General features: G+C 38.1%; 1 protein-coding gene across 2 annotated transcripts; it reads left to right on the forward strand.

The window, feature by feature from the left end:
* Positions 1-7642: 7642 nt before the first annotated feature.
* On the forward strand, positions 7643-319451 carry LRFN2 (leucine rich repeat and fibronectin type III domain containing 2). 2 transcript variants are annotated; one of them, XM_087717902.1, is made up of 4 exons: positions 7643-8176; positions 215037-215246; positions 241395-242786; positions 316995-319451. In XM_087717902.1, the coding sequence occupies exons 3-4, from the start codon at positions 241414-241416 to the stop codon at positions 317914-317916; spliced, it is 2295 nt and encodes a 764-aa protein (XP_087574028.1). In that variant the 5' UTR covers positions 7643-8176; positions 215037-215246; positions 241395-241413; the 3' UTR covers positions 317917-319451. The 2 variants fall into 2 exon arrangements, with proteins under 2 accessions (XP_087574028.1, XP_087574029.1); XM_087717903.1 differs by lacking the exon at positions 7643-8176 and adding an exon at positions 161781-161868.
* The last annotated feature ends 257265 nt before the right edge of the window (positions 319452-576716 follow it).

A 576716-nucleotide genomic window follows, 5' to 3' on the forward strand; every position in this document is an offset into this window, starting at 1 on the left:
ACATATGTGCGTGTGCCCCCCCCCCCATGCCCTGCTTTGGGTCAAGTAGGTCTCCCTGAATCTTCCTGATTCCAAAAATGGGCCTTGGGAGTGGTGCATTGCCTCTGCCCCCATGCATGCATGCATGTTCCACCTGCTTCCTTGTGCATGCACACACATCTCTCACATGCATCCCACCTCCCACGCATGCACAGCAGAGACCCCAAAATCAGCTTGCTGCTGAGAGGAGCGCACATATGTGCAGTGGAGCTGAACTGGGGTGGTGGCTCGCATGCCCGCAGAGAGAGCTCCGATTGCCATCTGTGATACACGTGTCATAGGTTCTCCGTCATGGCCTTTAATGATCTTCTTTATGTGATCATTTGAGAGTATATAAACTGGGCATACATTCCCAACTTTTCTTTTTCTTTCCGCTCATCTTTCCTGACCCTGCTCTCTGCACTGATGAAGAGGTTAGCAGGAGTTGAAGGGATTTTTTCTAAGTTAAATGCAACAAACCATGGAGAGGAGAGAGAGGAGGAGACCTTTGTTCTGTTTGCTAAGTGAATGAGATGATAATCTTGTTGACTGACTTCTACCACCCAAAAGAAAAAATGACCTGAGGGATTTTTAATTTGAAAATATAGGAGAAGAGATGTAGTTTGTATAATTTGTGCTGTTTGGTTGGCTTATTTCTGTCCAGATTGGTACATTTCCTATGTTAGACATAATTCATTTGGAAGTTCAGAGGAGGCTTTCTGCACTTTATAATAGCAGATCCAATGAAGTTATTCACAGGGCAAATAGGAATCCAATTTCTGCATGAGGCATCCCCAGGAGTAACTTATTTTTCTTCATTGTGTAGGAAACCTTTATATTTTTCTCCCAAAAGTCATTCTACAGAAGAACATGACAAGTAGAGATTCAGTGCCAAGATAGAGTTTCCAAGATGGAGAAAGATTTTAAAAAAATTGCAAAATTGGTTTTCTGATTGAAGACTGTATCTGAACTGGGAAAATGGAAAATATTTTTGGTGTTGACACCTTACAAATAGTAGGTATGCAAAGTGGCTATGATGTAGCTTATGTGAAAAGCAATAAGGCCAATTTATCTAGGCCAGTCTGTGTCATCTGACAACTTTGATTCAAAGAAAGAGGTTTCTGCACATCTACTGTGCATTCACTGAAGCTATTTTCTACATTGTGAAATGTCATGGCCATATCACTTTGATACTTAGAAGCAAGACCTGATGCCATTTCCAACTTTGTTTTGAAGGATGTTTCTCTTGAAACTTCACTGAAAGCCCCAAACACTTCCAAAAAGCAGGTATTTGAACTGAAGTCATCATTTCAATTCATATGACAGTGTTATTCCTCTTTTATTTCCTATAACCAAGATCCAAAGTTCTTTTCTACTTTGATGAGAGTGGTAGTCAGAAGAAACAGATGGCTATTAAAATGTTTTTGGAATCCATGTATTTCACTGCAAAATATCATCGTTTTGCTATATGGTAAGAAACATCTTGACATCCCATTTCTAAGAAAAAGCCAATACAGTGAAATTGTAATTACATGGGGGAGCCAATTTGGTGTAGTGGTTAAAGTATCATACTAAAAAGTGGGAGGCTGTGAATTCTAATTCTGCCTTAGGCACAAAGCCAGCTGGTGACTTTGAACCAATCATTCTCTCTCAGTCCTAAGAAGGAGGCAATATTAAACTACTTCTCACAAATCTTTACAAGGACTTGCCTTGGCAGTTGCCAGGAGCCAACACTGATTTGAAGGCACATACAAACAAACACACAGACAACACACACACACACACACACACACACACACACACACACACACAAGAATAATTTGTATAAAGCACATCAGAAGACAGTGCCACAGAAGAGCAATAGCAATAGCAATAGCAATAGCAGTAGACTTATATACCGCTTCATAGGCCTTTCAGGCCTCTCTAAGCGGTTTACAGAGAGTCAGCATATTGCCCCCAACAATCTGGGTCCTCATTTTACCCACCTCGGAAGGATGGAAGGCTGAGTCAACCCTGAGCCGGTGAGATTTGAACCGCTGACCTGCTGATCTAGCAGTAGCCTGCAGTGCTGCTTTTAACCACTGTGCCACCTTGGCTCTTCTGGAGAACTCATTCACAGATATTTTTTCCCATTTTAAGAGAACACTGTTATTTATTTATTTATTTATTTATTTATTTATTTATTTATTTATTTATTTATTTATTTATTTATTTATTTATTTATTTATTATAGACTTATATACCGCTTCATAGAGCTTTCAGCCCTCTCTAAGTGGTTTACAGATTTTTAGCAAATTGAATCAGCAAATTGTCCCCACAGTCTGGGTCCTCATTTCATCCACCTCGGAACGATGGACGGCTGAGTCAACCTTCCGGTGAGATTTGAACTGCTGAACTGCAGATAACAGTCAGCTGAAGTGGCCTGCAGTACTGCACCCTAACCACTGTGCCACCTTGGCTCCTGTTACAAATATTTCCACAACAAACAATGTGTCTGTGCAAGTTAATGGTTGTAATTTCAACAGAACTACTTCCATTTGAAAAAGCTCAAACAAGTTCATAATGTGTTATGTGACAAAGTATACTACAATACCAAAAGAGTATAAATGATAATATGTATGCTTAATATAGCTATGAGGAAGCATGCATCTTCAGATTCTATTAGGTTCCAGCCTCTATCAGCCCATACAACATATCTAATAAATGTTGTATAATGTTCCAGAAGTCTGGAAAATTATTGTTAGGATGCAATGCTGTATTTACAATTAGACAATCACCAGTCTGGACAATTTGATGAAATAGCCCTTTCAATTTTCCTAGGGCAAAATACCAAAAAGAAGAGACAACTCACCATGCATGGACAATAGACTGCATTTAGGGAACAAGTAGTGTCAGTAGGTTTTGAATAGGATGTTTTATTAAAAACATAAAAAATGGCACAAAAATGTAAAAAGAAACACTACATTAAAAATATGTTTTATCTTGTTTATAACTCTGAAGGGGGGTCTCCAAATTACACAGGATAACACAACTAAATTTTGACAGCCCAACAACAACAACAATAATCTAGACTCCTGATTTCACTCCTGTATTTTGCAGTCTTGTTACAGCATCACCAACCATATCTATTGCAGATCTAAAAGACCATTAAACAAAGAAGAAGCTTAATCTCTGAGAGGGGGGAAGAGGGAGAGGGTGTCAGAATGTAGACCTGCCATAAAGAATAGCTTCAGTGGTATATTTAGGGATTTATAAACATCTTCTCCTTTAAATTGATCACTGACATGTTCAGGGTAACTTCACTTATCTAAGAATCAATAAAAGGGAAATAACTTTTTAAAACAAAAGTCTCACACTGGAAGGCCCTGAGTTTCAAGGAAACAGCATGAACTACCTTCAAATGATATATGTGTATCCCAAAATATTGCATTGCTGCACGTACCATTCTCTGAAAATAGGAAAGATAGATATATGCTTGAGGCAGTCCATCAAGGTTTAGCAGGTTGAAATGGGAAACAGGAGCCTTCCATTAAATATTTAAGAAAAGAGATCTTCATGATGATCCATTTCACTAGGCTATAGCAGGGCCATCTCATCAGATCCGCTGAGAGTTCAACTCGATTGGCCTCCAACATCACCTGTTGTTGCCAACTTTATCATATAAAAGGCTGCCCATGTCAATGCCTCTCTGATGTCTGAAAAGAATCTTGAACAAGAGTGAGCAGAAGTCTTAGTGATCCATTTCTTTTTTTTAATCAGTTAAGTGATCAAATATTTGTGGTGCAGTATTTTTGTGCTCACACATTCCTTCAGGTGCTTTCTCTCTAACTCTCCCAGGACCAGCCTTATCCTTGCTTTTTCAAGTAGTTCAGAAAGAACAAAGTATACATTATTACCAGTATCTGATCATGAGCTCTATGAAAAGACAAACATAGCAAAATTTATGTACCCACTCAGACAATATTTTGTAAAAGGCTGAAATAATGTTTAATTGACTATAATATGCATGCCAAGAAAATGCGTGTGAGGTCATTTTACTGCAGTCTCAATTGTTCTTTTCATAACACTACCATTGATCAGTTGTTTTGAGCAGTTTTTCAATAAATGAAGTTGATTGTCAGCCATTGACTGAGCAACTCCTTCAAGTGCATACAGATCAACCTATATTTTGAACATGCTGGAAAAGAAGAACCGAAGAGGTAAATTGGTGCATCTCCAGATGTCAATGGCAAATTGCTGTTAACACGGTGCAGTGGCTAAGACTTCTGCACATGTTCTCTATGCATTGGTCAAGAAGAGTTACATCTGTAGCAAATTAAATTGTCTAAGTTGCTCTGGAGGCATCTCAGTTTCTTCAGTTGTCCTGAGAGTACCTTGTTTCATCTGATTTTGGGTGTTGGTTGTAATATGAACTCTATTCTGAAGGGTTTAGGCTTTTGTCTGGAATGTTCTCTTAGAAGTTATCAGTCAAAACTGAGTGTGGTGGGAAGTGGCAGTGAATTATAACTTGAACTAAAGTAGGGAGTTTAAAAGGACTTTTATGGAGAACAACTGGCTAAAGGTGCTTCCATCTTTGAGTTGAAGTGGACAGTTGCCAGAAAGCAGATTCTGTTTGTCCACAGATTACTCGCTAATGTTGACTTTTTACCTATCATCAAGCTAGCTTCTGATTTCATTGCTTTTTGAAATATTTAGGTTGATTTAAAAATATTTTTAAATTGCTTTATCAATTTACCATGCAATTCTATATACTCCTGCTTAAAATGAGTCCTAGTGGATAATCACTTAAATATGAGCCAAAAATATGTTGTAGCAGCCAAAAAAGCCAATACAATCCTAGATTTCATTAATAAAGGGATAGAATCAAGATTACATGAAGTTCTAGCATTGTTTAGAAAGCCTTAGTAAGCAGGCACAGAATTCTGCATCCAGCTCTCATCACGTCAATATAATAAGATGCTGAGACTCTGGAAAGACTGAAGAGAAGAGCAACAAGAATGATTAGGAGGTATTACAGTACAGTAATTGGGTATGTTTAGTCTAATGAAAAGAACAACTAGGGGAGACATGATAACAGTTTTCCAATATGAGGGACTCCTACAAAGACAAGGAGATAAAACTATTTTCCAAAGCATCAAAATGCAAGACAAGAAACAATTTCTGGAAACTCAGCAAGGAAAGAAGCAATCTGGAATTAAGGAGAAACTCCCTACAGTAAGATCCATTAATAAGTGGAACGGTTTTCCTTCAGAAGTTGTGGATGCGTCATCACTAGAAGCTTTCAGAAAGAGACCTGGATAACCATTTTCTGAAATGGTATAGGGTCTCCTGCTTGAGTAAAGGGTTGGATAGAAGACCTCCAAGGTCCCTTCCAACTCTATTATGTTCTATTCCGAATAAGATTTCTTCTTCACCAAATAGATTGCTGAATTGCAACCTCAGTGTCTATCTACTCTATGAAGTGTTACTTTGTTTTAAGATCCATAAATTATGCTTGAAGAAATTATATTGACAGGCAAAATCAAATATTTTTAAAAAGTAAATGTTTCTTCTAATCAATAAAATGCTTTTCTGAAACCATCCACATTGTCCTTCCTATCAAGGAGCTATTTTTACGGACTGCTGATTCTCCCTTTCCCCAAAGCTGGTTCTTTCCACTTTCCAAATCCAGCAAGAGAGGGCTAAGTATTTGCACTAAGAGATCCTACTATACTATACCATCAACAAGAAAAAAATAATTCTATTTGCTGAATGGCTAGTAGGACCACTCATTCCTGGACATGGTGCATAAATCTTATAGGAGAGATAGCTCAGTTATTTCATACATTCATGCACTCATGAATGTTTTGACTATTATTTAAATAGGCCCATTACAAAAAAAATATATCCATGGGTTGCCAGGATTCTGTCTTCATCACATAAATCCAAGGTTTTGTCCAAATTTATTTATTTAGATTTATTTATAGAGATGCCCATTGTGCCACAATGCAGCTAACAACAGATTAAAAATATCATGCAAATAAGAACAGAAAAGAAGCAAAACATTAACATATATAATGACCACTGAAGTAAAAACAAATCTAATAAACTAAGAATGCCCCACAGCTAATCTCTTCACCCTTATGCCTGGGAACGCATCCAGATCTTTAAGATGTTTTGACAGGTTGACAGGGTCATTGAGAATATAACCTTAGAGGGTATAATGTCCCAAAGGGCAGTTGTTGTGGTAGAAAAGATCCCCTTTCTGGGACTCAAAAATGATATTCTTTACCAACCAACAGAAGGCTGCTTCTCCTGACAGATCTGATGGGATGGGTAAAAAGGTGTTCCCACAAATAACCCAACTGCATGTCATGATATTGATGAGTATCAGCACCTAGTAGCCTAGTGGGAGCCAGTATAGCTTGTGGAGGTGTCCAATGATGCACCAATATATGCTTATCATTGAATGTTCATGCCTCCTGAGCCAGCTGCAACTTCTGGATGCTCTATAAGAGCAGCCTCATACCAAGCACTTTGCAGTCATCATTAGCTTCCATCCCCACCACAGAATATTCTTGATTTTTATTGCTTTAATGTTGATCTTAGCCCTTCATTACCAAAACAATTCAAGATTCCCTCTGACGGCTCCGAGTGTAGCTACTAAAATATCTCCTAGCTCAAACCTAAAAGCTCTTCTTTTTTTTTCTTTTAAAACATTCATTATTTATAATAATATTTTTCCATTTTTTACAACTGTTCACAAAAAGGATATTCCTCTTTAGTGTCTACAATAGGCTCTCTCTCTCTCTCTCTCTCTCTCTCTCTCTCTCTCTCTCTCTCTCTCTCTCTCTCTCTCTCTCCCCTCCCTCTCCCCCCCCTACAAAAAGGGACAAGCTTCCTGCCGATGCTTCTTCTTACTCCATCTGGAGCCTGCTAGTCTGCCTGGCAGACTCTGTTTTTACAGCAGAGAGTCTTCTCTTCTTTTGAACACTGAGATTTAGAGAAAACTGACAGGCTGATGCCTTTGGAGTTACAGACTTTTGGGGGATGTGGATTAGCTGTACCAACCCATTTCCTTCTTCCCTGACTTCTCCACTCCCTTCCTTGGCCTTTCTTTCTTTCTTTCTTTCTTTCTTTCTTTCTTTCTTTCTTTCTTTCTTTCTTTCTTTCTTTCTTTCTTTCTTTCTTTCTTTTTTTCTTTCATTCCTTCCTTCCTTCTTTCTTTCTTTCTTTCTTTCTTTCTTCTCTCCTTCCCTCTCTCCCTCTCTGTCTCTTCCCCCATCTCTCCCTCTCTCTCTTGTCCATCCATGATCCATCCATCCATCCACTTATCCCTACACGGGGATGTTTTTGCTGCACAGATCCTCTTTCTGTGCCACAGCCTCAAGAGAGGTGAGAGCAGAATAGCTCGAGCTGCTTGCGAGGGTGGATTCTCTCCACCCCCACCCCCCCCCATCGCTCTCTCCGTTCCTCCTCCTACTTCCACACAGCTTGTTTTACAAGCCGGGGAGGCTCTGCCATCTAGAGCACTTTATGAGATCATTCCAATCTGCCGCGTTTTCCCCCTCCCCGCCTTCTGCTTTTTCTCCCCCATACTTCTCTGTGTGCATGCGTGTATGTATGCATGTGTGCATGTGTGGGTGGGTAATCCTTCCCCCTTTTCCTCTTACCTACATGCGTACATCTACACCAAAGCAAGGTTCCTGCTAACATGAACTTGAAGACTTGCTCTACCCACATGCTTGTGATACCCGGGGATGTCATGGGATCCAGCTGCTTGAAAAGCCTGCAGGCTGCTGCGCTCAGTCATTCAAAATAAGTCTTTTGGAAACAACAACAGAAAACAAGTTTATTCACTTTCTTTCTTGCAGGCTCACATACACAGACACTGGTCTTCTATTCTCCCTCTTTTTTTTTAATCCTCCTTTTTCTGTGCTGTGGATATTTCTGAGTAAGGAGTCTCAAGGATTCTGTTGTTTGGACTACAGTGAATCAAATTCCATCTGCCCAGATTTCTTCATTTTTCATCACTAGATTGACTAAGGATTTAAAAAAAAAGATTATTTTTATGTCTTTGCCTGAAGCAGGAAGGAAAAGATGAATGGCATAGCAAGAAGAACTAAATTTATTCCAGAAATTGACTTACCGAACCAAGGATAAATGTGATTCCTCAAAGGTAAGAGGAGTTTGTTATGAAACTATCGGTATTTATAAAATGTAAATTGCTTTTCTAATACTGGATGCAGCTTTTGAAATGGACTGGAAAAACACTGGGGGGGGGGGAGGAAAGGTGTAACTTTATTTCTTCAGAATTCAAAACCTTGATAACAGATATTATGGTGAGAGAGGAGAATTGTTTTCCGTTCCTTTTTTGGGTGAAAAGGGGGCTGGGACATATCGTGCTTTGCTGGTCAAGCTTATGATCGAAATGGAAAATGTTATTGGAGTGCATTAGAAATGAATAAGACTTGGGAAGAGGGAATTAGGTAGATGAGTTCACTCTGTTAAAAGGAGGATTGTTGGGAAAGGAAAGGAGGAGAAATTTGAGAAAGCCACCCAGGGAACTGACAGGGAAGAAAAATCCTGCAAAGCTGAGAACTTTGCTATGCAGATAAACTCTACTGTGTATGGAGACGTACACTTCAAGGACAGAGGATCTTGGGAAATGTCATAGAGATAAATGGAAGTTGAAGCTACATGACAGCTGACAATGAGAGGCAAAAAGGGAACAACACAGGTCGGGTGAGTGGATTCCCTTCTTGTCCTCCTGCATTAGCACGACCTTAAGCTGCTATAAAATGAGACATTTCCTAGGGGACCTATTCCCTAGACCTGCCAAAGGAGATGAAGAACCTCACAGAACGTGTCATGATCATCTCAGTCCAGCGTCATCTGATGTTTATGGTTCCCTCCCAAAAATGGGTAGCAAAGGCAGTTGTAGATTAGACAAATGGAAATGGGAAGACTCCTTTAGTGTAGGCCTGCCCCACCTCTGCCCTCCATTCACTCAGAAAGGTGTTATAGAATCAAAATAAAGGTAGGATACAATGGTTGGATCTCTTGGGATGGATAAGCATTCGTGACTTCTGCAAAGCTTTTGAACGTGTGAAATGGTGCAGCTACTTTCCTGTCTGTATTCCTAAACCAATACAAAATGAAAATGTTTGGGGTGGTGGGTTTGTTTTTTTTTGGATCAGACAAATCAATTTTGCAGAAAAATTGAACTATGAGATAATTTTCAGTTTCTGGAAATGCAAAGAAGTGTAATTCTATATCCAGGAATAGGACAGGAATAGAATAGGAGCAACTTTTTTCTACTCTCATAGAAAGCAAGCCAGAAGATTACAGCAGGAATAGCTTTGCTGAAATGTACAGTATGTCCAATATGTGCTATGTTATATACCGTGTCATACAAAAGTCCAAGAGATGGTCCTACATGCCATTTATTCCCACCTCAAGGATATCATGGGGTATCTCTGGTACCTCTGATTTCATTGGACTGCAAGTGTTGATTTTGTCATGGAAATGGTAATGTTTGTACAAATCCTTGTTGTGAAGGTGGTCTGAGGAAGTGATAAAGTGGCAGAAAGTGGGACATAGCTTTTATTGTTTTCTTTTTCTTTTCCCCTTACTTTTCTTGTTCCCTGTGCATTTTGTGTAACGATGAGGACAGCTCTTTTTAACCCAGACATCCTAGGTATCCATTGAAAGCTCCAGAGCACTTGGTAGAAATATCTGCAGCACTAACCCTCTTTTTTATCTTGAGACAGTGGGTAAATACAATCCCCCACCCTTTTTTGCTGGTTGTCATCTTGATGATGAAAACTGAAAAAAACATGCTTAATATTTTGTCACGTTTTGGATTGACCTAATGATCTTATTGCCTTGCTGTGGAATTTATAACAAGTTGTGACTATTTGTGTATGGATGCATCACTCTTTATGCTGTTATCAACCGTCTTGTGAAAAGAGAGAGAAGAGCAGAGACAGATGCTGGCCTCCTGAAAATTAATAATATAGTAAAAGAAAAGTCATTATGGTTTTTAAAAAAGAATAAATCACACACATGTGCACACATACAGAAGCACACCCTTCCAGTGGGCAAGCATTTGTTGCTTTCTGAGCTGGCATCTTCCATATCGCTAACTTCATTCTGAGGTTACCTTCTCATGGCTGTGACAAAAAATGAAATGTTGACACCCAGCTGTGGCTTTAGGTAGATTAATATTGCAATGCATATGGAGATCCTATCCGCACAAGAGAGAGTAATCACCACTTGTTTCCTGCTCCTTCCCTCAACCTTGCCTGATCCATCACCCCTGTTGCTACGATTTATTAACACTCAATTGAATTTGAATGTTGAATGTAATTGCTAATGTTTCCCTTGGGAAAAAGGAATTTAGGATTTCTTTTCCCCCAGAAGTTTCTGCCTCTCTGTGTTTCACTTGAGCTGACACCTCCACTGCCTCCTCACTGAGGGCCATCAATCCAGACACTGATTTTTGAAAGGAGGTTTTTGAGGTGTTTATGCCTCATTCTGGACAGGGAGGAATTTTGCTGAAGTGCCACTTGTTGGAGGCTGGAAATTACAACCACACAATCATATTTCAGTCCTGATGGTACCAGTTGCATTTTTCTCTCTCTTTACTGCTAGCCAATAGATTGAGCTGGGGGAAAAAACAGTGGAGAGATAGTATTTAACACCATTTTTCCACCAGGGAAGAATAGAAGGAGGGATTTTTTTTAAAAAAAAGGAGGGGGGGAGGAACCAGAAGTTTCTATGCTCCTTGTTCTAAACCTATAAAGCTCAGCTTTACCTCAAAGAATGGAAATGAATTCACGGTAATTATGATGTGCTATCATGGACAAGAGACTTGTGGGTAAAAGTTTAGGCTCAGGCATACTGTGATAGATCTAGTGCTGTGAGATTTTCAGAGATGATCTGGGAAATGCTGAATTTGAAAGGTTGTAAAGTACAACTGTAATTACCATTAGGAAATGTGGCAGCGTCAACTAATTAAAACTGAACAAGGAGTTTCTAAACATTCCTTTGTCATCTATGGCTTGTAAATAGATTTATGGTTACAGAACATAATTTAGAAGAAGACAGAAATATGAGCTCCAAATCCAATGCACAACTATAAAATTCACCCTAAAATATTTTGGCAAAGTCACTGATTCAAGAGATTTTTTCTGTGGACAGATGGTCAGATATGAAATAAACCAGATAAATACTTATGGAACTGGCTCTCATTGAGACTATCTATCCATCCTAGCAGACTGCATATGGTAATACATTTCAGGTCCCTTCCCTGAAATCTTCAAATCTAGTGGGACCTCTGAACTGTTTCTTTTCCATGACATCCCTGACCTTATGAAGCTTCCTCTACTCAATGATTCAGCCGACTCTCACCCTTTTAGCCTTTCACAAGGCCATCAAGACCTGCCTTTTAACCTGGGTCCTGGGATAGAGTAAAAATGTCTGGAGTTGGCTGTGGGGTGCTCCAAGGAGTGACTGATGTTTCCAGTTTTGTGCTTGTTTTGTAGTTTTATGTTTTATGGTATTTATTATTTGAGCTGTTATTGTTGTTGTAAGCACCCATGCTTGTGTTTTTAGATGGGTGGCCATACAAATAAATGAATACAGTAAATCCTTCATATTTTAAGTAATTTTATTCATCCTGCAGGCATGTTTGATTTCAGAAGATTCCATATCAAGTCTACTAGAGTTGGGCAACCAAAATATTTAAACAAACAAATGAATGAACAAATAAATAAATAAATAATATGGGAGAAATATTGGGATGTTTGGGAAGAAAGCAAGCAAAGGATTATACACAATTAGGAGAAGAAACTATTAGTACTGGTATTCAGTGTTGTGGGGGCCCAAACATACAGAATGTTCTCTGGCACACTACCAGTATCCTGGAATGAATGATAATGTCATTTCGGCATACTATTATGACATACCCTCCATCTCTGCTCTGGTGACTTGAAGTGAGGCAGAAAATGTTTTGAACTACAGTTTTCACAGCATAATATCATGTTTGCAGCAAAAACCCATGTTACGTTGACATTCATTGAATGAGTTGCTTTAAATACTTAAGGTTAATAACACATTAAGGTTTTAAAAATTACTACAGAGCATAAATCTACTGAAAATGAGTTGACAAACAATGAAAGAATATATTGCAATCAGCTAATTTCAGTTTGGCCAATGGACTTTTGGTATAATTTCTATTCTTTGGAACTGACTACATTTGACAACGGCAGAGGATATAATGTAGTAAAATGGCATTATTATTGTTTTACTTTACTGTTATTGGTAGAGCCAAATAAATACCTTATTTTATATAATCTGTCACGATAGATAACCATTACACTATTAGAGGCACAGACATATTAATTTGTTTATCATATAGATTTGATAAACAAATTAATAAATAAATACAATACATAGAACGTGTACATTAGTAAAAAAAATAGTAAGACAATAGTGCCATGAAATAGAACAAGAACAAAATTAGGAGTCCTTGGTGCTCTCTGAGGTTGCTTGTTATCTTGCAGACATTTCATTACCCTAACTAGCTAACATCATCAGTGATAGTAATTAGTGCTGTTTAAATCTTACTAGCACTGTTGATGTTAGCTAGTTTGGGTAATGAAACATCTGTAAGAAAACAAGCAACATGAGAGAGCACCAAGGATCCCTCATGTCAACCTTGAGCTACAAATAGCAAGAACATTTTTTTATTTTTATTTTTAGCAAGAAGCAATGGGTGGAAATTAATCAAGGAGAGAAGCAACTTAGAACTGAGGAGAAATTTCCTGACAGTTAGAACAATTAATCAGTGGAACAACTTGCCTCTAGAAGTTGTGAATGCCCCAACACTGGAAGTCTTTAAGAAGATGTTGGATAGCCATTTGTCTGGAATGGTATAGGATTTCCTGCCTAGGCAGGGGATAGGACTAGAAGACCTCCAAGGTCCTTCCAACTCTGCTATTGTATTGTATTGTATTGTATTGTATTGTATTGTATTAAATGTTCTTTTTTATTGGCAAGAACAAAATTAAAGGAGCATAGTTAAAACTTGTTATACCAGTACTATTCATTCTATATCTTCATAATTTATTTTCCTTACAAACTGCTCTTGCTCCCATCATGTCTGCATGGTACTTCATACGTGACCTTTTGGGCATCTGCTAAATTCCAACTCTTTTAGCTTTCTGGAAAACTTTCTAGGAAACATTTTCTCCAGCCTTGGATAGAAGGACTCAGAGCACAAAGATTGTGAGGATTGGTGGATTGGAGACTGTGGGTTAGGAGCCTGGTTTTCTAAATTTTGTTTTTGTTTTTATTATTTCTGAGAGCCATTCAGAGCTTTGTTTTATTAGGTGGATGGCCAGAAAATTGAAGGGGACTGAAAAAATGCCCCATGTAAATAAAAAAACAGGTAGAGACCAAACTTTTATCTAATATTACTAAACAAGATCCAAATACTCCCATACATGAAAGACCTCTGGGAACTTAGATTATGAAAGCTTGTTTATATTATCAAACTCTAGTGGCTTATTAAAAAGTATGTCAATTTCCTAATGTCTCTAGTGATAATAATGGGGCATACTGAATATTCATAAGTATAATTGTTATTTGAGAGCAACTAAGGCAGCTTTTCCCAACACAATGCCCTCCAGTTTGTAGAGAACTTTAATTCCTATTATTCTCATGAAATATGGTGAAAAAAAAATGAAGTCTGACAAATTAAGAAACATTAGATTGGGGAAGGATGCCCTGTAGAATGGAATTCCAGCCTTTTCTTATAAAGACAGCCTAAAAAAAGCTAATCATTACAAGTTTTGATTATATCATATCAGTACATTTTTTTTAAAAAAAGTCTAATTGCTGATATGAAAAGAGTGTTTAAGGATTATCTCAATTGTGAGCTATTTTATTCATTTGATTCTTTGTTTTGGAGTATTTACTTCTTCAGATAAAAATGTATATTCCATCCTCCAAGGCAAAAGTTTACATATAACCTATGATACAATTAAAACTAATATAAGGCACACAATAACAACTACAATTTGAAGAAGGGTTACATAATAAAGATAGATACTGTTGCAAAAATAATCAGATAAAATTTAAATTCTGAATAGAATAAGTACCTATTTAAACAAGAATATTATTCAGCTGTAAAGACTGCCCTGAGCTGAGCTTGTGGTGATGTCAAGGGTTTATTTTGACAGTATTATGGGGTTGGTTTATCACTTCCAACTTCTGATTTGTTTTTGTTTTTATTTTCCAATCTAATCAACATTCATTCAATTTCAAGGTTGTTTCTTACTTAAGTAATATCCAAGGTTGATTCTACTTAGTTTCTGAGATTACCAGAGGCTAGCCAAATATTAGCAGTTGAATAGAAAACACAGTTTTACAAATCAAGGCATTTCAGTTTAAATCATCAATAAATCTTTTCTTTCACTCTTTTCAGTTGGGTTTCTACTGAAGAGGAAAAAAATCTTAAGACAATGATGATCTGGTATAGGAGATGATTGTTATTAAAATAGCATGAACCTTCATGAGTTAAGGTTTACAAACACAAAATACAATAAGGTTTAATAAATAGGTACAGTAACAGGAAATTCATTTGTGGCAGCAAAACCAGTGATATCTAAATGTTGGGCATTAGCAAAGGAGTACCAGACTACTATAAGTTGCAAAAATTGGGGAAAGTCTTTATACTGATTAAATCAGTTCATTATTTATGTTGCAACTCAGTGCTGTCCAGGTGAATTACAACTGCTAAACCTATGTTGGCTGAGAAGTAGTAAACTTTAGCCAAACTTATCCAGGAAATGACTGATTTGGGAATGTTACAATATTTATATTGTAATTCCATTGATAAGAGTTGGTGGCAGCATTTGCAGGCACTATCCTCATGTCAGATGAGGCACCCCCACCACAACAAAAAATATTGTCTGATTGTCCTTGGAGTGGATGAGTGAACTGTAAGGTTCTTTGCCTAGCTTTAGGTGAGCTTCTTAGGAACTCATAATGAACAGTAGGTCAGATAGAGGGAATCATGGACACATGGATAGAATAAAGAAGAATGGAGAAGAATGCACAACATAGAAGAACAAACCCCTAGGACTTGTTTCAGCAGTCCATCTGCATTCAAAAGACAAAGTCCACTCTGTTAAAGACAGTAAAGTCCACATTTTGGACAGAGAGGATCAATGGTTTGAAAGAGGGATCAAAGAGACCATCTATGCCAAAATTGAACAGCCCTCTCCCAACAGAAGGAGAAGGATACTATGTGATCTATCTCCAAACTACTAAACAGTCCTTTCAACAGTTCCAAGAAGGCTCCAAACCCATTTGCATTACTCTGGTGACCCTAATGACCCAGACAAACCTCCAGGTGGCCTGAAGGACTTGCAGAAAAAAATGAAAGCAATTAGCTGTCTGCAAGGAGTATAAATCCTTCCATTTCCCAGCATCCAGTCAAAGCTCAAGAAGCTTCTTGGATGAGAAGTGAAACGTCTTCAAAGAAAAAGATGTCAGAAAGTCCAGTTGCCTCTTGAAAAAGTACCTTTGGGACAACCATGACCTGGATGACTGAGACTTTCCATAGACAATGGAGAATGGTGTAGAAATGTTTAGATATATGAAGCAAGAAGTAAAAACAAAAAGAATGGAAGGGATGATCACGAAAAATAGAAATGACAACAGATGTGAAACTGGCAGCCACATGAATGTTCTATCTTTATGCCAAACATGAGCTTTTTAAAAAATAAAGCCTGCACGATGCATTTTTTTCAAACTAAAGCTTTAATATGCACTATGAAATAGATTGTATACGCCTTTTATGATCTTCAGCCAAAATATTTTATTACAATGACTATGAGCTGTACACAGCAGCATTTTACTAGTATAAAAGGAATTAAAGGGGAAAAAAAACCTAGACAAATACTATTGACTATAATACTGCAAAGCTTTTAACCTAGCCCCAGCTGTCACTTCCTATCCTTCCCTAAATCCAGATTGCAATAAGAGAGTTGTCATTGTTTTTTTTGCTCATTGTAATAACTTGAATTACCTGCAGCTTGGAAGATTGCCAATGGCATGCACAACACAAGCAGATATAAACATGTTGCTAAACAGCCTCCAAAGATGCTGCATGGGAAAACATGCTATTTAGAAATCATGCTATTAAATCACACAGATTTGTCTTCTGTTCTATTCCCTTCTTTTTAAGTAGCATCATTTCAGAAGTAAAAGGAGAAGGGGGTGTTTTGATTATAATTCTGCTGGTCTATAACTAGTCAGGTTGCCCTTCTTTGTATGATTTCCTTGACAGCAGTAATTTCAATCTGGAAGTGCAATGACTATCATTAGTTGATATATGTGTGTTAATGTGTTACATACATGTATTACATTCACTATCTTGCAAAGTTATATTTTGAAAAAAGTAAGAAATAATAAGTCAAATAATTAAAGATAAAAGACAAAAATAAACTAAAAGAAATATGACAAAGACTAAATATGCATCATATTAACACATTCTCCATAATTCTTCAAACAGTACATTTGTGTCCATACAAATTATTTTTGCTTTCCCCACATGGATGCACCAATGCTTAGATTTCTTTTTTGATCTTTATGCTTCTCATCTCTTTCTCAGGAGTTCAGTCCAAACTTTCCTACTCTTCCCCTTGACCCAATTTTGTTTTCATATTTTTTTCAATACTTATTCATTCATTCATAGACTTTCTATCTTGATTTATCACAGTTACTTCTTAAGTAACCTATTCTGACTACATTTAGCTTACTTCACTAGTTCTCATAATATTCCCAGATTTTAGTTCCATTCACCAAATAAAGCAGATGCACACTCTATTGCAAATTCATTTTATCTCTATTTGACAATCATTTACTTGTAGCAGATCATATGCTACATATTACCTGACTACTAGTGTTTCTGCATCGGTATGCATTTATCCATACATATTCCCTCTTTAGTAAGCATTCTGCCAAGGTACACAGATTCACATATTTGTTCTCTCTCTCTCATTCTCCAATACACGCGCGCGCGCACACACACACACACACACACACACAAAAACATACTTGTACGTGTGTTCTCAGGCAACATGGTATGTTCTGCATACAAAAATGCATGCATACCCATAAGAAACATAACTAATTCTGTTGCCCCAATAGTCCCTTATATAAATGCGTATATTAACCAAAAATGGGATATCACACAGCTTTCTTTTTTTACTTTCTGCCCAGAATTTCACCATTCCACTTTTTCTCGTGTATATTTTACTTTTATAATACTTTACCTCTCTTACTGTTATCACCCAACCAGCCCTTATCTCCACAGTCATTAATACATTGATTTATTATATTTAATTTGATTTAATTTATTAGCCATCTAACTCCAGAAAGAGTTTTGACAGCTGAAACTTACAAAAAGGAAAACAATAAAAAGAAATCCTATTTGTCCTGATAAACACACTCCCATATAATGTAAAATACCACAAGCTCCATATCCTTGGTTGTGGAGTTGGGATCTCATTTAGATAGATAGATAGATAGATAGATAGATAGATAGATAGATAGATAGATAGATAGATAGATAGATAGATAGATAGATAGATAGATAGATAGATAGATAGATAGATAGATAGATAGACAGACAGACAGACAGACAGACAGACAGACAGACAGACAGACAGACAGACAGACAGACAGACAGACAGACAGACAGGATTCATTAGGGTTTTCTATAGATAATGCTTTGGTGAGAGATGATGAATTAGAGAATGTTCTAGAATAAAGTCATTTTTTGCTCTTTTTCCCTCCTAGGACCAGGAATGTTATAAATGGTTTGAGAGATGTGTGGCATTTGATGCCTGCTTAGTAAAAGCATTTTAACTCTACTATTATATATTCCATATCCATCACTCAACTCTGCACTTGGGTGCACATGTGTGTGTATGTGTGTGTTTGTGGGGGGTGGGGTGCTAATTGAGTAACAAATAGTATTAACAAAATCTTTAAATTGTGTTTCATTCAATGCAAGCTTCAATATCCTAGTACCATTAAAAAATAGCAGATTTTTTGATCAGAGACATATAATGATGTATCGTATATCATGTTTATATAAATTGTAAATAAATGATAAAGTGAGAACGAGAAAGTTAATGTAGGATTTTTTAAAAACACATGAAAGATTGTTGCTGCCATTCTGAAAGTTGGCAGGTTTTTTAAAATGAGCCCCATCACTTATGTATACTTTATATCCAAGGCAATTTCCACAAAGCCCATGATGGATTTTTGGGATCTTCATTCCGTAGAGTTTAAATGCTGTTCTTGCAAATCAAACATCTGAAACATGGCAGGTTGACTCTCACAATTATAATTATCAGCATTAACCACAGATTCCATCTAATTATATTCAGAAATTCATTATCGATCATCCCTTAAAAAAAGACTTGTCTCACAATTGCTTATTTAAAGTTGGCCAGCACCATTCTCCAATAGACAGCCAGTTTGATGTAGTGGTTAAGGCCCCAGGCTAGAATCCAAGAAGCTGTGAGTTTTAGTTCTTCCTTAGCCACAAATCCATGGTGACTTTGAGCCACTTTTTTTTCAAAACCCTAGAATGAAGCAATGGCAAATCACTTCCAAAAAAACCTTGCCAAGGAAACTGCAGACACCAATCCAGAAAGTCATCAGGAGTCAACACTGACTTAGGGAAAGAAAAAACAACCTCCTAACCTCCAGTAACGAACGTCATTCATTTCTATGAGTTCTAAAATAAGAAACTATAATCCTTTCTTGGTTTCCAATAAAACTAAAGAAAACATTTGGGTTTCTGTAAAGGAATTGAGGTTTGAGTCTAGAATACTGGGAAAGCTTTCATTTAGTTCCAGATCTTGGACAATGATAAGGGATTATTTATTTATTTATTTATTTATTTATTTATTTATTTATTTATTTATTTATTTATTTATTTACTTACTTACTTACTTACTTACTTACTTACTTACTTACTTACTTACTTACTTACTTACTTACTTACTTATATGATTTGCCACCCATCTCACCACAAGGCGACTTTGGGATTATGGGAGTGACCCATTTTGTTAGAGGAAGAAAGAAAGCTGTTTTTGGAGCTTATACTTCTGCATAAATTATATATTTTTAAATCATTTTAAAATGATTACCACCAGTGCAGATGATTCACATCTTGTGAATTGCCATGACCACATTGCCTGGTTGAAGGTATTATAATGTGTATTATCCAGCTATTGTTATCCTAAAATGAGACCTCACAGCTTCTTTGGGTCAAGAGTGTACTTGTCTTAGAATAGCATGCTAGAGGCTCTGTTCCAAAAAGGAGGTACAGCCAGGTCCAAAACAAATGTCATTGAATCTCAAAGTCATTAAAATTAAATCCCATTGTTTCCCCTCTTATTACTTAAAATAAATGGTACCCATTTTTATAGGGACTTTGGAAAGCACACTGATAATTGGAGGGGGTCTCAGAATTTCAAATTGCACAATATCAGCTCATAAACTGGAAAGTGAGTGAACCTTTTATGATGCTGAATCTCTCAATTCTTCCGTCAGCATTGCTTGTTTAAATCTGGTGCAGTAGATAAAATAGGGAGGACAATTCTGGATGTAAGTGATAACTAGATTAATAAGAAGCTGTTGAAAAGGCCACTTGGGGTGAGTGCTTTAGTAATAGCCAGCCTCTAATCCTCTCAACAGGTGTTGTGATGTCACATTGATTGTGTTAAACTAGATAAGATAAGGAGATGGTTCCTGGAATAGCCAGAAAATCCTGAAGATTATCATCTGATTGGCTGCAAAATAAGAAGCTATGCCTGTGTGTTCCAGTCCATGTAAGCATCTGGTGCTAACAAGAAAAGAAAAGTGGATTAAAGAGGAAGTTGGCTGAAAGTAAATGAATAAAAAAACTGTTTCTTTTCTTTTTTTATGCTTTTATGTTGTGCTGAGAAGTCAAACGAAGTACACTGAAATTTGAGAACTCTTCCCTTCTTGTCCCAATACTTATATTAAAGTTGAAAATAATATTTTTTTTTATAAATCAAAATGGAGCTTTATATTTTGTACTATAAAGGAAAAAATGGCAGTGTTTGGTGGTGATGGTAGATTGAATTTTGCTAAATATCTAAAATATAGTGCAGTGAACAGCAATGACTTTGCTGCTGGGCCCTAGGCCTCTTCTGAAATTCAGATTTAGAGTGTTCTTGGTGATGCATCATGAAAATAAAACAGGAAAAGGAAGGGACTATTTCATTTCTTACTTGAGAAGAGTTCATAACTATGAAGTTGTGAAAAGAGGTATAGTGAAAACAGAACTAAGCAAAGGTTTTCCACACCATCATAAATGCACCTTTTCCAACAAGACATTTTGCACCTTTCACATGAAAAAGAAATTGGCGTATGTATGTGGATGAGCAAAAGTAGCTTGATCTTCAAGTGGGCAGAAGATAGCAATAGCTCTTAGACGTATATACTGCTTCATAGTGCTTTTACAGGCCTCTCTAAGTGGTTTACAGAGTCAGCATATTGCCTCCAACAGTCTGGGTCCTCATTTTACCCACATCAGAAGGATGGAAGGTTGAGTCAACCTTGAGCCAGTGGGACTTGAACTGCTAAACTGCTGGCAATCAGCAGTCAGCAGAAGTAGCCTGAAGTACTGCACTTTAACCACTGTGCCACCATGGCTCAGAATTACAGATCATAATGAACTTGCTCCAATGATATTTTAATTACTTTTTTAAAATAATAATAATAGTTAACTGTAAGAACCTTTCAAACTGACTAGGTACAACTGTGATTGTGGCACAGTAGTAAAAATGCTGTACCACAAGCAAACTCCACCCACAGCTTGGACTCCACTCCTGATGGGGTTCAAGGTTGACTCAGGCTTCCATTTCTCCAATCTTGCTAAAATAAGGACCCATATTGTTGGGGGAAATATGCTGACATTGTAAACCATTCAGAGAGGGCTGTAAAAGCGCTATGAGAAGGTGTAGAAGCCTAAATGCTATTGCAATATACCTAGAAATAATGCTTTTATTTATATAACATTTTTCGTAAGAGTGTTGCAAAGCAACAATAATTTTCACTACAGTGTGTCTTTGAACCATGCAAATGCTTCTGTCCTTCTGACTTGCTTGTCAATCAAATCTGCCTAGGCTAGCCTATAAATTGTCTACTATGACAACTCCAACAAAGGCACAGAATTTTTGGTCAATAATTACCATAATGTGAGTCTGAATAAATAGAGACTATGAAGCAAAATACCTTCTGAAATACTTAGCCTGGAAATGAATTCTAAAACAACTTGAAAAATATTTTTCTTTGAAAAAATGCACACCCACATACTCATAAAGCAATAAAAGAATCCACCATAAAAAGATCTGCCAGAAATGCTTGGAAGAATGTTAAAAATAAACTAAGGCTGCAGTGATTTGATGCCTAGCTAATATGAAAGCTGGAACCAGACATACCTAAAAATTCCTGGATGTAAAGCAGAATTTTTCCTTGATCTCTGACATGCCAGCTACGAGGAACACATTTTAAAAATTAGGGATATAATATTTGATCAGGTCATTAAAATTAGAACCTGAGCAGTTGCATTCTGATTTTATTTATTTGTTTAAAAAAATTATATGGCCACACAATTCAATCACAGTGACTCCAGATGGCTTTCAGGAAAAACCCTGCAAACAAAACCCAATGAATCCTACCCCCTGAGACAACAATAGTAAAAAACCACTTGGCAGGCTCTGTATCATCTTGGGGGCCCAGAACTGCTGACAAAACCATGTCTTCAGGGGCTTTCAAAAGGGTTGGAGCCAATCTTATTTCTATAGGGATGATGTTCCATGGGGAGGAAGGCATCACAGAGAAGGCCCTTCATCTTAACAGTGGGGACCCATAATGTATCTTGCCTTCCTGCTCTGTTGGATCAAGTAGATGTAATTGGGAAAAGACAGCCCTTCAAATGGTCCCAAATAAACAAGGGCTTTAAAGGTGACAACCAACATCTTGAATTGGACCTAGAAGCAAATCTATAACCAATGCAGTTCCTACAAGAGTGCTGGCATATGTGCAAATCTAAATTTGTACAAAACCATGTGGAGCTGCCACATTTTGAATCCACTGAATTTTCCAAATACTTTTCAGTGACAGCTCTATGTGGAGTGCATTGCAGTAAATCAAGATGTCCTGAAGCTGTTAAATCAAGATGGGAAGTAACTAGGGTATGGGTTGTTGTGTGAAGGAATTATTGATCTAGGAAAAGGTATAACTGCCCCACAAACTGCAATTGTGCAAAGACTTTCCTAGCCATGACTGCCATCTGCTTCTTGAGCAGGTGTCATGAGTCCAGGACAATCTCAGATTACAGACTGGGTCTGTGTGGTGCAGTTCAACCTGATCCAAAATAAAAGATAGCAATTTTTCATGGATCAAAGAACTCCAAACCCAACTGGTTTACAATCAGTTGTTCCTTGCTGGTTTCAGGTGAACCCAAGTCACTAATAAAGGGCATTTTATGTTACTACAATTACCTAATCTTCTAGCAAGAAAGATGAATCTAAGAGAAACTATCAAAAACAAACTTGATTTTTCAAGCACAGTGCAAATCTACCATTTTCCTAATTATGAGATTGAAAACTATCTTTCCTTAGCTTCGGTGTACTAGTTCTCATTCAGTTTATTACTGATTTTAAATGCCAATTCACTATTTCCAATTTAATTTTACTCTGATAACAAGCAACATTGTTGAGCATAATCTGCATATTCTCCAAATACCAAGATAATTTTATGAAGATGGTTTCATAAATATTAAAAAGGTAGGTACTGTATGTGATCCTATCTATAGTTTGGTACATATACATCACACAACTTAGGTAGAATTGATAAGCTGTGGAACCTATATTAGTATAGTCAATGTGTATCTTCCTCTTTTCTACCAGAAACTGTGTCAAGGCAATCATTGCATCTCTCCATCTGCTGTTTTTTTTAGCCTGATCCACAAATATTTCACACCACTGCTAATGATGGTTCCAGAACAAATTTAATGGAAGTTGAACTCTGTTAAAGCTGGAAGCTTAGGGGATTCTTAACTTCTATTTCAGGATTTAAACTATAAAAGTGGTCTGCATTTGATTATGCATATTTTTCTACTATATGTTCCTCTTTTATGCGTTCATCTTGATTATTCAGCATCTGTGTTACATTGACGTGTCAAAACACATGAATACCACAAGATGTTCTGATATTTTGCTCCTCTGTTAAGTGTGATGCTGCAAAAAACTTCAAAAGGTAGAAGTGTATGTTAGTAAATTGCACATTCTGTCTTGTGTGATGGATTTTAATTCAGTCTCTTAAGAGCTAAAACAGGTTCCACAGCAGGGACTTAGCAAAGAGAAAGGATACCTTAATTTGAGGCAGTTCTTCATGCCTTTTTTTTCTTTTCAAATGGAAGATTTCTAGAGAATAAAATCAAGGTCACAAAATGTTTGTTGAAACTTTTTTCGTGTGTTTTTAACTGATCAACAAATATCTAATTATAAAGGATACATTAGCATTGACCAAACTTTGCCCCTAGCAGTCCATTAATAGCTTGATGTTTTTGAGCTAGGCAGAAGTAAAAAATCAAAGGAAAGCTCAATCTTAACCATCTTAAATGGTTAAAAAAGCTAAAAAGTCTATGCCCTTTTGAAGTTCTCTTTTATTTCCTTCTCTTTTATTTTTTTAAAAAAATCCATACCCTACTTCCTGACTTCTGCTTGGGACTTGACATATTTTTATCTGATTTAGTAGGACTTCTCTTATGATTGACAGCAAAAGAACAATCCCATCTCTTTGAATACAAAGGTGTTTTGGTATGAATGAATCACTGCTTTATATACTGCATCCAGTTTGGTTGCCACAGTGTAAAAAAGATGTTGAGACTCAAGAAGCAAAGAGATTAGGGCTTGGAGGCTAAAACATATAAAGAATAGTTGCTGGAATTGGATATGTCTACTTTAATGAAAAGTAGAACTAGGAGTAACATGATAGCAATGTTCCAACATCTCAGGGGTTGCCACAAAGGGGGGAGGGGGTGTTCTCCAAAGTGCCTGAAGGCAGGACAAGATGCAATGGAATAAACTAATCAAGGAGACAAGCAACCTAGAACTAAGGATAAATTTCCTGACAGTTAAAACAATTAATCAATGGAATGACTTACATCAAGAGGTTGTGGGTGCTCCCAACAGTGGATGTTTTTAAGAAGAGATTGGAAAAAAATATTTGTTTGAAGTGGTATAGGATTTTCTGCCAAAGCAGGGGTTTGGTCTAGAAGACATCCAAGGTCCTTCCAATTCTGTTATTCTGTGTTCTGTATCTATATGAGTAAGGAAATCTTATTCCAGCAAAACTAGGGCATCACCTATGAATCCTGAAACTGAGATTTTGGGAAGTGTGCATCCGATTCTACTATTTATAATTCATGATGGATTTGATTATACACCATTTTTTGACCCAAAGAAAAAAAAGGAAAAGAAAGAATCATGCCAGAGGAAGGGTTATATTCCATGTCTACATGTTTGGAAAGATTGATACACTGAAGTGGAATAATTTATTTAGACTTAGGGCAGCAGAAAAAAAATAAAGGTTCCTAAATGAATTAGTTAACGGAAGAATTAGGATATATTCCTGTTTTCCAATCCAAATGGAGCTCAAGGCAACTTACAATAATGGAAATGAAATAAAGCAACGGTAATTGAATAAAAATGCAAATTAAATAAAAACACAATTTAAAATGTAATTAAAACACCATTAAAATCCATCAGTAAAAGTAAAAATTTAAATTAGCCACCAGCTAATTTAAATCTACCTCAGCCATCAAATAGCTTACATGCTAAACATCAGCCCAAATAAAACAGCAGATGAATAGAAGGAGCCAGCTTGGCCTTAGTTGACCAAGAGTTGCAGAGGTCATGAGCAACCACTGGAAATTGTGTAGATTGTGTCCCTACCACACCTACTTTCAGCAGGGACAGAGATCAAGATGTCCTGATGCTGTTAAAGCCCATTCTCATCAGGGAAATTATGCTATTTTAGGGTAATCTGGTCCCAAGTTATATAAGTTATCCCTTTATTCTGGCTTTGATTCAATTATATATTGTTTATTTCTTTGTTTATTATATAAAGTTGTATGCCACCCAATTCATATACATTTTTGATATATTTTGAGTGGTTTTCATTATCTACTGGCAATTTTTCATGGATTCCTTGTTTATTTATTTATTTTAGAAATTTGTATTTTAAATGCAAAACTATCTTTTAGCTCCAATGGCATTTATTGTGTTGCCCTTAGTTGAACTTTTTAGAGGCTTATACACGATGTATGCTTAACACAGAAAATACAAAGCAGGAGAGCAACTTTGCTTAAGATGGTATATCCATATATGCATAGGCATATAATTTTCTGGAGTGCCAAGTCACAGATCAGTCCTTCAGAATCAACAAGACTGCAACATTAGTTAAGATGATGGACAAATGTAAAAATTAATACAAATTAAAAGAAAAAAAATGAAGATACAGAAAATAAAGAAAAAGGAGAAAGAAAATAAATGAAAAATAAGTAAGAATACAGTAAAGGAAATAAATATATAAAGGAATTCCCTCTTCATCACAAGTATCAAATTCTTAGTAACTTATTATCTTCTCTTAAAATACAGCAAGTAATTACTTCTTTGTCAATCCCATCTCATATCTATAAACAAATCCATGAAGCCTTGTCATTTCAGTCTTGTCAGCAAAAGTCCATTAAGGGGTACCAGAGAGATAATAACATATCTATTCTAATCTTGATCACGTAAATCAACTTTATATTACTTTGTTTACTTCATGATCTTTAGTCCCTTCAAATAATGTCCCAGAATTTGATTTCTCTTTTTTCTTCTTCAAAACTTTAACAAGATTGATATAGGAGGAAGAATGACAGCATCTTAGGGTGGAGTCAAAAGAGGAATAAGCCTAGTGTCTATGTAATAACAAAGGAACTAAATTCAACACTTCTTGAATTCCTTTGCCCCTTATATAATGCCAAGATATTGCTAACAATTATCTGGGTAGGTTTCTGTGTATAGGAATAAATCAGTTTAATTGGAACTTCATGTGTGGTCCCGATCTTTCATGCCTGATACATCTTTTGTAAATTCAGTAAAGGAAGCTTATCTAGGTTACTCTCTTCATTTGTTATTTGTATATTTGTATTTATATTTGTATATTTGTTATTTGTAATTATTAAAATAAATAATTAGAAATTATTGAATTATTATTAAATATTGAATTATATTAAATAAGGCAAAGTGGTGCAGTGGTTAGAGTGCAATACTGCAGGCTACTTCAGCTGACTTCTAACTGCAGTTCAGCAGTTCAAATCTCACTGGTTCAAGGCTGACGTAGCCTTCCATCCTTCCGAGGTGGGTAAAATGTGGACCCAGATTGTTGGGGGCAATATGCTGCCTCTATAAACCACTTAGAGTGCGCTGTAAAAGCACTATGAAACAATATATGTCTAAGTTTTATTGCTAAGACGTCAATCAGATGGGAATTTCTTATACTGATAGATTTAACATTTGTAATAGAAATTAATAAAAAGAAAGAATAAAACTAGATAAAATTGGATGATCTATCAAGAATCATTGCTCAACATTAACACAGCCATCTTCATATTGTTTAATAGCTTAAAAAGTTGCCAATGTGGAACATTTATTGATGGGGGGGAGGGAATCTGTACTCTTTAAAGCAGTACTAGCAATGTTATACATTTTTCTATAAAAGGAAAAAAGAAGTCAAAAATATAAATTGAAGTCCTTTGAGAAGTCAGTTTACATAATTGTAAATGTAATGATTAAAAAACTCTCCAAAGCATTCTGAATATTTTTGTATTGTAATGTTTCAGAAAGAGCCATCAATCTACCAGAATTCTTTTTTGACCATTACTACTAAAGGGTAGATTTGTTTTCTGTCTCGCTTTCATTTATGGAAAACAAATGTACCAGTCTCTATCCATTCTTCAGTACTATATAACATTTCATAGAACAATTTCATAATATCAGGGACAGAAACGTCCAAACTAATACTTCATTATCAGAACTAAAAGAGCTTAAAGACCATCCCTTCCCCTTCCCCTCCTTTTCCGTCCCCTTCCCCTTTCTATTTCCGTCCCCTTCCCCTTTCCATTTTCCTCATCTCTCCTCTTCCACTTCTAAATTGAGTCAGGGATTCTAATAGATTCTTCTACTCCAACCTTAGCTTAGTTATTTTGAGGCTGTCATTTTAATTGCATTCTTAATACCATATGGTGCAGAGTCTTGAAGCTGCAATGGGCATTTTGCCTGTATCTAACAAAACATACCTCACACTGTATTGTGGCCAGCTATTATATACAGCAAGGGACTTCTATAAATACTATATAAAATGTAATTAAATCTAAAGTTTATCTATATTGATTTGCTAGAGAGAAAATTCAAAATAGCAAAAAACCCAAGTTAGTTCTTTTGCCTAGACATAAATTGCTTCCTTGAGCCAAAATAAATTTAGGGCTGTTGTTTTGTCTTCAACGTTATTGTTTCAACTTAAGCAGGATTTGCCAGCATTTCCACTCAAAAGGTCACAGTTTGCAGAATGCAGCATATGTATATTTTTGAAGTTGATCCTTTTTGTTTATCTGTTTTGCGGGAAATTGATAGCCTTGGCAACCAGGATTGAACTCAATTTCATATCTATAGTGTTTGCAGATTAGAAATTCATGCTAAAGCGGGCTGTGTTCAGACTGACGAATAACAAGGATTGTGACAGATGACAAGGATTTCAGAAGAAACAAAAAGCAAAGGGCTTGGTGGCTGAGTGAGGGAGGTTGCTTATTGTACTTTTATGATTAGAATAAAGAGAAAGGCATGAAGCCTGCTTTTATATCAGATCAAAGAATGTAGCTAAAGTGGCTACCTATTCCCCATATCCTGGGGAAGATGGAAGTGATTGCCTTCCATTCTAATTTTAATCTTATGGTACTGAAAATGAGATCAGAAGTACAGAAAAAAAGAAGGCTGGTTCTAGGCCAGAAATAGATTTGTTTTACATGTACATGATAACTGAAATATATGTGGTCCTCAACTCACAACAATTTGTTTAGCAACCATTCAAAGTTACAACGCCTCTGAAAAAAGTGATTAATGATTAATCCTGGCACTTACAACTCTTTCATCATCATCACCATCATGTGATCAATTGGCATGGCTACCTGGCAAATGGCATGCATTTACCATGGTTGTATGATTCCTAAGATCATGTGATCTCTATTTGTGAGCTTCCTTCCCAGCTCCCAAAAAGTAAAATCGATGGGGGAAATCCAGATTCACTTAATGACTGTATAATTCAATTAACAATCATGGCATATAGGTCCTAACATCAGGCGAGCAACCCCCTTATATAGCAATGGAAATTTTTCTTCCAGTTGTGGTCATAAGCTGAGAACTGCCTGGAAGTACATTCAAGGATGGCATTTAGGAACAATTTCCTCTAAATGCATCATAAATTTTCCTGATGCTGAAAGACAGTTGCTAGATTGCAATAGCACTTAGACTTATATACCGCTTCACAATGCTTTACGGTCCTCTCTAAGCAGTTTACAGAGTCAGCAGCAATCTGGGTCCTCATTTTACTGACTTCAGAAGAATGGAAGGTTGAATCAACCTTGAGCTGGACTGACAAACTGCTGGCAACTGACAAACTGCTGGCAACTGGTGATCAACAGAAGTAGCCTGCAGTACTGCATTCTAAGCGCCTCACCATCGCGGCTCTTGAATGGAGTATAGTTCTACTGGTTCTTTAAAATGTCATGCAAGAAAGCAGCCCACCCAACATTTTGAGTAGTTCTTACCTCTTGAGTCCTTTCCTTGTGCATATAAAACTCCTTGTAGTTCATTTTACCCACAATGTTTGGGTTGGAGTGTGGGGGGAAAACCCAGGTTAGCAATAGCAATAGCAGTTAGACTTATATACCGCTTCATAGGGCTTCAGCCCTCTCTAAGCGGTTTACAGAGTCAGCATATCACCCCCACAGTCTGGGTCCTCATTTCACCCACCCCGGAAGGATGGAAGGCTGAGTCAACCTTGAGCCGATGAGATTAGAACCGCTGAACTGCAGATAACAGTCAGCTGAAGTGGCCTGCAGTACTGCACCCTAACCACTGCGTCACCTCGGCTCTTAGGTTCAGTTATTAGTACTGCATTTGCACATGTGACTGTTTTAGCTGGCTTTCATTGTGGATCAAAAGCTTTTAGCTTTTGCCATTGATCCCAGGTTCTACCGTCATTCAATAGCTGTGCTGTTCAATAGCAAGTTTTGAAGGCTTTTTTAAAAATGTTGTTTTATTGATTTTAAATAATGACAGATAATCAGGAAAAAAACCATGAAAATGCATGCATTGTCAAAAAAAAAGCACATGAAAAGTGTTTTAAGTGAAAAAATACAACAAAATAAAAAAATATCCTGTCTCATTTTAGCTGTAAATGTTTATAATTATATATATAATTATCTAATGCATTATTCACATACATACATAAAAAACTATCATGTTTTTAATCTACTGAATTTTCTACACACGAGCCCCATCTTTCATTATATTTGTCCTTATAAAGTCTATCTGCTCTAGGTGGCAAGTACAATCAGGTCTTCAATCCACTGAGTGAAAGAGGCAGCAATTTCTGAAGCTTTAAGAATAAACATTCCTCTTGATTTATCTTCTCAGCTCTCTGGTTTCTAAAGGGTGAGATATACTGTAGCTACCAATTACTTCATAATATATTGGCAATCAAAAGTTCCCTATCACATGTATATTAAAAGAATTTATATTCTCAGAGAATCCTTCAAATTTGCATTCCATACTGTAACCCATCAGACCCAGGAATTCTTGCCCCTGTCATAATTTTGAAAGTAAAAAATTAAAATACCCAATTTCCCCAAATATAAGACCGCCCCGGATATTAAGCCCAATTGTGCTTTTGAGTGCCTGCACTAAAATAAGCCCTGCCCTGAAAATAAACCCTCCCTGGAAATATTGCAACACAGTAGCAGTCATGAGGTGACCACACTCACCGCCTCTTGTGCCTCAAAAATAATAAGACCTCCACAAAAATAAGGCCAAGTGCTTATTTCAGGGGTCAAAAGAAAATAAGACACTGTGTTATTTTTGGGAAAACACTGTAGTTGTATTATAGAAAGGTAAAGTATCTGAAGAATAGCAAGATAACACTGATATTTTTTAAGATCAAGCAGTAATGACTATGCTTTGTTTTATATCTTTTGGTACTCTACAATTTCACACGCTTATGAATACAGGTATACTTACAAGGCATAAACATAAATCATGTAGGCTTATTGGAACCATGACATTTGACAAATGTGATTGCTTCAATGACACAAACATGAAAACTGTAGTCCATGACCTAAATGTGGTGTTCAGACCACACCTGAAACATTGTATCCAGTTTTGCTCACCACATTACAAAAAAAATGTTGAAACTTTGGAAAAAATAACTAAGATTATTAAGGGCCTGGAGATTGAAACATATGAAGAAGACTTGCAGGATTTGGGTATGGCTAGTCTAGAGAAAAGAAGGACTGCAGTGACATGTTAGCAATATTTGCCACAAAGAAGAGGGGAGGGGGTCAACTTATTTTCCAAAGCACCAGAAGGCAAAAGATGAAACTAATCAAGGAGAAAAAGAACTCGGAATTAAGGAGAAACTTCCTAACAGTGAGAACAATTAACTGGTGGAACAGCTTGCCTTCAGAAATTGTGGGTGCTTCATCACTGGATGCTTTTCAGAGGAGACTGGATAACCATTTGTGTGAAATGGTATATATGGTCAACCAATTGAGCAGGAGGTTGGACTAAAAGATCTCCAAGTTTCCTTCCAACTCTCTTTGATTTTATTCTAGTTCTTCCTAACTGGTCCAAAAATCTTTTTTTTTAAAATCCTTTCATTGTCCTGAGACTCCCCAAACTCCCCAGGCTTTCTCATAACCCATAATCAACTCTCTCTGTTCTTTACTTCCAGCCCAAGATTCCTAAATCCTGAAGGTAACCAATAATGGAAGTCATGAAAATATTTGCACACCAAAAGCTCTATATAGCACTTCCTTTCTAGTTTCAAATCCAGGTAAATACTTGAAAGGTCAGCATGCAGGATTATAGATACCATTATGTTTCTCGCCTATGGTCGTTTGATAGGAAGTCGAGTTTCTGTCTGTTTATCCAATGAAGTCAAATTTGCTCACAAATGCTAGTAAAGCTTTTCTATGCTGTTGTCTTTCTTTGAAATTATTTTGCTAAAGAACTGTGACTTCAACATAAGAACCAGGCTGTCCTAGGAGACAGTATATTTGAAATGTTCTCATGCTGTTGCTAAGAAATATTCTTTGGAAAGCAAATAACAGCTTTGGTTTTGGAGGGGGTGAATTTCATTGGGACCATGGAAAGATTCCACTCCAGGCCAATTATAAACACTCTTCTCGAATTTGTCTTGGAAAGAATTCTGTTCCATCTTATCCTGAGTTATTCTACTTCAAGAGACCTATTTGAATCAACTATCCAATGCCAACATGGGGAAAAACGGTCAGGACTAAGGTTGTTGCTGGATCTTCTGTCTTTTCATTAATACTTAAGGCTATTTAAAATCACTTTTTGAAACCCACATCTAAAATAGTTCATAGGTGGTTCATAGTGCTCCATGTCTAAGAGACCAGCAATATATTAAATGAGCATTTCCCCCAGGAAAGTATCTCAGCAAAGTATTCTAGTCAGACTTAGGAAAAATGACTATGGATATGCCTAATTAATGGAGAAGTTTAGCTGCTTCTGATCACTGGGATTTCTGAGATGCCAGGAATTTGACTCAGCTGATTGACAAATATGGCTCCTCCATTTAATGACCCTGTGGCAGATTGGAGTAGGTAAACACCATCTGCTATCCTGTCACATGACTGTCCTGGCATGCAAACTGTACTTGTGGCTGATAACTTGAGTCTGCAAAAGAGAAGAGAGAAGGGCTTGCTTACAGAGAGAATCTCTCACAGGAGGGAAGAAGACAGAAATGGGCCAAGAAGCTGGCAAGGAAGAGTTGAGTTGAAGTTCAGGGAAAGAATGAAGGGGAAAAAAATTGAGTGAGCCAAGATGGAATAAGCATCTTAGGTTGCTGAAGAGATGCAAGTTCATTATGGAAGGAAGATGGTGCAGAAGGTTTCTTTTTCCTGTACAGATATCCAGAAAGATAAGAGTAACCAAAACAACAGGAAGATGATCCAGGTGTTGCTAGCCATGAGAGGATGTCAGCTTAGTTTAAGAGAAGCCCTTTGTAGTAGCTATGGGGAATTTAGTAACAACACATTTTAAGGCAGCGACATATCAGAAGAAACACTGTTTTGAACAGAAGGATGTTATTCCTAGTCAAACCATGAAGTAATTTGCTATATTCCAGCACTGTTTGAATGTCTACAGAGAAAGGATGGCTGTTTGGATGCATTAACTGAATTTTGCTTGCTATTTGATTGGAAAAAGTAGTTTTTCAAAGAAATGAATGTTTATGCTTGTTGTTCTAAAAATGAAGGAAAAAATCATGATGGTTCATAAGAAACATTTAGCATGCTATGCTTCAACATACTTCAGAATTTACAACAATTCCAAAATCATGAGCCATAATGGTTATATTGTGATAGCAATTCTCTACTTCAGTTAGTTAGAAACAATAGTGAAAACAGCATGTTAGATACAGTGGCACAGAAAAGGAAAAAGAGAGAAAAACACAGAGAGAAAAAACAATGTAATTTTGCCTCTCCTACTCCTATTTTTAAAGCAGTAAAAGTTGGGCCAACACTCGGAAGTATTGGCTTGATACCTTTTATTCATTGCCCAGGAACATAAACCTGCATATATCATGCAGAAATTAATAAGAGCCTGGAGCTCATAATAAGGAATATGGAACTTCCTGTTGCATTGGGTGAAACATTATGGAAGTCGAGATTGCCATAGCATAATAAAAAGTTAAACTTGCAGCTAGCCATATTAAAGAAGTTATGTGCTGAGAAGACGAATGAAATCCGAAGGATCAACTTCCTATGATTGGCAGATAGTTTAATAAGATAGTATATTCACTGGCTGGCTATTTGTGTCTGTTTCAGATAACCTATTATACCACTCATTCTCCATCCCAAGCATTCTCCTTATAGGGAACTCCAAGCTTCTTATTTTATTACTTTGATAAGGAAGAATTGAAAAAATGTATTGTGTAAATTGCTCCCTCTCTAAAAACATACAGCCAGGGGGTAGGGGGAATCTAGGTCTGCCTGCTTTTTTATCATAACTTTGCCTACTTGTTCTTCTGACCTCTAAAATTTTTGAGAACAGTACGTAATTGGAAATAAAATTTTGCTCACCCCATTTAAAGTATGTCAAGAGTTGAACAAGCATGTGAATTATTATAATCTTCTCCTAGAATTTGATCAAATGTATTACTCATTGAAAAAGAAATATATAATAAAGTCCTTATATGGACTGGAAATTCATTAAATAAAGTGTAGAGTAGAAATAAACGATCAAGTATTCCTTTGAAAAGATGTAAATGTTCTCTTTAATTTGTTCATGAACAATATTGGGCTGAGGGTGAGCTATAACTTGTCAATATTTGTAAAGAGCAACATTTTTTGGTTAAAAATAAAAGGAACAGTCACAAGCCCCGAAGTAAAATGAGGTTAAATAGGAATTAGTTTAATGTAAGTTTAAAATGAAACATATTGAGGAAAAAAGAAAAAATACTGTCATTATTTTATGAATTTATTTTATACTCTCTCATTCTTAAGCAGTTCCAGTTCAGACATAATACACACCAATCATAAAGTCCCATAAAAGTATAAAATAAATGTTTTTTTCTTAAAAGTAGGACTATATATTATCATTCAAAAGAACGTTGGCAAGTTTTTAAAAAATCTGAAATATTTCCAAAGTTGTCTCTAGTCGTATCTCGCAATACTGCTGAAAAAGCCAGATTATGAATTTCAGAAATTCCAATTTCCTTTAATTATGGCATTTGTGTAGGGGGTTGATTTCTACTCTATTCTCATCCTCTAAGTAGATCACAGTATTGATCCCTGCATCTTAAAGAAGATAATGAAAACATATAATCTATCTCTTTTAGATAAGGGAATATTTTCTCCCAATCAAATGATGCAGCAATATGTGTTATTATGGCATCTAGATATTTGTGATATCTTGAAATAGCCTCTTGTATTGTTTATATTGTAATAATGATTTCATTGGTAAACCAATGACTATTGATAAGTATAAAATACTGTATATGATAGACTTTTTTTCCTTCTTAGCTTATATATGCTGTTTGTATTTTTATATTTTTAAGCTTTTTAAAGATTAAATATTATTTTGTTTCAAAAACTAAAGGTATTAATATTATTATATATTAATATAATATAAATGACATATATTAGTATATATTATTATATAATATCATTGTATAATAAATATTCTAACGTAACATAACATAACATAACAACATAACATAACATTACATTGCAGAGGCACCAAAAATTCAAAATGATAATTAAAATTGTCATGATGAGTGATTCTCCTTTGAAAAAAGTTTACAATATTGGAGACTTTTTTTAAAGTTGAAAAACAAAAGGCTTCTAAATGTTGGATAGAGTTGCATATATCCATGGAAAACATACAGCAGAATATGTTATTCCTTTCTCCTGATTTCAAAAAGCTTCTTCTACAGGTAATCCTTGACTTAGAACATTTAGTTACCATTCAAAGTTACGTCACTGAAAAAAATGACTTATGACTGTTTTTCACATTTCCAACCTTTGTAGAATCCCCATGAACACATGATCAAAATTCAGACTCTTGGCAACTGACTCATACTTATGACTGTTGCTGTGTCCCGAGGTCATGTGTTTCCCTTTTGCAACTTTCTGACAAGTAAAATTAATGGGGAAGCCAGATTCATTTAACCATGTTGCTAACTTATCAACTGCAGTGATTCACTTAAAAACTGTGGCAAGAAAGGTCATAAAATGGGGCAAAACTCAACAAATGTCTCACTTAACAACTGAAATTTTGGGCTCAATTGTAGTCATAAGTCAAGGACCACCTGTAAAAGATATAGTGGTGATTACCACTTGGAATATGTTTCATAAAGTTATAATGTAGTGTATATCTCTAACTAGAAGTTTTTTAACAATCAATAAAGAAGAAAGTAATGCATAGTCCTGTCCTATTGTATCTACATAAATATTTGGGAACTTGATTAGTCTCCCATCCACTTACCAATTTAATAATATCTAATTTCCTAGGTAAAACTGGCCAGATACTGAATCCTAACAAACTTTAACAAACAATGTTTAAACTAATGTTAAAGGCTGAACCACAAACTATTCCACTGATTTTCAGTACCCCAAATAACATAAAGTAGTGCATCCTTGTTTTGAGGAAGAAACTTTTTTTTAGAACTTATGATAAAATACATGATATCTATAGCAGTGTCCCATTTTATTTTAGTATTATTTCTAGTAATTTTCCTGTTAGCTGATTCGAGAGACACTTCAGTACATTGAATGGAGTTACTGCAGCTGGGGGAGTAAAGGCTAAGTTGTAGAGAATAAAGGATGCGGAAAATAGAGAATGTGGAGGTAACTACAGAAAATATTAAGTGGCTATTATACTCATAGCTTCATTCTCATCTAAACAAAGTTACTGTTTCAAGTATATATTCCTCTTTTACCTTCTTAGGATATAAATAAGATATATTGATTGATCTGATAACCATAAGCAATTTCCTTGACTTTCCTTTATCATTCTAATTTTTGTTCTCATCCAGAAAGAGATTTCAATATTGAATATGAAGCATTACAATTCTAGTGCTTTACAAAAGTGCCTTCTAATGAAGTTGACTATATAACAAAACAAAACAACCTCCAAAGCTCAATAGACTTTGCATGTTGAGATCACACAATGGACTTCTCCATACAGTTTGCATGTGATAGTTATGTTAGATGCTCTGCTACAACTGTGGAGTCCAACAGCCTGCTAACTAATCACTGCTGGTGAACAGGAGACATTGAGTCACTCTCTCTTTATTAGACATCATGTAACCACTAGCAGAACGTTACCTCTGGTTGTCCCAAATGTGTTTCTCAAAAGGCAACTGGACTTTCTTTCTTTTCTTTTCTTGAAGATGTTTCACTTTTCATTCAAGAAGCTTCTTCAGTTCTGACTGAATGATGGGGAATGGGAGGATTTCCTTCCATTCTCCACCATTCAGTGAGAACTGAAGGAGCTTCTTGGATGACAAGTGAAACATTTTCAAGAAAAAGTAAGAAAGTCCAGTTGTCTTAAAAAAGCACATTCTGGATGACTGAGAATCCATAGACAGTTCCCTCTGGTTTGTTCTTTCATTAATCCAATGTTTTCATAACATTCTGTTATCCTTTTCATAAATAGTCCATCCACAAGTCATTCTTGCAAGCATTTTCTTAATTTTGAAAACCACCAATCACAAACTCTTTATTATGTTATGATGAATGCAGAAGAGTTCAAACTCTGGTACAGGAATAAGCAAGCATCTTTATTTTGTATTTATGAAATATTGGGAGGTTTGATTCACTATAAATGTTACATTTTCAATTTAATACTAGTGACTCCATAATGAATTAGTTATTTGCATCCTTTTTATCATATATATTTTGTTTCTGAATGCAAGGCTATTTCAGTTCTATTTTGTTTGCTAGATTATATCTTTCCTACATACATGCATAGAGATCAGTTATTTTTGGTTTTAAAATTATAAACAACATGCACAAATATTTTAGGAAAAGTAACATAGCCAGGAATTGAGATAACTTGTTAGTATTCCTTTCTTTTAGCAAAGGGTCTACCTGTCCCCCATTGATGGTAATGAGATTAAAACTAAGTTTATGGATTTTGGACAAACAAAACACATGTCTAGATTAAGGAAGGTGGTATAAGTCAATTGCAATCTAATCAGCTTGCTAGTTGGCCAAAGATATTTTTATGTTGGCCTTTAAAATTCCTTTCCCCTTGGCATTTTCATTGCAGATTCTCCATTCTTAATAGATTGGCAAGTCACATTAGACAGACGTCCACCTTAAGGGAAAATAGAAAGACTATTAAACATGACTGGCAGGAGATTCAGGAAATGTTGTAACTGGAGAAATTGTTCAAGGCATTTGTTTTTTAGAGAATTGCATGGCACGAGAAGCACAGATATTGGATAACTGTGTTTTCATTATAGCTTTATATGAAAGTGCATGAGCTTGTTTTAAATAGCCTGTCCCATGATCTATGGCTCTCTACAATTATCATTGCAATGGGCAAAGATAGACCCATGAGATTGTAGTTGTGGCAGTGATTGAACCTCTCAGCATCTGAATATGAATGTGATGTTGACACAAGTATCTAAGGGACAGAACTTCATTCATGTATTGTGACTATGAATGTGCTTATTTTGATATTCCCTCAATGGATACTGCTGACATGAAAACCAATGCTGCAGAGACACTGACTGTGGTCAGGTGGCAATAATTTAGAGGTCTTTTTTTATACAATCAGAAATAAAACAAAGGGAAAAACTTGAAAAATATAGAGAGAGACATACCAACTATATCAGGGGTCACCAATCTTGACAACTTTAGGACTTGTGGACCTCAGGAATTCTGGGAATTGAAGTCCACAAGTCTTAAAGTTGCCAAGATTAGAGACCCCTGAACTATATGATATACAACAATAGTTAAATATGTTTGAAAAATAATACAGTTCAGCTTTTAAACAACAAATTCAGACTTTCATTCTAGGAATCGTATCATTTACTCTTTCAATTATGTTTATCAAGAGCCAGTTCAAAAGCCGATTTCATCAAACTAGGCTGTGGTATCTTGTATGTGCATATTTTTCCAGGAATATGCAGCAATAGTTTATAACAATTTGGGAATGACAGATCTGAGGTTCTTCATAAGTAGATAAAGTACAAATTTAGGGATCCAATTTATCAACAATTAATATTTTCAAAACTATTCTCTTATTAAAATGTAATTGCCCATATCCAAACAATATGGAGCAAGCAACACATAGAACCAAATAATGGGGGTTAATGCTTCCAACACTTCACATAGCTATATATTTTAATTATTCACTGATGAGTCCAGTGGTTCTCTAAAATAAAAAAGCTGATTGATTAATCTCATCAGTTCATACTAGCTATATTTAACATTTAAAAAAAAACTGAGACCATTAAGTTGATACAATTGAATGGTGATAATCAGAATTATATCAGATAAATGAAAATTCTGCATGAGGTAATTGTGTTATGGTTATTTAAGAGTGACCACTGAATGCTCAACATCACAATCTGACTTGTGATGCAAAATTAGTGTTTAAAATCTCTCATTGCCTGTAAAAGAATCTGCTATTTTTCCATCTCATTCTCAAAATGTTTTTGAATTTCTTTCAAAAAGGAAAAAGACTTGTAGCCTCCAGAGATCTTATCTCAATTCCCACAAATGTTTCCCTCTCCTCTTTGTTTGCAATGTAAGTTATATATACACCCCTTCTTTAAAAAAAAACCAGACTACTCTCACTATTTTCTTCTTGTCTCATCTGAAACCATAGAACATCACCACTAAGCAGTGGAGTCAAACTCACATCATCACGCATTGTCATGTGATGCATCGGGACTTTTCCCCCCCTTTGCTAAACCAGGCATGGGTGTGGCATTCAGCCTGTGGGCTGGGAATTTGACAGCCCTGCACTACAGTATTTATTTCTTTCCCACTACCATACTTCACTATAAGGGGACTGACATCTCAAACTCCAGTTATCTAAAACAATATTATTGTAAATTTCCATTATTTTTACTTGCTAAAGTTGCCTTCCTTTAATTTCACTGATATTTTTTCCCTTCCTAAATAGATTCTGAGATGTTATTTATGCATTGAATAAAACATTGAATTAAAAAGAAAGAAAGCACAGGTCATTGTAGATATAATCCCAAAAGCAAAGTGGGAAATTCTTTCTTGTATTTGTCATTTTATCTGGCTGATAATGTTCTTTGAAATAAATTAAGCTTGGAGTGGAGGCAGGATTTTCCACCTTCGGGTTATGTTTCAATGCTCATTCAATTTACTGGCCTGGCTGATTTAGCTGCCTGGAGGCAGTGTATTACAAAAAGGTCCAGAGAGACTCATCAGAAAGAACCAGATAGCACCTTTTCTTGACTAAGAAATTTTATTAAAAAGCATAAGCCTTTGCAGCTCACTTCATCAGGTGCATGTTTTTAATTCTACAAAAAATGCTACCAATTTTCCATCATGGCTCTTCTGCCACAAGGAGAATCATATAATCTAAGCCTGTTTAGCAAAAATAACAGTCGTGTTCTGTTAAAAACTAACAGCTTAGTTAGGGCAAAAGCGTTTGTGGATAATTGCACTTTTTGAGATGCATGAACTATTATTCTGATCTAGGAAGCTCGATAGCATCATCAATAGCTGAGACAAGACATAGTAAATGCGCAAAAGGACTGTCCATCATTATAATAATAGTATTTATAACACAGGTATGACAATGGTGAGTTTGCATCAGTCAGATGATTAACATGAATACTTGGTCTCTTCTTAATGCAGAAAACATATTGTCTATGCATTTATGTGGTACTTCTTGATTTGAATTTTTGGGGAATACTGTGCTTTTGCTGGCAAAGCAAAATATAATGTGTTCCTCTTTGGAATACGAGGAGGTGAAGATTATCAGACCTTGTCATAGGATTGTCAGAATAGAGTGGGGATGGAACTAATATCTAGATCTTCTGCTGTGCTTAGTTCCTGTGTCTTTATCATTGTGACATAGTCTCTTTTTGTTCACTTACCACTATTTTAATAATACCAAAGGAAGTAAGACAGGTTAGCCTCAAGAATAGGATCCTGGTTTACTCTTATTATCAGAAGACTGTGTTCCCTTCAAAGGAGAACATTATGTGCCAATTCTCAGTCTATAAAGCCACTTTAAAAAGTACTGATGCTTTCCAGAAAATATAGAGGCACTACATCAGTCTTATGAAGTAGACAAAACAGGAAACACAACCAGAAGTTGATTCTACTTTATTGCAAAGTTTCATGAACAGTATTTGCAAATCTGAAAGTACCCCTTTCCTTGGCCCATTGCCTTTACAGTCCAGGAAACTAGGGAGGGTCTCTTCTGAGCCTCTTGCCCTGTCCACATTCCTGCTGTGAGCTCTGCTGCCTTTTATCTGCCTTTTATCCCTTGGCTCATTTCTTTGCTATGACTCCCAAGCTCTTTCCCACACACCATTACATCTTCTGAGGTTGAAGATACACAAATCTTTGTTGTTTTCATCTCTTGCTTTTTCAAATAAGCAGAAGCTTGAGGCAGAATGTCAGTGGTGCGGGTGGGGAATATTCCTAACACTAAAGTTTATTTATGTTTTAAGTTTTAAGGATAAGAAGAGAGGAATATTAGTGCAAATTTTAAAAGGAGTCCAGGAAAATTAGTGGGAAGGGTCTTTAGAAAAGGAGAGAATATTTGGGTAGCTTGATGAATTTCATTTCTATATCTTGAATTGTTTCTGTACGTTTAGTTTTAGATCCATTCTAATATTCTTTTCATTGTTGGATTAGTTATTATTAAGTAGAGAGAAAGCATCCTACTTTCTAGGTTGATTTAGTTGTAGTTGAAAACCTATTTGCTCCAGAACATTATTCCTTCAGCATATGAGACATGGTGGCTAAGACACTGAACTTGTTGATCAGAAAGTTTGGCAGTTTGAATTCCTAGCAAAACATAACAAAGTGAGCTCCTGTTACTTTTATGCTTATACAGTATGTAGAACTAGCACTGGATACATGCAAATTCAAGAGCTCCCTTAGCCCTTGAAATCCATGATGCCTTTGGGCATCTCATCTTCCTGAGTAGATCCTAACTTATATTATGAACTCAAAATTGTGTGACTCAAAATATAAGGTGAAAATAAATTTAAATTTTGCTTCAGTTTGAGTTTTGGTTTCTAAAACAAGTGCTTCAAGAAATGATGCTTCCAGGGCCTGTGAAACAACCCTGGGTAATGAAGTAGTGTGAGTAACTGTCATTTCTACTTGTGGCTATAATTTTCAAGCAAACTGCCCTCCCTCTTCTAAAACCTAAATTGCACACCTGATGCTATTCAAACTTGAGAGTGACCTCTTCTCAAAATCATTGCTTTATCCACTGAATGAATATTAACAGTCTAACTTTGGAATAAGTGAATAATTCAGTTAGTTTAATGCATCTGAATTTTATTTCTTGGATTTGCTCCCCTATTGGCCATCATGGCTTTAAAAAAACAGCCAGCTGATTCATACCAACTGTTGTCTGGAGACTTACCGTATACTGATTGGGCCAAAATGGTATGCCTAAAGGAAATGGGACTGTTGTAACTTTATTTAGCCTTTCAACTCTTAATGTGTTTTAATCAAGGTAAGGTTTTTAAGCTGCTTAAAGGCACCATAAGAAAAGTAATGGGTAAATGTTTGTAACACCGAGTGCATAACTCCTAATACTGAGTTTAAAGTTCCTATGAAAGATTCAAAGGCAAGCAAAACATTGATCCTCCCCACACATTTTCCAACATGTTTACACCATCCTCTGGCTAGATTCAGGACAGTGTACTTGACATTAACACAAGCAATTAGTTTCATCAAAAAATCTTCTGAAAGCTTAAAAATAGTAATTAAAAATAACATGCTGACTGCTACCAATCTTCTTTGTTAGGTGCCAAATGTTCACTTTAAAAAATTGGCTCTCAGTATTATCTAAAGCTCTCAACTGTGGAAGCCAAGCAGATTTAAGGGGGGGAGGCAGTTTACTCAATAGAATGGAGCAACCATAAAGATACTTTGCCTCCTGTTGCACCCCTCTTTTCTGTTGAGAGGGTGAAATCATTAGCAGGCCTCCCCCCCCTTGCCTTACGTAGGATGGACAGAATCCTATTGAGTACAACTATACCCAGTATCACCTGGGACTCATAAGGTTTATAGTAATAATTATCACTTTGAATTAGACATTCCTATTACAAACCAGTGCAGGGACTGTCAGAATGGTGTTACAGGTAGTCCTTGACTTACAACCACAATCAAGCCCAAATTGCTAAGTGAGACCTCTGTTAAGAGAGTTTTGCTCCATTTTGCAAAATCAAGCCCAAAATTTCCAGTGCTGAATGAGTCAATTGTTCAGTTAGTAAAATGGTTGTTCAGTGAAACTGGCTTCCCCATTGACTCTGCTTGTCAGAAGATGATCACATGACCCCAGGACACTGCAGCCATCATAAATATGAACCAGTTGCCAAGGATCCAAATTTTGATCATGGGACCGTGGGGATGCTACAGTGGTTGTAAGTGTGAAAAATGGTCAGAAGTCACTGTTGTAACTTTGAATGGCCACTAAATGAACTGCTGTAAGATAAGGACTACCTCTATTCTACAGTAGCTGGTTACTTTCTAACTACCACGTTCTGTCCTAGCATAGCTTCAAGGTCATCTTCAAAGGCAGCCCCATGTGCAGCAGCTGATATTATTTTTCTTTACTTTTTTTCCCTGAAATATTTGCTCTTTGCTATTGTTACCTTATTTGTGGAATATTATTCTATGATAATTTTATTATATGATTTTGGAAGTGGTGATGTTCTGTTCCAATGCAACTCTAGCTGACAAAGACAACATGGGGTTATCTGGTATCTCAAGCAAGCAGAAAGTTGAAGAACATAAAGCCTATTGGTAAAACAGGAGGTAGAAGAAACCTGGTGAACAGCAATGAGTTATGGTCTACAAATATTGTCTGAGAAGATCCAAATAGAAGCCAAACAACTTCAGAATAAATAAGCTATTTGATTCAGTCCTGCTTTGTTGCAAAAGAGTTTCCACACTATTGTGGGGCTTCAGAGTCCCACTAGCTAGTAATCATGAGCAAGGACTCATTGTAAATACATCTATTGTGCTAAGCATATGTGAAATTATCTTGTGTTTAAATGACTTCAAGGACAAAAAACTTGAAGGAAGCATATTTGAATATCTGTTTGGGAGAGTGAAGCACTGGTCTTTTTGTCCTGTTGGAATAAGAGAATGAACAAAACAGTAACACAAGCAAGAAGACACTTTCACACTCAAGTGCCCTGCTTGTGAGCCTCTAGCAATTTTTCATTTGCTACAATGGAAGCAGAAAGCTGGATCAGAGAGGCCTATGGTCTCATTCAACACCTTGATATTATTGTGGCATTGTATTCATATACAAAGATGAATAATTCTTCATTCTCAAATTCGGGTTGCAAAGCTAAAACTGGCAGACCTGATAGCATCTGAGTTTCCATCCACATTCACAAAGTTCTGTCATGCATTGAATGCTTTAAATATTGATGCATACTGAAATTTAATTATGGAGTTACCTTTATGATGTTTGATGGAGGTTAAGGGAATTTTAATCCATCACATTTGGAAGGCACCAACCTGAGAAATAATACTCTACAGTCAACAAATCCAGCAACTGTAACGATTATGTGTGTATCAATGGTGGTTGTAAAATCCTTGTAAAAAGGTAAAGGTTTCCTTTTCAGTGGTGTCTGATTCTAGGGCACAGGGCTGATCTTCATTTCTTAGCCGAGGGAGATGGTGTTGTCCAAAGGTAATTTCCATGGTCATGTGACCAGCATGGCTCTGCTTGTAGAAATAGATAAATAGGTGGGGAAAGAGAAAGGGAGGGAGGGAGAGGGGGTGCAAAGAAGGATTTATACTATGGGCATATAGTTCCTTACTGCTTACTCCTTTGCTGCTTTTGTTTTTATTGTTCTAATTGGTCCTATAAATTTTGTATAGGCAGAAGGAAATCACATACTTGCTTATCATTTGGGAAATAAGACTAGAATATGCAAGTGTTTCTGTCCTACAATAGTTTTCTAACTAATACAATGAAGCCTCGAAGCCTCAAAGAGCTACTAAAAGTCTACAATATTTGCCAAAGAAAGTGTCAAAGATACCTTGAGAATGATTATTTTCAGGGAAACATGCTTTCCAAAAATGAATAGGTTAAATAATTGCCCATAAAACAACATCACTTCATGAAGTTCTTTGTTCTAAATGTTTTTAATCAAAAGATGTGGACTTTCTTTTCTTTTTTCCTTTTTTCCTTTGAAGTTACTCTTCTAAAAAATGGAATCTGGATTGAAAGTAGAGGTTCTATGAAATAGGCAATTCTTAGCAGAAGCATTTAATTACTTAATTAATCTGGTGTAGAAATGCATTCTGCTTAACTTCATTATTCTCAATCCATATTACTTTCAGTAAAGATAAGGGTTTGCACTGTTCAGTCATGTCCGACTCCAGGAGGTGGTGTTCATCTCCGTTTCTTAGTCAAGGAAGCCAGGGTTCTCTAAATACTTTTCTGTGGTCATGTGGCCAGCATGACTATATGCCAGAGCATACAAAACTCTGTTACCTTCCCACCAAAGGGGTACTTATTTATCTACTCACCTTTACATACTTTCAAACTGCTAGGTAGGCAGGAGCTGGGCAAATAACAGGAGCTCACCCCATCTCAAACCTAGGTTATCACCTTTCCAACTGACAAGCTCAGCATCTTTAACAGTTGAACCATTGTGCCCCATATTATTCTTATTACAGTTTTCATTCATGAACATTTAGATACCTTTATCTTTTCATATTGAAACTTAATAGCCAGAGCCAGCTATGTTATTTAAGTTGTGGGAAGGTTTTGGATACAACCATCTTGTCATTTTTAATACAAACTAATTATGTGCAGGGCTGCTAGCATGCGTAGCCCAGGACATACCTGTTGACTGAATTTTATTCTTCTCCAGAAGTCATAACTCATGTTCAACAAGAAATATATTAAGGCTTGCATTTAAAATCAATACACTCAGCAATATCTTCCTTGGTGAAAATAATTCAGAAAAAATCTAAATAAAAATTCTGTGTAGAAAAAAATAATTAAAAGAATACCCTGGAGATGAATATAGATACAGCTTGGAAATGGCTTGTGGGAGAACACATAGAACTGGAAGAAGATTCTTTCTTTAAATCTTGAGAATAACCTGAAAAAGCTACATTAATCTCTCATAGAGAAGGTATGTCAACTGTTTCAATATATTATGGCTGACTTATTTCTCCTTTGTTTCTCCCACTGCTAATTCTTGACACAATAAAGATTGTGTTTTGTTCTTCCAAGCTCTGGCAACAAAATGACTTTTCACAGGGGGGCGGGAAACAGGTGTTTGATATACTGCATTGATTCCTTTATGTTATCTCTCAGCCATATGATATTAATGTACAGTTTAAAAAGAAGAAGCATATGTTATATATAATATTAGGCTGATTCCTCATCTGAATAACTGTTATATTATTGTTTTGGCTTACAAAGTTCCTTAGAAATCAGGCATATCTATACAATGCACATAAAAGGGGGTTGGATATTGACAGCGACCAGCTTGACTTACACATTGGATGCCTTTGTTAAAAGGTAGATGGAATGCAAGCTGGTACTTTAATAAGATTTTATCAGAGATTTCCCCAAAATAATATTAACTAGCGGTGGACTACATATAATCCTCAAGTTACAACCACAGTTTTGACCAGAATTTCTGTTGCCAATCAAGGTGATTGTTAAATGAGTTGTGCCCAATTTTATGGTTTTTTTTTTGCCACAGTTGTTAAGTGAATAATTTGATTTGTTAAATGAATCATGCCATTATTAAATGAAATCAGCTTCCCTCATTGATTTTGTGTGCCAGAAGATGCTGGGAAAGTTGCAAATGATGATCACACAACCCCAAAATGCTGCAACTCTCATAAACACATTTAGGTGTCAAAGCATTAAAGCATTAAAGTACAAGTATAAGTATAATCTTTATTGTCATTGTACTTAAATACAACAAATGCACCCACATTTTAATTATGTGACCATAGAGATGATGCAACAGTCATAACAGAACAAAATAACATTATAACAGAGTTGAAGGGGACTTTGGAGGTCTTCTAGTCCAACCCTATATAATTTCAGATGAATGGCTATCTAATCTATTCTTGAAAACCTTCAGTGATAGAGCATTCCCAGCTTTTGAAGACAAGGTTATCTACTGATTAATTGTTCTCACTGTCAGGAAATTTCTCTTTAGTTCTAGGTTGCTTCTCTCCACTGTTTCTTGTCCTGCTTCAGATGCTTTGAAGAATAGATTGACCCCATCTTCTTTGTGGCAGTCCTTTAGATAATGGAACACTGCTATCATGTCACCCCTGGTTCTTCTTTTCATTAAACTACACATACCAGTTCCTGCAACCGTTCTTCATATGTTTTAACCTGCAGCCCTCTAATCATCTTTGTTGCTCTTCTCTGTACTCTTTCTAGAGTCTTAATGACTTTTTTTATAGCATGGTGGCCAAAACTGGATGCAGTATTCCAAGTAGGGTCTTACCAAGGTGTTATAAAGTGGTACTAACACCTCATCTGATCTTGACACTATTCCTTTGTTGATGCAGCCTAGGAGTGCTTTGAGTGCAGCACACTACTGCCTCATATTTAAGTGATTGTTGACTAGGAGTCCAAGATCCATCTCACAGTTACTACTATTGAGCCAGGGACCACTTTTAGTATTCTTGTACATGTGCATATAAGGACTGGTTCAAAGGTGGTATTCATCCAGTATGTGCCTGAATTGGTAGCAGAAATCATGGGTTGGCCCACCCACACACTCTAGCTCTATGTTGTCCTATTTAGGGATGCTTTTTGAGCAAAGCGCGTGCGCAGAAGTCCGAGCACGTGTGTGTGCACATTTGGAACCAGTAGGGAAGGTAAGTGAAAGCCACCCCTGGACTGGTTATAAGTCACTTTTTCAGTGCCATTGTATTTTCAAATGGTCATTAAATGAATTATTGTAAATTGAGAACTACCTGTAATAGATTTCAATCAATGTTAACACTGATGCTGCATAAGTATTAATTTGCCCATCATCTAGAACCCTTTGAATGTTCCTGTTTTACTATAAGCCTTTACTTCATTTCTTAACTGAATATCAAAGGTTGATCTTTTCCCTAAAGTGCTTTCCTGATCCCCAAACTACATATCTAGACCAAATTTTATCATTTAACATTACTTAGATGAAGGGAGAGCTGTTCTCTTCTCCATTTGATAATTTCTTGTGCCTTGTGGCTAATGGTGAGAAATATACACACAAATCCCCATATCTATAACATACTTTTGCTATATTTGATATTTTTGGATATAATCTGTTTGAGTCAGAGAAAGATATGAAATGCTGACATCCCCACTGGAAAAAAAAAGTAAGGAATTAAATACGCAGGTTAAATCCCAGAAGATAATTATGCATTGACATCACACCTCCATCCTAAATTCTTTCTATGAATTCTAATGCATTTGATCTTTGGAACTTTCTGTCTGTGTCTCTGAGAGTGAGAAATTGATAATTAATAGGGATGTGAAGAACATTCCCTAGATGAAAGAACTGTTTTTCTACTTGTCCCTGCCTATCATATATGGAACAAAATTGGGTTGTTTCTTTTGGATTCAATATGGAAAAACCAGGAATAAGGATTTTCCTTGGTGAAAGCTGATGTTGACATCAGGGGTGGGTTGCTGCCAGCTTCACTGCAAATTGTTCTGCGCATGCACAGAACATGAAAAAAATGACTAAAAAACAAGCCGGCAATGGCAGCGGGGATCAGGGAACTGGTTCTGGGGTGTGGCCAGCCTGCTGTCCCTGCCAGTTCCAATTTCCACTACTGGTTTGCCCAAATCATTGCAAATAGGTAGCAACCCACTTCTGGTTGACATCACCAGTGGTAATGGCAGCTAGGAAAAGGCAAAGGTGGAAGAGAAGGAAAAATTCTGGAAAAAATATAGAAGAGGAAAAGGAAAGATAACACAAGCCAATATTGCCACATCCCTCTTGTATATCAGTCTGGGATACTTCTACATTTTCTTTCAGTTGAAACCAGGATCAGTCAAAATGTTCTATTTTTATTAAATGGTGGTCAACCTGAAAGAGGTTAATCAGAAACATGATTATTTGACCTGGGTTTGAAAGTATGTATTTATAGATAGTTGTCAATGGCTATTCAGTCAACAACCATATGAAGTTATGAAGGTGTTGAATGAAAAGTACTTACAAAGTACTGGTCTTTGAATTTTCAGCCATCTCAGCATCCATATAGTCACATTATCATAATCCAGATGCTTGGTCAGTGGCTCACACTTATGATGGTTTCAATCACACCTGTAAGTCACTCCCCCTTCTGCCACTTTTTTCTCCTGAGGAGCCCATCAATGAAGTATGAGATTCCAGGAATCTCATACTCCATAAGGTATACCTGCACACCTGATCATCCTCATGAGACACCATAGTAGCCACTTGCATATTGACCTGCACATGACAACAATCACTAGCCACATTTGTGATGCACTGCTGCAGTTACTTATCATCCTGCCAGCTGCTTGCAAGCTGGCTAAGATTTTCAACTCCCTGCCAGTTTCCCTATTGACTTTGCTTTGGAAGCCAGTCAGATGTCATAAGGAGGTTCTTGCTTAATGGCCTGCAATCCACATTTAACAATGGCTACAGGGACTACTGGGATTGCTGTTGCTAAGCAATGAGGTTATGTGCCATCTTGCTTTATGACCACATCACTTAGTGATACAAATGATTGTGAGGACCACCTGTATGCTTTCTGTGTACTTCTAATTATTCAGCTAATGACTTCTACTGGTAGTCTCATTCTTTAAGATGTGGCAAGATTTCTGATTCAAATTGCAACACGTTGCTAAATTTTCCCTAGAGATGTTGGAGAAATTCAACTGAGCCACATTTTAATGACCTAATTTGCTATTCACAGATGTCTCCAAGTATTCTTCTTCTACGAAGTTGATAATCATCTATCGCCACCATGTTTGCTTTGACTCATGATTGACTAAGATAGAAAAAAATGTGTTGAAGTCATTTTCACATTCTATGCTATTCATCAAATTAGTTTAGTTAACTGCTTTTAGAAATATATTATCACTCCCAGGTAAAGAGAATGTGCTCAAGTAATTCATATGCAGAAATTGCCATTGAGAATATAATCCCAGATGACTATATATATTGGAATACTAAATAGTTAATGTTTAGATTCTGCCCTTGTTTCAGTTTTATAGTTTTGCTCTGAGCTTAAAGATACAAATGCATAGATGCTAGGTAAAGTTGCATTCAATAATATGGTGAAGTTATTTAGCAATAGCAATTAGACATACATACCATAGTGCTTTACAGCACTCTCTGAGCAATTTACAAATCAACATATTGCCTCCAACAATCTGGGTCTTCAAGAGCCGAGGTAGCGCAGTGGTTAAATGCAGCACTGCAGGCTACTGCTAGATCAGCAGTTCAGCGGTTCAAATCTCACCGGCTCAGGGTTGACTCAGCCTTCCATCCTTCCGAGGTGGGTAAAATGAGGACCCGGATTGTTGGGGGCAATATGCTGACTCTCTGTAAACCGCTTAGAGAGGGCTGAAAGCCCTATGAAGCGGTATATAAGTCTACTGCTATTGCTATTGCTATTTTACTGACTTCAAAAAGATGGAATCCTGAGTCAAGGTCACAGTCAAACTGCTGGTTGAGGACAGATTTAGCCTGCAATATTATATTTTAACCATTGTGTCACCACAGCTTCTATATTAATGTATCAAGTATAAAAATGTATTAATTCTTGTACTTAAGGAAAATATAAGTAAAATTGTATTCCTGGTTTTTGCATTTTTCCCTATGGATTGTTGACTTTCATTGTTTATTTTGTTTATATTATTATATTATTGTTCATTTTAACATGAGTTACAGTAAATTGTATGTTGCTCAGAATGCATTCTTTGATTGGAACTTTTTGTAAACATTGCAAAATAGAAAAATATGCATTCATAGAAGACTATTTTAAAGGAATATATACATTTCATTGCTATATCAGAAGATTCTATTTGAATATAAAACTCAAACATAGAGTGAATTTGTCTTCTTATCCTTTCCATAACATTTTGATATTTGCTTTTATCTCACAGGTTTTAAGTTTCATATCTATATGCCTAAAAGGAAAGACTACACCTTAGCACATCACAGACCTGATATGAACTGTATATTATCTGTATTTTTATTAAATCCACCTATTAATCATTTCCTGCTGCCAGACATTTCATTTTTCTTCTCTTTTTAGCCTGTCTAACATAGCCACAAAGCATCAAATATGCTAGAGCACCTGGGACACATTCTAATGGCATGAATATATTGTAATTCTCCTAGTAAATCTCATTTTCCCCCCAAACAAATGTAAATACCAAACATACTCACAAAACACCCACAACCTAGCATGTATCTATCATTGTTTTAATAAATGTTACAGTGATTAGTAGTTAATTGGAATTTACTGAATTTATAGCTATGGGAAAAAAAGGAACCAACTTAATTTTTCTGTGTGGAAACTGAAGCTTCACATGACAATGGCATCATGCCAAATGTAAAGAAGTATCTCAAGATCATTTTGCTGAGTTGTTTAGCATGTTATTTGGGTTTTTCCCAACCAATATCTCATTCCTGAGGCCAATGAAGAATCAGACAGCAGTTCACTATAGAGTAATTGTTGAGGTTCTGAATCAGAGGTATCTGCAGTCAAGATGGTGACCACAATCATGTCTTCACTTCTTTTAGGTGAGTTTTGTATAAAAGGGCACTAGGGTTTTGATTGTACAGTTGTGGCTAGCATCTTGATTTTTTTCACCCCTCTGTAAATATTCCTCCCTTTCTGTGCCATAAGTTGGATGGTCACTTATTTGAATTTCACCTTGAACCATGAAACCTTAGCTAGGGTTCTTGACAAGTTGCTTTATTTCAGCATTAGACCACCTCTCTGTGAAATGTTTGTATGCATGTTATGGAATTTTTTAAAGAAAGGTCAGCTGTAAGAATCAAAGCAAGCCATCTTCTCCAGTTCTCTTTAACTTTGTTCAATTTTTTAGAGTGACCTCAATAGGTAATGCTTGTAGAATGTAAAAACTCCTATTATTTTATTTTTTTAAAGGCGTTGATATAATTGCTGAGAACAGTATTATTCTGATGGATTACAGTGACAGTTGTGATAGGATATGTCTGTTCATTAACAAACTAACCTAATCCCTCTGCTGCGGTTGCTACAGAAGTGTGTGTGTCTGTGTGTCTGTGTGTGTTAACTTTTACATTTCTTAATTCTCCATCTCCATCATCTCCATCTCCAGTTCTCTCTCTCTCTCTCTCTCTCTCTCTCTCTCTCTCTCTCTCTCTCTCTCTCTCTCTCTCTACCTACCTACCTACCTACCTACCTACCTACCTACCTACCTACCTATCTATCTATCTATCTATCTATCTATCATATCATCCATCTATCCATCCATCCATAATACAGAATAACAGAGTTTGAAGGGACCTTGGAAGTCTTCTAGTTCAACCCCCTGCTAAATCAGGAATCCCTATACCATTTCAGACAAATGGTTGTCCAATCTCTTTTTAAAAAAACTTCCAGTGTTGGAGCAGTCACAACTTCTGGAAGCAAGTTGTTCCACTGATTAATTGTTCTAACTGCCAAGAAAATTATCATTAGTTCTAAGCTGCTTCTCCCCTTGATTAGTTTCCATCCAGTACTTCTTGTCCTGCCTTCAGGTGCTTTGGAGAAAAGGTTGGGTCTTTCTTCTTTGTGGCAAAGCCTTAGATATTGGAAGGCTGCTATCACGTCAATGCTCCACCGGAGCGTTGCAGAGGCTTGTGGAGGTGTCACTGGAAGGTACGATGCATGCACATGCCACACACATTCATGTGGAGGATGCCGGGCCCCATTGCAACCATACTGGTTGCAACGGGATCCGGAATCCACCACTGCTATGCACCCAAATGTGCAAAAGATGAAAATCGGTTGTTGCTTTTGGAGACTTGGGTGGGCAGATTCGTGTTCAACTATTTCTGATTCATTTCTGCAAGAAAAGCTCTCTTCCAATTCTTCAAAGGAGCAAACTCAGCCAAAATAAATGAGAAGAGCCTTAGCTGCAGGGTGTACTTTATTCCAGCTGGCAAGAAATCAGAGGAAGGGGAAGAACCTATTTATTTATTTATCTATCAGGGGTAAAGCTAAAGAAACACACACATATACACGTATCTTCTTTATTATCCTGTCGAGTATACACCATTAAAATAAGCACATACCTTAAATAAAGAAGCATATGAGATATCATTCAAGTCACTCACAGTCAAGTCAGTTTCTTAGCCTTGGGTATCTCAGTCTAACTGGAATCTCAGTCTTCTTATCTGCCTCTTCTCCTGAGAGGTTTTGATCTTTATCTGCTGCATTGCAGGCAGTGCTGAGATGCAATAGCTGTTCAGAGTAGCTTGCTTTGCTTTCTTTGATAGATATTCCCATTAACAATAATGAATAGATATGCCAAGGAACGTTCTCTAAGGAACTGCAAAGCAGTTGGCATTCTGCAAACTTTCCAATTACATCAGATTTCATGGTTTCCTTCTTCTACCCCTCCCCCACCCAATCCACAGAACATGGATAAAGGTGGAATGGGAAAGATTACATTATTTTTTGATAGATATTTTATTAATAGCAAAAGCATTTAGACTTATATACTGCTTCATGGTGCTTTACATAGTCCTTCACAATGTCAGCATATTTTCCCCAACAATCTGGGTCTTCATTTTACCGATCTTGGAAAGATGAAAGACTGAGTCAACGTTGATTCGGTCAAGATTGAACTACTGGCAGTTGGCAGAATTTGTCTGCAGTACTGCATTCTAACCACTACACCACCACAGCTCTTTAAATATTACAATTAGAAAGCTAAAAAAAACCTAAAAACAACAAAAAATACAAACTAAAAAATATATAAATAGAAAATGCAGAAAATGAAAAAAAAAATAACAGTACAGTAAATAAAAAGGAAAAATGTATAGAGAAATGTATTTCCTTTTCATCAGTATAAACAATTCTAGTAAAATATCTCCTCTTAAAATAAAACAAATGATTGGTTTATTATTTGTATATCCTTTTACTTATTTAGATAACAGCTAGTTTCTTTTTTATGTCCAATGTAGCAATGTATCATTCTTGTAGCCTATCATTTTTAAATAGTTTCAGATCAGTCTCTGTCTTGACTGATATAATCTGTTCCTCTTTCAAAACTTTTTTTGAAAATGTCTATAAAGGTAGACACCGTTAAAATTAACATCTGAGTCTGTTGTTCAAAAATATTGTTCAATATGTCCAAGGTTAAACTATTTTGCTTACTATACCATATATTAGTATTTTGCTTACTATACCGTATAAGTCAAATTTAAGTGTTCTTTAATTGTAATCTTAGTTTCTTCTAGACTCCTGTAATGTCCAACTTTCAAAATCTCATTTTATCCTATCTTTCCCATAGGAAAGATTTTTACAATTAATTCAAACATTTTGTTTCAAATTCACTTGTAACTTTGCAATCAAAATCAAAATTCTAACCACCCATTTTCTGTTTATTTCAAAAGTTTTTTTGTCTTCTGTTCTTAAATTTGAATTTAAAACTTTTTTTGTTAAGAACAGAAGGAAACTCATGAGGTGCTATAAGATCTGTCAAACTAAACCTATACTTAAAAAGCAGTTAGCAAGCAATAACTTTATTTTCTGGAAGTCCATCAAGACCTGGCTTTGCCATCAGGCCTGGGAGGTCTAGGGAACCAGTTTAATCTTGAGGTGGCTTCTTTGGTGATTGAATCTTGTGTGTATGTGTGTAAGAGTTGTTGATGATTGTGTTTGACATGTTCAGTTTCTTTACACTTTTTTTGCTGTATGTCATCCAGAGTCACTTCTTGCGAATTGGGCTGCTATATAAAATAAATAAATAAAATCCAGGAGGTAGGCCAACCCTTGATCCTTTTCAAAATCTTTGATCATGGTTTGAGCAAAAAAAATGTCTTTCTTTCATCATAAAAGCACCAGAGACTACTATCTTGTGATCTCCTCGCAAACTGTATGGAAGACTTGTGAGAGATATCAAGTCTTCTCTTTGCCCAGAGAGGAATTCCGAAGAGATAGTTTACTCACTGGCCATGGAAATTGGCTCTACTATTAACAGAGCTGTTTTCAGTTCACCATTTCTTTCCAGTTAAGTCCCAGAAAAAAATGTTGTCATGCCCTTCCTCTCCCACAGTAAAAATATTTAACATGGACTCACATACTGACGTATACCACCAAAATATTGTAGGAAGTTACCACCCACGCCTCTACTAAAAAAATGAAATATTATAGGAAATATTAAAAAGGCAGAATATTATATTTCCCTGGATGAGAAATGGAGAAACAGATTTTTACGCAGGAAACTCACTCTTAATAGCCTCCACCATCCTCAATAGTCTACAGCAGATGTCCACTCTTAAGAGATAAAGAAATAGCTAAGTCTATTCATAGGCAAATGCTCTCACCCAAGATCCAACAAAGGTAGGATTATCCCTCTACCCATTTCACAACATGGCACCTGGGAAGATTATATCATCCAGCAAGGCTCAACCAAGCCTGGGACTAAGTACAGCCTACAGAGTTGCCCCTGCATGGCCCCATAGGAGTCTGATAACCATTCAGAATACAAGCTCAAATTCAAAAACTCAAAGAGGGTATAAAACTTGGGCACTCTCAGCAATTTCCCCCTTTTTTTCTTCACCCAATATTTTCAAGGCATGTGATCCAGTCCACCATTAAAACCTTCTTTCCAAGCAGCTTCCACCAATCCAGTGTCTCTTCCCCCACATGGAACTGAATCCAGATGGATATTTTTTTCCAATGACATATTTGGTAGGAATGCAGACAGTGCACAAAGAATATAAGCATGATCTAAGCAGCATGTTTGTCTTTTTGTTTATTGATTTATTTTCTTACTAGGAGGAACTGCAGACATCATGAAAGAAAAGTTGACCAATAACAAGCTTCAAAATAAACTGGAGGTGTATAATTTGAACTGAGGGTTGTGTTCGGCCCCTGAGTGTATGCATGAGTCACCTTCAAAAAGCAAAAGACAAGATAGCAAAAGCAGTTGTAGAAGAACTTGTCTAAAAACTTGCATCCACCATGGTGACAGAGTGGTTAGAATGCAGTATCGTAGCCTAACTCTGCTCACAGGAATTCGAGTCCTTTGATCTTGACTGGTTCAAGGTTGACTCAGCCTTCCATCCTTTCCAGGTCAGTAAAATGAGGACCCAGATTGTTGGGGGCAATATCCAGACTCTGTAAACTGCTTAGAGATGGTTTTAAAGCACTACGAAGCAGTGTATAAGTGCTAGTGCTATTGCTAAAAATGAACATTAATAATTTACAATTTCATATTTAAGTAAAGTCATTATTCTCTACTTAGTTAATAATGAACTAACACTTTACATTGACATATGGATCTTGGAATAGGAAATTGTGTTGTTTTAGATAGGATATTACTCCTCTTACAGACTCATTTTTCCAGTTTTGATATTTTTATTGCAGCTTTGCACTTGGATGTTTAGATGCAAATTTATAGCTAGGAATGTTTTCCTGATGAGTTCATGGTGCCATGTACCTTAGTTGCATATAAATGGGGTACTGTCATGAACTATGCATGAAGCTATCTTCAATCTGTTTCACTATTAATAGAACTTTCTGGAGGTTCATAGATCCACCCATAATATTGTATCCCAAACTTTTTAAATAACATAACTAGAATTTAGACAGTGACATCCTGTCTTTCCCAATATTAGTAACATACTTCCTATTTGTAGAGTCTGAGATGTTCATTTGGTCCATATTTTTAAGTCCATAAAACTGATTCAGTTTTCCATACTAATAAGTATACTGGAACTCAGTTAACATTCAGGTTTCTTATTTCTCAAAATAGCATTATATAGTTCTTGAAATAAGATGTGCATATAGACATCTACATTTTCATACAGTGATGGGTGGCCTGCAGCACCTCTAGAGTGGATTTCACCATTCCAAACATCTACTACTATTCCAAAACAAGACAGATTTTTCTCCCATTTAGAGAAGCTAAATATAGAATCCCCCAGAGAAAGGCTATTATCCAATTCCTTGGGAGACTGATTAAGAAAGAGGAGAAATATTTTGGTCCATGCAAAATTTGGAGGAAATGGGGTTAGATTTTGTACAAAAAAAGATACATGAAAAGCAAATGTGGATTTTCTCATAGATGGTGCAGTATGTTATGGATGCAGATAAATCAAGATGCATTGTCTGTTCAACATATTAAGCTTTAAAATAGGATGGACTTGTAACAAATGGACAAGTACAGAAGACACATTAGCATATAAAAAAGGAAGTCTGTCTGAGGAACACCTTCACTTCTGTTTGTGAGTAATCAATCAGTCAGAGTATGAACATTTTCGTTGCTTTCATAGAACTAAATATGAAGTTCATTTTCTTCCTGGAAAAAAAAGAGAACTTACATATAATTAGTATGATGATTAAACACTGTTTTCTACCAAATCCCATTAATTTTTTTTATTAGGCCATCCAAACAGAGTAATGAAAAGAGAACATTTTGACTTTCTGTGGAATTAACTTACAATGAAAAAGAAAATACAAAGGTCCAGTAAATGACAGCAATGCAGCCCTCTACAAATTAAAAATCAGTTTTAACAGAACATTTGGAGAGCATTGAGGCAGTAGTATACTAATTAGCATCCATGCCTGAGATTTTGATTTAACTTGACCCTCAGTGACTTCAGATGATGCCGTGAAAAGATATACCTCAAATTCAATTTCAACATAGCGGACAAGAAGGAAAACCATTACATGAGCAAATCTATGGATTAGGAAAACTCAATGTCAATCTGCCACGGATACAGACACAAGGAAATACTTATCCTTATGCTTTTTTCTTACTAAGACACCAACTGCCTTTGTAAATAGGATGTAATCTCAGAGAAAAGAGAATTTATTTGAGAATCTGATAGCATTTGATCCTTTTTTCGTACCATAGTTGTTCATCAGGTGCATCTAACATTCTCTTTTCAGAGACAAGCTCCAGAGAACATGTGCAGTATGTGGAGGCCTTTCCTGTAGCCCACAGAATATTGGAGCAGTTCTTTTTGGTATTATTATCATAGTAGGTCTCAATTTTCAGTTGCTGGTTTCATTAATTTTGCAGGCTGGCCCTTCCTACAGTGAATTATGCTCTAATAGCCATATTCCTGCTTGCCAGCCCATGGACATGATTCTATAGTATCATTAAACTCCACCTGCCATATTTCAATAGACTGGCCACAGAAATGGAAAAAAAATAAGTATGGGTATGTGGATGAGCTTGACCGGTTCTTTTTGTTGGTTTTCATTTGTTTATTTTCTCTGTTGTAATGAGAGAAGTATGAAGGAGACTGCTGGCATTCTTCATACCATATCATGGTGACATGATCACAGAGTTCCAATATTTGAGGGGCTGCCACAAAGGAAAGGGGTCAACCTGTTCTCCAAACCATCTGAAGGCAGGACAAGAAGCAATTGGTATAAATCAAGAGCAGAAGCCAAGCTAGAAATAAGGAGAAATTTTTTGCAAGGGAGAACAATTAATAAGTGGAATAGCTTCCCTTCAGAAGTTATGGGTGTTCCATCACTTGAGGTTTTTAAGAAGAGACTGGACAGCCTTTTGAATTGGTATAGGGTCTCCTGATTGAGCAGGGGTTTGGACTAGTAGATTTCCAAGGTCCCTTCCAACTCTTTTATTCCAAGGTGGTGCAGTGGTTAAATGCAGCACTGCAGGCTACTGCTAGATCAGCAGTTCAGCGGTTCAAATCTCACCGGCTCAGGGTTGACTCAGCCTTCCATCCTTCTGAGGTGGGTAAAATGAGGACCCAGATTGTTGGGGGCAATATGCTGACTCTCTATAAACCGCTTAGAGAGGGCTGAAGCCCTATGAAGCGGTATATAAGTCTAAGTCTACTTTATCATAACTAGGAATAGCTCAAGATTTATCTTCCACAGCTTTCAATAATGGACATGCAACTTCTAGCCACCTGTCCATTGTTACAAGTGGTCTTGGGGTAAAAAGACTTTGTCACTCTATAAGACTTTGGAAGCAATCTGATGCTAAAACAGTAATTTGTCAAGTCTGGTAGTTTAATCCAGTTCAGTTTCTTAGCTCATAAAATTTTATATTATGATAATTTGCTTTTCAATTTTCAAAATCTTTTAAAACTTAAGCAAATGTGTATACTTGTGGAGAGAACAGAGAAAAGATGCCATCTTATCTTTCTCATATGGATTGGTATATGGGAATCAGCTTATGTATCTATGTGTAGGAGGAACCATTTAATTAAAAAAATAACAGATTAGAGAAAAAATAGGCGACAGTCTTCTATTCACTATGTAATTTTGTATATCCATTTTCATGCTATATTTATTGACATAATAATATCAATAGTCCTTCAACTTATATACCACTTCCCAGTGATTTACAGTTCTCTTTAAGTGGCTTGCAGAGTCAGCATATTTCTCCCAACAAACTGGATCCCCATTTTACTGATCTCAGAAAGATGGAAAGCTGAGTCAACCTGGGTTGAACTGCTGGCAGTCAGCATTTCCAACTTCCCTTTCCTAGTCTCATGTTCTTGACTTATTCAGTATCAGGTAAGGAAGCAATGATAAAGAAGTAAAAAGTTGCTTCAGCAACTTATTTCTGTAATGCAACCTGATATGCAAAGATATTTTCTCTATAGATCTGAGAAGTGCTTCATCTTTCAGGTTGGCCTTGTTGTTATTTTTCCTAGGTAAAAACAGCTGAACACCTTGAGTGCAGCATATGAACAATTACTGAATAGCAGAAGGTTGTGGCTGCATTTGCCAACATGGCTCTTATAGCTTCTACATCGCTCATTGTTTAATATAGAGCTCTGACATAGAATTATGTGAAAATCAAATTGTTCCAGACAACAAAAGGTTCCACAGGTTTGATTCTGGATACTAACTTGGCTGCATTTTCCAAAAAGGTATGTGACCCTGATTGTTGATTGCCAGGAAAAGCATGATGTGAGTGCTAGAGAAATTAGGAATCCTCTCCATCCTTAAAATACATGTGCACTGAGAAACCATAAATTCAATATATTATGAATGTTCTTTTAAATTCATTCTTTTTAAAGCTGAGATATCTACAATCGATCTAGACTAAGAAAGCTATCTTATAATTTGGAGACTTCACCGTAAAAAAAAAGTTATTGACCTTTCCTCATATATCTTGGCCATCTCATTGCATTGAACCCTACTGCAAAAAAATATATGCGTAACATATTAACCATTTGAAGCTTATTTAAATGTGCTTTGATGGGATTTCTAAATGTTGAAATGAAGCAGACTTCTGAAGAAAAGCAAGCAGATGTAACAAGGACCACATATGTTCTGGAGCATCTGTCCCTGCATGAACCTGAAAGAAGACTCCTTTACTGATTCACATATAAGAACATAAGTCTGTTTTTTTTACTAAAGGAATAATAATGATGAAGCTTACCATAAGGATAGGAAGCAAGAAATACAGTGATCCTTGTGAAAGAAAGGAATGGTGGAGGGACAAAATATAACATTTCTGGAAATGTTAAAATTAGGGAAAAAAGTGTGATTGGCTGGATGATTAATAATATTATTCATATGATTAAGGGTGTGATCATAATTAACATAGACTATAGAAAAATGCTAACTAGCATGACTAAAAAGGAGCTATACCGTGGATTCAAACTTGTTATCTTTCAGTAAAGAAATATGCAGTGTGGTAGAATTTATGAGCAGATTTACAGGGTGATAAGGATGACTTCCTCTCATCCTCCAGACTTCTTCAGTTTTTCTGAGCAAACAGGAGCATTACTTCCTTATTTATAATATCTATTCCAATCTAATCTAATTGTTGAAGGAAAAATGAACTGCTGCCCACTCTATTCCACACTCAGATTTCTGACAACCATATTAGAAGGAAGTCAGGAACAGACTGATCAGCCTTTACAAATGTGAGTATGTAAGTAAAGAAGATACTTGGGGGTTCTTTTTCTTCCATTTCTTTGGAAAATGGCAGAACCCCTGGGAAGGAAGAGTGCATCTTGCTCTTAGAAGTACTGCTCATCCTCAGCATGAGAAGTGTGATGGATATGTCTCACCTGCAGCATGAGTTCACTTAAATACTTTATTCATCCTTCTGAAACGAAATGCTCAAAAACACATATACCCAATTCTTTGCAATTGTGGTAGTGGTGAAGACAAGTAACTGAAAAGAGTACTTATTTTTTTTTAAAAATACCTTGATATGTTATTTTTATGTGTACGTTTTGCACATTTTTGAACTGTGCACTGTAGTGCAACATTCAGATATCAACACGTGTTTCTTGGTTTGCTGCAGATTTAGAAGATACTAGATATGAAAGCTGAGAAATCAACTCTACTGAATTCTACTGTATAGTGCAATATTAATGCAATATCAGGGGTTTTCAGTTCAGTTGTACAGAATGTGAAGGATGTGTGTTTGTGTTTTATTCTTACAGTTATAATGTGCACTGAAGATGGCATTTAATTTCATTGTATGATGTGCAATGAGAATAAACTAAACTAAACAACTAAACTAAACTAAAATTGGATAGTTTCTTTAATGAGGGTTTAAACTTTCACATTGCATGCTGCTTATATTAGAGAAGATCCAGGCTTTGTGTCTGAAATATACCCTTCCAGGCCAGCTCAGTAGTCTGTGATAAATCAGGGTACAGATTATACTATTGTGAATAAAGAAAAATGATATAAATCCCTATAACTTGCAATTAGACATTTTTTTTTTCTTCTAACATTGAATCCATGATCAAAAGAAACACCATCGAGCGAGACTTCTCACAGAGAATGAATGAGATGGAGAAGGAGAGAGAGAAAGAAAGATGCAATCAAAGAGTACTTGTAGAACAAGGAAGCTATCCTTTGGTCATCATTGTGACATAATTAAAGCAGGGTCTTTTTCTTCCAATTTTCATTCTGCTTGTGTCCTTATTAAGAGAAAGGTCCCTCTGTTCTATCCAATACACCCAAACGCGCTTACCTCAGTCAAATTGTGATATTCTGTTATCTTATTTTCTATCAAACAATGGCAGCATCTCTCATCCAGGAAAAGTTTAATTTCAGTCCTGAACATTCAGACTTCTATATCTGTAAAAAATGGTCTGTATAACTTGAAGGTCAAGACTCAAACATCTAAGGGTCTATGAAATAACAGTTCACTGATCATGACAGTGAAAATGCTCCCTGTATTGCCTCTAAGACTCTAGTCATATTTGAATATATCACCATAATAAGGGTATAGTTGAAAGGCAAGATGATAAACTCTTTGTGGAAAGCATCTTGAACTGCTTCTAGAAATCTAAATGTATAATAACAATGTCAACAACAACAATAAAGCTCTGAATCGGAAGACCAGAAAAATAATGACAATGAATCAGGGGTCCTGGTTGCTCTCTGAGCTTGATTGTTTTCTTGCAGATGTTTTATCACTCAGACTAGGTATCATCATAAGGAGTTCTAGCACTGACGATGTTACCTAGTTTGTATAATGAAACATCCACAAAAAAACAACCAAGTTCAGAAAGTACCAAGGACCCGCCATTTCAACTCTGAACTCATCCTTTCATTCATTCAGCAGTATTGACATAGTCTACTTACCAAGGAGTGTAGGTGTGTGTGGAATGTTGCAAGTACACCAGACAGTTGAAGAAAAAGAAAAGATCATTGAATATCTGTGACAGTGAATATCTGAAGAAATGTACTGAAGTTAGTACTGTATACCACGAAGGCTTACTGTATACCAAAGAGACCAAACTGGCCTACAAGAAAGACTAAATGAAAAAATAGAAAAGAGATGTGGCGAGGCAAAATATTACATGGCCAATACATTAAAAATTTAGCAGGCAAAGCAGATAACAAAATATGGCAATGGCTAAGAGCAGGAAAGTCTCTTAAGGGCAGAAGAAAGGAAGAAAGGGCAGAAAGGCTAGTTCTGGGCACACAAAACCAAGTCTTAAGAACAAAGGCAGAATTGACAAAACAGCAACAGCCAGAAAATGCCATCTTTGCAAAGAAGCTAAAGAAACAGTGGATCACCTAGCTAACTGCTGCAAGGAGACCACCCAGACTGACTACTAACAACAGCATGACAAATTGCACTGATGCATTGGAATATCTCCCAAAAATACCATTTGCCTGAAAACAAATACCTGGAGATAGCAGAATGGAAGAGAAAGAACTGGAGATAGTCACAAAACACTAAGTTCTGTCAATATAACTAGAATGATTGTTGAAAAAGAAAACAAAGATCACCTAATAGTAATATGCGCCTTGGGTGCAATCCTCAAAACAACTTAAACACCATCAGCATTGACAAAATCACCATTAGTGAATTACAAAATTTACTAGGAACAGCTTACACCCTGAGACAACATCCTTAATACCCTCAAACAGCAGCATCTGTCTATCCCAGATCTTTGGGAGGGACTAGATAGGTAGATAAAAATGCAAAATCCAGTCTTGACTGTACACCAATATAATAATATAATGAACTTTTTTCCCCCGAAATGGGTCTGGATGGCCAAAATAAGGTCAAACCATAACCTGATTGTGTCACAGATTTGCATACCAGATAGACTTTCCCTCCCATTTGGCTCCAATTTCAAAGAACATGTTTGAATGCTGGATTTTAAAACAGTATACATGTTAATTTAAGTAATCAGCAATACAACCCCCTTTCATTCTTGACAAATAAGTGCTGCATTGAGCTGCATAATGCATGGGACTTAAGAGACTAATGATATTTGTTCATAACTTTTTCCTCAAGCGGCTCCTAGGTGCTCTGCTACATTGGAACATGAACTGCAGATCACAGAAACAATCAGAACTAAAAAGTCATCTTCTGTGTGTCTGATGAAGGAGATTAAGGTGATTTAACCTTAATCACTTCTCAGAATAGTGTACAGATCAGAATTAAACAAATCCTTGGCTTTTATGACTCCTGAATGTAGTTAAGGGTTTGAAAATGCTAAAGGAAATAGAGATACTTGAAGAAAAAAATGAGTTGGAATTATATTAACTTTCTTTAACGTTAACAGGCTCAGTCTGTTTACCTGTGTTAGTTACAATACATGTGTTTAGAGATGCAAATATTCAGAAGACATATATTTTGTTTGGAAATGGATAAAATATTGCGGGTAGGTCGAATGCATTCCTTAAAATTAGGAGAGTAAGTTTTTCTATAGATATATAATGTACAATGCACAAGTCAAAAAGATGGCTGTGAAAATATCTACAGACCCCTCACATCCTGGTCAAAAACTGTTTCAACTTCTTCCTTTAAGATAACGCTATAGGGCATTGCACACCAAAACAACCAAACACAAAGACAGTTTTCCCCCATGCTATCACTCTGTTAAACAACTAATTCCCACAACTCTGTCTCTGCCCTGGGATGTCAATCACCTAGTAGGGCTGATTTATTTATTATCTTTCACATCTGTCCTATTATATATTTATTTAGATTCTCATGACTATAATTTGTTGTATCTCATGATCTATATTGATTGCTTTTATTTAGTATCCTGTTAATGATTTCTGTTGTTTACGTTAGTATCCTTTGACTATCACTGAGAGTTGTATCTATGATTTATGATGATTGTATTTTATGATTACGATCATGATTATCATCTGTTGCTTTATATATACTGGGAGCTTATGCACCTGAGACAAATTCCTTGTGTGTGTCCAATCCAACACTTGGCCAATAAAGAATTCTCTTCTATCTATCTGGGATCTAAACTATTTGGTTGAACTGACTGGATTTTTTAAAAAAATGAAAGGATCCAGTTCAAATTATCAATCCAATTTTATTTGGAAGGAAAAGTCTGAGGAAGATTTGCACAGCTCTCCTGTCTTCTACTGTAGCTCATCTCCTATTGTGTGGTTGGAAATTCTCATTATTCAAAGAAGGAGGAAAATCTAGCTATTGAATGAGCCTTTTAAGGGAATTGGGCTTTTAAAGAGACTTATGAGCCAGTTCTTATCCTTTCCACCGTATCACTCCTGAGAGATTTTTCTGCCTATTTCAGCAGTCTGAAGACTGATTAACACAGCAGCTTTCTAGACTGTGGCTGCTACTGCTGCTGCTGATACATTATACTTCAGAGCCCATCAAGCATTCAAAGATCTCTTACAAGGTGAAAGGTACAAACTGAATATGAGCAGTTATTATTTTCCTGGGAAAAAAGAATAAGAAAGAGGTAAAAAAAAACTGAGTAATGAAATTGTTAAAGGATTTCAGTGTTTTAAGGATGGATGATAATGAAATAGGAGAACAGAGTCAATGAACAAGGTTTGCAAGTATGAGTTTCCAAGTAAAAGCAGTTAACTCACCAATAATAGGACTTTTAAGAGATGTACAGGTAAAGGTTCTCCTGGCACATACGTGCTAGTTGTTCCCTACTCTAGGGAGCAGTGTTCATCTCCATTTCAAAGCTGAAGAGCCAGTGCTGTTCAAAGACATCTCTTTGGTTATGTGGCTGGCATGACTAAATGCCAAAGGTGTACGGAACACTGTTACCTTCTCACCAAAGGTGGTTCCTATTTTTCTACTCACATTTTTATGTGCTTTCAAACTGCTTGGTTGGCAGAAGCTGGAAAAAGTAATGGGAGCTCACTCCATTATGTGGCACTAGGGATTTGAACCACCAAACTTCCAACCATTCTGATCGACAAGCTCAGCATCTTAGCCACTGAGCCACCACAGCCTTTGTTAAGAGATGGTAGATAGGGGAAAAACCTGGAAAAACAATAGACCTATTTTTGTGATGCAGCTTGCCTCCAGAAGTTTGGATGAAAGGTTCTTTGGTTTTAGGAAATCAATTAACAGAATGCTGTGATTTTCAAGTTGTGTTTTAAAATTATGTAGTTTGTTTAATTTTAAATTTAATTGTTATGGTTAGGTTTGTGGTTCAATGTACACTTAGATTATTATTTTATAAAGTGTGAACTGCCCAGAGTCTTTGAATGGATGTGAGATAAAAATGACCAAATATGTAAGTAAATAACCACTATAGTACAAGATGAATATTCTTTGAAGTCCTGTTTTTGATAGTATCTGAAGTTTTGTTCACCACTTTTCCATTTTTAAAAAAAAAAAATGATATTATGAAAAAAATTAAGGAAAGTACAAATTTTGAGCTACAACTACATTTTGGTTCATATGCTGGTTTTGCAGCATGAAAGATGTTACTTAATTTGGTAATAAAACATTTGGAGGAAGAAAATCAAACTCACTAAATACCTACATCCCAAGACAAGACTGGGAACTGAATTGGCTTGTATTTGTCTGGGCAGCAATGGAACAGCACTTAAAAGTATGATTCCTATAGAGCAAGAGAGCAAGTTAAAGATTATTAAACGCAAACCCATACTGAAGAATGAGAGACTTGTGAAAATGAATGAAGCCCAAAATAATTTCAATCTAGCTGCCTCAAAATTTCTCTGACAAGGCAAAGAATTGACCAAGGTGATAAAACTCATTGGCTAGTTATACTTGTCAGTGTCAGAGAGGCCAACACTTCAGTCACATTAAGCATTCTCTCTCTGTAGTACCAGGATTGCAACATTGCATGTCTGTAAAATTCACCAAAAGGCCATGGAAACTGCAAAAGGGTTCAGAAGATTACAGAGTGCTTTGAAGCCACCCGGTTCTTTTTATTGCTTTGAAAAAGGTCCCCAGTTTGATTCACAAATCTGTTTTGATAGGATGACTTGATCACGGTGGCATCAAACTGAAGTTTCTCCTTTGAAGATTTGCACAATCCTACTATATAATATTTCCCTTTTCAAAGTGTACGCTTTTAAATATGAGTTGCTATGAAAAATAGATGGGAGGATCAAATTGTGCTTATGTTCTGTTTGTGAATATCCCCCCTCCAAAAATACATCTGTATTAATGTTATTGGAACAGAATGCTGCCTAGATGTTGTCTGAAAGCAGAGAAGAAAAGGAGCCAAAAAGACTAGAGAGATTCCAACTTACTTAACGCTATGACAACCATTCCATAATCCCTTCATCTATCTGGATATGTATACTTTTTAAATTGTTTTTCTCTCCTATTCTGTTTTCAAAAATTTCATTCTCAATTGAATTTGGTTGGAAGAAAGGGACAAGCCTCAAAGTATTTTATACTTTGTTGGTGAATTCATGTCTTCCTGTTCAGAAAGCTATTTGCTATTTCCTCTCCACTTGGATAAGAGGTAGGCTTAGTAGAATCCCTCCTTTCCTCCTCCTTTTCCATGATGGTTTCCAAATTTTCACAATGAATTTTAAGTTATTTTAAACTCAGCAATTCATAGCAATTAGTTCTGAATGTTGGATATCGCATTGGTCACCACTGAGTATGGGATGAGTACTTCAAATCATCATCAGGATGATGGGACTTGCTTTTGATTCTGGTGGAGCCTGGAATTGGGACTTGTGTTCACAGTTGAAGGTCCTTGGAAGAAGGTGAAGAAGACTTCTTGAAGAAGACTTTTCTGAGGAATGTGACCACCCTGAAGGGGATATTAGTCAGACAATGAAAGCTGAATTGTTGGGTTTGTTTTGGCTTATTTCTAAGTACATTTAAATGTCACAGAGTTGCAGAAGTTGAACAACACTCAACCTCTACTTCCTTTATAAATTGTAGTTTGAGTGCACTAAGCTTCTTGAATTTCAGTGTTATTCTACTCTGTGAATTCAATCATGTCTGAAAAATGTTGGGAAAGCATGGCCTTCCCTCTCTATTTAAAAAAATATATAATTACTTACTTTTGTCTGCACAGCTGTTACTATTGGAGAGGAAGGTTACAATATTTCTTTACATCTGTTGTGAATCTTTTGTTATTTCTGATTCATTTTCTCCAGCATTTTAATTGTTCAGATTACTTATTATTTTGAGAAACAAAGATAATCAACCGAAAAAAGAAGAGACACATTATTGGGAAAAGGTGGGGAGGGGGAAAAGGTTCCTTAAACTTGATTTTCAGAAGGTGGAATTACTTATGAATACATTCGTTAAAATAGGCATTAGAAACTTGGGTCCGTCATTAAACCACTATTACTATCATTGCCATTATTTTCTCCCCCACCACAAAAAAGAAAAGAAAGATGTGGCTTCATATTTAAGAAAAACATCTCTACCAATTAGATTATGCAGGAAAAGATTGAAATTTATTGCTATTTTGCTAATCTCAAGGAAATGTTTCCTTGTTTTGCTCAAAATGTTGTTGAGATCCATAATTACTATTTCTACAATCTGTGATCTTTCCTACTTGTGCTTAAAAATTGATTATTATTGTAAAGTATTATTATTGTTGATAAAGTGTGTGGGGGGAGGGGGGAGGTAGGGAGAGAAGGAGGGAGGAAGAGAGGGAGAGAAGGAGGGAGGAAGAGAGAGAGAGAGAGAGAGAGAGAGAGAGAGAGAGAGAGATCACTGTAATCTAGTGATTTAACATGGGTGATTGAGACTCCACTTTGCTTCCCCAATGGAGAGCTAAATGTTATTAATTATTCATTCATCCTAATTCCTCATGAAAAAAATCTGAATAAATCCATGCAGATCAATTGTAAGGATTACTGTAGAAAGGGTTTCATTTCATAGAATTTGATTCTAATATCTTATTGGGCAATAAGATACTGGCAGTGTCAAAATATTTGCTGATTCCAGAGCAATACGAATGGTATGGCTTAGAAGGAAAAATGCTTGTCTTTTTTTCTGAAACATTTCCAGTCTATACCTGAATGTGCAAGATAACTAATTAATATCCCCAAAGAGCTCCAATTGCTAATCCTCCTTTTTTCCCTTTCTCAGATGCTGTATAATTAATACCATCAAGATGGCTTTAAAATATTTCCATAAGAAAGGATTTTTGCTGGAGATCTGTAACCTGTATTTTATCTAATCATTGTCCAAAACCCAGTATTTTAGCATGAAGTCATCTATCCTCAATTACATCAGTTTCTTATGTTGCTCAGTATAAGATGTGTATGTTTAGAAATGCATTTAGAAATTAAATGAATAAACAATCAAACAAACAAAAAACAAATGTTTTTTAAAGAGATTCTGGGGGGAAACATCTACAAGCCAAAGTGTTTTGCTACAAGTTTTGTAGCAAAGAGGAACATTTTATCCTTAATTAGTTATGGCTTTATTTTTATGGAGCACAGATTTTATGGAGCATATTTATCCAGCACAAGATCCCGGGTAAATATTCCTCTCAGCTATGGTTCTTTTCTTATATTTCAGTAAAAATGATGTATATTTTTGGTATTTTTTCTTCCTAGCAACATTTTTCACTTTAAAAGAAATGTGGCAAAGTTTTGAACATCAATAGATCATGCATGAAAGGTAGTAATGGGGAAAAAAACATAAGAAGAACAAAATATTTCTAGTATTCTGCTCACTTTAGTGGCTTCCTTTTGCTTTTGCTTTAAGTTGATATGATAGAGGTGTATATGTTTTAAATTCCCAACTTGAACACTGTTTACTTGCAGTTGAATCTAAACTTTTGATATAATACAACATTTTCCCTTAGGTTACTATGTATCTATGCCCAAAAAAAGACTTTCTCATGAAGTTGCGCTTGTAAGCTTATTGCGAGGAATCGTAACACAGCAAAATAGCTTGCTCTTTTATTGCAGTCAGGGACAGATATTTCTAAGACTTGAAAAATTCCCTAGGCCCCTTAATATCAAATATGTAATTTGGGGTGGGTACCAGTAGGGAAAAAAAGAAAAAGAAAGTGAAGAGATTGTAGTATTTAATGTATAATCCTGATCAGGTTGAGAACCTGTAGAATGCTGGTCAAGATCTTAAATGAACCAACTTGTAGCTGAGATAATAAGCAACTTATCTTCTCCCTCACAGCAGGGAAAGTCACTGAAGCATCCCTATGTTTCCTAGGCAACTGGGTACCATTTCCCAGGCTTCTAGCATAGAAAGACAGGAAAGTATCATCCTGTTTCCTAGACAACCAAAAGGCTTTTCTTCTGTAATCTATAAGCACTACAGCTCCCTCCATATTTTGGAATAGGACTAAATGGCTATGATCATTGTGGATGTGAATAGCCAGAATCTATAAATAAGATGTGTGAAAGATAGAATTTATATTGTATAAGAAACAAAGTTCAGCCCATTCCCCTTTCTTATATACACATACTCTTCCTGAAACAGAGCAGAAATAAGACTCCAAAGTTATTCCTTTAGTATGTTCCCTTAGCTCTCCCTGCAAAAGGAAATTTTTACTATAGTGATAAAAAATACACAGTCTATGAAAGCGACGAAATTCAGAAGGACATTATGAAAGATCATTTAGTTTGGAGTCACACAAGGTTTCTAGAAATTGATTGATTATGCTCAATGAATGGTCCATTCCTAATGATGATATAGACTTTGTCTAAGGCAATCTATTGCTAAAATATTCTTCTGGTTTTCTTTTGATGAATTCATCACTGCCATAACTGATTCCAACCACCTTGCTGGTGGCCATCCTCTTCATCTCTTTCCTTCTACCTTTCCCAGCACTAAAGCCTTCTCCAGAGAGCTAAGTCTTGGCACAATGTTTCCAAAATGATTATTTAAGTCTGCTCATTTATGTTTACAATGAGAACTCCTGGTTGATTGTTCAATTGTTTATTTGTTTCTTGTCTATCTATTGTATTTCTCAGAGTCTTCTCCAGCCCCAGATTTCAAAAGCATCACAAATCTTTATATCCGGCTTTTTACATGTCCAACCTTTGCTTCCATAGGGTGTAACAGGGAAAACCCATTATTTGCACTTTTAATCTTTGTAGATATAAATAAATCCGGTGATCTGAACTTCTTTTTCCAAAGTTTTCACAGCTACTGTACCAATTGCTCATTTGTGGTGTATTTTTTAACAGTTGGTTCCTTTACCATTGATAGCCAATCCTAAAAACTGGCAGAGCCAGAGCCAGTTTGCTATAGCAGTTAAGGCATCAGGCTTGGAACCAAGAATCTATATGTTATAATCCCACCTTAGGCACAAGGCCAACTGCATGACCTTGGGCCAATCTTATCCTCTCAGTCCTTAGAAAAAGGCAATGGCAAACCATTGCTAGGGAATTATTCAAGAAGTTACCAGAAATCAACAATGATTCAAAGGCACCAAAAAGAAAACAGAAGAAAAAGAGAGAGAGAGAGAGAGAGAGAGAGAGAGAGAGAGAGAGAGAGAGAGAGAGAGAGAGAGAGAGAGAGAGAGAGAGAGAGAGAGAGAGAGAGAGAGAGAAAGAAGAAAGAAAAGAAGAAAGAAAGAAAGAAAGAAAGAAAGAAAGAAAGAAAGAAAGAAAGAAAGAAAGAAACTATCAATCACTTCAGTGTCTTCAGGCTGGTTGCTGTAACTATTATCATTACTTAGGTCTTTATATTTAATCTTAATCCTATTTCTTCACTGTCCTCCTTGATTTTTATTTTTAGACTATGCAAAACTTTTGCATTTTCAGCACATAGTATCACCAGCATAGCACAGGTAATTTATGCTTCTTCCTCCAATTTAAAGCTATGCTCATCTTCTTCCAATCTCACTCCCCCAAGATACATTCCACATATAAATACCAGGAGAGGCATAGAGTCTTGTTTCACTCCTTTTGCAAACCTGGAGCTATTGTGTTTCACTATGGCCTGTCTGTACTGTAACATTTTAGCTTGTGAATAGGTTCCACATGAGGACAATTGGGATTTTCAGTTTTTCTTAATGCATTCCACAGCTAGAAATGATCTACATGACTGAAGACCTTTCTGTAATAAGTAAAGCACATCTTTCCTTTTTGGGAGTATTATTTTAGCTTTCTAAATTATCCAGCATCTATCAGAAATAGGTTTTTTGTGTATGTTCCTTGGTTTTTTCTGAATCCAGCTTAAATATCTGGTATCTCCATTTCTATATAAAGTTTCAATCTGTATTGGATGATTTTTGCTAGCATAGGAAATTAAGAGGAGTGTATGATAGTTTTTCGATCACTTTTATTGATTCTTCTTGTGTTTCTTGGCATATTTCTCTATATCAGTATAGGCAGCTGACTTACTAATGACAGCAGAGATGAACTCACTTCATCTTCTAGTTCCTGAACTTCTTGTAAGCAGGAAATATCCTCTTCTACAGAAATTCAGCATACTATACTTCTTTCACCTTTGATCTTTGAAGTAGTTATTACCAGTCCATTGGACCTGTTAGTACACCAATTTAAGATTGGAACATCCTTCTAAGTTGCAAAAATGTTTGGAAGATTTTCTTTGTTTTTCCATGTCTATTTCCATCCTCACCATCTTGATATATGTTGCAATATTGTTGTTTCTTGATATTCAAAATGTTTCATTAAATTCCTTGCTCATATCTTCTTCTTCTTCTTGCCTTTTGCTCTTCTCCTCTTCCCTCCTCTTCCCTCCTCTTCCCTCCTCTTCCCTCCTCTTCCCTCCTCTCCTCTCCTCTCCATTGCCTACCATTTGTTCTGACATCCAGTTTGCTTTCCCCTCCTTCCTGTTCTTTGGCAGACTCTTTTCACATTTATCCTTAACATTTTAAAAATATTATCCCATAGTTCCTCTGGTTTTCTATCAATGAAGTTTAGAACTTCCAAGTATTCTCCTTGAGAAAGGTAATTATATATCCAATATTGTATAACGGAAACTGGTTGGTTCTTCTGTTCCCACTTTAACATGATTTTTATCTTTCATAAGAGCAGTTTTTTATTTAGTTCCCTGTCACACTCTGAACGTGTCTTTGTTGCCAAAATTGAGTTCCTGTAGCTCCTTGTGCTGATATTGCTAATGTGATTTCTATGTACTATATCCCATCAGACTTCATTTAGATTTCCTGGGATATATTTACTAAAATCTTCTTCTAAGTTTTTTTTAAAAAAATATTTTCTTGTCAATTTTAAAGACTTGGGATCTCCTGGTGGTATTTCATCCAATAATTATTTAAATTTAATGTTTTATATCTGTGAAACACAGCAAGATTGGGTGCTTCCTGCTGTATCCCATAAAATAAAACTTCTAAATAAAGTGCTTATGACTTTGCCGTAATATCGGTACAATTTATTCAGAAGAAATTGGAGAGCAATAATCATATATCACGAAGGACCATTTCTTCCCTGCCAATCTCCTGCCCAGCCAAGCTGTTATTGGCATAGATTTTGAGCCCATTGTGACCCATTAAACAAACTGTACCTTTTAAGTGGGTGGAAAGCTGTAAGGTCAAAACCAGAAATCCTTCTTTTGACATTCTTCTCCCAGATATGCTCTTTTACATTTATAAAAAACATATTTTACAGCAAAAACCACATCCACACGTGGAGAGAAAAAGATCAGCACAGAAACAATGTACTGAATTCATTACTTTGAATGGGGCTAGCTGTCCCTCCGAGGAAGAAGGTAGAAAGACTTAATGCTTTGCAAACAGCTGGATATTGCTTTCGATGCTATTTTCATAATGAAAATACCACTATATTTTATGTTGCACACAATATAGAAACTCCATAGGCAGCTGTCAGCTTTCTCACCCTACAGATTTTATTATCCTCTTACGTTGCTATCCTTAAGGCAAGCATTTTTATCTTGTTTCAGAGAAAACCTGCAAAACAAAAGACAAAACGTGTACTAAGGTGGCCATCCATGGGTATAATACCCTGGTTTTATGCAAGCAGTGGAGGAATTGGCTTTTCTTCTCTCTGTGCATGTGCATGGGTGCACAATCCTATCCAAGTAACTGCGGTAAATATAAGAAGCAACATAAGCTTCCCTGCCTCTGTGTTGAATAAAAAAAAGTATCCATAGACTACAGTCTTGGTGGCCTTTTGCTGTAAATTTATGTATCTATGCAGATTTATTTTGTTATTCTGTTCTGATCAGATTGACAATCTCTACTACAGATTCTCTATCTAATCTCCAGTGTGGCCTGATCATCAATCATTGTATTTATAGCATGTATAAGAAACCATACTGAAGCAATTTCTTCTTCAATATGTGTTTTCAAAATGAATGAAATTTATCCTCCAAAATCAGGGTTGCTAAAGCCTGCAGACAGAAATATAATATTAGCCAAAGTTTGAACATTTGTATCCACTGACTGGACTTAGCATTGCTTTATCCTGTCTAAGTGCAGCAAACAATATTCAAGATGAAGTGACGATCTGGAAGAGGGATCTTAAAAACTTTGAACTGATTCCAGATGGGTAATGTATCATATGGATCTGACTGTGCTCCATATAACAGTTGGGTAGAAGAGCTGGCTTAGTAAAACTTAATTGCTGCAGGTATAAATTGAGCACCTCTGTGCCAAAACAAAGATTGGATGACAGCTGCAGTCCTTTGGGCATTTTCCTTTACGTAAGTCAACTGATGATTTGCATGATGATGAAGGCAGGAGCAACATGCCAAAGTACTTATAGCAGTTGATTTGTCCCAGCGCTTTTCCATGCCTGTTTTAGGCAGTTTGGCTTCCTATATAAAAATGAATGCTTTACTTTTAAGAAACTTTATTAGCAATAGCAATAGCAGTTAGACTTATATACCGCTTCATAGGGCTTTCAGCCCTCTCTAAGCGGTTTACAGAGTCAGCATATTGCCCCCAACAACAATCCGGATCCTCATTTTACCCACCTCGGAAGGATGGAAGGCTGAGTCAACTCTGAGCCGGTGAGATTTGAACAGCCGAACTGCAGAACTGCAGTCAGCTGAAGTAGCCTGCAGTGCTGCATTTAACCACTGTGCCACCTCAGCTCTTCACAGCAAATATACGAAGGAGCTACTGCGACTAAGCAAACAACATTTTTTAATATACTGCAATTGCATTATAGTTTAATCCTGTCTGAAAAGGAGTTCATGCAACTTTCTCCATACACTAAATGACTTGAAGGGATGATCTCAAACCTTGAATGCAGTGAATGATGCGATAGTTGTGGCATGGGACTCTGGGCCAATACACTTGCTACATTATCATAAGTGTTGTGATCCACTTGTGAATGTTCATTTGATTTTGATCACAATGATTTTTCCATGTGTAGAGCTATATGTATGAACATATCCTAAAAGCAAAGAAGGAGCTTGGTTAAAATATATTTCCTGGAAGATTGGAATTCTCCACACATTAATTATGTGAACTGATATCCCTTCATAAGGATCTTAAATTGACTTGCCATGTCACATTGCAGTCATATGACATTTCACGTTCCCTGATTTTTTCCCTTCATGTGGTCTGTGCATGATGCATTTGGCCTGCGGGCCGCCAAACAACACCCCCCCCAGGTTAGACCATGCAGTGTTGCATGGTCCATGCAGTGCTGCATATGTTCTACACATTAATTTATCACTTAAAGGCAGTCACATATGATCTTTTCTGAAGTCCTTCCTTCCTTCCTTCCTTCCTTCCTTCCTTCCTTCCTTCCTTCCTTCCTTCCTTCCTTCCTTCCTTCCTTCCTTCCTTCTGAAATGTTTTTAAGGAAAATCTACTCCAAGGAGATTCATAGATATGATTAAAAACATAAAGAACAAGTAAAATTGTTTCTATATAATTAAAAAAATATCCCAAAATGTATATTAGGGCAATAAAACACTAGTCCAGTAACAGTGGGACCAATTATGGCCTCACAACTAAAACAGCAGTCTGAAAAAATCAGATGATAGAGCTAACTCTATTTTAGAAAAAAGAGCTACAGCCATTTAAATAATAATCATATTTATTTTAAAAACAGCAACATTTCAAAATAATAATCATAATTATTTAAAAATCAGAAATAACAACATTTTTAAAATAGTAATCATAACTATTTAAAAAAAAAACAATTCTGCCTCTTAACTGAAAGAATCTTAATCCAAAGGCTCTATTAAAAAAAAAAAAGAGAAAATCCAGGAGGATCTCTCTTTGAGAATAGGGATTATATGACCTTTGTTATATCATGGCAAGGATGTGTATTTAAAAAATACTCACTTGCATTTCCTGCATTAAATTCGGCAAGGCACATTTGAAGATATGAGGATGAAAGTATAATTATAACTGTTATTCACAGGACATGCAATCTGAATCAATCCCTGTTTGCAATTTGCAAGTAAATATTTATTAAGCAGTCAAAAGCAGTTAAGGCTATTATTACTTTAAATGAGATTGCTGCTAATCAGGTGGGGTTTTTGTAAAAAAAATAATCAATGAATGTATTGAAGGAGGAATTTTGAGTGCCTAAAATTGTGAAAGGATAGTCCCTTCAATTAAAACTTATTTTGATTTTACAATTTGATTCAGATCTATTAGCAGTGTTTAAAACTCCAGAATTATTGCTAATACTGGAATGTATTTTAGATCATTCTAAAAATGATCTAAATAGCAGTAACTTTTTAAAACTATACAGTACCATAAATATCTACGCTAAATAAATGAATTTGTAAAAACACCCCATGGATAAAATATCATTCAGATAGACACCCCAATGAATAAAATGATTTTTTTTTTATTTGAGGTTAGGGAAGAAATAAATATATGACCTACCAAACTTTCATCTTCACTGGAAAAAGTAATTACGTTTGGGAGAGATAGTGGTAAAAGGAAACCAGACCATTAAAAAGCATGATGGCTGGACACCACCAAAGCTGACACTAGCCAAAGCATAGACCAACTCAAAGAAGTAACGCAAGATTGGAAGATGTGGAGAGACCCGACCCATAGAATCATTAAGAGTTGGAACAACTGAACGAATAACATCACCATCATTAACATGATCAAACTTTCATCTTGCTTGACTCAAGCTTATTTTTATTAGCACTATTGGTAACCTATCCATTCAGCTTTTCTTTTACTATACAATGAAAATTATCCTAGTATTAGAAGCCCATAGGTAATAGTCATAGTCAGACATATAGATTGAGAGGTTTAGCCAGCTCTCCTCATTTGCACCTGACTTTGCTCTCCATTTCCCCATTACGGGTATGCTAAATTATTCATAGTCTATTCTAAAATTCATTGCTTTTGCTTGTTTTGCAAAGACAATTCTGTGCCTGTTCAGGCAATTTGTTAAATGTAATTCCTACTCCTTGTTCTAGGAACCTTAAAAAATATATATAAAATTTACTTTAGATATGGAATTTAGGCTTATTTTCCTGTGGTTTGATGGTAGGTAATGTGCATTATCCCAGTGGTGGGAATTAAATAATTTAATCATTTGCCTTAATGATTTCTTTCAACAACCAGTTCACCAAATTGCTCAGAAACTTAACAACTGGTTCTCCCAAAGTGGTGAGAATTGGCTGAATCCCACCACTATCACCTCACCTACTTTTTTGGCCTGCTAAGTCAGAACATGATGGGTAAAGGGTTGATTTTAAGTTGTATTACTTTTCTATGATGGAACACTGGGGAAAAAATATGGCACTGAAGCATGGAAAATGCAAAAATCTGCCAACCGAATACTCCAGTTGGGCTGTTTTATTTTGAACTTGAGACAAAATTGCTCACACATTTTGTGCACATTGCTATATAGGAGGATGCTTCATAAATATAAGTTTACAGCTGAAAGGGGTTTGTTTCTATACAGCTAGTCCTTGTTTAGAGAAGAATGGCAAATGATTCTGGTGAAATGGTCACCAAGTGACACAATAATTAAGCAGGCCAGATGACACAGAGAGTCATGCTGTGAAGAATGCAGATTGCTAAATTTCACAAGATTTCTCCCATAGTTGTCCTGTGTCTGACTATTTTTTTATTTGACAAACATGTAAGATACACATGCGCAAAAGTTAGATGTACACCACATTTATACAATGCAGTATATTGTTTATACTGTATACTTCCTTATTTTTTCTTTAACCCCCCCTCCCCTCACAAAGTGGAGCAATTGCTTAACCAAGTTCCTGGGCTGTTTTTCCTGCAGTGCAGCTCTCCCTAAAAAGTGCTATCTGCAAGTTAACAAACTAATCTCTGTGACCTTAATTAATTGAGTAGAACCCTCTGGCTGATTTTGCTGCTACTGAAACGGATCAGCCCTTAATCAGTTTCACACTGAAGCCTTTTGTTGTCCTAAAAGCAAACATTGATGGCAAGGTTACTTTTTCATCATTGTGATAATTATGAATGATCATTATCCAATGTAGCCATAAATAAATACTTTCGATAGCAGACGTAAGACATAAGATACCCATTAAATACTTTCAATAGCAGAAGTAAGCCCAAAAGACACCCACTTTAAAATTTTAAAATGATTATTTCATTTCCAACCACCAAAAAAATGGAAGGATGTTATCCATCAAAACAACACATCAGATTTCAATAGTGTTTATAGTTGTATTTATCATCACCATCACTAACATTTCATAGAAAGAGATGTCTTACTTTAATAGATGGCTAATCACCTGGTAGATAAGAGTAATTATTTCTATGAAAAGTACCTTATGGTCTAGTGTTTATTGTTTGGAGTGGAAGTTGTCTTCTTGAAAAACTACTCCTTTAAACAAAGTCATTATACCTGCAAATATTGGAAATAAGTGGAAATCAAGGTAAACTAAAGATATGAGGAGGAAAAAGAAAACAGAAAAGAATGGGTTGTTAATCATTCAGAATAACAGAGTTGGAATGAACTTTGGAGGTCTTCTAGTCCAACCCCCTGCTCAAGCAAGAGACCCTATACCAGTGATGGCAAACCTTTTTGAGACTAAGTGCCCAAACCACAACCCAAAACCCACATATTTATCTCAGAGTGCCAATATGGCAATTTAACCTGAATAATGAAGTTTTAGTTTAGAAGAAACAACATCTTTTCTCTTAAACAAAACCCACAATAAAAGCGCTTGCAGAGTATAAGATGCACCTTCCCCCCTAAAAGAGTGTGGAAATGTTGATGCATCTTATACACCAAATACAGCCATTTTTGCCTCCCGAAGCACCGCCCACACATCCCAATTTTGTGAGAAATGGGTGAAAAACGGAATTTTTCACCAAAACAGGGGGTGTTTTTGCCTCTCCCCCAGAAGCACTCTTCAGGCTTCAGAAGGGCTGGGGGAAGGAAAAAATGGCCGTTTTGGTGAAAATGGGTGGAAAACGGGCAGTTTTTCACCAAAACAGGGTGGGAAAATGGCCCCATTTTCTGCCCATTATTCACCAAAATGGGGGCATTTTTTCCTTCCCGCAGCCCTGCTGAAACCTTCCAAACCTCTATTTGAGCCGATCGGAGCTTTCATGCACGTGCACGGAGTGTACGGTGCAGTGGTGAGATTCAAATAATTTAACAACCGGTTCTCTGCCCTAATGACCAGCTGGGAAGGCGGGGCTCAGTGGTCATGTGACTGTGTGGGTGTGGCTAACTCAACATCACTTATGTCAATGGGCACTTCGCCTTAGCTGTTACAATGTAATAAGGGTTAACTGAAAAGGCAGTTATGCCAGGGTTATTCTTGGTCAGTTATTGTAAAAATATTCATGTCGACATTCAGTAGACTTCACAGTGGACTGAATACTGCTCTAGGGAGTAGATAGGTAGAGAATAAAACCCTTGATTTTCATTTTCCAGTAGGTCTTCCTTTCAATGATTGTTATATGATATTTTTTAAACACAGCCTCAAAAGGAATCCCAAATGCAATGTCAAACTGTGATAAAAAGGTAATGTCTTAAATTAAAAATCCAGCCATGGAGTTATATTTCCTTTGGTCTTACACAGTTCTATATGGAAAATTGAAAACTAGGGCACCATTAATTTTCAACAGAAGTGTTTTGTTTTGGCTTTCAGATTTTCAGTTCAAAGATCTTGACAGTTGGGATTTGTTTTGCACTTCTTGTTACAAAAGTATTTTGAGCTAATGCTGAATTAATGTTTTCTGATTGTTTCCTTGAATATGGAAGTGTTTGTTTGTCATTATACGTTCTGAGCCTAAGTGATATATAAGTGCCACATGTCTTAGTAGGAGAGTAGGTTGACTTTGTTCAGTTGTCTGTTTAAAAGGATAGGTGACTGATTCACCCAGTCAAATTTTGTACAGTTTTATTATTTCTTCTTTGTTCACCTGCATATCCTATTCTAAAATCAACAAGGTTTCTTTTCTTCAGACCTGTTTTTCCACCCAGTGTGAATGAAAAGTAAATGTAGGCTATGCAAAGCATGGCCCTGTCTTTAATGTAATGCATTCTAAAATATATCTTTTAGAAATATATAGAAAATCCAATATTCTTAGCACCAGCCTTGGACATCTTACTGTATCATTTTTATTCTTAGAACATCTAAACTGAATTTGCAAGGAGGGGAAGCAGAGATAAATACATTCACTAAATGCCTTTATCATTACTCTCACCCTTAGGGTGACTGTGTAGAGCTAAGAAGCTCCATTATACTTAGGGATTCTCTACAAAATTTAAACCAAATTCCAAGCTCCACAAATGTTTTCCTGCCATCCTCTTACTATGCATGGGGCAATGAAATAAGACGTTTCTTGAAAGCAACATCCTTTCTTTGCCTGAAGAAATTACACAGGACTATTGAGTTGGAAGAGATCATATAGACTGTCATGTCCAATCCCTTGCAAGTGCACAATTCTAGTGTCTGTTTGAACTCAAACAACAAAAGGGAAAGTTCACCATCTCTCTAGTTCATTGGTTATACTGCCAAACTACTCTTACTATTATAGATCATTTGGAATTTGTCTTCCTATAACATCATTGTATTTTCCAGCACTTTAGTATGGTGGGAAATAGACCTTGATATTCCTCAAAAGTGCTACTATGTTCCCCTTTTGGCTTCTCCATGTTCAATTCTTTCCTTCATGGAAATTAATTTCTAGTTCTATAATCATTCTCTTTCTTACATAAAATATTATTAGAATTTTGAATGTGGAGTAAAAACTAACAAGAACTAATATTTAGAATGATAAAAGAGAAGAAAAGAAAAAAGGAAAGACAAAAGTATAGAAATTAAAGAAAAGAAAGCAAAGGCTATAAGAAAGTGACTTCTGGGTTGTTGTTTTTTCCAGGAGTTATAATTATAAATATAAATTAACCTCTTACTCTATGGCTCAACATTATTTACATGTTTGTCTATAATCAAACTGAAAAGTTTTTTTATCTACTTTAAATATTTTTAATAATTGTACATACAAAAACCACTGACATGAATATGCTTCTGCCTCTAGTTCTTCTCTTATTTTTATTCTGGAGTCTCTGATAGAATTAGATAGATATATTAGAAAATTCTAATATATCAGAGTAAGTCAACCATTTATGTTTAGTAATCATTTTCCTACTATAAAATCCTTCCTGTGTTGAGGCCACATAGGTATTTTTGAGCACATTGTTGTTCTATATGTGTTTCAAATGCACTTCAAACAAAATTATTTAAAATATCTACATTAACCTTAGCTTTATCATGCCAGAGATATCCATGCAACTCAAAACTTAAGTGATTCCTTTTTAACACTAAAAGCCTTCTGTTTCTCAGCAACATCCTTTTTTTTCCATCCAGACAGAACAGCAGACTGCAAAATATAATTGCAAATCAGGTAAACCCAGTCCTTCTCTTTCTTTTGCATCTTGTAACTCCTTATATTTAACTTGTTTTCCCCCTGCCACATAAATTTCAATATGTCATTCTGCGATTGTTTAATTGGTTCATCAGACGTCCTGAAATGAAAAAAAATGATGTTCTAGGTGAGACTTCCATCTTAATCACAGAAATTGTCCCCTACAGTGATATTTTTTCTCCCATCTATTTTTTTTAATTTCATTTCAGGACTTAACATAATTATTTAAAAAACATAGAATTAATATTTGTCATATTAATGTCCAAATATTTTATCTTCTTTTTAACCTTAAAGCCTATTTTATTTGTTAATTGTATTTGGTCTTGTGTCTTCATTTTTCTGTCAACATCTTTGTGTCCAGGTTTTAAAAAACCTTTCCCGTTTATCTTTCTTAAAGTGTGGTGCTTGGAATCAGACTGAATACTAGTGGGTCTAATCAAGACAAAGTAAAGTACTATTATAACTTCCCATGATTTGGAAACTATATATTTTTAAAGCAACCTAAATTGAAAATGCCTTCTTGAAAACTGCTTCACACTGATGACCCATATTCACTTTATAATCAACCATTACTTATATATTTTGGGCTAACCTATTTTTACTCCTCCTTGGTGATAGGCTTGTAACCTTCTCCTATGTGTGTCTTTCATGGTTTATAGAACATTGCTAAAAAATTTAAATAACCACTTTGGTTTTGTGGGAATAATTTCAATAATTGTGAAAAGAATTTTAACTTAAAACTGAATGTATTCTTGTACTGTCCTTGACCCTCCCTTTGATCTTTAGCATGACCCAAAAATAGAAAACCATGTTGCAAAGAACATTAATCCCCTTGTTCTTCTGATAATTAATGACCAGGCTATACTAATTAACCTGCACAAACAATATCAAAGAAGGAAGATCCTTTATACAAACTTCCTTGACACCACAAATGAGTTACCCAGATTTAACCAACACATCAAAGAAGGTCTAGAAACACAATAAAATGTTTAATTTTATGTTTAATCATTTAAAAATGTTAATTAAAACATTTTTACCACTGTAGTTTCATGTCCACCAAATTAAACATCACAGAAAACAGGTACACACACACATCCTAACCTCCCACCTACCCACACAAGACTACCTGTCCTATAAATATTTCCAGGTTTTTTACCACAATTTTGTAGTCTACTTTCAAAGGCTAATGCTCTTGGATGACATTTTTCTCCTTCCAATAGCTTGTCTGGATTTTATTCTGATTTATTCTTTCATAACCCTGGCACAGATTGGGACCTCAAATATTTCTAAGATTTTCTACTATCTTTCTTTTTTCTCCTTTAGAATTTGTTTGACATACTGCTTTCAATGTTTTTATCTTTTTAGGAACTCTATATGCCTTGAATTATTTTTTTTCTCTTTGCCTTCTTCACTCATGGGATCCTAGTTATCACTGCTCTGAGTTTTATTAAAACCTGCTTCTTTTTTCTGAAATCCAAGATATACATTCACTTACTGTCAACTTAAAAAAGTTATGGACTCCAACAATATTTGACCAATTGTCCCCTATACAATTTTCTCAACAAAACTATGTTTTCAGTTGGTATAAAGTCAAGGATCACTTATAGTCTCATGTTTTTCTCTCCATTTCTGAAACAGAAACTTTCAAAATGATTGAACGGGCTATTGGTGCAGAAACATGTCTCAACAAGATACAGATGACTTACTATTGTGTCAGTTCATCACCTCTGACTTTTTGACAGCTTTTTGATGGTTACATTTTAAAGATCTTCAAGTTCAACATGGTTTCATTTTTTTCTCTTTGTCATACTTAGTATAGTCAACTGGACTTTATGGCTTAGGGTAGATCACTAGTCAACTAATCTTCTATTTCAATTTTTGTGGGGGGGGGGTCTTCAGAGTTTCTATAACTATATATGCCTATAAGAAAAACAATTTAATTTCTACCTCTACATTGCTTTGTTAAACATGAGAATCAGCTGCAGGTTATTTCTCTATTTAAATTCTATCTTTTCTCCAGAGTTCAAGGCAGTATATATAGCACTCCTTTTTATTTATTTTTTTATTTTTTTCCAAATATTGAAATAGACTGCCAACTGTGTGGCCTTGGACCAGTTATTCATTCTCAGCCTTAGATAGAAGATGGTGGCAAACCACTTCTAAAAACATTGAAAATAAAACTGCAAGAATTTGCCAGGTAGTTGCCAGGGTCAGAAACTGACTTGAAGGTACACACACAATGCAGGAGAAGAGTGAACACAATGTGAACATCACAATTACCAACAAAGAATTGTTTCATTTTGTATTAAAGATATTGCATACACAGTAAATCTTAGTTCATAGATGTGTGACTTAGAGCTATGCATACATGTAACATGGGCAGTTTCTAATAAATTTGGAAAAGAACACAGAAAAATATTGATCGGTCTTGCCCTGTCATAGACTATGTAATTATTTATTAATTGAAATATTTCTTTATGGCTCTAGAGGTTCCAGCAGCTCTCAAATGCAGTTTGTAAACACACAGCAAACCTTAATTAGGAAAGCAAATTTATGAGGTAAATGCCAGCAATAACAGCAATTTTAAAATATGAAATGTTAAATGTACAAATATACTTTATAAAATATAAAAGGTTATAATGGCAATAAGATAACGTCTCTTCCTTCCTCATCTGTTGTTCTTTTTATGAAGTCTTTCTGATGACAAGCCTGCGGGTGATTGATTTTTATAAGGAGCTCGGGATTGCAGAGTGGGTAAAAAAACCCACTAAATAGCTAAGTAAGCAAATAAGACAAAACCATTATCTTATCAGTGTCACCATCAATCTAAGCAATTAGTTTCAATTAGCTGAGCATGCAAATTTTACATGTGGCACTAAAATAATTCTATTCCCATTGCAGACTGAATGAGCAACAAAAAGATTAATACATCACCAATACTTTAAAACCTAGCGTTCACTCACTACATTTTAAAAATAATAATAATAAACTTTCAAGGTTTGCATACTAGAGGGAATACATGCACTACTTTATAGTGGCTTGAGAATACATACAAAAAAATGGAAATAGATTTGGGGAAAAACCTTCCATTGGCTAAATAAATTCATGTTCCTTGTGGTCAGGGAAAATTTGTGTTATCCAAATCTAATTGTAGAGCACCCCCTATCTTAAAAGGCACTTTAAAAATAATTACACATTTTTAGAAAAGCTCAACTGACATTAATGGGTGCTTGGTAAACTTAGATTGCAGTCAGAGAGGAACAGAGAAGAATACATGGACCAGGAGAACATTGCATATATGATGCCATTTGTTAGTATTATCCAGTTTAACATTAGCTCAACATAAAAACACATTGACATATCTCATAGCTTTAGTTTCAGAAACATGAAGCAATATAGAGGTGGAAGGTCATCAAGATAGAAGTTGTATTTGTAGCCAGAACAATCCACATACAAAATGGAATTATTCTCAAGCCTGGAGGAACACAAGGACAGTATAAATTTTGCCTAGCCAATTTGGTCTAGCTAAGAGAAATTGCGGTGGTTTCCCACTTCAAAGAAGTAAGAGGAACTATGGTTCAGAAGTGCCACTTGGCAGCTCCAATCGTTGGAATGGCCTTCAATTGGAAATCAGATAGGTTCTCACTAAGTCTACTTTCCAGAAGCAGTTCTTCCAGAAGGTGTTTAACTTTATGTGGATTGTAGATGTTTTAGTTATGTATTTTTATCTTTCTGAACCATTGAGAGTCCTTTGGGGTTGTGGCTGTCTATTAAAATGATGAATGCATCAAATGGATCAATAATAATTGTACATACTCAATGACCATGGAATGCTAGCCAGGAGAGGGTGAATGGAGTGCAATTAAAATGAAGTAAGCATGCATTGGGTAATGTTTGCCACTGATGATGCAACATCAACTTCTTGGGGGGAAAAGGATTTTGGTCATTGATTGTTTGGGAATTTGGTGTTTTATTTCTTCAAGAATATGGACTTTTTAAACCCAGAGTCATAATCCCTCAAGCATGCCACCTTCCACAGATGGAAATCAAATGCATTTTTAAATTTAATTTCCAACCTCTGCTCTCTCAAGATCGCAGACTAAGTGAGCATATGCTAATTTCTCATGGGCTATTTTGCTTGTCCATTCTGCTTCAGTATATCCTGAATGTGCATGGCCCAAGACAGAAGCCCAAGATGGAAGCCCTTTCTGCTTTAATATATGTTGAAGGAAAACAGAAACTGCTGCTCCAAGATAGAGTGTCCAATGCCTAGTAAGTTAATGTGGGATTCTTCTCTGTATATTTATACAGTACATGAGACTTCTGAACAATTCTTGGGAGAGGGTGTCTAATTAGTGAAGAATGCATTATGCAAAAGAAAGCAAAGTTTTTTAAAAGAAAAAAAATCACATTAAAAGCTACAATAGTTAGAAGAAAATCCTAATCAGCAATAATGACATGGCACACAGAAAGGTCTAGGAGTGTGATGAATCATAACATCTCTGCTACATTATTGGTATTGGACTAAAATAGCTAAAACAACCTTTGTATGATTTTCACCTATAAAGTGGCAACACAATGGAGAAGAATGAATATGAATACTTTGATTTATTTGTGCTCTGCCTCTCAAAATAGCAGGAAGGAGGGAGAGCTGAACAATAATAGCTCATGTTTGCAAGTTATCAGCAAACAGTAGTTTTAATATATTGGGTCCTTCTCTGAAAGATGTTTGGCTATCCTTCAGGAGATTTATCAGCCAAGAGAGGAAACTGGTGGAATGTTTCTGAACTTGAAAGATAAAATTGGGGCTAGTGACTACAACCCACTGGGGTAGAAAAATGGGTCTGGGAATAATTCAAAATATAAATCCTTGAGGTTTATACAGTGAAGTACTGCTGACAGCTTTTTAAATTCCTTGATTTAAAACAAATCCCTATTTGCCATTGTCACTGCCCACTAGATCTAGGGTTATTCTGCCATTGCGGGAAGTCTGCTAAGTTGATGTAAATCAACTGGTTGTTTTCAGCAACGTCCTTCCAATCCTGTCATATATTTCCACTGCTACCACCGAAACATCCAATAAACAGCACAGCTGAAAACGGAAGTCTAGCTTGGAAAGCATATTTTCAGGCAATAAATACCAATAAAACCAGATGCTTTTGTGTTGCTAATACTTGCACATAGCACACACAGGCTGTTTAGCCCCAGACCTTTGAATGCTAAATTGGTACAATGTTATTGCTGGTCTTTGTGTGTGTGTATGTGTGTGTGTTGCAAATTAATTCTGTCTAAGTGATGCAAAAGACCACCACTGCACCTAATATGAGTCCTGCTGTCCTTTGTAAAGAAAATCTTCCTGAGTCTAAATTGCAAAAAAAAAAAAAAAAAAAGCAATATATATTGAGATAGGCACACTAAAACCCGCCAGCAATTTACCAGTTTCATATAGCTTGATGTTATAAGTTTATGCTTCTTTTTGTGTATGTTCTTCTTCCTATGTTCTCCCCCAACCAAATAAATTGAATCATGCAGTCAAATCACATGCAAAGCAATTGTTGCTATGATTTTAACAGTCACCCAAATGTGATTTGGGGTGCTTTCAGTGTTTTTTTTAACCAATGTTTCATTTGATATCAGCTTTAGAAGGTTGATCAGATAGGAAGATTAGAAGCCAACTGTATTTTATTGTAAAGCTACATTAACAAGTCTAAAAATACAATTCTTCTGCTGTCACCTTTAAATCCAGAACTTAGTGAGGTTTTTTTTCTAAACCTTACTCCTTTCATGATGCAGCTGTGAACCACGCCCTCTCTTATCTTATTGTTCCCTAGGCAGCATCTTTTCAGCACATCTTCCTAGGTCAGTGATGGCTAACCTTTTTCTAAAGGTGTGCCAAAACTGTGTGTGTACGCACTATCACACACACATGTATGGCACCCACCTGCACATGCACGCACAACCCCCCATCTGCACATGCACACATTATCCCGCCATGGGGGGGGGGAGTTTTCACTCTTCCAGGCTCCAGAGGCTTTCCTAAAAATGGGAATTAACTTCCGGTTTGCCTGTTGGGCTTGTTTTTTGCCCTTCCCAGGATTCAGTAAAAGCCTCTGGAGCCTGGGAAGCGTGAAAAATAGCCAAATGGCCCAAACAGAAGTTTGTTCCAATTTTCAGGAAATCCTCTGGAGCCTGGTAGGGTGAAAACTCTCCCCGCATGGGGGGGTCATGTGCACATGCACAGGTGGGAGGGCCTCCATGTGTGCACAATAGCACACAAATTTGGCACACCTTTAGAAAAAGGCTAGCCATCAAATGGCCTCCCCCAGCCATCCAGAAGGCCTAAAATCAGTTGGCCAGCCCACACATGCGTGGTGGAGCTGAGGCTGTTATGCTCTCAAATATGGGTCCATGTGCCACCTGTGGCATACGTGCCATAAGTTCCACATCATGGTCCTAGATCATTCTCACATGCTATTATTTTTGTTGCCCTGGAAAAGATAGGACAACAATGAAAATTTGGGGCTGTTGAAAATCAAATATGATGAAATTGCTTTAGGGATGCTGGAAAATTGAACAGCTTCTGAATGTTCCATTTTATTTGGTGCTGTGCTTTTTCCATAATCCACCAAAGGAGGTGAGATCATGGCACCCAACTACAATAAGCTCATGTTGGTTTCTTGTTTTTGTTTTGCACTCATCAACTTTCTCCATTATGTCAATGCAAATTTAGAGATTTGAAGGCCAAGCCAAACTGTCTTTGTCAGACTTCATCTTGGCAATGTGTTTTAGCTGTTTGTTTTTCTAAACTGCCTTGTGTTGATTGATTTAAGTAGATATGAAAACTGGAGTGCATGATGCTTAATTAGTTTGGTTAAAGTAACAGAATAATGGAGGGCTGACATCTACAAGCAATTTTACTGATAAAACAGGTTTTTCTAGATTGCTCCTTTAGGTAGTAGTTTAAGAGTTAAAGAATCAAAGTTCTGGAAATTTGGCATAGTAAAATGATTTAAGGTAGTGGTAGCTTACAATTAAAAAAATAAATCACAATTAAAAGAATAAAAACATTTTAAACAATAGAAACAATAAGAAATATCCATGTTTTTATTCTTTTAATTGTGATATATTTTTTTAATTGTAAGCTGCTCAGACTCATTGACTGAGCCAGGCAGCCATAGATATTGATTGATTGTATGGATGTAATGAATAAATAAATAAAAAACACTTGTGCTTTTCCATTTGGAGGATGACATGAATGAAGATTAAGGGGAGGAGTCACAGTTGTTTTAGCTAAAATTATAAAACACCTGCAGTGAGCAATGATAGAGGCAAAGATATTGAAGTTGTCCTGCAGTTTAGATAATCGATTCCCATCAGAATTTGGTAAAAGACAGTTTCATTCCAGGTCAGTTACATAGATGCATCATCTCTTATCATTGCCTTCCTGCCCTGAAATCAGACATGGGATTTCCATTTTGTTGAGTAGTAAGAGCCACAACCTGAGAGTGGCCTCTACTACAACTCTTCAAACCACTTGGCATTGAGTTCTAGCCATGTCCAGTGACATATTATCTTCTGCTACTTCACGGAGCTTACCAAAGAAAGCAGATGTAATGTTTACCTCCTACCAGGTAAAAACTGAAGATACTGCAAAGAACCAAATGTGGACCAAACCAAATGAAAGGATAAACCCCCTTCTCAAAAGATGTTGCCAATCCAGAGAAATCCATAATATCCTACTCAGTAAGAAACATGGTGGTTATTAATCCCCCTGTGTATATGTAATTCCTTTATAATGCAAAAAGACCACAAGATGGAAGAGGGAACTATTTGTTCTACACCAGTCAAGAAATGGTCCAAGAATGCTACTTTAATTATTGTAGGGCAGTATTTTTTAAAACTTGGTAACTTTTAAGATATTTTAATTTCAACTCCCAGAATTCCCCAGCCAGCTTCATGCCTCCTTTGAAATCCATGCAAGATAAGTTGCAAAATTTAGGGGGAAAAACACTGTTGGAGGGTATATTAACAGAATCATGCAAACTTGTCCAAGTTTCTCCCTTCCCATTTCATAATCCTGCCTTGAACTGATATAGAGTTAGAGTTAAAGTTAGATAGAGTTAGAGTGAGAGAGTGAGAGAGTGTCACAGAGAGAGAGAGAGAGAGAGAGAGAGAGAGAGAGAGAGAGAGAGAGAGAGAGAGAGAGAGAGGGAGAGGGAGAGGGAGAGGGAGAGGGAGAGGGAGAGAATGAGAATGAGAATGAGAATTCTTGTCTAAAGTGGATCTGGAATTTATGGTCTCCTGGTTTCCATCTTGATGCCTTAACTGCTAGGCCAGGCTCTGTAAATCTGAAAGAGTCCAACTTGTCAGACGGGACAAGAAATATTGTCTGATGTCCAGCAAGAAATATTATTTAATATTGATGATGATTTTTTTAGATTTCTTAGAAAGAATTATGGTAAAGAATGAGGGGGGTCAATCTATTCTCGAAAGCACCTGAAGGCAGAGCAAGAAGCAATGGATGGAAAGTTATCAAAGTGTTCTGAACTAGGCTTCCTGAGAAAGCATAAATCACAATCTTAGTCCCCAAAACCCTCTTTTATTTAGATGGCTGTGAATTATGGTCATTCACAGCCCATAATGATTCACAGTCTGTGAAGATTCCAACAGATGCCTGCTCGAGTTGTCACAGTCCTTCAGGGTAATGTTGATAAGCACCCACCTCCCTTGAAACACTGCCACAGACCTAATTACCAATTAGTTTTACAAGGCCAAACATAGAACAGAGTCAAACAGAACGTCTCAGAGCTTGAACTGATCAGATGAACTAATTGTTTCCTGCAAAGGCTCACATTTTCTCCTCTTTTATATCTTATAGGAGGGGCCAATCATCTCCAAGCCTTACTCCTGAGTCAGCCCTTTTTTCTTAATTGTTCTTGCCTTCTGGCAGCACTGTGCATGCACACACTGGGAACAGGCTCACACTGTTCTTCTGCTTTGCTGATGTCAGACTCTGGAAACTCCGGAGGGAGCACATAACTACCAGATGGCCTTGGCTCCCTCTGCTTCTGACGCAGAGCCATTGTCTGAGCCTTCCCCAAACTCCTACAGTAGAACTAAGGAGAAATTTCCCCAGAACAATTGATCAGGGGAATAAGTTGCCTCCAAAAATTATGGGTGCTCCAACACTGAAACTTTTTAAAAAGAAATTAAACAACCATTTGTCTGAAATGTTGTAGAGTTTCCTGCTTCAGCAGGGGGTTGGACTAGAAAACCTCCAAGGTGCCTTCCAATTTTGTTTTTCTGTTCTGTTCTAAATTTATGAAAATTTAATTATGCCCATTAGCTAAAAACATCTAGTTGACCTCAAAAAACTAAGCAGAGTCCGATTGAGTTTTAGTTTAAGCGATTTCACCAATACATATTAAGGTACAGGCTAGGAAAAAAAAGTCCTGCTGTTTTAAATGACTCTTTTAATTCAATATCTTTTAGGAATTTATTTTTATTTAACCTATCTCTGATCTACCTTTTGGGCAAAAACATATCTGTAGGATATTTGATCTATTATAGCCACATAATTTAGCAGCTACTTCATTTAGCAACAGTTTACATCTATGATGTTAATAAAAGTTAATTTTCTGACAAACCTGCACATTTATGACCAATTTTCAGGTGCCTGATGACAAAAGCTAATCAAGGTCTGGTCAGTTTCAGACACAGTTTCTGGCACAGCTGGCTATAAGAGTTGTAATTCCTCTATGCCTGGGGATCTCCCGGTAATAGGAAGCTTAAGTGCTGGCTGCATTATACATATAGTGGTGGGATTCATTTTTTTCACTACTGGTTCTGTGGGTGCGGCATGGCTTGGTGGGTATGACAGGGGAAGGATACTGTAAAATCCCCATTTCCTCCCCACCCCACTAACCTGCTTTCCAGCTCCGTTCTCTTGTGCAGGGCAACAGAAGGAGACCCAGACTATCAGCTGGGACTCGGGAAGCATAGAATAGATGGGGCGGAGCCAGACAGAGGTGGTATCTCTGAATTACTCAAAATGTCTGCTACTGGTTCACCAGAACTAGTCAGAACTGGCTGAATACCATCTCTGCATATTAGGCTTCTTCTCATGATCTTGCTTTATTTATGTTCATTGTTTTTAACTCTTTTAATTACCAGTTTTATTATATACTTCCCAGAATCACTTCATGTGAGATGGGCAAGCATATAAATTTGATAAATAAGTAAACTAATGAACTAAGAAACTACACATTGCTGGGCTTGTTAACTTGCAAATAGCACTTTTTAGGGAAGAGCTGCCCTAGGGAGAATAACAGTCCTGGAAGAGAGAACTTGTTTAAATAACGAAACAAAACAAGGATATTCTCTCCCCCTTCCCCTCCCCATCTCTCACTCACACACATACACACACACACACACACACACACACACACACACAAAGGTAAGTATTCACTTAGTAACCATTTTGTTCTCAACTGAAAGAATGGATTGCAGTCACTATACAAGGAGAGTATAATCTCAATATTATTTGATGCCAACCATGGGGGAACGAGAAAGGTCAAGAAAGGGACACAATAAGGATTCCAGGAAAGCTTAGTACGGTGCAAGAATAGAGTAATATGATTTTGAAAGCCTATTCATGTCCTTCTATTCCATTTTATATACCAAATAATCAGACTGGGATTATTTTGTGTTTCTTTTTCATGCTTTTTCTCAGGACTAAGTAATCTTTTTTTTTAAATAACCTCTTCAATGGTTCCTTTCCCATTCCAAAGGCCATATCTGTCTGTCTGTCTGTCTGTCTGTCTGTCTGTCTCTGTCTCTGTCTCTGTCTCTGTCTCTGTCTCTGTCTCTGTCTCTCTGTCTCTCTGTCTCTCTGTCTCTCTGTCTCTCTCTCTCTCTCTCTCTCTCTCTCTCTCTCTCTCTCTCTCTATCTATCTATCTATCTATCTATCTATCTATCTATCTATCTATCATCTATATTTCATATTAGGAAATCTTACAGCATTTATTTTGGAGTCTGCAGAACTTCATGAAAAAGAAACAAACAAACCAGCATGTGGTATTTTTGTCAAATAAAAAGAAAGTGCTTCATTTCTCTAGTTAATTGTTACATCTCTTTACAAACTGATGACATTTATTGTTAGCATCAATCTTCTATTTTTTTTTCTTAATTTCATTTTATTGATATTTTCTGTGTAGTGTTCTGGATATGCACATGAAAGCAATATTATCTTCATTGATTGTTGGAAAAGACTCTTACAATTTTGACAGAAAGTGGTTAGCAATTGTTTTTTTTGGGGGGACCACACTTAGACAGGGGAAATTATAATTGTATATAATATATATAATGCTTCATCCACTGTGTGGCCAACCAACAATGCAATCCAGCTAAAAACTCAGCTCAGCTCTAAACTAGGATTAATTTGTTCTCTTCAGACATAAAAGTGGGAGGAAAGGAAACAGAGATAAGCATGGTAATTTCATCAGCCTCCTCCTCCGCCCCACTATACTCATCACTCTCTACAAGTTAAGATTAATTGCATGCAGCAGAGAGTTTGTGATGTTTATCCCAAAATGAATCGGAAACTTGTCATATATTGCAATATTCAATATGATGAACCATGGTGGCACAGTGGTTAGAATGCAGTATTTCAGGCTAATTCTGCCGACTGCAGAGAAGAGTGTAGAGAACAGCAACAAAGATGATTAGGGGACTGGAGGCTAAAGCATGAAGAATGGTTGCAGGAACTGGGTATGTCTAGTTTAATGAAAAGAAGGACTAGGGATATCATAATAGCAGTGTTCTGATATCTCAGGGTTTCCACAAAGAAGAGGGACTCAAGCTATTCTCCAAAGTACCTGGACAAGAAGTAATAGGTGGAAACTAATCAAGGAGAGAAGCAACCTAGAACTAAGAAGAAATTTCCTGACAGAATAATTAACCAGTGAAACAACTTGCCTTCAGAAGTTGTGAATGCTCCAACACTGGAAGTTTTTAAGACATTGGACAACCATTTTTCTGAAATGGTATAGGGGTTGGACTAGAAGACCTCCAAGTTCTCTTCCAACCCTGTTATTCTATTCTGCATTGGTTTGTCTGACTGCCAGCAGTTTGATCCTCATCAGTTAACTCAGCTTTCCATCCTTCTGAGGTCAATAAAATGAGGACCCAGATTGTTTAGGGAAATATGCTGACTCTGGAAACCACTTAGAGTATGTAAAACTATAGTGTAAAGCACTATAGAGTACTTTATAAGTCTAAGTACTTGCTATATTCATTCCAGTTCTATGAAACTGGAATGCTAGGGTGACACGAGAAGTTGACAATATGGCCTCAGACATCCTCCATTCTACATACCAGCCTATATACCTATATGGTTATATTTTATTTATAAATGCATTTTAAAGAAAATTAAGATAAGCTATCACCCACCAAATTAATTTCCATTTTTTTCCTCAAAGGCATTCCTAAACAATACAAAATGTCAACTACTATATGGTGTGGAATTTTGTCCAACTACCCTGAAAAACAAAATAAGCTATGATGATAAAGATTATTTTAGAAAATAAGCTCACCAGTTTGCTTTCTGGTAAATAGCTATTTAAGAAAGTCCGTTGTGACTTCCATGGGGAATGGATGCTCATTGGCTTGGAATGTTTGCTATATTCTACTGTAAATGTCCACTATTTAACATGTTATTTTGTACAGTAAATGCCAGTGTACTATACCTAAAACATTACAGGCAATTTTGCATCTAATATGCAAGAGATTATAATGCAAGACACACTGATTGGGGATATGATAATTAATGGTCCCAGACAGGGAGAATCATTTCATCTCTTTATTAGAAGCATTTCATCTCTTCTCTGAAGTCCTGAGGAGAAACTCTCTCCTCATGTTTCTAATCTCTTTATGGAAATGAGAATCTCCCTATAACAGGAATGGAGGTTTTCCTGCCCAAAGAAGCACTTCTTGCTGAAATGTTATGTTTATGTAGGGTCATAGACTTTATGGAGGAAGATGCCTATGTTTGCTGCAGATTTAACAAAGATGTTTGAAAACAAGAACTATGAGTCATTCACATAATCTCATTCTCAGCCTTAAAATATTCTGGGAGGTATTAGAGCAGCCGAGATAACCACCAAGGCTAGACAAGTAAAACACCCTTTGCATGCTAGTCCCAGATCCTGCTTCTGCCAAATTATTGATCAAGATGTGGCAGAAAAATAGGAAGGATGCAAGGCAAGTAAATTGTGAAATGAGATGAAGCAAGAAGCAGCAATAAATATCAGTTGCCACACCATCAGTCAAGGACCAATAGCAACAGTAATTTATGACTTTTTGATTAATAGTCATAGCTTCAAGTTGTCTAGCATTTTACAAGTCAAAATACATTTTTGCTAGATTGTTTATTATCCTGTTGTTCCTTGTTTCTGTCAAAGTTTAGAAATTGACTTCCAATTTCAACAACCATCACAGACCTGACCTCAGATGGTTGTTGACAGCAATTCATTCATTACATGTGCAGGTAATGTATGGCAAACAAGCTTCAGCATCTGTTAAGCAGGTAACCTCTCAGCTGAAGAGGTCACATGAGACTTTTCACAATCTGATTTTTTGTGGGGAGGTATAAATGTAATTGTGTGCCCACGAATCTGGATCATACCATAGTGTGCCCAATTGTTGCATGGTGACCCAAACTTCATTGCACCAAGTATACATCATCATGATTCACTGTCATCACTTGTCCATTGAACATTAACTGCACCTTTTTTCTATTTTTAGATTTTTTTAATCCTACTCTGTTTCCCTAAAAATAAGCCCTCCCCGGATAATAAGCCAAATCGGGCTTTTGAGCACATGTGCTAAAATAAGCCCTTCCCCAAAATATTGCAAAACAGCAGCAGCCATGAAGTGACCATGCTCATCGCATCCTGCACCTCAAAGAAAATAAGTCCAAGCACTTATTTCGGGGGTCAAAAGAAGATAAGACCCTGTCTTATTTTCAGGGAAACATGGTATAATGGAACTCACCTTGAAGTTGCTTTTTTAAAGATAGATAGATAGATAGATAGATAGATAGATAGATAGATAGATAGATAGATGATAGATAGATAGATAGATAGATAGATAGATAGATAGATAGATAGATAGATTGATTGATTAAATGGAAATATCTTAATTTCAATAAAGAGTTGATGTTTATTGTATGCCTTTGCTGCTATCAACTGCATTCCAGGTATGTTTTGCGTATCAGTAGTCCTACTGAGTACTGCCATGTTTCTCAGCCTCAACAACTTTAAGCTGATGGACTTCAACTTCCAGAATCCCCATCCAGCCTAATTCTTGGTGTTGAAGTCCACGTGTCTTAAGGTTGAGGTTGAGAAATGTGATGCAATGTAGTGAAGAAGTGGATCCCCATGAGAGAGGGAGCTCCTTTCAGAGGAGTAAGAGTTAATTTATCCCATGTGTTATGTGTGAGAGAAGGAGGCCAAGACAGCCTCTCCTTAATAATTCACAAAGTGCATTGTAGATGCAAATATTAGAGTCCTTAGTCTGGCAAGATTTTGTCTGTAGGTCTGAAACAATAAAAAACTCAGCTTGGATTAACTGTCACATGTCATTTTTGGTTTGGGACCTGACAAAAACATTGGTGAATTAGCTCTTCACCTAAACATGTATTAATCATGCAGAATTCCTGATTGTTTATATGAATTTTTTAGGATGCTATCCTGAACATATTGTCCAAATGGGTTTAAGCAGGCTGGGAACCACAGCTATGTTCTCACACTGAAGTTTGAAAATATGCATGGAGGGGCTTGAATGTACACACCTTAAGACATGGGTTATTCAGCTAATGTGTATACAATGCCAAGGTTAAATCATAGTGGGAGATGGAAATATCATGCGAGCAACTCCTAAAGTCTACAAAATGAACCTGTACTGAGGACTGAGATAAAAGTGTGGTTTCACAAGGCTTCTCTTATGCTAACATATAAAATATGCATCCTGACAATCACCAGGGAATATCTATTGCTTCTAATCTCTTAGCAACAAGTATATTTGATGGCTTAGTAGAAGCATAAAAGCTAAAACAAGGAATTTCATTTCACTGGTATATTCACTTGTTTCATATACTTTATATATGAGAGTATTTTAACATAAATACAACTTTTTTCTTACTTTTTTTTTCAGGGAAAAGACCAAATATATTCTGGACAAGGGCTGTGTATCACAGATATAGTGCCATGTTAATTGCCTATTCACAGTATAGTTATTGGCCATTCCATTCTTTTAAAATATCTGCTTTCTGCCAGAAGAACAAATACTGCACTTAGGTTGATTTATGTAAATCAGTGCCATTCAGACAAATGTTCCTTAAATGCAGAATGGCAATTTATCTCTGGTATTTGAATTCTGCCTATTTTTTAGAAAAGAAAACTTTTGATAAAGATGATTTCGGGGGGGGGGGAAGGTGAGGGACTGGAGTACATAGGAATAGGGAGCCGATACCTTGACAAGAGTAAGGAACAAGTTTGACACTTTCTTGTGCACAAGTGTGAGCAATAAGTTGTCCTCCATTGTATTTATAAATGATTGTTTGCTATCTAGACTTTCCCTTATTTTCAGTTGCTCTACACCACATGACTCCAGTGCCACTTTGCAGGAAGAAATTATGTTACTTGTATCACAAACTTTATTATTTCTACAAGAGAGAAACACCTCTGGTTTTCTCCTAATGATTTTACAGGTGGCCCTCACTTAACAACCACAATTGGCACTGATAACTCCATCACCATGCAATTAGGTCATTAAGTCAGGGGTGGGTTCCAGCAGGCACTTCTCCTGGTTTGCTCATGGGCGTGCTGTGTGCATGCACTTGATGTGCACTGTGCACACATGCACAATGCAATAAAATCATTCTGTGCATGTGCAGAAGCGAAAAACAAGATGATGGCATCTATGCCACTGCCTGGCGAATTGGTTTGGGGGATGACATGCCTGGCTCACTGCCGGTTCCAGCAACCTAGACGACCAAACCACTACCAGTTTGGCTGAACTGGGCCGAACCGGTAGGAACTCACCATTGCATTAAGTGAGATATCACAAGACTGCAAGTAACTTACAATGTCACTTCAACAATGTTCTTTAAGCGAACCACTGAGGGACATTAAGTGAGATGATTGTGACTTGCATTCTATTGACTCTGTTTCTCAGAAACTGACTATGAAGCACACAGATGGTGATCAGGTGATTGTTGGATGTTATGACAATCATATACACCTACCAGATGCAAAGTACCCAAATCTTGATCATGTGACTGTAGGGATGTTCTGTGAGGATTGATCATAAAGTTACTTTTTCAGAAGATCATATATTTGTACATTGGCTAAACAAGGCAGTCAGTAAACAATGGCTACTTAATTCAAATTTATGAAAAAATATTTGCTTTATTCTTCTACATATTTGATAATTTGAATTCATCTCCCCTCAGAGAAATCTGAAGAAGTCATCTACACCCTTTTTCCCTAAAACTGATGCATTTGGAAGGTCATTGCTGCTACTTTGACGCAATCAGAGAGACTCAGGTTGAAATCTTTCCTTAGCCATTGAAATTTATTGAGAGACTAGATCAGTCTCTCTCTCTCTCTCTCTCTCTCTCTCTCTCTCTCTCTCTCTCTCTCTCTCTCTCTCTCTCTCTCTCTCTCCCTCCCTCCCTCCCTCCCTCCCTCCCTCCCTGCCTCCCTCCCTCCCTCTATCTTTCCAATGAAACTCAAAGGGTTGTAGAGAAAGCAGAGAGAGGAATGTTCTGCATATTACCTGGAGCTACTAAATGAAAGAAAATTAATTAAATTAAACTAACATTAAAATGTTATGAGTTGCCCTTGAACAAAAGGCAGCAAATAAGATGGACACCACAATACAGATTGACAAAGACAAACCCTTTAGTTGAAGCAGAAGGTCATCTTTTGCCTTGTGATTAGGACCTTAAAAGAGGTTTGGGAATCTCTTTTCAATAGCAGAATTTCATGCAAACAGCATAATTTTGAAGTCTGGCCATCAACCAAAATTCTCCTTCAGTCTTGAGACTGAAAAGTGGCTCTGCAACAGCAAGGAGCCACATCTGTTAAATGTGTGATGGCTAAAGGGGGTGATCCTTTTGGGACATATAGTTTTAAAATAAAACTGCAGTTTGGAAATAATGTTTTGGATAACAGGACTATACAGTGCTATGGATTCAAAGCCCCCCCCCCCCAAAAAAATAGTGCTTCTGAGTACACAGGATTACTGCAACTAATTAACACAGCTCTGTTTTTCCCTAGGATTGTGCAACTATAACGTAGTTCTAGGGAGAAAATACACTTGGTTTAAGGAGCTGAAATCAGATACTCTGTTCTCACCCCTATGCACTCTAAAGCAGCTTTCTGTCTTGGAATCCAACAAGCTGCTCAGGCTGATCAGATAACGCTGAATGTGGAAAGACTTTTTTTTTTTAAAAAAAAAAAGCAGTGACAGCATGCCAAGAAGAGTTACTTATAAGACAGTAGAGAGATATTGTGACATCAGGGGCAGCATAGAGACTTCTAAGCTGAGTTTTAAATTGTTATAAAATACTCAGAAGACCTCCACTGCAGTAGATAATGACAAGATAGGACTCCATGAACAATAGCAATAGCAATAGCAATAGCAGTAGACTTATATACCGCTTCATAGGCCTTTCAGGCCTCTCTAAGCGGTTTACAGAGAGTCAGCATATTGCCCCCAACAATCTGGGTCCTCATTTTACCCACCTCGGAAGGATGGAAGGCTGAGTCAACCCTGAGCCGGTGAGATTTGAACCGCTGACCTGCTGATCTAGCAGTAGCCTGCAGTGCTGCATTTAACCACTGCGCCACCTTGGCTCCTACAAATGGATGACAACTGTGTAGTGTAGGTATAAAATGTATATATATATAGACACATGCTTAGATCCAATAGTGCCAATACTTAGATCCACCTGCAAAACATGCATTCATACAGAGTGATATCCTACCCACTTACCAGCCCACATGCAATGTTTCCCATCTCAAAGTAATGGCAAAGTTCAGCTATGCCTTCGTCCTTGCTGAAGTTACGTCATTTGAGTAAACTGCTTGATTTAAATGAAATCAATGATTGAGTTCTCTATTTAAATTGCAATCCAGGACTGTAGTTACTGGGAGCAGTGGTATCTAATTCAATGTATGTTTGTTGGCACGTATGTGCTTACATGCTTACATGAATGCATTCAATGTATGTGGGGGAAGAAGCATGTGAGTAAGCTTCCAGAATGAACCAATGGGGAGAATATGAAGACTGCATACTATCAGCATAATTTATGCCTAGAAAGTAATAACAAGAAAGCTGCGTGCTTTCTGGAATGGTGACACAATATGCTTCTGCTGTCTTTGATAGTCATTCCAAAATGCATGAAAATTTGACATGACAGAAACATACAGTAGCCCACCTCACATTTAACAGAATAACAGTTGGAAGGGATCTTGGAGATCTTCTAGTCAACCCTCCTATATCATTCTAGACCAATGCCTGTCCAATCTCTTCTTTGAAAGAGCATCCAGTGTTGGAGCATCCCCAACTTGTGGAAGTAAGCCATTCCATTGGTTAATTGTTCTCACTGTTAGGAAATTTCTCCTTCTAGGTTGGTTCTCTCCTTGATTAGTTTCCTTCCATTGCTTCTTGTTCTGCCTTCAGGTGCTTTAGAGAATAGGTTGACTCCCTCTTGTTTGTGACAACACCTATCTTCTCACAGATAAATCTAGCAAATCTCTGAACCTTGTAGAAATTCTATGGTTCAGTCTCCAAGAAGTGTTGAGAAGCTGAAGGCATCTTTGGGGAGTTCTACTCATAGTATTTGCACTATGTTTAAATTATAATATAGGAAAGGCCTAAGAAAAAGAGTGATGCAGCTTTCCCTCCTTTCCCTCCTCTCAATTTTTTCATTATCTTTACGATGTGTAGACTGCTGCTAAGAAATAGGTGAGATCAAAAAACAGCTGGTACACAGACCTTTCTGACTTGTATTAACTTTTCTGATGCATCCAATCTTAAATACAAAATTTTATTTCTTTGCAGATGTTTCAGAATTTAATGCCAGCATCCTTTAAACGAAGGAGACAGTTTATTTAAAGAACTCATGGAAAGCGTGTGAAACACCTAAATGCAAATTTCTTTCGTTCCCAAAAGAGAATCTTCTCTTTTGTTTATGAGAACAGATGCCATGAATATCACAAAGAAATAGAACACACATTTTTGGTTAAGAACAGTTGATGTTTAGCCCAAAGCCATAATTCAAATTGGATTCTGGTATTGTAACCCCTAAGGAATGCTCATAGTACATTTTCCAACTTGCTGATAATTAAAATCTTTATAGCCTTGATGAACTTGAGGAATCTGGATCACAACATGGCATATAGATTGATCTGCATAGTATAGGCTGAGGTTGAACAATGGCCTAGAGGTGGAGCTCTCGTCTCACAATCAGGAGGCTGTGGGTTTGATCCTACGTAGTGTAGATATTTCTCTCTTTGGGAGCAATGAATAATTGTCTGCTGCAAACTCCACATACAGTAGGTATCAGGAAGGGCATCTGGCTAGCAAACACTCAAGTTCCATTCAGTCTTCCTGACTCCACTCCGATTACAGGATTGTGAAAAGAAAAAGAAAAGGATAGACTGAGGTTGGCTTCTCACCATGCTGGTTCCTCGGGATCAGGAGCCCTCTTCTCTATGTACAGGAAAATAATGGAAATATCAATGGTTATCCAGTGTAGATCAGAGGTAGTATTCCTCAGGTTCTAACCAGTTCTGGAGAACCAGTAGTGGAAATTTTGAGTAGTTTGGAGAACCGATAAATACCACCTCTGACTGGCCCCACCCCCATCTATTCTCTGTCTCCTAATTCCCAGCTGATTGTGAAGAAATTGAGATTTTACAGTATCCTTTCTCTGCCATGCCCACCAAGCCATGTCAACCAAGCCCATAGAACCATTAGTAAAAAAATTTGAATCCCACCACTGGTGTAGATGGAAGAAGCATCTAAAGAATATGCCAAGCTTATTAGCCTATGAATTATGTCATTTGGAAAATTCATTTCCAACAATGTGCTGATAACCCCTAATTTAAAAGGAGATTGGTTAAATTCCTGTAAAAGAACTTTATTTGGTACCATTGATCATCAACACTCAATTATATCCTTGAATTGGGGACAGCATACCTCTTAATACTAGTTGCAGGAAAATATCAGTGTGAGAGAGGTATGCTTCATTCTACAAATACCAGGAACATCTGAATGGCCACTATGAGAAACAAAATGCTAAAATAGGCCCTAGTCTGATCTAGCAAGACTATCAATCTTTTTTTTTTTTTACTAAATAGTTATGGATGGTAACACATCCATGGACCAGAATGAAACCCATCAAGTCTACATTCTGTGTCAAGCAGCAAAGGTCAAATGCATTCAGAATCTAAGCAGCTGGGCATCAGATCAACAGCTTTCTTCCACTGTTGCGCTGTAAAGTTGGTATTTAAGATAAATTGTCTGTAATTCTGCAAACAGCAAACAGCTATCGAGATTAATAGATACTGATAATCCAGTCGTCTATTGAATTTGTCTGCTCTTCTTTTAAAAGCAACTAATCAATTGACCACCGTATTGGAAAGTAGGACTGGAATAGGAAAGAAGTTAGACATATGCATGCAGCTAAAGAGTGAATATAGTGCCATTTATTACCATGCAGGCATAGTACAAAGTGTACTTACATGATTTTATCTGTATTAAGTGCTAATCTATATTTGTCTATAGCAACCTAGAATAAATATGTATTCTAATACCTACTTAATTTAAAGCTTATGTTACAAGCCACTTCATTCATTCTTGCCCCAAAGGTGCTTTTCAAAAGGCAACTGGACTTTCTTGGGTTTTTTTTTTTCATTGAAAGTGTTTCACTTCTCATCCAAGAAAGCTTCCTGAGTTTTCTCTAAATTGTGGGGAATAAGAGGATTTATATTCTTTGCAGCCATCTGGTTGTTGTTTTCAAGGTAAAAAAAAACCCCAAAAGTACAGTTGCCTTTTAAAAAGCACCTTTGGGCAATCAAGACCTGGAGAATCTTCATAAATATTCATTCATTGTTCCTCCCACTTTATCTCATCTGCATACTTAAGACTGCCAACAGCATCTCTTCTTAGCACTCTCTTGCCCACTTATCCAGTGCTTGGACCATGCTCTAATGCCTTTTAGAGTCCAGGGCTAGATTGTCTTTCTTCTGGTTTTTTTCTACAGGTTTTTCTTTGTGTCCTGTGTCATTCCCTCCGCCCCCCTTTTGACTGTGATTTTTCTGCTTCTCACTATTCCAGCCATCACCTCCTTTGTCTCATACTTATCCAGATGCCTCTCACTCCAACAGCATCTCCTGCAACCTAGAAGACCTGTCTCTCTGTCTACCTGCTGAGGCTTCTTTTATAGTTCTTTCTTTTGAATCCTACATGCCAGCCTGCAGATGCTTCTAAGGAATTTTTCAATTTTCTCTCTCTCCCCCACAACCCCTTTTCCCTGAAAATGCCTACATGTATAAATGGACAGCTGAATGTTATTCAGCTGTGAAGCTGTGGACTATTGTGACCTTGAAAGTTTCAGAACCATTCATTCTTTCACATACCAGTCCTTCTGCTAGCAATAAATTCTGGATTCTGTGTATCTAAAATTTTACTTCTTGTTATAAATGCTGCATCTCTTTATAATTTGTTTTAATGGATCACTCCAAGTTAGCACATTTTGAAAGAGATTTAAAAAAAAAAAAACAGCTCCTCATTTTCCAAGCAAAAAAGCCCAGAAATTGTAGATTTTGCCTTATTCCTCCCTAATAATTTTGGTTGGATTTTTCTTCCTTTTTTTTTTTTTACCAACTCTAAAATATATTTTTTATGTTTGGGGGCCATAATAGTACCTTGTATTCCAAATGCAATTTCAGCCTAGACTTATATGGTATAGTATGGTAGCACAGAGTAGTATAGATTAGTATTTTGTTTTCAATTCATTTTCATCAATTATACAAATGGTAAAATACTCAGGTAGGGCAATCCTGTAGAAAATACCTCTCTTGTTCATTGTATCTATATTTCATCCAATATTATCTTATGAGATGCTGTAAGGACTGTCATAAAAAACCTTATTCCATCTTTGTTGGTAACGTAATAAAATCCATAAAATTTTGGAATATTATCTTTATCTAAATGGTAGCAATAAACAATTCTTGCAATTTTAGTTGTTTTTCATACAGCTATAATGGAAGAAAGAAAAATGAAGCCAAAATAAGTGGCTGCTTTTAACATCCAATCTGAAAGCCAATTTGGTATAGTATAGGGATGGCTAACCTTTTCTGGACTGAGTGCCCAAAGTACACCTGTACCCCCAAAATGCAATGCACATGTGGTCTCCACTCATGTGCCCCACCCCTGTGCATGCACTCCCCTCCGCAGGTCCCACCCCTGCATGTGTGTGTGCCCCCGCATGTGCTGTGCCCCCCACATCCGCTCTGTGCTCTGCACATATGTGCACAGCCCACTCCCTGTGCATGCACTCTGCTCCCCACACATGCACGGCAGAGACCTGATGACCAGCTGGCCAGCAGGAGGTATGCGTGCATACACGGTGGAGCTAAACTGGGGTGACTGCTCACGTGCCCACAGAGACGGTGCTGCATGCCACCTGTGGCACGTGTGCCATATATTCGCCATTACGGGTATAGTAGTTAAAGGATCTGGACTGGAAATGGTGAGATTGTGCTAACACTGCCTTGAGGCATGAAACCAACTGTGTGGATTTGGGCCATTCCCTTTCCCACACCCCTTAGAATCATGCAAAAATGATGTAAATAAACTGCATTGACTTATCTATGTAATTGCCAAAAGACTGGCTTGAAGGAATACATACATACCCAGACACTCAAAAGTCCAATTGTCTAATTGCCTACTAATGGACACATCTGGATAATCTTTCACTTGAAAAATTGTGGGATTTAATTTAATTGATGCTCAGATAAAATGTATATGCCTAAAATAAACAATGGGGAATTATTATTTTGGCTGTGCATCTCTTTTATAAGTGTATCCCTTTTATAATTGACAAAATACATGCACATCAGAATGTATGTCAAGGTAGATTGGCTGACGCAGGGTCGATGAATATAGTGTGGAAGCTAGCATTTGTAATATTACAATATAAAGAAACTTATTGTCTTTGTTGTTGCTTTTACAGCCACTCAGTTTCAGATTTAGTTGTGAATCCCTTGGCACCCATAAGCATTTCACATTCAGGGTAGTTCACACTATTATGTCAGAATAACATTGAGGAAATCCCATATACCATAATTAAGTCATTGCTTGCCCATACTTTCTGTTTATAGAGTAAAACCATGCACACAACAAATCTGCATTATTTGTTGCCAGGAGTGATAAACTCACAAGTCTCAGTCTGTACATGGTGTTGATTTCTTTGTGGCCCTTGTAATGAAACTTGCTATTAAATTAAAAATAGTAATATAAACACACAAATAAACTGTTATTGTCCATGAGTTTTAACCTCTACCAACTATAACTTATACATAGAAAATGCACCCTGTTATGTACAGCTGTTTTCTCTTGAGTTATTTTGCAGAGATAGAGATAGATGGCAGAACAAGCAAACTTGTCCCTTCTTCCACTGACTCTTCTATTTTGCAGCATTGTACTTGGAATTGACTGAATATTTTTTTATTCCTTAAAGGGCCATTTATTTTCTTTAGTTGGTGAATCAAATCATATAAAATCAAACTTTTATTATAATTCTAGACTGGCATAGATGTTTAAAGGAAAAGTGGGTGTCATGCCCCATCAGATCCCAGTTCAGAGAAGGAGGTGGAGTTTGTACTAGGAACATCCAATAGGGATGGCACATCTCTCCTGGAATGTTTGGAGAGTCCAGAGGCTGAGGATGAAGCTGTCCCAGGCTTCTCTGGTATTGGGGCAGGTGGTCAACTAGATTGGAAAACTGCCTGCCCTCACAAACACAGGGGACAATTGACTACAGACAGGTAGCAGAGATGAGAGGCAGTAGATTCAATCTGAGAAAAACAGCTGCTTCCCCCACTCACTCTAAGGGTACAGAGAGTGGAGCAGAAGCAAGTTCAAAGGAGGTCTGCAAGACTGCTGGCAAGGAGGCCTCTCCACTTCACAAGAAACACCTGGTTTGATCTCATTTAATGAGAGGCCGAAGAAGGGTGTCTTCATCAGGAACAATTGTTTGGCTTCGGCATGCACTTCCCCAACCTTAGAAAAACTCTGTTCTGGATTGTACTTCTGCCTTGGACTCTGAATTCTTGACCTTGCCTTGTGGACCTCAAACCTTGTTTATTATTTATAGACCTTGTCTTGTGGACTTGCATCTTATTTCTGGACTATGGACTTCCTCTCTCCCTTGTGACTAGGCTTGGGTGATTATCAGCTTTCATTTGTGGAACTGTGTTGCACTGACATTGGATGACAACCTTTGGGGAAGTTTGGGGTGAAGCTTTATTAGTCATTGTAAGGCCATTTTCTGTGGGATAGCAGAGTAATAAAGGACTTTAGTGAAGCCTGCATCCATCTAGGTGACCTGGGTCATAACAATGGGATTTTTCAGTGATTTCTTTTCTTGCCACAGTTTTCCAATGTAGTCTGATCATCTTTCTGTCTTGTTGCCTTAAATGCAGCATGGCTACTCAATAACCTGTATAGACCCAAGATTGTACTAACCAAAATTGATGGCAAAGCACTGAAATATATGAAGAATTTCCCAATAATTTTTGTATCAAACCAAAGTCAAAGAAAAATGATTGTATTTAACTTTCATCTAGGATTGAATACATCCAACAAATGGGTGGTATCCATCCCCAAAACAACAAGATGAAAATTCCATCCCATGGTGACTTGCATGAGCCACTCAATTGCTGTTCTTCACTGTTAGTCCCGGAGCTACTCACTTGCTGTTCTACTAGTGTTAGTCCCAGAGCACCAAAAACTTGCTTCATAAATTATTACAATGTCATCCTGAGAAATTTCACAGTATAAAATGCTGCTGCTTTATACATTTTAGAAAGAGATGTACAAAGCAAGCACACTGTATACCAAACAGGGCAAACTGGATAGTGAATAATGGAAACAAAGCTTTCTTTTGAGAGGGCATAAAAGAGGATTTTTAACAAAAATATTAGAACATCTGGATAGCCTGATAATCACTATCTATAAAAGACTCAACAGACAGCTCAAAGACATATGCATTCACATGAAATTTCAGCAGGCACCTTGAATGGGATTCATTTTAGAATCACACCAAGAAACTCACCCTGGGGATTTTTGCAGCCAAGAGTGTGGGATTACCTTCTGATAATCATCTGACTTTTCCTGCTGCTTATCTGAACTGAACACCCACCCCACATGGAGGACCATGGACAGCTTATTAGAATTCTTGTCCTTCTGCCAGGTTTTAAGAACACAAAGGCAGGGTAACAGTGGGCTGGAAGATATTTCAGAATTCTAGCTAGGCCAACAGCACATTTTCTTTTTATGCCACTACACATCTCCCTTTTATAAAATACTGAAGTGGCTTCAGGCTTCCCTGGACTTCTTATACAATCTCAGCACATATATTCCTGTGATCTTTTGCAAGTCATAGGCACAAAAGAGAGCTGCTGAACATTAAAAAAAATGTCAAATGTTGAGACGAACTTGGTTAGACCTTCTATGGTGCTGAAAGTTTATTTCAAATATATACCAGCTCTTCATTTGAATACAGGGTGCCATGGATCAGTTTGAATCCAAGTGAACTCAAATGAGGCACAAAAAGGAAAATATAACTCACCTTACAGGTGAAGGTTAAACTAACTTTGTGTTCTCAATTCTCCCTGAGTTTTTGTAATCTTCTTGTGAAAAGATAGAAAATGACAGAATTTTCTAAAGAACAGAAGTTCAATTCAGGCTAAGGTTAATAAATATCACAGATGTCCAAATTAGGTTGTATTAATATTAACACTGGGGAACAATCTTGAAGTTTTCATTAGAATTGGCCCAAAACTTTTATTTTAATAATTTGCAGGGATAGATAATACCCCTTCTTCATTTTAGGGGTGAAGTTGATTTATTTATAAATTTGTAAGATTCCCAGGAAGACAGACTCCACTGCTTCTTACAACAACTACAATCTCTTCAGTTGTATAGCCTTTGACACCCTAATCTAGAAGATGCACTTGGTTTACTAAGAAAACTTCAGGGATTAGCCCAGGAAGTTTTCAGGAGTCAAAAATAACTCAAAAGCACAAAAAACCCCAAAAGCACCCTTAGTAATATCTTCACTTTAAAATGCCCTCTCCTCTCCTTTATGTCAGAAAAAATAAGCTTGCAGTAGCTCAGACATTTTCCAATGGGGCTTATTTGCAGTTCTTAACAGCCAGACAGCTTTGTAATAAAGATGCAGTCACTTAATTAGACAGATTGAAGATATTGGGCTTTAAAAAGAAATAACAATGCATTAAATGTGTTCATTAAGTGATAGGCAATGCAAACCTTTCAGTAAAGATCTTCTATACATTATTGGATTTTGCATCAATTGTTATTTCTCACCCCTTTTAAAGTATAGCTCTACGAACAGTCCATTGCAACAGTCTATTATATCTTTAATCAATTATATCTTTTCTTTTGGATAGGCACCGCCAAATCTGACTGGTTAGGAAGAGTTGCACCTGACATATCTGATGTGATTATGCAAAAATGCCTTTGCTGTATGTGCCTCTTGTGAACCAGGTGGCAATTTCAAAGGGTAGTTCCAAATTATGACACTGTTATTTCAAGAGAAGTGCAATCCTGCCCCAAAGAAGCTAAACTTTCATCTCTAAATCCAGTTTCTTATTTACCAATAGTGCATCCTTATTGTCTGGATTAAAATACAGCTTGTTCCTGTTCTGACCCCCTCCTCCATCCAGTAACGAAAGCCGAGACATGCTTAATGAGAATGTCCTTTAATAACAAGACCAGAATCTCAGTGGCTGAAAGCCAAGTACATAAACAGATAAGGACTTTGGCAGCAAGTCCAACAAACCTTGGCAGCAATTCAAACAAACTCTGGCAGCAATCCAGCCTGCCAAGTTAGTTTCTCTTTAGTCCAAGCATTGACTTCTGCAAGAAGGGCGTGGCACAAGCAGTCTCTTTTATAGTCTGGAGAGGAGCCTAATGACCATCAGCTGAGCGTAATTACCTCCTGTAATTACATAGTTGTTCTTGATGCCGAGTAGCTCTTTGACGGCATGCATCCCGGAACAACTCACTGTTGGTTTCTGGATCACTTTCCCTTGTCTCCTCCCCACTGATCCAAGGCTCAGGTGCCACCTGGTGGCCAACCAGTCTCTCTGTGCCCTGCTCAGAGTCGGAACCCTGTCCAGGGCCCTCCACATCTTCCAGGGCCAACTCATAGGGCCCCTAGCTGTCGGAGTCTGGTGGCAGCTTCAATGGCTCCTGCTGGGCCACAACAGTTTCCCCTCAAGAAGCTCAATGTTGAAGCACTTGATTCTTCATAACATTGAAGAATACCTCTAGCTTCCTTGGAAGTAGACAGTAAGGATCAACAGAATTGGGAATCAATTTATGATTATGTTGATACCCCACTCTAACACTTCATGGAAACCTTCTCCAGTTTCATGGAGAGGGTATATAGCCTAGGAGAGAAGATGAAACATGTAAGGCCAGTGAATTTGATCCCTTTTGATATACGACCATCCTCACGTATTTGATGCATTGTCACAAGTATAATGAAACAAGTTTGACATTGGACTACTTGACAGGTCCCAAATAAATGGGTTCCAATGCAGTATTACTTATGCTGTCATAAGTTGTTGTATTGTCACTGGCTGACAACAACCAGGGAGTCTAGTGGCACCAAGATTACTAGTTACAGATTCATTGACTAGCCCTTTTTTTCCTTGGAATTTAAGAACAGCTTAATTTAAGATTTCACTTGCCATAAATAGTCTATTTATTGCTCCATTCTGTTTCTCCAAAACCACTGAAGCCAGCTCAGTCTCTTGTCTCCCTCAGGCAAAGTGAAGCTTTTACTTCATAGACCCTGATTCTTTGAATGCACGTCATAGCAACATAATTTTTTCCCCCAGAGTGAAAAAGCTTCTTTTATGCTGACACCAGTTGAGTTTGAAATAAACTGCTGAGAATATTATGGCAAGGGATCAAACTCTTATTTCTTCCAAGTGAGCTTTTCCAAAGAGCAGTTGGGGACTGAGGAAAGAACGGTGGGAGGTTCCTGAAATGGATGATGAGATTCTGATGATTTATGGGGTGTGATATTGACGGTAGGATTATGGATTGTTACAGTTGAGATTTTGTACATTAATGTCTAATGATTATTATTGTTTTTATGATTATAGTGTACTGTATTTATACTACTGCTGTGAGATACTTAGGATTGTAATGATGGAAGTGGGATACAGACATTTAAAACAAATATATTTATTGTATCTCCCATTAGGCATTTATTTATTTATTTAAAACATTTATATATCCCCCCATCCTCTAACCAACTCTGGGTGGCTCCCAATCAAAAGTGAAAACAACATATAAAACCACATCAAAACTATAAAACCAAATACATTAAAGCACATTAAAAGCCTGGCATCAAGTCAAATTTCTAATGTGCAGTCATCCAATCTGATCCCAGTACTTGAGGGAAAAGCCAGGTCTTTAAGGGTTTACGGACAGCTAGAAGGATAGAGGCTTTCTTAACTTCAGTGGACAGAATGCCCTAAAGGGTAGGGACATTGCATGCCAGCCTTACATGTCAACCTAGTCCAGGTGTATGAATTGGTTTGTGCAATGGATCGGTCCATAGAGGATTGTGGTCTTGGAGCAAATATTCTGCTCACCCACATCCTAGACCAGGGTGTCAAACTTGCATCATCACGGCAGCATCATATGACGTATCGTGACTTTTTTCCCTTTGCTAAACCGAACATGGGAATGGCCAGCACGTGATGCACCCAGCCCTTGGCCTGAAAGTTTGACATCCCTATCCTAGACTATAAAGATAGATAATTCCTTCGACTCTTGGTAAGCATCACAGGTGGGTCATTTTAGACAAATTTTCACTCATACTCAAGAGCTGAGGTGGTGCAGTGGTTAGAGTGCAGTACTGCAGGCTACTTCAGCTGATTGCTAGCTGCAGTTTGGTAATTTAAATCTCACCAGGCTCAATGTTGACTCAGCCTTACATCCTTCTGAGGTGGGTAAAATGAGGACCCAGATTGTTTGGGGCACTATGCTGACTCTGTAAATTCACTCATACTCAAGAACTGAGGTGGTGCAGTGGTTAGAGTGCAGTACTGCAGGCTACTTCAGCTGATTGCTAGCTGCAGTTTGGTAGTTTAAATTTCACCAGGCTCAAGGTTGACTCCGCCTTATATCCTTCTGAGGTGGGTAAAATGTGGACCCAGATTGTTTGGGGCACTATGCTGACTCTGTAAACTGCTTAGAGAGGGCTGTAAAAGCACTATGAAGCAGTATATAAGTCTAAGTGCTATTGCTAAGATTATTGCTTTACTCAATTATTCTACACACCCATACTCTATTAAGGTGTTCAGAGTTGTTAATGTTTTGTAATAATTATTTTATTTATCAAAGTTAGAAACAGCCCATCTCTCCCAAAAACTGTTGTTATTTGTTAACTATTGTTTTATAACATTGTTATATATTGCCTAGTGTCACTTGTTTTATGAGATAGGCAATTAAATAACTTTGGATAAATAAATAAGTACATGAATGAATGAATGAATGAATGAATATACTGAATTAGTAGTAATGATGAATGTATCACTGTGCTTTTAAATTACCACAATATGCCTTAATTCTTTCATGAGTCTATTCCACTCCATGTTTGCCTACATGTACACAATATATTTGAAGTTGCACATGAAAATGAATATTGTTTAAAATGTATTTTTTCATTAAATAGTTATTTTCCATTATCTTTGCCTCAGTTATCCACATTAGTATGTAATTTATCCCAAATATATTCCTTCTAAACATTAGAAACTATAGTGCACATATCTTATATATACTCATTTATGTTTGTTGGGGAACATTTTTTTTTGTTCTTCCTCTCTCCCTCATCTCTTCTACTCTTTCTTCCTTTCTGAGTCAAGAACTGCACTGCAAAATGCTATAAATTGAGGGTGGCTGTTCAATGTATTTGTGCTAAAGCATCAGAAGACTCGGCTTTAAAATGTGTACTGAGTAAACTTCTGAGGCATTCCTCTTTTGATCTTTGTTCTTGCCTTCCTCCTCCATTCAGAAAATTGCACTAGTCCCATAAATAATATAGCATTGAACAACTGGAAGATGTTTGGTTATGAAGAGCTGCAGAGGCAAAAGAGAAAGATGTGCCTGCAAAGCAGACAAATGAGGAGAAGCCATTTTTAGTATGAGAACTATCTGGAGATGAGAGCTTGATTTATTCAGCATGTAGAATGCAGCCCCTTCATATCATTTCAGTTACCTCATAAACATAATTTCAGGTTGCGGCTGCCAAACAATTTTTCATGTTTACTTTCCTCTTTGATGTGCTTTAAACATACACCTTTCTTCCACTCCTAGCCTCCCACAATTTCCTCGAAGAAAGAAAAAAATCAAACACCATAGCCAGCAATTGAGTTCAAAGGCATATTCTTTTCTTTTTTTCACAATACGTTAGATACAAGCCACATTAGCCATCAGATTTCATGAACACTTTCAAAGCCTCATAATGCACACCTGTGCTTTTTGTGAGTTCTCAAAGAAGAAATAAATAAAGGTGTTCTCCTGGGAAGTACTTGGTTATCCAACCTTTTTATAAGAAAAGCTAGAATGGATTAAACGTGCCCAAACTCTTATAACAGTTTGCAGTGAGAATGTCAATATCTTGTGAGACATCGAAATAATGGATTGACTATGTGACATCAAGGCATTGCTAACTTTTAGTGACATATAGATCGATTTTCTTCATGATAGTCTTTTCTTAACCTAATCTTTCAGGTCTCCCAATGGTGCAGTGGTTCCTATCCCTGCTGTAACTGTGCTCATCCACCTGTTGGTCAACTTCTTCTCTTTCCTTCTACTTCTCCCACCAACAAAGGATCTTTCAGGAGCCAGGTCTTTGAATAATGTATCTGAGGTTGGAAAACTTGAGCCTGGTCATTTATGCCTCTAGTGATTAAAGCATTTTTAATTTTTTTAACTGGTGCTACATGGAAAGGGAAAAACCTCATGGAATATTAAAGGTGAATTTTTTGATGATTCATTGGCTTGTTTTAATGGCTATCTAAAGTATGCACAGATGTCTTCTCAAAAGCATCCGTTTTCTTTCTATTTTGTTTCTTCATATTTCTTCATATTTCTCTTCCATAGAGTGTCACAGGCAATTCCATGGTTCAAACTTTATCAATTTCATAAAATTTAGCCAGTGAAATCTTTATTTTTATTATTAATTTTGGAGGTTTCTAAAAAAAATACTGAGAGGTTTATGGATACACACATGAGGAATGCCTGAAATGACATTTATAATGTGTTGGTTGAAGCCATGAATGTGAGTGTAACATCTAAATGCAGATAATGTCTTGTTGTTTTTCAAGAATCCACATCAAATGCAGTAAAGATTAGATAAATTATATTTTTCAATAAAGAGCATATTTTTAAAAATAAGTGTATCAAAGCCCAAGATATTTGTGTTTGAGAGGGAATGTGAAGCTAACAACTTCAACTTCAAGAATTGGAGCAAATAGTTGTGAACCTTGTGTACTTTGGCAAAATGTTCATTACAGTAGGCAACATGGAGACCTGTTAAGCTGTGCAAAGCCTAATAAAAGGCTGTGACAAAAAATACTTGTTTTTGAAAAGGAAATAATACAGTTGTTTAGAAGAATATGTGTCTGCCCTTGATTACGTAACATTGAAAATATAATATATTATTCAAAGCTCCAAATAGAACAGCTTTCTTAGACTGTATGTAACTTTCTGGTCCCAGATTTTTAGGCCTGGAAAAGATCATACATCCATAACCACATCCACATCCACATCCACATCCACATCCACATCCACATCCACATCCACATCCACATCCACATCCACATCCACATCCACATCCACATCCACACACACACACACACACACACACACACACACACACACACACACACACACACATATATATATATATATATATATATATATATATATATATATATATATATATATATATATGCACAGTCTGTTCACTGTGTTTTTAACTGGGTGAAAAAAAAAATACCTTAACAGTTTCTAAATATTGTGAAAAAGATCTTTAGCGAAAGCTTGGAAACAGCCTGGAGCATTTTCAATTATTTAACTGATGGTTCATGGAAGGGGAAAAGTTGGATGTGATATTAAAGGTGAAAGAACAAAACAGTTGTGGTTTCAGGCCATCTTTTGCTTACTCTTTCTTTGCCTATGTGTAGTATTTTTACACAAAGTATTGATCACCTTAGAAGATAATATACCTGAGAGAGAAAGTTAAGCATTTTATTTTTTTGTTGGTTATTTTTGCAAGTGTCTGTTTTAAAAATAAATAGTCAAGACTTTTTTTTAAAATCATAGCATCATCATTGTTAAGAGCCAGTTTGATGCAGTGGTCAAAGCAGGCTAGAAATTGGGACACTGTGAATTCTAGTATCTTAGCAGGCAGGATAACTTTGAACCAGCCACTTCTCTCAGCCCTAGGAAAGCAGGCAATGGCAAACTACTTCTGAAAACCCTTGCCAAGAAAACTTCAGGGACTACTCTAGGCATTCTTAAAGAATTGGACAGAATTAAACAAAAGAAAAAGAAAACCCTACATTGTTTTTATCTAAATGCAAAACACTCTTTGCAGCATTCTATTTCAATTGCCATCTTTTCTACTTTATTTCTTGTCCCAAAGATGCTGTTTCTTTTTGCTTTATGTTTATGGAGATTCTCAGTCATCCATGTCATGGTTGTACCAAAGATTTTTCAAGAAGCTTTTTTGGTTTTTCTTTGAAGATGTTTCACTTCTCATCCAAAAAGCGTCTTTTTGAATGAGAAACATCTTTAAAGAAATAAAAAACCCAGAAAGTCCAGTTGCCTCTTGAAAAAGGACCGTTGGGACAACCATGACCTGGATGACTGAGAATCCCCATAGATTTTGTTTCTTGAAAATCAAATTGGCATGAGTTGTTATTTCAACATTTCAGTTCTTCCATACAGGAATAAAACCTGTCATATATTCTTCATTAAAGTAAGCAGAAAGGTTTTAGATTTAAGTGCTTTACTATATTTAACCAAAAAAACCCCAACAACAACACCTTGCTCGTTAGGGAAAGGTATCACTTTCAGGAAATGTTGATCTTAGTTCTTCTCTGTAATAGTCTGCCAGCTTCCAATGCACAGATGCTACAATAGGATAATGAAACTGTGAATTATGCTGAGAGAGTAAAACCAGAATAGATCCCATAAGTGTTATGTCTACTATGTCTATCTTAAAGCATGCTTCACTCTCCCCCTTGCATAATTAAACATTGCAAAAATCAATAATGTTAGAAAGCTCTTGAGGCAGTTGTGTGTATATTTTTCTGATCAGAAACTTGAGATAAGCTATCCAAACTACCCTAGATAAAAATTAAGAATTATTCAACACTGATGTTATTTTGGTTGTAGTAATAGATAGCTTTAGATAGAATATTGTGATAACGGTTTGGCAATGGTGCAGACATAGTTTGATAAAAACCCTGTTGTTCCTAATTCAGGTCTGACTCTAATGTCAAAGCTGATGAAGAACACCAGATATGAGGTACAGGTTTTGTTTCCTGTTATTGAAGTGCTTCCGCAAAAGGGGCCCTAGCCAGCAAAATGTTGGGACCCAGAACCAAGTATTCAACAAACTTTTATACAGTTTTATTTTCAAGGCAGGATAAACAAGCATTGCCTAATAGGCATCCTGAAAATTATCTAAAGAGTCCTCTATTGGTTCTGTGCCATCCCTATTTCTAAGTCTTAACTAATAACGGCAATAGCAATAGCACTTAGACTTATATACCACTTCACAGTGCTTTACAGACTCTCTAAGCGGTTTACAGAGTCAGCATATCGCCCCCAACAATGTGGGTCCTCATTTTACCGACCTTTGAAGGATGGAAGGCTGAGTCAACCGGCAGCGTGGTGAGATTCGAACTGCCAAATTGCAGGCAGATGGCAGCCAGAAGAAGTAGCTTGCAGTATTGCATTCTAACCCCTGCACCACTGCTGCTCAGTGGTGAACACTTCAAAGGTTATCTAATAAGTATTCTATTGGTTCTACTTCAACTCTATTTCTAAAAGTTAAGTAATAGGCATCCTAGAAGACTTCTAGCAAGTTTTCTAATGACTCTGTCTTAGCCCTATTCCTTATCTTAGCAATATGTCTTGAATGATTTGCCTGATAGTCAGCTCTTGTTTTCTACATTGAAAGAGGTCCGACCTGTCCACATTCCCTTTTCCTTTATTTTTGTTATGCAGGCTTTGCAAATAAACATCTCCTCCCTTCCTTCGGAGTTCATGCCATAACCTTGCATTTTTACAGCAAATAGCCCTACAGGAAATGATCCATCAACCCCAAAGCAATATCAATGGATACTGGATGGCTGATTGCTTATTAACATTTGAAAGTTGTCCAAATCAAAACTATTTCTTACTGAAATAATCATGAAATCAACAACTTATCTTTCAACAGACATTCATAAAGCATTAAAATGCAAACTTATTTGGAATGGAATATTACACTTAATGTACTTTTAAATTACATGGAGAATTTGGGAACAAAAATTATCAAATGTCTACTTGTTTTTAGTAATAATATTTATTTTATTTTAAATAAAATATCCTTTAGAAATGTCTAATCCACCTGATTATTATAACATTCCCATATTAGTAATTATGATCATTCCAAAGAACTCAATGGGTAGATTAAAATGCCAAATCCAATCTAAACATCTGGCTTTCTGCAATGCATCATAATAACAATAATGAACCATAAATAATAAAGATTTGAAGCCTTTGTTAAATGTGAGAAAGTTAGATGAGTCTTGATTATGGATTTCCATTATGTTCAGGACATACTACACTCATCAGCAATAAATTTGGAATATTTCAATGCTCAATTATTATTACTCATTGGAAAACAGCATAGAGGAGTTAGAAATTTCAATCATTTTGAGTTTGAATTGTGAAAATGTGAAGACTCTATATCAACTATATAACATGGAGAAATTATATATAACTATATAACATGGAGAAATTTGTGCTAGCAATTGTGTCTTCTATATGAAGTTTCTAAAATAGTCTCAAGCAATAATGTTTTCCAGCCAGCACTTAAAACAGCCAAATAAGACCTTAATGTCTGAAAACTAAATAACTGAGGGAGATAATGCCAAACAATTGAGTGGTACATCAATATAGAAAGTAAGGCCCAAAGATATCATGATCTGAAAGCCTAGAAATCTCAATTATGAAACATAAGTCTCAATGATATCACATGTCATGGCAGCATCATGGAATCTGATAAAAACCCTGTTGTAATTAAGTAATTTGCATATCTGCAAATTAAGTAATTTGCATAATCTGCACAATGATGTTATGATGCACATAACAATAGTTATTTCATATTACTCCCTACAGGCATTCATGATGATAGACCAAGCCTAAACAATTTGATCCCCTTCAGAGAACTTGGATGGAGTCCCACTTTATTTACCTTGGATTATCAGTAATCTATTCATCCACCCATCCATCCTCTATCTTCTGTCTGTCTGTCTGTCTGTCTGTCTGTCTGTCTGTCTGTCTGTCTCTCTCTCTGTCTGTCTATCTATCTATCTATCTATCTATCTATCTATCTATCTATCTATCTATCTATCTATCTATCTATCTATCTATCTCTACCTACCTACCTACCTACCTACCTACCTACCTACCTACCTACCTACCTACCTACCTACCTAACTATCTATCATCTATCTAACATCATCAACAACAATAAAAACATCCCCATATATCTGGAACAAATTTGGTAGGATTGACCTTTGGTATAAATAATATGTCATTAGATGGACTAACAGTTAATTTGATATAGCAATACACATCTGGGGATAGTAATAGAATAGCCATTGCTGCAGGGTATCTATTATGTTACCACTGGCAAATATTATCTCTATTTAGAAATACAGTACTGCGTAATCTCTTCTTCCTATGTAAGTAATAAACTCCATTGCATCTGTCAGCTTGGTTTTCTTGAACTATGATTCATCCTACAAAATCTCAAGTTTATTTTTTTTCCAGGAATGCCAGAGATATAAATCTTAAAATATATTTTCATGTAAATTCTGGCCAAGTTGTGGCATCTGATATACTGGTATATAATGAGATCTGCATACTAGTATTTGGTAGAACAGTCATAAATTTCTTGGGAAAGATGTTCAGATGCAGAGATTGGTCAAAACTACAAAGAGCAGAATAGTGCAGGCAATGGCGTTTCCTATAATACTCTATGAAAATGAAAGTTGAAGTTTGAACAAGCAGTACAAAAAGAGCTTTGACACTTTTGAGTTTGAAGAAGATTCCTTGAGAAAGCCAAGAAAACAAATGGATAATTCAACAGCTCAAACCACTTTTTTTTAAAAAAAAATCATTTATTTATTATTGAATTTATTCGCCACTAATCTCGTAACAAAACAACTGGGCAGCAAATAAATTTAAGTTATTAAGAAACCTGGGAGATGGTGAATTCTAATTCCACCTTAAATATAAAGCCAACTTGGTGACATTGGGCCTGTCTTTTAGCCTTATCTTTTAGCCTTATGAAGAAGCCAAAGCAAACCACTTCCCATAAACATTGACAAGAAAACTGCAGGGATTAGTTTAGGTAGTTGCCAGGAGTCAACATTGACTTAAAGGCAGAATGTGAAGGGAAGGAAAAGGAAGGGGAGTGGAGGAAAGGAGAGGAGAAGAAAGGAAAGGATTGCAGACAGTTCTATAGAAAATGATCTATATAGATGGAAAGGTGTAAAGGTGGAAGAAAAGAGAGAAAAGGATGATTAACAGCAAGGTGGATGTCCATCCACATTTACAATAAAGATGGGTACACACTGCAAGATCTGAAAGACCATATTGGGGAAAATTAATATAAGAAAATTTATCCATATGATTGCTAAGAGTTGATAGAACTTGGTGATACATAATGAATGAATGAATCAATCAACCTTGTTAAATAAAACTCAATATTGTAACTAACCAAATGAAGAAGGTTTGGTCTTTTGTGAATTTTTTTATGTAGCAGGGTTAACACTCATTTTTATAGATATTCATTTTCTAATCTTGCTTCAATCAAACACAGGCATAGTGATAAATGCCTATTTTAACCATTTCCAGTGTTTTATTTGCATTATATTAAGTACAATTATGATAACAAGAAAATTGTGTTTTTTCACAACTATTCTTCACTAGCTAACATAGAAGTTTAATTTATTTAGATAACTATATTAATCTTTCTGAGATATTTGTCATGTATCCAAGCAGGCTTTTTAGAGCTCCCTTCCTCCTAATTTTTCTTCCACTGTCAAGTTTTTGTTATAATGGATGGGCAATCAAAATACAATCAGTTCATATAATTGCATACAACAATACTACTTGGTCTGCATTTTGAAAAATATGCTTGTAATAACTATTTACTTGGAAAGAGAGATATGAGACCATGAGCAAAGATGAAAAAGCTAGTTTGATTTAATGGTTATAGCACCAGATTAGAAACTGAGAGACTGTGAGTTCTAGTACCACTTTAGCAATGAAAGTCAGGTGGATGACTTTGGGCCACTCTCTCTTTCTTTCCTTTCAACCCACCTCACAGGGTTGTTGCTTTGGGGGAAATAGAAGGAATATTAGCTGTATTTTCCACCTTGTGTTACTCATAAAAATAATAAAGATGGGGCATAAATAAATAAATATTTCCCTGCAAGAATTATAGGCCTGCGACATTCCCAATCTACTTTCAAACCAATCCACATTTTCTCCATGTTGTCCTCACATCTGTAGAGCTCAAATACTTTTGGACATGATACAATCTACATGCTTCATAAGTCTACAGCAGGCCTGTCAAACTGGCAGCCCAACTGGACCAGATGTTTCACGCACATGCTACACCCACCCTGGCTCCACAAAGACAAAAAATGTTGCGATATGTCACAATACTTCACGTGACATAATCGAACTTGACACCCATGGTCTAGAGCTCACAGATAACATCCTTAACTAATTATTGCTTGGTCTGAGTTAGTTAGTTAACCATGATTATCACTACCCAAGCATTGCTTCTTTTTATTTCAAACTGGATACTGATTGTATTGCCTCTGATTTATCCAGTGCATAGTGAAGTAATATCCCTCTTCCTTTATAAAAACAGAAACATTATTTTTTTTTAAGAATCTCCCACAATTTCAAAAAATCAGCAGTCTGGTAGCATTTTTTCAGACTAACAAATGTTTTCAAAAGGCATAAGTGTTTGTGAACTGTACTTCACAATGTTTGAAGTAGTTAAACAGATTTAAATTGGGATGAGGCAAAATGATGGGGCAAAGTGGAGAAAGGTCAATTATGCAGATTCAGGTTTTATATAAGTTCGATTACAAGCATCTCATCAACCAGCATTTGTAATGTGTTAAAAACACATCTTGTTTGTTAAGACCTTCAGAGATCTGTTGATATATGTGAGTTGTATAATCTCATGCTCTGTTGTGCTGGCGTAGTTCATTTGTTCCAAAATAGCTACTTTGAAATCTGTAATAGGATATCTTGGGAGGTTAAAACCCTCTGATACAGTTTTATCTTTGTTTTGAATCCTGCTGTCAAACTTGCGTTCATTAATTCTTTTGTGCAATTTCTGGCCTATTTGTCCAAATTAGAATGAAGAGAGGCATTGCTGAAAGATGATGGCATTTATTACATTAGAAGAAGAACATGTAAAAGAAGTCCCTTAATGCCTGGTTTAATTCCATCAGTTGACCACCTCTGTCAATGTGATTTAAGCAAAGAATCTGATGATAGTTTATAGATTATGAAAATGTCATCAGTGATTCTCAGATAAGGGACTTAAGGAGATACAAACTGAGAAAGCATTGTTGTAGGAAATTCATGAATATGTTCACATATTGTGTGCCTATAGCTATGCCACCAATTTGCTGATATATGTTATCAGCAAAGATCAAATAATTCTATGAGTGACTACAAAATTACACTCTGTGAGGGCAAAATATGCAATCTTGATATTAGTGATGAAGTTCTTGATGGTTTGAAGTCCATATTTATAGGGATGTTGATGTATAGTGTTTCTATATTTATGGTACCTAAGATGCTAGTTTAGGAAGGTTATCTGCCATGGATGTTGAGGTACACCAAAATGCTGTACAAAGATAGATTTCAAGCCGTCAAAAGTATAATCACTGTTGTCAACAAGAATCAGTATGTATGTATGATTGGTTGCATGTTCTTAAATCTATTTTAAATGAATGCTTCAATATCTTTCCTGAAAATGTTTTTGGGAGGCAACTGGACTTTTGCCTCCTGAAAAGTCAAGTTGCTTCCTGAAAAAAGCACCTTTGGGACAACTATAACCTGGATGACTAAGAATCTCTACAGACTTCAACATCTTTCATTTTGCATTAAATTGAGACCAGCCAAGCAAGTGAAATACTTCAGTGGAATATGCATGTATTTAAATCATGTTCAAAGATGAACAATAGTCCAAGCACAAATTCATCATCCAAAATCAGATTTCTATGGTGACATCCAACAGGTATGGCCATATAGCATCTCTTTTCCTCATATTGCAAAGGCTTCTGCCCATATATGCTCACATGAGTTCTTTGGGGCATGCAAGAGGCAGCAGGGAATAAAGTAAAGGGATTGTTCCTATGAATCTCTCTGATGCTGATGGACTCACACAATTAAACACAAACCGCTTAAGATCAGAAATGATTTAAACTGTTAAAAGTCAGTTCAGTAAGAAGAAGCTAAGTTCAATCTAGAATGTCATTAATTTCTTTATTTCTTTTTTCTCAATAGATTTTAGACTGTGCTAGTTAAAAATCCATACCGTGTACGGGTTCTGGGAAGTCGGGGGGGGAAGGAGGAGGGGGGATGGGGGGGAGGGAGGGAGGGGTATACACAACAAAAAAAAAATTGTACTTCAATGTCTTAATGATTGACAAATGATGACATGTTTGTGTTTTTTTTTTTTTTTAAAGAAAAATAAAAAAGCTCTCTTAAACACAAACCACTATTAGCCATTTTTTAGCGATAAAAGCCGGGTGGCATAGTTCTAGATGAATATTAAATAAATAACCTTTCACAGTTACAAATTCAGAAGAATGAGCTGTTATAAACTTTAAAATGCTCTCACAATCTGAACAAGCTGGCCACGTTATTTCAGGATGCAGACAGAACTTCTATTTCACTAGCAATCTTCGCAGATTGTTAGAAAATGTGTTAAGCTGCAAATGTGAAACTCCACTGATGTTTCACATATTTTAAATCCTCTTGGCACTAGCAGAGCAGGGTAAGCAATGTGCACACATCCCAAGGATTGCAAATTCCAATTTCCAAAAAATATGCTACCCTACCCTGCATTTTCCTAAGCACTAATAATACATTCAGTCATCTACACCTTGCTGGATGGAAGCGCCTGTGCATTTATGAGCTCTGATGCATCAAGCTTCCATATGAGTGAGCAGGCAGGCTGGTGGGTATAATTCTACACAGAACTAGCGTTCTTCTCTGACAGACTTTTATCTTGTTGGGCAATAAGGTGTAGAAGTTGCTTTGCATAACAATTCTGTAAATTGCCTGTGAAAAAAGGCTGGGGAACAAAAACATTAAGTGTGAAGCAGGGACTTTGCTGGGTTATTACTAATGAGGAAAGATGATCATTCACTGAACTCTGGAGATTATGGCAATTGACCAGAGTAATTTTTGGTTTATATAATACTTATACATTTGTATTTAATGGTTATATGCAGTGTACCAATGATTTTATTATGACTTTGTCTAATTTCTCATAAAAGAAAGTCTAAAAGCAAAGAGAAATACACCATTCAAAAATATTTTATGATCCAATTCACTGAGTAAAGCCACAGCAGGTAGCAAAACCTTATTACTATTTTCTACCCAGTTACTTTTCAAACACATACCAATTTGAAAAACTTGTGTTTAATGTAAGAAAAACAGATTCTGATGAATCTGCAAGCAGAATAAAATATTCCTAGCAGGAATTTCTCAAAGCTGAATATTTTTTTTGTAAACAGAACAGAGTAAGAGGAACTGTGATGTTCCATCTGAAGGTAAAGAATTCATCAACCAAATATCTCCTGCCTGGCATCTTCTCCACATCCTGAAATGCAGGCACCAGAAATGATTTATACTTTTTGTATGAGAAAATATTTGAAGTTTAGGATGATGAATGAGCCAGGCTACTAGATCTAGTAACTGTAATTAAATAACTTGGGTTTATGAGATGTGTGAACTATCCCAGTATTAAAGTATGATGTATTAGATGGACCAAATAAAGTGACCCATTATAGACCTTCCTATTTCTAGTGTTTGTATTCCTTGGATAAGAAAAATCTGCATTGCTTCCCCTCCCTCCCTCCTTCTCTCTCTCTTTCCCTTACACATGCACAGCCATCATTTTCTGAGTATGGTTAACTATATCACTCTCCATACCACCTATAAATGCAGACTGTACTGTATATAACCTGATAAGTAATTGAGCCATTAGCAGGCCAAAAACATGCCCATAAATACTACTATTCTTTCCTAACTAATCATAACCAATCTCCAAAAGCTAAGCAAGGTCAGGTCTGGTTAGTACATGGATGTGTGACCACTCAGAAATCCCAAAGCTGTAGCTTAGATTGTAAAGGTAAAAAAGAGCAAAAGCAAACAAAGTCCACACTGTTGCCAGGATAACTACATGGACATATCCATGAAGTTGTTAAGAATCAAGTTTGTGTAGGAGTCTAATCTCAAAACACAGCAAAAGAAATATTTTATAGGGAATGTAGGTATGATACCTACTAGTGATGCCTGCATCTGTTTGTCTCTCTGTTTTAAATCTATAATGTAGGAAAAGGAAAATGCTGAGATCTTATATCAATTTTTTTTCTCTTAGCTTACTATATAGCATATAAGTAAAATATCAGAGGCAGGAACCACCCACCCACCCACCCCCCGGTCTCCAAAGAATCCTTGTTGTATGGTGATGCTTCAAGCAACTGAAAGTGAAGAGAGTCTGTTCCTAACTATTTTTTTTTAATGCACTCTTTACGTTTAAATACAAAAGAGTGCATTTCTTATTCTTCAGAGAATCTGAAACAATAATAGAGTGGCTAGGAAAACTGCTTGATTTATCACTTCTGGGCTTTCCCAAATTCCCCTGACATTTACTATTATTAATCTTGCTTGGATAAAATAGCAAAAGGAGTAAGTTAAAGCTAAAAATAACCTTGACCTACAAGACAGCTCTGTGCAGATTACCTGCTTAAAGGTATACTTCGAAAAGAAAGGTGGCGGGTGGGTGTATTTTGATTGAAATATGACAGCAGGGAGAATTTTCCAAGGTTTGTATGTTTCTGTTCTACTCATTATGGTGATGAAAGGGAGATTCAAAATCCATTTGTATCTGCAGGCATATTAGGACATCATTCACACATATGTGCGTAAATTTACACGTCTGTTCTAACACACTGCAAATGGGATTTGAACCTGCAACAGGAAAGAATTACATCACGGGAGGGAGGGAGTAACAATTAGAACCTTTATATTCCAGCATGCCTTGCAAAAGCTGAATGCCCGAGTGACCTGAATTCTTGGCAAGATGTCAGAGCTGTTCTTATTTCTTTGAACCCACATGGAGAATAAATGAAAATAGATAACCCTTATTATCCAAGTCAGAGCAAGGAACAGCCCAACTGGGACCAGCAGATGATGAGACACTTGTAAGTTTGAAAAAATAAAACTGCATTACAGACAATTCTCAAGATCACCAGAAAGAATCCAACCATTTATCACCCCCATGCACAAACATATTCACACATCTAATCATTCTATTAACATGTGTGAATTATATTCCAGGGGATGGGATGAAGTGAATGAATAGATTTACAGATTTAGCTGGGGATGGAGACAACAGTTGTGTGCCTGTTTAGTGTATTTAAATGTTCTTTTATTTTAATTACAGTCCTATGTAACTTTAGTGTTTCTTGTAGATATGAGGAAAGAAAGAATACAACTTTGCATTATGTACAATACATGTCTATACATCTTCTGTATAGTGTTTCAGGACCTGGAATTAAGAAGAAACTTCTTAACAGTGAGGACAATTAACCAGTGGAACAGCTTGCTGTCAGAAGTTGTGGGTGCTTCATCACTGGATATTTTTTAGAAGAGACTGAACAGTCACTTGTCTGAAATGGTATAAGGTTTCCTGCTTGAGCAGGTGGGTGGACTAGAAGACCTTGAGGATGACTTCCAGATCTATTCTGATTGCCTAGTGTCTACAATCTGTTTTACAAAAATCATCTGCACCTATTTGGCTAGGTCTAATTTCTTCAAACCGGTAATTCTAGATAAGTATAGTTTCTGGCAGTCTAGTATTTTCATTTATTTCTGGGAACATAAGCTCAGTGTGAAAGTCCATTTGTTGCAGTGGGTAAGTCACCAGGCTAGAATCCAGGAGACTGTGAGTTCTAGTTCCATCTTAGGCATAAAAAACCAGCTGGCTAACCTTGGGCAGCTCACTCTCTTTCAGCCCTGCGAAGCAGGCAAGGGCACACCAGTTCTGAAAAATTACCAAGAAAACTGCAGGGATCAGTACAGTCTCCAGCAGCCAAAATCTACTTGAAGGCACGCAGGCACACACACACACACACACACACACACACAGACACCTAGCATACTTGTGATATAATGATTTGACTGACTGGTAAGATTCAGAATATCATTATGCAAATAACTAGATGCCACCTTGGCTGTTATCAGTGATGAGACCTGCCTCTTCACGAGAATGCAGGGAGACTGTTAGAAATAAGATAATAATGCAGCCACTCTAATATTCAAGAAGATAAATTGGTTCTAAATGGAAAATAGCACCGGTCTTGAAATAATTGTAGCTTCAATTTTTGCAACTCAATAAATCTTGCAAAAAAGAATTCTGGAAGAATTTTGCTTGAAAATAAACACTTTTGTGTTTGGGTAGCTGACAAAGAATCTGATATATAGATTGGGAAAGGCTAAGCCTAATAGTTTGCAAACCCTAAAATAATTTTATAAAGACCAGACATTTGCTCACAATACCAAAATGAATATTTAAGGGAATCACTAGATCTTGATGTCTAAACTAGCTACTTTGATCCAGTGATGTGCGGTGAGGTTTATGGCTGGTGAGGCAGTCCTCTCCCCCGGGCCCCAACATCCCATTGTCTAAAGCGCTTTCTTTCTTTCACCCCCCCTGAGCTCTGGCAGCACCTGAGCATCCCCTCCTCTCCCCCAACACCCTACTGTCTAAAGCACTTTCTTTCGCCCACCTGTGCTTGAGGCAAAGCTGAGGCGGGCAAAAGAAAGCAAGCTGGTGGGCTGGCGCTTTCTTTCTTTTGCCCAGAGGTGGGCAGCTCAGGAGGGCTGCCACCTCTGGGCAAAAGAAAGAAAGCGGCAGCCCGCCAGCAGAAGCGGGCAAAAGACCCACCTCTGCTGGCAGGCTGTCCCGGGCACAGAGAAAGAAAGCTGGCGGGCTGCCCTCCCTGCCTCTCCTACCCCTTCCCTCTCTTCACTCTCAAACAAACACACACACACACACACAACACACACAAACACACACACACAAAGTTGCACCAGGAGGATTAATTTTGAATTCCTCCCCCTCCTTCTGACCCATATACCTTCTCCAGCTGTTTTGCAGAGGATTTCAACTCTGCTCTTGCCTGCCATCATGAAAATGTAAAAATGTAAGAGGAAAAAGGCAAGAGCTGCTGAGGTCAGGCTGGGTTAGCTGCTGCCAGAGTCCCCAATGGGTGACTCTGCTTAACTGTTTAAAAAAGCCTCTAAAAACCGCCCTCTACAGGAGGAGGCAAGAGAACCACGTGCCTCATCTACATAAGGAATTTTTCGGCTTTTAACCCTTGCTTAACTCTGCCCGAGTGATCATAAAGTCAGACTAGATGAGGCACGTCGTTCTCCTGCCTCCTCCTGTAGAGGGCAGTTTTTTAGAGGCTTTTTTAAACAGTTAAGCACTAAGCAGAGTCATCCACTGTGACTCTGGCAGCAACTACCTCAGCCTTTTTCCTTTTACATTTTTTTTCTTTTCATGATGACAGTGGTGAGGCTCTGCCTCCCCTGCCTTCCCTGACTGCACGTCACTGCTCTGATCTAAAGTCCTATTCAGCTAAACCTCAAATACTGTTTTATCTTCCCTTCCCTTAAAGGTAAAGGTTCCCCTCACACATATGTGCTAGTCATTCCTGACACTAGGGGACGGTTCTGAACTTTGTTTCAAAGCCAAAGAGACATCTCTGTGGTCATGTGGCCGGCATGACTAAATGCTAAAGACTAATGGAACACCTTCTCTTTCCATAGTCCATATTCTAAAAACAGGAGGAAGTAGAATCAGGGCATATTTCCTGGAATGCTTGGAAAAACTGAATATTTTAAAAAGTTGTGGAGAGGTACATGCTTTGACCCAGTGGTGGGTTGGAATGGGGCCGGTGGCGTCCTCGTGCATGTGCGCAGTTCACACATCCGTCGTAGCCCCTGTGCGATGCTCTAGCTGCTTGCAGAGAATCACGCAGGCACTGTATGTGCCATGCGCCTGCGTGGAAGCACAGAAGCCTTCAAAGACCGGTAAGGAGCACGGGGGGGGGGGGGCTTCACCGTTCCCGGAAGTTACTTACTTCTGGGTTCGCCGACCAACTGGTTCGCGGGGACTACCGCAAACCGGTTGAAACCCACCCCTGCTTTGACCCAACCTTTTGGAACTGAATGCCTAAACACCTTAATTTATGTTTCTCTTTGTAGTACATTGTAAAAAGTATAACAGGCAGAATATATTTTGTGGTGCAGTTATCTATTTGTTCTATGATATTTTACAATACTATTATGGAAAGTATTATGGTTTTATAAAAAGCTAATATATGGTCCATACCACCACCCCTTTCCAAATTCAGTGCTGTTAAAAAAAGACAACTGAGACATAGATGCTTGATGTGGGAATAAAAGTATTAGTGTTGCAAACCAAATGTTTATCTTCATGTCTAAAGTAATGCATGTTATGAAATAAAGATGAGAAAAGAAGTGTGGAAAGATCCATGATAAAGCCATCAGGGGCCTCTGTTGTATAGCAGCAACCCACAAACAAGTTTGAATGAAAAACATTCTGCTAATAAAGCCCAAATAATGCTATCTAGCTTCTGTCACTGACTAATTAACTGTGTATGTTTATATGTGTGTGTATAGGGGCTTCTATATGTTGGTTGGACTGCAAAAAACGTGTGTCACTGAAGCATATGCAGATAGTAATTATTTCTGACTTAATTATCTTAAGATTCAGAGGCAAATTCACACGAGCTTTGAAGCTCAGAATGACTAGAAGTGAGCAAAAGATAAGAGACAAACATTTTCTGTTTGAGGCGAAGGGGTTGTTAGCAAAGTTTACTGTGCAACATAAGTGTGCAAAAAAAAAAAGGCTGCTTCCTCCCTATTTGTGGGGTTCTTGATGCTCTCAGAACTTTGTTGTTGTCTTGCAGATGTTGTAATCTTGCAGGTTACCAAAACAAGTAACATCAGCCATGCTAGAAGGGAGTGGAGTTTGCTTTCTCTTTATTTACTAGTGGTTTGCTCTGTCAGTGTTGGTGGGAAGTGTTCTTGGTGGTTTCTTGATTAGGCTGTTGTTTACTGTTAGCTTGTTTGCCTAGTTCAGTGATGGGCAACCTTTTTGGCGTGGTGTGTCAAAAATCGGCAAAAAATCGAGCATAACTCGCGTTGTGTGTCACTTCGACAAAAACATAATTTTGCGCAATTTATAGTTGCTGCTAATGGCGCTCACAGTTCCCGTTGGCACTCCGCTGTTCCCTGCTGTGGTGCGGTCATAACCGACAGTCCCAGGAGTAGACTCTCTGTGCCGGCCTGACTGGAGAGAGGCGCGCACTGTTCCCGCGCTCCTCTCCTGCGTGTCCTCCCTCGCCGCGCTGATGACGTGTGTGTGCACGGCATGCACGCCTTACCAGCAGGGGCGGCAGCGATACAGTAAGTGAGTGTGGGCGGGGGAGATCACACGTCCTGCCCCCCGTTCCTCCAGCACAGATTCTTTCATCCTCGGCGGCCGTGCAGGAGCCGAGGATGAATCGCATGAAATCCTGTGCGTGTCACCCCAAATGGCTACGCGTGTCAGCACTGACACGCGTGTCATAGGTTCGCCATCACTGTCCTAGTTGGTATTCCTTGATTGCAGTATTGTTTACTTCTTAACTGTTGATCTAATGTTAATCTTGGTATTAATCTGAGCTGCCAAGGTGGCGCAGTGGTTAAATGCAGCACTGCAGGCTACTTCAGCTGACTGCAGTTCTGCAGTTTGGCTGTTCAAATCTCACCGGCTCAGGGTTGACTCAGCCTTCCATCTTTCCGAGGTGGGTAAAATGAGGACCCGGATTGTTGTTGGGGGCAATATGCTGACTCTGTAAACTGCTTAGAGAGGGCTGAAAGCCCTATGAAGCGGTATATAAGTCTAACTGCTATTGCTATTGCTATAATCTCTGCTCATCTGAGTGTTGATTGCTGGTGAGGAGGTGTTTTGGTCTTTTTGTTTCTTTTTTTGCTTTATTATTGTCTTTTTTCAAAGGTACATAAATGTTGTTTATGGGCTTCTTGATGGCTGATTTGTCTGAATGCCAGACTTCCAAGAATTGCCATTTTTGAACTGTAAAAAGTTAGCACCCACCCCTCTTCTAGATAAATGAAATATTCTAGTAAATATTAAAAAGGCAGAATATTATACCTCCATGGATAAGAAAAGGAGAAACATGCTCTTGGAAAGCAGTCCCACCTTTGTTAATAGCCCCAGAAAGACTGGTGCCAAGCTATCTACAAGACAAAAGGCTGGGCCAGCTCATCTAAAAAACAAAAGACCTTCATCCTCAGGACATGATAGGATTAGTCCTCACTCCAGATCCAAACCTAGACAAAGCCATTAAGCCATAATAGGAATTTCCAGCAGCCTTTCAGAACACAACCCTCTTTGTTACATCATCACCCAGCAAGATTCAACCAAGACTGGGATTCAAGACAAAGTTGCCCTTGCATGGCCCCATGGGAGTCTGACAACCAATCAGGATATCTGCCTTATATAAGAACAGGAAGTTCTAAGGTGGGGGCCAAGAGAAGATATAAATCTCTCTCTGTCTCTGTCTTTCACCCATATGCTCATTTGCCCAGGACCCAAAAAACCTATGTGGTCCTGTCCACCATAAAACCATCTTTCCAAACAGTCACCATGTTTCCAGTGTCTTTCTCCCTACTTGGAACTGAACCCAGATGGATAATTCTTCTTACAGGAATTGTCTTGGACTAGAATGCTCACAGTTTCCCAACTGAAACTACAGTGACAATTGCCCAAGTGCTGTAAAATTAAGGACTTTTCATCCAGGGTCCATCTGTTGTGAAATTTAGGAGCTTTCCTAACTCTTAATATATCACCTTTTCCGTAATCCAACTATCGTGTCTCATCTGTCTGTCCATCTGTACTTCCTTCTCTCCCTTTTTCCCCTTATATTTTTTCCCCTCTCTGTTTCTCTTGATATTTTGGATCACCTGATAGTTCTGTTTTAGCAGATGTCCCTGAGCATCAGAACAACAACACCTCTTGGTTTCCAATTTGTGTAATTAGTAATTGCTCTTTTTTTTAGTATTGATAATCATCATGTGCTTTCCCCACAATAAGCTTTTTTCCTCAGAAGTTTTGGACCCTGTGTTATTCTCTGTTTCAAATGGTTTCCTGATAACAGGTGCTGTAAGTCTTCTTACACATGTTCTGGACTAACCTAACCACTTCCTGTCAGGTCTCACTGGTCTTTCCCCTTTGATCTGGGTCCAGCAGAGCAGTGTTATCACTGTCCTGAGGAAAATTCTCTCTAAGCCCATACCTGCCTCCAGTACTAGGTCCTCCAATACTGGGTCTCTATAAAAACCAAGGCCCAAGATGAAGATTCCATTCTGTTTCTGCCTTTAGATACAAATATTCCATCTTATCTTTCTTTTATTATTTCTTAGTAGACTTTTCTTCAAATGATTTTGACAGCTGCACTTCTGACATTTCTGGCCGTCTTCCCCCCTCCCCCCATACACTTCTTGGCTTCTTTACAGCTAAGGGCTTTTCAGACACTGCCCTGGGCTGTGAATGGGTTTTCTAATCAGTTAATATAGTTAAGCAGGATTTTGAAAAGTATCTATTTTAATCCCAAGCATAAGGAATGAAGAAACCACAATTACTGTGTAAAACCTCAGGTGGTGTGCTTTAGCAGGGTATGGGACTTGCATGCTTAATTTGTTTTCTTGTTTTGGTGATTGGAATTCAGTTAGTTTATGTTAGGTTATTCATATAATTACTATAATTCTATTGTGTAAAGATCTGTATTGGCTGGTTAAACCTGACATTCTGATGTTTTGATTGAGTTGTCTGGTACATGCCTTGTTGAAAGGCATGCTGTAAATATTTTATGAATAGATATAATTATTATCTACATATTAACTACACACACACACACACACACACACACACACTGATGAAAGAAATGTCTTTCTGGGTTCGGCTCCAAGTGGGGAAAAAGACACTGGAGACATGGAGACTGCTTGGAAAGATGGTTTATTGGTAGACAGGACCACATGGCTTGAGCCCTGAACAGAAAAGGTGATCACATGCTTCGATGTTGGTGGAGAAGAAGAGAAGGAAGGACGGAGATGCTGAGTCCCTGGTTTTATGCCCTCTCTGGCCTTTGATCTTGAGCTTGTATTCTGATTAGTTGTCAGACTCCATGGGGCCATGCAGGGACAACTCTCTAGGCTGCATTTTGAATCCAGGTTTGGTTGAGTTCTCAGATGCCATGTGGTCAGTTGAGTAAAGGGCCAATATTATCATGCCTTAATCCCATCCCCCTGGAGTTGAAATGGAGAAGTCTTTATTATGTAAAGAAGCTAGCTTGGCCTTCTTAATGGCCCATTGACAAAGTGGAGATGGGCAGGAAGCTACAGGCAGCTATTCTGTCTTTTAAAACATGTTTCTTTCTTTTCACATCCAGATAAATATTCTGCCTTTTGAATATTTCCTAGGATATTTCATTTTTCTGGGAGAGGGCTGGGTGATAGTTCCTACACACACAAACATATGCACCCATAAACGATCTATGGCTGCTTAGTAAATGTTGTGGAAGAAATGCTTCAGACTTCATGCAACCTCAATGCAGCACTGTGCTGCTATTCATTACGAAAGCCTAACTGTTTTCAAATGAAAGAAATGGGACTCCTCTTTTAAGAATCACATTAACTTTAACAAAAGAGGTCTTAAAGCAGAAACAGCACAAAGGCCTGGAAAAAGTTGGGTTGCTTTAATAAGTAGTTGAGCAGTGACATGTTCCACATGTGACTCAAAAGTCTCAATGAGTAAATGTGCACAGCCTTCATATAAGCACATAAATACATAGTAAAGGTATAAATCAGCTTTGCAATATCACATGCTTTGTAAATTTAGGGTGGAAAATATATATATAGTGCTTTCTAAGAATGGAGTTTGTCCTTTCATCACCATGAAAATGTTCACAAGTCTTAGCCTGATATATTGCTTCACAGAATGCTTTACAGTCTTCTCTAAGCGGTTTATAGAGTCAGCATATTGCCCCCAATAATCTGGGTCCTCATTTTACCAACCTTGGAAGGATGGAAGACACTCAACCTTGAGCCAGTGAGAATCGAACTGCTGGCAGCTGAAAGTCAGCAAAATTAGCTTGTAATTCTGCATTCTAACCACTGTATCACCAAGGCTCTTGGGGTGTTAAAGCCATGTTTCATCTGAGTAGCATAAAATGCTGGGTTGGCCCTGTTTTAAAATCAGGACTTGGCTTCCTCTGATTTAACAAGGCAACTTGAAAGACCAATTGAAGGGGAGAGGTGATAGTGATTGAAGCCAAGTTCTTCTAGATGTCAGGATGCAGTGGTCAACCCACTTAAGGTTACAATGAAACAACAGATAATATTTATTTCTTCAACCCACTAAAGGAACCTTGAAGAGACTGAAGCTGCAGAATTACATAGGCCAGAAACAGCTTCAGTTTTAGTCATATAATTCAAACATATGGGTTTAAAACACAGCTATATTAACTGCACAGCTGTTTGGATAATGTGTGAAATTCTACATAAATGCCTCTGGGAGATTCTCATATCAATCACAAGTTTCATCTACACTAATTTCAGCATGTTCTTCATTTTCTTTATTACAAGCAGGCACACAAACACACATCACCAACTTATGGATAGCATGTCACAGGAATTGTTGCCATTTATTGACATATGAGACTGCTCCAACTTCACAGAAAATCTCAAACCTCTTCTATTTGGACTGAAAAGTAGGAGAAAACAAAGCCAAATGTTGCCCATACACAGGGGTCTTCCCAGAGACATTGGAAGTCTTAGGATTTAAACTTCCTTCTAATAAGTATTACTACTTACTACTCAAGCATTCAGATTTTGGATAACTGTTGCCAGTCCAGGAGCAAAATCTGATGTTCCTGGATGTCTATGAAGATGCTTAATCACTCAGGTCATGGTTGTCCCAAAGGTGCTTTGCAACCTGTTAGAAAGTTCTTGAGATCACTTGGAGGTTATCTGTGTCTTCAGGGTCATCTGAGTAGTGTAAATGGATGTGGAGACTTCTTGGAACTGTTGAAAGGACTGTGCTATAGACCGGAGATGCTACTGAAAATACCAGGGACTGCAAACCTTGCATTAAAGCCTTACCTAGGCTACAATTGGACTTCAACCTTCATCAAAATGTGCAAGCTTTGCTCTTTGTTAGCATAACAAAGGTCTTAGGTACTAAATTTTGGCTCTAGCATACATGCTCTTTAAAATGAACTTCATTACTTCTGAAAAAATACGATTAAAACATTGTACCTCCTTTCTGAAAATCCTAGTATTTCTTATTAGCTTTCTGTCTCTGTCTCAAGACATAAAGTTCATTATATGAATCAATCAATGAAACAAACACAATTATCGGTTACAGGCTCTCACTGAGACACACTCGAAACACAACAACATTAAAAAAAAAAGATGCAAAAGGAAGATAATGTATGTCATATTATATTTAGAATCACAAAGAAAATAATGCTATCGCCTATAAAAGCCTAAACCTACTTCTCATCTAAATTCACTAATATATTTTACCCTAAAACAGCCCTAACTGCTGCCATTCACATATAATGGCAAGAATAATCTGTAATAGTTGATCAACTATGCAATCAAATTACAGATAATCCTCACTTAACAACCATTGAAAGTTATAACATATTCCCCCCAAAAGGTATCCATAGGTATCTATAATATGGTTCTGGAGTTCCAATGGTCTGTCTGTCTGTCTGCCTGCCTGCCTGCCTGCCTGCCTGTCTGTCTGTCTCTGTCGTTGTCTCTTAATTGCAAAAAGAAAATGTTGTAAAATCAGGTGAGTCACATGGGTGTCTCAACATATGACTGTCATCACTTATGATGGGAATTCCAACTTCAATTGTGATCATAAAGGGAGGACTACCAATAGTTTCTGTGAATGTCCAACATGTTCTTTTGAGAGTTTGAAACTGGTACAGAGAATTACTGCTAAGCTCTCTGAAGTTATTGTGCTATGAACATGGAAAGGACAAGGTCTCACACAAGGGAGGTTGGATGGTGATGGTGATGGTGAAGGTATTGTAGGAAGTTACCCAAATGAGGCATTTACTGATAGTACCCATTTCTTTGTTCCTGTATTCTTTATTATCATTAATATTTTTGAATCTCTGCTCTATATGGTTCCACTACATAAAGGTTTTGTCACATATGTAGTTTTCAAAGGACATTATTCCTCTTTAGAGCTGACTTGCAGTTCTATCCCTAATAAACTTCTTTTAATCTAGATTATACCTAGGTTTTAATCAGAGTTTTCACTGTTAGATACTTTTATGGTCCAAGGATTAGATCCTGTGAAAAAAAAACCTCTGCCTCTTCTTCTCTTATTGAAGAATATGTAGTGCAAAAGTGATTTTTGTCTCAAGCCTGCTTTCTCGGCAAGTCAGAAGGAGAAAGACAAGCATATGGCCTCTGTGTTTCTTTTCTCTGCCGTGTTGCTGTAGGTCTCTAAGCCCAAACCAGTTCAATCATGTCAGCTCTGCAGCAGAATTATGGCCCAGACATTTTTCGGGGAATTAAACTTTGCTCTTTGGAGTGGCTAGAGTGAAAAGATGTAAGGTGTAAGTGTAGACAGAAATGTCATGCAAGAGAAGAAAGAATAAAATCCTCAAGTTCGGAGTGAGAAAATAATGTCCTTTTTTCCCATGAAAATGACATAATGAGAAGAGAAAATTGCCTCTTTTCATTACAGCCAAAGACTTGACCTCATGCTCTGACTTACAGCCTCCACTTCTCATTATCCTCCTAAGCTATGCTTTCCATTCCTTTTGCCTTTTCTTCTTGCCAACGGAATATCACAAGCTATTATCGTGATTTCAGCTTTCTGCAGACCAAGATGTGATTTGCTGGTCATTCATGGATCAAAATCCTATCACCACTACAGTCTCTCAGCTGTTCTTTGTCTTGTCCTTCACTGTAATCAGATAATTGGTTGTTGTTTTTTTAATTATTGAAGACATACTGCCAGTCATATGCAGAATTGCTTTAGTAAATAAAAAGAGAGATGAAAGGATCAACAGAATTCTATCAAGAAGTAACTTTACCTTACCCATGTACTTAGAAAGGGGTAGGAAGAATAATTCAATTAAATAAAAAATTCTTGAAATTGACTCCAAACATTTGATTTCACTAAGGATGGTCCCATTACCTGACAGGGATAGCACAAGATAACAAGGGAATAAATAAATAAAAACAGATCTTTGATGGTAAATCTAGCTACAGGCATGCATAAAATGACAGGAACCTGGAACAAATTGACTGTTGAATTAGGAGAGACCAAGGTTACATTCCAGCTTGCCCCATTTTGATCTCCCTCTGGTCCTTGAATAATAAAGTCCTCCCCTAGATAGTTGGATTGGATATGGATGTTGGGCTTTCATGATCTTTGTATTCAGGATTCATGTATATTGTGATTTATTCATTTATCCCAATTCATCTTATCTTGTTAATTGACATGGAGGAAGAACTTTGGATGAAGTTCTGTAATTAGAATAGTCTCATAGAGTTATCCTGTGATGCAGAAATCTAAGGATCCTAGTGGAGATTGATTGAGGCTACACAACTCCAATATGTCTGTCATCCAGTGAACTGTTACAAAATACATAATTATTCATACTGAGAAGAGCACAAAACCCTGCTATTCTAGCAAGCAGGGTGGGATAAGCAATTCAGCCAACATGGAGGAAAATTAGTGGACCAGAGTACTGCGGTCAATATTATTTACTTGGACTTCAGAAAGGCATTCGATAAAGTAGACCAGAACCTACTAGTAGATAAAGTAGACCACACTTGGAATACTGCATTCAGTTTTGGTTGCCACAATGTAAAAAAGATGTGGACACTAGAAAGAGTGCAGAGAAGAGCAACAAAGATGATTAGGGGACTGGAGACTAAAACATATAAAGAACGGTTGCTGGAACTGGATATGTCTAGTATGATGAAAAGGACTAGGGGAGACATGATGGCAGTGTTCCAATATCTCAGGGGTTGCCACAAAGAAGAGGGAGTCAAAGTATTCTCCAAAGTATCTAAGGATTGAACAAGAAGCAATGGGTGGGAACTATTCAAGGAGAGAAGCAACTTAGAACTGAGGAGAAATTTCCTGACAGTTAGAACAATTAATCAGTGGAACAGCTGCCTCCAGAAGTTGTGAATGCCCCAACACTGGAAGTCTTTAAGAAGATGTTAGATAACCATTTGTCTGAAATGGTATAGGGTTTCCTGCCTTGGCAGGGGGTTGGGCTAGAAGACCTCCAAGGTCCCTTCCAACTCTGCTATTGTATTGTATTTTATTGAGTCTATGCCTGTATCAAACCAAACCATTGCCAAAGCCATAAAATTGAGGTTTACATATTCCATCAACTTAATTAGGATATACTACATATAAATGATATCATTTACCGCTCTCTTTTTTAGCATACTTTTATGGGATTGTGTCACACTGTTTGTCAGAAGTAAATCCCATTGAGTTTGGTGTGACTTAACCACTAAGTGACTAGACCAAACGAAAGATTCCTGAATGGTTTCTTCCAACTTTGTGAATGATCATTCTTCAGATTTTCTCTTTTATGAATGGGGCTTTCCTTCTGCACCCAATTTAGCCTAATAGGTTACTGCATCATTATCCTAGCAGTTTCCATTTAGAAATAGGCAAGGGATCACAGTTTTTAGATTAATTGTAAGGCCCTATTTGCAATAAAAGCTTTTGAAAAATAATGACAAAAGCTGTTCTGCTATTTCACCTAAATTCATAAAAATGCTTGCTTTTTGCACAGTCATTACCAGATACCATGCCTTAAAACGTTGCCAGATTTCCCATCATTTTTTAGACTGTGTTAATATTGAGACAATCAAGTAAAGTTAATTTACTGCCTGTCTGGAACTTCTACCTACTGAACTTGTTGCAAGAAAAGTTAACAAGATCATTTTAAACAAGTCTATCACCTTTATTGACATGAGCTTTTATTGTTTATTCATGCTTATTGGGGTGGGAAACACCTTTTCTCCTCTCTAAAGAGCCTATTTATGCTGCTTTCTAATTTTCCATTTCAATAATTTTATGACTTGCCCTTCAATTTTGTTCCATTTTCTCTACTGGAGGAGGCTTTTTTATTCAGCTGACAGACACAGTATATGAACACAAAGTACATTGATGAACTTCAAATTATACCAAGTCAGAACCATGAATGGTCAGTGCACTTGGGCCATCCAGTGGATAAATGGGATATTTCCATCTCATTTATATTGTCCTAATTATACAATTCACTACAGGGCAAAAGCCATGAAGAAGCAGGGTCATATTAAACACTAAGGTATGTACTCTCAGAGAAAAGTCAGATTAATACTTTACTACATTTGAAGTGGAGTCAACTACATAAATATCTAGTTTGGTGTAGTGGCTAAGGCACTAGAATAGAAACCAGGAGATTGTGAGTTCTAGACCAGCTTTAGACATGAAGCCATCTGGGTGATCTTGACCAGAGGTGGGATTCTAGCAGTTTGGCCTGGTTCACGAACCAGAAGCTCCGAAGATCAGTTGAGAGCAAACCGGTTTGCTCCAACCTTCAGCTGGATCTGCCCGCTTGCCCCTGGGCTAAACTCACCTGTATTTCCTTGGTTTTTAGTCCAGCTGATAGGCACAGCAGACTGGATTGCCACGCTTCAGCTGTTTTCCTGTGAATTGCGCATGCACACGCAGTACGCATCAGGCACATTTGGCATGCGCGCGAGCATTGCCATCACGAATATGCAAAGAACACAATCAGCGAACTGGTTGCTAAACTGGTAGGATCATACCCCTGATCTTGACCCATTTATTTCTTTCAGCCATGGGAAGGAGGCAATGGCAAACCACTTCTAAAACTCTTGCCAAGAAAACTGCAGGGAGTAGTCCAGGCAGTTTGCCAGGAGTCAACCCTGATACAAGTCAACACTGACTTGAAGGCGCAACAACAATTGAATAAAGTGTCAGGTTCACTTGATAGAGAATTAAGTAGTGATGAGGTAAAACAAATAGAAAAGAGCTTGCAATTTAGATAGAAATGGGACCAGCATGTTCATTTCTAAATAAAGTTGAAAATAGAAATGTATTATTGCCATTTAGAATAAGGAGAAGAAAAAGAAATAAGCATGACTATTTCCATTCAATATTATTTTCCTAGGTTTTAACTATAATTATCTTATATTTTACATATTATTCTCTAATTAAAGCAATATACAAGTGAATATTATACATGGACAAATTCACACAATGAATGGGTCCTCATTTTACATCTATGTTTGGAAAAGGTGAGAACGCCGAGGTGTTGATATATTTTGATGGAGTCGATGTTTGAAATTAACACTTACTATTTTTTGTATCAAAAATTAAAGAAAAATGAATTTGGCACTAAGGATATTTATGGCTCATGGACTAAATATAAATAGTTGCATATCTTAAATATATTAAAGTTGCTTCTGTGGATTTAAAACTAAAATTGATTCATCAAATATCTTATTTCATATTTATTGGACACCCAAATAATGTATTTAAAAGGAAAAAAAAATCTAATTTCCTTTGTTGATAGTTTAAAACATTTGAAGAATAACTGACTCATAAGATTTGGTCCTATGAATCATTGACATCTTTTTGGAATAACATTTTTAATGTACATCAATAAATTCATGAGGAGTTTTTGTAGTGTTAAAGATGTTAAATTACTGTATATCTTGAAACTTGGGAATTTGATCATTGTTAGGAGTTATGATTGTACCAGAGAATTATTTTGACAAATAGAAAAGTAGTAATATTCCTACTATTATGTCCTGTATTAAAGAAATATGTGATTTATCTAATTTTAGAAAGACTATTTTATCCTCTAATTAAAGAAATATTCAATATAGATGAGGTGTAGGCATACTTCTTATGATATTCAGTAACATTAGAGAATCATTAAGCATTATTTTCTTAAGATAGATGTAGAAATCTTTGATATTTGGTCAATATGCAACATGTTTTGTTTTTTTTAGTTTTCTCATACTTTTTTCTAAGAATTTTTAATCTGAGAAAAATGTGTGCTTTCAGTGTACATAAAAGGAAAAAAAATAAAAAATACATTCATCAGGAATCATAAGATAAAACACTTATGATAGTCATAGTTTACTAATCAGTAATTAAATCATACCAGGAAACAAACAAAACAATATAAATCATAAAATAAAAGCAATATGGTTATAGTCATAAGTGGGAGGAGATAGGTAATAGGAAGCATGAGAAGAATAATAGTAATACAATCTTAGTAAATAGTTGAATAGTGTTGTGGGAATTAGTTGTTTAGCAGAGTGATAGCATTCAGGGAAAAAACTGTCCTTGTGTCTAGTTATTCTAGTTGTTCTAGTTGTTCTGGTGTGAGGTGAATTTGGCTGAGTGAGAGTGACCAGCTCAAGATCACCCAACTAATTCTCATCTCCAGCTTTCTAGCCTAGTGCCTTAAATGTTGGAGTGTTACATTGTTTCAGCTGGTTAAGTCAAGAACCAATGCTTGGATTTCTTCCATCTACTAATACCTACTTAATTAAACTAAATACCTACTTAATTAAACTAAATTAATAGTTATAATTAAAATATGGATGGCTATTTCAACTTCAAAACATACAAGTGATAGAGTTTCAGCTTAACAGTTCTAAAGATTCTACAACACTCCAAAGTATAATTCTTGGGTTTCCACTACATTTTCTGTGATCTCTGAGGTTGTAGCATTAATATCACCTTCTGAGAGTAGCACTAAGTCAACTTAGTCAAGAGGCAAGAATTTTCTATCAGATTTTTTTTTAGTTTGCTACTTAATCCAGGGAAATACAGTATTTTTTGGAGTATAAAATGCACCTTTTTCCCCACAAAAAAGAGGGTGAAAATCTGTGGGCGTCTTATATAAGGTGACCAGATTTTCAGATTGGAAAAGAGGGACGCCCTTGACCGGGGGGGGGGGGCTTGATTAAAAAAAATTTTTTTGTCAAAAGGTCACCCCAGGACACTGAAACCAGCATAAATACGAATCTGTTGCCAAACAAAATTTTGATCACGTGACCATGAGGATGCTGCAACGGTCGCTAAGTGTGAAAAATGGTCGCAACGGTCGCTAAGTGTGAAAAATGGTCATCAGTCACTTTTTTCAATGCCATTGTAACTTTGGTCACTATACCACCTTTCTTGCCACAGTTCTTAAGTGAATAACTGCTGTGTAACTTGCATGTGTGAGGATGACATACAGAACTTCTTGTACCTTTGCAAACTATTCTAACTGCTGAATCATACCCAAAAATTAGGTAATAGCAATACATTTTGATCCTATGTCCAGCAGGTTCTGATTGAGTAAAAAATACACACTCTTTCAAAACTACAATAAACACATCAATCTATAAATAAGATGTGAAACCATGTGGAGACAATATGTGTTTGTTAGCATATCAATCCCCTCCTCCTTAAATTAATACATGGATGTGGAATATAGTATGGTATAGATGTCACAAATCATGGTGGGGAAACTTTTTCTTATGGAATGCCACTGAAAAACAGGAAAGACAATAACAAAAGATATATAATATAATGGATATGAGGCGATCCATGTAAGTGGATGAGTTTGCAACATTTGTATCTTTCTATAATTAATTACCCGTAAATACATTTTTAATTTAACACTGATTTAATTTCACTGGTTCTGGATTGATATAATTCCAAGCAACATGCTTCTTGGCTTAAACCAAATGATAACTGCAATTGTGTTTAACAAAGCTTGGAGAACAGCTGATATAATTTTCTTTTCAAGAAGCAAGTTACTGTCTTTTCCCTTATTACGTAAAGATATGAGGTGGTTTGATTGGAATATTAAACTATGGAGGTGGTCTTTTTTGTACTATATTTCATCTTTTTGTACTATATTCTCCTTGTCCATGGCTATTATGATTAATACCATCACTACCATTTGTGCCGAGTATCTGAACAATATTTTCAAAATTAAATCACCCTGTGTTTCAGCAGTTTAGAAAAGGAGGAAGAAAAACTTGAAGCAGGGCCCAAAGAGTACTACCTCAATTTGAGGAATACATTTTCCAGGAAAGAAGTCTATGTGCCAAATATTGCAAATTAAAAAAAGGTCATGTGACCATCTTCAATGAAGTACTGAGTATGTATACTTTATTTTCATAATTACTTCTTTTTCAATCATAGGAGTGAGGGCTATGATAATCTCCCATTCCCAAAACAAGGTTTATAATGGCAAAGAAAAGAGCAAATGCCTCTTTTATATAATACCGTTTCCAGGAGAAATCAATCAAACAACTAAGCAACAAATTTTAACAAGTAAAAGTTTACTTGCCAAATAAGATATGTTCCAAGTGGATTGCCAATATCAACTGTTTCTAGCAGCAAGTTTTGTTTTCCAATGCAGGATGGCCAGTTCTGTCCCTTCCATTGTTTGGGAAAAGATTGCTTACTACCTACATTCAGATGTATTCTAAAATTATACCACAGCAAGTTAAAATGCCCATAAAATGACTGCAAGCTTTAAAGAATGTCTTGCTGTGTAGAATATCCTGGCATAATCTTAGCTATGGCAATATTTAAATTACATGAGTGTAAAGAGATTACAAGTGGTCCTTAACTTACAATAGTTCATTTAGTGACTGTTCAAAGTTACAATGGCACTGAAAATGACTTATGACTATTTTTCACACTTATGACCTTTGTAGCATCCCCATGATTATGTAATCAAAATTCAGATGCTTGGCAACTGGTTCATACTTATGAGTGTTAGAAGTTGTTGTGGCTTGTATGTCTAATAAATGGCATTTACAATAACTGTAAAGTAGAATATCCAGTTTACTGATCTTATAAATCAACATTAATGTTTTAATGCAAGCGAAAGCCTAGGAATCTGAACCAGAAAGTGATTAAATGCAAAAATCCAAGGCTTTGAAACTTGGAAAGCACATGGCACAGAATGGTACAGAAACAAGCTGCAACTAGTTCACAGAATCACAACTGTGAGTGCATCCTTTAGTTAGAACAGAAGCACATAAAACCACTTGTATATTTTCAGACCAAAAATGAAGATTGATCAGATTTTTTGCATCCTCAGTTCTATCTAATTTTCCTTCAGAAAGCAGTACTGTTTTCTACCCTATTGTTACAAGTACATCCCTATTTAAATGAAACTGAGAAAGTTCCAGGACAGCAGAAATAATGTACAAGAAAATGGATTTTATTTATTAAAGGAAACCAGTTTACAATGTGAATCTCAAGTGAGAGCCATTTTAAAAAAAGAGAGTACAGCTGATACCTACAGATATTGAAATGGAGAGCAGCAAATTCCACTAATTTAGAATCATAATTAAAATAATCCATGGAGTACTATGAATTATATGCATATTCTATGTTCCATGTTCTATCTCTCTCTCACACACACACATCCCGCCCTCCCAACTTCCAAGTAGAAAAAGAAATCTTACAGAATTATTCAAAAAATAATTTTAAAGAGAAAACACATCTTCACCTCATCGGGAGATTCCTTCTCCTCCCCCCCCCCCGCTTCTCACCGCCTCAAGAAAGAGAGCAAACCAAGCAGCCGGGAAATAGATCACTCAGCTGATTCGTCAGTCGCCCCGCGCTCATCAAAACAAGCGTGTTGGGCAGGAAGGGAAGGCTTCTGGCGGCTCCCGGGCAGCGACCCCACTGCCATCCACTCGCGCCTCTTCTTTGGATGCCCAAAGCCTTCCAGCCCATTCAGGGCGAGTCAGCTGCGGTGCAGCCGGTGGTGGGCAGGAAGGTTTTTGGGCAGCTCCTGGGCGGCAGGTGTCTGGGTGGGAAGAGCCGGAGGGGGTGGCGGTGGCATTTTTGCTGCAGAGCAGAGGTGCATGATCACGAACGGACTCCGCGGCAGGAGGAGAGGGTGGGGGGCAGCGGCAGCCGCCCGCAGAAAACCTCCACGCGGTTCAGGGGCTTCTGCCGGGCGGCGGGAGCCCCGGAAGTGAGAGGAACTTCTCTGCGGGCGGCTGCAGCTGCCCCCACCCTCTCGGAGGCGGCGATCCCAAACACAAACAGACTCCGCGGAAGGGTGGGGGGGCAGCGGCAGCCGCCCGGCCTTCCACGCGGTTCAGGGGCTTCTGCCAGGTGGCGGGAGCCCCGGAAGCGAGAGGAACTTCTCTGCGGGCGGCTGCCGCTGCCCCCACCCTCTCGGAGGCGGCGATCCCAAACACGAACAGACTCCGCGGAAGGGTGGGGGGGCAGCGGCAGCCGCCCGGCCTTCCACACAGTTCAGGGGTTTCTGCCGGGCGGCGGGAGCCCCGGAAGCGAGAGGAAGTTCTCTGCGGGCGGCTGCCGCTGCCCCCACCCTCTCCTCCTGCCGCGGCGAGCGGAAAATTCTCTGATTATTAGATAGAATAGATTAGATTACTCACCAGTGAGTAAGCGCAGCTGCAACCCCAAAAGATGAAAGGAAATGGAGACTCGCGCAGGCGTGCTCAGCTAAGCGGAGTCCAGCCAATCAGTGAGCTGGTTGGGATGGAAAATTTTCAGCACGTGGCATGCTGAAAATTTCCCATCCCAGCCAGCTCACTGATTGGCTGGAGTCCAGGTCAATCCAATCAGTGAGCGGCAGGCTGGGCTGGCTTAAATTTGTAGGTAGGTAGGATAGAGAACAGAACGATGAGCCAGCCCAGCAAGCTAGCAGCTGATGGGCGGGAGCTGCGAGCGCCAAAAAAAGCGTGCTTTTTAAAAAAGCGTGCGGGACGCGGGAAAATGCATTAAAAAGTGGGGGTGTCCCGCCAAAAGCGGGACGTCTGGTCACCTTAGTCTTATACACTGAATACAGCATTTTTTGCCTCCTGAAACCCCACCCCTTTCACCAAAATGGCCGTGCAGAGCCTCTGGGAACCCCTCTCCCAGCCCCAGGAGCACTCTATAAGCTTCCTATAGGCTATCCATGCCCTTTTTTAAACAAAAAATGCCCGCTTTTGCAAAAAAAAATTGTTTTTTTCAATTTTTTGCTCATTCTCCCCCCCCCCCCCAAACCTGGAATACTCTGCAAGATTCCTAAAGGCTATTCATTCCTTTTGGGGGAGGGAACGGGCCCCTTTTTGGGGAAGTTTGCAGAATGCAAAAACTTTTTTTTCCCCTCTTCAAAACCTTGCTGCGTCTTGCACTCCAAAAAATAATATCTTTCCTGTTGATCTTGGAACTGATGGAGAACTCTGAAAAGTTTGGTTCACTAAATGAGAGAAACAGATTATAGCAAAGAACATACAATGACTCTCCTTAAATTCTTCACCTGATTCACTGGAGCCCATATTTAATAGAACAAGAACCAAACCCATTAAGAATTTCTAGAATGTTTTAAGACATGTATTGATAAGAAAATTACTTGCACCAGTGAAAAGTTTGGATCTTTGTGCATTCTGTCCTCTCGGTGGTGAAAACCACACTGAAAGGGAGGATTTAAGAAGTATTCTAATCAGGAGTAAGCAGAGCAGATGAACATATGAATGAGCGATTTGCTTGGTTGTAATCTCTATTCCAAATGCTTCAAATGGTGGACAGTTTAAAAGCTGCAAAAGTTGATGTTTCTTAAGATGGATCTCCCATATTCATTTCCATATTTAAATCTGCTTATATTTCATATGTATTGCTCTTAATACAAAGGGGTGCAATCCAGTGATGGGTTTCAAAAAATTTTAGAACCTCTTCTGTAGGTGTGGCCTGCTTTGTGGGAGTGGCTTGCCAGGCATGTGATGGGGTGGGAGTGGTTTGCCAGCCATGTGACTGGGTGGGTGTGGCCAACTTATAAAATGTGGTAAAACTCATAAAACAATGCTCTTGCTTAGCAACCAAAATATTGGCTCAGAAACTCTGGCATTTGAAGCACGCAAGTCTTAAAGTTGTCAAGTTACAAGACCCTTGAACCCCTAACCCTTTAGAAAAAAAACCCATGGTTGTTCAAACTTGACAGCTTTAAGACTCGTGAACTTCAACTCCCAGAATTCCTCCTTTCGCTCTTCATCTTGATGATGTGTGGATGGGCGGGTGGAGGGAGCTGGAACTGGTTCTAAATGGCACTGTAGATTTGTGGAACCTCTTCTATAGAAGAGGTTAGAACTGGCAGGAACCCACCCCAGTGCAATCCCTTACAACTATAATGGCGAACCTATGACATGCCTGCCTAAAGTGGCATGCAGAGCCATGTTACCTGGCATGCGAGTCGTCGCCCCAGCTCAGCTCCACCATGCATGCACGCACGCCTCCCACCAGCCAGCTGATTTTCAGGCCTCTGCCATGCATGCATGGGGGGGTGCATGCAGGAGATACGCACATACGGATGTGTGTGTGTCATACATGCATGTGTAGGGAATGTGTACATGTGCGGGTGGCAGGGGAAGCATAGCACACCTCACTCAGGAGGTTGTAGGTAGGCCTAGTAGGCCCAAAACAGTGCATTAGAGGGTGTGGTGCGCATGCAAGAGGGGTGGGGGAGTGCAGGGGGATCGTGTGTGCATGCACATGGGGAGCGTGTGGGGGTCACACAGACATTGTATTGCTTTTGGCACACAATGACAAAAAGGTTAGTCATAACTGATCTACAATATAATGCATATTTGTAGGCTATTTTCAGTTACATGTTTTTCTATTCACACTCTAATTTACTTAATTTTTGTATGTTGTGATTTAAAAAATCAAGAACATCTCTAAATTTAGACAAGTGTAAATGTCAAACTGTAATTGTGTTTTGGGTTGCATATTGATTTGCAGAAGTGTGAATTAAGAAAATGTGCATTATAATTTGAAAAACATGAATACATTTGCATTAAAATATGAATCAGATTAATTTTTATTCAATCCAGATTTTTGCCAGTGTTGGAACTGCTGTCATTAAATTGTGCGATCCTGAGCAAATATTTCCTGTGAATAAGTATATTTGATTTTGATCTGCAAAATATAATTTCCAATAGCTCTGAGTGATGATGATTTCTACGAGAGAAAAGATTCTATTTAATAATATCTTATCGTACAAATAGTATTCTATGGGAGAAAAGTCATTTTTTTAAATTTATACTGAGAATAGTTTGGTGAATATAATCTATAATTCTATTTCACATAATCCTGTCACAATTTCCATTTGAAAACAAGTTATGGAAAACATTCAGAGCATGAGTTTTGACATTCTTTCCAACTTTTACCTACAGTGATTACAGGAGGCATCTGTATTTTCATCTGTATTGCAAAGCAATATTTTGTATTTTGGATGTATGGAGTGGATGTGTGCAGTAGAAAACAAAGCAAGCTAAAGGTTTTGATTGCATGACCAGTGAGGAGAAGGCTTAGAACAGAGCCAGTTCTTCTGTGTTGTTTTGCTTCTCCACAGCCTCGGGATTTTTAAACAAAATCCTTTTGTTTGCTTCTTCTATTTTACCAAATTTACTTCTGTTTGTTCAGTTATGGAAAGTTATCCTACTGACAGACACCAGGGCTTCTTTAAGCAATTTATTTCCTCTATTTCTGTAGTTTGAAAAGAAGAAGAAAAATGACATTTCTGCTCATCTGGGTGGATAAGAAGTTCTATTGTCAGTGACTGACTTGTGACACTACCTATGGCTGACAAGGCCTCTGTCAAGCTGTGAATGATGGAGTGTATTCTTCAAGTGTAAAATGTGTCAGTTTCTTTTGAGTCTCATATTTCATATCACTCACTTCTTTCTGTCTTCTTATAGCAAACTTTTCTTATCTTTAACCTCCAAAGAGTACCAGATAAGTGGTAACTTGATAGGTAGCAGTACTCACCAGAAGCATATGAGATGATATGCATTATTTTGCACATGTGGATATAAATTTAATAAAAATAATAAATAAATATAAGCATTCTGGAAAACTCTACATTAAGCATAAACCAACACTCTGCTACCACAGGCAAATAAGCCTGCATGTAGTCCTTGCTTAACAACTATTCCTTTTGCAACAGTTCAAAGTTATCATGGTGCTGACAAAGTAGACTTGCTACTATTCCTCACGCCATACAATTTTTCCCCCAGTCCTTTTTGTGGTTGCAAGTTGGCTGCAACAAAAGAAATATAGTCTGAGTTGATGGGGAGTTATAATTCTGTTCTGCATTGATCAGATTAGAATGTACCCAGAATAGGATGCCCTCTTGTGTCTTTTTCTGTACCACAATTCCAGAAAGATGCTGAGAAACTAGAAAGAGTATAGAGAACAGTTTGCCTGTCTCATTCATGTTGGAGGACTGTTTAAGGCACTTCTGGGTTGAAAGGATTAGCCAGTCGCATCATTGTTGCCAGGGGGGGTCACCCATGGAGGCTCCATTCATGTCCCTATCAAGGAGCTGGAGTGAATGATGGGAGCTCACCCTGCCACACAGCAGCACTCAGGTCTTGAACATGAGCTTGCTAACCTCCAACCCAGTATCCTAATTGTATGAGCCATTGGGCTCCTTAGAACAGTGCTGAAAATGCTTTAAAATGCTTAAAAATCCCATGAAGAACAGTTAAAGAACTGGGTGTATTTAACATGAAGAAGAGAACGTTAAGAGGAACCATGGTAGTCATCATCAAATACATGAAGAGCTATCACAAGAAAGAAGCTATAGAGTTGTTCTCCATAGTTCCATAGGTTCCCATTTAAAATCATATAAAACATGCTATTAGATTACCACATTTGCCCCTAGCAGTTATGTACTGTATAAAATTATTCCTGTGCGCAAAACCTTGAATTCCCAAGATTGCACAATTCTCGATTTTGTCCAGAATGATATAAGATCTTCTGCTCCATCAGGGGGTTTGACTAGAAGACCTCTGAGGTCCCTTCCAACTATGATTTTATGTTATACTCCAGCCAAGAAAAGAATAAATGAACTGTGTAATAGCCCTCTCCCTCATAAATAAAATTAGTTATTTCATTGGAGTTATGGTGGCACAATAAATAAATATTTAGATTATTATATCGTTTTTTACATTTTACATGCAATCTATCTACCTAGTCAAAGCAGGAACAGTGCCAAAATCAGTTTCTGTGTTGTCTAAGCAAACACATAGCCAGACTGCAGAACAAAGTCCAGAGTGAATAGTTTTCACTTGCACAAGCTTCTTCTCCCACTTGGTGCACATGACATCCAAGTTTTGAAACAGAAACTTCTGAGCTGCTGTTATGTCTCAAAGGGAGGGTCATCTTCTGGCCTAGAGTGCAATCATTTTTTAAAAAAAATAATCAGGTTACTGAGGCTGGCTAATACTTTCAGTGTTTGACAGTGGAGCTACTAGATTGGGAAGAAGCCAACCCAAAAGAGCTGAAAAAGTTATCTTTCCTTGAAATAACAAATTAGAGGGATATCTTGTATCGCCTCTGGATTTCCCAGGACCCACCCTTGCAGAGTGACATCTGCTTCTAAGTAAATGTTTCCATTAATATTGATTCCCAGCCAGAAATTAGCAGATTGTGGCAAATTTGTGCCATTTTGAAAGCTACCATTAGAGGCAGATTTGCATTCTAATTGTATTAGATTGTTCAAATATCCATATCTTGTAAAAAAAAAAATAACATAGTAAAATTATCTTTTACAATTGTCCTTTATTTCGGCAAATTTAGCTGAATTACTACCATATTGGCTTTTCAAACAAGGAGGCATCTTTCCTGCCACTTTCTTAAATAACTGTGAAATGTTAGGAAAAGATGTGCAGCTCCCAACTACCCATTAAACAGTTACTTTCTACTTTCCCTCATCCCATTGAAAAAGCAAATGCTTGCCAGACTTCATCCTATTAGCAATTGTCCATTCAGGGATTTACCGTCATTGTATTCCCAATTTTGTTTCCAGTAGGATTCGCGATGGAATTCTTTGAAATCCCTATTATATCTCTGTCTCTCCTAACTTCAGTATGGAGAACAAACTGCAGCTAAATCTTATGCTGTGTGTTGTTCCCCTTATGCCAAGCTGTGTTAAGTAGCTCTTGTGGATAGAGCTGCAAAGCAGAGCTGGTAACCCATCTGAGTATTATTTTGCTCATTTTTCAGGATGAATTTAATGACAGCTCCACAATTGATATACTCAGGAGGCCATGATGCATATTTGCCAGCTTTCTTCTCACAAACATGGGATTGAGCCAGTGTTTGTGAGAGTGTATTTCTCACCTAGATTGTACACCATCCATGGAACAAAGCTCATTTAAGAAATCCCCTTCTACGATTATCCTCATCCTTCCCAATCTATCCCTGGTGTCATCCAATCAGATCCTCATTCCAGATGGGGATGTCATTGATTCTGTTGGAACCTGATCTACAGTGTTGAAATGGAGCTGCTAAGCCCAGGTGTAATTTCTGTACACAGGCAACGCGTAATAAATTATCCCTGCTTCATCCCTGCGCGTGGCTTGCTGAATGCTCCATAGCAAATGTTTTCTCCCAAAGACTATATTTGCATTTTATTCATGACTCTATCAGGATTAATTTCAGTGTTTCATGTTGCCTGTAAATCCTCATGCAATATGAATGAAGCAGCAGCTGCTGCAAGCTGGCAGCTTGGGCATTCGAAGGGCATATCGTGCCTCAATCCACTTACTTTAGATGCTTTCAAATCTGCTCTCTCTCCCCCCCCCCCCGCCCTTCCTGCACATGAACCACAAACTAAAGCAGGGAGGATTAAAAGGAATAACTGTTTGAGGCAGTAAACTGAGGGGAGGGGAGTCATTTAACCTTTGCTGCTTAAACATCTGATGAAAGGCACATAATTATCATTCAGATTTGAAGAAGGTAATATAAACATTGTAAGGTTTCCATGACTGGTAACTCCGGAGAAAGATCACATTCATCCAAGGTTTGATTTACTAATACGGAGCTCTCAAAGAAGCCTCCGTAGCAGCAGCTGCATGATAAACTGTATAGTGGTCCTGTATTCCAACAGATGCTTGCTACATCCTTCTTTTACCATCCTAGATAGAGAGCAAAATGGTTGCTGATAGATTCGGGATATCATCAGAAGGTACATTTTATATTCAATTTGCATGCTATTGCCAGGTGCAAATATTAATTGGATCTTGAACTCCCCTCCCATCTTATCAGTTTCCACACTTATGTTTTGATAGATACAAACATCCAGCTTGGTCTCATGATACATTGTAGTTCTGTGTGTAAAAATTACAAATTTGATGTATTTGATGAATGGTCAAACTGCGAATAAGTCATGCTCCCAGGTTCTATATGTGCAGAAAGACATCAACTTCCATATTAGTTGATTTATAGGGCCTTTATACTACTAATAATAGGAAATGGTGATTGGGTGTTAATTTTACTAGATAATAATCTTGCCAAAGTAGATTGTTGCCAGGGAATTATTTTGGTGACATAATAAATCTCCGTTGGGTTGTAAAACCTTAGTTCTAGATGGAACTTTTGCATAATAGCAAATTGTAGAGGTTCATCATGCACTGGGTAATAAATAAGCATGTCTCCTATTTAGAAATGAACACATCCCAATTCAATGGGATTTATTGCCAACAATAGATGAAATTAAAGACTCAGTTACTTACTCTGAGCAGCTATTTATTACATCTTTATAAAATATATTACATGATAAGTGCAATAGATTTTCCTGCCACATTTCTAGATCTGCATCTTGGTCTCAATTATTTAAATTCTGCATTTAATTTCAGTAAAACTGTTTCAGTATTTCAGTAAAACTGTTGATTTTTTCTTTCACTTTGCTTCTTTCAATTTGATTTGTTTCTTTCACTTTGTCAAATGGCTTATTGCAAATAGTTCACCAAGGTTCACTTTCTTAATATACATACTGTTTATTGCCCCGGTATCATAAAATTGATGCAATAAAATTGAGCCCATCAGCCAATGGAGCATGAAATGGAGCCCATTGACAGTAAATTTATCTGTTGCTGATTATGTCTTACTGGGGACTTTGAAATGCACTTAATCAGGGCATTGTTTTACATGATGAATTCTACTTCATTATGTGAAGTAAAAAAATGAACTACATTGATGAACATTAAGAAAAACCCCTCCAGGTGCAAATATGTTCTTGTCAAGCTCTGATGATGAAAAGAGAATGGTTCTATGAATAAGATTTAGAATGTATTGGATTACAGTCCCTATGAAGCCACTCACCCATTTAGTGATTACAGGAGTTGTAGTCTCCAAATCTAGAGAGCTCCAGGCTGCATATTTCTGATTTAAATAAAATACAATGAAGTTTACAAGTCTCATACTTCCTGTGTGACCTTAAGTATCCTTTAATATATTCACTACTTTATTCCATGTGAGCTCCATGCTCATGCTGTTTATTTGTATTTCATTTTTCTTTTGTTAGTTGGATATCTTCCAAAAGGGTAGGAATTAACCTTTAGTCCTGCTAAGTTCTCAAGGTTATGGTTCTATGATGGTGTTTGCCATCTCCTGATTGGAACTGAACATGCTATCACTTCAAAGGTTAATGACCTCTTATGCTTTGTTCTTGGCCAGATGACATCTCTTCCACTACCCACTCATTCTCTGAACTGATGGTCGTTAATTATCACTCTGTGAAACTGCTTAACTCTACAGGAACACTATTTGGATGAAGCAATAGCAGCTGATTGAGATCAGGTGTATTTTGAAGGAAAGAAGTTTGCCAGATCAGGCAATAAATATGAATGGCAAGGTAGAACTGGAGTGTTTCAAAATAAAGGGTGATCATTACGCCATGTGCATAAAGCATTGAAAACCACTCTTAGCCTTAAATGTAAAGGGCCATGGGGGAACAAAGTGTTTCGTTTTTTTAAAGAATAGATCTCTTCTGAAATAGAGCTATTGGAAGCCCTTTGGAAATGGGCTAGAATTTGAGCCAACTGTTATTTCCTGCTCACAAGTCTACCTAGGAGAAATATATTTTATAGTCAAACGTTTTAGAAATTTTGGCAGGCATCTGATTGACCATTGCATGGAAAAGATGCTGGAATGGATAGACTTTTAGTCAAATCCAAATGAGTATAGGAAGCTGTATTAAAACAATTGGACTGTAATTGTCAGTGGCTTTCCAGATATTCAGACAAAAGATTTCCCAAGCTAGAGATGCTAGGTCAGGGCTGTCAAACGGTGGCCTGCAGGCTAGATGTGTCATGCGCTGGCCACACTCATGCCCGGTTTAGTGAAGGGGGGAGTCATGGTACATCACGGGATGCCACAAGTTTTACACCCCTGTGCTAGGTTAGTCTTAAGAAGTCAGAGATGAAAATCAGATGATTGTAACTGAGCCACAGCCCTATTCCCTTGATGTTCTTTTCCATCTATTTTTTTCAGATTCTGGGAAATTTCCAACATAATTAAATACAGAAAAAGAAAGATGATTTTTCTTTGTACTTCCAAGGTGTATCATCCTATTTGTATCAACATCAAATTGCAGCAGTAAGCTGTGATCTCTGCTAAAGGAGCCAACATTACTTTTTCACCAAAGTTAAACTGGATTTTAGAAGGTTGGTGTGGAAGAGTTTCACCTAGGCTTCTCCTGGCAACCCATACTGAGCTGTCAAGAATATTATAAAAGAATCCAGCCAAAGTTCATTTCTTCATTTATTTACATCCACTAGACAAAAGCTTTTCAGACTAAACTTTTACTATTCTCACCAAAATATTTATCCCAGGAGTTTCTACGGAGTGGCTATGCTAACTCTCTTCATTTGTTCCCTAATCAGATCTGAATCAGAATTAGAATAAAGCTGGAAGGGACCTTGGAGGTCTTCTAGTCCAAACCCCTGCTCAAGCAGGAGACCCTATACCATTTCAGACAGGTGTCAAACAGGCGGCCCACAAGCTGGATGTGTCACATGCAGGCCATACCCACCCCAGCTCTGTGAAGAGGAAAAAAAACATTGTGAGTTTGACACCCTTGATCAATTAGGACTCCAAGTCCCTCTGACACTTACTGTTTTTGAGCCAGGTTTTCCTAATCTGTACATTTAGTTTTGGTTTTTCCTGCCTAGTTGTAAAACCTTGTTTTTTCCCACATTAAATTTCATGTTGTTGGATAGGGCCCATTGTTTAAAACTGTCAAGATCTTTTTTGGATTTTTGGATGAGCTTGTCTTTTGTGGGGGTTGGCTATACCTGCCAACTTAGTGTCAGCTGCAAATTTGATTCTATTCCCTCATCAAAGTTATTTATGAAGATAAGACCTAAGACGGAATCTTGTGGTACCCCACTGCTTACTTTCCTCCATTCTGGGATCTGTTGCCTTTTGACTCACATCTCCTTCCTTGGAAAGTGCTCCCTCCTTGCTAAGAAGCTACCATTTCACTGTACATCATACCAACTCCCCCTCTGGAGTCTCCATCCTTCACATGAGCAGTATTACCATTATTTTTCTGTTGCAGTAAAATCACTCCATTTTGGAACATAATTTCCAGGAAGTAAGCTCTCCTAGCAGTTCAGCAGGACATAGCTATCACCAATAGTCAAGCAGTATTGGTTAGCTTTATAGTGTTCTCTAAGATAAGTACGATGCAAGCAAAATCTTGGCAAATCAGTCATGAGCTATTCAAACTTTTAATGTATTCTCCATTGCCTTTCTAGAGAAGGTAAATGCTGGTCATATTGAGCATAAGAAATTAAGATTAAATATGTTTATCTTTTAGATTGGTGGTAATAACTATGCTTTAGCTACAATCTTTGGGTGTGTATTTCTATGCTTATTTATTTTTTATAAATTTTGTAAGGCTATACAATTCCATAATGATTCTTGGTAGCACATAATATTATAAATAGCCAGGAACAATATAACAAATAAAAATAATGAATATTTGGTACAGGAAATAATATATACAAAATAACCTAACACAAAACATTTCTATAGCAGGCTTATCATATGCTCTAGACCTAGGCATAAAGGAAGAGCCAGTTTCATCGGGCCTATTTAAATGAAGCCAGTGTAGGGGCCAATGGGTATTTTCAAAATATATATGTAAAGCTCACCAATTAGAATACTTAAGCTTTTATTTACATTCATGCTTCTATGTTGGCCAGTTACAATATGATGTGCCTTGGATTTCAGTGTGTGTCAGGCTGTTTGTGGAGACAGTCTCCATCCATTCATCTGGAACTACTATGGAAAGGATCTACATTAGCAATGGAAAGGGCTACCAATTGCAGCATTTGAAGAGTTTACATCTGGCAGAGATTATAAATTCTTTCACTTTTTCTGCATTGTTTCAGTTCACTGCATTCCACTCCTCCCCTTCAATTAGGAACTGACAGCAATTTCAGATTCTTCCAGAAAATTGGCTCTATAAGAAACAAAGAAGAAATAAAATCCAGGAAAAAGGACATCTTGTAACATGTCTGGATTCTGCTTTGGGACATTATGTAACACTGTTCAGATGAAAATTTGAGAAGTATCCTAATCTGGCAAAAAGCATCCTTTGGCTTTATGTCTTGGGTTTTTATTTTTTTTTATGCCTGCGTCATGTCTGCAACCATTTTCAGAAAAATGTTCCTGATTATTCACTGCATTATTTGATTTTAGTCCAAGACAGTACCATTTGGGTTGTTCTGGATCATCCACTTTGTTCTAAGATCTCAAAGCAATGTGGGACTTTTCACTGGCTCCTTAGTTGAGCTAGAATTCAATTGAAACTACTGGGACTTATGTTTAGAGATATGAAGCATATCTCTAAACATAAGATATCTTTCTATCTGCTTACAATCCTGTTTAATCCTTGGTCCTCACACTCTGATGAGACCCTTCATTTCATTCCATTATTTCCATTCATCAATTCTAGGTCATGATCTTCTGACCCAAAACTCTAGAATAATAATCAAGCAAAGAATTAGCTAACACCTAGAAGTAAGCAAAGTAATAGCCAACATGGGTTTGTCAAAAACAGATCATGCCAGATTAATCGTATTGTATTCTTTGACAAAGTGACAAAATTAGTGGACCAGAGGAATGCCGTCGATATAATTTACTTGAACTTCAGCAACACATTTGATAAAGTAGACCAGAACCTACTACTAGACAAAGTAGAAAATGTGGATTATACAGCATCACCACCAGGCGGATTCGTAACTGGCTGACCAATGGCACTCAACGTGTAGTCCTCAATGGAACTGCATCTACATGGAGGGAGGTATGCAGTGGAGTACCCCAAGGCTCTGTTTTAGGCCCAGTACTCTTCAACATCTTCATCAATGATCTGGATGAGGGGATAAATAGGAAACTCATCAAATTTGCAGATGGCACCAAGATGGCAGGAATACCCAACACTCCAGAAGATAGGCTTAACATACAGAAGGATCTTGACAAACCTGAACATTGGGCACTATCTAACAAAATGAAATGGTGAAAAAAGTAAGTTTCTACATTTAGGCAAGAAAAACCAAATGCACAGGTACAGTATAGGTGGTACCTTGCTCAATAGTAGTAACCGTGAGAGGGATCTTCGAATACTAGTGGACAACCATTTAAATATAAGCCTGCAGTGTGCAGCAGCTGCCAAAAAAGCCAACACAGTTCTAGGCTGCATAAACAGAGGGATAGAATCAAGATCATGTGACGTGTTAATACCACTGTATAATGCCTTGGTAAGACTACACTTGGAATACTGCATTCAGTTTTGGTTGCCACTTTTATGCTCTGGAGGATTCAGGGAAGCTTCTGAAGCTTCCGGAGTACCTCCGGGGGGGGGGAGGCTCTTTTTGCCTTCCCCAGGCTCCTATAAAGCCTCTGGAGCCTGGGGAAAAATGGCTTTAAAAAAAGCTGAACTCAGCTGGCCAGCGGGCGCATAGGCATTGGCCATCTGACAGGGCAAAGTCTCATGTGCCCTGATAAATGGCTCCTCATGCCACCTGTGGCACGTGTGCCATAGGTTCGCCATCCCGGACCTAGGAACTGTCAGGATGAATGAAAATAGGACAGTATAACCATGTCCTACACTAACTCAAGGAAGTTCGGGAATGGACTTCCAGTTTGCTCATAGGGTCAGTTTAAGCCCTCTGGACGCTTCAGGGACCTTCAGGAAGCTTCCCTGAAGCCTCCAGAGACTAAAAAGGACCCTACGAACAAACCAGAAGACACTTCCAATTTGCTCAGAATGTCAGTTTAAGCCCTCTGGAGGCTTCAGGGACCTTCAGGAGGCTTCCCTGAAGCATCCGGAGGACTAAACACCATCTTGTGAGAAAACTGGAAGGGTCGTAGGGTCCTTTTTAGTCCTTCGGATGCTTCAGGGACTAACGGTTTGCTCGGAGGTCATTTTTTGCCCTTCAGAGGCTTCAGGGAAGCCTCCTGAAGGTCCCTGAAGCCTCCAGAGGGCCCCCGGGGTGCGGGGGAGGCTGTTTTCTCCCTCCCCAAGCTCCTATAAAGCCTCTGGAGCCTGGGCAGGGCAAAAAAAGCATGGAAAATGGGAGGGTGTGCCTCTCATGCGCGCAGGCGCACTGGAGGAGGTCACACATTGCATTATGCATGCGGCACGCCTGTGCACAACCCCTCTGCGTTCCCCCCATGACATGCAAGCCAAAAAAGGTTCGTCATCACTGTCCTAGGTCAATGCCAAGTTAACTTGAATTATTGAAATCCACATGCTCAATCATATTGCAGAGTATTTGTTTTAAAGGGTGCACATTTGAAATATATTTTCATGAAACACCATATCTTGTGAACTGCCAACATTATTAGATGAGGTCATGCCTGCTAGAGAAAGTAAACTCCAGCCCAAGCCCAAAATAAGGTAACTCAGTAGGTGGCACTCCTCTCTTAAGAGAGAGTGTAGATCTAATTTTGGACCTGCAGATGTTTGAGTTTTAAACTGCAGAAAAAGATAGAATTTTCAGTGAAAGATTGTTGTTTTCCTTACACTATTCTATTTTTAAAGTCAAATTAGCTGAAATAAAGTAAATTAAAGTAAAACCTTAAAAAACTAATGCCAGAGGGACTGTGGAAAGCCACCCTCAAATAACGGTAAGGCACCCATGCCTGAGGTAGCAAATTGTTAAATGTTTTATAAATGAAATTAAGGAGTCTCTTGCATATCCATTTAACATTATAAAATATTGTGCAACAGTGGCCCTCAAATCTTCACACATCATTTTACATTACTGAAAGATACCTAGCAGCCTGCTGTATCCATTTGTTCTGAAGCATGTCTCTTTCTAAAGAACTGTCAAACTGTTGTTTTCCAGAGGATAATATTCCATTCTTATCATTAGACACACAGTCAGTTGTTCCTGCAACTCATTTTTTTCCTGGCAATGTATTTTTATTGTGTCAGAACACTTCATGTACCTTCTAGTTGGTGTAATATGAAAAATAAGTTGGCTTGCAAGGTAGTCTTTACATATAAACCTAGTTTGAACGAAAGAGTTTGAACATATTTACCATAATATTTGGTTTTGGCTACAATTAAAACATAGTGCACTAGCCAGAGTCACTTTTTTGTGAGATAGATGGCCATGCAAATTTGATGAATAAGTAAATAATAAGTAATATAATTATTTATTGGCCAAATGTGGTTGTACACAGAAGAAATTTGTCTCCAATACATCAGGTCTCAGTGTACATACAAACAAAGTAATAAATCATATATCATAAATCATAATATACAGCAACAATTGATAAATCATAGTATACCAATGGGAGAAGATAGTAGGAAAGATGAGAGGTAAATAGATGAGAAGATGACAATGATAATAGCAATACAGCCTACTACATGTGTAAATATCTTTGGGCAGAAGATAGTGCTGCGGGAATTAGCTATTGAGCAGAGTGATGGTATGAGAGAAGAAACTATATTTGTGTCTAGTTGTTTTGGCATGCAAAGCAATATCTTGAGGGAGAAATTGACATAGTTTTTGTCCAGGATGTGAGGGGATATTATCTAGCCTTCTTTCTGCAAAATGTCAAATTTCAGCAAAATATGTCAAATACCTCCATCAACACTATCAGAGAATACTTTACTGGTAGTCCTTGATTTACAATCCATTGCTAACAACCATTTGTACTTATGATAGCCATGAAACAGATGATTTATGATCTGTAAATCATTCCCTGGCCATCAGAAATGACTGCCCCCTCCATAGTCATGTGACCACAAGTCAGGTGCTTGGCAACCAGTGGTGACGTACTGCTGTCATGTGATCACAACTTTCTAGGAAAAAAACACTCATTCAAATGAATGGATTCATTTAGAACTGCTGGATTCATTTAACTACTGCAGTGTCCACACGATGACTGCTGTGTCTGCTTAACAAGTGCCATAAAAAGGTTATAAAGTCACTTCCAGTAATATGGGTGCTTGATTTCTGACTGTCATGCTTACAACCAGATTTCCAGTCCCAACTGTGGACCTAAATCAAGGATAATCTGTACATAGAACAAATTTAACTATGACTTGTTGACAATTTTTCTACCTTAATTAAAGCATTAGGTGAAAGGAAGGCCAAGATAGTTCCATCACACATCCCTCTTCTCTACAGTACTCATATGCTCCACCATATTCAAGAAGTGTTTCTACAAAAATTAGGATAAGGGAATATGATTATGTGTGTATAAAGAAAAAAGTATTTGCAAAGAAAGTGGTCAGAGACAGCAAGGAACACTTAAAATTCTGGAAAGCAGACAAAATGCAGATCTCTTTGAATGGAAACAAAAATTTATTGAAGTAGCTGAAAAGGGCTAAATGAATAGAACTAGAAATAAATGAGATGAAAATGTTTTGGTTGGAGTAAAGTGTATTTCAGAAATTTTTGTTGAAAGATACAACTGAACTGAATGAATGCTGTAAGAGTTAGTATCTATTGATGAAAAGAAAGTTGTAAATGCTATATTTGAGAAAAATTGGAAGACTCCTAATGTAGGGTAACTGGAGAAATGTTCAGATATGAATGTGGCTTACTTAGGGTATGATTGTACATCTTGCTTAGCATTAATCTATTTCAGTTGTTTGTGGCAATGTTGTCTGTCTCCTTTTATGACGAGAAAGTAAGTAAGATATAAGGTTAAAGGTTTAAAGTTTAAAGTTTATTAAAAGTTGTATGCTGCCCATTCCCATCGGGACTCTGGGTGGCTATATAGTAATAATGAATGAAAAAAACTGCAGGTAATTCTTGACTTACAACCACAATTGAGCTCAACATTTCTGTTGCTAAGCAAAAGATTTGTTAAGTGAAATTTGCCCCATTTTAGGGCCTTTCTGGCCATAGTTGTTAAGTGAATCAATGTAATTGTTAAGTTAGTATCGTGGTTGTTAAATGAATCTGGCTTCCCTCCTGACTTTGCTTTTATGAAGGTTACAAAAGGTGATGGCATTACCCCTGGACACCTCAATAGTCATAAATATGAATCATTCCAAGAGTCTGGATTTTGATCATGTGATGGTAGGGATACTGCAATGGCTGCAAGTGTGGAAAATGGTCATACATCACTTTTTTCAGTGCCGCTGTAACTTTGAATGGTCACTAAATGAACTGTTGTAAGTCGAGGACTACCTGTATAAGGAAATAGTTTGTTCAATGTGCCTAAAAATGTGTTTAGCGGAATTCTGAATGACAGTGTGTGAAAGTAACAAGAGTAAGAGTGTGGAAAGTGCAGTGGACTAAATGCTTGGCATGGGCTGTGCAGAGCAACTTTTTGCTGTTCAACAGAGAAAAGTATAAATGGCAAATAGAAAATTTATAGCACACTTGTTAATTTTAAAAAAGGGATATGATAAAATACATAGGCTTGAATTATTGAATGTTTTGCAATATGGAGTTGTTTGCTGAATGCAGTAAGAGTGGGAGTAAAGTTTGTGACTGTATGTAAAATATTTACTGTAAATGGTTCTCTACTGACCAGGGAATAACATAAGAATATGAAGAAACATAGAATAGACTATACAACATAAAGAGACAGATGGCCTGCAAGTATGTATCAAAGACCACAGTATTTGTATTTGGCTATGAACAGAAAATGAATGAATGAATGAATGAATGAATGAATGAATGAATGAATGAATGAATGAATGAATGCACAGTTTACATACACAGTAAAAAAACAACTATAGCAGGTAGATGTCCCAAAGGTGCCTTTTTCAAGAGGCAACTGGACTTTCTAGTTTTTACAATACAATAGCAGAGTTGGAAGGGACCTTGGAGGTCTTCTAGTCCAACCCCCTGCCTAGGCAGGAAACCCTATACCATTTCAGATAAATGGCTAGCCAACATCTTTTCTTTGAAGACATTTCACTCCTTATCCAAGAAGCTTCCTCATTTCTGAAAACGCTTCTTGGATGAGGAGCAAAACATCTTCAAAGAAAAACCAAAAAGCACCTTTGGGAAAAAAAAACACCTTTGGGATAACCATCGCCTGGATGACTGAGAATCTCCACAGACACATAGCAAGTAGATGATTTTGTAGAGCTCAGCAGAATGCTTCATAAAGACTGTAAAAAGTTTTCCTACATGAATATGAATGAAGACATATTAAAATATTAAATGCCGATACAAAGTTAGTAGATCATATGTAGTCTGTTGTGAGGAATGAATGCTTACTAAAAGAAGCTGTGGATAATAGCTTCTGCCCACTTTTTAGTATGGGAGTGGCAATTGGGTGAAGATGGCTTAGATTCTTACAAAGGCATAGAAATCCCCCCCACCCAAAACAAAAACTGAGAGTCTAAGTCCTTGTGCTATTCTTGCAGTCAAAAAAAAAAAAAAAAGAAATGTGATGGCCAACACCAGCATTCATTTATATATTGTCATTCTAGAAGGCTACCAATCTTGGGCCAAGAAAAAAAGACTGTTTGGCAGAGATACTCAGAAGAATGATTTAAAAGGCAACAGTTGATGAACTGATAAATCATGTCATCCTAAACTCATAATATTTTTATCCTCTCCATTCACTTCAGAAGTTTACTGTCAAGAATAATGCTAGTCTATTTCATTGTTCTCATCAGAAGAACTTTTAAGAATGAAATGAAACATTTTAGATTGGGTTTGTGGTCATTGACAGACCATTGAGTCAGATTTTCAGATTGGGGTGGAGTGGGAATTAAATTGCTAAGATCAAATTGATAGTCTTCTCCAAGCAACCAGGCACCTTAGATTTTTGTAGCTTTCTATGACACCAGATTAAATTTCCATTTTCCTCTAGGTAAAGTTTAGAGTGAGCTCTCACCATCCAGTATGTACTCCTCATTGTGACATTTTCACTACTGTGTTCCACATCCATCCCATCAAAGATTCATGTTTCAGGCAGGAAATGTAGCTTGAAAAGACAGATCTAAGTTATCATATTAATAAAGATGGATTAGAGGTTTAAGAGACAAATTATTGAAGCATTTTTTACCAGGATGAACCCAGATGAATTATTGTTTTTATCATTCTGGTTGAGGTTGACAAAAATAATGTTCTCTACTGCTATGACAAGCAATTTTATGTATTATTTGTATATTTATATCTTATAGATCCATTTTTGATATACTGAATAGACCATAAACATGCATTTTGCTTTGACTTGTAAAGTCTTTGCTTCTAATTTTAGATCCAGTTAAGTGCCATTATAATATAAATTATTTGTTGTAAAGTTATAACCACTATAACATAGTTTCTTGTTCATTGCTAATATACGTGTGTGTGTGTGTCTGTGTGTATTTAATTATATTAAATTTTGATATAATTTATATTGATAATGTATAATGTATTCAACAAAAGTAAACTTAGCAAATAGCAGTATTGCCAAACTTGTCACATCTTGGAAAAGCATGCAAAAAGGCTCTGGAGTGGTTAGTACATTGATCTGCACTGTTTTTCAGGGCCATAGACTGGGAAGTGGAAAACATCCCAGAAAACAAATGCCAAAATACATCACTTCTGCCTCCAAGAAAACTGCATGTGGGATCCAGGTAATTATTAAAGAGTCACGCTTGACTCAAGGGCATTTTTACTTTTACCAAAAAATAAATTATTTTCTACCCGTAAACCATGAAACCCACTGAGCACATCAGGAAGTGGTCACTTTAAATGTGCATTATGTTTCATTCCACTGATTCATACACACACAGAGTGTTTCTCAAACTGAAATTGATTGAGAAGTTTTGGCTGAACTGTAACCACTGTTGTTGGACCTCAATAAAAGCAGCTATATTTGCACATGTTAAATGTAATGAAATTTTGTGCTTCAGAATGTAAACTGATTGCTTATGGGACCTTAAGGGTCAGTAAGCAATTTGAATGCCCATGTACAACACCACACAATATATTGGGTGAGTTACAAAATCCAGAATGGTAATCATTGAACACAGATTATTGTGAATAAGAGATTTAATGACTTGATTTGATGAATGACAGACTTGACAAAAATGGCAAATCTTATCATATTGCTAAATATGTTGCTCAACTAAGCATTGCAAACTAGCTATGTAGCTCCCTCCCTTGGCAATTGCATTGCCTTTTTGAGACTCTTATTTGCAGTAGCAGCTATGCCAGTTTGTAAACATTTTAGGAATTCAGGTGTGTTCTGGATCATGGTATCTATCATAATTGCACATTGTTCTCCAATTAAAGGCAGAAAAACCTGATTAACATACATTTGTGTTTATAATAATCTGTACTTAAATTCACACTGTACAGCTATTGTGAATCCATGCAGTCTAATGGATTTATTCTTACAGACTTAAAACACATACGTAGGTCTATGTTTCTGCCATCTCATTTCCAGGAGGATTCTTTCTAAAAATTACACTTTGCTTCCTTTCTGGTAAGGAGTGGATTGTACAAATTCCATACATTTCATTGGGTCATTATTTGTCTGGATTGACTTTCGGTTATTGATTACTAATCCTTGTTTGGTAGTAACCTGGAAACACTAAATGTACTAAAATATGATAGATTAGATAGATAAATGGACGGACGGATGGATGGATGATAGATATATTGTATCATAGTGACCCTTGTACGATACTCACCTGTGTTTGATAGTAACCTGGAAACACCAAATGTACTAAAAGATGATAAATTTAAGAATCTTTCACTGCTTGATAAGATTATTTCTATAATCAATTAACCATTTACTTTTGGGAGTGTTTCTTTTTCATTCTCAGTTATCTAGTGAGTATCAGTAATAATGTTTCTTGTTTCTTACACTTTGTAAAGCCAGCATGAACATCTGCCATCCCCCTTTTCATGCTTTAATCTGCATTGAACGACCATTATTTTACTAGCAAGCAAAAATTAATGATATTATAATGATATAGATATAGGCCTACATGGAGCTGAAAATGACCTGATTTCTTTTTTAGTGTATTTATTAACTCTGAAATCTATGGAAACCAAATAGGATCAAGAATAGGAATCCAAAACTAGTTTCAAAAGGTTGGTTAAATCCATATGAAATGTAGTAATCACATGAGGAAACTCAATATTATTACCATGAATGAAACCACTAGTTAAATCTCATAAATACAAATAAATGTATATTTTTGATAGTGTGTACAATGGAACTTAGATATCACCCAATCTCAGAAAAAGAAATGCATTATTAAAAAGGGAGAAAAAAGATAGCAAAAGGGATATAAAGTATTTAGGTTCATTTGTTTTTGGAGGAAATACAAAATGCTAGTCATTATCCATAAAGCTTCCTATGCTGGATTTGAGAAACTATTTCTTTCCACATGACCTTTCCACATCTCTCTCTCTATATGTGTGTGTGTGTGTCTGTCTGTCTGTCTGTGTGTGTGTGTCTGTCTGTCTGTGTGTCTGTCTGTGTGTTTTCGTAGATTTTCGTAGTACAGGTATGCAGGTTTTGATGTATTCGGGTCTTTTCCCATGTAACATTGAGAGTATCTTGGCGACGTTTCATCCTCAGGCTGGTGTCTTCGGCCTTGTGCCTGAGCTCACATATATGTATATGAGAGAGAGAGAGAGAGAGGGAGAGAGGGAGGGATGGAGGGAGAGAGAGAGAGAGGGAAGGAGAAAGAGAAAGAGAGAGAGTGAATTAATAAAATATATGAATCTGAAAAGATGCTACCAGGCTAGTCTATCTTTTGGCTATTATAGAATAACATGGTTCTCCTCTTATAAGGTCATCTGTGGGAATTCATGTGATCAACAGTTTAACTGTTTCTAAATGCCATTTTCAATTGTTTTTAATATATTTTGTTGGTTAAATCTAGTTTTAATATCTGTGGTACTATGTTATATTCTTATCTGCCAAAGCAACTAGTTGACAGTATAGTGAATTGATGATATTTTTGTATAAAATTGAAATATGTTAATTGTGACAAGTTTAGCAATAATGACTATTAATGGAATTTAGTTCCCTACATAAATTGAAACATTTATATTCCTGCGGTCATTTTTAAAATTCTAGGCAGCTCATAGTAAAAATATCTATGTAGTTCATCATAAAGCTCTAAAACACTGAAATATAATATAAAAAGTAGCAATGAAAGCAACCTAATGCAATGACAGCATAATTAAAAATCAATAGCTAATAAACAAGGAAGGAGGAGGATACACTGAAAGTTTTCTTGCAAAGAGAGATTTCAAACTACACCCTGAAGGTTCTTAGTGAGGAATGAAATGGGTGCATCCCCAAAATAAGGCTTAATCATTGAAAATGCTGCAGTATCCTAAACTATACTCCGATTAAGGAAATATCATTTTTAACAAGGCAGCAGAATATGACACTCCTGTGTGCTTCTTCATCTGTATCCATGTACGATTTACTGAAGGACATTTTCAAACTCTTCCTGATCTATATGAGTATCTTCATTGTATTTATATCAGTGATGGTGAACCTTTTAAACACCAAGTGCCCAAACTACATGCATGCGCATCCCCAAACTGAAAAGTGTGTGCACACACGAATGCGTGCATGCACAGGCACGTGTGAATGCACAGCAGAGACCTGAAGACTAGCTGACCAGCAGGAGGCAGGGCATCCCAACACCGGCAGCATGGCAAGAGGTAAGATCTTTTTCTTTTGTGAGCTTCTGTTTCACCGTTTGCAGGGAAACAGAAGTTCACAAAAGAAACACCATGGAGATCTGACCTGGCCAACGCCATGCATGCCAGCAGAGAGGGCTCTGCATGCCACCTCTGGCATGTGTGCCATAGGTTCACCATCATGGATTTATATTGACTATTCTCAGGTCTATGATAATGTCTTGGGATGCCCAAAGATGTCAGAAGGAGAACAAATGCATAGAGGAAGGAAAAAGAGTAACATGTACTTCCCTGACTCCATGCTACAGAATTATGAATTATGGATGTACTGTATTATCACCTGAATTATGGATGTACTGTATTATGTTTGATTGCTGAACGAAAGTTGTGTTTTTACTATTTTTCTTTGTTCACATTTTGTTTTGTTTTTTTGACACTGGACCCCCCTCCCTTGTGGTTGTAAGCCGCCCTGAGTCCCCTCAGGGAAAAGGGCGGCCTATAAATCCCAATAAACTCTAAACTCTAAACTCTAAACTCTAAACTCTTATGCAGATAATTTCCTAGACATGTTTAAATGGTGGTTGCGCCCTGATCTGTCCCATCTTCCCAGCTAATGTACCTGTGATTTTATCACACAATCACTACCTTCTTCTTTCCTTTCTGCACTTCTTCTCCCTCACTGACACTTATTTGTTAAACCCAGGTATGGTATTGAGTTTTCAATTTGATCTGGCTTTTCACTTTCACCTTCCTTCTATAAATCTTCGTTACCTAAATAAAACAGTTCAAGAAGCCTGTCTGCTTTCAAACACCTGAAGGGTTTTATGGATTGACCTTTCTAGTGCTAAATGAATTTGGGGCCTAATTGGGCACTGCCAAAGAATTAGCTAAAGGCTAAACTGTTGCAGGGCTTCTTGGCTTTGGAGATTGATCTTGAGAGATACATTGTGGATTCATAAATAAGTGGAATTTATTGAAAATGAAATAACATCATTCTGAACTTGTGGATTTTGTTCAAACTAACTGACATTCATGGGTTTGGTTTGGCTGGAAGCTGATTAAAAATGTCTTGGCTATAGGTGCATACATAAAAACATAGAGTTTTGAAATACCTCAGGTATTCCAACTGCTGTCTAAGATAGTTTAGTTTCCCAGTACCCTGAACTATACTCTGATTTATGCAAGACCGTTTTTACAACTCCAGCTATATACAGCAAACATATTGAACCAATTCCTAATGAACTGATTATTTAGCTTAGCATTTTAACTGCCACATTTAACATCCTTTCACCCTCATAAAGATATTGAACTACAAAGGAGATTATGGCTTCCAGGCTGACTGTGACATCCTTTAAAATTAACCCAGGGATTTAATCAAAAGGCATAACCATAAACAACAATGAATTAAAATCAGGAAACAGATTTATGCTTGATTGCTGTTTAAAAAGTTGAAGGAGGTGTTGCTGCAATGGTAAAATGATTAAGACAGTTGTCTGTTATATTCTCAGCTTCTGTGCTGCTATATAATTGGAAATATTAGATCTTCAAGCCTGCAATTTATTTTCTGCAATACTTGTTAACATTTGCCTAGCATAGTTGTGGGAATGGTTTAGTGAATTTCTGAAAATACAAGTAACCTATCAAGTCTCTTCCAACTCAACTATTCTATAGAAAAGGGGCAGTTCGAGGTAAGAAGATTCATTAACTCATTTTTTTTATTCTGCAATTCCTCAAGACCCTAAAATGGCAGACCCTATGCATTCTGTCCCATATTTTTTAATCACAGTAACCTTAAAAGACAGATTGAATCATAATGACTGATCCAGAATTATTAAGTGACTTCCTGTAGCTGAGGATGGATTTGAATCTGGCCCTCCCAAATACAAACGATGGGCTACATTAGCTACAGTCCCATTCTTGATAGCAAATATTATCCTCTGTGGCAGAGGTGATATTCATCAGGTTCTGGAGAACCAGTAGCAGAAATTTTGAGTAGTTTAGAGAACCAGTAAATACCACCTCTGACTGGCTCCGCCCCCATCTATTCCCTGCTTCCAAAGTCACAGCTGATAGGGAGGGAATTGAGATTTTACAGCATCCTTCCCCTTCCACACCCACCAAGCCATGCCCACCAAGCCACGCCCACAGAACCAGTAGTAAACATTTTTGCATCCTACCACTGCTCTGTAGCCAGGAACTGTTCAGCATTCCTATAGCTACAGAACTCAGGGGGTCCTCAAAACAACACATGGCACGGCCATAGCAATCGGCAGTCATGCTGGTTACCTCAAAATATATTGCTCTGAGAAGTATAGTTGGCAAGGCAACAACATTTATTTATTTATTTATTTGAATGTATTATTCCCCCAATTCCTATGTGGCTTAGGCATATACCATGGTGGCACAATGGTTAGAATGCAATACTTCAGGCTGACTCTGCCCACACACCAGATGTTCAATCCTGACCAGCTAAAAGTTGATTCAGCCTTCCATCCTTTCAAGGTTGGTAAATTGAAGATCCAGATTATTGGGGGCAATTATGCTGACCTTGTAAACATTCAGAGAGTGCTGTAAAGTCTAAGTATTATTGTTATTCCTTTGTTATAATGATAGAGATAGACAGACAGACAGGCACAGTTTGATACATAGATACATAGGTACCCAGAGAAACAGATAGGGTTTGATGTATACAGAGATAAACAATACATAAACACCAATCTCTGCAATATCCATGTGCAATATTTCTTCAGAGCTTACCTAATCACATGTAATTCTTATCATAGATAACTTTTATATTCCTCAGGAATGGGCAATATATATTTCAGCATATTTTAATTTGTCTGAAACCTATCCAATCCTTACCATTGGCAGGGAGATGACGTGGGAAACATCTTGAAATGCCACATACATACTCCATCATCCGTTTATTTGTCTCCCTCTAGATCAAGGTTCGGCAACCTTAAACACTCAAAGAGCCATTTGGACCCATTTCCCAAAGAAAATAAAAGACCGGAAGCCACAAACCCCTTCCGGTGCCTGACTATTTCCTGAGTGGCTACAAAACTAACATGTATTTGAATTAAACACTCTCGTTTTTTCTGAAACTTTTATTTTCTTGGATTTATCCATGGTTGGTCTACTGGAGATTGAAAAGCTCAATAAATTGCATGCCAGCGAGTAGCACATTGGTGGTTGTGACATGTATTTTGAGTGACAGGGAGCCGCAGCAGAGGCATGAAAAACCCACATGCAGCTCCAGAGCCATGGTTGCTAACCCCTGCTCTAAATCTATAGAGAGAGCCAGTTTGATGCAGTGATTAAGGCATCAGGTTAAAAATCAAGAAAAGGTGACTTTTCTAGTGACAAAGCCATCTGTGTTACCTGAGCCAGTCACTTTTTTTTTCAGGATGGAAGGAAACAATGGCAAATCACTTCTGAATAAAACTTGCCAAGAAAACTGCAGGCATGTGTCCCGGCAGTCTCTGAGAATCAGACAGGATTGAATAGAGGAAGAACAAAATCCACAGGGCAACTTCTGCAGACTTAGAATAGGTTTGTAAATCATAAGGCGAAATGTCATGCCTTCCACCAAATTACCTTCCATGTGTAGAGGCTCACAAAAATATTAGTGAGAAGGTATAATATGAGTTTTCTTTCCTTTTGTGGAAAGGGGCTGAATGCAGAAGTCATATGTGTGCAACACTGATTCTTATAAAGCTTTCACCCACTGTATGGATCAAAGACATGCTGTATATCTTCCGAAGGCATCTATAATGAATAAGATATGTTGCCTGGGAAGGAAGTGCAAGATGCCAGCTCTGGTCTGATGTGGTTCTCAAGCACATTCATTTTCCTTATATATTTTACAAAGATTATTGAAATTCATGCCTGATTTTTTTAAAGGGGGAGGAAAGTGTTCATTTTCATATAGTATAAAAATAGCATGTTGCTGTAGCAACAGCTAAACCTCCAAAATATTTTTTTTTAATACTCTGGCTTTGATTTGAAAATAAAACTTAGATACTAGTGGTGACACATTAATCCATCTGTAGCAAGTGACTATAGTATGTACCTAAGGACAGGGTTGGGGGGGGGGAGCAACTTTTACCCATTTAGTAATTTTTAAGGAAGCTACACTCCAATAACTGCTCCAGAAGCTTCTCTGCCAAGTAGATAATAAGCTTTAAAATAATCATTTCCGCAAGTGCCTGATCCAAGTTCTCATTAAAGTGTTTTGTCTTCTCTGTCATTTAATAGGTTTTGACCTGGCCACTGCTACTGCTCTGGTTCCTTTCTTTCGTTCTTTTAATGCACTTGCTCTCTAATTCAAGTTAAACACATTTAAATTTTGTTGATTTAAAACTTTGGCTGACATTCTCCCATTGTCCATAAATGTATAATGTTAGAGCACTGCTTAGAATATTTTCCTTCCTTCCTTCCTTCCTTCCTTCCTTCCTTCCTTCCTTCCTTCCTTCCTTCCTTCCTTCCTTCTTTCTTTCTTTCTTTCTTTCTTTCTTTCTTTCTTTCTTCCCTTCTTTCTGTCTCTCTCTCGCTCCCTCTCTCCCTCTTGCTCTCTCGCTTTCTTGCTTTCTCTACCAGATTATCAGAAGTGGATCTCTCTCTCTCTCCCTCCCTCCCCTCCCTCTCCTTCTCCCTCTCCTTCTGCATTCCAAGAGAATAAAATAAGAGTTGTTCCTAGCCAGCCACCAAAGCAGCCACTAGAGAAACTGCAGCCCATTTCTGGATTAAATGGTTTTGTATCCCATTTTCTTTCATTCATTCTTCAGGGTGTTTGTTCCTAGCTCTCTCAATTCAGTACATATATTTTTTTTCAAATGTTATGAAATTAATATACAGCCCTTGAAAAGTGCACAAATATATCAGGGATACAGCTCACAGGAATGCCCCCAGGGAGAGAGGGCAAGCAAGGGAAGGACCCTTCCGCTTGTTGATCCCTATTTGGGAACCCTTTGAGTATATATATATAATATAACTAAGTCAAGGTGGCAAACATTCATAATGCTTCTTTCGCCATCTATTTTTCCCACAATAACAACCCTATGAAGAGGCTTGGGCTGAGAGAGAGTGACTGGCTTTAGGTCACCCAGCTGCCTTTCATGACTAAGGTGGGACTAGAATTCACAGTCTCCTGGCTTCTAAACCTGGTGCTTTAATTACTAGACCAACTAGTTAGGTGTTTCTGTGTTTTCTTTTTTTTTAAAAAAAAAAGTCAAAGTACTTTTTGACTTTTTCACCCCACCCCATCCCCACCCCATCCCCATCCCCACTTTGTCTTTTGTTTGTTGCCCTTCTGACAGTAGAGAGAACAAGTTGAAAGCAATTGATGGAATGAAAAAGACCATAGGAAAGAAGAAAGAATTACAGTGGTCCCAAGAAGGAGCTTTGTGAGTCACAGCACAGGAAATTCTGCTTGCACCAAATACAAGTTTTCTGCTTGGACGGATGGGATGTTAATTGAGTGTGTGAAATGTACTCATTTTCTTTGCATTTCTGATTGCACTCCAAATTATCAAGTGTCTAAACATGCTGACCTTCATGCCACATTATAAAACTCATCTGATGAACCAGATTTTTTTTTAATTCAGAAAATGCTAATTAGGAAACTTTGTTGGTTAGCCACAGTAACTGAAAAGCTATTTTATTCTTTATTCGCCTTCATTAAAATTGATTTAGGATGTAATTAGTGATGACCTTTATATAGTTATTTTTCCTAAGTGTTCTTATGGATTGATCAATAGGATTGTGTGACAACAAAGCACTGATAACCATAATTGGAGAGATAATAAATGGCTGACCAGAAATAAATGAGTTTCTAAACATGAAGAAAATGACCAGTTGGGAAATCAAACTTGAGATGCTGAATTCTGAATCCTCACTCTATAAAACAGCCTTCTCTAATCTAAATATTCAAATAGTTAGACTTAAATTTCACAATTTTTACAAATGACTCTTATCTCAGGGTTTGACATTCCACATATTTGGAAATATTTGAAAAGTCTAGTGTGATCAAAGCGTAAATAATAATAATAATAATAATAATAATAATAATAATAATAATAATAATAATAATAATAGCAGCAGCAGCCGCAGCAGCAGTAATAGTAGTAGTTCTTAAGGCCAATTTTTCCATCTCATTCCTAGATCCAGAGTTGTTGCTTATCTACAACTAACAGCAAGGTTTTCTTGTGGAAAGCTGAATAAACAGAATATGGAATTTGATACCACATTATGGACTAATAGTTGCCAATTTAGACCAGTGTAGAATTGAAACTAGTGTAGAAGAAGCATATAGTCATACACATTTTGTCTAGCTTTTTACTGATGTATACATTTTCATGCCTTTTCTTCAACATAGTACACTGGTTTTCTACAATGATTGCTTTTAGAGGGAGAAAAAAAGCTTAGTCATATTCTCTCCGTCTGTTAAAGGAGATACAAAATGAGAGAATTTGTATTCCCTCTATTTAGTAGAGAGTCTTGGTGTGTCGAGGAAGGACAACAAAACAGATTCCTTCCATACAGTGCACAACAGAAGCCTGGTTTTAATGCCTCCATGCTGTGGCTTCTGATGCTTCCTTAACAAAATCTGCTCACTACAGTTTGCTGGAATGGCTGCCATATGCTATTTTTTTATCTGCTCTTATAAATTAATCGCCTAGGTGCATTGAGGGAATTTGAAGGAGCTTTTCAGTTATTTGCACTGTATATCAAATAAATTGGAACTTTCAGAAGTGCATAATAATTTGTACTCGACTCCACTTAAGCTTCAGGAATCTTTTCTGATTTGTTGAAAAGACCTCCACTTCCTGCCACCCCCTGCTTCTTAATTTATTTTGCTCTGCTTTCACAAATGTTTTTCTGATCATTTCTGGACTGTCTTTCTTCCATTTTGTCGTAACTAACAATCTTTTTCATAACAGATGGCATCGCACACATTAATGTGTAGAAGAATGTCATCAGCATGTTGACTTCATGAACTTTAATTGACTATTATTTAACCCATAATCTATAGCAGGGGTCTCCAATCCACTGGGCCAAGGACTTGTAGATTTCCCTGGTTGTGAATCGAGCCATGCAAGCAGCAGGCGAACATGTAAAGCTTAATTTGTTCATGCACGGGATTAAGTTGTATGTGTGAAACCATCCCTTCCCTTCTGCCACCGCCACCTCTGCCAGTCTGTGGAACCAAAAAAGTTGGGGACCACTGATCTATAAAGTATTCTTCATGCTTGAATAGGTTAGAAAATTATTGTGACTACTAAGTCTGCTTGCTGGAGAGTAATATCTATTGTTCTATTCTGATTTTCCTTCCCTAGCTATTTAAATAAGCTATTTAAATAAAGCTATTTTCCATGCCCTAAAATTTGTGAAGAACAACAATTGGTCTCATTTGTTTGGAACTTAGAAATGGGCTTGCTTGGCCAGGCTACTTGCTTTTACATGTATAGTTATGCGAACAATATTCAACCTACTCTTCATCTTTAAAGACAAATTCCCAAACAGGGACCATTTAAAATGATTTACATCAAATTAAAAACCATTTAAAACAATAATTTAGTTAAAGGGATCTTAAAATAACTCGCTTAAACCATTAAAAGCTTAAAAACTGTAATAATCATGTTAAGGGCAGAGGAATCAATTTGATTGCTTAAAAGATCCCTAGGATGGTTTTCACTTCCTTGAACAATGAAGAAGTTTCAAGTTTTAGAAAGAAAGCAAAAACAATTTTACATTTGCATCGGCGGTAAAACAGCAGCTAAAAGTAGAAGTAACACCAAGAAAGGGCAGGAACAAAAATACTCCTTATTAAAGTTCAGACTGTTACCACCACCATTGTATTGGCTTTACTCCCAAAAAGAAAGTTTGGACCTGGGCTGTGGGTGGACAGACGGTGACAATATTGTGTGATTATACCGAACCCCCACAGGACCTTTTGACCAGCAACTCCACGAAAGAAAAGAGGGGTAACAAGACCCTCCCCCGTATATTTTATTCGAACTGTAATCGGCCCCTAGCCATTTTAATTTTGAACATTAACAGCTAATTCGCCAGCTGAACCCGCACCTGAAATTTTAAACAACTGCGCAATTCTTGTAATTTCTTGCTTTTCTTTCATCTTTTTCTTCTTTCTTTGTATGGGATATGCATGAGATTTGCATGAGATGAATGAATGTCCCACTTTTTATATTCATATTGTTGTAAATTTTCTGTGTTTTAATCTTACGTGGGGACTGCTTGCGGGAGTGTATGAGTATGTGTGATTCGGAGGACCTGCCGGGAGTTGCGGGGGCCATGGGGGTGGTTGAGGGGACCAGAGACACGGGAGAGGGTCGGGGTATTGCGGTCGTAACAGGGAGGGGCAGATACGGCGGGGACTTTAGGGCTGGCCATTACCGGGGAAGGAGGGTTCGCTACGTCACAGAGATCCCTCCTTCCGGCCCTAGGAGTCCCACTCCAAGACCAGATGGCGCAAGTAATCAGGACCCTGGTCTCAGGCTGTTGTCGCTAAATGCCAGGTCTGTTGTACATAAAGCACCTCTCGTCCGGGACTTAATTTTAGACGAGAGGGCAGACCTGGCATGTATTACTGAGACCTGGCTGGGCCCAGAGGGAGGAGTCCCCCTTGTAGAACTGTGCCCAGAAGGATTTCAGGTGCTGCATCAGCCGAGAGCCCAGGGAAGGGGTGGGGGTGTGGCCGCGGTTATCCGGGAGTCGTTAGTTCCTCGTAGGGTCCCTGCTCCGGAGATTGTCGGGTGTGAGTCTTTGCTGTTAAAGTTGGACCTCAAGGGTCAAGTGGGTTTGCTGCTAACGTACCTGCCTCCCAACAGCGTTGCAGCGGCCCTCCCCTCGCTCCTCGAGTCGGTAGCCGAGCTGGCGATTGAGTTCCCTAGGTTGATGGTCCTGGGGGACTTTAATTTGCCGTCGCTCGGTGAAAACTCTGATGGGGCGCAGGAGTTCATGGCTTCCATGACAGCCATGGGCTTGACTCAAGTAATCCGAGGCCCAACCCATTCAGCGGGACACATGCTTGACCTCGTATTTCTCTCGGAGCAGTGGATGTGTGATCTTGGTCTGAGGGGGAGTGACATCATACCCCTGTCGTGGTCAGACCATTGCCTACTGAGGCTCGACTTCCGGAGGCCAAACCCCCACTGTAGGGAGGAGGAACCGACCAGATGGTTCCGCCCCAGGCGTCTTATGGAGCCAGTAAGGTTCCAGACAGAGCTTGGGGTTATTCCTGATACTTTCGCCCACAGTCCGGTAGAGACTCTGGCTGCTGCGTGGCATTCGGCAGCGTCAGAGGCCCTCGACCGGATTGCGCCACTGCGGCCCCTCCGAGGCGGCGGATCCCGGAGACCTCCTTGGTTCACCGAGGAGCTCCGGGAGATGAAGCGCCGGAGGAGATGCCTAGAGCACCGTTGGAGGTCCGATAAGTCCGCAGCGAACCGAGCAATGGTAACCACCTGCACCAGGGAATATACTAGGGCACTTAGGGCAGCCAAAAGATCGCACATAGCCTCCCTGGTCGCATCCGCTGAGTCCCGTCCAGCCGCCCTGTTTAGGATAACCCGCTCCCTATTGAACAAAAGGGAGGCGGGGGAACCCCTGCAGGGCAGAGCTGAAGAATATGCCCAATTCTTAGCGGACAAAATTGCTCGGTTTCGGACGGACTTGGACTCCACACCCGCAGTTCCAGCCGAGACTCAGGGGGATCAAGTTCAACAGCTCTGGGTTGAGTTTCAGGAGGTTACCCCCGGGGATGTGGACAAGGCCATGAGAGCTGTGAGTTCCTCCACCTGTGCTCTGGATCCGTGTCCCTCATGGCTGGTTTCTAACTGCAGTGAGGTGACACGAGGCTGGATCCAGGCGGTTGTAACCGCCTCTCTTCGGGAGGGGAACTTCCCCGCCACACTAAAAGCGGCGGTGGTGAGACCCCTTCTGAAGAAGCCATCCCTAGATCCAGCTGTCCTTAACAACTACCGCCCGGTCTCCAACCTCCCCTTTCTGGGGAAGGTTGTTGAGAAGGTGGTGGCCTTCCAGCTCCAACGGTCCTTGGAGGAAGCAGACTACCTAGACCCCTTCCAGTCAGGCTTCAGACCCGGTTACAGCACTGAAACCGCCTTGGTCGCATTGATGGATGATCTTTGGAGAGCCAGAGATGAAGGACATCCCTCCATCCTGGTCCTCCTTGACCTCTCAGCGGCTTTCGATACCATCGACCATGGTATCCTTCTGCGAAGACTGCGGGAGGTGGGAGTGGGAGGCACCGTGTTACGGTGGTTCTCCTCCTACCTCTCGGACAGGTCGCAGTCGGTGTTAGTGGGAGGGCAGAGATCGTCCCCAAGGCCCCTGAAATATGGGGTGCCGCAGGGTTCGGTCTTATCCCCCCTACTATTTAACATTTACATGAAACCGCTGGGAGAGATCATCCGTAGGCACGGGATTAGATACCATCAATACGCGGACGATACTCAATTGTATCTGTCCGCCCCGTGCCAAATCAATGAAGCGGCTGACGTGATGGACCGGGGACTTGAAGCCGTCATGGACTGGATGAGGATTAACAAGCTTGTGCTCAACCCAGAAAAGACCGAGTGGCTGTTGTGTTTCCCTCCCAAAAATTTGGCCATTAATCCAACACTCAGGCTGGGGGGTCAAATTTTACACCCCTCAGAGAGGGTTCGCAACTTGGGAGTCCTCCTGGATCCACAGCTGTCATTCGACCATCATATAGCGGCTGTGACCAGGGGGGCATTCGCCCAGGTACGCCTGGTGCGCCAGTTGCGACCCTACCTGAACCGGGAGGCCCTCACAACAGTCACTCGGGCCCTCGTGATTTCTAGGCTGGAATACTGCAACGTGCTCTACATGGGGCTGCCCTTGAGGTGCATCCGGCGACTTCAGTTAGTGCAGAACGCAGCCGCGCGAGTGATCGCGGGTGCACCCCGATTCACCCGCATTACACCTATCCTCCGCGAGCTGCGCTGGCTACCTGTCGATCTCCGGATGCGCTTCAAGGTGCTACTGATCACCCATAAAGCCCTACATGGCAGTGGATCTGGATACTTGAGAGACCGCCTTCTGCCAATTACCTCCCTACGACCTATAAGATCTCATAGGTTAGGCCTCCTCCGTACTCCATCGGCCAGCCAGTGTCGGCTGGCAACTACAAGGAGGAGGGCCTTCTCAGCAGCGGCCCCGACCCTTTGGAACGAGCTCCCCGTAGAGATTCGTACCCTCTCCACCGTCCAGGCCTTCCGCATAGCCTTGAAGAACTGGCTCGCCCGTCAGGCCTGGGGATAAGGACCATTACCCCGCCCGAATGTTGTATGCATGTTGCCTATTATTTTATTATGTGTTGTCGTCTTAGTGCTGTATTTCCCCTTCCCTGGTTTCTGTGAGCCGCCCTGAGTCCCCCCAGGGAAAAGGGCGGCCTACAAATAAAATCAATTCTAATTCTAATTCTAATTCTAATTCTAAAGTCTAGGAGAAAAACAAAAACTTCAACTGATGCCAAATCAAGAAAAAAACTGTAGGCTATAAGAGAAAAATATTCCTGGAAAATCACTATATCAGAGGCATATTTTGAGTTGCCATTCAAAACGGATACAAATTCTTCACCAGATTTAGGATTATTCCAAATTTCTTCAGTGGGAGCAATTAACTAGTGGTTCTCAAAAACAGGACTCTTTACCTTAGGATCAACAGAGAACCACTACCAAAAAAATCTGTGGAAACACATCTGGAAACACCTCTTGAGATTTATGTGCAACCTTGCAGGGGGTAGCAAAAGTGCAAGAGACACCATTTTAAAAATCAGCTAATAGCTTTATCTGACTGATGGCAGGAAGTTACTTGGGAGCCCAAGAACTTTCTTGGTCTTCTCTTACCTCCAGATGTCCTGGACTCAAGGGATAATTAAGAAGGCATTCCATATTTCTAGACCACCCTACAATTAAAGAATATCTCATTTCACCTATCACCACTTTTCTAAAATTATCTTCTTCTTTGGAAGAAGGTTCCCAAGCAAACTCTCTTTCACCAAGCTGAACTCTTACATTATAGAAGTGCTGGAGAATTTCAGTCAGGTAATAGTTGCCGTCCTGAAACAGATTCTAGTGAAAAGGAAGCTTTATATTTTCTGACATGTTCCAAAATCAACCAGGGTACTGTGACATCCTTCGGTTCTGTGAGAGTTCACTAGGATTTGATTTCTTTTTTTTAAAACAATAATTGTCCAGTCACCAACACTGGGTTGGTCCACTGAAGCATAAGCAGGCCTTGATTAGGGGAAGCAATTGTTCTGAAATAGAAGAGTAACAAATGATGGGAGGGATGAAGGGAAGGAGAAAAGCAGAGAGAAATGTACTGCTTAGCAGCATGGTGCCAGAGTATACCTGTTTTCTGCAGGTGCAGTGGCCTTAGGAAAGGCTGTTGCAGGCAATCTAAGAGCTGTGCTGGCCTGGGCACACTGGCAACATGTATCACCTACAAAGGTGGTGGGGAAGAGGCAAGGAAAGGGGAAATGGAGGTGGTAGTGGACGTTTTTGGATAAAGGTGACAAGATTCAGGACAAGTTGAGAAGTACAAGTGTTGGAGGTGGCAAATCATCATCCCCCCTCTAGTTTTGTAAAAGAGTCCTTGGAAAACAGGGGGGAGGAAGGGGAGAGAAAGGAGAAGCTTCATTTAAGAAATGAAGTACATGAAACAAATACAATAATTTTGTAACTTCTGGTTTATATTTGAGCCTGAATGTACTATAGTTCCACGAAGCCTGAAAAATATTTCAACAGTTCCTCCAGGCTCAAAAGATTGAGACAGACTGACATATAAAAATAGGCTCTCAGCTCTTTTCCCTGCCCTCATCTTTTTTGTTAATGCAACTTAGGATATGATTAATTTATCACGGCGCTGGTTGACTGGTAAGTGCAACTATCATATCTGCCCATGCCCCATTTCCCTTTTACAACATAATGCCACAATTTAAGCCAGGGAGACTATTTAATGAGAAGGTAATCTAGTGTCTTCAAAAGGAAGAAACAAATTATTCAGTCCTTTGGTTTTTGCACAAAGCAAATGGAGTGTGTTACACCCTGTTTTAAAAAGAAAAATACCGCCAAGGTACTTATTATTCTGCTGTTCAGCCTATCTCTATAATAATATATGTATTTCATTTGGTACAATCTTTATTCAGAACAATGTTGGATTTCCATTTAAGTGCAGTTCTGAAGGTAAAAGTATCAGGCAAAAGTAATGATGCAAAATTTCATTTCTATGCTCCCCATGACTTTCAGAGCAATTTGCTATCCTCATCCAAGTTATCAAATAAACCTTTCCCCTCTTCTGTTATCTCTGTAAATCTTCACTGTATTGTGAAAAATGCTACATGGGATCTCTTTGCCCTATAGTTCATCTATTGTTTTTAAAAGCACTAGTGTCACAGCATCCATAATTATTTCAATCAGAAGTGGAGTAGGAGAAGCAATAAAAGCATAAGAAATAGTGTGGACTGCATTGTGAGTCTTTGAGTCTTTGTAGTTGGAGGAGGAAGAGAAGGGCACCTTAGAGGTATAAAGTGTAGGCAATTGCACACCTCTAAAACCCGGTGCTGCTAATTAAGTACAGATAGTTCTCAACTTAAACCTTCACTGAACACAACACTTTTGTTGCAATTCATTGTGATTTGAATCATTGCGACCATGGGGCCTCTTCACTCAATGATAGTGATCCTAATAATCCTCCAAATTATGATTGCTAAATGACCATTGGGTCATTATGCAGAGGACAGGGTACCTCAGGGGATGGGAAATGTCCTGGCAGGTTTGATGCAGGTCCAGGCCTACATAATATTTCAGGCTGAGGCCCACACTGTGGCACCCACCCACCCACCCACCCCAAACACAGACAGCTCACACATGGCCTGAGCCAGGTCTTCTAAGGCTTTCTCCACCCTTCAGGCACCCCCGATCTAGCCGTACTCTTTGGCAGCACAAAGTCTGGTTTTTTTTAGGGGGGCTCAATTTGCTGCAACCACCCCAGGCCTTGACTTCAGCCCTACTGCTGCCATTGCCACTCAGAATTCTACCTTGCACTATTCTCCAAAATACACAAGCCTTGGGGAACCGTGCAATTCCTCCCCAGCCCCAGTATTCCCTAGGAAATACCAGGTGCCACTTGCATTCAGATGGTTTTCTCTTTTGGTTCACAGGTCCCTACAATCTAAGGTAGCTCCAGGTTGCACCAGGTCTTCTTTCTTGAACTGGCTTTGGAGCATGTTCTTGTGCAGCTTCTGGAGGCTCCAGAAGCCACACAAGGGGGATTTACTCTTGTGTGACCTCTGGAACCTGCAAGAGAGGACATGCTCTCATTTTGCTCCAGAATCTCTAGTGCTCCCATGCAGTTTTCATAGGTTCTACAGATCATGAAAGAGCATGCCCCTTGCATGCATGATTTCTAGAGCTCTGGTGACTGTGCAAAAACATGTCCCATTTTTGCATGGGTTCTGGAGACTCCATAATTCAAGTGAACAGACACCATGTTCTTGTGGTGGCTCTGGAAATGCGCAAATGCATACATCTCTCAGGCAGCTTCTGGAAACATTAGAACCCATACAAGAACATATTCTGAAGCTGCTTAAGGAAAAAAAGGCCTAGTGTAACCAGAGCTGTCTCATACACTTTAGAGGAGCTTAGATAGGGAGTTTCAGTCCCCATTGTCATAAGGCTGGGTGCCCTGCAAAACACCCTAATTTTGCTCATGTGAATGTGGGAGCATTGCAGTAGTTGTAACTTTGACTACCCGTATGTACTATACTAAAGATACTGTAGTACCATTTTCTTTAAGTCAGAGTTACCTTACAGAAGTCAGAGTCCACTTCTTATAATTATTTCTCATTGGTCAAGCTAACTTGACTGTTATTAGAACATATGAATATTTGCATGGCTACAGACACTTCTCCTCTGATCTGAATAATTGCTATGGATGCTATGACACTGGTGCTTTGACAGAGCTTCTGGAATTATTAGATCCCAAATTTCACAAGAAGTATTAACCTACTGTTTGAAATGGTGAGGCAGTTATATCACACACAAATAAATAGCCCGAGAAGAGTCAAGGGATTGCTCACATAAACATGTCTCAATTTAATCAATATTCTTATCTGTTGTTTCTCTGCTACAAAGTCCATTTACGGTGTGCATGTGTTTTAACTGAGTACCTTAAATTCCAGAGAGAATTTTCTTTAGCAGTCTTTCTCAGCCTTATGTTCTCTAAATAGGTCAGACTGAAACTTTGTCGTCCTTTTCTAACCTGATCAAGATCTAAGATGTATGGAGATGATGGGAATTAATGTCTGGTGTATCTTGAAGGCACAGGCCTAGATGTGCTTATTCCTAGTATTCAGATCTTGGGAATGATGTTAGTACAATGTCTGTTAATGGCTGGACAGCTGTTTATATTGCATCTTTGAATTAAATTCCCTCCTTTGCAGTAAAGATTTGGTGAGTGCTAATCTGTTGGAAATCAGACGTGCCATTGCAGTGTTTTAATTTCTTTAGTATAGTATACCTAATTAGGTATAGTGTATTTACTTTAGGTAGCCAACAATAAAGAGAGCAACTTGCAAGATGCACAGTCCTTGGCTCAGTTTACTAATTACAAGAAAATCTAATAGGAGCAAAAATAGTTTATATTTTTCCAGTGATAATGAAAAGCTGGCCCCATCCTTGATGTCCTTCAAAACTTGGCTACCATACCTCAACAAGCTTTGAGGGTTTAAAGGAAATGATGATTTAATAAGGTGGTTACATTGTTGTCTAATGCTTTCTTCTAGCCTTTTAATAATAATATTGTTTTATTTGTTGAGATTTTTTTAATATTGATCATTTTATAGTTTGTTAGTGTAATGGCCCAGTTGGAGGTACTGATCCTACTTCTAAGCCTTGTCCAGTTTTCTTGTTCCTTCTCCAAATTTCATTAAGAAGCACATACCCAAGCCATGCTGGAACTCAGCAGTTGATCATTTCTCTAACTAAACAGGCGTGGTGCTCATCAGAATTTCATGGAGCTTAACATAATGAACTGAATAATTGCAACAGCTTTTGCCTTGGCACTTTCCCATTATTAGAATTCATTGGGGTCTAAGATTCACTAACTGAAATACTGACTTTGCCAGACTAGATTCGGCTTCACCTTCCCACTGTAGCATTCTGATCTCTAGAAATAACAGTCATTTAGTCATTTCAGCACAAAATATGCTAGCAATCCCGACAGCTGTCAGTGCCACCACCACCATTCCTGCAGCTAAGAGCCTGGGATGGTTCACTCAATCACCTTGCAAGGAGGTTACATAAAGAATAGCAGCAAGATTTTGCAATACTAAATACTATTTCTAAAATTACTTTTTTCTCCATTAAATCCAGGGGTCTGTGGAATACAGAAGAGTGTATCATATAGGCTTTATTTATACACACATGCCAAATGACACAGGCCATTTACCTACAGATATCATAGTCAAGTACGAAAATAGCATATGCTATCAAACATATATACAGGAACTGCCATGATAAAACTTTAGTTGTATGTTCATTTTAAAATCTATCATAGCAAAAGCAAACAACCCCCACTCAAATTTATTTTATCTTTTTCTCCCCAAGTCTAGAATCAATCAATCTTTAAAACGCACCGGGTTTAGTTTTACACCAGTCATGTAGCCAATCTTATGGGAATTTCTTCTAATCTGTATTTTTCTGTTTTCTAATTAAGAAGCTACAGTATGTTGAAATTCAGCAGGGTGTTGTTGTTGTTTTTACACTTACTGTTGCAACTATCTTGCTTGCTTAGTTTAACTTTCCTTTTAAAAAAAAGCAGTTTACTACTTCTTAATATGTTAAAAATGGAGAGGAATACTAGCTCAAGAGAGAATTAATAACCAGCACAGACTTTGCCAACCATTTAGTAGATCTTTAAGCCTGTTTAAGTTAGTTTCCAGATTAAGGTTGATGGCAGCACCTATTCTTGACAAATCTAAGCAAGGTTGGAGCTGGCTAGTTCTTTTATGGCAGATTTCTTGAAAATCCCAGGATTGTAGATTAGACAACAATGTTGGGAAAAAACAACCTTGCAGATTCCCTCCAGTGTCTATTCTAGGGACACAGAATAGACACTGGAGAGATTGTCTATAGAAATCATTTGCTTTTATTTTTATTGCCCCCATCCCAAAGTAGAAAGATTGAAGAAGGGATTATAAGAAAGTAAGCATGCACACTGTGGGGAATACCCTGGTTATTTTGTATAGTGTGCTTGTGGGTACTGTATATTCCCTTTACTGCCTGTTTACTCTTTTATAAACCGTTTGTCTGCAAACGCTCCACTCTGCTGGTGGAAGAAAGGAGAAAACCAAGAGATTAAAGAAAAAAAGTGATTGACTAAAGGAACTGCTTGGGATTTTTTTCCTTCCCCCTGCCCTAACCATCCACTACCAATGTGCTGGTGCCAATACATTGATTTTGATGTGTATTTCCCATAGTGTGCCTATTTACCTTCTTGTAATCTCTCTCATATATATATATGTGTATGTATGTATGTATGTATGTATGTATGTATGTATGTGTGTATGTGTGTATATGTGTGTGTGTGTGTATTTAAAGTCACAAATACAACACATACGTATGTATGTATGTATGTATGTATGTATGTATGTATGTATGTATGTATGTATGTATATGTATGACAACTAAGTCAAAAGCTGAATATAAGAAAGAAGTAATTGAGAAGCGAGCTGAAAATTGGAAAAACAAAGCTATGCATAGCCAATACTTGAAAAGTATTGAAAGAAAAGCTGACCAAAAGTTAACTTAGAACTGGTTAAGATCAGGAGGACTGAAAAAAAGAAACAGAAGAACAAGCCTTAGCCACAAACTGCATGAAGGCAAAAATTCAACATGTTACCACCAACAGCAAATGTCGCCTCTGTAATGAAAAAGATGAAATAGTCGACCACTTGATCAGTGGGTGCAGCAAAATTTCACAAACTGACTACCTACAATGCCGTAACCATGTTGCTAAGATCATTCACTGGAAATTGTGCCAAAAGTTTGGATTTGAGTACAGCAAAAACCACTGGGACCATCAGGTTGAGAAGGTTTTAGAGAATGAGAAAGTCAAGATCTTGTGGGACTTCAGAATTCAGACTGACAGGCACTTGGCCCACAACACACCTGACATAACAATAGTTGAAAAGAATAAAGTATGGTTCATTCACATTGCAATAGCTGGAGATGCACAAATTGAAGATAAACAGCAAGAAAAAATCACAAAGTACCGGGACTTGCAAATTGAAGTTGAGCGACTGTGGAAAAAGAAATTGTGTGTTGTCCCAATTGTAATTGGAGCCCTTGGAGCAATACCTAAAGGGCTACCTCGCTACTTGGAAATTTTAAATTTATCAGACTTGAACATTCTGATTCTACAAAAAACCTCCCTACTTGGAACAGCTTATATCCTCCGACGTTGCCTTAACAGTTCCCAGGTCCTTGGTTAAGACTCAAGAATCTCACCAAGGATTAACATAATAATAATAATAATAATAATAATAATAATAATAATAATAATAATAATAATAATAATAATAATGCCAAATCCGGCGAAACAACTGGCCGCTGTGATACAATTGTACAACAACAACAATAATAACAACAACAACAACAACAACAACAACAACAACAACAATGAAGAAACATCAGTGAAGCTGTAGAGGTTGTAAAACAGCAGATAACAACAACAGCTGAAAAAATTGAAAGATATGAGGCACGAATCATCCAATATAAACAAAATCAGCAATTTCGATCAGACCAACGGCGTTTTTATCAAAGTCTTAATGTGAATGGTGACACCAAAAGTGAAAAACCAGAAAAACAGGCCACAGTTGAATTCTGGAAAGAATTGTGGGAAAATGCAAAGGACTACAACAAGGAAGCAAAGTGGATACATGACTTTGAGAAAAGCATTGGCAACAAACAAATGCAAGTATTAGAAATAACAACTGAGATGGTCAAAAATCGAGTTAAAAAGGTAAAGAATTGGACATCACCTGGAAAGGACCAATTACATGGTTTCTGGCTCAAATATCTGACCAGTTTACATGCAATATTGGCCAGGCAACTGAATGAAATTTTACAAAAGGGCCAAATTGATGAATGGTTGACAATTGGAAAAACATACTTGATTCAGAAAGATGCAACTAAAGGAACAACACCTGAAAACTACAGACCAATAACATGCTTGCCAACAACCTTCAAATTACTCACAGGCATTATTGCAGATAACATGATGGATTATTTGGAAACAAACAACATCTTGCCAGTAGAGCAAAAAGGCAACAAAAGAAGGAGCAGGGACACAAAAGATCAGTTCCTAATTGATAAAATGATATTAGAAAATTGTAAGAAGAGAAAAACGAACTTGAATATGGACTGGATTGATTACAAAAAGGCATTTGACTCACTGCCACATAGTTGGATCATAAAATGCTTAGAAACAACTGGCATTAGCAAAAATATTACATCCTTTACTGAAAAGGCGATGACACGATGGAGAACTGAGTTGGCAGTAGGGAATGAGAACTACGGAATGGTTAATATCAAGCGAGGAATTTTCCAGGGTGATTCACTTTCACCTCTTCTCTTCATCATCGCAATGATCCCACTATCAGTAATCTTAAAAAAAAAATGAAATTAGGCTACCAAACAGCCAAAGAAGCTGAAAATTTTTTGCATTTACTATAGATGGATGATTTGAAACTCTATGGAAAGTCAGAAATATAAATCCAATCATTGACAAACACAGTCCGAGTATTCAGCACCGATATTTCAATGCAGTTTGGCATGGAAAAATGTGCCACTGTATCCATAAAAAGGGGCAAAATCACTGCATGTGATGGAATTGAAATGCCCAATGGCCAACAAATTAAATGGAACCAAAATGAAGCCTACAAATACTTAGGCATTCTGCAGTTGGATAACATCAAGCATGGAGAAGTAAAAACTATTGTCAGGCGAGAGTACACCAACAGAGTTAGGAAAATTTTGAAACCTAAATTGAATGGTGGAAATACAATCAAGGTCATAAATACCTGGGCAATACTAGTTGTAAGATACACAGCTGGTATAGTTAACTGGACACAAGCTGATTTGGACATTTTGGACCGAAAAACCAGGAAATTAATGACAATGCACTACAGTTTACATCCACATGGTGATACTGATAGACTGTACCTGCCCCGAAAATTAGGTGGCAGAGGATTATTACAAGTGAAGCAAGCAGTTGAAGAAGAAAAACATGCACTGGCTGATTATTTAAAAGAAAGTCAAGAACATCTATTAATCAAAGTAAAGAACAAAAATCTACTGAAGCCCAACAGACGAAACAAGAATACAGAAAAGATGCGATAAAATCAAGAATGGAGAGTTGGCGGAACAAAGCACTGCATGGCCAATTTCTGGAAAAAATAAAAGATAAAGTGGACAGTGAACAAACTTGGTTATTGTTAACAACAGGTACATTAAAGAAAGAAACAGAGTCACTAATCCTGGCTGTGCAAGAACAAGCTATCCGTACAAATGCCATTAAGGCCAAAATCAAAAATCCTCTGATGATGCCAAATGCAGACTTTGCAAAGAAGCTGATGAAACTGTTGATCACATACTCAGCTGCTGTAAAAAAATCGCGCAGGCTGATTATAAATTGCGGCACAATTCAGTAGCACAAAAAATCCATTGGAATTTGTGCAAAAATTATAATATTAAAACAGCAACAAACTGGTGGGAACATCAGCCTGAAAAAGTCACCGAAAATCAGATGGTCAAGATCTTGTGGGATTTCCGTATACAAACCGACAAAATACTGGCGCATAATACACCAGACATCACCCTGGTTGAGAAAAATAAGGTCACAATCATAGACATCGCAATACCAGGTGATAGCAGGGTCGCCGAGAAGGAACATGAAAAAATCGCAAGATACCAGGAGTTAAAAATCAAAATTCAACGACTGTGGCACAAACCAGCAGTGATAATTCCAGTGGTAATTGGCACACTGGGTGCTATTCCAAAAGCACTGGAATTACATTTAAAACAGTTAAAAATTGACAAAATCACCATCAGTCAAATGCAAAAAGCCGCACTGCTAGGATCCGCACGCATATTACGAAAATACGTTACGCCATCCTAGGCCCCTGGGTGGGGCCCGACTAGTAACCAATGCCAAATCCGGCGAAACAACTGGCCGCTGTGATACAATTGTATAATAATAATAATAATAATAATAATAATAATAATAATAATAATAATAATAATAATAATAATAATAATAATAATAATAATCGCGCAGACTGATTATAAATTGCGGCACAATTCAGTAGCACAAATGATCCATTGGAATTTGTGCAAAAATTATAATATTAAAACAGCAACAAACTGGTGGGAACATCAGCCTGAAAAAGTCACAGAAAATCAGATGGTCAAGATCTTGTGGGATTTCCGTATACAAACCGACAAAATACTGGCGCATAATACACCAGACATCACACTGGTTGAGAAAAATAAGGTCACAATCATAGACATTGCAATACCAGGTGATAGCAGGGTCACCGAGAAGGAACATGAAAAAATCGCAAGATACCAGGACTTAAAAATCGAAATTCAACGACTATGGCACAAACCAGCAGTGGTAATTCCAGTGGTAATTGGCACACTGGGTGCTATTCCAAAAGCACTGGAATTACATTTAAAACAGTTAAAAATTGACAAAATCACCATCAGTCAAATGCAAAAAGCCGCACTGCTTGGATCTGCACGCATATTACGAAAATACGTTACGACGTCCTAGGCCCCTGGGTGGGGCCCGACTAGTAACCAATGCCAAATCCGGCGAAACAACTGGCCGCTGTGATACAATTGTACAATAATAATAATAATAATAATGATAATAATAATGATAGTCAAAAGGTGGGCCACAATCAAAATTAAACTCACGTTAACCAGAAGCGGACTTCAATCACTCTCCCAAAGGCCCAAATGAAAAGGCCCTGGAATATCAGCAGAATGGAGAACATACAGGGTTATGGGGGAAACAAGGAAAAGTTTCTAGTGGAAGTCTCTTTTAACTTGAACAAGATAGATAAGTTAGAAGAATGCCTGTCCTTCATTGTACAGACATCTCTCTTGGACTCCTGAGTGTTTCTGGCTTTCTGCACTGCAGTTATCTCCCATTGATCTTTTTCAGTATCAGTATTACTGCCAGCCAGTTTAGTAGAGTGAAACTAGACAAAAAACTAGGAGACTAGTTCTATGAGTTCTAGATTTGTCATAAGTATGAGGCCATGTGGCTGATTTGGGTCCAGTCATTCTCTCTCAGATCTAGGAAAGAGAGAAGGACAAACTTTTGAAAAACATTTCCAAAAAAACTGCAGGGACACACACACACACACACACACTCTCTCTCTCTCTCTCTCTCTCTCACACACACACACACACACAAGGAATCCTGTCTTTGAGAAACTGTTTTGCTTATGTGGCATGGGTAGGTTTCCTTTACATTTTTTACTTTGCAACTTATTGCATGTGTGAGTTAGAAGACCTTGATTTTTTCCCCTTGAAGCTTCTTTAAAGCTTAAAAAAGTATATATTTGTAAAATTCAAAGAACTTCATCTCTTGTTCTACATCTAAATTTTCGATCTCATTTCAGAATATCAAGTTCAGTAATTCAGAAATCATCTGTTTCTTCTTTAGAAGCTTCCTTTCCTCATAGCAATAGCAATAGCAATAGCAATAGCAATAGCAGTAGACTTATATACCGCTTCATAGGCCTTTCAGGCCTCTCTAAGCGGTTTACAGAGAGTCAGCATATTGCCCCCAACAATCTGGGTCCTCATTTTACCCACCTCGGAAGGATGGAAGGCTGAGTCAACCCTGAGCCGGTGAGATTTGAACCGCTGACCTGCTGATCTAGCAGTAGCCTGCAGTGCTGCATTTAACCACTGCGCCACCTTGGCTCCTCATTCATATGATTCCAGCTGTCTTTTTAATTATTGCATTGAGAGGAAGCTGAACATATTTTACGACATTAATGCTTTGTTACATAAAGTGTACATCCTAGTAAATAACATCTTGTGTTATTTCTTGATAAAAGCAACATTTTAAGCTCTATGAATTTCATGCCTGAAGAAAGCTAGCAACCCAACTTGCTATTTATTACCTTGTCAGTTCTTTTTAGCACTGTTTTTCAAGAAATTAGGAATGTAAGCACAAGATAATCAAGTGGTGTGCAGTTTGCTAACTTGCTATCTTCTATAACTAATAGGCCAGTTCAGTTAAAGGAGCTGAATATGAATATATAGCTATTTTGTGTTGGAATATTGCTGTGGGTAATTTCCAGTTTGTGTGCATTCAGCATATTTCAAGTCAATCGGTATATCCAGATCAGAGCGAGGAATCACATATCACTCAGTTCAGCTAGCAAAAATATATCTTGATGTCCTCAAATAGCATGGTTGAGATTAGTTCATTTCTTGTGAAGTCTAGTAATTGTTTGTACAGCCTGGCAATCTTTTTGTATACTTCTTACACTGCATAGGATTCAGCCTCTTTAGATGATCAGGCTACTGTGCTTCTATGCCAGTATTTTTTTTATTATTTTTTTTTGCTGTGTCATCCAATGAGTGCACCCCCATCAAAGAATACACATCCAAAAGTCAGAATAGAGACAGAAATGAAAGAAAGGGGGAATATTAGTAAACACATTTTTACATAACAAAATAAAAGCAATAACAAGAGGGAAGCTCAGAAATTGAATGGCGAAATTATTATGTATGTTTAAGCAATATGGTGATTGGCATTAGACAATATATTAAAACATGAAATAATTTAATAATGGAAGACTATAATTTACTATAAATGTGTATTATTATTATTAGGAATACATAAACTGTATGAATATAACAACTATGATTAATATTACTAGTTTTATATGTATTAAAATGTATGAGACCCAGGTGCCACGCTGTTCACACATTGATATGTATATGTAAAATAAAATAAAAATCCTGGGGGGAAAAGAATAGCCAACCAATAGATTATTGACTTTCTGATTTTTCTCCTGCCCAGTTCAAATCTGTATAGTCAATAATTTTTAGATTATTAATTATGGAACATTCATGATTAAAATCTATCATTTTTCAAAGAGTTCCCTTATCTTTCTATAGCTATTGAGTCCTCTTGTGTTGTCCCAAAAGTGCTTTTTCAAAAGGCAAGTTAATAAAGTCCAGTTGCCTTTTGAAAAAGCACCTTTGGGACAACCATGACCTGGATGACTGAGGCTCTCCATAGACATTCCTCTTGTGTTGGCTCATTGATCTTTCTGTTCAGCCGTCCAATTTCATTGGCCGTGTCAGATCTACTGTGTGATGTATAGTAATGTTCCTGTCTCTGTCCTACATTGTCCCATTCCCTTCTTTGTTTAGATGTTCAGCCTCCAAGAATATACCTCACTTCTTTGTCTCAGGAGTCCTAGAAACTTTATTAAGTCTGTTAACTTTTGTTTTTGACTGAGCAAGTACTCTCCACTTTTGTCTTTTTTTTTCCTTTTTTTATTTCAATTTCAAAATAATGATAGATATGCCCAAGAGGTTTTCCTTCCACTTCTTTATTCAAGTCATTCACATATCCATACTGTTTCTTTGTCCTCTACACATTACAGTTAGATCATCAACATAACAGAGAATGTACTTATGACTTCTATTTTTAACTCTTGCATACATATAAGCATAGATTCTGGCCCTGCTTGATGCCTCAGCAGCTTTTCATACCATCAATTTGGTTTCCTCCTAAATTGGCTGAAGAGAGTGGAAGTAGGGACCACAGTACAGAGGTGGGTTTCTGCCAGTTCGGCCTGGATCGGACAAACTGGTAGTGGTGGTGGGAGGCTCCACCCACCCATCCAGATGCTTCTGTGCAAAAGCGTCACGCATGCATGTGAAACAATATTTAAAAAAATGGAAACCCACCACTACTGCAGTACTATGTTAGTTCTCCTTTTTGTAAATCAAGTTCTAGTCAATGTTGTTGTTGGAGGGGAGGTGTCAAGTTCAAAGCCCCTGACTTTAGAAGTGCTTTAGGACTTAAGACTTTCTTCCTTCCTGTTTAACTTTGGTAAAAAGTCACTGGGGAACGTTATCTATTACTTCAGGATGGTATTGATACTCAATTGTACATCTCAATACCTGACCAAGCAAGCAATGCTGTCAAGGTCCCACTTTATTAGTTGGAGGTAGTAAAACTCTGGATGGGGAGAAACAATCTTGGCTCAACCCTAGTGGGACAAAGTGGATATTGGTGTTTGGACCTCCTTGTGTCCTGATCCTTCAGTCTCAGATGGAGTGGTGTTTCCCTGCTTGGGAGTAGTGCAATATGGAACCTTTTTCTGGACTATCAGCTCCTGCTCAAGGAACAGATGATAACTGTGGCCAGAAAAGCATTTGCCCAGGTGCTGCTTATGTGTAATGGGCAATAGAACTAACCTTGAAGAACAGAAGGGAAAGCTGCAGTCAAGACAACAGTTAAATAAAAGAAATTTGAGTTCAAAGCAGAAATGTAATTTTAAAAAAGCATCTCAGACTTGACCCTCTCTGGATCTCATAAAAACAAAAGGAGGGAGGGAATAACTGGTTACCAATGCAGTTCTTGTAGTTTGTTACATGTTATACAGGCTCAATCCTCACTAATCATGCTGCCACTTTCTGGACCAGTGGTAGCTTCTTCATTTACAACATGTTACAATAGTCCATCCATAAGGTGAATAATGTGAGGAGCATCTCTTGATCCAAGAATGAATGCAAGTGGTGCATAATTTCAGGTCCACCTTTGAGGTAGACCAGACTAGAAATCCAAAGGTATGAATGCTGATGTTACTTTTATTATAAGGTTACATTAATAGACTCTTGCAATTTAGTTTAAAGGTGCAATTCAAGGTGCCAGTCATCACTTACAACATCCCCCCCCCCAAAAGAGATTCACATACTATTCCCCTTGCCCACTTTCAAGCACTGGTGTTTCTTCAGATCCTAAAAGATAGCTCTTTTAAGTTAAAAGGTGATGGTTTTATTCCATTAAACTATTTACTAGTCACTATTTACTAGATATTGCTTTTATAGAGTTGTTGTACTTTTAAACTTATGAGGCCTCACAACAGTGGCGGGTTCCTACTAGTTTGGACTGGTTTGTCCAAACCGGTAATAGTTTGGTGGCATGGGTCGCTGGAACCGTCAGCAACCCAGGCCTGCCACGCCTAGAACCAGTTCTCCCAGTGATGCCATAGGGCCACCATCTTGGTTTTTTTTTTGCTTTTGTGCATGCACAGAGCAATTTTATTGCATTTATGGGGAAATGTGCATGCATGCAGAGCATATGTCTGGCAAAGCAAGCAAAGTGAGAGTGCATACGCAGAATTGTGCACTCACGGAACCAGCAGCAACCTACCCCTGCTTCAGAAAGTCATTTGAAGTTGTTCATCACTGTAGAAATTTAATCAGTAATGAGAATAATAATGATAACAATAATAATAGATCAGCATTTCCCTGTTCAAAGCCCACGTTTTGCAATATTGGATTTAGTTTATCATACCATGCTGTTAGTGCTGCTGTTGATTTAGGCCACATGGGTATTTTTGCAATTTACAGGCCAGTTTTTTTCTTTCTCTTCAAAATCTGGTGGCTGGTGCATATAATTCTCCTCTTTCAAATCACCATGATGAAAGCCTGACTTAATATCTAAGTGTTTCAAATGCAATTTTCTAAATGCTGCTACATTTCCTAATATTCTGATACTTGCTTGTTTAGCAAAGGAAAGGATGCAGAATCTTCATCATAATCTACAACATATTTTCTGTTGAAGTCCTTTGCTAACCTAATCTAATTATGATGTTACATGTTTCCAAGAGCATCATGCTTTGTTGTGAAAACCTACTTATGATTTTCTTACCCTGTTAGAATTTTTTCTTCCTCTAACTCTGTTAGAATAGTTTTCTTACTCTGTTAGAATCCTTTTGGAATAGGTTTCTTTTCTTCTCATGCAGCTTCCCTCCTTTTCCTGTTCTACAATTGCTGAGTGTCCCTGTACTTCTTTCTATTAATTAGGAACAGGCACATCCCTTGCTCTTTTATTAGATCTTTGAGTTCTTCTTATTTCTGAGTCTGCATGTCTGCAGCCTCTTTTGAATCTGTTACTTTTCTCTTTTTTTAATATCTCAGACTCATTTTCAGTAACCCCTCCTGATTGCAATGTCACTTTTCCTTATGTTTGCTTGCTGTCATCGAGGCTTTACTGTCTCTTTTTGAAGAATGCTCAGCTAAGATTGGCCCAAGGACTATTGTAATATATACGTGGTTCCAAGCAAAACAGATTTTTTTTTAAATAAATAAAACTTGGGAGGTCAAATAATTCTAATTCTGTCAGATGATTTGACAAGCCTACTGTATTATTGGTCCCAGTTGTCTAGTAATTATAAGAAATTTGTTTGCTGATTTATTCTATCTTCTTTGTACTTCAATAGCTAAATACTGATATTTTATATTTTTTCAGTTCTTTTTGAGCTATTCTAGGGTCTTTTGGTATTCCCACATCTGTTAGTAAAATAGTGTATATTTTTCTTCAATTACAACTACTGGTTTGTTATGTTCTAGATATCTGAATTTGGTACTCCCGCACATTTTTATATGTCATTTCGGAGCAATTTTTCAACATTTACATTCTAAACAAACCAATACTTTGGACATCACGTCCATGCTTTTTGCATAAATTACAATATGTCATGTTTGCTATTTTATCATGTCTTGTGATCTGTTTGAACAATTTTGCTACAGCTATTAAGTAGTCAACAGTCTCATTTTCTTTTGCATAATCTACATTTGCCTTTGTTTATATTTTTGTTCATTTTTAATGGCTTTTTTTGGCTAGTGCTTATTTTATTCTTCAGGTATTTCTACCTTCTGTTTCCTTCCTGATAGATTCAATCTGAAGCCATAACCAAGTTTTGTTACTTCTTCATCTTGCCTTCAGTTTCTTTCAGGTATTGATTATGTAGAGATTTATATTTATTATGTTTCATTTGAAGTTGTAACTATTAAATTGTTTCTAATACCTTTGATTTTGTCACATTCAACATATATTTTTTTCTTGCAGCCTTTTATTAATATTCTATTTCTGTTTGCTTCTATACAAACATTCTCAGCACGAACCATATGGCCTCCTCAGGGGGCCATGCCATATTTCTAGGGGGCATAGTTTTTATATAGTATAGTTCAGATTAATAAACAGTACAGATGGTAAAGTACCTTTTTTCCAGCTAATAGCAACTGGGGGACGGGGACATTATGACTTTGAATGCATTTGCTCTGAAAGTATGATTTTATGTAGTCAGAATTAGCCCCTCTGTCTCCTTCAACTTTTCTCTTCTTAGCCATTGCTGAGATTGTTTTTTAAATGTACTGCCATGTAATGCTTTGTCTTGCCATGTCTCTATTCTGTTTTTCATTTGGTCTTTTTTGGAGGTCAGTGTGGTCTCTTCGGTAAGCCTTCATAGTATACCCATCCTCAGTGCATCTTCTTCACTGTTTTTCAGAGATTCTTCCATTGCTTTTTTTAAATTTCTTCTTCAACTATTTGGTATACTTGCAATATTCCATACTCACCTATGCTTCCTGCTAAGTCAAGTCTGTTAACATCACTGCATAGATAAAGGACATCATTCATTGTCATTATTTTATTGGACTTCCTATTCAGAACTTTTTAGTATTTTTCAGGTCTACTCTACTATTCCAGCTGTGTATCTAATGACTGGAATTGGCTAGATCACTGATGGTTAACCTTTTGGTGCTGAGTGCCCAAAGCTAATGCATACACGCACAAATGCACCGCATTTGCCCCAATCTCCAAATGCAATGTGATGCCCCTGAGCATGTGCTTCTCCTCCATGCAGCACAGTCTCTGTCCATGCACCCCCTGCACATGTGCCCCACCCCCCTGGCCACCGTTTTGGGTTCCAGGTTGGTGCAGGAGGCTTTTCAGGCCCAAAATGGGGCATGGGGTGGGACCTCGTGATCTCCACAGTTTCTTCTCCCAGTGCGCCCTAGCTTTCTCCTCCATTCCTACTATGGAAAGGCATCTGCAGAGCATGGAACCTATGTTGATCGGGGAAAGCACAGGCAGCAGAAAAGCAGAAGAAAGCTAGGGCGCACTGGGGGGAGAAAGATAGGGCATGCTAGGGGGAGTACTGTACTGTGGAGATTGTGGAAAGTCCTGCCCCCATATATGCATGGCAGAGACCCAAAGACCAGCTGACCATCAGGAGGAGTCATGCATGGGCTATGGCTTGGGCTGGAATGATGGTTGGCATGCCCGCAGAGAGAGCTCTGTGTGCCACCTGTGGCACACGTGCCATAAGTTCGCCATCATCGGCCTAGATCAATGGAGGGTTTCAAAATTGTTTAGAACCTCTTCTATAGGTGTGGTCTGCTTTGTGGGAGTGGCTTGCTGGCCATGTGACTGGGTGGCAGTGGCTTGCCAGCCATGTGACTGGTTGGGCATGGCCAACTTGTAAAATATGGTGAAACTCACTTAACATCGCTCTTGCTTAGCAACCAAAATGTTGGTTCAGAAACTCTGGCATTTGAAGCACATAAGTCTTAAAGCTGTCAAGTTACAAGATCCTTGCATTCCTAATCCTTTAGAAAAAACCCTCAGGGTTATTCAAACTTGACAGCTTTAAGACTTGTGAACTTCACTCCCAGAATTCCTCCTCTTGCTCTTCATCTTGATGATGTGTGGACGGCGGGGGGAGGAAGCTGGAACCAGTTCTAAATGGCACTGTAGATTTGTGGAACCTCTTCTATAGAAGAGGCAGGAACCCACCCCTGGCCTAGGCTTTAATTACCTTGATGGTATTTCCTTCACTGCATTTGAACTTTAACACCTTCTTCACTCTGTTTTTACTTCTAACCCACTTGACTTATGTATGATTCCTGTTGTCAGTTTAAAGGATGCTCAGGTATTTGTAATGATTATTTTCATCTAGATGTTGATGTTATTTCCAGAGGGCATTTTGATTCCTTCAATTGTCACTATTTCCCCCTCTTGATGGTATGAGTGGCACATTTGTCCAGTCCAAAGGTCATTGCAATATCTTGGCTGCATATATGGACAGTTATTCTGAGCAGTTATTCTATTTCAAGGGGCTATTCTATTTTCAGGGGATGTTTTTCCATACAGCTTCAGAGTATGTAAATAGCCTGGCAAATGTTTTTGAAGCTTGGTAAGCATGACATGATTTGTTTAGTATTGTTCAATATTGTTTATAAAGGAATTAGTGCAATGACAAACAGTGCAGAGGTGGGTTGCCAATTTTGTTACTACCAGTTTAGGTGCACTCCCATGCATACACAGAAGCGTCAAGGTGGGTGGGCGGAGCCTCCCACTGCCACTACTACAAGTTTGGCTGATCCAGGCCGAACCAGCAGCAACCCACCTCTGAAACAGTGATAGTGAATCTCCTTGGAAGATTCAACTCTTGATGTTAACCTCTCCCAGTCTATCAGTATTGATCACCAACTATTATTATGTTGACTTTCAGTACAGGCTTAACTTTTCTTTAAGGATATTTGATCTCATTACTTCTCTGGATCTTAGCTCTTCATTCTCCTTCAAAAGGTCCTTTTTTTCTTACAGTATTAACAAACTCAATTTCTCAATTTTCTCTTGTTTTGACAATTCCTTTCAGTTAGGTCATTCAAATCATAGTGCTATGCCTCCAGTTTGGCAATTAAGTTTTCAAGGAAAAGTCATTATGAAGTTTGATCAACTGTATTTTATATTTATAGTTTTCTGGTAATGAACATAGTAATAGTTCCCTGATGAAACCATCAAAAGATTCACAATGTTGTGTTTAATGCCTTCTGAATAGAGACACTCTGACATTTGTTGTGTTAAAACTTCATTCCCTGATAATTTCAGATTTATGAATTTTATGAGTATTAAAATATTATTGCTCATTTCCTGCATATGTACACAGGGAGTCCTTGATTTACATAACTGAGCCTGGAATTACAGCTTTAGGTCGTTAAGCAAGTTATCATGTGACTGACCAGATTTTATGTCATTTTTTTATAGCAATTGTTAAAAATGGTGGTCAAAAAGTGAATGCAGCAGTCATAAATCAAACACCAAGATTGTTAAGCAAACCTATTATCTGTAATGGATGTTCTTTTTTTCCAGAAACCCAACGGAAATACAAATTTCTGACACCCCCCCCCCCCAAAAAAAAAGTAAACTACACTAGACATAATGGGCTCACATTTTGGCCAAAAGACAAGTAAAATCAGGGAGATCTCTCAACAACAGGCAAGAATAAACATTATATAGCGGTCTAAATCTAAAGAAAGCTGCTGTATATGGACAATAAAAATGGGTGTGGTCTTTGCTTGTTCCATCTTTACCCCTTTTATATACCCAATGGCAGCAGAATAGAAATGGAAATTGGAACACCAGGCATTCCCTCCTATGTTCTCTGTAACATGGATGAAATATTTTGATAGACAGAGAATATATATATCTAATATTTTGCAGAAACCTCTCTGTAGCATTGTTGGTACTTGAAGATTTCTTATCAAGAGTCCAAGTCATCTTGACATATTTCTATGAAGTTAACAAAATGGCTTGAATTTAAATATTGATTAAGCAGTTGGATAACCTCATTTACAAACAAGATCTTTAATCATGTGTAAACTGTGGGCTAATGGAGGAGGAACAGATTTAGTCCTACTGATTGATCATGAAGAAATGAAATCCTTTTCACGGAATACAGCATAAAAGTCAACCAACTCTTTCTTCCTGGGAGTCTCTACAAAAATGAAACTCTTCTTTCAGTTCTGCAGGAACTTAATGCATCATGGTTGAGGAGACACAAGAGGAGCCAATCCTCTAAGAGAAACACATATTTGTATCTTTGGGCTAGCTCCCTCTCTCTTGTAAACTGTAATATCAGCAACAGAGCCACTGAGAAAGGAAACATTAAATAGTTGCCACAGAGGGGAATTGCAAGCAGGCTCTGTCTTGCTTCACAGATTTCTAGCAGCTGCTTATAGATTCTACCTAGGGCTGGTGAGAAAGTCTTCCTCCAGATCCTCAACCTCTTTCTCATAACATAATTCCCTGCATGTTTGGAAGCCAGCAGGAAAGAGGAAATGAGAAGAGGAGTCTTATAAATAGATATCGGTGATTGTAGCACCTTTCTTCTGCCATGTATACACATTTAACATTGCAGTGTGGCAGTGACCTCCTCTTTCTGAGATAAATCTGTAGGAAAAAAATATTGAAAATGGGGGGAAAGTAAAAAGAATCCCATTAAAGTCTCTGCTTACATAAGAATGTCTTAAGTCTATAGAAACTGCCACATTTTTTTTCTTAATATTTTTCATTATTGACATAGGGAAAGAAAGCCTCCTTGAGATGTACTATTGAAAGCTACTTAAATATATGCAGTGTTTTTTTCTTGGCAACTGTATGAAATCTACCAGAAAGCAAGGAGGAGTTGATGTTTGGCAGTAAGCTGTCCTATAAATCTGTGTGCCAGACTTAATCCACCTCAAAAGTTGATTAAGAATTTCCCATGTGTCTTTGGCCATAACTTTAAAGCATCTGCTGGAACTAAGCCTGAATGCTTGATCAGTCTCATGGTATAAGTGTCATTAGTGCAGATACTCTACTCCAGTAATGGCAAACATTTTAGACACCAAGTGCCCATGAATGTGCACATGCACAGGTACGTCTGTGCACATGTGCTGATATGCATGAACATGTGCATGTGCAGACATGCATGTGTGCAGCATGGACATGCATGATTGCACAACAGAGACCTGAAGACAAGCAAGCCAGTGTGAGGCGGGGCATCCCAACACCGGCAGCACGGCAAGAGGTAAGAACTTTTTCTTTTGTGAGCTTCTGTTTCATTGTTTGCAGGGAAACAAGCTCACGAAAGAAAAGCCATGGGGATCTGACCGGGGGTGACAGTGCATTTGCGAGCACAGAGGTCTCTGCATGCCTCCTCTGGCACATGTGCCATAGGTTCGCCATCATGTTTCTACACCAACTACTTCAGGGATTTTGTTCGTTTGTTTATTTTGAATGAGACGTATTCATCTCTGCTTTTTGAAAAATCTGATTGAGCAAAATAAATGATGTGGTGACAAGGTAAAGGAGAAAAATGTAGACAGATGCAACTTAGTAGGAACTTCTGTGCAAGAGCAACTCCTGGTGATTTCATTGGACATGTAATTTTCTTGGCAATGGTAAAGGAATTCTACGTCTTCTTAATTCTGAGATTTTGTTTATTTATTTAGTTGTATGATCCAATTGAGCCCATGGCCCTGATACTTCTTGCTAGTCTTCCATCTAAATGCTGATCAGGTTTGATCCTATTTAGCTTTTCAAGATCAGTTAAGGTATGCTAAGCTGTGCCAATTAGCTTAACCCTGATATGCAATGGAAAAAGGAATTGATGGAGCTAGGAACGGTTCAGAAAATGATTACGGGAAACTAAATCAACTCACTTATAAAGGCAGGCAACATCATTGGGCCTTTTTAACTTAAAGTGCATGACATATGACTACAGAAGCATGTGTGCTGTTGAAAGAGTGTGTGGTTGAATTTTTGTCCCCCTTTTTCACAATTATATTACAACTCAGGGATAAACCATTTAACAATAAGTCAGAGAGATTTGGGATATCCTTCCATAACACAAAGTCAAATTAAGGAATTCATGACTATGAAATGGCCACTATGAAATGACCATGTGGTTTAAAAGAAGATTAATCCAGATTAATTAAGTACTAGAGTTGATGGTTTTTTTAATACCTCCAGAAACACAAATATGTTCCTTGAAATTGTCCAATATTCAACAGGTCACCTGTGGAGCTGATAAAACACTGATCCTCTAAGCCTTTGAACTAGTCTAGCAAAGCTCTGTTTATTACAGTCATATTTTAAAAGTATAGAAATAATGCTATAGATGTGCTAATTTCAACAGCTCAGCAGTGGCACCTCTATGATTAGAATTATAAATAACTTGCTTAGCAGCAGGTGGCAATTTCATTGGGAAGGCTCAAAGGATTTTTAAATCCAGATTCATCATTTTTCCCACTGAATACATTTTGCACTGCTTCTGCCAGCTTTGTGATGTTGGCATTTTGTGCCAGTTCAAAGTTTACTTCTATAATATATATTATAAATTATGTTGATGATTGTTGTTTGTCCTTGGTGCAACATGGTTCCTACAGCTAGATCATTGTACAGTGGGATGTCTTACCCTCCCTTGTTCTGAAAGAAGGACTTGAAGATTACAATGGGGCTTTCTGTGGTAACAAATGGCTTCCTTCTCATTCCAGTTCTGCTTTGCTTTAAAGAAGGCATATGTTCCCTAAAAAGAAGAAGCCAAGTAATCCATTACTTACCATTGATGGGTTCTTGAAAGCTTGCTGCTCCTCTTCAGCTCAGGCCTCAGAGGGTATAGAATTCAATTACACAAATTCAACAATCCACCTCATGAAATGATACGCTTTATTTATAATATCCCACTATAGAATACCCTAGCTCCGGGATGGTGAACCTATGCCACACGTGCCAACGTGAGGCGCTGCCTGTCAGCTGGCCAGCACGCATGTGTGTACTAGCCAGCTTTTTAAAGCCATTTTTCACCATTCCCAGGCTCCAGAGGCTTTATAGGAACCTGGGGAGGGCGGAAACAGCCCCCCCCCCAGGAAACCCTATGGAGGCTTCAGGGAAGCCTCCAGAGCGCAAAAATATGGCCCTATGGGTAAACCAGAAGTTCGGCAATGGACTTCCGGTTTGCTTGTAGGGCCGATTTAAGCCCTCCGGAGCCTTCAGGGACTTTCCGGAGGCTTCCCTGAAGGCTCCAGAGGACTAAAAATGACCCTATGAGCAAACCAGAAGTCACTTCAGGGCCTCCTTCAAGGGCCTCCAGAAGGCCCCTGAAGGCTCCGGAGGGCTTAAACCAGCCCTACAAGCAAACCGGAAGTCCATTCCTGAACTTCCAGTTTGCCCATAGGGCTGGTTTTCTGCACTCTGGAGGCTTCAGGGAAGCTCCTGAAACCTCTGTAGGGCCTCCGGGGGGCAGGGGAGGCTTTTTTCACCCTCCCCAGGCTCCTATAAAGTCTCTGGAGCCTGGGGAAGGTGAAATAAACATGCAAAAAATGGGGTCGAGCACCTGTCATGCGCACATGCACAATGGGGGGATCACACATTGCATTATGGGTGCGGCATGACCACGCCTGACCCCCCTGTGCTCCCACGCTTATGGCACGCGAACCAAAAAAGGATCGCCATTGTTGCCCTAGCTCTTCTATAGAAAATCAATATATTGGATTTAGAATTAAGATCTTTTTTCTATAACAAAGCCATAAATGCATGCCCTTCACTCAAGGATGAAATAGTTTGATGATGCTGTGGGAGAAGATAGTTTCATTCCAACTTTGGAATGACAATACAAGGCTACACACTGGTTTCTGTGATTGATGGTACTTGTCCTATATAAGTATGACACACATAGACATAGACACAGACTGAGTGGGAGGGTGATAACACCACTTTCACCCCATTCAGAATGCTCTGTCTGTACTATACAAAAAGATCCTTACTGAATGTTTAATATATTATTTCATTGCTTGAAGTTCCATTGTACATTATGTGACTATAAAACCCACAAGTGGTTTTTCACTCCCACTGTAATTATTCTAGTCACTTCTAGACAAGATAGGAAGTACACAAATATAATATGTAAGTAAGGAAATAAATTCTATATTAATTATTCCCAACTTGGTATCCTCTAGATGTTTTGGTTTATTTCCAGAATTTTTCAATTAACTCTACCAATTCTGAATGGGAAATGTGGGAAAGGAGGCCATGAGGTTAGAAAAGGCTGTTTTAGATTGAAATGAGACAACTCGCCATAGCCTATTCACTGCGGCCAACTCACTACAACCAACTCACCATGGGACAACTTGCTGTGGCCAACTTGCCATGGAACAACTTGCCATGGTATTCACTTAGTTCCTTTTATTATTGTTAAAATGAAAATTATTTTTATCTCTTGTATCAAAGGAAATTATCCTGATGACTATCAGCTTTTGTAATGCTTTGATGAATAATAAAAGGAACTAATTCTGCATTGAATTGTCCTATGGTGACTTGGCCATGGCAAGTTGGCCATGGTGAGTTGGTCATGGTGAGTTCACCATGTTGACCTGGATGTGGCAAATTGTCCTAGACCTGTTTTAAATATAAGACCACTGAAATCACAACTTCCTTACTTGTTGGCTACATGTTTTTCTAAAAACTCTTAACAATAAAATGCTGTTTCATTAGAGGGCATATTCAGCAGACTAGAAACCAGGAGACTATGAATTCTAGTCCCATCTTAGACATGAAAGCCATCAGTTTGCCCCCTTGCATTATTTATAAAAATAATAAAATAGAATTTATTGGCCAAGTGTGATTTGACACACAAGGAATTTGTGTTCAGTGAATAAATGTGGGATAAAAAATGAATACATAACTCAATAACATAACAAAAACTCATATCATAAACCTGCTTCATAGGAGGTAGGACAGAAACAACTTCTTGGTCATGTGCCATGTCATCTATCAGCTTGGTGCATACAGCTGAACTACCCACATTAGAAATATATGGCTACTGAGCTAAGGAAGCACAAAGATAGCATGCTTATTATTTTTATAATAATAATAATACTTAAAAATCTGCAAGTCCCTTTGTTCCAATTCATGCATCACAATATTCTGGGGAAGAAAAGTGGTGTTTAAGCTACATAAAACATACAGTATCTCAATATTTGGCACACTTGGCCCAATAAAAAAGACACAAATACATTGCTTTTGCTTGAGAAACTCAGAACTATAAGAAGGGCCATAAATGGATGACAAGAATAAATGCTCTTTTACTAATGGGTATCGATATGGCCATAAATGTTGGGATGTTCAAAATCATATTATCTTTAAAATCTGCAATAATCTCTACCATTCTGTTTCTGGCACATATATGTGTACAAAAGCAGTCATACATCTCTCATCTACAAAAATTAATCTCTTCTTGTACTTTACTATCTTCGGTCTCAAATAATATTATCCATATAAAAGCAGAGTTAAATCTCTGTTGCATGCACAATTGGTTTAACAGTGCACTGAGTCCCCCATTCAATGGCATAGACAATAGATTGTGTTAACTGCAGTATCCCCAGTTGTTTCTTGATACCAGTTTGCTCCATAAATCCTTGTTTCTTTCTCAGAACTGATGATGAAGTTCAGAAATCAGTTTCTTCTTTGGGAGTTGAGGCATCATGGATAGTCAGTTAGTGAAAGAATCACATTACCAAAGAAGTCACAGAAAATGCTTAAAAATCCAAGCCTACAAACTCTCACCTTTCCATCTTGTAATAGATGCCAGGTAGAAAGCTTTTAAACAGCTATACTAAGACCTCCATCTACATGATTGATATAGTCTTCCGTTAATGGAAAAGATATCACTCCTTTATGCAATCTAAAGATTGTTAGGTAATTGCATGGCAAAGGCAGCTATAAATGTGTTGACAAAAGATCCTATGGGAATCAAATTCTTAAAATATCTGAAAGAGAAATAATTGATATGATTTTCAACATTGCTTCATGTTTATAACCGAGGCAGAAATATAAAGCTTATGTTTCTGATCTGACAGAAGGGCCATAGTATTCCTTCTCTTCTCTCAAATGGGAAATTATATTCCATAACTGTGGACAAAAACATTGTCATCTTCCTGATTGGTACAGTCTCCTCCCACATTTTTTTCTACTAGAACATTTGGACTGAATTGGTTGACAATAGAAATGTTTTAAACTCTTTTTACTACACAGGACTAAGTGTTGACTAAGGAGGGGAAGTAGCTAGAAAGAAAAAAGAGGTGTTTCTTAATATCTCTCTCTCTTTTTTTTTTACTATATCTTCCACATGACCTTTGCTTCCTTATCTTTGTTTCCGTTTCCTGTGTTTGGCAGTGTAACTGTCTTTCTGTTAAAGCATTCTTTTGTTAGAAGAGCTGCACATTTATGCTGTGTTGAATCTAGAGTGAGCTTTTGCACATTGCAGCTGACAGATGTAGTCACCCACTCTGAATCTATTTAAATTATATCTGAACCAAATGGCTCACGATGAGTAGATGCAGAACATGTGATCTGCCCTGCTGAGAAGTTAATAGGCCTCCTTCATGGAGGCCAAAGGAAGAAGGAAGGAAGGAAGGAAGGAAGGAAGGAAGGAAGGAAGGAAGGAAGGAAGGAAGGAAGGAAGGAAGGAAGGACCTTTATGACCAGCATTATGACTATCATAATTACAAAAGTGAGATTAGTTAAATTGGCTTTCCTATGAGAAGGAGGGACCCACCCATTTTTGGTGCTAATATGTTACTAAACACCCTCTAAAATGATTGTGTATTCACACATGTTCTTCACTAGTGCATTGCAAGACTGTAAATTTCTTTGTATGAGGGGTGTGTGGAAAAGAAAGAACTAGCTATATAAATGATATAAAGGACAAGAAAACAGTAATGCAGCAAAAGCGACAAGAGCAGAGTTTTAACTTCTCTATTTTAATCAAGTGTTTAAAATCTGCATGTCCCCAATGTCTTCCTCATACATGAATTGCCAAGAGTAAAACATAATTCTCAGATTGCACAGAGCACTATCTGATACCTTACCTTTTAGCTGAGACTGACAGCCAGCATAATCAATGTGAAACAGTCAAAAATAGAGGAAATTAGAAACAGAAATTGTAACATTTGCCTTAACCTTACATTGAGAGGGTCCAAGACCTATGGAGAGGTTGGACAACTTTATTTTCTTCCTTATTTCTTTTTTGTTAATCTCAAATGATTTCCATCCCATTTATAAAGCAATTTGAGAAATAGAATAATATTTTCTTTTTTTAAAAAAAAAAAAATCTTTTATTGGTTATGGGCAATTTTTTCTTCCATGACCTTTTTTTCCAGATAATTATGTCCCCTTGAAATAAAAGTTAACAGTACATTTACTCTAACATTAAAAATGGAAAGGAAGCTTCATTCTGTGTATTTAATGAAGTGTGCAGTTTTCATAAAGAATGACAAACTAAGTGTAGACTAAATGTGTCTTGAAAATACTGTGTGACATTAGGAATAAGTAATTGTATGTGGCATATAATTAAATAATGTGATATAGACCACATAATTAATATGAAACATGTAACTCTATTTGATTTATAAAATTAATGATAATAACAATCCAAAAACCCAAAGACATCCAAATAAAAGTAGAATAACTACTACAACAAAAAAGATCAATAGTGATAGGTGCCTTGGGTATAATCCCAAACCATCTTGCGCACCATTTGAACACCATTGGCATTGACAAAATTACCACTAGGGAATTGCAAAAGCTTTACTTGTAACAGCTTATATCTTGTGATATCTTGTATCTTTAGTAACATCAAATGACAAATCAGCCCATTCCAGGTCCTTGAGAAGGACTCTATAGCTGGATAAAAATATCTCATTAAATCTAGTTGACTATGTGATCGATGATGATGATGATGATGATGATGATGATGATGATGATGCGAAAATTAAGCCTACAAATACTTAGGCATTCTGCAGTTGGATAACATCAAGCATGGAGAAGTAAAAACTATTGTCAGGCGAGAGTACACCAACAGAGTTAGGAAAATTTTGAAATCTAAATTGAATGGTGGAAATACAATCAAGGCCATAAATACCTGGGCAATACCAGTTATAAGATACACAGCTGGTATAGTTAACTGGACACAAGCTGATTTGGACATTTTGGACCGAAAAACCAGGAAACTAATGACAATGCACTACAGTTTACATCCAGGGGTGATACTGATAGATTATACCTGCCCCGAAAATTAGGTGGCAGAGGATTATTACAAGTGAAGCAAATAGTTGAATAAGAAAAACATGCACTGGCTGATCATTTAAAAGAAAGTCAAGAACATCTATTAATCAAAGTAAAGAACAAAAATCTACTGAAGGTCCAACAGACTAAACAAGAATACAGAAAAGATGTGATAAAATCAAGAATGGAGAGTTGGCAGAACAAAGTATTGCATGGCCAATTTCTCGAAAAAATAAAAGATAAAGTGGACAGTGAAAAAACTTGGTTATAGTTAACAACAGGTTCATTAAAGAAAGAAACAGAGTCACTAATCCTGGCTGCACAAGAACAAGCTATTCGCACAAATGCCATTAAGGCCAAAATCGAAAAATCCTCCGATGATGCCAAATGCAGACTTTGCAAAAAAGCTGATGAAACTGTTGATTACATACTCAGCTGCTGTAAAAAATTGTGCAGACTGATTATAAATTGCAGTACAATTCAGTAACACAAATGATCCATTGAAATTTGTGCAAAAATTATAATATTAAAACAGCAACAAACTGGTGGGAACATAAGCCTGAAAAAGTCACCGAAAATCAGATGGTCAAGATCTTGTGGGATTTTTGCATACAAACGGACAAAATACTGGCGCATAAGACACCAGACATCACACTGGTTGAGAAAAATAAGGTTACAATCATAGACATCACAATACCAGGTGATAGCAGGGTCGCCGAGAAGGAACAAGAAAAAATCGCAAGATACCAGGACTTAAAAATTGAAAATCAACGAATATGGCACAAACCAGCAGTGGTAATTCCAGTGGTAATTGGCACACTGGGTGCTATTCCAAAAGCACTGGAATTACATTTAAAACAGTTAAAAATTGACAAAATCACCATCAGTCAAATGCAAAAAGCCGCACTGCTTGGATCTGCACGCATATTACGAAAATATGTTACGACGCCCTAGGCACCTGGGTGCGGCCCGACTAGTAACCAATGCCAAATCCGGAGAAACAACTGGCCGCTGTGATACAATTGTATAATAATAATAGATATGAATTTGTTCATTCATACTAAATATTTCATATGATTAGATATATTAATATATAGTCATTTTGGATTTTAATTAATTTTACATTCACTACCAATGGAAATTAAATTATGTTTAGCTTTTGTTTAAGTTTAACCCAGCAACTACATGCTATTCACATGTTCAGTTCACCCCTTGGCCTGGACAAAGGGATATGCCCTTTGATAAAATAATTCCATCTCCATACATCAAAAATTCTTCTTTCTGCACAAGAAGCAGACTAATTTGTTTCATTAAGATGCCTTTCCTTGTTGGCTTGCAATATTATAGCTTAACTGTTGCATTTACAGGCAGATGTTTTTATGAGTATATGTGAATATGGAGCAAAAGAGTATATGGATGGATGGGTGTGAATAGAGGCACTGGTGCTTTTGGTCGTGTCCATCATCAGAGGCCCTTATGCATTCATGATAAAGAGTGGCCCATTAAATGAAAATCGTTCACTGACTAAGAATGAAATAAATTCATAACAAAATACATTACAAAATAAAATGAATAAGTACTGATTTTGCGTATCAATGAAATGCAAATATTTTAGCTTTCTCTGATAGAAAAAAAGAATTCTTGTACAAATCAAAGATGTGTTGACAATGTTCAAACAAAGGAAAGTATTTTATGCTTTTCCACTTTCTTCTATTTTATATCAACACTTCTATTCCAAAAATGTATTTGCTTTTTAAAATCATAAATAACAGGTATATGTTGTTCTCATCATTTTTTAATTAAGATTGATGTTGAAAATAGTTTTAATTAAAATACTACCAACTTTTAGAACAAAATAACAAAACAAAACTAAAACAGACCGGAAACCCCCCCCCCCCAAATGGGCTTAAATTCTTGAAAAGTGAGCCTAATTTTATTTATTTATTTTTAGTTATATTTATACAAATTTCTCCATTTTCTAGACTTACATTATATGAAAAATATAATGTCATTTCAAAATTATTATAATAGAAAATTTGGGGAAAGGCTGGAAAATGATGATGTGAATAGAATGACTTTAAAATGACCATAATGCTCCAAATTTCATTCTTGCCACCTTGTTTAAAAAAATGAAACATTGAAGAACAATATCAGCATCTATTACTGCAAATAGAGGTAGATTTCTCAAAACTGTGTGTATCCTGATTTTTTAACCATCGTCCATAACTGAAAATTCAATATAGTTCTTGATCTTGTGAGAAATTCCCAATGCTGCGGATATAGTCAAGAAGTTCATATGTATCTTTAACACACAGTAATCAGTCTAGAGTTCCATTAACAGGTATGCTGATTTCAGATTTTAAAAGTCACAATCCAAACCATAATGATGAGATTCAATTTTTTTTATTACCGGTTCAGTGGGTATGGCTTAGTAGGCATGGGCAGGGGAAGGATACTTTTCATTGCCATGATGTAAAAAGATGTGGAGACTCTAGAAAGAATGCATAGAAGAGCAATAAAGATGATTAGGGGACTGGAGACTAAAACATATGAAGAAGGGTTGCAGGAACTGGGTATGTCTAGTTTAATAGAAAGAAGGGCTAGGGGAGACATGATAGCAGTGTTCCAATATCTCAGGGGTTGCCACAAAGAAGAGGGAGTCAAACTATTCTCCAAGGCACCTGAGGGTAGAACAAGAAGCAATGGGTGGAAACTAATCAAGGAGAGAAGCAACTTAGAACTGAGGAAAAATTTCCTGACAGTTAGAACAATTAATCAGTGGAACAGCTTGCCTCCAGAAGTTGTAAATGCCCCAACACTGGAAGTCTTTAAGAAGATGTTGGATAGACATTTGTCTGGAACGGTACAGGGTTTCCTGCCTAGGCAGAGGGTTGGACTAGAAGACCTCCAAGGTCCTTCCAACTCTGCTATTGTATTGTATTGTATCTCCATTCCCACTCCACTCCAGGGGAAGGTTTCTGCAAAATTCCCATTTCCTTCTGTTCAGCTGGTACTCAGGAGGCAGAGAATAAATGGGGTGGGGCCAGTCAGAGGTAGTGTTTACCGGTTCTCCGAACTATTCAAAATTTCCATTATTAGTTCTCCAGAACTGTCAGAACATGCTGAATACCACCTCTGGTTAGAACACAATCTGAACCAGTGGTAGATTCCTATCGGTTCGGACCGGTTCGGCCAAACCGGTAGTGGTTGGTGGCCTGGGCCACTGGAACCAGAAGCGAGCCTGGCCTGCCATCTCCCCAAACTGGTTCTCTGCCATGTTGTTTTTTTGCTTCTGTGCATGCGCAGAACAATTTTTATTGTACTGCTCATGCATGTCTAGTGTGCATCAAGCACGCAGTGCACTTCAAGCATGTGCGCGGGCACAAAGTGCTCACAATCGAACAGGCAGTAGTGACTGCTGGAACCCACCACTGATCGGAACCTTACAAATCTCATAATGTTCAAGAGTAAGGTTATTGCAGCCAATTCTTATTTAATATCATCTGAGGTATCCAGTATTCATAGTTCTTTTTTTGTTTGTAGTATTAACCTCATTTTAAAAACCCATGAAATTTTATGTTACTTAAGATGACCCTTCATTGGCATACAAAAACAGGACTTAAACTATTCCAGGTTTCATCTAAATAACTACTGCCAGTTTCATCAACATATTTCCTCTTCCTGTTGAAAGAGTAGTGGCTTACAAGTCAGAGTTAACTTCTCTTTATTTTCAATCATTTTATAATTTTAGAATGAATAGCAATAACATTTGAACCAAGAATATTAAATAATATTAAAATGCCCGAAAGGCACTGAGGTGAATCAAACCAATTTCTCAATTGTGAAACAAAACAAAAGCAAAGTCCTCAGGGCTGAGTTAATCCGCTATAATAGCACTTTGTTTATTTAGGAAAACAGTCTAACCCTTTCTTTTAAAAGTAAGATTGTCCCATTTTATAAACTTTTCTTGAACAGAAATTATAACCACAACTGAATAGTTTCAAGTATAGAAATATAGAACTGATTTTAGAATAGAAAAGGAAGGAGCAAATGGCGAAGGAAGGATTTTCATAAACTCCCCTTAAGTTTAGATTGGTCCTCAACCTGCTAATTCTTCAGAGGTTTCTTAAGACATGGACTTTTCCTTAGCATGAGGATTAAAAATGAATCATAGGGCTGTTCCTTGGTTGGAACTGCCTCCTTGGATGTTGTAAATGTTGTATATATAAAGTCATGGTACTGCTTTGAAATGTTGAAAGCTGCCTAGTGCCTTTACTGTGAGATGGTTGGTTATATGCATACTAAATAAGTAATAATAATTAAGTAAACAATAAACCTCACCTTGATTCTGCTGGGTTTCAAGATCCTGTATTCTATCCTATGACAATGGAGCACTTACCTGTCATGCCTTTTTCTTAACCTGACCTATCCTGAAGAGCTGTTGTTTCCATAATGCACTGTATATACAGTATATATCGTGGCATTGATTTATAGCAGATATTGAAAAATCATCCTGGTATTAAAAGGAAGCCTGAACAGAGATTTCATAATAAAGTTTAAAATGAAACAAAATTCTCAACTTTCTCATTCCAACAGTAACTGAAGCTGTGATAAATGCTTGGTGATAAAATCCAAAATGTAGAAAGTTCAATCCACTTATCCCAACAAGTAATTTCATATATTCCAAAGGCATTCTGTTCAGTCTAATTTCTCCGTAAACCACTGGGGGGAAAAAACATCTAATTTGGAACTGCATTGCTCTTACATGAATGCTAAAGCCATTTTCCTCCAGCTTACAAATTATTCTTCTCTTTTGCAGTGTTGTTATTATAAAAGGATAAAATGTCTGCTTCCTTGAGCTACTTAGATGGAAGTGGACTATTAGTATCATAAACAAATAAGTATTTATTAGATAGGCATCACCTCGTATGTACATATTGTTTGTCCTTGTATTACTTTTCCTTTTGACACAGCTTTCAACATTTGTGTTATATTTTAGACAATTTTCCTGAATGTGTCATGATGCTTACTAACTTGGTGATTTTATTCACCAAGGATGACAGACAGCAAGAATAGGATAGGATAGAGTAGAATAGAATAGAATAGAATAGAATAGAATAGAATAACAGAGTTGGGCAGGACCTTGGAGGTCTTCTAGTCCCACCCCCCTGCCTAGGCAGGAAACACTGTACCATTTCAGACAAATGGTTATCCAACATCTTCTTAAAAACTTCCAGTGTTGAAGCATTCACAACTTCTGGAGGCAAGTTGTTCCACTGATTAATTGTTCCAACTGTCAGGAAATTTCTCCTTAGTTCTAAATTGCTTCTCTAAGAGGACCCAGGGATTATTTCCATTGTACCACAGCTGAGACTGGTTGGTAAATCATAGATTTTATGTGAAAGGAATCTTTAATAGATCTATTGTTGTTTACAACCCTATTTGAATATATAGTAATAACGTGGGAGTGGGATATTATTTCTACCTATCCTATCTTTACTTTCCTAGAAAAAAGGTAAAATATCTGTTTCACACATGTCCTTTTTGCTATTTCACTTGCTATTCCCTGAAATGGATATAGTTCCCAAGTGCTGAATTTTTTTTTACATAGCAGCAAGCTTGGTCTTTTAGCATACTTGGTGCTCTGTAAATGATATCCTGACTGTTTATTATATGAATGAAGACTAAGCCTCGCTGAGCCCGCCTGACAAACTGTTCAGGTTTTCTAACAGCAGGGCACCATTTTCAAAATGTTTGGCCCTTTCCTCTTTACTCCCCCCATGTGTAATATGCATGTGCAAGACAGCATTAGAGTCATAAACAGATCTGAAGCTGTTTATGCCACTCAATAGACTCACAGCAGGATATAAATCCTCATATTGCAACTACTCTAGGGAGATAGACAGAGAAAGGTCATCAGCTTCCCATAGGCATCAGGTTTGCATTTCAGCTGATTTCCTGAGTTGTTGTGAACACTTTCTTGCTAAGACTTGCGTTCGGTTGGTTCCCTCAGGGAAGAGGAAAGGGGAAATACAACCAATCTTCCATGCTGCTCTCAAGGTCAGTCCGTTTTATTCAGTGGATTATTCAGGAACTTATTCTCAGATCAGTCTATTCAGCGTAGTTGTATGTCAGCAAATACACTGGGATTTCTGCTCCTGGTGTGAAAACAATGTTCCTGCCAGTATGGGAAATGTCTTAAAATAAAAGGAAGGTGTATAATTAGCAACAATTCCTGTGGCTCCAGAAAATGGTGATGATGTTATTGATGGTGCTGGCAATGGTATCTATTTCAGGGAAGAAAAAAAAATCTGTTCATCTTTGAGGTTAGAATGTAACAGACCTACTAGTTTAGACCCACATTTTCTCTAGTCTTAACATTCCGTTCCCACAGTAGCCAATCAGAAGCCATTGTGGAACTCATATGGAAAAATATGAAATTCTTAAGAACTTCCTAAGAATTTGCAGACTGGCCTCTGATTCAGGAAATTAATTGTTTGCATTTACATTGATGGAAATCCACCACCCTCACCCCCAGGCCTGGAGTTAATATGTTTGTGGGGGGCCTATTGCATTTATTGTTATGCTTGCTTTTATTCTGGGCTTTTCATTTTGTTTTATGTTTTCAAATTATTTAAATTGCTTATTTGGATTTTCTGAGCTATCTGGAGTTTGCTGGAATGGATGATTGTAACAAATTTTAATAATAATAAATGAATAGCATTAATAATAATCTTTTCAGAAAGTGAATAACATGATCTGACAACAACAATGCTTTTTGAAAGGGGTGCTAATACGAAGCAACAAGGTCAGAAAAGGTATATTATCATAAAGCTGGAGAAGCTTGTTTATAAAATGTGACTGGAAACATTTGATGGACAGAGAGTTGGATTTCAAATAACGTATAAAACACTAAGGCAACTCTAGTGTACAAACTTGTTAGTGCTGTCTGTTTCACCTAGTTCAGCAGCTGATAGCATCAGAGGACAATAAATTGCTTTCCCTAGTGATGCCAGACTAGTCTGAAGGATGTCGTTTCTGTCCTGTCTTGGTTTGGAGGATGGTTTCCCCCTCCCCTCTCTTTTAATACTAAGATAACAGGAACAAATAGTGCTTTGGGCAAGTATATCATGCTGGGTAGTTCAAGGATAACCTCAGAGTATATTGTAGTTCATCATGTACACTGTTGTGTGCGCAGCTAGGTTCAACTGTTACTGAGTTCCAAAGCGTACCTACTCTATCATTTCTTCAGTGCAGAAATAAGCACTTACTGGTACGTATAGCACTGACTGCTTTTTAAAAAAAGTGAATGGCTTGCTCCATTTTTCTTTGCTAACACTTCTATACCTAAAACAATGGAACAATTACAAGCAAAACTAGAATGGAACCCAAGGTTCTTCATTTTCTGGTTGTCAATATATTCTGAAAGCAATTACAGGAAGAGAGCTCAACTTAGAACCATAATGCAGCCCCATATCATTTCTACTATAAATGATAATGGTTGTAACTCAAAGCACCCACCAACCTGATTTTACAACTTGGTTTTGCAGCAGTCACATGAATGTGGCACATTGAAATTGCCATAAAAGTGAGCAAGAACCCAAAATGTAATCATGTGACACATACATGTATGCCACTATCAGAATTCCAGAACCTTTTGTTGGGTCTGGCATAACTTTGAATGGTCACTAAATGACCAGTTGTTGAGCAAGGACTCCTGCTTAGCGATGTTGGGGTTGCACAAATGATCAGATTACCTGAAGCACTCCTATATGTATACAAAATATCCTTTAAACACAAGTTCCTGAGTGCTGCACACTATGCCAATGAATGGGGTGCATTTGTGTGTTCATCTACATAGTGTAGTAGATGAGCATTTATTTTTTAAAAAATAAGTGTAATCTGCATATCATGAGCATCATGTTCTCTACACACAAGAGGAACATTCTGCTGTTTCATGGTAAGAGAAAATAACACAACAGAAATAGTTAACAGTGACAATGTCCCATTTATTTTTTGTTCTCTTTGTGGAACATTTAATTCCAATATATCCTTGGGTTTCAGAAAAGCTAAATGTACAAAAACAAATTTTGATACTAGATTGAACTCACAAAAGGTAGCAGCATCTACATATTGGATGGTGCTCAGAATGCAATGCAGGATGAAGCTGGTCAATACTTGTGTTAGAGATCATCAGGAGTTGTACACTAGATTAGGAAGTTATGAAAAAATATTGAATAACACAATGGCAAACCACTAATAAGAAAATTCTATGAAGATATCTATACAATTTCCAGGAACTAAACTTGATTTGAGTCCTTGTCTTTACTACACCCAGATGATGGTGTCATAGCCCAAAATTTATCAGATTAAATCTGGGATGAAATGAGATGTGATCTAAAGTTCTGACTCTCACTGGGTAACTCCTTAAATTTAGCTGTTAGCTTGATTTACTGCAAGAACTGTTCTGAGGATAAAACCATGGTAAAGAGAACACTGGATGATGACTTAAATTCCTTAGAGGAAAAAGACATATGATAATGTAGTAGCTAGTCTTCTTATTGTTATGGATAAACGTCTTGTTTAAACTGATTGATTTGCTGCACAATGAATACATAATAATATGTAAAGGATCATTCTGAAATAAAATACAATCCTGACCATTGAAAGTAAAAAAATCACTAACAGAACTAAACATTCAGTCTGCTATACTGCTATACAAATGCAACTATTCCCATTCCAGATTCCATGTTATCATAAAAGGGGAACATTATAAGTTGCATCAAAGAGACAGATGCATTTTGTATGTGTTATGAAATGATAGATCTGGTATTAAGTACAGTCAATGACTAATGACAGTATTGTTTTGCAACATAATTGAATTTCTCTGTATTTAATTGCAATGTCTTTATGAATTTTAAAGAGGAAGGCAGTCACCCAAAAGTGATAAAAAAGAGAAATGCATGGGAAGAAATATAAGTAACTGCAATGAGTTACCATATAGAAGAGTTGTATGAGTCCTAAGGAGATGCTATCTATGAAGATCTTTGCTTTTCTGAAAAGTAATGCATCTAAATGCTATTACTGTTAGGCCTATATAGGGCAGCTTGGATTCCCCTCAGCAAAATGTCACGGCATGGAAGCAAAGGGCCTTTCCTTTAAGCCAAAAAGTGATGTGATTTACCTCTTCTGGCTATTGCAAATACCAATCAAGGCAAACCAGCCAAGTGATGTCGCTTCATCATACCGAAGCACCCTCTTAAAGATCTACACAGCTCGCTTCACTATACAAGCTCTTTGTGCTGATGTGAAGTGGAGATATCAATTGATTTATTTTTCAGCTTGAGCTTGCTGATAATTATCTACGAAGCCTAGGTGTTTTACTGAAACAACCGATGATTGGTTTGTTCAAGCTAGAAGAAGTCCTGTTTGCTAATATAAGAAATGAAATAGACCAGACTCTGAAAAAGACTTTAGTCAATTGTGCTTGCATTGCGAAATTGATGTCGCATACAAATGAGCAATCATCCAACTGATATTTGAAGCCATTCTTTCAAATGCATTACCCATAGATATAATTGTCTTATTTTACTAACATAATTTATTGGTCTTCTCTTCTCTGATTATCCTTTTGTTTATACCCATAGAAGATGGAGAGCATAATGATAATATTTTCATCATCAATGAGTAAGAAAAGAAATTACCCATCAAATTATCTTATCCTGAAACTAATAAAAAAGAGAATTTCCAGTGCCTAAGATCCCTGTCCTGATCTGTGTTCAAGTTCTGTTGTCTTTAAATAATGCCTACCCACAGAGTTGTATGGATGTACAAACCTATCCAACTTGCTTCATTACACAATCTTCAGCTCAGAAAGTAGCCTAAGCCATTTTATACACAACTTGAGGAAGGTCAGAGTTGTTTCTCTATACCTCTACTTAAAACATAGTTCAGATATTCAAAAGATTTCATGCACTAGTGTATTAATTTTATGGATCCCATAATGGAATGTCCCTACTATGATTCTCTTTCTTTGTTTTGCTTTCCACAGAGATAGGATCAAGACAACAGATTGCAAGTAACTTTCAACATATGTGTTTGCAAGCTTACAAGCTCCAAGTCAATAGAGAGAGGTAGAACAGGCTGATCTTTTGTGGAAAGGAGGAGGGAAGGATGTCATGCTTCGCCCAAAGGCCTATCTGGAAATTCCCACCACCCCTTTAGGTGACAACAACCACAGTGACAGTGACTGTCTTTCAAGGTGAGTGTTACAGGTCTTCCCAAGCGTGTTTCTAGGTCTAATATTATCATATTTCACTACATTCAGTTGTGTTAAGTTAAGCTGTTATCACAGAAACAGAATTGATCTCTCCAGATCACATGTGCTTATTCCTCAAGAATATCTTGAGTGGTCGTCGTCGTCATCATCATCATCATCATCATCATCATCATCATCATCATCATCATCAATGTACTGCAAATGATCTTATCATCTATTTTTTGAACTGAATCCTATATTTGTAGTAACATTGCTCTATTGGTAATAAATATCCATGTCAAATTCCAGATTAGTTGAAGAGTTTTGTGCAAAATAAAAATATGCTTATTTTTTTAAAAAATGCCTCTTTAAAAACAAGTCAATGAAGCCGTTTCAGCAAGGATGCCTATATTCTTGAGAGTGAAGTTACCAAAAGACATAAAAATATTATTTAATTGTCATGATCCCCCCTCCCGCAACACACACTTCAAAACCATAGTTAAGGTTTATTTGAGAGATCAATGTAAACAAATTTTATATGTGAAATGGGAAAACCATATTGTTGTTTTGTACATATAAACATTTATTTGGGTTTAACAGCCAAACCAAATTAAAAAAAACTTACTATTTCTTCCTATTTGAAGCTGATTTTTTTAAATATAAAAAAATAATAGGAATACAGGGTTTTGTTCCATTCTTATTTTTAATTTATGTTTTAGAAATACATTAAACTAAATGAATAAAAATTTATGTTAGGAAATATAAATATGTTTTATGGTTGCATTCAGTCAACCCTGCCCAGAGCCACACTGATGAGTAAAGACATTAACTCCCAGACCTTTTAACATTCAGCTACAATGTTAACTTGTTTTGCCTCTTTGGAAAATGTCAACAAATGCCACTCAACTTCTATTTTGTTTTATTGTATTTTTGGCATTATTTAATGTACACACAGGAGTGTCATCTCAATTAATGAGGAAAGCAGAACAACAAATAAAACAAGATAAACCTTTTGTCTAAGGAATGCAAAGCTCCAAATTTCAAGGCAGAATATCCATTTGCAGAGAGGGCAGCAGTACGTAGCTTGCTATATTCTAGCATATTCTGGTCTTCTTAAGGAAATATAAAAGAAGCAGGCATTGTTTACCATAACAATCTTCTGGAAGCATCATTAGAAAGAGTCTTTGGAATACTGTAGCTCTTTTTGTGAAGACTTCACAAAGATATCTCCCAAGAGATGCTAAGTCACACTTTGTGCTGTAATGCATGGTACAATAATACTGCTGCTTGCTTATTACTACAGAGGCCATTTCCAAATAAGAAGTGGTTTAAAGTACCAAAGTAGAAACTGAGAGACTTGGAGTTCTAGTCCTGCCTTAGGCATGAAGCCAGCTGAATGAGTTTGAACCAGACATTCTCCATTAGCCCTAGGAAAAAAGCGATGACAAATCACTTCCAAAAAAAATGTTGCCATGAAAATTGCATAAACCAGTTCATGCAGTCACTTCATTTCCAAATTTCTGGACATGTCCAGAAACATCCTTAAGATCTTCATGTTAACGCTCCCTCCATAGAAGGTGAAACTACATAAAGCAGAGATTGCATCTATAATTGGACTATCCTTTACATGGACATTTAGAAGACCTGAATAAGCCAGTGGTGATTTTAAAGAAAAGCGAATCTTGGCCTGATTGGCATGAAAATCAGATTTCCAGATTTCCATGGACAGACATTTCAGGGGAATGTCAATAACAAGAGTAGGAATATAAATTACCATGCTCCTTCCTTCCATTTTTTCAGCCCCGTTTCTGAATAATAACATTGAAATGATGTTTTAATGAAATATAAGCTGTAGAACTGATTTCCCAAGCAGGCTAGAATGACTAAGAAAATTCTCTGATTCCCATTTCAAAAAGAGAACCCTTGCTGGTGTATTTGGATGAATGCCTTAAAGGAAAGCAATTTTAAAATGTAAATGGTGTAAGGTGATATTTTTACTTGCTCTCTGACATATATTTAATTTTTTAAGAAGCCATGTTAAAAAACGATGTTTTAAGACAGTTTTCTGCTTACTTTTTTTTAACCTTGAAGGTTAGGCTGAATTTTTCATAAGAGTTTAATTTTTTTTTAATATTTGAAAGGCTACATTTTTATGACCATATTAAAAAAAATCTATTGGAAGGAAAATGCATTTCTACTTTGAAGGAAATGTATTGTGTATCTTCCATATCCTTCCTTTTGAAGTTTTTCAAGAAAAATATGCAACATTTTCAAAAAAGTATTTATCTCAACAAAAATCAACATTGCAAGTTATAGATCTTATGTGTTTATATTTGTTTATTTCATCCATAATTGTTATAATTAGTATATTATTATGTTTCTAGACATTCAAAGTTGCAACTTATTTGTTTTTATTATTGACTAATCTAATATTTACAGTTTAATATTTACTGTTCGAGTTTGCTAATCATCCTCTGACATTCATGGATTATAAAAGTCTTCTGTAAATTTATCTCAAGTTTTAATATCCCAGATGAACAGATTTATTTCCAAATCAATGTGTTATGGTGGGTGGGGGGAGAAAAAACTGTAGCATGATGGAAATCATAACATGAAGTGTCCTTGGTGGTCTCTCTGCTTGATTGTTTTCTTACAGACCTTTCATTACTCAAACTAAGATATAGCATCAGTGTTAGTAGGGAGTGGTGTTTGCTCTCACTTTGCTCACTCTCACTCTTTACTAGCACTAATGATGTTACCAAGTTTGGATAATAAAATATCTGCAAGAAAATAACCAAGCTCAGACGGCAACCCTTATTTGAACCCTGAGCTACAAACATTCTCCTTTAAAGTGAAACATGGTTTTCAAAATAAATACCTGTAGTCCCTCTAAATGCAGAACAAATCAAAACAACAACAACAACAATCTTAACTTGCAGAACCAACATGTCCCTATTCATTTTGCATCACCTTTGTGCAACTCAACAAAATACACAAATGAGCATTGATAAAGCATTGTCCAAGCAAACAAACAATAAAAGCAGCCTGTGTTGGGTGACTGAGGTCTTCTGCTTAGGCAAATAAGATAAAACTCACCATCAAAAGGACAGTTACTTGTATAAATTATGAGTATACATAATACACATGTGAAAATGGATGCATCAGTAATAGCTATAATACATAGAAATATGCACATCTCATCCCAGAAGGAAATTCCAATTAGATAACTTGTACTTGCCTAGAAGATTTCCTTGATGCTAACAGATGATGATCAATGCCAAGGTTCCTACTCTCCTTTCTTACGGTTCTTTAAACTGACCTTGGATTGGATTTCTATCAGAGCATTACCTTTGTAAAGCAAGAAACATGGTCTTCCAGATAAATGAGACTGTGCACATTTTGTGTGTATAATATCCCATTAATGTGCAGAAGCCCATCAGTAAAATACTACAGAAGAAAAATGCTGATGCATCCTGCATACAAAAATGCCTTTCTTAAGGTTGCTGTGTTAACATTCATTTGTATACCATGAATTTAGAAGGGTGAAGTACAGAAATGTACAATAGGAACTGAAAGCAGTGCAAACAAGATACAATGGTAGATTTAATTTTGAAATGAAATATAGATAAGTGGTAAGTAAGCATACTTCTCTCTCTCCTTCTCTCTCTCTCTCTCCTCTCTCTCTCTCTCTCTCTCTCTTTATCTATCTATCTATCTATCTCTATCTCTATCTCTATCTCTATCTCTATCTCTATCTCTATCTCTATCTCTATCTCTATCTCTATCTCTATCTCTATCTCTATCTCTATCTCTATCTATCTCTATCTCTATCTCTATCTATCTATCTATCTCTATCTATCTCTATCTATCTCTATCTATCTCTATCTATCTCTATCTATCTCTATCTATCTCTATCTATCTCTATCTATCTCTATCTATCTCTATCTCTATCTCTATCTCTATCTCTATCTCTATCTCTATCTCTATCTCTATCTCTATCTCTATCTCTATCTCTATCTCTATCTCTATCTCTATCTCTATCTCTATCTCTATCTCTATCTATCTATCTATCTATCTATCTATCTATCTATCTATCTATCTATCTATATTTGTATTTGTGCTGATAAATAAACAAAATGTAACAAAAAGGCAACAGTAAAAATATTGGGTTTCTGCCTGGATGGTCTCTTGTGACGAGCCGAAGGACAGAGAATGGAAGTAGTGATCTTCCTCCCATATTTGGGCATACTGGAGGTTGTAAAAATCTAATATATATATTATATTTGTGCTGATAAATAAATAAAGGGAGACTAGTATAGATCTATTTAGAGCTATTTAGATCTCATCAGCTAGCCATACCCTTACTGGGAATCGAGCCTGTGCTGTATTGCCTCTTAGGCAGATGTGTTAACCACTGAGCTACAGAGCTCGACTCCTTATCAGCCAAGCCAGGGTGAAAGGTATATATTTAAAGTCACACACACACACACACACACACACACACACACACACACACACACATACATATACATGCAGATTTTGGTGTATTCAGGTCTTTTCCCATGTGAGATTGAGAGTATCTTGGCAATATTTTGGTGAGGTCCCACTTGTCATCTTCAGGCTGGTGTCTTCGGCCTTGTGCCTCTGTGAGCAAAGTGTGATCAGAGCTGCCGTCCCTCTATTTTTGCTCACACAGGCACAAGGCCGAAGACACCAGCCTGAAGATGACGAGTGGGACCTCCTCGAAACTTCGCCAAGATACTCTCAATCTCACATGGGAAAAGACCCGAATACACCAAAGTGAGCAGCACTTCTGTGCACATGCAGAACATTCTGCACATGTGCAGTGCATTCATGATGCACTGGGTGCGTGGGCAGAGCCTCCTGCCGTTGTGACTACTGGTTCGCCCAAACCAGGTTGAACTGGCAGAATACCACCTCTGGAAGAATGGCAGATTTTGATGATGCCCCAAGGAGTTTTGTTGCAAAAAGATGGGGCAATCTATGGAAGAACAAAACTGCAAATCTTTAGTTCAGTAAAAGTTGCAGAGAAGTCTATTTTTCATTCATTCATAAGCTGGTCTGATCCATGACGGTGACCTTTGAGAAAGTGCCAAAATGCTAAAAGGAGGTACTGGATGTCAATGAGCATCATCATATCAATGAACAGCAATTTAAATAGATAATTTCCTAGGTGCTTGTTTGTACCATATGCATTAATTGATATTTTAATAAATGCATTAAACTGCTGTCTAGCACAAGTTTCACTTTTCTTTATGCGGATGTTTCTGAGCTTTACACCACAAAATTACATCCTTGGGTTTTGTTTGGGAGAATGATCACCTGCCTGGAAAAAAGACTAAGGAAGCTGGAATTAGAACAGGTTTCAGAGGATGGTAAACAATCTTTGGAGCCTATTTGTTAGTCACACCATTTGTTAGTCATTTTGTGAATATATAAGGCCATTATGTCAGATATTTTGTGAATGTGCTTAAAAACCCTCTAAAACTTTTCAGTGTGCCCACCTGGTTCCAAAGGATTGTCTATGTCATGAAGGCTAGAAGACACAATGGAAGAAGACATGCATGCTTGTTTTGTCTTCATGTGCTTTATCACAAAGCATAAACGGGGAGTTGCATAACATTCTTTGCAGTAGAAGATCTGAAATGATGAAGATTGCAACTCATACATGCTTTGCTTTAAAGATCTTTTTTTTAAAAAACCTAAAAGACTCCAGAGGAAATATGTAATTTGGGGGAGACAGAATTGAAGTTGAATATTATTTATTTTTTCTGAGGTGGGCAAAACCTCCAAAATCTAGATTGGATTTTAAACAAAACAATCTAATAACTTTGTCATGGCCCATCCTTTTTCCCATACCCAATTCTAGCTGCTTCTTTGTCTCCGTAGTTCCATTGCTCTGTTCCACTAAGGAAAGACTAAGGGGAGAAAGATCAGGAGCAGATTGTAAAGCAGCAAATTGGTTCTATTGAGGAGAATGGGGCAAAGATGTAACAGAGATCTTTTGTAGCTTCCTCTTGAACTTTGCCCTCCAATTCATCTCATGACAGAGAATAAATCCCACATACATTGGATGAAGGATCATGCTGGAAAAAAAGATTGAACTATTGTCATTTTCATGCTTTGGAAGCAGTACTGGGCAACCATTTGGTACTGCACTGAAAAAAAAAGGAATTCCTTCTTCTACTTCTTTTGATGTCAAGGAAAATGGGATAAAACCTTAACTTTTATGACATACATTGGCGATGATAATGAGGACAAGGATTTCCCAGTGAGCAGGCATCAGATATCAGGGCTCTGAAAAAAAGTATACCGGTGTAGCCTTTCACAGCCAGTGTATGTTGGGTAATGATAAAAACTGTTATTTTACCAGCAAATACAGCTGGCATCTTCAGAGGCAGACCATCATACCTCTGAAGATGCCAGTCACAGTTGCTTGAGAAAACATCAGAATTTTATTGCGGTGGTTAAAGCCATGTAGGTCAATTCACAATACAAAGTGAACCAAATGAACTTAACTTGATTATATACTGTACAGCCAGAAAAAGTGTATAAAATGAGGGCCCTGTGGGGTTGGGGGAATAAATAGCAATAGCACTTAGACTTATATACTGCTTCACAGTGCTTTCACAGCCCTCTCTAAGGACTGACATTTACTGACATTGGAAGGATGGAAAGCTGAGTCAACCTTGAGCCCATTGAGATTCAATCTGCCAAATTGCAGGCAGTCGGCAGACAGCAGAAATATTCTGCAGTATTGCATTCTAACCGCTGCATGGCTCTTAGTCCATGAATTGTCACAGAAAAGAAAAATAAAACCCACACAGATTTTCTGACATTATTTTAAAAGCAATAAAAGAATTCATTTTAAAAAATGAGCATCAAAATGACCAAGATTTGAATGGTGTCCTTTCTGACAAAAAGAAAAGCCTTCAAAACCTTTTGAAAGATGTGTTTTTATTTCAGTTAATCTTGATGCATTATATTGAATATTTTCATTAGCCTTAACTTTGTATCATATATGTATATACATGAATAAGGATACGTATGCATACAATATATATTCTGTTTATAGATAGTTAGATAGATAGATAGATAGATAGATGGATGGATGGATGGATGGATGGATGGATGGATGGATGGATGGATGGATGGATGGATGGACGGACGGACAGATGGACGGACGGACGGACAGACAGACATATATTTATGAAAAAAAGTTGAATTTCCTATATTACATAAATTTGTGTACTTTTATGAAAAGTATAGCATTCTGTCCCTTCTCTCTTTGTGTGGGAGGTACTGAATCAAGACTATATTTACCAGTTTCTATAGGATGGCATAAAAATAATCCACTATCTTTTCCTGCCCCCATATCATGTCTGGAATGCTTTAGGATTGGACTAGAAGACATCCAACATTCTTTCCAACTTTGTTATTCTATAACTCTTGAACTTTTAGAGAGCACACCTCAGCAGGAATAATTCAGAACGGGAGATGGGAACTGCTGTGTTTTAGAAATGTCTTATTTATTTTTCACAAATTCATCCTCCTCTAGTTTAATGAAAAACTTCTGTTCTGTTTTAAAACTGATTTAATTAATTAATCCCGATGGATGAGTATACAAAGAACAAATATATTAAAAAGAAAACAACAACAAAAGTTGTTCTTTCTCTACAGATGGTTTCTGCTTGTTTGCATGGGGTCCTAGAGAGAAATTACTTTTTCTTAGCCTGAAGAGGCCTCAACTCATAGTAATAATCACTTAATGTTGAAATGGAACAGTTTGTGTGTGCTACTATACCAGTCTTGCTGTGACAATGAATACTTAGAACAACATTTGTCCTGGTGTGAAGCATGTGGATAATGAACACATACTGTTTTTCTCCCATTGATGAAGTAACCTCATCTGAATTTGTCATGCTTCATTTTCCTGCTGCCAGAGCACAATTGCTTTTGTCTAAAAAAATGAAAGGTCAAAACCCTTGGTTTCATTACTCAGTTCTGGCGATTACCTTCCTGAGGTTTTTCTGAAACAAAGAATACTCTTACAAATTTAAAGAGTAGAAATTATATCAACCATACATTATCTCATTTAAAAAGGAGCTCTTCATGGACATTTACTCCAATTATTTTTTCTATTTCTCTTTTGCATTGAAGCCAATACCTGTGGCAAATAAATATACCTCGAGAAGAAACAAAACATTTCCTTCATTTCCTTTCTTCCTTCAATTCCACCATTGAAGATGTTGGCAAGTTGACAATCAGAATAAATGCACAGAAGTTGGCTTCCTACATTCTTGATGTGCAATTATTTTCTGTTGGCTGCTCTTTTTAAGAACAGTGATTTAGAGGTGACCAATCTATCCTGTTTTTAAATATATTTTTCAATCACCTTTATTAATGTTTACAAAAAACTCAAGGTGGAAAACATACTTAATACTCCTCCTATTTTACCCCACAACACAGTAACTCTATCAGGTGAAGTGGGTTGAAGAAGAGGGTCTGGCCCAAAGTCACCCAGCTGGTTTTTCATGCCTAAAATGGGACTACAATTTACAGTTTCTTGGCTTGTACTCTGGGAGACTTCATCACAAAGTAACCTTTACAGAATCAGTGTGCCTTCCTTATTTTGAACTTGTTACATGTGGAAGAAGGATTTCCTTTCATTTGGTTAACCCTGAGAAAATTTTCACAAATGGGAAATTAAAAGCTGGATATTGGAAGGAGAAGGAGGTTAGAATGATAAATGAACATTATAGTATAGATTTAATGGTGGGCGTATGTGTGAGTGTGAGAGAGTCTGCTGCTTCCTAATGAGAGAGAGTTTTATTGAGGCAAAATTCCAAATGTCTTGAAGGTAAAGATGGGTGTTAGAAATCATTCTAAAGAATGATCTAAACAAATCAATTTTAAAAAGAGAGCAAAACTGACATTACAATTTTATAAGTGGGCACATCAGTTCCATACATGCAATGTCTGTTTGCTGCCAAGAGAAGCTTCCCTACTACTTACTCCTGATGAACCTGCCAAACATCAATTATATGCAAGAATATAAGCTACAGTTATGTAGAATCTTAGCCCAGAATAGAATTTAAAATGAATTTGAAGTGTTACATGGAAAAGAATCACTGAGAGAATAAAACCATGTATTATATATTCTCTTAAACATCTGTATCTTTTAGCATAGTTTGAAATGTTTTACGTAGGCCAGGGTCACATTTCTACTTTTAATGGAAGGACAGTTTGTGTACCACCATCTGGTCCAGTGGCACCATTGCACTAAGGCTTAGTGCAATGGTAATTGACACAGTCATGAGGACATCTTGCTGGTTGGCAATGATTAGTGAACCTACTGGTAATTGGTCCCACTTTTGTCAATGCTAGCACAGTGTTTGTTTTTAATGTTTATGGTTTTAATAATTCTGATATGGTGTTTAATGTTGTTTTATTATTGATATTGCTTTCATTCTTGATTGGGAGCAGGCCAGACTGGCATAAGATGGACAGCCATATAAATGTTTTAAATTAATAAATAGTAATAGGCTCTGCAAACCCATTGCAGAGACTGATTTTGAAAGTAAGATCATAAAAATCACAACTGGTGAAAGAAACAATTTAATGTGTGAGTGGAATGGGCCTATAGGTCATCTAGAGCAACATTCTGCTGATGCAGGAATCATTTCAATCATCTTTGATAGATGGATAGCTACTCCCTGTTTTGATTGCCTGCACTTTTAAGGAAGAGAGATTTAGAGATGACCTATCCATTTTAAAAATATTTTAAATCATAAATGCCTTAAAATGGCTTCTACTGTACTGCCACAAATGGCTTCTATTGTACAGCACAGTGGAGTTGCCATGGTAATGGCTTCACAGTACTCCACAAGGGGGCTCCCTCTGATAAGGGGGGAAATCCAACATTAGAAATTATGTTTGGTCTGGACATTTCCCCCATATAAATAAATACCTGAGTTATCAGCTAGTTATTTTTTATAAATAAGATGGGAAATATACACAATACCTGAACCAGAAATATCTGGAACCTCTATCATTCTTCTAGGTAAAATTCTTAGTGTCCTATTTCATGCCACATCTTTCTTGCAGCTCCAAGACCTTCTGGTTAACATGTACCACACCCCTTTCCTATTACTACTTAAAGATCAAAGAGAGTGGCAAGCAGACACAAAGTAGAGGAGTTTAAAAAGTTAGTAGTAGATTGCGAGAAGGAATGTGACATAATTGAGAGGGATATAGTCCAGTTTAGATCAGTACTAGGTTTCAAATGACACAGGCTAGGGCTAGTTTAAAGGAAATAAATGACTTTTTCCAAGACTTATCAAAGAAGCTTTGATGACTGTTTCTTGCACTTACAACTGTAAAAATACTCCTGTGGTCATGTGATCAAAATTTAGGCATTTTGCCACCAACATGTATTTATTATGGTTGCAGCATCCTGGAGCCACATTATTGCCATTTGCGACCTCCACAGGGGGCGTCTGATGAGAAAAATCAGTGGGAGAATCTGGAGTCACTTAATGACCATGTCAAAAAGTTCCTAAAACTGGGTGCAACTCACTTAATGATCCCATTAATTAATGACAGAAATTAATCAGTCAAGGACCACTTACACTTCATGAAACTGCACTTTTACATGGTGAACAACGAAATCCTCTCAAGTTGACACATTCTGAGAAATATATTGGAAGTCAGCAATTTTGGGGTCTGGCCAAGATCAATGAAGAAAATTCTTGTAACCAATAAAGGTCTCATAAGTCATAATTTTGAGAAAAAATAATTAAACTGCACATCAGCTTGATGGACAAGTACTTGAATGAAACAAGCAAGCAACAAGAGTACTGGATAGAGATAATCCAACGGATGGAATATGGGAAAAAAGTAAAAATAAAGTCATAAGAGGAATATGTTGAAGCCGCTTGCTTAAAGGAAAATCAAAGAAGTTGGAAGGGAAAAACAACTGGAAAAATGGAGAAATGTGTTGGCCTAAGCTAGTAGAAATGCATTATGTGGGAATGGGGAAACAATAAAGCATGAAAAGCAACCATATTAGGAATGCGGTGAGCAAATTCTGAGGTAATGGAGCCTGTTGTTTGCAATATCAATTTAAATGTCATCTATAGCCATGAGCTCCTTTTAGCTGATATTGCCACCATTCTGGGAGTAGCTGGAAAGCAGGAACTGTAAAGTGAGATCCAATTTATTCTTTAAGATTATAAAATATGTTGTTACTCCTTATTCTCTGCCCTCTTTAAATATAAGAAACTCAGCTTATCACCTGCTATGCTCTTCCTTCTCTCTTTCTTTTCTTTGAACTTCCAAGGAACACTACTATTTGAAGAGTATTTAGAATTATGAGTGGATGATGGGATAGCTACAAAGAAATCTTTTTGAGCCCAGCTCCTAATTCTTCTTCAGGTCAGATTAATAACCTATGTATTCTCTACCCCACCACTCCTAAGGATACATAACAATTTACTCTTTCTTCTGCCTTTTGAAAGAGAAATGTTTCCATCACATATCTTTGAACTGCCAGCACATTCTTTTTAAAATCATGTTCACTGCCTTTGTTTCCTCTCCCTAATATGACTTGGGGAACACCTTGGCATTGTGTGGAGCTTTTGTGGAGTACTTTGATTCAGTGATCAAAGCAATGTTCCCCTTCAAAGCAACACATTGAAGCCTTTCATGATTTGCTCTGGAATTAAGGTGGACAAGAATGTTTTGGATCTAACAGCTCTTTAAAGTAGTTATAGGTTTTCCTGGTCTTGCATAGCAACTATTTGGGCCAAATAAAATGTTTGCCTTAGGTCAGGAGATCTTACAAGATGTAGCAACAATGCAACCATGATAAATATAATACCAGTAAAAAAACCATTGATGCTCCATTACCATCTCCTTTATATCTCTTTTACCCCCAACACAGTTTTCTTATGGCCATGCATCTAGAGAAAAGAAAGCCAAAGGTGACATGATAGCACTATTCCAGTATTTGAGGGACTGCCCCAGAAGAGGGGGTCAACTTTTTTCCAAAGCACTAAAAGACAAGACAAGAATCAATGGATGGGAACTAATCAAGGAGAGAATCAACCTGGAATTAAGGAGAAACTTCCTAACAGTGAGAACAATTAACTAGTGGAACAGCTGGCCTTCAGAAGTTGTAGGTGCTTTAATGTTGGAGATGTTTAAGAAAAGACTGGACAGTCACTTATATGAAATGGTATAAGGTCTCCTGCTTGAGCAGGGAATTGGACCAGAAGACCTCCAAACTCCCTTCCAGCTTTATTCTGATTCTGAAACTGTACAAGTACAGCCTTCTTCAAAGACTTACTGACAGATACAACAAAAGTGTCAACATCAAATCAAAAAGAACCTTGGTCTGCTTCAGATCTGAATAGTGTACACTTTACTCTTGATGCTTAAAGGAGCTTCTGCACACATGCTGCTAACCAAATCAAGTCAGACCACTTCAGTGTTTCATTCTGAGGTGCAGTACTGTAACTCACTTTCTCTAATTGAGGAGTCATCTCAAATCTCTTTGCTGAAACAGCACCGATCACACTTTGTACGGGCTTATTACTTCTGTTTTATTTTTTGCTGCACTTCTGTTCCCAATCAGAACTGTTAATTGGCTGACCCGTTGTGGACCACAGAAACAGCCAGATCTGTTCTCACTTTCTCCTAACTGAAGGCAACTGAAGCAGAAATCAGCATCTTTTCCTTTGCAAAAAAAAAAAAAACACTTAAAGAGAAAAAAGTCAACCAAAGTTGAGGAAGAGGATCAATACAGACAGGAACGTGTGCTTCCACTTCAGATTTACGGTAGTTCTATTTTAAGCCACCATGCTGAATTCTACTATTTCTTCTTTTAGTTCACTTAAACAAGTCATTTCACAACCCCAAGATAAAGCAGATGGCATCAAATCCACTTTCTTCCATCACCACCCCTGCTCTGAATGGACTTACAAGTTCGGAGCGGGGAGGGGGCAGCAATCACAAAATCAAGCGAAACAAAAAAAATAAAGATCCAAGTTGATGTCTTTCTATGGCATAGTTGGGAAGCAGAAGGCCATACAATTTTTAGCTGTATTAAACTCATAATAACAGGCCACCCTGGGAGATGCTGCATTTTGAGCAGCAGGGAATCTGGACCAGAATTAGAAGCAGTGGCACCAAGCAGAGGAAAACAGAACTAACTCAATGAGCAGTCTCTTGTTGTTGCACAGTTGGAAAGAGTTCCATATGGGTTACAGATTGATCCCTTTGCTTCTCTTATTGTTGTAATAAGAGAAGGAAGATTGGAGCTGCAGATTTCAGAGGAGTTTGCTGAGGAAGCACAATTGTAGCCAACTCAAAAGAGCTGACTAATCCTCCATGCACATTTACAAACTTGTAAAATTGATTCATTGTCAGCATATAATGTGGGGATGGCTAAAATTAACTGACCTTAGAGTAGATACTACAAAATCAGTTTCCCAATGCAAAGATTCAGGAGCTTCTAATGTTCTTACAGATTTCCTCTGAGGTTAGAACTTTCCCATTCAGTTTTCCAGAAGACAAACCTTGCCTGTCAATCCATGATATCCTGTTGTGCTTTCTCTTGAACCGAATAACAGCTCCTCTGGAAGGAAGATGAGTTTAGGTCTATGGAAATCTAAACGTATTAGAATAAATTGATGCACCGAGCATCCCAAACATTTATCAGGAATATAAAATACAAACATCAAATAAATTTAGACAACAAGCCAAAATTTAATGTAGATATTTATTTTATTAACCAAATGTATATAGCTGCCCATCTTAGAAAAAGCAGAACATAGATTTTTTTTCCTATTTATATTTTGGATTCTCCATCTCTGGAAATTTTTAAAGAAGACATTGGACACATAGCGCGTGTCAAATTTTTCAACTTTCAGTTTCCAAACTGGGTTGCTCAAATATTGTGATATGGCTTGGGAATTGTAAATATATTTTGGTTACTTTTAATATAATTTAGATATGCTTGGTAAGTAACTACATACATATTATAACTTTTTAACATTTTGCTTGTTTTATCAGCCACCACCTCCCCAAAATGGGTTAATTTCCTGTGCATTCTGCTGATGAACTTGTCTTTTCCAACTGCACAATTCTATGATTTTGTGATTTCATTTATGTACAGCCGTTTTCCAAATTACAATATGACTTTCCAAGAAGTTTATAATGTAGGTTAAAGGGCTATAGAACAGAGTTAAAAAGGGTTATAGAACAGAAAAGACAACCAGAGAGACACTTTTGTATATTTCTGTATATTGGATGGAACCCATATGATCCAAATGTCCCTACTAACCAGAAAAGAGTAAAATATATGATGATTCAAAGATTCCTGGTAGCTGAACATGTAATCTCCAAAAGTAACTAGGAAAAGAAGTATGTGAATCCAGTGCCCTTAAATGTCCTACCCACGTGTTGAACAAGGTAGCTATTCCCACATATACCACATCTTTAAACAATTGGAGACCACTACCTTGAGGTCTCCTTGAAAGTTGCAATTGTCTGGAATACTTGTGGGCAATCCAAAATGCTCTCCTTGTCCAGAGAGGGATTACAAACAGCCATTTTCTGTAGAGACTGTCAAATGTCCAGGTCATGGTTGTCCCAAAGGTGCTTTATTCCTTGAAAACTTTTCATTTCTCATCAAAGAAGCTTCTTCAGTTCTGACTAATTTATATTCTTAGATAGAATATAAGGATTTATATTCTTGCAGTCATTTTACTGTTGCTATTATCTGGTTAAGCTAACAGCCAATCTTCAGAGTGGTAACAACCAGATGAATGTGAAGAGTATAAATCCTTCCATTCTCCACCATTCAGACAGAACTGAAGAAGCTTCTTTGATGAGTTATGAAACATTTTCAAGAAAACACCCCCTCCCCAAGAAAGTCAGTTGTGTTTTGAAAAGCACCTTTGAGACAAACATTCATGTTTGTACTCATTCATTCCATTGCAGTTATCTGCTCCACTTTTAGTTGAGTCATCTTCAGTTTGTCATTCCCCACCACCACCAGAAGTACAGGGATATCAGACATAATAGCAGAAAAGTTGTAGGTATGTTTCATTAATTTTGAGGATATTGCAAAATTATCACACTTTATACATATACACATACAGCACTTGTTTATGTCTTTTCAGTATTCTCATAATATAGTTATCTTTGTCACAGTGACAGAATGTTGAGAGTGCTTTCTCAATATAGCTTCCAGAAAGATGGCATTTAAAATATATACTTAAAGGAAAGGAAAAGCAGACAATGGAAGAGAACGAAGTGTATCAGAATGTTGGATCCTTTAAACTGAAACCTAAATACTTGAGTCAGATACATCTTCTACTTTTTAAAGGGAGACCTTATTCTTTTCACTTCTAGAAAACTGGAAATCTATCAAAATAAGTCAGCATCAGAGGTGGTATTCAGCAGGTTCCAACTAGGTCTGGAGAACTGGTAGCAGAAATTTTGAGTAGTTCGGAGAACCGGTAAATACCACCTCTGACTGGCCCAACCCCATCTATTCTCTGCCTCCCGAGACCCAGCTGATCAGGAAGAAATAGAGATTTTTCAGTATCCTTCCCCTGCTATGCCCACAAAGCCATGCCATGCCCACCAAGTGACTTCCACAGAACCAGTATCCCACCACTGGTCAGTATCTAGCATTGGACTGAACTGTTTTATTATTAATAATAATAATCACCATCACAACATTGACAAAATCACCCTCAGTCAACTATAAAAGTCTGATCATTTTAAAACATATCCTGCAACTGTACTTTTTAACACCATCAGACAGCAACACATGCCTAATAAATGATCTGGTGGGTGGATAAAAATGCCAAATCCAGTGTAAATATTGGGCTGGATGCATGACCAACCATTAAAAAAAAACAAAGAGAGAGATGAGGGGAAGGAGAGAGGGAGGGAGGGAGGCAGGCAGGCAGGCACGCATTGCATATTGTCTCACATTGATGAATTTTGTTTGCCTTATTTTAAATTAGCAAACATGACCTAAATCTGCTAAAGACTCCAGAGTTTTAGCTAATTACTCCCAAGTTGTTTACATGGAGAAGTATTTGTCAATCATTTTAAAGCCAGTTGACTGGATCAAGAAGTAACCTTCTTTACCAAGAAGGTAAACTTATTTACCTTACTTTACTTTATAACTTATTGAATAATAATGTTAAATAAAAAGTCAGGCCCTTAACGATACAGTATATGTGGACATGATGAAATACGGAGCCTATAATTCAGATAGTTTCCAACACATTCTCTGATGTCTCATTGTATCTCCTGTGGGGAGAATTTAACTCAATGAAAAGAAGAAAATCTTATCATAGCTAAGGAAGAGTATATTGTTGTTTTGTAGGTATTCTGAAGGCAGCAACAGTGCTTGAAACAATATGTATGATACTTTTAATGGTGTCTAGATGTCCAAGGCATTATTATTATTTTAACCTTCACTACTAATCACATATGCAACAGGGGGGAAGGGGAAATGTTTTTGGCCAGTGCTTGGAATATCTCAAAAAGGAGGAGGAGGAGGAGGAGGAGGAGGAGGAGGAGGAGGAGGAGGAGGAGGAGGAGGAGGAGGAGAAGAAGAAGAAGAAGAAGAAGAAGAAGAAGAAGAAGAAGAAGAAGAAGAAGAAGAAGAAGAAGAAGAAGAAGAAGAAGCAGCAGCAGCAGCAACCCATTCTTCTGGCCTCAGAACTAATGGACGTATCTTTCAGGATCTATAAGGCTTGTAAAATCTCTTCACTGAAAAACAATTTTTTGTAATGATTCACCATATTTTAGGCATTGGCTTCAAGTAACACAGCTGAGCACTGCTTCATTTTGCATCTTGCAGCTGGGTATATCTTTACAATATCTCAAGCCAAATTCATAACAGCATACTATAGTTACATGAGATTGTGCTTCTAAATTTAGTTGGCAATGCACATTTTCAAAGCATTAAATTGTTTTGATTATAGCAAGGACTATAAAAATTGTCTTGTGTTTTAAAGTACTACATAAACTAAAGGCTGATTCACAAGTAACTGTTTTACAATGCAAATATTTATGTTGCAAAGTCACTTTTAATTTGTGGTTAAACTTGGCAGAAACTGAGAACTATTTTTTGCTAGACAGTGAAGTTTAAAAACCAAAAATTTGTTATGCAAAGGTATAAACATACAAAATAAAACTGAATCAGGCATAAAGTGTTACATTTGTACTTTTTACAGCAGAATTCACCACTGTAAGATTATAAGTACTAATTAACTTCCAGTTTAATTAGATATTTTGTATTTTTTTCTTGGAAACTCACATTGAATTAGCAATAAATTGATTATGTGTGATCAAATTGGTGACAACTTCTAGCAATTAATATATAAGCTTTCTTCTGGATGATCTGTCTCCAAACTCGGGATGATCATGCTATCCAACACATTTCTGCTACTAATTGAGTCTATCTATCTTGTTATTTGTTGTCTTCTTCTTTCCTTCCACCTTTTCCTGCATTATAAACATCTCGGGAAAGCTAGATCTTTCTACAGTAGGTCCAAAATATGGTCCTCATCATTTGTGCCTCAAGTAGGAATTCTGGACTGATTATTTCCAAGACCCATGTATTTGTTTTCTTGGCTACCCATTGTGTTCCTGGGAATCTGCAGTGTCACTAAAATCCAAAAGTGTCAATTCTGTTTCAATCCTGTTTTTTTGAAGTCCAAATTTAGCAGAAAATACCATTTCCTACATGATTCTGTTCTAGTTCACATTATCTGAATAAGTTTTTGAAAGCCTTCATTGCTCTCCAGTAAATACTAGTCTGCGACATATTTCTTGACTACTAGTTACTGTTTTTGATAGTTGATTTTATAAGGCAGAAGCCATCCATCCCTTCAATGTCATCACTCTCAATATGTTAGCAAAATACTGATAAAAGTGTGCCCTGTTCATTTGCAGATAAAGTAATGTTATGCCTCTCTGTGTTTTAAAATGTAGGAGGGCCTTTAGAAAAAGGTTCAACAATATTTTCTGGCCATTGGCATCATCACACTATCTTTTGCAATAACTGGAATCTAGAGATAACTTGAGTTTCAAGTACAGAAAGCTCTGGGTGCAATGGATTATCACAATCCTTTGCAGGCAAGTTTCAGGGCTAAGTATGGGATGGGGACTCCATTGGGGATAATCAATGATGGAACTTGTAAGTGGATGTATTCTTTCTTGTTTTGCACTGTTCAGTACCATCAACCATTAGTACCATGATATTATTTGAGACACCTGTAAGGTGATCTGACATATGTTCTGACTTGGTGTTTGGAGGCCATGAAGCAATATTTGGAGCAAACAGGGTACAGCTGAATCTTAGCAAGAAGGATTTTTTTCCTTTTCTTTTTCCAAAAACCTTTAAGTGATATAGATGTTCCTTATATATCTGTATAGGGAGAATTCCTTTCACTGAAGGAATTACTGCATATCTTAGGAGTTCTCCTGAACTCACAGCTCCTGTGAGACTAGGCGGTACTAAAACCAGTAACCCATGCCCTTCTCAATTTGTAGTGTGTTTTATGTTGGGCTGATCTCAAGGGGAATCTGCAATTATAGTTGGCACCAAATGCAGCAGCTCATTTGCCAAACACTATTATCTAGTTTAATAGGATAACACCTGTCTAAAAAAGCATCAAGTCAGTTTGGTGTAGTAGTTAAGGCATCAGACTAGAAACCAGGAGATTGAGAATTTTATTTTCTCCTTAGGCACAGAGCCATTGAGTGATACTGGATCAGTCATTTTTCTCAGCCTTAGAATGCAGGCAATGTCAAAAAAATGAGCTTGCCAAGAAAAGATCTGTCTTTTCGGACAGTCTCCAAGAATTGAATACCATGGAATGGAAGAAGGAAAATAAACTTTGCTGGCTTCCTGTAAACTGCCAGTCTTCATTGAAGTTATTGTGATTATTCTTAAATTGTTTTATACTCAGCTCCATGTCGACTTCAAGATATCATCTTCTTTAGGTAGAACCTATTACCCTATACATTCTGGTAAGGAAATGATGCTCTATGTACCTACCTTGAAAATGATCAGGGGTTTGGATCTAAAGAACAAAGAACTTTATAATTAATAGCCCACTTGCTCCAGAACAGCTTGCCAATCCACAACATCTCCCCTGGGTTGTTTATGTCCCTATTCTAATAGTGTTTCACAACAATAGTGACAATAACTCTCTACAAGATAGCATTCATATCTGGCTGATGATAACAACTATTTTTATTAATAGGTTTTAGTCATTGTACTTTAATTGGTCTGATTGTAAGAATATTTTATAGAATGTTACTGTGTTTATTGTAAACTGTCCAAAATTATAATTATAGTCAACATACAAATGTTTGCAACTGAATAAAAATATTGCAAAACATTGGGGATCTCCCTCCCTCCCTCCCTCCCTCCCTCTCCCTCTCTCTCTCTCTCTGAAATGTCATCTCATGAGGTCATGAATTCATGAGATGTGATGAGGCTTCAATATAAGAGATCTAACAAAATGCCAATGTTCTTCAGCTGTGATTGCTGTTTTGTGGTGCCTAGAGGCACTGTATTGCCAATACTGTAGAATTTCTTGTGCAGAGAATTATGCAGCAGCTTGGGTTTTTCTATAGCACAACTCAGTTACCCTTAATGTAAGATTAAAGAAACTAAGTAGTAAATATTAACAATAAAAATGATAAGAGCAAAGATAAATTAGAATGCAACAAAGCAGGGAGATAATAAATAAAGCATCTGCACAGTTGTTGGTTTATCTGTCTTTAAAGTCTCGGGTCACTTCTTTTTCCAGCTTTCCGGTCTTCTAATTGTTACATTTTTCTTTTTAACTTTCATACAAATATTCTTTCTTCCTTTCTCTTTTATATAATGATTGCACGGGATAAATTTTTGTCCCTTTATCAATAACTTGGAAGCTTCATATAACACTTTCCTGCTATTTGAAGCTATTCAGTTTCCATGGAAATGAAACTGTCCATCTCATTGGTTAGGAACAGATGATGGCCACAAAGGCAAAAGGTGCCTGAATATAATGTCTTCCTGCTGATTATAGTGGCTGAGTCAAAATTATAGTTCATGTAATTAATGCTGTTAATTATCTCATGTTGTAATTAGACATGAGAGACCTAGCCAAGAACAGAGTTGAGTTCACATTGCGTTAATACCTTACAGATATGTATTAAAATAGTTGCTTTCCTGGAAGAATAGATCACATAAATGGCCAAAATATTCAGGATGCATATAGGAGGACAGAGAATGCAGAATTTCAAAGGCATGTTGGACAGCAGGATATAGATACTGTTGTCTTTAGTATCTCGGCATAATTGAAGATTGAACTATATATAATTCATTTGCTTATATATTCTTGTCTTTTCCATATAAATTTAGTATTACAAGGAAAAGTGGATGAGTTGAACTCTGCTTTGTAATGAATGAATGGTTGAACGTTTCTCCTTTTTCTTAAAGAAAGTCTTGGGTTTATGACAATATACTAAATTAACTCAGTTTTTTCTCTAATTAACCAAATATTCACTTGTTTGCATCCAAACAACTTGAAAGACTTATTTATACTCTGTCTATATGTTATATTGCTTTTCACATAGCTGTTAAAGATGAGGAGCCCATCTGAAAACTCAAGATCACTCAATGAAAATAAAGTCAAGAAAAGCAGGCCATTCTTTTTCACTCAGCTTATAATGAACCCATGGCTTTTGCTGCCAACGGTTGTGGTAATGATTACCAAATAGAGTTTTTATTTTTTTAAAAAACTTGATAGATTCTTTGAAGATCAGAGTATTCATGACTGCCAATATTGATGGCCCTTTGCCATATTGATGACTCTTTGCCATATTGGTGGCCTTTTGTCAGTTCATAGGGCACATTGCTTTAAATACTAACTGCTGTGCAGTAGCAATGGAAGGAACTGTCATCCTTCAATCAGGATTATGAGTTTCCCAGCATGGCTTTGTGAAACTGCATTAAGTGATCTCATATCTGCTAGAGCAAGGCTTTTGTTTACTCATACAGTTTAGAGGCAATTCCATATTCAAGGTTTCATGGCTGTACAGATCATGGAATTTGAAAAAAAAAACCTACACCAATATCTGTGCTATTTTGCATGCTTCATCTTAATCTTCCCATAAGGGTCTTGCAAACACCCCATTCTGATCATAGGTAAAAACACTGGTGTGTTTATATGGTTTTTTGCATACATAGATGTCAATGTTCCCTTGTCTCTGATTCATAGGAAGAACTCGGCAGGATGAGTCAGACTAGCACAATGAAGATAGGTAGGGATACTTTTGGAGCTGAGAATGTGTGTCCAAGCAAATCAGTGGTCCTTGATAACTAAAAAACAGAAACTAAGCCAAGTGATATTGACATATTTGTCTATCCCAAAGAAAAGCATGCTGAAATAAGTGGAATGTGAGTGGCATATAATTGGTTCTTGCTTGATACCATTCATAGTCACATAGATACATATACACACACAAGCTGTTAATATGCAAATTACCTTATAATATTACTAATGTATGCAAAGTTCATTTGTAATTTATATGCAAAGCTCAGTGACTGAACACAGAATTTTTAAACAAAGTTCCTAGGAGACACCCCTAAAAATTAAATGCCGCTTCTCAACACCTGTATCTTTATGAGAGAGAGAGATTTAAATACAAAAAAGGCTCTTTGTGATTCTTATTATTATTCATATTAATTCATGCTGAACTATGTGGTACTATTATTCATATTAATTCATGTTGAACCATGTGGTAAGAGGTCCAAAGGGGCTATTTTTCACTTGGCACCCAGGAAACTACTTTGAGTTGATGAAAAAAATGCTACTTTTGCAGTCTGATGGAAGCCTATTAAATACAAATCAGCAAAGTAATAAGATATCACAGACCTTCTGTAAAACATTTGCTGCTGAGTAGAACAGCTGTGGGAGGAGATGCCAGGATAAGTGTTCACCATAAATGAAAGCATTGTGTAATGGAGCAGATGATTCTGCCAAAGGGAAAAATCTGTCTAGAGCAGGCAAATAAGGTAGATTCTGCAGAGAATTTGGTGCTAAACCACACTCTTTTCCAGGTATATCATCTCCAGAGGGACTATTGCAACCAGGTCCGTAAGGTAGAAAATAAATCTAGCAAAGGCAGTTTTAAAAAGGTGGAATCTTGCCTCTGGATCCCAGATGCCAAAGAATGGAAAGCCAGAGATGTAGCTGAATTCATGTCTTCTTTAAGGGCTTCCTATAAAAAATGGTTTAACCTGCCATGAAAACTAGCTAGATATGCTTAGTTAGGCTTTTATACAATTCCTGATACAGCACTGATGACATTATTACCATGACAGCATGTCAGTTTCTCTACTTTATTACCCTTGATAGATGTCATCCATAGCATCCCAGTTTCTCTATTCCCCCTGGCAGATGTCATCCACAGCATGCCACTTTCTTCACTTTCTACCACTTGGGTAGGTACTGACAGCCATGGCAGAGTTCCTCCATCTCCCAAAATCTTCTTCAGCTTTTTATAACCTTCACCCATGTTAAAGGAAGTAGACAGCTGGATTTTCAATTTGACTTGGAAGCCTTATGTTGTCATTAGGCCCGTATTTTTCCTTCCATTCAAATGATTTGAAAGATGTACTTCATTTCAGTTCAAGGTCAATATGAATCTTGGGGATTCCCAAAGGTGCTTTTGCAAGAGGCATTTGTACTTTCTGGTTTTTTTTTTGAAGATGTTTCACTTCCCGTCTAAGAAGCTTCTCGGATGACAAACAAAATGTCTTCAAAGAAAAACCAGAAAGTCCAGTTGCCTCTTGGAAAAGTACTTTGGGACAACCATGACATGGATCACTGCGAATCTCCATAGACATCTTGGATTAGAAGTAAGGTTGCTCCAGGAAGGACTAGAAATGATCAGAGATGTTTCAGGTGGCAATGCTCATGTTTCTCTTTAGATCAGTCCATCCCACTTCAAGCAATGCTTTCTGTTCTTCGGACTGGATGCATTTGTTTTCAATGTATTTCATAGAACTGTAGAAAGGAGAAAGGGTTTTTTAACCCCTCCATAGATTACATATGTGGAAAGTGTGGCTTACACTTAGAAGCATAGAGTTGGAACTTTAGTACTTTAGAAGCCACATAATCCAATCTCTTATGAGCAAGCACTTGTTCCCTCAAAGTGGCAGTGTGGTCTGACAGAGTTCTACATATATTTAACCACCCACTCAACAAAATCCAATTTTTCCCCTCTGCGACAGAGTGAGCAGCATCATGAGCACAAAGAGAGAACAGAAGGCAGCACTCTTATTTGTGTAACTTTATAATGCACAGACTCTCTCTTTCTCTTTCATACATACACCTGGAAAACTTAATTCCTAGGTATTAGAAGTTATAAACATACCTTAAGCTGTCCTTTCTTTGATATTGTTACCTATCTCCCATAACTATGTTCAATTGCTTCTCAATTATGCTTCTTGATCTCAACTTGCTCTCAGGAGTGCAGTGAAACATTACAGCATCTCCCCAAATGGTAATTGGGGAAATGGAACACACTAAAAGGAGAAACCACCCAAAACCTTGAAAAAAATCAAATTTGGGCTAGGTAATAGGGGAAGTAGTAGGTAAAGAAATCTCTGCACATTGCTAATTAATTGTATCAAACTCTTTCTCAAATTGTTTCTAAAGCTTTTTTTCCTCTATTTGTTTATAGTTGCAGCTTCTAGGATAGCACACTAAATTAAAGCTGCAGAATATAATTATACTTAAGATTCCAAAAGCCCACTGTCTGTTACTAATGAATAAATACAATGCTCAAAGCTTTGCTAACTGTAACAGGGATTTGCATAAACAGCATGGTTACAAAGCCACAGGATTCTACTTTATAATAGAAGGTAAAGCTAAACATATGCTTGAATTGTCCTCTATTTATTTGCAGGATTGAACATAATGAGATTCTTCTCCTTCTCCTTTTCCTTCTCCTTCTACTCCTCCTCCTTCATTGCACTGCATGAACTAAGATATAAACCATTGTAAGCAGAATTTTTTTTTCAGTACAAACATTTCTAGGTGATTACCTTTTCATAGGGCTCATCATGATATATAAAAAGAAGGAAAGTTGTGTTGCATTGTATTGCTTTGCTGTTGTGAACTGTAATTTTAAATGTTTTAAATGCTTTTACTGGTTGTGAGCCGCCCAGAGTCCCTAGGGAGTGGGTGGCATACAAATTCCATGAAAGTTTGAAAGTTTGAAGTCTTGTTCTGGAAATGGACATTTGTAGGAATTCTCCAAGTGCAGCAAATCTCAAGCACTGTTATAATCAAATTCTTAATACTAGGAACTTCGGATTCAAATGCAACAAAAGCAAAAGGTTACTGTTTCAATATTTTGCTAAGAGTTGACTTTTCAAAGAAAAATCATTTTTGAAAAAGTCTAGCTTGCTCTGGGATAGTCTATTTCTAGATTTATACTTGTGCTGAATCCTTCATCATAAAACTAATTATCTCAAACATAAAGAAGACTATGCTACCCTTCTTGTTATATGACCTTTTCTTGTTTTAACTTACTTCTGCAGCGTATTACCTTGTCAAAAGAGGAAAAGAAGTCCTTTTTTCCTATCTATTGATTCATTATTTAATTACATGGCTATTATTACATAGTGTTACTATTATTTTTTATAATCTCAACTGTCTACATATACAGAATATACCTGTATAACAGATGTTTTTTAGCTTTAGACCACCCAGTATCCTTTGGAACTAGGGAAAACGATCAATTAAGAGTCATGATGGTGCAGTGGTTACAATGCAGTATTGCAGGCTAACTCTATTCACAACCAGGAGTTCGATCATGTCTGGCTCAAGGTTGACTCAGCCTTTCATTCTTCTGAGATCAATAACATGAGAATTAGTGGTGGAGTATGCTGACTCTGTACACCACTTAGAGAGGGCTGTAAAGAAATATGAAGTGATATATAAATCTAAGTGGTGTTGCTGTTGCTAATATTATTAAATAAATGCATAGGGCTAAATGCATAGGAGCCATTCAACTACTGAAGCAAAGATGTGTGTAATGGACAGTAAATCTGGCCAGTGTGTGATCTTATAGCGAATTCCTTAGTGCACTTAGTGACTGAAAGAACTAAATCTACATCCAAAAGTAACTTTCCTAATCTGGTACCCTTTTGGAAATTAACTCTTATAATCATTGGCCAGCATGTGCTTGAGGAAAGTTGTTTGAAAGTGAAAGTCAGGATCCACTAAATCTTCCTTTCCTCCTTCTCTCCTAATCCTTCCATGTTGGTTCTTAAAGCTCATTCTTACCACAAGTGATGATATCTGATGACACGGATTCCATCATTTGAAGATTCAGAACACCCCAAAACTGTAACTTAAGTTCTACAATTGCCCTAAAAATTGTTATGAATCTTTCCCACCCAAATATGAAAAAGAACAACCTGGCCTCCACAACAAGTTTGGTGCAGCCCTGTCTTCTTTCCTACTCAGTGTGATCATCTAACAATCACAAAAGAACCTTCTCTGAGGGGGACTTGTGTGTGTGTGTGTGTGTGTGTCTTCCTATCTTGATCTTAAATTTGCTCCAGGTCTTCTTGGAGTTTGGAACAAACTGCAAGTGAATGCTCAAATAACTTCCAGGCTTTTTCCTAACCCAGAGATGTTTGCAAGGAGTTAAATAAGTGTAAGGTTCCCCCACACCCACACCCCACACACAAAAGAGTTTGCACTCTCCAGCTGAAATAGTATGATATGATTAGCTAAATAAGGAATACTTCTCAGAATAAAAGAGATGCCATTTGTGTCAATATACAGAAAAAAGGCAGCCGATTTAATCTTTCCAAAAAGTACCAACAACAGTATCTGGAAAAGAGCCATGAAACATACATTCTGTTTATACTTAGATTGTCATATCCTACTTGGTAAAATAACACTTCACGTGCCACTAGATTTTAAAATGTGCTGCTTTAGGATTTCTTTTATTTTCTTTTTTATATATCGGTATGAAAGCAATTCTCTAAAGTGTAACTGTTTCTCATTCTTGCAGGCCTCATCGTTGATTTACCATGGAAAAACTGTTCTGCAGCATTCTGGTGTTTGGAGTGGTTGTTGCAGTCCATGCCTGTCCAAAATACTGTGTTTGTCAAAATCTGTCTGAGTCACTGGGAACTCTCTGCCCTTCAAAGGGACTTCTTTTTGTACCACCAAACATAGACAGGAGGACTGTTGAACTCCGACTTGGGGGCAACTTTATTATTAACATCAGCAGACAGGACTTTGCCAACATGACTGGTCTTGTTGACCTCACATTGTCTAGGAATACCATCAGTTACATCCAGCCCTATTCCTTTGTTGATTTAGAAAGCCTACGATCTTTGCATTTAGACAGTAATAGGTTGCCTGAAATTGGGGAGGACATTTTGAGGGGCTTGATTAACCTTCAGCACTTGATTCTAAACAACAACCAACTAAATTATATTTCAGATGATGCTTTTGAAGAGTTTCTATTTACTTTAGAAGATCTGGATCTTTCTTATAATAACCTCAAAAGCATCCCTTGGGAATCCATCATGAAGATGATAAACTTGCACCAGATTAGTTTGGATCATAATTTGATCGATTATATCACAGAGGGGACCTTTGCAGATCTACAGAAACTAGCCAGAGTGGATCTAACGTCCAACAGACTTCAGAAGCTTCCTCCTGATCCCATTTTTGCCAGGTCTCAAATATCTCCATTAACTACAACTCCATTTTCCCCACCTTTATCTTTAAGCTTTGGCGGAAACCCTTTGCATTGTAACTGTGAGCTACTGTGGCTACGGCGCCTGGACAGGGATGATGATATGGAAACGTGTGCTTCTCCTCCAGGTTTAAAGGGAAGATATTTTTGGTATGTCCGGGAAGAGGAATTTGTTTGTGAGCCCCCTCTGATTACACAGCATACTCACAAATTTGTAGTTTTAGAAGGACAAACTGCCACTTTGAAGTGCAAAGCAATTGGAGACCCATCTCCCATCATTCACTGGGTGGCACCAGATGATCGACTTATGGGCAATTCTTCAAGAACAATAGTTTATGACAATGGCACTTTGGAAATCCTTATCACAACCTCAAAGGATCTTGGAGTATTCACATGCATAGCAGCAAATGCTGCTGGAGAGTCTACTGCAACAATTGAGTTATCCATTGTGCAGCTTCCGCATCTCAGCAATGGTACAGGCCGGACAGCCCCTCCTAAATCAAGACTTTCTGACATCACAAGTTCCAGCAAGTCTAATCGAGGAGAAAGCAAGGGGCCACCAGACAGGGCAGTCTTGGTTTCTGAGGTGACCACTACTTCAGCTTTAGTCAAATGGACAGTTAGCAAGTCAGCACCAAGAGTTAAAATGTACCAGCTACAATATAACTGCTCTGATGATGAAGTTCTGATTTATCGGTAAGTGTGAATCCTTTACGAGACAAATGATGTAATTTTTTTAGCAGAGAAATTATAATGTGGATTTGTAGCATAAGTCTCCCTGTCTCGGGTCTATCCGAGTGGTGGCATATATTGTGAAATGGCAAAAATATCATATGCATATTGACAAGTATGCTTGATATCTTTGTTGTGTCTGAAGTAGTATTTTAAAATGTCTTGCCCCTGATGACAGTATTGAACTATAGGTTTACTAATATACAATAAGAAATCTATCCCTTTATGAGAAGCTGAAACTGCCTTGTATTTTGCTATAGATTCACATCACCTTTTAACCTTATACAATAAGCATAATGTCTTGAATATAAATGGTTGAATTGGCAATTGTGAGGTCATGTAAGGAAGCTGGTGACTTGCAGGCTAATAGTACTGTGCTATTATACATACAGCAATAGCACGTGTTTTTAATCAAAGGGAGGAAAACATTTTGTGGGGATTGAAAACTAAGTCACAGATGTATGATTCAGTAGAGTTAGGTTAAAAACTGTCTTTATGTTGGTGGCTTTGGGCCAGCTACTGTCTCTCAGAACAACTTACCTGAGAAAATTATTATCTGGATAAAATAAAGAGAAATTCCTACAGGAAACAAAATTGAATCTATATCAAACAAATAAATAAAATCTTATGCCAGGAGAAATGGAACAGCTTGTTCTCTTCTTGGCACATAGAACAAATTATTTATAATTAATCCTGAACTTTTCCCCCTTTCTAAATTCTTTACAATATAAACCAGGAAATAAAATACATTCTGCTGCCAGTGAATTTTATTGAAGAGTATTATTATTATTATTATTATTATTACACAATTGTATCACAGCGGCCAGTTGTTTCGCCGGATTTGGCATTGGTTACTAGTCGGGCCCCACCCAGGGGCCTAGGACGTCGTAACGTATTTTTGTAATATGCGTGCAGATCCAAGCAGTGCGGCTTTTTGCATTTGACTGATGGTGATTTTGTCAATTTTTAACTGTTTTAAATGTAATTCCAGTGCTTTTGGTATAGCACCCAGTGTGCCAATTACCACTGGAATTATCACTGCTGGTTTGTGCCATAGTCATTGAATTTCAATTTTTAAGTCCTGGTATCTTGCGATTTTTTCATGTTCCTTCTCGGTGACCCTGCTATCACCTGGTATTGCGATGTCTATGATTGTGACCTTATTTTTCTCAACCAGTGTGATGTCTGGTGTATTATGCGCCAGCATTTTGTCGGTTTGTATATGGAAATCCCACAAGATCTTGACCATCTGATTTTCGGTGACTTTTTCAGGCTGATGTTCCCACCAGTTTGTTGCTGTTTTAATATTATAATTTTTGCACAAATTCCAATGGATCATTTGTGCTACTGAATTATGCTGCAATTTATAATCAGTCTGCGCGATTTTTTTACAGCAGCTGAGTATGTGATCAACAGTTTCATCAGCTTCTTTGCAAAGTCTGCATTTGGCATCATCAGAGGATTTTTCGATTTTGGCCTTAATGGCATTTGTGCGGATAGCTTGTTCTTGCGCAGCCAGGATTAGTGACTCTGTTTCTTTCTTTAATGTACCTGTTGTTAACCATAACCAAGTTTGTTCACTGTCCACTTTATCTTTTTTTCCCCCAGAAATTGGCCATGCAGTGCTTTGTTCTGCCAACTCTCCATTCTTGATTTTATCACATCTTTTCTGTATTCTTGTTTCGTCTGCTGGGCCTTCAGTAGATTTTTGTTCTTTACTTCGATTAATAGATGTTCTTGACTTTCTTTTAAATAATCAGCCAGTGCATGTTTTTCTTCTTCAACTGTTTGCTTCACTTGTAATAATCCTCTGCCACCTGATTTTCGGGGCAGGTACAGTCTATCAGTATCACCACGTGGATGTAAACTGTAGTGCATTGTCATTAGTTTCCTGGTTTTTCGGTCCAAAATTTCCAAATCAGCTTGTGTCCAGTTAACTATACCAGCTGTGTATCTTACAACTGGTATTGCCCAGGTATTTATGACCTTGATTGTATTTCCACCATTCAATTTAGATTTCAAAATTTTCCTAACTGTTGGTGTACTCTCGCCTGACAATAGTATTTACTTCTCCATGCTTCATGTTATCCAACTGCAGAATGCCTAAGTATTTGTAGGCTTCATTTTTGTTGCATTTAATTAGTTGGCCATTGGGCATTTCAATTCCCTCACATGCAGTGATTTTGCCCCTTTTTATGGATACAGTGGCACATTTTTCCATGCCAAACTGCATTGAAATATCGGTGCTGAATACTCGGACTGTGTTTGTCAATGATTGGATTTCTATTTCTGATTTTCCATACAGTTTCAAATCATCCATATATAGTAAATGCAAAAAAATTTCAGCGTCTTTGGCTGTTTGGTAGCCTAATTTCATTTTTTTTAAAAAATTACTGATAGTGGGATCATTGTAATGATGAAGAGAAGAGGTGAAAGTGAATCACCCTGGAAAATTCCTCGCTTGATATTAACCATTCCGTAGATCTCATTCCCTACTGCCAACTCAGTTCTCCATTGTTTCATCGCCTTTTCAGTAAAGGATGTAATATTTTTGCTAATGCCAGTTGTTTCTAAGCATTTTATGATCCAACTATGTGGCAGTGAGTCAAATGCCTTTTTGTAATCAATCCAGACCATATTCAAGTTCGTTTTTCTGTTCTTACAATTTTCTAATATCATTTTATCAATTAGGAGCTGATCTTTTGTGCCCCTGCTTTTTCTTTTATTGCCTTTTTGCTCTACTGGCAAGATGTTGTTTGTTTCCAAATAATCCATCATGTTTTCTGCAATAATGCCTGTGAGTAATTTGAAGGTTGTTGGCAAGCATGTTATTGGTCTGTAGTTTTCAGGTATTGTTCCTTTAGTTGCATCTTTCTGAATCAAGTATGTTTTTCCAGTTGTCAACCATTCATCAAATTGGCCCTTTTGTAAAATTTCATTCAGTTGCCTGGCCAATATTGCATGTAAACTGGTCAGGTATTTGAGCCAGAAACCATGTAATTGGTCCTTTCCAGGTGATGTCCAATTCTTTACCCTTTTTACTCGATTTTTGACCATCTCAGTTGTTATTTCTAATACTTGCATTTGTTTGTTGCCAATGCTTTTCTCAAAGTCATGTATCCACTTTGCTTCCTTATTGTAGTCCTTTGCATTTTCCCACAATTCTTTCCAGAATTCAACTGTGGCCTGCTTTTCTGGTTTTTCACTTTTGGTGTTACCATTCACATTAAGACTTTGATAAAAAACGCTGTTGGTCTGATCGAAATTGCTGATTTTGTTTATATTGGATGATTCGTGCCTCATATCTTTCAATTTTTCTAGCTGTTGCTGTTATCTGCTCTTTTACAATCTCTACAGCTTCATTGATGTTTCTTGTATCCAATCTATATCTTCTGATTAGCCGATCTATGATTTTGTTGTTTTTAAGCTGTTGCTCATGCATGTTGTTGTTGTTGTTGTTGTTGTTGTTGTTATACAATTGTATCACAGCGGCCAGTTGTTTCGCCGGATTTGGCATTGGTTACTAGTCGGGCCCCACCCAGGGGCCTAGGACGTCATAACGTATTTTCACAATATGCGTGCAGATCCAAGCAGTGCGGCTTTTTGCATTTGACTGATGGTGATTTTGTCAATTTTTAACTGTTTTAAATGTAATTCCAGTGCTTTTGGAATAGCACCCAGTGTGCCAATTACCACTGGAATTACCACTGCTGGTTTGTGCCATAGTCGTTGAATTTCGATTTTTAAGTCCTGGTATCTTGCGATTTTTTCATGTTCCTTCTCGGCGACCCTGCTATCACCTGGTATTGCAGTTGTTGTTATTATTATTATTATTATTATTATTATTATTATTATTATTATTATTATTATTATTATTATTATAAACATAACAATAATCATGCTATTTTTCCCCAGTTCATGGAAAATGAAAATCTATCAAATTGCAAGAATTTGTGATTCTAGAAATAATGGTTGTGCTGGATAATAGAACATATATTTGTTTCTCTGGAATTACGTTTTCACTTATAATCTCAGTGTATGCCTAGAACCTTAGTTACTCTATTTATCTTTATAGAAAAAGATTTTGCTCACAGGTGATTAAACTCAACTCCCAGAATTCTTGAGCTAATATGGTTCACAGGTTGTAAAGAGGTCATAGTTGGCCACCCCTGCCCTAGAATGTAGTTCTTGATTAGAGATTGACACACAAGATCACAACTTTGGAATTGCTGGCAAGAATGTTTCCTTGTACCAGGCAGGAGGTCAATTTAATGCACCTGAAGATTAACTTCATTGATAATTGTGATCAATGCTTACACAATTTGTTTTGCAAAAACCAAGACTAGAACAGATGTAATAAAGCAATGATGCTTCTGCTCTACAATGTACTTCTAAGAAGTGCTTCTCAGTGCTCCAGTTTATTTAGGTCCAGTTTATTTTTGTATATTTTGTATTAAGAATGATGAAAAGATTATAAATTATTTCACTTTGTGCAATAGTAATATTTATATTATGAACATCTATATCAGATATTTTAGATTAGATTTTGTGAATACACACACACACACACACACACACACACACACACACACACACACACACACACACACATATATATATATATATATATATATATATATATATATATATATATATATATATATATATATTGAAATAAATAAATAAAGGGAGACTAGTATAGCTTGAAATAGATCTATACTAGTCTCCCTTTATTTATTTATCAGCACAAATACAACAAAGGTAACAAAAAGGCAACAGTAAAAATATTGGATTTCTGCCTGGATGGTCTCTTGTGACGAGCCGAAGGACAGAGAATGGAAGTAGTGATCTTCCTCCCATATTAGGGCATACCAGGGGTTGTAAATATATATATATATATATATATATATATATATATATATATATATATATATATATATATATATATATATATATATATATATATATATATATATATATATATATATATATATATATATATATATATATATATATATATATATATATATATATATATCTGTGTGTGTGTGTGTGTGTGTGTGTGTGGTTATATTTGTGCTGATAAATAAATAAAGGGAGACTAGTATAGATCTATTTCAAGCTATTTAGCTCTCATCACCTAGCCATACCCTTACTGGGAATCGAACCTGTGCTCTATTGCCTCTTAGGCAGATGTGTTAACCACTGAGCTACAGAGCTCGACTCCTTATCAGCCAAGGCAGGGTGAAAGGTATATATTTAAAGCGTTAACCACTGAGCTACAGAGCTCGACTCCTTATCAGCCAAGCCACGGTGAAAGATATATATTTAAAGTGGTTAACACATCTGCCTAAGAGGCAATACAGCACAGGTTCGATTCCCAGTAAGGGTATGGCTAGCTGATGAGAGCTAAATAGCTTGAAATAGATCTATACTAGTCTCCCTTTATTTATTTATCAGCACAAATATAACAAATGTAACAAAAAGGCAACAGTAAAAAATATTGGGTTTCTGTCTGTATGGTCTCTTGTGAGCATCGAAGGACAGAGAATGGAAGTAGTGATCTTCCTCCCATATTTGGGCATACTAGGGGTTGTGACTTTATATATATGTGTATGTGTATGTGTATGTGTATGTGTATGTGTATGTGTATGTGTATGTGTATGTGTATGTGTATGTGTATGTGTATGTGTATGTGTATATGTATATGTATGTATGTATGTATGTATGTATATATATGCATACATACACAAACACACACACACACATACATACATATTCACAACCCCTGGTATGCTCAAATATTCTACATAATTTTGGGATATATATTTTAAATAATAACTAGATGTAACATTATTTGGCGTATATAAACAATATTCAGTTGACTTCATTACTTTTTATCATCGTTCAGCCTGATACGCAAATCATTTCTACTAGGAATATATAGTATTTCAAGTAAAATTGTTTAGAATGATTGTTCATAGATTATTCCTGTTATAATTAGAACAACTAGAATGGAGTTCAATGTATTTTGTATAAATGTTGAACATTAACTGTTTCTTATACTGAATCAGATTCCATCTATTTCAGTACTGACTTGCAGACCTGATTTTCTAGCTAGCCATTTCAATTTCTTAAACCCATATTGAGTTTCAGATGAAGAAACTGCAATTCAACTGCAATTTAGATGAAGGAATTGCAATTCAATTGTGAAATGGTACTGATATGCTATGAACTGGAAATACTAGATATACAGTAACTGCGAGTTAAACTGGATCGCCACAAAGTTGTATTAGCGAAGTTGTGTTGGTGAGGGTTGAATGTAAAAAATAATTTTATGCTGCATATTTCAATCTTAGCTTCTCTAAGCAAACTTGGTTGAATGAATACTAAAGTTAACTTCTCAAATTCACATTTTGTCTGTTCTTTAATCATTTCAAGATAGAAACTGTTACAAAGCAACACTGGTGCTCAGTCAGAATGTGTGGCATGTGGTGTGTGAACTGACCAATTTAAAAAGTTTTGCAGGATAGCAATAGGAACAGCACTGCCCCACAATGCTTTACTGCATTCTCTGGGAGATTTATAATGTAGAAGCATTGTTTGCATATTGCCCTCAACAATCTGGTTCTCATTTTACCAACCCCGGAAGGATGAGAGGCTAAAAACCTTGAACCCCATCAGGATCAAACACCAGGCTGTGGGCAGAGTTTGCCTACAATACTACTACCACTCCACCATCAGGATATATTGATATAGAAATAGAACAATAATATGCACGCTCTAGTATATGTACTGTATGTACTTGATATGTAGTATATGTAAATCGTGATGAGGGGGTGTGATGACTCAACAGTTAAAGATGCTGAGCTGGTCAGCTGGAAAGTTGGCAATCTTGGTTCAAGATCCAAGCACTGTGCAACAGGGTGAGCTCCTGTTCCTGCCCCAGGTCCTGCTCACCTAGCAGTTTGAATGAATGCAAATACAAGTAGATTAATAGGTACCACTTTGGTGAGAAGTTAACAGCAATCCATGCATCTTTGTGATGTAGCCATGCTGGCTACATTGCCACAAATAATGAGTTTGACAATGCTGGCTCTCTCTGCTAAGAAACAGAGATGAGCACTACCCGCTACAGTCAGACAAGGAAATCTTTAATTAAAATAGTTATGCAGGGAGATATTTACATAATAAACAAACAGGGCTATAGGATTGTAGTGTCAATTTTGCAAAAGTCATTATAAGACATTATTGTATATCAAATACTGTGACTTGGTATTATGAATCATATATGTGTGTGTGTGTGTGTGTGTGTGTGTGTGTGTGTTTGTGTTTGTGTGTGTGTGTGTTTTCGTAGATTTTCCACAGGTGTAGGTATGCTGGTCTTGTTGTATTCGGGTCTTTTCCTGTTTAAGATTGATATTGTCAATATCAATCTTAAACTTCAGGCTGGTGTTTTCTTCAGGCTGGTGTTTTCGGCTTCATGCTGTGTGAGTAAAGCCCACACCAGCATGAAGCTGAAAACACCAGCCTGAAGATGGTGAGTGGGACCTCGCCGAAATGTTGCCAAGACAATCTCAATCTTACACAGGAAAAGACCCAAATACGACAAGATCAGCATACCTACACCAGTGAAAATCTACAAAACACACACACACACACACACACACACACACACACATAGACTGCATGTATGTATATACACTATATTGCCAAAAGTATTCGCTCACAACCGAATCTGATTATTTGGATGGGTGAGCTTTGGCAATATAGTGTATATTTATCAGCACAAATGCAATATATATAAGAGAGAGAGAGAGAGAGATTACACACACACACACATATATACACATATAGATAGATAGATATAGATATATATCACTTTTTAAAAAAACATACATTCCTAATGAAAATTGCATGTGTCAAAACAGATGCTGTATTGAGTGAAAGAAATTAGCTTTTCAAAGATCCTAAGAAAAATCTGTCCATTTTGTGTCATATCTCCAACTAGTGGGGGGAGGCACTAGTGGTTCCTTTTTCTTTCCCTCTGGGACATACAATAAAATAAACCAGCACTTTTTGACAGCCACAAATCACTTTGCAATAAAGAAACTGCCATCAAATGGTTAAGAGTATAATATAGGTACAGCAATGACTTTCAACAAAACCAAGTTGTTGAACTCAGTGGATTTTTTTTCTTTATCTTGAAGACAGGCTTGTTGAAAATCTAACACCCCACCTCTTTTTCACTCCCATACACAACTTAGCATTCTTTTTAAAAATAATTTTTATTAAGCATATTTCAACATTAAAAATGACACACGGTTCCACTCATTACAGCATTTCCGTATTGATGTCACTCATATTAACATACTTTCCAGTTACATAGATTACTATATTATGTATTATATACTCATTTAAACTATAAGAATATTTACAAATATATACATTACCCTCTCTTTTTGATATAGATCTTACATATCCCTTATATAGTACTTTACATCTATCTTCCATCCAATTGTACCATATATTCCAGATTTTATAATATTCGGATTCTTCTCTATCCTTTAATTCAATAGTTAACCTATCCATCTCTGAAAATTCAAGTACCTTTCTTATTATCATTAGTTCGAAGGGGGTGTTTTTCTGTTTCTAATTGTGAGCAAAAACTATTCTAGCTGCGGTTAATATATACAATATTATATATTGAAAGTTTTTACACATAATACGCCCAATATGAATACTTCCAGTTTCAGCTCTATCTTTTGTCCTTTAATTTCTTCTAACCATTTCTTTACTTTGAGCCAGTAATCCCTGGCTTTGGGACATGACCACCACATATGATAAAAAGTTCCTTATTGGTAACTGCATCTCCAACATTCAGGTGAAAGCTTTGGAAACATTTTGACCAATCTTGCCAGGGGTAAATGCCAATGATAAAACATCTTGTACAAATTTTCTTTATAGGCTGCTGACATTGTTAATTTGTCATTTTTCTGTCATACTTTTTACCAGTGTTCCAATTCAATACCATAACCAAAATTTTGGGCCCAACTTGTCATTGTCTCTTTTATAGTTTCTTCTTTCATTTTAAATCTTAAGAAATAATTATATGCTTTGGTAATCATTCCCCCCCCCAACTTCCCTTGTAGTATTTTGTCTAATTCCGGTTGTTCTCTGTAGACGCCATATTGTTCTAAAACTTTTTTATAACTTGTCCTAATTTGCAGGTATGGCGACCAACGTATCATATTCCTTGGCTCACAACTTAGCACTCTTATATGAATCAACTTCCTTTGCAAAATGCTGCAAATTCACAGATAGCATATTAACTGCTATTTCTCTCTCCCCCTCTTTGCTTCTCTGTTAGATCTCTTCTATCTACCCGATTCAGTCAGTTTCCCTTTTCCCTGCTGCCTCATCTGTGCAGGGAATCAAATTTGATGTTTGCATACCTTGATCCTTCCTTGAGTAATTTATTGCACAATCCCCCATTGGTGAAATTTGCTAAAATTACCTACCACTTCTCTTATGTATATTTAGTGTTCTCTTTGCACAGATTGGATCCTACAACATTATCCTGGGCCACGTATATCATTCGAAACATGTAATACCATCAATTTACCATAATTAAAGCTACTTTCTTGTAGCATTCTTGTAGCTTTGATATGACCTTTCTTCATCTCAAATAGTACTAATGAAAAGCCAACTCTCACTGATGAACTTGAGAAGTGACTTGTAAGCTGGAAGTCTTCTGAAACTGAAATATAATTTAAATGCCTCGTTTCTTAGCAACAGTATATACCTGTTTTAGGTCAGGGGTCCCCAACCCCTATTCCATGTACTAGCACTGATCCATGGCATGCCAGCAACTGGGCCATACAAACAAACAAAGCCTAATCCATGGGATGCAGGCAGAACACAAAACCATGGCCCCTCCAATCCAGGGAAAAAACCTTTCTTCACACAATTGGTCCCTGGCGCCCAAAAAATTGGGGGCTGCTGTCCTAGTTGAATTAATTTTACCTTACTCCTGAAGAGTTCCATTAGTCTCAACACCATTAAGAATTTTTCTTAATTTAATTTCTTACTGGAAAAAAGTATCAGATAATACTCTTTTGTTCAATAACCCTGTCAAGGTCAGTGAAGGAACTGAGTTTTTCCATTATGTTAAGCCAATGTTCCTTGAAGTGTGATTCTAGATAATATGTCCTCCTGTTAGGAACCCCCAAAATAAAAATTATTTGTCACTTCTTCAAGATATTTGCAAAAAATTTAAGCAATTTTCTAATTATTATTTGTTAAAAAATAAGGGATTTTTTTTCAGGAAAAACATTTTATTTCTAATAGCTTAATTAATATTGTTATTTTTGCATAATTCAGTAAATAAATCATCTAGGAATACATCAGCTTTGATTTTTAATTTGATAAAAAATTATAACTATAACCCATACAAACAAAAGGTTTTGGGAGATTCTTCCACAATTTGTAGGAAAATGTGCATTGTAACAACATTTATAAAATATTATATTGTAATGCACATTATTGCTTGCCTTCCTTGCCTCCTTCTGTGAGTGCCAATATCCAGAGAGATAAAATAGTCTTCTTTAAAAAGGAGTTGGTTCCTTGAAGGGCACAAAGACCCTCTTCCTTCCTGAGATTCAACCACAAAAGTTGAATCTCAGAAAAAAAAAACATTGATATACCATTTATATTCCATAACACCCCCCAATGGAATAGACAAAATAAGATACACATCCCACTCCAGGTAATAACAACACTAAAAGTATGGCCAGATATAGCTGTTTGTTAGTAAAAGCAATACAAATCTGCTTTATATTTGCCATAATGTGTAACCTTGTTTAAATCAACTATGTACCACAGAATTACCTTGTCTTTTTTTTTTAACAAACAAGCAAACTCACCAAGTTTAATATTCTCTTAAAAGAGTACTAAATCCATGTACTATAAGTTGTAAATGTAAAACCTGAGAACTGTTTTGGAAAGCACCACTTAGCTATTACAAATGAAGATACATCTCATGTTTCAGTGTCCTACAGTTTAAACTAAAATAGCAAAGAGAGTGTTTTCCATGACAAGAAGGGAGCATATCTGAACCAGGAAAAAGAGACCAGCAGAAGCTGGGCCAATTCCAGCCAGTGTTCTATCATTAACCATGTCAGTGGTGGGTTGCAGGTGGTACGCCCCGGTAAGGGGCAAGTGCAGGAGTTATGAAGGTTACCATAGTGGGCAAAGTGAACCTGAGGCTTTATCTTCAAAGTGAATGAACAATACTGAGTTATTTGGAGACAAGTTGCCTTTGGTTTTTTCTTTCTTTTTTTCTTTTTTAAAAAAAAGCAAGCTTGATGATTTTGCCTTTACGATCACTGCTCCAAACCCTGCCTTAAGAACTGCGCTTACAAAAGGCTGACTGTGTTTCATGTAACATTGGTGTTAATCAGCAATAAAGTCACAGGAGTTACACTTGTGGAAGTGAATATATCACAGGAAGTTTTCAATATGTCTTTGCGGTAACTATTTAAGCATGTTAATGTTGCTCTGTTTTAGTACTGCCTCCAATGGTTTATCTAGCTCATCAAAGGCTAAGCATTTGCTCTCGAGGCACATTCAGGATGAATCACGTCACGGTGCTTACCCACAACATCTGTCACATTTCCTCCCTTAGCTGGGTGGCATCTAAATGGCAAGGCTCACACTCATGCTTTCAACACTGAGGAGATGCTTTGCTTGAAACAGCATGTTTGCTAAACTTCAAGTGACTCATGGGTGAAATCGGATGTTTTAACATTTTCATACAAGCCATCAATATTAAATGCCAAAAAAGAAGAATGCTGGATCCCTCACCAACTAAAGTGTCAGGATTCCATTCTAACTCTCTTACGGCCTTTAGTCCTTGGCATTGTCTGATGAATTTTAATTGAATTTTCAAGCTTCAAACAGGTATTATTAAATGACAAGGAGAGAGAGAGAGAGAGAGAGCATGCTCCTGTTGTTAGATCGGGTAAAGGAAGGCACAAAGACTCCGGTAATAACAGCTCTTTATTGCAAATCAGGTAAACATCCGGTTGAAGAAGGACCAGGCAGCATCCCCTTTTAAAGGGATCTGTCAGACCTCTTGACCAATGGGATTAAACTTCTGTTCCCGCCGGAACAGAGGACCTTGGTGGAAACCTATGTCAGTTGGTGGGGGGGATATCTAACACCTGTCATAGCTCTGAAAACCATCCTGCAGTAGCATTATTCCTTAAAAGGAGAAAGTGAAGAAACCCTGGGTTGAGCCTGGATTGAATAAATGGATATAGGTATTGTGCCCAAATGCAGTCACCCATTTTCATCTCCAACCTGAAAAAAACAAAGAATGCTTCAAAATCTGCCTTGGGGTTTCTTCAAGGTTGTCTTCCTTTGTAAACAAGTCCTCTGGATTTTCCCCCCTATTTTAATTCTTAGGCTACTTGATAATTTTTAATAGTATTTTGGAGCTTCATTTTTTGTGGAAGGTAGACAGAAGTAGGTTGCTCCCAGTTTGGCCTGGATCAGGCAAATTGTAGTGGCGGTGGTGGGAGGCTCTTCCTACCCTCCCAGATGTTTCTGTGAAGCACAGAAGCATCATGCAAGAGCATGAAAGAACTGGTAGTGCTGGGATTTGCAACCCACCTCTGGAGATAGACTTTCTATCCACAAAGATCCCAAAAGCAATATTATCTCCTTCACACTGAATGACAAGAACAGAAAATAACCCAAGAAAATTGTTTTGCTCAATATTATGTTATACATGATAAAGTGCTTTACTCATGTTCATTCTCTGTCTTTGCCTCTCCTTCCCCTTCTTATGGGTTCCTTAACTGAAAATTAGATTGCAAATTTCTAGAGACAGTGATTGGTCTTTTCTTCTTAGCAATAGCATTTAGGCTTACCGTGGTGCATAGTTCTTCTTGTTTGCTCATATCCTGTACTTAGACATTTGGGCTATGCTTAGTCCAGTCTGAATGTCCCAGTGACACAATGTTTTCACAAGTTTGGAATCCTTAGGAAGGAGGTGATTAGTATCTGACAAGAAGTGATGGAAAAATGATACAAGTAAGCATAGATAATTAATGGGATCTGAAATGACTATACCACCTATTCTACGAGTAAAAAATTATGTGTTTGCATGTGCTTTCAAGTTGTTATTAACTTCTGGCAACTGCTGGGTAAATCCATAAAGTTTTCCTGGCAAGATTTTTAGGACTGGGCTTTCTTCTTATAGATGAAAAAAAGTGACTAGCCCAAAGTTTCCCAGTCCAAAGTCACCCAGCCAGCTTTGCTACCTAAAATATGGCTAGAACTTGTAGGCTTCCAATTTCCAGATTAGTGCCTTAAACAATAACACCAAACAGGCTCTGTGAAGGATTATAAGGTAAAAAAGTAAAGGTTCCCCTTGCACATATGTGCTAGTCGTTCCTGACTCTAAGGAGTAGTGCTCATCTTTGTTTCAAAGCCGAAGAGACATCACTGTCTGAAGATGTCTCTGTGGTCATATGGCCGGCATGACTAAACAACGAAGGAGCACGGAATGCTGTTACCTTCCCACCAAAGGTGGTTCCTATTTTTTCTACTTGAATTCAGGCTTTCAAACTGCTAGATTGGCAGAAGCTGGGACAAGTAATAGGAGCTCACCCCATTACATGGCACTAGGGATTCGAACCGTCAAACTTTTCTCATCGACAAGCTCAGCATCTTAGCCATATAACCCTCAAATTAAGGTTTGTGAGTGTGAGAATTCACAAATGTACTCAGAAAGTACTTTAAAAAAACTGCTGAGATCTTCTAAATTACAGACAGGTTTAGAAAGCAGCGTTATCAGAAATAGTAGCAAAATAGTTATGGGAATGCTACATTAATTTTTCAGAATATTGCAGAAATATCACATTTTGTACACAAGGACTAACAGATCTTTAGAATTACCTTCAAAAGTGCTGAAGACGGTGACCTAAAATAGATTCTTTTCACTTTTGGCATTCTGACTTCACCTTTTAAAAAAATGTTATTACTTGTTTACAGTATATAATTGATATCCTTCCTTCAGGGATTCCTAAACTAAAGAAGCAAATATAAATAAAGAGCAGTGCACTTAAAAAAATGAAATATAACCAAGAATATCACCAATATTCACAGTCATAGTTTAAATTATGCATCTTTTAAAGTGTTCTTCTAAAGCAATGATTCCCAACGTGGGGCCCACATCCCACAGGGGCGCAATTTGATTTTTAATGGGGGCAATTTGAACCTTGTTTAAACCAAGTTAATAGCCTTTTAGGCTTCCTCCATGTGAGTAGAGTTCACTTTTGGAGTAAAGTAAGAATTATATGTCACAGGACGGGCATCAGGATTTTAAAGATGCTTAGGCGGGGCATGGCCAAAAAAAGTGGGAACCACTATTCTAAAGGCATGTAGTGCTGATTCCAAGAGCTTTTTATAAACTTGAAGTCCTAAAACAGAAAAAAATTTCCAGAAGTGCCCCTCTTACAAATTTATAATGTCCACTTTCACAATAGAAAAGCAATTTCTCATTTTGATGAATCTCCCAACACTACCTGGCTTTTAGTTGTTTGTTTATCCTAAGAACAATGCTGGTCCTACATTATTTTGGCCACTTTATTATTTTCTTTGGAATTTTTTTCAAATACACCAGAATTTTGTTCAATTACATCTTAAAGCTGTAGATTATGATACAAAATGATCTAAATATGCACACAAACTAGTATCAGTTTCATTTATTGCTGTAAATGGACAGGACTAGCCTAGTCTGAACAGTCTTTATGGAAAGGTGTGAATTCTCCTTGAAGCCCATCTGGCTAGATTCAAAGATCTACCAATAACAATGCAACTGGAACTGAACCAAATGACTAAGACAGAAATCTCCTTTGCTCTTTAGAAGAGTTTAAACCCTTTTCAGGTTTCGTTTCATTCTTGGAAGGAGGAAGCCTATACACTTTTCAGACTAATAGATAAATCCCACTTGCCTATTGTGGGAGATCTGCTACATGACAATTAATCTAAAAAGCAGGGAAATTTAAAATGCAGCCAAATGGTGAATCAACTTATATTAGTTATGGCCAATTTATTCCTAGCGATTCATCTCTCTGGTCAAATCCAGTATGTAACTCAACTGAGTTGTAATGTAAAACCAAGCAAAAAACATTTATTTTTTCTAAATAGTTGGGAATATTGCATTAATTCCTCTTGCACTCATTGGTTTGAAAACTGTAGTTTTCCTAGAGATATTGTAGAAGGTTTCTTTATTTCATGCCTTACAGCACATTGTCAGATCCTGAAAATAATGTTTGTATGGATGCTATTTCCCAAGAGAAATCATAATATAATTTTGTAATAGAAAAAGTTTAAAACTGTTCCAATCTACCCAATTGAAAAAAATGAAACAAAATCATTTTAATTTTTCTTCTTACATTAGATTTTTCTTTACTTCTGATTTTCAATTTTATTTAATGCAGTCATTCAAGTCAATTTCAGGTGGTGCAGACTGAATTGGATTGGAGAAAACCCTGCCCAATCACAGGTCTGTAGTTGTGAGGATAAAATTGAAAGATTGTATACCCTGGTTGAGCTTCCAGCACACAAGTGTGATATAAATCTAATATATCATCAACATCATCATCATAGAATAACAGAGTTGGAAGGGACCATGAAGGTCTTCTAGTCCAACCCCTGCTTAGGCAGGAAACTTCAGATAAATGGATATCCAACATCTTCTTAAAAATATCCAGTATTGGAGCATTTACAACTTCTGGAGGGAATAATCACCATCCTATGTATAATTATTATATTTTAAATTGACATAATCAAAAATTAATGTACACTCCTGAAACTCTGTAACTCACTGTAGGCAGCTGCACTTATCCTATACAGCACTACATGATGTTTTCATGTTTAGGTGTCTTTCATAGCCAAATACCATCTCACTTACCTTGCAAGCCCATTGATACATTGTGTGCTTCCTTTGTGTCTAGCCCACCTCCAGGTGGTTCTGCCCTTCCTTTGATACATCAATATCCTTTATAGCAGCAGGTGGAAGCTACTACTGTCTCCATATTGTTTCATTCCTTTTCCTAAAGGTAAAGATTCTTAACTTTGAAAAGGGAGAAGACACAGGAGGATTTTGCAAAGTTTTCAGATAACCTGTCTGTGGTCAGAATAAACTTTTCTAAAGGGTCTACTCTTTCTGGTATTTTCATTGGGTTCTGCCCAAAATAAAACAGCTTTCAGATTTAAAATTTGCCTCTGTAACCTTTAGACAAATCTTGAATTGGTTCAAACCAAACCAAATCAGTTTTTATTGAATTTCTATACAAACATACCTTTAAATACAAATCTGTAACTCAAATTGAATTAGAGCTGATTCACATAGGTCTTCAGTAGTTCAATGAAGGTAGTGAAAACTCATTTAGAAGATTCTTGATGCATCAGGCAATATTTATGTCTGGGCATCCCCTCAAGATAGCAGACATGTCCATTACACCCAAATACAAGCCATTGGACAAGGCACTTAAAATAGTTTTGAAAACATTAAATTTTCCTTATTCACAGCAATTTATGAAATTTGCTTAATGATGTGATGCAAATGACAGCAATTTGCATAATTATATAATCACACACATGACACAAATCAATATAAATTATTGGATGTTATATCTAATGGACATTTGGGAAGATTGCATACTGCCTCCCACTAAATTGTGTTAAATTGAGCTTTCACTGACTTAAATAGTTTCCTAATAGAATATCACAAGGTATTCAGTCAGCAGAAAACAAGTAATTTATGTATGCAACATTCCCATTCCTATTCCCATAGTCCTGGAGCATCCGTGAAATTCCCAGCTGCTACTTGTCACTGTCCTTAAATAAAACCCTCTTGTTTATTGTTTGAAGAAGAGAAAGTGAAGTTTGGAAGTAAAATAGAATATTAAAAAAAATCTGAGTCAGATTTCAAAAAGATGATCTTTCTGCTTTGGATTGGATTCTATTCCTTGAGAGGAACAAATATATACACATATTCAATTGTAATTAATCTGATGTACCACACTTACCCGATTCTATTAAAATCATATACTCTCTCATCTGAAAATAATCTTTACAGATTTCAGGGCAGTTTGCCTCCAATTAAAAAATAATAATGCAGATTAGAAATTCCCACAATTTTAACTAGCCATTTCCAATTGGAAAAAAATGAAATAAAACGCTAACAATAATTTAGCAATATATATGTAGGTCTCTAGTTATTCGGGTTTTCTCCTGCATAAAATTGGAGATGTCTTGGCGACGTTTCGACGAAGTCTCATTCGTCATCTTCAGGGTACTTCAGGCTGGGTGCTTCCAGGAGCAATGTGAGATCTTGGCTGTTTCTTCCTTTTAACTGCCAGTGGGGGTTTGAGCTGATTGGGTGGGAGCTTGGCTGTGTTCTGATTGGGTGGAGGTGTGTTCTGATTGGGTGGGGGTTTGTGTTTCATGTAAGGATTGGAGGGGTTTAAAGTGGCTAATGGTGCAGTTGCGGTCTGGTTTCTGGTCCTTGGTCATGCCTCATCATCAGTGTGGGTTTTAGTCTGCTTTCTGCATGGATGTTTGGTGGTGACATCATGTCTGGCTCTTGTGAGTGTGGGTCTGGTGTCATTCCTCATGTTAGGGACTCGTTTTTCAATAAGGGCGGGTTTCCAAATGGCCGGTAGGCGGAAGGTAGAAAAACGCCCACACAGCATGAACAAACGAGATGATACTGTACACACAACACACACACACACACACACACACACACACACACACACAGCAGAGTTATTTATATATCCAGATTCAAAAAGCATTTGGAGTATGTGGAAATAGCACAGCTCCTTATTATTAAACCAAGCACAATTTTTCTGGGGATTGCGTGATCATAACCACTCAGGGGCAGGAATCAGCAGTGTTTCCTTGAGAAGGCATTCATTTACCTTCTGAATCTCCCTTCCTCTTTTGAATCAAGACTGCTGCACAGCTCTGATATTTAGTGTTCTATCCATTATAATGGATATAATCAGGATTTCACTTTCTCCTAGCACATCATTCATCCTCACTTCCCAATATAAGGAGCATTCAAAACAAAAATACATACCTGAAAAACAACTACATTTTAAAGTATGTGTTATGGAGTAAGATAAGCAAAAAAGCAAATGAAAAAGACACATTTCTTTCTCCAAGGATTCAAAGTATAGATCTTGACACTGGCAGAGACATTAAAAGCAGACACTTTTGCTCCATAGTACAACTTGCTGTGAGAATAAACAATTGTCATATATTTTTATCAAACTATCCCAAATTATTATTGTCTCCTTCTCCTTCTTTAAGAATGGTAAATATATGGAAAATTCCAATTGGTATAGTAAATATGTGGGGAATTCCAATTGGTAAATATGTGGAAATTCACACATAAGGGTATAAAACAAAACCTCATAGATTTATATTGTAGCAGCTTTTCCTTGTCCATTAAAACAAAATATGTCTACAGCACTAAAAGAGCATCAAGTGATATTCTTGGGTGAAACATCTGGGTGAAACTCTTCCTTTTTATTATGAAGAATCTGTATTTTGAAAGCTGCATACAAAAGAGTGGTTCAAGTAAACAATAGCCCAATCAAGGAAGTGCCAAACAAGCTAACACTAACAGTCCAACAAATAATCTCTAAGATCACCCCCACCAACACTGATAGGACAAGCCATTCAAATATAAACTAAGAACAAACCTCACTCCTTACTAGCACTGATGATGTGACCTAGTTTGTGTATTGAAACATCTGCAATGAAATAATAAAACTCAGACAACAACAAGACCTGTCAGTCCTTTAGTCAGAGTATGCATTGCACATTGTAAAGAAAGCTCTTGTGAAGTTTCCAGCATTGGAAATGCTGAAGTAGTTCTTAGAATGAAGCAACATGGCTTTTTTAGCTTATTGCTGGTGTGAGGGAGCTGCATTGCTTTGTTGGAATAGCTTTGTTTGGGGTTTTTTTTCATGTTAAAATGATTTTATTTTCCATTTTTCATTTTCATACAGTCACATATATACTGTGCATAACCAGGGCCATACAACATTAAACAATAATCACAGCAATTCCTCTTGTCAACAATACCCCCAGAAATATAAATAAAATGAAACTCAAACTGAAACTCAAATAGAAACCCAATATACCTCTTCCGCTCTCCATACACCTCTTTCTTCCGCCCCCTCCAACTTACTATCTTCCCTCCATCATTCCCCTCTACCCTACTTTCCCTCCCCCTCTACCATTCCTCTCTCCCAGTCCACTCCATCCCTTCCTTCTCAGCCTCCCTCCCATCCTCTCTCCTGCCCTCTTTACCCCTCTTTCTTCTATCCCACTCCTCCTCCCCTTGGTGTATTTCTACTATATGTCAATGTCCTATTTTTACAGAGAAATTAAAGAGAAACAGTATACATGTGAAATCGCACTACATTGAAATCTAACACATAGTATATATCCCCCTCCCCCACCCTCCCCCCTAACACCCCACCTCCCTCCCCCCCCAACTTTCCAGAGCCCGTACATGGTATAGATTTTTAACAAACACGGTCTAAAATATATTGAGACAAAAGAATTTTTAAAAAAAGAGGTTAATAACATCTCTATATTGATCTTAGCTTCTTCCTGTTACACTAACTTTGAACAGTTTAACTCATTCCTGATCTTAAGCATAGGCTATCTGGAATTTCTTAGTCCCGTATTTGTTTTGTATATAGTCAATCCATTTTTTCCAGTCTCGTTTATATCTCTCATTTGAATGATCTTTAAGATATGCCGATATTTTAGCCATCTCGCCTAAGTTTGTAACTTTCAATGTCCATTCTTGAGTTGTAGGCAAGTCTTCCTTCTTCCAGTATTACGCCACCAACAGTCTTGCCGCCGTTATTAGGTGCAGAACCAAGTTAGTCTCTACCACTGTAAAGTCAATACATATACCTAGTAAAAATAACTGAGGAGTAAACTTTATCCTTCTTTTAAAGATATTTTGCATAATCCACCATATTTTTATCCAAAATGCCTTAACCTTTTGACAGGTTCACCATATATGAAAATATGTAGCATCGAGAGAACCACACCTCCAACATTTAGGCTGTACATTCGGATACATAGAAGCCAGCTTTTTAGGATCTAAATGCCATCTATAGAACATCTTATAAAAATTTTATCTCAGGTTTTGAGCTTGTGTAAATTTCACATTTCTTACCCATATTCTTTCCCATGTATCCAACATTATTGGTTCTTCAATATTTTGAGCCCACTTTACCATACAATCTTTAACTAATTCTGTTTCCGAATCCATCTGTATTAGTACATTATATATTCTCTTTATATGCATTAAACTTTGATCTCTTATTTGTTTAAACAAATTATCCTCAACTTGGATAAAACCAATTTTTTGATCTATTTTCCACCTGGCCTGTAATTGCCCATACTGAAACCATGTTTGAACTACCTTCTCCTTTTTTAATACCTCTAAAGATTTTAGTTGTAGAACCCCCCTTTCCAAAATGAGAAGCTGTCTGTAGGTAGTTCTAGCCTGTTTTTGTGCTATATTCATATTTTCAATTGCATGTCTAGGAATTGCCCACATGGGTATCTTGTCATTTAATTTATATTGGTATTTTTTCCAGACCCGCAGTAAAGCATTTCTTAAAATATGACTTTTAAAATTCTTATCCAATTTTTTGTTGAATAACAGATAAGCATGCCAACCATATACCAGATTGTGTCCCTCGATATTCAGTATTCTATCATTAGTTAAATGAGTCCAATCACTAATTACAGATAGCGCCACTGCATCATAATATAGTTTTAGGTTAGGTAATTTCAAGCCTCCTCTCTTGCGTACATCTTGCATTATTTTCATCTTTACCCTCGGCTTCTTTCCTGCCCATACAAATTTGTTGATACCGTTCTGCCATTCTAAAAGATTTGCATCTCTTTTAAGTATAGGTAACATTTGGAAGAGAAATAAAAATTTTGGTAAGATGTTCATTTTCACTGCTGCTATCCTACCCAGCAAAGTGCAATTTCTCCCATTTTTTCATCTCTATCTGTATACTATGCCAAAGTGGTTCATAATTATGCTTATATAATTTCCCGTTTGAGGTTAAAATATTGACCCCAAGATATTTGATTTTTTGACTACCTCACATCCTAGCATCCCTCCTAGTTCTTCCTTTTGTTTAGTATTCATATTTATAGCTAATATTTTTGTTTTTCCTAAATTTATTTTAAAACCAGACACTTGACCATATTGATTAATCGTATTTATTAAAACCATACTGGATTCCTGCGGTTGTTCCAATATTATGACCAAATCATCCGCAAAAGCACGGACTCTGTATTCTTGCTGCCTAATCTTGATCCCTTTTAGACCATCCAAGCCCCGTATTTTATTCAACAATACTTCCAAAGTTACAATAAACAATAGTGGGGACAAAGGACAGCCCTGTCTTGTACCTTTTCCAATTTGAAAAGGGTCTGTCAAGCTTCCATTGACTATGATTTGTGCTGTTTGCTGTTGGTATATTGCTTTAATTGACTGTAAAAAGCTATCTCCTATCTGCATTTTTTGCAATATCTTCAACAGAAATTGCCAGTTAACTCGATCAAAGGCCTTCTCAGCATCCAAAAATATGAACGCAGCAGGAATTTGATTGTTCTTTCCCAAATATTCTAATGCATTAATAATTAATCTAACATTACTTTTCATCTGTCTCCCCTGTATAAAACCTGTTTGGTCGGTGTGTATCAATTGTTGAATAACCAGCATTAACCTATTTGCTAGTATTTTAGTAAAAATTTTATAATCTACATTAAGTAATGAGATAGGTCTATAGTTTTTTGGTTGGGTAGAATCTTGATCTTCTTTGGGTATCAAAGATATAAACGCTGTCTTCCAAGATGGAGGCACCTTACCTTCCGTTTGAATCTTATTAAATAATTCTCTAAGAGGTTCTACCATTTCTAACTGTAAATTTTTATAGTAAACCGGTGTCAAACCATCTGTACCTGGTGCTTTCCCTAACTTTAGTTGCTTAATTATCTGCAAAATTTCCCCCGAGGTTATTGGTTGGTTCAATTTTTGCCTGTTCTCTTCTCTAACTGAGGGTATTTTCTCTTTATCTAAGTATTTGTTTATATCTAAACCCTTAATTTTATCCCCTTTATACAATTCTGTAAAAAATTCCCGAAATGCCTTTTGAATCTCCTCCTGTTGAAACACCTCCTTCCTTCTATAAATCAGTTTAGTTATATTTCGAGTTTTCCTTTTTTCCCTAATCTGATACGCTAACCATCTGCCAGGTTTGTTTGCGTTACAAAAAGTATTGTGTTTTGCATATAATAAACTAGTGGCTACCTGGTCAACATGTCAAATTGAGATTTTAATATGGTAATTGCTTCCTTAACCTTTGTATCGCCTGGATTCATTGTTAACTCCAACTCTTTCCTCTTAATTTCCTCTTCCAATTCTGTTTGTTTTAGCCCTTGTTTATGTCTATGTATTTTATTTATATTCATCAGCACTCCTCTCATATACGCTTTGCTTGCATCCCATACGAATTCCATAGGTGTACCCTTATTCATATTCAAAACAAAGTATTCAGATAACAATATTTTACAATCATTAATGTACTTTTCATATCTGAATAAGTTTTCATTCAATCTCCAAGACCTTCTTGTCTGCACTGCCCTTCCCAATTCCATCCAAACTGGGTTATGATCCGAAAGGACCCTAGCTGCAATCTTTGTCCTCTTCACCCTAGAAAGCAAATCATTAGTGTTTAGTATAAAATCAATCCTTGAAAGGGATTGATGTCTATCAGAAAAGAAGGTGAAGTCATATTCCTCTGGGTTTCTTTCTTGCCAAATATCTCTCAATTCAAATCTGTATTTTGAAAGCTGCATACAAAAGAGTGGTTCAAGTAAACAATAGCCCAATCAAGGAAGTGCCAAACAAGCTAACACTAACAGTCCAACAAATAATCTCTAAGATCACCCACACCAACACTGATAGGACAAGCCATTCAAATATAAACTAAGAACAAACCTCACTCCTTACTAGCACTGATGATGTGACCTAGTTTGTGTATTGAAACATCTGCAATGAAATAATAAAACTCAGACAACAACAAGACCTGTCAGTCCTTTAGTCAGAGTATGCATTGCACATTGTAAAGAAAGCTCTTGTGAAGTTTCCAGCATTGGAAATGCTGAAGTAGTTCTTAGAATGAAGCAACATGGCTTTTTTAGCTTATTGCTGGTGTGAAGGAGCTGTATTGCTTTGTTGGAATAGCTTTGTTTGGGATTTTTCTTGTAAAGAAAGGCAAGGTGTGTATAAGTCAGTTGTAATTATCTGTTGAACCAACAACATTTTTTGTATTTATTCATTTGATAGTGTAGTTTTATTTATGGACTGTTCAGCCAATGAATGGTTTATTTCATGAGTGACAGAGTGAATTCATGAGAATAACAATATTTCATCTGCTAGAAGCAAATATGCAAGATTGTAGGCCAGCCAACTTTTTATTATTGTTGTCACAAGTCTTAAACCTTTTTTTAGGCATCCACATTTTCTTATTTTCTTAGAATTCTTTTAACAAATACACAGAGGTTAACAAATAGTTTGCAATCTTTTCAAATACTATGCATTAAAAAATTCTTTTCCCTTGAGTACCTTAAGTTACTCAAGATTTTAGCAGCTTTTTATCTGAGAGGTCATGGAATTTACTATATGAATAGCACCAACAGTTATGCAAGAATACTGACATCTCCTAAGATCTGGTGATCTTGAAAAATAGAATTACAATACAGTATAACAATTTGGGGGGTTTGCAGATGTGAGAGTCCTGATCCTTGAGGATAAGGGAATCAGAGTCACCATACCCAGGGGCCTAGGGCATTTGGACATACCCTTGTATTAGAGGCCCTCCAAATGATGTCATAAAATTAATGTTTAATGTGATGGGGGAAATGTATTAATTACAGGGGAAGCAAGCATTCGAACATATTTGGTTGGTTGACTGATTATGTGTTAATATATTTAATGTTTATCAAATCAAACTTAGCTTTTGTTCTAATTCCTTCCCACTTCATTTTCCAGCCATTTTTGAAAAATACCTGGACACTCCTTGAAGTCCTATTCCATGCACGCACACCCAAAATTGTGCCCCTCTCACTCATACCATCACATTCCACCTCACACTATAATTTGTTATTTCTAACCTATTGCCCATTACTCAGAGTATCTGACCATGAGCTGCACTTTTATTCACAAAGAGAATGTCTTTACAGAAACTGGAGTCCTCTTTTATAGTAGTATTAGATATTATGAATATGGGAAGGTCATGGAGAACACCGGAAGCAAGGTCTTGTTCATGTATTTATTGGCATCAGTGTTATAAATATTGCAAATAACAATTTCACAAATGATGCCTTAATAGAGGTTATCTCTAGAGATACAGTATGTCATATGTTATAACTCCCTGTTACAGCACTAAATGTTATTATCAGTGACTTCTAGATATTGGAAATTTGGAGGTTATCAGTGATCACTAAGTCTTGACTTACTAAATGAAACACTGTCACTGCCTCAACAAATCAAGTCAGCATATCGAGCCTTGTTTGTCCCTGGTCAGGGAGAAAGGAAGTCCCCATCCAAATATGCATGAAAACAACTTAATTATTTTACTTCATTAATTCAGCAGCATTTTTTACTGCATGCATAGCTACTGTCTTCATTAAGCAGCCACTATAATGGCAGAGGAAAGGAAGGGAGGGAGGGAGGGAGGGAGGGAGGGAGGGAAAGAAGAATTATCTACTCCTTGCCCCAAAGCTTAAAGCCAAGTCTTGTCCCAAAGCCGAAACAGTTTACATTACTCTCTCTCCTTCAATTTGATTCCCATAACCACCACACTGTAATGTACCTGGACCGCATGGTAGAAAGAATATAGATTTAAATCTGAATTGAATTGGTATTAGATTAATTATAGAAAATCACAGAGATAAGCTTGGAAAAGAAATGCAATGGTTAATAAAATGTGAATTAAACTCACAAAGAGTGAAAATAACATTTCTCTATAAAGCTAGATCTTTATATAAAATGTCAAGTTAGGATAGTGTGAGTCTGGTCATTTGTTCCTCCAATGAGTAAGTAATCTGTGTTCATTTATTCAATTACCCATTTGGGGTTTGGGTTGGTTTTATTTTCTTTCTTTTTTGCTATTTATGGTGTTCTTTAGTAACAAAGTTCAAAAGCATCAATAATCTTTGTATCCTGCATCTTCAAAGTTCAACTTTTACTTCCATAGAATGTCATGAGGGAATGCCATGCACTCTTCTGATCTTTGAAGATATAGACACATATGACATCTGGATATATTTTGCAAGCCTTCATGTCTCTTCTACCCTGTAGCATATTTCTTGACTGCTTGTTCCTTTACTGTTGATGGCAGATCCTAAACCACAGAATCTATCTACCAATTGGATGTCTTTATTTCAGTTCTAAGTCTTGTTGTTCTGTTTGTTATCATAATTTGGTCTTCTTTGTATTTAAGTTTAGCCCTATTTTTGTCACTAGAGCATTCAAATATTTTGCATTTTTACCAGGGTAATGTCATCAGCACAGAGCAAGTTATTAACATTTCTTTCCCTCTACACTTAAAACCATGCTTACTTCTTCCAATCCAGCTTTCCTTAATATGTATTCAGCATATAGGCTGAACAAATAAGGGGAGAATATAGTCTTCCTCACCCTTTTGCCAACCTGGAACCAGTCTGTTTCAGCATGTTTTGTCTATACTGTGATTGCCTAAGCACCATGTTGGTTTCTCATAAGGATAATAAGATGTTCTGGGATTCCCATTTTTAAAAACAGAACTCATAGCTTGAATTGTGATCAATACAACTGAAGACCTTTCTATAATCTATGAAACCTCTTTGTTGTATTCTTTGGTATAGTCAGTGTGTATCTGAAATAATCTCCAGTGTGTATCATTATCCAGAATGCATCAGAAATAATGCTTCTGCTCATTGGCCTTTTCTAAAGCCAGTTTAAACTTCTGGCATCTCTTTTTTCATGTTGAACTTTAATCTGCAATGGATGACCCTAAATATTATTTTGCTATCAAATTAACTGAAGCGTATTTTATGATAGTTTGTATATTCTGTTAAACCTCACATTGGAAAGTAGACTGATCTTTTCCAATCTGTTGGCTACTGTATCCTTCTCCAGATTTTCTGATATAGCTTGGTTTGAACCTTTGTTGATTGTTCTTCTGTTGTTTGCCATATTTCTGTTGTTATTTCATGAGTTCTAACTTAGTAATTATCAAAATACTCTATAAAGTTATAATAATAGTTTCAATGATACTTCTAGTATCTTCACATAGTTGACATTAATCTTGAAAGTTTGATAAAGGTGTTTTTTCTCTCTCTTTCTGCCCCCTTATATCCTTCCTCTCTTTCAGGGCTAACCTGAATGATTGTGTAACTGCTACTGCATTTGTTCTTCAAGGTTACATCCATGATTTTCTATAGGTAGCTTAAAAATATGTACATAATGTGGTGCATGAGAGGAAAAAATAGAATGATACAATTCCGGCATGAGCCCTTTGCTTTTCTCCCATGCTTTCCTCTGCAAGCAGAGACAATCCACCTTTGTTTGTATTCAGGAATGAGGAAGAAAAACAAGAGGACAGAACAAGAAAAACAAGCCACAGAGACCGTGGCTTGAGAAACAAAGAAGAAGATGCGTTGTGTTTGGCTAGATAGCTCATTCGAATAGCTTCAACCATCCAAACTTAACTTTGTCCTGTCATGGTCTGTGTTGCAGATAGACTTAGTTCTTCTCCTATACACTGAGAAAATAGTTATCCTTACCACAGTTTATATGGAGATGAGAGAACATCAAATGGAATATTTCCATGTATCAGGTCTCTTTCTGTAACCTCTTACACTCATTCACCCACTCACAAACACATATTCATGTAAAAGTAACTGTTCAGAGTGCTACCATTAGCACTTTTCATTTGTTTGAGTCAATATGCCAAAATATCCATAAATCAAGGGGATGGAAGTTAATTTCCAGCCATTGTAATTCCAGCCATTGGCATTTTTAGCATTTTCCTATGAACCTGTACAGAATAACAGAGTTGGAAGAGACCTTGTAGGTCATCTAGCCCAAGCTCCACCAAAGCAGGAGATCCTACACCATTTCTGACAGATGGCAGACCAGTCTCTTCTTGAAAGCTTCCAGTGATGAAGCTTCTACCACTTCCGAAGCCAAGCTATTCCATTGGTTGATTGTTCTCACTGACAGAAAATTCCTCCTTATCTCTAGGTTGAATCTCTCCTTGCTCAGTTTCCATCCATTGTTCCTTTTCTGGCCTTTGGGTGCTTTGAAAAATAGATTGAACCCCTGCTCTCTGTGACAGCCCCTCAAATATTGGACCACTGCTATCATGCCACTTCAGGTCCTTCTCTTCACTAGACTAGCCATGCCTCATTATTGCAACCATCCTTCTTAATATATATTTCTACATATTATAAAATCAAAGCTGATATGTTTGTATTACTAACCCATCCTAACTCATTTGGTATCTGAAATATTACTTCTGTGACATTCTGTAGAATTCAGTAGAAAATGCCATTTGTTGAAGGGAGTAGGATAGGAGAAACCCCTATTTTACTAATCTGCAATAAAATTAGAAATTAATAGTCCCTTTTATATATTTTTAAAAAAAATCAAATTAAAGATATGTGTGTATAAGCATGTATATGTGTGCAGTCATTCAGTAATTTCTTAATTGGTGGACATCAGTTCACCAGAACTGTCGATCACTCACTGTTTCTTTGAGTTCTTTGAAGTTCATGCTTCAGTCTCTTTATTGATTGCTTTTGATGTTTTCAAGCTTCAGGATTTTCTCCAATGACTCTTGCTTTTGCACTGTGTCAGACATATAAAATCTTTAGCTGTTTATTAGTTCTAGCTTGCAGCATGGTTATGTTTGTTCCTTTTGAGTATAGAATGAGTTGTTCTTCTTGCTGTCCAGAGTGTTCTCAACCATCTTCTTCACTACTTCAGTTTTTATTTGTTCAACCTTTGTGATGCTCTAACATTCACAGTTCTATGTTGCTACTGGAAAACCTTGACAGTATGTTCTTTTGCTGGCAATGTGATGTCCCTACGCTTAAATATGTTGTCTAGATCTGTCATAGCCTTTCTTCCAAGTAGTAGATGTTTACTTCATAGCTAGAATCACTATCTTTGTACATTTTAAGTTAAAGCCGATTACAATTCTCTTCTGTTACTTGGATACATTGCCTTTGGACATGTTCTTTTATTTAAAAAAAAATATTGAGCAGCAGACTGGGGTTTTTCCTTTTTTCTCGCTTTCAACAAAAGTTTCCTTAAATCTTTCTCATTTCTAGTTATCAGAATAATATCTTCAGTATAGCTGAATTTGGTCATCTCTCTCACAGCAATTTTAATTCCAATTTCTATTTCTTCTAGTCTAGCATTTTTCACAATATATTCTGCAGACAAGTTAAAGGATTTGTAACAGTATACAATTGTAATGCATTCTTTGTCCATTGCAAACTATTTAGATTTACCACATTCCATTTGATCTATTCCTTGGCAGTCAAATACAGATTCTTCAGCACACATGAGCAAAATTGGAACATCTGTATTTTTAATGGCTATCCACACTTTGTAGTGCTCGACAGTCAAAAACCTTTATCAATTTTTTTAGGGGGGAACTTCATTGCATTTTGCATTATCCACTATGTGTTAGCAATATGATCTTTGGAGATCCTGCTTCTTCTATATATGGCCTATGCAGCTGGCAATTCTTGTTCCACACATTGTTTGCATCTAGATCACAAAACCTCGAGCATTATTTTAGTGAGTTATGTGTAACATGCAAATATGCAATATAATCTGAGCATTCTCTAGTACTTCCCTTTTGGTATTGGCATTTTAATTAGAAAGACTGAAGAGAAGAGCAATAAAGATGATTAGGGCACCAAAGGCTAAAACATATAAAGAACAGTTGCTGAAATTTGGTATGCCTAGTTTAAAGAAAAGAAGGACTATGGGTGACATGATAGCAGTGTTCCAATATCTCAGGGGTTTCCACAAAGAAGAAAGAGGGAAACTATTCTCCAAAGTACCTGAGGGCCAATCAAGAAACAATGGGTGGAAACTATCAAGGAGAGAAGCAACCTAGAACTAAGGAGAAATTTCCTGACAGTTAGAACAATTAATCAGTGAAACAACTTGCCTCCAGAAGTTGTGAGTACTCCAACACTGGAAGTTTTTAAGAAGATTTTGGATAACCATTTGTATGAAATGGTATAAGGCTTCCTGTCTAAGCAGGGTGTTGGACTAGAAGACTTCCCAAGTCCCTTCCAACTCTGTAATTCTATTCTGTTCTATTCTATTCTATTCTCTCTCTCAAGTCCTTTGCCATCCTATGTTTTACATAAATCCATATTAAGTTTGCCATATGGAAAAATCAATGAGAAAATTCAGTAAAAACAATAAATAAGTATGCTTTTAGACAACCTTAGAAGAAGGAAGGAAGGAAGGAAGGAAGGAAGGAAGGAAGGAAGGAAGAATTTAGAATTTTTAGAATTTAGAATTTTATTAGTATTTGTAGGCCGCCCTTTTCCCTGAGGGGACTCAGGGCGGCTCACACAAAACTGGGAAGGGGGAATACAGACATTAAGACAGAAACATGTAATAAAATAGCAAGCAACATACATTCATCATTCGGGAGGGGTAACTATCCTATCCCCAGGCCTGACGGGCGAGCCAGTTCTTCAAGGCTATGCGGAAGGCTTGGACGGTGGAGAGGGTACGAATCTCCACGGGGAGCTCGTTCCAAAGGGTCGGGGCTACTGCTGAGAAGGCCCTCCTCCTTGTAGTTGCCAGCCGACACTGGCTGGCCGATGGGATACGAAGGAAGGAAGGAAGGAAGGAAGGAAGGAAGGAAGGAAGGAAGGAAGGAAGGAAGGAAGGATCCTTACTAGTATTTAGATAAGAAACTATCAGAAAATATTAATAAATCATCATCATCATCATGACCAACATAATTATTACCATCATAGAATAAGATTAGCCTCTCTATTATCTAAATCCCAAACAAACTGAGAATTAATTATCTATCTGTGAAGTGTTCAGTGTTTAGCTCTTCTTCATTGGAAGCAATTGCAATTTTTGGATAATTACTTTGCTTTAGATTTTGGGAAAGCTTTGCTACTTTGTGCCCTTGCAGAAATCTCCTTGCTTCAGTTCCCCACTTGCAAAGGTCATCTATTTCAGTGGGTGGTTTTTTGTAATGGGAGAAAGCAAGAAAGGAATGTAAGGATACAGAGTGAAAAAAACTTTATGAACAGGAAGCATAAAAAAGGAAGTCCTCACAGTTTCTCTTAATTGCTTTCATTGCTTCACTGCACAAGAGCCTGGGTCTTCAAATTTCCTTGGGTCCACAGGGCTTTGTTGTCTTCTCTGCTTTAAAGAAGTCATACTTGAATGTTTTAATCCAAGATTGACTTCCATCAGAAATCTCATCTGCATTTTTATTACATGGACAATAATATCTCTCGTATTTCAGCCATGCTCTTTGCCACATTTTGATGAAGGTTTAAATTGTGTGGCTCAAAATTTATATTTTTTGGACATATATTGAAATAAAGTTTAGGTGTCTAGGCATACACTTGACTAGTTTCACCCAAGTCTGATTTAGAAACTAACACATCCCTGGCAGAAAAAAAACATACAACATGCTGGAATTGAGTGGATATCACAAGCATTATATCCTAGTGTTTGATAAAAGTTTGTGTTAATCAGGTAAATATTGAAATAATTTCTCATTAATTTCTGCTTACTTTCTCATTTTTCCCATTAAGACTGTTCCATCACATATCTACTTCGTTTGTGAGTTTTCATAATATTCCTGCTTACATTTTTCAAATATATGCATGCATCCCTCCCTCCCTCCCTCCCCCCCTCTCTGTGTGTCTGTGTGTGTGTGTGTGTGTGTGTGTGTGTGTGTAGTGTAGTGTAGTGTAGTGTAGTGTAGTGTAGTGTAGTGTAGTGTAGTGTAGTGTAGTGTATTTGGGCATACCAGGTGCTTTGACATAACACTTAATATAGATAGATTTAGATATAGATCCCCAATAGATGATTTTTGTTCTCTTTGGAAAACTGCATTCTAAGAATCAGAAATATGAGACAATCAAATAATTAATTAATTTACATATTGATTTAGAAAGCATATTAAAGAGTGAATTGAACTAAGCTTTCTTTCACTTGTAACTGCTATGGACACTAACCATTGAAAAGAGATTGTTTTAGCAGTTCTTGAAATAACTATCATTACCATGTAAGAATTATCATGTAAGGGGCATGCATAAGTGCACCAATGTGCCTACTGTCCTACTGTTCCCTTTTATTCGCATCCATTTCATGTATTCAAAATCATGCTTATACTTACATATGCTATCTAATACATGCTTAAGGAAACAAACAAACAAACAAACAAACAAATAGCAAAATCCTTTCTTAAATAGTGCAGAGATTAATTTAAAGAAAAACAAGCCATCAACAATATTATTTTTCAAAAGCTGATTTTTTTCCATCTAGTTAAAAACTGAGGAGACTTCTGCTAGATCTTTAAATGATCTGGCAGAAATATATTTTTCAGGCTTTTTATTAAAGAGCACGTTTCTAATTCACTATGATTGCTGCTTGATTTTTTTCCCCTTATAAGTTTGGACACACAATTATAAAATGCTATTAGGGGAGAGAGAAAAAGAACTATCCTGCTTCCCTGAAAATAAGACACCCCCTGGATAATAACCCCAATCATGCTTTTGAGCCCATGCACTAAAATAAGTCCGCTGCACATGTGCGGGTTTGGAATGGCGACCGGGCTTTTTCGCTCCGTGCAAATTTGGCGAAAAAGCACCGGGAAGCCTTCCAAACGGACCGCAAAATTTTTGGAAAGAGTCCCTGGGAGAGCCTAAGATCTGCGGAACCCAAAGGACCTGAAGAAATCCGGATAGCTGGGGCGTATCACCCCTGGAGGCTTAGCGTTATCCGCACAACAGCAGCCCGAATCACCCAGCTGCGTGAGGACGACGGCGACGTTCGGCGTCTTATTTTACCACCTTTGGATCCCTGAGAGCCCCTGGTGTTGCCTGGTGAGCCCCCTAACCATTTATCTGCTGGCCCCTGGTCCTGCCAGTCCTCCCCTGAATAGCGGAACGGCAGCCACTGAAACTAGAAGGAAAGCGTGGAGGGAAAGATGGCGGCGCCAAACAGCTGATTCACAGCATTTACACCTCGGACGCTTACTCCCTGGCCAGCCTGCTCGAACTTGCTGGAGCCGAGTGACTGTGACTGTGAGCCCTGGTGACTAGTGAGCTTAGAGGGGTTAATTTTCAATCTAACTTTTCATCTTAAAGAAAGGGGGTTGTCGGAGGCTGCAGTGAGACCGCGGAGCGACGGACTGAATGATTGTGTTTGCTGCCGCCCCAGACGCCCCCCCCCTCAGATCTATCTCTGCTCACCTCGCTATCTGTTACCTATCCCACTATTTACTATCTGCTGCCTACTCCTGCGGCCCCTAAGAAAGATCTGGCCGTCCTAGGCTGACTGGTGTGCTTACTCGGGCAGGGAAGAGGATGATCCTTGAACTGAGCTCTGCGTCATTGTAGCCTCCTCCGGACTTTGCTCCTGGGCTTTGCTTAACCATTAGGAGGAGTAGGACTGTGGCTGAGCTGGCGTGGGAGCAATAGAGGATGGCGGCTGCAGTGGCGAGGACTGAGCTCCGAAAACACCAGTACTTCCCCCCCCCATCTGCTAGAGTGGCACAAGTCAGCCTCGAACTTTGGCCCCCTAGATTGGGGCCCTTATCCACCCCCAGGAAGGAGACTTTTAAACATACAGCCCGCTAACCTTCATTGGAAGGATAAGACTGCATGGTTGCCGCCCATGAATTTTGGATTTTTATACCCAATCCTGCTTGTATATGGCCACCTGATATATCACGCACTTTTGACTTGGTGGCCAAGGACGTCTCCCCAGGACATAAGAAGGGAGAGGAGCGGATCACCGCTCCCTCCACCCTTTCCACATTACTACACACTATAATTGCGCAATTTTAAAATAGTATGGTGAGTGTATGGGAGTTGCCTGGAATTGAATGAATGGCCCACTTTTATTATTCTATTACTATTGTATTTTTATATGTTTTTTAAATATTACGTGGGAACTGCTAGGGTGTATAAATGAGTATGTTTGACTCGGAGGGCCTGCTGGGGAATGCGGGGGTCAGCGGGGGGGTTGGGGGGACTACTGTTACGGGAGTGGGTCGGAGCATTGCGGTCATTACAGGGAGGGGCAGACATGGCGGGGACTTTAGGGCTGGCCATTACCGGGGAAGGAGGGTTCGCTGCATTACAGAGATCCCTCCTTCCGGCCCTATGAGCCCCACTCCAAGGCCAGATGGCGCGAGTAGTCAGGACCCTGGTCTCAGGCTGTTGTTGCTAAATGCCAGGTCTGTTGTTCACAAGGCTCCCCTCGTCCGGGACTTAATTATTGACGAGAGGGCAGACCTGGCATGTATTACTGAAACCTGGCTGGGCACAGAAGGAGGAGTCCCCCTTGTAGAGATGTGCCCAGAGGGATTTCAGGTGCTTCATCAGCCGAGAGCCCAGGGAAGGGGTGGCGGTGTCTATTGTTATCCGGGAGTCTCTGTTACCTCGTAGGGTCCCTGCTCCGGAGCTTGTCGGGTGTGAGTCCCTGCTGATAAAGTTGGACCTCAAGGGTCAAGTGGGTTTGCTGCTAACGTACCTGCCTCCCAACTGCGTTGCAGCATCCCTCCCCTCGCTCCTCGAGTCAGTAGCCGAGCTGGCAGTTGAGTTCCCCAGGCTTATAGTTCTGGGGGACTTTAATTTGCCATCGCTCGGTGAACGCTCTGACGGGGCGCAGGAGTTCATGGCTTCCATGACAGCCATGGGCTTGACCCAGGTAATTCGGGGCCCAACTCATGCAGCGGGTCACATGCTCGACCTCGTATTCCTCACGGAGCAGTGGATGTGTGATCTTGGTCTGAGGGGTAATGAGATCATACCCCTGTCGTGGTCAGACCACTGCCTACTGAGGCTTGACTTCCAGAGGCCAAACCCCCACCGTAGGGAGGAGGAACCGACCAGGTGGTTCCGCCCCAGGTGACTTATGGACCCTTTGAGGTTCCAGACGGAGCTTGGGGTTATTCCTGATACTCTCGCCCACAGTTCAGCGGAGGCTCTGGCTGCCGCCTGGTATTCGGCAGCGTCGGAGTCTCTTGATCGGATTGCGCCACTATGGCCCCTCCGGGTCAGCGGATCCCGGAAACCTCCTTGGTTCACCGAAGACCTCCGGGAGAAGAAGCGCCGGAGGAGACGCCTAGAGCACCTGTGGAGGTCCGATAAGTCCGAGGCGAACCGAGCACTTCTGACTACCTGCACCAAGGATTACGTCCGGGCACTAAGAGCTGCCAAAAGAACACACATCTCCGCCTTGGTAGCGTCCGCTGAGTCACGCCCAGCCGCCCTGTTTAGGATCACCCGCTCCCTCCTCAATAGGAGGGATGCGGGAGACTCCTTGCAGGGTAGGGCTGAGGACTATGCTCAGTTCTTGGCGGACAAAGTGGCTCGGTTTCGGTCGGACTTGGACTCCACCGCAGTAGATCCAGCCAAGACACAGGAGGATTACTTGGCAAACCATCACTGGGTTGAGTTCCAGGATGTTGCCTCTGGGGATGTGGACAAGGCCATTCGAGCTGTAAGTACCTCCACCTGCATTCTGGATGCGTGTCCCTCCTGGCTGGTTGCCAACAGCAGTGAGGTGACACATGGCTGGATCCAGGCGGTCGTGACCGCCTCCCTTCGGGAGGGGCACTTCCCCGCCACACTCAAAACGGCGGTGGTGAGACACCTCCTGAAGAAACCATCCTTGGATCCAGCCATTTTAAACAACTATCGTCCTGTCTCCAACCTCCCCTTTATTGGGAAGGTTGTGGAGAAGGTGGTGGCCTTCCAGCTTCAACGGGCCTTGGAGGAAGCTAGTTATCTTGACCCCTTCCAGTCCGGCTTCAGACCTGGTTACAGCACAGAAACCGCTTTGGTCGCATTGACCGATGATCTCTGGAGGGCCAGAGATGGAGGCCATGCGTCCATCCTGGTTCTCCTTGACCTCTCAGCGGCTTTCGATACCATCGACCATGGTATCCTTCTGCGACGACTGCGGGAGGTGGGGGTGGGAGGCACTGTTTTGCAGTGGTTCTCCTCCTACCTCTCGGACAGGTCGCAGTCAGTGTTAGTCGGGGGGCAGAGATCGTCCCTGAGGCCCCTAACATGCGGGGTGCCGCAGGGTTCGGTCTTATCCCCCCTACTATTTAACATATACATGAAACCGCTGGGCGAGATCATTCGGAGGCACGGGATAAAATACCACCAATATGCGGACGATACGCAACTGTATCTGTCCGCCCCGTGCCAACTCAATGAAGCGGTGGACGTGATGAACCAGGGTCTTGAAGCCGTTAAGAACTGGATGAGCGCTAACAAACTGGTACTCAACCCGGACAAGACCGAGTGGCTGTTGTGTTTCCCTCCCAACAATTTGGCCAATGTTCCAACACTTAGGCTGGGGGGTCAAATTTTATACCCCTCAGATAGGGTCCGCAACTTAGGAGTCCTCCTGGATCCACAGCTGACTTTTGACCACAAGTTGTCGGCTGTGACCAGGGGGGCATTTGCCCAGGTTCGCCTGGTCCGTCAGTTGCGGCCCTACCTAAACCGGGAGGCTCTCGCAACAGTCACTCGAGCCCTTGTGATCTCTAGGCTGGAATACTGCAATGGGCTCTACATGGGGTTGCCCTTAAAGTGCATCCGGCGACTGCAGTTAGTCCAGAATGCAGCCGCGCGAGTGATAGTGGGCGCACCGCGGTTCGCCCACGTTACACCCATCCTCCGCAAGCTGCACTGGCTACCTGTCAATCTCCGGGTGCGCTTCAGGGTATTGATGACCACCTTTAAAGCACTCCATGGTAGTGGATCTGGGTACTTGAGAGACCGCCTTCTGCCGATCACCTCCCTCCGACCGATTAGATCGCACAGACTGGGCCTCCTCCGAATTCCATCCGCCAGTCAATGTCGGCTGGCGACTACACGGAGGAGAGCCTTTTCTGTTGCAGCTCTGACCCTGTGGAACGACCTCCCCATCGAGATCCGTACCCTCACCACCATCCAGACCTTCCGCACAGCCCTCAAGACCTGGCTCTCCCATCAGGCCTTGGGATAGGTTCCCAATTTACCCGCCCGAGTGTTGACTGTTGAATGCAAGTTGTGTTTTATTATTTTCTTTCTTTTGTTCACATATTGTTTGTCCTTGATATTGCACCCCCTTCCCTGTGATTGTAAGCCGCCCTGAGTCCCCTCAGGGAAAGGGCGGCCTATAAATCTTAATAAAATGACTAAAATGACTAAAAAAAACAAGTCCTCCCTGAAAATATTGCAACACAACAGCAGCCACCTTCTGCACCTCAAAAATAATACAACGTCCCCAAAAATAAGGCCAAGGACTTATTTCAGAGGTCAAAAGAAAATAATACTCTGTATTATTTTTGGGGAAACACAGTATGGATTCAAAACAAGGAGACTGATTAGTAGCAGAATCAATAAAGTTTGATTGATGTCTTCTACTTCAACAAATACTGTCATTATTTGTCCAAACCAGGCTTTTTTCAAATCTAAAGGTGTCTAAAGGAATTTTGACCAGCAGGTTCAGGGTTGGAGTATTAGTGCTGGAAGAAACCTTGAGATTAACTAATCAAACCCTTGGCTCAGTTCAACATTCACTATCTTTTCTTGGGGAAAATAAAGGACAAATCTGAAAAACAGGCAAATCTCAAAGAGGTTATCAAAATGAACATGATCACCAAGTAGCTAAACATTTTTCCATTGTGCATCATTTCCTATTACAATTTTGTAGCAGCCACTTAGGGAGAACTCTAGGCTACCCTCCAAGTTCTCAGAGGGTGCTTGGTGCCATGGGACTGAATCCCTGTCTGATATCCTGGCAAACTAACATCAGGCAATGTAAAAAATGATGGGCAGTACTGAGAAATAGTCTGACTTGATATAAAGACTCTGTTGGGATTCTAAGATTAGATGAAGAACCAATAAACTTAACATATTTTTTTGCATATGTTGATCAGTGAATAAACACTAAGTGTTTAATCACTGATCATAATACCCTATACACAATAACAATGCTACATTGAACTATGTATTAGCTCATCACCTTGTTTTATATTGTACTATATGAATTCATCTCATGGGATTAATGTACACTGCATTGGGACTTGCAGACTTGGAAAATGTGTTCAATTGAGAAAAAAAACCACATAATTAGGTTTCTTGTGGATAAGTGTCAAAACCTTTGGCTTAGATGAATGAAAGTCAGGACAGTATTGATTATCTACTTCCCTCCAACTCTAAGTGGTTTTAAACTTTGTGTCCACTTTTATTGTGCTTTATGAATGAAACATACCAAACCTAGTGAACTGATCTCACATTATTGCATTATCATTAATATTTAGCGAGATGGTCTATTTGCAAAGCTTTCAAGCAAAGCACGCTAGGAGAAGGCTACTTAATATAGCCTAATATTCAATCTCTTCCCAATAACCACAAACCTCCCTTGAAGGCAGCCAGGTTAAACTGTACAAGTACAAGACACAATGCTGGCCAATGTTGGAGTTGCTTTATGAATATATAGTTCTGGTTGTCTCCCATACAATATATGCAGATTTAATACAAAGAGATTTCAGCAGGCTACCAATGTGATATATATATAATCTAATACTAAGAGAGATGGATACTACTATATGAGTACTATTTCTAACAATAGAATGAAAGAGATATCTGGAATAAAAACCTTTTTTCTCCCTTTCAGTACAGTAGGTGCTGATGCCTTCACAAAGCTTTAATTAAGGTGAAGCAGGAGATAAATCACTTCCACCTTCAATTAGTAATGTTGAAAGGGTTTTTTTTCCTATTGGAGACCTCTGACCATCAGGTGCCTTCCAGCTTTGCCTTGCACTTGATGCTTCGATTGTAACCACTGCACATCCACTGCACATTTTAGAAAGAATTAGAGATATTATCCTTTAAGACAGTATGAAAAAGTAAGGAGGAAAATAGTTCTTTCATACCATACATTTGAGATTCAGCTCTTAAGAAGTGATGAGATGAGGGAGTAAGAGGAGCGAACCAGAGAAAAAACAAATCCAGGAACAAACTCTGATGCATTTGCTTCTGATCTGAGTCTAAGAAAAGGATATTGCCTCCTTTCTCCCTAGTCCATTTTAGCTGCAGTCTTGGGTACTCAGATAAGTTCTGCTTGAGCCTCTAAATCCAAGGAAAGTCTAGTAGAACCCATCAGGGAAAAAAAAAACTTCTAAAGTTTGCTCCCTGACTCTGTTTCTGGACCATTTGGGCTCTGATCCTGATATGCCTATAAACTCTTTGAGTTTAATAAAATAATAGCAGAATGTGAGAATAATACAATCTACAGCCTGCATGAACTAGGTTCTAAGAATAGTAATCACAAGAATTCCCAATGTTCATTCATTTCTCTGAATTATTTCACTCCTCCACAACCAATGCTAAACTGGTCTGTAGTACTACTAAGGCTTCTGGAGCAATTTCATGAGTAGAAACTTAAGGTCTAGAAAGAACTTGTGAAAATCGGGTGGCCCAACTTGCAGAAGTACAGTGACTTCCAATAAGCCAGATCTCTGGTATAACTTGAGAACAAAGGGGTGCACACAGCCCCCCAAATCCAATAGCATCTCCAAAGGTTACTCTCCAAATTGTAATTATTAATATGATATGTAGGGAAAAAAATGAAAATTCTCGCAAGTGATTGTATTGCATTTAAATAAGCAATTAACCTTAATCAAGTATAGTTTTTGAGCTACTTCTTTGTCTTTATAAATGCACTTGTAATTTTACATTCTCTCTCTCTAAAGTTGATGTCATATTTTTTTCTTCCATAAGCTACCCTTTCTAATCATCAAACAAATAAATTACAAATTCATTGTTTTCTTTGTTGGCAAAAAGTCCATAAGAGGCTTCCGGTCATTGATCAATCTAATAGGATCTTTCTCTAAGCAAACAAATTAATTTTGGCATTTCTGCTAATTACATCATCTTCACCAATCATTCCTCAATTGTGTTAATATCAGAATGTTTCCATTTTTGTGCATATAATAGTCTTACAGCAGTGATTATATGTAAAAATATTCATCTATGAATTTTTTCTAATTTTCTGTCCATTAATCCCAGTAAAAGACGTTCTGGTTTCAGTTGAATCTTGGTCTTTAAAATTCTTTGTATTACTACAGCTTTTTTGAACCCACATTTTTCTTGCTGTTTTTCAAGGCATGATAAAATGACCCTTTTTATTACCCACATTCCCAATATAAATCTGAAGTACCTATATACATTATAAAAAATATTTTCTGGAGCCATATACCAATTCAACCTTAAAAAGCTTTGATAAACCTCAATTCATTTTATTTCAACCCAATGGAGATAATTGGGAATTTTATGGGGGGGGGTTGGTCCCAGTTCCCTGATGTTTGGAGGAAGAGTGTGATGAAGCCAATGGCTAAAGAAGGAAGGGTTAAGCTTAGTGGGAATTGCTCCTTGCATGCTCACACAACGGAAACAAAACTAAACTAAAATAATGTTAACATGTTGGATATTTTATGATTCATGTAATTTAAGCTTCATTTCAACATGATCCCATCTGGCTGCACCTGTCAACTTGTATTTTGCTGTTCTAAAAGAATTTGACTCATTTAAAAAAAAAAATTAAAAAAGAGTTTATGGTTTATGTTTCTGGGTCATTTTCAAGGGCAATGCCATTGTCAGGATGATGTCACACTACCGGTGACCCGTGACTTGATTACATCTGTCAACACATAACTGATTCAAATCACACTGACTGCTAAAACTTCCTGGGCCTTGATTCACAAACCTCAATCCTTCATTGACTGATAAACCAGTTATCTCCAAAAGCTTCCATTCCACTTCAATTTATTGCTCCTATGCAATGTACCAATAGGTTATTAAGCTGTAGGTTATGAAGAGTGAATACAGCTTCCAAATAAATGGTCACATTGATCATCACATTTTGTATATTTTAATAAAATGCCTTCCAGATGATTCCTACTGTTCCTATAAGGGAATGGGGAAATCAGCCTAGCATATTGGTTTATCTACACGATGGACTGGATGTACATAATAATGTCTTGGCATATTTCTTCTGAAGATGAATGGTCTAAAAAGTAGAGAGAAAGCTTTTTATCTCACAAAATATTGAATAAAAGAAGATTCCAGATATATGTAACTGGGAATCTGTACATAACCACTCATGGGAAAAATGTTACCTTAAAAGAATTCTGAGAGCATCCTATACCTTGAAGTCTTATAGCTCAGCAGAAGAATCATTGGCAAAGTGTTATGGTGTTTGACAGTGCTTACAGTTCCACGCACTTTGAAGAATTCACTTAACCAGGGGGAAAAAAATCCTATTCAGAATAGCAAAAACTTAAGAGAAGTCTGAAGTTACTGAAATTAACAAAACCAGTGAAACTGTTTGCTGCAATCTATTGTAATTGCAGTTGAAATGAAGTAGTGTTCTTATTTTAAATGTCAAGAAAACAATCTCCAGTTAAATTTTATGTATGCTATCAATGGTGGCATTCAAATTTTTGCCTGACTCTAGAGATGGAGCAAAAGTTCAATTAATTCATATATCCATAAAATAGAGTTTGGACTATCACCTCCAACCATTGCTAAATCTAAGAATTTAAATTAAACCATATCAAAAATGGTTCTCCAGCCTCTATACACTTGAGAAATGCCATCATCACCTCTCTAGCTTATTAGTTCCACAGTGGAGGTATGATGCTCACTATTAGGAGTTTGCCTAGTATTCATAGGCAAAATCTAGTTAAGTTTTAATGAGAACATAGCTAATTTATTATTTTAGTATCAGTACAGTGCTTTTATTCAACACCCACATTTTGAATTATATGTAATTTTTCAATTTGAAAATATGAAAAAATGCACATGAGAAAATAATGCAATTAAAATGTGCATATAAATGGAAATAATATATAAAATGCATTTCACTAAAAATTTACCTGCAAAACATATGTATTGTTTTGCACACTGTACACATATACAAATAGAACAACACTTATGCACCAAATAAATACATATTACTTTAACAGAAATTTTTAATTATAAATTATATAATTTATATTTGAGTTTATATTTCACTCTTCCTTCCTTCCCTGAGTTGTCTCTTATTTTGATTTAAATATTTCTGCATAACTTTTCCAAGGTATGTCAATAGTTTTGGCAGTGTTCAGTGTTAAAGATTGTCCTACCTGCTTACATGCAAAAAATAATATGCCATTATTGTGGGTATTTTTGTATGGTGCAACTAATGTGATGATTTGATCATTGTTGCTGTGCCGCTTTGTTGTGACACCCAATGGCATTCATAAGGGCATCGGGAAATAGCACTAAAAGGGGAGAGAACTGTGTTGCTGTTGGGTTAACACTGCACATTATGTTGCAATGTTAACCCAAGTCTACAATTGGTAATGTCCACATTCTGTATGAAGTACAGTCCAATGTGCAGCATTATTTATGGTTCCATGGCCACTTTGCAATGGTACAAATGGACATTTGGAAATCAAGGCATGACCTGCTACTGCTGCAGCTGCCATCTACTTTAAAACAGTGTTTCCCAACCTCAGCAACTTTAAAATGTTTTGTGTATTTCAATGCCCAGAATTCCCCAGCTAATATGCTGTCAAAGAAATTCTGGCAGCTGAAGTCCATACATCTTAAAATTATTGACTATTAGAAATACTGCATTCCAATGGAAGACAATATCTGTAACTCAATATTGAACTGTTGAGTCCCTGATGCTCTATGAACTTGGTTGTTTGCTTATAGAAGTTTCATTGACATACTAGGTAACATCATCAGCTGCATTGTGTTTTGAGTTTAGTAGGCAATTCCAAAGACATCAACAAAGTTCAAAAGACTTACCAACGTTAAGGCTGATGCTCTTAATTCTGCATGGATCAAATACATATTACAATGTGATGAAAAAGAAAAGTATTTGTAGTATGACAATGGAGATCAGGCAAGCATCAATTCCTTACGTTAATTTCAGAAATGAAAATAGTGACCATCAATGGAAAGCATGGGAATGAGTAGCCAGACAACTTGGACATTTCACAACACAGCAACAATACTGGACCTTCAAGTCTGTTACCAATTATTTGTGCATCTGTTCCAGTGTCCATGAAATCAACGATCCTGTGCCTTTTCCTTGACTGCTATATAGACAATCAGCTTGCTCATTAAATTGCAATTGAATTTTATAAACCTAGCAGTGAAGTTCAACCATTACTGAATGAATCCTTCTTCATCAGAAAAAAGTGGTTAGAGCTAATACTAATTACTTATCCTCCTAATAAAGCAATTGTATTTAATCACAATGAGCTGGAATTATACCTTAATTAGCTGTGTAGCTAAGTGAAACTAAAGACTGATGTCTTTGGATACAGGCATATTAGTTTGCAATTTCATCATATTTAGTTTCTCAGGAAGAAATAATTCCATCTACATTTCCTTGATCATGGAAAACCACAAGTATGAACAAAGTCAATTTGTTACAAATGGAACTGCCAGTCTTCTAAACACAGGTATTGGCCCTGCTTCATGGAGGAATAGTGATTGGCAATAATTAACGAACTACTTAATAACACCTTTGGCTAACCCTGTGCTTTTTTCAGGGCCATAATAACCTGCCCATCCTCCCTTGCAAATAATTCAGGATTAGTTGCATGATGATTTTAGGCCAAGTATCAACATCTTTTTATTGGCCCTGGCTACATTTCCCCCCCAGCTTATTCAGTAATTTGGAAAGGAAAGAACTTCTCAATTCAGCTAATTATATTCCTAAATATCACTGTTTGTGTGAGAAGCAAGAGAGTTTATGGGTTTGATGAGACCCTTCAGTTATCTTACTGATGAGACTCTTCATCTATCTTACTTTTTTATCAATGTGCCCAATGAATATTTGGAGGAATGGAGCTGTTAAATTTCTATACTTTGAGTAATGAAGGGTTCCTTCAGTCTGATGGCCAGAACTAAAAACCCTTGACTGCCACTGCTGTAAGACAGAGGGACACGATAAGAGCTGCACACCGTATTCAATGACTCTCTGAAGTGGCTGAAAGAGGCATCTCAATCATTGTCACCAAGTTACCATTCTTGATGTGATAGAATGCGAAATTATTAGATATATGAGAGGAATCATTGCCTATTTAGTTATTGCTAAATATTAGATTGAAATGAAATGAAATCATATTTAATTATTGTCCTGTTCTCATCTACAATTTGTAGTGAGGTTGTTGCCCACTGCTGAAAGCACACTCTGTGGCTTAGTACTAATTACATCCCTTTGAATCTTCTTGCTAGTATGAGCCCCTTCCCTTAATAACTTATTCCTCCTCCTCTTAGCCTCTCCTCTTTAATTTCTAGCCTTTCACTTATGGACACCTATGCTGAATGGGAAGATTCACAATGAAATTATGACATCTATTCAATACGAGAAAAAAACTCCATGAAGATATTTAATTGGGCATTGGTGGTGTGGTGGTGCAGCGGTTAGAATACAGTATTGCAGGCTAATTCTGCCAACTGCAAGAAGTTTGATCCTGACTGGCTCAAGGTTGACTCAGCCTTCCATTTTTTCTGAGGTGGGTAAAATGAGGACCCAGGTTATTGGGGGCAATATGCTGACTCTGTAAAACTGCTTAGAGAGGGCTGTAAAACACTGAAGCAGTATATAAGTCTAAGTGCCATTGTCATTGCTATTTTTTTTGGATATATATATTCCAACCTGGTTTGATTTCTTACGACTATGATGCCTTGCTTTGTCTGTGAGTCAATGATTATAGAGTTCTGAGACCAATGCCTCTGAAGGAACAATGAGAAGCATATTAACAGTTTTACTGTCAGCAAAATAGCTATTTTTTAAAGAACCCCTGTCTCTCTCTTCTATACATTTGCAAGATATATTTGCTAGGACCACTCACCAAAAGGGGAAATAATTTTGCATTTATTGAAATAATTTCAGACAGCATGGCATTAAAACTTAATTTCTTTCTTTCTTGTGATTTATTTGCTTGTTTGCTTTTAAAAATTGTGCTACTTTGCTAATTATAATGCCATGCTTCATATTTTAGAAAAAAGAAACACAGAAGAAAAGAGAGACAGAAAGAAGCTTTTCCAATTTGTAGATTCTGGAATGATAATTATACTAGGGGAAAAAACAGAATAACTGTCATCATCACTTCCAAAAATGTTATTTTGTTTCTTAAGGTTCAAAGACAGGGACTATAGTTGTTTGTCTTTTTCCCCCTGTAAAACAATTTTCCTCAAAAATAGATTTCCATATACTTCCATGTCAGAATAAGAGGATGACAATATTTGGGTGTATGTTAAACCAGAAGTCTGCAAACTTCACTCCCCAATCAAGTGAAATTATTATCTAAAAAAAGAAGAACACACAGAAGAGTCTACATGGCAACTGTGTTTTATAGAGAACTCTAGTCTAGGAACAACTTTGCAGAATCAGCCCAATAAGACAGCAATGAGAAGCAGCACCCACTCTTTGACATGAGAGACCTCTGTTTTCTTCATACTACCTCCCAAGCAACCCTTCCCCCAAAACACTGCTCCTGCCGCAATGTGGGACAAATTATGACATTGCCTTGCAGCAATGTCACTCTGTAAGCTCCTTTATATATTTGGCTCATGATACTGTTGTAGGTAGAGCTTGCATTTGTACATGCTCAGATGCTGCAAAAACACAAGTGCTTTCTTGCTTACTAGCTAATTTTTAAAAGAACCTAAGCCCTACTGCTTTTTGCAGTAGTATTTGACTATTATAGCAATAGCACTATATAACTCTTCATAGTGCTTTTAAAGCCATCTGTAAGCGATTTACAGAGTCAGCCTATAGCCCCCAACAATCTGGGTCCTCATTTTATCCACCTCGGAAGGATGGATGGCTGAGTCAACCTTGAAAAGGTGAGGTTTGAACTGTTAAACTACAGCTAGCAGTCAGCTGAAGTATCCTGCAGTATTGCACTCTAAAAACTGCACCATCTCGGATCTTAACCTTAATTATGTTTCTGCTGGCCTATTGTTGGGTGGGGGAGAGGAAGAGGAAGAGGAAGGGAGGGCGGGAGGGCAGGCAGGGGGGGGGGGAGAGAGAGAGAGAGACCTTTGTGATTTATATTAAACTGTATGTTGCTTACTATTTTATTATATGTCTCTATGTCAATGTCTGTATTCCCCCTCCCTGATTTTATGTGAGCCGCCCTGAGTCCCCTCAGGGAAAAGGGCGGCCTACAAATATTAATAAAATCTAAATCTAAAATCTAAAAAAAAAATTAAACTGCTTACAGTACAAATGACTTTTTCTGTTTACCTGTTGTTTGTTCTTTTTAGCAGAAGAGAATTAGTGCAGAAGCGTATTGTCATTCTTAGTAGAGACACAGCAGTGGTGTTGCCAGAAATCTTCTATGGCCTGTGTACATTTGCTGGTCTTATGAATGTTTAGATCTGGAAAAAAGACAACATTGTGAGAAAAACTGCAGCCCTGCAGTTCTCCCTGCATTTGAAATAAACAAAGCCTGCCAAGGCAAAAATAGCTTATCCATCTAAGAATTAAGTACAGACCTAAATCCTCAATTTACGATCAGGATTGAGTTCAGAATTTCCACTTTACAGGTCATAACTGAAGTCAAACCCAATTTTGCTGCAATTGTATAGCTATCATTAAGTGAATCACCATAGTTGTTAAGCTAATTATGCAATCATTAAATGATCCAGCTAGGGAATTTATTGCCAGGTCCATGGTGGTAATCTGCAAAAAAGGTCACAAATTGTGGTCATGTGACCATAAGATACCGTAACTAGTTGTAAATGAGAGCTGATTACAAGGTGCTCAATTGCCAGATTGCAATCATGTGATCATGAGGGTGGTGCACCAGTCGTAAGTGCAAGTATAGGTGACAATTTGTTTCAGAGACTGTTGTAACTTTGAACTGTCATTAAATGAATGGCCATAAACTGAAGATTATCGGTATCCAACGGTCTGATGAAGTCACATTGCTTTTTAGAATTCACAGCAGCTGAAAGGATGGGATTTTATCTCTCTTGCTTGTTGTCTTCCTTTTTGTTTAGTTTTTTTTTTAAAAAATAGCACCTTAGTACTTATATGATTAGTACTGTCAACAATAAATTGTATGTATTGTACCTTGTCTTCCACATGATTGAAACCTGATCCTTTCTCATTACTTGTTGCACTACACTTAGAATCCCTGGCAGGATTCAAGGAGGCAATATTGCTAAGAAAGAAGATGGGATCCAAGGGTTAGAAATGAGCAGGATTATGGGGTGGCCAGCCACAGTAGTTCAAATCCCAGCTTCTCAGTTACTAAATTGAGAAGTAGCCCATCATTCCAACTGTATAGCAATGCAAAGTTGGGTCCATCCACCAATAACTACAGAATAGCATCAGACCAAGTTAAGAGGAAACCCAGGGGAGCAGCAGAAGTATTGTGAGAAATCAGATGGGTTTTCCTAAGTGAGTCCTCAATATAAGGAGGTGGCTTGAGAGCAAGAAGGAAGTAGATGCAAACTTTGCATGATGAAATTCAAATTAAGCAACAATTGAATGCTTTATGAAAAGAGGAGCTAGGAAGCTTGTGAAGGAGACATAGGAGAAAGGACAGAGACAAGAGAAAGAAATTTGTTCCATTTATTTTTCCATCCAGTGTCCTGACTAATCTCTTACTTCTGTAGATTGTACCAGGCAAGATAGCATACATATGTGAATGCCATTTGTGTGTATGTAGTGTGTGTGTGTGTGTGTGTGTGTGTGTGTGTGTAAATTTGTGGTACAAATTTACCTCCTTGGTTCACCGAGGAGCTCCGGGAGAAGAAGCGCCGGAGGAGACGCCTAGAGCACTTGTGGAGGTCCGATAAGTCCGAGTCGAACCGAGCACTCCTAACAACTTGCACCAAGGAGTACATCAGGGCACTTAGGGCAGCAAAAAGATCTCATATTGCCACCTTGGTTGCGTCCGCTGAGTCCCGCCCAGCCGCCCTGTTTAGGATAACCCGTTCCCTCCTAAATAGGAGGGATACGGGGGAACCCTTGCAGGGTAGAGCTGAGGATTATGCCCAATTCTTAGCGGAGAAAGTTGCTCGGTTTCGGTCGGACTTGGACTCCACCGCTGCAGATCCAGCCGGGACACAAGAGGATCACTTGGCAAACCATCTCTGGGTTGAGTTTCAGGATGTTGCCTCTGGGGATGTGGACAAGGCCATTCGAGCTGTGAGTGCCTCCACCTATATTCTGAACCCGTGTCCCTCCTGGCTGGTTGCCAACAGCAGTGAGGTGACACGTGGCTGGATCCAGGCGGTCATAACCACCTCCCTTCGGGAGGGGCACTTCCCCGCCGCACTTAAAACGGCGGTGGTGAGACCCCTCCTGAAGAAACCATCCTTGGATCCAGCCATTTTAAATAACTACCATCCTGTCTCCAACCTTCCCTTTGTTGGGAAGGTTGTTGAGAAGGTGGTGGCCTTCCAGCTTCAACGGGCCTTGGAGGAAGCTAGCTACCTTGACCCCTTCCAGTCCGGCTTCAGACCCGGTTACAGCACAGAAACCGCTTTGGTCGCATTGACCGATGATCTCTGGAGGGCCAGAGATGGAGGCCATGCGTCCATCCTGGTTTTCCTTGACCTCTCGGCGGCTTTCGATACCATCGACCATGGTATCCTTCTGCGACGACTGCGGGAGGTGGGGGTGGGAGGCACTGTCTTGCAGTGGTTCTCCTCCTACCTCTCGGACAGGTCGCAGTCGGTGTTGGTCGGGGGGCAGAGATCGTCCCTGAGGCCCCTAAAATATGGGGTGCCGCAGGGTTCGGTCTTATCCCCCCTACTATTTAACATATACATGAAACCGCTGGGCGAGATCATTCGGAGGCACGGGATAAAATACCATCAATATGTGGACGATACGCAATTGTATCTGTCCGCCCCGTGCCAACTCAATGAAGCGGTGGACGTGATGAACCAGGGTCTTGAGGCCGTTAAGAACTGGATGAGCGCTAACAAACTGGTACTTAACCCGGACAAGACCGAGTGGCTGTTGTGTTTCCCTCCCAACAATTTGGCTAATGTTCCATCTATCAGGCTGGGGGGTCAAATTTTATACCCCTCAGATAGGGTTCGTAACTTAGGAGTCCTCCTGGATCCACAGCTGACTCTCGACCATCATCTGTCGGCTGTGACCAGGGGGGCATTTGCCCAGGTTCGCCTGGTCCGCCAGTTACGACCCTACCTGAATCGGGAGGCTCTCACAACAGTCACTCGAGCCCTTGTGATCTCTAGGCTGGAATACTGCAATGTGCTCTACATGGGGCTGCCCCTGAAGTGCATCCGGCGACTGCAGTTAGTTCAGAATGCGGCCGCGCGAGTGATAGTGGGCGCACCTCGGTTCGCCCACATAACACCCATCCTCCGCGAGCTGCACTGGCTACCTGTTGATCTCCGGGTGCGCTTCAGGGTGCTGTTGACCATCTTTAAAGCCCTTCATGGTAGTGGATCTGAGTACTTGAGAGACCGCCTTCTGCCGATTACCTCCCTCCGACCGATAAGATCGCACAGACTGGGCCTCCTCCGAATTCCATCCGCCAGTCAATGTCGACTGGCGACTACACGGAGGAAAGCCTTTTCTGTTGCAGCTCCGACCCTGTGGAATGATCTCCTCATCGAGATACACACCCTCACCACCGTCCAGGCCTTCCGTGCAGCCCTCAAGACCTGGCTATCCCAACAGGCCTGGGGATAAGCCTCTAATTTGCCCCACCCGAGTGTTGAATGTTGAATGCAAGTTGTGTTTTTATTATTTTATTTTGCTCACATATTGTTTATTTTGAATTGCACCCCCTCCCTAATGATTGTAAGCAGCCCTGAGTCCCCTCAGGGAAAAGGGCGGCCTATAAATCCTAATAAAATACTAAAATACTAAATATGGTTCCTCACAGTCATCTAGATGTTTAGGCTGGATTTGTCACTACTACTACTACTACTACTACTACTACTACTACTACTACTAGTAGTAGTAGTAGTATGTCCAATGTTTATTTTGTACAGGTCAATGCTGCATACATAATGCTCCTTCTACTTGGTTTCCTCATAATAATAATCCTAGGCATAAACTTATACTGAGATTGAAATTCCTCTTGTCACCTTCATTGTGGCAACCGGAAATGGAAGTCTTGAATGTGTAGAATGGCATGGTTTGCTAAAAACTGAATGTGAGAGAAGGCAGAGAAGAAGGTGGGAGAATGGTGGCTAAAATTAAGGATAACACTGAGGCCTGAGGAATCTGAACAGTAGATTTGTTAAATACAGCTCTTGTAGAACAAGGGACAATTCATAAATGTGAACAAGGTTAATATAAGGAAGAAAAAAAATGATGGGAATGAAAAACAGCATTTTTTTCCCTTTAACCAGACTGGGACACAGTAACGTGTGGCCAGGTACAGCTAGTATATATATAATATATAATGCATTAATACAATATAAAAATCTGTACAGTATTCCGACAAATTTAAGGGATGGAGAATAACAATTTAGAAATATTTCAGAAAATGATTGTCAAGACTAAATTAATTCGTCCCTCCTAAACAGCATTCCCAGAAGAGCTGTACCCTCTATATATAGTTTGCAAATTTGTTTGCTTTTTAGGCATGAAGAAATGAAAGTTTTACTAGAAGAGTTGCAGCTTGCCTCTGTTCTTCCTTGAAACTGATTGAAAGAAAGCCTCTGAAAGATGGATGGCAACCTGAGAGTTATGTATCAAGAGGCCTGAGAAAGTCTGAGTGTAATAATAGGGAAAGACAGGTGGTTTCTTCCTTGAACATCTCCATGGAGCACAGTCTGCAGGTTCACACCCTGAACAAAAGCCAGCTGTAGTTTGGAATTCTCAACTAACGAAAGCATAACAGTTTTACCTCTCTCTGTCTTTTCCTTTGTCTGAAAAGAAAATGTTTGCAACACCTTAGTGTCATTGCTTTGTATGTTTAGTTAGGTTAAGAGTAAAGTACAGCTGGTGTACCTTGCCTGCAGCAGTACACCGTAGAGAACACTATGATAAGATTATCCGTTCAGTAAGGAGACAATTTATATAGGCAGATTTGGAGAGTTACATTCTTAGGCACAATGAAATGACAACTTTCAATCATAAGTCAGTTGGGCAGCAAAATCTTGGCCCCAAATTACCATGCCTCCAGTGCCATCACCTGAAGCAGCAGCTTCATTTTGCTTAATGGCCAATCCTGCATTTCTAGTATTCCCACCTGATGTTTGAATATTTAAGGTACGACTTTAATTGCACTGCTGTTATAATACGTGTCTGCATCAGTGTCACTCAGCCTTCAGATTCATTATTTTTAACTGACAGGGAAATGCCAAAATGCAAGCAGATCCGAAGAGAAAACTGTACTCTGTTCTACAACACATATGACAACAGGACTAATTAAGACTGGAGATGTCTTCATTGAAGTAAAGCTCAGTGCAGGCTGATATAAAGTGATGGAGTATAATCCCCAAAACAGGAGAAACAGTATAATCCTCAAAACTCATTGCTTTCTATTATTGGTGTCCTAGCAGGACAGAGGACAGCTCTTCCCTGTACTATTCACAACAATTAAACAATTTTAAAGTCAACCCAAGTAGCGTATTAAAAAAAACCCTCTCTTTAATGTAAACATGTCATAATTAGATTTTATCGTTTTCCCCAAAGCCAGAGAAAATAAATATTTGTTCATTTTGTTCCACCAAGAATAGCGCTACGCTATTTTGTATGAGTCATATGCAAACATATTTGCATAGGGCAAGAAAATTTTACCATCTAATGTCACTTTTACCTTTTATCATCTCTAATGCTGTTTGACTATTCATACAAATCTGTAATGAAAGTGGAATCTGAATCTCAGTGGATACCAATCTTAGTTAATTTGAGTGCTGGAAATACGAGCTGTATTTTGCAATTCCCAACGTACATAGACAGTTGCAATTTGCTTAAATATATATTTTGCTATAAATAGATAGATTGGCTCTATCTATCTTTGCTTCAATTAGGTTTCCATTGTTTAAATATTTCAAAGACTATAAAGTAGTCTCTGCAAGTAGATATTAATAATTCTGTTATATTCAATTCCTACTTCAACTGTTAAATTCAGCACTTAGCCTTGATCGAGTCACTGTTTTAGGTTCGAAAGGATATGCAATGTTGAAGCAAGGTTAGAACATACTTTGAACAGAAAGATCATCTCACAAGAAACATGTTATTGGATTGTTAACAATTGAAGGCCTTCCTACAAATATGTACCATAAGACTATATAAAACTACCTGTAGAGTTTATTATTCATAAGTGACAGAGAGTCTTCCATCGCAAACTGCCTAAACTTTATGGGATTAAAAACATATTCACCCACATAAAATAAGTAGATTGGCTCCAATCATAGTTAGAGTAGTTCTGCTGAAATAAGTAGACATGTGTTAGACAAGGCTTAGCAAAAGGGGAAGAATCTTGTTGATTGCTTTTTATGTATACCTCTTAAATTCAGTTTTACCTAGCAATATGTATACTGCAAGGGTGGGTTCCAGCAGTCACTATGTGTGCATGCTCAGTACAATAAAAATTGTTCTGTGTATGCGCAGAAGCAAAAAACATGACGGACAACCTGTTCGGAATTTGGATTTGGATTTGGATTTATTCAACTTGTATGCCGCCCTATTCCCAAAGGGACTCAGGGCGGCTGAACAAAAGCCAAGGGGAGGGGAACAAATACAAAAAAGTAAGACAAAAACAAGACAACAATACAAACAATTTAAAAAACACAACAAGCACAACCAATTCGAGTAGGGGTGAAACTCAACAACCCCAGGCCTGCTGGGACAGCCAGGTCTTAACGGCTATACGGAAAGCCTGAAGGGTGGCGAGGGTCCAAATCTCCATGGGGAGATCGTTCCAGAGAGCCAGAGCAGCCACAGAGAAGGCCCTCCTCCGGGTGGTCGACAGCCGGCATTGGCCAGTAGATGGAATTCGGAGGAGGCCTAATCTGTGGGATCTAATGGGTTTATGGGAGGTAATTGGCAGAAGGCGGTCTCTCAAGTATCCAGGTCCAATACCATGTAGGGCTTTATAAGTGACGACTAGCACCTTGAAGCGTATCCGGAGACCAATAGGCAGCCAGTGCAGCTCGCAGAGGATAGGTGTAACGTGGGTGTACCGAGGTGCACCCACAATCGCTCACGCGGCTGCATTCTGGACAAGCTGAAGTCTCCGAGCACTCTTCAAGGGCTGCCCCATGTAGAGCGGGGGCATACAGGCCTGGGTTGCTGCTGGTTCCAGTGACCCAGGCTGCCAAATCACTACCGGTTCAGACCAGTTTGGGTAGAAACTCACCACTGAGATACTGACAGACAGTTGTCCTAATATATTTGATAGCTTTAGAATTTTTCAAAAGAATTTTTCAGTCAAAAAGTGAATACAATATTATGCTGTATATACTGTACAGCAAGGGTGTCAAACGATTTCATTGAGGGCTACATCAGGGTTGTGTTTGACCTTGGGTCAACTTGGTGGGCATGGCCAACTGGGTGGGTGTGATTAGTTTGATGCTACTCCTCAAACTGCTGACATGTTCTCTCTTTGCACTGAGTAGACCAGGCCAAAGCTATGCCGAACTGATCTTTCTTCTTCACATTGTGTAGACCTGGATGGCCCCACTGGCTGTATCCATCCACATCATGGGCTGTATCTGGCCCATGGGCCTTGAGTTTGACACCCCTGCTGTATAGCATGAAAATAGCATACAAAACAAACTAGATTCTAGGACAACACAAAAATGTCTAAACAAACTGGATTACAAATCCATGCAATGGCTACTTTATGTGGTTTTTAAAATCCATTGAGCTTAATTTATAGAACTTGTTATGACAGAATGTAGTGACCCTATACTTTGTTTTAACTACTTTACAGAGAAGGACAGTTCTTATCACTTAGTGAAAACAGATCATGATGTTAAGTGGAACTTTTGGGATCAGAAGTAGTTTTTTTTAAAAAAAGTTGCTTGCTGGAAGAAAGCTTTGTGGACTGCTCAACGGCATCCAGAAGGCCATTATTACAAATAGGATTCAAAGCAAAATGTATGCATGATTTAAACAGTTGTGATTTATTTAGGTTGTTACAATATGAACTGAAGCAAAGAAGGATAAATAAGCAAATTAAAAAGCTAATAGATACTATGGCACAGAAATGAAGAAAATGAAAGAAGTAAGAATATGGTAGAAATGATAAGAAACATGGTTCACAATGAACTGAAAACGAGAGAAAGAAAGAGGAAATAGAAGGCAGTGTCAGAAGTTTCAGGGAATGTGGCATTGGTTGCAACATATCATAGAATCAAAGAATCATAGAAGGCCAAAAACAAGCATTCTCATATCGTATCATCAAATGGTTGTTCAATAGTTTCTTGAAAACCTCCAGTGATAGAGCACTCACAACTTGGGAAGCATGGTTTTCCACTGCTTAACAGTTCTTACTGTCATGAAATTCATCCTTATTTCCATGTTGGATCTTCCTCTGATGTGCTTCCACCCATTACTTCTTGTCCTACCACTGGTGCTATGGAGAATAAATCAACACCCTTGTTCCTGTGGCAACCCTTGAGATATTGGAAAATTGCTATCATGTCTCCCAACTCTTCCTTTAATTAAGCTAGCACCGAATTCCTTCAGCTGTTCTTCTTAGGATTTAACCTCCAGACTCCAAATCATCATTGTTGTTCTTCTCTACACACTTCCTAGGGCCTTAGCTTTCTAACCTTAAGCATATTGTATTGTGGTGATCAGAACTAGATGCATTATGGCATTACCAGCATAGCATAGAGTGGTGCTTTCACTTCCCTTGATCTTGTTACTGTCTCTCTATTGGTGCAACCCATGGCTACATTGGCTATTTTGGCAGAAGCAGCACACTGCACTGAGATCCCTTTCAAAGATATTACTGATGAACTAGGTACAGGATCTTACTGTTCTTGCCACCGAACAGCATCTTACTAGACACGGGCCCAAATACCTAAATCTGTCATAATCATTTGAATTTTGAATCTATCTTCTGAAATATTAACAATTCACCCCAGCATTGTGTCATCTGCAAATATGAGTATCCCTTCAATCCCCTTGTCTAGGTCATTGATGAGGATGCTAAAAAACAGTGTGTCCAAACTGGCTCTCAATCCTGACAAGACCGAGTGGCTTGTGTTTTTCCCTCCCAAAAATTGGCCATGTATTCCAACTCTCAGGCTGGGGGGTGAAATTATATGCCCCTCAGACAGGGTTCGCAATTTGGGAGTCTTCCTGGATCCACAGCTGAATTTAGATCACCATTTGTCGGCTGTGACCAGGGGGGCATTTGCCCAGGTCCGCCTGGTGCACCAATTGCGTCCCTACCTGAACCGGGAGGCTCTCACAACAGTCACTCATGGCCTTGTGACCTCAAGACTGGACTACTGCAATGTGCTCTACATGGGGCAGCCCTTGAAGAGCATTCGGAGACTTCAGCTTGTCCAGAATGCAGCCGTGCGAGCGATTGTGGGTGCACCTCGGTACACCCACGTTACACCTATCCTCCGCGAGCTGCACTGGCTGCCTATTGGCCTCCGGATACGCTTCAAGTTGCTAGTCGTCACTTATAAAGCCCTACATGGTATTGGACCTGGGTACTTGAGAGACTGCCTACTGCCAATCACCTCCCATAGATCCATTAGATCCCACAGATTGGGGCTCCTCCGAATTCCATCTGCCGGCCAATGCCGGCTGTCGACCACCCGGAGGAGGGCCTTCTCTGTGGCTGCTCCAGCCCTCTGGAACGAGCTCTCCATGGAGATTTGGACCCTCGCCACCCTTCAGGCTTTCCGTAAAGCCGTTAAGACCTGGCTGTTCCAGCAGGCCTGGGGCTGTTGAGTTCCACCCCTACTCGAATTGGTTGTGCTTGTTGTGACTTTTTAAATTGTTTTGTATTGTTGTTTTGTTTCTGTTTTTACTCTTTTTGTATTTGTGCCACTTCCCTCCTGGTTTGTCAGCCTCCCTGAGTCCCTTCGGGAATATGGCGGCATACAAGTCGAATAAACCACTAAACCACTAAACTTTGAGGAACCCCACTGCACACTTCCCTCCATGTAGATGTAGACCAATTAAGGGCCATATTCTGAGCGGAATGTGGTTGGTTAACCAACTGAGTATCTATATGAAAGTGGTAAGGTCTGTCCCACATTTTTCTGTCTTATTAAGAAGTAGGTTGTGGTCTACTTTATTAAATGCCTTACTGAAATCTAAATACTCTATATCCACACATTTCCTTGATCTACTAATTTAGTCACTTTATGAAAGAAGGCATTCAAATTTGTTTGGCATAATCTGTTTTTAACAAACACATGCTGGCTTCCAGTAATCCCCCTGTTCATTTCTAGATGCTTGCAAGCTCACTGTTTGATTTACCATTTCCAGGATTTCCCCAGGTACTGATATTGAGCTGATTGCTTTGTAGATTTCCTGCATCCAGTTTTTTCCCCTTTTAAATATTTTAAATGCATCAACTCTTTTCCGGTCATCTGGCATTTCTCCTGTGCTCCAGGAGCATATTCAAGTGAGGGTGCCAGTTAAAATAAGAAGAAAAGCAGAAACCAAAGTAAAAAAAAAAGAAGTACTGAGCCAGCAGTTAATAGGAAGAGAAGGAAGTATGGAAAAACCCCAAATTGACATTGATCAAAAAATTAGTGTCATCTAAAAATGGCTAGAGCTGAAATGCTACAATCTGTTCAAGCAGTAGATTTGAGATAAGCATTTGTGAGGATACTGCAGTGTAGATCATGATAGAATCAAATTTCTCATCTAATAGATCAGCAAATTATTCTATTCTAAAGCAAGCCTTCAACATCTAGATCAAGAAAATTGTGCCTTTAAATCTGTGTGTCCTTCTTTAGAACTAAAAGATAGAGAAATCTGAATTTAAATTAGCTATTATATAAAAGAGGATTTTAGCTCTCACTGAACAGGTTTTGAATCAAAATATTCTGGCAAATACACAGCTGAATGTTTCACAGCTCTCTAAAAGGACACTGAGTTTTGCAGCTTTTTGAATGTCTCCCCAGTGGACACTTCTTCCATCAGTGGGTATCTTAACAGTGCATGTTGATATGACTCCATTACTGAAATGGATATGCTGACTCTCTCCATGCCTGGGGTTTGTAACATTAATTTTAATCATGTTTAACACTACCCTTTTATAAATTTATATGACTGTTTTTATGCATGTGTAGTTTCATTGAGGGACATGGTGGCTCAATGGCTAAGATGCTGAGCTTGTCAATCAGAAAGTTGGCAGTTCACCGGTTCGAATCCCTAGAGCTGTGTAACGGAGTGAGCTCTCATTACCTGTCCCAGCTTCTTCCAACCTAGCAGTCTGAAAGCATGTAAAAAATGCAAGTAGAAAAATAGAGACCACTTTGGTGGGAAGATAACAGCACTCTGTGTGCCTTTGGCATTTAGTCATGCCAGCCATATGACCATGGCTCTTTGGCTTAGAAACTGAGATGAGCGCCACCCCTGCAGTTAGAAATGATTAGCAGGCATGTGCAGGGGAACCTTTACCTTTTTAGTTTTATTGGATTATTGCACACTACCCAGAATTACCCTTGGTTAGATGGGTAGCCATATAAATTTGATTAGTAAGTAAATAAATAAATAAGATTGAATATTTTATGCTGGATTATTCTCTGAAGTTCAGGAATCCTCTGCTCTGATTGGTTAATGCCATCATCGTTGAGTCTTTCCTGAAGATTTCTGAAGGTGCTCAATGTCATACATAGCCTTGGGATGGAGAACATACTAGGTCTTTGAGTGGCATGCCAAGAACTGGAGGGAAAAATGGTGGGGACAGCACATAAATCAGATCTGGCCTCATTGTACTGAAATTTAATTTAATTTAATTTACATAATTACTTTCCATATTTGTGATGATTTCTCTCTACACTCTCATTTAAGTTCAATAGTATTTTAGGACAGGGGACTTTGTTCAAAGCTTTCAGGGTCATATGGCAATCCATATGGACCACAGACCATATGTAAGACTCAACCTTACATACCAACCTTCCGTATTTTTCCGAGCTATCCTTCACATGGCACTTCATGACCTGTCACACCTGTGAAGCAGATTTGGTCAACATCTTTGATTCCCAGCTCCATAAAATGCCAGCTGAAATGTTATACCTATGGGGTTTATAGTTATATGCATGCATGCTTGAATTCATAACTCTTTCTGAATTCAGTTATGGGCTAACTCAATTTTGGATTTCCCCAATTAAAATGCAAATTCAAACAGAGTGATGTGTTGACTTCTTGAACATTGCAGCACCATTTTTTTTTACATTTTCTTTTAAAAAAAATCAATTGTGCTTTAAAAATGCATTGTGATAACAAATGAGAATGGTGTATTTTGAGAGAAAATAGATTTCAGACTATTGATACAAAATTCATTTTATGCGCACATATAGAAATATACAGTAAATCCAATTTCATACAAAGTTGTTTTTTTCTAAATTGAAACAATGTGAAAACAGACCAAATTTATGCACATATGCATGTGGCATTGACCTGGACACAAAATAAATCAAATAATACATTTTCCCCATACATATCTATAATCATTGTTTCATTGGCCCACACTATTGTTAATGGATATGTTGCTATTTGCAGTTTTGGAAGGTATATAAATAACTGAACTAATAAAAATACAGTTCTTAATTTCAGGCAACAGAATATCACAATAGCATTAACTCAGGAGCCATACAGATGTGTTTCTCATTCTAGAAACCAAATGCTTTTTTAGCTTTGATAATAAAACCATGATTTGTGGAAGAGCAATAAGACATAATGAGTTCTGATTGCAAAGGCTGGGTAAACCGAAGTGCAGAATTATTTTTAATGCCTTTCTTCCTTAATATTATTGCACACTGGCAGTGGAGAATTGATGACAGCTCACTCCTTTCGGCTATTCTAGTTATGGTAAACCAACTTAAATAAAGAAGATGAAGTATAAATACAGGATATTTTGTAAGAATATATGAGTCAATTGGATTGAAATGTGGAGTTATAGAAGTTGAATAAACCAAGTAAATTTTACAAATAGACTTTTTTTTCCCAATAGGAATAAATGCCTGGAAAGAAAATATTTTTCATAATAATACATGGCTAGAATATCTTGATTCCATCATGACTGTCAATAAGGTTCCATTTCCTCATTCAAGGCTTGTGAACAATCTGGGATCCTTTTGGACTTTCAGATCCTGCTTGTAGAGCAGTAGCCCCCAACCTTTTGGGCACCAGAGACTGGTTCTTTGGAGAGCGTTTTTTCCCGTGGACCAGAAGGGGCGTATTTTGCATGCTGCCTGCCTCCCACGGATGGAGCTTCACTTGTTTGTGCAGCCCTGTTTCTAGCGTGCTGTGTACCAATGCCAGTCCATGGACCATGGGTTGGGGACCCCTTTTGTAGAGCAGGAACAAACTATGGCCAAGAAGGTCTTTGCACAGGTACATCTTGTGCATCAGTTGCAATTTTTTTGGTCTAGGAAGCCCATTGATTCTCACACCAGCCTCAGTCATCTCACAATTGAATTATGATAATGCACTATACATAGGGCTGCCCTTGAGAACCTACCAGAAACTGCAGCCAGTCTAGAATGTCTTGATGTGGGCAGTGATAGGAGAAACTTTGCATCACAAGTATCTGACCTTGATGTTTTGCAAGCTGCATAGACTGCTCCTTGGCTTCCTGATGTAATTCAAGGTGTGGGCATCGTACTCACAGGCTTCCCAGAATCATTTGAAAATCTGTAAGTCCCCCTGCGAGTGAGATGGATGGTTTGAAAATGTGATAAAGTAAAATTAAATAATTTATCCAAAGAGATAGTAGATGAAATGGAAGATTTTGGACCAAAGTATGAGGAAGTATGTTCAACAGGAAGATTCTTGTGGTTAAAATGATTGAGGGCAGTATGACATGTAAAAGCTACAGTAGTCTAACTTGTCAGTGGCTTGCCTCTCAAACTAATTCTAGCAATGGAAAAAAACAAAGTTTTTATCAGTTTTAAAGAAGTGCTTTGTCAAATTAATGCTTTGTAATCTCATCAAACCAATAAATTTGAAGAGAGAATCTAGATAAGGAACTGTGAAATTCTGTGCCACATATATATTGCAGAATGTAATTGTCTCTTAGTGTTAACATTACATTATCATTGATATCTTTCTAGTGGGAAGAACAAGAACAAATTTAGAATCCTTTATTATGGTTTTTTTAAAGCACTTGATTTTCATCAGCTCATGAATAAATGATGCTTAAGATGCTGTTGTGACTAATGCTAGATCTTTAGATCAAGCGACATTGTTTCCAGTGTTATTAATCCCTACAATTTTAGAAGAATTTAAGCAAAGATCATTTATTCCTTCATTGGCAGAATATATAGGTTGACCTATTTCTTTTTAAAAAGTAAGATCAGCTTGCAACAACAAACAAGTTGGGCAGCTATGACAATTTGGCAACAAGAATACAGGTAGTGCTTGACTTACAACAGTTTGTTTAGTAACGTTTGAAGCTACCCTGAAAAAAGTGACATTTTAAATACTTATGCATATTGCAGCATTCACTTGGTCACATGATCAAAATTAAGACACTTGGCAACTGATTCATATTTTTGATGGCTGCTGTGTCCCAGGGTCATGTGATCACTTTTTGCAACCTTCCAACAAGTAAAGTCAATGAAGGATCCAGACTTATTTAACAATTATGTTGCTAACTTAACAACTGCCACAATTCACTTAACAACTGTGGCAAGAAGGTCATAAAAGGAGGCAAAAGTCACTTAATTTTACGAGCCGAGGTGACGCAGTGGTTAAATGCAGCACTGCAGGCTACTTCAGCTGACTGCAGTTCTGCAGTTCGGCTGTTCAAATCTCACCGGCTCAGGGTTGACTCAGCCTTCCATCCTTCCGAGGTGGGTAAAATGAGGACCCGGATTGTTGTTGGGGGCAATATGCTGACTCTGTAAACCGCTTAGAGAGGGCTGAAAGCCCTATGAAGCGGTATATAAGTCTAACTGCTATTGCTATTGCTATTAATAAATGTCACACTTAGCAACAGAAACTCAGTTGTGGGCTTAAGTCAAGGACAACCTCTAATATACATTGTAACCTCACAACAAACTGAAAAAAAAATGAAGACAAAAAGGTGGACTGAAATGGATTTAAAAGGCCAAATAAAATTATGAAAAGGTTTTCCCTTCCTGTTGAAATCAACAATTTTCTGGCCAAAGCATTTCATGTTATAGGAGAAGTGTCTCCTATAGATGTCCTCTGTGCTTTTATGTTGCTTCTGTGAATAGAATGGGAAGACATAACCCCTTAAATATCCTGGTCCCAAATTTATCTGGAAAGAAGTAAAGAGGATAAAGCAGTGACACAGAATGTTTCTGATCCCTGTTAGCAATTTATGTATATACCCCATGTAGAAATAGGAAGTTACTAGAAAATGGATGAGTGAACCATTGATATTTGTGTTCAGTCTAAATTGTTTTGGGTTTTTTTAATGCAGAAACTATTTCTGATTTTAATCATCAAGATGAATCTGTGAGCTTCCCAAATTAAAAATACTGTTCTTGAAGGCAAGTTCAATCCTTAAAGATATTAAAGGCTTTCCCATTCATTCAAATAAAAATAGGTTGTGCATTTGTTTGTTTTGTGTGTTTTTTGCATGTTTATTTAGGTACCACAGCAAATAGAGGGCAGTGTGTGTGTGCATATGCACATATAAATGTGTGTGATGTGTATGTATGTTTGTATGTAGGATGGATGGATTGATAGAGAGACAGACAGACGGACAGATGCAGGGGTAAAATTCAGCAGGTTCTGACAGGTTCTGGAGAACCGGTAGTGAAAATTTTGAGTAGTTCAGAGAACCAACAAATACCACCTCTGATTGGTCCCAGAGTGGGGTGGTAGAATCCTTCCCCTGCCACGCCCACCAAGCCATGCCCACAGAACTGGTAGTAAAAAAAAATGAGTTTCCACTGGATAGATACCATATGCAAACTATAAGGTCTGCAATAGAAATCTCCCTGCTAGTAAGATCATTTTGCCCAGACCAAAACTAGGCTCTCCATATTTTGCACAATCACCTTAAAACATTTTTCTTATTCTTCCTTTGTAACTGAGTCCTGGAAAATTAATGTAAATTTCAACATTAATTAATTAATGTTCCCTCATGCACAGAATCTCACGTGGCTTTCTTTTCTCTTTGAAGCTCAGGGGGGAATGTTCATTATCTCGATCTGTCTTGCTTGCCATTTCATACTAAGCTTATCAATACGCCTTTGACTCTGTCTTTTCTTCCCTCTTTTTCAAATGAGTTGAAAAGAGCATAATCAAATTAGGAAATAATAATGAGGCAACAAGTACCGTGGGCTTCATCTGACAAGATAAATTCTCCAAAGGGCAGCTGGATGTATGAGTGATGAGAAGACAGGATTGAGCATCATGGGGAGCAAATCAACTCTAATGATAATTGTTCTATGAAATGACAAAATTAGGATTCTGACTCTGCGTGTCAACAAAAGAAGAAAAGGAGTAAAATGAGAAAATATGCAGCAATTACATTGTTGGTTGCTCTGGTCCTGTGAGTTGTTTGGGGTATTTGTTTTAATATTGTGGTCCTTGCTTCTGAAAAGATGCTGACCACTGCCAAAGAGGCTTCTGGGAATGTTTCCTGGAAATAAGCAGTATGAGCAGAAGTAATACTAGGCTTAGCTTCCACCTAACCCCTGGAAAACAAAACCGCAGAATCCAAAGCTCTGCAGCATTGGCTCTGTACAGGTAGTCCTTGACTTATAACAGTTCATTTAATGACCGTTCAAAGTTACAACGACACTGAAAAAAGTGACTTATGACCTTTTTTCACACTTATAATCATTGCCACATCCCCATGGTCAGGTGATCAAAATTCAGAAAACTGACTCCTATTTATGATGGTTGCAGGGTTTCAGGGTCTTACAATCAACTTTTTTTACCTTTTGACAAGCAAAGTCAATAGGGGAGCCAAATTCACTTAACAACCATATTACTATCCTGTTTCCCTGAAAAATACGACCTTCCCAGATAATAAGCCTAATCGGGCTTTTAAGCGCATGCACTAAAATAGACCTTCCACTGAAAAAAGCCCTCCCTGAAAATACTGCAACACAGCAACAGTCATGAGGTGACTATGCTCACTGCCTCCTGCATCTCAAAAATAATAAGATCTCTCTGAAAATAAGGCCAAGCACTTATAAAGAAAATAAGACCCTGTCTTATTTTTGGGAAAACACAGTAATTTAACAACTGCATTGATTCACTTAACCACTATAGCAAGAAAGGTTGCAAAATGGGGTAAAACTCACTTAACAACTGCCACACTTGGCAAGGGAAATTTTGAGCTCAATTGTGGTCATAAGTTGTGGACTATCTAAACATGAACTACAAATTCTTGTGATTCAAGAGCAAGGCTAACGAAGTGCATCAAAAGGCAATTTACATTAAATAAAAGCAACAATGAGCATTAAATACTTTGGCTCATTACAATACTGGAAGATGGAGTAGGGTTAATCCTTTTTGAAGAACCTGTAGTCCAAAGCACTGGTATCCATGGAGGAGTGGGTGACTTTCCATGAAGTTCCTTAATCTAACATTCTTTTTAAGAGACTCAGTAGAAGACTCCTTCTCCAAAATATACTGCAGGTTACCTGTGATTGATGACAACTCTTAAGAGTGTTCACACCTAAAATCAATACAGATGTATTTTCACTGTTGGATATTGACAACTCCTTGATTAGCTCCAACCCAAAGAGTGCAGAATGCCCACTTCAGCCTTTGCTTTCTTCCATAATATTGAGCCTTATTTCTCAACAGTTTTATAATAGTTAATATGGAGCATTATTTCTGTGGTCTTAGCATTAGGAAGGAAACTGAGTATATGCATGCATAGATTGTCCAGTCCAATTCAAGGTCTGGACTTCTAGAAATGGACTGAACTACACTTCGTTATACTCACTATATTTTAATATGATTCAATGCCTGACTTACAATGTGATTCAGAAAAATGAGTTCTGTCTTCCCAAAAATTTGGATAAGGAAAACTAGCAATGGCTGTGACATTTTTTTTAAAATTTTCAGCTCAGTTAAATGAAGTTGCAACATGAACCATGTATTTAATAAGGAGCTGAAGTGTGCAAATTTCACAGAAATTGACACAGAGAGGTTTAAGTTATGCTCCTTTAAAACTGGTTTTTAAAAAGTCTTATTTTGACATAAAGTGGCATCTCACGTTTAGCAAGACTGTATTCTGTGGGGAAAATAGATGCCAAATGCTATTTAGATAGGAAGAAATACATTATAAAGAAAAATGTTATTTTAATAAGGAAATTGAGTTCTTTCCTAAATAAAAGAAATAACTTACTAGGTTAAGTCAGATAGTATGTAGATTCTTCCAATATCACTCAGGATGAGACTTAGCAATAGTGGAGTGGAATTAATTTGTAGGCAGAATCTTCAACTCAAAGTTTTCCCCTCATGCACAGGAATTTTCACAACTTCTGCTTGTCTTCCTTTAAGATAAGGGTGTCCAACCCCTGCTATTGGGCTGGAGTCTATTTGGAATGGGGTGGTGCAAGTGGTAGGCTCCATTTGCGCTAGCATGTGCACTGGTCCACCATGCAAATGGAGCTGCACATGTATATCATGTGCTGATGCAACCCAGGTCCCCTCTCCCTCCCCAGTCGGACTGCCAAGTTGCAAAGGTTGGGGTCCACTGCCTTAAGACATTGTGGATGAGATAATCAATGGTGTCTTCATTGAACAATCATTTGATTTAGGGCAAGGCTATCACTCATTGATTATAATAATCTCTGTGTCTCCCATGTTATTACATATACTGTAAACCAACAAAACTTTGTTTTGCCAATGTGAATTTGCTGTGATTTCTGCAGTAACTTGGAGCCTAGGAGAAACAGACTAGGCAATTTGCTGGAAGTGAAACAGAGTGGGTTTAATTTTGTCAATCCTCCCCTTTTCTTTTGAGAAGGAGGAAACCTATTAAAATAAGAAGCAAGTTATTATTCAAACTGGCACTTAAACTAATTTAAGGACGTAATCTTCTACCATGCATTCAAATTTTGGAAATCAAAGCTATGAGTTCAACCAACCTACAAGACATTTCCAGCCGGCATGCATAATTGGTATAAGTACAAAGCAAATAGAAACTAGATGTGGTTAAAGTATCCTTCTCTACTTCAGATTCTCAAAGCAATCAGTTGGCAATACATGATGAAACATTTGATTCATGAAACACTGATCCACCAGTTTGTTATGAAACTATCTGCAGCTAACTTTTCTGAGGTTGCATATGGCTTTGCACTTTCTCCTCCTTTGACACCTCTTTCAATAGACATGTAACATCTGTTCATAACTATCCATTCCAAATCTATTGTTTATGATGGTGAATCACATCTCTCCTGTTCAAGGTGCAGTTAGATTATTGTTGCACATTTCTTTCCAAGTAAGTAGAGTTAAATTGTGGTATCTGCATTCAGCTGAACAAGGACAGTGAAGCTATAAATGTTAAACATGACTTCCCTTGCTATTTAATCTTAAAGCAAACAATGGTAAGTGTATATATGTTATATATTTTATTTCTGTTTATGACCTTGATGAAAATGGTTATATGCTGATTATTCCAGGGCAGAGACCAATCAATTCGAAAAAACCAGGATGGTTAACAGTGGTCAGCCATTGAGTTGTGTATCTGTGGATCACAACCATGTTGCCATTCCAATCTAATGCTCAAAGTGGAAAAACTGATTTCATAATAGAAATGTTTTTTAAAAAGGAACTTTTTTCAGCTCAGAATTAAGAGAAATAGCAAGCATATTTCTATCACTTCTCCATACTTCATAATTCTCTAAATTCCCTTTCTTTTCTTAAAGACCTGGGTCACAGTACGATCACATAGTTTGTCTCATCTAGTTTATCTATTTCATTTAACCCATGTTTGGTCCTTAGTACTTTATTTTCTTGTTGAGCTTATTGTTTTCTTCCCTGGTTTTTAATAACTACTCGGGGGAGGTATCATGTCACATCTGTGCAACATCTAGTGTGCCATTGCTACCTCAATATTCTGTAATAGCAGCAGTAGGTGCATTAGTCTTTGCTTAGTAAGATAATGTCTCCCTGAGAAGAAACATGGAAAATAGAATTGCTGCTTAATAGACTTACTTTACTTAGTTGTTTATGCTTGAATATGTAAAGTTTGCTGTGAGAAAATTAACCTGTCACTGAGAAAAGCAAATGTGGCATCTATCAAAAACAATAGATTAATGAAAGGGTGATCATGATAGCTTAATATGGAAAACTGGGAGCTTATAAAAGATAAGTAAGAGCCAGTAAAGATGCTAACATGGCCAATTTTGTATGCAGATGATTCCTTATACAAATAGTCCTTCTGTGTGAGATCAGGATACTTTCTTATTAGAGGAAAAATTCTTAGATGGTCTCATGATCTCCCTCCAGCTATTTGCATCAGTTACAAGGAAAGGCAAAAAATACAAAGGCTGGGTGGACATTGATGTTATGTTGATGTGGATATGGCATTATAGAAGTTTTATAAGTCAATTTCAGAAGGATTATAGAACTGTGGTCACAATCGGATTATTTATTTCATTGGGCATATAGAGGGATAGAGGAATTTGTTTTAGTCTGGTTTTTTTTTTAACAGAAGCTATTTAATTTGAAACATCCCCAAATTGTATAGGCTTTGGTGTATAACTTTAATGCAAAAATGCTCAGAAACATTGCATACATAAATAAAGATGCAGAGAAAAGTTTCATAGAAGATGTGCATTTTATGAAAATATGCACACGCAAACTAACAAGGATATTAGGTGGAATAGAAATATGATTGAAGGAATGCAAAACCGATGCCGAATGAATCTAGATTTATTCATCCATAGATCTGTGCAAACTAGGTAAGAAATCACACTGTTTACTCTAGTAAGAAAAAGGGGGGGAATTTGCTCTATTTCCAAAGAAACCTTGCAGAAAATGATGGAAAGAAAACAGAGGTGATATTTAGGGGAAAGTAGTTCATCTAGAATGCAGATATCAGAGACAGCATGAAAAATAAGCCCTACATTTTCAAGAAATCTGTGCTGGCAGTTTGCACAGAATATAATAATAGATTATAAATTCAGAAAGGAGATGAAATAGCACCTCTAACAATCATGGAGTGTTTTTTTTTTGTCATAAGCAACCAGCAAAGGCATAAACTTTCTCACCAACTTCAGCAAGAATTATACAGGACACTTAATTCATGTCTCAGATGCAGGTTGTATGAATTTTTTTAAAAAGGATTATCATAGTTAATCCAGAGCAGTTAGTTTCACACTTCAGTAGAGGTAAGGAGAGGAACCTGACACTTGTTTAAGAACTCTTCAGTGGGGTGGAGGGAGGAACACTCATTAATTTTATTCTTAGGATGGAAATAAAAAAATCCTTAATGTTCAACTGACCCTTTATATGAACCATGAAACAACCAAGATATTAAGAAAGAGGAAAGTGTTGATGAAAAGAATGGAAGAGAAGACCCGTGTAGTAAGGAACATAATTCAAGTAGTTAACTTTAATAAAGATAAAATACTACTGACCAAATTATTAGTCTGAAAGCACTTTCTAGGATGAAATCAGGTGCATGTAATGATATGGGAAGGGCAGGTGTGGGTGTGAAGTGGTTGTTCTATGGTTCAATGCAGAATTTTGTAACATCCCCCCAGCGCAATGCAGAGGACTAGTGAGGCATTCCATCATCTGAACTTGGAGATGAGGCCAATCTTCAATCCTCAATGCCATTTTCCAAGAGCAAAATGAGTTGCTTCACTGCTTAGATAGAACCAAGTAACCACTTTGTTTTGCAGTTTACCTTCAAGGTTCTTTGTTCAAAGTTTCAAAGTTTCAAAACTCTGCATGCTCTTACTGTGTTGTTCACAGAACAAAGAATTTGTAGAGTGAGACAGTGAAAGAAATCAAGGATATTTGGGGAGAACCAAGTTTAGTTCTCCCTTTGGGTGTAAAAATTCAAGCCAGCCACACCTTCTTGTCGCAGGCCATGGGTTGTTCTTCTGAGGACAAAGTGAAAGCCATCTTTCTAGAAAAAAGGGGCAATAAATCTAACAAACAAATAAACAAAACACTAATATGAGCAAGTCATATCTTGAATTGCCGCTACACTGCAGGAAATGCTAATGAATTATACACAGAGATGATATTCTGCCAGTTCAGACCAGTTCGCCCAAACCGGTGGTGGAAATCTCAGGTGGTCCCGCCTACCCACCCCGGTTCTATGGCATCCCATTTAGGACCTTTTTTAGCCAAAAGCGCATCTGTGTGCTCACATTTGCAAACTGGTAGGGAAGGTAAGTGAATACCACTCCTGATTATACACATATACTGTAGGTACTTAAATGTCTGTCTGTATATGTATGCACATCAATAGTGTCTCCCATACAAAACGGGTCTCATTTTAGCTTATTAGCCACATCTCAGTCATTATATTAGGTTCTAGTAAGTCTGAATCTTATGGTGCCTGACAGCATCCCTAAGGTAGAGATCAGAGATCAGAATGTATGGGAAATCTGACATCAATTTAGCATGGACATTCACTTGTTCTTAAGACTGAGAGTGGGAGGAGGGAGAAGATTCAAAGTGTGATAGAATGGGGAGAAGCCTTAGAGGCAGAAGAAATGTTGAGCTGTCTTTCACACCTATTCATTTTTTTTAGAAACCAGTTGGAGTGGGAGAGAACAACACAGACATCTCTCTACCTCCACTACATCTGCTAGCCTGTCACAATCATACTTCTGGACTCCTTGGTGACTCTAACACTAGAGCCTCAAATGATGAGCTCAATTGCCTTGCTAAAATCTTGTATAATCTACAGGAACAGAACAATTAAAAATTTCCTTATGTGGGCAGCATTCTGTTGACTGTTGATTCCTCCACTGTGCATTCTAAACAATAGTTTTATTTTGGTTTTAATCCATCATTTTTTTTAAAAAAAAATATCCCTTTAAGGTTATTTTTTTTAACTATGCAATCTAAACTGTAGAGATCTAAAATGCCCCAATGAGCCTCAACACATAATCCATACTAAAATTTCCAGGAATGATATGTGATTTTGTGTGAGTGAGAATTGCCAAAAGTCACTACCTGTCAGATTGGTACAAAAGCATGGTTGGCTGACTATACCTACTTTAGGTCTCCAGTGCAAGTCTAAACTATTTCTGGCCCATACTGATAAATACTGAGAATTCAGAAAGGAAAACATGTCAGACATAGGGACATAATTAAGGTAGATAATTGGGAAGAAAATTAAAGCTGAATCTGTCAATCACATAAGTAAAAAAAAAACACCTAAGTAAAAAAAAGTAGGTTGGAGAAAGTGAAGCAAAGAAAATATGTTAGACCAGCACAGTGGTGGGATTCAAATAATTTAACAACCGGTTCTCTGCCCTAATGACCAGCCAGGTAGGCGGGGCTTAGTGGTCATATGACTGGGTGGGCATATCCAACTCAATGTCACTCAGGTCGATTGGCGCTTCGCCCTAGCTGTGGCAATGTAATAAGGGTTAACCAGAGAGGCAGTTTCTGTAAGCAGGGCAATAAAGATCAGGCTAGAAACAGCACCAGAGTTTCCTTCCTGCCATCCTTACAGAATTAGCCCTGTAAAGTGGAAGAAAACAAAAGGAGATTTCTTCCAACAACCGGTTCTCCGGACTGCTTAGAAAGTTAACAACCGGTTCTCACGGATAGGTGCGAACTGGCTGAATCCCACTACTGGACCAGTAGTTCGTAACCTTATTGGCACCAGAGACCAGTTTCATGGAAAACAATATTTCCACAAATGGCGATGGGCACATGCACTGTTTACAGTAGGGCTTATGTTCCTATGAGAATCTAATGCCTTATGATCTGAGAGATGATGATGCTAGCATTGGGGAGCAGCTGCAAATACAGATGAAACTTCATTCCCTCACACAATGCTAATCTCCAGCTGTGCCCCCCTCTCACTTCCTAACAGGCCATGGACCAGTTGAATTGAGGACCCTTATGTTAGACAATGAAATGATGGACAATTTGCATCAGTGTCTGGAAAAAGAATTTATTTTGAGACGATCTCTGTAGTCCCATTCCATTCTCTCTTTTTGCATTGCCCTACGTTCAGTGTTCCTACAATGAATCTCCCATAGTTTTTACTATTAACATCTCCTTATGTTAGAGACACAAATTTACCCACTAATGAAACACTATAAGAGTAGTTGGCATGATTCTTCATATAACTGTATATAGATTCCATCCATGGAGTGCTTTTCAGCTGTGCAAATGTATATTAAAAAGCGATATTGATGCAGGCATGCCATATGTGTATTATGAATAAAGTCAGTTTACCAGTGTTTTGAAAGCCAGTTTGTTCTAATGGTGAAGGCATCAGACTACAAATGGGAAAACCATGACTTCTATTTTGCCTAGGCACAAAGCCAAGCTAATTATTCTTTCCCCAGCCCTAGGAAGGAGGCAAGTGGGGAAGCTACTTCTGAAACACTTTGGCAGGAAAACTGCAGGGACTTATGCAGGTATTCTCGGAGAATTGGAAAAGACTGAATGGAGGGGGGGGGGCATTTTTTATCAGTGTGTAATGGATGTGTACATTGATAAAATACTCCATTAAAAATATAGTAAGATTATTGAGATTTTTTAAGAAAAAAATGTGGATTCATTTCAATGAATTTGAAATTTGGAGAAATTGGTCTTTTTTATTACTAGCATGGTGTGGTTCACATTCTTGCACAGAATAATTATTGGACAAGATATAAGAAGCTAAGGGTCATCATTTTAGTCCTTTGAAATAACTTGTGGTGGTGCCATTATCATATCAAGGACAAAGAGGCTATGGTGGTCTGTCATGGGTATAAGCAATATTGGGGTGTATTGACTAGTAACATGGAAATGAGAAAGAGACTGTCTAGAACAGTGATGGGCAACCTTTTTGGCGTGGTGTGTCAAAAATCGGCAAAAAATCGAGCATAACTCGCGTTGTGTGTCACTTCGACAAAAACATAATTTTGCGCAATTTATAGTTTAAACTACAAAAATATATAATTGCAATATAATTGTATTTAATAAACCAAAAACAAATTATTTAACATAGCTGCTTAGTAACTTCTTTGTTCATCAGTCGATTTCGTATGTTGCCCTTGATATTATTATCAGTATCACTTACCAACGGTCCTGCTTAGCAACCAAAATGTTGGCTCAGAAACTCTGGCATTGAAGCGTGCAAGTCTTAAAGCTGTCAAGTTACAAGAACCTTGCACCCCTAACCCTTTAGGAAAAAAACCCCAGGGGTCTTCAAACCTGACAACTTTAAGCCTTGTGGACTTCAACTCTTCAACTAAAAGAGAGACTGATAAATATTAAAAAAAATAAAACCAAAAAGCAGCTACTGCAGTGGCTTAGAATTTTACTCAATTACTGTTGAGCCCATGGAAAGTTCTGCAGCCCCAGGAGCAAAGGAAGGGGGACGGAGAGAGAGAGATTGGCTGTTTGGGGTGCTTGAAACCACCTGGCCCTCCCCAAAGGAAACCCTCATTTGCAGGATGAGCCTCGACTGGCTCTGCCCAGCGGGGTTACCCCAAGCGCCATTGGGCAGCGACGGATGCTTATCCTTTTTCCTTCGGCTGCTTCAGCTGGGACTTCAGACACCCCAAGGGACGGACTTTATCGGGCCTCCCCCTCCCCACCCTTTGAATGAAGGTGTGATATGGCTCCTCCATCCCTGCTCTTTAACCCAGCCAGAATTACAGGAGGGCTGCCCCCGTTCTGCTTTCCGGGGTGGATCTTAGCCAAGGGACACCAAGACCCCAGAATGGGTGGGGGAAGAGCTTCTTGACGGAGGCCACAATCGACTTTTGGAAGTTGTGTTTTCGTAAAATAAGATTAACCTTTGGATGTGTTTGTTCCGCTCGGCCAGCGGCGTTTTCTCCCACTTAATCCCGGCGGATCCTGATATCTGAGCTGGAAAACTGCAACCCCCCAGAAATGATGACGCCCCGCTGAGTAGCTGGGACTTGCAGAAAAAGGCTGCAGAGAGAGAAGCGTTCGATCCGTAATCCGTCTGTGGGGGGCGCTGGGGACAGGCCGGGCCCCTTCTTCCCACCTCTATCCCCCCCCACTCTTGAGGGACAAGCCCTTTCCCCTGTCCCAATGGTGGAATTTGAGGCTACCTCGGCTTTCCCTCTCCCTCCCTCAGTTGTGCAGCAGCGGCAGCTCTCAGCCTGGGCGGCAGCGTCACGCAAGCTGTGGAAGGAGGGGGAGGAGGAGGGAACCAAAGAGAGCTTTTACCGAGTCTGCGCCCCACAGCCAGGACCATCCTGGCACCTCAAGCCGCGTTTCTTCCTGCAAAGCCCTTCTGGCATCAAGCGGAACTCTCAGGTTGCCTGAAGGGCTTTGCAGGAAGAAACGCGGCTTGAGGCGCAAGGACGATCCTGGCTGTGGGGCGCAGACCCGGTAAAAGCCTCTCTTTGGTTGGTTCCCTCCTCCTCCTCCTCCTCCTCCTTCCACAGCCTGCGTGACGCTGCCGCCCAGGCTGAGAGCTGCCGCTGAAACAAGTTTGGGGAGCATGTGCGTGTCACCCGAAATGGCTACGCGTGTCAGCACTGACACGCGTGTCATAGGTTCGCCATCACTGGTCTAGAAGGTCAGCTGTAGGTTTGGAGTTAATTAGTCTTTGATGGTGATTTGGTAATTAGCTATTTGTCAATCAGTGACATAGTGCAACACCAATGGAGGAGAGGAATGTTAAAAAACAAATCAACTCCAAGGGCCAAATATTCTTGATTCACCACTGAGTGGTTTGATAGAAGGAAACACATTAATTGATTTAAAAGATGGATGTCTAGCTGCTACTATTCAAGACATGCTGTTAGGCATAGCATGAAAAATGTCTTTCTTATGAAAAATGTAACTTACAAATCTGTGTTCCACTCATATAATAACCTGAAGCTGACATTTACTTGTATTGGGCTTTGTGGAAAAAGAAGAATTTTCTTCTTTCTACTCAGTGTGTTTTTGCCTCAGTATTGAAAGGCAAACATCTGTGTCACATAACTAAGAAACTACTATGTTAACTCTTGGGGCTAAATTGAACCTTTTGTTAAATTTGTCATCAAAGAGCAAATTGTCTCCTTTTGGGGGCAAGAAGCAGAGGGTGATTATTTATCCCTGGCTCCCATATTCTAACATTCTTGGTTATGAGTAATGTCCACATGTTGTCATTGTTTCTTTTCCTATGCTTGGAAAAATTTGTGCTTACTGATGATGTTGGCTACTTATGGAGATAATTTTCAGATGGTTTTCCTTTGGGTGCTTCATATACATAAAACACTAACACTAAAGATTATCTCAATTCCTACCTCTGGTTTATTTCCTATAAGCGCCTCTATGGGTTCCTTCAAAGCTCTTCAAATGTTACAAATGCTTTCTGGTATGGAACTAATAAAAGCTGTGTTCACTCATTTCTATGGAAGCTCAGGCAGTCTTCTTTGATTTGCAATTCAGGAAAAACTGCTCTTAGGATCCCCATGAAGGCCATTGCCTGTTATGCATCTAGCAGAACAGAGATGCAATAAATGATTGAAAGCTGGCCAGAGGGAGGAAACTGCTTTGCCTGGTAGATATAAACAAGTTTACTGAATCTGTGTTTTTGAAGCCTGCATTGTCTCTTCCAACTGGCCGGTGTGATGCCAGAGTGGGGAGTGGGGGAAGGAGCTTGTCATCTTTAGACATTTCCATTTCTGGAAAGGAAAGTTCCCTCTGGTGTTCTCTGGCAGGAGGCTATGATTTCCCTGTATCTCATAAGAAGCAGCAAATCATCGGAAAATGTTTTGAAGGTAATGTTGACCCCAAGATTATATGAAGGGTATAGCAATTACAAACTTATGTAGCAATCATAACCTTATTTATGCTGCCCAGAGTCATAGGAAATCAGGCATCATACAAATTAAAGAAACAAATACATTTATTTCTTTTGATTTATTGTAGGTGCCCACTCCAGCAGTTTTGAAAGCTTACATCTAATACAATGCTGAAACAATTAAAAATGCAGACAAAAGAAAACAGTCTCCACTAATAACCTATCTGCTATAAAAGCTTGTAATGTATATTTTGATAATCTTATTAGATTTTAAATTGAAGTAATATCTCTTCTTTGTATTCTGAATGCTTGTGCTTTGTCAATTTGGGACTTCAGGCATTATGGGTTGTAGTATGCAGACTGAATACAAACAAGGAAGTTGGAATATGTGATCTACCTAACCACTAATCTTTTAAGGACCAGTTCTTGTACCTTGGGGAGGAATCCCAAGATATGGTGGCAGAGTGAGTTGTTTAAAATCATGTATTCAGAAATAAACAAGATTGTTAAGTTTGTATTCTGAAGTGGAAAAAAAGGGAGAGAATTCAAACATTGTCCCTGTTATTGCTATTACTTAGCTTCTCTGAAGTACACAGTTGCCTCTGCCTTGCCAGTCTATATTTCTCTTGCAAATTAATCTAATGCTATTCTTTTCTTTCTCTTCAAGGATGATTCCAGCTACAAATAAAGCATTCGTGGTGAACAACCTGGTTTCTGGAACAGGCTATGATCTTTGTGTTCTGGCCCTGTGGGATGACACTGCCACAACGCTCACTGCTACCAACATTGTAGGCTGTGCCCAGTTCTACACCAAAGAGGACTATCCCCAGTGCCAGTCCATGCACAGCCAGTTTCTGGGTGGGACCATGATTTTAATCATTGGAGGCATCATTGTGGCTACTCTGCTGGTATTTATCATCATACTGATGGTGCGGTACAAGATTTGCAACAACAATCCTGGCAAGATGGCCAATGTTAGCAATGTCTATTCTCAAACCAATGGATCTCAACCTGTCCAGAACGGAGTCCTGCCACAAGTGAATCCCAAAGTTGTGGTAAAGAATGAACTCATGGAGTTTAACTGTGAGTCAGCACACAGCAGCATCTCTTCTTCCTCTAGTTCCATGAACAGCCGTGACTGTGATGGTTATAGCCTCCAAAGTGAGCAGGGCACATTGTCCAGTAAATGGAGGCCCCCGTCAAGATCAAAGCATCACAATATTGATCGGCTCATGGGAGCTTTTGCCTCTCTGGACCTGAAGTGTCAGAAAAAGGAGGAAACAATAGACTCAAGAACTTCCATAGTGGTCCGTCACTCAGACAAGGAGCCACTTTTGGGTCAGCAGGAATCCAAATTTCGCAGCCTCCTCATGTTGCCACTGGAGGGTAAAACTAAACGTAGCCATTCTTTTGACATGGGGGACTTTTCCACTTCTCAGTGTTACAACTACCCCAAAAAGATCACAAACATTTGGACAAAACGTAGTTTGTCAGTGAATGGTATGCTTTTACAGTACAATGACAGTGACCTGACAGAATCAAAAGGAACTTATGGGAGCTCTGAGTGGGTCATGGAAAGCACAGTGTAAATAGAAATTGCCCTCCATTCCATTCTTAGTCCTACCAAACATAACTAAATCCATGAGTTCAAAAGGCCATAAATGTGATAGAAGGAAAACAAACCACACACAGACACACACATTCAGCCACATATTGGTCAATAAATATTAATATAAAGAATTCAAGTGGAGTAAAAGAAGTGATGAGGTTTATAGGATGTGTGCATGTGTGTAAGGAGATGGTGATATGCCCTCAACATATTATTTATATCTTTGTGAATGTCTCAAGGAATTCACTGGAAACATTCAGTGCTATCCCGATTTCCCAGTGAACTGTGTAACAAAATTGAAAGAGGATTAATGCTGGTTAAGAAGTGTCTATTAACTCTTAGGATAATTGTGTTTGTCTTCATTTTCTCATTGTCTGAGGTGAACATTTCAGTGGACACAAAACTAACAGGAGAATAACCTCAGCTGCCACTACATAACCAACATATCTGGGAAAAGAAACCCTGAACACACAAATTAACATTAAAATTAAAAGCAACATTTTGAAAAGATCTTGTCATTGTTTGCCTAAAGATTCTCTTCTCTCCAGAAAAAAAAATCCAACAATCCATATTCACAGCCTTTCTTTCCCTTGTTATAACTTTAAAAAAAATAAAATCTAATAATTAATTATTAATAATTGAGATGCTATCTTAGTTCTCAGTATTTTTTATTCACCAACAAATGGCCATCGGTTATTAAGAATATAAGGGAGTTTAGTGTCAGGGCAGAAGAGAGAAATTTAGTTTTTATAACCTGGGGGAGAAAGGAGAAAAATGTTCCTCATTCTGACCAAGATTCCAAAATCACTATTTAATCAACAAAAAAGAAAAATCCGACTCACAAATATTAGAAGAGGGAGGGAGATCCATGCCTTCATATCAAATACCACAAATTGGCATATCATCATGTCAGTCAAAAGAAGGGCATGAAATCTCTAGCATCACATGAAACTCCAAGTTTGATTATGAGAATATTCCTCATGAGCTCTGGAAAATGCAGTGTAGACTAGGAGGGGTCCAGATTCAACAGTGCTATATAGTCTCTCTTTGTCCCACATCATGTTCACATACTTGTCTTTCTTGTTGAAACCTTTATCCATTTGAGGCTACCCATTATGCCTTTTTAAGTGATAATCAAACACATTTATGGATCTGGAAGAGCTGTGAATGCACAAATTTTGTTCTCCCAAAGCACTACTCCATGGCAGAAGTGAAATGTTGGCCTTTAGAGCCACAGCCTATTCAGAATCGTTTAATGTATTTATTTGCTCCCAAAGATTTGTCCATTGGGGAGCTCTTTCTGAAATTGCACACTATTTATTTTTTTTCAAAGGGTCTGTGCTGAAAAGAATTGTAAAACAGCAAAGCGAACACTCATATACAATCTCTGTTTTTGTTTTTAAGAAAAAGCTCAACTCAGAGATATATTGTGACATGGCTATGTATTTGATCCTGTTATCTGTCATGTTTCCTATTTGAAGTTTTAGAAAATGGCATCCCTGTGATCAAAATATTTTCTTTTCCCTTCCTCTTTTGCTACAAAATGTACAGTAAAAACAACTTATTGGGAAAAATGAACCTTTCTTTTATTCATTATTTCAATGGTCTATTCTGAATGCTGGAATGAATTTTTGTTTTCTTAGAAAAAAGAAATGATCATTCAACCTGTTCATTCTAGGTAGTAGAAGCAGATAATTTTTATCAATTAAACATTATGGCTGTAAATATCACCAGCAACACAAAAGTAAGGGGTTTTGTTTTCTAGTAAGAGGTGTACATGTGTATTACACTTTCCTTGAAATTGCCAATATCCACATATTCTATGTATCGCATAACACACATTCTCTGTAAAATGTTTTCTCAGTATCTTCAGTCCTACTGTTCATCAGCTTCTAATTGAAATAACTGAGGTTAAGTTACAGAACTGTACAAATTGGGTGAATTATGAAAATCAACTAGAAAATAGGTTATGGTTCTTACTGAATAGGCAAAAATGATTACTAATCTTAGGAGCTGTGGTGGCACAGTGGTTAGAATACAACATGGCAAGCTAGCTCACTGATCACTGCCAAGGGTTCAATACTCACTGGCTCAAGGTTTCCTCAGCCTTCCATACTTTTGAACTCAGTAAAATGAGGACCCAAATTGTTGGGGAAAATATGCTGACTCTGTAAACTGCTTAGAGGGAGCTGAAAAGCACTATGAAGCAGTATATAAGTCTAAGTGCTAAGTACTACAGCTATTTTGAAATGTTTTAAGATAAGTGGTGTAGGGTTTCCTGCCTAAGCAGAAGGTTGGACTAGAAGTCCTTCAAGGTCCCTTCCAACTCTGTTATTCTAAAAAAAAAAGTGGTGCAGCATTGAACATAAGAAAGTTTCAAATATTCAGAAAAGTCACTCAGCAAGGCAAACTCATAATATTTTAAGTACAAACAGCTTTTATTGTCTGCTGCCCTTTCAAGGTGCTAATTTGCCAAGTTCCAGAAACTCCAACTACATGACTAAAGCTGGCTCGGGACACGGAAAACAATTATTTCAACACGGCAGCACCCAAGGTTGGAAATTCCAATCTAGATCATGTTAATTAACAATAATTATTACATGAAGTCAACATAGATGAGTCAATATGCCTCAAGGCTGAGGCTAGCATAGCTTGGTTGTAAAAATGTCACACCTGATTTTATGACCTTTTTTTGCCACAGTTGTTGAGTGAATTACTGCAGTTTTCACTGAGTCACATGCTTGTTAAGCAAACTAGCTTTCCCCATTGACTTTGCTTGTTGGAAGCGAGCTGGGAAGGTCACAAATGGGAATCCACAACATCAGGATTACTAGATTACTGTAACTCATAAATACATACTGGTGGCCAAGTGCTCAAATATAAATGTGAGGACTGGTCATGTTCCATTTTTCAGTGCTGTTGTAACTTTAAAGGTCACTAATGAATGATTATACTTTAATGAGTAGGCTTCTTAAAGTAGTAACACTTTTTTCAATCAATCAGAATGGAGCTGGAAGGGACCTTGGATGTCCTCTAGTCCAACCACATGCTCAAGCAGTAAACCCTATACCATTTTAGTTAAGTGACTGTCCAGTCTGTTCTTTAAAAACATCCAGTGATGAAGTACCTACAGCTTCTGATAGCAAGCTGTTCTACTGGTTAATTGTCCTCACAATTAAAAGAAGTTTCTCCTTAATTTCAAGTTGTTTCTCTCCCTGATTAGTTTTCATCCATTGTTTCTTGTCTTGCCCTCCCTCTGGTGCTTTGTAATAATTTGACCCCCTCTTCTTTGTGGCAATCTCTTTCAAAGGTCTTTCAACCAACCCTTTTCAAAGCTCCCTCAACCAACTTTCAAACGTCTTCTGAAAAAAGTCTGTTTTAATTACCATAATAGGCAACAGATTCTGGACTTGCCCAAGGATTGAAGGACTTCTTCCACATTATCTTTGAAACAGATGAAGCACTATTCATATAGTCCAGAATACTTGGACAGTGAACAATTAGTGCAAATATATAATGGCTCAGATGGTATAAAAGGAAAATTCCTTTACATAGAAGTTAATATAAAATTGTGACTTCCCCTTGAAAAGGCTGCATCAGAAACTCTCTCTGGGAAAGCTATATTATTTGAAAAATGATACGTAAAAATGTTCATGCATGAATCTATTTTCCTTTTATTCCACCACTGCATTTAATCAACTTATGCAGCCTTTCAACTGTGCAACCAGTCATAATGCCACACAACTAGAAATTGACCAAAAGAAAATGTGTTTTTTACCTTGGAAACCTAGCTAATGGTAATGCATATAATCAGATGCCCATGTTTGATTCAATAGCTTTCATTCTTGTTTTCCTGGATAAAATTTGGAAATCATCTGAAATAGAGAAAACAGATCAGCTAGAAGAGGGGTGTCAAACGCATGTCATCCTGACATCATCATGTGATGCATCGGGACTTTCCCCCCCCCCTTCACAAACCAGGCATGGGCGTGGCCAGCACGTGATACATCTGGCCCGTGAGCTGCAAGTTTGACAGCCCTGCTAGAACATTGTGAGGAAACATATAGCCCTCAAGGTGACATGCCAGTTCCAGTGATTTTTCTTGCTACAGATAATAAAATTGGAATTCAGTAGAAATTGCGAAATATTCCAATTTAATGAATGCTCATCACATAACAAAAATATTATTCATGCCCAAGCATTGTTTCCTCTCCTCTCCTCCCCTCCCCTCTCTCCTCCCTTGTCTTGCCTTCCCCTTCCCTTGAAGATCTATTTGTCCACACTACTGCACCATAATATGGACACTATAATTCTTGTTTCAAATTAAGCAACCCTAAAAATGGTGTTGCCTCTACAAAATATTTTATTTGTTCATTTGTCCATTCAATTTTAGGGTCAACCATTCACCAGATAATTGTGGGCAGCTACCAAGAGTTAAAAACATGAATACATGACATAATAAAACATACATTACATTGGAGTCTAATTCCACAGCTTATAACTGACCCAATGCCTGGGGGAAGAGTCCTGTCTTCCAGGTACTCCTGCATCCCATAAGGTGCCTCTGATTAATTGATGAGCATGTCAACCCTGTTGAATTTTAAAGGATGGACCGAGATAAAAAGACAGATGGTCATGCAAATACCCAGGCCCTGTGCCATGAAGGACTTTACAGATGACACTTTCACCTTGAACGGCATTCAGAAGTCCAGTTCTAACCAGTGCTGTTCAACCAGTACTGGTGATATATAGGCATCCTGAGGTGCACCCATATATTCATATATTTTATTGGATAAATGTCACAGTTCATTCTTCTATCACCAGCAAATACAGCAAATTGCTGAAACTGAATAAGAGCACAGATAAACCTGCAGGGCATCATTTTTTTTCCATTGCTGCAAAATGTTGCTACCTCACAGCATTGCATATACATGCCAGATTGTCCTACTTGCTTATCTCATCTATGCAGAACCTATATATAAATAAACTTCGGACATTTTTAAGCGTTTTTTTTCTCTTGAAAGAATTCTTTTCCCCAAACTTGACCAAACAACAAAGTTGCAGATTCATTTATTTAAGGCTATTTCTCTATTTTAGAAATTAGGAGCTATGTTATCTCCATACTATATATTTATAACAATCCCCAAATTACTATAAATATCATTTGTTTTTATCCATTTCTATTAATGTAAGTAATGAAGAGTTTATTTCTTATAATTCAGTACATATATTCTCATTTTATTCTATTTCTGATTATATACATGACAAAAACATGAGCAATTTGAAATTGCTTTTTTTGCCATATGAATGTTTCAGCCCAAATTAAATACCATGCATTTCCAAAACTCTTCCCGATCTCAGCTATCACAGAAGACCTTATAATATTAACTAGTATCAGATGCTTGCTCTGTTGTTGTTGTGGATCTTGTAATGGTTGGCAAATAGTATCTGCACATTTGATGTCAGTAAAAGCAGGTTCTCCTACGAATCTCTTCATGTTTGCATCTGTTAGTGAAATGAAGGAGAAGCCATTACTGCTGTTTGTGCTAACATAACCTCAAATAGATTTCCTTGCAGCTGTGAGTTCACACGATTACAAGCATTGAAAAGTCAAGTAATTGTATAAATGTTGGAATCAGCCCAAATTTACAGAAATAAGCATTTTAGACTTAGTATTTATTGAGAAAAAGGTTTTCCGCTTAATGGAAAAGGAGTGGAAATGTATTTCAAAATTATAGTGAAAATGTCAAAACAGATCCAACTTTGGAATCATGTGATTGCCTCTGCAGTTTAAGACATCAGTGTTTGAATTCTCACCAAGCTAATGGTTAATTGTTAGAATGGTTGAATTTAATCCATCTTAGAGTCATTTAACAATGTGTCAGTATTTGAATGTTTTCATTTTACTAGGCGTTCTTATTGCCTTTACTTATTCACACCAAAGAACCTGTTCACGCATTGTGTTTTAAACATTAAAACATTTTTACTCAGAACTGTGAACGTGACAAGATGTCTTGACAAACAGAACATCTACAATTTCATTTCTCAAGGCAGAATGCAACATCTTGTTGCTAAATCCAAATTTGTTCTAGTTTGTATTAGGGAATTTATCCATTGCTACAAACATGGAAAGTCATTTATGTCATATGCGCATTTACAGATGAATGTTTATACTTAAAGAAAGAAACATGGGAAGATGATTTAGACTGAATCACTGGTTCACCAAGCATGGCACTGTCTACATAAAACTGTGGTTCTCCAATTTCTTCAGGGAGGTATTTGCTCCCAGGAAATGCCATACCAGTGGTTGAACCTGAGAGCTTAGGAACACATTGTCCAATGTGTTGCCATGAATCTCCTTTTCTCTCTATATAGACCTAATTATATAAAACATTTTAGAAGCATTGCAAGCAAAAGAAATAGTCTATGAAATTCTAATTTAGTAATGTTGCTCCTACTTCTGATCATAATTTGCTGTAGAGTTGAATGAATCCAGTGTTGGTTGCTGGTCAACATTATCATCTCAGTGCTCATGTTCAAACATTGTTTTTGGTGTACATTTTTGACTCTCTGCAGCATAAGCCATGTAGGTGAGTCTACTTTGCTAAGCAAGATGGAAGAAAAGTAATCCTCATGCCATAGATCAAAGCTCACATGCTTCTAGGAGCAAATTCAAATAAGTTTGCCAAATCCATTTTCAAACCCTGCTTCCAGAAGCCAGTTGACATAACCAATTAATTTGCATGCTATCTCTAGCACATCCCAATAAGTCTGCAAACAATGGGTAGCAACTCTTAATCTTTACGACATAAGAAATTATTCTCTTTCTTCTGCTGTTCTATGTGATACACATAAAGAAAAATGGCATATTGGTACAGTGATTAGAATGCAGTATTGCAGCTAATTCACTGCAGCTAATTCATTGGTTCAAGGTTGACTCATCCTTCCATCTTCCAAGGTCAGTAAAATGAGGACCCAGATTGTTGGGGGGCAGTATGCTGACTCTGTAAACTGCTTAGAGGGGGTTATAGAACACTATGAAACAATATTTACAGTAAGTCTAAGTGCTATTGCTATCTGGTAAACAGATATTGCCAGTTTGTAATAAATTATAATGCTACAGATTAATTTACCAATCTCATTAATTTAACTTAATCTCATTAACTGCCCTGAAAGAGTAGTCAAAAAGTGCCACTGATTCAGAGCTCAGTCATTCATGCAGTTTGGCACATCACAGTAAAGCCAAATAACACCTCTGCTTCGTGAGCAGCATTGCCCACTAGGATTCTCAATGCAATACTAGTTATCCTTTATCAGCTATAAATCCTACAGGATGTAAATCCAGACTATTTGCAGGGCCACCTGTCTCTGCAGTGTGTGTGTGTGTGTGTGTGTGTGTGTGTGTGTGTGTGTGTGTGTGTGTGTATGTGTGTGTGTGTGTTTGTGTGTGTGTGTGTTCATCATCATCATCATTCTAGCCATTATCTATCCACCACAGGATGGAGGCCTCTTGCAAACTTTGTTCTTCTCAACTTCCAAAGGGTCAGTTCCATGATATTGCTTCCCCCTGTATTGTTTAAATTCATTTGCTTATCTATATTTATTAAAATTATTCATGTTCTGCTGCTTTTCTAAATCTTTTCTGTGCCTCTGTAAAGAAAACATTTCTCCCAAGCAATCTCTTTTACAGAAATAAACCACTCTTTTCTGCTGTCATTTATGTATCTTAAATGTTACAAGCTTATAATTTATTAATAGCCTGCATTTTTTTTAAAAAAAAGAGAGAAACAGCACCGGGATATTTTTACATTTGGCAGTTAATAGCTGACAATGAGTAGGAGGGAAGGAGGAGGAGAAGAGGAGGAGGCTGAAAAATGTCCAAATGTAATGATTATTGCAGTAAACTATGCATTTCCTTATATCTACGTAAATATTGGAATTGACAACTGAATGTATACCAAATGTATCTTTAAAATTCACCTTTCTATATTCTAGATGTAATCTCAGAAAAATATATAATTATGGAGGAAATGTATTTTGTGATAAAATAGCAATAGCAATAGCAATAGCAGTAGACTTATATACCGCTTCATAGGCCTTTCAGGCCTCTCTAAGCGGTTTACAGAGAGTCAGCATATTGCCCCCAACAATCTGGGTCCTCATTTTACCCACCTCGGAAGGATGGAAGGCTGAGTCAACCCTGAGCCGGTGAGATTTGAACCGCTGACCTGCTGATCTAGCAGTAGCCTGCAGTGCTGCATTTAACCACTGCGCCACCTTGAAGCTGTGTTCCACAATAATAGTAGTAAGTAGTAGTGTTTGTGATACAATTTTTAGTTTGTCCATGCCTGTAAGTATAAAGGAGAAACAAGTTCAGTAGTGGGGGCTTGTAAGGTTCACCTTTGGTAAGAGAAGAAAAGGTGTAACATTTTTTATTTAGATAGCAAACACACAGAAAATTCATTTCTACCACTATAACTGTAATACATGTGATTAATATATGCTTTTTCTTCTAACGTAACTAGCAATTGTGTGAAAGGCCATAAGTAACCAATAGAAAAATTGGCAGTTTTTATCCTTTCCTTTATGCAAGAAATTGCTATAAAAACTTCCCTGAAGCAACAAGCATTTTAAATATTTTGATAAAATAATTTCCCATCTAATCTGGTCTTCACTTCACAAAATTAAGAATCCCAGATGTAATTTCAGATAGCATAATGTTCTGTTTTACAATTAGTCAAAAATATCACTGAGCAAAATATCACTTTACCATGCCAGATTACAGCTTCTCCCTCCTATGATGTCAGGAATATATTCAACTGCACAAAATCTCATCAGTTTAGCTAGAGGAAGCTGGAACCTGATGTGATGAAAACCACCCAGTAACACTGTTGACTAATTAATTGCAAGGGGCTCCGTTTGCTGTCTAGTGGGCTTCAGTAGGCAAGAACCATAGCTGCAACAGCACTTATTGATTCAAAATGGAACTGGGGAATTGCAGGCAAATGCCTGTGATTTATACTCTAGGCCCATAGGGCCTTAACCAATCATAGAGCTAGAAAAAGCCCACCCAAATATAAATGTTCTACATTTTCCTCCAAAACAGTTGGGGCCATCTAAAGGTTAGTTTCCCTTTAGCACAGTTAACAGTTAGGGTCATTTAAAGGTTAGTTTCACTTTAACACAATGAACACCATTATATACATTCAATACATAACGCAGTTCATTTCCTGCATGTATCTGAAACTATGCATGATGATAATCTAATAACGCTCCATCAAGAAAAATCACATGCTTGCAGCCAGGAATGCCTCAAAAAGCCCCCCAATCCAAGGTAAAAGGAAGACTAGCAGGAATGATATCACCTAGTTTGGGTAATGAAATATCTGCATGAAAACAACCAAAAGAGCACAAAGGACATAATAAAGTTGATCCATGGTCTCCTCTATCACTCCATCATATACCCCTTCCTGCATAATTCTCCATTCATCCTTTCCTTAATAGTACTGTGACACTTCTTTAGATACCTAACCTGGAAAGGTAGACCTCACAGCCAATTTACTAGGGGTGGGTTTCAATATTTTTACTATCTATTATGTGGGTGTGGCCTATTTTGTGGGTATGGCTTGGCGGTCATGTGACCAAGTGAGCATGGCCAACTTGAAAAATGTGGTGAAGCTCACTTAATGACACTCTTGCTTAGCAACAAAAAATTTGGGCTCAATTGTAATGATAAGTCAAGGAATATTTCTGCCTTCCTCTGCATGACAGCTTTGTCCTAGTAAACTCCTTCTCCTTTTTGGCAATTTTCTTCTGTTAGAGGCATCAAAATAATCCAGACAATGTAAGGTTTCCTGCTGCAGCAGGGGGTTGGACTAGATGATCTCCAAGTAGACTTCTAGCCATAAATTGTTGTGCTGTTTTTCTTTCTTTCTTTCTTTCTTTCTTTCTTTCTTTCTTTCTTTCTTTCTTTCTTTCTTTCTTTCTTTCTTTCTCCCAGAAAAGGAAAAATCAAGCTGCTAACAAAGAAACCTGCCTGAAGCTCATTCCACATTCCTTCCAGATAGAAATAATGAGATAATGAGCCTATAGAAAGTTTGGCTCCATTCACACAAGCAGGGAATCATCCAAACACAAAGCCCATATTGCACAAACCCAAAACTTCAAAAACATAGAACTATATAAGAATCCTTCCTTTTATCCAGTTTGTTGTTCAGCTGACCCAGAAACAAACTGTTGAATGTCACTTTGCAAACCACCTTCCGAGCAGCTTTTCAATTTAAAGCAGGGGTCTCCAAAATTTGCAGCATTAAGACTTGTGGACTTCAACTCCCAGAATTCCACAGCCAGGCATGCTCAGTTTGGAGACTCAAATTGTTTTTCTCCTTTGCTCAATCTCCTGGCTGAAAAGTGAGTTTTGTTCTAACACCTCCCTCTTTCTTTCATTTTCTTTCTCTTTTTTTCTCCCTTCCCTCTGTCCCTCTCTCCCCCACCTTAATTTTTAAAGGCTTTTTTTTCCCCTTGCCTGAACCGGCAGAGAAAAAAGACTTTTAAGAAAAGCTTCTGACAGGAGAACTACCATTACTACTGGTCTGGTCCGGTCCAGTCCCCCAAATTTTCACTGCCTCTTCTGGCGTACTGTAGCATACTGAGAGGCACCCACCTCTGCAACTTACACTGCTTCATTCTAGGACCTGCACAGAGAAATTCATCTAGAGCTACATCTAGTATGAGAAGAAACAGCTTCATGTGTATCTTAACCATAAAGAAATAGCTACATCCCATAGCAAATAGATAACAACGAAAAATATCCTTTATCATTAAATCTCCTTAAATATGAGATGATTTATCTAACTATGTTCCTATAGTAATATCTGATGCAGCCTCCTCTAATATGATGCCTTCCAGATATAATGGAACTATGCTTCACAAAATTCCCAGCCATCATGGTATTAGCTCCAAAAACTGTTTGGGGGAGACTGATCTATAGTATTTTAAAACACATACCTAAACTTTTCAATTCCATACTAGAAAATAAAGATGACACACTCAAAATGGAAGACAAGTTGTTCAGGACTTACAAGTTAAACAATGGGCCCTGCTTTTTTGCATTAATACAATCAGTTAGCAACATGACTTCACATATTAGCTCTAGAAGGTTGTATCTTAGTTCTAGGGCATCCCAGCTGTTCAACCTTCAACCAACGACTTACTCAAGGATGTATGTAATGGGGAAAAGATAGCAAAAGAAATAGGTACACACAACCTGCAACATTAATGGATTTAGCTGACTGCTAATTTCCCAGAAAACATAACAGGTAAGATATTTCTGAGTTTTTTTCTTTTTCTTACTCCATCTCATAAAGACCCCATTATTACACTGGTGGCAACTGCCAGCTAAATTCAGACTACAGTGGACAACTGAGGAAAGATAATCAACACATTGATGAATAGTGACTTTTACAGCTGCACCAAGGGAAAAAACACCAACAAAGTATTTAGGAAAACTGCTGATGGTAAGCCACCCTCCTTAAAACCTATTGGGGACATCACGATCCCACAGAGAAATTTGAAGTAATTATTTCCCAGCTTTATCTGCTGACTAATCAGATATTTAATCATACCAGAGATACAACTGAATTGACTTTGGCTTTCAGCCTCCAGAGATCACTAGAGTGCTGATCATGTAATCTGTTTGAAGGCCTTGCCTCAGTTTCTACACAGGTAGTTTTTATCCACCTTTCTGAAGATGCTGAACATTGCTAGTACATTATTTAGTCTGAATTGTATTTCCCATAATTATCATAGTTACCATACTAACTACTAACCTATCCAACCTGCACAAGTTGATTTATTAGCTGAGAGTCTATGCAAACCATTCTTATAATTAGTGCCTGCCAACTGCAGCTTGTGTACAATGTTTTTGATGAAGGGGGATTTACAATTTGCTTATTCCTAATTAGACTATCTAAAAAACTCAGTTGGGTAGTATATGATAAAAAAGAAGACGACAACTTTAAACCAGTGTGCTAAATGATTGCATAATAGGAAGGAAGGTAGGCAGCCAGGCAGGCAGACTTCAATCCTTGTCCCTAGATTAAAATATTTATAAGTTATAAAATGTGATAATTTGATATATCTGGTCCCTAAACAGTTTATCTCTTGTTAAAGGTTAAATAAAGCTGGCTGAATAAATACTCTGGATTTTACATTAGCCAGGTGCTATGGCAAATTCACTTGAAGCTTTATCCCTGCAGTTTCCTGGCCATAGACTGAATTCCCAAAAGCTTGTGGCTGGCATCACAAACTCAGAGACACATTATCACTAGCCAACTGGTAAACAGCCCAGCTGGTTGAGGGACCACCCTTTCCACAAAATTCTGGACTGGCTTCAATACCTAGCAACCTGAACTGCCTAATTCATGGATCCAGAGGGAGAAATATGTTGGTTGACTGAAATAACAAATATGTTAAATGTTAATGTTAACATTATCATATCATAACTCTGACATAGTCTCTGAAAGTGACAGATATTAAAGCTGGACAACACCTGGGGATGTTTAACACAGTTAAACCACTAAAGAGCTTTCTTTTTCTGGAGCACAACTTCCATAAGAAGTCATGAATGGTTGAAGAATAAATATAATTAAGTCTGGTAACCAACTTAATATTTATCTTGTCTCTTTCATCCCAGTAAATTCCCTTTTTGTGGGGTGGGGATCTATTCTATTGTTCCTTTATTAGACTTCAGGCTGACTCTTTTGTTCTTTGGTACTTTTTGCTTCAAAGCCGCTGCAGTAAACCTGAATCCAACAGTGTGTTCTGAATGGGACTGTAGCAGTTTTTAGTTGCCCACTTCTCTGTTACAGGATTTCTATTATTATCTCTCCCAGTTCAGAAGCAAAATACATTCATTTGAAATTCTGGAAACCATGAAGAAATTTGGCTAAAGTAATGTTCAGAAGAATTCAGTGGTGAGATTCAAATTATTTAACAACCCGTTCTCTGCCCTAATGACCAGCTGGGTAGGCATGTCTCGGTGATCATGTGACTGGGTGGACGAACTCAGTGTCACTCATGTTGATGGGCACTTTGCCTTAGCTGCTATAATGTAATAAAGGTTAACCAGAGAGACAGTTTCTGTAAGCAGGGCAATAAAGATGAGGCCAGAAACAACACCAGAATGTTTCCTTCCTGCCTTCCTTACAGGATTAGCCCTGTAAAGTGGGGAAAAGCAAAAGGAGATTTCTTCCAACAACCGGTTCTCTGAACTACAGAAAGTTAACAACCAGTTCTCCCGAATAGATGCGAGCTGGCTGAGTCCCACCACTGGAAGAATTCCTCTTTTTATCCTCAGAATATATTCCCAGTGGTATTTATCCCAAACTGGGGTAAACCACATTTTAAGTTTTAAGCTTTAAGCTTGTTTAAAGGATAGACTGACTGTCCCAGACATACAGTACAAGATACCAATATGTATCGGCATTCTCCTTCCATTAATCTTTTTAATGCTCATATCCTCAAGATCAGCTTGCAGCCATTTTAGGCCTGGAGAAAAGAATGAGATGGTGATGCAGCCTATATATTATGTCTTGTGGGAAGCCAACCCCCTCCCCAGAAAAATGAAATATTTTAGGGAATATTACAAAATGCAGAATATTATATTTCCTTAAAGGAGAAATGGAGAAACATGGTTTTAGAGGCAGAAAGCACTCCCCTCAGTCTTTCTTAATAGCCCACAGCAGATGCCAGCACTTAAGGAGATAAAGAGCTTATTGAAAGAAGCCAACTATCTAAATGGCTCCATTCATAAGCAAAGCAATTACTGCCAGCAGAAACCCATTCAAGACAGAATATTTTTGAAACTCCCTGTGGTAAATTTTGACAGCTAACAAAAGCAGAATGGTAGGGTTAGTACAGCAGCCCTCACCCAAGATCCAGCACAGGTCAAAGGCCACAATTAGCCACAATAGGAATTGCCCAACACCCTTTCAGAACACAATCCCCTTCATTGCCCATACCCCACCCCCAGAATCATTTCATGATCTGTATAAAAATCTGGGCACTCATCTAGCTAATTGTTCAGGTGACCCAGTGCTCTCTCTCTCTCTCTCTCTCTCTCTCTCTCTCTCTCTCTCTCTCTCTCTCTCTCTCTCTCTCTCTCTCTCTGTGTGTGTGTGTGTGTGTGTGTGTGTGTGTGTGTTTCTGTTCATCAATAAATGGGCCTTCTTTCCAATCAGCCACCAGCCTCCATTTTATTTCCAGTGTCTTTCTCCCAGCTTGGAACTGAACCAGATGAATTTTCCTTCCAATAGTCTAAAAGTCAACATGTCCCAGAATTGAGATGGTAGCTTTCATAGAGTCCAAGGGCATCAGATAGATTTATGGGGTGCAGCATACAGAACACAGTGTGAAAGCTGAAAATTGAGACAACAGGTGGCCATTTTGATCCAATGTCAAATTTGGACTCACTCAAATAATCATGTAACAAGACGAGGTTTTAAGAATAAAAACAATGATTCCACATGACACCATGCCCTTGGAAGAAATGGAGTTCTCTCCACCGGAAATAAAATAATAATAATTTAATTTAAAAATTCACTGCTTCAAGAATTGAACTGAGTTAATTATAGTTTTAATTTGCACAGCTACATGTTATTTGGTGTGAAAGAAGTGACACTATCAAGTAATAACATGTGATTTTTATGCTGGCAGAATAATAATTAGGGATTGTAAAGGCCATAGAAAAAACTGCTGAAGCTTAAATGGCTGCTCAGATCCCACTGACAAAAATGGGATTTTAGAAGAATCCTTAAAATATGAAATAATATTAGACAATTAGGATTTAAATATTTGTAGAAGAAAATCAGTAAGAAGTTATGAAGATATCCAATTACATAGTTCAGATTTGTAGCAGTCACTCCTTTCTACTTGCTTTGGAAAGTTAAAATTATCCTCTCTTTCTCTTATACACACTATACACAAACACACTTACTAACTCCATGGCCATCCAGCTATCATTAGCTTGAGTGATAAAATTGCTTTAGACATTTTGTTTGGGGCATTATTTCATGTTTTTGTAATTTGCTTTTTCACTCTTGTGTTTTACTACCAAGCTCAGAAAAATTCCATTTAAGATGCCAAAATAATTTGACTGAATATTATGCAGTGTGAGATGAGTGCCATAGACAATTTAAAAATCCATTTTGAAGTTTTTAGGGGATTTAAGGAGTACAATTGTTTTCCTAACCAGGTGCAAAGTTTAAGTCATCCTTTTTGTCTATTTAAATCAGGCCTGTCAAACTGGCGGCCTGCAGGCCACATACGTCATGCACAGGCCACGCCCACTGCAGCTATGCAAAGGCAAAACACACTGTGATACGTTACATGACGTGATCGAGTTTGACACCCGTAGTTTAAATGCTTTGACCATAACTCTGAATGCAAAAAAATACCACCAAACATTGCACTTTAGTGAATCTACCCATATAGGGATCTGTCTGGGATCTACAAAAGAGATAAACATGAATGGTCCCAAATTGCACTTCTGCAAGCCAGGTTTTATACTTGACACTGATGTAGGGATGTGGAGAGAGGAAAAGAAGGCAGATTCTTGGGATAAAAATTACAAATGATCAACAAATGAAAAATGTATGGATCAAAAATGAGGCTTGTTCAGAGTAACTACGCTTGTCCCTTATACATTTGCAGCATTATTAGCATTATTAGCTGCTATATCCTCTTTTATATAGTATACCAATCCTGGTTAGTTTTTTTTAAAAAGCACGTTTCCCATCCCAGTTCCTGTAGTAACCTTTATGGCAATAAATTCTAAGCAATGCTCTCTGACCTTCACCATTGCAGATACATTTGCACTTGATTCTATTGCTATTACAAATCTAGCAGCACTAAAGCCATTTGTTCAGGATAGGTAGTGTCAGATACACAACTTAGAATGACAATGTAATATTTTGTGGCTTTCAGAAAAGCCAGATATATGTGTAATATCTATGGCTAATCTTGTCTCTCTGTGCTTTTGTATTGGGTTATTTAAAGTTTTACGCGGTTTTAATACAGCATTGTACAGTTGATTTTTAAGATACATCATCCTGGTATTCTTGAAATAAAATAAATCAAATAAACCAAGTGTTCCTAATTTCTTTCAGGCCTGTGTCCACATTTGGCATTTTGATAGTAAACCATGGCCACAATCCAGAAAACTGTCTGAGACATGAAAAAAAATCAGTATAAACTGGATACCTTAAACTAGTCACTAATCTCATGGTCTAGCCTATCATTTTTCAGAACATGAGTTGATCATATATGGCAGCTGCTGAAGAAAATGTCTATCTTGAGAAGTTGAGATATGGATGAGAGAGTCAAGGGAGCACTTATCAAATTTGTAGATGATACAAAGCTAAGAAAAGTGGCTAATGCTTGGGAAGAGAGTGGAAAAATCAACAAGACTTCAGCTACAACAGTGGGCAGAAAAAATAGGATGAAATTTGAAATGAAAAAAACATAAATTCATGCAGTTCATTAAGAAAAATAAAAGAAACATGTACAACAGGGGGCAAATCTGGGTCAAGAATGGATCACTGTGAGATGGATTTGGATGTACTAGAGGATTACATGTTCAACATGTCATAGGGTGTGTCACATTTTTCAACTTTCAATTTCCAACAAAGGTTGTGACATGCTTTGGGTATTGTAAAGATATTTTTATTATTTTATTATTTTAATATAATTTATATGTGCTTGGTAAGTAACTACATAAATATCATAACTTTTTAACATTTTGCTTTTTTCATTTGTCCCAACAGTGTATGGCAACTGCAAGGAAAGCCAAAGGCATCTCAAGAAACATCTTGAGCGTAAAAAGTCTTGCTTGGAGTATTATCTTCAATTCTGCACAACCTAGTTTTAAAAAGACAGTGGAGCAACTCTACCAAAGGCTACCAAGTTGGGCTACCAAATTGGTAAAAGGACCATCATATGATCCAAATCATATGTGGAATGGTTTAAAAACCTTTGATAGTAAGTTGTGGAAGAGAAGCTGGAGAGGGGGCATGACATGGTTTTTAAGTATCTGAAAGGCTGTCATATTAAAAAAGGTTTGGATTTATTTTCATTTGTTCAAGAGTTATGACTAGACCTAACAAGATGAAACTTCAAGGATCTAAATACAGATTAGACATTAGGAAGAACTTCTTCAAAGTAAGAACAACCAATCAATGGATTACCCTCCTCCATGTTTTATTCCTCTTCACTGGAGGTGTTCTGATAGAGACTGGATAATCATCTATCAGGTTGGTGAAGTGAATTCTACGGTGTACAGCAAGTTAGACTTGATGACCTTGTATTCTATGAGTCTATGAAAAAGTAACATATGCATTCAATGAAAAGTCCATATACTTAGAAAACAGAATTTTACAACATACCCTGTTTCCCAAAAACTAAGATCTCCCTGGATAATAAGCCGAATCGGGCTTTTGAGCACATGCACTAAAATAATCCCTCCCCTGAAAATAAGCCCTCCCTGAAAATATTTAACAGCATGCGCAGCCAGTCCCCACCATTTCTTCTGGTTGCTTGCCACGCAAATAACACAAGGTGAGGAGATGAGGCCAAGGGGAAGGGAGAGGGGATGCACCCCACACGTCCTTAGCTAATGGCTTCTCCCGTAACCCTAGTCGCCGCACCCCTTCTGTCAGGCTAATGGCCGCCACAAACAGAGAAGCAGGCCCAGTGACACGCAACACAGCAGCAGGCATGAGGTGACCACGCTCACTGCCTTCTGCACCTCAAAAATAATAAGACCTCCCCCAAAAAGTCCAAGTGCTTATTTTAGGGTCAAAAGAAAATAAGACCCTGTCTTGTTTTTGGGAAAACACGAGTATTATTCATTGTACCTAAAGATAGTCTTTTCCTATTCTATAAACTTGTACTTGTTCTACCCATTTATATTCATGTTTGATGAGGGCATCTAAGAGCCTTTTGAGATTAAATTCATAGAAATTCCAATGGGAAAACCACACTTGAAAAATGTATAATCTTCATACTAGATGATACAATGTTTGAAGGCAACTGGATCTTGCTTCTCATTCAACTCACCAAATAATTTAATTTTGTGTGGAAGTGACCAAATTAGAGAAATTTTGATATTATATTTCTTCCCCTTTTTATTGAGATTGTTGATGGCACAAAAAGGAAAACTGCTAAGCTGCCTCTTATTAGGTAGTGCATTGTGTTATTTATTTTTCTTTGTTTTATGCTTGACTGGAGAAAAGATTTATATCCTAGATTTCTCTGCCTACTGATTTGAATATTCGTAGTACAATAAGATCACCTAAGGTTATCAGACACAATAATTTAATGTCATTTAGTTGACTCTAGTATGTGTGGCTATTACACAATTTTAGGATGTTTTGTTTAAAAGTTTATCCATCTTATTGGGAGAAAAAAAGAAAAAGGGACAATAGAAAAAGGGACAATATATTTTGAAAATATATTTGCATTACTATATGTACCAAACCACAGATAAAGTTACCAGGGATATATAATGCATCATATATCTACAAATGGGGCAAAAATTGTAATATATAATATAATGGTAATTATAGCTAAAAGAGAAATATGTAGTTTTCATTACAAATCAATGTTTATCTGTATATACACGTGGAAGTAATTGTTCACATTAGTTTGGCTAGTTAATAAACTAATTCATTTAATACATTAGCAGTAACAAGGGAATAACTTCATTAGGGCTTCACTGAGCTTTCAGGAGGAAGTGCATAGCATACCAAATAAAAGAATTTGGTAATTTGCAAATTACCTCTGGTAAATGTGAGAAGATTATGGTTTGTGTGTCTGTGTAGTTATAAATGGAGGAGTCTATGTGTGTTTGAAGTAGGAATAAGTGCATTTACAGTCTATTTTTTCCATTACTCAGTCTATATCATGAACACTGGGACGTACATATTAGGATAAATATATAGTGTCATTGCAGTCAAAAGATGTTTGTAAGTGCTTTTCAAATTCTCTGTCAGAAAGGACATTTTATTTATTTATTGGGAATCGGGTTTAATGGCAAATTCCATCAGAATGAAGACAACATTTCCATCTATCAATTGCATATGTAATCTGTTGGTGCATTATGACATGCTAGGTTATTGGGAATAACCCAATGCATATAAAGGCCAACATCAACTAAAAACTAGTCGCTGTGACTTAGAATAGAATAGAATAACAGTTGGAAGGGATCTTGGAGGTTTTCACGTCCATTCCCTGCTCAGGCAGGAAACCCTTTACAATTTCAGACAAATGGTTGTCTAATCTCTTCTTAAAAACTTCCAGTGTTGGATCATTCACAACTTCTGAAGGCGAGTCATACTACTGTTTCATATTGTTGTGAACAAAGAATAATACTGAATATGATATTCAATCCCTACATTTAAGTAGAGTCATTCTTCAGATAGAAATTCTCTCCACAGGAGGTGAAATTACAAATTCAGAAACTAGGTCATTTCTTGGGAAACTACAGAACTTAGAAGCTACTCCTTCTAGGAGTAATTGGGATAGTTAGCAGTGAGGCTTCTTTTAAGGTTTAAAAATGGTTTAACTTAAAGATGTCCAGATATAATCTTGCTTTAGTTTTAGTCTTGCTCAGAATTAAAATGTGCTTAACAATGATGGGTTAAACAATAATAGGTATTTGCTAATCATGTTCTTTTATTGATTACTTGACTAATTCATTTATATAGGGGGGGGTGCTCATCTCCGTTTCGAAGCTGAAGAGCCAGCACTGTCCAAAGATGTCTCCGTGGTCATGTAGCTAGCATGACTAAATGCCAAAGGCAACGGAACACTATTACCTTCCCACCAAAGATGGTCTCTATTTTTCCTACTTGCATTTTTACGTGCTTTCAAACTGCTAGGTTGGCAGAAACTGGGACAAATAATGGGAGCTCATTCCATTACGCGGCACTAGGGATTCGAACCGCCGAACTGCCAACCTTTCTGATCGACAAGCTCAACGTTATATGTGTGTGTGTGTGTGTGCGCGCGTGCGCGCATGCGCGCGCACACACACACACATATATTCTTTCATAAAGCTAAAGCAATCAAGGATCGGAGGTTACAAATGCCATTTCATCATTTTTGCCAATACACATTATTGAACACTCCTACACAATTAAGTAATGAATCTCTGCACATAGCAAAGTGATGGGACAGCTTCAACTTCATGACATATTTGAATTTTATGTGCAGGAATGTTCTCTTATGGGGACACGTTGCAATCCTGTGAATCACATTTCATTTGCTGTTTGGTGAGATTCTTGTTAAAGAGATGTTATAATTGAACAACTTTTTTCCCCTCTTAACAATGGTCATACTGTAAAACAAATTGTGCCTTTTAAAAATAAGCTTTTTCCTAGTCTTTTCATAGCATAGATCTAAAAAGCACAAGGAGGTTTACAAGGAAAATCCTGTGTTAGCTCTATGGGGTAGTCAGACAAGAAGCACAACCAGTACTAGCTCAACTTTATGGCAAGGTAAAGGTAAATGTTTCTCCTGTCTATAATTATATCTGACACTAGGTGACAGTGGTTATCTCATTCCTTAGCCGAGGGAGTCAGCCTTGTCCAAAGACACTTCCAGGATCATGTGGCCAACATGACTATATATTGAAGTGCACAGAATGCTGTGTTATCTTATCACTAAATTGGTATTTATGCATTCACATTTTCATGCTTTTGAACTGCTAGATGGGCAGTAGCTGGAACAAATAACAGGAGCTTACCCTATTGTGTGGTGCTTGCGTCTCCAACCCAGGCTGTCAGCTTTCCAGCTGACATGCTCAGTGTCTTTAACCACTGATAAGATTACCTAAAGAGAATCTTTTAAAATTAAAAGCATTTGTCCCTTTCCTCTCCCATATTTTCTCCAGAAAATTAGGGAGGGTCCTTTTGAAATACTCCCCCTCCCTCCTTGAATGAGCTGATCTAAAAGATACATTCTAGTTGTTGAGTCTGTGGCTTTCCTTCCTGTCTCTCAAAGTAATTTGTGCATATCGTTACATTCTGAACTAGCCTTGTAATCGATAATAACAATAGAGAACACTAGATTGGTAGACAATAATCTAGAAATCCGTATATGGAATGAAGCAAGGGGCTATCCACTTTCTATAGGGCACCCTTTCACAAGACCAAAAAAATCTAGAGATGGCTACAGAGTTGGTGGGAGGAAGGACACTATAAACTAGACATTGGGTTTTCACTGGATAATTAAATCTTTACTTGTTTAACATTTCCTCTGGGTATTTGAATTTTGCCCATTATCTAGAAAAAAATGTAGGTGCTGATGGTGAAGGGTTTGAAAAGAAGGAATTCGGTGCAGCCCTCAGGTTTGTTTGTTATTTTTTTGTAGTCTCTGCAGCCTCCTATAACCGTGACTGCTGGAAATTAATGGCAGAGTTTGTCACCATTGCAGGGCAAGAGACATAGGAGAATTGTAGCATAAAATAGCCTTAATATCACATAAAAGAATAAGATAGAATTCTGCTCCGGAAAGTAACTGTTCACTGAAAAGATATTCACCTCTACATAAAGCAAATAAAACATAATTAAAAATTGGGCAATGTATAGATCATTTTGCTGGATTAGGGCAACTGTGTAAAATTAATCCATTTATCTCTCCCTCCCTCCTCTGTGTGTGTGTGAGGGGTGTGTGCTAGATGGGCTATTGCTATAGAGACAGACAGACAGACAGACAGACAGACAGACAGACAGACAGGAATTGAAAGAAGGATTGAGAAGAAGAGAAGGAAAGAAAGAAAAATAATAATATATCAACAAATTTATATAATATAACAACAAACTTCAATGTTTTTGTCATGTTTCCACACAGAAATGTCTTCTAGTCTATTTTGAGAATAATTGGAGCTTTTCGCTATCATTCTGTTCTTTCAAATGTATTTGTATTTAGTACCAACTTTACCTAAAGCCATTCCCTTGCTTATTCTCTTCTGGTTTCTTTTGTTATTTTTCTGTGAATATTCACTCACTAGTATCCTGCTTTCCCTCCTATTGAAAACTGCCTCTGGTTTCATCTTTTTATACTAATACTGATGGGCAAATAGCAAAACAACATTGTTATCACTATAAATTATACCTAGGAGGGAGTCTAGCCAAAGGCTGTCATTGATCTAATGAGGTGTGCTCAGACATGGTGACAAGACAGGAGTCCACTATTGACCCTGAAGTGACAACCACTCTGGAAGAATGTTCAGTTCCAGAAAGGATGAAGAGGAAGTCAAAGTAAACTGAATAATTATTTGAAATCTCTCCAACCAGTTTTTGAGAGGCTGGAATTAAACCCAGAGGTGGAGGATGCACAGGCCAAATCTCACATGCTGAGTATTTTCTGCCACAGGAAACTTTGACATTTACCTTGCCTTTGGACTTAGTAGTGCAGACCGATGCTTTTCCACTGCATGCTGATCTTTACCACTCTAAACCATTAGCTTTGGAGCAGAAAACTGGGCATTGCAAAGTCAAGTCACGTTTGCATCTGCTCAGTCCCTCTTGCAATTGCATTGCATTCTTCAGGCAAATATTGGGGGGGGGGGGGGTGCTGGAATGTGCCAGAGCTTTAAAAGAAAAAAAATATCCTGATTTGTTCTTTTCATTTCTTTGTGTAGAGTTTGTATTTTTCCCAGTGTTTTGCTTCCAGCTGCTTCATTCATGGTTCTTCAAATGGAGAGCCATGTGCTCTTTTCATGCCTGAGCTTATGAGAGGAAAGCAAAACCTCATTCTTCAAACACAACTAGCAGCCAGTCTTTTTGCATTTTACTTTGAAATGCTGCCACTTTGCACATTCCATCGCAGTCGTTCTCTTCTATTAGAATTTACATCACTGTCATCAGACGGACAGAAAGCAGCCAAGATGCAGGGATTTCCCATGTGTGTGGACCTCACTGATTGCTGATACTATTTAAATTGAATCTATTGGCAAGGTTCTTGCTGATTAAAGTGATATAATGGTAGTGTATTTCAGGATGCACTGAATTCAATCCTCTTGCCTAAAAAGCTTTGTTGGGGGAAAGCAACATAATACAATCAACAGCAATAGTGTTCTAAAAAGAGCATTATTTATAAAGTGAGTGTGTCTCTGGGTTCTTGTGCTGAAGATACATAGATGTATAAATACATAGATATTCAAACAAATAGATTAAAATATATTTTAAAGGGTAATTAAAAGCCAAGCTGTAACTCAATTAATGGGTCGATTGTGAATGGAGACTCCAGACAAACCACCTCTTCCTCCTACCACTGTAGATTTCAAGAATAATGAGGATGAATCCAGAATTACAGTACTGGTCTAATCTATACAACTCTATGGGTTTGTTCCCACCTTTGGAGTACCTTAAAGGTTTGCTTCCATCATGTACATAGCAACAAATATTTCTATTTGTATTTATTAGTTTGTCAAACATGTACAAGATAGCAGGAATAAATATAAACATGGATATGAATGAAAGAAATGAATACAAATAAATGGGGACAGTAGGACAGAGACGGTAGGCATGCTGGTGCACTTATGCACGCCCCCTTTACAGGCCTCTCAGGAATGGGGTAAGGTCCACAGTAGACATTTAAGATTGGAGCTGTGGGGGTTTGAGGATGTAACAGTGTAGTCAGGTCGAGCATTCCAGGCGTTGACCACTCTGTTGCTGAAATCATATTTTCTGCAATTGAGTTTGGAGCAGTTTACTTTGAGTTTGTATCGATTGTTTCCCCTGTATTATTGAGGTTGAACTGAAGAAGTCATTGACAGGTAAAACATTGTAGCAGACAATTATGTGTACTGTGCTTAGATCATACAGCAGATGGCACATTTCCAGGTTGTCCAAGCCCAAAATTTCAAGTCTGGTGGCATAGGGAATTCTATTGTGAGAAATATTAATTTAGGAGAAAGATTTAACTCAAAAGGAGATATTATACCAGAACCAGTGAATGGACCTGTGTGAAACAATTTGGAGTTACTTTGAGGAAGAGCTTCTTATCACAACGTCAACCCCACTCTCTTAATCAAAATGAAGAAGTGACACAAATTGCCTTCCTCCTGCTCTGCAGCTTCCTCATAGTTTTATCTCTTTTTAGTCACCTCCCTCATTTATAAAAGCCAGAGGAAGTTCTAGACAGATAATGCATCTGCACCAACATCTGTTACAGATGCTGCCATTTTGCCAAAGGCTGGAGAGTTGGGTTTTTGAAGTGTTGAAGGAAGCAAAGAAGGGACTAAGTCATACAGTCATTTATATGCAACTGTTGCACTTTGTTCTCAGATGTGGGAATGTTGCTTTGCAATGCAATGTCAAGGGAGTGTAAGACCAGAGACTTGGACCTGCTCATAATAGGATTGAGTGTTTGAGAGAAAGAACTTTTGTCTTCCTGAATAAGCCTCTGTAGCCATGATGGTGAACCTATGGCATGCATGCCCAAAGTAGCACGCAGAGCCATGTTGCCTGGCATGCATGGCAGTCCTGTTCCTCTTCAGGGTTTCTGATGCGCATGCACACACAATGATCAGCTGGCCGCTGTTCATGTGGCAGTGCCATAAAACAGAAGTGCTGGTCTTGCATTCCTGGCATGAGCATGCATGCCAACTAGCTGATTGGTGCTTGCACATCCGTGGCAGTAACTAGAAGACTTGCTGAACACCACACATGTGCGTGCTGGAAACCAGAACTTAATTTTCTGGTGTGTGCATCCACCCTGGGCAGCTCCTCTTTCTGGTCATGGCCCAGACGACAGTGCACAAACATGCACAAAGTGGTTCTTTTTCAGCACTCGGTGCCCCGTGCATGTGCACTCCCTTTTTCACACTCAGTGCTGAAAAGGTTCACCATCACTACTATATAAATTGTGTTCAATTGCTAATTTCTTAACATCTTATCCCAGAGACGGCAATCTTTTTTTTTTTGACTGTGTATGCGTATAAAGAAGTTTAGCAGCTATAAAGACCATGGCAGTAACATGGAAATCAGGGACAAGGAACAGACTAAGAATTTTTGCACATATAACATTTTATTTTTTTTCCTAATGAAAGTTATGTTGCAGTAAATCATGTTTTGCAGGGGATTTGGCAGAGGGGGAGAAGTCAATATGTATGCTTCAGCCCTGCAATTGAAGCTCAACCTTTTAAAATGTGCATCTATGTCAGAAAAGGGTAGAGTTTTATCACACAGTTACTGCCACCACATAGACTTAATGGACTTCCCTTGAGCCTGGTGTTTTGTTTTGTTTTGAAAAGTACATGAGTGTAAAGCTATTTTTCAGCTTCCGTGTCAATAACTGTAATGAAAGGGACTTTTACTTACTTAACCATGTCTTCTTTTCTGCTGAAAGAAACATCAGAATAGAAAATGCAAACAGAGGTGACTTTAGCTGAGAACATGAAACATCTATTCCAAACTCCTGTTTTAGTTTTAAGCACCATCTATTATTAATCTTTCTGCTTTGTTTCCTAACATGCAGCCTTGCCTCTTCCTTTGTACCATCAATCTCATTCTCAAAACCATTTTCTCTCCAAAAACTATACAAGATGGAGGAGGGGTAGGGGGTTACATATTTCAAGGCAAACCTATTAACCTACCCTGCCACAAAAGGTTTGCCAAATTTCAAACCACTGAAACATATGCACTCTGACTAATTTGTTTTTCTCATTCACAAGGGCTGAAGCTTAGACTCAGGGCAGCAAAACTGGACTAATATACAGCATATCTTCTGTCTGTAGGCTTACTCATCCTTAAACTAAACCATTTTGTACATGCAGTATTCAGTTTGCATTCTAACAATTCCAGGCATCTTCTTTTCATCCTCTTTTTCTCTTCTTCTTCCTCTTTATTTTATTTGTCTTCTGCTCCTTCAATATTTGTGTAGCAATTAATGTGATTCAGAAACCCTATTTGGGCATTTAGAAACAATAGGTCATTGGCCTTACTTCCAACATATCCATGAAACCCAATCTTACTATTATCCCTGACCCTGGCCTTCTTTCAAAAACCAGCATCTGAATGGACATCTACTTACATTCATGTGAATGCTCCAAACAATCAGAGGACCTAGTTCCCTTTTAAAATGAATTCAGTGCCAAGAATTAAAGTTCAGAACCTTGTGAATTGAGAAACAAAGCCTCCTTTATTAAAGCATGATTTCTTTGAATCTATTGGATTTCTGTTTCACAGACTGTCTCCATCATGCCTAAGAATCCATTTAAATGATAAATTGCCTCTTCCATCTGCTGATTATTTCTCTCTCAAGATACTCCTCCTTCTCTATCATCCTCAAAATAATTTTTCACAGTCCCCAGCTACAGATAGTCCAGCCCACTTATGAATAATTTCCCTGGTTGTTAGAGATAACATCTGAAGACTATTAAGTCATATGTTTTTTCTACTGTCTTTAATTTCATTAGCCTAGATGGAATTGTAGATTTCATAGAATTCTAATCTCATATAGGTAGTAGAACATTGAAGCTGTCAGAAAAAAACAAGCAGTATTATTACTAGTGTTGTGCCAAACTTTTCACTTCCTGGGTTTTGACATATTCATATGCAATGGGGTGAAACGGAGCAAGGTAAGGAGGAAAGGTTCATGCAAACTTTTCAGAAAATCTTTCCATTCTTTTTCAGAAAGACATTGAAGAATTTATTGCTTTCCACGGGATGAAGATGCCAAAGTAGGGAGCCTGGCCATGCCCTGCTACTGATTACTTCCCAGTGTCATCTTTGATTTATCTGCAATGAAGTGATGCATATCCTAAAGCAGTGGCCAGGATAAGTCTGGACTAACAATCAGCCAGGACAGGTTTAGTAAATGCTATGAAGCCAGAGAAGGAGGAGAGAATTACCTGAAATTTGGCTTATTCTGGTTCGGCTGGGAGTTCACAGCGGTACAGATGATGATGGTTTGTTTCTCTTTATCAAGCCAGTGAAGCACACTGAAAAGTCAGGAAAATATGTGATTTATCTTTAGATTATCATATGGATGCCAAGCTTCTGCATATCTGCTTGTTACCTATGGAAAAGGTGGGACAGCAGGATAAGGAAAATTGCTTGGGAGGAAACTTTGAAATAGGACAAATAGGATGAAGGATTGTTACTGGGGCCAAGTAGTGGTGTAACTCTTCTCCTTTTGTTTTGCAACATAAAAGTTAAGGTAAGAGTGGTGAAAACTTTACTCTTTCATTTTAAGTTGCTTGATACCATCCTAGATGGAAGTGTTAGAGCTTGTATCCTGGAGATCTAACTGACAGAAAGGTGGAATTCATCACTCTCATTTTCTCTGCCATCAAGCTGGGAACAGATGTGGGAGGTAGAGCATTCCTGATCTTTAGAAATACCTTTTTGTTGATGAAAACCTCTATCTAGTGCCATGCCCATTTTCAGTTGATTTTGTGTTTGGGTAACCAGGGCCTCATAGTGATACTCATGGTGTAAATAATAATATTTTTACTGAAGAAAACTTGCATCTGGACATTTTCCACAGTCCAGTCCAATGATTTGACACTTCAGCATCTATTAACCACAAGGAGGCAGTAGGCTATAGTTAAAGAATTAAGGATTTACTCTATGACTCCTCTGTCTGCCACTTTGACTCCTTCTGCCTATAAGATTTGTTAAGTAAGATTAGCTCCTTCTGCCTTTTTCTTCCCAACCAGACACAAAACATACACTCTTAATTCAGTGTTTCTCAACTTTAACAACTTTAAGATGGGTGGACTTCAACTTCCAGAATTTCCTAGGCAGCATGAAAGAGTTGCTAACTTTTCTTTTAGTAGGGTGTAATGACCCCCTCCTCCGTCCAGTAAGGAATGCCAAGACAAGCTTAACTGCAATGTACTTTAATAGCAAGACACCAAAACCTCGGTGGCTGAAAGCCAAGCAGAACAAACAGATAAGGACCTTGGCAGCAACTCAGACAAACTCAGGCAGCAATAAACACAGAGAAGGCTTGGCAGCAATCCAGCCTGCCAAGCTCACAGTAATGTCCTCCAACATTCAATCCTGCGTTGACTTCTGCAAAGAGGAGCGTGTGCACCAGTAGCTTTTTATAGTCTGGAGAGGAGCCTAAGGACCACCAGCTAAGTACAATCACCTCCTGTAATTGCGTAATTATTCCTGATGCTTAGTAGCTCTTCGATGGCGTGCATCCAGGAACAACTCACTACTAGCCTCCGGCTCACTCTCCCTTGTCTCCTCCCACTGTCCAAGGCTCAGGTGCCTCCTGGTGGCCAACCAGCCTCTCTGTGCCCTGCTTGGAGTCGGAACCCTGTCCAGGATCCTCCACATCCTCCAGAACCGACTCAAAGGGCCCCTCGCTGTCGGAGTCTGGTAGCAGCTCCAATGGCACCTGCTGGGCCACAACAGCTAGTTTTGCCTATCACTTTCATATATTTACAGTAAATATATCTTTTTTGTGATATACCAGTTATAAAACCTGCTTCACTGCTCAGATTACATTCTTATGCTCAGGAACATTCACACACACCCAAAGTGCACTTTTGTATGATCATAGGGAAACGTGACTAGGAAGATGATAATCTCAGTGTTCTAGATATACTAAATGGAATCAAATGTATATCATTTCAATCAGGCTTTCAGCTGGAATTGTTGATTGAAAATCCTTGGCTTGTTGTTGCTATGTTGTAAACTGGATGGAAGAGAATGATTCTGCTACTTTCATTAGATCTCTTGGTGGCTTTAAGTAAGGCTTTCCAGAACATCTGATGGGATTGGATTTTGGAAGCATCCAACCCAGAACTGAACTTTGTGGCATCCAACTCAATGCCTCTCTCCAATCATTGATGCCCAGTTATTAAAGTTGACATGCCATCCATATTACATTTCACTAGGCTGTTTATCAGAATCCTACAGGGAACTTTGTCAAATGTTTTGCTGAAATCAAGATATATTATGCCTACAATAAATTTCCTCAATTTGTTAAAGTAGTTGTCTAATGAAAAAATGAAATAAGATTAATCTGTTCTTAGGCTCTAGTAAGTAAACAGTTTTTTGAGATGCTTAAAGAGAGTGGTATGTCTATAATTTCTTCTAAAATTTTCTTAGAAATTGATGTTAGACTATTCCAGCTCATCCAATTTGTAAGCTGGGTCTCATGCAGCATTGTTTATTTATTTACAGGGTTTTTTATTTCAGAGGAGGATTTTTTATATTTATTCAGCTTAAGCCATTGGTGAAACTAATTTTGGTTATTTATGTGACTTCTGAAAGAATGAGCTAAAATTATATGTTCTGGTATATTAAAGGAAAGTCACTTAAAACAACATGAAATTACATTACTAAAAGTAATTTATTTCCTTAAAATAAAGTTAATACAAACAGAAAATGTTTCATTTACATTGGGTATTTGACACAATGTTTAATAAATGTCATTATAGCCACCTTGCTGCTGGCAATATAATTCAGGAGTACTTCATATGGTTTGGTTTTGGTCCTAAATTTTTGGGTTGATTTTAATGGAATTGTTACAAATGCAGCTTGTTAAAGAAGTTTGTTTGCTTGCTTGTTTGCTTGTTTGCTTGCTTGCTTGCATCCTTCCTTCCTTCCTTCCTTCCTTCCTTCCTTCCTTCCTTCATTCATTCATTCATTCATTCATTCATTCATTCATTCATTTCTTTCCTTAGTATTTGGAATATGCTAAGCTAACAAGAACACTGGCATGACAAATGGTGTTGGCTAAAAAGAATTATGCAACACTACAAGGATAACCCTGTACCAGATTTGCACCAATTAAGAATTCCTCAAGAGAATTATGTTCTGGAATGCCCATTCTCCTAAGGATATTGCACAGCTTCACATGTCAACCAAATTAAAGGCCTTTCTATAATCCACAAAACACATATTGATTTATTTTTTGATATCCTTTGGCTAACTTAATTATTCAGTGTTTATTACCAGCAATGTTTCTTGGTCTTCTGAATTTTCCTAAACCCACTTGAACATCTGGTATCTCCCAAATGTAAGACTCTAATCCACATTGGAAAATCCTATGCATTACTTCGGATAATATCCGAAACTGAGGATTTCACATTCTGTGAGATGGGCAGCCATGTAAATATGATTTATGAATAAATAAAAAAATAAAATACTGCATGATAATATGCACATTTTATTAAAATTCCTTTCTTTGGTATGCATATGCAGGCAAACCTCTTCTACTCTATTGACTATTAAGTTGTTCTCCAGATGTACTAGCATAGTTTGGTTTTTTCTGATTTTTCTTCTGTTGCATGCCATATTTCTATAGCTATTTGGTCAGCACAATACCTCTGTAAGTCAGTCGATTCTGCTTTTATGAAAATGGGGACATGTATTCTAATCAATCTGAAGATAATAGATAGGTAGCTAGATGAAACAATGTGACATGTATCATGTGGTGGATACGATGCAAAGATCTGGATATGGTAGAAATATTATTTTATTATTATTATTTATTAAATCTGTATGTGTTCTGACTCCCAATGATTCTGGGTAGACCAGAATGATTTGCAAGAGCAGGAAAGTTTAATAAATGTTACTGGTGTAAACTTTAGCTTCTTTATTTCTTATTTCGTACTCATTATTTCATATTTTTCCCTTGCACCTTGTATAAAACTGCTTACCTGAAAGTGTGACAGGTACACATGTAATATATAGAAATTTGGACAGGCTACAATATAGTTCTTTCAGTACTCTAGAATGCAGTTAAGCTGGCCTCCATTTATTTAAATATTATGATTGCACATTTTCCTCATGATACTTCTTGCTTGTTATAATGAATTGGCATTGTCATTCATATATAATTTTAATACAAGTTAAAACTCTGCACCATATTAGCAACTTAATTCTGATAAATTCTTGTATGCTTCCTTTCCCTGACATTCAGTTACATATACCGTTTTTTCCTCTTTTTATTGGGAATACTTATTATACCTTTTATCCAGTGAAAAGATTTCATCATCATCATCATCATCATCATCATCATCATCATCATCATCATCATCATCATCATCATCATCATTATTATTATTATTATTATTATTATTATTATTATTATTATTATTATTATTATTATTTGAATTTTAAAATATATTTTTCAAAATATGCAGAATGACCAGTTTGGTTCTCTCATCCTCTCTTGCCTACTAGACTACCTGAAAACTTCATTTTTATTCTGTGTCCTTCAGTTTGGGTAATCAGCACCGGTTGACACTTTGTAATCTTCTCAGGTGTGTCATTCCATCAATGACCCTCTAATCAGGAAGCTGCTCGGATTCACTTCACTGCATGATTTAGCGCTAATAGCTTCAAGAAAGCTCACAAACATAAGGCAGCCTGGACTCTTCTTAAGACAGTTCATAACAACCAAATGTTTTTGGCTTCAATTCAACTTTCCCTGCTGTTGTGCTCTCAAAGATATCCTTGCAGAATTCCAAGAGAGTTACCATAGGAATAAACAAGGAGAGATTCAGGAAAAGAAAGATAGCACAATTGCTGGTGTCTACTAGAAGCAAATGGGTGAGATTTTTTAAAAAAAAAATGCTTAGAATTGGGTTCATGTTTTGCTTTTCCCCCCAGTTTTTAAATTTGTTGGCTTGGTAGCACAGACTTTACAGAAAAACACCTTGCTTGGAACTTCCTATATACCACAATGGTCTTGATTAGAACCTAAATAATTGGAAAATGTATTAAATGTATAGACCATAATAATACCACACTACTTACATTAGGAATACAATTGTAATTTATTGACATAATATAATTCTGACCCGTTGATATAATCATCAGCAAAATAAACTTGCTTGCTTCCATTTATCAGTAATATCAATACATTTTTGTGTGTTTCCTCCTCCTAAATGTTAAGCTGAGCATTTTGTTTGTTATATATTGTTTAATATATATTTTCTTCTTCACAGTGAGAAATCACATTATTAGCAATAGCAATAGCAGTTAGACTTATATACCGCTTCATAGGGCTTTCAGCCCTCTCTAAGTGGTTTACAGAGTCAGCATATCGCCCCCACAGTCTGGGTCCTCATTTCACCCACCTCGGAAGGATGGAAGGCTGAGTCAACCCTGAGCCGGTGAGATTTGAACCGCTGAACTGCTGAACTAGCAGTCAGCTGAAGTGGCCTGCAGTACTGCAGTACCGCACTCTACCCACTGCGCTACCTCGGCTCTATTGATTAGCACTATTGATTAGCAATAGTGTTATTGATTAGCAATAATATCTGTAGCAAATTCCAAAGGAAGAGCATCAGAAAAAGAAATAGCTGGGATCCCATTTGCACTACCCACCCACTCAGACTAGATGGTCAAATAATCTGATCTGGGATAAAAAGCGGAGGTTAAATCCCTGTGCTTGATAGATTAATGGTTGCTCTCAACAGCATCCTCTGTTTCTCTTTTTTTCCAGCCTGTGTTCGATCCTCTTCACCCTTAGAAAGGAGAAGGTGAAGAAAGCAAAGTTGTGCAAACAATCCCACTACTTTACAACTAATCTCCCCCTCAGCAACACCTACATCAATCATGAAGACAAGTGGAATTGTGTTGCTGACACTTCTCAAATCAGGGCCTTTTCAGTGCTAATAGATTTTAGCCATTTTTTTTTCCTCAGCTAGAGAAGCCTTTACACAACCACATGCATTCATGGATCTCAAGAGATAAGACTGTCCTAAAATGCATCTTTAGTGTTTTAGATTGAATTTCAGACTAAGTGCCCATTTTAAACTGAGAAGGCTCAACCCATATCTAGACTGCCTTTATTCTCCAAGGATTTCTAAACATTTTATAGAGCTGTTTAAAATATCATGCTTGGTCATGCATTAATAAAATATTTCATGGCAGGGAGGGTAGACATTGAAAAGAGAGATTCTCTTTATTATTTGAGATCCTGAATGTTGAAATATCATTCAACATAAATACAGAATAAACTTTATTCAACACAAATTGGCTTAGTTACAAAAAGCAGAAATCTTTGGCTCCAACCATTTAAAATAATACTGATAAAAATCCCTTGTTGATAAAACAGAAAATCAGAGAATGCAAAGAGGAGAGATTTTGAAAATAACTTATCCAACCTCTTGTCCAGGCAGAAATTCAAGTCAATAATAACCAGGACAAATGATCATCCAATTTTTGTTTAACTATCTCAAGCAAAGGAGAGGTCTCACAGCATTCTATGTATTACAAAATAGCTCTTAATGTTAGGACATTCCTCCTGGTGGACACTCAGAATCCCTTTCCTTGAAATTTAAATGCAGTGGTTCTTGTCCTAGGAGTAATTCTGGAAGAACTCTGAAGAGTTTCCATGATATTCCTTTCCTATTTATAGACAATTGTTGTGTCTTCCTGCCTCTCTTCTTCAAATGCCTCCAAGTACTCTTCAGGCACTTTTTTCCCCTTCCACTACCTTATAATCTTGGTTACTATCCTCTTGACATGCTCCATCTTGCCAATTTCTTTCAAAAACATGTTGCCCAGAATTGGATGAAATATTCTACGAGTGAGCCTGGAAACAAAATAATAAATAAATAAATAAATAAATAAATAAATAAATAAATAAATAAATAAATAAATAAATAAATAAATAAATAAATAATGCTTAAGATATTAGGTGACATTGCTTCTCTCTGTACACTAAAGCTTTAGGTAACTGTACTTAGAATTGCAAAAGAGACAGAGAGTTCTAAAAAAACCTTGCAAAGCACATCTATAACCTTATGGGTCTGTGCTTCTCTCTCAAGCACCTAAATCATATGTATAGAGGGGGAGGGGGAAACAGGCAGAGAAAAATCAAGCCTTTATTTATTTATTTATTTATTTATTATTTATTTATTTATTTATTTATTTATTTATTTATTTATTATTTATTTATTTATTTATTTATTTATTTATTTATTTATTTATTTATTTATTTATTTATTTATTTATTTATTTATTTATTTATTTATTTATTTATTTATTTATTTATTTATTTATTTATTTATTTATTTATTTATTTATTTATTTATTTATTTATTCCCCTTAACTCATTCAGATGAATTGTTAAGAGAGCAGACCAAACCTGAAGTTCAGGTCATCCAATTTGCCAGATATAGTTGCAAAAATCCAAACGTTCATTATATGGGACAAGTTTTCTATTTGCTGTCAATTAGCGATTATATAGATCTTTGCATCCCTAATTGGCTAGATTGCAAAAATTTGATGTGTTTACAATTTATAAACTCCCTTCCACAAGTCTACTTCATCATACTTTAATACTTTATACTGTCTCATCTTTATACATGTTCCATCTCATCTTGCGAATAAGAGTGTAGGAAGCAATTAGATGTATCATTATTGCATAACAAAGACTTTTATTTCTTCTTTAAATTTGTTTAAGGATGCAGGCGCATCACAAGAAGAAATGAATAATATTGATAAAGTAATAATGACTGTAATTAACCAGATATCAAAAGAGAAGAAAATGAAACATGTTCCAAAATGGTAAAAACCAACAAATAAAAGTAGTGGAATTTCCATGAGATACTTAAACAGCACTATCATTGAAGGAACTATAACAGGGTTTCCCTAGTTGTTGTTAAACAGGAGGAGAAAATGCTAAGATATGCTTAGCATCCTATACAATGGAGACATTTTTCATCAAATCACTGACCAAAATCAGAGAGAGCTCCCATACTTATATTGAATGGAATCTAGCCATATGAAACCTTAGACAAATCCAATCAGCAGGCTTCATTAGCTTGAGAGCTCCTGGGAACACACTTCCTTAGAAAGTACCGCTGGTGTTTTGACAGTCTCATCTTTCCTTCTACTGCAAAAACTAGCTCTGACTAGGACCAAATAGAGATAGTGTCACCTCTGTTCCCCATAACAATCTCCCAATCTGTTTTATCTGTTCCTACATAGAGATGTGTACTACCATTTGCTAGCTGTTTGTCATATAATGTACTCCTGTTTTTCCCACGTTTAATAGACAGTTTGTTTCTGTTAATACAGGCCTACATGCATTATATTCTTTTTTCCAGTTTGGAAGAAGTCTTATGGCATTTTATAGCATACTGCCTATCACTAATTCTTCTTAAGACAAATGGTTTGCCCCCATCAATACAGACTTTAGGAAGACTGCCCTGTGAACAGGGGCATACCTGAAGAATAGGCAGCACTGTTGACATTGCAACAGCGCAGTAAAATCCTTACCTCTTCTTTTAAAATGTTCCATCCGGGGCTACCAAACATACGAAGCCTGCCATCCATGGCTACTAAACTTCGGATGGTTACTAATTAGCAACAAAGAGTGAGAGAAGTGTATCATGAGAGCACAAAATGCCAAAGATACTTCATCTGAATCCCATAAAAGGTCATTGTTTTATAGAAAACTGTTGTGGCCCAGCAGGAGCCATTGGAGCTGCGACAACGAGGGGCCCTATGAGTCGGCTCTGGAGGATGTGGAGGACCTTGGACAGGGTTCCAACTCCGAGCAAGGCGCAGAGAGGCTGGTTGGCCACCAGGAGGCACCTGAGCCTTGAACCAGTGGAGAGGAGACAAGGGAGAGTGAGCCGGAAGCCAATAGTGAGTTGTTCCTGGATGCACACCATCGAAGAGCTAATAGGCGTCAGGAACAATTATGCAATTACAGGAGGTGATTGCACTCAGCTGGTAGTCATTAGGCTCCTCTCGAGACTATAAAAAGCTACTTGTGCACACACCCCTCTTTGCAGAAGTCAACACAGAATCGAATGTCGGAGAACTTTGTATGAGCTTGGCAGGCTGGATTGCTGCCAAGCCTTATCTGTGTTTATTGCTGCCCAAACTTGTTTGTGCTGGGTTGCTGCCAAGGACCTGTTTGTCTGTTAATTAAATGCCGTAATTTATCTCTGGCTCGGAGTGTGTTTTGGTGTGGAACGGGGGGGAGGGGGGTCAGAACAGAAAACCATCTTAGATCAGCTGTGATTTGATGGGAACAAAGCCTGAAAAGATCTTGCTTTCAGTCTTGATCACCTACCTTTCTTTTCCTTCTTCCCCTTCTTCTCCTCAGCTGCTATAAATTCTAGTTGTCTGAGCGGGATGCTTCTCTTATCATTTGGAGTTAATGTTTTATTATTATTGTTCTATCTGTGTTGTGCATCACTTAGAATCAAAAACACATAAAGGGTCCTAGAAGCATAAATCAATCAATCAATCTTCTCTGCATGAGATGTCCTTGCAGCCTGCTCAACATCAGATTTTCTCAACTGCTTTTCTTCCTTCTCTTTAACTATGAATTTTCAGGAGTCATCTCCAATACCAAAAGTTCAATCCAGACTTCTCATCCAGTGCACAAACGGCTAGAATCGAATGATCATATTTTAGATACTGTATATTATGTGAAAACTTAGGTTTTCTGAGAAATCCATACTGCTGGGAAATGTGGAAAGAAAGAAAATAGAAGAATGACCAGAAGCAAGATGGATAGGCTCAATTGCGGGGCTAATGGGTGTTCTGTTGGATGTCCTAAAGGCCAGATTGGAGATAAATTATCTTGGAGAAGATCCTAAGAATGGCCATAAACGTGATGTTATATACTGTAATCAGCATCTCAGGACCATGTTATATTTCCAAAAAGATGCACCAGACCATTCTTTGCAAGTACAATTGGAGTGATTAATGGGCAACAGTTTTTCCTGACCAATGTTAGATTAAGATGTGAGATACACATACGCTATGTATGCGTGATTTTGAATAGATGATAGCATATAAATGATCTTCCATTTTATAGCATGTATCGGTACTGTGCAGGGGTGGGTTTCAGCTTCTGCTACTGCCAGTTCACTCGGTACATGCTTCGGAGAGGTGGGGAGTGCATGCGCAGTAGTAAAAATATGCTTCTGTGCATGCACAAAAAACAAGATAGAACCGGTCATGCCAAATTACTACCTACTTGGCCGAACTGATCCAAACCGGTAGGAACCCATCTCTGGTACTGCACTATACAAATGGGTAAAATCCTTAGAGAATCAACCAGAAACAGATTCTGTATATGAAAAATGCATGAACATCCTCTGAGCAATTGTTCCACCTTCCTTCCCATAATTTAGACCCGGGTGAGATGGAGAGGTATTTGTTCAGCTTAGTGGGTGATGTGGGTAACATCATCCCTGCTGAATATCAGGCTGTAAGCATATATGCCTGACACCTGTTGTGCAATAAAACCAGACAAGTCTAAATATTAATTGGAGAAATGTTATTGCCAGGCTTAGCATCAATTAACATATCTTTATACAGTATGTTGAAAAGTGTATGTGTAGCACCTCAGCCATGATTCAAAATATTATACCATTTATGCAAATGTGTCCCTTATGGGTATTTAGTATTGGCAATTATTTGCCTAAAGAGTCTGTGCCTGAATGTCCTGCCAAGAAAGACATGGCTGGCCAAATGCAGAATGGAGAAAGATAGATAGGAGCTGTATCTCAGAGCTAAAAGAATACATTTTGCACACAAAGATCTTGAGTTGAATCCTGAGTATCTCCGCGTAGACCAGGGACCAATTTCTATATATCACCTTGGCAGTGGTTGTTCATGTGTAGCGACCTGTAGAGAGGAACCACTGAGAAGAATGAATTTGTGTGTCTATATGACTAACTTTTGAGAAGCCTTCAACCTGAATTAGCAAAAAACTTCTTATGTGCATTAGGCATGATATAAGCAAACACATAAACCATTTTCAAAGCATATTATAACTATCAGAGTCCCATAACATGATAAATCAGAACTACCCAAACCTATTCTAATCCAATCTATTAAATTATACAAGAGGACCAGGTTTTTTTTGTAATGATTAAAGGCACTTGGCTACAAACTGATGCCTTTAAACACTAGAGTGTGAGTTCTAGTTCTTGTTCTGCCTTAGGCACAAAGCCAGCTGTTGACCTTGGGCCAGTCATTCTCTCCTTGCTCTAGGGAGAAGGCAATGGCATTTTTTTTTAATTTGCCAAAGAAACTGCAGGGACTTATTCAATTAATCAGGGCTACAATGGAGGCACACACACACATAAACATTCGAACACATCCAAAACCTATGTATGCATGTACACACACACACACACACACACAAACACACACACACACACACACACACACACACACAAATGTATGGGAGTGAGCATGCATATAAATGTTTAGAGAAGGAGCCTGGGATACTTGAGAAGGCACAGTAATAAATTAATTGTTGGGTCACACTTGGAAGCTGCAACACAGCTTTTGAGACAGAAAAAACAGTGCAACTCAACTGCCCTTGATTGTGTGAATAAAGTGTGAGGCTACATTGGCACAGAAGAAGACTCCCTATCTTTTATGAAAGTGCCAACTTATTTGAATTATTCTTTTCAAAACTTGGTTGACTGACTTAAATTCTGTGTGTAGGTGTGTAATTTCTAAACGGAGTTGTTCACAGAATGCTCTCACGCATCTGGGGGAAAATGTAGCATTGAGGATCAAAGATTGAAAAAAAATGCCTGGTTTTGAACAATGGGAAGAAGGAGCTACGCTATTGTTTAAGGGAACTCTACTACTAAAAAGACAAGTGACTTATGAAGTTAACATGTCTAGCAGGCAGGGATGGAGGGCAGCAGCTGCATGGCCTGTGGCTTCTGTGCTTGATTTAAAGCTTTCTTAAGGCTTTTAAATGAAAAGTGCAATAAGATGTTCGTTAGCCAAACTGGGGTCAGTTGCCTCATCTGCAAACTCATATGCCTTCGCATGGATCTGGGCCAATCAGCCATATGCACAGCTCATCAGGGATGTGCCACAGAAGAGAAGCTGCCAAGTGGGCATGCGTGCACTGGGAAATGAAGTTTCAGTTTCCGGCACACAAATGTGCTCTGGTCAGCTTGTCTTCTGGTTACTGGCATGCATGCACACAACAGAAACTGGAAGACCAGCTCTTCTGGCTTCAAAAACCCAGAAGAGGAATGGGCAATGCTAGCCGACATGGCTAGGCATGCCATAGGTTCACCATCATGAGACTAGTCCTTCCCCATTCTTGTACCTCATTTTACTTCCTTAAATATTACATATTCTTTGAGAGGATAGCCCTTTGGTGGGGCCATCTCTGTCCAAAATGTACTTATTAATGCTGCTAACAAATATGTGGCTTTCCTTCCCTCCATGTCTTTGCAGTTTTTTCTTGATTATTCCTTCTTTCTTTTCACATGCATGTATGTGAAATGTATAGGAGGGATTGTCAAATCTGTCAGATTTGCTTACCTCCACTTTGTATTTTTCTTTAAATTTAGGTGGGTTTTTTTCCAGCTTTCAGTTATGTGTTCATAACTTCCCACATGAAGGCTTATAAATTTCTCTCAAGATGTACACTTTTATACTTATTCCTGCTACATGTTTCTATAATATATGCAGTTCATTACATTTTTGTTGAGTGCTTTTAAAAGATTGCTTCACCAAGTCCCAAAACAGCACATTTCAGCATATGAATGCATTATTGTTCGTGTGTGTGTTTTTTTTTGTGTGTGTGTGTGTGCGCGCGCGCATTCATAGATTTTCATGGGTACAGGTATGCAGGTTATGGTGTATTCGGGTCTTTTCCTGAAGACACCAGCCTGATGACGAATGGGACCTCATAAAATGTGTGTGTGTGTGTGTGTGTGTGTGTGTGTGTGTGTGTGTGTGTGTGTGTGATGTATGTGTATACACTCACACACACTTATGTATGTGTGTGTATGTATGTACACACACACACACACACACACACACACACACACACACACACACACACATATATATATATATATATATATATATATATATATATATATATATATATACATACATACATACATACATACATACATACATATACATACACACACATATACATACAGACAGACAGACAGACATACATACATACATATTTCACACTAGCCTGAAGATGGGGAGTGAGACCTCGCCAAAACGTTGCCAAGATAATCTTACATGGGAAAAGACCCGAATACAACAAGACCAGCATACCTACATGCGTGAAAATCTACAAAAACGTGTGTGTGTGTGTGTGTGTGTGTGTGTGTGTGTGTGTGTGTGTGTAAAATAAAAGTTGGGTAAAATATTATCAAAATGTAAACATATATCTTCATGGTAATGCTGGTTTTATCCTTTAAAATATGCAGATGACATACTTGATGCATATTGAGATAAATATTTAGTTCACTGTGATAAAATTATACTGCATCTTGTAATGCAGTGAAAAATTCTTTTGAGCTCATAGACGGTAGTGAAATAGACATTGTTCACTGTCGCATAATCTCTGTCAGCCATTGGCTAGATCCCTCTACTCATAGTCATTTTAGATTGGCCAGGCAAACTATGAGCAATTAGGTTGTTGCCTGCCTTGAAGGAGAGGTATGATCTTTCTTGAAGTAAACTTCTCTCAGTTGAGCTGTAGTGGACATTTTATGTTGTTGCTAACTTTATCTTATTTGGGAAAGATTGTTGAGAAGGTGGTGGGAACCAATATTAGAGAATCCTTAGAGCAGGAGTGTCAAACTCAAGGCCTGCGGGTGGTATCCAACACACTGGCCCGCAGGGCTGCCCTGGAAACAGCAAAGGACTGGGCCTTGGTGCCTGTGCCAGTGAAAACAGAGCTTGGAAGGGCTGTGCAGGGCCATGCCAAGCTCTGTTTTCACTGGCAGAGAGTTGCAGAAGGTAATTGCAGTGGAAAATAGAGCTCTCTAGTGCCACAGGTGGCCCGCCCAAGCTTCGTTGCTGCCTGAAAACGGAGCTCGCAAACCCGTTTTCACTTGCAGAGCGCTTGGGCCTCCACAGGTGCCCCCGATAGGAGTGACATTGAATTGGCCACACTTACCCTGGCTAAGCCCAACCTGACTTCTTGAGGTCAAACACAACCCTGATGCATCTTTTAATGAAACTGAGTTTGACACTCCTGTCCTAGAGGAAATGGAACATCTAGAATTCTTTTAGTCCAAACCTAGATAAGCATAGGCATAGGCCAATCATCTAGTGATGGTTTTTGTTGGTGTATCAGTAATGATAGCAATCTTACTGTCTCTACAGGTCTCCTTAAGTCACTACGTGTCATTCCGTATCATCAACCACAGCATCCTCTGAATCACCTGCAAAGTTTGATAATTGGAGGGGCACTGCTTTGTCAGCAGACAGTTCAAGACAATAGTTATAGGGAAGGAATACCCATGGCTGTTCCATTGGAGTGTCTCAGTGCTCATCTTCTTTCCATATTATATAGCACCTATGTGAAAACATTGAAAGATATCATATGTTAGTTTGGGATGACATCTCACTAACAAGTACATCAAACACAATTGTGCATCACACACACACAGCAATAGCATAGACTTATATACTGCTTCATAGTGCTTTTACTCTAAGGGGTTTACAGAGTCAGCCTATTGCCCCCAACAATCTGGGTCCTCATTTTACCCACTTCAGAAGGATGGAAGGCTGAGTCAACCTAGAGCCAGTGACATTTGAACTGCTGAACTGCAGCTAGCAGCCTGCAGTAGTGCACTCTAGCCACTGTGCCACCTCGGCTCTGCACGGCATACTAAGTCTTAATAACTGAATAAAATGAAATAAAGTAATTTGGTGTCATTCAACAAATATCTGGATGTCCCCCTTAAATTTCAGTCCAGATAGATGTTCTTGCTGGAGTTGCATTCCTCCCAAAAGAGGTGACTTGGAGATCTCCAGGAGTCAAGGCACTTGTTTAATTAGCAATTGGAAGTCATGGCTGGGGGCTGGGGAGACTTTATACAGCTTGGTCTAGTGTCTAGTATCAATTGCAAACCTATCTCAAACAGGATGCCCTAGCAATGGTAATTAATTCTTTGATCACTACTCAGCTGGATGGCTGTAATGTGTTCTATATGACAAATGACAATACGGTATTGTAGCTGATACAGAATGTGATGAGATAGCTGCAGATGGAACAACTCTAGTAATGTAAGATTGCTGCATTGTATTAGGATTTGTTGGTCCAACTAAAATAGTGACTACTACCAGGATATGCCAAGCACTTTCTTGCCTAAAGGGAATCCACTATGCGGTCTGAACATCTAACAAGAAGTTAAGTTGTGAGGTTCTTGGGGTATACAAGAAAGAAGTGGGTTCCATGGCTTCTCAAACAATTCGGTGCATGCTTTGAATATGTTTGATCTCTTCCCTCCTTATGTCCTACAAGTTATTTAAACTTATTTTGTTTCCTTGGGCCTTTGATTCTGGTTGATTCCGGATGGACGCTTTAGTTGAGCTAATTTGTGCAATTTTTTTCTATTTTTATTGTCTCTGTTATGTTTATTGCTTCAGGTTGCCTAGGTTTTTTTTGGGGGGGGGAATTGGTCCAATTGGCAAACATTAAATAAAGAAATATGTACCTATCATGATGAATGGGATACACAACTCAATGTTTCCACAGCAACTACATATTTTCAGAACAGCACTTTGTTTACAACACTGTATTTATGGACTAATTCAACACAATAACTTTTAGATATGGAGACAGATGTTATCACATATAGAGAAGCGTGAAGACAAAATTAGATTTCTGATTTTTTCCCCCCAACTTATTTATGGCTCAACACAAATGACCAATTTGCTTTGAGAATTTCAAGATAAATCTAGGGTAGGAATTTCCCCAGATCCTAGTTCGAAAGGGGAAAAAAGCAAATACAAGCTGGCTATAAAATGAGTAGCTGTTATATATTACTAATTTAGTTTTTACTGATGCCAAAATTACTTCCTTGATAAGAAACTATTAACAGGAAGCCACACATTTGTATTGATGGATTATCAATTAATAATCAGTATGTTACTGATCAAAATCAATCAGTGGCTTGTCTAGGTTTTTTGTTTCAGCATAACACTTTAGAAATATAAACTTCTGTTTAACTATTATATAAGATGTATCAAATTCAGTTTTGACATAATGTAATTATTTAAACAGCTTGTAATATCCAATATGTAGCTATTATTTCCACAAACTAGGGTGAGTAACCACCCAGAGTTACCCTGTGGTAAGAGCGGCAGTGAATAAATTTAATAAATAAGTAAAATAAATAAATAACGTGGCATGCCACAATTTGGCACCCCACATTATACATATTTTTCTCCATTATTCCTTACATTGCCATTGTCCAATTACTGCCTAACTTTTTCAGACATTCCTTCCATTTTGCCTTCCAATTCCTTTACCTAATACCTCTGTGTTTTAGGATTTGCCTTAGTTCTATCCAGATTTCTGCAAACTTAAAATAAGATGAGCTATGTTACTTATTGAGAAGGATAACAGTTACAAATTATTATACTATGATTACCAATGTACAATCTTGATTGCAAACAATTTCCTTTCTAGTTGGGTCTTGTTACATTTTGAAAGACAAGTGGGAGGATCGGAGTAGGGTTTCAGTCAAGTTGGATATTATAAGCCAATTTTAACTATCATTCTTAATTTATCTAGTAGGAAACCAGATAATATAAATGAGACCGGTTAATAAATTAGTATCAATAGATATGACACTAAAGTCTGCCTAAAAAATTGAATGAAGTCACCAAAGTTTATAATTGCCTGATTCCTGCAATGAGTTTATTTAATTCACAATGCTGAGATGCATACAAAATGCCTCATTATAAAATAGTACATTCTCTTGGTATTATCCATGAAGGAAACTGTATTTTCATGCATAATAACAAATATAGTCTTTCTTTAGTTCAGAAAAAAAATCAAGTTGTATAAAATTATGCAGGAAAAAGATTATGAAGAACATAGTGTTTCTCAATTTTTCAGAGCATTAGGAACTAAGGATCACCTGGTGAAGTTGACTAGAATTAGAAGAGACAGAAAAAAGTATTGCTTCATTCAACCCAAGCTTTTGGAATCCATTATCACAGGATGCAGTGATGGCGATAATTTGGTTAGCTTTAAAAGAAAATTCAGTTATTGGTCTTTAAGACTCAGTAGTAATATTAGTTGCAGGTGAACAGCGGTGTAAAAGTTTTTGTCCCCGTCACTTGTTTGTGATCCTTAGAAATGTGGATTTTCTGAAAAAAATATTAAATTGGGAAAGTGATCCTAATCAAACAATTATTCTAATTAACATTGATCTTAATAGTCTGCACAAATATTTGGGCTACGTTACTCAAAGATTCATGCCTATTTTGCAATCTTTGCACATTACATCTCCCAAAATTAGAAGCAGCTTGGATACATGAAAAAATATTTTAAACGAACTGTTAGGTAATACTGGGCAATAACTAGTAACTTAAGTAATTTATTGCTTAAGTAAACTTAAGCAGTAAGTAGTAATTTAAGTAATTGCAATGATTATTTATTTTAGAATAATCATCCTGAAAACATGCATCATACAATTTTGAAACTGCCAAACTTACCTGAATTGGAACATTTTTCATAAAAAGTAGAAGAATATTTTGTTTTGCTGGACCAACTAAGAGTCATCTAGTTTACCATAGTGTGTTCTGATTCTTATTTCAAATACATATGCACATAGTTTACTCAAGGTCAAGAAGATAACAGCAAACAAGGTATATATGCAAACCAAAACAGAGTATTTGAAAATTTCCAAAAAGAGGTAGTTTATAACAGAAGCATGCAGAAAAGTAGTCATAGAGTCCAAAGCTCTGACAGCCAAATCAGATATCAAAATTACACATGCAGAGTCCAAAAAAACATCACACAAGAGCCAGAGATCAGTCAGTCCAACAAAGTTAGTTTTGAGTTACGGCTGCCTTTGAAATCAGGCTGCAGCCAGCTGCCTTTAATCAAGAGTTTTACTTTCTTGGCCAGGAGCCTCATAGAACATCTTTGCTCTGTTTTCTATTCATCAGGTGTAGGGCTAAGCATCCTTATGTCATTATCATCTGACTGTTGCAACTGTGGTTCCTGTGTTTGATGAGACTTGGGAAGTTCTTGGCATTGTATCTCCTGAGGCTGGTATTCTACAGGTTCTGTTGTAACAGCTTCTTCACCTTCAGAATCAGTATCTGAATCCTTAACATTGTGAAACAGAAAATATTGAACTAAGATTAACTTGAGCTGACATAACAGACTTATATGTACTTGAGAATTTACTTTATCCATCCATCTATAAACCAAGGACATCCTATTTTCTCTCCATCTTAATCACAAGATACAGATTATATCTAATTGTTTAGTATCAGTATTATCATATCGTGTGATTCTTGGAATTTTTGGACTATGCTATTGCTTCTTGGGCTGTATTTGACTCCTTTTGAGCAAGCACTCTACTAAGAGTTTGACTCATATTTACTGCTATCTACCTAAACTGCTATAAATATTCCAGCTTCTAAAGTACTTTTTGTTTGTTGGTATGTCAACAACCTTGAAATAGAATAATTGAGGTCTTCTTGACATTGTTTAATATCAGGTACTTAGCTTGCCAATTGGTTTAATATATATTTTTGTTTATTGAAACATTTGGTTTATAAAAAATGGAAGCTTTAGCAGTAGGAGGGCCTTCATGTGTAATTTCATAGGGAATTACTTCCATTTATTCAAATACTAACAATCCTTATTTAGTTTATGTGTAGTGTGAGATGATCTGAGAAGACATAAGTTTAAAATCGTTCATCTCCCATTTTATTTTGGACCAGTTATGCTGGTTTTTCCCCTGAAATTAAAATAATGCAGCCAGGAGCAAACTAGCTGATTAGCACAATTTCTATATTGGGCAATGCCTAAAATGCAATGCCTAATACAATGTCTTATACTCATTAGATCTGAGCATTTTTAAGTAGAAATTTCTAGATAGTAGAATGTACATAGTAGAAACTATGAAATACTTCTAAGTAGTAGAAGTAAATTTCTAAGTAAAAATTAACTAGTTTGTTTCATAATTTATCTGAGCCTTTCATAGTTTAAGAAACATTTTTATATACATCTATTACTTTCCTTTTAACATTGCAATTCACTTAAAGTTCTCTTCAACCTCTCTACCCAGGCTCCAAGGCACAAGTTCCCCACTACCATTTGGTCTACCCACCAACATTATTAAGCCTGTAATTATGAACAGACAACCTTTTCATTTACATTAAGCAAACATTAATCATACAGATATTAGGCTATGTCATTCAGAAACAAGAATAACTTTGAGCAACAATAAGCTATTGAACTCAATGGGATAAATCGTACATACTGCAGAGAGTCTTTCTCAGAGTTAGCCATCTGTTAGCCATCCTTAAGAGGCTGGGCTATCACCTTCAACAAAGTCTAGTCTCTTCTTTCCTTTCAGATCAATTTGCAACTGATCTGAATGATCTGGCTATCCTCCCTGCTGTAGGGACTGGAATGCCAGTTGAGTTGTGTTTATTCTCGAATAGACTTTATTTTTTATATTTTTAAAAGCTGTTTTCCTATCCTCTTTATCTCTTAATACTGCTTAATTTCAGGTTCAGTCTTTTCCTCTTTTTCTTAGCTTGTTGGTCCTTTGCTTCCCCCTTTGTTCCCCCAAGGAGTTTCTCTGTGACTCCTTCCACAGTCCACATTTTTCCAGTTTTTCTAAATCTTATGTCTACCTTTCTGTAGATTGCCTCCCTTATCAAAATTACTTTTAATGTTTAAAATATTTCTTGGTGAGGTATAAAAAAGAACTAAAAATGTACAATCACTAGTGTATTTCAACACTAAGTGAAATTAAATTATGTATACTATGTAAACAAAAAGAAGCAGGAAAAGGAAATAAAAGGGTACAATATAAATGAATAAGCAAGGTATTTGTAAATGTCATATAGGTTTTATTTTTCCAATATATCTGTGATTAATTTTAAATGAATATACTATATTGCTTTAATGGTCTAAAATGTTATTAACTCCAGAACAATGAATAAATATAACTAATCACAAGGAAAAGAATATAAATATTTTAGTGAAATGATAAAATATAACAAAGTCACTAAATTACTAAAGACTCTTCTGATTTTAAAATCCTATAAAATTATAATTTCTAAACATACAGTAGACAATGATAAATTCTGGATCTGGCTCAGATCTATATACTAAATTATAGTCTAGGAATCGTTTCTACTTTGAATTAAATCCTGCATCAGGTTTTCTTTAAGATACAAAGTTATTCGAGACATCAAAGCATCCTCCCACAACTTTTAGTAAAAATCATATCACATCCTTGCAGTGATCACATACAAAGCTAATTCAGTATACTTTGAGGAAATGTATGACTTAGTAAATTGTAATAAAAATACTGCAGATTGAAATGGGAATTAAGCATTTAAAATTTACTTCATTCTGGTATTAATCATCCTTGAGATTGCTGTGGTTTGCAACATTGCCACCAGATACAGGGGTGGGGGTGGAATTTGAACCTACTCATTACACTTAAAGCAATTTTCAGAAAATGAATATACATTTAATTCATAGATGCATGGGGCAAATTAATTTCAAGTTGCTGCAACAAACTCTTAAGTTGGCATAGGGAGTAAAAATAAAACCATGCAGAAAATATTTAAACTGCAATGTTTGTAGGAGAAAAGCAAAGTTACTCCAGTAAACAGACTGAATGGTTTTAAAACAAAGGAACCTCTGGAGGTTGTTTTTGTTGATATAATAGGACCTAAGAAACCCAGTTTGGGAAGTGCCTGTTATGTTTTGAGTATCATGGATCATTATTCATGATACGATTTCTATTGTAAACTCGTGTGTGAGTGTGGGTTGTTGTTGTAGTTGGGATTGACACGCAGGAGCCATGTATGCAAGACAGATCTTTATTAGTACCAGATGACAAGCGATTCAAAGATTTCCCTGCAACTGTCAGGGTATTTATACTAGCCAGAAGCAACTGTCAAGCCCAACTGTCACGAGGCCAGCCAATCAGATGCTGTGCCTTGACCAACCAATTAGAATGCAACACAGGTTGTTGCTGGGTTATAATACTCCTTCCCCCCAGTTATTTGTATAATAACCATTCAATTGTACATTATACTTTTGCCCTTCTGTGTTGTACAATTCATTTACATTTTTGTCTTCCTGTTTTACCATTTGCAATTGTGTTCTCTCCTTCCCCCCAGTCAACCTGATAACTGTAACCACTTTAATGTAATGCTTAACTTTGTAACAGAAGTAGAAATTTAGCAACTCTGTCCAGGAACATTCTGGGCTAGTAGCTTAAATTAGTTTTGAAAATTACATTTGCAATAACAAGCTACTTTGAAAATTACATTTGCATATTTCCCCACGTTAAGTGAATTATTTTTTTATTAATACGATTCAAACAGCAGTTCCCCCATTTTTATTCCAAACCAGTTCCTTGAATGTACTATTAGCAATTCTGTTTCTCTTCCTCCTCCCTCCAGTAATTTTCATATTACGTTGCTCACATTTCACATTTTATTTCTTTATTTACATTTTTTTCCCCCTATTTTTCCCTCACAATCCTGCGCATGCCCAATGAATTCCCCAGTCCAGGCTCGTTGAAGGCCTCGAGCAGTGTGGGAAGCAGGTTTGTATCTTAGGAGACAGGCAGGACAGGAGGATTTCAGGCCCCTGGAGGCAGCTAAGACAGGGGAACGACGGAAGGCCGAGGAGTGGCTGTCCTGTGGCTCCTTACTAGTTGGCTGATGTTGTTTGGCTCCTGCGGGAATCGCATATCAATCCCACCCTCGTCGCCAGTATTGTAAAACGTGTGTGAGTGTGGGTTGTTGTTGTAGTTGGGATTGACACGCAGGAGCCATGTATGCAAGACAGATCTTTATTAGTACCAGATGACAAGCGATTCAAAGATTTCCCTGCAACTGTCAGGGTATTTATACTAGCCAGAAGCAACTGTCAAGCCCAACTGTCACGAGGCCAGCCAATCAGATGCTGTGCCTTGACCAACCAATTAGAATGCAACACAGGTTGTTGCTGGGTTATAACAATTTCTGTTACTTGATGAAAAACAAAACAGAAACTTTTCAGAATTTCTTTAATTGGCTGAGGTTTTCGGAAAGAAAGATGAAAGCCAAGGTTATTACTGTAGTTACTGATAATGGGATGGAGTTTACCAATTATAAATTCCAAACAATGTTAAAAACAGCTGGAATCAAGCACAAACGTTCTGCTCCTTATAGGCCACAATATAACTCCTTTGTAGAACGAAGGGGGCAAACATTACAGGCCATGGCTCGAACTATGATAGCTGATTCAGGTTTGCCAGAAACACTGTGGGGTGAAGTTATGAAGTGTAGTAACCATGTTTTAAAGAATGTGGTGAATACAACAACCAGTGAATTGCCATTCACTAGGTGGCATGGCAGAAAACCAGATTTGAGTTACCTACATGCATTCTGAGCCCCAGCATGGGTACATATACCATCACAAGTGAGACTGAAAGGGCAACATAGAGCTCGACAGTTATTTTTTGTAGGATATGAGGCTAACCATAGATCATTTAGGTTTTGGGAGAAAGGCATTGCTAAGGTTTACTGTAGCGCTAGTGCTAGGTTTATAGAACACATGGGGTGGAATAAATTAGAAAAAAATGATAATGTAATTATCGACACCCAAGTAGTCCCTAATGATGAGGTAGGAAAACCAGTAATTAAAGAAATTAAGAAGAAGTACAGTTACAGGAAGAACCAGAAGAACAAGAGCAGGTTATATAGGAGAGTCCACTGGTGAGTCCTGTAATACCTAGACGTTCAACTCGTGTAACGAGACCACCTGACATGTATCAGGCATCTATAGCATGTCAGGCAAATAAGGTTCCTGCTAATTACCAAGAATTAACTCTATATTCAACTGAGGAACTGAAAGCTTGGAAAGGTGCAATGGAAAAGGAATTAAAATCATTGCAAAAGTTAGTATATGAAAATGTAAAGTTACCACCAGGTAAACATGCCATTGGTTGTAAATGGATTTTCAAAATTAAAAATATTGTAGATGGAACTGTAACCCATAAAGCCAGGTTAGTTGCACAAGGGTTTGTTCAGTCAGCCAATGACTATGATGAGGTCTTTGCACCTAGTTTAAAGACTACAATGTTACATACAGCATTAGTGTGGGCAGCTAAGAATGTAAATCATTTAGATGTAAAGACAGCATTTCTTCATGCACCGTTGCAACGTACTATATATTTACAGAAGCCTGCAGGAATCAAAACTGATAGTAAAACTGATTGCTGGAGGTTGAAAAAGAATCTTTATGGCTTGAAGCAATCAGGATATGAATGGAATCAATGTATAGTTAAAGAGTTAACTAAAATAGGTTTCAAAGCTGGCATGGCTGATCCATGTTTGTTAAGAAAGAAAGTGATGATGTGATTTCATTGTTGCTATTGTTCACTGATGACATAGTATTAATCACTAAAACTAAGCAAGAAGCTATAAGGATTATAAAACTGTTAAAGATGCAGTTCAGTATAAAACATCTCAGTGAGATTAGGCAATATCTTGGTTTACAAATAGATAAAACTAGGGAAGGATACAAAATCTCACAACCTGAGAAGATTAACCAGCTACGCAGAACGTTTAAACTGACAAAAACTCCAATGGGCCAAGAGTTTAGCCACAATGATGTACAAATCTCTGTATTTGATAAAGGTGTTTATCAATCATTAATTGGTAGCTTATTGTATCTGAGTAATTGGTCAAGGCCTGATATAGCATATAGTCCAAATCAATTAGCCAGCTTTAATTCTCAACCTACTGAAAGGCACTGGCAAGCTGCTAAGAGGATATTAAGATATCTTAAGTAAACGATGCATTTTGCATTGTATTTAGAACCTAAGGTTGATCTGAGCTTAACTGCATATGCTGATGCAAGTTTTGCTACAGATGTGTCTACACCAGGGGTGGGTTTCTTGCCCCGTTCCAACCGGTTCGGTTGGAACGAGGCCGGCGGCGTCCTCGCGCACGCACGTGGCGCGCGCATGCGTACTAGCATCTGTGCGATGCTCCAGCTGCTCCTGGAGGATCGCGCAGGCGCTGTATGCGTTCTGCACATGCGTGGAAGCGCAGAATTCGTAAAAACCGGGTAAGGAGCGGGCGCGGGTGTGCGGGCGTGCGCGGGCGCGGGGGGGGGCTTCGCCATTCCCGGAAGTTACTTACTTCCGGGTTCGGCGACCAACCGGATCGCAGGGACCTGTGCGAACCGGTTGAAACCCACCCCTGGTCTACACGGAAATCAACATCAGGGTTTCTTGTATTCTTGGGAAAAGCACTAATTGGATGGCGGTCTATTAGACAAAAACATTTAAGTCTATCAACTATGGAGGCTGAATTCTCATGTTTGTCATTATTATGTACGGATTTGGTTTGTTATAAACAACTCCTACTTGATATGGGGATTGACATACGAGAGCCTATTGTTGTTTATGAAGCCAATCAAGCAGCAATTCAGATGGCATTCAATCTTCCTGTAAAAACTAGGTCAAAACACACTGATCTAAGATATCTAAATGTAAGGCAAAGTGTGAATGGTAAATGAGTTTCACTGGAGTACTACATGTCTGAACATAACATTGCAGATCATTTTACTAAGGCCCAAGGTAATATAAAACATAAATGTTGTTGCGATGAATACGGCTTAAGATTGTAAGATTTATATATTGTCCTACTCAAAGGGGAGAATGTTAGGAATATAATCTAATGGTTGGGTTGGCAATATATAAATCATGTAACAATGCTGTACCTGTTTCTTTAAATCATGCTGTAAATGTGATTGGTTGCTGTTTCCTCAATCAGCCATAAGATGGAGCCAGAATCACTGTTAGATGCTGATCTGATCTGAGTGCTTGGAAGCTGGCTGTTAGAAGTGCCGTATAGTGATCAGCGTGAGCTATTGTAAATTTTGCAATTGCTAGCAAACTTTGTGTACCGGACTGTTTGTATGATTATGGACTATGTTATTTGGATTATCCCTTAACTGAAAGACGTTGATGACTGACTGTATTAACTGTATATGGCTTGGACTGTTTGATGGACTCTGATACTTCTATTTCCACGAAAGTAAAAGCCTATTTAAACTGCAGTGTCTCTGTATGCTGGTTTGTGTGTTCTCCAACACCATTCTCACAATGCTTCTCTGAACGCGCTCGCTCTCCCAACGGGGAGCTTACCTAACAATCTACTTTAACAATCAAAACTGGAATAGTAGCCCAAGAACTGAAGTAATATACTGCTAATTGATTTTCTTTACTTGCTCCAAGCTGTCTAACCAAAGCTTCTTTTCACTTCTTTAATCTCCATCTCTATTTACACTACAATACAATAGCAGAGTTGGAAGGGACCTTGAAGATCCTCTAGTCCAACCCCCTGCCTAGGCAGGAAACCCTATACCTTTCCAGACAAATGGCTATCCAACATCTTCTTAAAGACTTGCAGTGTTGGGGCATTCACAACTTCTGGAGGCAAGCTGTTCCACTGATTAATTGTTCTAACTGGCAGGAAATTTCTCCTCAGTTCTAAATTGCTTCTCTCCTTGATTAGTTTCCACCTATTGCTTCTTGTTCTACACTCAGGTGCCTTGGAGAATAGTTTGACTCCCTCTTCTTTGTGGCAACCCCTGAGATATTGGAACACTGCTATCAGGTCTCCTCCTAGTCCTTCTTTTCATTAAACTAGACATACCTAGTTCCTGCAACCATTCTTCATATGTTTTAGTCTCCAGTCCCCTAATCATTTTTGTTGCTCTTCTCTGCACTCTTTCTAGAAGCTCCACATCTCTTCTACATCGTGGTGACCAAAACTGAATGCAGTATTCCAAGTGTGGCCTTACCAAGGCATTATAAAGTGATATTAACACTTCATATGATCTTGATTCTATCCATCTGTTTATGCAGCCTAGAACCGTGTTAGCTTTTTTGGCAGCTGCTGCACATGGCTGGCTCATATTTAAATAGTTGTCCACTAGGACTCCAAGATCCCTCTTACGGTTACTACTATTGCGCAAGGTACCACCTATACTGTGCATTTCATTTTTCTTTCCTAAATGTAGAACCTTACTCTTTTCACCATTGAATTTCATTTTATTAGATAATTCCCAATGTTCAAGTTTGTCAAGATCCTTCTGTGTCTTATTCCTGTCTTCTGGAGTGTTGGCTATTCCTGCCAGCTTGGTGTCATCTGCAAATTTGATGAGTTCCCCATTTATTCCCTCATCCAAATAATTGATGAAGATGTTGAAGAGTAGTGGGCCTAAAACATAGCCTTGGGGTACTCCACTGCATACTTCCCTCCATGTAGATGCAGTCCCATTGAGGGCTACACGTTGAGTGTGGTTGGTCAGCCAGTTACAAATCCATCTGGTGGTGATGCTGTCCAACCCACATTCTTCTACTTTATCTAGTAGTAGGTTATGGTCTACCTTATCAAATGCCTTAATGAAGTCCAAGTAAACTATATCGATGGCATTCCTCTGGTCCACTAATTTTGTCACTTTGTCAAAGAATGCAATAAAATTAGTCTGGCTTGATCTGTTTTTGGCAAACCCATGTTGGCTTTTGGCTACTTTGTTTACTTCTAAATGTTCACTAATTTGTTGCTTGATTATCTTTTCTAGAATCTTTCCTGGTATTGAAGTCAGGCTGATAGGTATATGGTTTCCTGGATCTATTTTTTTCCCTTTTTTGAAGATGGAAACCACATCAGCTCTTTTCCAGTCCTCTGGCAGTTCCCCAATTTTCTATTTACCTTAGCATCTGAAAGGATCCTATTTCCTTTGATTCTGACTACTCGTTACAGACCTTTTCAATCGGATTCTTCACTCCCAGGTTAAAGTCCTCACCCTTCCTGGCAACCCATTTAATTGTTTACTTCAAACTTCAATCCCTTTATTTGTTTCTCAACTCTTTTTCACTTTGTTTATCTCTTAATTTGATTGCAACCAGCTGGGTTCTGCATATAAGGATGCAATTTATTTCACCCAATGATGGAAAGTGTTGTCATTTGTTTCTCTTTTTCTTCTTAGAATGACAAGGTCAATCCATGATATATTACTTTCTGAGAAAGATATTTAGTGTAATTTAATTTATTTCTCAGTTTAGACATTTTCAGTGGAGACTTGATCTGCTATTGAAAGGCCATAGGGCACTATCCACCTGCTTCTGCCTTATGGAAACAATGTTCTTCAGAATTTATGGTTATATGATATGTGATTTGTGTTAGTCTTTTTTTTCCTTTCATGATATTAATAGCTCTTAATTTGATGTGCTATATGATGTTTGTTGATGATTCAGGGTAGCAATTTTGCTAGCTTGCTTTTTCGCTTGTAGAATGCCTCGCTTTAGTGGGTTTAATGCTTTATTGATGCTTCTATTGCTGTTTTACATTGCTTTACATACCTTTGTGTATCATTTGGCAGAGAATGCCTCTAATAAATGCCTTAAACAAATACTAAAATAGAAAGTTAGACATTTCCTTTCTCCACTTTTTTTTTTAATCAGTGTGACCCACATTGACCAAGATGAGCTCAAAAAGCAAAGGGAGACCTTTGTGATCCAGCACAACTATTTTTGTCCTGTTCTAGCAAGAAACTCTAATCATATAAAAAGGAATCAAATTTTCCATTCTGTCCTTGACTTTGGCTTTCTTTGCATAATCATTTTAATTAGTAAATTTTACCAATTTAATCCATCTTAAACCACATGAACTACAGTAGGTTGAAATGGGGCCAACTAATCTATGGTTCAGCTCATGCTGCAAATGCATCTATATAAATAACTGTATCCTCCCAACATATCTTCCTTTGGCAGGGAACATTTTTCAACTATTTTCTTGGAAGCATGAGAAAAATCAATTAGAATATATTAAAACTGTACGCTAGACTAAGAGTAGACAATGACAAGGCACTTTCATACTGCTTGCAACAGAACGGTATGAGTTATTTTCAGAAAGTCACTAGACACTGTGTTCATCTTACTTTATCATGGTGAGCTACCTGCATCCCCTAGAAATTATTTTTATTTTTCTCCTCTCTTTTTCTCTTTTATACACATACATAAACATAAGATACTATTTTGAGCTTCTTAGATTCCAAGTGCAATTGTATTTGGATACAGCGGGATGAAGCTCCTCCCAGTAATGGCCTCCAGATGTTCATCTAGCAAAAGCCATGTCCAGAAAGACCAATTAATTGTTAGCCTGCTTCGATAGGGAACAATGTCACCCCATTGACAAATAATTTTCTCTTTTTTTGTAAGCCGCCCGGAGTCCTTCGGGATTTGGCGGCATATAAATTGTATAAATAAATAAATAAAATAAATAAATAATAAATAACAGATGCCAGAAGCCATGATGCATAAACAACAACAAAAAACCATCTTGTCAAGTTCTGTTTTAGAAATTCAACAGAACCAGGAAAGATCATTCCCACATCCAGGATATGACAAAGTAATCCATAAGAGTGTCCTATCAAAGTCTGAATCCTGACTGGAAAGAATCAAGATAATCAAAGTTTTCTTGGGTACTTGGTCATTGTATTCCAGTTGCAGCTTCAATAACATTTCCCCAAAAGATAAGGTTAGAGATGGAATGATACTTATCAAATATAGTAGATCCAGAAAAGATATTTTAAGGAGGAGTCACATCTCAACCTCTTTTAAGTCTATTGGCCTCACCATCCCTGACTGAAGTGTTGATACTTCCAAGATCTAATCTGTCATTGCTTCTACATAGAAAACTCTGCAAAGATTGTTTTGCAAGAGCATGCAATGAATTCCTACTGTTTGGCTGTACACACTATATACACACTAACATGCATCCCTATAGTATAAGTGGGAGGGGAGGGAAAACAGTCATTCTCTCAAGATCGTCTATGAAAAAATGTAGTTCCTATCAAACTTATGGAATCAATTTCCTGGTCTGGCCTACCTCAAATGGCTGATATTGTTTCAGATTCTCTAAGATAGGGATATCAAACTCGATTTCATTGATGGCCGCATCAGGGTTGTGTTTGACCTTGGGTAGGAGGGTGGCCAGGGTGAGTGTGGCCATCTCAATGTCACTCATGTCAGAGGCAGCTGTGGTGGCCCAAGTGCTTTGCTACTGAAAATGGGCTCCCGAGCTCCATTTTTGGCTACGATTTCCTGCAACCCTCTGCCAGTGAAAATGGACCTTGGGAGGGCCTCGTGCACAGTTCTTACAAGTTCCATTTTTGCTGGCACTGCAGGCTAGTCCTTTGCTGTTTCCAGTGTGGTCCTATGGGCCAGATCGAAGCTCTTTGCAGGCTGGATCCTGCCTGCAGGCCTTAAATTTGATACCCCTGCTCTAAGGAGTCAGAAGGGCCGGAGATCAAGTGTAAAAGTGTCCACTAACCATGGAGAAATAAATCTACTTTACAGTGAGACCTGCATCCAAAATATTAAATGACCCCAATCTGATTTTTTTTAAAAAAATATTGTATAATATATAATATAACATAATATAAAATATAATATTATTTTTATTTTTCCACACAATGCAGATTGCTATACCATTCAATTTTCTCTGCTTTATACAACTTTTGAGTAAAAACAGAGAAATGTAATAACTGTAATAACTGTTCTCCTATTTGCATAATGATCCACAGCAAACAGGATAGGAAAAAAAAACACTTTAAAATGTTTATCAAAGTAAAATTTACAGCATCCCTTATACAAATCTTACTATATTTAATGGAAATTTCTCAACCAAAATTATTATTCACAAAGCTGCAATCTAATGTGTTTGAATATCATTCTGTGCTTTACATTACTGTGAGAAATGTTCATTCTTCCTATTGTACTTTTCTTAATTCAATGATTTCTGAGTAGAACCCTCAGGATTATATATTACTTTTTTAGTGCATTGTGAAGCGCACTGGGACCATTGTACCAGCATGGAGACACATCACCAATAATATTAGATTATTATATCCTTCTCCCATCCATTACTCTCTGCCAATTACCACTTGTTTCCATCTGCTCTGTGGTGTCAAGATTGATCATCTCTTTTCTCTGCAAAAGGTTCTCCTCCAACTTTCTCTTGGCTTACACCGCTGGATTTATAAACTAATACAAATAATCAGAAATAATCACTAGAAATTAAGCAGCAGGAAGCAAAACATTTCACGGATGAGTTTGTGCAGTGGCCAATATTCTGCAGTTGAGTTTTGACAAGATGGAGGGGCTGAAGATTGATGGCTTGGGGTCTGTAAATGAGGCAGATTTGGGAATGAATTGTGCATTTACTCTAAAGAAATAGTACAGTAAGTTGGATTGTTCTTGATATGACGTTATCACTATAAACACAGTAGATTCAGTACAAGTATACCTTAGAATTACGAGATCTGGGCTGCAACAATTGAAGCGACCATTGGGTGGCAGCAAAGGGTTTCCTGTATGCTTTTACTGCTATCTCATGGCTCCTTTAGATTTTGACAGCTTAGATCAGGGATGTCAAACTCAATTTCATTGAGGGCTGCATCAGGGCTGTGGTGGCCGGGCTCGGGGGGCCAGGCGGGTGTGACTAACTGGGTGAGCATGGCCAGCCTGATGCCAATCACTGGGCATGGCCAACTGGGTGGTGTGACAAGCTTGATACCACTCCCCAAATTGCTGGCATATTTCCTCTTCGCACTGTGTAGACTGGGCCAAAGCAATTCTGGCCTGATACTTCCTCTTCATATTGGGTAGACCAGGTTGAACCCATGCTAGCCCAATGTTTTCTCTTTACATTGGTAGACCAGGCCAAAGTGACAAGAGTAGACTGGGCCAAAGCACCACAGGCCAGCCCCTTCCATTTTCCAGGATGGCCCCATGGGCCAGATCTGACCACATCACGAGCCTTGTGTTTGACACCCCTGGCCTAGATGATAGTCATACTCTATGTTCAGCTTTCACTAGTGCTCTAGCAGTGGTTTCTTCTGGTCTAGGAGACCTATGCAAACTAAGAACCAATTCTTGCAATTCCAGAAAGCTCTTTGTGAAAACTGCAAGAGTTCAGCTATAGAATTTAGTTGCCAGGGTGTTAAATGAGTTTTACCCCATTTAAAAACTTTTCTTACCATCGTTATTAAGTGATTCACTGCAGTTGTTAGAAAAAATGGTTGTTAAGTGAATCTGGCTTTTCCTTTGATTTTGCTGGGCAGAAGGCCGCTAATGTGATCCCATAACCCCAGGACTTTGCAACCATCATAAATATCATACAGTTGCCAAGCATCCGAATTTTGATCATGTGGCTATTGCAACAATTGAAAGTGTGAAAAAAGATGATGTCACTTCTTTAGTGCCATTGTAACTTTGAATAAACAAATAGTAGTTGTAAGTTGAGCACTACCTGAATTGAAAATGATGCATCATCTACCTATGAGCAACTAGGCCCAGTACAACGTATTGTTGCTAATGTGTACATTGTACACAGACACTAATCCAGTGATGTCTAACTTTTTTTTTTATTGTGTGCCAAAAATGGAGGGAATGCAGGGGAACATGCACAGGCATGCCCATACCCATAATGCTATGCATGTGACCCCAGCACGCATGTGCATGGGAGACCCCCCTGTGCGCATGCACATGCGACCAGTGCCCCCTGCTTTTGGCTTTTTTTCCCTCCCCAGGATCCAGAGGCTTTTTAGGAGCTTGGGGAGAGTGAAAACAGCCTCCCCCGCACCCCAGAGGCCTCTGGAGACTTCAGGAGCTTCCTGAAAGCTCCAGAGGGCGAAAAACAGCCCTACGCCCAAACCGGAATTCTGTTCCTGAACTTCCAGTTTGGCCGTAGGGCCATTTTTTTGCTCTCCAGAGTCTTCAAGGAAGTCTCCGGCTGACAGGGCAACACCTCGCATGCCTCCAGCTGACAGGGCAACACCTTGCATGCCCTAACAAATGGCTCCATGTGCCACCTGTGACACGCATACCATAGGTTCGCCATCATGGCACTCGTCTATTATAGCCAAAAATCAAAGGGAATCAGGTAGCATCTTTTCAGACCAGTTTTTATGCGCTGCAGTTCACAAAATACAAGACATCTTCTCATTATTGGGTGCTAATAAATAAAATCACATATAAGAAGAGCAAGAACTTTAAAAAATGCCTATATCACTTTCAGTAGATCCATATGTCAACATCAGCCAGAAAGCCTGTGATTGTGATTTCATTCATGGATAAGACTTTTGGCGTAGTTGTGAGATATTTGACACACTTGATGTTATATTTCAAACTTTTCAAAAAGCTTCTCTTAACTACTATTTACAGTCTTTCTATTTAAGAAAACAGTTCCTGTGACAAGAATATTGATTACATTGGATGATTTGGTGAATGCTGTATGCACTAGTATTCTTATAGCTTAATTTTGATATAAAAAACTTGGTGGAAAACCTTGTTAGTTGAATGTCTATATCTATGATCCTTTTAGTACTTTTTCTAATACATGCATATTTAGCAATAGAAAAATGTATTTTTGTGACTCATGAATTCCAATGTGGAAATAACCATATTTTGTGGAGTATAAGATGCACCTTTTTTCCTCAAAAGAGAGGGTGAAAATCTGGGTGTGTCTTACACTCTGAATACTGCATTTTTGCCTCCTGAAACCCCGCCTTCTTCACCAAAATGGCCATGCAGAACCTCTAGAAAGCTTTTAGAGAGCTCCTGGGGGGCTGGGGAGGGCAGAAATGAGCAAAAAACAGCCCATTTTTTGCTTAATTTTACCCCCCCCAGCCCCCAAGAGTACTTTATAAGCTTCCTAAAGGCTACCCATGCCCCCTTTTTTTACAAAAAATGCGCCCATTTTTGTAAAAAACTGGCTGTTTTTTGCTCATTTGTGCCCCCACCCCTACCCCCAAGAGCATTCTGCAAGCTTCCTAAAGGCTATTAATGCCTTTGGGGGGTGGACAGGCCCATTTTTGTGAAAAATGGGTTGTTTTTGGGAGGTTTGCAGAGTGCAAAAACTTTTTTTCCCTCTTCAAAACCTTGCTGCGTCTTATACTCCAGTGCATCTTATACTCCGAAAAATACAGTAATCCAGACTCCAGACGCCAACAGGGAGACAGTGTCCATGTGAATAACCACAAAATGATACCCTACTATTCTTATCAATGATAGAAGCATGACTTCTATCTTTCATCTCAAGAACAATTAATTCTAATCTGACAGGAATGTCAGATATTGTGGTCTCAAATTGTTTAGAGACCTATGTGGTATAGGCACAACCTTAAATCTGGCCTCAATTGGCAACAATTATAGAGATCATGATGAAATGACTGGGCAGATGTAGAAACTAATAATAAATAGTTTTATAAACAAAGCTTTGTAATTCAGTCCTCCACAGGTTGCTGAATTCTAATAGCCATCATTTCCAAACAACATGATTAATGGTCAGGGAACCTGGGAATTGTAATTTAGCAATATTAGCCATGGATTTCCCATCATTGTCATGATACAATAGCAAAACAAAAAAAAGGAATCATTCAAAAACTAAGCAGCAGGCCAATATCTTATGAATTAGTCTTTCATTAAGCTATTAGTAAATATATGCATAATTATTTTTAGCCAAGTATATAAATTTCTAGCAAGAGTCTCCCTTACATTAACACTGCCATGAGAATAGCAAGGCAAATTTGTATTACATCTTTTGTTTCTATTTCTTTTTCTCTTTCAGACCTCTTTCAGACCTGAATTATAATTTACTTGTCACTGCTCAAGGGTAGTGAAGGTTCCATTTTATAAGACATGCCTGCCACTGTTGACATGACAATAATACATGAAGAATTCAGGCATAGCCAGACTGCCAATGGCATCTCCAACACTATGCTGTCTAAACTTGCTCTAAGCAAAGTTAGAGTCTTAAAGTAACTGATAAAAAGATTTGTGTTTGGCAGTGTCTTTTTCCCCCCTTTGTCTCTTTTTCCACTACTTCCTTCCAGATATGACATATTTCATCCTTTGCAGACTACATCTTGGTCACAGATCTGTTCAGCTTTCTTCAGTTTACTGCTTCCCAATTAATACATTTGTCAGAAGCTAAGGGAAAATGAGAAGAGCTGGCGGTCACTTCTGCAGAGAAATAGCAATGGCTGATTTATTTTCTGATTCTTTTTCTTTTCACATCATAAAGGAGGAGAAAATAATGGCATATCATTAACAAGATCTTCAGTGTTTCCTTTTATGACTATCAACTGTCCACTTTAGTCATATAAAACCACTGCTAAAATATAACAGCGATAAAGGGCACTTCGCCACTACTGCTTTTCAGTTAGAAAAGAAAGTAAATCTGTGAATAATCACAGCTATGTCCAGACAATGAAATGAAAGTGTGGGAAATGGTTAGCACATTTTCTTTTCCAATAGATATTAGCACTGTAGGTGCTAATATATTATAAATTGTTATTTGAAAATTGAGCTAGGAACTTCTGTTTGTTATGGGAGATCATGACAATAAAAAAGAAAAGCAAGTTTCTAGACTACTCCATTAGGATCACTCTCCTGAATTGGGAAGTTTCCGGAACTGCTAACAGTGATACTTTACTGCCTAGTTATGTCTTCACTGGACACTGTTGGAAGTTTAGCAAATGGCTTCGAATGTCCATTTCTCCCATTCTAGACTTTAACAATCCAGGCAATGGGAAAGGATTTTATCTCACATTCAAGTTACCATAATGGCACTATACAATTGAGTATCATACAAAGGGTTTCATGATGAGATTAAATAGCAAGGGAGAAAGAGCCAAGTCCTGCATGCCTCACACATGAGTGCCCGAGGATTTGATTCTTTATTCCCTCTACTTATTGGAACCAGGAAAAACGTGAACCCTGGACTATGGTACAACCCTAAGTTAACTCTTGTAGTCAGCCCAGAAGAATATAATAGTCATTGTATCAATGGCTGCTGAAAGGTCTAGCAAGAGGTTGTGCTTTCCTTATCCCTGTTCTGTTTTTGTTATTGTTTTAACAACTCTAAACTTTTCAGAGTTGCTGGGAATCAGATGGCATACAAATAAATTTGTATGCCATCTGATTCCCAGCAACTCTGGGAAGTTTAGAGTTGGTCACACAATTTGCCAGATATTTAGACTGATATAATTATTTCTGAAAAGTAGAGCTTGGAGATAGTATCTACAACAACTGAATCAAAATGATGGCTTCTTGAGGGTAAGGTCCATCACTTCTTCTTCCAAGGCAGATGACAACAGCCCTTCTCCCCAGCAAGCAATAGCCACTGTTTGAATTCATGTCCCTCAGTAGCAATAGCAATATCCTCAGCACTTAGTCTTACCACTTTACAGTTGCTTTTACAGCCCTAAGTGGTTTACAGAGTCTGCATAATGCCCCCAACAATTTGTGTCCTCATTTTACCCACCTCAGAAGGCTGGAAGTCTGAGTCAACCTTGAGCCTGGTAGAATCGAACTGCCAAATTGCAAGGAGCCAGAAATCAGCAGAAACAGAATGCAGTAGTGCATTCTAACCACTAGAACGCTGTAGTAAGTATACCAATCAAGTGGAGTGTGACTTGCAAAAAACCAAAAAAAAAACCAAAACCCTATTAATTTTCTTGGGATTAAGTCAACCCAATCCCAGGGAATCTTTCAGGATATTGTGCAGAAATATGAATAAATAAAAAATAAATACGTATTTCCTTTGTCATCTCAGTTAACTTTAAGCAAATATGCATGATTTTATCTTTCAGATGCTTTCCATATGCACCGCAGCAGCCCTGCAGTTATTTTATTTTTTTAGTCCATCATTCCCAAGAAGAGTTTGGGTAGCTATAAACAATGTTGCTGGGTAGTAATCCACAAATGTGAATGGTATAGAGAAATATTGATGTTTTGTCATATTGGCTGGCTCAGTGTGGGCTCGGGCTTCAGCTTGTTCATTGTTCAAGGATATTTGCTTTTTATTGCTTTCCAGCACCACTCCAAATATGTCTTCTGTGAATTCACTGCCTGGAGCTCCTTGTTAAACCAGGAATCAGTTGACAGGAAGAGGCTACTTGGGAGCAATCCTATTTTGTGCCATGTTCATCCCTCTATTCCAGAGGTTGACTAAGCAATTGATTCAACTGCCCTCCAGAATTTCAGAGAAATGCCTAAGTAGTCTCTGGAAGCCAAGTATATACATCAGGTGAATCAACTTAATGGTTCCTCCCCCACCCCTTGTGGATATCATTGATATGTTAGTGATCTGATCATGTCAAGCAAAAGATAATAATGCCCCCCTTATCTCAAATCACATCTCAGCTGCCTCAAGATAAAAATATGTTTGCCAATTGACTTTATCTGGGCTTGGAAGCTAAGCAGGCTTAGTTAGTACTTCAGTGGGAAAACGAAGAGTGTAGGCTACACTAGAAACCAATAAAGAAACATATTGGAATAGGGCAATGCCAAATCTTTTCAATATCACTGCCAAGGAAATTGCTTGGTTGTACATATGGAGTCACCAGAAATCTGTGTCAGCTTGAAAGATACTTCACCTTCTATTTAAAGAAAGGAATACTTTTTGGTTCTGGTTCATCTATCTCAAATCCCATCAGAAAGCCACAGGAAAGATTGATTGGCTTAGTTCCTTATTATTCTGTGGAGACAACTACAGGATTAGTTCAAAGAAATGAAGAAGGCTAGCTTGTGCTGATCATATCAGCACAGACCTTCCACAAATGCTGACACAAATGATATGTACATTTTCTCCTAGCAGTCAGAATTTATAACCAAAGATGTCTGTGGTAATGGAAAAGTAAATGATCCCCTAATACTCAAATCAATCTTCTGTGAAATACCTGAATAATGACTTAGAATGTAAGAGACAGAATTAAGACAAGAACAGTAAAATAATGGTCTTAAGGAACAGATAGCATTTAAAGTGCTGTTGGATCTGAAATTAGTCTGCACAATATATACAAAAAGAAAGATTTTTTTTAAGGGAATAGGCTTTCAGTCCAGATCAAAAAAAGAAGTCCTTTGATCAGGCATAATATCAGAAGATCAAACTGATGTTATTTGAAGAAAAAGGGAAGGAAACTCTTCAAATAGAATTTATGATGCAAATACCTTTCAGAATTTAGCCAGATAGTGAATGATTCCCATTATTAAAACTGTACAATCCCTTCCACCGATTCTAATGTAAATCAGTTTGCTGCAGTTCTGATTGGAAATTATGTCTATAAATTTACTGATGTTGTAAATCAGTAGACTTCTGCCCTTTGTCATAATACATTAGGATGCTTCACAAAGACTTGCTTTCTTTTTCTTTTGGGGTGGGTGGGTGGGTGGGCAACACAGCCCCTTTCTCCAGGTTGATTCTCAACACTGTCAATGAAACATTAACCCTACAAGACTCCTTAACTGATGGTTGTGTAGAAAAGGGTGTTTCGTCAGAAGGAAACTGGCAAGGAAAATGCCATAACTGATAGTCCCTCTTCTTTAATTTCAATTTATTCTGAAAAGAACTGGAAGAGACCTTGAAGGTCTTCTAGCCAAATCTCCTGCTCAAGCAGAACCTATACCAGTGATAGCAAACCTTTTTTCCTCTGGTGCCAATTGTGTGTGTGTGCATACCAACACCCATAATCTAATACCCACCCACAGGCCCCACCCCATGCATGCATGTGCAACCTCCCTGGCTCCTCCACCCCTGTGCATATGTGTGCAACCCTCGTTTTGGTGCTAGCAGGCCTTCCTTAAACCTCCTGGGATCAAAAACAGGGCATGGGGCTGCACGCTGCACACCCCTGACCCTCATTTTGGTGCTAGCAGGCTTACCTAAAGCCTCCTGGAACCACAAACAAGGTGCACCACATCCCTCACCCCCACAGGCATGCGTGCATGACCGCCACTCCCACGTAGACATGCACATCTCCCAGCAGAGACCAAAAAATCAGCTGGCCAGTGGGGGAGACACACATATGCACAGTGGAGCTGACCTAGGCAACAGCTTGTGTGCCTGCAGAGATGGCTCCAAATGCCACCTGTGACATGTGTGCCATAGGTTCACCAGCACTGACCTATACCATTTCAGACAAGTTACTGTCTAGCAAATTATTACCAGTCTTAATAAAGCTTTACTGGCTGGGGAATTCTGGGAGTTCAAGTCCACACATCTTCAAGCATCCAAAGTTAAGAAACACCACCTAGGTCAGTGATGGCTAACCTTTTTTGGCTCCCGTGTCAAAAGTGGGGGAGCACAGGGGGGTCATATGTAGTCGTGCCATACCCATAATGTTATGCGCATGACCAGCAAACCCCCCCCCTCATTTTTGGCATGGTTTTTTTCACCCTCCCCAGGTTCCAGACGCTTTCTAGGAGCCTGGGGAGGGTGAAAACAGTCTCCCCCCCCCAGATGCCCTCCGGAGGCCTCAGGAGCTTCCCTGAAGCCTCTGGATGGCAAAAAATGGATCTACAGGGAAACTGGAAGTTCAAGAATGGTGACTTCCAGCTTGTCCGATTTTTGACCTGCAGAGCCTTCAGGAGGCTTCGCTGAAGGCTCTGGAGGGCAAAAAATGGACCTACGGACAAACTGAAAGTCACTTCCTCTTTGCTCGTAGGGCTGGTTTTTGCCCTTCATGGAAGCTTCCTGAAGGCCGCTGAAGGCTACAGAGGGTGAAAAATGGCCCCCAAAGAAGGCCGAAGTCAGATGGCCAGCACGCACATGCGCGCTGGCCACCTGACAGGGCAACACCATGTGTGCCCTGACAAATTGCTTCACATGCACCTGTGGCACATGTGCCATAGGTTCGCCATCACGGACCTAGGTTATTTTAAGCCAGGTAAGTTAGCAGATCCTGAAGATGAAACTCAAATACTTTGGCCACCTAATGAGAAAGAAGGACTCACTGTGGAGGAGCGTAATGATGGGAAAGATTGAGGGCAAAAGAAGGAAAAGTCAGAGAATGAGGTGGTTGGATGGAGTCACTGCAGCAGTAGGCATGAGCTTAAATGGACTCCAGGGGATGGAAGAGGACAGGAAGGCCTGGAAGAACATTATCCACGGGGTCACGATGCCTCAGACATGACTTCACAACTAACAACAACAACAACAAGTTAGTACCTAAGCCCAGATTGCAATGTCTATTACAACATTCAAAATCCATAAAAATTCATAGAAAATATAAGTCCATTGTAGCCAATTAAAAAAATTGTATCAAATAATATTCCATATTCTATTGCAGGTAGGAGACATGCCATTTTGGATGTGAGGAGAATCAATTCATCTTGGCCAACGACAATTGAGTTATTTAAGTGGGGGGAATTATGTTTTTCCATCTGTCATATTAGCATTTGCTCAAGATTTTTTTTTTACCCAGGCTCCCTGTATGTTTTGAGAAAGCCCATTAGTTTCCCCCCTGTTTCAGGACATGAAAATTTAGGTACAGCTATTAGAAGCAAACCGTTCCATCTGTACAGCCTATTGATCATCGTACAATCAAGAATTTTGAAAAATAAACAAATCTTTTATCTTTGTTAACACAAAAAATGCTAAACACTTCCAAATACGCAGACACGCAAACTGCCCCTTCCAAATGCCAGAATCATTATTTCTTCACTTTGTTAGAAACTACTGAAGCTGAGTGTCATAATCTTCAAGTCATTACCTTGGCTTTGATATAAAAGCATTGGCTGCCAATCAGTTTTAATTTGGAGTGTTAACTTTGTAAAGCATGTGCATTTATCTGCCCCTTACTTGCTCACAAACTGCATGCACAATTTGCAGAAGGAACCTGCCACCCGCAACACACCCCATCCATTTTTCAAATCATGTGAAATTCTATGCTGATGTTTGAACCAGAAGGGACCTTTTGAATCATTACAGAATAGCTAAACTGTTTTAGGTTGCTTTTTATCTTTTCCATTTTTCAAATCTTGCCTTTGAAGTTAAAGGCATCGTTTGGATCTCTGGCCCCATTGCTATATCCAGTCTGACAGATACAGGATAGGAACATTTTTTTTCTGTTGAGGTCCTTATTCCATACAAAATGATCTCTTGTGGGCCAGCATAGTGGGTAGAGCTGATGCAAAGGATATATAGGATTAACAAAATAACAGAGTTTGAAGGAACCTTAGAGAACTTCTAGTCCAACCCCCTGTTTGAGCTGGAAACCCTATACCATTTCAGATGAAGAAAAAACATGGGCTTTTGTTTTTAAATTTGGTAATATCAGCAAAATTCTTGTATGCATAGAGATGAGAAGACTTACAGATTCCCATAGTGGCTGGTGAAGTTAATGGAACTGGCTGAGATTGTGAAATGAAAGAAAAAACTTTGTTTACCTTTGTTTCTATGTGGAAACAATTTTTGGGGGAATATTTGTTTGAAACCAAAATAAATGCTATTTTAATTTTGGGTTTTGATTTTTAAAATTGTTTATGATTATAAGAAATGTGTTTTATTGAATTTTCACAAAAGGCTAATGAATGTTAGTTAAATATATAACTACACAGAAGAAAGTTGGAAGTTATTCTTTTCTTTATTTTTGGGTTTTTTTTTGCATCTTCCCTCTCCTAATTTTTCTTCCTTTTAAATTCTTTTTTCCCCTTTTTTTAAATTTAATTTATGTAGGAATTCAAGGAAGTATGCTGAAAAAAAATGAGCAAAAGCATACTGTATTATTCTTAAGGCTGCAGATTGCCATTTTTGTTTCATTATTTGAGAATAATAAAAGCTAATAGAAAATGAGATGATGGTTAGAGAAAGCTGTAATACTTTCCAATCTAGCCACTATCCTGTTAGTGAGCTTCTCATAGAATTAACATTTCCCTTTCTCAGGTCTCCTGGGGTTTCCTCCATATGCCCCATTTTTTTTATAGGCTAAATACCCAAATACAATTTCTGAACCAGATTGGAGAAATATTGGAGAGAGCAAAGGGTGAAAAAGGTCTTACTTTGTAAGTGGCATTTGTTCTCTTGATGGAAGAAACCTCTTTTATATAAACATAAGCAGAGGATGTGCAACGGTAGTTTTTTAAAAGTCTCATTGATGTCTTTGTATTATATTCAAGTACTTGTAATGTTAGTTCTAGTTTCTGACATTAGGCTGGCCACAGGTCCTGAAATTAAAACTAGAAGTATTTAAATGTAATATAAAAACATTGATGATATTTTTTTTCTTACACTTTTTTTAATATAAATTTTTATTTTTATTAAACAAACAACACACACACACACACAACAAAAGAAAAACAAAAAAAACCCATCATCACATACAGCATGTCGTTTGGTTACAAGTGTTGTTACATCCATATTCTCGAATAACATTTACCATCACAGATTTTTCATCTAGTATAACTAAATACCTCACTTTCATTGTACAGTATATGTTCAATTACAATTAGTATTATTGTTTTTTTCCCAATAAAACTAATTCCCTTACATTCTTAATTGTCTATATGATAACAGTATACCTTTATATAATAACAAATTCCAATATGAAAAAAAAAAATTACCAACGATTTATATTTGTATGTCACTATATTCAATTATGCATAATTCCACCAATCGGGTATGCTTATGTTCATTATTGTCCTTGTACATCATACATTCAAACAGAAATCTTATTCCTTCATTTTTCAACAAAATGTTCTAAATAGCCACTACATATATATACCAATTTTTAATTATTCCCTTATTAAAATTATTTATCAACAACAAGATATTTTTGTAATATATTCTTAGGGTTATACATTATATCACCAATTCTCTATCAAGTATACATAAAATCATTGTTATCCTTATCCATTTTAAAACAAAAAATTCTAAAGTATTCAATTCATAGATATATCAGTTTTTCATTGTATCGTTGTTAATCTATTTCACAGCATAATTGTGTTATCATTTAACTCCTTTAGTTGAAACATGAGTAAAACATTTTTCATTTCCAAGTTTTTTCCCCCAGCCACTGATAAAATAAGTCCCAGATCTTATAAAATTGCTCGTCTTCTTGTTCTCTAATTTCAAATGTCAATTTTGTTATGTTCTTCGCAGCCGCCAAAACAAGGAGTTTAAGCGGGAAGCGATTCGACATCTGATTGGCTGATCGTTTGACAGCTCCTGCATAAATAGGGAGCTGTCCAACGAGCAGCGGCGGCATTCTGGTTCTAAGCCGGTTCTGAACTGTTAGCTTGTTCTTTTGAGGGAATAAACTTGTTAGCCTTTATTCCTGTCTCCGCCTCAGTCTGTCCTGGCTACCCACAGGTCTTTGGTACACACCACTGGCGACGAGGGTGGGATTGCCAAACTGAGGTGCGAGAAGCTGAAGTCACTTACTGCTGAAGTCACTCGCTGAGTCACTAGAACCGCGCTTAATTCTATTGCGACGAGACGTCGCTGGCTCTGACAGGAATGGCCACGTTAAATTTCGCGCCATTTAGCTATGGCTCTGAGACATGGGAGTCTTACACGGCTCGGTTCGAGTGTTTTTTGGTCGCTCACGACCTAACCGAGTTGACGGACGAGCGGAAATGCGCATTTTTCCTGTCCGTCTGTGGCAAAGACGTTTTTCATACTGCCAGGGCTCTTACCGCTCCGGAGCCTATTAAGGCCGTTCCATGGCCCGTGCTGCTGTCAAAGTTGACAAGCCATTATGCCCCGTCGCCGTCCAAGATAGCCCGCAGGCACGCCTTCCATCAGCGGAGCCAGGCTGAGGGGGAGTCCGTCAGCGCCTACGTTGCTGCACTACGCTCGGCCGCCCTGCACTGTGAGTTCCGAGACCTAGATGAAGCTCTCCTCGACCGCCTAGTGTGTGGCATCCGAGACCTCAAGCTTCAAAAGCGGTTACTGACTAGAACAGATCTTTCGTTTCAAACCGCTCTTGATGAAGTTCGGGCGTCCGAGATGGCTGAGGCTTCCCTAGCTACCATCGCAAAAGCCCGGTCTGCCACTTCCACGCAGGCTGCCAACGCTTTCAACACTGTGGCCGGTTCACCAGACTCAGAAAGTGAAGATTCCGATGCGGAAGCCCAGGATGAGGACATTAACCGCCTTGAGGAGGCGAACAGGAAGAGCTGGCATCGGCGGAAGGGCAACTCTAAATCTGCATGTAGTGGTTGCGGAGGCAATCACGAAAGAGCTGAGTGCAGATTTAGACAAGCCCTCTGCCAGCGGTGTGGACGAAAGGGCCACATCGCTCGGGTGTGCTGGGCAGCGCAGCCCATGTCCTCTCCAGAGTCCCAAACCGAGGGGTCTCGGCCATATCGAACCAAGAAAGCTAGAACGGACTGCCATGCAATCCTCCGCAACTCTAACCACGACCTCTCTTGCCACCTTCTGCAAAAGAAGATTCAACTAACTGTGACGATAGAAGGGAAGCCCTGTGAGATGGAGCTCGACACCGGTTCCGCAACGTCCATAGTGTCTTGGAGCACAATAAAACGTCTCTTGCCTCAGCTGTCCAAACGCCAATTACAAGACTGTCATTTAACATTAAGGGACTATCAGGGTAACCTGATTCCAGTAATTGGCACCCGGAAAGTCAGAGTGCAGTTCAAGGGGTTTGACGGCCGGCTACCCCTCATCATAGTCGAGGGACGACTGCCCAGCCTTCTAGGTCTCGACTGGTTCCAGTCCCTAGGTCTGCAAGTCAGCGGAATCCACCACCTCGGCGCAACTGCACTCGACTGCTTGGTCAACGAATTCCCAGCTGTCTTCGATGGCACCTTAGGCAAATACACAGGAATGCCTGTTTCTTTCAACCTCGACCCATCAGTGCAACCAGTGCGAATGAAGCCACGCCGAGTTCCGATTGCACTCAAGCCGAAGGTGGACGCCGAGCTGGACAAACTCGTAGCTCAGGGCGTCCTCGAGCCAGTGGATCATGCACGATGGGAAACACCCATCGTGCTGCCGATTAAGCCGGACGGCAGCGTGAGGATCTGCGCAGACTACCGCTGCTCGATCAACCGTGCCCTGCCTTCCAATGCGTACCCAGTGCCAGTGGTCCAGCACCTCCTACACACTCTGGGTGAGGGGTCAATTTTTGCAAAACTCGACCTTGCACAGGCGTATCAACAACTGGTCGTGGACGACGAAGCAGCTGAGGCACAGACAATCATCACGCACCGGGGCGCATTCCGTTGCCGCAGATTGCAGTTTGGGGTGAGCATCGCCCCTGGACTTTTCCAAAGCTTGATGGAGCGGTTGCTCCAAGGACTCCAAGGCGTCGTCCACTATTTTGACGACGTCCTTGTGTCAGCCACCACCATGGATGAACTCATGGCCCGGTTGCGCATGGTTCTCCAAAAATTCCAAAAAGTGGGCCTGAAGGTTAAGAGAGACAAATGCCAGGTTGCGGTGTCCCAGATAGAGTTCCTGGGGTTTCTCATTGATGGCAATGGCATCCACCCCACTGCTGCCAAGACCAAAGCCATCCTTGAGGCCCCTGCACCTACTAATAGAGCTGAATTACAGGCCTTTTTAGGCCTACTCAATTTCTATGCGGTCTTCCTGCCGCATAAAGCCTCTGTCGCGGAGCCACTCCACCGTCTCCTAGACTCGGGGGCTGCCTGGGTCTGGGGCCGGCGGGAGGCATCCGCGTTTAGGGCTGTGAAACATCTCCTGATCTCCAACGACGTCCTTGTTCAATACAGCGAGCACTTGCCTTTAGTGCTCGCCTGCGACGCTTCACCCTACGGGGTGGGCGCCGTCCTGTCACACCAGTTGCCTAGTGGAGCAGAGGTGCCGGTTGCCTATTTTTCCCGCACTCTCTCTGCTTCTGAGCGCAACTACGCACAAATTGATAAAGAGGCCCTCGCTATTGTGGCCGGGGTGCGGCGTTTCCATCATTATTTGTACGGCCGCCCCTTCCAAATTGTCACTGACCACAAGCCTTTACTGGGGTTGCTTGCCGGCGACCGCCCGGCCCCGCAGGTGCTGTCTCCCCGAATGACACGATGGTCTGTGTTCCTCGCCTCCTACGACTACCTGCTACTGCACCGACCAGGGAAACAGATCGCTCACGCCGATGCCCTCAGCCGTTGCCCTTTGCCAGACGCTCCTGAAGACCCTACTGCTGCCGCCCCCGTTTTCCTCATTGACGACCTCAACCTTCCAATTTCTGCCGCCGACATCGCCCGGTCGTCCGCAAGGGATCAGGTAATATCCCGGGCACTAGATTGGGTTAGGCGAGGGTGGCCCAAGGACCCCGTAGATCCTGTTTTCCTTCCTTTCAAATCACGGCTGGCGGAACTCTCCGTTCAGCGCGGCTGTTTGCTGTGGGGCCACCGCGTCGTGGTGCCGGCCTCACTGAGGACTACCGTCCTGCAACAGCTTCACCTGGCACACCCCGGCATTGTCCGAATGAAAGCCCTGGGCAGAAGTTATGTCTGGTGGCCCAAGCTGGACCAGGACATAGCCGCCCATGTTGCCGGGTGCCCAAAATGCCAGGGCGCCCAAGCCTTACCGCCCAGAGCCGAGCCCCGGACGTGGGAGCCACCATCCTCTCCCTGGTCGCGAATACACATTGATTTCGCAGGCCCTATTCAGGGCCGCATGCTCTTGATTATCGTGGATGCCTTCTCGAAGTGGGTCGAGGCGATCCACATGTCCTCCACTACGGCGGACGCGCTTATTGCCACCCTCCGCCACGTCTTTGCCACCCATGGGCTACCCGACGTGTTGGTGTCCGATAACGGACCACAACTGACAGCTGCCAAATTTGAGGCCTTCTTAGCTTCCCAGGGCATCCGGCATGCCCTGACGTCTCCCTTTCACCCCTCTAGTAATGGCTTGGCGGAGCGCGCTGTGCGGTCCGTCAAGGAGGCCCTTTCCAAAATGGATCACCTGCCCTGGCTAGAACGCATTGATGCCTTCTTGTTGGCTCACCGCTCCACGCCATCCCCAGAATCCAACACCAGCCCAGCCGAGCTCCTTATGGGACGGCGGCTAAGAACGACCCTTGACCGGTTGCACCCTGCATACTCTACCCCAAAGCCTTTGGATTCTCAGGGAGGGACGAGATCTTTCGCACAAGGGGAAGCAGTGTATGCCCGTAATTATGGGGGGCATCCCTTGTGGCTACCGGGCATAGTAACTGATCAGACTGGGCCCTGCTCCTACAGGGTCAGGCTCCTCGACAGCAGAACGTGGAAACGTCACTGCGACCAGTTGCGGAGCAGGCACCCAGGGCAACCTTGCCAGCAGTCACCAACCAGCCCAGCGAGCCCAACAGCAGCGGCGACCAGCGACGGGGAACCCAGCAACGAGGAGGCCGACGTCGAGCAGGCAGCCAGCGCGCCAAACCGAAGCGGCGACTTACCTGGTGGGCCAGCACCCTCCTGCGGTCTTCCTCGGCGACCCGGGCAATCACCATCCTCCGGCGCAGAGTCCTCGGCCGAGGACGAGCAACCAGGGCCTCCAAGCAGGGCAGAAGGGCTCCGGGCATCCAGCCGAATCAGGCGGCGGCCAGCGTACTTGCAAGACTACGCTTGCGCGAACTTAGAAGAGAGGGGTGTTATGTTCTGCGCAGCCGCCAAAACAAGGAGTTTAAGCAGGAAGCGATTCGACATCTGATTGGCTGATCGTTTGACAGCTCCTGCATAAATAGGGAGCTGTCCAACGAGCAGCGGCGGCATTCTGGTTCTAAGCCGGTTCTGAACTGTTAGCTTGTTCTTTTGAGGGAATAAACTTGTTAGCCTTTATTCCTGTCTCCGCCTCAGTCTGTCCTGGCTACCCACAGGTCTTTGGTACACACCAAATTTACTCATTTCAGCACAGTCCATTATTTTTTGAATAACTTCTTCCTGTTTTGGTATTGTTTCATTTTTCCAGTTTTTTGCAAATACGAATCTGGCTGCTGTTAGCACGTTTACAATCAGATATTTTAAGTCTTTGTTTTAGATTTCTGGTATAATTCCCAATAAAAAGACCTCTGGTTTAAAGTCTATGTGTTTGTGTATCATTTTCTCCAACCACGTGTGAATTTTAGTCCAGTATCTTTTAGCTCCAATGCAAGTTGATCACATGTGGTAATATGAGCCTGGTATCTGATGACATTTCCAACATTTTTCTGATTTATTCATGGACATTCTTGCAATTCTCATTGGGGGTAGATGCCACCTGTAAAACATCTTATACAATTTTTTTCTTACACTTCTAAATACTTGTTTCTATATTTAGAAAAGAAAAATGTATGAAGCTACATGGGAATTTATATAAAAATATAATGCACTGAACTAAATGAAATATAAAAATACAAAGAAAGAAATATTTTAAATACAAGAAAGTTAACAAATAACAGATTGGGTTATAACCGTATACATGTTTATCTGGGAATAAATCCCACTGAGCAGAGTCAGCTACTAATTTTAAAAGTGTAAAAATAAACAAAAGCAAAGGGAAATAGATAAAGTGTGGGCAGAATAAAAGCCACACAAAACACAATAAAAAGAGTTTCACAGTAAAAAAAAAAAGTCACGGTGGTCATTGCACATAAAAAAAAAACAGATAGATCTTTGATCTCACCCTTGTGGCCACCATCTTGATTTTCTTCCACCCCCCACGGGCACCCCTGATAGTGGGAAAACATGGAGCCATTTTAACATATATTATTTAATTTGCTCTTCCTCTATTTCATTTTTTCCCAACATTGGATGTATTTCAATAACCACATGTTCATCATTGGTACATAATTCATTTTTAATTCCATTTTATCACATTCTATTACTGGTATTTTTATCTCTATTGAAATTTTTTTCTCAATTGTGCATTTGAGAACCATAGAAAACCAATTCCTCTGTAGTCAATTGTGCTCTTAATTTCATCTTAAACTCTCCATTTCCCTGCGTTAGGAACTCTTTATATGTTAACCATTTGACTTTTCTACAAAGTGCTTCTTGAGCTGAGGCCAACAAAGGCATTTTCATGAATAGCCTGGATTTATATCTCTATTCCATATTCATAGTATGGCATTCCTGATACAAAGACTTATAAAATCTACATTTGTTGTACTTTATCATATTATAAGCAACCATGCCACTCAAACCTGAGACCATGATCTTCTAAATCTAAATGTGTCTTTTTTCTTAACAACAGCATTCCATCATCAACAATCATCCCTTCATCCAACCAAACAGCAGGCAACAAAATATAGTCAGATAATCACAGTCCTTCTCTTTTTTTCTTTGCATTTTAGAGGATCTTATATTTAGCCCATGTTTTTTTCACCTGACATGTAAATCTGGGTATATCTTTTTGTCATTGTTTAAATAGTTCAGCAGTTCTTTAAATTGCTATAAGGACATTCAAACTAAAACATTCATTTTTACAAAGAAATTCTTTCCAACAATGACAACTGTACTTTTTCTCATCTTAATTTCTTAGTTTATAAACTTCTTTTTTAACTTTCACTTCAGAAATTCTCTCATCTTGCCTTATGTCTTATTCAAAACTTCAAGAGCCAGAAATAAGTAGCAAAAGGGAAATGGATATCACTGCCTCATTCATTTCTGTATTTCACAGGCCTTGATCAGTTCTCTATTCAGAAGTATTTGTGCCAGGAGCATTATTCTTTTTCACAAGATAGGACATTTCACTTTGAGGAGTGTGGTAAGATAAAGGAGAAACTAACCGACCTTCTTTCAATTCAAAATCCTACCATTCTCATTTAGAAATTTTCTTCCTTTTTGCTTCTATAGAATCCTGTAAATATGCATTTGTGATTCACTTCAAACATTAAACCCAATACAAATATTTTTTTTTTTGCTTTTTTAAATCATTTGGTAACAGAAGCAGTGGTGTGTAAGGTTCAAAGGGAGACATGGTTGCTGCATATTAAACACTTTTGAAAATGAAATTCTGCATAATACCGTACCATTAAAAGTACATCTGATGTTTCCTAGAGTGCTTTCCTTTACCACCTAAAATGGTAATCTTCCCATAAAAATGAAAGCCACGATCTGATAAAAATAAAAGCCAACATTCATTATTTCTCATTTAATCAAGAAATAAGGGATGAAATGCTAACAAATGTAATGGACTAATTAAAATATGTCCTATTTCAGGATAATGACCTAGAGGGTGGGCAACCCACATGGAGAGGTCAAAAGGTATATAACTAATGAATCCCACAAAATTTCCAGAGAGAACAATTATTTATTTATAGCATCATTAAAGTAATGAGTTTTTCTATTAGGTGGTCCCTGCAGTTAATGGGAAATTATTGCCATTATCTACACCTCTCATTGGCTTCTGTGACTTATTCTGTTGTAGAACTTCCATTGTCTTTTCTTCAGAACTATGAACATTCCCCAAAGCCAGTGTAAGAAAAAAAAATCAAATTTTGGTGAGTCTCGCTTGGTTGGTTTCTAATCAGGCAACAAATGTATGCAAATAATGAGAAAAATGAGTTACAAATATGCACTGATCTTTTTAGAATGAGCATACTACCAAGATGATTTTGAATGATCTTCTTGTAGACATCAACACTGAATTCAACTTTGAAGCATTGGAGTGGACCGGAAAAATATTTTTTTCCCCTTATGATATTCCTATAATTTTCTTTTTTCAATAGCTTGGAGTTGACGACAAAGGACAATACCAAAGTCATTGCAAGATCATTTTAAAGTAATATCAATAGTCCACTATTCTGTCCTGATAAGATATTATTTTTTAAAAAATGTATTTATATATTTATAAATAACAAAATAATCTTATGCATAGCTACTAGGAAGTAAGCCCTTCTGATTATGTATGCATAGGTCCAAACAAAAAGACTACAATCATATAAAAGTAACGTAAAGGTTTTCCACATCCAGTTGTGTCTGATTCTAGGCGGCAGTGCTTATAGCCATTTGCTAACCAAGGCAGGCAGCACTGTTTGAGGATGCTTCTATGGTCATGTGGCTAGCAGGATTATAGGCTGAGGGGCATGGAACACTGTTATCTATTTGCTTTCTAACTGCTGGGTTGGCAGAAGCTGGGGCAAGAGTTCACCCATCACACAGTACTTGAGTCTTGAATTACCAACCTTCCAGTCAACAAACCCAGCCTCTTAACCACTAGGCCACTGCAATCATATAACTGGGGTAATATATCACAATCATATAACTGAGGGTAATCTCTATTGAACTAAAGAAGGCTTTCTTTTGATAGTATAGATGTAGGAACTTGTGTATAGTTGTTTTTTAAGTACTTTACAGATTTGTGTATGACTTTCACCTGCTGATTTTGTAGGCAGAAAAAAATGGACAAAATTAATAGGATAAATCATCTGAAGGAAACAATTAATATTCATCTTAATTGATAATGGAATACAGGCCTGTATTTTTGTTATGTGCTGTTTCTTAGAATCATGCACTTAATTAATGATATGCAAACATTTCCATATCATATAAATTGCTCTCAAATTCCAATACTTGGTGCCTTCCTGACTTGACTCCCTCCATATATGGGACTTAATTCTCAGAACTCTTAGTAATAGCCAAAATGGCTGCAGAATTTTGAAAGCCAAAACATACATACATACATACATACATACATACATACATACATACATACATAATGCCCAGGATAGGGGAAGCTAGATGGAGCTCCCTATAAGTGTTTTATTGGACACTTCTAGATGAGCAGGAAGTTCACACTCTTATTACTTTAATAAATACAAATTATTTGTATTTATTATAAGCGTAGTTCTTTGGAAGTGTCCATGTGATCAGGCTTCTTTCTTCTCATAACTTTCTTTGTGTAGTGGACCTCTTACTTTTCATCTTTTGTACTCGGTTGTTGATGGTAGTTCAGTTTTTCAGAAGGTCACAAATTTGATCCAACTGGGACCACAGTTGTAACCCAGGCAAAATCAAGGAGAGAAAGAGAATTACTTGAAGCCTGGTTTCCCACCAATAAGTCAATAAACTTACACATCAACATCAACCCAGTCTACCAATCACTGAGAAAACAGCCAGCCAATCAAACAATCCAAGATCAGACTCAAAAATATCTGAAAAAAACAACATACTTTGCATGTCACAAAAAGGTATTTAAGGACCTGTGTTCTGGCAGGGAAGCACAACTCAAAACACACTGATGATGTCTCCTCAAATGGTGATGAATTGTTTGCAACCAAATTTGTAAGCTCAGTTCTCAAACCAACAGCCTAACTACCAACCCGACCTAGTAATATTGAAACACATTTCAAACAGAATGATCTAGCTGTTCCTGACGAAAACATGGAACCTAGGCAGATTAGAGAGACAATAGGAAAAAAATGAGAGGACAGGAAGAATACCCAATGATTGTCTCAAAGGTGAAGACTTGAGTACAGGCATGGATGGATTCATTATTTGCTTATGCCATATTAGAGATATCTGATCAGTTGTCTTGCTGATAGTTAAAATAGCAATGGCTGTACTACTCCAAGATAGCATTTGTTTTCTCCATCTTTCCCTGTGTTATGAATTTCTTGCCTTCCATTTTTCATTCCCAGTTGTTAACAATGGTTGCATACTTACTTTATTCTCATTCATGGCCTAAAAATCTTTTGCTATTAACAGAATCTTGGAATCGGCCTTTCATCAGTAGGGAGACAAGGACGATGGCTGAATCAGCTTATCAGCTTCTGGCAAGTGGACTGTAGATTAAAGGACAGAATTGCTATGCTGTGAGTTTGAGCTCACATAGCTACTCTATCTACTGATTTGATCATGAACATTTTGGGAAGTGGTATGAAGCAATGGATATGTTCAGATATTCTTACCAGTTTAAAGAGACCAGCCATAGAGACATTAATAATTAAACAAGACACTTTCAACATCTCATGGGGAAAAAGAGCCTAGTACTGTATGTATTTTCCTTGTTTACTTCTGAAGGAAAATAAAATATTTTTTAAATGTCATCAATTTGGGGTTTATATATACTGGAGGGCTTTTGATGCTGTTTCCCTATCTATGGTCCTAGAGGATTTGCATATTGCCTACAGAATTCTGTGAAAGAAAGAAAGCTATTATGTGTAAACACCATGCCATTGCCAATTGTTCTTATTTAAACTGAACCCTATCAGACTGATCCAAGAAAAAAGCAAAAATACTAGACCCTGGAGAGGTGGGGGGTTTTTTGGTCTCACTATAAGACTTGGCAAGGTGCTTTATTTTGTAAAAACAAACAAAAGTGATATGTGAATACTTCCTCTATTCTATTTTACTGCTACCTCTATACCACAGCTGTCAAAATCGTGACCCTCGGGTTGGATGTGTCATATGCTGGCCACGCCCACACCTCTTTTAGCAATGGGGGAAAGGTCCCAATACGTCATGACGATGTGAGTTTGACACCCCTGCTCTATACTATTACTATGATAATTAGTATTACAATATATTATTATTAACTATATTGAGCCACCCAGAGATGGTTATAAGATGGGAAGCTGTAAAAATGTTTTAAATAAATAAATATATTAAGCTCTATTGATAGTATGTATCAATGTTTCAATTTTAAGCCTGCTCTGACTTCAGTTCTCTCTGTCTCTGAGATTTCTTTTTCTAATAATGTCCAGCATGTAGAGCTCTTGCACCTTTTTTATATTTTGTTTTGTTTTTCAGGGCCTCTCTATTTCCTTTCCTCTCTTTTGTACCAGTCATTCCTTCAGAAAAACACCTGCTGTTTGGCAGCTGTAATCAGCTTACTTACTTCTCCTTCCAACACCTACCCCAAGGCCACATTATTTGCAATTCTGCCAAATTACTGCTGGAGAGCTTCCTCTTCCACAGCCTTCTTATTCAAGTTGATTCATCAGACATTTCTATCAGGGTTCCCCATTACTCTATGTGTCAACATTATGAGTGAGCCCTCAATCCAAACAGAATTATCAATTCAGAAGGAATTTGAGATTCATAATAACAAAGTTGGAAGGGATCTTGAAGATCTTCTAGTCCCATCCCTGCTCCAGCAGGATACCAGCTCAGAGACTGAGCCTCCACCCTCACCCTGTACTGTTTCAGACAAGTAGCTGTCCAAACTCTTCTTAAAACCTCTGGTATTGGAGCACCCCCAACTTCTGGAGGCAAATCATTCCACTAATTAATTGTTCTAACTGCCAAGAAATCCTTAGTTCTAGGTTGCTTCTCTCCTTGATTAGTTTCTATCCATTGCTTCTTTTTCTGCCTCCAGATGCTTCAGAGAATATGTTGGCCCTCTCTTCTTTGTGGCAGCCTGTTAGATATTGGAACACTGCTATCATGTCACCCATAGTCCTAGAGCACTGGGTAAATACTAGATGAGAAGAAAAGAACTGATATGGTTCCCATCTTAAAAACAACAACAACAACAACAACAACAACAACAACAACAACAACAACACAGATCCAGGAAACTACATACCAATCAGCCTGACATCAATAATTTGAAAGATCTTGGAAAATATAATCAAGCAACAGATCTGTGAACACCTAAAGGCAAGCAAAGTTATAACCAAAAGCCAACAACAGTTTGTCAAAAACAGATCATGCTAAGCAGATCTTAATTCATGCAGTCCCTTAATAGAACTATATCTAAATGAAAAGAAATAAGCAGTGGAGAACCCTAAGGTTCTGTTTTAGGACCAGTACTCATAAATAAGGGAATAGAAGGGGAACTCATCATATTTGCAGGCAACACCAAGCTGGTAGGAATAGCCAATACCCAGAAGGTAGGCTTAAGATCCAGATAGATCGTGACAGACTTGAAATCTGGGCCCTATCTAACAAAATGTAATTCAATGGTGAGTAAGGTTTTACACTTAGGTAAGAAAAACCAAATATACAGATTAGGTGAAACGTAGGCTCAATAGCAGTAACTATTGAGAGGGATCTTGGAGTACTAGTGGAAAGTCACTTAAACATGAACCAGCAGTATGTTGCAGCCACCAAAAGATCAAATGCAATCCTAGGCTGCATTAACAGAGGGGCAGAATGAAAATCACATGAAGTGTTAGTACCACTTTATTATGCCTTGGTAAGATGACACTTGGTACACTTGGTATACTGCATCCAGTTTTGGTCATCACAATATAAAAAAAGATGTTGGGCCTAGAAGTGCATAGAACAACAACGAAGATGATTAGGGGACTAAAAGATAAAACATATGAAGAACGGTTGCAGGAATTTAATGAACAGAAGGACTAGGGGTGATTTGATAGCAGTGTTTCAATATCTGATAGAGTCTATCAGATAGACTGCCATAAAGAATTGGTCAACCTATTTTCCCAAAGCACCAGAAGGCAAAACAAAAAGCAATGGAGCGAAACGTCGATAACAATTTGATGGAAACAGCAAGAACAATTAACCAGTGGATTGGCTTGCCTTCTGAAGTTGTGAGTGCTTGATCACTGGAGATGATCTTGAAGAGGTTGAAAATTCATTTGCCTGAAATGTTACAGGGTCTCCTGCTTCAGCTGGGGTTGGACTAGAAGACCTCCAAGGTCCCTTGCAACTTTGTTATTCTGATATTTATTCTGTTATTTATAGTCCTTTTCATTAAACTGAACATACCAAATTCCTAAAACTGTTCTTCATATGTTTTAGCCTCCAGTCCCCTAATCATCTTTGTTGCTCTTTCTAGAATCTTAACATATATATTTTTTATTTTGTGGTGACCAAAACTGGATACAGTATTCCAATAAGATACTAAGGTAAGATAAGACATTATGAAACATTCCAGTCAGTTATATTTCATAATGTCTTACCACGGCATTATAAAATATTACTAACACTTCATGTGATCTTGATTCCAAGAGGCTCACATTTAGAGACAAATGTAAAACAAAACTGTTCTTGCTTGCTTAAACTGAGTTGTTCTGTGATTTTTCCAGTTTGGGGGTGAAGAATAGACATGCATATATTTCGGCACTTGGAAAAGAGAAGAAAGAAGAGGGTTTTTTTTTTAGTTTACAAATTAAATATAGATATTTTTCCTTGGTACACAACTGATTCCCTTTCTCTGCTTCATGGTAACTAGATCAAAACAGTAGGAGTTTCTGAGCTTTGGGCACCCTACAGGGCTGGAAAACTATTACCTTCACCAGCACATTCCTTTCTATTGATAGTGCTGGGCACCATCTGAAAACAGCTTCACTTTTTGAGTATTTTTCGATTATACATAGACAGCCTTTATTTGCCTTGAAATGTGAATTTGTTAGGCATTTATACTTATAAAGGGGTGTAAAAAGATTATATTCACAAAAAGCTTAAAGAACTTAAAGGGGAAAAACCTCTTTTTCTGCTAGTCCAGCAACTTCTAGACAATAAGATTATTTTTTAATTTTTTAATATTAGCTGTGCACAAGAATATCCATAACCGGAAAAAAAAATTGGAAATATTGGTTCAACAGGTAGGAGTAATAGCTTCAGGGGTCAAGCTATCTGGCTTCTTTGAATGGCTAACTCTGAACATGGTAAATGATTATAGGAAATTCCAGAATGTTCTCCTCATTCCTTCATTAGACCTCTCTAACTATGTTTAATTCAAGATTTTGTTTCTTGCTCAGAACAAGCTTTTGAAGCAGTCTATTACTCACTGGACTTTGATCTATTTTATAGGAATTGCCTTAAGGTGCCATGACAAATATATCTCAAGCTGAAACACACAACGCACATACACCATCCACTAGACTCAGCTGGAACCAGAAAGGAAATTGGTGTCCTCTATGGTAAAGTGGTCAACATACTGAATCTGCAATTCCAATCAGTCTAATTCAAACAATTAGAATGGAAAGGTAGGCAACTCATTTCTACAATATTTGTACCACATCTGTATATGGAAGATTGCAAGCTATGGAAAATGAGAAATGTTCAGAGGGGAATTGAATAATTACAGATCTCTCTTTTGACCACAGGGAATCTGTTTTCTCAGCGGTGCACAATCACATTTTTTGGCAGGTGGCATTTTTTTGAACTGGCTAAAAGTTATGCAGGAGAGGATAGAATATGGTAACACTGTGCAAGAGAGAGGGCTGCATTGGCATTTCAGAATGGTTCATTTGCAGGATTGTTTTGCTTTTAAGGTGCCTTGAGCTTATCCTATACTTTACAAAGATTTGTTTTGTTTTTTGTTTTTTGTTTTGCTGAAAATAATGTTGTGGCTTCTGCTGAATCTATCAGAAAAATCACATCTCTGTTTATCAGGGAACTCCTTCCAGTTTTTGGTGGCAAGATTTCAGGGCATTCTGTGGACCACAAAATAGAGTTTCCAAAGATCAAATGGAGTGTTTGGATTGCTAATCCTAGTCTATCATATTGTTCCTGCCACATCACATTAAAATAAGTATTTTCAACTTTGGTGGAAGAATGTTCACTCTTGAGCATTTTACTCTGGTTCCCAACCTTGGCAACATTTAGATAGGTGGACTTCAAATCTGATTGGGGAATTCTGGGACCTGAAGTCCACATATTTTATAGTTTTTAAGGCTGAGAAAAACTGCTCTAATCTGTCCTATGCTTTCTGCTAGGATTGCCTTACTTAATGAGAAATTCTTAGAACTCTTGAGGGCGGATCTTGACATCACAATGACATGAAATGCAATCTTGGGGCTCCAGGATTCCTGTCAATATCTCTGTTCCTGGATGGTCCTTTTGGACCTAAACTGTTCTGAAGGAACAGTGATAAAGAAGAGCATGTCTTGCTGATCTCAGGGGCATTACAAAGCCCCTGATTGATCCAGGAGAAAGCTCTTTTTGCCAGCTACAAGAGAAGCAGCCAAAATGGCTGCAGAAGGTTGGGACAAGCCTCTGAAATAGATGCAGTACAGGAGTGTGTCGAAATAGTGATACTTTTTTATTATTAGAGAAGGGAAAACCTAAAAGAATTGGAATTTAAAATAAAATTGAAGACAGAAGAAAATAAGTGGCAAATTAACTCTGGTTTAAGACTATCATATTATCTTTTCTACCTTAACTTTCTTTGTTTTTTATGGATGGACTTTTTACAAATGCCTCTTACTTTTAAACTGGACTGGTCTCTTTTTTTCCTTTTTCCTCTATACTTTTTCCATTTTTTGTACTCGTGGATTAAAAACTTCTCTCATAAGACTTGGATGGAGCGTAATGTTTAAACATTTTTTTTACCCCTCTCGGAACTTGGTGTTTACAGAGAGAGGCAGAAAGAGATGGAAAAGAGGTAACACTGCAATCTAATGGCTAGAGGCTCGGCAATATCTGATAAAGCTATAAGCTTTGTTTACTGAAAGGTTCAGTGGAAAACATTTTGTTTATACAGGTGTTCCTTTGCAGGAAAGAGAAAGCTTTGATTTGAAAAACTCCACTGAATTTGTTTGAAACCTAAAAAGCCTCAGATGTTTTGGCAGTGTTTAAAAACCTGGAAAATGGCATACAGTGAAGAAGAAAAGGCACTAACTTTGCAAAGAATGTTCTTAGAAATTCAAAAAGTTTTAATAATTACAGAGATAATTGAAAAGAAACTTTCAAAATACAGAAAGTATGGGGACAGTGATGAAGTTTGAGGACAGAGCTGAAAAAATAACAGAGACATATGAAAGTGATAAGAAAACTGTTCACACTGACAGCAAACTGAGAGTGAAGGGAAATGACAAGTGTGAAATACGGAAAGGAGAAATTGATGAACCGGAACTTTATTCCAAATGTCAGAAAATAGATGAAGAAAGGAGAGAAAATTTGGCAGAAATAATGAGAGTAATCTCAGCAGAAGCACTAATGATAACAAAAGTTAAGCTGATAAAAAGAGCAGATAGAGGATTTCAAATTCTTATAAGACATGCAATGAACAAAAAGTTCTTAAGAGAAGTCCACATAAGACTTATCAAAAAAACAAAACACTTAGAATACAAACTTTACAAATGGCAAGAGATATTGGACTACACTATCTCTAGAAGGATACAGGATATGAAATGAAATGTCACAATAAATTTTAGTTAAATGTAGTTAAATTTTGAGTGCTATGTACAACATAATAATAGCTATAGTCAAATAAATGATTAATAATGATAACAAAGCATTTATATATACTAGATTGATAATATGAAATTTTATACAATACTGTAAGTGAGGATTATGGAGATGATGTTAAAAAGCCTTTTTATAAAAAATAAACATTTTTATATAGAATATAATATAAAGAGGTAATATTATTGGATGATTTCAGGATGATGTAATAAAATGTCATAATATAAATGTACTTTAAATTTAATATGCCTTATGTTGAAAGGATGTAATAATAGCTAAGCTTAATGGATGTTTAATAATTATATCAATTTGAATACATTTATATTAGATTTATGATACTAATAATGGGAAAAACATGGAATTGAATATTAGAGAATGTTATCAATGCTAAAATAATAGAATGATGTCACAATAAATTTTAGTTAAATATAGTTAAATTTTGAGTGCTATGTACAACGTAATAATAGCTATAGTCAAATAAATGACTAATAATGATAATGAAGCATTTATATATACTAGATTGATAATATGAAATCTTATACAAACTGTAAGTGAGGATCATGGAGATGATGTTGAAAAGCCTTTTTATAAAAGATAAACAATTCTATATAGAATAGAATATAAAAATGTAATATCATTGGATGATTTCAGGATGATGTAATAAAGGATGTAATAATAGCTAGGCGTAATGGATGTTTAATAATTATAACAATTTGTATACATGTATATTAGATTGATTATACTAATAACGGGGAAAAACATGAAATTGAAAATTATTAGAGAATGTTATCAATGCTAAAATAATAGACTGACTTAGAATAGGAGGAAGCATAATAACAATGTATACAAAGATATATTGATTGTCAATATGTGAATTTTGATAAAATGCAAGTGATGACTATGGAAAGGACACAGAAAGACCTTGTAACCAATCGACACATTGTGTGTAGTTGAAGAGGCTTTTATGTTATATGTGTTGTGTGTTTGTCTGAAAATAAAAAAAAAATATTAAAAAAAAGAAATCCTTAGAACTCTTGGAGAGTGGCTATGGAGATTCTCAGTCATCCAGGTCATGGTTGTCCCAAAGGTGTTTTTTCAAGAGGCAACTGGAATTTCTTGTTTTCCTTTGAAGATGTTTTGCTTCTCATCCAGGACGCTTTTTCAGCTCTGAATGGAATTCTTCCATTCCCCACCATCCAGTCAGAGCTGAAGAAGCTTCTTGGATGAGAAATGAAGCTTCTTTAAAGAAAAACAAGAAAGTCCAGTTGCCTCTTGAAAAAGTACCTTTGGGACACCTTGAGCAGTGAGAAAGGAGTTGTTAAAATTTCATGTACTGAATTTTTTTCCAGTAGCTTATCTTTTCAAGCAACTTTCATTTTTCAATGTTTATTTATTTGCTTATTTTGTAGGGCAGAAGGGTGCTTTTCCTTTATTGGGTTCACAACCATAAACACACACATTTTTTATTGGAGTAAAGATACTAAAAAATAATAGTCCAGTGTATGTTGTGTTGTTTTTTAAAAATATTGGAAGGCAAATTGACTTGATTATTTCTAGTTATTTCTTGGCTATTTCTATGCTAATGACAAACTTCTGTTGTGACTATGTGGTTATTAAGAAAGTTTATGTATGTCAGCTTTTGATGCAAATTATGGGGAAATGTATTGTCTATTGGTCACTGGTCTATGACGGTAATAATAAATTGTTGTTGTTTTTGTTGTTGTTGTATTGTCTATCTGTTCACATGGGAGTGTTGTTCTGCTTTGGTTCTTTCTGTAGGGCATTTTGCTTCCTTCAAATAATTTTTCATCTTCTAGTGTGTGATGACTTTGATGGAGCAGAAGAGGTAGTACTTTTGTTCATATAGTCCAAATTCATTTTTAATCTGACAATTTATTATAAATTTAGTGCCAATCATATTTCTACCCTTAGTAAGCACAAATTTGTAATAAATCATCTTTTGCTTCTATATATCTTCAAATGTGGAATTTTAGTTCATGATATAACTGTAACACTGAACAGATGAAAATTAGATGTGTAGATGTACAGTAAATGGCTGGGAGGCAGAATTCATGTCATAATCATTAATAAACTGTAACACTTGACAGTGAAATTTTGGTATAATTAAACGAAATAACCAGCAATATAAATTTCAATTCATTTGGAAGCAATACAAACATGATTAAATTGGTATCCATAGCTTAAATATACAATAGAGCAGAATTATGACTTAATCTGATGATGAACTTCAAAAATTGCTTTTCATTCCTCAGTGACCTCAAATAAGGTATGACAGAAGATGTGAGATTATTTTTACACAAATTCCACCTGCTTTGCATCTAATATAAATGGGAGTTCCTTCATATGAAATGGGGTTCTCTTCTAATAAAGGTCCTCCTTTCCATGGAAGAGAAATATATATATCAGATTATATTAGCTAACCCCACATATCCTAAATGAATGATTATATTACTCCATGTTGTTCAATTTTCTTATACAATCTAAAATCCATTGAAAAAAATCACATAGTGAATGTATGCCATGGTTGATTTCCAGAACTGTTCAATAGGAGGTAGGACACTTACATTACCCACAGTATAGTATTTCAAAGTTTAATGTGAAACATTCACTCAAATCTGCTTTGTGAAGCAATACACACACACACACAAACACGCACACACACAAAGCAAAGCAAAGCAAAGCAGAGCAAAACAGCTATGTTGCTGCAAGGCATCATCCAGCAGTTCCAAAATTTTCCAGCTAATGGAATTGCTGCTATAATGTCTTGGAGCAATACAAAATTCTTTAATAATATATTTTAAAAAAAGATAAATAACCTCATGCCCTGATGAGATGTACTGCATCATTTTCATGGCACAGAGCACCTCACTGAGGCAAATTTCACCCTCTTGTACAATTATTTGACAGAATACTATTTACATTAACACTTGAGGTGAGGAATTAGTTATAATAAAATAATTATTCTCCTGGGGGATTACATTATAAGTAGAATTTTAAATATTTAATTTTGTAAATATGGGTCAATGGGTGGAGGGAGACTTAATTGGCCTGCCAATGTCAACAGTTGATGGGGGAGGGAAATCAAATATTTGAAGTAAAACTCAGCCTGGGAATAGGGGATATGGAATTTGATAAAGAAAAAAAGGGTATGCAGTGTCTGATATTGTTAATTGGTTTGGTTAGCTGATTAACTGGATAATATTTTACCCACACTCTTGAATGTGCTTTTGCTTTGGTTCTTACTGTGGATATTTACCCGTATTTATTCATGTTGTTCAATGGACATTTAATTTTGATGAACAAAGTGAAAAGAAATTAGACTAAAATTAAATATAAAGAACACAGAACTAATTGCAATAGGTAGAATAATCAGCTATAGAATTGACAATGAAATATAGAAATGGTAGATAGCTTCTGACTTTAAGGATTAGCCAACAACAGCAAAGGAATAAGCTGTCAAGAAATATACAGGGCGGGGCATAACCTTTTCCTAGGGGGTCACAGCAAGATCGACAGCAGTTTACAACTTCCGCGACACCTCATTTTAAAGCCCATAAAAAACTGAATTGAATGAGCTATTAAATGTTAAATTTGCTTTAAGAATGGCTGGAAAATTCGATTCGGAAGAACAAAGGATCATTGACAGAATAAAATGCATTGCCTTTCGAGAGGCTCGCGATGCTGGATGTCGAATTTTGGGGCAATGACGTCTGGCCGGGAAATTCGCCAGATCTCAATCCGGCAGAGAACATTGGGGCCATAATTAAGGATGAAGTGGAAGCTCTGATGATTCAGGAGCAAGGTCAAAATCGATATTCGGTTGAAACTTTGAGAATGAATTTGGAAACTGTGTTGAAAAATCTGGAAAATCGAACGGAACTGTTTGAAGATTTGTTGTGTTCTTATCCACCTCGTTTGAATGCTGTTCGAAGGGCTAATGGTGGTCATACTGACTATTAAATCGTGTCAATAAACTCAGTTTTTGATGGGCTTTCGAATGGTGTATGAATTATTTGTGTTGTTATTACAAGTGTTGCTGTGACCCCCTAGGAAAAGGTTATGCCCCGCCCTGTAGACTATGAAGACTTTTGGGAAAAATAGTAAGATGCTGTTCTGTGTCTAGACCTACAAACACCAGAATTGGGGAAAGCCACAGTATTCCCTGTGACACTCTATGAAAGTGAAAATTGGACTCTGAAGCAGCAGCATAGGAAGCATATTGATGATTTTGAACTTTGGTGTTGAAGAAGATTGCTGAGAATACCATGGTCAACCAAGAAAAAAAATAGATAATTGAACAATTCAACCCAAAGTTCTCAATTAGAGGAACAAGTGACTAGGCTCAAATTATCCATTTTTTTAAAGACAGATACCTCTAGAAAAGGTTCTAATGCTGGGAAAGGTGAAAGGAAATAGAAGAACAGATTGACCAGTAGCAAGGTGGATGGAGACAGTTACAGTAATAACATAATGCATTATTGGAAGATTTGAAAAAACTAGATTAGGGATAGGCTGTCATGGAGGATATCAATCTATGTGGTCACTAGAAATAAAAAAAATATGTACTTGATGATACATAATCAAAGTAAAGTAATCTAGGCATGCCATGGTAAAAAGGGAAATGTAATAGTGACTATTATGTACTTACAAAGAATGTATAAATTATGTATATAATTTAGATTGCAAAACATATGGAAACTATTTATGAAGAAGAGAAAGTCACCACACAAACTGACAGGTGTAATAAGCATTGGTTGGCATTTTGCCTCAAATAATATATCACATTTCCAAGAAATCTTGAAACTTAAATTCATATTTTGCTTGTTTTAATGCATGACAAAAACATGTTTCTATTTTGCAGACCTTCCAATGGGCCATAAAGATGTCAGGAAAACTTTAATCTTTGAGGATAGATTCAGGAAAAGTAAAGGCATGAGCATTTCTTGCATACAAGAACATTTATGGACACCCCCCCCCCTTTTAAGTTATTATCTTAGGCTCATGGATAGGAAGGAGTGAAGGGAAAGGTTTATGTGCTGGCAGGTGAATAGGATGTCCACAGTGATAGATGATCAGCCATTGCCATCCTCCATTTGCTATTCCTTATTATTAATGTTGGTTGCTTCAATGTAATGGTTGTTTAAAGTAATATAGAAAGGTCCATGATTTATGTAAGAGAACCAGTCCTGGACCTTGGTGTAGTATCTGTCTAACTCATAAATATTTGGGTACTGCAATTTTTAAATGTTGCACTTGATTCATTTTGGAAGTGTTTGACACCAGAGAACTTGGTATTTACAGCTGCCACTGCAGAGTAGCTGTATTAATGCTCCTATCATTCACAACAAATATACCTTACATAATTCTTATTTGGGTAAAAACATGAATATGAGCAGTCTTTCCAGTTTTGCTTTTCTGTCACTTGTTGGCCAGATTGATGTATTTGGCAAGCTCAAAATCAGGGACTGAAGACCAACTGTCCATACCCACTGTCACTTGGTTGTGCTGTCTAAAATTCAGGAGATAGGAAAGACATATATATATATATATATATATATATATATATATATATATATATATATATATATATATATATATATATATATATATATATATATATATATATATATATATATATATATATATATATATATATATATATATATATATATATATTCATTTGTTGGCCTGAATGTCCATGAATCTGCTTATTCCCCTTTTAAAACCACCCAGATTGATTGCCATTACTACATTGCTGATAGCAAATTCCACAGTTTAGATATGCCCTATGTAAAATAGTGTCTCTTCCTTTTGGTCCTGAATCTAAATTCAGTGGATGACCTCCAAGTTCTCACATAATAATACTGAGAGAAAAAGGAAATGGAGAAGATAAATTCTTGTCCATTTTATATATGTCCTGCGTGATATCTCTATCATGTCCCATCCCTCCTTGATTCCAAACTAAAAACCCCAGCTCCTGCAATATTTCCTCACAGTAAACTCCTCAAAACACTTTTTTTCAAAAAGGAACTGGACTTTCGGGGGTGGGTGGGGTTGGAAGACGTTTCACTTCTCACCCAAGAAGCTTCTTCAGCTCTGACTGGATGGTAGGGAATGGAAGGATTTATATTCCTTGCAGGCAGTTCATCATTTGCATTCTTTTAGTGAGTCATTAAGGTCAACTGGAGGTTTGTCTATGTCATCATGGTCACCTGAGTGGTGCAAATGGGTGTGGAGCCTTCTTGGAACTGAGGAAAGGACTGTGTTGTAGACGGGAGATAGATGATGTCATATCCCTCTCCTACTGTTAAGAGAAGGCTGTTCCATTTTGGCATACTGTAGATGGCATCTTTCAAACTAGGAATCCTCTGTCCAAAATGTGGACTTTGCTATCTTCAAAAGAGTCTCCTATGTCTTTTAAATGCAGGTGGCTATTGTTCAGATTCTATTAATTTAAGGTGAAATCTGGAGTTTTTGTATTACGACCCACCTTATGTTTGATCATTTTTGTGGAACTGATGGTGGGAAAAAGTTCAGAAGTTTTGTGAGACAAATCTTCCTTTCTCAGAGGCTTTGCTGGTCCCTTTTTAGCAAGGTTGTTTTTTTCTGTGAACTTTAATTTTATTGAACAATATGTTCAACATCTAGAATAGATGTTAGGCTTATTAGCATCTTCTTGCATGAACATTATAATATTATGAATACCATTCAATAATTGTTACATCTTGAATTAAGTCCATTGTTTCATCTCCACTGATGGATTCCTCTAATTCTGTGCCTTTTCAACTTTCTTTCCCAAGAAAACTTTCCCTTTTTGTAGGTAGAGTTTACTGGATAGAAAAAAACCATAATGGTGTTTATAAAATCAAATTATCTAAATGCACATATATGCAATCACAGCAACTAGCTTTAAAATAAACATTCTTTTCTTTAGTTCTCTCATCCCTGCTGCAGCTCTTATTGGCACTAGAATTCTGATAGCATAATATTATAACAGTTGCCTAACCCAGAGAAGGTCACTAAAACAGATTTTTTTAAATTAAAATTCATATTTTTCCCTTCCCTGACTTACTATTCTATCACACATTGCTATTATTTGTAATAGTAACAGCAAAAGTATTACTTCAGAATGATTAAGCACTGCAAAAATATCACTACATTTACCTAAGACTGGGAGGGAGGGAGGGGGAGAGGGAGTGTATGTCTCTCTCTGTGTGTGTGTGTGTCTGTGTGTGTCTGTGTCTGTGTTTAAAACTGCTAAATAATGTGGCTTTGAAGAGACTTAAAGCATATACTTTCCCACTTTTAGTAAACAAACAAACATCACAAGATATTGGTACCATAAAGCATAGCTGCTGTCGGAGCTTCCACGTGCAACAGGGGACACATCAGATGTCATTTATTTGTTTGTTTGTTTATTTGTTTGCTTATCAAAGTTATTGGCTACCCATCTTACCACTTTTGCAGTCTAGTCCTAGATGTATTTTAATTGATCTGTGGCACTTCCTCATCAAATGATCAAGTTACCATATACTATCTGCATTTAAAAATAAACAAAAATCAGTCCCTTTGTTGACAAGAAGGTAACTTGTGACTGTATTTTGCTGGATATCTTTATCCCGTGCCGAAGGCACAGGATAAAATACCACCAATATGCGGACGATACACAGTTGTATCTGTCCGCCCCGTGCCAACTCAATGAAGCGGTGGACGTGATGAACCGGGGTCTAGAAGCCGTTAAAGACTGGATGAGAGCAAACAAGCTGATACTCAACCCAGACAAGACCGAGTGGCTGTTGTGTTTCCCTCCCAAAAATTTGACCAACATACCATCACTCAGGCTGGGGGGACAAAACTTACACCCCTCAGAAAGGGCCCGCAACTTGGAAGTCCTCCTGGACCCACAGCTGACTTTTGACCACCATCTCTCAGCTGTGACCAGGGGGGCATTTGCCCAGGTTCGCCTGGTGCGCCAGTTGCAGCCCTACCTGAATCGGGAGGCCCTCACAACAGTCACTCGAGCCCTTGTGATCTCCAGGCTGGAATACTGTAATGTGCTCTACATGGGGCTGCCCTTGAAGACCATCCGGAGACTTCAGCTAGTCCAGAATGCGGCCGCACGAGTGATTGTGGGCGCACCACGGTTCGCCCACATAACACCGATCCTCCGTGAGCTGCACTGGCTACCTGTCGATCTCCGGATGCACTTCAAGGTTCTACTCACCACCTATAAAGCGCTCCATGGTAGTGGATCTGGCTATTTGAGAGACCGCCTTCTGCCAATTACCTCCCTGCGTCCCATCAGATCGCATAGAGTTGGCCTCCTCCGTATTCCATCCGCCAGTCAGTGCCGACTGGCGACTACTCGGAGGAGAGCCTTCTCTGTTGCGGCTCCGACACTATGGAACAATCTCCCCGTGGAGATTCGTACCCTCACCACCGTCCAGGCCTTCCGCACAGCCCTCAAGAACTGGCTAGCCCGTCAGGCCTGGGGATAAGTTTACTTTTGCCCCTCCCGAATGTTGAGTGAATGTTGAGTTTTACTATTTAATTTACTTTTGTGCACATTTCTTTTTGTATTGTCCTACACTCCCTTTCCTTTTTGACTGTAAGCCGCCCTGAGTCCCCTCAGGGAAAAGGGCGGCCTATAAATGTCTAATAAATAAATAAAAAATAGTCATACTTAAGGTGTGCAGGAGGGGGGCATTATTTTTTTGCTGAGGCTTTATCTCCAAAATTTGTTTTATAATGTTGCCTTCACTTGTGGTGTGCCTGTGCAAGCTGGCTACTATAGACCACACATTATGGCCAGTATCAATGACCTGAATCCCAAAAGGTCCAGGTTGAACAGGACCACACAACACTCATCTCTTTAACATTGGGTGTTATGTGTTGCCCTTCTGTCACAGTTACACTGTGAAAGTAAGACTAAGTTCAACTCTGCTGTAGATTGAAAACAGCAGTTGTGGAATAAGCTTCATGAAGGTGGCAGTTTTACTGGCTCAATGACAGCAAAATAAAATAATTACTGCTACAAAAGCTTTTCAAAGATATGAATATTTTAGTTGTGGAGCAGGCAATAAAGGTGTTGTCACCAAGGGTGACACAAACTTCCATTTCTAAATAAAAGCTTCAGGAATATTGGAAAATGTAGCCTGCCATCAAAAGTTAGTGGCGTGTCTCAGTGAGAATTATGGATTTCTCACCCTGCTGGATCTCTTTGAAAAAGCAGCAGTTTTGTAGAAAATCTGTGGGGGTGCAGACCGGAGAAGTATAGCATGCTTTGCATTTGGGAACTGACTCATGTGCAACACATCAGGACATGAGTATTTGCTATAAAACATCAGAACAGCAGGGAATCTATACTGCAGAGACTTACAAACAGAGGTTAAGCATCTCCCGATACAGTGCATATGCATTTGTTGAAAATACCTTAGAGTTTTCTTGTATGTTGAAAACATACAAGAATGAATGAAAAATGAATGAATGAATGAATGAAGTGCAGAAGCCAGCGTCTCTGTTCTCATTTCTGGGGTCACCTTGAAAATGGCAGCCATTGTTTGGGATCACACCATGTGTCCCATAGACAAAGAGGCATGCTTTGCTTCCCTATTGTGAACTCTGGAAAGCTATGCAGCAGTTTTCAGTGGTCCAGAGCTTGTGCAAAGGAAGTAGAGCAAGCTAACTCCATTCCTGAGCTGTGCAGTATGACAATTTGATGCAGTTGCCCCTCTTCCCCAAATGGCAGTTGCTTCTAGGATTCCACCACATGGCTCTGGAATAGAACAGCTTTCCTTCATTTCCTAATCAAAGCTCTGGAAATCTTTGAAAGGCAAGTGAGGAGGAAGATGTGGGGCCCACTGGGATGGGAAAGGGGGCCAAGGGGCCTGGTGAGGGAATGGAGGAAGATAGGTGAGGAGGCAGGGTACTGCTGAAGCATTCCCGTGATTGGTTGTAAGCTTGAATGACCATGGGAATGCTGTAGGAGCTGTAACTTCAGAACCAGGTTGTAGGTAGCTATGGGGGTCCATCATAATTTTGGCCAATTGTTCCTCCTTGACATCTTTGCTCTCCCTGGGCAAGCCTGAATGTTGAAATTGTCTGTCAATAGTCTGCCCCGTAGAACTGTTTCTTCCTTGTTGGGTCCACAGCAAATGAGGCTAACATTGTTCATCTGACCTTAGATGTATTTGCTCTCCTATTAATAATAACAACAGGTCACTTATCCTCTTCCTTCTGAGAGTTTCTGTAAGTGACATTGCATTCAGAAACAGTTCAGAGTTTTTCCTCAAACAAAAAAACTCACATCCACATAGAATAAGCCTACAGGCAAGAGATTAAATGATCTTACAGGCTAGCTGTGTCAGCATGATACCATATCCTTAAGATTACCCCCCACACTGTAGATAATTTTGTTGTGCAAACTCAGGATGCATAATTAATTTATTGTTCTCTTGATTGTCCAAACATGGAAGCCTATGTATTGTGCAGTCTAGATTGCAGCTTTGACAAAGGTGGTAATAATGCATTGTGGGGACTCCTTTTCAAAGGGAGAGCAATTGTCATCTGTAGCTTTCACATGTTATGAACAGAGTTCCTTGAGCTAGTTTCTACTGACCATATCGGCCAATGTTGGGAATTGGAAGTCCATCAGGAACTTATTTTTAGTACAGTGATGATCATTTTCCAGACTGAAAACTGCATTCAGTTTTTGAACTGAGATACTAGAGTTAAATGGGGTAGAGCTTAGACCAAGGAGCAGATAAGGTCACTTTTAAAATGGAATTTGGTCTGGGACACCCTACATTTGATTTTTTAATTCTTCTAAAAATATTTAAGGATGGTTCTCCATTTGGTTCTTTGTTTTCAGGAATCTCACCTGAAAATCTAACTCCTTACTGTATTCTTTCTCCAGACGGTGAACAGATATGTAAAGTCCTGCTTTAAGGATATTTTAACTGCAAGTCAATAAAAGTAATTTTGCAGCTAAGACAAAGTAATGACCACATTCCTGAGATCCATAACATATTGCAGGAACTGGGCCTAAGGGCAGCAAATCCTTATTACCAGCACAATGTACAGTCCTTCAATCAACATAAAATATGATGTCGTCTTACTCAGTCAACCAATAGCAGGATTCATTTTGGGAGCATTTCAAACCCAGGAGGAAATAAAGGAAAACAATTCATAATAGAAATATCTTTTGGTTTGAAAAAGCAAAAAAATGTATTCTCTTGGGTGTTGTGTTTTACTGTTTATCCCCTACCATTTGAGATTTCTAGTCAAACAATTAAAATACCATCAGCTCCAAAAAGGAAGTTTTATTCCCCTTAAATGAAAATACAGGTAGTTCTCAATTTACAACAGTGTGTTTAGTGACCATTCAAAGTTACAACGGCACTGAAAAAATGACTTATGATCATTTATCATACTTATGACCTTGCAACATCTCCATGGTCATGTGCTTTACATTCAGATGACAACTAGTTCTTATTTATGACAATTGCAGTATCCCAAGGTCATGTGCTAAACTTTTGTGACATTCTTACAAGCAAAGTCAATGGGAAATCCAAATTCACTTAACAACCATGTTACTAATTTAAAAAATGCAGTGATTTACTTAACAAACGTAGCAAGAAAAGTTGTAAAATGGGACAAAAGTCACTTAACAAATTTCTCACTTAGCAACAGATATTCTAGGCTCAATTGTGTTCGTAAACAGAGGACTACCTATACTGATATTCACTAGGCTGTTTCCTTTCTTCACCCCATCCTCAGATTGTCCATCAGTGTATAGATAATGTTATATCTCTATATATATAAAAGGAGGCACCACTCATGCTGCATCACAAAATCTACAGAACTGTAAAGCCTAGAAACTTGGAATGTGGCACGTAGCTTCCTCTTGGCTTCTAGGTGCTCGCTTAGAAAGGATTTTTCAAAATGACCCTCAGATCATTAGTATTTCTTATATTATTATTAACATGTTCCAAATGCTAAGGACTTCTACTCCCCCCTCCCCACATGAAAAGATCTCTGTTCAAACTGCCACTTGGCCATGGCCAGCATGTGACTCAACCAGCCTGCTGGCTGGGAGTTTGGAGAGGAGCCTGAGGGAAAGAAGGGGATAAGATAGTAGAGGTTTCTGTGGGGCAAGCCTGAGGGAGAGAAGGGAAAAGGAGAGGAAAGGCTTCTGTGGGGTAAGCCTGAGGAAGAGAAGGAGAGAGGAGAGGCCGATCATAACTACTCATTAATTTTCAAGCTGTAAGTGTCGATGTATCAAGCCCGATCACATAGTTTTGTAGAGGAGCATGGGTATTCATCTAGTTTAACATAAAATGGAGGAATAGCTCAGCAATGAATAATTTTTCAACATTTGTGACTTGTGGATAGATTGGAGGTAGAAGGGCTGTTTTTAAACTTTCTGCTCTCTTGTATGAGCTGCCTCTGATAGGAATTCCTTCTTCTACTTAATACCTATTTCTGTTTTTCTGAAAGGAAAACAGAGTTATGATGGCTAATCCCACTCCTAACTACTACATCTATGACCAAAGGTAATAATGCACTCTCAGCATGTGCATGTATAGGATCACATATACAGTAGATCCTACAGCATTCTCCCTTACCATTGGAGAATGGCCAGTAGTAGGTCAGACAGCCATGCATCATGCAGATTTATTCATACAGAGTCCATTCATAAACATTTGCAGGATCCACCAGTTTCATGAAATTGTTAGAATTCAAGCCCAAGCTTATATTATTCCAGCACAATGCCACTTACATCATTTACCCTCCTTGCTCGACTTTTCCCCATGGCTCAAGTGGCTGAATCCATTCTTACTGTTAGCTGAATATATGGAGATTGTTAGTAGATCCAGCAAAAGCATGTAAGTCCCAAACTTTTCACCTTCGGTATCTTTAATCATAAAATTCAAAGCATGCCTTTACTCCTGCCCTTCTTCATCATCCCATTTCTTGTCTTTCTTCCTTCTCTCCTCCAGTAATTTTCCCTTTCCTTGCTTTCTTTTTTCTCTCTCTTCTGCCTTTCAGGAACTTTTTTAACTAGCCCAGATGGCACTAGATTTTCTCATCAACCTCATAACATTTTTGCCATCATATTCCAAATTTGGGGCATATCTCCCTGGTATAAAAATGAAGCTCCCAGGCTTGTTCATGATGAGGATGAGAATGAAGGTTGCAGTGCTTCCAAAGAGGGGTTCATTGTCCATGCCCATATAAATATATCTCACACTTGGGTGAGATGCTGGGGAGGACACTCTTCTTCTCTCCTTCTGGATTACCATCTCGTGATTGTTTACCAAAGTGCCATTGGAGAAGTGAAATGCTGGCCCTTAAAACATCCTGTTCTATCCCTTTGGGCAACTAACTCTGAAATGCTTTTTACTGGAAAGAGCAGTTAATCCATCAAACTGATATCTCAGGGTTTTTTTTGCCATGTCCTTATTTTCATACTATCATTGTGATGTTTATTTTATGATTATTATTTTATAAGTTTTATTTGGGTTTTAGCTGCCTGGGATCCCTAGAGTTTGGCAGGATATAAATCTTGCCATATCTATTTATATATTGTTATACTGTAGATACACATTCACCCACACTTCTAAGGAAATGAGAATAAACTTCAGACAGAAGGGATGATGGGTAGAAAGAGAAACAAATACATACATTTCAAATCCTCTCCGTTTTATAATAGCAGTCAATTCTTTATGTTATCTTTGGAAAACAATTTTTAAGATGATAAACAAGGCTTTTTGGGCAACCTGATTACCATAGGAAAAGAGCACAGCTCTTTCAAAGTGACATAATAGTTTGGCAGGTCCAAACTGAATATATTATTTTTAGATGAACTAGAGAATTCCATGTGATCTTTAATTATTATTCTAGAAGTTAAGAAGACCTGGCAAGAAATTGCAACTGGGGACAAGCTAGTTCTTCTGCAATGCTGGTTAGAATCTCCCAAAGCTGATTTGGTGTTGGGATATATATGTTTGAGCTTCAATTTTCAGATGTGATTTTACTTTTAGTAAAGAAAGTAATCAAGTAGTGCAAGTTGGTAAAAAAAAAAAAAAAAAACACCACCAAAAGGAAGGGGAAAAAAAGTATAGCAGTAAGCATTGTACTGCTGAGAGGAAATAGAAGAGGAGGATATTAAAAGATATCTCCAGAGGAGGAATCCTCCAACCCTACCAGAAACAACAAAAGAAACATTAAATGAGAAAATAACAAGGCTAGAATTAAAAAGGGCAATCCAAAAACAAAAAAATAACAAAACTCCGGGCCCAGATGGAATTCTAGCAGAATTTTATAAAGAATTGCAAAAATCATTAGAGAACATATTATTAGAAATGTATAATGAAGTATTGGAACGAGCTAAGACACCAAAATCCTGGATGGAGGCACTAATAACACTAATTCCCAAAGACAAGGCTGAAAAACAAAAGATCCAAAATTATAGGCCAATCTCTCTGCTAAATGCTGATTATAAAATATTTATGACAATAATGGTGGAAAGAATTAAAAATATATTAAACTGAATCATACACCCAGGCCAAAACGGATTTTTACCCAACAGATACATAAAAAAACAATATACGAACAATAATGGTTATATTAGAATACTGCGAGATACATCCAGGAAAACAAGCAGCATTGATATTTATTGATTCACAAAAAACATATGATAACCTGAATTGAGATTTTCTTATAAATTAATTAGCAGTAATGAACTTCGGGGAAAAATTCATTAGGATGATCTGAGGAATATATTCGAGTCAGAGGACAAAAATAATACTAAATGGGGAAGCAACAGAAGACTTCAGCATAACCAAAGGTGTAAGCTCGCTATCCCCCCTGTTGTTTATCCTCTCATTAGAGACATTGATATCACAACTCAGGCAAAATAAGGACATAAAGGGATTGAAAATTAGAACACAGTAATATAAAGTACAGGCCTTTGCAGATGATCTTGCATTTATCATAGAGGAACCCCTAGAAACTGGACTAAAACTGCTACAGGATATAAACCAATTCGGTAAAGTGGCAGGGCTTAAAATAAATAAAGAGAAAACTAAAATATTAACTAAGAATTTAACCAAAGGACAAATTGAAAAACTGGAGGAGAAGCTGGGAATTTTGAGGGCCAAGAAAATTAAATATTTGGGAATATGGCTATTGGCAAAATGTATTACAATAAAAAAAAAGATAATTACGACAAACTACAGGGCAGATTTTGCATGGTATTTCGTAGACTCCTTAGTTTTCTAGCTGGATTTTGTCTTTGGGGTTTCTTAAGATGTTGGCTATTTTTTGGTCAGTGTTGAAGGCAGTCTTGATATTGTGTTTGTGGAGAATTTGCTGATTTTATCTGTGGTGCCTTTGATGTAAGCGAGGAGGGCAATGCCCTCCTCCCTTACATCAAATTCTCCACAAACACAATATCGAGACAGCCTTCAACACTGATCAAAAAAATAGCCAACATCTTAAGAAACCCCAAAGACAAAATCCAGCTAGAAAACCAAGGAGTCTATGAAATAGCATGCAAAATCTGTCCTGCAACATACATAGGACAAACAAACAGGAGAATAAATGCACACATTGCAGAACACAAGAACGCAGTAAGCAAAAAAGAAAAAACTTCCTCCCTTTTCCAGCACTTTAAAGCTACAGGACATGAAATTAATTTTGAAGGAATCAAATTAATCTCCAAAACTGAACACTTCAACAAGAGAATAATTATGGAAGCTATCGAAATAGAGAAACATCCCCACAACATGAATAAACGTAACAATACCTCCCGCCTAACAGACATCTGGAAACCAGCCCTAGTGAACAAATGAGCCCCACCCACCACCCAGGCCATTACATCACAAAACAACAATGGACACACCGCCAGCACACAATCAGCACCAATCTACCAATCATGATACAACCACACACCCAATCAATCCACTTACTGGAACAAAGCCAGCACTCCACACACCCCACCAAGATTTATAAAAAGAAGACAGCTCTGACCATGCTTTAAGCCCAAAACACCAGTCTGAAGATGGCAAGTGAGACCTCGCAGAAAAGTTGCCAAGACAATCTCAATGTTACATGGGAAAAGACCTGAATACAACAAGACCAGCATGTATGTATGTATGTATATGTGTGTTTGTACACACACACACACACACACACAGACACATATACACATACATACATACATACATACATACATACATACATACATACATACATATTCATTCCTAATTTTTCTTCCAATGGTACATCTATTGCCACTGCAGTTGAGTCTATCCACCTTACTGCTGTTCTTCTCTTTCCTTCCATTTTTCCCAGCATTAGAAACTTCTTTAGAGAGCTAGGTCTTTACCATAATGTGTCCAAAGTAGAATATTTTGAACCTGGTTATTTGTCCCTCACGTAATAACTTTGGATTGATTTGATGATCTATTGGTTTGTTTTCTTGGCTGTCCATGGTATTTTCAGGAGCCTTCAGCAACACCACATTTCAGTAATGTCAGCACTCTTTTTATCCTGCTTCTTCAAATTCCAACTTCTCTTCCATAAAGTAATACAAAAAATCATGACATACATGACTCTGAGTTTTGTAGATACAGGCACACCACAGTATTTGATTATCTTTTCCAAATCCGAGATTTAGCAAACAAAATTACTAGATACAGGAGAATCCTATATCTATTTTTTAGAGTCCAGAGCTTTTTGTTTGTATGAATTTTGCTTAATATAAAGCACAGAGATTTTCAAATGATACCTACATATAACATCAATAATAAATATGAGCCTGGAAAATGTATTTATAGCTGGTGTATGCTGCCTGGAACAACACCAATATTTGTACTACTCCTTATTTCTTTTCATTCAGAAACATGTCATCTCTATGCACTGGAAAACTCAGAGGTCCATTACCACTAAATTGCCATATATTACTATCTCCTGGTGCTGCTTGATGCAGTTTGTTATAGTTATATGTGCCTTCAGCTAGACAGATATAAGGAAATAAAATGATGCATTTAGAGAATAGCCTCTTTTGCTGGACGGAGCAACCAAAGATGTTGGTAATGAAGTATGAAGTCTTTTGTGTCAGAGTCACTGATGCAAATCCAATCCAAGCTTCTAAGGACAAGCAATAGGAAAGCAGGTGCCTAGATATTATTACAGTCTTGTGGGTTGCTAGACACATCATAAAACAAGGGTCTCTAAAACAGTCACAAACCAACCGGTTATCTTTAAGTTGGGATCTGGGTGATATACATTGTTTTGCTGAGTTCATATATCATGCTAAGCTATAGTCTTAGCACAAAGGCATAAACTGGTTTGTATGACCATAATGTATCACAAACCATAAGAGCTGAGTTCACATCTTAATGCAACCTAGTCAAATATTCACTTAATGGATTCATTTGTGTGAAAGTTAGCTATGAAGGGCAGGAAACTTGAACACTATTGTTTATGTGGAATAAACTATTTTGTGATAATATATGCAAAGGACACAGTGGCTCAGTGGCTATGATGCTGAGCTTGTTGATCAGAAAGGTCGGCAGTTCAGTGGTTTGAATCCCTAGTGCCGCGTAACGGAGTAAGCTCCCATTACTTGTTCCAGCTTCTGCCAAACTAGCAGTTCCAAAGGACGTAAAAATGTAAGTAGAAAAATAGAGACCACCTTTGGTGGGAAGGTAACAGCATTCCGTGTGCCTTCAGCATTTAGTCATGCCAGCCACATAACCACTGAGACATCTTCAGACAGTGCTGGCTCTTTGGCTTTGAAACCGAGATGAACACCGCGCCCTAGGGTTGGGAACAACTAGCACATATGTGCAAGGGGAACCTTTACCTTTACCTATGCAAGCTTAGATATTGTGGTTTCTATACTGTAGACTATGTGCTTTCTCGTTGGCAGCATTTGCCTTATGAACAGCATCTCCCAGAGATCTAGATGACCCTAAGCCTATTAACCTTTCACAAAAAGCTAAAACAAGCCTTTTCCCCATGAGCATTTGGGTCAGGAGATTAGGAAGCTCTGCTGTTTTCTTTATTGTCATGTATGCTTCAAGCCTCAGTGGCTTACTTAGTGCAACCATAGCTTTAAGATGTTGTGGTGGGGTCTTATGATCCTTTAATTGGTTTTTTCCCTTTTAAATGTGAGCTACCCAGAGTTGCTTCACAACCAGGAGGCCTTTAAAAGTTTATTTGGACTCAGGGAGCCCTTAAAACTAATAAAATAAAACTTAAATAAACAAATACATGAATCCAGCCATTAAATCTATGTGCAGTGGATATGCTTTGAGACAAATCTTTAAGCACAGTGGTAGCCAGTTCTAGGAAATGTGGCCCAATCAGGTGTAAATAATTTGGATTTTATTTAAAACAGCATATTACCTAGCATTACCTAGAAGAGATAAGTATGGCTGGCTTGTTGTTTATGGGTAAAGAACTGTCTGCAGACTGAAGGTCACCCATTCCATAACATTTTCAGTTTTAAAAAATCAGATGCTACTCTCAGTCAGAAAACACAGTGCTGAATGGTAGTGGCTTCAACTCAATCAGAAGGAAACTGAGCAACTAGATAAATAATGGAATTATTGCTGAAAAACATAGTGATTGCCACTAACAAAGAAATTTAAAAGAGACATTAAGGAAGAACATGGTTATCAAAAGTCACTTCTCATGTATTTTTCAGACTAAAAGATTCTCCAGACTATAAGACCCACCTAGCTTTTGGGGAGGAAAACAAGGGGAAAAATCTGCCTCTGCCTCCCAGCAATTTGTTTCCTTACAGCAAACACCCTGGTTAGCTTCAACACAGCCTGATTTAGCATGAGCAGGTGATTGGCAGTTGGATCAGCCTCCTGGAATACTGACAATCAGTGGTTGCAGGCTTCAGGGATCATTGCTACCCATCGCCACTATCACCATCCATTGCTGCCTCCTCCTCCTCCATGTGCCCCATTTTTGGTCTCTATTCATGCCATTTTTGGCCAGTTCCAGGCGGCAGGGATTGTTGCTGCCACCTATCACAGACAAATGGTGGCGGCAATCAGCAGCAATCATTGGTAGCAGCAATCCCCACCACCTGGAATGGGTGCAAAAGGGGGATGCACGGAGGCTGAAGAGGCGATGGTGGCCGCAATCCCCGCAGCCTGGAACAGCTGATAATTAGTATTCTGGAAGGCCGATCAAGCTCATGCTAAATCAGGCTGTGCTGAAGCTGACCAGGCTGTTTGCTGTTTGCTTCAAGGAGGCAAATTGATGGGAGGAAGAGGCTGAAGGGTGATAGCTGGTAGGTGGCAAGGCTTCTGCAACATTTGCTCTATAAGATGCACAAATATTTCTACCCACTTTGGTGGGAGGGATAAAGTGTGTCTTATAGTCCAACAAATGTGGCATATGTATATGTGTATGCATGTATCTATTTAGCTCTATTTTTCTATCTATCATCTATCATCTACCTACTTATCTATCTACCTACCTATCAATATTTTAAGCTGATAATCTAGATCAGGGCTGCCAAACTCCCATTTGTAGGCCAAATGCATCACGTTCTGGCCATACCCATGTTTGGTTTACCAAAAGGGGGAAAAGTCCCGATATGTTATGTGACACTGCCATAACAATGTGAGTTTGACACCCCTCTTCTAGATGCTTGTATATTTGTGATAGAACATCTATAGCAATGTTCAAGAGCCATAAATACCCAGACGTTCCCAAGAATATAGAAGAGATACATTCAAAACCTTTGGGTTTTTTTTAATTGAGGAGTGGTATGCTTTAAGGAATTACAACAAGAAATAGGTTCCCTGTTTAAATAACTATTACAGCCACACTTTTCTTCTCAAATCAGGTTGATTTTTCCCATGGAACACAGGATTAAATAGCCTTGAAATCAATGCCCTGAACCTATCATCAGTTTAAAATCTCTACAAATGTGTCCAAAATGTCAGCCCATCCACTTGGGTGACATTGAGGTTGTTTAATGTTTTTTTTTTAAAGGACAGAGAATGTATAAAGGAAAACAGACATTACCTACTCCAGTCGTGTACTGAATGTTTGGTTGTAAGAATGTCCTTTGGCCATATAAATGACCATTTATCTTGAGACTTTTGCATAGCTTAATTGCTACAGATGTTACTTAATGGCCTTTTATAACAGCTTATTACTGACATGGAGCTCTGTATCATTCTTCTTCTGACTGAGTAGGGCAATTTGTATTGAATCTGAGGAGAGCAGAGAAAACGTCCCAGTGAGTTGACTAGGATGAATAATAGGAGAGGGGAGACATGGTTCAATGACCTTTGGAGATTGGATTTGCCCATTCCTATGCTTGCTTGACTCAACTCAACTTGTATTAAATGGATATCCTCAGAATTTTTGGGGACTATGATTCATTAGAAAAAGCTGTTCTTCAAAATGCCATGACCTTGAAAAAACAGGGAATGTCAAATACCATTCAGACTGAAGAATCAATAAAGGAGAATATTTGGAGCTCAAAATTGAAATTATGGGTCCTTGGTGCTCTCTGAGCTTGCTTGTTTTCTTGCAGACATTTCATTACCCATCAGTGCTCTAGTTAGAGTAATGACATGACTGCAAGAAAACAAGCAACCTCAAAGAGCACCAAGGATCCCTCAGACTGAAGAATAAAGGGAGGCTCATAAACTGTACCTCTCATTGACATAGTCCCTTTTCCTAGTGTGCAGGATTCTATCACCACAGCAACGAACCACAGTTGTATTTTCTTTGTTCTTTACTTCCTGGTGGAAATAAGCAAATGAGAGAATAAGCTGAATGCTTAGTAAATGATTCAACATTGATCAAGAATGTAAGAAAGGATTGTGATGTTCCACTGGTTTCTGAATATATTTGGGGATAAATGGATGAGGAATACTTGTAAGGATGTTGGTTGAGAAACAGGAACAAATGTGTATTTTTATACACAGAACTTGCATTCATATTGTGGGCTGAAAATTCACATGATTTGCAGCAATTTTTAGGTATAATATTACAATGAGTATAGATTTGAAAATTAATGTATTAAAAAGCTAGATGCATCTGACAACTACAATGGACTGAATGATTATACATAAATGGTAAAAAATGAGAGCAAGTAATGGATTTGTATAACATTTGGTAGAATGTTTATTAAAGATGGGTAAACATCTTGCGAGGTGCAAATGCTGATTGAAGGGGTAGAATGTGGCTTATTTCCAGGAATTAATACTTGTGAAAAGAAGAAAAATAGGTGTGGATAAAAACATGCATATGCCCACTTTGTTATTTGAAACTAAGAATTCAGTACATCAGAGAAAAATAAGTTTAATACATTGGGAGTGGAGTTCTTAAAAATATGCATAGTAAAACAAGAGATTGAGACAAGAATGAATACGAGTTGAATACAAAATGAATGACCTCTATGAAAGAAATATGTTGATTTGATCTCAAAGAGGAAATGAAAGAGAATCAAATCTCAAAGTAAATATACCAAGATCGAGTGAATGTGTCAAGAGGAAGGGGAAAACTGATAAAGCATAGTTGGATGGAGTTGATGAGCTTCTTAAAAAAAGGTGAGTAACTCATCTCAGAAGAAAAAGTCAGTTTATATGAAGCTGTGCATTAACCTGATGGATGATTTGCAAGGAGGGTAAAAATGGAAAGGCATATAGTGAATGGTGTTGGTATAACTAGCTTCAGCAATATTTCCTTTTTCTATCTCTTTAGTTTCTTTAGTTTGTTCCCTCATACTTCTTTTCTGTGCTTTGTATAATACTTGTTACTCTAAAAGGAAAAGGCAGAATGAATGGATTGATGGATTGAGATAGGCACACAAACAAACACACACACACACGCACACACACAATCTAGATTTTCTTAAATTTAAAACTTCTCTCCCTCATTTGAATAATGGAGTGACTTTAACATGTCCTCTATATTAAAGTTGAGCATTCCTTTGTCAATCAGCTGCTCACATAGGACAGTGTTTCTCAACCATAGCTAGATGAATGGACTTCAGTTTCCCAAGTTCCCCAGTCAGTCATGTCTACACATCTTAAAGTTGCTGAAGTTGAGAAACACTTCTGTAGGGTTTCCAAGTGAAGGTGTGATCTCAGCTCTGCTCACTGATTTATTTCAAACTTTTTACATCACCTTCAAGGATGTGAAGGTGCTAAAAAGGGCTCCCATCAAAATCAAAGATAAACCCATATTAGAGAAAGATTAAAAATTACAGCCTACAGTAAAACAAATCACACCATAACTTTAGAATCATAGCAGCTGGAAATAGCATACATAACTGCAGTTTGTATTAAGTGGTTCATGGAGGCCTGATTAAAAGCCACTAATAGCAATAACCTATTTGTAAAGTGTTCTGCCAGTTACTCTGGAACAGAATGAAAAATAATTATAAAGGAGCATTGATGCATGGCTGAGGTTAAAGATCACATTGGAAACAAATCTGCTGGATTGGTTTACAGAGTTGTTATGTTTTTTTCTTTTTAAAAATAAGAAAGGATTCTATGCTATGTATTAGAAATAACATCTACTTTGATTCTTACCTCATAGTAAAATCTACTAATAAAGCACAAGGTAACACTGAGAAAACCTCTATTAGTTCTGTTTGTCTTCCATTCTTTTTGCTTTATTTGTTTACCTGTTTCAAACAAACAAAAGAAAGATCCAGGGAGGGATTGGAATAGATGAATGGCTTTCTCTTTTAAATTGACTGAATCTTCAAGAATAGCAGGTCCCATTTCCTGCTATTCAGATTTGCCCTGATGACTCCCTTTGAAAAGCACATTATCCAGATTATAGAGCAAATCTGAATAAGGCACCACAAATTCCAAAGCAAGGTCACCGTATTTGTTTCTATACATTTGATCTATTCAACTTTAGTGGCAGTCCTCTCTCTCTCTCTCTCTCTCTCTCTCTCTCTCTCTCTCTCTCTCTCTCTCTCTCTCTCTCTCTCTCTCTCTCTCCCTCCCTCCCTCCCTCCCTCCCCCCCTCCCCCCTCCCTCCCCCTCTCCCTCTCTCCCCCCTTTCCAAATAACAGGTATGTTTCTCATGCATTTTGGATGTTCAGTTAACTTGTTAAAGATATATTCAATGTCATAAATCTTTTATTGGATGCATAGTATGGGATTATGCATGGTAAAGAGACTTTCCCCACTGTTGGCTTTGAATAGAAGAAAACTTTACTAATATGGACTTTTCTGCTTCCATTTCTGATCTTCTGCCTTTATGAGCTTTGTTTCAAGCCTCTGTAATCACCTGGCTTCCTTCCAACTGAATAGCTGACAAAGCATAACAGACTTTGTACACCTTGTGGCTGTCCTTGGGCAGTGGCAGAGGGAGGAAAATGCAACAGAACTTTTTAATCCAATAAATTAAAATTCTCCTTTCACTCACCCACTACTTATCTAGACCCCACAGGTTTTGGAATATAAGTTTCAAAAAAGTAATTCAAGGCCAAGGTGGCCTTTAGCCTAAAATTGGTTTAGTAGTTTTGGTTCCACTTTAGCTTGTTTTAGAGCTGAGGTAAGAACTGAATCCACCCAGCTAGCTTGATCAACTAGAGAAGGCCTGTTGAGACTCTCCTCTCAATGTGCCTAATGTGTGAATAAGACAACAGGTGTTTTCCGTCATATCTCTGACTGTGGAATATTCTCTCCTTAGTGGTAAATCCAACAAATCCCCATTTGTTGATATTTTGGAAATTAGTTAAATCTGTGCTATTTCAGCAGGGTTTTGGCCAGAGGTGGTATTCAGCAGGTTCTGACCAGTTCTCGAGAACCAGTAGGGGAAATTTGAATAGTTCGCAGAACTGGTAAATACCACTTCTGACTGGCCCCGCCCCATTTACTCTCTGCCTCCCAAGTCCCAGCTGATCGGGAGGTAATAGGGATTTTGCAGTAACCTTCCCCTGGAGTGGGGAGGGAATGGAGATTTTATAGTATCCTTCCCCTGCCATGCCCACCAAGCCATGCACAAAGAACTGGTAGTAAAAAAATTTGAATCCCACCACTGGTTTGGGCCCCAACTGTTTGATCAGAGCAGCTAATCTGGGTTATGTATTGGACTTTTTTTTAACTCTCATTTACTTATACACTTCCCAGAATCCTTGAAGATCAAGGTGATTTTTTTTGATAAACAAATAAATACATTCTACACTGGCCATATCTATTTCTTCAGAAACAGATCAATGTGTGTCTTTCATTTAAAGAAGCCATGCAGAACTATTCCAAAGTCATTCACTTATCATCATGATCATCATGATCATCATGATTATTATTATTATTATTATTATTATTATTATTATTATTATTATTATTATTATTATTATTACACAATTGTATCACAGCGGCCAGTTGTTTCGCCGGATTTGGCATTGGTTACTAGTCGGGCCCCACCCAGGGGCCTAGGACGTCATAACGTATTTTCGTAATATGCGTGCAGATCCAAGCAGTGCGGCTTTTTGCATTTGACTGATGGTGATTTTGTCAATTTTTAACTGTTTTAAATGTAATTCCAGTGCTTTTGGAATAGCACCCAGTGTGCCAATTACCACTGGAATTACCACTGCTGGTTTGTGCCATAGTCGTTGAATTTCGATTTTTAAATCCTGGTATTTCGCGATTTTTTCATGTTCCTTCTCGGCGACCCTGCTATCACCTGGTATTGCGATGTCTATGATTGTGACCTTATTTTTCTCAACCAGTGTGATGTCTGGTGTATTATGCGCCAGTATTTTGTCGGTTTGTATACGGAAATCCCACAAGATCTTGACCATCTGATTTTCGGTGACTTTTTCAGGCTGATGTTCCCACCAGTTTTTTGCTGTTTTGATATTATAATTTTTGCACAAATTCCAATGGATCATTTGTGCTACTGAATTGTGCCGCAATTTATAATCAGTCTGCGCGATTTTTTTACAGCAGCTGAGTATGTGATCAACAGTTTCATCAGCTTCTTTGCAAAGTCTGCATTTGGCATCATCAGAGGATTTTTCGATTTTGGCCTTAATGGCATTTGTGTGGATAGCTTGTTCTTGCGCAGCCAGGATTAGTGACTCTGTTTCTTTCTTTAATGTACCTGTTGTTAACCATAACCAAGTTTGTTCACTGTCCACTTTATCTTTTATTTTTTCCAGAAATTGGCCATGCAGTGCTTTGTTCTGCCAACTCTCCATTCTTGATTTTATCACATCTTTTCTGTATTCTTGTATTATTATTATTATTATTATTATTATTATTATTATTATTATTATTATTATTATTATTATTATTATTTTATCCTATCCTTTTCCTATGTGGTGGAATTAAAAAGTCATTTCCAATATGTGAAGAATAGAAGGTTATATCAACTGCAATGGCTTTGTTCTATGTTGTGATTTGCAAAATGGAACAATTTGGTTTGAATCAAGTCCTAATCTGATTACCTATTTGATTTGTTCCTGGGACTTCAACAGAATTAGATGGCATTAATTGCCTAGGGACAAGTTTGTTCAATTCATCTTAAGAAATTAACAAACTTTTGTTTTTAAGCAGTCTTTAACTTTGGGTAGTTGAAGGGGGTGGGGTAGAAGACTTGTTCCTTTCTCTTATTTTATAGATATTTTTAGGAAAATAAAAAACACCCTAAAGGGGTTTATTTGCAAATAAGAATAATAAACACACCACCAAACAAAGCAGTTGTGGTGCTAGGAAATGAGCCTAGATAAGCTTTAGCTCTTGCTGTGTGGCTATGAAGAAGAGATTGCAGATATTTCCAGTTACATTCACTTTAGTCTAGCATTGTACCCCAACTTCAAACTATGAATAATTTAACTATGACTTATTGGAACAAGCTAAAAGTATAGCCCACATTTTGTACAAGTGCATCATTAAAGTTCACCACAATTCTGTCATTTTTTAACAACACTATTAACTAAAGTGGAAGCCAATGGTGTAGCCACATGGGAGGAGATGGAGGGGGTGAGAGAGAGAGAGATAAAGAGGCGTTCAATCTTTTTCAGTCTATCGCAGTTTAACAAAACACTGAAAATGCACAGACACTTTGGTGGAGAGGCTCTTAATGGCCTCTTATGTAGCAAGTTTTTAAAGAGATCTTATTTAGTGATGGAGACTGTAAAGCAATACTGTGTGGACTAATTGTTACTTAGATTTGTCTCCTTTTTTTCCTCAGAGAAAATATATAATGAGAAAAAAGAATATGTAGCAATTAATGGTCTGTAAAGTTAGAATACTAAATCAGAATATGTCTTCATACAATGTGTAACTTCCTGCTGCTGATAAGTGACCCAGCTATGGTCTTAAATAATTAAGATAATTTTATCACCATTAACAACATTTTCAAATTACTTCTCTGAATCCAGTCTCATGCTCTGGGACCCAGACTCCTTCCCAAAAGAAGCCAGATGGATAGTGACCCTTCCACCCAACAACAAATAATGGTATCTTTGGTTGCTGAGCAACAGAGGAAGTGAAGTCAGCTTCCTCATGAAATGCCCTGAATAATAGCAGCCCAGCAAATTTTGGTCAAGCAGTACCCGCTCCCCTCTTAATTGTGAGGAAGAGATGGGTAAAAACAGAATCCAAGAGTATATTGTAATACTTTGCACAATTCCATATTAATTTAATTTGGAGTGGAAAGTTTTTGAATTTTCAGTTCTTATTATAGGGACCAGTAGCTTTTTGAGCGTTGCAGTGAAATTTCATTCAATGGTGGCAGAGGTAGGTTCTGCCAGTTCTGCCTGGATCGAGTGAACCATTGTGAGAACAGTGGGAGGCTCTGCCCACCTGCCTGTACATTTCTGCTCATGTGCAAGCACACTCATGAGCGAAGTGGTTGTAAAAATAAAAAAAGGAAACCCACCACTGAATGGTGGTGCATTAAATAATATAAAGCTGTTACATTAAAAGTCAAAGTATCACCAGATGGCCAAAACTTTCAGCATTTTGGCATGTTTAATGGAACTCTCATGAGATTTCAGAGGCGATTTAGAGTATTATTTAAGAAGAAAACTAAAGGTGTTGTTACATAAATGTTGTTGCTAAGCATTAAATAACCATCCGGGGGTATTATAATGCTTGTGTACTCCCAGTTGCCAATCCTTATCTGACTAAAAAAAAAAAACCAAATAAAATTCACACATATTTGTGTTAGAGTTTATTAATATATGCAAATATTTCTCAGATTTATATCCTGTCTTCTTTCCAGCATGCACAATAGTACCTATCCATTTTTCTCACAATAGCATCCCTATCAAGATGGCTGAGAAGAGTGATCAGCAGTATTTTGAATTGTCCAGGGAGGCAGATTAATGGAAGCAGCATTGCAATACATGCCCTGCTTTTTTTGTACTTATGCTGTGGTGTCCTTTGTATGTTCTGATGAGGAAAAGGATTGCAGTGTGATACTAACTTCACCAGGTTAATGAAGACAGGAAATTTCTGTGAACACTGTTAGGAATGCATTACCCAAATCCAGCCAAGTGAGCTTCAACAGCTAAGGGCGGACCTGATTCTAAATCTCCTAAGCTTAGCCCAACACCTTAAGTATGGTACTATATCACACCATCTTTTCCTTCAGTACAATATGCACCAGGTTTAGGTTTAGGTTTTAGGTTTTATTAACATTTATAGGCCGCCCTTTTCCCTAAGGGGACTCAGGGCGGCTCACAAAAAAACCAGGGAGGGGAAAATACAACGTTAAGATTACAACATATAATAAAATAGCAAACAACATGCATTCATCATTCGGGCGGGGTAGGAATCCTTATCCCCAGGCCTGACGGGCGAGCCAGTTCTTCAGGGCTGTGTGGAAGGCTGGGACGGTGGAGAGGGTACGAATCTCCACGGGGAGCTCGTTCCAAAGGGTCGGGGCTACTGCTGAGAAGGCCCTCCTCCTTGTAGTTGCCAGCCGACACTGGCTGGCCGATGGGATGCGGAGGAGGCCTAGTCTGTGTGATCTTATAGGTCGTAGGGAGGTAATTGGCAGAAGGCGGTCTCTCAAGTATCCAGATCCACTGCCATGTAGGGCTTTATGGGTGATTAGTAGCACCTTGAAGCGCATCCGGAGATCGACAGGTAGCCAGCGCAGCTCACGGAGGATAGGTGTAATGCGGGTGAATCGAGGTGCACCCGCAATCACTCGCGCGGCTGCGTTCTGCACTAGCTGAAGTCGCCGGATGCTCCTCAAGGGCAGCCCCATGTAGAGCACATTGCAGTATTCCAGCCTAGAGGTCACAAGGGCCCGAGTGACTGTTGTGAGAGCCTCCCGATTCAGGTAGGGTCGCAACTGGCGCACCAGGCGTACCTGGGCGAATGCCCCCCTGGTCACAGCCGTTAAATGGTGGTCGAATGACAGCTGTGGGTCCAGGAGGACTCCCAAGTTGCGGACCCTCTCTGAGGGGTGTAAAATTTGACCCCCCAGCCTGAGTGTTGGAATATTGGCCAAATCTTTGGGAGGAAAACACAACAGCCACTCGGTCTTTTCTGGGTTGAGCACAAGCTTGTTAACCCTCATCCAGTCCATGACGGCCTCAAGACCCCGGCACATCACGTCAACCGCTTCATTGATTTGGCACGGGGCGGACAGATACAATTGAGTATCGTCCGTGTATTGATGGTATCTAATCCCGTGCCTACGGATGATCTCTCCCAGCGGTTTCATGTAGATGTTAAATAGTAGGGGGGACAAGACCGAACCCTGCGGCACCCCATAGTTTAGGGGCCTTGGGGACGATCTCTGCCCTCCCACTAACACCGACTGCGACCTGTCCGAGAGGTAGGAGGAGAACCACCGTAACACGGTGCCTCCCACTCCCACCTCCCGCAGTCGTCGCAGAAGGATACCATGGTCGATGGTATCGAAAGCCGCCGAGAGGTCAAGGAGGACCAGGATGGAGGAGTGTCCTTCATCTCTGGCTCTCCAAAGATCATCCACCAATGCGACCAAAGCGGTTTCTGTGCTGTAACCGGGCCTGAAGCCCGACTGGAAGGGGTCTAGGTAGTTTGCTTCCTCCAAGGACCGCTGGAGCTGGAAGGCCACCACCTTCTCAACAACCTTCCCCAGGAAGGGAAGGTTGGAGACAGGACGATAGCTGTTGAGAACAGCTGGATCCAAGGTTGGTTTCTTCAGGAGGGGTCTCACCACCGCCGCTTTCAATGCGGCGGGGAAGTTCCCCTCCCGAAGGGAGGCGGTTACAACCGCCTGGATCCAGCCTCGTGTCACCTCACTGCAGTTAGTAACCAGCCATGAAGGACACAGATCCAGAACACAGGTGGAGGTACTTACAGCTCTCATGGCCTTGTCCACATCCCCGGGGGTAACGTCCTGAAACTCAACCCAGTGTTGTTCTACTTGATCCCTCTGCGCCTCGGCTGGAACTGCAGGGGTGGAGTCCAAGTCCGACCGAAACCGAGCAATTTTGTCCGCTAAGAATTGGGCATACTCTTCAGCTCTGCCCTGCAAGGGTTCCCCCGCCTCCCTTTTGTTCAATAGGGAGCGGGTTATCCTGAACAGGGCGGCTGGACGGGACTCAGCGGATGCTATCAGGGTGGCTATGTGCGATCTTTTTGCTGCCCTAAGTGCCCTGGTGTACTCCCTGGTGCAGGTGGTTACCATTGCTCGGTTCGATTCGGACTTATCGGACCTCCAACGGTGCTCTAGGCATCTCCTCCGGCGCTTCATCTCCCGGAGTTCCTCGGTAAACCAAGGGGGTCTCCGGGATCCGCCGCCTCGGAGGAGCCGCAGTGGCGCAATCCGGTCGAGGGCCTCCGACGCTGCCGAGTGCCACGCAGCGGCCAGAGTCTCCACCGGACTGTGGGCGAAAGTGTCAGGAATAACCCCAAGCTCTGTCTGGAACCTTGAAGGTTCCATAAGACGCCTGGGGCGGAACCACCTGGTCGGTTCCTCCTCCCTACAGTGGGGGTTTGGCCTCCGGAAGTCGAGCCTCAGTAGGCAATGGTCTGACCACGACAGGGGTATGATGTCACTCCCCCTCAGACCAAGATCACACATCCACTGCTCCGAGAGAAATACGAGGTCAAGCATGTGTCCCGCTGAATGGGTTGGGCCTCGAATTACTTGGGTCAAGCCCATGGCTGTCATGGAAGCCATGAACTCCTGCGCCCCATCAGAGTTTTCACCGAGCGACGGCAAATTAAAGTCCCCCAGGACCATCAACCTAGGGAACTCAATTGCCAGCTCGGCTACCGACTCGAGGAGCGAGGGGACGGCTGCTGCAACGCTGTTGGGAGGCAGGTACGTTAGCAGCAGACCCACTTGACCCTTGAGGTCCAACTTTAACAGCAAAGACTCACACCCGACAATCTCCGGAGCAGGGACCCTACGAGGAACTAACGACTCCCGGATAACAGCGGCCACACCCCCACCCCTTCCCTGAGCCCTCGGCTGATGCAGCACCTGAAATCCTTCTGGGCACAGCTCTACAAGGGGGACTCCTCCCTCTGGGCCCAGCCAGGTCTCAGTAATACATGCCAGGTCTGCCCTCTCGTCTTCAATTAAGTCCCGGACGAGAGGAGCTTTATGTACGACAGACCTGGCATTTAGCGACAACAGCCTGAGACCAGGGTCCTGACTACTTGCGCCATCTGGTCTTGGAGTGGGACTCGTAGGGCCGGAAGGAGGGATCTCTGTAATGTAGCGAACCCTCCTTCCCCGGTAATGGCCTGCCCTAAAGTCCCCGCCGTATCTGCCTCTCCCTGTTACGACCGCAATACCCCGACCCTCTCCCGTGTCTCTGGTCCCCTCACCCACCCCCGTGGCCCCCGCAACTCCCGGCAGGTCCTCCGAATCACGCATACTCATACAGTCTCCCAAACAATCCCCACGTAAAAAGTTAAAAACACAAAATTACAACAATATAATCATAAAAAGTGGGACATTCATTCATCTCAAGCATACCTCATGCATAACCCATACAAAGAAAGAAGAAAAAGATGAAAGAAAAGAAAGAAATTATGGGTTGCGCAAAAAGTTAATTAATTTAAAGTGCGAATAGTTCTGGGAAGGTCCAAAAGAGTCCAAGATGGTTAAGGAATAGGAATAGAGAGGGCCTTCTATATATTGTAGGTACCCCCACTCGTCCAGTAGTGATGCTATCTGTGGTAGCAGGTCCAAGGCGGCATCAGACCACATTGGCCTTGGCAGATGAAAATGCAGATAAAGGGACAGATGAAAATATAGTCCAAAAAGTCCAAAGGCCGCATTCCAAGAGGAGTCTAATCTCAGCCAGCAGAAGACCCTGCGATGGCAACAGCCCGATGGAGGGGCGAATGACCCGACAGGGGAGGCCAAGCCGAGGGGAGAAGAATGGGGTTGCAATAGCGGCAGATAAAGACCGCCTCCCATTCTCCCATACAATCCACAGCAACCAAAAGCACAGACGAGGCAAAGAGTAACAAAGAGGGGGGGGGATTCTCTCAGCCAGCAAGAGGAGGAGAGTCAAGGCTCTCTCAAGTCAGCCGGGTCACAACGAACCCCAAACAGTACTCCAAACAGAAGTTACCCAGCGTCTCTAGCCGAGGTGGGTCGCGACGCCTTCCAAGCGGCCCCCGGGCAGTGTTTTTAAACGCCTCTCCAACTCAGCTGGGCCGCGGCGTCTTCCGGGCACCCCCGAACGGCGTTTGGCGTCGGCGCTCTTCGCAAAGGCAAAAGGCAGCCTCGGAGAGCAAAATCTCTCCTGTCCGCTGCCCGCAAGCCTCCGACAATCGTTCGTGCCCTGATCTTCTCTCCAGCCTCCAAGCGGCGCCCGGGCGGTGTTTTCAATGCCTTTCCAATCAGCTGGGCCGCGGCGTCCAAATCAGCTGGGCCGCGGCGTCTTCCGGGCGCCTCCGAGCGGCGCCGGCGTTTTTTCGTAAAGGCAGCCCTGGAGAGCAAAGTCTCTCCAATCTGCTGCCAGCACCAGACCCTCCGAGAAATCGCCCGTGCCCTGATCTCTCTCCAGCACGATTTCTGGGGGCGAAGTCTCCTTCTTTTAGCTATTTTTCCCGTGTAGACGCCGGAGCGAAAACTCGGCAGCCATGTTCCACTCCAAGACTCTGCCCCAAAGCAGGACCAACAAGGAATCCGTTCTCAAAAATGGGCAAATCTGAAATTTGCTTGGACAAGGACACAGTGAAGACTCATTTTCTCAATCTAAGCTGCCAGAACTCAACACAAAGAATAAATTGGTCAATGATTGTCTGTGAAGATGCTAGCCACAAATGTTGCCAAAATTATTTTGTGAGCATCTGAAGGACCATACGTTGCCCAGATCTAATGTGTAGAAACTAAGCAGAAAACACAAGAGAAAATGTGAAGAAAATATTCCTTGACCTTATGCAATTCTGTCAAAGCTGTTTCTTTGTATCTCCAGACACTTCAAATGAGATGGCTTTTGTTTAAAAATGATGCTCTTCTTACTGATCATTACTAAACTCTATTTCTACTTCCCATCAGTGACAGTTCTAGGGCATCCTTTAGCCAAAGTATAACATTGATGTTTTCACATTTATTTTGCTTTGCCCATTTACGGTAACATTTTTGTTGTTGTTCATCAAAAATAGCCAAGGACATCATGTGATGTCTTGATATAGTGTCATTTCTGGTGAATAGTTCTCATTGAGCAATAACCCTGGGCTGCTGTTGCAATAGATTGAATCAATGACAAGATTGTTTCTTCTTTTACATCTATCATTGTATGTTTTATAGGGTGGGGGTGGGTAAGGCAATGGATGTCTCCCATCCATCACTTAAGTCCTCCAAGAGCTACAGAGTAAGACAAGGCATGGTGGAAAGAAGGAAATTTCATCTGTTTTGATAAGAATACATATCTGGAAGCAAAGGATATATTACCCAGTTTTGATAAGAACCTCCAATATCTTATAGTGTTTTTTTTTTTAATGTGTGCGTATTTTTAATGGAGGATTTAGAATTGAAAGGATTTGTACTATTTGATTATGCCATCTCAATGCAAAGCATATTTTTAAAATTCAGATGAAATAATATGTCAGAAACTGGAATATAAATAGGAAAAAGGGTAAAGTTCATTGTTGTAATTTGTACCATAACCATCCATAAAGGTGAAAAGATTAAAGTGTTTATTTGCTTTAGTTTGCTCACCACAGATTGTAAAGATAAGGCCTCCTTTGAATCTAACTTGACCTTAAATTACTTTCTGTACATGTCTACACACTTTTCTTAATCATCTTAAATTGGCATGCCACTGCCTATCTTCCAAGGTACCTTTTTAATTTAATTCAAGAGTTGAACTCTTGAATACTCTTTTAACTTAGGTTAGATGCCCATCTGAGTCAAAGCCTAGCCCATTTATCCATAGTATTGAACTTAAAATTACATAACGAAGTATGTCAAGGTAAAAGAAAAGGATAATTTCATTTCTACTCCAAATATTTATAAATGCCGAGAGTTCCGCATTATTGTTTTCTGAAATTGCTCCTGCAGAAATAAATCAGATTTATGCTCAATATGTGCATCATTAAGCAACTAGAATGATAAATAAAGAGGTGATATACAGAAAAGCAAATTCCCCTAAAAATAGGATTTCCCAGATATCAGATACGTTTTCTCTTTCTCTGCTAAAGAGGCCTTCACATTCCCTACTCTATAGGCCAAGAATTGCCTTTCAGGTCCACTTATTCATGTTTTTGCTATACATTTTGAAGGATTAAATATTTTTATATACAAAAAAAATACATACTATCTAGGTCTCCATGAAAACAGACACAAAGCAAACTGGACAATTCCAAAGAATGAAAAAAAATGCAGTTTTCTAAATGGAGGAGAAGAACAAAAATAATTGTAATGGGCAATTTTGAAACTGTTGATTGGAATCACCTAAGAAAAAATGGATACAGATCTCAGTTTTAATATAGCAACTGAAAGACAGTGAATCATGTTTTTCCCATTCAATTCACTTTCCCAATGTAAAGCCATTAAGAGAAAACAAACCATTAAAAAAATCAAACACCATCCTTTCTTCTAACCATTTGCAGCAAACACTCAACCACCTAGAGCTGGGGAATCCTGGGGAGATTCCACAGAAGACCTTCCTGCCAGAAGTATTTCTGAGTTGTTAATAGAGCTACTAATTTTACTATGCAGCTGTCTAAATGTGATTTAAGGCACATGTCTAAAAAAGCCTGATAAATATACTGTCTTTTCATTTTAAACATAAATTACAGAGGTTTCTGTACTCTACTCTACTCTACTCTACTCTACTCTACTCTACTCTACTCTACTCTACTCTACTCTACTCTACTCTACTCTACTCTACTCTACTCTACTCTACTCTACTTCTTCTCTGTGGCTGCTCCGGCCCTCTGGAACGATCTCCCCATGGAGATCCGGACCCTTACTACCCTTCTGGCCTTCCACAAAGCAGTTAAGACCTGGCTGTTGTTTTTATTTTATTTTTGTATCCCCTCCCTTTTTATTGTTAGCTGCCCTGAGTTTCTTGGGAATAGGGCGGCATACAAACTTAATAAACTGAAATGAAATGAAAAGGTTAAGAGATAGTGGCCTCTCCAAGACCCTTGCTGACCCTGAAGGACATCAGAAATTACACATTCATCTAAAGGTGGTGTTTATTTTTATAGTGACTCCCTTTCCTTTTATATACACAGATACATGAACACATGCATATATGCAGACCATAGATAAAGATGCTGCCAATTTGCTGTTTACATATTTAAGCTGCATCTTACTGTAGATTTAAATCTGACTTCTTGGGCTTAATTTTAAAGTGGAATAAAAGAGAGACCAATTGTTCAGTCCCCAGAATAAACTATTAAAGTTAATGCAGTGGTGATGCTTATGGGTGTATGAATCAGTAGAAATTCATCCTGTTTTATTGTCTTCTAGTGAGTAATATTAACCTTTCTGTTTTGGGGAGAGAAAGGAGAAAGGAGAGGGAATCCATTAAGGTTCTTTCATTTATACTTTTATTAAGAGGCATTCTGGCACAGTGTTAAGGCATATTTTAACTAGGGATTAGGAAGAGCAGGTTAAAATAAACCTTCAACCATGGGCAAAGTTTGTTTTATTCCTTCCCAAAAAAACCTATTTCATTGAGGATAAAATGAATGTTGATTCTTTTCTAAGTTGCCTTAGGCTCTTTGAGAAAAGACAAATTTAAATATAATAGATAAAATATTATACATAACTCAAGAATTTTGACTTTTGGTTTCACAATATTCCTCTATTCTATTCTATTCTATTCTATTCTATTCTATTCTACCCTACCCTACCCTACCCTACCCTACCCTACCCTACTCTATGGCACACTGGTTAGAATGCAGTACTGCAGGGTATTTCTGCTGACTGACGGCTGTCAGCAGTTCAGCTCAAGGTTGATTCAGCCTTCCATCATTCTGAGGTTGGTAAAATGAGGACCCAGATTGTTGAGGTTGCTGCTTCTGTAAACTGCTTTGAGAGGTGCTGTAAAGCACTGTGAAGCGGTATATAAGTCTAAGTGCTATTGCTATTCTATCAGATGAACTTCATGACCAGGAAAACTCTGGAATCTCCAGGCAAGCATGCAGAAGATGACATATTCCTGTGACCTTACAGATTTTCTAGAAACCCTTCCACCAACTATAAATAAAAAAGGTAAGTTGGATCCTACCATAAAAAGGAAACCCCCTTAATTCAGAATCTCTTGTCAACTTTTTAGCTAGTGTTATTACCAAAACCTGCCTCACCTAAAGTAACCAAAACATTTTAAAGATATGTCATTTTATTTACATGCACACAGGTAATAATATAGTATATACTGTACTCGAGCAAAACTCTGATACTTTGTTGTGAGGCCATAAGCATAAGCAGAACTAAGGCTTATAAACCTTTAGCCCAAGGCAAAGAATGATAAAAGCTAAACAAAGAAAAAGTCAGAAAAAGTGGAAATTAGTATTTGACATTGGACTATTTTAAATAAATCTATAACAGTGACCCCGTTGTTTATCCCTACAGTACCTACTAGGTCACCATGCTAGCCACATTACTTGTGGTAAATACAAACCAAACACAATTTGGTTTTCTAGGTCACCAATTGGTGACTGAGCCTTCTTACCCTCACCACTCAAGGTCAATTCAGCTTGCTGTAAATGTTTTCTTACAAAAACACTTTAAGCACTTCATATGCTTTTTTTGGAAGGGGTGGGACATTGTCTTTGTTTTGTTTTTTGAGGGGAGGGGTGTCTTAGTAAGATGTAAGATATTCTGTGTTGTAAAATGACATTGCAAGGAGTCTATTTTAAAATATGTGATGCCTTATTAAAGGCAAAGGTTCCCCTCACACATATGAGTCCCTGACTCTAGGGGGCTGTGCTCATCTCTGTTTCAAAGCCGAAGAGCCAGTACTGTCCAAAGACTTCTCCGTGGCCATGTGGCCAGCATGGCTAATGCCAAAGGCCCACAGAATGCTTTTGCCTTCCCACCAAAGGTGGTCCCTATTTTTCTACTTGCATTTTTACATGCTTTTGAACTGCTAGTTGGCAGAAGCTGGGACAAGTAACAGGAGCTCACTCCATTATGTGGCACTAGGGATTCGAACCGCCAAACTGTTGACCTTTCTGATCAACAAGCTTAGTGTCTTAGCCACTGATCCCCCAGGTCCCCTTATTATTACTTTGATATTATATTATTTTATCCACATGTTATGTTAATCACCCAGATTATATTTATATTTGGCTAAAATGGATTGCTGTATTAATCTGCTATACATGTTTGAAAGTGAGGAAGAGAGAGGCCATTCTCCAACTTGTAGCAGTCTATTTGGAAAAGAAGATTAATAGTTAGCCAGCCTTCAGGTGGCATGGTCGAAGGGATTGACACAGTGGTGGGTTCCTTACTGGTTCATACCAGTTTGGCTGAACTAGTAGTGTTTCAGCAGCCTGGGTTGTTGGTACCAGCAGTGACCCAGGCCTGACATGTCCCCAGTCAGCACCATCAGAGGCGCCATCTTATTTTTCATTTCTGCAGGTGCAGCACGCACATGAGCGAACCAGCAGTAGTGCCTGCCAGAATCCACCCCTGGATTGACAGTATACCTAGAGAGAAAGAGGCAGAGAACAGAAACACTCAAGCATTATGGGCAGAGGCTGTCACATAAGACAGTTGTCTGGTCCCTTTAGTACCATAGGTAAAATGGTTATGGAGGTCAGAACTCAGCAAGTGGAGGAGAGAGAAGATACCTGTAGGAGTTGATAATAGCTAATGAATGCTAGGAGATGCTGTCTCCTAATAGCTGAGGATGACAGGAATATGATAGAATGAAGATATGCCTGCCTTCTTGTGGGGAGAGTGCTTGGGAGTGCTTGGGGTGTGTTTGGGGTGGCGTTGCTCTTTGGAGCTGCCATGCCCAGGGATGCTGAAGACACCGAGGCCAGCATTGCGGAGGCTAGCACGGCTCAGCTGACTAGAAGACCTCGCCGAAGTTGCCATTTGCTTGTGTGACTCTGAGACCAGCTGGGAGCGCCGCGGTTGCTGGGAGCAGCGCCTGAAAGAATATCGTACCCCAGCTGCCGGGAGGGGGTTCCCCTGATTGCTGTAACCATCGAGGCCACCTGTGAATGCTGTGGCCATCTGGGAATGCTGCAGCCTAGCCGCTTGAGCTGTTTGAGAACTACTGTAACTACTGAGGCCACCTGTGAACGTTGTGGCCGTTTGGTAACGCTGCAGCCTAGCCGCTTGAGGACGGTGTTTTTTAGAAGATATTGCGGCTTCGCTGTCTTGTATGCTGTGGAGTTTGTGGGCCATTACCATCTTGCGAACCTTGTTGGGCCACCTGTGGTGGGAGGCGGGTGGTGACCTCCCGACCACTGGGGCCAAAGACACCTGCTGGAGCCTGGAAGATCAGGCTGAGACCGTCTGGCTGCCGTGGAAGTGGCTATCAGTGACTGTTTGGGGGGACCTGACCCCCCCAGGTTGTCTGACGCCTCCTCTGCTGTTGTGCTGTTGTAGGGTCAGGCTAGGGACAGGGTAGGGTTAGTTTAGAATCTTAGGGTGGTGTTAGTTTAAGTTATAGTTAGGTTAAGATTAGGGTTAGGGTGAGGGTGGGGGTGGGGTTGCTAGCCTGATGGCCTACCAACGGGCTGCTTCCATGGGTGGTGTCACAGTACAGCTGGGAGTGGGGTCCCCCCCTTTACCATGGGGTTATCCCTGGCTCCCAGGTGTTCTTTGTCCCCGATGGGAGGGGGTGTTGCTGGCTGCCATCTCCTGAGGTTGGCCCTTCAGAGCCGTTGCAGCCTGCTTGTCTCTCAGACATTCCTGGCTTCGCTCTGGATTATTGCTGGATTATTACTTTCAGCCCCCGCTATTATCCTTGGACTTTCGGAGACTCATTTTTGGGAGGCTTGGACATTACTTTCCGGCCTCCTTGGGCTATACAACTGGCTGGACTGTGCAGACTCATAATTTTTATATATCTGTAATTTTTTTATTAATTTTTATAATTTTAAATGTGTGGGGAGTGTATGGTATGACTATGACTGACTGAATGTTCCCACTTTTATTATAATATTGCTGTTTTCTGTTTTAACTTGTATTATGGGGATGCATGGGGATGTTTTGTGGGCTGGGAGTTTAGCCGGGCCCTCCTGCACTGAGTGCTCTGGCAGAAGTGCCAGGGGGACCCGGGCCTGGTTCCAGCCCTTGGATGTGTGTGTCAAAGGGCCTGCCGATGAACCCGATGGGCCAGGGGAGAGGGTGGAGGGACCACAGATGCGGGAGTGGGCCGGAACATTAGGGTCATAATGGGGGGGGCAGATATGGCGGGAACTTCAGGGCAAGCCATTACCAGGGAAGGAGGATTCCCTTTATCAGAGGGATCCCGTCTTCCGGCCCTGTGAGATCCACTCCAAGGCCAGATGGCATGAGTAGTCAGGAGCCTGGTCTCAGGTTGCTGTTGCTAAATGCCAGGTCTGTGGTTCACAAGGCTCCCCTCGTCCAGGACCTAATTACAGATGAGGGAGCAGACCTGCCATGTATTACTGAAACCTGGCTGGGCCCGGAGGGAGGAGTCCCCCTCACAGAAATGTGCCCAGTGGGTTTTCAGGTGCTTCATCAACCACGACCTCAGGAAGGGGCAGGGGAGTGGCCATTGTTATCTGACAGTCCTTAGTTCCTCATAGGATCTCTGCTCCGGAGCTTGTCGGGTGTGAGTCCTTGCTGGTGAAGATGGACCTTGCGGGTCAAGTGGGCTTGTTGTTAACGTACCTGCCTCCCAACAGCGTGACAACAGCCCTCCCCTTGCTCAAGTCAGTAGCCGAGCTGGCGGTTGAGTTCCCCAGACTTATGATACTGGGGGACTTCAATTTGCCTTCACTCGGCAAACACTCTGATGGAGCACAGGGGTTCATGGCTTCCATGACAGCCATGGGCTTGACCCAAGTAATCCAAGGTCCGACTCACTCAGAGGGTCACACACTCGACCTCGTATTTCTCTCAGAGCAGTGGAGTTGTGATCTTGGTCTGAGGGGTAGTGAGATCTTGCCCCTGTCATGGTCGTACCACTTCCTATTGAGGCTCGACTTTCGGAGACCAATCCCCCGCTGTAGGGAGGAGGAACCGATTAGGTGGTTCCACCCCAGGCATCTTATGGATCCCCAGAGTTTCCAGACGGCGCTTGGCGTTATGCCTGATACTCTCGCCCGCAGTCCGGTGGAGACCTAAGTTGCTACTTAGAACTCGGTAGCATCTAAGGCTCTCCACCGAATTGCACCTTTACGGCCGATCCACAGCAGTGGATCCAGGAGGGCCCCTTGGTTTACCGAGGGCCTCCGGGAGATGAAGCGTCAAAAGAGACACCTAGAGCGCTGCTGGAGGGCCAGTAAATCCGAGTCAGACCGAGCACTATTAAAAACCTGCATCGGAGCATATCTATAGGCAATACGGACAGCCAAGAACAACTACATTGCCACTCTGATAGCGTCCGCCAAGTCATGCCCTGCCGCCTTGTTTAGGGTGACCCACTCCCTCCTAAATATGAGGGTTGAGGAGAACCCCTTACAAGGTAGAGCAGAGGAATATGTCCAGTTCCTCGTGGACAAAGTTGCTCAGCTTCAGATGGACCTGGACTCCAATTGCGCAGAGCTAGCCGAGGTACTGGAGGAAGGTCTTGAATGACATCTCTGGACTGACTTTCAACCTGTTGCTCCTGATGAAGTGGACAAGGCCATGGGAGCGGTGAATGCTGCCACGTGTGTACTGGACCCATGCCCCTCCTGGCTGGTCACGACCAGCAGGGAGGTGACGCGGAGCTGGATCCAGGCGATGGTGAATGCCTCTCTTCGGGAGGACTTCTTCCCACCGGCATTGAAGATAGCGGTGGTGAGACCCCTCCTGAAGAAGCCATCGCTGGACCCAGACAGTTTGAACAACTACCGTCCAGTCTCCAACCTCCCCTTCATTGGGAAGGTTGTTGAGAAAGTGGTAGCCTCTCAACTCCGGCAGTCCTTGGATGAAGCCGATTATCTAGACTCCTTTCAGTCTGGATTCAGGCCTGGCTACAGCACGGAAACCACTTTGGTCACACTGACCGATGATCTCTGGCGAGCCAGGGATGGAGGTCATTCCTCCATCCTACTGCTTCTCGACCTCTCAGCGGCCTTCGATACCATCGACCATGGTATCCTTCTGCAACGGTTACAAGAGGTGGGGGTGGGAGGCACTGTTTTTCAGTGGTTCTCCTCCTACCTCTCGGTCAGGTCGCAGTCGGTGTTGGTTGGGGGGGGAGAGGTCGACTCCTAGGCCCCTGAAATATGGGGTTCCTCAGGGTTCGGTCCTATCCCCCCTCCTGTTTAATATCTACATGAAGCCACTTGGTGAGATCATTCGACGGCACAGGATAAAATACCATAAATATGCGGATGATGCACAGTTGTATCTGTCCGCCCCGTGCCAACTCAGTGAAGCGGTTGACATGATGTGCCAGTGCCTGGAGGCTGTCAGGGTCTGGATGGGGGGTAACAAGCTTGTGCTCAATCCAGACAAGACCGAGTGGCTGTTGTGTTTCCCTCCCAAGAATTTGGTTAATATTCCATCACTCAGGCTGGGGGTTGAAAATTTACGCCCCTCAGACAGGGCTCACAACTTGGGAGTCCTCCTAGACCCACAGCTGACCTTAGAACACCATTTGTCGGCTGTGACCAGGGGGGCATTTGCCCAGGTTCGCCTGGTGCACCAGTTGCGTCCCTACCTGAACCGGGAGGCACTCGCAGCAGTCACTCATGCCCTCGTGACCTCAAGACTGGACTACTGCAATGTGCTCTACATGAGGCAGCCCTTGAAGAGTATTTGGAGACTTCAACTTGTCCAGAACGCAGACGCGTGAGCGATTGTGGGTTCACCTCGGTACACCCACATTACACCTATCCTCCCCAAGCTGCACTGGCTACCTATCAGTCTCCGGATACGCTTCAAAGTGCTAGTCGTAACTTATAAAGCCCTTCATGGTATTGGACCTGGGTACTTGAGAGACCGCCTGCTGCCAATTACCTCCCAAAGACCCATTAGATCACACAGGGTTGGCCTCCTCCGGGTGCTGTCTACCAGCCAATGCCACCTGGCTACTACCCGGGGGAGGGCCTTCTCTGTGGCAGCTCTGGCCCTTTGGAACGAACTCCCCGCAGGGATTCGGACCCTCACATCTCTCCAGGCCTTCCGAAAAGCCGTCAAAACCTGGCTTTGCCGGCAGGCCTGGGGTTGATGAGTTCCCCTCCCCTCTCAAACTGTGTGGTTGTGTGATTCTTGGTTATTTTTAACTATTTGTATTGTGTTCTATGTTCCCCTTTTCCCCTTTTGAGTTGTTCGCCACCCTGAGTCCCTCCCGGAGAAGGGCGGCATACAAATAAAATAAATCTAAATATAAATCTGAGCTGCAATAATCCAGGTAGCCACTTGAAGGCATCAAGGAAAGGTAGAAAACTCTTGGCTGCCATCTAAGTGGATGACTGGATTTTTTTGGGAAGAGGTAATGTACTCTTAATAGCAATACATTTTCTTAAAAAAAATGGGAAACAGCCAACAAAGATTTCTGTCATAGCTCTCACAATTCCTAAAGTTTTGCAGTACGGGAATCTCATTTAAAACTTAGATAAGAATAAATTGTTGAAAGAACACACAAACACAATTTTGCAGCAGAAAAGATAGAGCTAGGCACAGCAAGTAGCTGGTATAATACTGAGAAGAACAAGGCAGATAATAGGAGATGACAGAATGCTGGCAATTTTATCCTTTGATCCAATTCTTTATGCAACTGATTTCACTCACTTCGTGGCTAAATTAAATATCCAGGAGGTGCTACAATAACTCTCACTGTATAAAATTTGCCTTTAAATGACTGGATACATATTTGACTTTTTTCTCTCTCAAGCACAGTTGTCAAGAAGCTGCCACTGATTAGAATGCTATCACCTAGAGAGAGAGAAAGTTCTAAAAATGCTTTTGCAGATCTTGGTCCTTGAAGTGCTTTAAATGCTTTAATGCAGGCGGGGCGGTGGGGGGAATGGAATTAATATTTAGAAAATATATGAGTGAAGCTTAAACTTTTGAAATTTCAAAAAAAAATGAGAATGACTGGTCCTTAGAAGAACATCCAAAGCTTCTCTGTTCACCATGATGTTCATATCTTGTTAGATGTAGGCATTTCAGATCTATTTCATCAACCATGTTGATGTCTTACAGTCAATGAACTAAGGCCCGAATTCCAGTATTTACCCATATGTTATAACTAATAATTTGATGTACATATCACTGCAACTGGAAAAGCAAACTTTGCTGATCCATGTGCATATAACCCAAAGGTTACTGAAAGTTGAAAAATAAGTGAAGTTTATCCCAAAGGTGCTTTCATCCATTCCCACAGTGTTTAGTATATGCTGTTGTTGAAGTTGTTCTGTTATCTAGGTAACTGTAGTTGTAGTTGTAAATGGTTAATCTGTAGTGCAGGGAGTAAAATAGAGCTGTTCTCAGTCTTTAGTTCTGAAAGTAACAAAAGTAATGGTGTGTTGTTAGAAACACACACACCTGTATGGGTGTTTACCAGATTCTATGGAACACACACATACACACACACACAGGGAGAGAGACAGAGACAGACAGACACACACAGAGACAGACAGACAGACAGACACAGACACACACACCTACACTTGGAAAGCCAGTTTGATGTAATGGCTAAGGCACTAAGCTAGAAATCAGGAGATCAGGTGACTTCTAGTCCTGCCTTAGGCATGAAGCAAGTTCAGTGGCTTTGGACCAGTCACTTCCGCTCAACCCTAGGAAATAGGCAATGGCAGTCCACTTCTGAAATTTTGCCATAGAGACTTGCCTAGGTAGCCACAAGGAGTCAACATTGACTTTGAAGACACATAAACACACACAAAAGCACGCACACAGACACACACTTTAAACTTAATATAATTTTAAATTAAATCTAGAACTTGGAGGGTGGTGATACTGTTCACTAGAATAGAGGCTTGGGGAAGAAGCATTGGTGAAAAACTGAAAGACCATGTTGGGGACAAACTGTAATAGAAAACTGTGACCTCTGGGAATTGAAAACAACTTGATGGCACATAATCAATCAAGGCTACCATATCTAATTAGCTCCAGAAACCTTGAATATTGGCATGTCTGCTTTAATCAACAGTTGAAACAAAAAAGTTTAACCTTGTTTCTTGATATTCTAATTTTTTTAGAAGTAATCACCTCCAACTGGACCTGATGTTTTGCCATTGATAATAGAGCTTACTAATTTCAACTATGGAAAAGACTTTTAATTATGTTACTGGGTAATCTAATTACTGTTTGATCACATATCATATTTTGTTGAGTCCTAAGAGAGGATAATGAACCACTATGGATGGTGATGCAAAATGAGAACATACAGAAGGATGAGGCTAAGATATATATTTTTTTGGGGGGGGGGTTTCTTCTATTAGGTGGGGAATCAGGTTTTTCTTTTTTAAAGTAGGCATTAGTTTTCAAGAATGGATTCATTGGAATGTTAGGAAAGCACGTCAGTATCTGTGCCATTGAAATTTGGTGATTTAATCATAGAAAGTAAGAGGCATTCTTTATTTGCAAAAATAAGCTTATGTATGAAAGAAAAGACTACATGAGCAACAATGGAGTAAGCAATAAAACATTTGGTGATGATCAAACAATAGTTCAACAATTAATTCAATAATGGTATATTGAAAATTGTAAATGGTAAATTGTATATGGAGTCTTTGGGTTGTAAATTGCTTTTCTAGACAGTAATATTAGAACATTCATGTTTTGTAACTCATTCTTATTCTGTATATATTCCATCATTACCAATGTTAAGTTCCATTTATTCTCCCATCCTGAATCATTCATTATTATGGCAACTCCCATCTTTTCCCAATAGTTGAGGGCCCTAGAGTTTTGAACAAGTAGACCCTCCTACCAATAAGGCATAATTTTTCAGTGATGCAACTGAATTTTACAAATGATCCTTCTCCAATGCCTTCCATAGGTTGCTTTCTTTCACTTAACCATACAGTAACAGAGTTAGAAGGGACCTCAGAGGTCTTCCTATACCATTTCAGACAAATGTTGTCCAACCTCTACTTAAAAACTTCCAGTGTTGGAGCATTCACATCTTCTGCAGGCAAGTTGTTCCACTGATTACTTTTTCTCATTATCAGGAAATTTCTTCTTAGTTCTAGGTTGCTTCTCTCCTTGATTAGTTTCCATTCATTGATTCTTGTACCGCCTTCAGGTGCTTTGAAGAATAGGTTGACTCCCTCTTCTTTATGGCAACCCCTTAAATATCGGAACAGAGGTATTATATCACTGCTAGTCCTTCTTTTCATTAAACTAGATATACCAAATTCCAGCATCCATTATTTATATGTTTTAGCCTCCAGTCTCCTAATTATCTTTGTTGCTCTTTTACAGACAGGTCTAGTCAGAGTCTGCTTAATATAATTTTATCAGATTATGAGTGTGGCATAAAGAACAATTCATGCATACCTTACCTATAAAACCCAACATTGTTAACCGATAACCACAGACCTGAGATCATAGTGACTGCAACAGTTTTCCAAAGTGTTTGGTACAGTCTTATTTTTATAAATAGACCATCCCAGTTGCAAATAGCTTTTGTTTTCCCATCAATAAAAGAGTATGCAGTATTGGTTTTTTGTCAATTATTTGGTGTTTCCTGGAGTGGCATTTGAATGTGAGTTCTGATCATTTTGAGCACAAATCTTTGTTAATGTATTTTTTTATAATGTTGGGGCCAGGTTTTCCGCCAAAAAGAGTATGATTTCATAATCCAAACTTCGAAGAAACTGTTCTAAAATGGTATGGAGAAGCAGAGAGTGATCTGAGGGAAGTAGAATCAGACTGTGATGAAAATTTTGTAATGGACAATGAGGAACCCGCTGCCACAAACTGATTGTGACATCAGCGATGATGAAGCTCCCAATGAGATTGATGACCAGATACAATCTATGTTATGTAATTATTTATATGGTAAGAACAAATTCAAATGGTCTTCTGCACCTTTTGTAAACAATAGATCCAGAACCACTAGTCACAATGTTATCGTGCAATTATCTGGACTATGGCCTGCAGCTAGAAATCTCAGAAATTCCCTTACTCCCCTAGAAATTTGTAAATCATTATTTTCTAACGAAATTATTAGTGCCATCATTCAGTGGACTAATGTAAAAAAATAGAGACAAAAGATTGAAGTTCAAGGATGGAGAAACAAAAAGTGACTTGCACAACATGGATTTGAGAGAGATCAATGCATTTTTGCTTTATTGCTCTATACATCATTTTTTTTTAGATCCAATAATGAAAACATTGAATATTTTTTGCTACAGTGTTCATTATGACCTCATGTCTCAAAGTAGCTGAAATAGTACATCTGTGGTTAAGGGTTAACACTGTTCCCACCAATATGCTATGAAAGAGAGGCAAATATTTTATCACGTCTTCCATGAAGACTTGAAGCCCATATTCCTTTCCATGCTTTCCATAGTGAAGTCAGCATTTTGTCTCTGGCTGTCCAGCTTTATGCTGAAGGTACATGAGACCGCAATAGAAGCATGTAATATAGCTGCAGTAATCAGTGATCACTGACAATTGATCACTTGCCAGTGAGCACAATTTTAGACTCCTCTCTAAATTGTTGGAGATTTGATTCAAAGTAGAGATGGAGTCAAACAGCAGCATAACATTCCTCCGGAATCAGTAGATGTATGGCTGGCTGTGAGTCAAGAAACCATGAGCATCAGTCATGCTTGCACAATATCAGTTCAGATGAGTACTATCTTCAGGCACTTGTTGTTATTTATACAAATATGTATAAATAAAAATATGTAGCTGCTTTAAAATCTCCATTACATATTCACAGTCTTTTATATGTATCTATCCAGTGGAATAAGGCAAGGTTGATGCAATAATCATGGGAAATTATTCATATTTCTTTCAACAATATATAACACAGATATATTGCCCGGGTTTTATCATTGGGTTCTACACCTTTTATTACAAGTCCTTCAGATTTCCAGCAAATATATCATGTTCCCATTATATCAGAGGTGATCTGACTATAGAGCAGTTATAGTAAAGTTTGAGAGGCCCAGGTTTCAAATCCTATAATCTCATTGTAGATTCCTTGAGCCAGACATACCCTCTCAGTCTAGCTACTTTACAGTATTTTTGCAAATATAAAATGTGAGGTGTAGGTTCACTGCCTTGAACTCCATGGAGGAAAGGTTCTATAAATAAATACTATTTCCTTGGGCAGCTGTCACAGCTGCTCTGTTCCTTATTTTCCAATGAAGAAATGACTCTTTCTGTTGAAAATCTTACTACCTCATACTGTGTACATGTGGATTTAGTTATAGTTTCCAAGTCCATTTGAATACACCTTCTGTTATTATTCCAGAGTTATTTTTTCTCTTGAGAAAGACACTCTGATGTGAGAGACTGTAGTAATAGAATAATAGATTGAAAAATGGTAAACAGCCAACACTTGAAAGAAAAGTTTTATGGGGTGTATTCTTTTATTCTGTGTTGCAAGAAGAATCCCTCCCAATTTTTCTCAGGTTTCATTGTGGTCACAGCTCTTGAAATACCAAAGATGCACAAAGAGGCAACACATCCCCCACCAATCTGGCTAAAATCCTAATAAGAGAAAAGTTAAAACAGAACTTCCCTATTGGCCATTGATTTGTCGATAACTATTTTTGCCTTTCAACTGCATCCAAAATACTTACGGAATCATAAAGCCAAGAACAATCAATAATTTCTTTCAATTTTATTCTTCCTTCCACTGCACTCTTTTTCTCTCAACCCATTCAGTTTAAACAGAAGAACAAAAGATTCTTTTAAAATAAAATAAAAAATGAAATGATGTGTAGCATAGCTGCATGTCTTTCTGAGATTCATGTTCCTGTGTTGGTTTCAAACCTTCTGGAATATTGGAAATCAGCCTTTCAAGTCAACACATTTCAATAATAAGAGGTACAGCTGAACTAGTGCTCAAACAAGGAGCATTTATTATGCTTCACAAGACAGTGACACTTTAAAGGAAACAGTAGCATTTTATGCCAAACAGATGCTTGCTAAAATAAGCCCAAAAGCCCTACTGAAGATGTTACAATATGATATACTATATGTCTACTGAATGACTTGGCAATATATATTTCTGCAGGGGAAAAATAGCTATGCAGTACAGAAAATATCAGATGCTTCACACTTTCCATTGTTAATTAAGATAGCACCAACATTGTATGGATGCTTCATAAGCAAAAGAAAAGGAAAAAAGGAGGAAAACACTATCTGTATTTCTGGATAATACCTCTTAAAAATGAACGTCAGAAGTAAAACTATAGAGTGCAAATTTTTGGTTTAAAAGTTTTACAGCCATGAAAAAAGGATCATACTATAAAACAGATTCACACCACATGAACACATGCAAAGAAGCCTTTGATTGTAGTTTTTAAGCATAATAAAGTGGACTGCTGTGGCCTAGAGGTGGAGCTCTTGCCTCACAATCAGGAGGTTGTGAGTTCAATCCTAGGTAAAGACAGATGTAGGGTCTCCTGCTTTGGCAGGGAGTGGGACTAGATGACCTGCAAGGTCCCTTCCAACTCTGTTAATCTGTCACATCTTAATTGATGTTTGCCCAATCCCAGTAATGTTACTCTGTCTCTCTATGACAAAGACACAAATGTAATACATGTACAATATTCTAGTATATAAGGTCAGGTGAGAATTTCATTTGGGTTTTTTTTTTAAGTTACAAAAATGAGTGAATTTTTTCCACAAAGAGTTTTAGCTCAAAAGGAGGAGGAGAAAGCAAGACTGATGAATTCATTACTCAAGGCAGTAGATTAGACCCTGTAAGTCTAGACTGAATATAAAGAGATTCAATCTAATTCTAAATGTTAAATTAGGAATGCCAGTTTTTATTTCTGAGAATCTCATCATCCTCACACTCGCACATTTATCATGGACAGCACATGGTCATCTCTATTTCCAGTTCCATATTTTGGGACTTGTTTTTTTATGCATGCAAACCATGGAGACTACTATCTGTGACATGTTGCTTGATGGGAAAGGGGACAATTGGGAAGGGGGAGGAGGCTTCAATTTTGACTCCTGGTTACTGCTGAGACAAGTCCCTGCAGTTTTCTTCGCAAGGTTTTTCAGAAATGGTTTGCAATTACATGCCTCCTAGGGCTGAGAGGGATTGATGGCCCAGTTATTCAGCTCAGTTCGTGCCTAAGGCAAGACTGGAACTCACAGTCTTCTCATTTCTAGCCTGGTGCTTAGCCATTAAACCTAACTGCGGCTCTAACAAACAACTGGCCACCTTTAAAATTGTATCCCAGTCATCTTTTCAGGCCATTTGAATTGTAAGGAGCATTATATGTTGCCCTGTCAGGTTGGTATTTTTCCATACTCCTTAGCACTGCTTGGCTAATTTTTATTGTTGATGTTATTAGTCCATTTGGCATATTAAATTATAGCTGCAAATGATGTTGGATACCCACTTGGGTTATTCCACTTGTAACACAATTGAATATAGAGCTAGATCTGAGAAGCTAATTCCCCAGGTGATCTCCCAGCAGGATTGTAATTCTGATATTATTATTATTTTTTGAATAAAACCATGATATCGTGCAAGAAGACCCTTAAATAATGCTCATTCCATGAATGCCTACATCTGTTTTCTCCTCACTACTTTAGCATTTCCAATTACCATATTTCCTCTATATCAAGCTTCTTCCAATTGCAGACTTGGGCAGCAAACCATTACCTGTCTATATCACTTGCTTTTCTATTTTCTGATTTTATTAACACTTTCTAAGTTATTCAGCCCCTTCATGGATTACTGTCTTGTCATAACGAAGGGGCTTACTTTGGCCACCTAGGAAGGGAAGACTCACTGGAGAAGAGCCTAATGCTGGGACAGATTGAGGGCAAAAGAAGAAGGGGACGACAGAGAATGAGGTGGCTGGTTGAAGTCACTGAAGCAGTAGGTGTCAAGTTAAATGGACTCTGGAAGATGGTAGAGAACAGGAAGGCCTGGAGGAATATTGTCCATGGGTTTGCGATGGGTTGGCACAACTTCACAACTAAGAACTACAAAGTTATTCAGAACTTTAAAAACACTATGGAATTTTGGACTGCTTAGAATCTCAACAGTTTCCCCAAAAAGAATTGGTAAAGCATTCTTGTCTGATTTATAGTTTTAAATTCAAATTGATTTTATATACTAGTTCTACAGTTAGATTTTATGTTTTCAGAAGGGAGTTCAGACTGACAAATTATATGGTTATTTTCTTCAGGCTGCAGTAATAGCATCTCTTGTTCAGAAACACTTTTCTCTCATTTTTCTGTGTTTCCCCATAACCCAACAAAGGATGGTTACTTTCTTTCTTTGCAGGAGAAAATAGTGACATTTGTTTGAGTCATCTAGAACATCTAGTCCTAGAACTATCAACAACAGGAATTTGCATCCAGCTTTGGTCACCACATTTCAAAGAATTTGAGACTTTGGGAAAAAGTGCAAAGAAGAGTAACTAAGTTGATTAAAAGCCTAGAGACTAAAACATATGAAGAATGGTTGCAGGATTTGGATTTGACTAGTCTAGAGAAAAGAAGGACTAGGGTGGACAAGATAGCAGTATTCCAGTATTTGAGAGGTTGCCACAAAGAGGGGGTCAACTTATTTTCCAAAGTATCAGAGCTCAGGAGAAGAAAAGGTGGATTTATTAAGGAGAAACTCCCTAACATTGAGGACAATTAATTAGTGGAACAGCTTAGCTTCATCACTGGAAGTTTTAAAGAAAAGACTGGAGAGTCACTTGTCTGAAATTGTATAGGGTTTCCTGCTTGAACAGGTGGTTGGACTAGAAGACCTACAAGGTCCCTTCCAGTTCTATTCTGATTGATTGCTGGTGGAGTACAGTATCTGAATAGTGAATAGTGAATCTGAATAGTTGTTGAGAGCTTGTATCTTTGTATGGGAAAGAGACAGAGAGATTAAATAATGTGATTGAATCTCATTTTAAGACTTTTAGGCTATATCATTTACATCTCTTAATATCCAGTGGTCAAAATTTTGCACTGAGAAAACTCCTGTGGTTTTAGATTTCTTTTACTTTATATGATTCATTTTGCTTTGGGTGGTCACTAGGAGATACATTTAAGACCCAATCCCCAAGTACTGGCAATCTGAAAAGTTTGCCATACATTGGTAATTGTTCAAAATTCTCTCTGCATCCCAAGTATTACAAGAAAAATAAAAATAGGAAATAAATGTTTACATTCTCAGAAATGCTGAATTCTGTAGCAACAGCCATGCTATGTGCATGGAATACATGAAATACTACATAATAATTTTAAAATCAAAATAATATTTTTCCATGAATCATAGTCTATCATAGTCTATCAGACCGAGCACTGATGAGAGCCTATATTAGAACCTATCTTGTGGCAATACAGGCGGCGAAATGTGCGCATTTTGCCGCTCTTATTGCATCCGCTGAATTGCGCCCAGCCGCCTTGTTTAGAATAACCCACTCCCTCTTGAAAGGGAGGGACGCAGATGACCCTTTACAAGGTAGAGCTGAGGAATTTGTTCAGTTTCTAATGGATAAAGTCACTCGGATTCGGACAGACCTGGACTCCAATTGCACGGTACCAGCCGAGGTACCGGGGGAAGGTCTTGAGCGAGTTTCAACTTGTCGCTCCTGAGGAAGTGGACAAGGCCATGGGAGCGGTGAGTGCCTCCACCTGTATACTGGACCCGTGCCCCTCCTGGCTGGTCTTGACCAGCAGGGAGGTGACACGTGGCTGGATCTGGATGATAGTTAACATCTCTCTCTGGGAGGGATCCTTCCCACTCCTCCTAAAGGAAGCGGTGGTGAGACCACTCCTGAAGAAACCTTCTCTGGATCCAGCCATTTTGAGCAACTATCGTCCAGTCTCCAACCTCCCCTTTGTAGGGAAGGTTGTTGAGAAAGTGGTGGCCTTTCAACTCCGACAGTCCTTGGATGAAACCGATTATCTGGATCCCTTTCAGTCCAGTTTCAGGCCTGGTTACAGCACAGAAACTGCTTTGGTCGCGCTGATCAATGATCTCTGGCGAGCCAGGGATAGGGGTCACTCCTCTATCCTAGTGCTCCTTGGCCTCTCAGCGGCCTTCGATACCATCGACCATGGTATCCTTCTGCGACGACTGCGGGAGGTGGGAGTGGGAGGCACCGTCCTTTGGTGGTTCTCCTCCTACCTCTCGGACAGGTCGCAATCGGGGTTGGTCGGAGGGCAGAGGGCGACCCCTAGGCCCCTCAATTATGGGGTGCCGCAGGGTTCGGTCCTGTCCCCCCTCCTATTTAACATCTACATGAAGCCACTGTGTGAGATCATACGCCGGCACGGGATCAAATACCATCAATACACAGACGATACACAATTGTATCTGTCTGCCCTGTGCCAACTCAGTGAAGCGGTAGAAGTGATGTGCCAGTGCCTGGAGGCTGTCAGGGTCTGGATGGGGATGAACAAGCTTGCACTCAATCCCGACAAGACTGAGTGGCTATTGATGCTCCCTCCCAAAGATTGGCTAACCTTTCCATCTCTCAGTCTGGGGGGTGAAATTATACACCCCTCAGAGAGGGTTCACAATTTGGGAGTCCTTGATCCACAGCTGACTCTAGAACACCATTTGTTGGCTGTGACCAGGGGGGGCTTTGCCCAGGTTCGCCTGGTGCACCAATTGTGACCCTACCTGGACCGGGAGGCACTTCAGATAGTCACTCACGCCCTCATAACCTCAAGACTGGATGCGCTCTACATGGGGCTGCCCTTGAAGAGTGTTCTAAGACTTCAGTTATTCCAGAATGCAGCCGCTCGAGCGATTGTGGGTGCACCTAGGCACACCCACGTCACACCTATCCTCCACGAGCTGCACTGGCTGCCTATTGGTCTACTTTTAAAGTCCTACATGGTATCGGACCTGGGTACTTGAGAGATCGCCTCCTGCCAGTCACCTCCCAGAGACCTATTAGATCCCACAGACTAGGCCTCCTCCGAATTCCATCTGCCGGCCAATGTCGGCTGGCAACTCCTCGGGGGAGGGCCTTCTCTGTGGTCTGCTCCGGCCCTCTGGAACAATCTCCCCGTGGAGATCCGGACCCTTACTACCCTCCTGGCCTTCTGCAAAGCAGTTAAGACCTGGCTGTTCCGGCAGGCCTGGGACTGTTGAACCATCCAGCCCCATTCAAGGTTATGGCTGTTGTAGAATTTTAAACTGTTGTTTTATTTTTATTTTTTGTATCCCCTCCCTTTTTATTGTGAGCCGCCCTGAGTCTCTCGGGAATAGGGCAGCATACAAACTTAATAAATACAAATACAACTTAAACTAATTAACTATAAATCTGAGAGGACCCTAAAGATTTACAGTATAAAAGACAATGAAATCAAAATCTATTTGTATTTAGTACTCCTATATTTATGCTTCCACTGTGACTTCAGAAAGCTAAAGCTAACGAAAAATTTCATGCACAGAACAACCTTTCATTTCTATCCACATACAATTTTCCCTTCCATTTCAGCAGCTTTCTTTTTTTTTGAGTCTGCTGATTTCACACATCGTACACGCATTAAGGCTTTTTGCTCCTTTGTTGGAATGGCTTCCATAATCCTTATATTATCTGTGTACAAACTAACTGTGCACAGCTGTAAAATTGTACATGGGAGACCGAACAGTATGTTGAAAGCCATAAAGCACCTCCATAAAATGAACAAATGAAGCGCAATCCTAAAAATAGAGTTATTAAAGGTAATTGGAGCAAGAAAAACAAGCCCCTAAATTAAATTAGGACAAAATGGGCAGCATACATGGTGCAAAAATCAATGAAACGTGTCAAAGTCTCATGTGAAAAGTGATAGCATTAACAGGGCAAAACATCTCACATTCAGTACATCAAAGGGAAATCAATTCCCGGCCGCATATACTAAAAGTCATATCTGCAGAAGGGGAGGGAGAGGATACCATGTGTGAAATGTGCCAATGAATACATTAAACATGATTCAGTGGGAGGGAAGTAGCTGCAGGAAAGCAAATGGCAAATATTCAGAAAGTCCCAAATTATTACAGATATTTACTTTGGTCACACAGAGATTTCCATTGTAGAACTAGGAAAATCAGAGAGAAAAGATACATTTATACAGCCAGAGCTTGACTGGATCAACCCCAAACAAGGCAGCTGAATCAACAATAATCTCATGTTTAATGTAGAGATGGTGTACCGTAGCCAGCTTTCAAGTTATGCTTCTTTGCCTGTTTCTATTCAGTGGCCATTTTAAGTGCATTTTAAAATGGAGAGAAAGGACTGTGCTTTGATGTGAAGATGCATAACTTCAAGCCAGCTTCCTGAAACCAAGGAGAACTTCTTCTGACTGGATGGGAGACATTTAGGAACATTTAAATATTTCTTTTTGGGATGCTTCCAAAAAAACATGTGGGAAATTAAAGGCAGGAGTATTTTGATCACTGTGAAAATGTCAGCATCAAATCTTTTCATTATTATTTTCCTTTAGTTTGATAGAAAAATGCAAATATGGTACATGGAGGCTGCCCTTGGAAATTATCTGGAAGTGTAATTGGTTCAGAATATTACAGTGCTGATAGCTGTAGGTATACCGTGATACACCCACGCTATACAATTATTTTGGATTGGATAATTACTGTGCAATTCAAGGTGATGGTTATTACAGACAAAGCTCTACGTGGCACAGAAATGAGTTGTTTGTGGGATTGCTTATCTCTGGTTATATTATCCCCGCTCAACTCATCCCCTCTTCCATGATGGGCATGCTCTAGTTCTCTTCTCCACTGTAATGTCATGTAGCTGAACCTAGCATGCATGCATTTGATGTTGCAGTGATCACCTTCTGTTGTGGCCCAGCAGGAGCCGTTAGAGCTGCCACCAGACTCCGACAGCGAGGGGTCTTATGAGTTGGCCTTGGAGGAGGTGGAGGACCCTGGACAGGGTGTCGACTCCGAGCAGGGTGAGGAGAGACTGGTTGGCCACCAGGTGGCGGCAGAGCATTGGATCAAAGGGAATGTTCCTGAAAGCATCTGGGAGTTGTAACAGGATGCATGCAGGCTTAGGTCTACTCAGCGTAAAGGACAAAGCAGTAACTACAGGAGATGATTGCGAGCAGCTGTTGCTCATTGGGATCCTCGCCAGAGTATATAGAGACTGCTGGTGCCACGCCCTGGTTGCAGAAGTCAACGTTCCGTTCCTGTTCTAGTGTTGGTTCTTGTTCGCATTCACAACCCGAGAGAAGCCAACTTGGATAAGTGGTTTTGAGATAAGAGAAGCCGGGTTTGCATTTTGGTATGAGTTATAGGACTTTTGCCAGAGCTATTATCTTTGTTTATTTGGGCTTGCAGCCAACAGGAGCTTGGACTGATTAAAAGAAACCTTTTGAGTTACGTGGCTTTTGGCTTTCATTCTTGGACAGAGAAGGGGGGATCAGAACAACCTTCTGGAACAATCTCTCACCTTCAACATTCTGTTAGCTTTTGGTACAGCATTAAAACAAGTTTGGGTATTCAGATGTGCCCATCTTGTAAGACAGTGTGATGTGGTTTGACAGTCACACTGTATGTCTGCTTCTATTTTTATTATTATGCTTTTATAATTATTGTTTGTAATGTCTTATGAGTTGTCCAGAGCAGTCCTGACAAGTAGATGGTCATATAAATCTGTTAAGCAAACAAATAAACAAATATTCAGGAGGAGGGAGAAGAATTAGTTAAATTCTTATGGAAGCAATGCAAGATGCTTGCATTTATCAAGAGATCAGAGATCTATGTGTTTGTCCTTTTTCTTTTCTTGAATGCCCTGTAGCCTTCCTGGCTTCCTAAGGTTTCCAAAGAATAACACCATAAGGAGGTTTTCATAGTCATAAGCATCTCCTGTTTTTTTTAATGGACTTTGAAAGCAAGGTCAGCAAGAGAAAAACTGTAGCATGCTGGAGAAATATGGAACAGAGAAAAAAATAAAATAATACCAATGCCCTCCACCAGTTCCTTCTCACAATTAAATAAGGTTTAAACTTTAAAGAAAAATTCTACAAAAAAATTAAAGCATTCTGAGCAAAAGTTGTCCTTTTTTTACCATGACCTTCCTTTTAATAATCTATTTTAAGAAAACAATTATTTTTGCCTAGTTCTAATATTAATTCTAGTGCAACCAAACAGCAGCCACCAAATACCTAATGTAGACATTAAATATTAGGGTATATCTGAATTGACCTGGTTCTGCATTAATTCAAATTATAAAAACAAAATTTTGGTAAATTGATTCCAATTAAATCAGCAGATGCATTCAGTTTGACAATGTGAACTGAATTGAATCAGTAATCCCATTCACACACCCCATCAGACACCTACAGTATATCGGATTTCAGTGGACTAATAGCAATAGCATTTAGACTTATGTACCACTTCACAGTGCTTTACAGCCTTCTCTAAGCAGTTTACAGAGTCAGCATATTTTCCCCAACAATCTGGGTCCTCATTTTACCAACCTCGGAAGGATGGAAGACCGAGTCAACCCTGAGCCGGTGGGACTTGAACTGCCAAACTGATGGCAATCAGCAGTCAGCAGAAGGATCCTGCAGTACAGCACTCTACAGCACCGCACCACCATTGCAGCTAATGCTGCAGATCTGACAAATTGTTCTTCATTTATTGAACTGAACCTTTCAAAAGGTGATTTCCAAGAACTAGAATAATCTCTTTGATCTATAAATTGTATGACTTCAAGGGTTTGATTTGTTCTGGTAAACTGAGCTGAAATTTCCAAAGTGGATTCTATCTACTTCGAAGATGGAAATTACAAAGGGATTCCTTCTTCTCTGAAGGGAACAGACTCAGGAGAATACTAATATCACACAGACCACTCTTTTAATGTAGGGCTGTCAAAAATAAAAGCTTACTTCTTCATGAAGCTCAGTAATATTACATGGAGGATCTGTACTGGGTAATATGAACTATTAGAAATTTCAGGCACATTTGAATCACATGTGCTATTCCTTGACAGAAAATTACTAGACTGATCAACTCTCCTTTATGAGCCACCATGATCTGGCTCATTAAAAAATATTTTAAGTACAACATCCTTTTCCAAATATATAAAGAAATGTACAGATCTAATTTATGATATTAACTACCTTAACTTGATACTAAACATGAGGATAATTAATGCCTTTTACTAGTGATGGTGAGTCTATGGCACACATGCCGAAGTGGCACGCGAGCCATCACCTGTTGCTCTTCCAGCTTCCGGTGCACCAACCAGCTGTTCTTCATATGCACGGGAGCACTGGAAACCGGAAGAGCAGCTGCCTGGTGCGCATGCGCGCACTGGGAAAATGATCTTCTCGTTTCCGGCATGTACATGTGTTCCGGCCAAATAATCTTCCAGTTTCTGGTGTGTATGCACATGCGAAAACCAGAAGATCATCTTCCCAGCATGTGCATGAGTACCAGACGGCTGCTCTTCTGGTTTCTGGCATGCGTGTATCCATGTGCGTGCTCCTGTTTCAGCACTTGGTGCCCAAAAGGTGTAACAACACTGCCTTATACCAAGGACTTGCTAGCAGAAATTCTTCATGGGATTGGGCGGTTTTCTTCCTCTAAAAAGTCTAGGGAAGGAAATCCAGAATTTTCTATACATTAGCTAAATGATCTGGCTGTTCCCTACAACTTGGTGGTCAAGCAGTGACTCTTCATCCTGGTTTTTTGTGCCAGATTCCTGCCCTGTTTGCTGCCACCATTCAGTATCCATGATCATGACTGTGGTAAAAGAAACAAGCCAGCTTTCACAAGCCCAGTGCCCTCCAGATGTGATGGATTTGAGTCCTGTATTTCTTAATCAGCATGGATAATTTAAGGAAACAAGCATTTCACCTTTGTTATCAGTACTTCCTCCCACTACATAGAAGCAGCATTGAAGTGTGAGTTTTAGATTGCCCTAACCAGTACCCTAGTTTGTAACTAGCAAAGGAAGATCCGTGCACAGAAGCCATCTCTAGCTGCTGTCAGTGGCAAATAAGATTCAGGAGACTTTACACTTGTCTCCTAACCTTGACAAATTATGCCATTATGACTGAAGGTGCCTCATCAAAACAAACAAAGAGCCTAAGAGGAACATCGCTAAATTGTCCTACTCTACATTCATAATTTAACTTTGGGTCCTTACATAATAAATATGTCCTGTGTAGAAGTACCAGAGTTGTCTTTAGAGTATGAAATGCACACCCTGGAGAAATCAATTTGGGCCACAAACTGGTTTTTTTTTTTTAGGAATTCAGGAAAAGCTCTTTTCCTAGTTTTTTATTGGGATTATTGAGTTGGAAGAAGCTGTCCAAATATGTGGTCAATGCAGAGTTTTCCTGACAAACAGCTGTCTAAGAAATGGTCAGGTTGTATTATTTGTGGTTTGATTGACTTTTTAAAAATGTCATGTATATTGCAATATTTTTCTGTACAAGTAGTTTTAACCTATAAGTCTCTTTCAATTTCTCTAGAAATCGAAAGGGAGTGAAAAATTCAGGCAAATAAACAGCTTCCAAGAGAGAAGAGGCTGACTTGGCTATCTCAGAACAAGCTACCTAAGTTACTGCAGAAATTAAGTCCATATTGGTATTTTATTGCTCCAGTTTCACATAAATGATTTACAAAGTGAAAATTAATATGGAAAAATATGGGGGAGGGACTAGAAATTGATCCTCATTTTCCCCTTTAATCTATGGAGTTTGGATATGAAAGTAAAAACTTCAGAAAGCTCCTACTAAAACTCTTTAGTGATTAGAACATGCAGATATAGTGAGTTTGATGTCACCACAATGGACACTGAGGGGAATCAATAAATTGGGCAAGACTGATGCTCTTTCTCATGTTTTAAACATTAAGATTATTCCAATATTAAGGTCTTTTCATTTTAAAATTCATATTTTTCATTGCATTTTTCCAAATACACATATTTTTTACACATTTTTAATGTGTACTGTTGTTTATGTTCCCTTCCCCTTTGAGTTGTTCACCGCCCTGAGTCCCCCCTGGAGAAGGGTGGCATACAAATAAACTAAAACTGAAACTGAAACTGAAACAACCCCATCCACGCAAATATATAGCTTAAGAGAGGGTATGCATGGAACATCATTATTTTTGTATAAATAATTCAATCTAATATAATGTGGCTTTTGTGGTCCATGTCATGTTGTGTACTTTTTTTCCTAAATGGTACATTTCTGCCTTATTAGAAACCGTGTCACAAATCCACCACAAATTCCATGCATACCTGCATCCAAGTGTTTTTTTTTATGTCCATATTGTGCAAAATGAATTAATTTGTCTCCCAGTTCTTGATACTTAAACCATGAGATAAATTTTCTTTAAGCTCCAGTATATAGAGTGGATTAAATGCTTACACGTCATTTGGCTACAGATTAGGGAATATTCTTTGGGAAGTAAATATTTCTGGCTATGAGAACTGTTTGTCCTACAGCATTTGTGTTATAACTGCAAGGAAGTTCTAAAGTAGCAGAAAGAACACAGAAAATCCTGTTTATTTTGTAAAGGTCAGTGTAATAACAATTTTAAATATGCAGAGAAATAGGTATGGAAGAGTCTCTTTTACCAACAGAACTATCTGTTGGTAAAAGAGACTTTGATCCAAATGCTTTACAATTTGAAGCATTCCCTCATTGGCTTTTGGTGAAATTCCCCCCTTAGAGCATTCATCCATTTACTTTGTCTATCTCCTTAGTAACTGCTCTATTTGTCTGAGGAGCAGAGCTATGCTAAAATCAAGGATTTAATTGTTGCATTACAATTCTGTGTGGCATGGAAGTGTACATAATGTAACAAAATAGGAACAAATCCAAGGATTGAATAAAGCTTCCTTCTCAAACTTGCAATTCCCATTAAGTCTAATGAACATGCAATGCTATCATACTTGGAAAATGGAGATTTCAGTTAATTGGAGAAAGGAGAGTTTTCTGGGTCTGGGCAAAATTTCAGAGACTCTTCCTTTTGATGAGGCCCTCAAAGAAGCATTTGCAAGTCTGATTCTTGAGCTTTGGGAAGAGTGTGCAAAATCTATTTTTATAGAAACAAAGAAGGCAATTAAGGCAGACAGGTGCCACTTCAACAATTCTAATAGCAGCACCATAGCAAGCTGAAGTGTGCCTGATTTTCACAGGCCAAAACCTTGTTTTTCTTTCTCCAACCCACCTACCCACCCTAGCAAAGGATAAAATACTGTTGATGAAGTTTTCATGGGAGTAGTATAGTATTTTTACACTTGCTTATGGAATGGCCAAGAGATGTGTGGAAATAGCCTGTCTTTCATAGGCTTTCATAGTAATCTTTTCTCCATGATCTGCAGATTCCCGGTCAATTGTATTTCAATTAAATCCTTTGGGAAGAGACCATGAGGGAGAGAGCATTTTTCATAATGGGAACAATTGACAATGATGGAGGCTTCAGAGTGAGTGAAGGATGAGAATCAGAAAACAGCCCTAGCTTTCTGTCTATTCCCGTAACAGGTAAGTTGAAATATATCATATGGAAGCACTTTAAAAATAAGGTAGTATAGCATAAGCTTCTTTCACAGAGGAAAGCAACTTGTGTGTGTGTGTGTGTGTGTGTGTGTGTGTGTGTGTGTAACTTTTATTTTCTGTGTGCAAAGCCATCAATGAGCAGCACATGGTGGGAAGTTAAAATAGCATTCCCTTTATTAGGACTTCAGAACACCACTACACTGAGGTTATTGTATGAAATATAAACAGCAGGAAACTTTTATATCTTCCACCATAAATCTCTGCACAGCTGTCACAACCAAAATCAAAGAAGAAGCCAACAGGCAGTAACAAATCCCAGGCATATTGCAAGCAGGCCAGCAGCCAGGTAAATAGCTGTTGTGATGGGTAAGAGTCTGTGTAAGTGGGCATGAGTGATGGGGGTGGTGCAGTGCGAGCATAGTTGTGCTTGAAGGGTTGCTATCCAGTGGGAGAAGGTGTGGAAGGGTATGTGAGTGGGGAGGTGCACTGCACGTGCAGTGAGGCTTGGGAAGGGTTCACAGATATGGGACACTTACTTGAGCAAGTTGTGATCTTCCCTGCCAGCTTCCCTATTCATTTTGTTTGTGGGATGCTAGCAGAAAAGGTTGCAAATCACAATCATGTGATCGTGGACACTGCAAGCCAGGTGCCAAGCAATTGCACCTGATTGCAATCAAATGGGATGATGACAACTTTGAGGACAAATCATAACCCCCTTCACTAAAACGGTGGTGGGTGTGGCCAGCACAAGATTCATCTGGCTTGCGGGCTTTGAGTTTGACACCCCTGCTCTAAAATGTATTTTCCTCACCACTTATTTCCAAATAAATTTGGAATAATTTTCTTCTACACGACCGGTCTTGGCAGCATATCTAAAAGCAGAAAGAGCAGAAATCATTCGCAACTGTAGAAGGCACCTCCTGTCTACCTTAACATCAGGGCAGATTCAGAATTAGAGCAATCTCCAGAATTCAAACCTCGGATCCTTTGCAAGTAAAACATATGTTAAATCTGATCTATGAACCTTCCATCTTTTAAAGGCTTGTTTCCAAATCAGCTCTTTTATTAAGGCCAATCAAAATGCTATAAAGTCATGAACTTAGACTTTGGTATTTTTCAGATATTTTTTTATACACTATATTGCTTCTATAGTTACAGGCTGCCTTGAATGCTGTTATGAGCAAAAAAGTGGGATATAAATGCAATAAATCTATATAAATAAAAATGTAAATGTTCGTTTCTTCAAAATCTTAAATCTCCAAAAGTTCTTCACCGATTGCTTTGAAATTTTTACACAACATTGCATTTGAATACGTGCATGTTTTTATATACCTACTATTATATATATATGTCACACCTGTGACAGGTAAAACATGCTTTTTTGAAAACCAGCGCCATCTGTTGGATGTAAAAGCAACACATGCTATACTAAATATTTCATGATTCCATTTCAATGTTTCCGATTGCATTGTTATATTGAATTTTTATAGATTTCGATTTATTTTCATTTTGATTTAATTATTTCATGTGACATTGTGTTGGAATTGAGCTGTGTCATTTACCATCGTGTTGATTTCGTGAGTATAGTATATTCGGAACAGTTCGGCCTCTCTCCAGCTTCATCCCGACGGTCCCTTTATATGTGTGGCTGGGCTGCGGCCACACCCTTTCCCTTTTGCGCCCCTCCTCTGATGAGCTTCAGCCATTTCCGCCAAGGGGATCCGAAGCCCTTCGGCCTCCTCCTCCCCTATCTCCCTTCCCCTCCTGCTGGGCCTTTGCTGTCTATGGTGGGGCAGCGCCTGCACCATCTCTTGGCCACCTCTCCCTACCCTTAAGCCAGTCTCCCCCTGCCCAGCCCAGTGGAGCTCCAGAAGAGGTGGAGGCGGAGCTTCTCCTCAGCACGGCTGGTTGCGCATGCTCTCCACCCCCCTCACAGTGACCCGAATATGGCTTTGGCAAGGCGGCTCTGATGGGGGAGCAGCGGTGACAGCCTGAGGCATAGTGGGGCTGTGGTGACCGCTGGGTGCCCCATGAAGTGGCGGCATCACCAGGGGTGGATCCTTTCTCCTCCTCCTGCTGCTCCTCAGGGGACAACAGCCACTTTCTCTCACCACCACCGTGGAGGCAAGCTGGGTTGGGGGGAGGCGGCCTCCTCCTCTCCTCCTCAGCCCGGCTGGGGTGGTGCCTGAGGGAGGCATCATCATCATCATCGGTGGTGGTGTCAGGCCTTCCTCCTGCCAGCCCCACTGCAGCAGCAGCAGCCTGACTCAGCGGCAGAGGTGCGGGAAAGGAAGAAGATGGCGCAGCCCATGATGCTGCCTCAGTGTGCCAGCAGCAGCAGCAGCAGCACCGGCTTGGAGGACTTCCCACCCAGGCTGCTGGCCCAGTTGATGCCCCCATCTCGGTCTCCTCCTGCCCTCCCAGGGCACCTCCACCACAAAGCCTGGCGCTGCTCTTGCTGGGAGGAGGAGGCATCGGGGGTCCGGCGGGCACCCAGTTGAAGAAGAAGAGCAGCTTCCAGATCACCAGCATGACCCCGGCGAAGATCTCGGCCAGCCTCAGCTCCAACAACAGCATCACCAAAGACACAAAGAGCTACGACAACCTGGACAAGTTGAACACTGAGGATTTCTCCTTCTCCGAGATCCTGGACATCTTGCTCTCCTGGGCCACCAACTCGGGGGAGCCCGAGCGATGCTCAACAACTTCCATGAGGCCGACCGCCTTGGCACCGTCTCCCTCAACCAGCCTCGCCCGTCACAGCAGCCCTGAGGCCTAACCAATGGCAGCACCCACCCGCCACCCCACTACACACACATAGGACACCCCCAGCCTCCCTCCCACACTGGGGGTCCCCCCACCCATGTCCGAAGGAGCCACATCCAGCCCGTAGTTCCAGCTGGAGCCTGCAGGAGCATCCTCCGTGGTGGCTCTTGCAGGGGCCACTGTGGCCACCGTGGCCACCATGGCTCACTTCCATGTGGGGACCACCTTTGCCGTGGCCGGTTCAGCGAGTGGCAGGGCCCACCAGATGGGCAAGACCCTCACGAACCATGCTGCTGCTGGCAACAGCATGACCCTGCCCAGAGGGAACCACCCTGGTCCAATTCTTTGCATGCTGTTGGTAAATGTGCCTGGTCCAATGTCTTTCCAGCAATTGAAAATTGTTTCTCACATGGACAATTATATGTGTGTATGTGTGTATGTATGTATGTATGTATGTATGTATGTATGTATGTATGTATGTATATATTCTTCTGTGGAACAAATAATATTCTATGTAAAATTATGCTGAAGTACTTATTAGGTAGTGCAGGCAAGCTCAGGCTGCCTCCGGAAGAAGAAACAGAGGATAAAAACAAAATTGTTATCTTTTCCTTGGTGTGAAGTGAACCCTGTGGTTAGAATGCAGTATTGCAGGCAAACTCTGCTCACTGCCAGGAATTCGATCCTGACTGGCTCAAGGTTGACCCAGCCTTCTATCCTTCGGAGATTAGTAAAATGAGACCCAGATTGTTGGAGGCAACATGCTGACATTGTAAGCCATTCTGACAGCACTGTAAAGCATGATGAAGTGGTATATAAGTCTAAGTGTTCTTGCTGTTGCTATATACAGAGACAATAAAGGACATTGTATATGTCCAAAGGTCAGTAGAAAGGGCAGGTTTGGAATCTATTTGGAAGAACAGAATATAGAAGCACCAGGTCAGCCCACAGTAAGATCATCTTATAATTGCTATCAGATTCTATATTCCTGCTATAAAGGTCATATTTGAGTTGGATGCCATAAAATTTCTTAAATAAAGAAAAAAATGCAAAGAGGCTATATTTATGAAATGAATGAGAAGAAATGAAATGTAAAGAGGAGATGATGATGCTACATGGAAGAATTATTTGAAAGAAATCCCCAGACAGAAAACTGAGAATAAAACCTAAGCTGTTGATGAGTTAATGAAATAACATCAGAATTCTATTAAATATTTCAAGATATTAATTAAAGCAAAGTACTGTGTAGTGTGTAAGCAAGCATGGAAAGCACAACAATGTCCAAAGAACTGGAAAATATTGATGTATCTACAACTACCAAAAAAGAGAAGTGCTAAAAATGTTCAGACTGAAAGAATTACATTTATTTCACAAGTTAAAGGTCGAGATTTTATAATAGAGACTTCAATGAGAATTGGAATAACAACGTTCAGATCCACAATATGGATCTGGAAGGGGAACCTAAAATCACATTACTCATATCACCTGATGGGTAATGGAAAAGGTCAGAGAGATCCAAAATGATGCTTATTTTTGCTTTATTGTTATATTAAACCTTGTGGTATATAGACTGCAACAAACTCATGATAGCATTTAAGACTTGTAAAGCACTATGGGGTGCTATATAAGTCTAAGTGCTATTGCTACATGGAGACAATAAAGGACATTGTTTATGTCAGAAGGTGCTAGTATCAGGGATTATTTATCTGCTGAAATATAAATATGGACCAGGAAGCAACAGTTTGACTGGAATATGGAGTAATAAATTTTGAAAAGGAGCAAGCCAAGGAAAGTTGCCATGTTTATCTTTAGGCAGAATATAGCATGAGAAATCTGGAATAAAAGAAATAGAAATCAGGATTAAAGTTGTTGGGAGAAATATTAACAGCCTCAAAAATACACTTGATACAATCTTATTGAAATATTCAAGGAATCTCTTGTGGAACCTGAAAAATGGAGTGCAAAGGTTGTTCTGCTCTTCATTTTTGAAAAACAAGATCATTTTATCTTTCTAGGATAAAAAATTCATAGGGATGGAGACTGTAGCCATGAAATAAAGAGACACCTGCTATTTGGGAGAAAATCTATGACAAGTCCAAACAAAACATTAAAGAGCAGAGACATCACACTGACAACAAAGGTATATATTGTCAAATCCATTATTTTCACAGTTGTAACATACAGCTGTGAAATCTGGGCCATCAGAAAGGTTTAACAAAGAAGTATTGATCCCTTTGAATTATGATACTGAAAAAAAGCTGTTGAGAATATCTTGGATTACAATTATGTATTGATGAAGTAAAAGCAATGGAGGCACAAAAAATGAAGCTAGCCTTTAAATAGTTTGGATACATTATGCAAAAGCAAAAGTCACTGTAGAAGACTCTGATGCTGGGATAAATCCAAGGCAATTTAAAAAAACCTGACAACAGAAGGCAAGGTAAGTTACAAGTAACCCAAAAAAGCAGTTACTGAGAGACTATCCTGGTGAAATGATGTCCATCAGGTTCAAAGAATTCTGAAATTGAAATGGAACCACATTTGATTTCCTACAAGAGATGGAATGCCTCTGTCCCCCCTCCCCTTTCCAGCCCTGATATTATTCTTTCTCTAAGAGGTTTTTAACCATACTTTATTCAGTCCTGACAGAAGCCCTGCTTACCTACCATAGGTCTTAGTTGTGTACAACTTTGGAACTACTGCGATAAATGTAGCTTGTAGAACTGGGGTGTCAAACTCAATGTCCTGCGGGACCAGCCTGGAAACAGCAAAGGATCAGATCGCAGTGTTTTTGCCAGCAAAAATGGAACTCGGGAGGGCCATAGGCAGCACTCCCAACTCCATTTTCACTAGCAGAGGGCTGCAGGAGGCTGTCACAGCCAAAAACAGAGCTCAGGAGCCCATTTTCACTGGCAGAGCACTTGGGGTCTCCCGATATGAGTGATGTCAAGCTGGCCATGCCCATCCCGACACAATCCTGATGCAGCCTTCAATGAAATTGAGTTTGACACCCCTGTTGTAGAGAATAAAGCAAATGACTTGGCAGAAATTGGCCAGATCTTTGTTACGAAAGTAACAAAGGGGGGGGGCATTAAGTAGAATGTATATATGAAGGATTCAGGTGAAATAGAATTGATTTCTTGATTTGATTTACATCAATGCTGGCTGGAGAATTCTAGGAGCTGAGTCTACACATCTTAACATTGCCAAATTTGAAAAGTATTGGTGCACATAATAGAACTAACAGCAATCTTGAAAATCTCTCTGTGCTTTACTTTCCTCTTCCCTTTTTACTCATGTAAATTATGATGCATCCTATGAGTCCTTTTTGCATACCTTCTTCTCTTCTTTGTGATGTCATTTTCTTCCTTTGCTCTCCCATGCATGTGCCCATGTTCCTAACCAACAACAGTTCTCCTTACACCTTTAATTTGAAACCAACTTCAAACTTATTCAGGAAAGAAATGTGTAAAGTGTTTGTTTTTCATTATCAGAAATGTTACCTTTGCTTCATGCTTTTGGGAATAAAGCTAAAACTAAAGAAGGTCAAGAAACAAATATAGTAATGAAAGAAAAGTGCTTTTAGGAAAAAGTGAGGTTTTTTTCCCCTTTATGCCTTTCTTTGTCTGTCCTGATCCATTAGGAAATGGATTTTTAACAGTAAGACAGGTGGAAAAGACAGCTGCTTAGAAAACAGAATAGGAGCTTATCTGAGAGCTAGGCTGAGATTTTGAAAGAACGTGATATTTGTCCAGAGAATTAAATGGAGGAAAGGGTGACCTCTCTCAAACTGCAATGCTTTTACTGTTTTAGAGAAATTATACTGACAGTGCTGCTGTTATAGTTTGCAACATGTTATATTTTGAATGATGAGCTCTCCCTTTCTACTTTCACTCTAATCTTACATTATCCCTTGTAAAGTCACAGGCCAGGCATGGATCTTGCAAGCAAAACCTGTGTAAAATATCAATGGTGATTTTTTTTTATTAATACTTAAGAGATGAAGAGCTCTTCTCCCTACACTAGGGGGCTGCATAGCTTTCTAGTTCTAAGAAATATTCTCTACTCTATCTGGTATGGTGGGTGAAAATACAGTGCCTGAAATTCCTGCTTTAAAAGGAGGGGGGGGGAAGAAAAGCTCTGATAGTTATATAATTTCTAGGTTTTTGTACTTAACCACTGGCGATGCAAGGACAATGACAGAAGTAGAAAGTTAAGTGAAACTTGAACTGACATTTCTCTGATTTCTTACACTGAATAAAGAATAAGATCAAATAGTCTTCATGGCCCCACCTAACTTTCAGATGGATTCTGAAACAAATTTAGGAAGACATTTGCATGCAAATCCTCCTCTAAGACTTTAATGTATTGCTCCTAACTAGTGCTAATAGTACCACTATTGCAATTATAAATTGTTCACCATTTAAGGACAGCAGGGCTCTGAGAAAGAGGGCTATTTATGCATCATAACAGAACATGAAACAGATTTGCATAAGATTCACTGGTGGAAATTTAGAAATCATTTCCTGTGGTTTAGAGTTAACTGTTATGCTTTTCATTGCAGAAACGAAATCTAAGTAATCTGCAGGCCTGCTTAGCCTGCTGTTCAGATAGCACTCTTTGGTGGGCTGCTATCTTATCTGATGATTGCTTAGCTTTAAACTGAACTCGGAGACAGCTTTTCAGTTAAGGTGGCAATCTTCTATAATGTGGGACTATGGCCATGTGGGGAGTTTTATTGACAATAAAGTACAATATTTGCTTAAAATTCAAACTCATTTTGCATACATTCTAGCTGATTTGAGATTAGCAACTAAGTCCAAAATGAAATAGTAATGAAATTGTGGAAGTTGGCAGAAACTGGCAAGTGAATTTGGAAGACCTATCAGCTTTCTGAACTAATAGGTACCATAAGATATATATTTTTAAAATTCAGGGCAGTTGTAATATGGTTCTTCCTCAGCTTCCTTGAAGAATTGGACTCCCTCTGTGTCAAGACTCTATTCACACAAAGTGAATATTAATGGTTTTGTTCATAATGTTGTTATAAGTATGAACCTATTCCCAAAGTTAAGTTCTATTATGTTCAGGATCACTTGAAAAGCAAAATTTTAAAAAAGTAATGTATCCAAATCTATTTGCTAATTGCTGTATGTTTCTATCATTAGAAAACTATCAGCTGCATAAAACATGAATAGCGGTTGGCACATTTTCTATAAACTCTTTTGGTTGCCAACATAGCTAATGTTTCTGTGAAAGTGATTTTAAAAAAGCCCCTACTGCTGTTATCTTTGGGCTTCAATCCAGTGCTAATAACTGAAATAGTTGCTGTGAATGACTAAAAGTTCCAGGTGCAGATGTCATCCTCCCTTGATAGCCAGGGATGCATCTGGTCAATTTAGTTCAGCTGAGATTTAAATCCCAAAGTGGACAATTTTGATTTATGCACAACTGGTACACATCACTTCTCATTAATGGCATCCATATCCAGAAGCTTATGTACATATCTCTGGTACTACAACAACGTGTTGATGCATCAAGGCATAATCACAAAATATTTTCCCCCAATGGACTCTCAAAGAAATATGAAGAAGTCATATTAGAAAAATCCAGGAAATAGCACAATGATCTTGTCTATGTTAAGGATAAAAAACAGAATTGCCATTTCAGTATTTCTCCTTGGTTTTCAGCAATGGTATGTATTAAAAGAATTGTTATATAAACAGTTTGGGTGGGTGTTTTTAAATATGTCTTTTGAAACATTTTTGTTTTAAAAATTGCCCATCTCCAAGAAAATCAGGACAGTGTGTGATATATATGGAATGCCCTGAAATTTTAATCACTTGGAAATATCTGTATTTCCTAACCAAATAGACAAAATGACATTGAAAAATGGATTTTTCTTCTGGGCTGGCTTTTTAAAAATACTTTCCTTATAGATGAGCTTGTATGAAATATTGAAAGAACACATAAAAAAAATACATAAAAGCTGTTTTCAACTTTTCAGTTTTCAGTCATCCTTCACCTATCCTATGCCTTCCAAATATGAACTAATTTTCATAATCCTCCAACCAGCATTGATTTTACAAAAACGTAAATGTATTATAAATACATTGAATCCTAATGCCTGGATACACATTCAAGCAATACTGCCTCTCCTTAATAAACCTAATTAGTAAATGTGATGATACATTCTTGTATCCATGTGCTTGGAGTAAAGATCCATTGAAACCATTTGGACTTTTAATAGGAGAGATAGTATGAGTGTGTTGTAAATAAAATAATTGTTCTCTACTAATCCACTTCTTTTATAATGCTCATTGATAATAGCTTTCATGATTCTGCCTCTTCTATAACCCTCTTTTAACCTATCCAAATATTATACTACATATTTTATAGAAATATTTTATGGAAATAGAAGAGAGAATTCTGGCTCATTGCCTGGGCAACCATCCTCCTCCCATATTGCCATACCAGGCCAATGGCTTTATTGCTCATCACTTCGCTATCCCGATCTATTTCTACTGGGACATAATTAATTCTGATTAATTTCAATCATATGTGGATGAGGAAGATCATTCAGGTTAACAGAAGGTCCAATTTAGTGTCATAAGGAAAAATTAGATTGCAGGTTTTTTTTCTTGTCATGCCATTTGGTACAAAAAAAAAGTTATTTTCATTATTTATTTAAAATTTTTGAAACCAATTCTGGGCAGCCTACCAACATTAAAACTATTTAAAACCAACCATGATAAAGCTAAAAACAGAAAAAAACCTCCTGATGCAGATCACTTTCTCATTTCACCTTGACCTCTCCTTATCCAAGTGCCTGGAAGAGATAGTCCTGCAGATGCTTGCATGTTATGAAATTTCTTTCAAAAGAGCAGAAACATTTTGAGAAGGTCTCACTTATTAGGATGCACTTACCTGAAAAGTGGTAAAGCAGCAGAATTGGAATATCCTGTCTTCTCTGCATAACCATTTGTTCAATCTTCCAGGCTTCAAATAAAAACCTAAGGGAAGACTTGGAGACACTTCTATTTCTAGACTTGAAAAATGGGCAACCAGAGAAGCCATAGAGTGATGGAAAGATATGTGATAGAAAAGAATAATACCAGCAACTCCACCACCATCAGTGAGACAAATTTCAGTAGAGTATATTTGAAATAATTCCTCAAGCAGCCTAATAAGATAGAAAAACAAATTGTAAGGGAGATTTTAGCATAGCATTAGTTCTTATCTGCATTCTGTCCCAATTACTGAAGTAAATTTGACTGAACTGAGATGAAAAAGTCTTGCCACGATTCCATCACTGGATCCCCTATTTAGCAATAGCAATAGCACTTAGACTTACATACCGCTTCACAGTGCTTTACATACAAAATTGAATGCATGCCCTTGTTCATTGCAATGAGTTTGCGTCCTCTCAGCTAATCATTTGCTCTTGTTCTTGCAGTCTGGTGGTTAGCTTCCTCCCAGTCTGTCACAGGGGCAATGCATGCAGGGAATCTGGTAAATTACTTTTAGAAGTTTCTCCCACCTCTAAATAGAAATACCAATACCACTTCATAGTGCTTTACAGCCCTGTATAAGCAGTTTTACAGAGTCAACACATTGCCCCCAACAATCTGGGTCCTCATTTTACCAACCTAGGAAAGATGGAAGGCTGAGTCAACCTTGAACCTGGTGAGACACGAACTGCCAAACTGCAGGCAGTCAGCAGTCAGCAGAAATAGCCTGCAGAACTGCATTCCAACCACTGCACCACCAAGGCTTTTCTATTTCCTTTTATTTTTTTATTTACAATATGTCCATTTATGCCAAGGGTGTCAAACTCACAGCCAATGGACCAGATGCGTCACACGCTGGCCACCCCCACCCCCGATTTAGCAAAGGGGAAAAAAGTTGTGATATGTTACATGACAATGTGACAATGTGATTTTGACACCCCTGTTTTATGCAAATGGGTGTAAGAATCCCAGCATGGAGATAAGGTTATTCTGACCAAAGAAAAAGATGTTCATATATCCTCTGCTGCTATTTGATTTCAGTCCAAATTAACCTTTTCTTTTTAATCTATGAGGCAGCCCAACGTAATAAGATCACCAATCAAAGGTAGATGTGCAAAATCACTGGCAGGTGGGAGTTATCAGGATTTCCCTCCTTTCATCTACCACAGTCCATTTTTAAAAAACAAAAAACAAAACTTGCATTCGATATTCTTTTGCTATTTTGGTCAGAAATGCATCTTTCTTGGTTTCCCAAAGCAAGTGGTTTGTGCTCCTTCAGTGGCTAATTCTTCTGTGAGTGAAATAAAACTATCACTTGAGGTGACTGTACTTGAGAGGGTCTATCAAAAGAATTATTTTTGTGTGCGGAGGCTGCTATGTTTAGTTTGCCTAAGACCCAAGAGATTTAGGAAGAAGTAGAAAATCCGTATGAGGATTAGAGCAAAGTTACTGAACCACAGGGCCAATGACTTTGTAATGACTGGCATCTACAGAGGCAGCCACCTCCCTTACAAAGAGCAGATCAGGGCAGAAGAGCATGCAACATACAATTGTTTCTGCAAACTGAAGAAACTTCCATTCAGTCTCCACCAGAGGATGCAACACATTTTATTAATCCTTTGAGCTTTTCCACTGCTAGTCAATGCATTCCAATTTTATTAGTAGGAGGTTTTGTCATAGTGAGACGTAGTCCTAAATCTCCTTGGGTTTTAATGCTCATTGGCTCTGGCAGGTAATCAATAGTTGTTTCTTGGAAGGACCATAGATATTGACTTTGGTCTCCAAAAGACTTTATAAAGAGTCATTTGGGGGATACTTTCATTTCAAATTGAATTGTGGACCATTAAAACACTTTAGTCAAAAACTGGAACTACTATTTGATGCCAATGAGACTTCTGCATTTTTAAATAGGATACAAATATCAATGGCTAGCAGAGTAGGAATCAGGCATACTCAGCAACTGTGTTTTGTTTTCAGAGTGGATGAGTTTAATTGCTATTTATTTTTCTAGAGTCTATAGTCATATTATTTGCAAGTATCAAAAATGCAAGACATCCATGCTTCCTGTCCTATCCATATGCTCTCCATTGATGTTCCAATATGTGTGAAATTTTCTTCTCCTATAAACTATAGTATATTTAGATCCTGCTTTTCAGAGGTGGGTTCCTACCAGTTCAGACCAGTTTGGCCAAACCGGTAGTGGTTTGCCAGCCTGGGTTGCTGGAACCGGCAGTGGCCCAGGCCTGCCACACCTCCGAACCAGTTCCCCGGTCAGTGCAGCATGTTTTTCCTCATTTTTAATGTTCTGCACATGCGCAGATCTATTTATGGGCAACTGCACAAACATCATGAGCGAAGCTAGCATACGCACAAAATTGCGCGTGGACCGAACTGGCAGTAATGCCGGCACCAACCCACCCACGCTGTTTCTCCTCCAGAGCTCATAGTTATGTGCAAATCCACTCTGGATTTGGAGCTTGTGCTAAGGCAGTGTGTGATCTTAATAAAAGAATGCTGTCAGATCTGTGAAATCTAAAATAAAAATTTAAACCTAAAATACCAATGGAATAGCTTAAGTAAAATTTCTATGAAAAAAAGGAATTGATAAAAAGATCTGTGCGAAACAGTATTTGCAGTCCAATGCTTTACTATCAGTTTTTTTTAAAAAATAAACTCAAAATTGTATTAACAGCTGTAGAAATCATGATATTAGCCAAATTATATATTTTTATTTTTCCTGTGATTCGTCATTCCTAGAACTGTGAAAGCATTGCTACAAAACAGGAATGTTTGGCAAGATGAGTAATAGGCAGAAACACTTAAAAAGAGGTTCATTCAGCCAAGCTCTTCTGAACGACCCTGAACATAAGCCCAGAATTCTAAACAGGTGGTAGAATAAACCAGCCAGCTCTCTCCATTGCCAAAATCCTATTTTTCAACATATTCAATATATTCAGCTCTGCATCTGCAGTCTAATCTGAGATGTAGTTCCTAACCTTCCTCTACAGTGGGTCTACCAACAACATATATTTAGCACAAAAAAAAATAATGATCACAAGTAGGTCTCACTGATGTTGCATACAGCTTACATTAATCAAAACATTGATTCCAGTGAGACCTAAAGGCCATTATGTTGCTTTTCTTCCAACCCTTGGTGGTTTTTCCAAATCAAAAAAGTCTTCTTTTTTAAAAATAATTTTATTCAACATTTTTTAAACATTAAAATCATACTTTTACAGCTTTCTATTATCCCCCCCCCCCTAATTTTGAATTTTCCATTCTAAGGCTTATTGTTTTATACATATACTTCCTTATTTCATAGTTACTCATTTATATAATATATACAACATTTCAACCTCTGTTACTCTCTAAATATATACCATTTCTTTTTGTTATACTTTTTATGAATTCATTATGCATTAACTTTACATCTCTTTTCTAGCCAATTATATCACCTATTCCATGTTTTGCAATACTCTGTTTCCTCTCTATCCCTTAGTTCCATCATTAATTTATCCATTTCTGCACATTCTAGCACCTTTTTTATGACCTCTGCATTTGTGGGGACGTTTTCTGGTTTCCAGTTTTGGGCGAATGTAATTCTGGCCGCAATAGTTATGTGGAGCATAATATATTGAATTTCTTTACTTATATTTCCTATAACTATATAAATACAGTTTATAACACACTATATAAATCAAAAAATCTTATATAGTCACTCTTGTATGTAATTATGTTGGCTAACTAGATGTACAAAAATTGCAAACCAGCTCCATCCTGTTTAATACTTTTTTGTGCGGGGATTGAGATATGATGCAATTGTGGGTAATAATTTGTATACATGCTTTGAGTCCACCAAATTGCACACTAGTCTGGCCTGGAAAAGTAGAATCCCATTAAGTATTAAAGATGGACGATCCCTGGGACCAGGGGAGTGAAAGAAACAAAAGTACCTGGTCTTTTTAACACATGAAAATTAATGGCCCTTTCCAAAAGGAGAATACCTCTAGTATAGTTCTGAAGGAAGATATTTGATTATAGTCCTCTAGTTATCGCCTTTTCATTATTCCTTTCATCAAGGAAACGCATCCCCTCTTTATTGTTTAATAAATATACTCCTTTTAGCCCTTATAATCATAATGCTTTCTGCATATAATCAAGCAATCCCTCCTCACTCTCTGTATCATTGACTTTCTTAAATTCATGATAAAAGCTTTCTTAATAAGGTAATAATTATAAGAAATATAATTAAAGGAATGACAATAAACTGCGTTTCACTGTCAAATCTAGTTTAGCTGGAAGAATATTTGCTAACTGTGAGGTGAAATGGGGAGGGGGAGTTCAGTGACAGCAGTATCTCTTGTTAAGAAGAGGATCTCATGCTCAACACCTGCACTATCTGATGTACACTGAGGGGCTCTAATTAGCACATTTGGAGCTATGATTAGAGCACCGAAGGATGCCTTCTAAATGCCATTAATTATGGGTAAGAGTTTAAATTATTCACTTTGATATATATGCACTTTTTTGTTTCCTTAGATTCTTATTGCATCCTAGAATAGATTCAGTTAAATTATTATGGTTGGTCGCATTATCAGCCAGATTTTTAGATTGAATTCGGCATTTTTGTCCACCCATAAAGTGCTCTCCAAGGACCTGGGATAGGCAGGTGTTGTTGTTTAATGATAGCAAAGGTATCATTTGCAGCAGAATGGGATGACTTTCCATAGCCAAGTCACTGCAGCCAACTCACCACAGCCAACTTGCCATGGCCAATTCGCCATAACTCACTCACCATGGCCAACTCACTGCTGGACAACTTGCCACAGCCAACTTACCATGGGACAAATTGTTGCAGGACAATTTAACAATTCTATCAAATTATTTAAAAGACATTAAAAATATTTTAATTTTTGCCATTCATCTTTCTTTTTGTCCCTCTTTTTGCATCCTTTCTTTAATGATTCTATTCCACTCTTTCTTTGATATTACCGTAACTCTTGTCTCACAGTGTCTTGTGGCAAATTAGCCATGGTGATTTGTCCCCGGTGAATTGTCATAGAGTCTCATTGAGAGGATATAAGCTGTTCCAGGTGAAGGTGTCTTCTGCAACTGACTGGTGGCGATTTTGTCAATGCCAGTGGTAATCAAATGGTGCTCCAGATCTTTTGGAATTATATCTAGGATGCCTATTACTATTGATATTATTTTTACTTTATTTTGCCATAATCATTTATTTCTAGTTGCAAGTCTTTATATTTTGTAATTTTCTCCACTCTCCAAACATTTTTATCTTTTTTGATTGACAATTGTTAAGTCTGGGATGTTTTGTGCCAGATGTTCATCTGCATCTTCACAATTCTGGCTTTATATGCATTTGTACTTAATATTTCATCTTGTGCAGCCAGAATTAGCCCCTTTGGAAGGCCACATGTCCTTCTTTTTTAGCACTAGTGGAAGCCACATTACTTGCAGACACTCTGTTGCCAAAATCTAATGTATGAAACTATGAAATTAATCACCAAGATTTATATTAAAAACAAGGTTCATTTTTTAACTTAGAATATTGATTCTCTTGTTGGGATGCCACCATATTAAAATTTTAAACAAATGTCACTCCCAAAATTTCCTGTTTCTTTTTGTTTAAAAACACCAAAATCTTCCTATTGCACAGAAAAATAAATGTTTCCTGGTTTAGTGGACTTCCAATTCTTTCCTGCTTCCATTTCCTAACAATGCAGAAGACATTTTGGAAAATCAAGGGATTATGTGAGCATATGGCAGTTCAGTTTTAAATAAACATCCTATTTGCAACTATTGCTGGTACATAGCATAGTTTTTAAAGTTTTCTTACCAGTTTTGAACCTTTTTAGTACAAAGGTAAATTTGCAATGGGTTTAATACTATCCTTAAATCAGCAGTGAACAACTTGCTTGCCTGTGGAGTTCACAACAGATGAAGCTTAGTTAAGCTGTTGATATAGATACGTTGGTGCAGAGGAGTGGAGGCTTAAATGGCATGACTCTATCCATCTATCTTGTTCCTATTTATATGCTAGTCCAGCCACCTACCAGAATGGTGGATGGATGACAACTCACTTTTGCCTGTAAATATATCAAGGGATAATCAAGAGAGGTCTGGGTGTGGGCATAACTCCCTATGCTCTTTTTTGCTCCAGGAAAATCACAGCAAATTAGGCAAAATTTAATCACAAGAAGATCACTCCAGACTCAATGGTGGGCATGTTGAAGATCCCCAGTGACTATAGGCAGGCAGCACATTGTCCATATATGCCTTATTTTCCCCCCATTCACGAATAAGTTCCTGTAGTTTTCTTGGCAAGATTTTTCAGAAATGGTTTGCCAGTGTCCAGTACCTAGCACAGAAAAAATGGCTGGACCAGGGTCACCCAGCTGGCTTTGTTTATAATGCAGAATTAGAACTCATGGTTGCTCAGTTTGTAGCCTAATGCCTTAACTACCACATCAAACTGGCTCTTCTGTCTTAAATAGAACCTTTTAAAAAAAGATCTTAGAAGATACTTAACAAAAGCTAACATTTTTTAAAGAAAAAGATCTTAGAAGATACATAACAAAAGCTACCATTTTTAAAAGAGAAAAGACAACTTTGATAACTAAAAAATAAGCAGAGTGAACCATGACTTTTTTTTTTTTAGTGACAGCCTCGAGTGTCAATTGAACAATTTATATATTTTTGGAGAAGTTATGATACACCAATCACTGAAGTGAGATGTTTTCATTTGTGTTATGAGGCATTTAAGGACCCTTGATCTGAACTCAGAAATAGTCAAAGAAGAAATCAGAGTCAAGATGAATTCCAGTTGGGGTTGTAAAATCTGACTGAGGTGAAAGAGAAATGCTCGGAATTGATAGGGCTGCCAGCTGGGAGACTGCAGGAGAGCATGCTATTGAACAACGGCTTGCTGAGTAACATTTGATTTTCTAGTTCATCTCCGAGAGAAAGATACATTTCTTTCATTATACCTGCTACCTTTTTTACAGTGCCCCATTGAGTCCAGAGCTTGACCCCAAAGACATGGAACACTAACAAAGATTCAATCTTCAAAGAGTTTAAAATGACCTTTTGATTTTTTTAAAAAAAATTGGGTCACCATTTCCAATTTAATTAGATTGGTAGTGATGGATATTGAGGAAGAGATTAAAAAAATAGATTTCCTCAGGAAGATTTCTTGTGACTTAAAATTTCATAGAAAAACAAGTTCTGCTTAGTGAGACAAAAACTTAAGCAGAACACCAACAACATTTGATTCCCAAAGTTGCTTTTCATTCACAGAAGAGTCAGAAAAGTATTCAGATGCCAAGACTGCAGTCTCTACCCTATAGCAAGCTTTGTATTAAGATAACAGGTTCTTGCGTTTATTGTAGATTTACGTAAATGATGCTCTTTGGCTCAGGCTGTGAACACACTCACCCGCCCACTTAAATAGAAGACAGGAATAATTACATTATCCCTCCCCTGTAGCTTGTAATTAATAATGCTTACTTAATTACACCATTCGTAATGGAGAGGGGGGTTATCTCTGCTTTTTTAACATTTTTGATTAAGATAATTCAACAACTCTCCCAATTATGCTGCCTACTGCATTTATTAGCACAGCAGGCTCTGTCAAATGCTTGTCAGCAATTTGCATGTCATTTATTCTCGAAGCAATGTCCTTTATAGCAAAGTTCTTTGCAATCAGAGAAATCACACATGCCTAACATTTTATTACCAAGTTCATAATAATATATTGTAACACAAAGCTATCCTGGTTACAGTCCTTCCAATAAATGTAAAGCAAATCCACTTTCCTGTGGAAAAATCTACCCCAACTGGCTTCAGCCTCAGCCAAGTGTATTTCATTGTTTTCCAAATCTATTCTTATTCTTCAATATACAAATAATCAAATTTGTTTTAAAATTCTGGATAGAAACAGCTAGGAGTAGACATATCCTGCATTACACTCAAGAATTGAAAGGTAGAGATATTTATGATAGACATTGCCAAGCCTCTCCAAACATATCTGTGCTGCTGTCCATAAATTCCAGTCAGTGTTTGATCCAGAAACCTCTCTACACAGGTCATTATCTAAGGGTTTCAAATGATCTTAAAATATTACTTAGGAAACTTAGTCAGATATCTTGTGCAGTTTCCACTAGGAAACTACTTGGATTCATTGTGCAATTGGTTGACAATTTTGAGAAAAGACTACTAAATTAGATAGGCCAGGGATTCGATCAAGTGAGGGACTCTTGTGATTTATCGGATAGTTATATTCCCTTGTTCTCTAGGCAAAATTATGACATCAAATCTCAGAGGAAAATTGAAACAAATTTGTAAACATCCAAATAGGTAAGATAATAATAGATGTGTGAGTGAATAAAGAATCAATGTAGAAATTTCAATTGAGACTGAGGCAAACCAATTATTATCACAGGGAATGGAATAGAAACAGAAACAAAAACACAGAAACACAGAAACACAGAAACACAGAAACACAGAAACACAGAAACACAGAAACACAGAAACACAGAAGCACAGAAGCACAGAAGCACAGAAGCACAGAAGCACAGAAGCACAGAAGCACAGAAACACAGAAACACAGAAACACAGAAACATAATACTTTATTTGGCCAAGTGTGATTAGACACCCAAAGAATTTGTCTTCGGTGCAGAAGCTCTCAGTATACATACAAAACAACAGAGAAGGCACAAATGTTCAGGAAGCAAACGTTGAACAGTTCTGTGATGACTTGCCTTGTTGAAACAGCATAAAAAGGACAAGATAGTCAACTGGAATGCTAAAGGTTGAAATCAAATAGCATCTGGAATAGTGGATGCTTGAGACTCCCCATGGGATCTTCCAGCAGAATCCCATCCAGCTTTTTTGCAATTCTCTTTAAAAAGAGAAGTTTGCAACCAGCAAAGGGGCCTCTAAGGGGTGACTCTCCCACTCCTGACCATTCAACAGGAAAAATATCCAATCTCTAATAATGAACAGAAAGAACAACTTTACCATTTGCATTAGAAGAACCATAACCCCGCAGCTATATAGACAGATACAATAAGTTTAAACAGCACTCAAGCTATTGAACTCAGTGGGGTGAATCTCCCTGCATCATGCAGAGAGGCTGGCTCAGAGCTAGTTGTTTATATACAACAGTCTGAACAGTCTAACTAAAAGCACAGCACATTTCAAAGGCACAGTGTGTGTGTATGTTTGTATATCAATCAATCTATCATTCGGAAGAGAAGAGAAGATTCTCCCTTCTCCCTTGCCAAATGTCCACAGCAACAGTTGTTACCACAAAAGTCTCACATAGCAGCTTCTCTTATTCCCTTCTTGAATGTTTTAGCCCACTCTTGGACCAGTTCTCATCTAACTTGCGGCTGCGCATGTTATCATGGGGGCACCTAGGTGCTCCCATGTTACACCCCTTTTAGGCAGCCTGCACTGGTTGCCGGTTGTCTTCCGGGTGCGATTCAAGGTACTAATTATGACCTTTAAAGCGCTCCATGGCTTAGGCCTAGGGTACCTGCCAGACCACCTACTGCCACCGGAAGCCTCCCATCGTCCAGCACGATCCCACAGAGTTGGTCTCCTCAGGGTGCCGTTGGCCAGACAGTGTCAGCTAGTGACCCCCAGGGGGAGAGCCTTCTCTGTGGGAGCGCCTTTCCTCTGGAATTAGCTGCCCCCGGAGCTTCGTATAATCCCCGACCTCTGGTCCTTCCGACGCACCCTAAAAAGTTGGCTTTTCCAGCAAGCCAACCTGGCCTGAACAAAACAAAATAAATTATTGATCACTGTTAATTTTAATTCAATTTTTTTTTAAAAAAAATGCCATTGTCAATTTTAATTGGGTTTGGGATATTCTATTTAATTTTTTAAAACTTTTGTATTATGCGTTTCTTTTAATGTTGTACGCTGCCCTGAGTCCTTGGGAGAAGGGCGGCATATAAATCTAATAAACCTAAACCTAACCTAAACTTTCCTTATCTGAATCTAGTCTACTTTTCCCTCCTCTTGACTATCAAACATTGATTCTCCCTCAGCATGTTCTCTGGAGGATGATTTCCTTGCAGATGATGCTCTCAACCTTGTTCTCTTCCTGTTGGCCAAGCTGCAAATATTTCTGAATCCTTTGCATCAGTGGTGTTACGCTGCAATGGGGCCGGGCATCTACCATGTGCATCCACACACTGTGCATATGCATACCCACTGCCCAGGATGCTGCAGCTGCTCAGCTCCTTGCACAGGCGCAACTGCTCCTGTTGGCTGAAATAGAGGCAAGGACAGTGGGCGGGTGGGTGGGCTCTGTGGAGCACCGTACCAGAACGGTACCTGGTGCTCCCAGCAGGCACCAGTACACCCATAGTGGGGTGTACCAGCCGTAACCCACCACTACTTTGCATCCTTCCTTCATACCCCCTAGTTTCCCCTCTTTCCTGAAGGCTGCAGAAATGAAATCCTAGCAAATTGCTGCAGGAAGAAAGCAGTATACCATGCAGGTAGTCCTCAACATAAGACAACAACTGAGTCCAAAATTTATGTTGTTAAGTGAGACATATGTTAAGTGAATTTTGCTCCACATTATGACATTTCTTGTCTCATTTGTTAAATGAACCACTGCAGCTGAGAAGTTAGTAGCCCGGTTGGTAAGTGAACGTGGTTGACTTTGCTTGTCTGAAGATCACAAAAGGGGATCATATGACCCTGGGACACTGCAACCATTGTAAATATGAGCCAGTTGCCAAGCATCTGAATTTTGGTCACATGACCATGTAACTGCAAAAAATGGTCATAAGTCACTTTTTTCAGTGCCATTGTAACTTTGAATGATCAGGAAATGAACTGTTGTAAGTCAAGGACTACCTGCTTTCTGGTTTCCTCATAAATAATCTTTCTCCTACAAAGCTTTTCTCTTATTCCCTTTATTTCCCCAAGCTGCCTATTTTCAAGTCAATCACACATGGGAATAATTGAAATGCTTAGGGATAGTTCAATGTTGATCAGAGAATAAGACAAAACTAAGTGAGCTCCCCTTGGGTATTTAATGTGTTTATGGACAAATGCATAATGCATTCTTGTGATGATTAAAGAGATTTTTTTTCTGGCTGAGAATATGAATGTACATTTTCAGGCATTGGTGTTCCTTTGACTGAGAACCCAAATTACTTGCAGCAAATAGTCTGTTGCTTGTATGATACAATGAGGATTAAAAATTAAATGTATTAAGAATTGATGTAGCTGTCTTTAACAGGGAAACTAGAATGAACCATTCCAAATTGTATGAATGGCAAAAATGTAGAGCAGTAGATAAATTTTTGTGTCTACTCTAAATATTCACTCTGAAAGATGGTGAAATGAATGGATGAATTTTAAGATGCACACATGCTAGTTGAAGGGTAAAAAGCAGTATGTGGTCTGTTTCCTTCATAAATATATGAAGACAGAGAGAGAAAGTCATGGCTGGATAGAGTTGGTGAGATTCTGGGGGGAAAGAGAACTGAGAAGTTTTAGAAAACAAGAAAACAAAATAAGAAGAAGTGAATGGACATCAAGGAAGCAAGGATTATTTGTAAGGCTACAAAGACAAAAGAGAAACATAGTGAATAGTGTTTGTGCAAATTAGTTTAGCTATATTTACTTTTCTTTTTCTTAGTTCATGCCATCAATTTCTGTGGCTTACTCTGTATTATTCTATTTGGCACTCTGCCTAATTTTATTTACCTCAAGTTATAATAGATTGATTAGTATTTGCGTATGCAGAGATGTTGTGAAAACTTTTTCTGATTCTTTCAAAATAAAATATTTTACTGTTAGCATATGTCCGTGATGGTGAAATGGAAAAAACTTCTGGTTGACACATTGGTCCATTTTTCTCCCTCCCCAGTCTTTGGGGGCTTTCCTGAAGCCTGGGGAGAGTGAAAAACGGCCCAACGGCCCAACAGGAAGTTCAGGAAGTTCCCCCTGGAGGCCTCTAGTGGGCCAGGGGAGGCCGTTTTCACTCTCCCCAGGGTTGAGGAAAGCCTCCGAAGCCTGGGGAGGGTGAAAATCCCCCCCAGGTCGCTTGCGCAAGTGTGGTGGTGGGGGTTGCTTATGCTGGCGCAGGTGGGTGGGCACACACGCGCAATAGCATGTATGCACACAGTTTTGGCACACCTTTGGGAAAAGGTTAGCATCACTGGCATATGCTAACCCATCTATTATTTGAAGGGGAAAATGTTTGGTCTAGCCTTTTTTTCTGTTCAGATTTATAGAACTGCAATTCTCAGAGTTTGTAGTTGATATTGTGTTGGAACACAGCTGTGGTGAGTATGACAAAATCCTATTTATAGCTTAGAACTGCAACTAGTTTACATTCATATATTAATTTTTCTACTAATATTAATTATTGTAAACTAGGACATCATTATTCCCACCCTCAAACCTTCCTTATTTTTCGCTGCAAGGATTGGTACAAAATTCTGATGATGAATAAATCAAGAGTAAAATACATACAATTGAAACAAACAGCAAGGTTTCTTTTTTCAGTGCAAGTTTAAACTATCCCCACCTACAGTATCTAGAATTGAGATGAGGCCAGGCTTATGATTTTCACAAGTCGTAAAAATGTTTCTATTCTCAGTTCTTGCTGCATGATTTTAAGCCTTGGAGTCCTATGAGCCACATAAATGAGTATAAAATCATGTAATTTGGAAGATATTTCTGCCAGCCGTTCTCAGGAAAACTGGCAGCATAAAATATAATCTTACTGCCAGGGCAACAGGAATTTATTCTCTAGGAATAAACCTCCAAAAGGAAGAGTTTGATGAACATTGTAAGATATTCTTCTTCTGACTTGACTCCTTAGGCAAGTTTATCATGTGTCTTGAATAAGTATTATTTTAATAGTATTTATTACAAATGAACGAAGGCAAATATACAGTAGATGTCCAAGATAATGTTGCAGGATCTAACCTGGATCAGTCACCAGGATCGGAAGTTTAGTCTACTGAGCTTTTGGACTCATGCTGAAGCCCATCGTGAGGGAATTTCTCTCTAGCAGAATGTGTGCTTTGGGATATTCTATGTGTAGTATTTTTATTGTACCTGGTTGTGTGTGGTTTTTTAGTTGTTCTTTGGAGTGTTGATGGCCAGCTATGAAGTTGTTAGTGGTTGTTTCCTTGTTCTGCCAAGTCCGCAGCTCCTAAGTACTTGAAAAGCTGATGATAAACCAACACTCTGTTGACTGATGAGGGATCAATTTCCCAGGCTTCGATCATTTCCCTGGCTATTTTTGTCCCTGCTCAGTCAACAATCTTAGTAGCAGCAAAATTGAATGTACACCTTGTCCTTGTTCTTTGCAATGTGAGACTACCTATCAGTTTAGATCTTCTTCTCCGACCACTCGCTTGTGTTCTTGTAATCTAACTTCCTCCCCGTCTGCCCTACATAGTTGCAGGGGCAATCCTTGCAGGGGATCCGGTAGATACAGTACATTAGCTGAGGTGGAACAATGGTTAGAGTGCAGTAGTACTGCAGGCTACTTCAGCTGATTGCTAGCTGCAGTTCGGCAGTTCAAATCTCACCGGCTCAAGGTTGACTCAGCCTTCCATCCTTCTGAGATGGGTAAAATGATGACCCAGATTGTTGGGGGCAATATGCTGACTCTGTAGACCATTGGGGGGGAGCTGTAAAAGCACTATAAACTGGTATATAAGTCTAAGTGCTATCGCTATTTCTATTAGATAATTACATTGTCCAAATCATGCATTGCAAAGATTGCTTGGATGTAGAAAATATTTCCAATGTAATCTACTGGATCTCTTGCAAGGACTGCCCCTGTGACTATGGTCACACAGCTAACCACCAGATCCCAAGAAAGAAAGAAAGCAGTTAGATGAGAAGGTCCATTGGTGAGCTTCCGGTGGTGACGTCATTGTGCCTAGAGCTGGGTAAGGGAACTCTCCTAACCCCTAACTCTAACCTCTTCGTTTGGACTCTTTTTTGGAGCACTGCTGATCCTGAAGAGATCAGCAGATCAAAGGGGATACTCTGTAGATGCTGGGGTGATAAGGCAAATCCCCTGCAGATAGAAGAAACCCCCTAAATGGGCGAAGAAATATCCTACCTTTTGGTTAGGACCTTAGCAATGGCGACCGCATAGAAGGAAGAACAGAGATAGAAGCAGTTGAAATCGGATGCTTGTTATTATTGCTGACAATCCAGAGAGGAGAGCAACGCGAAACTGGCAGAGAGGGTGTGCTGGAAGAAGAAGTAGCTGGGAGAGAGGCTGTTTTTACAGTACAATTTTGCCGAGAAGGTGCGGAGCAGAGGCACTGTGTTGGAACAGACAGGAAGGGACAGCCGGAAGAGCCTAAAGATTAGCCACAGTAAGTATGAAAACCTGACATGGACTTCAGAAGATAAAAGTTGCTGAAAAGAGTTGGAAGGTTCAAAGAAGTGACTGCTTAATAGGCGGGTTTGTAAACAGAGTTCCCTTTTCTTTCTGCTCACCAGTCCTTCTGCTGCTGCGTTGAACTTTTAAGCATTTGATATTTATCTGACTAGGAGCTTGGAACAGAAATCTGTCTGGAAATAGACTTTTGCTTCGTGGATATTAACAGTGATACTAAGGAGAGAGTGACACCTAGTGGACTGTAAATTTGAATGGTGAAGCTTGTCGTAAGAGAACATAGAGAGACTAATTAACAGAAGTGAATACTTGTATAAACGATAAAATTGAGAAACATTTATTGATATAAGATAAGAGTGTGATATATAAATTTATAATATATATTAATCAAATTAATTAATTAAATAGAATACTACATAGGAATGTTTAAGTATTGAAAGGTGATATCAAGGAAGGTTAATAGTTGAATTGTTGCTGAATAGTGGATTATACAATTATTTATATTATTGATATTACTGATAAAGTATAAACAAGGTTAAAATTATAGCCAATGGTGGGCAAGGACAAATAGGAGGTTAAAAATGGCAACCTCAGTAAAATTATGGAAAAAGACCATACCCAATGTGAGTTCAGCAACACCCCCCTCCTCAAACCAAAGGTCAATCGAGAGTGCGTGGGGGTTGGAGAAAGCTGAAAAGATGGCAGAATCAGTGGGACCAGCACCAACGATGCAGAACATGCAATCGATGTTCCAATTGATACAGGAGACTTTGGCAAAAAGCCAAGAAGAGTCAAGGAAGAATCATAAAGAATTAAAAAATGAAATGGGAGAATATAAAGGAACTATCAAGAATGTAGATGATAAAGTCAAAAAGATACAGAATGCCTTAGCAATCAATGAACAGAAAATTCAATGTATGGAAGAAAAAATAGAACACTCAGATCAGAAGATGGGAAAGATGGAAATAGAATATAGACAACTTAATAAGGAATTAGAATTATCAATAATCCGACTTGAAAATGAAAAAGCAGCATTCTACCTAAGATTTCAAAACATACTGGAAGAGGAGGAAGACCTGAAAGAAAAAATGATTAATACCCTCACTGAATTTTTGCAAAAAAAAGAACAGGAAGTGAGAGGGAATATTGATGAGGCTTATAGGGTGAATACTAACTACGCAAGAAGAAATAGACTCCCGAGAGAAGTGCATGTAAGATTCGCTAAGAAAACTGCCAGAGATGAAGTGTACAAAAAAACTAGAGAAGAGACGATTATACTACAGGGAGAAGAGCTGACCACACTTAAACAGATCCCACGGAGAATTTGGGAACAACGTAGTCAATACCAATTTTTAACAAACAAGTTAAATAAAAATAGAATAATGTACAGATGGTTGGTACCAGAAGGGGTTCTGGTATCTTTGCAAGGAAAAAGATATAAGATAGAGAATTTAGAAGAAGCACACAAATTCTATGAAGAACACTACAATAGGGAAGGAGAACAAGGAATCAAAGAGGAACTAGAACGCAGAGGTCAAGAAGAAAGAAGAAAGGAAGAAACATTAGAAGACAGCGGAAGAAGCAGGAGAGAAGAACAGAGGCAAGAAAGAGAGAGCGCAGAGAAGGAAGGTGTGAGAGGGAAAAGTCAGATACAAACTAGAAGTAAAAGAAATAATCTCAACTAAAGATGGATCAAGAAATAACAATTATGTCGATAAACTTGAATGGACTGAACGCACTAAAAAAAAAAGAGCCCAAATGTTTAATATTTCTAAGAAATTGAAAGTAGACCAGATATGGGTTAATTGGTATAGATGGATGGAGCAAAGAAATAAAAAGCAATGAAAGAATAGAACAACTCTCAAAAATAATAATTATGAGTAAAACAAGGGGGTCATGATTGGTGAAATCAAATCAGGATGATAGATGGCATATAGACTGTAGAATGATAGAGAAAAAAGCAAATGATATGAAAAAAATGGACTTGTGGAAATAACACCCTCAAGAAAACATAAACTGGATTTGAAAGAGACACCTATAACAATAGAAAAAGAAAGGAAGGGAAGAAGGAAGGAAAGGAGGGGAGGAAAAAAGTAGGGAATGGAGGGATGAAGGAAAGGAAAGAAGTGGAAGGTGGAAGAGAGAGAGAGAAGGAGAGATAGTAGGAGAGGAAGAAGAAATGTGGAGGAGAGATAGGGGAAGAAGAAAGAAGTAAGGAGAGGTGGGTGGAAGGGAGAGAAAGAGAAGGAGAGGAGGGAGGAAGAGAGAAAAAGAGAAGGAGAGAGGGTAGGAAGGAGAAGAAGGAGGGGAGAAGTAGGGGAGAAGTAAGTGAAGGAAGAAGGGGAAGGAGAGGAGGAAGGAAGGAAGTAGAGAAGGAAGGGAGGGAGAAAAGAAAAGAAAGAGAAAATAAGGTGAGATGTGGAGGAGAGGTAGGGGAAGAAGAAAGAGGTAAGGAGAGGTGGGTAGGAGGGAGAGAAAGAGAAGGAGAGGAGGGAGGAAGAGAGAAAAAGAAGGAGAGAGAGTAGGAAGGAGAAGACAGAGGGTAGGAGTAGGGGAGAAGTAAGGGAAGGAAGAGGGGGAAGGAGAGGAGGAAGGAAGGAAGTAGAGAAGGAAGGGAGGGAGAAAAGAAAAGAAAAAGAAAATAAGGTGGTGTCATAGCAGGTGTGAAGGATGGTAAACAATACATTCCAAATTATACCTTATAACCTTTTAAATGGAATAATAATAATATAAGAATGGCAAAGAAAAAGAATAACTATGTGAATGTATACCTATAACTGCATGTAAGAGAATAAATGACAGTAAAAATATAAAGCACAATATAGGTAAATAATATTTGATCATAAGTAGCTAAGTATAAATAAATAAAGAAATGTATATAAAAATGGATAATGAATAACGAGATTATGAACGCAAAATAGAAATGTATAGAAGGGAAAACACCAACTGCAAAGAAACCAATTCAGAATTGATGTATGATATATGATGGAATTTATTGTTTCTATGTTGTTTTTAAGTTATGTGGTTATTTTTGTTAATGTGTTTATGTGTTCTGTTGATGTGCTTATGTGTATAAAATAAAAATTCAAAAAGAAAAAGAAGGTCCATTGGTAACCTCACATTATTACATTATATTACGTTTTAACCATCAACTGTATATCAGCCTACTTCAGTCTATTTCTGTCAAATATCATAAATGTAGCCTTTTGCAGCAAGGAAAATGTATAAATTACATTGCTTGCTAAGTATCTTTTAAAGGTAAGCAATCCACCAGAAAGATGATGCAGCTTTCAATTAAGCCTATAAACAGGGCTGAATGTACACCACCTCAAGGTCAGCTTTTAAGATATAAGCATTCAAGACTCTTTGTCTCGTAGAAACTTTCAGTTTTGTTTTCTAGCATATAAAATTAATATTCACCCTGTTTATCAATACATTGTGTGGCTTTAATCTAAAATTCTCATTCATCTCTAAATTTTTGTTGTATATAACATCTAGTATGCTGGAGCTTACTAGATGTTATATTTTTTCAATATAACAGTGTTGATTTGGGTTTTAATTGCCTATACTGAGTCACATCCAAGTGAGGAAGGGAGGGAGGGAAGGAAGGGAGGAAGAAAAGGGAAGGGAAGGGAAGGGAAGGGAAGGGAAGGGAAGGGAAGGGAAGGGAAGGGAAGGGAAGGGAAGGAAGGAAGGAAGGAAGGAAGGAAGGAAGGAAGGAAGGAAGGAAGGAAGGAAGGAAGGAAGGAAGGAAGGAAGGAAGGAAGGAAGGAAGGAAAACTGGGGTGGGGTTGTAGGTTTTTGACTATTCAGTCTAACATGTTTAGGAGCTGTCTTGTATAGCTTGATTCTTTTAATGAAATATTGTTTTGACTAGGAAATGCCATCCCAGAAAGAGTCTGCAACATACTTTGTTCTTCGTGTGAAAATTCTTATTAAAATTTGGCCTTTTCTGTGCAATAGTTCTTACTACCCATGCTATATTTAATCTAATCCTATTTTTAAAAAGTCCTAGATGAACCCAGCCTAGATTCACCAAGGAATTGCATCAAATATCCTAAACCCAAAATCATGAAGTCTACTTATTTATTTATTTCTGACATTCAAAAATAACCAAAATTAATGATATAATTAAAATGCAATTAAAATTAATTAAAAGCATAATAATAAAGCCAAGGAAAGCACACCACATTTCCCAAGCTATTCCCAGCAAGGTTGTTTGTCATTGTAATAGAAACCCCAGGGCACCAAAAAGCCAGCTTATTCATGAACAAATGGATGAGTCCTTAAACGCATTAGTGCTTGTTTCATGATGGAGCATGGCTGACAGATTTACAACCAGCTTATAGATCACCAAGTAATCCAATTCAAACATGTGATCTGTGAATACACATAACAGATAGCTGCAATGTTCTCCACACTCTTGAGATTTACTTTCAGGTAAGTAAAGGAACTATTGCAGTCATATATCAAATATGTACACTAAACAAACTTTTCAATTTGGTAATTTGGTAGTACGCAGTGTGTATATTTCACTCATGTATCAAGGCGTGATAGAACACCCAATGCTTTTTAAGAAACTGTATTCCTTTTGTTTTCAGTTTATTTTGCACATCTGCAGTAATAAAACTACTATTACTACTACTACAACAACAACAACAACAACAACAACAAATGCAGGGACAGCAAATAAACCAAATTTTTAAAAATGCAAAAAAGCATAATGAAGTGCAGTGACAATGGAATAAAATGAGGTAGTTTAAAGCCATTTTGAATCATACAGAAAGCAGAATGAATATCAAACCAAATATTCATCAAAGCCCTTTTATTTGTGACATTTGATCATTTCAACTGTAATAAGAAACCACACCATGAAGAAAAAAAATCACCATTTATTCAATATTTTTTTTTAATATTGTGTGGTGACATAAGAGAAAAATGCAAAAGGCACTGGTGATGTTGAAGAACAAAAGGGTAAATGTAAAATTTGAGCTGGGTGAAACTAAAGGATTTTCTAGCCCTCCAGCCTCTTTGCACTGTGGGAAGGAAATCAAACCTTTCTTTCCAATTCACTCTTTCCTTGTTCTTTCTATCCTCACAGCCATTTCCAGGACAAAAGGTCAGAAATTACACTCAAAAAGTAACAAATTGACAAAGAGATTAAAATTGGCCCAAAGTATCAACCCATCCATTAAACATTTCTTTCAGAGTGACAGAGATTCCACCTACTGAGGGGTCCTTGGTTCTCTCTGAGTTTGTCTTCTTGCAGATGTTTCATTACCCAAATTAGATAACATCATCAATGCTAAAAAAAAAAAAAAGCTCAGAGAACCCCAAAGACCTCTCATTTTAACCCTGAGCTACACACAATCTTCTTTACTGATTCCACCTACTAATTAACAATGAGAAGGTGATAAGCTGTCTGGGAAAGCAAAGGGAATAATCAAAACCATTAAAAAGTGAAAGCTATAATATTTTGAACATGTGATGCGACACCCAGAAAAATATGCCATACTTCACTTAATCCTCCAAGGAAAGATTGAAGGCAAATAAAGTCCAGGAAGAAGAACATCAATCCAAGGGGCTGGTTTGGACAAAACTCAGCAGCACTTTTTTGTGCTGCTGTTGTTAAAAATAGAACCACCAACATGATCACTAATATCCGATGATGGATATGGAAGAAGAAGAAGAAGAAGAAGAAGAAGAAGAAGAAGAAGAAGAAGAAGAAGAAGAAGAAGAAGAAGAAGAAGAAGAAGAAGAAGAATTATTATTATTATTAACAGAAGACTTTTCTTCCAGGAGTTTGCCACTTCTATCTACAGTGGAACCTCCAGTCACAACTGTAATCTTTGGTCAGCACCAGATTTGGTCGTGACTGGAAGCAAGACTGGCTGTGCATGCATGTACAAAATAAATGGCACGAAAGGGAAAATTGCTGCAGCAGGGAAAATCATTGCAGCTGTGATTGATGATCACCCGAAGATGTGTTCGTGAACAAAGTGAAGTTTTTTTGGTCGTCACCCGATTTGGCCATGGTCAGAAGCATCCGTGACCTGAGGTTCCACTGTATAATGTTAATTAAGCAGAAAATAAATGGAAAACTCAACAGGGTACCTGATCCTAGAGTATTCCCTTCATGGGAACAGCTCAGTTACCCTTTCTAAGGATTCCAAGGGTGGGCTCTTTCTGCCCACCTTCAGATAACAAAGGCAAGGTTTATCCCAAGGCTTGGGAAGAAGGCTCAGGGTGGCCTCCTCTGATAGATAACTTGGTGCTCTGCCTATATGTGCTCTCGGAAATAAACTTCACTGAAACAGCATGGGGTTCACAAGTGAACCCCCAATACTTAATCAGGCTAAATATTCTAATTCTAATTTTAATGAATAGATTTGGAACTCTGTGTATGCCCTTTTGCCTAAAGAAAGATAGTTCCTTATTTTCTTGCATCTCTAAAAGAGAAACTTAGAAATGTGCTTTTGCTGGCAATTAGGAAATCTGGGTGGACAGTTAACCACAGAACATTAATCATAGGCACACGCGACATAGTGACAGTTTAAGATAATCAAAGTTCAACTTGTAAACAAGCGATATTTTAGCCATATGCTAGCAATACTTTAGCAATATCTTAGCAATCTTCCTTTCTGCTTCATGAGTAACCAAGATTCACTTCCCTATTATCTTCACTTTACTTCCCTATTATGTTTTGGGGATCTTATGAGAATCATGTATTTGTAACTCTCCCAGAATATTTGTAAACTTTCCCGAAATGTCCTGTACTGACCTAAGTATGAACCTTCCCGAAATGTCTTTTACTGACCTAGGTACTGACCTAGGTAAGAAGTTTATGACCCTAAACATGTATATACGCCTGTATGACATCTATATGATTTGTAATAATCAATTTGAAGGTATAAAAACTCTGCCAAAAGATCCCTAAGCCAGTTCAGTTTGATGCAAATCAACTGAACTCTTGGACGCGTTCAATACAAATAAAAACCTCTCTTCTCTTGGAAATTGAAGGTGTCGGCTTCTATTCTTACGTAAGTAAAAAGGCAGATCTTAATTTTGCCATAATATCACCTCTGTTTCAAGCAACTGCCTATGTTCTTTATTCTTTTTGTTGTCCTAGTCAGAATGGAGCAGATTTCCTTCTAACAGCATAAAAATAGCCAAATAGCCATTGCATAACGGGAAAGGATTGCTATAGCACCTCTGGCTTGCCACTAATAGTGACACCATGGATAGTAAGTACTGATCGCTTCATACATTGGCCTAGAACAGGAGGTGTCAAACTTGTAGCATCATGTTGTCATCATGTGACATATCATGACTTTTCCCCCTTCGCTAAAATTGGGTGGGCGTGTCTAGCATGTGATGCATCCAGTCTGGGAGCTGCTAGTTTGACACCCCTGACCTAGAACCATTTTAAAGCTATTTAAATTTGGCAACCTTGGATATATCCTATGCTGAAATCCTAGATATTAACTGTTTGAATTCATACTGTATTTTATCTGTCTGGAACCTCATACTGTACCTATACCCACTCTAGATTCCACTACTTTGAACTTGGAAAAAATATCCTTCTCTAGTTTGTTTCATATTTTCCATAATTAGATAACCTTTCCCAGAAAACCACAGCATTCATATTTTATCTTGAAGCCTTTGACCATGCAATCTCTAGGTCTGGAGGGTCAGATATATGTTTTGACTACTCATTATGATTTTTCAGTCTCTCCTTGGCTTCTGATTTGGATTCCATAAGAATGGTAATGAAGAAAAAAAAATTACAAATTCAGACTGATGCTGGATGCAAAGCAAGAAGATTTTAACACGTTTGTGTTCTACGTGTTCCTGCAACTGTCTTTCATGCATTGCTTATTTTTGTCTTTCAGTACATCCCTACTAAATTGCAGTATCTTTCTAAGAAGCTCCTTCTATTTCTGACTAGTACCACATCTACAAGGAGTGTATTTATTGTTGCAAATTGTTCCTCTCTTTGTAAAGCAGCTTTGTAAAATGACTTGGATTATAGGGCACCTGGTCCTTTTGGATCTTTTGAAGAAACTCTTTTAAGTCTCTGGGAAGCCCATTAACTAGCAATGCAACTTCAGGGCATATTAATAAAAGGACAGGTTTATTTATTTCAGCACAAAGACCCCACTGCATCAAAACAAATGGAGCCATAAGTTGTAACCCCTGCATAAAAGCATAAGGAATAGTGAAAAGAAAATTAAAGGAGAGCACTCCAGAATTTGAAATTGCAGTAAGTCCAAATATAAACATTTACAAAGTGAAGTTTAACAAAATCTTTTGAAGTAGATATATAAATGTTTATGTAAAGAAACAGATGAAAATGTCTATCTAGGAAAACTCACTTGCCTTTGGCTAAACTTCTTCTGAACTCTGAAGTGGTACAGATGAGTAAGAACAATTTCAGGAATTACAGAACAATCCTCATAATCTTGCTATTCCATTACTAGGAGAAAAACTGGGAAATATTTAGAGATTACATAATCAGGATGGATGAACTGTATTTTGATGCAGGACCAAAACACCAACCCATCCTCTACTTCTCTCTAGGCAAAGGTAAAGTTTCCCCTTGCACAAATGTACTAGTTGTTCCCAACTCTAGGGGAATTGCTCATCTCTGTTTCAAAGCCGAAGAGCCAGTGCTATCTGAAGATGTCTCCGTGGTCATGTGGCCGGCATGACTAAATGCTGAAGGCACACAGAATGCGGTTACCTTCCCACCAAAGTGGTTCCTATTTTTTCTATTTGCATTTCTACTTACTTTCGAACTACTAGGTTGGAGAAGCTGGGACAAGTAACAGGAGTTCATTTTATTAGGTGGTGCTAGGAATTCGAACCACCAAACTGCCAACCTTTCTGATCGACAAGCTCAGCGTCTTAGCCACTAAGCCACCGCTTCTCTCTAGGTAAGCTACTAGTAATAAGTATAACTGCAGCTGTTTGAAGAAGGCCCCTATTCTGAAGCCAATCTCAAATGGGCATGTTTTCTTGGTAAGTAAGAATGCTGCTGAACTCTCATTTAGACATTGGCAACCAAGCCAAAATAATCTATTTTATGCTTGCTTTTCTGATGAAAAAAACGTGAGGCGGAGATTGCCCACAGAAATGGAAGCATGGGATTTGAAAGGTGAAGAAGCTGATGTGACAACAGCAATTTTTGCCTGGGAAGATTTGAGCATGAAAATGTGTAACCGGATCAACAAGATTGACCTAATGCTTTAGACAGCTAATTATATTAAAACTAGAAATATTGTGAGACCTTCTGGTGGAAAAAATTAAGATAGGAGATTGTTTGGAACTAGAGAATCCACCAAAAGTCAGTCAGTCAGTCTGTCACTCTTTCTGTCTATCTTCTGCCTGTCTGTCTGTCTCTCTCTCTCTCTCTGTCTCTCTCTCTCTTTCTCATTTACTCTCACTCTCTCTTTCTCTCTCCCTCCCCCCTCCCCCCTCCTTCGATCTATCCATCCCATCTTTTTTATCACACCACTAGTAAGTTTCTGGGTCCTGGGAGGGGTCAGAGAAAGTGGACGTGGCAAAAACTGAGGTTGTATGTATACCTTGAGTTTTCTGAAATACTGGAAGTTTATGCTCCCAAAAGTTTTTTAAAAGTTGGGGCTTAACATTCCATGGTTCCTTATCAAACTTCTCTTCAATTACTTCTGAAATTCTGCCTGCTGTTTAATCTGAGCAAATCATTGCAATGTCACTTTGAATGTTGCTTTAGGCATAATTGAGATGTAGGGACAAGTTTCTATTCCTCAGAGGTCTAATGCCCATCACATTTCCCTTGAAATGCTTAAAGGTGCTTCATCTGCAGCACAAAACCCCTTCATATTCAGTTTGAATTTTTCTTTCAAATGAACTTTTAAGTCAAATTCATCAACATATTTCCATAAAAGGAAGTTGATCCAAATATTAAGACAATCCCACCAGAAAGAAGGAGAAAAATATTCCCTTTCCCCCCACCCCTACCAAAAAAAGATAACATGAAGAAGACAGAATAGCTGCACACTATGAAGGGAAGGGATATTGTGGGGAAAGGGATGAAGGTAAAAAAATCCAAACAAGGAAGAATTTTGTTTTGGCAATACCAAAAGGTTTCAAATTATTTAAACAGACAGCCCTTCCCAACCAGTGTAATCCTCAAGGACATCTCTGCTTGTCATAATTTTCAGAGGTTTTCCTGCTTATAGTAAAAGCAAAGCAACACACACAGTACTATTTATAGGCAACTATTCAGAAAAAGCCCCTTCATTTAATCAAATATGATAACTCCGAAGCCATCAGTTTAGCTTTTTTGATGTAGGGTATCCCATCTATTATACAACAAAGGCCCTTTGCCAAAACCTTCAGTTACTCTGCCAACCATATGTTCACTTTCCATGCTTCCTGATGGTTTGTGTTTTATTTAAATGCTTTTTGTTGTATCTTATTTAACTTAGTTCCACGGATTTGTCTTAAACTTCAGTGGGGAAATTTTCAAGTAACAGAATCAATAATATCGAGCTAATAAGAGTTGATCCTATGATAAACATAGAATTATATAGGGAGACAATATTAAAATGTAATGAAATGGAGGTATGCAAAGAAACTTAAGTGAATACTGGAGGCTTAGATCCTGAAATTAATATTGGATTATTAGACTCAGTTGATCGGTGGAATAGATAAATTATTTACAATTAATTTGTCTCAAAGATGCTTTTAAAAAATGAGATGGATGGATCCCTGCATTCATAGGCAAGTTCAGTTGAGAATAATGCATTCCTGCCTATACACATTCATATATTGACACACATTTACAATGACACTGTCCCAACAATACACTGCTGTGCTATGAAGCTTCTTCTAACACCTGTTGAGGTGTTAGAAGAAGCTGAATTTTAAATATTAATTCCCAGTTCTGAAATTAAAGCTTTTTCTCTTTTCTATCCTGCCCGTTAACCTTTAAAAAAAAAAAAAAAAACCACCCAAAGACAATGATCAGGGTAGCAACTTGTGCAGCAGGAAAGGGTTTTTTTTTAAAAAAAAATTAAATTAAAATGTATTCTTTAGGAAAGAAAAGCTGACTTTCCAAATAAGGCTCATGTCGTTCTCAGGGGAAGCAATTAGATGCAAAACAGGACACCTGGTATGACATTAATGAGCCTCAAGTTCTGTTGTTATCAAGCATCAAGGACTGTGCTAGGAAATTAGCCTAGGACTTTAATTAGATCTGTAGTAACAACTATGTTTCGCGTATTTTTATTAATATATTTTAAAAAGAATGCATTTTAATAAGGCCCCTGAGGATGGAGTGAGGATTTTTACTGTTGTTTTTTTTAAATCTATGTTTCTAATAATGAGGATGTACAGTTTGATATAGTGGGCAGTGTTTCTCAACCTTGGCCACTTGAAGATGTCCGGAGTTCAACTCCCAGAATTCCCCAGCCAGCAAATGCTGGCTGGGGAATTCTGGGAGTTGAAGTCCGGTCATCTTCAAGTGGCAAGGTTGAAAAACACTGGGTTAGAGTATTAGATTTTAACTGTAATGGAGTCCATTTTAGACTCCCCTATTTTGAAAGGCCAAGAGTAACCATGATTTCACTTTACTATAGATTAGCAAAACGAATATTTTCTGTTGCAATGGAGAAAAAGAAAAAGTCTTGGGAAAAGAGATTATAGGCCTTTCCAAATGTGGAGAACTATGTGGGCCATACTGAGCCATTTTCACATGCTGTGAAAAGAATGTATCAATTCAATTAGGAGATTACTAGTGATTGCTAAGTATCACCATACCCCTTGTGTTATTGCAAGAGTTAGAACATTTTTAGCTTAGGAAAAAATCATGCAAAATGTCATAAGTATAATATTACTTATAGTGTGGAGAAAATAGGTAAGGAACAAAATGTTTCCACACTTCTGTATTTCTGCGATTCACCAAATTAATGGGCCTGAGTAATTTGGCTCCATTGCATAGTATAATAGCCATATTACAAGTAACTAAGAGGGTTTTTTCCCCCCTCACTTGGCTTCATTTCTTTGGACTAGACTTCCCTCAGGATTGCACTTGGATTTGGGTCATTAATGCCTTAAAAAGCATTAAACTACTTCTTTGCAATGAGCTTTTAGAATAAATAGCTCTAAGTAGTTATTTTGAAAGTATAGATGTCATTGTACTTTTAATTTAGAAAATGCTTATATTATTATGGCATATTTGATTGTCATGTGTTGTTGCATCAGTTGTGGTTTTATTATATGTGCTCTACTCAGCTATAAATGAATAATAAATAAAACTGCCAGTACCACCATTACTCTTACTTATAATAAGAACCTGGGGTAACCAACAAAGATAAATGTGGCAGATCAGGGTTGGATAAAAGATAGTACCTCATAACACACTCCATTGTTTAAATTACAGAACTCACTGCCACATAGTGAGGCCACCAGCTTAGATAGCCTTAAAATAAGATCACACAGATTAACAGAGGATAAGATTAGTAAGAGATACACATTGTAATGGTGGCATATTACCTTCAGAGTCAATTGCATTCTGCCTGTGAATATCAGTTGCTGGGAAACAGGGTGAAAGGTATTAGGGTTTTCCCTAGGCATCTCATTTTCCAGTGTGAGAGCAGAATCCTTTTGTTTGATCCAAAGTGGTTCTTTTATTTATTCTTAATAAAAGCCATTCTCTGTGTGTTTCTCTCCAAGAAAGAATTGAAATTAAAATTGAAGATGTGGTTTCAGGCAAGGTTAATTGTGGTGACTAGGATTTTCCCTGCAGCATTTTTTTCCCCAGGCAGCTTTGAGAAAAGCGTATCATAACCTCAAATGCCTTTTACACAGGAACAATAGCAGTTTGTTAGCTAAGACACATAAAACTCTTTTAATTGCTATCATAAATTCTGCTGGATGTGGACCAGCAACAGATATGCAATCAATACCAAAGCACAAGATTATTGTATTGGCAAGATTATTGTATTGATAATTTTGAGCTCACAATTAAAGAGAATGTGAATTAAACATTATCTGTGACAGGAGTCAGCAACAAGCTAAAGATTAGAAAAGGTAATCTAAGATCACAATTAAAATCAGGAAAAACAATTAGTCAAGAAAAATCCTGACATGGCCTTTCAGAACCATGGACAGCTCATATTGCATAAATCATTGCCACAAGATCAACTTGTATTTTAATTAAGGTCATCTCCTCACTAGTGGTCTGTAGCATCCTCAGCCATCATGGAAGTGTCATAAAATCTGTCCTCATTCATTTTATTTTGATATAATAATTATTGGATGACACTAAACAATATTATGTCATTAGTGGAGAAATTATTTAAAGCATCCCCACATCCATTTTCAGCATCTCACCAAATTATTTTCATGAATAACATAAAATTTATTAATGAAGTAAGAAAACATTCAGGCAACTGAAGCAAAACCTACAGTAGTTTTAACTAGCCACACCTTTTTTAGATTCTTCCCTCTTTTTGAGAAGCAAAAAAAGTATTTTAAAAAACAGATATATAATTGCCCCCCCTCTCTCTGTTGTTATTGGACATATCTTTACAATTTAAAGAATATGGTCAGTATTGAGAGTTTTGTGGCAAGACTATTGTCTCTCAATGGTATTTGTGGTTTTTTTTTAAATGTAACCTTTGAGATTCCAGATAGGGAATTTCTGACTTTAAATAGATGTTTGCTTGACTTTAATTTAGAATTATGATTCTGATCCTACACATGAAAAGTCTATGCTTCTGGCTGTTGTGCCCTTTGCTCAGTAGTCAGGTTCCTATCTGTAACATACCTATGATTATAAATCTCATGCTAAAACAAGATATCATATCACTATAGCTCCTCTCACGCATTCAACATCTTGCATTGTGGCACAGTGGATTTTAGATGTGCACATCTAAGAGGATGGAAGTATAAGAGTCTCTCTCTCTCTCTCTCTCTCCCTCCCTCTCTCTCTCTCTCTCCCTCCCTCCCTCCCACTCCCTCTCCCTCCCTCCCTCCCACCTCTCTCTGTATTACTGCAATGGAAGACTTAGAGATATTGGAGATCAATAACTGTAAGATATTTGTAAATCTGGACCTTCATGGAAAAGGTCTTAGATTAAGTCCATGAAATCATGGGAATGGGATTTACAGTTTCCTAAAATGCTAGGAAATTATGGCTACACTGTTTAGTTCAGTTAGCCTGTTTGGTTTGGTCTAAATCAAAATTGCCTGTTTCTAGGAATGCATATGAATATATTGAAAAATCAGCTATATAAAACGACTGGCAGCTATAGTGCCATTTATTCCAGGTTTGAAGGATAGAATTCATTCTGCATTATTTATTGTCATTACGGAAAGATTAATCAAATAGGCAGCTGCCAGAATGGGCATTAAGATAGGGTTCCCCATTGATAGAAAAGCTGGATTTATTACTCACGAATGACACAGAATTCGATTATGGCTTAAACACCAAATTCATGCTAGTCATTTGATCATTTTAATTTTATTGTGTCATTCTGATATATGGCTGCAAGTTTTCTCTAGTAAATAACAAACACCAAGTGTTATCTTTCTTAACATGTTTTTTTCTTATTCAACAGAATATAATTGACAATAATTGATTTGCTTACATTTTTCTGTCATGGCATACTACTTCTATAAAACTTTTATACCCAGTATGAGTTGCATTAAATTTACATCCTTCCTTGTCTCTTCTATGTATTTTCTGGACAAAGCTAAATCACCATTTTCTGAATAAAATAACATATATTACAGGAGCAGTAGCCTGCATAATAATGAGAAAATGCGCTAAGAAAACATCAGGGTCATTAAATGGCCAAATTATTGAGGGACTGTGGATTTTATCCATTTAGCCTGACTGAAATTAGAGCAAACTACAAACTTACTCCTTCAAAGAAGAAAGAGCAGGATGTGCTTTTATTTATATTTTATGTCAAAACAATGTATATTGATTATATAGGGTGAATTCATGTTAACACAGGTCTGCAAAAAAAATTTTTTTTCGAGAGATGTTTTGGTTATTCCACGTAATCTTTATGTTTTTGGTGCGCTGAATCCAAAAATAAACTCCATTTTGTCATAGGACATCATGTTTCCTGACAATTTAGGTAACTATGTTAAATAAGGCAATACCTCAAAATAAATGGAAATAGACTTATAAAATTAAAGTTTTATTACTATATTTTCATGAAAATCCTTTTTTGAACTGAAATGAGCTTACCCACACACACTAAACTCGATTCTTCTTCCTTGTGAGGCTCCTCTTGGTGCATTTACGCTTGTGAGTAGCATCTGAAATGTCTCTCTGAAGCATCCAACAGTAGTCTGCCATCATTGTAATACTCCATTTCCCCTGGTATCTCCTTTCCATCTCTTTCATTTCTTGGTGGAATTATTCATGTTCCTCAATCACAGCTCCCAAATTTTCAGGAAAGTAGTCAAGATGGGACTGGAGGAAATGCACTTTCAAACTCATCAGGCAATCTAAAGTTTGAAATGCTTTCAGCATTCTTCCGATGATCTTTTTGTAGTTTAAATTGACCCTTCAACATTGGTGCAATAAACCAACTTGTCTTCCTGGGTGAAGTAAGGAACCAACTCCTTTTCACGATGTCTGAAGCATGAAGATGACATTCCTGGCAACAATAAATTCCTACTTTTCAGCCTTGATCCGAGTAACTCAGCGGCATCTTTGGGAAGATTCAAGTCCCTTACCAAATCATTCATCTCCTCCTGAGAAAACAATTTTGGTCTTGTATCATCTTCAAAGTCAGAACTTGATTCATCATCTGGTTCAGGTATGACTTCACCTTCATCGAAGCTAGGTATCTCTTCCAATGTAGCAGGGGACTTGGGTAGTGGTATATCTGTGCCATGGGGGATGGGACAAATTGCTGAGTGAAGATTGGGTTATGAAATGGAATGCTTCCATTTGGAATTAAACCCTTTCACATCACATAAACAAAAGTAAGTCACCACTATGGTTCTTTTGCTCTCGCCATACCATAGGAATCCGATAATGGAAAGATTTTTTCTTACTCTTGAACCAGTTTCAGAGGTCCTCAGCACACCGTTTGCACACTTTATGAGGCGCCCAAACTTTATCTTGATCACCAATTTTTAGCCCAAAATATGCAAAGTACACTTTTTTCACAACACCTGTAATATTCTGCTGTTGCTTCAACACTCTATATTCACCACAGATGAAACAGAAACTGTCTGGTGAATTAATGCACTTTTGCAGAGCCATAACATAATGGTTGAAGAATGACAAGCTAACATGAATTGCGATGAAAAAGTGTGAACAGCCTAGAACCAAGAACCTGATGATGATTCATGCACAAGTGTGGCATGCAGGAGAGAGCAGCTCTGTGTCTGTACACGAGATGTCACAGTGCTGGCCACGGAGATGCTGCTATCTGCCCTGTGTCTCCCTCCCACTGGATTCTTCAGGAAAGATTAACCCCTTCTACCATTAGAAGCACAGACTTAAAACTTTCTTAGTTTATGTATATATTGCTGACCATCAGATTTACAGTGCTATATTTTTTTTACATAACTCGGACAAACCCTTTAAGGTTTTGGGGGCATTTTATATCTTAAATGCATTTATGTGAATTAATTAATAGTAATTTGAACTTAAAATTTGGTTAAAAACCTATAATATAAAAAAAAATACCAAAAATTAAAAAAAATGATAAATTTGAAGACAATTTTTCATGTTGTGGTAAATCATGACATCTAGGACTTTTCAATATTTTATTTGTTTTCAGCACACCAAAATACATGGAAATTAGATGAAAATAATCAAACAGCTTTTTAGTCACAGACCTGTGTAATCAGAGCCAGAAAAGCAGGTAGTTGTATGGAGACAACGAGGTTTACAGAACCTAGTATAAAATACAGGTTTAATGTGCTGAGTAGAAATGGAGAAACCAGGTTTTTAGTCCACTTTCAGCTATGAAATCTCACTGGATGACTTTGGACAAGTCATTCTCTCTCAACCAACAAATTTCACAAGTTTATTATTAGAGAGAAAGTAAGACAAAATGTGTTTCCTGGGATTCTGAAAAAAAAGGTAGGGTACAGATCTAATAAATAAGCACAATAAATGCATGCATTGACACATTAATTTTTTTCATTAACAACATTACCCCATGAAGTGACTCAAACTATAGCTTGTCATCTAGAATTACTTTCTTGTGTGCACAGATTATTATATCGTAGATTAAATAGATATCAAAATGATAAGGAGAGGCAACAACCAAAGGACCCACTGGTATACTTTTCAAAGGCCAAGGAGTACATAATCTCAGAAATGGAGAGCAATCCTGAAATGATTCAAGGCAGGTTTCTCCTGAAATTGTTAATCCCAAACAAGGTTTGAATCATGTCCTCTTCAAATCTAGAATCTCCCAGTTGAATCAAATCAAGGTTGATTTGCACTCCCCTTTCCTCATTTATAGAAAATTGATGTTGAGTAGCTTCATATCAAAAGAGGCTTTCCATGAAATATCTTTCCCTCCTTTATCATCCATGTAAAAAAAAACAGATTATAACTGAGCTGGGATTAATGTTTACTAATAGAAAGTTAAGCTTCTTCAAAAGGTTTTTTTTTATTTCCTTCATCCTTCAACAACAACAAAATTATCTTGTAAAAGGAAAAAAGTAAAAGAAAACCATGAAAAAATAACTAAGTTATTTCTAAATAACTTAGAAATACATTTTCAGGCTACGAATGATCCTTGTTTTTCATCCTGGAAATAGACTGCAAATGTTCTTTGGATTTTAAAAGCTGTGATATGTTGATACCACTATGCTGATAAAATCATAGTAAAGAATTGTAGCACTTTTGGCAATCACTGGCCTTGACATTTCAAATGGGATCTTTAGTATTGACCTTGACATTTCAAATAGAAGACTTTGAATTGATAAACTCATACTATAGTCTCTATTGATTCCCAGTTGCTTCTTTCTCTATCGCTTCTCCAAAATCAAAGAGATCAACATATGTTTTCTCATGGCTCTCTGGATATGCACTATATCGATCAGTTTCTAGTAATAAGCTAACCTAAGTGCTACTAATATGGAACACAATCTTCAGTAGGAAATAATCTTTTTTTAACGTTACTCATGCCTCCCGTGTTCAGATTGTTCACATTCTATCCAACCATCAACTTTCACTGAAGACTTGAAAGATATTGCAAAATTACAATATGATAAGCCCAGTTTTTATCACGATGATCATAAACAATTGAGCTGGATCTGACATGGATGGTTAAGGTTGTCAAAGCATAATATCATCTTCCTTTGTAACCAAAAATTGAAGGTCATATCTACTCACAGAATCATAGAATGGAAGGGTTGGAAGGGAATGTGGAGCTTGTCTCTCCAAACCCCTGCTACTCCAGGAATCTTCTATTATAGCATATCTGATAGATGGCAATTCATTGTCTGTTTAAATTCTTCCAGTGAAGGACAATCTACCATGTCCTGAGGCAGTCTGCTGCACCCTTGAATAGCTTATTAAGAATTTTTTCTGATGCTCGGTTGAAATTTACTTCCCTTTTTATTGAAATATACCCATTGTTTATTGTCCTTTCTTCTGGAACACCTCTGAACAATTCCACCTTGTTTTCTGTATGACAGCTCTTCATATACTTGAAGACAGCTATCACATCTCCTTGCTATCGTTTCTCAATAGATTTTCCTTCCAGGCTTCAATCTGTTATAAAGAATAGTAAAATATACCAACAAAAGACTCAACACCAAGAACAGACAGTCAATCATCCATGCCCTCATAGCTTGCTTTCTGAACTCTTGGTATACATCTTACATCTTAAAATGCATTTTAAAAAACTATCTGAACATTTAAATTGATCCCAATTTCCTCTCTGAGTACAGGAAAAATGCCAAGGGAAATGAAGAGAGCTTCAAAAAGTTTATTGCATACTTACATTCATTTCCCTCAATGAAGGACAAAGAAAAGAGAGAAGTTACCTAGAAGTGGGACAAGTTTAGCAAGGATGGAACTTTAGAGGGTTCATTTGAAGATCTAGTTCTATAGCTAATTCTAAAATGAAATATACCAATGGCTTTTGGGGAATAATCAGATTCTTAGAACTGTTTGTTTGTTTGTTTGTTTGTTTGATTTACTGTATTTTTCCAGTGTATAAGAGATACTCCCCCCCAAAAAAAGCAGAAGAAAATGTCTGTGTGTCTTATACAGTGAATGTTGCCAAAGCCCCACCCACAAGGCCCCACCCTTTGGCCTCTTCCTCCCAGCAATGTGCCTCCTTGCAGCAAACAGCAAACAGCCTGGTCAACTTCAGCACAGCCTGATTTTGCACAAGCAGCTGATTTGCGGTTGGATCTGCCTCCCGGAATACCACCTATCAGCGGTACAGGAATTGCCACGCCCATCGCCACTGTTGCTGCCCATTGCTACTGCCACCTATTGCCACTGCCACCTATCGCCGCCTCCATACATCCCATTTTTTGCCTCCACTGCTCCATTTTTTGCCCATTCCAGTGGTGGGGATCCCCGCCTCTGCCACCTATCCCCGCCACCTGGAATGGGCCAAAATGGGGCATCGGAAGCACATGTGTGGAAGGGGCATGTGTGCAGTGAACTGATGGTAACAAAATATGAAATCCACTGCTGGTGGAGAGACATCTACAATTCCTTACTATGCTGATTTGGCACATTGGTAAAATAATTTAGCATTTGCTAAATTTTTAAAAGGAATTATCTACTGTTCTCCCCAAACAGTGGTGAAATTATTTGACTGATTATCTTGCCTGGGGTGATTTTAATTAGCACTGTACAGCACTTTGGATTCTGTCCTAAAGAAAATGCTTCTTTGTAGTACTGTTTTTCAATTTTTTAAAGCAGCTGTATTTTTTCTCAGGAGCATGAAACTGCTTCCCTCAGCAGCCATACAACTATTTTTAAAGAGTTGCAGAGAAGCTTCAAAGCAGGTTTTTTGGAATGAAGCACTTCATAGCTCTATTTCTATATTTATTCCAACATATTTTAATATAATTATATCATTTCAATACCCTAATGTTTGATAATACAATAGTCACTGATCTGCTTGGGTAGGATGAGAAGCATATAAAAAGTCAGTCTTTGAAGTCTCAAATAAAGCCTTTGTCTTCTTTTAACAAACACTCTGCCTTTGTTGACAATATTTTGATAGTACTTTTTAATTATTATTTTCCAGATCTCAAGATTTCAAGAAATAGCCTAGAGGTAAGTATCCTTTTAATTTAGAGTCAACTTCTAAGCTCTGTTGAGTTGGATTTCGCTATAACAAAAGAGCTTAGGAAATTCAAATGCCATCCTCTGTTGTGAGGCATGGCAATTGAAGTGCAACCTTGAGAGCTACTTTATGATCAGAGCGACTGTTTCTTTTAAGTAACTTATTTGGCACAATTATAGTTCATATTAAGTACTTGACCTACCAATTTTAATGAACTATATTCCCTTCCTCCTAACATCTTATTTATACAAATAGTGCATCTGAAAATCTTCAAAAACAGCACAACTTTTCCTACTTCTTAGATGTGCTACATTTTGGATTTTTTAAAAGTTCCTACTGAAGGGTTTTTTTTTAATTAGAAAATTTTAATGTAATAAAATATACAAAACAGATAAGTCAAAAAGAAAAATAAGTCATAGAGAAACAATAAAGAAATTAAGGGGGAACATATATTTTGTGCTTTCCATCCTTTTTATCAAATAATTGTCATGTTCCCCAACCTCTTTGCCTCATTTTTAATCTCCAAATCACTTCATTCTTTTTCTTCATTAAGCAAAAAGCCCATATAAAAATTTGAATCTTTTAAAAGTGTCTCTATCTTTTTTCTTTCTGACCAAATTGGTCAGATTCACCATTTCTGCAAATTCATTTACTGTTATGATCCAGTCTACCATCATATGCAGTCCTTAGTAGCATAGTAATTCATAATAGTATATCTGATAGTGTGAGTCTTGTGAATTTCTTAGAAAACCATGGTTCATTATCATGCAGCAGGATAGAAAATATACAGGGGATAGAGTAGGAAAGCTGGAGTTGACAGGAAGCTTCAAGCAGGTAAAGCATGTGTAGTGTATGACTACATATACTCATGCTGGCCACATGACCACAGAAGTATCTTTGGACAACCCTGGCTCCCTCACTAAGAAACCAGTGACGTGCGCTCAGCTTTAGCCCTGGTGAGGCTGTTTTTAGACTTGTGGACTTCAACTCCCAGAATTCCACAGCCAGGCATGCTCAGTTCCGATTTAAAGCGACAGCATTTTTCCCCCTTGCAAAATAAGTTTTCCCGTTCTTTTTCTTCTCCCTCCCCCTCCTTCCTCCCTCTCTCCCTCCCTCCCCCTCTCTCAAACAGACACACGCACACAGAGAAGTTCGATCCTTCTCTCATTCACTCACTCTCAAACACAAACACAGAAGTTGGATTGGATATATTTTCCAAAGGCTTGAAAGCAGCTCCTCTGCCATACCCCGCCCCTTTCCCTGTTGCCTTCCGATCAAACTTTTTGAATTCCTCCCCCCTCCCCACACACGCACCTTTTCCAGCTGTTTCAGAGACGATTTCAACTCTGCTTTTCCCTGCCCCGCCCTTTCCTCTTGAAAAGCCAGAGCTCTGAAGTCAGACTGAGCTAGTCGCTCCCAGAAAACTCTAAAAAGCCTCTAAAAATGCCCTCTACATGAGGTGAGAGAATACTTGCCTCATTTGCATAATAAATTCTTCGCTTGTTAACCCTTGCTTAACTCTTAAAAGGCGAAAAAATCCTTATGCAAAAGAGGCTCCTAGTTCTCTGGCCTCCTCCTAGTTAATACTGAGAGCAGACACTAAGCCACTGTGACTTGAAATCTGGTAGCAACTACCCTGGCTTTAATTATTTTAAGAAAATTATTTAAAATCCTTTCCTTTCCCTGAGGAGACTGGTGAGGCCCCGCCTCCCTTGCCTCTAGTGACTGCATGTCCCTGTAAGAAACAAAGATGAGTATGAACCCATGGAATCAGACACAAAAGGACAGTGGAAACCTTTACCTTTATCTTTACCTTACTGAACAGCATTAAAATAGCATTCATGTTACCATGCTGAAGTTTTTTCAGTAATATTTTCAGTGGCTACATTGATTAAAACCCATTGAAAAAGAATCAAAATCATAGAATATTAAGCACAACTCCTCTAACTTTAATATTGAAACCAAATGTATCTGACCCCCGTGTAGTTAACCATAGCTCCTTTTAATTTACAGTGTACTGAAAATTATAATGTCCCTTCATTTATTTATAAGCTATTGTAAGCCTATAATTATCTCTGAACTTTATTTCATGCAAGTGAACTTTTCCCCTTTGTTGTTAAATAACAAAATGAAAAATCAAATGCAAGTTACTATGTCTAACTATATTAGTCTATAATGTCTTTTGGGTGTATTAAAGTATTTTCAATTACCTTCTAATATACCTCCAGGGAGCCCTGAAGAATGGAAGGATTAGTGGAATAATGAGTTTAAATTATTTAGCTTTTTCCCTCTTCCTTTTTATTACGTGGCTCTATTGAATTGACTCTTTGGTTAGACATTTGACAATGCAGCCAGATAACATCAGTTGACTTACCTTGGTTGCAAATCAAATGGTGAGAAATAATTTCTATTATTATTCTAATTCTATTGTTACTATACATAAACACACTGGTTATAGCATATTTTCTTTCAGAAGAAAATAACAAAGCAGAAAAAGAAGGTGTGATATTTATTTTGATAAACCTCTTCTGAATGTAATTGCATTTTTAATCTGGAAAAATGTGAGGTGTTTTTTTTTCTTTTTAACTAGAACTGTGAAAAAAGGTATTGAATCCTTGAAATTGGCTGAGATATGAGAATTGCCATCTGTCTAGGTCAGGATCTGTAAAATCTCAATATGTAATTGAATGTATTTCAGTGTTTTTATGAAGTCTTCTCATGTGTATAGAACTTCATAAATTTGAAGTTTCTCCAACATTAATAAAACTAAGTTGTTGAGAAAACTGGAAAGAAAAAGAGAATCCCACTCACTAATGTTAAAAACTGAGCAACTGAAGAACATATGAGATAGAACTCAAATGTTTGATAACATATGTGCAGATCATATAAATTTACATTATGAATTGCAGCCCAAAGTATACCAGCAACCAATGCAACCAACTGAATAATATTGAAGCTTCTGAACACTGTTCAAGCATAGTTCCATGTAGATTGCAGTAATTCCAACAGGAGATCATAAGGACATAACAGTGAGCAGGACTAGGAATTGTGAAACATGAAAAGCCTGATCAACTACCATATTTTTTGGATTATAAAACACACCGGTATATAAGATGCACCAAGATTTTGAAGAGATAAGTAAGAAAAAAAGTCCCCCCCCCTCACCCCCCAGGAGCACTCTGCAGGCTTCAGCAGAGTTTGAGGAAAGTAATAATGCCTCTGTTTTTGCAAAAAATGGGCAGAAAATTGGCCATTTTTCACAAAAAATGAGGCCTTTTTGCCTTCCCTCAGCCCTGCTGAAGCCTGAAGAGTGCTCCTGGGGGCTGGGGGAAGGCAAAAATGTCTCCATGTTTGGGTAAAATGGCCCAATTTTCACAAAAATGGGGTGCAGGGAGGGGCTTTGGGAGGCCAAAAGTGTATAAGATGCACCAACATTTCCACACTCTTTTAGGTGGGGGGAGATATGTCTTATACTCTGAAACATACAGTATATTTTCATGCTAACTGTTCCCCAAATTGATCCAAATGGTTCCTTTAGATGGATCAAAAATCATCATCCATGTTGGGAATACCACAATTATCACTGCTTTGTTTTTAGTTTTTTAAAGCAAAGTAGTGAAATAGTGAATTTGAGATAGTGAACTTGAGGTTGCTGTCTGCTCTTTTGAAAGGTAGCTACAGTTGTGCTGACAAGCCCACCTATCCATCAACACCCAACCCCGGCCATCCCTTAAATACTCATCCATTCCCTCAGAACTATACTCACAAACATTCAAAATGGTGTTCCAGCTGGCTAACTGTGCCTTTCATCCTAATGTCCAGAACTCAGCCACACAGTCTTTTGATCTTACAAAAGCAAATGCTAAGAGAGAGTGGGAGAGGGGTTCATGTAGTACAAAAGGTGAATGCAAGCAGCCTACAGACAGAGAAGCTGCACTGATATCTGAAGATCTTGCTTCAATACCTGAAGGTACTGCAAGCAGGCAAGAGGATTATTCCTCAACTGCCAGAATTACAAGTTATGGTGAGCAGCATATCCTGATGGGAATCCAGCTTGGAACTTTGACTGGAGCAGCCAGCAAGTAGAAAAACAACCACACTGAAACACCAGCTTACCCCAATATTGCAACAATGTTTAGGAAAAAGCCAAAAATGGTATGTAACTTTAAAGACTTTGAGATTTTAGTCTGAAGTGAGTGTTAAAAGATTAAGTTTTAAAGGCATATTTATAGGGCAACATCATCTTGCAAAGCTTAAAAGGATGAAGTTGACCCAGAATGATACCCTGTTTGGGGAAGGAGTGTATTTCAATAAAGTATTTTGAACAGATATGGATCCAGTCCATGGGTCCTCAGACATAGATCAAGATTTGAACATTGGGAACTATCTAATAAAATGAAATTCAAAGGTGAAAAAGAGTAAGATTCTACATTTAGGCAAGAAAAACAAAATGCACAGGTACAGTATAGGTGATACCTTGCTCAACAGTAGTAACTGTGAGAGGGATCTTGGAGTCCTAATGGACAACCATTTAAATATGAGCCAGCAGTGTGCAGCAGCTGCCAAAAAAGCCAACACAGTTCTAGGCTGCATAAACAGAGGGATAGAATCAAGATCACATGAAGTTTTAATACCACTGTATAATGCCTTGGTAAGGCCACACTTGGAATACTGCAATCAGTTTTGGTCACCACGATGTAGAAAAGATGTGGAGATGTGGAGTGCAGAGAAGAGCAACAAAGATGATTAGGGGACTGGAGACTAAAACATATGAAGAACGGTTGCAGGAACTGGGTATGTCTAGTTTAATGAAAAGAAGGACTAGGGGAGACATGATAGCAGTGTTCCAATATCTCAGGGGTTGCCACAAAGAAGAGGGAGTCAAACTATTCTCCAAGGCACCTGAGGGTAGAACAAGAAGCAATGGGTGGAAACTAATCAAGGAGAGAAGCAACTTAGAACTGAGAAGAAATTTCCTGACAGAACAATTAATCAGTGGAACAGCTTGCCTCCAGAAGTTGTGAATGCCCCAACACTGCAAGTCTTTAAGAAGATGTTGGATAGCCATTTGTCTGGAATGATATAGGTTTCCTGCCTAGGCAGGGGGTTGGACTAGAAGACCTCCAAAGTCCCTTCCAATTCTGCTAATGTATTGTATTGTATTTCTGATTTCCTCTTTTTGCATTAAGAGTTATCTAACTTAGCCTTTAAAATCTGGCACAATTAAAGCCTGGTTTATAACAACATTACATATGACTCAAAGGTGGGTTCCGACAGGCACTATTGCTGGTTTGCTCATGGGCATGCTACACTGCATGAGCAGTGCAATAAAATTGTTCTGTGCATGTGCAGAAGCAAAAAAAAACCCAAGATGGCTGTGCCATAGGCGGAATCGTAACCAGTTTGGGGTGTGGCAGACCTTGGTCACTGCCAGTTTCAATGACCCAGGCTGCCAAACCACTACCGGTTCAGCCAAACTGGTCCAAACCAGTAGAAACCCACTATTGATATGACTCCTGCATCCTGTTAACTAGCCTACCATAGAGGGTAGCTGCAGAAAATTAAAGCACCAAGCTTTACTTAGGATGCATATTAAATTATATTTGAGGGAGGGGAGAGACAACTGTATAAAGAACATTAAGTTAACCTATATGTATATCCTAAATCCAGTGCTTATTTAGGATTCACAAAGATAATCCTCTCTTAACAACCATTCAAAGTCACAGCAGCGCTGAACAAATGTTAGTTATCTGAAGTTATGGCTGTTCCAGTCCTCAATGGTCATGTGATTAAAATTCAGGCACTTGGTAGCCCACATGGAATTATCACTTTAGGGTGCTTCAACTCCCATCGCCCATCTCTGCCCTTTTTGCTGTACTGTGCTCTGCTTTCTCTGCTGCCTCTTGCTGGCCCTGGGGTACACTAGATTTGCCAGTGCCTGCCAACCTATGGCATCTTTTTCTTCCCGCTGCTGACAAGGCATGCCTGGCTCTTTACAGGGCAAGTGCTGGCCACTCCAGGTTTTCTTTCTGAGGCCCTGGCAGCCTTGTTTAAATCATAGGCAGTGTTCTTCAAAGCCTCATGGAAAGACCACATATGATTTGGGCAAAAAGCAATCAGGAGAGGTGGTGGCGTTCAGAGCAACTAAAGAGCAGACATGGAGGGAGAGGAGAGGCAGGTGAGGGGAATTTGAAAAGGAGGCAGAGAAGGCAATCTACTATCCTACCAGGGTTGCAGCTGGAAGAGCCAAGCTAGGAATGGTTTGATTGGGATAGGTCCTCCCCTAACAACAGAATGTTGTTAACAATAGCATCAGAAACTGCCAGGATTCCTATCACTAAGCAATTTGGTCATGTAACATTGTCCTTTAAAACTACATTGCTTAGTAATAAAAATTCTAGTCCCAATTACTGTCATAACTCAAGGGCTGTGGGTATATAACTTTCACATTACTTTGTTTTTTTCCTCAACAAATGTTGTGCAACAGGATTTTAAAATACCCAGGACAAATGAATGTCTACGTTTCCTGCACAGACATTCTCATAATTATTTTGAAGCTACTTGTAGTCAAGTAGCTAAATTCATCATTGGGAATCATTTTAAAAGAAACAGCAAATGGACAATTTTGCTTGAGAAGCAGTTTATGCGTAATTAAAATTTTCCACCCCCATCTGCGTTCTGACAAATATTACTGTTCACATTGTCACCAATTGATGTAATGACTCTTTTTCCTCACTATTTCTAAATCATATTTTGCTTTGAAGACAAAACCGTTCCTAGTGTGCCTCCATCAGCTGCCATTTCTTTCTTCCCAAAGGGCCTCTGAAACTGTGCTGTGTGATGAGGGAAAATAATTTGAAGGGATGGAGGGAAAATTGTATCTGCCAGCAGTAGAAATAATTGAACAAGGTGCCCAAAAATGTCTTTGCACATTTTTTTGAAAAAAATATCAACAAGGTAAGGTAGCTGTAAAGAACAAGTAAAGAGACTATGCTGAATGTTTACCAAAGAACCAATAAGAGTAGCTTCTCTCTTTTGATTTTTAAGTTAAAACCTCAGAGAATGAAGGATGCCTTATAACAAAGAAGGAGACATTGTCTACTACCTGAGCAGAGGTGCCCAGGTGAAGAGGGAGATTGCTATGGAGGTTTTGACCATGTGATCAAAGTCTTATTAAAGTTTGGCATGTATAAAGCAAACCGCTCCAAACTCGATTGCAGAAAATATGACTTCAGCAACAGAATGGTCAATGCCTGGAATACATTACCCAACTCTGTTGTTACATCCTCAAACCCCCAAAACTTTAACCTTAAACTGTCTACTGTGGTCCTCACCCCATTCCTAAGAGATCTGTAAGAGGGTGCGCAGAAGCGCACCAGCATGCCTCCCTTCCCTGTCCTACTGTTCCCATCTATTTGTACTCATTTCTTATGTACCGTATTTTTTGGAGTATAAAATGCACCAGAATATAATATGCACCAAGATTTTGAAGAGGCAAATGTAAAAATAAGTTTTTGCACTCTGCAGACCTCCCAAAAATGACCCATTTTTCACGAAAATGGGCCTGTTTTTTTTTTTTTAAGTGGCATGAATAGTCTTTATGAGGCTTGTAGAGTCCTCCTAGGGAGTGTGGGGGGAGTGCAAAATATAGAAAAAAGGCCCATTATTCACTCATTTCTGCCCTCTCCAGCTTCCAGGAGCACTCTGAAAGCCTCCTAAAGGATATACACAGCCATTTTGGTGAAGGGGGCAGGGTTTCGGGAAACAAAAAATGCTGTATTTAGTGTATAAGATGCACCCAGATTTTCAGCCTCTTTTTTGAGGGAAAAAGGTGTGTCTTATACTCTGAAAAATATTGTATATACTTATACCTGCTTATACTTATATGTTTATATGTTATATCCATATTTATATTTGTTTTCTTCTACATGCTTTACAAACCAAAATAAATAAAATAAAAATAAAATAAATAAAAAGGGGCAAGGGTTTTATCATATCTTCAGTGTTGATGAGAGGTTTTTTTTTTTAATCCCCTCTTCTGCCAAAGATGCCCCTGAGTGTGAGAATCTGAATTCCTGAAGGGAAAACAAATAGAATGGGCAGAATTGAAGGCTAATGCACAGGCATACATCTTTGTTCATATACATGCACAAAACCCTTTTTTTTTAAGCTACTCAAGATTTTCTCCTCTTAATTTAGTCATGATGCTGTTGTCTTTCTGAATTCCAGGATACATTGATTTCTCACCTCATGTAAGAAAGCTGCATCTTGTTTGTATAACCCCAGCAGGAGGCTGTTTTTCTGATCATTTGAAGCTTTGCAGTAGTTCCTTTAATCCTCTCAGTCTTTCCAGGTGTCAACATTAGCTTATTCCTGGGCTAACTGCTTCTCTGGGAAGGTGTTTTTTTAATCAAAGGAAGTATCTCTAGAGAGACATCTCAGGTCAGTTAATAAATCCATGTTCTGAAGGTCTATTTTTGAAACCAATTCAGACTACAATTACTGATTTCCTGCCAATCAATGTGGCAAAACTAGGGGTTGCCCTAATTGCCCAATGCAGAAGAATTTCTCTACATTGATCTGAGCCATGGGGAGGGAGGCAACATTCTATCCTGAAAACTGATTGAGGCATTTAAATGATGAAGTGGTCCCTGGACTTTTCTATTGGATTTCTTTTTTCTTTTCCTGTTTTACCTTTAAAATTAAAGCTGTAGCTTGGCACATCATATATAACAGCATCTCTGGTCTTTGAAAATGAGGCTGCTTGGAAGAGCTCTGAGAGGTTACTAATTACAGGTAAGGATGGTTGACATTTGTCCAAATAGTCACCAGGAGTTGATCCCAATAATGACATCTAATAGACTTGGGAAATTGTATTTTGTTATGACGGAATAACATTACTGTGGTCTTAGAATAGAAATAATAGCCCCTCCCCTTTTTCCACATAGTGCTGACACTATGAGTTTATGCTATTTCCTCTAGGAAATGGTCACACCATACCTTTTATTGGGTTATTTTAGCTGAACATTCAATGATTTGGCAATGCCAAACAGAGAGAAATTCAGTATGTACAGTAGGTAGGCCTATAATTCTTAAAAGAGGAATTGATTGTTTTCCTCACAACCCCTCTTCTTTGGTGACACAAAGTTAACATCTATCAATTAATCTTCAAAGCAGCTTTTCCTGGAATTGCATGGCAGCAGTAGAGGAAACCACAAGATTTTGCAGAGAGGTACAGCTCCATTAAGGAGTTGCAAACAGATACTCAACTCTGTTTCCCTCTTTTCTCATCCAAAAGATTGCACAAGTTCAATATTTATGGCAGTTGTTTCTAATGGGCAGGGAGAAGTGTGTGGGGAGATGGAGGAAAGGAGAGAGAGAGAACAACTTCTGTCTGATCATCATATCTGTAAGCCACAGAATTTGACTGCTAAGAGTTTTGTGAGTTCCATCCTTGTGAAAATCATCTTTCTGGCAAATTGTTTTAACAGATCTTTTCTAAACAGGATACCATCTTTTTAAAAAGTCATATTCATAAGGAATTTTGTTATTTATGTGAAAAGAGAAATGTTCTTATTGTTTTTTTTATAAAAGGCATATGGCAATTAACATTTTGAGACAAAACATTTTGAGAAGGAGCACAGAGGACTTTTCCCCCTAACATGTCAGGGGATGCATTTGGAAAGGAAAGGACATATTTTTAATACTTGGAAGTGAAGTATAGGAAGTGAAGGTAAGTTCTAAGAAAACCTGCTTGCTGCAAAGTGATCACCAGAACATGTAACCTGATTTTCTCCCCCTAGACTAGATAGGGAGAAATCATGGTTTTCTACAAAAGTATCAAGAAAGACATCCCACAACCCATAACCTTTGAAAGCATTGAGATGTTCTATTTCAAGTATGGAAACTAGAAAGTTCTAACCACCTTGGTATTTAGCAGGGAATCAAGAAATAGATTTTTGAGATCATCCCTAGCAAGGAAATAGGAACAAGTATCAAGATTAAAAATGTATTTGCTAGACTTCATCTCTTCAAGAAGAGTTTTAGATCATTAGCAGCTTATATTAAAAAATGTCTTTGTTCATTTTTCTCTCCTTATGTTTGATTCCAGTAACTCTCATGGGAATGTAGATGAGATGAACAAATTAATCAGCAGAAATATTACTTAATATTCAATTTCCATACTTTGACTTAATTTTTCACTCACAGGAATGTTCCTTTAGTAACCCAGTTCCTAGTTATCCTAATTCTGTGGGTCCACATCAGCTGTAACATATTGTGTCTCATCTGTTACTTGATTATTTATATATTTATAGGAGCTGTGGTGATACAGTGGTTAGAATGCAGTACTTCAGGCTACTCCTGCTGGCTGCCTACAATTTGGTAGTTTGAATCTCACCAGGCTTAAGGTTGATGCAACCTTCCATCCTTCCGGGGTTGGTAAAATAAGGAGGCAGATTGTTGGGGGGAGGGGGTTTAATATGCTGACTGTAAACTGCTTAAAGAGGGCTGTAAAGCACTGTGAAGCGGTATATAAGTCTAAATGCTATTGCTATTTCAGCAGACAGGTTTAGTGGGAGAAAACAGTGCATTGAGTATCTGGGTTTGATTAATTTGTTCCTATGCAGTGCATTAAATATAACAGACAGGACAGCCTTTCATAGTTCTACAGCTCCAGCACACATAAAAAGAAATCTCTTCAATCATAGAGTCATGGGCACAGTCCTGACTGTTTTATTCCTCCTACAGACAGCCTTGCAAGAAAGAGATGAATGGGGCAATATGAACAAGATATAATATTTCAGTAACCATATGCATCTGCAGTTCAGGCTCTGAGAAGAGTGAAAAGGGAACTTCGGCTAATAGTGAATGAGCTTCTATGTTGGTTGCTTCTCTAAGAGATGGAAATATGGAAGAAAAAGAGAAATGGCTCTGCTACAATAACCTGTGCTCTCCCACCCTCCTGCTTTCCTCCTTACACTAGCTTGTTAGGTCAGCTACAAAATATAACTTCTTATGGTACTATCTCAAATCTCAAAGTGTTTCCAAAATGCACAGGAAAAAGAACAATGGTGTGATGTGCCATTCTTCTCTGGGTAAATATACATTGGTGGGAAATACTGGAAAACATATATAGGCATCCACTCTATTCATAAACATCAAATGTCCCTGGTTATTCCACAAAAACTATGTATGAGAAAAGAAAAGACAGTCATTTCCCCTTTGTGTACAATTATATGTGAAGGACATTATGTCAGTCTATAGTGCTGGTTTCCAAGTACTTTCAGAGCATTTTCAGCACATGAATAAAATAAAGAAAAAGATGATCTTCAAGCCATGCCTTAAAAGTATATGAGGATAGAAAACACAGAGTGGATTATGTTATGGTTGCTTTCAGAAAACTATAACTCCTCAAGCATATCTATTAAGTATCCTGCTCAAAAGGCAAAGAAGGAACAGGAATTATCTCTTTCTAATTGGGACCATTGAAGTCTATCAAATAAAGAGTCTGTATCTCATTTTAAAAGAGGCTGGATGAACCCAATTTACTAACTGCATGTGCTGCTCCCGATGCACCCCATAAATCAGCTTTGTGAGTAGTCAATTTCTACCAACATTTGTTTTTAAGCAACTGTGAAAGATCCTAGGGTTTTCAGGAGAAAGGGCTAATGCAAAATATAAAACCACTTCTCCCTCAAGTTTTTCTTCTGATGTGGATATAGTTGCCTCCTGTCTCTCCAACACATTATTCAAATCAATACCTTCTTTAGCATTTGATAAGAAATGACTCTGTGGATTACTTGAGAGGTAAATGTAAGTAGAAGCTGGTTGCCTCATTAAGATGTTTGCATGCTGGTCAAATCTTCCCCTGTAGTCCTTTTAATTAAAGAGTGGCTATGTGTGTGTGAGAAAGATCTAATATCCACACAGGATCTTGATGTTGTATTCCCCCCAATGCTGATAAGATCACAGAAGTATTTTATAAGTATCAGGGGCCTAAATGTACTGAATGATAAATGATAAATAGGTTGATAAATGATAAATAGGTTTATCACCCCATATGAGTAACATTGCTGATTGTCCTCTACAATCACGTTTTCTTAATTTATACAGTAATCATTTACCTGTTTATTTGATATATATATAGTGTCACAACCCCTGGTATGCTCAAATATGGGAGGAAGCAAACTGCTTCCTTTTCTCTGTCTATCGGCTCGTCACAAGAGACTATCACGACAGAAAGCCATTATTTTTACTGTTGCCTTTGTTACATTTGTGTTGCATTTGTGCTTGTTACATTTGTGTTACATTTGTGCTCCCTTTATTTATTTATTTATTTATCAGCACAAATGCAACATATATATATATATATACTTTACATAATTCATTTTTATTTCCATTTTTTACTGTTAATATGAACAGCTGTTGCAAAAGTTTAATTTGATGAGAAATATTTATCTTTCCAGGAGATCTCCTTAATTTTTTCCCCACTTAATCTCATACAAAATAGCATATTTTTTCTCTTTGTACTTCTTTATAAATTGAGTATTACATTGTATAAAATATCCAGTAATAGCTTTCCTTTTATCAACTAAACTCATGGGATTATGAACAGAAAAAGCCTTTGGTAAAATCTTTTTTTATAAATCTTAGTAGCTAAGGTTTTTTTAAAATCCAAATTATATCTATTCTTGAAAAATATCTATGTCTTTCTGAAAAATTAATATATTATTCATCCACCATTTGTCCATCAAATTAAAATGTCATCTGGAAATTTACTTTGAAAAGTTTTAATATTTCTCATATGTTCTAACCAACTATGGGGAATTCACCGCATCAAACACTAATTTTTCTAAGAAAAAACAGTAATTTCTCTGTAATTTGTTTGTAAAACATTGCTTTATCTTCGTTTGCGGCATAAATAGCCAATAGCATAGTCTTAACACCATGTAATTCAATTTCCACCCCAGCAAATCTACCATGTTCATCAGTTAATAGAATTCTGGTTTTAATTGGAGATTAATATACAAAACAACTGTTTTGTAGTTTTTTTTAGAACCTAATGAAATAAATTCCTTACCAAATTTTTTATAAATCAAATATTTTATATTTTTCTTCATAAAATGAGTCTCTTGTAAAAAGAGTCTCTTGTTTCAATTTATTTAGGTAGTGGAATTGTTGGACTTTGTAATCTATAGTTAAAATAAAAAATAAAAAAAGCAAATTATATTTTCTTCTTTCCTTTAGACATAATATGATTTGCAAAAATCTAGATAAGTGTTACATGGTGGCAAATAAACCACTGTATTGCCAATTACTAGCCATCTTAGATTGGCAGTCAAAGTTTGATACATCTACATTTTTCTTTGGATTCTTTCTCATGTGTCATGTTAATACACTTTCTTACAGTCTGTCAAGTGGCAAAAGACTAGGCAAACATTATAATGCTGTCCTTGTGGCCAAAACCTATTTTCTCTTAGAAACAAGGCCAGTAGTTTTAATATGGGTCAGATTAAAAGAAGTAATTGATAGATTCCCTTGGTGTTATGAGCTGCTGAAAAAAAAACTATCACTTGTTATCCCTAAGGATGATACAGGTTTTATCAAATTCCTAGACCATCCATCAAAGCTGATTCTGAGCTATCTGTGGATATCTAGCTTATTAGGCAGCATTAGCCCACTTGTCATTGTGCCACAACCCATTCCCAATGCATCTTATCATCAAGCTCAGAGATTTGCTTGAGATTTCCCATTCTGAATCCAACATCTTAATCACTACACTACACTGGTTCTCAGTAGTGATTTTGCTGTTCCCTTTATGATCTTATTTGCTATTATTATTTCTGTTATAATGGTTTTAATAATAATGGTTTTAATAATACTGTATTGATTTATTTTACGTTGTATGTTGTAACACATTTGTGCAGTACCCAGGAAAAATGTGTTCGTTGGACAGTTAAATGATGTACTGAATAAATATACACATATACAGAGCTATATTAACACTAACTCAATGGCCTTCTCCTATCATCTTTTTTGGCAGACGTTCTAGAAGCTGCTGGAAACATTTTCCCATCCCCAGCCACAAAAATGTTGGATTCATGCAGTGGAACTTTTTATTAGCCCAAAGAAGTTAGAATATATAAAATTGTGTTTAAGTAATTCCCTGAGGGATCCTGATGTCAATGGCATGATTTTGCTAATCAGCTTCCAGGAAAGGATCCCCTTCATTTTCCCATTGTCCTAGGAAAAAAGTGCAGGTCCCATGTAGCTTTTGTGATTGAAATATAAGGAGAAAAATAAAACAATCAGGATTTTTAATTTAAACTTGAAAACAGTAGAGCTGTGTTCATTGAAGGAAGAAAATAGCCAATTGAATTTGTAATGGTTCTTTTCTTAATATTGTTAGGCTTTCAGCCACGCATTAGAAACTTCGATGATACAGGCTGGTGCCTCTCTAACTAAATGTGATGATTTCTTCCTGCCTTTTGTCATCCATTTTTGCTTTTTTTTAAAAGAGGGAGGGAGCGCTAAATGAAAAAGTCTACGGAAGAGGGAGATAAGTGTGGGATGCATGGTTTAAAATAGATTCCTCCAGTCCTTGCAGAGAATCAACTGAGTGAGTCTGGTGGAAAGACCTTTTGATGTGGAGAATTGTGACTCAGGTCAAGTGAAGGACAGGAGCTGTCCTATTTACCCTCAGGACAAACAAAGAGCACAGTCGAACTGGGGAAACTTAACGAGCCTTCAGCAGTGTCTGCCAATTACCAAGCAGACTCCAGAGCTGATTTTCCCAATTAGTGGGGTTCCCCACCCTGCCACACTACTGCCAGTTCCATTTGTTAGTCAGGCAGATGAAATTTATGAGTAGGTAACTGGTACATTACCACAGATGAAATTCTAGCCCAGAGTCAGCAAAACTAGTTTTAAAAAGAAGACTTTGGAACAAAGTTGCAGTTGTTTCAGCTCCATATCATTCATGTGTGTGTGTGTGTGTGTGTGTGTGTGTGTACACACATACATTCATACTTATAAATATAAATATAAATATAAATATAAATATAAATATAAATATAAATATAAATATACATATACATATACATATACATATACATATACATATACATATACATATACATATACATATACATATACATATACATATACATATACATATACATATACATATACATATACATATACATATACATATACATATACATATACATATACATATACATATACATATACATATACATATACATATACATATACATATACATATATTGTTAATAAATATTAAGAAATATATATATATACACATACATACACACACATACATACTGTGTGTGTGTGTGTGTATGTATGTATGTATGTATGTATGTATGTATGTGTGTGTGTGGCTTAGTGGCTAACACAACTGCCTAATATGTAATACAGCACAGGTTCAAATCCCAGTAAGGGTATGGTTAGCTGATGAGAGCTAAATAGCTTGAAATAGATCTATACTAGTCTCCCTTTATTTATTTATCAGCACAAATGCAACACAAATATAACAAAGGCAACAGTAAAAATAATGGCTTTCTGTCTGGATGGTCTCTTGTGATGAGCCGATAGACAGAAAAGGAAGCAGTATGCTTCCTCCCATATTTGGGCATACCAGGGGTTGTGACACAAAATACATACATATATACATATACATATACATATACATATACATATACATATACATATACATATACATATACATATACATATACATATACATATACATATACATATACATATACATATACATATACATATACATATACATATACATATACATATACATATACATATACATATACATATACATATACATATACATATACATATACATACACATACACATACACATACACATACACATACACATACACATACACATACATTCCAAGGTTGTTGTTGTTTTTTGCTTCTTCCTTCCTTCCCAGGCTTGGGAGAAAAAGTAAACAAGCATGATTAGTAAAGAGTGGGCTTCTGCTATCACCATTATATGAAATATTCAGACATGATCCACCGAGACTGGTCTCCAGAGTTATTTAGTTTTAGAATTCTTCTGCTTGGATCATTAAAGTAGTCAACATTCCCCACACCCCACACCCCTCCCTCTCCCTCTCTCCCTTCTTCTCTTTTTCCTTTCCACTCCCTCTCTTTGACAAAGGTTAAGAGCCAATTATTCCTGTTCCACGCTTTGTAAACCAAATGCAATCTGCTCAGATGATTTGCTGTAGATTCATTTGATAGTAACAAATATGGTTCTTCTGCAACACTTTGGATGGGTTTGCCCAATATTCTACTGAATTAATCAGATGTTAGCTGCAGAGGACCTTGTGCTATAAAATAAACAAAGCGTCTGGATTCGCACAACACCTTAGAGCATAAAAGAACAATTCCTTCCATACATACTTTTGCATCAAGTCAGGTAAGGCTCTTCAAGGAATTAAATCTAGTATTTCAACCACCCAGAGCTCCACTATTCTACTACTGAACTGAATTCCCAGTTGTACTCCATACATCAACATACAGGGATTTGTAGAGTATGTTCAAAAAGTCAAGATATTGCTACCCAGTTTGATCAAAGTTGCCCTTTTTTTAATATGCAGCAAAGCTTCAATTGTACCATCATAGGATCCATTTGCAGTTTGTTGACCATGCTGTGTAAATACAATGGCCAACATATTTGGATTTGTCACAGTCATATCAGAGTTGTAGAAAGGCTTATGCTACATAAATATCAATTGTTGGTTATTACCTTTGTTGGTTATTACCTTTAAAGCCCTACATGGCTTAGGGCCAGCGTACCTGCAAGACCGCCTACTGCCACATACCTCCCAGCAGCCGGTAAGATCCCACAGATCGGGCCTCCTTCAGATGCCCTCAGCCAGACAATGTCGGCTGGCGGGCCCCTGGAGGAGAGCCTTCTCTGTGGCTGCTCCGACCCTTTGGGATGAGCTACCCACAGAGATCCGGACCTTACCCACTCTCATGGCCTTCAGGAAAGCTGTTAAAACCTGGCTATTCTGGCAGGCCTGGGGCTGTTGACCTCATTGTTGAGGTCCAGCCCCGATTGTACGAATGCATGTGTTGTGATTTTAAATCTGTCCTTTTCTAATTTTTTTTCTTCCTCTTCTTCTTTTTTGTAAGCCACCCAGAGTCCTTCGGGATTGGGCGGCATATAAATTTTAATAAATAAATAAATAAATAAATAAATAAATAAATAAATAAATAAATAAATAAATAAATAAATAAATAAATAAATAAATAAATAAATAAATAAATAAATAATAAATAAATAAACAAACAAACAAATAAATAAATAAATATAAAATGTGTATTAGCAAGATGATAAAGGGAAAGAATGAAAGTGTAAAATTGCCAAACTCAAAGCCCATCTCTGGGTATCTTTCGACTGTGATGCCCATTTGACTGCAGTCTTGAAAATTAAATCTCAATGAAATGTCACGAATATGAGAAGTATCCAGTCATGTATTCAATTGTTTTCATCTTCTTTCTGTGACATTTAAAGTTATGACCTTCGTAACAACTTCTGGAGGGCACTGCAGGCTACCCCCAAGGCTTTCAGGAAACACCTACTGCTCTAGGATTTTGCACTGTATACCTCTGGTGTACATGAATGCAGTTTTACCATTTTTTTCCATTTTTGCAAAGCATTTGTTAACTCAAGACATGCAACATGGAAATACTAGAGAAAGCTTACTCCAAAATGCACTGTCTTGGGATAAAATTGTTTTTCCTAAAAATATGTCAAAACAATGTATCAAAAGTGCATATAGAATGTTTGACAAACCAACATGTCTATGAATTTCAAAGAGTTGTCTGCAAACTAACAAAGGAAAAGGAGGAAAGTTAGCTTTGCAAATTAGTACAGGAATGAGAAGAAAGAGGATGAGACCCTGTTTGTTCTAGTTGTTAAGGCACTAGGCTAGAAACAGTGGATTGCAAGTTCTATTCCTGCCTTAGGCATGAGATTGGCTGAGTGACTTTAAGTCATCCATCTCTTAGCCTTCACAGGGTTGTGTTTGTGGAGAAAATAGGATGAGGAAAGAGTATTAGGTATGTTCCCCACCTTCTTTTATTTATAAAAATAATAAAGGTGGGATAAAAATATCTAATCCAAGTAAATGTACATTTGGGGAACTGAGAAAATGGTCTACCTAACCCTATTCTTAATTAACCTGAAATCCAATCCGCAGAGCTGGAAATGGCTGCATTTAGTTCATGGGTTTTTTGATTAAGCTATCACTAAATTATTTCTTTTCATTATACAAGTCAAGTTGTTAGGAGATAACTTCTTATAATTACAGCTGTCTTTCAATTTTTGATTGACTTTAAATGTTAGCCATTTTCTTTTTATTCTCCAAAGCATCTTTTCCAAGAAGAAATAATTATGCTTAGGTTTTGGGTTCACCTCAAATCTTATCAGTTATTTTTAATTCACTAGAAGTGTGATATTCATTATTTCTTTATGTTAGATAACACAATGGATCTCATATAGCATCCTGCTTGAAAAATCATGTTATGCAAGTATACAGTCCAATATTCCAGTTCATATCCCCAGGAGGATTTCCTTTCAGAACAAAGACTGGTGCTTCTTTAACTGAGAAATGGCATAAAATTAATTGATCCTAAGAAACCTTGAGACCAGTGGGAGGCAGCTATTATCTCAGGGAATAATTCTTGGGCCTATGCCTTTGGAACAAACTTAAATTTGTTTCATTCTCCTCTACATACCATTTCATATCATGGGAGTCAACCAACTAGCTTGGACAATATCAATGATGATGCTGATCAAGCTTTGGAGAGGTTTAAAATAATAATGATATAATAATATGAGTTCATATCATTAACCCCCCTCCCAAACTGGGTTCTAGTTCAGTCACTTTTGGAATCTGGAATTTCTTCTCTAAGACTAAGTCTGATGAGTCTCTATAGAAGACAGAATTTGCATACCTCTGAAAGAAGGCATATGATGGCCTTGTTCATACAAGATGCTAAGGGAATGACTGGATTCCCATAATATATCAAACTACTTTACCATCTTTAGCCTAGATTAATGTGATATGTCAGCCAGGCCTATAGGTCTCATTCTAAGTATTTAAGCACTGTAAACAACTCATTTCTACACTGACTGAAGCTGTTATTACCACAGCAGCAGCAAATCACATCTTATTCAGCAGATTTCTATACTATATGATGGAGGGACTGGGAATAATTTTGGAGAGTGATCGAGCATGTGTCAGGAAGATGAACAAGAGCCCCTATTCTTATCTTTGGCCAATGTTATCTTTTACATGTATGCTTCAATTCACTGGTTGATCAACTAAACCATTTCATGTTACTTTTCACAGGATGGTTCAGATCATATAGGTTAAATTTCAAGAAAAAGCCCAGTACATAAAAGGCAATCTAAGTCACAGGCCTGTAAGTGACTTTGCTAGTATCGACATAAAATGTGGACCGAGACAAGGAACAACTGCCCATCATTCTGTGCTTGACTCTGGAAACTGTCCAGAGTAAATGCTATTTCTGCCACAGGGTAAACCATCACATCTGGTCAGCTGTGATACAAACCTGACAGATAGCAACTACAGCAATTCCCAGAGCTGTCAACATTCATCTGTTCTCTGCTATCAGCCCACATTACATCTGCTTTGCAAGTGAGGATATATTACATATTTTTTTGTTTCTTTGGTTGTGTATGACTTAAAGACTGATACTCCATTCCTTTCTCTATTTTGTTAACAAAAATTCCCAGAGCATAATCTGAAAAGCCGTTTCTACCATTATATTCTCTTGTTCTTGATAAGGCTATTTTTGTTCCACACAGAGGAAGTCATATCTAGGTTTAACTTATGTGGACTGCAAAAATATGAAAAATGGCAACAAAATGTAAGAACTGTACTTCTTTGCTTCCAACTGGAAGACCTCAGAGGTTTTGGAAACTTGATATGGTATGCCTAGTAAAACCACACTTTCTTTTTCTTATGGCAAAGAAGCTATGAAATCCCATAGAATTTAAATCTCAACTGAAAGAGAAACCTGATGAATCAGTTTTGATCTGCCTTTTTGGGTGGGGCAGGAGTGAGAAACATCATGCACCTGAAGTGGAAAGTACTGAGCAATCAGAAAAGCAAGAAGACCAGTGTTTCTAGTTTTAAAACAACAAACAAATTCATCATGCTGAATCAAACACATTTAGCTCAGTTTTAATTATACTGTTTGGTAACAGTTCTCTGCAATTTGGAACTCAAGGCTTCATTTGTTCTATCTAGAGATACCAGGGATCACATATTGGACTTTTTGGACATGACACAGATGCCTTGACACTGCACTTATTTTTCTGCATCACACTGGTGAGCAATGAAATTACCAAACAAAAACATAGTTACCCAATAATGGAAATACTTTTTTTTTTTAAAAAAAACTGGCTCTTGACTTGGGGAGAAGTCACCATTCAGGAGATTCAAAGGAATGTCCACATGTTCTGGAAGATTTTGGAAATGTACATTTCTGTTCCCAGACTTAATTCCTTGATATCTTACCTCTGTCTCCCTGCACCCCAAATCAATGGAAATAAAATGTCAACATCAGGCTCTCCTGGGACACACAAACCAGATAGGTTAGTTCTGACTGGAGAAAGCTATCCCCAAGATACCTTTGAAGGGCTTTTATAAGTGAAAATCCTCACTTTAATGCACTTGAGAATTATTGACAACCAATACAAGGTAAAGGATACATATATTTATTTTTTATCCAGTATCTAGTGCAAGTTAAAAAAAATACACTACTGCATTTTGTACTACCGGTATTTCTAGTTTCCAACTGGAAACTATAATTAGTACAATCTTCACTTCCTGTGCAATCCTTATTTCCCATGCTGGGACAAATCACATCAAACCTGGTGCTATTTCTATCTAAGATTGTCAGAAGGAAGCCTTATCCATCAGCTGAACTGATTTCACAGCTATTTGATTATTCCTTTCCCCCTCAATACTGTTTCTTGCTAACACCTATTCTTGTTTCATTTAACATCTATTCCCTCTCTCTTTCTCTGTCTCTCTCCCTATACATCTATGTCATTTAATCTACATCTATGTCATCCGTATCTATATCTATCTCCTTTGTACCGAATAGGTTCGAATAGGTTCACTTTTGTCATATATCCTTCCCTTTCCTGCTTTTCTTAATTATTTGCTCTGGAAATGGTAAAACCATTGCATTACTTCTGTAAATGAATTGAGGATACATAATTAAAGAAGAAATACAAAGAAAACAGAGTGAATAGGAGATTTAAGCAGTCCCAGTTCTACGTAGTGTTCTCTTCTACATACCCATTTGTCAGTTTTCTAAAACAATCTTAAGCAGATGTGCTCAGTTTCCAGAATTTAGAATAATTTTTACAGTATATAAAATATACATTGCCCAATTCAATTCCCTTTCTTTCTTTTTTTAAGCATAGAGTTGTTTGCTCCAGATTAATCTTGCTATATGAAAAGGATAGAAAGCCCCTTTGTTGAGAAAGTACTAATATCTGGGGCTTTTCTTTTCTTTCTTTTTTTTTGCTTGTTTGCTTTTTTAAAATTCCATGTTATCATCACATGTACATGTGTACATGAAGATTTAGACATGTTTTAAATGAAGAAGGCTGGGGAAAGAACTAGACCAGTGATGGCTAACCTTTTCCAGACTAAGTGCTGAAAGCATGCCCAAACCCCCAAAATGCAATGCATGTGTGGTGCCCGTGCATGCACACCCCTCCTGCACACTGCTCCCACACTGACCCAGAGCATGCACAGCAGAGACTCAAAGACCAGCTGGCCAATGGGAGGCATGCGCACAAGCACAGTGGAGTTGAACTGGGGAAACAGCTTGTGTGCCATCTCTGGCGCACATACCATAGGTTTGCCATCACGGAACTAGACATTTCAATATGGAATGATTCCATTCCAATTTGATTAATCCATGCATACTTTGAACTAAACAAAACCATACTTCATTTCTGTGCAATTTCTCTTCCTACTGGAAACAGTAAATTGGGTTAACTTGCTTCAGTTCTTGGAATTCCTAAGTGACAAAAAAAAAAAGATTGAAATATGAGTGCCAAGCACTGAAAATCAGCAACAGGATTTCTTGCTATTATCTGTTGGGAAATTAAAGTAAGATGTGATGAGCTTTCATACAACCTAAACTTAGCTAAAACAATAACAGTTAAAAAAGAATGCACAGGATGCTCCTAAGTCCTTCTGAAATGGGCTCCTACTGTTTGAGATTATAACATGGCCATTATGCCCTTCTGTTTCTAAGCAGAGAAATACAACTACAAAAAAAACATGCCTCCCAGATGCAGAAGCTAAACTTGAAATTTCAAGTTTTATTAAGATTCTGAGATATAGGCATTTCATCTTAGAAATCTTTAATTTAAATTAAATCTCTAAGCCATCATAGAACATACCCTTTACAAAGGCAAAGATTTGAAATTCAAAAATTGGTCAGATTTTAGGTAGAATAATCAGTATAGTACTCAAGCATATGGTGAAAATAGATTGAATCTTTCCATCACCCCTGATGAATTTAGATTGGTCCTTCTCTCCCCCCCCCCCTTCTATGCTCTGGGCATAACATAACATGCGGACCATAAGCCTCAATTTTGAATGTCAATACTTATCTAAAAAGCAATTAATTACATGACATACTATGATGCCAACTTTGGTTTTCAAGTAGCTCTCAGCTTTAGACCAAATTGGAGAGAACCCTTCCTGATGTTTTACACAATATTTCTGAATTTAGTTTGTATTTCATTAGCTTTGAAATCTTGCAGGAAACTGATTGGTATGTGTGCATGGAGATTTGCAAAGGCAGTGAGGAGCTTCTAGGTAAGGATCTATATGGACTAGATGTCCATGAAAGTGGAGGACAACACTGCTGCTGTGGCCTAGAGATGGAGCTCTCACCTCACAATCAGTAGGTTGTGAGTTTGATTCTAGGTAGAGGCAGATGTAGGCTCTCCTGCTTGGATAGGGTGTTGAACTAAATGACCTGCAAGGTCCCTTCCAACTCTGTTAATCTGTTAATGGTAAAGATACATAGCCAAACAATGAATTCTGACTAACACAGTCTTTCTGGCTAATGGGAAGTTTATGAGATCACCCACATGCATTCTAGGATTCAGGAACTGAGGATTTTGCAGTTGGAAACTGTAATGGAAATGTGTACATGACCTTGGAGAAAGAGGAGAAAAGATGCTACCTAGGAAACAATCTAACAAGGGAGGCAGAAGGCCCCCACTGGATTAAGGTGAGACAAGGAAATTTAGTACCTAATGAATCAAGTGGATAAAAGTGGTGGAGGGAAGTTTGTGCCTTTAGACTTGCAAGATTCTGTTAATGTAGCCTGTAGAACAAGTAGAACAAATTCATCTAATCCTGCTTCCTGTACTGTTATTCAGGTAGGGCTGACATAAATCCACTTTTCCTAATCACAATTTTATAAGTTTAGTTTATAAAAGGAATCCCAGATCTTTTAGATAGAAACTTAATCAGGGGTGAGTTCCTATTGGTTTGGACCAGTTCAGCTGGGTCTCTGGAACTGACAGTGATCCAGGCCTGCTACGTCCCTGAACTGGTCCTCCTGGAGGTGGTGCCATCTTGTTTTTTACTTCTGCGCATCCGCAGAGCAATTTTAATTGCATTGTGTGCATGCATGCACAACACACATAAAGTGCACACGCACACACGTGGCATGGCCATGAGCAAACCAGCAGTAGTGACTGCCGGAACCCAACCCTGGACTTAATGAAATGTTACAGAAAGGAGTAATTGTAAAAAAATTCAAAAATAGATGAAATAAAAGAATTCTTTGAAAATAAATTAGAGAAAGGTTTAAGAATGGCCTGGGACACAAACAGAATTTTTATTAGACATTGTTTCATACAGCATAATAGTAAACTTAAAAAGAAGAAGCAAAAAGAAAAAGAAAACAAGCTATTTTGAATGAGAAAAAGAAAGAAGAGTAGATAAAGAAAAGAAGAAAAACTGAAGACATTTCCAGAAACAACTCATTCTCAATGAATTTAACTTTTACAATGATAGAAATGTTAACAGTAAGTGAACTAGAAATAAAAAAAGAAATATGTAAAGCAAAAAAATAACCTTTGGGTTTGCAAACAAATCAAGAAAATGGTTGGCATATAATTTACAAAAAAAAAGCAAAGAAAAATTATTGAAGCTAAGGAAGGAGAAACAGTATTAGCAGATAGCTTGGCCATGCAAAAAGCATTCCATCAATATTATTTAACTTGTATAACAAAATTGACATCTCTCTGGCTGATGTCAAGTGAACAATGACTACAAGTTGTTTGTAACAATTCTGGCTGATAGATTAAAAATAATTTTTCAAGAATGTATTAATGAGGACCAATTTGGCTTTTTACCTAAAAGACAGTTAAAAGACAAACATAGAATTGTGTTGGATATTTTGGAATATTTGGAGCAGCATAATGAGCAACAAGCCACATTGATTTTCTTAGATGAGGAAGCCTTTGACAATTTGACCTGGGATTTCCTGTTCAACGTTTTGGAAGAGATGAACTTTGGAGAGAACTTTATATAAAGGGTATTATTGATTTATACTTCACAGAAAGCACAAATAATTGTTAATGGAGGGCTAACAAGACCTTGTGAGATATCAAATGGAAGAAGATAGGAATGCCCAGTGTCTCCTCTCTTGTTTATTTTGATTCTTGAAACACTGGACAGAAATATAAGATAAAGATGAAAGAATTGTGTGTAAAGATTAAAAAGAAACATATAACTTAAGGGCTTTTGCAAATGACTTGGTGTGGTTTTGGAAGATTTGAATTGAATGGGAATTGAAACATTAATGGGGAAAACAAATTTTGTGCATTAACAGGTCAAATTCATGTTGCAAATATAAATAATAAGAGACATTTTATCCTGCTTGGTGGACATATAAAATCTACAGAAATTTGGATTCAATTACATATCCTGACTTAAAGGATTTTAAAGATTTATATATAATTGAGACCAGGATTATTATTTTTTTAGGATTGTTGAACAAACAGTTTGGAAAAAGTCCTGGAACTTTATTTTTGTATATGAGAACTGCAGAGAGATTGTGCACAAAAATATAAAGATTTGGCACTGCCTACAATGGAGGGATGTGCTAGTAAGGATGATGGAACTTGCTGGGATGGACGGATTGCTGTCTTTGATTTGATAAAGTATAAGATATATGTTTATTGTTGACTGGAAAGACCTTATGGACTTCTTGCAGAAAACATGAAAAAAATTAATTGATGATTGATGATTTTGATGGGGATTTCAGTTGGACATTCTTCTTCTAGACAAATAGGAAAAAAGGAAAAATAAGATTATTATCTTATTTCAAAACCACCTGGACCTTTAATTTGTTTATAACTTTTCATAATCAGTTTTCTAATAATTCTTTTGCTGTTTGTTATTAAAAAAAAACAAGTCGTTAAATTTGTATTCAAAACTTCCTTTGTTAAGGATTGAAGGAAACTCAGTCTGTAAAATTTGCCGTTATGAAGGTTCCTGATATCTGAAAAGCAGTTAACAAGCAATTTCCAAAGGTGATTAAGATAAGTATCCAGAACCTGTATCAATAAAGGTTTGGGAAGAGCTGGGGAAACTCTCATCTTCCAGAATTCTAAACATGCCAGAGAACTGTGGTTTCCTGGTGAAGAGGAGCAAATATCTGGAACATTTGTAGTTGATCCCATGTCCATTCCTCATCAGAAGAGAAATATTAACTTTCGGAGAAGAAATGGCAAACTGAAGATGGCTCCACTGAGTGGGGAGCTGAAAACCATGGCAGAATAACAAGCCAACAAATGAAGTGGCTCTTTGGGATTCCTCTCCTTCTTCTTTCTTTTCATTTTTTTTTTACTATGAGGTGCAGTGGCTCTGTGACTTAAAGATACTGGAAAAGATCTGTACTCCAGCAGTTCAAGTCCTAGCATCGTATGACAGGGTGAGCTCCCATCACTTGGCTCAGCTTCTGCCAACCTAGCAATTTGAAACATGTTACATGCAAGTAGAGAAGTAGATATCATTTCAGTGGGGAAAAACTGGCCATTTGTGTGGCAGTATGAATCCACCCGTTGCCAGACCTGTCCAAATGTGATGCCCAAATGCAAGATGACATTGTTGGGGGAAGAGTCCCAGATGATGCTACAGAATAAAGTCAAATCTTACGAGTGTGAAGTTAGTTCACCCTCTGTGGTGCATTCTGAATAGCATGCGAACATGAACTGAATGGAATAACAATAATTGGCAGCCCAGCAACTACTTGTATTAACTCTGTAATATCCTTGCCAATGTAACCTTGCTATATGCCAAATAAATAAAAACATTTTTTTAAATTTTTTCACCTTCTTGCACTATTAGTTTTCTCTTTGATTTCTTTTTCTTTTTTCTTCCCTACATTAGTTTGTATTCATTTTTATATTTCTGTTTAAAACCTTTAATAACATTATTTAAAAGAGAGAAGGAGAATTACCAAGACAGTCATTGCAGCCATAACAGGTAGTCGTAGGGTATTATGGGCCCCCAGGTGTATTGTTCTTCATCTCAACTTGTACGGTAGTACATGCAGGTTCCAGAGAGATTTCATTTCAATGCTTATTCCTTTTCAACACTGGCAAAAATAGACACTAATACAGGAATTTGTGTGCATTCGCTAAATGGTCAGGAATAAAAATAGCTTATTATTGATTACTATTACTCATTGCAAAGATGACATTATGTGAAAGAGGTTCCTCCCAGGTGATTGCCATTTGTGATAGTGCTTCAATTTGTTGATCTCTTCCTTTCTCAAGGAAGGAAAATATGTGCTCCACCCCCACAAAATAGGAAGAAAACAAAATGTTATATTGCGAGTGGAGGGAAGCACCTGCTCAGAGTTGCTTTTCTTCAGCATTTGAAAATATAGTTAATACCCATAAGTTATTCTTTTTAAAACTGCAGTGGGTGTAAATATATTGCCTGAAAAAATGTACTTCACTCTGACACAAACTTATCACCCTTTGAGCCATTTCATGATGAAGTAGTGGCAAAAAGCCAATACCTGGTATTCCACTTTTTGTAATTCATTCCATATATTTGTACTGCTCTGCTAAATGGAGGCAGGTTATCTTCCTTCCTAAATGCAGCAAGAATTTGCTCCCTCATAACTTCCATTTTTTTTCCTGCTATGTCTGCCCTCAGCCATCTGGATAGAAAGCAGAAAACAAGGTAACCATCTGCAACAGAACTCTTATTATACATTATCACATATTCTCTCAGATGTGCAGGAATAAGCAGGTAAGTCTGATATCCTCTTTCTAACATGTGAGACTATTGCTACAAAGGTATCTTGGGACAGGTGCTGCTAACAAGAGACAGATAAATTCATTTCTTTTTCATTCTTTATGACACCTTCAGAGACATTTCATTCTTTGCTTCATCTTTTGTTGATTAAACATCTGGTCTGTCTGCTCAGCTTTTCCTTTAAAAAAAATACTAGAAGGCCCATAAAAGTAAAAGTCACTGCGAATTCTACTCCGCCGGTGCTGACTATAGGACTCATCTCCATTTCAAGGCCATAGAGTCAGAGCTGTCTGAAGATATTTCTTTGATCATGTGGCCAGAATGACTTCACAGAGTGCTGTTACCTTCCCACAGAAGTGGTACCTATTTTTCTATTCACTTTTGCATGATTTCAAATTGAGGGTTGGGCAGGATTTAGAAGGCCCAAACATTCTATCCAAAAGATCATTTAATAAAACAAATGAAAATTAAGCACCACAATACAAAGATGACATTCCATGTGAGACCATTGGACTATCTAGTTTAAGACTACCTGCACTAAATTCAAGAGTTCAAATTATGTCAAAGCAAAATACAAAAAAAATCTGTTCAATGGAATGAGTGATGAAATAAAAGAGGCTCGGAAACAGAAAAATTCAGATAAGAGAATGGTTGCTGCAAAAAATGAAGAAAAATACCTAAGAGGTATAGAAAGAACAGAATAGTTACAATAATGCAGTGTACAGGTGAGCAAGGAATAGTTGTAATTAAAAGAGGCAGAGCATTTATTAGGCAAATTTTGAAGTTTTGAAAGTGGATAAAGAGGACTAACCATATAGTTTCCAACAACATGAATTAAATTTTAAATGGAATTTTAACATGGATTAAAAATAAAAACAATGAAAATTGTTTGGGATGAGGCTAAAGTGAAGAAATTATGAAAGAGGTATTTGAGATTGTATGAGTATGATCGAGATAAGTCAAAGAATAAAATGAATGCTATGAATTTAATTAAATTATCCTAGAAGATTATAGTGAACAGAAAATATATATACTTGAGAATATTGAAAAAAAAATGTAGATCTGCAGATATCTATGGTGAAACTGGAAAAGGATTAACATCAGATGACCTGTAGCTTTAAGTCTGTTTTTGGCAGAATTCTGATGGAAAAAATATAACAGATAAAATGAGCAAATATATGGAAGAATATTGAGGTTTAATGCCAGGCAGGAAATGGGTAGATCTGACATTTGCTCTTCAGCAGGCATTTTAACAATTTCTGAATGTAAGAAAGTTAGTTTGTTAATATAATGAAAATTTATGATAAAATAAAAGGGATTATGAAATTTTATATAAATAAAATGTAATAAGAACAGAACATTCTGCTTAAATATGAAAATTGACTGAAGTATTAAGACCAGTATATGGTGGAAGTAAACCATGCATGAAAATAAAGAGAATGCTTAGTTAATTGTTCAGCATTACATAGGAATAAAATAATTTGTATCATTCCTTTGATTGCTTAATGTTCTTGTAGCAAAAGTACAAAAGTACATCAGTACCAGGGGTGGGTTTCAACCGGTTCATGGCAGTCCCTGCGAACCGGTTGGTCGCCGAACCCGGAAGTAAGTAACTTCCGGGAACGGCGAAGGGCGCGCTCGCCCGCCCACGGTCCTTACCTGGTTTTGACGAGTTCTGCGCTTCCACACATGCGCAGGACACATACAGCGCCTGCACGATCGTCCAGGAGCAGCTGGAGCATCGTGCAGATGCTAGTACGCATGTGTGCACTGCGCGCGTGCATGAGGACGCCGCCGGCCCCGTTCCGAACCAGTTGGAATGGGGCGAGAAACCCACCCCTGATCAGTACATTACTGTATGTGATATTAGAAGATCACTAGTTGAAAGTCTGAATGTCTATGAAGATTCATGATCATCCAGGTTATGGTTGTCTCAAAGGTGCTTTTTCCAAAAGGCAACTGGACTTCCTTGTTATTCTTCTTTGAAAACATTTTGCTTCTCACCCAAAAAGCTTCTTCAGTTCTGAATGATTTGCAGTGAATGTTGAATTAACTGAATAATGCAATCAGAAAAATGGATCCGAAAACCATCAATGATTGCAATGGTCATTAACCTGGGCAATTGCATTACCTAGTGACAGTTTTGCTGATTCTGGTCATTAAGTGAGGACTACCCCATAAGAAAAGAATTTTGAGATGGTTTGGTCATGTATAGAAAATGAATTAGGATCAAACTGCAAATCAAATATAACAAAAAAGATATAATGAATTAAGCAGATAGATTAATTTGGCTGTATGATTTAAAAAGATTTGAATTGGTTCAAACCAATTTGTACAATTTAGATACAGTGTGTGTGGGTGTGTGGGTGTGTGGGTGTGTGGGTGGGTGTATACACATACTAATGCATTTTAATCTGAATCAAACTGAATTGAGTCCAATGATTTTGTCCAATTGAACTGAGTTTCTTAATTAGTTCAGATGAAATCAGACCTGATTTGCATAACTCTAGTATTTATATTGTATAAGTGCAAATAAAAACTCAGCAGCATTTATAAACTGGAAATCATCATCATTATCCATTATCTGTGGTTGCTTTGAGAGGAAGTTGATGAAACCTGAAGCCTATACTGATCACCACATTGGCTAAGCAAAAAGAAGTAAACAGTTGTAAGTTATTGCCTCTAGTGGTTACAAATTGTTCCGTTGTACTCAATTGCTGATACAAATTAGCCTTCATTCCTTATCCTTGCTCAAACTTTTAACCTCATATCATGCTACATGGACCTGGGAACATCCTAGATTAAGTGTGCTTTGGGAATCCCAGAATGATATGCACAATTTGGAGAGCACCCAGTTTCAACAAGTATCTGTATTATACCATCATGTTCCAGACTATAGGTCCCATATTGTTCTATTCTGTTTTCTTCCTCCTGAAAGAAAATAATTTTGGTAAGCACATGCATTTTAACAATGAAATTTTAGGATGGAATTAAGGTTTTCCTGAGGATGGTAAAATATCTTCCTCAACATACATACATAAATAATTCTAACTGTTGTCACTGTATCCTTTTGCACTGCTTTTGTTTTGTTTTCAGTTTGCTTGCCGATTTAGAACTCTTTGCCCCCTCTGCTTTCGTTGGCACAACTGGGCCCAATCATCCCCAGAGCACATTGTGAAAAAGTAGCCCTGCAATGCCAAGTGCTCAGATTTGGCTACTTGACAGCATTTGTGAATAGAAATGAAACCACCCTGCCTGAACATACTGAAAGTAAGAAATATATCAGCCAGTTGATGAGGTAGCTTGGGAAAAAAGCTCCATTTTCCTAGGATAAATCTCACTGTGCAACAAACCCAGGAGGACCAACATAAAATTAGGATTACATTTTTCCCTTCCTGAATATTTTCACTCATTTTGCTTGCCTCTCACTCAGAAGGTTGAAAGATCAATCCCAGGTAGCAGTAGATGTCCCTCTCCTAGGGGTAAAGAAAAAAAATCTGCTGCGAACTTCATGTGGTGTCAGGAAGGTGATCCAGCAAGTAAATGCTCAGATGCATCCAGTCACCTGAGCTATACCCTGAATTAAGGGATTACAGGATCTTAAAATGGGAAGGTTTTTTTTATTAATATCCCTCACTTGGCTGATTACTTATTATATTGCCTGTCTCATTTTCTTTTCCTTGACAAGAGAAGAGTAAAAACTCACAGTTTATTTCAACACTAAATAAAATTCCATCCTACTTAATCCCAGAACAATATCAAAGTCATTACAGAAACCTAGATTATTGAAAGATTTGAAGCTTGAAGCATTTTAGATGATCAACAGTTGGAGAGATTTCTCAGCTGTAAAATGTTGCTGCCATTGTTTTATACACGTGGCACAGAAACAATGAAAGAAATGGTATAACTTTGGAAAAATCCCAAAGGAAACTTGCAATAGAAATGGGAATTAAGGTTCTATTAAATGATCCTCCAGAAGCAGCCCATCCTACTAAATTTCCCATGCCTAATAATGAGATTAGATGAATGCATTAAGGAAAGGAAGTGAAAATAGAAAAGAAAACTAATCAGAAATCAGAAGGAAAGAAATTGGGAGGCCTAGCCTGCCAAAGATCCAAAAGGGTACAAACCAGGGGTGGGTTTCAAAAATTGTTTGAACCTACTCTGTGGGTGTGGCCTCCTTTGTGGGAGTGGCTTGCTGCCCATGTGACCTGATGGGAGTGGCTTGCCGGCCATGTGACCAGATATGAAGATGGCGACGACACTTGTCAGAACCACCTTAAATTACCTCACACACAGCACTGGCATGGATAAGAATATGATGTAAACTTGTTTTTTAAAAGACATCTTTGGTTTGGTTTGCGTTAAAACAACTTCAACACACGCAATGTTCTGATTGCACCACAAACGCAGTAGTCATCCTTACCTTTCACAGAGGCACTGAGTTTTATAAATATGAGCATGATAGTGTAGAATAATCATATCCAAGGACCAGTGGTGGGTTTCAAAAAATTTTGGAACCTCTTCTGTAGGTGTGGCCTGCTTTCCGGGTCCACTGGTGGAACCTCTTCTAACCGGTTCGGTAGATTTGATGAACCGGTTCTACCGAATAGGTGCGAACTGGTAGGAACCCACCTCTGGTACAAACATACAATTTACTAATTTTCATGGTAACAATACATATGAAATAATTAATTTATTGTCTTGAGGATGGAAGATCAGGGAGAAATTTATTAAAGATAAAGATGTGAAAGTCTAAGCAAACCATTGTACAAAAAAAAACCTCATTCCATCAGCGTGAAGGTAAAAGTACCTGCATATTTTCAACAGATGATTAGATAAGGTGGGAGGTAATACAAGCAAAGATGATTCAGAGCTGGTGATCCAAAAGGTTTTTGTCAGCCTGCTGTGATTTACCAAAGAAAACTGTAGAAAGTGAAATATTAAAACAGTGGCCTATCCCTAGAGGATACAGTGTATTCCAAGGACAGGAGAAATAGCATCTTCTCGTTCTTTAACAATCTCTCTAGAAGTCAAGGAAACTTTTTCTATATATGTGTACACATGCCTATAATATTTATAGATGCAAAGATACCAAGTTACCTAGTTTTAGTCAAACTAAGTAGATTTTAGAGGCTAACCCTTAGCTTTGAAAGGAATGCCAAAAGGAAATACTACAGTTTCTCTCATCAGTGATGAACTACCATAAGCTGATGTAATATTGTTCAATGTGAACATAGCTTGTCTATTCTATGTAAGCAGATCCATGAGCTTTAAATTTTGTAGAAGTTGCAAATGTGTGTGTGTGTGTGTATACACATATATACACACACAAACACACACATATATATATACACATACATACATACACATACACACACATATATAGCTGATGTAATATTGTTCAATGTGAACATATCTTGTCTATTCTATGTAAGCAGATCCATGAGCTTTAAATTTTGTAAAAGTTGCAAATGTGTGTGTGTGTGTGTGTATACACATACATACACACATACATACACATACATACACATACATACACACACATACACACACATACAAATACATACACATACACACATACATACATACATACATACATACATACATACATACATATATACATACGTGTGTCTGTGTGTATTCCAGCATAACTCTGGAATGCCTTGAGCAAATTCAACCAAACCTGGTACACAGATGACTTACCATCTGGAGAAAAATACTGTGGAGGTAAAACACCCTTAACACTTCTCAGGGAGGGAGTGTTCTGTTAAAATACAGCCTGCTGTGTCATACTGCCATACTGGCTTCTGTTGTACAGCGCAGTGAAATTGCCATGGTAAAGACACAGTACTCCACAAGGGAGCTCCCTCTAGTAAGGGGCAAAATCTAACATTAGAAATTACATTTGGGACTTCCGGGGAGGGACCTGTTGCCGTCGGCAGCTTAACAGAGCTGCCCCCAGAGTTCTGGTTCGTTATCTACTCAATATCAAGAAGATAACTCTTTTTTCAGACAAGAAAAAAGCAGTGAGGAATCTCAGCTGGTAAGAATCTTCTTTGAAGTTCACGGTTTGTTTCTTTTTGGGCTGTGGACGGAGGGGGAGGATCAACCCAAAGCTGAGTCATTCAACTCCGACCTGAACTTCGCAGCTGTTATTTACAGCACAAGACAGGAACCCCTCCCCCTTAGGACAATCTTTAGAAAACAGACTATTGAAAATCAATACGAGCAAAGACCAAACTTGTGAACTTTAAAATTTTTCCCTATCTGAAATACCAGCTTCAATGTTATAAAAATCTCTTTTGTTTAATTGTCTTCAAAATGGCGTTTACAGCTTCTGCATTTGTTATCTCCGGCTTCCTGGTACAGAATTAAAGGAATAACTTCTTATAATCTAATTAGATCTACTCCCTTAAAGCCTTCAAAGACTCTTTGTTGTTGATACAGAGACATTCCAAACATTCCAAACGGACTTTCTCTTTTGAAACTCTCCGTAAAACCCTTTGTAAAAAAAAAAAAAAAAGGGTGGGGGGAGGAATTTCTTTTTCTCCAAACAGCACAGTGGATTAGCAATTTAGAATAAATAATTAAAAGCAAAATATAATGGCATCCAAATCAACCTCTGTGAAATTACTTCCGAAAACGTCTCCCATACCAGGCACAAAGGTGCAGCCCCCACCATCTATGCCCCCTAGTGGAGACGTACTAACAAAGAATTTTTCTTGGAAATGTTCAAAGAATCCAGAGAACAGAACTTAGAAATGTTTAGAGAGTCCAGAGAACAGAATCTAGAAATGCTTAGAGAGTTCAAAGATGAAATAAGGAATGAGATGGAAGTTCTATATGACAAATTCGATACTAGGGTCACTAAAATGAATGATAATATGATGGGAATTATAAATGTGATAACAGAATATATTTCTGGAATGGAAGATAATTTAGAAATTCTCAATGAAGCTAAAAATAACCTGATATCCAAAACTGAAGTGGTGGAACAAAAAATTGATAATGCTGAAAAACAAATTATTATGATACAGTATAAGCAGATGGAACTTGCATTAAGAGTGAGGGGGCTGCGTGAAGAAAAGCAGGAGAACTTAAAGCAAATGTTTTCTGAAGCTTTTGACCGTCTGGTGGGAAAACCGGGATCCAATTTTGATTGGCAGATTGACAAGACTTCTCGTGTTAACTCGTGGGCGGCAAAACAAAGGCAACTTCCCCGAGATGTGGTAATATACTTTGTTACAAGAGAATCTAGAAATATGATATTACAGGAGTCTTATAATACTAAGCTTCAAATTGGTGGACAGGATCTGATTGTTTTGAAAGAAATACCACCTCAAATGCTAAGAGCCAGAAGAGATTATGCTTTTCTGGTGGAAGAGCTCAGAAAGCGTCAGATACAGTACAGATGGGATGCCCCATTCGGTATTATAGTTACAATGGACAAACAAAGATATCGTCTCAGTTCTGTATGGAAAGCTCGTGATTTCTATCATAAGATTCTGAAGATGGGATACCCTGAATCTTCGGGATATGGTGAAAAACCATGAGATGAACAAGATAAACAGCAAACCACACAACCATCAGATAAAATGTATCATCTCCCTCTCCCGGAGGGGCAAGGAGTCAAGGAAAAAAGATCCAACCGTATGACCACCAGACAAATGGATAAACAAACTACCATGCAACAATCTCAACAATCGTTGGCCACTGATCAAGGAGCTACTGCAACAAGCTCAGAAGCTGTGGGAGGAGCCAAACCAAAGGTGAGACAGGCCTTGCGGGAGGCTCTAAAAAAGCTTCAGGCAACCAAAAATGAGAACTAAGATTTTGACATGGAATGTTAACGGACTGAACTCTCCACAGAAAAGAAAGAAAATATTTCATTATCTCAAACAGTTTAAGAATGACATAATTTGTTTGCAAGAAACTCATATCAAATCAACCGATCAAAAATATTTGTTTAACCCCAAACTGGGCCAACATTTTGCGACCTCAGCCATGGAAAAGAAAAACGGCATAGTAGTATATTTAAGAAAAGACATTAAAGCTGAGCTAATTGAAGCAGATCCCTTCGGAAGATATATTGCATTAGATTTAATCTTAGAAGGGAAAAAGACGTTACTTTTGGGAATTTATGCTCCTAACCAACAACAAGATGGATTTTATAGAAATCTCCATGCTAAATTAGTACAGTGGGACTTTGAGTCTTGTATATTATTGGGTGACTGGAATGGCGTGATTGACACCAAAAGAGATAAGAAGACATCTCGCCCGAACACCAAATTCCGAGCTAAGTTACCCAAACCCTTTTTTGACATGCTGGACGACTTTGAATTGCGAGACGCTTGGCGCGAGAGGCATGCAGAAGAATATGACTTTACCTTTTTTCCAACAGACATCAATCTCTTTCAAGGATTGATTTTATACTAATTACAAATGATTTACTTTGCAGGGTGAAGAAGACAAAGATTATGGCAAGAGTTCTTTCAGATCATAATCCAGTCTGGATGGAATTGGGAAGGGTAGCCCAGGCAAGAAGGTCCTGGAGGTTGAATGAAAACTTATTTAGATATGAAAAGTATGTTAATGATTGTAAAAAATTGCTATCGGAATATTTTGTTCTCAATATGAATAAGGGTACATCTATGGAATATGTATGGGATGCAAGCAAAGCGTATATGAGAGTTTGAGTTTGAGTTTGAGTTTATTGGGATTTATAGGCCGCCCTTTTCCCTGAGGGGACTCAGGGCGGCTTACAACCACAAGGGAGGGGGGTGCAGTGTCAAAAAAACAAAACAAAATGTGAACAAAGAAAAATAGTAAAAACACAACTTTCGTTCAGCAATCAAACACTCGGGCGGGTGAATTGGAAACCTATCCCCAGGCCTGCTGGGAGAGCCAGATCTTGAAGGTCTGGATGGTGGTGAGGGTACGGATCTCAACGGGGAGATCGTTCCACAGGGTCGGAGCTGCAACAGAAAAGGCTCTCCTCCGTGTGGTCGCCAGTCGGCATTGACTGGCAGATGGGGTTCGGAGGAGGCCCAGTCTGTGCGATCTAATTGGTCGTAGGGAGGTGATCGGCAGAAGGCGGTCTCTCAAGTACCCAGATCCACTACCATGGAGTGCTTTAAAGGTGGTCATCAGTACCCTGAAGCGCACCCGGAGACCAACAGGTAGCCAGTGCAGCTCGCGGAGGACGGGTGTAACGTGGGCGAACCGCGGTGCGCCCACTATCACTCGCGCGGCTGCATTCTGGACTAGCTGTAGTCGCCGGATGTACTTCAAGGGCAACCCCATGTAGAGCCCATTGCAGTATTCCAGCCTAGAGATCACAAGGGCTCGAGTGACTGTTGTGAGAGCCGAGAGGAGTATTAATGAATATAAACAAAATACATAGACACAAACAAGGGCAAAAGCGAAAAGAATTGGAAGAGGAAATTAAAGGGAAAGAGTCAGAATTAACATTGAATCCAGGAGATACAAAGATTAGGGAAACAATTGCTATATTAAAATCTCAGTTTGATATGCTGATCTCTGACCAGGTAGCCACCAGTTTATTATATGCTAAACATAATACTTTCTGCAATGCAAATAAACCCGGTAGGTGGTTGGTGTTATAACCCAGCAACAACCTGTGTTGTGTTCTAATTGGTTGGTCAAGGCACAGCATCTGATTGGCTGGCCTCATGACAGTTGGGCTTGACAGTTGCTTCTGGCTAGTATAAATACCCTGACAGTTGCAGGGAAATCTTTGAATCGCTTGTCATCTGGTACTAATAAACATCTGTTTTGCATACATGGCTCCTGCGTGTCAATTCCCTCACAACAACAACCCACACACGTTTTACAATAGTTGGCTTATCAGATTAGAAAAAAAAGGAAAGCTAGAAATGTATCCAAATTGTGTTACAGAGGGAAGGAAGTGTTTCAACAGGAAGAGATTCAAAAGGTATTTCGGGAATTTTTTACAGAGTTGTATAAAGGGGATAAAATTAAGGACGTAGATATAGACAAATACTTAGATAAAGAGAAAATTCCCCTAGTTAGAGAAGAACATAGGCATAAGCTGAATCAACCTATAACCTCTGGGGAAATTCTGCAGGCAATTAAACAATTAAAGTTAGGGAAAGCACCAGGCACAGATGGTTTAACAGCTGTTTATTATAAAAATTTACAGTTAGAAACGGTAGAACCCCTCAGAGAACTATTCAATAAAATTCAATCGGGAGGGAAAGTGCCCCCCTCGTGAAAGACTGCGTTCATATTGTTGATACCCAAAGAAGACCAAGACCTTACCCAACCAAAAAACTATAGACCTATTTCATTACTCAATGTAGATTATAAAATTTTTACTAAAATATTAGCAAATAGGCTAATGGTGGTAATTCAACAATTGATACATACCGATCAAACTGGTTTTATACAGGGCAGACAGACGAAGAACAACGTTAGATTAATTGTTAACGCTTTAGAATACCTGGGAAAGAACAATCAAATCCCAGCCGCATTCATATTTTTGGATGCGGAGAAAGCCTTTGATCGAGTTAATTGGCAATTCCTGCTGAAGACATTACAAAAAATGCAGATAGGAGATGGCTTTTTACGGTCAATTGGTGCAATATATCAGCAGCAGACAGCCCAGATCATTGTCAATGGAAGTCTGACAGACTCCTTTCAAATTGAAAAAGGTACAAGACAGGGCTGTCCTCTGTCCCCATTATTGTTTATTATAACTTTGGAAATACTGTTGAATAAGATACGGGGCTTGGGCGGTCTAAAAGGGATTAAAATTAGACAGCAAGAATATAGAGTCCGTGCATTTGCGGATGATCTGGTCATAATATTGGAACAACCGCAGGAATCTAGTAGGGTATTATTGAACACGATCAATCAATATGGTCAAGTCTCGGGATTTAAAATAAATCTAGGAAAAACCAAAATATTAGCTATAAATATGACTATCAAAATGCTCAGATCTAATCAGTTTATGCTTGAATCTCAAACTACAAACGTGAATCATATAATAGCTTTTTTGAATCTTGAATTATCAATTTTAATCCACAGAACTGATTTGTATGGCTCTGTTGTCAATCTCTGTTCAATCCTAAAACATGTACAATGCTGTTGCTTGAGTGTTAAGTTCATAAAATAAGTAACCATGGGTTTATGTTGACTGACCAACTCCCGGCATACAAATGTAAACTGATGATATCTATTATATAAATTAGATATTTGTATTCATTGCATATTTTTTTTAAAAAAATTATATTGTTGTTGCAGGCTGTTTAGTTGGCCTTTTATCAATTGTTGCAATATGTTTGTTTGTATATTTGTTTATTATTTATTTCTGAAGGAAAAACTCATGGTCCTTTGGGTTCCCCAGGTGAGGCTACAGAGCCATGTTTTAACTCCTTTTTGGAAGGCCAGAAAAATGGGGGCCTGTCCACCTTTGGGGAGAGAATATATGTATTTTCCATCTGTGGATGTGGATGTGGCTGTCTGCAAGTATCAGTATGGTATTTTCACAAATTATTCAGTTTTCAGCAAAAAAAAAGCAATATGTGAATATCAAATAACAATTTGCATATTGCTCCAAGAACATAAAATGAATTAATTTAACCTTAATATTTGAGCCAAAAAGGTTTCTCTTCTTCCTTGCCTTATTTCTCAACAACAGCAACAAAAATAACAACACCATCAAACAACAATGTTGACCTATCTTGGATTCTTGGTAAGGACTCAGTGGGTGGATGTGAAAAGCAAATCCAGTCTAAACATTTGGCTGACTATGGAACAAATAGTAATGTTTGGTTATTTTGGTGCAGTTACTTTTTAAAGTATAAATAATGTGTATTGTACACTAGCTGATAACCCAGAGTTATATTTATTTATAGAGGGAACATGTCCAGACCAAATGTAATTTCTTATATATATATATATATAGGTCACTGGAACTTCTAATGTACCAAAACTGGGAGATATGGTTAAATATGCTGAAATTCTCAATATGGGCATGATGAGGTGAAGAAGAAGTTGATGAAAGCAATACAATAATCCCATGTCTAATTATTGTCTTGGGTAAATAACCCCTAACATGATTGGTAAAAGCAGTCTAAAATCCATAAGAATGATGAAAAGCCATATAATCTTTTCTTTGAAAATCCAGCCTTTCACCACTGCTTTTTTTTTAAACAGCCTATTGCTGATGATTCCCAGAGCTAATATAAAATTTTATCAACATGCAATGTTAACCAGCTATGGATGGTTTTTAGTTTAGCAACAACAAAACCCAGCAGTATAAGTTCCTAAATTCAGTATCAGAGACTGAGCCTTTTAAATCACAGTGGAGGGTTCAGCTGTCAGCAGCCAAACACTATAACTTGTTGGGTATTTCATGCACCTTTCCCCAATTTATACAGCATGGCAAACACAGGTTTATCAGATTTCTAGTGAACTGTCATTCATGGCTGGTTAACATCATAGAGTAGTGGATTCCAAATGAGCTGGGAGACTAGATAACGTTATACACATGAAGGCACCCAACATAAAATCTTTAAAAGTGGACAGATGGAAACTCAGTACCTTATAAAGTCTTCCCCATCTCCATTTTTGTGTTCCATTTTTGTGTTCCACCCAACTGGACTAGCAATCCAAGGCGAAGGGAAAGTCAACATGTTTTTGTTTCATATGCTCACTTGGTTTCATCATAATATTTCCTAGCAGAATGTCACTCAACTTAATTAGAATTTAAGCAATGAAAACAGCCAGCCGACTGATTAATCACGACAGAAAGCACATGGTTTTCTAGTGTGAGTAATTAAGTAGAGTGTAATCATTTTCTCCCTGAAACAATTGCTTGGTTTTTAAGAGATTTTATTTTGTTTAGAAAAAGATTGTCTAGGCCAACATTTTGTTGCAGGCATAATAAGGAAAATACTTCTTTAAAACAGGTGTTTTTATATTTACTAAGTTTTGAGAGGAAAAAGGTGAACCATATAAATGTGTATGTGTGATAAAAGTTAAGTTTTCAGATGATAATATTCTCTTAAATTACATGTTTAGTACATGAATTTTGACATAAATAACATAACATAACGTAAATCTATATGCACTTATAGCTAAAAGACTGATATTGCAACATTGGAAAAATATATAGCAAATGTATGGTAATCAGAATAGAAGATCTGATTACATTTGATAGCTATGAGTGGATTGTTTATAGATGTAGTTTTTGAATGGATAATTATAAGGAAATATGGGACTTATTTATATATAATAGAATAGATTGAAAAAAGCACAAGTCTTTTACATTAGTAATGTGAAATATGCATTAGATAAGTACTGTATATACAAAATAAACTGCTTATTGTTCTAACATATTGTATTCTTACTTTTTTTCTGTTGTATTTTATACTTTTTTTCATGTTATGTATTTTTTGACAATGGATGTATTTTTGTGCTTTGTTCTTTTGTTTTTTTCTTCTTCTATTTTTAAAACAATAACATTATTTTAAAAAGTTGTTTTATTTTGTCGGTAAAGGCAAGTCTGGAATGATTCCATTTCTATTGCAGGATTTAGCAGAAGCACTCCGCCCATGAGGGGCTGCAAGAAATTCAAGGGCATTTATGTGGGATAGAATTCAATGTGTAATTAAACATTCTAAGTCCCTGGCTTTATTACAAATATGAAGAAGAAACTGTAGACTTACTGGGAAAAGGAAAAATTGGTTTCACACATGCTGAAGCAGTGATGCGTGTGCTCACATTTGTGAACCGGTAGCGAAGATAAGTTGATTTCACCCCTGTGATGAAGCATTAGTGAAATCTGGCACTAAACATGATTAAGTGATTAAAGCTAATGATGAAATTAATGCATTCTAGAAGTTACTAAATTTCAGTGCTAAACTGAATTGGATGATGTTTTTATACAAAATAGGAAAGGTTCTTTTCAATGTTTAGAAGTGTATCAAGCGATGTTGAAAGTCCTCATTAGACTTCCTTTTTTCAGCAATGCTTATTTGATCAAAATCACTGAAAGATGCAGAGGAAATCTAGGTAAACAAAGAATAGCTTAAGGGTCTAATCACTTCCAGTATGTGTATGTTAAAAGTCCTCATTAGGTAGAAATCCATCTAGAAAAAAAATGATTTCTGAACTTTCTGGATTTGTGTTGTGTAAAAAATGTAAATGAATCAACTTTCTTTTTCTCCCAAGTTTACAAGCCACTTCAAGTCCTAAGATATACCATAGCTCGTAAACCTGGCAACATAACAAACAAACAAGCATTTCTATGTGTGGATATGCAAAGAAATGAGTAGCACCTTTTGTTCTCATCATCTTGATTGCATGGTCATTATGCCATTTAGAATCACCTTTGGTGAGATGGCTGGCCATATAAATCTAATAAATAAAATAATAGAGCTTTCAAAAATATAGAATTACCTTTCTGAAGGTTTAATAAACAGGGTTCCGTGATTTGTTTCAATGGTTTCTCTAATAATGTATGTGTGCCTGTAAGTCATATGACCAAAAAAAAACCATACAAATTGCTAATAGAAGGAGGAAAGGAAGTACTTTGCTCAAAAACATTCCAAAGTTGAAAAACTAAACTGAACGTTGACTTAATATATTTTTTTCCTCAGAAAAATAGTCCTTCATGCATTCACCCATCCCTCATTCCCAAGTATAATTAGGTCACCTTCAAAGTATTAGAAATCGAATTAGGCTATTCCCTAAATGTCAAAAGAGGGTCTGAGCAAAGCCTTGCAATCAGTGGACATTTAAAAAAAATAGAATCATTATTCATAGATTAGAAATGCTTGTCTCAGGTCTCCACAGGATTGGTAATTGGTAACAAAACATCAGAACAGAAAATCATAGTATTGCCTAAGAATAAAAAAGTTCCTTAGGAAGAAAGGAGAGATCTTGCAGTGAGAAGAAGCTGCAAGTATAATATTAAGAATAATATTAACCATCCTTTTAAATACATAGCAAGAGGAAAAAAAACTTGGATGTTCACAAATACATAATGGTTTAACATTGGGCCTCTTCCAATATTTAAAGAATCACCTGTACCTCGTTACATCAGCCCACCCATTGTATCTTACAGGGGAGGCATGCTATGGGTATCATTAGCTAAGGATCTACATCTGATGTGGCCCAAGATATGTGCCTTGTCTACTGTGGCATGTGCCTTGTGGAACTGTCTTCCCCTCAAAATTAGGTTGGTCCCATCCAGGGGTGGGCTGCTGGGGGTTTGCAGTTCAGGAGAATCTCTAGCTAAGATTCTTGGCAGTTTGGAAAAACCCCAAATCCCACTCCTGGCTGCCCACCCCCACCCCTCCCCCCCAGGAGTCCCCACATGGCCCATTTGAAAAGTTGTACGATCTTTTCAAAGAACCCCTACACTACCAAAAATGTACATCAAGCATATGAAATGAAAATGTTTCCTTGCCATGTTTAAAAGTCATAAAGAAGCTTCCCCCACCCATTTCCATTACATTTTCTGGTTGGACACTGGCTGTGAAGGTAGCAAATGGTATGTGACCATGGGACCAATCTACACATACTTTTGGATGTTATAAAGTAACAATAGTCCCAGATTCCTCTTTGGAGATCATGGGCAGGTCTGTAAACAAACAAACAAACAAATAATTCTGAAGAGTAAATGAAAGCCAGTATTCTTACATGATAGCTACATGATAGTATTCTGTTTCACATGAGATTAACTGTTGCTTCCTTTGCTCTGCAATATATTCCTTGCCCTGCTGTCATTAGAAAACTGCATAGAAAAACAAAACTGACAGCAACCATTTCAAGAATGTCTTAAATGAAACTTTGCAGTCAGTTTTGTGGGCTGAGGTTGAAATGCAAAGCAAATGCTTATAATGATACTAATGCACATAAAGGTCATCTTGACTCACCCATTCAGATCAGGTTGTTCAACACATTTATAATGCCAGCAAATTTTCCTCCCATTTGGGATTCTGCTATGAATCAAACAAGGAGGGTGGTTGTAACAAGGAGGGTGGTTGGGATAGCTGCATAAAAGAGAAGACAAGAGTTCTTCCCTTGGCTGCTACTGAGAGAGAGAGAGAGGGAGGGAGGGAGAGAGAGAGGGAGAGAGAGAGGGAGAGAGAGGGAGAGAGAGAGGGAGAGAGAGAGGAGAGTGTGTCAGTCAGTTATGGGGAAAAAACTAAGACCAGACCACATTCAATATGATTTATTCCTATTCAGAAAATTAAACATCTGAAAGTATGTGTAGATGGGTCCCATGGTCACATACTCACCATTTGCTACCTTCACAGCCGGTGTCCAACCAGAAAATTTAATGGAAATGGGGAGGGGGATTCTTTATGACTTTTAAACATGGCAAGGAAACATATTTTCATTTCATATGCTTGATGTACATTTTTGGTAGTGTAGGAGTTCTTTGAAAAGATAACTACATTCACATAACATTTTCATATGTTGGTCACTATGAAATTAAAATTTACTGATAAGTGAACCTTCCTTCCTTCCTTCCTTCCTTCCTTCCTTCCTTCTTTCCTTCCTTCCTTCTTTTACATTAGAGCAGAAGTTGTCAACCTGTGACCTCAAAAGCACATGGCTCCTGATTTCAACAAAATTTCCTTCCAATTTCCAGCCAGCTTGCAAACCCAAAACATTTCTGGAATCAGCAACAGGTTTCTTCCATAAGGTCATCTTTATTGTGTATGTCATTTTCACATTTTTCATAACATTAGATGACATTCCATCACTGCAAGCCTAGATGTAAATCAAAAATCTTTATCCATTTTTACAAACACAGTTTGTTTTGCTTCCCTTCCTTCCAAATTATTATCAAAGCCTTGAACTAAAAGGTAAAATAGATTTATCTAAAAAACACCACACATTTTGAATAATTCAATTTTTCCAAAATTAAAGCATCATCCATCATCTCTCAATAGATTGGTACCTTGAAGAATGTCACACATCGTTGCTGTTCCTGTGTTATAGGATATTATTCCATAGAGTGGAGCAGTAGAAGAAATATATTTACAAGCTTTTCGTAAAAAAAAAAAAAAAAAAACCACAGAATTTTGATTCCTCTCCTCTCTTTAAACTCTCCAAAACAATATTTTTATTGAGAAATAAAAACAATATTCATTTCTATTTAAATTAATAAAAACAAAATTAATACATTAATTCATTAAAACTGATGGCATCCATTTATATCCCTGAAGATTCTTCAAATAACAATTTGTTGAAATTATTGGAAATTTCCAATAATTTGTAGCAGTGGAAAGCTATCATAAAAATAGGAAATCACAAGCAGATTCCCTTGGATATCCAGTCTGAGATAATATTGATTTAAAAGTTAATAATTGCTTGTTCTTCCACAACATTCCATTACTTAAACGTAGATGATATAAGCATCTCCCTATTTTAATTTTGGACCCAATGTACTATTTAGAGAAACAGGACCATTTTACCCATGCTTACTAGTTTTTCTATTCATCATCAGAAGGCACACAAAACATTTCCATAAAACTGCCAAGAAAACTCTCTGGATGCATCCATCTTGGGCTCTGCTTGAAAGATACTTTACTTTACTGAATTTGCAGCTTCCTTAATTAGTCCCAAAGCTAATTGAATATTATTTATGGTTTTCATTGCTTATTATTTAATCAATATTTCACCTTCTCTCCAAGTTGTTCAGAGTACAGCTAAATTCTACAAGTGTGTTGTACAATAAGCTTTTGCACTGATTGGGTGATTTTCCCTAGCCTTGTTGCTCATGATTAAATAATCTTTAAGTCAGTATTATTTCTACATGGATCCAGCATTAAGTAAAATATGTCAAATCTGAGTAGCACACCATGGAGATAAGAAAAGTCAAACTGTCAAGCTATAAAGCAAGGTCAAGGTTCCAAGTGAATTTCAAAGAAGCTGATCTTTTTTAACAATATGCAGTAGAACAAAGATGCTTTTAATACAGTAGAAGTCTCAGAAGTGAAAATGATTCCTTCAAAGTATCATATTTCCACTTTGGAAAGTCTCTCTCTCTCTCTCTCTCTCTCTCTCTCTCTCTCTCTCTCTCTCTCTCTCTCTCTCTCTCTCTCTCTCTCTTCTTCCCTCCCTCTCTCTCCCTCTCTCTCCCTCTCTCCCTCTCTCCCTCTCTCCCTCTCTCCCTCCCTCCCTCCTTCCCTCCCTTCCTCCCTCCCTCCCTCCTTAGCTGCACTTTTAAAATATATGCCAGGTACACCTTTTAAAACTTGGGCTATTTGCTTAGAGAAATAAAGCAGTAGAAGGAGTAAAGCCGGACAAGAAAGTGGATCCATCAATATGTTTATACAAAATATACTCATATTGGACAACACATATTCAGATTTTGGGCGATAGTTTGGAAGGAGCAGTAAATAACTTTTCCTATCTCATAGACATACTGTGGTGTGAAAAAACAGCTTTTTCCAGTTTGCAATGACAGATTCAAGGGAACAAAGAAAAAAAAGATAGGATTAGAATATAGGAATAAATTCTGATATTAAAATATTACTATATTTTAATTAAAAAATAGAATAGAATAGAATAGAATAGAATTCTTTATTGGCCAAGTATGATTAAACGCAAAAGGAATTTGTCTTTGGTGCATGTGCTCTCAGTGTACGTAAAAGAAAAAATACATTCATCACGAATCATAAGGTATAACACTTAATGATAGTCATAGGTATAAGGTATAACACTTAATGATAGTCATAGGATACAAATAAGCAATTAAATCATACTAGGAAACAATCAATATAAATCATAAGGATACAAGCAACAAAGTTACAGTCATACAGTCATAAGCAGATCGGCGATAGAAACAATGAGAAGACTAATAGTAATACTAATACAGACTTAGTAAACAGTTTGACAAGTTGAGGGAATTATTTGTTTAGTAGAGTGATGGCATTTGGGGAAAACTGTTCTTGTATCTAGTTGTTCTGGTGTGCAGTGTTCTATAGCGTCATTTTGAAGATAGGAGTTGAAATATTTACTAAAATAGTAACTATATATAGTCAAATTTACTATACATGGTAATAAAATATTACTATATTAAAAGATAGGAATAGAATATCAAGAGATAACCTTTATTGTCATTTATCTGTATACACAACGGTGCACATTAAAATGAAATTCTGATGTCCCGCTCTTGAAAGAAGGAACGCAGCCACCAAACAATTTCACCATCCCAAGGATAACAATAATAATGTAATAATAGCAGCAGCAGCAGCAAAAATGCCAAGTTATATAAAAATTACCCCAAAATTTTTCACAGTCCATTTTGAATACACAGCAGGGAAAAAGAGTCTTGAGAGTTAACAAGGTTAATACTGTATGTAGTATGGAACAAAGTTGTTACAGAATCTAGTTGTTCAGCTTCTGATACTACGAAGCCTCCCCCAAGAAAGCAGCAATAAAAACCATAAAGTCCCTGACAATACTATGAACCATGGTCTACCAGCACTTATATGCCATGTCCTGGATAGAAGGAAGGGAACTTCCAATAATCGATAGGAAACTTTAGTCTCAAACACTAGTTTTCTTTAAAAGAAAGTTCTCTATTATTCAATATATTATTGGAAAATAATTATAGGAGAAAATGCTGTCTGAATTTTTTTCACCTAACACGCCTGGTACTGAACAATTCGAGGCTTTGTTTATGTTGGAAATGGCAGATTTCGTCCCCCAATAAATGAAGTACATTTAACACCTCCTTTATTGTATTCGTTTTACAGGAAAAGGTTTATCTCCAACAACAGGCCTGCATAACCTGCAGTGGGAAAAGTGGTCAGGAGGAGTGTGGTATCTATTAAATCTTATATGATAGGGTTGAATTATGAATACAAAGCATGCATCTAGAATATGAAAGTAAGTACTACACCAAAAAGAGTCATTATGTTAATGACAATTCTTATCTAAAGTATACGTTATTATAGAACAGTTTCTCTTTCGCCTTGGGGAACAAACCTGCTAACAACTCTCTCTCAATCACCTTTCAAATAAAAGAGAAATGAGAGAAGAAGTTCATAATGAATTGGTTTTGAACATTTTGAACTCTTCTTTCTCTTCAATGAGATGGCTGATGAAGGTCAGCACAATGCTATCTCTGCCAAAATTCTCTGATTTGGAAAGTAAATGTTAAGAGAAGTTTCCCTACCTAAAGAAAAAGAAATCTATCAGTAACAGAAAAAGGGATTTGAGGTAACCTCTTACACTGAACCCACAGAAGCCAGAGAGACAAAAATAATTGCCTCCAAACAGAAATCAAGAAATGAAGGAATCATTCAGGAACTTTCAAGGCCAAGTGTGAAGGTTAATGCAGCTTGGGGATCCGAATGCCTCATTGTCATTCTTCTTCTCATCAGCTGAAAGAAAAGCAAAATGTTTTGGAAGAAAGGATAATATAATTATCTATCTTATGGTAGCTTCTCTTTCAACCTTCACTGAGTTTCCATTGAAGAAACAAATTGATGCATTTGCATGTAAATACTTCATATTATCATTTCCCCCCTTAGGGTGGGCAGAGAACCTGCACATTTCAGGGATGCAAAAAAAAAATGAAATAAAACTCATCCTTCTGTGCCAGGGAAAATTCCCTTTGTTCTTATGTCTTTGTGAAAAGCCCTTGGTTTACTTTCAGATGAAGCCACATTTGAATGTCAGTGATTAAACAGAAGAAGCTTACCTTTTAACCTGTGCTTGTGGCACTGACCTTCAGTTCGTGCCTTTCCATCTAGCGCTCCAAGAAATGTTGAGAACTAATGAGTTTCCTTTCAGTGACTGCAGCTGCTTTGCTCCAGATAGGATCACATATACACAGATGAGCAGAGTGTAATTCTGTCCCCCTTCCAAAATTGCACAGAAACTAATGCCATCAGGGGCATTTATATGTATTGACTAACATATGCTATCACTGGTGCACCTGGTTGGTTTAAATCTGGAAAGACAGTTTTGGCTAAGGACAGGTTTACATGTGTCTCCTTGAAAACTATTGTGACTTTAATAAATGAGCTTGAGCACTCCTCATCTACTAAAAAGCCAAGCCAGAAGGCCATGTATCCAAGTTGTGTTGCCTTTCAGAACATCCAGATGGGACCAGGAGAAAGCTTACCCAGGGGGTCTCAGAAAAAAAAGGAAAATATAAATGTTGGAAGATTTTTGCATTTGCTTGCACTTTTTTAAGGCTGACAAGATAGTAGAGCCACAAAAGATTATGTCAGTCCTACTCTTAGCAGCACTGAATTTCCACGACAGTTATGACATTATTTGGTACTGAGAGGCCTATTGAGATATCTTAGTCTGTTAACTAAATTGGACAACCTTCAGAGGTTCTCTGTCTCGGATGGGAGTGGGGCAGAAAATGTGTCATGAAAATCTTATGCACATAATAAAAAATATGTAATGTACACCATACATGCATAACATGATTAAATCAAATTACATACTTTGCATCATTTGAACAATGAAGTCATAACTGTGACTTCTACCAGATGCCTATGGATGACAAATGTCTTAGAGCTTTGAATCAGAACTCTGAGGTTTATGAGTTGGAGTATGAAATGTTCCTGGATTCACGGTCCCTTCCAAAAGAACCTTAAAATTGATTCTTAAAAATTTTAAATGATTGATAGATTTAATTTAAGAATTGCTTTATTATTTATTTGCAGATACATTGTTTATTATGATGTCCTGATTTTTGTTGTTAGCAGCCTCATCTGTTTTTCTTAGATGCCTTGGTAGGTGTAAATAAATTAGAAAGATTTGATGAAAATGTGAAAGATGAAATATGACAGGATTTATTCATCCTTGACTGAATTGCGTCTTCTTCTTCATGAACGTGATGTAAACTAGAACTAAAATTTGCTGATTCCAGAAATAGTCCAAATTCTTTGCCTTACAGTTCTGTGCATGTTTATTCAGTAATAAAGTTATGACCTTAAGGAGAACAATTGTTTGTATATGATATTTATATATAAATGTTTATTTCCTTCTTATGACATTTGCTACGTACTTTCTTCAGTGCAATGTGCACGGTCCCTTCCTGTCACATTTTTCCTCACAATAGCTTTATGAGGGGTGGATTAGATTAAGGGAGCCATCCAATACATTTTATGCTTGAATAAGATTTGAAGCTGGCGAGGAGGTGAGGGGAGGAGAGGAGTTTGCAAGATGGTAGGCACAATATCGTAATCCAGGTCCTGCCCAGTGGAAGGTACCAGGCAGTATGGCCTAGTACGGGTGTACCGGTGGTAGCTGGGAGCAGTGGCCACTGTACCAGAATGGTGGTTCGTTTGGCCAACCTGCCCGCCTGCGTTCCTTACCGCTTTTTGACGCAACAGGCCAATTGCATACATGTGCACAGCATGTGGTGCCTGCGTGACCTCCGCTGAGCAGCTGAGTGTCACTGGGCAGTGGCATGTGCATGCGTGCACAGCATGCATGCCCGATAAAGACCCCTGGCCCTGTCGCAGCGTACCGGTTGCTATGGGATCCACAACCTACTACTGGTCCTGCCTTTGTTGTACATGTAACCATGTTGCATGCATATACAAAGGAGACAATGCTTGGATGACAAGACTTCTTTTCCATCTTGCATATTTTGTGCCTCTTCCATGCAGATACCCCTGGAAACTGAATCTGGCCAGTTTTCATCCAATATTAAAGTTACTAGATGTCTATGTAGATTCTCAGTCATTCAGGTTCTTGGTTGTCCCAAGGCTGCTCTTTCAAAAGGCAACTGGACTTTTTTTTTCTTTGAAGATGTTTTGCTTCTTGAATGAAAAGTGAAACATCTTCAAAGAAAAAAAATCCAGTGGTCTTTTGAAAAAGCACTTTGGGGCTAAACCACCAGAGTTGAATATGTTCTCTCAAACTGGAATGCCTCTTAAATAATAAGATATAGTCTTAATCACCAAGTAAAAATATGAACCATCTACAATAATTTAAGATTTGGATTCAACCAAGCCATTCTTCTAGAAAAAGAGCTTCTTCTTTTGATGGGCTGCTGTAATTTTTTTCCCTGTATCTACAAGGGCTCATACAAATCAACTTGGGAAAGCTTTAGGCTAATCTGAAGCAAATCTGGAATATGCAGGGAAAGAAAAGTAAGGAAAACTTCGGATTATCTGCAAAGCAATGAGTGGATATAGACCTCCTTGTTTGAAAGATTTTTTAAAAGAAAAGCAAAAGAACTATGACTGTTTCCAGCCAAGGCAAGCCACAGAGGCAGAAGGCAGCTGCCATATCTTATCGGCTTCAGTTGGCTTTTGAGGCATGACATTTGTCAGATAAGCCACATCAAGCTGCTAAAAAGTACAACTTCTACCATGGTTTTTCAATCTGGGGTTGGGAAAATATCCTAGGAATTGACACTCTCTGATAAGCCACCAGGACAGCCTTTATAGCTTCATTTTCAGGGACAATTTTTCAGCCCCAGACAAAAAGCACATCGCTTCCTTGATATGGCTATTATCTTGAAAGATTAATAATAATAATTTAAATTTAAAAAAATCAAATCTCTTGGATCATCTTACATTCATAGGTTACTTAGTACAGTATGTTCCATCTGAAAGAAAATAACTGAATTTGTAGGAAAACAAAGTTTCTAGTGAAAATGATGGCCCGGAAGACTGGAATAGTCCATAAACATGGGGAAAATCCAATAATTTGATCTGCAGCTAAATGCACATGAAATGATATGAAATCTGGTTTTCCTATACAGCTCAAATCTCATACTCATATCTTCATGGCTATTATAAAATATGGATCATTTTAATATTGCTCTATATATGTCTTTTGAATTGAGAGCAGGAGTTTATCTCAGGGAAATATCATAAGATTATAGCATTTAGTCTGTGGTTATAAAAATACTGCTAGGTAATAATAATTACCTTTTGCTTAACGAACTTGTGTCTTCTTCCACTTAAACTAATCTCTATCTTAATAATAGCCAATTGGCTTAAACAATATATCCCTAAAGGGGGAAAAATGATAAAGTTAGTATTTATAAGCTATTTACTTGTTCATCTACTATATATACCATTTTGGATTGTGAGAATTGATCAGAGATGTACAACCTAACTGGAAGGTTTTCTGGGTCTTTTAACTGTTCCCAGCTACTTACTTGCTGTATAAAAGGAATTATCTGTGAAAACATAATTCTAGTAGTACCACCATCCTTTTCAGATTTAATAAAACATATTTAAAATACTTGTAATTTTTTTCAAAAAAATAAAATAAAAGAAGTTATGGGGTTCTAAAGAACTAAACCTAAGCACAGCAGATTGATGATGCAAATAGTTAACCCCACTAGTGGTTCTCCTTTGTGCTATTTGAAAATATTATTCATTAAAATGCGTTTTCCATTGCTCCTAATCCCATACAATCAACCTTTATTAGCTGAGTCAAGCTGTGTAACCTTAACAAAGAGCGCAATCTTCCACACACTTTATTCCCCTTGACAGCCAGCTGTAGAGAACAATGTATGCATTGACATTTAATATGGAATGTTTGTTGTTCATGCTTTATTTTATATTCTTGCTGCCAGAAATACTTGGGGCTTCTTAAACATTCTTTTTTGTACATCAAACTATTCCAACAGGAGAACCATAAGTTGCAAACAGTGATAGCTAACCAACTTTTCAGAGAGCTAATATCATTGCCATAGGGGGGTTTGGGGTTTGGAGATGAATGCAGTTATTGGGAAAAAGCTAGCAATATTTCCTAGGGTTTCAGAGAATTAATTAAAACAAAGAGAAGGTCATGAATTATATATAAATACAGGCAGGTAAAGGCAGTGGACCCTCTATAGATAAGGCCACTTCTATCTTTAGGTTTGTCCTATACTATTGAGTGATAAATTCCAACTTTGGGAAATTATAATTATAGGCAGTTGATATGATGCAGTACTTAAGAAGATGGATTCTAAAAGCAGGGAGGTATATCTTGTAGCACACCTTTGCCACAGAGGTTTATTGATGACATTGAGACAATGATCTAGCCTTGGGACAACCTACTTCACACAGTTGTTGTAATATGCATCTTTCAGCAGAATAGAACAGCCAAAGAATTATTATAGGCAAACCATGCATTAACTAACAGCAGATGAAGACCAGGAGCCCATAAATCTTAATGATTATCTCTCAAAACAAACACAGGAGACTAGAAATTAGCATCATTATCATTATCAAGTCTTTCTGGAGATAGACCAGTTCCTATATCCCACCATATTTCCCCATGTCCATCACAACCCTGATGTCACTGCCTGCCATTTTCTTCCTGACAACATTCATCAATCCCAATCTTAATTCTTTGTCCCTCCAGTCAAATGGCCCCATCACACACTAGATGGCACTTCACCAAAATAACTGCTGGATCTAGGTACCAGGACAAGTATGCAAGCATTTATTACCTGAAATGTAGACAGCTATCCAGATCTCTGCAGGGAGGATTTCCATAGGGTAGATGCCTTTAAAAAAAGGCATACCTTCTAGATCCATACAAATGACATTATATGAGGCACAACCAGATTTGGTGGTATAGGCAGAAACTATTTACTACATCCAAACATTTACCATATCATCCCCTAATTCTCTTCATGCTTACCCAAGTAGCTGGAAGAAAAATAGAATTGTTTTATCATCTTCATCAAACAGAATGATTTGCCAGAATTCCTCCTTTCACCCAAAAAGAGTAAAAAGCATTCCAGAGCCTTCTCTCATGCCCTCTCCCCAAAATTTCTATCAAAAAGGTTATCAATCCAGTCCAGCTCAGTCTCCTTCACCTTGTAGTCTTCCAGATTTACAATAAAAATAATACTGGGACTGCCCCAGAATACGATATTTAGGCAAAAAATTGGTTTCCCTCAGCCTCAAACCCATGATGTAGAATAATTTCTGAATAAATCCTACATTTCAAACATTTACAAAGTAGTGACAGAAAAAACATTATTTGGTGCTTTCGAAGCTTGATTGTTTTCTTGAAAACATTTCATTATCCAAACTCGGTAATATCATCAGTGTTAGTTGAAAATGTTACCAAGTTTGGATAATGGAATGTCTGCAAGAAAACAACCAAGCTCAGAGAGCGCCAAGGACACCTCAGTTCAGTTTTGAGCTACAAATATTCCACTTTACTGAAATTATTATTTCCTTTGCACTCCATTCCACAGACCCTGCTTGTTGAGATTAATGCAGGGTTTGATATACCTTAGAGATATGTAAACCTTCACAAAAAGAATTGTATTTTCTACCAAATGGAAATATAAATCCACTCAATAAGCAGTGTTGATCCCAAGTTTATGTATAATAATTTTTGCATAAAGACTACTGCAGGCTACTCTTGCTCACTGAAGCCGAAGGGTGTCCATACTTACCTACACAGTATAAATATTGCTTTTATTCCACAAATCTGAAGTTTTAAATATTTGCTTTGTGTAAGAGGACAGCTCTTATGCTTTTCAACAGGGTACCTGTGTCACTCCAGACTTTTTCTTAACACCTCCCATCATTGTATCCAAAAGATCTTCCTAAATTGGTGAAGGAGTCTGAAAATGGAAAATGCAAATGATGCATGTTAACTCTAAAATTACTATGTATATACATTATTAGGATCCGAAATGACAATCACTGATCAGGAATAGCAGTCATTCAGGCCATTCAATGAAAATGTTAATCCCGACACAGTAAGAAAGAAGAAGGAAATTCCAGGCTTAGAAGTGTTAGGGCAAGAATTAACATACAAATGGATACAAACATAATATTGTCCTTTGTTAAATCAATGATGCTACTACACTTTGATTGCTGTTTACATTCTGATTACCACACCCCAAAGGGATATTGTAGAGCTCAAAAACATGCTAGAAATGCCAGTAGAAATAATAAGAGTATTGGGGAAAAGTCCCCTAAAATAAATGTTGGCAATGTATGGGACATTTTGAACAACAATGGGTAAAAGGAGACATGATTAAGACATAAAAAAATAGAATGTGTATTTAGAAGCTTCTCCTTTTCTCGAGTTATTAAAATTCTGCTTTGGGTTCATCCATTCAAAGTAAGAGACTGATAAAAAATGAATGTTTGTGTTGGAAGAAATGTCCATCTGAGTTCAGTTCAAGTAGGGAAAAAGACACTGAAAACATGAAGGCTGTTGGAAAGATAGTTTAATGGTGGACAGGACCACATGGGGTTTTTGGGTCATGGGCAAATGAGCACGGGGAGAGGGGGGGAGGAAGGAAGGGAGGAGAGAGAGAGAGATCCTCCTTTTGGGCTTTCAATTTTAACTTCCTGTTCCTGTGGCAAGGGCATGTATTCTGATTGGTTGTCAGATTACCAGGGAGCTATGCAGGGGTAACTTTGTAGGTGATCTTGAGTCCCAGGCTTGGTTGAACTTTGCTGGGTGATGAATCTTCCCAGCTGCCATGTGGTGAGATGGGTAGAGGGCTAGTCCTATTATATCCTGAGGGTGAAAGTGTTTTGTTTTGTAGATAAGTAAAATATCTTATGGGGGCAGGGACCTGGGACTGAATTTCTGCTTAAGATTTCTATTTCTCTTTTAATGGAAATATTCTGTCTTTTTAATATTTCCTAAAATATTTCATTCTTCTAGGAGAGGGGTTGGTGCTAACTTTCTACACTTGGAATACATGGTTAAAACTGTCAAATTTACTCCCATTATATATAGCAATGATGATCAGAAATCAGATATTTTTTTAAACAGAGACTGATAAAATTCATGGAATATAGAATCATCATTCACTAGCATCTTGAAAGCTGTATACTATCTTCTGAATCGCAGGCAGCATGCATAAATATCAATTGCTAATAGCATGATTTCTTTGGTTCATTTATTGATATACTTAATTCTCATCTCCTGTGCCAAAGGATCTCACAGCAGTAAAGACAGCAATAAAATACATACTAAGCAGTGGTGGGATTCAATTTTTTTTCTACCAGTTCTATAGACATGTCTTAATTGACATGGCATGGCTTGGTGGGTATGGCAGGGAAGGATACTGTATAACGTTCATTCCCACCCCACTCTAGGGGAAAGATACTGCAAAATTCCCATTCCCTCCTGATCAGCTGGAATTTGGGAGGCAGAGAATAGATGGGGGTGGGGGTAGTTAGAGGTGGTATTTACTGGTTCTCTGAACTACTCAAAATTTCCGCTACTGGTTCTCCAGAACTGGTCAGAACTTGCTGAATACCACCTCTGATTCTAAGGTAAAGGCAAAGGTTCCCCTCACACATATGTGCTAATTGCTCCTGACACTAGGGGGTGGTGCTCATCTCTGCTTCAAAGCCAAAGAGCCAGCACTGTCTGAAGATGTCTACATGGTCATATGGCCAGCATAACTAAATGCCAAAGGCGCATGGAACACTGTTAACTTCCCACCAAAGGTGGTTCCTATTTTTCTACTTGCATTTTTACATGTTTTTGAACTGAAGAAGCTGGGACAAGTAATGGGAGCTCACTCCATTACACGGCACTAGGATTTTGAACCACCAAACTGCCAACCTTTCTGATCGACAACCTCAGCATCTTAGCCGCTGAGTCACCACGTCCCTCTGATACTATACTATAAAATAATATAATATAAAATAATGTAGAACAAATTCCAGTAAAACATAGCCATTAAAAATAGTATGGTACATGTGGAAAATGTATTCTTCTCATAAAACTATTTTTCCTTGTTCAGACCTTCCTAGAATATTTCCCTGTTAGAACCTTCCTAGTATACTTGGCTAGTATGAGTGGATTTTTGTCCTGATCTTAAAGCTCTTCTTAATTATCCATATTGCTATTGGCCAGAAATAGTGAGGAAGGTTTAAACTTAGTGCAGCAACATATAGAGAAAACAGGCTACTGTTTTGCTCTAGAAGAGTAAGCCTAACTTGGCTGCTCTTTTTTTTTTTAAGCTTAAATCTAAACTATGAGGACCTGCTATGACAAGAGTAACAACTTCACCTGGGTGAGATGTTTAAGCAGTTTTATCCAGTCCAGTCTCATTTGCACTTACCCAAAATTCATTTGCCTCCAAAATTCATTATGCTGCCAAACAAATCAGATGGCTAATTAGGCACAGCGTGGAGTGAATCCTTAAATGACAATTTTGATTCTGTAGCAGTCAGACCCAAACCACAGTAGGCATTTGGGGCAATCAAAAACATAATGACTGCTGTAAGTCCTCTAGGAAAAGTTTTAGTGTTTGGAACTTTCAATCAATATAAAAATCTGGATGTTAGAAAACAGAGATCTAATGAAAGCAATTGTGTTGTAGGATCATGAAGGTGCTAAGAGTTCTGGTTGGGTCAATTGAATAATGTTACTTTTTCCAACATATAAACAAATAAACTCTCTCAATTATTCACAGTAACCTGGAAACAATGGAGCTGCCATGCATAAACATGCCAATTTGGTAATGAAAACGAGAGGTTCAGTACTTAAAGAACTTGGGGTTCTAAAACAGAAGGATTTGATTGATTCATTTTAGGGAAATATCCTAGTGACAACTATCCAATTAGAATATTTGGGGAACATTCCTATACTCATTTGGGACAGTGAAATTGAATTGCAAGTTAATCGGTATAAATAGCCCCATATATTTTAGGTCATTACTTAATGCCTAAATTATACTAGTTCATATTAATATCATATGTTCATAATTTAAGAAAAGTTTGTTGGCATACAACAGAATCTTCACTTCTAATTGACATATTATTCCAATAGAAAAAGGTATATAAGATAAGTGTGTCCATGTGACTGACATATTCGCAACTGCATTGGCATGGGACAATATAGCTACTCTATAGATGTTGTTACGTATAAATGTGAGGCTCTTAATCATTATTAAATCAAGGTAGTGCTTTTGGGTCAAAAGTCTTCCAGACAATGGTGACCTATTTTTCAGCTCTGTCTTCTGTAGATTCTTGTTCTAAACAGTGCAATCATTTGGTGTAATTATTAGCCATTAAACTGCTATTGAATGTTGAAATTTACTCTACGGATTGTGGTGGGAGATGTCAAAGTTCCATGATAATTCAGACAAAAAACACCCCCAGATGAAAAAAAGTATATTTTATTATAAATTTAGATCAACAGAATCTTGCAAGTCTGAAATTATATTTTCCCCCCATTTCTTTTATAGTCCAGGAAACTAAGGAGGGTCTCTTATGAGAGTCTTGCCTGATCCTATTCCTGCTGCAGGCTAACTGACATCTTATAACTGACAGTTCCCTTGGCTGCATCCAGTTGTCCTATTTCTCAAGGTCATTCCCCCACACCATCACAACTTCAGAGATGTTTCACATGCCCACATTCCTACTGCAGGCTAAACTGACTCTTATTCAAATGTTCCCCTGATTGTGGCTCTTCCCCCCGCCTTCTGAGGATATTCCCATATACATCAAGGATTCTCCACCAAATTTGAGATAGCTCTTAAGGAAAAGTGGGCTATATATGTTATTCTTTGGCTTCAATGTTCAGGTAAGTAAGATTCCAGTTAAGAATAAAATTAATGTATATTGATGGAGTTGAAATCATTATATTTATCTTCATTGGGGGAGGGCTAGTTTGGTCAGGCACAAATAATTTGGCCAAAATAAATGATCTCTCACAATTATCTTATCATGAGGGAAAGCATCACTGTGTGATTTTCAGTAATAAATTTGTTAAGTACAGCTATGCCATTTGAAACTCAATGGTGAGAGGGCCAAGGCAGATAGAAGGTTTTATGCAGCACATAGTAATGCTACAAGATATAGTGCTAGCTGCCTGCTTCATTGTCTTTGAAAGAGAATTATACAAATCTGAAGAGGACATCAATAGCATCTAATCATGAAGGCAGGGTATTGTCTCCCTTCTAAGAGTCAGTATGCATGTAAATCCCATTTGCTGGGGAACATGGTGACCATTTGGTTGGTCACTTTGGAATAAAAAATGTAAGGCTGAAGAGACTTATGACCTGGTCCACAGCAATCATTTTATGCTTATATATTCTTTCCCTACAAAGGCATATTATAGTTCAAAAAATAAAATCCTTCTTGTGAGAGTGAAGTAACCTGAACTTCTTATGTTCTTAAGCTCATATGTTCCTATGAGCAATAAAGACAATGCATTGGCTGGAAGAAACATAAGATCTTGAGATGGTAAAGAAGGAGGCAGACACATAGATTCAAGCATAAAAAATTTGCAGAATGCTAAGGAAGTAATGGAAAGGAACTGGTTGAAGCAGTTTAATGAAGATATTTGTTTGGATAGTTTCCATCAGGAAGTTCTTTTTTTTCAAGTTTCACTATATCGAATGATAGGCTGGTGTAATAAAGCCTTGTACTATTCTTACTCAGTTTCAGTGGAACTACTGTAGAAGACTTGCCAATCATTTCCTATTTAGTCAGTCTCAGAAAATATGAAATTATTATTAAATGCAGTCCCAAACTATACGAATAACAGTTTAGTATTGTCGCACGTTCATTCATTCATTTCAATTGGTATGGGTTAAATTCAAACTTCAATCAGGTACAAAGCAGCAATCTCTAAGGATCCATTTTATTTGGCTTGAAAAGGCCAAAGAGAAAATATATGCATTTTTTCAAAGTGTTTTCTAACTTTCAAAGTTCATGGGAGGAGGGAGGAAACAAAACTGAAATGTGTTTGGGGTTTTTTTGCACATAAAGATGCACCATGTTCAGAAGATCCAAAGAATAAATCAGACCAAATTAATTTAAAGTTGAAGAAACTTTTCCTTAGACTTGGTGCATGGGGGTAAATTTAGTTTCCAATAATAAAATATAAAAACATTCCTAATCTTCATTTTATGTTCCGTTTATGATAAGTATATCTTTTCTAACATCACTTACTTAATCTAGTTTCTGTATCAGCTATCATGTTCTCACAAAATGCCAGAGGACTGCTAGTTTTTCAGAAGATAAAGTAATTGCTTTAAAATTAAGCAACCAGTGTGTCCTTTCAGGATTACAAAAAAAAAGAAAGGGTTGGGATGCTATTAAAGACAGAGAAGTGATTGATATTATCAGTCAAGATTGATTTAGAGCTCTAAATCTGAAATCCCACTATCCCACTGTTGATTTTCTTTTTTGTCTCTTCTTTGTATAGAGAGCAATGTTTCACAACCTTGGCAACTTTAAGATAAGTGAACTCCCAGAATTCCCTATGCAACCTAAAGTTCCCAAGGTTGAAAAACACTAGTGTATTGATGTTGTGTTGAACCAAAGTATAACAGCAATCGGCAGAACAATGAACTATTCCATACCCCAACATTGAAACCCCAAAGAAGAAAATGCTTTTTTAAACAAGATAAACTCTTAAGAGTGTTCAATTCACCAAAGCAGTTTAAAAAAAGCTTTCATATCTAAAATCTCCATCATGAGTGTCTACCTGAAACCATAATGAAAGTAAAGGAAATGGGAAAGGGAGAGGTAAAACCTTCCTCATTAGCTTACACTGTTAAAACAGTAGGTTGTTTTAGAAATTTATGTTTGTTGTGTCACATATATTAGGAAAGGCAGTCAACCTATTCTCCAAAGTTGAAGGTAGGACAAGATGCAATGGAAGGAAACTAATCAAGAGAAGCAACCTAGAACTAAGAAATTTCCTGACAGAATAATTAATCAGTGGAACAACTTGCCTCCAGAAGTTGTGAATGCATCAACACTGGAAGTTTTTAAGAAGACATTGGACAACCATGTGTCTGAAATGGTAGAGGCCTTTCTGCCAGAGCAGGGATTTGGACTCTGTTATTCTATTATGGTAGAATATTGTAGTTTTTATCAAATCCATTTTCCTCCAGCCACGGATGCTACTGCACACTCTAATATTTGGACACTACATATGTGTTCCATTAAACTCCACTTCTTTGCCACATCTATCCTCCTTTTACTTGTTGTTCTGGCAAATGGCAGAAACAATTGCAGCAGTTCAAGGAGTGTTATAATGGTCTCTTGCAAAGAAATATTTTGTGCAAGGAAAACTGCAAAAAAGACATTTCTGTAGCAGAGAAAATGCAGTAGCACTTTTTCTTAGAGATGTGCAAAGTTAGAATAAAAATAATTTACTCATATCATCTGTTCAAGTCAAAACCTCAAAGCCTATTGTCAACTTCATTCAATGTATTGACTCGGGCACATTTGGATTTTTGCATATGTACACCATCATTTTATCATGTCAAACTAACAATTTGAACTGAATCAGTTAATCATACTGACAATTTAAACGGCAACTTGAACAATTCACATAAGTCTAACTTATTCCCTTGGATTTTGATTATTGTCTGGCATGAGCAAACATATCTTAGCAAAACATATGTTCACATGTGTGAATATGTCCCCAAGTATTTTGAAATCATATGCTCTGCAATTCACATTCACATTTCATTTTCTTGCATGAATTCCTAAACAGATTTTCCCATTTGGGAAACCTACTCCAGTGTAGCATTTATAAAAAAATTTCAACTTCTGTTAGAAATTCTTTATTGTTGATTAATTTCTTTAATCTCAGGATTTGTAATCTACATTTCTGCCAATTAATAGCTGTTGTAATAATACCTTATGGTTCATCTAACCATGCACTGAGGAATGCAGTGGCTCAGTGGCTAAGAAACTGAGCTTGTCGATCAGAAAGTTTGGCACTTCGGCAGTTCGAATCCCTAATGCTGTGTAATGGAGTGAGCTCCCGTTACTTGTCCCAGCTTCTGCTAATTTAGCAGTTCGAAAGCATGTAAAAAATGCAAGTAGAAAAATAGGAGCCACCTTTGGTGGGAAGGTAACAGCGTTCTGTGCTCCTTTGGAGTTTAGTCATTCCGGCCACATGACCAAGGAGATATCTTCGGACAGCACTGGCTTTTTGGCTTTGAAATGGAGATGAGCACCACCCCCTAGAGTTAGGAATGACTAGCACATATGTGCGAGGGGAACCTTTACCTTTTAACCGTACACTGAACCTTAGAAACTGAAACCAGAAACAGTAACTTTCTTTACCTTATTTAGACAAGGAAACATCTGTACAGCAGCTTCTATTGTGGTGAATTTCAATTTTTTCCCCTATCGGTTCTGTGGGCGTGGCTTGGTAGGCATGGCTTGGTGGAGTCATGTGAACTTGGCTTTCTGAAAAGGAATTTTATTTTGGCTACATAGCATTTAACTCTGTACTATACCCCCTCCCATTTTCCCACAATAGAAAGGGGATAGTAGAATAATAGAAAATGTGGCAGGCCAAAGATCCAAAAGGAATATGGCTGCAGGCCTGACATATATTCAAATTGGACCCGAGTAAATCCACTTTAGAATAGTCAAGTCCATGTAAATCACAATACAAGTGCTTTAAAACAAAAACAATTTAGCTGGGATTACTAGGACATCATTCATTTACTGCACTTAGTAGTTCTGTGCAAAGATTTGATTTGGTGATTTGATGATTTGTTGAAATGACCTATTCGAAGAGATACATCTTTCAAAACAAGGAGCAGATCTGAATCAATCAAGATATTTTGGAATTAATGTCAAGATTTAATTTTCAGCTCAAACCCTTGGTTTATTTGGAGTTTTGTTTTAGAAATCAACCTGCTATTATTATTATTATTATTATTATTATTATTATTATTGTTGTTGTTGTTGTTGTTGTTGTTGTTGTTGTTGTTGTTGTACAATTGTATCACAGCGGCCAGTTGTTTCGCCGGATTTGGCATTGGTTACTAGTCGGGCCCCACCCAGGGGCCTAGGACGTCGTAACATATTTTCGTAATATGCGTGCAGATCCAAGCAGTGCGGCCTTTTGCATTTGACTGATGGTGATTTTGTCAATTTTTAACTGTTTTAAATGTAATTCCAGTGCTTTTGGAATAGCACCCAGTGTGCCAATTACCACTGGAATTACCACTGCTGGTTTGTGCCATAGTCGTTGAATTTCAATTTTTAAGTCCTGGTATCTTGCGATTTTTTCATGTTCCTTCTCGGCGACCCTGCTATCACCTGGTATTGCGATGTCTATGATTGTGACCTTATTTTTCTCTACCAGTGTGATGTCTGGTGTATTATGTGCCAGTATTTTGTCGGTTTGTATACGGAAATCCCACAAGATCTTGACCATCTGATTTTCTGTGACTTTGTCAGGCTGATGTTCCCACCAGTTTGTTGCTGTTTTAATATTATAATTTTTGCACAAATTCCAATGGATCATTTGTGCTACTGAATTGTGCCGCAATTTATAATCAGTCTGCGTGATTTTTTTACAGCAGCTGAGTATGTGATCAACAGTTTCATCAGCTTCTTTGCAAAGTCTGCATTTGGCATCATCAGAGGATTTTTCGATTTTGGCCTTAATGGCATTTGTGCGGATAGCTTGTTCTTGCGCAGCCAGGATTAGTGACTCTGTTTCTTTCTTTAATGTACCTGTTTTTAACCATAACCAAGTTTGTTCACTGTCCACTTTATCTTTTATTTTTTCCAGAAATTGACCATGCAGTGCTTTGTTCTGCCAACTCTCCATTCTTGATTTTATCACATCTTTTCTGTATTCTTGTTTTGTCTGTTGGGCCTTCAGTAGATTTTTGTTCTTTACTTCGATTAATAGATGTTCTTGACTTTCTTTTAAATAATCAGCCAGTGCATGTTTTTCTTCTTCAACTGTTTGCTTCACTTGTAATAATCCTCTGCCACCTGATTTTCGGGGCAGATATAGTCTATCAGTATCACCACGTGGATGTAAACTGTAGTGCATTGTCATTAGTTTCCTGGTTTTTCGGTCCAAAAGGTCCAAATCAGCTTGTGTCCAGTTAACTATGCCAGCTGTGTATCTTATAACTGGTATTGCCCAGGTATTTATGGCCTTGATTGTATTTCCACCATTCAATTTAGATTTCAAAATTTTCCTAACTCTGTTGGTGTACTCTCGCCTGACAATAGTTTTTACTTCTCCATGCTTGATGTTATCCAACTGCAGAATGCCTAAGTATTTGTAGGCTTCATTTTCTTTGCATTTAATTAGTTGGCCATTGGGCATTTCAATTCCCTCAGATGCAGTGATTTTGCCCCTTTTTATGGATACAGTGGCGCATTTTTCCATGCCAAACTGCATTGAAATATCGGTGCTGAATACTCGGACTGTATTTGTCAATGATTGGATTTCTATTTCTGACTTTCCATAGAGTTTCAAATCATCCATATATAGTAAATGCGAAATTTTTTCAGCTTTTTTGGCTGTTTGGTAGCCTAATTTCATTTTTTTTAAGATTACTGATAGTGGGATCATTGCGATGATGAAGAGAAGAGGTGAAAGTGAATCACCCTGGAAAATTCCTCGCTTGATATTAACCATTCCGTAGCTCTCATTCCCTACTGCCAACTCAGTTCTCCATTGTTTCATTGCCTTTTCAGTAAAGGATGTAATATTTTTGCTAATGCCAGTTGTTTCTAAGCATTTTATGATCCAACTATGTGGCAGTGAGTCAAATGCCTTTTTGTAATCAATCCAGACCATATTCAAGTTCGTTTTTCTGTTCTTACAATTTTCTAATATCATTTTATCAATTAGAAGCTGATCTTTTGTGCCCCTGCTCCTTCTTTTGTTGCCTTTTTGCTCTACTGGCAAGATGTTGTTTGTTTCCAAATAATCCATCATGTTATCTGCAATAATGCCTGTGAGTAATTTGAAGGTTGTTGGTAAGCATGTTATTGGTCTATAGTTTTCAGGTGTTGTTCCTTTAGTTGGATCTTTCTGAATCAAGTATGTTTTTCCAGTTGTCAACCATTCATCAATTTGGCCCTTTTGTAAAATTTCATTCAGTTGCCTGGCCAATATTGCATGTAAACTGGTCAGATATTTGAGCCAGAAACCATGTAATTGGTCCTTTCCAGGTGATGTCCAATTCTTTACCTTTTTAACTCGATTTTTGATCATCTCAGTTGTTATTTCTAATACTTGCATTTGTTTGTTGCCAATGCTTTTCTCAAAGTCATGTATCCACTTTGCTTCCTTGTTGTAGTCCTTTGCATTTTCCCACAATTCTTTCCAGAATTCAACTGTGGCCTGCTTTTCTGGTTTTTCACTTTTGGTGTCACCATTCACATTAAGACTTTGATAAAAACGCCGTTGGTCTGATCGAAATTGCTGATTTTGTTTATATTGGATGATTCGTGCCTCATATCTTTCAATTTTTCTAGCTGTTGCTGTTATCTGCTGTTTTACAATCTCTACAGCTTCATTGATGTTTCTTGTATCCAATCTATATCTTCTGATTAGCCGATCTATGATTTTGTTGTTTTTAAGCCGTTGCTCATGCATGTTCTTTAAGTTACTAGCATCTGCTCTTAATTTTTTGATTTTTTGTTCTAGACGGATTTTCCACTTTGGCTTTGATGCTTTTTCTGTTGTGTGACTAGGTACTTTAATTTTAATGCCTAGTTCGTTAGTGACTATTACAGCTGCGCTGTACATTAACTGGTTTGTTTCCAAGATGGATCCCGGTTCAATTGTTGAAAACACTGCATTAACCATTTTCATGATAGGGGCCAAAATTTTCTTAGGCACAGTTTTTAGTGATGGTAAACGTTGCCTTTCCTCATTAAGCAGAAAATGCTCCATGATCTTATCCTTCAATTCTTTTTGTTTTTGAGTTAGTTCATCAGTTGGTTCAGTGATAACTGGTTCTAGTGGTGGTGATGTTATTTCCTCCCTGAGAGCTTCTTCTGGGAGTTCTACTATAGTGTCTTTAGTTGTGTCTTGAATATCAGTTATTTCCGCTTGTGATATTGTTTTTTGGGTTTTGCAATTTGCCTGAATTTCCTCATGTTCAACTTCACTAAACACTTTATTCCGTATAATAAATCGCCTTTGATCTGCTAGTCGTTGTTCACTAACATTTGAATCTGGATATTGTTGTTTCCATAATTCATACATTCGCTTTAAATATCCTCTTTTTTCTGGCTCTGAGTTGTAGTAACAGGCCATTATGGCACGGTTTTCATCTGCACTATATTTTTGTCGTTTTGTTGGCTGGTCCACTTGTAGCCCACTTGTCGACGGATGTCCAGGGACCCCAACATCCGCCGCGGCCCTTGTTAACCCGCGCGACGACCGATGCGGTATGGAATTCTTATTCATTTTTTTCACCATATTGTATGGGTTGGCAGGGGTTTTTTTTACGGGACCAGATGCCAACCTGATCCCAACCTTCCTCCTTTCTCATCCGGGCTTGGGACCGGCAACGGCGGAGTTATTATTATTATTATTATTATTATTATTACTATTATTATTATTATTATTATTATTATTATTATTATTATTATAGCAATAGCAATAGCAATAGCAGTAGACTTATATACCGCTTCATAGGCCTTTCAGGCCTCTCTAAGCGGTTTACAGAGAGTCAGCATATTGCCCCCAACAATCTGGGTCCTCATTTTACCCACCTCGGAAGGATGGAAGGCTGAGTCAACCCTGAGCCGGTGAGATTTGAACCGCTGACCTGCTGATCTAGCAGTAGCCTGCAGTGCTGCTTTTAACCACTGCGCCACCTTGGCTCTTATTATTATTATTATTATTATACAATTGTATCACAGCGGCCAGTTGTTTCGCCGGATTTGGCATTGGTTACTAGTCGGGCCCCACCCAGGGGCCTAGGACGTCGTAACGTATTTTCGTAATATGCGTGCAGATCCAAGCAGTGCGGCTTTTTGCATTTGACTGATGGTGATTTTGTCAATTTTTAACTGTTTTAAATGTAATTCCAGTGCTTTTGGAATAGCACCCAGTGTGCCAATTACCACTGGAACTACCACTGCTGGTTTGTGCCATAGTCGTTGAATTTCGATTTTTAAGTCCTGGTATCTTGCGATTTTTTCATGTTCCTTCTCGGCGACCCTGCTATCACCTGGTATTGCAATGTCTATGATTGTGACCTTATTTTTATCAACCAGTGTGATGTCTGGTGTATTATGCGCCAGTATTTTGTCTGTTTGTATACGGAAATCCCACAAGATCTTGACCATCTGATTTTCTGTGACTTTTTCAGGCTGATGTTCCCACCAGTTTGTTGCTGTTTTAATATTATAATTTTTGCACAAATTCCAATGGATCATTTGTGCTACTGAATTGTGCCGCAATTTATAATCAGTCTGCGCGATTTTTTTACAGCAGCTGAGTATGTGATCAACAGTTTCATCAGTTTCTTTGCAAAGTCTGCATTTGGCATCATCAGAAGATTTTTCAATTTTGGCCTTAATGGCATTTGTGCAGATAGCTTGTTCTTGCGCAGCCAGGATTAGTGACTCTGTTTCTTTCTTTAATGTACCTGTTTTTAACCATAACCAAGTTTGTTCACTGTCCACTTTATCTTTTATTTTTTCCAGAAATTGACCATGCAGTGCTTTGTTCTGCCAACTCTCCATTCTTGATTTTATCACATCTTTTCTGTATTCTTGTTTTGTCTGTTGGGCCTTCAGTAGATTTTTGTTCTTTACTTCGATTAATAGATGTTCTTGACTTTCTTTTAAATAATCAGCCAGTCCATGTTTTTCTTCTTCAACTGTTTGCTTCACTTGTAATAATCCTCTGCCACCTGATTTTCGGGGCAGATACAGTCTATCAGTATCACCACGTGGATGTAAACTGTAGTGCATTGTCATTAGTTTCCTGGTTTTTCGGTCCAAAAGGTCCAAATCAGCTTGTGTCCAGTTAACTATACCAGCTGTGTATCTTATAACTGGTATTGCCCAGGTATTTATGGCCTTGATTGTATTTCCACCATTCAATTTAGATTTTAAAATTTTCCTAACTCTGTTGGTGTACTCTCGCCTGACAATAGTTTTTACTTCTCCATGCTTGATGTTATCCAACTGCAGAATGCCTAAGTATTTGTAGGCTTCATTTTCTTTGCATTTAATTAATTGGCCATTGGGCATTTCAATTCCCTCAGATGCAGTGATTTTGCCCCTTTTTATGGATACAGTGGCGCATTTTTCCATGCCAAACTGCATTGAAATATCGGTGCTGAATACTCGGACTGTATTTGTCAATGATTGGATTTCTATTTCTGACTTTCCATAGAGTTTCAAATCATCCATATATAGTAAATGCGAAATTTTTTCAGCTTTTTTGGCTGTTTGGTAGCCTAATTTCATTTTTTTTAAGATTACTGATAGTGGGATCATTGCGATGATGAAGAGAAGAGGTGAAAGTGAATCACCCTGGAAAATTCCTCGCTTGATATTAACCATTCCGTAGCTCTCATTCCCTACTGCCAACTCAGTTCTCCATTGTTTCATTGCCTTTTCAGTAAAGGATGTAATATTTTTGCTAATGCCAGTTGTTTCTAAGCATTTTATGATCCAACTATGTGGCAGTGAGTCAAATGCCTTTTTGTAATCAATCCAGACCATATTCAAGTTCGTTTTTCTGTTCTTACAATTTTCTAATATCATTTTATCAATTAGAAGCTGATCTTTTGTGCCCCTGCTCCTTCTTTTGTTGCCTTTTTGCTCTACTGGCAAGATGTTGTTTGTTTCCAAATAATCCATCATGTTATCTGCAATAATGCCTGTGAGTAATTTGAAGGTTGTTGGCAATCATGTTATTGGTCTATAGTTTTCAGGTGTTGTTCCTTTATTTGGATCTTTCTGAATCAAGTATGTTTTTCCAGTTGTCAACCATTCATCAATTTGGCCCTTTTGTAAAATTTCATTCAGTTGCCTGGCCAATATTGCATGTAAACTGGTCAGATATTTGAGCCAGAAACCATGTAATTGGTCCTTTCCAGGTGATGTCCAATTCTTTACCTTTTTAACTCGATTTTTGACCATCTCAGTTGTTATTTCTAATACTTGCATTTGTTTGTTGCCAATGCTTTTCTCAAAGTCATGTATCCACTTTGCTTCCTTGTTGTAGTCCTTTGCATTTTCCCACAATTCTTTCCAGAATTCAACTGTGGCCTGCTTTTCTGGTTTTTCACTTTTGGTGTCACCATTTACATTAAGACTTTGATAAAAACGCCGTTGGTCTGATCGAAATTGCTGATTTTGTTTATATTGGATGATTCGTGCCTCATATCTTTCAATTTTTCTAGCTGTTGCTGTTATCTGCTGTTTTACAATCTCTACAGCTTCATTGATGTTTCTTGTATCCAATCTATATCTCCTGATTAGCCGATCTATGATTTTGTTGTTTTTAAGCCGTTGCTCATGCATGTTCTTTAAGTTACTAGCATCTGCCCTTAATTTTTTTATCTTTTGTTCTAAACGGATTTTCCACTTTGGCTTTGATGCTTTTTCTGTTGTATGACTAGGTACTTTAATTTTAATGCCTAGTTCATTAGTGACTATTACAGCTGCGCTGTACATTAACTGGTTTGTTTCCAAGATGGATCCCGGTTCAATTGTTGAAAACACTGCATTAACCATTTTCATGATAGGGGCCAAAATTTTCTTCGGCACAGTTTTTAGTGATGGTAAACGTTGCCTTTCCTCATTAAGCAGAAAATGCTCCATGATCTTATCCTTCAATTCTTTTTGTTTTTGAGTTAGTTCATCAGTTGGTTCAGTGATAACTGGTTCTAGTGGTGGTGATGTTATTTCCTCCCCAAGAGCTTCTTCTGGGAGTTCTACTATAATGTCTTTAGTTGTGTCTTGAATATCAGTTATTTCCGCTTGTGATATTATTTTTTGGGTTTTGCAATTTGCCTGAATTTCCTCATGTTCAACTTCACTAAACACTTTATTCCGTATAATA

Source organism: Thamnophis sirtalis, unplaced genomic scaffold (assembly GCF_051295495.1).
Source record: "Thamnophis sirtalis isolate CommonGarterSnake01/CBP01778 unplaced genomic scaffold, rThaSir2_p1.2 scaffold_6, whole genome shotgun sequence".
Classification (NCBI taxonomy): Eukaryota; Metazoa; Chordata; class Lepidosauria; order Squamata; family Natricidae; genus Thamnophis; species Thamnophis sirtalis.

Bases quoted from the DNA above. Each gene is read 5' to 3' on its own strand.
- LRFN2 (XM_087717902.1), top strand. From the start codon at position 241,414: ATGGAAAAACTGTTCTGCAGCATTCTGGTGTTTGGAGTGGTTGTTGCA. The intron at 242,787-316,994 runs GTAAGTGTGAAT...TTTCTCTTCAAG, and splicing joins GATGAAGTTCTGATTTATCG to GATGATTCCAGCTACAAATA.